Genomic DNA, 571896 nt, shown 5'->3' on the forward strand with positions numbered 1-571896 from the left:
GTTTGCAACGTTCTCCCCGTGCCTGCGTGGGTTTTCTCCGGGCACTCCAGTTTCCTCCCACATCCCCAAAACATGCTACATTAATTGGACAGTAAATTGCCCATAGGTGTGATTGTGAGTGCGGCTGTTTGTCTCGATGTGCCCTCCGATTGGTGGGCAACCAGTTCAGGGTGTACCCCGCCCCAGCCCTCCCGGACCGTCGTGAGGATAAGCAGCAAGAAACTGGATGTATGACAGTCATTACTCCTCAAACGCTCAATAAGAAATTACGACGGTAACAGTTTGACTCCGGAACGGACTAATTCAACTCCTGTTACTTCCTGTCAAAAGAACAAACTTTGTTGGACTTTACAGATTTTGTTTGCGTCGGAGTGGAAAACGCCGAACGCAGGCAGGCCCAAAAAGGCGTCGAGTGGCCTCAAAGGCTCTAACGAGTGCGTGCCGATCAACATCACGCGTACGTGTTACATTTCAACACGGTTTGATGTGAGCCGGGGTCAGGGAAATGGGTTCAGGCTTGATTTTGGGAGCTGATCCCCATCCCCCCCCCCCACACTGGGATTAAATATCAGAAAAATACACAGGATTGTGGCCAACTTCTATTTATATTTAAAAAAAAAAAACCCAAAAATGCCATGAGACTTTTATTTCCCAAAGTGTCAGGAGAGTATGAAAACCAAACCTGCATTGCAGTTCTAATATACAATCATCGCAGTCATGCTTACATTCAATGTAGTATAAAAAAAATATATAAAAATGCAAAAATTACATATTATTGCTGGAGTAAAAACTGAGGCACTTTAAAAAGGGGAGAAGAAAACGACCCCAACGTGAGTGCTGGCAATCTGTTTGGAAGGTCTGTGCAAAAAAAAAAAAAAAAAAATTCCCGAAGTGACAATGGCTTCAGTATTCCCATCATGTCCTTTAAACTTGATGCGTCCGAGTTAAAGTGAAGGCACAGGACATGTCGTAGACATGCAAAAAAAAAAAAAAAAAAAAAAAAAAGTGCATGAATAGCACAGGTAGTGTGAGTACAGAGGGGCTGAAACAGGAAGTTATTGCAAAATAATGAAAAAAAAAAAACCTATGAAATGAACCACTTGTTCGGGCAAAAACAGTCCCTGACGACTCTCCTCGGCTTGGAAATTTGCTTTCAAAGCAAACAAACAAATCCGAGCGTGTATGTGTGTCCGCCACCCCCCCAGCGTTCAGTGCGGTACGCAGCAAGCGGATTCCTCGTGCTTGTGCAGCAGCGACATCCGCGAGAAGGTCTTGGAGCAGTTCTTGCATTGGTACTTTTTCACATCCGAGTGGGTCTGCAGGTGAGCCCTGAGGTTGGAGCGGTCGGCGAACGCCCGCTTGCAGTGGGGGCACGAGAAGGGCTTCTCGCCTGTCGGGGGAAGTGACACAACAGGAGATCACGTTAGGACACGCTGTGACGCATTTCGGGGTGGGGGTTGTGTGTGGGCACTTTATGCAACTGGATAAACAAAACCAAATATATATATATATATATATTTTTTTTTTTTTAAACGCAGCTCAGCATCCGGGTTAGAATTTTGATGGCGATTTTTTTTCGTCGTAATAGTATGACGACTTTTTGAGTTTTGGACTAGCAAGTAGGCATTGAACAGGGATTCACAAAATCTGGTGCGTGCCAGCCTCATATATTAATGACATGATTATTTTTCAAAGTGATTAATGGTTAAATATAAGTCCCCTAGAAGTTTTTGTGCATGTATTCATGTACAATTAACTTTTGTTCCCCTCCATAAAATCCAGACTTTATTCTGTAATATTGTACATTTTTTCCTCAAATTATGTGACAGTTTTGGAATCAATGTCTAACTTTAACTCTGACACTCTTGACATTGGACTGGGCGAGCGCACGTGGCTTGGAGGGAGAGAATACTCATACTAATGGGAAACGTAATTTTAAAAACACATTGCTTGTAATTAGATTTTACACAGGTGCGCACCAACTCAGGAGGCTGAATTGGGCTGCGGCTCAAAACAATAGTCAAAATTGAAAAAAACTGATTTAATGTAAAATCACTTCACTGGGTGCAAACAGGTGTCTGTGCTATAGAAGTGGTGTGCACCAAGTGTGCCTGCGCTGGGGAAAAAAAAAAAAAAAAAAAAAAAAAAAAGAGGGGGGGGGGGGTTGGTGCGCCAGCCACTCAAAAATGTGGATTGTCACCTCAAACATGAGTTTATTGGCTGCATATGGTGCGGGGGGGGGGGGGTGCACCAATGAAAACAAAAGTGAAACGAGTTTAAGTCACAAGCCTTCAGAGACTACAAAATGGTTGAGGTGGGTGGAAAAGGGGGTGCACAGACTCCACGGGGATCACAGATTCGGAAAGGAAACGTGCTTGTTAGTACTGTCGTGCATTCATTGGATATAGATGAGTGAGTGGGGGAGGAGGGGGGTGCGCCGACTCAGTTGGGGTGTTCAAGGAGGGGCAGGTCCTTCATTTGTTCTTAAAAACTGTAATTTAATGCCTTTTAGGACTATAGAAGAGTATGCGGGAAAAAAAAAAAAAAAAATCACCTACAACTGGATGTCGAAAGGGGTGCGCGGGATCAAGTAAACGTCAATTTGGAAGGTTTTCTAACAACTCGGCTTGCCTATAGAACACCAGACCAGTAGAACTCTCCGAGTCTGTGGTTCGTGCTCGCGTTGCGGGAGGCGCAACTCACCGGTGTGCGTCCTGATGTGTCCCTGCAGCAGCCAGGGCCTGGAGAAGGCTTTGCCGCAGATTTTGCACACGCACGGCAACGTGTGAGTCCTGATGTGCATCTTGAGCGCGCCCAGGCTCACGTACTCCTTCTCGCAGTATTTGCACGTGAAGCACTTGCGGGCCTGCAGCGCGTCGCAGTGCAGCTGCTTGTGCTTGACGAGTCCGGAGTAGGTCGAGTAGGACTTGGCGCACTGGACGCACCGGAACTTGTCGGCGTCGTGCTGGGGCGGCGGGCCGCCGGGCTCCTCCTCGTCGCTGCGGGGGCTTTCGGATCCGCTGTGGTCCTTGGAAGAAGAAGAAGAAGAGGAGGAGGAGGACGACGACGACGAGAGCGACGAAGGGTATCCGGACAACGGGGACAGGTCCCCGGGCTGCAGCGGGGACAGCGGAAGGCTGCTGGTGGTCCACACCGTGATGGGGCTGTAGGCGGCCGGGCTCAGGAACTCCGGCTGGGGGATGACGGGCAGCGGGAGGCCCTTGTACAAGTGCGGCATGAGGAGCACTGAAACGGAAGAGGACAAGTCAGCAAAAAGTTGGGCACTTTTCCAAGACGTTCCGCGCAAACTTTCCCCCCCACCTGTTGGACTCTCCAGCTCGCTGTAGTTGGGCTTCTTGGCGGAGTTGATGTGCTTCTTGACCAGAAACGAGCGCGGCATTTTGAACGCAACTTCTGCTTCTCTTCCCCTTCTTAGACAAGTGAGAAGTGGACGATTGGAAGAAGAAAGGAAAGGGAAAAAAAAAAAAAAAAAAAAAAAAAAAGACGGAAATCCTTCTTGCTCAAGTCCAGCTGAGGAGAGTCATGTTGGAGGCCGGCGCGCGCAATGCAGACTTGCGCTAAACTGCGGTAAAATAGTCCCGAGATCAGGTGCGAGGGCGGGGCCTCGATTGCTCGTTTGCATAGCGTGCAGCCTCCCCGCCAATTAGAAGGCGAGCACGTGCGAGGGGCGTGGCACTCCTCATCAAGCTGTGGGCGGGGCCAGCCGAGTCAAAACAGGTGCAACTTTTTTGTTGTCAATAAAGTTGGCGAGTGGGGGGTGCACAAGCCAAAAACAAAAAAAAAAAAAAAAAAAAACACTTGGATACTTGACTAAAATGTATAATCAGCTGTAAAACGAAGCTAATGAATCACAGTTATTTGCGTTTTCTCATATGTACTCGAGTAAAAGTAACATTACATTTGCTTGCACTGTACACAAAAGTACAATTACTTTCTCAGTACGACTACATTGCTTTACTCAAGTCCAAGTAAAGAGTATGTGCACCAAATTCCTTCCAGTGGATTTGTGTACACTCACAGCAAAGTGAGTCTGTGTTCAAATGCCGTGTACTCAGTCCTTCATTGTACTGTTCTTGAGTAAAAGTAGGCTTACAAGTACTTGGATGACGTTTTGCAAAAATAGAAATACGTGCAAAACGCCGCTCAAGTTTTGTCACCGTTCCAATGGACTTAACTGAAATGCAAGCCCCTAGAAATGTTCTGAAGTTTTAGCTCCCCAAATGATGTCAACATGACACAAAATGTGCAGCAATCCCCCTCCCGCCCCCCGCCCCCCGTCTCCCAGCCACCAATCCCAATAAGCCGTTTGCTCCTTGAAATGCAAATGTTGGAAAAAGAAATCAAAAAATTGCACCCCGTCTTCCCCCTTCAAGGTCAGACATGATAATGATATTAGTCCCCCGCCCCCTCCCTCCACTCTGCTTGCTGGAAGTGAACATTAAAGTGGAGCAAAGTTGGCGGTCGACGCCCCCTTGTGTTCAACTTTTTTTTGGGGGGGGAGGCGTTTGAACAACATCTGAGCTGGTGAAGAGGCAGAATATCATAGGGTAAAAAAAAAAAAAAAAAAAAGAAGAAGATGAAATAATAAAAAGCTGAGCTGTGCTGATGTGGAGAAGCCAGATCGTCAGCAGATAGGCAAAGCCCCCCCCCCCGCCCCCGCCCCCACGTCCGGGCCACGTTAAGCCCATTGTGGACCTTATCTGGAATCTTTGCACCATAATTGCACATCACAAATAGTTTTGCCTAAAGCGCGGACGACTGAAGCGAAGGTGAAGGTGGTCGGTGTGCAATAACGTTGGGCCTCCGCTGAGAGGAAAGCCTCCGAATCGATACCATCCATCGTTTTGCCTCCGATTGAAAAAGCTCTCGATGCGCTTTCCGCATTCAGAGCGACGCCGGCAGTCGTTCTGAGGACGACGAGCGACGAGCCGCGGAGCGCATGTCATACTCGGAACGCTCAAAAGTGCAGCCGCTTGTTTTGACACATCACAACAGAGGAGGCCTCGTCCTTGGCGTCTAACGCTGCATTTCCAATGGAGACTGCTGGAGTGGATTTGCGCACGACTACGAGCTGTCACCTTGCACAATAGAAATCATCACTTGGACTAGAAATGATCCACAAAGTGGCAAAATATTCCACTGCGACCACACACGCACATTTATTCGTGTAGGTCAGGCCGTCGCTTCTCGTCATCATCGAAATCTTGCACAATAGAAATAAACGTAACATCTGCAAATAAGCCACAAACTCATCCACTGCACGCTCGCTCATGGTCGTGTGAATCGTGTCAGACAATCGACGCGCTTGTTCCTCAAGTAAAGTAAAGTAAAGACGACGTAAAGAAAGAAACAAAGTGAATGTCTCAAAATATTTGACAAAGTATCAAAACGACCATAGCGCACTTCAGTGTTCTTCTTTTTTTGCAACCTAAATATTATACAATTGGCGGCACGGTGGGTTCAGCTGGTAAAGCGTTGGCCTCACAGTTCTGAGGACCCGGGTCCGATCCTGACCCTGCCTGTGTTGCATGTTCTCCCCGTACCCGCGTGGGTTTTCTCCGGTTTCCTCCCACATACCAAAAACATGCAACATTAATTACACACTCTAAATTGCCCTTAGGTGTAATTGTGAGTGCGACTGTTGTTTGTCTACATGTGCCCTGCGATTGGCTGGCAACCACCTCAGGGTGTACCCCGCCGACTGCCCTTCGACAGCTGGGATAGGCTCCAGCACTCCCTGCGACCATTGTGAGGATAAGTGGCAAAGAAAATGGATGGATAGATGTTACACAGTTCATTCGATTGCTCCTCTCGGCAGTGATTGATAACAGCACCACCTTGCACAATAGAAATCGAATAATCGGCATGAAAGTCCAAAGTGCACTTGACCATGTATATGCGCATGTACGTGTCAAAATATAGTCAATTGCATTCGAGTGATAATTCAATCATTGTACTTGCTCTATCTATCTATCTATCTATCTATCTATCTATCTATCTATCTATCTATCTATCTATCTATCTATCTATCTATCTATCTATCTATCTATCTATCTATCTATCTATCTATCTATCTATCTATCTATCTATCTATCTATCTATCTGTATCCACACAGATATATGTGTGTGTGTGTGTATATATATATATATATATATATATATATATATATATATATATATATATATGCGTGTGTGTATCTTATGTAGTCAATACTTTGTTAGACAAGGGTTGAAAGCCAGTTACATTGCTAAAAACTCTAAATAAAACACTTCTGAACATAGATAGATAGATGGATAGATAGATAGAGAGATAGAGAGAGAGATAGATAGATAGATAGATAGATAGATAGATAGATAGATAGATAGATAGATAGATAGATAGATAGATAGATAGATAGATAGATAGATAGATAGATAGATAGATAGATAGATAGATAGATAGATAGATAGATAGATTTTGCATGCACGCACCCTCTTTCGCACACACCGAACCGCAGAGTGCGCACTGCCGGCGTCTGTGTGCGTGCGCCGAGATCTTTGCGCGTCTTCAGTGCGCCTGCGATGCGGGACGAGCGCCAAGCGTCCCCAAACTGCACAGGATTACAGCAAGAAGGGAGAAAGGAGGGGGGAGGGGGGGGGGTGAGGAAAAAAGTGGATCCAGGCGCGTCACGCCGTCCCGATCGAGCGTGGACCGGCGCGGGCCGAGACGAGCGCGCGAGCGGACGGAGGCTGAGTCGCCGACCCCCGGCTTGAGTCGCCTGCTGGCGGCGCGAGCGGCGCGAGGGAGGTGGCGAGGGGGAGATGTCGACGGACAGCGAGCCCTCGGAGCGCCTGTAAGCCGGCGGAGTTGCAGTGAGATCGGATCCGGCGTGCGGGTTCCCGGCCTCCTTCCTCCGCCGCTCCCATCTTCCATCTCTTCCGTTGTGTTCGGAGGCTGAGGCGAGCGGAGCGGGATGTGGGCGATGCTGCCACAAGGGATGCATTGTGGCTCGGCTGAGATGCTCCGGAACACCCGTTGCATGCGTTGATTACCAGAGAAAAAGCAGCCTCGCTGGACGTCAGCACCTGGTCTATCAGGTAAGACCGTTTTTTTGTTTTTTTTTAATTCACCATTGGGGATTATTATATCAGACCGTAATCAATCATCACACACTTGCCTTGATGATGCACTCGAGTGGGAAGCGCGCTCCCCCTGTTAGGCGGATAATGAAGCGCATCATCCGTACACCGTAGGTGTGACTTCACTTCACATTTCGTCGCTTGTGTGTTGCGCGTTATGTGGGCTGTTTGTGCTCGGAATGCCCGCAAAGCCACGTTCGGGCTCTCCCGCAGGAGCGAGTTTAGGTGTGGGGTCCAGAGCCGCTCAAATCTGCGGTGCGTCACATGATTGCTGTTGCGTCCAGCCCGGTGCGAGGGATCCGGGATCGAGGCTTGTCAGTGATCGGGCTAGGGGGGGTTTGTCTCTTAAGACGCCCTTGGGAGAGTTGCAAATCTATATTCCTTTAAAAAAAAAAAAGAAAAAAATATATATATATATATTATCAACCTGTTCCCTTGGGGAGCTGAGCTTTAGCAGTGTGTGTGTGTGTGTTGGTGGTGGTGTTTGGGGGGAGGGGGTCATAGGTCAGGAGCAATCAGGGTGATGCACTTGAGATTCCCCCAAAACGTGCTATTAACCGCCCCCACCACCCACCATTCTCCCTCTCTTCTCAATCAAAAAGCGCTTTGGACAAGTGGAAAATGAAGCCGATCCTCCCGGCGCGTCAAGCTGTGCGAATCTGAGGCTAATTGGGACGAGGAGAGTGTCACAAAGTTCCCCCCTCAGACCACCGTGATCAATGACCGACTCGACAAAAGAGCTCCACCGCACTTTATCTTTTCCCGCTCCCCTAATCGATAATCTCTCTCGTTGCCTCCGCCGCTAACCCCCCCCCACCCCCCCCGGACCCCCGCGGCTCGTTAAAATTCCCGTCTACGTTAATCGGCTTAGAGATACAAGTGGGATAGGTGGTCCGGCGGCGTCACGGGGAGCGGCAAGGGTACGCATCACTTATGGGTTGTTGCACATTCCTAGCAGTTGATTTATATCTGCCTTAAAACGCCACAGGCCGGCGGCAAAGCCTACTTTTCTATTAGACAGAGCTAAGGCCTGACTAAAGGAATCTTGTCCGTTCTCTTCGACGCAATCCCTTGGCGCCGAGGTGACACAAGATGGCGCCAAAGCAATATTTCTACATCACACTTGGCTATGCCCTGCGCTCGCATGCTAGTTTTTCAGCAAATAACAGAAGATAGAAGCCCCGCTCCCCCCAAATTTCTGCAAATAGATCGATAGATTAATTTTCATGTCACGGATGAAATGGGAAATAATGAAATGTTTCCCGTGGGGAGTAATTAAAATGGAGATATTGAGTTCCAGGGTCAAACATACCAAAAGAAACCACCATCAACGGGAGTTCTAAGGAGATTTGCTCGAGATCGTTGGTCCTTACGTTTGCTCACAATCTGGAACAATTTTTCCCATAGAAAATTATAGATAGAAATAGTTGAACAGTAGCACGGTGGGTCAACTGGTCAAGTGCTGGCCTCACAGTTCTGAGGTACTGGTTCAATCCCGGACCCGTCTGTGTGGAGTTTGCATGTTCTCAGTATTTCGACTGCCTGCGGGTGCTCTCTTTGATCAGTTGCGCAAAAAATTCAAAACAACGCCGCCGTACTTGACGGTACCGAGTGAGACGTTAGCACACGGTACGAGGTGTCACTTGATGGTAGGAAAGTATTAGGTTGACGGGTTGAACTTTTTCTTTCTTGTGGCTTTTTGGGTGTGGCCCTGATAACGAATCATTTGGATTTTCATGATTTCTTATGGGGGAAATTAAAGTTCTTGTTGCTGCTTTTTCTTTGGCTTTTTCGGGAAGTATTGGACGCTTATACAACAAGACGGACTCCCGTTATGCATAACATCGCAGTCGAAAATTGGTCTTCTTTGCAAGACCTCAGTTCAGTGAGCACCAAAGGATTAACTGCATGCTTGTTGGTGAGGCGTTTCCAGCAGTGCAACTATCCATCCATCCATTTTCTTAGCTACTTATTCTCACAAGGGTTGCAGGAGTGATGGAGCCTATCCCAGCTGTCAACGAGCAGGAGGCGGGGCACACCCTGATCTGGTTGCCAGCCAATCGCAGGGCACATGGAGACAAACAGCCGCACCTAGCGGCAATTTAGTGTCCAATTAATGTGGCATGTTTTTGTGATGTTGGAGGAAACCGCAGTGCCAGGAGAAAACCTACGCAGCCGGGGCCGGGCTCGTACCCGGTTTCTCAGAACTGTCAGGCCTATGCTTTACCAGCTGGTCCACCGGGGCTGCTCGTCACCTCAAATTCTGTTGTCGTAAACCGAGGACTCCTCTCAGGACCGGGAACAGCTTCCCGATTATGGCGCAAATGTAACCAACTGCACTTTAACGGACCTTTTTCGGGTCTTCCGGAAACTGATCTCTCGAAAGTTGGACGTTAGATCTGTTCTGAATATCCCGGTAAGGTGAATAATGAATAAACACGGTGGTGCAAATAGTACAAACAGAAACCTCCGAGCCAAGTGAAGATCCCGGGGGTCCACATTAGCTTCCATCGTAGCATGAAGGAGGGGGACAAAGCCTCCTTCGCCAAGAACCAAAACAACATGAGAGTCACCGCGGCAGAGTGAGCTCGAGAGCAGTCGGGCGGTTGCACCGCTGGACGTCTTCATCGCCATCGAACCTCAGAGCCCCCCGGCGAGAGAAAAATGTCCTGGCGGGTTTTATAACAGGTCACCGCACGTCCGAGAATCGGCGACGACACGCGCGACTGTCGGTGGTCCCGCGGCCGCAAAAGTCACGCGATCGGGAAGGCCAATTAACCCGCCTTAGAAGCGGGCGACCGCTAATGAAGCGGAAGTGCCGACCCCCCGGTCAAGACGGCGGCCTCATCTGCATGCGCCCCGGCGTGCGAGTGCGAACGCTGCTTTGGGAGTGTGCGACAGCAACGCGGGAAGCAATTAAGAGATGGATTATACATATTCATACTGAAAAACAGTTTTTTCAAAAATTTCTCAACTGATTTTTTTTTTTTTTTTAAATATCTGTGAATACACAAAATGAGGAAAAATACACACAAGGATTTGCTATTGTAAATATTGAGCGCGTTTACATTTACAATTGGATTGGTGTGTGATGTTGTTATGGTTTGGCGCAGAGGAACTACGCTTAAGTGAGTTGAGGAGCGTAATTTAAAGAAAACAATACTGTCGTTTTGGTGCTAATGAACTACAGCGATGTCTCGGTTTTCCACCACAATCCGTTCCAGAAAACCGTTCGAGAAGTGATCTGTTCGAAAACCAAATCGATGTTTCCCATTACAATGAATGGAAAAAGAAACGCAGCGTTATACGGAATAACAAAAGTGCGCTGGTTTTGCAGTGCGTGTTACGTCATTTCCGTTTTTTTTTTTTTTTCGGGGGGTGTTCGAATTGACAATAACAAAACACGTCGCGGGCGGGTCAGCTGCTTGCGCCGCGCGCGTTATGTTATTTCCGGGTTTTTTCGCCAGCGTGGGAATTCACAACAAAGCGCGTCGTGGGTCAGCTGGTCTGGCCGCGCGCAATATGTCATTTCCGTGCTTTGTCGGGGGCGTTCGAGTACCGGTTTTCGTTCGAAAACAGAAGCAAAAAAATCTTGAAATTTTCATTGGAAAACCGATTTGTTCGAAAACGGGGACGTTCGAGAACCGAGGCTTTACTGTATATTGAAGTTGAGGAGCTTTATTGAGTCAACCATCGTGTTTGCCACCATCTTGTGGCATCTTCAGGCAATTGCAACCATTTCATGAAGATCCGTCATTTACGGGCAGTTTTCTTGCTAATCGGGGTTCCCTCGGGAACGTTTTAAAATGTGAGCGACTTCCCACACGAGATTGTTTTCACAACTCTTCTCGTCTGTGTGCGTACTCAAAGTTCCTCCATCAAATCTTTGGAGTGGTATCAAGATTAATATTAACATTTCCGAATGTCATCACTGACCTTTTTTTTTTTTTTTTTTTTAAAAAGCGTCGAAATCAAGAATCACTTTCAACACAGCACAACAGCACAAGATTATTGCTTGGATGAGCTTTTAGCGACAATAAACAATTGTTGCTCATTTAGCTCAAAAGTGAGGGAAAATGCTCAAATTAGGCTTGATTAACAATATGTGTATACAATGCTTTACGTAAAATGTTATACGATATTCTGTATAGACTGTAAATATCGACTCACTATTTGCTTCCCTTTCCAAGCAGATCAGGGAGCAAAAATATCTCTTAACACACCAAAAGGATAATCCGTCCATTCATCCATTTTCTGGATTGCTGATCCTCACACGGGTCCCCGCTAGCTTCGAGTGAGCGCCAGCGCACCGCACGAAATGTTCGCCAGCCGATCGCGGCGCGCATGTAAACAAACAACCGATCACGCTCACGTTATCACCCGCCGCCAATTTGGAGTCTTTCATTAACCTACCGTGAATGTTTTTGGGATGTGGGTTTGAAACCAGGTTACCCGGAGACAACCCACGCGGGGCTGGATTTCAACCTCACTGGTCAGAACTGTGAGGTAGATGCGCTAACCAGCCGTCCATCGTGCCGCCAAGCTCAGGATAATCTTTTGGAAACGTCTAATCATCGGGCTTTTGGTGACTTTGAGTGAGGGGGGAGAAAAGACTCAAATTAGTGCACCTACGTCATAAAATCACGTGGTTTTTGTTTACGTCGCCATATTGCCGGTCAAGCTAAGCACCGCTCAATGCTAATTCGGTTGGAGACGACACGGAAATATGTCTTGTAGCACGACGCCCAGAGGAAATTAACAACTGTATGTGGAAAAATGTGATAAATTCGGCATAGAGGACCCGTATTTAATGCCAAAGTCGATGTTTTCGCAGATAAGAAATTGGACTGTTAATTCGCTTCCGCTTGTCGTGGACAATCGGAGAGACACGAGGATCTGATGAGGAAGTCGTCGAGATTTACACGGAAAAGTTTGAAAGCGTATAAAAGTCCGGACGCATACGAATACTTTGTTGCTGGCTCTGTTCTCATCAAGAATAAATCCCTCATGGCGACAGTTTTGACGGCTCGTGAACGCAGAAGCGTGTTCGGCCACACGTTAACCTTTGCCGGAATCCATCGATCTTTTCAGCTAGTATTCAATACAAAGACCAATATTTAAATAAATGACCCCTGGTTTTACACGACCTCGCATTAAGTAACTATGATTGGAAAAAAAAAAAGAGGACGGAGTCATTCCCCACGGAACGTACACGGAAGCGATTGCGGCCACACGTTAACCTCCATAAACCTCTCTGGTGCGACAGATGGTTTATTTTATTTTTTAAAAAATACGCATTGTACTCAAATGAGCCAACTTGGCATTATAAATACTTTTTGGTAATTTGAGATTGAGAAGAATAATTCCTACCTGAAGTGAAGTGATCGCTACACAGGCGTGTTTGGATTTTGGTTGGGCACCCTCATTCACATCTAATTTCCAAAATCCATCGATATTTTCTGGTCTTTTCATCTGGTGTTCCATAGAACGATCTCTTTGAATAATATTTGTCTCGTCTGTCGTGACAACCAACAGCACGACTAGGTTTTCGGGTATTGTGAATATTCTCCTCCGGTTCAATGTCTCCCACAATGTCGACGAGCTCTGTTTGACCTGCAATATGGCGCCGTGAAAACGGTGACGTCACGTGCACGAGCTCTATACATGCCGCTTTTGCCTAGCTCGACCACGCCTCTCCCCGCCCAGTAAAGATTGATTCCGCCATTTCCGCCGAGACGATCACTTGCTCTCGCGTGCGATGAAGGCCAAGAGTCGAGAGCGTTTTGGCTAAAGCAACGCCGCCCGCTAGCACCTCCGGTCCCGAAGCAAAGTGAGACTCGTGCGCTGCAAATTGTGCTAACCGCTCGCCCGCCTTGGAACTTTGTCAATTTACTCAACCTGCGAGGAGTCAAATAGCCCCGAGCAGCAATTAACCCAGATTGCACTTCTGCTTATGATGGCGGAACACGGCTTGTGTGCGGCCTGTTGAGCGAAAGCGTTGTTTGATGAAAGGCTCGTTTACGCTCCGCGTCGGATACGCATATTAGGGATGTGTGTGTGTGTGTGTGTGTGGGGGGGGGGGGGGGGAATTGTCAGATATGCTTCAATGCATCATCATAATTGTTTGCCTTGTGAAGGCCCGGTTTTGAAAAAAAAAAAAAAAGTCACAGATCTCATTTCAGATACATTTGCCGTGCGTCGTTTCAAACGGGGCGCATCACAGAAACAAAGAAAGTTTGGCTACATTTGGGATTCATTTTTCTATCAGATTGTAATTTGCAGTATTTTCAATTGGAGTAAATCTCATCGCGGCGGCACGCTGGATCAGCTGGAAAGGGTTGTCCTAGCAGTTCTGAGGTCCTAGGTTCAATTACTGGACCTGCCTGTGTGGAGTTTGCACGTTCTCCGCCGTGCCTGCGTGGCTTTTCTCCGGGCACTTCGGTTTCCTCCCACCTCCCCAAAACATGCAACATTAATTGGACAATCTAAATTGCCCCAAGGTGTGGTTGTGACTGCGGCTGCTTGTCTCGACGGGCCCTGCGATTGGCTGGCGACCAGTTCAGGGTGTACCCCGCCTCCTGCCCGTTGACAGTTGGGATAGGTCCCAGCACTCCCTGTGACCCTCGTGAGGATAAGCGGCAAAGAAAATGGATGGATAACACTGTCTTCACTCTGAAAAGCATGAAAAATGACAAATTAAACTTTAACTTTGACAGCTGTGATCGGCTCCAGCACACCCCGTGACCCTCGTGAGGATAAGCAATGAAGAAAATGGATGGACTTCTTAAGTGAAGTGAATGATGTTTTATTGTACGGGTGTCAAACCCAAGGCCCGTGGGCCAGATCTGGCCCACCACATGATTTTATGTGGCCCGCGAAGCCAAATCTAGAGTGTCAATTTCCATGATTCCGATTATTTGATCTGATTCATCTGGTCATATATCATAAATGATAAAGTTGACATTTTATAAGCATTTTTGTGTTACCAAACGTGAATAGTTGAAAAACACATTACCCTTGATTTCTGACTCCAAAACTAGTTCGTAAATTGATGATGTAAATATGATGAGATGACGAAATCTTTTTGTTTCACAGTCATAATGGCCCACTGAGGGAAACTGGAACAACGTGAGAAAAACGAGTTTGACGCCCGTTTTATTGCATTTCGAACGGAGTGACTTGTGTAACATCAGAGTTGGAGTCGCGTGGACCCCCAAACTGAATGTGGAAAAATAATTACATTTATTAATTAGGAAAAATAACAGTACGCCACAAATGCCAGACAAGAGTATGTGGCCATCCACTCTAAATATTATTCCTATGAATTATAATACAATACGATCTTAACCCATCACATCTTGGTTGGAGTGGATCGTATCGACTCCTAATCGGAGTTAATTAGAATGTTTTGCATCGTAAATACGAGCCAATTTGTATATCACATCGTCACAAGAGAATTATATCATATAGGCATAAAATTGAATTTGATCATATCTTAATTAAATCAGATCATATCTTTAGTTTGATAGAATCGTTCGGTAGCCCAATTGGAGGGAATCGTTTTCTATCTTGATTGGGCTAAATTGTATCACACTCTTCCGTAATTGGTTGAACCAAAGTTATATTTAATGGGACTATATTATGTAGTGTTCTAATTGGATTGTTACATATTTTATTTCGGAAGGACTTGTATTGTATCGTATTTGGAGGGTATAAAATCGTATCTCAAATCGTATCTCCAATTGTGTCGTATATTAATTGCCGCCAACTGTTTCGCATCACAATTGGAGTGAATCGTGTTTTGTCTTCTTCGGCAGGAAATCATATAATAATGAAGTGAATTGGAATATCACATATTCATTTTTAGGAGTAGCTTCATGTACGGTACCTATTTTGACACATGGAGCATTAGTGGGCCTCTAACGCGAGGATCTGTTCTGTTGAGCAACTTTACATCACAGAACGTTGAATATTTTTAGAACCCGTCAAGCTGCAAAAAAAAAAAAAAAAAAAGATATCATCCTTGCTGGTTATTAATCTTTTCCAGCATTGGACCGCGGCACCGGTGCTTGTTCAATGTCGCGTCTCAGGACCTTGACGCGCTGGCCCCGGCGCGCAGCAGACGGCGCCCCTCTGCCCCTCTGCCCCCGGGGGTCCGCCGGCATCGTCGTAACTGGTCAAGTGTGACGTGATCTCTGTGTGGAGGATCAGTGAATATGGCCGAAAACGGCTTGTCAGCGCTTTTATATGCCCTATAAAACTTCAAATTAATTGAATATTTAGGTACTGATTCGCCTAGATCGTAAAATACTCGTTTCTTTTCATTTTTTTTGTGTGTGTGTGGGGGGGGTGGGGGGTGGGTGCATAGTCTAATCTTAATCTAAAAGAATCCAATGCAAAATGAAAGTATAACATAGCGAGAGGCTGGCTGCTTGAAAAGTACATATCGGGGTCCAAAAAAAAAAAAAATGTCTGGGCACCCCCGGTTCTAAAGGGTTAATTGTGTGGGATTATGTCCTGAGTTGAGGCTGAGGGCTACTTTGTGAGCATCGATCGTATGAAGGGCGACGTGACCTGTTTGCGGCAAACTTCCGACTCCGTTCATTACGCGGACATAAAATAGTTTTGTTTTAATTCATTGTGGTAAATGATATTACAGGTATTTTAAAATTTTAATTCACGTAAGCAAGTCAGATTCAGAACTTAAAGCACAAATAATAATAACAATTTGTGGCCCATGTTATTTTTAGAACATACCTCGTGGCCGCCTTAAATGGTCCTCGCGGGCTACCATTTGCCCACGGGCACCATGTTGGTGACCCCTGGTCTACATCTTGTATTCTGGTTTGAGGTAGTGTTCATGTTTGGATGACGTCATGTCATGTCATTATCCGAGCCACTTATCCTCACGAAGGTTCCGGGAAAGCCAGCGAGCTTCGGGCGACAAGGCGGACTACACCATGAAGTGGTCGCCAGCCAGTCGCAAGGCAGATATCGACAGCATCACTGAGCGGGAATCGATCCCACGCTGCCCGCACCAAAAGCAGGCGTGTGTAACACTACACCATCAGTGACTCTATGTTTGGATTACTTGCTCGGGATTCGGGTTAGATCTGGGGTTAACCCTTACAAACTAGCTAATTAACCCGAACCCTAACTCTTCTTTGGGTATAAATGCTGCAAACAAAAGCCAAAGAAAAAGCCAAATATATTTGGACTGGAAGTCGAGAGCCTCATTCTTCCTTAAAAGTATGGCCAACTTCGGAATGGTACGATCTCAGGAGGTTTCGTCTTGAAAGCTCCCACCGCATCTCATCTCATTTCCAAATCAGGATTAAGTATTCATGCCGCATTTTGAAATATGGATGAATTAAAATGGTTCTGCCGGGAATGAAAAGTCAGAGCCGTTCATTGATATACATTTGAGCTCTTTAACTCTTCGTGTAAGCGGAAGAAAAAGTCCAAGTCCGCGCGTGGCGCCCGAATCCTCAACCAAACGTACATTTAGCTCCACGCGCGGCCCGAGATCAGTCGGCTAGCTCCTCGCGCCGTTTGACTTCATAAATAATTGGCGGGCCGATCGAGGGACGGTTGAAGGCTTGTGCGTTTTGCAGCCGTGTAGCGGAGCAGCTGCGTCCCGCCGCTCTTTTTTTCTGTGGCGCCTTCGGGCTTTTCAGTTCTTTTCAAGCACTCCACTCGCACGAGCGCCGCCGCTTCCTGGGCCCGTTTCCCACGTCCCGGCTGCTCGGTCTCGCCGCACGTATTTACGCTCAGGATCCGTTTGCACAGGCGCAGTTGGAGTAATTAGGAATCTATTTAGTGGCACATTACGAGGCTTTGTGCTCATTTGTGTCTGATAACGCGATTAAGACGCCCAATCCGGTTAGCGACGGACCGTCATCTGTCACAGTTATCAGACGCTTCCGAGAGTACGGCGAACATTAAGGTGTCGGACAAAAATATCAAAATGTCACGATTCGTTCACATCTTGCTATACGAAGGTAGACATGGCGACCATTAGAAAAAAAACATGGCCACTTTTGCTTGTTTTTTGATAAGATATCATTAAATATTTAAAGTACCGTAATTCCCGGCCTACGGAGTGCACCTGGTTATAAGCCTCACCCAGTACATTTGTAAAGGATCTATAAATTTCCCATTTATTTATTTATTTTTCATGTATTTATTATATTTTTTAGAATTTTTTTAAATATCATTTATTTATTTTTTTAATTTGGATTACATTTTTAAAAATGTTTTAAAAAATTTGTAAATGTATCATTAGCTACATACAATGGCGGCAGACGTGTAAAACCCGCAAGTGCCCACATTGAAATCAGCATTGAAACATGAGTTATTTACAAAGAAAGACGGTACACAGAGAGTTTAACGCTAGCGCCCCCATGCTAACGCCGCCACGCCAACGCTAAAACTACCCCCGCCGCGCTGACGCTAGCACCACGCTAACAGGGTCGGTTAAAAAAAAAAACTGGTAAAAATCACTGAGACACGGCAGTAACACGCTAGCGCAGCGCTAACAGGGCCGGACCGGTAAAAGTCACTTCCTCGGCACATATATCTGGTCTCACTCTTACATTTTCCGCTCGAGTGCCCCCTTGCGGCCGTTAGAAAAAAGAAAATGCACAAATTGGCCGCATCGCCGCATAAACCGCAGGGTTGAAAGCGTGTGAAAAAAGTCGTGGTTTATAGGTCGGAAATTACGGTACTCCGTTTAACATGATCAAACAAAAGCTGCTGTGTTCTGATTACACATTATAAGATTATGATGATTTCAGATACATAACAACTATTACGCTCTAACTAGCTGAAATTTCATGTTATGAACTGTGAAATAAAACGATGCTGCCCTTGCGAGTTAGCATCTCGGATTCCCACGACGAGTTCCGCAACGTGATTGGCGTCGCTTCCTCTCGAGGGCCGACCAATGGGGATGAAGTCAAAAGAGATGCTGCAAATAAAATGGCCACAGAAAGATGAATGAGGACATTTCGGATCATGCTAAATGGCTTCACTAGCGTCCTGGAACGAAACCAACAAAGCAAAAAAAAAAAAAAAAAAAAAAAAGACGTCGGTCCTTTGGGAAAACTGCTGACTCGGAGTGTCCTCACCTTGTGACAAGTTGATATCTCCCGGCAGAGGACGTGCATAGGCCAAGCGCTCGGCTTATAAATGAGTGCGCTAATTTACCGCTCCGCTCATCACTCAGAGGCCGACGCGGGGGCTTCGGGACGCGCCTCTTTTGAGAAATGCTCTCGAAGGTCTGAAATCGCGGCGAGAGGCTCCGTCTTCATCTCGAGCGAACGATCGAGCCGAGCGTCGGAGAAACAGTTGCGGCAGGTCGATTGTCCGACGATTGCACGAACTACGTCTAAAAAGCGAAATAATCTCAGTACAGACAAGTACTTGATCACCGACCGCATCCAAGCACTCATAGCGTTGATATTTATCAACATAATTATGCTGTGTAGTTTTTGCAGCTCTCCAAAATTGGGCGTGTGCAGTACATGATGTCGGCCTTCAACGATGACCCAGTAAACCAACGGCGTAATACCGGCATAATACCGTAAGCGCTCTCTTTGGGAGACCTCACAGATCGTTCCAGGAAGTAGAACGCACTGGAAGCGAAGCCGGCATTCCGTTTTCTTGTAAAACTTAATTTTCTGGCGCCGACGGCGAGCGGCGGCCGTTCATCATCGCGCCGCGGACGCGTCCCGCGTACCGACTCGGCGACACTCAGCCGGTCTCCTCTCGGTCGAGTCGGACGCGACGCGACTCTGGCGGAATTGCAAATACCTGATGGAGTGCTCGTGAGAAAAACAACAACAAAAACCCACACGTCTAAGATGGCTCTCAAAAGGCAACAGAAAGTTTATTCAACCTTTGCATTCTGAAACATTTTTCTGACACAATCTTTATTTTGACATCATCTTTTGCTCACAGCCATCACGCAAGCTGCTGATCGTGTATTAAAAACACTGAAACACATCAAGGTTGCTCTTCTGCTCCGTGTACATTGTCGTACTCTAGACCGGGAACTTGAACTCATTGATTTAGCTGCCAGATTCATCCACACCAAATCAATGATTAATACTTTGATCAATAAACCATTAAAAGCTTCAACGTAAGAGGATTTACGGCTGATGCTGTTGCATCGAATCCAGTTATCGAGCGACCGAATCCATCTTGCGGTACCGTAGTACGATTCCTGATCTTTTTTGCCGGACTACAACAAAGTATTTTTTTTTTTTTAATTCCGCCCATCCGTTTTCCGAGCCGCTTATCCTCATGAGGCTCGCGGGAGCGCTGGAGCCGATCCCAGCTGTCATCGGGCGGGAGGCGCAGTACACGCTGAACCGGTTTCCAGACAATTGCAGTATTTATTAACTCTTTATCCCCGGGTCGCAATCGCGTGATCATGGCCGCCATTTCGACAGACAAGACAGGCGTTGCCGACGACATCACCATGGCGACGTCCACCGACCCGTGCGTGAGCGGCGAGCGGCGGACGTTTTCTGCCTTTTGAGAAAATCAAACTCTGTGAAGATATCGATCGGTATACTCTCCACGACGACGTCCTTTCAAAGGATCTGAAAGACTTCCCCGAGAAATATGCATGATTACCGCTTACAAAATCATCAGAACAGTTTTTCAAATAATATTTGCCTTGTGTACGCGAGCTTCGTTCAGATCTGCCACTTTTGTTGCCGTTTTTTTTCCGACAACTCCATTATATCTTGTCCTTCACGCAGTCTAATCTTTGGAACACGGAAAAATCGGTTCCGCGATTTCCACATCCGCGACAAAAATCTGGCACGATGACGACGGACAAGTGACGGCTCGTCCGCAACAATGGCGGTCAACCCAGCCGTAGGAAAATGGAACATTAACCAGGCACATTAGTTTTTCGATTATAAATATTATATTTAGGGTAAAATACAAGGCTAGATTGACGAGTAAAGGGTTAGGGTTAACATTGGGGGACAAGAGTTAAGTGGTCAATCTTGGATTAGGGTTAGACCGGTTCGGGCTGGTATTGTAAGGCAAAGGGTTGTGATTTTTGACTGGGATTAGGGCCTGAATTAGGGCTAGGATTAGGTGGTCAGTACTCGTGTTACGGTCTACGGCTTGGAGTTTGGTTTGAGGTGGAGTTCATGTTTGGATGGGTTTTTAGGGATTTGAGTTGGGACGAAGTCTCTGGCGCTATGGTTATGGGCTACCTGGTTTTAATTAGGTTTCGCGGTTTATGTTTGTTTTTAGGATTACGATTACATCATGGAGGCGGCACGGTGGATCACATGGAACGCGTCGGCCTCACAGTTCTGAGATTCCAGATTCAATTCCGGGCACGCCTGTGTGGAGTTTTTGCATGTTCTCCCCGTGCCTGCGTGGGTTTTCTCCGGGCCACTCCGGTTTCCTCCCACGTACCAAAAACATGCAACATTGATTGGACACTCGAAATTGCCCATAGGTGCGATTGTGAGTGCGACTGTTTGTCTCGATGTTCCCTGCGATTGGCTGGCAACCAATTCAGGGTGGACCCATCGACAGCTGGGATAGGCTCCAGCACTTCATGCGACCCTCGTGAGGATTAGCGCCAAAGAAATGGATGGATTAGATCATGTTTCGGTTCATTTTGGGGTTCAGCAATGGGATTTGAGAGACATTCTGGTCGACAGTTTGGGTTGGCTATGTCGAGGAGCAGTGGTTTTTAAACTGGGGGGCCCGTCACCTGGGGGAGGGGGCCGGCGTTATGACAGTGGGGTGCGTGGGGCTACAAAAAAATACTTTTTGTTATTCAGATACAGGATTTGGAGCTCATTTTACGACGGACCACACAAGCTCACACCAGCCACTGAAATTCAAGATGTCAAATTTGAGCAGGAGAAAAATGTTTATGAATAATTTCCTCTCCAAAAAGGAGGGGCACAGCAAAAAAAAAGGATCGGGAGCCACTGGGGTAGGGTTAGGGTGACGGCCTTGATTCCTGAGGGTCTGCAGGCGATAAAATCGTGTTATTTTTTTTCAAGTATATTACCAAGCATGCAGGTCAGAAGAACCGCCGGAGAACCGAAACCCAGTCAAATCATCGTGCTGCAGCGTAGCCCAGTGCTAATTAAACTTTGATTAAAAAGCAAAAAATACAAGTGAGGCTCTTCCAGCAGACGAGCAGAGCTGTCACCTCCCTGTAAGAAAGCTCACGACTTGGGTTTTAACGTGATTAATATTTGAAAGCGCCCCTGGACCGCTTGGTTAAGGTCATCGCTTCAGATTTCAGCTCGTGTTCACCTCAGCTCGCTCCCGATCCAAATGGGACTCAGACATACATTTGCAAATTCTATTAAGGCTTCTCTTGCTGTATAATAATCAAGGGGAGGATGATTTATGCATGAAATGTAGTTTGGAGCCAACTACTGTATTTGTTGCAGTTGTGTGTGTGTTTTTTTTAAAATTTTATTTCACGCTGTAAAGCAGTTCTGGTGGCGGCGATGTTGGCTGGCGTCAGAAAGGTGGCCCGCAGCCAACAGTGGATCCTAACAAGCGACGCGCGTTGTTCTTACAAAACGCAATAATACGAGCTAATTACATTTTGACGGGGTTTTACGAGGCAGCCGTTCTTCTCCGGAATGGAGCTTATTGTAAAATCTCGTGTTCTTGTGTGAGGAATTGACGCAGACAATCGCATGTAGCCCGACAGCCGTTCCCCTCCCCTTCGTTCTCAAGTGTTAAATCAGCGACACTCGCTCTCGTCTCCTCTCGGGAGAATTTACTCTTCTCCTGCTTCTGCCTCTTATCGCAGGTCCTCACCTGCAAGTGGCCCGGAATGAAGCCCTGAGGTACGCCCTCCCGAACGCCGCCGCCGCCGCCATCAGGGATGCGGACAGGCCCCCACGCAGCAGCGGCGCCGCTCTGATCCGGGATCAGCTGGGTGTTCAATGGCCTGATCTCCACATCAAAACAGTTGGGGGGCCTTTCTGGTGAAGTGAGTGTCTCCCCTCCACCCCCTCCCCTCGGGGCCCGCGGGAGACGCTTTTTGTGTTCTGGTTGTTGAGTCAAGTGGCAGTCATGTCTGATTAAAAATGAGCCAGGCCGTTTGCGCAAATGAGACACAGCTCAGATGCCGCCGCGATGGAACTTTAATGGCGCCGGTACAAAAGAACAACTCTTTTATATATGGGGGGGGGTTGAAACGTTTATTGGGACACCTTATTCTCACCTTCTGCTGTCATGAATTATTCGTCGCTGCTTCGCGCTTTCTGCTTTTCTCCGGAGGTTACACGCTCCTCATTTCGGGGAGTAAAGTTTCAAAAGAAGGGGGGGGGGGGGGACCAAGACACATTAGTAGACGTGCTCGTTTTCCACTGACTATTTTCTTTTTAATCATATATACAGTATGTGATCGGCACGGTGCTGCAGCCGGTTAGAGCGTTGTCCTCGCAGTTCAGAGGACCGTGGTTCAAATCCCGGCCCCGCCTATGTCGAGTTTGCATATTCTCCGCGTGCCTGCGTGGGTTTTCTCCGGGCACTCTGGTTTGCTCCCACATCCCGAAAACATGCCACATTAATTGGACACTCTAAATTGCTCATAGGTGTGATTGGGAGTGCGGCAGTTTGTCTCTTTGTGCTCTGCGATTGGCTGGCAACCAGTTCAGGGTGTACCCCGCCTCCTGCCCGTTGACAGCTGGGATGGGCTCCAGCTCTCCCTGCGACCCTCATGAGCATAAGCGGCAAAGAAAATGGATGGCTGGATGGATGAATATGTACTGTATGTGGTCGCCACGGTGTAAGACTGGTTAGAGCGTTGGCCTCACAGTTCTGAGGACTTGGTTCAAATCCTGGCCCCACCTATGTCGAGTTTTTCATATTCTCCCAGTTCCTGCGTGGGATTTCTCCGGGCACTCCGGTTTCCTCCCACATCCCAAAAACCTGCAACATTAATTGGACACTAAATTGCCCGTAGGTGTTATTGTGCAAATCATTTTTCTTTCTATGTGCCCTGCGATTGGCTGGCAAGCAGTTCAGGGTGTGCCCCGCCTCCTGCCCGATGAAAGCTGGGATTGGCTCCAGCACTCCCGTGACCCTTGTGAGGATAGGCAGCAAAGAAAATGGATGAATGGATACTTTATGTGTGTCTGTGCGTAAATGAACGGATAGATAAACGTGCGACAAACAAGTACGTGCGTTTAATGGAAAGTTACCAGAACAGGCTGCGACATTTGATCTGAGAATAATATTTTGATCAAGCAGCATTTAGTTCGTTGGGCAATCTTGTTTTTTTCTGCCCCATCGCTAGGAACTGTAAAATGTTATGTTGAAAAGACGGCTTATGTTTGCTATCGAGAAACACCAGCCACAGTATTTGTCTGAAAACGTTTTCTGCCGTTTTCTGTGCCATTAATAGCAATAAACATAATTTGAACCTGATTTTGTGCTCCACAGTAAACGTGTGGCTTTCAAGATTTGTGTGTTTTTTTTTTGTAGTCGTATGGATACTTTATCTATCCATCCATCCATCCGTCCATTTTCTTTGCCGCTTATCCTCACGAGGGTCACGGGTAGTCCTGGAGCCTATCCCAGCTGTCAACAGGCAGGAGGCATGGTACACCCTGAACTGGTCGCCAGCCAATCGGAGGGCACATAGACACAAACAGTCACGCTCACAATCACACCTATGGGCAATTTAGAGTGTCCAACCGGAGTGCCCACCCAGAAAAACCCACGCAGCCACGCGGAGAACATGCAAACTCCACACGGGCAGGTCCGGGATTGAACCCGGGACTTTAGAACTGTGAGGCCAACGCTTTACCGTGCCTCCCCTGTGGATACTTTATACTTTCAAATATTTTAATTTAAAAATAGCTTCAGCACTTATTTACAACATTGAACTCGGCGTGCAACGTCTTATATGAAGTGCTGCTATGCTTTAAAAATACTCCATTTCTACAAATTCTTTAATCCATGCAGGTGCGGGTTAATAAATTAAAATATATTTCGCCGAAAGGTGGACTGAGTTCAACAATTCCATTCAAAAAGTGAAACTCAAGTATCATCACATATTCATCATCATTGATGCTAAAATACTTTGGAGAAAGCCAACCTCGACTAAGCGGGAGATGGATGTCCACCTAACTTCCGTGCTAAAAATCTTTCTTTTTAAATGTAATTAAAAAAAAAAAAATTGAACAGTGAATTTTTTTTTGCTGCATATTATGAAAAGCAAATCAGGTCAGTCCGTGTGTAATGAACCTCTATAATTAATTTTCCCACATTATTTTAATTCGCCGGGATGCACCTTTCTATTTATTTACAGCCCATCCGCCAAATATATACAAACGTTGGAGTGTTTTTTTTTTTGAAGAAGAAGACGTTTCAGAGTTTTTACGTAACATTTGAGGGAGCGAGCGGCAGGCCCCGCTTTGTGAGCGCCGTTGCCGGTAACAAAGGCACTTTTAAATTGGCTGTGGGCTTTTGCCGCAGCCGCTTTCTAACTCCGTTGTGTTTCTCTCCCCTGCAGAATCCCTCACTGCGCGGTAGCACATGGATTTCAAGACCTCAAATGAAGAGGTTGGTAGCATTTAATCAATCTCTGCCCCCCACCCCCCTTTTTCTTCTTTTTACAAGTGGCTAATGCAGGGAAGTGTATATATATATATATCGTATTCCCGCAAACAGTGGCCGAGGGCTTTTATTTACTCGACTGTGGCGTGGGCGTCTATTAGGTGGCAAGGCTTTATTTTTGGAATACTATTTAAAAAAAAAAAAATGTCAGCGGTGCATTGCAATTTGATGTCAAGTGAAAGTGGAGTTGAAAAACAAAATGAAAAAGGACTGCTATGGAGACGTGCAGAGAAACATGAAGAATTGAGCCGCACGAATAACACATCGCGAGGGATCATCTTTAATATTGCACAGGGACCCCTCGCCCCTCGACCATCTGCACGCCCCGACAGACAAAGTCTGTATGGGCCTCTCTTGGGGCTGCTGTTTTGGTTAGCAACAGAGTTCAAATCCGCGGTTAACTCTTTAAAAAAAAATAAAAAATTACACATTTTTTTTCCCTCATAGTTCCCAAGTGTCCTAATAACATGTTGGCGGTATGCTGTGGTCACACAACCCTAAAGATGAACACAAATTTTATTAAAACACTGCACAACCTATCCTGTGCCTTGCTGAAATCACCACTTCATACCCTACACAGCCACATTGTAGTTACGGTTTGTCTCAGCGGGCCATTATGACTGAAACCATGAAAATCTTGAATTGAGCCACCATATTTACACATTTAATTGATCACCTAGTTTCAGAATCAGAAATCAAAGGTAATGGTTGCAATATCTCAATGTCATCATTTATGATATGACAATTTGAAATGTTGGTACAGATTTGAACGGAAATCATGGAAGTTGATTCATGTGATTTGCCTTCGCGGGCCACATAAAATCATGTGCTGGGCCGCATTTGGCCCCCGAGCCTTGAGTTTGACACCTGTGACCTACATGGACAAACGATAAACGAAAGTGGGGGGGTGGGGGGGGGGTGAAGAGAGCACAATATTCGTGCGTGTCCCAAAATTCATTAGTCGCCATGGCTACTTCTCGGTTCACGGACAGTTCTGAGCAGTCGAGAGAGACGGCGAGGTGGACGTCGGAGGAGCTCAAATGGTAAAAGACGAAATAAAATACATTTTCACGCATCTGTAATTGCTTTTGCTATTCTCGCACAATCATTCTGGATCACGTTAAATCCCACTTTGTTGGTTTACGTGTCAAAATGAAAAAAATGAAAGCGAGTGGCGGACAATGGCTCTGTGTACAGCGTTTGCGGCGAGGGATCAGCCTAAACAGGGCCAGGTTTTCGTGAATAAATTGAGATGAGCTCATCATTTTTTTCAGAATACAGTCAACCCCCGCTGTACCGCAGTTCAGCATTGGTGAATATTTAAGCAATGTTTTACCTAATTCACCCAATTCTGGTTTTGAGTAACGCACATTCGGTTTAGTACCACATTGTGGTGCAACTTACAGGGAAGCGCTGAGGATTGAGTTTTATTTTTATAGCTCTTAATTATCAAAAGTCTCAAAGGGCTTCACAGCAACTAATACCAAACTCTCCATAAGAACACAACAACAAAGCAAGCAAAAAATAATCCATGTGTAACATATCAGGCCAAACAGGAAAGGAGGATGAAGACCAGGATGCCAAAACTAAGGATATGATTGATCACATGACATCTTACACCTAATGTTCAAGTTCATGTAGACACTTTAATCCACACAAGTTTTCAGATCAAGGCTTTTTGTTAATGTGACGCGACTCCGGGGAAGAGGTTTTCTTCTGGGCCTGCCCCGGTCTTTCGATGCCCACCACCGCAAACAGCGCCACCATCACTTTGTCTCATCGCCACCTCGCCCCCAAAATCGTGACGTCAGGTGGTGAATCAGGGCAAGAGATTAACTGCAGGTGCTTTGACCGAATATAATATATATTATATATTTGGTATATATAATATAGTATATAGTATATATAATATAGTATGTCGAAATCAGTCTTCAATCAGGTTATGAACATTTATATAAAGGTAGCTGCTCTATTTTCAGTAAGTCATGACTATTGAAGAATTTAAGGTGGAGGTGGGACCGCATCAAGGATCCGCCCTGAGCCCCTTCCTGTTTGAGGTAGTAATGGACAGGCTGACAGGTGAGGTTAGACTGGATTCCCCTTGGACCATGATGTTTGCAGATGATATTGTGATAGGCTTAGATGGAAAAAGATGACACGCTGTGGTGACTCCTAATCGGGACAAGCCGAAAGAAAAAGAAGAAGAAGACGATGAAGTGACTGTAGCCTGAATAGAGAATTCTCTAGAACCTGCTAAATTCTTTTCAGCTCTCTGCATCAGCGCAGGGCTCGGAACGGAACAGCAGGTACCACAAAGTAGCAAACCTTAAAATCACGTCTCAGACTGTAGCCTTAGTCAAGAGTCTTGCTGCGGCATTTTTCATTAACTGCAGGCTTTTACTACCAGGCTTGGGAAGACCTGAATGCAACGTAGTACAATAGTCAAAGGAGAGATGTAATAAATGCATGAACTCGGGTCACTGCGTCACTCACGGAAAGAATAAGATGCATCTTGGAGCAATTGTGGAGGTGAAAAAAAATACAGTTCTTGAACTGTTCGTAAAGTGAGAGAGTGGGTTACGTATAAGACCCTTTTTTAAAAATGAATTATTGCTTTTTTTTTTTTGCTGAGTCCCTTTATGTAACGACACTTTTGTCAAAGCTCACAGAGGTGTTCTTAAATAGGTGCCCGCGTTTGACAGGATTGATAACCGGCATCTCAGTTTTCTCAGAGTTAAGAAGCAAGATAATACCGGACATCCACTTTTAAATTTTGCCGAGAAACGCCTGTAGTTAACAACTTTTGTCAGGTTCAGTTATCACCAAATGTATATAAAGTTGAAACCTGATGTCCTATGATCTCCCGGAGAGCCTGCATAATAGATACTGAACAGTAAAGGGCCGAGTTCCAATCCCTGTGGGACTCTGCGGATATCATGAATATACTCAGGTCGCATGACTGAGGATTTTACGTTGTGTTCTCTCAGAGAGATAAGACTGAAACCAGGAAACTACGTTTCAAGGTGATCTATATGCACATGACAATCGACAGTATCAAAGGCGGTGCGAAGGTTAAGTGCTATTATTGATCAGGTGTCGGACTCAAAAGTTAGTAAAAAAAAAATTCACTGACGACCTTTGTGAGGGCTCGCCCTGAATCCGTACTGTCCAAATAGATTGCTAGATTTGACCATTATTGTGTTGTACTGGCAGTTTTCAAGAATTTCAGAGACATAGGGAAGATGCGACTATGGTCTGTTGTTGCAAAGAATCATAAAATCGCGGTTGGGTCTTTTTGAGTCAGACTCCTATCATGGCCTCCCTAAAAGCTGCAGGTAGTGCGCCAAAAGAAGAGTTAAGTTCATAATGTTCAGAGTGGAGGAAGCTACGATTGGGAAAAAAGCTCTTAAAGAAGCCTCCCAGGGAAAAAGTCGAGTTGTTTTGCCGGACTAACGAGTTGTGTGACTTTATCGAGGGACGCTCCCTCAATGTGTGACGGTGTAACCATACAATCTACTTTAGTGTTTCTATTAGCCTCACTAATCGAAAGGTTTCGCCGGGTTTGGGGAAAAGTGTCTTTAATCCCTTCTTTAATTACGCAGGGAAATTGGGAGCTGTTAAAAGTCGAAAAAAGGAGAAAGAAAGCTGCCGCCGGATGAGCTCGCCAGCAGGATGGAAGTCGAGTTCTCGAGCTTCCTGCAGTTTTCTTAACTGGTCGGGTCTCGTTTGCGAACCGGGGTGCCGGTTCCTTTGTACGTGTTTGTACTTTTAATGGCGCTACAGCGTCGAGGGCCGCATTAAAATCATTTGCGGGGCTGTCAACTGGACCAGCATAAAAAGGAAAGGAAGCAATAACTGTGGGTAATATTTCAGTTGGAGTAACTGTTTTACCCTGCAGTCTCTCTTGCAACTGAAATGGTAAACGGGTTCTCTGCAATGTTCCCTCTAAGCTGCGCAACTGCGCATTTGCGCACTTGTCGCACGCTCTCAGCGCAGAGGAATTTGATTTATTTTTGGGAAATTTTGCCTCTCACATAGAGCTGCTGGTCGGGCACACCGGGCCACACACTCTACTTCCTCGTTTACCTGACACCGCCACCCGCCATTTTAAAGGGGTACACTCATAATTACAAACACCGGAGAGTGTGAATAATAGAAGAAAAAGTGGTGAAACCGGGCAAGATTTTCTCTTTTTTGAGTAAAAAAAAGGTCTGGTCTGAAGCCAAAGTAGAAAGTGCAGGATGAGATGATGTATAATGTTAAAATCGCCTGATCGAGGATGAAAGCACAATGTATATAAGTATTTTAAATGTAGGAGGCAACATAACATTAACCCTACAACTGTTTGGGAGCATCATTCAGCTTTCAACATGCACTGCGAAAGATATTCTGCGAGCAATAATTCAGTTTTACACCAGGAAAAACAGACGGGGATATCATTGTGGGTTAAAAAAAAAAATGAAACGGATGACACTGCCCTGCTAAAAAAATTCTACAGAACATTTCTGAAAAAATATCTGAAAAACTATAGAACTTTAGGACCCAAGAATTTCTTTTCTATTCTATTCTATTTGTTCTTTAGAAATTTTATAGAAAAATCACAGCCAAGGTTCTATAGAACAAGTTGTTCTTTACAAATTTGATAGAATTCTCCAGATTTCTATAGAAAATTTTTAGCAGGGTGATTGACCAGAGTGCATACGTCTGATGTTGCTCACAGTGGTAAAAAGGAGCGCTCACGGCCTTAGCGTGTTTGCTCAGACACGTCAAAAATTAGAGGGAACAATGGTCCTCTGTATATATATATATATATATATATATATTTTTTTTTTTTACAAATTTTCTAATGTCATTTGTTTACCTTGGCTCGACGAAGGCTGGGCAATACTTCACCGTGCGTACGTGTTGAGCATATGTTTGCCTGATTGCAGACGACGATGCGGCTAATGATGCTACGGCGGTCCGCGCGGCGTGGGGAGAGACGCGGCCAATTAGGAGCACCGCGAGCTCCGACGCGGGTCGCCGGCGCGAGGCGTTCGCTGACCCCGCCCGTGTCGAGCGAACGCCTCGCGCCGGCGTCCTTTTGGCTACTTAATGACACAAACGCGAGCGCGCTAGCGTTAGTCCGAGTAAGGCGAGAGAACGCAGGCTCTCTCTCTCGCCTCCTCTGATTTTATCGGTCACGCCGCAGCTGCAGGCGGGAGGAGGTTGGGGGGGGGGGGCTCGTTCCTCCACGACGCTCATTACCAGCGAAAGATAACTGACCTGCAGTGGAACTAACATATTGCACGTGTGCGGGCGCGGCCTTGTTAACAGATGACTGGTGACAGGCGTGCTGACAGCCGGGCCTCCTTTTCTCTTAGCGGTCCTGTCGGGTGAAGGTGGCCTTCTTTATTTAGACCCTTTCAAGTCAAGGGCAGACAGGCATCGTAATTAAGTCGGGGAGGGGGAAGCGGGGCCTGCATGCTAATTTATGCAAATGAGCAGGTTTAAATGCGTGATTGGAAAACGCGGCCCCGCCGCTCGTGTAATGCGGGCGGGCGACAACAAGGCCCGCTCAATTTCGCCGGTTCTTAATGTGTGTTAAGGCCGTGAAAAGTGTTATTTTTTCTGTCCGCGATGGTGTTTATGTGCGTCGACAAGCAAATCCGAGGCAATAACGCACGACGGCAAAGTCGGCTAATTTCCAAGGTTCATTTCGCCACCGGCGGCCTCGCCGCCATTTCATTTCATGGCCACTTAATTTAGCCCTGATGTACGACGTTATCTCTCCCAATGTTCGCAGACAAAGACCGGGATTTATTTGATGCAAGAAGGTAATGAGGAGCCGTTTAATATCCGACTGCACTTGGCTAAAGATATTCTGACCATTCAGGAGCAAGATGTCATCTGCGTGTCGGGAGAACCTTTCTATTCGAGCGTAAGTAAGCACTGCCGTCACACACACACACACACACACACACACGCGCGCACTCAAGAACTGCAAAGAACAAACCAGAACTGACGTCTCCGAGTGTCTGTGTGGGCTCATTGTATCCTTTTAATGGTTTTCCCGGGGAGCACATCTGCCTGACAATGAAGGAATCTCAGCTGGGTTTTGTGTTCAGATCAACTTCCTGCGCTCGAAACTCTCCAAAAAACACTCAGGATGGGTCCATCGAAGACTTTTAAGTTGAAGATGAGTGCGAATACTCGTCAGTGCCCCTCGATTAAGTCGTGACCGAGCCGAGTCAGCTGGGAAAGGGTCCGGCTCGCCCGGTGACTTTGATGAGGACGCGAGCTATAGAAAATAGATGGATGGATGGTTGCCCCTGGCAACAGCAATCAAAGAGCATGATGAAAAGCCTTTTGATTATAATGCATCCACAACACGTAGCGCCGTTTCGATAAAACCGTCACAATGGCTTTTGTCACCCAGGTTTTTGTGTTGTGTACTGCGTTCTGCTATATTGAATTTCTCTTCTTTGCTCGCAAGGAGTAAAAAAAGAAAGACAATCCTTTGACGCCCGCCAAACTGAGATCTTTAGGATTTAGTTGCCAATAACGACAGCGGTTTGCATTCTCAGTCTTTCTGCCACTTAAGATATACATTTTCTGAAAATTCCAGTAAAATTGGGAGTTCTACATCCTCGGCGGAATTCCGCTTCTATCAACAGGATGCGTGGCAAGATGGGATTTGAGAGATTTCACAGGAGCTGGAGGGAGCTGGCTTGTCCATCCATCCCTTATCTACCTCTTTTCCGGGTCAGTTCGTGAGGGAAGTCGCTTCAGCAGGGATACCCAGACTTCCCCTTCCCCAGCCACTTCTTCCAGCTCTTCCAGAGGGATCCCGAGATATTCCCAAGCCAGGCGAGAGACATAGTCTCTCCGGCGTGTCCTGGGTCGTCCTCGAGGTCTCTTTCCGGTGGGACATGCCCGGAACATCTCACCAGGGAGGCGTCCGGGAGCCATTCAAATCAGTTGCCCCAGTCACCTCATATCTGGCTCCTCTCAATGCGGAGGAGTAGCGGCTCGACACTGACCCCTCCCGGATGACCGAACTTCTCACCCGTTCTCTCAGAGAGAGCCCGAACACCCAGCGGAGGAAACTCGTTTCGGCTGCTTGTATCCGGAATCTTGTTCTTTGGGTCACGACCCACAGCTCGTGCCCATGGGTGAGGGTAGGAACGTCGATCAACTGGTAAATTGAGAGCTTCGCCTTTCAACTTAGCTCCCTCTTCACCACAACGGACCGATACAAAGTCCGCATCAATGCAAACGCCGCACCGATCCGTCTGTCGATCTCCCGCTCCATTCTTCCCCTCACTCGTGAACAAGACCCGAAGATACTTGAACTCCTCCATTTGGGGAAGGATCTCATCCCCGACCCGGACAGGGCACGCCACCCTTTTCCGACTGAGGACCATAGTCTCGGATCTGGAGACGCTGATTCTCATCCCAGCCGCTTCACACTCGGCTGCGAATCTTCTCCAGTGAGAACTGAAGATCACGGCTTGATGAAGCCAACAGAACCACATCATCTGCAAGGAGCTGGCTTGTAAAAATTCAGAGTCCCTCGAGACAGCAGCTCATTGAATGCCTATAAAGTTTAAGACTGAAAAAGAGATACAGTAGCAGAATGTCATAAATATTCACTGTGTACGACCCCACGACCCATGAAAAATCACCATGGCTGCTGTTTATGATACAAAAACACCTGATGGGCTTTAGCTTTTTATTATAAGAACGTGAGGTAATTTTGACTTTTTCACGCGCTTCTGTTTGACGCACGCAGGTGTCACGGTGGGCTTTGACTAAAACTTGGCAGCCGCTGGTTTCAAACATGAGCAATTGCTGGTAAACAAAAATGAAAAGACTTACAAGACGCTCAACGAGACACAACAACTTCTTGGAGGAATGAAATCACACAGCTCCTCATTTCAAACAATGATGCTTTCATTATACCAAGTAATTTCCAGAAAACGACTGCGTGTCAAGTTAGCATGTCACCGACATTATCTCCTATCTTCGTAGATCTGTTTTAGTATCCCGTGTGTTTTATTTACCACCACATTCCATTAATCGCCTGAGTTTGAAACCGGTGGCTGCCAAGTTTTAGTCAGAACCCAGCGTGGTTTTACCGTTCTATTGTCTTTTTGTTGTTTTACCACTCCTTTTCGGCAATCTCCCGTGTCTGAAGTCTGCGGTGGTGAAATTTGCTATATCATTTTTCACATCCCATCAATGTTTTTGTTATTGGTGTCAGTGTGGGCTATGACAAAAACTTGACAGCTCTCGTTTGAAATGTAGGCGCATGCTGGAAAGCGCTGATAAATTCCAAAATCTAAAAAGCAATAGGACACCAAAAAACTTTGAAGAAACTGCCGTGGTGAAATGTGAAAATATCACGGCAGAGCGACCAAAAGAAGGTTTTTCCTGATCTCGTCATGTGATTGGCTCTTCTAGGAGAGGACTGTAACAATCCGGAGACAGACCATCGGAGGGTTTGGCCTCAGCATCAAGGTAATTTCGGTACTCACGCATTTGACATCTTCTCTCAGTGACGTCCCAACGAGTCTCAGGCTGGATTCACGCTCCATCGCTCCCAAAGTTGGGAAACGCGTCACGGCAGCCTCAATAGTAAAAAATGGATGGCATTGGATATATTTAGACGGGAATCGGGGCTCTTCTGTGTTGTCACTTTTGGAGCTGCCAGTGTACGTCTACATCCAATTCAGCCGCGTTGTCTCACGCGTTTTGTCGGCGAGAAGGCTGCCGTGGCACGCGACAATAGACAGATGACAAAAAAAAAAAAAAAAAAAATTGGATACAAGCAAGCGTGAAATCACGATTGACCGCTTGAAATTCCGTTGACGCTCGTTCTTTGTCTATCAGGGCGGTGCTGAGCATAAAATCCCTGTGGTGATATCCAAAATATCCAAAGAACAAAAAGGTAAATAGTTCTTCGGTTTCACTCATTTCATTCTGAAAGTGTTTTTTTCTTTTTTTTTTTTTTGATGGTGGCGGGTTTTTGTTTTCCTGTTTTCCAGCTGAACTCGCTGGGCTGCTTTTCATCGGCGATAGTATCCTCCAGGTACACTCGGCACTAATTAAACGCATCTCATTCGACCAATTTTATGGCACGTGGAAATGGAATTCTGTCCAACTTTCAACCTGAGTCACGAAATAGTTGGAGCAATGTTGCTGGAAAGTTGGAAAGCCTTCATTGTTGTCTTGGCCCCCAAAAAATCGGCACACCAAATGTGTTTGTAGATTAGTCGTTAACTGAGCCTGGTAATCAATAATTTCCGAAGCTTTCCCCAAACTATCGTAATTTCTGGCCTACAGAACGCACCTGAATATAAGCCTCATCCAGCACAATTACAAAGGAAATACCATTTGGTACATGCACGTGTAAAAGCCGCAAGTGCCCACATTGAAACACGTGATATTTACAAAGAAAGACGGTACACAGAAAGCGTTTTCAAAGTTTTAATACCTTAGCTTAGCGTAATACAGCAACAACACGGTAGCACGAACAGGGCTGTTAAAAACAAAAAAAAACATACGTGTAAAAAAAAAAAAAAAAAAAAACAGCCGCGGCAATTACACAGTAGCAACACGGTAGCACAGCACTAACAGGGTCGGTTAAAAAAAAAAAATCCCAAATCATTCAGACGCGGCAGTAACACAGCAGCAACACGCTAGGACAGTGCTAACGCTAGCGCAGTGCCAACAGGGCCAGTTTAAAAAAAAACATGCCGGTAAAAGTCATTTCCTTGGCACATATATTCCAACGATCTCACGCTTACCTTTTCCGCTCGAGTGCCCCCCTTGTGGCCGTTAGAAAAAATTCCCGAATTAGCCGCATCGCCGCATGAACTGCAGGGTTGAAAGCGTGTGGAAAAAAGTTGCAGTTTATAGGCCGGAAATTACGGTAGTTGAAAGAAATTAAAAGCAAACAAAATGGGATGTTTGACGCTGATAGCTTTGAAAAATCAACATCCACCATCTTTTCTCAGATAGCTTAAATCGATTATAATTACCTATATTAATAGTTTCAGCCAGAAATAATTAACATTAAAAATGATCTCAAAATCCTTTTTGGTGTATTTTTAATGCTTATAAAGGTCCTTAAATATTTCTGTAATCCTCTAAGTACAGCGATGTTAAAAAAAAAAACCAAAAAAAACATTTGACTGAAATTCTGAACTCATTTTTTGACATTTATGGCCAGATTATCACGCACATCGCTGCATTTGTGAATGCCGAAATGCAAATGAAATGCAAATATGTATTTCAAATCACAATTGATGAAATGCTAACACGCTAACAAGATGTAGAACGAGTACTAAAAGGTCGTACGCCAGTCCATGACAACAAAAATCCCAATAACAATCATCTTGGGGTAATATCTCATTACCATTCGTCAAAATAGAAAAGCTCTCCATAGCGGCGATACATCATTTAGCGTCCATAAAGACGTCTCATATTGAAAAATGTACATTCCCCGCTCGTAATTTCCAACGCTGCTATTCCCTAAGAGGCATTTCGGCGGCTTCATTAATCATTTTGCCGCGGCGCCACGCCAGCGAGCGTACGATCCCGACCGTACTGACGCTCACGCGGCGCTGTTCTCTTGCAGATAAACGGAATCAACGTGAGAAGCTATCGCCACGAGGAAGTGGTAAGCTGTCATCTCCTATCTGCATCTACCCGACGCATCACCATAACTCCGGCGCTTTGCTCGAGACTCTATCGTGACTTTAATGGGAAACAACTCAACTCTCGCAGCATCGATAAAATTATCGACTGTTCGTTGCAGGTTCAGGTGTTGAGGAATGCCGGTGAAGAAGTCACCCTCACGGTCTCTTTCCTCAAGAAGACGCCAGCCTTCCTCAAACTGCCTCTGAGCGAGGACTGCATGTGTAAGTCATCCAAATACATTTTTTAATGTCACAATTAGAGATGGGAATCGATAAGAATTTAGCTATTCCACTATTGGTACTCCTCATTCGATCTGATTCCTGATCGATTCTGATCGGGGGCAAGGGAATGAAATCAGAAAACATGACGTGGCAACATTGATTTGATTATCATTCCGCATATCACAAAATATGACAAAACGAAATCCGGGAAGTCCTCGGTTCACGACTGAGATCCGTTCGAATTTTGACTTAAGTCGGATTCCACAATGAAAATCTGAATTTACATCCAAATACTTTGTACAAAAACCAAATACATTGAAATAGACGAGATGATGTACTTAGCATGACTGCTGAGAGGTGGATGGAGAAGAAGAAGTGATGGAAGGAAGAGAAAGCTATCGGGAAGGAACCTGGTCCTCAATCCGCTCCACCTCGACAAGTATCAAAGAACCTTGTTTTGCGATCATAGCATCCGACATGGGACCGCAACCCTTCACATGCGCTAAAATATGCGTTTTGTCTTTAATAATCGTCACCACGATCGACCGACTGAAGCCTCGGTGGTGTTGGCCTCTCTCCTTTCTCCGATCTTTTTATGATCTGGAGCTTCGTTTCATTGGTTATTGATTTTCTTATGGCTGCAGAAGCGTTGCTAAAAGACACGGCTTTCTTCTTTGGGGCGTAATGTCTAAAAAGGAGTGCGAAAAATGCGAAGATACTCCAACCGCGCAAATACGGACGAGCATGAGCCAGACAAAATGGCGGACGAGGGACGGGCCTTGTAAAGTCGAAACGTCTTAGGTCGAGACTGTCTTAACTCGAGGACTGCCGTTACTCCTTAGGAAATGGTTCAAGTATTTAAAGGCATTGTGTCAGATGCTTGACTTTCACGGCTTTACATATGAAGAGTTTTAATTGCAAAATCAGACGACTCCATTTTCATGGAACTGAGTCAAATTTTAAAAAAAATGTGGTGGTCTCCTGGTCAGACCAACTTTTTCTTAACTAAGGTATTCCGAACTATACTGTATAGCTAGTAAATGACAAAATGTTATTGAAATAAAAAATGATGAAGTTTTTGATTGTGTTTTACTGCAAAACCAGATCAGCCCAATAAATAAGAATCAGAATCAGCTTTAATGGCCAAGTGTGTAAAAACACACAAGGATGATTTTTAACCAAAAAAAGACGACTCCAAACTTTTTATGTAACTTCAAAATTGCACTGATATGTTAAGTATTGGTTCCATTTTCTTTGCCGCTTATCCTCACAAGGGTTGCGGGGAGTGCTGAAGCCTATCCCAGCTGTCACCGAGCAGGAGGCGGGGTACACCCTGAACGCCAGCCAATCGCAGGCCACATGGAGACAACCAACCAATCACACCCCAGGGGCAATTTAGACTGTCCAATTAATGTTGCATGTTTTTGAGATGTGTGAGGAAACCAGAGTAACCCACGCAGGCACGGGTAGGACGTGCAAACTCCACACATGTGGGGCCGGGATCGAACCCAGGTCCTCAGAACTGTGATGCCAACGCTTTACCAGCTGCTCCACCGTGCCGCCTCTTCATATGCTATATATCATTATACCGCACAGACGTCATCACTCATTTGGGACATAAAAATAAATCACTAAATGGAATCATCAGACAAGCAATTCTTAAGAATTGACTTTGTTATGTCATTATCCAAGCCGTTTATCCTCACAAGGGTTGCGGGACAGCTGGAGCATACACGTTGAACAGGTCACCAGTCAGTCGCAGGGCAGATATCGACACCATCACTGAGCGGGAATCGACCCCACGCTCCCTGCGCCAAAGGCAGGCGTGTGTACCACTACACCATCAGTGAATCTGAATTTAATCTGTGCTAATGCAAAATTCGATTCCCATCCCTGGTAATGATTTTTTTTTTTCATTGGGGTAAATTGTTAATTTCCACACCAGTTTTTGTCTTTGCACATCTATATCGAAAAGCATAGACAGGAAGTTGCACGTAAAGCAACAAAGAAACCTATCGTGATCAAAAGTTTGGTAGCAGTACGGTAAAATGCACGTTTATGCAAATTTTGAATGCTTCTTTTTGACTAGGAGACAAGGAAAATTTGTTATTTCAACGCAAAGTTTGAACACAACACGAAAATATTTAAGAGTCGGATGCTAACCAGATCGCAACGTGAAAAAGACGCGCGGTGAGCGACTCAAACATGAAGTGAAGGACGTGACGCAGCCCATCGCGGCGAACTTGATTTGCGCTCGCGTTGGAAAGTCTCAGCCCGTCGTCAGACATGAGAGCCTCAATAAAAGCCTTTCATAAGCGTATATAGGCCAGGTTGACTGGCCGCCCGACTGCATACAAATCGGCGCTGAGCACCGGCAGCTTTCCCATTAAAATAATAATAATGAAGAAAAAGAAAAATCATTCACTGCATTGTGGATTTATTGTATTTTTCCCATCTCGCAGGCATCCCGAGTGACCAGAGCAGCGGGACCTCGTCTCCTTTGTGCGATAGCGGCCTGCACTTGAACTACCATCCAAATAACACGGTACGAATTCGTCTTTGCTCATCTGCAGGAAGCGATACAGCCAGGCAGCAGGGATGCGTGCAGGCAACCCGAGTCTGTTCTTCAAGCCTTAGTTCTTCATTTTTTTAAAAAGTGATTGTACATAAAAAATGAAAAACAAGGGGCGTACATGGGAAACCTATCAAGTGCGGAGAACAAAAGTGTGGCATGATTAAGAAATACAAAATACTTTTCACCCAGCCCTTTTGCTTTGTTACAACTTTATTCCAAAACTGATTACATTAATCCCCCCCCCCCTCAATATTTTTCACATAATAATACCAAAAGTGGAAAAAAGACAAAAATATTGGAATTTTCAAAACGGAGTGCCGCAAAATGAATGTGGTGGTCGGAAGGACCCCACGTGCTGTGTGACCCTTATTATTATGATTATTCGTCCATTATCCAAGCCGCTTATCCTCATAAGGGTCGCAGGAGAGCCTGAGCCCAACCCAGCTAGCTTGGGGCGAAAGGCAGACTACACTCTGAACTGGACGCCAGTCAGATATCGACGCCATCACTGAGCGAGAATCGACCCTACGCTTGCCCGGACCAAAGTCTGGCGTGTGTACTGCTACGGCATCAGTGACTCTTGTTATGATTATGATTATTATTCAACCCAAAAATCACATGATGTGCGCACAAAAGTGAAAGGGTCCAGTACGCATTCCCAGCATTGTTTATGTGACAAAAAGTCATTGAGAAATGATTGAGATCACCCCCCCGCAGGACACGCTGTCCTGCTCGTCGTGGCCGGTGTCCCCGGCCCTCCGCTGGGAGAAAAGATGGGTGGACCTGCGCCTTCTGCCGTTGCTGCACTCCCGCCTCTCCCAGCACGTGCCGGGCTCCGACGTGTGCAGGTAGGTGGGCGGCGGCGGCGGCGGCGCTCGCGCTCTCGTCCTTTTAATCGGCCGGCTAATGTCACATCAGCCGGGACCGTCTGCCTCGGGACGGACTCTTTGATTTATGGCGCCGTTAAGCTGTCCTTGGGTACACTTCCAGCAGTGCGGCGATGCGCGTTGACTCCGAATGGAGCCCACTTGTTTGTTTTATTTATATCAATATATATTAAGCACCACATCGGCAGGATTTCAATTAACATGCAGAGAGGAGATCGCTGAGAAAGAGAATTGAAGAAGAAGATGAGTTAAGGAGACAATAACGAGGTCTTATTTTAATGATCAAACTCTGCAGACGTTTTTTTTTTTGTTGTTGTTAACGGCAAACTAGAAAACGCTCAGCCATCTGACACCTGGAAGATTTTTTTTTCCAGTTTTTTTTAAACTAACATGGCTTATCCATCCATCCATCCATTTTCTTCGCTGCTTATCCTCATGAGAGTCACAGGGAGAAGGAGGGGTAAAGACGCCGCAAGGCTGGAGCCTATCCCAGCTGACAACAGGCAGGAGGCGGGGTACACCCTGAACTGGTTGCCAGCCAATTGCAGGGCACATTGAGACAAACAGCCGCACTCACAATCACAACCAGGGGCAATTTCTCCATCCATCCATTTCCTTTGCCGCTTATCCTCACAAGGGTCGCAGGGAGAGCTGGAGCCTATCCCAGCTGTCAAAGGGCAGGAGACGAGGTACACCTTGAACTGGTTGCTAGCCAGTCGCAGGGCACATCGAGACAAACAGCTGCACTCACAATCACACCCACGGCAATTATCTACCTGCCCATCCATCCATCCATCCATCCATCCATCCATCCATCCATCCACCATCCATCCATCCATTTTCTTTGCCGCTGATCCTCACGAGGATCGCGGGGAGTGCTGGAGCCTATCCCAGCTGTCAAAGGGCAGGAGACGAGGTACACCTTGAAGTGGTTGCTAGCCAGTCGCAGGGCACATCAAGACAAACAGCCGCGCCCACAATCACACCACGGCAATTTATCTACCTGCCCATCCATCCATCCATCCATCCATCCATCATCCATCCATCCATCCATCCATTTTCTTTGCCGCTGATCCTCACGAGGATCGCGGGGAGTGCTGGAGCCTATCCCAGCTGTCAAAGGGCAGGAGACGAGGTACACCTTGAAGTGGTTGCTAGCCAGTCGCAGGGCACATCAAGACAAACAGCCGTGCCCACAATCACACCCACGGCAATTTATCCATCCATCCATTTTCTTTGCTGCTTATCCTCACAAGGGTCATGGGGAGCGCCGGAGCCTATCCCACCTGTCAACGGGCAGGAGGCGGGGTACACCCTGAACCGGTTGCCAGCCGATCGCAGGGCACATCGAGACAGCCACACTCACAATCCCACCCGGGGGCAATTTCGAGTGTCCAATTAATGTCGATGTGGGAGGAAACCGGAGTGGCGAGAGGAAACCCACGCGGGCACGGGGAGAACATGAAAAAAACATGCTAGGTGTTGAGACGTTCCTGAGGCCAGGCAAGCATTTGCCCACCCTGAAAATAAAAGGTGAGGATTCACCTTGAAAAAGGGTTTGGGAGGGCCAGTTTGGGGCAAAATTAAGGCTTTGGCTCCCTCCAAATTTGGCACCGACCAGTGAATTTCCCCCAATCAGAAATGGGTATGCTTCACAGATTAGGTGATATTATTGCACGTCATACGTGTATGTATCTTATGTCATCCCCTTCTAATCGCTTTTTTTTCCCTCCCTTCCCAAGGAAAAATGCTTTCCAGGTCGTGGCCGTGGACGGGGTGTGCAGCGGCGTCCTCCAGTTCCCCTCGGACCAAGACCGCCTGGACTGGCTTCAGGCCGTCGGGGGCAACATCTCGTCTCTCACTAAGCACAACGTGAGCTTCCTGGCTTTTCTCCTCCCTCCCCAACGAGTCCGGCGACGGTCGGCGTGTGAAAGAGACCTTTATGTCAGCGTCGCACGATGGATTGCGAAGTTCTCCTCGCGGGGGGCGGGGGGCGGACACAAAATCCTCCACGTATCAGCCTGTCCTCCGTCCGCTTTCTACTTGAGCGAAAGGGATCTCGTTAGCGCCGGCACCAGCACGACTACAGAGAGACGTGCGATTATCGCGTGTGTTTCGTGTTTCCTGCGGGTAAATAATGGAGCCTCGCCTAATTGGAGCGGACGCGGCGCAAACGGGGGATGACTCACCGAGACATCGAGCCGTCCTCGTGGCCTTTTGCGACCGCAGAGGTGGGCAGGGACCGCGCGCTGTAATGGAGTCCATTAGAGGAGAAGGACATTTTGTACACACACAGACGCGCACGACGCGCCTAGGCCATTCGTTTAAAGGGGTAAAGACGCCGCGAGGCTGCGTTGTCATACGTTGAGCTCGTCGCCATGACGACACGAGAATTTGGCCATTTGCAGTCATTGGTTTTTATACCTGAGCCTTTTTGATTTTCAGCCGTCAGACGACTGGGCAATTTTTGTTCCGGATCAAAGGAAGGGCGCAATTGATTTTTTTTTTTTTTTGCAATATTATTAATTCAAACTGGCATCTGCCTAGCAAGTTACTTTGGCGCCAGATTCAAGGAAGGACCTTTTATGACCTCGAAAAGATATCATTTATCTTGAGCGATAGCTGACCACCAAAGTAGTTTTTATTCAGACCAAAGGGAGGGACATAATTGATTTGGAGTGATAGCATTGATTTTGACATATATGAATGGCACAGTTTCACGCCGGACTGTGGACTATGATCTTGCAGATGATATTGTGATCTGCAGTGAAAGCAGGGAGCAGGCGCAGGGACAATTAGAAAGATGGAGGCACGGACTGGAAAGGAGAGGAATGAAGATTAGCCGAAGTAAAACGGAATATATCTGCGTGAATGAGAGGGGCGGAGGGGGAAGGGTGAAGCTCCAGGGAGAAGAGATGGCGAGGGTGGAGGACTTCAAATACTTGGGGGTCAACAATCCAGAGCAACGGTGAATGTGGTAAGGAAGTGAAGAAACGGGTCCAAGCGGGGTGGAACAGCTGGCGGGAGGTGTCTGGTGTTTTATGTGACAGACGAGTATCCGCCAGGATGAAGGGCAAAGTTTATAAAACATTGGTGAGGCCGGCCGTGATGTGCGGATTAGAGACGGCGGCTCTGAAGAAACAACAGGAAGCAAAAGCTGGAGATGGCAGAAATGAAGATGTTGAGGTTCTCGAGGTTGGATAGGATTAGAAATGAGCTCATTAGAGGGACGGACAAAGTTGGGTGTTTTGGAGACGAGGCTCAAGAGGGCAGACTTTGATGGTTTGGAGGCGAGAGAGTATACTCACATTGGTAGAAGGGTGCTGAGGATGGAGCTGTAAGGCAAAAGAGCGAGAGGAAGACCAAAGAAAAGGTGGATGGATGTTGTGAGTGGGGGGACACGAGGACTGTGGGCGTTAGAGAGGAAGATGCAGGAGATCGGCTAACTTGGAAAACGATGACACACTGTGGCGACCCCTAACGGGACAAGCCGAAAGGAAAAGAAGAAGAAGAATCAGTGATTTTGACACACAGTACGTTTGTTCCATACCAAATGAAGGTCCTTTTTGATTTTTAAATGATATCCGACCACAGAGGTTTGGATTTGAAGGTATATCGTTTATTTTGACCGTTATCTGACCTCCAAACGTTTAATTTTGAAGGTAGTTTTTTTGAGGATGATCTCTATGGATTTGGAGTTATATCGGTGAGGTCCTTTTCTTCGGGATTAAAGGAGGAAACTTGTTGCTTTTGACTCAAAGGTTGCTTGTTTACCTGTCACAATGGTTGACTGATCTTCAAATAACTGTGAATTAACTTTTTTTTTTTAACTATGACCTCAGTCCATTATTTAATTCACAAAGTAAAATGATCTCAGATTACAGGGCTGCTGTGTCAAACGCATCTGGCGTGAAAATGAAAACATCGCAACAGACGAAACCTTGGCGCCGGCGCGCAAATGGCAGCACGTCGTGCGTTGAAGGCTGGCAAAAAAAGGAGGCGTGTGGGTGTTCCTGCGCCTCAATGATAGCAATTTGGAAGAGGGCGGACATTAAATAAGTGGAGGAGGAGATAATAGCGGCAAAAGAAGGCAATTGAAAGAAATACACGCGCAAATGCTGCGATGAAATAAGAGTGTCAAATGGCGTTTTAGAAATTGAAATTAAAGATTAAAAAAAATGTATCATGGTATCACTTTCCGCTTCTATGATTTACCATCACACTTATGTAGGTGACCCACGAAAAAAAGAAGCGCTCACTGAGCTGTAGTCTCGTGAGTTCCCTTTAATGACGCGCTGATGATCTCCCCCGCAGGTGAAGAAGATCAACCGAAATTTTCCCGTCAACCAGCAGGTAAAAAAAAAACAAAAAAAAAAAGCGCCATTTTCTGAATGTATTTTGTACGTTTTCAAAGCGAAAGCAGGCCATCCAGTCAGAGAAAGGACACGTTTCGTCGGGGCCAAAGCGTTGCAACGTGAGCTAAATGTTTGCATCATAATCCGGGGGGGTGGATTGAATTAAAAAAAAAAAAAAAAGAAAGAAAACAACAACTTCAATTGCCTTCAGTCACTCCGTCTGTGGTGTTGTCTGCTTTCGCTACGATGAATCTACGTGACACAAATGAAAGTGTCATCTATCAAACAGACGACAGCCGCAAACGTGTTCGCTCGACGGCCTCGCACTGCCACTTGATGTCATCCAATCATCCTTTTCTGTAACGTTTCTGCTTGTCGCTTCTGTCTATCCGACACCTCCCAGTGCCCCCGCCAACCTCCCGCTTTCATCTCTCCGTGGCTATCGCAGCTCAGATTAGCATTTCTCCACCATTAGCATTTGAACTCTGAGTCAACTCCTGAAAATCTGGTTTCAAAACACACAGTAATCCCCTGCATATTCGGGGTATTTACAAATGTACCTAGTTGCATTTATTTCTGTGTTGTTTTTGTGCTTTCTAAAATGTTGCGAGATGAAAGGATACCGCTAAGCCCTTCTCTAAATTGCAAGGTTGTGCACTACAGTAACAAGGACGTACCATCATTTCCAGCCTACAAGCCGCGACTTTTTTCCACACGGTTTCAACCCTGCGGTTTATGCGGTGGTGCGGCGCTAGCCTTAGCGCATCTGGTCATAAGCCTCGGTACACAGAAAGAGTTTAACGCTAGCGCTGCGCTAACGCTAGTGTCGTGCTAACGCTAGCGTCGCATTAACGCTAGCGCCGCTTATAACCAGGTGCGCTCTGGAGCCTGGGAATTACGATATGTCGAAGTTATACTCTTTAACAGAAAGTAAAGTTCTGGATTTCAGGGAGGAGCTAGATTTAGCCTGGGTTGTAAGTGGAAGTTACAAAGAGCCTCCAGTGCATCTGCATTTCCTGTGATTATTATTATTTATTTTTTTAAAGTTGAATAATTTGTATTTGTTTGAACGGCGCAGATCATCTACATGGGCTGGGCCGACGAGAAGGAGCAAGACTCCGTGCAGGAACGAATGTACTCGCCAAAGTTCCTCGCTTTGAGGGGTTCCTCTCTCTTCAAGTTCTCCGCTCCGCCGGTAAAATGTTTTTCAGCGTACTATTACTGCGTAATGCGAAAGCGTGAGCTCCACGTGATTTTATGCGAAGCGATAATGACGAGTGCCGTAATGGAGATGCGGGAAAGACGGACGGATGTAAATGGAATATGCTAATGTGAGTGGATGGCGTAATTTCGGAGGAGGCCTGGTGACAAGCTGCTTCGTGATTTAAGATGATGTTGCGAAATTTTCGAGGCAACCGACCTTACTAAACATTCGTTTACTTCTCTCACGAATGTTTCTTCTCTTATTTTTCAGGTGACAACATGGGACTGGACTAGAGCGGAGAAAAGCTTTACTGTCTATGAAATCATGTGCAAGATTTTAAAGGTACTGTAACAATTTTCGCACGTAGGAGGAAATTGAAATGGTGCCGCCCCCCCCAAAAAAAATAAATAAAAACACCATGTTCCATGCACGGTGGATCAGCTGGAAAAGCGCTGACCTCACAGTTCTGAGGTCCCGTGTTTGATCCCGGCCCCGCCTGTGTGGAGTTTGCATATTCTCCCCTTGCCTGTGTGGGTTTTCTCCCTTGACTCCGGTTTCCTCCCACATCCCAAAAACACGCAACATTAATTGGACACTTTAAATTGCCCCTAGGTGTGATTGTGAGTGCGACTGTTTGTCTCGATGTGCCCTGTGATTGGCTGGCAACGAGTTGAGGGTGTCCCCCGCCTCCTGCCTGTTGACAGCTGGGATACGCTCCAGCACTCCACGTGACCCTTGTGAGGATAAGTGACTAAGAAAATGGATGGATGGATGGATGGATACACATGAACTACTACTTAAACTAGTTACTAGCTACTAGTACCTAACCTGCCGCATGCTAGCTGAAATGGCAAACTACACAAAATAAATGGTGTGACCTTTCCAAATATTGAACAAAATAAGAGGAATTTAGTTTGTCACAGTAAGGGTTGCGGGGATTGTTAATAATGTCGCCGCGCTGAAGTCAAATACTGTAGCGCACTTCCAGCTTGGATGCGGTAGTTGCTACCAGGACGTATCATATTGAGGTATGGCGTGTCCTCCCTGCATGCAGCAGCCAATCGCGGGAGCTAGCCAACCAGTTCACTTGCACTAGCAAGAATGGATAGGTTTCTGATGACATCACCACAGTCCCAGGATTCCCTTGTACGCCATCTTGTGTGTCTGAACCAAGTGAAACGTTTATGTCAACAAAGCAAGTTATTTCCTTCCGATAATATGGGCCACACGTGCGTAGTTTGGTTCCCTACTCACCGCGCTAAATCTGGGCAAACAAAGAGCAAGTATTTTGATATTCCAAAGGTCATCGGCAACCAGGGAAATCAAACTAAGCGGCTGTCGACAGAAAGACGGAACCCATGGTTGTCGAGGATCAACCGAGCTGGATTTCTTCCTGATCCGACAAAGAAACACTATAAAGTTTGCTCGGATCATTTCGGAACAGGCGACGTGTTTTGAATTATGCAATTGTATTCCGTTTCCGTAGCCTCGACTGCAAAAAGAAAGGCAGCCGCATGTGAACGCGCTTCTCCAAGACCGGCCGTACGGGTTCGATGACCCGAGAGAACGCAGCCATCTTTTTTGGGATATGATCCAGGGACGTAGTAGTGGATCGGTAGACCTCTGAGAATGTCTTCCTCGACCCGCCGTTACCCACTCATTACCGATCACACGTCCCCGTACGTGGTGAACCCGCCCACTTGCAAAGTAATTGTAGGCTTGTAGAGACTTGTAAGTCTTTAGTTCATCGAGGGTATGTGCGCTCGCAGAATTCACGAGATAATTAACGATATCGGGATATGTAATGTCAGGGTAGCCTTCCGCGTCGTCACTCCAGTCGCATTTGCTTTAAACGACGTCATAACTCGGAAAAATTAGCGATCGAAAAAAACTTCACGCTTCACCTTACACCTGTGTTCTCTGAACTCTATGGCACACAATATGGCGGCCGTCGCAAGGCATGATGGGTAATCGGAAACCTATCCATTGGTCCGTCTCAGTGCTAACCCCAAAGAATGTTTTTTTTTTTTTTTTTTTGTTCAGGACAATGAGCTGGTGGACAAGAGGAGGCACTGCTTCAGCGTGCAGACGGAGAGCGGCGAGGACACGTTTTTCAGCGTGGAGCTGGAGTCCGAGCTGCTGGTCTGGGAAAAGGCCTTTCAGATGGCCACTTACCTGGAAGTGGAGCGGATCCAGGTCGGCGAGATGGACGTCGCCGCGCTGCAAAAGCGAGAGAGTCGCGGCGACGCGGGCTGCTCGGCTCTCACGGTTCCGCTTCTTCTTCTTCCCCTGCGCAGTGTAAAACGTACGCCTGCATCATGGAGAGCCACCTGATGGGACTAACCGTGGACTTTAGCGCGGGATTTGTGTGCTTCGACGCGGCGTCCAAGGTGAGTCAAGGACGGCATCGCTATCATGCCAAAGATCGAGATCTTGTCAAGACTGTCAAGTATTTCCGGCTTTCTCACAGAAATGCTGCGTCGGATGAGCGGGTATTTAGTTTTGACGTAAAATCCAGCAAAATGGAGCTAAGCCCGTACAGATGCTAGCTCTAGCATTACGCATGCATAGGCTACATGATTTTAAGCCGGGGGAAATAACATCAGATTTACATGCAAATGTCTTAGCATTCGCATCACACTTTCATAAATTAGTCTGAGTCTGTGCAATTGGCCGCATTTGCATGAAACTTACATAAATCAATTCAAGCCGGTGTAACTACGACCATTACATTCAAATGGATCGGGGCAAACGCTACCATTAGCATTACATATCCATAATTGATCCGAGCTGGTAGCATGTGCTAGCATTTGCATTCTGATTTCAGAAACAAATAGTAAGACGGTGCATGAGCTAGCATTAGCATTACACTTCCATAAATGAATCTAAAGTGCCGCCCAAATGAGAGCATTACCACTGAACTTCCATAAATTGATCTGAGTGCATACACACATCATAACCTCATCTGAGCCGGTGTGTCGCGTGTTAGTATTAATGTTATGAAACATGCGCCGGTGTATGTGTTGGACTGTTTAGTAGAACACAACTGATTTGTAATACTTGCAAGACGTCGTGACTTACCCTCATGAGCAAGGCTGGACCACGGCCAGGGCGGGCGTGGCCTGGCCACCGCTCCGAGCGGTTTAATCTCTGACACCTGTCGCCGGTCACAGCTGTGTCACACGAGGCGCTGTGATTAGACAATGTACTTAAGTTGGAGTTTTGTCACTAGCATTCACCAGTTGGTTGAGTATGCTTCACCGCATCCTGGGTTACTGCGTCGTTATAGTCCAGTCACGCTTTTGTTCTGCTCTTTAGTTGACTCATAGTTATTGGACCTCGTTTCTTGTTTTGTGGATTCTGCCTTCTTGGACTGTGTTGTCGTGCACAACTTCACTTTATAATAAAAGCCACTGAACATCATGTCCTCGTCTTGGAGTCCTGCATCTGGGTCCGCTCGCGCACAGTTGGAACGTGACACTCTTGTATAAATGGCAGCAGGTCGTTTATTTGTAGCTTCTGCACTTGTAGCTTCAGTGGATGTCACTTAGATACGGAAGCTGAACCACTATAGTGTACATTGATAGAGGGAATAATTCTGGGCCACTGCAAAAATTACTTAGAGTCGCGATGTTGCTTATAGACCGTACGTGGTCTAACTGACTGAAAGTAGACTGCCAACGGTACTTTCATTTAATGCCCTCATCCATGTTTCAGCATACTGTAGCTGTTTAATTCCCACTAGTGAGCATATGAACGAAGGACAAAACCTTTGCATCAGAGGTGATAACGTCGACTGGTGAACATACCTGAAATTTCGTGCTAGAAACACATTTTCCCCAATCGGCCCCCGCTTCTTTTTAACGGCATAAAAACAAAAAGCAGTAAAAGTGAAGCATCTCTTTCATTATAATTTATGATAAATAAAAGCAAAACACAATCCAACTTTGATCTCGCGCCCGATGCCAACATTGTACTCTTCCTAATGGACCGAGACCACTTAGTTTTGATGTGCTCAATAAATTAAGAGGTAAAAGATGTGCTTCTCCATGAATCAGCAGACGCGTGCCAAGTTAGTGCCAGGATTTTCTGTCCTTCGCGAGGCGACAAGAAGGAACACGTTCTGGACGGCTTTGGTTGATGCGTGTCCACCGAAGGTTAAAGGATGACAAAATCGAGTTTCCATTTGCAGTAAAACACGTTTGTATTATAATGAAAGTGCACGGCGCGCTGCTTGTTGCTATGAATGACAAAAACCGGATTTTGGTCCCGGGCCATTCGCTGTCGTGCTGAAATAGTCATGACCATCCATGCTACGCTTAAATATAAATTGCTTCATCTGGCAGCGCGGTGCCATAGTGGTTAGCAGCTCTGCCACTCAGTCAATATGCTCGGGGCTCAAATGTCGCCTCTTGCGTGGAGTTTGCATGTCCTCCCGTTTCTTTGGGTGCTCCAGCTTCCTTCCACATAAAAACCGCCTCTCGCCCAAAGTCACCTGGGATGGGTTCCGACTAACCCGTTACTCGAAATCGAAAATGAATAACTTGATCGTTTTTGGTCGAGGGTCGTTTGTAGTAAAAACACGGGAAAAGTCACGACAGTGTATGTCATCCTGTTGGTCCTATTATTAATAAATCTGAATAGTTTTATTGACGCAACTATTCAGCAGAACTGAAGAATTTTCACAACAGTCGATGGTATGTTGCTTATTGTTACTAACTACAAAAGTGGAAGCTGACTGGTATTCACAGTAGAACTAAAATATCCATCCATCGTTTCATCCATTTTTTTTTTAAATAACGCTTGTCCTCAAGGGGGCGGCATCGTGGATCAGCTGTTTAAGCGTTGGCCTCACAGTTCTGAGGTCCCGGACTCAATCCCGGACCCGCCTGTGTGGAGTTTGCATGTTCTCCCCATACCTGCGTGGGTTTTCTCCGGGCACTCCGGTTTCCTCCCACATCCCAAAAACATGCAACATGAATTGGACACTCTAAATTGCCCCTTAGTGTCATTGTGAGTGCGATTGGTCGTTTGTCCCAATGTGCCCTGCGATTGGCTGGCAACCAGTTCAGGGTGTACCCCTCCTCCTGCCCGTTGACAGCTGGGAAAGGCTCCAGCGCTCCCCGCGACCCTCGTGAGGATAAGCGGTGAGGAAAATGTGAAGAACTGCGCCATTGTAGTCCAGTCACGCTTTTGTTATGCTCTTTAGTTGTCTCAGAGTTATCGGACCTTGTTTCTTGTTTTTAGGATCCTGCCTTCTTGGACTGTGTTGTCGTGCACAACTTTAGTTTATGATAAAGCCCACTGAGCATCATGCCTTTGCGTGGGAGTCCTGCATTTGGGTCCGCCCCTGTTCCGCTGGCTCATGACACATACTGCGTATATATTGCAACAACTACATTGAAGAAACATGCAAAATCATGAAAAAGAAGTGTCAGATTTGCAATTGTGTTTTTGTACATTCCATTTGTGATTTCACCAGTGCTGTTGTAAACCTCAACGCCAATTGCGCGATGCTTCGCCTCCAGATGACGAACACAAACAATTAGTGTGGGCCTCAAACATACATATTCATGTTTTTTTTCCCCTCTCATGGTATTATTTGCCTAGTGGCTCCAAGAATCAAATAAATACAACACAACAAGCGGTGTCATGTGGAGTCACACATGCATTATTCATGATCCGCTAATAAGCAAGCTAATATATGTGCCTTGTGACCTTTCGCATTGCAGGCTGTCCTTTGGAGATACAAGTTTTCTCAGCTGAAAGGCTCATCAGATGACGGCAAAAGCAAGATCAAGTTTTTATTCCAAAACCAAGACTCCAAATCTATTGAAGCAAAGGCAAGTGAATCTTCCTCAGTGTCTTGATAAAGTGCTCCAAGGGTACAGTGAGCTTGTGTAATTATGTAGAGAAAAATATGGCATTCATGTGCGTTAGCTTATGTGGCAACTACGGCGCTGTTGCAAACTCTTTTCCTCGTCATTTTTTTTATTGTGGTGAATTGTGATGCTGTGGAGTTTTTGACCAACTTATTCAACAGAAAACTAGTGGGTGAGAAGATGCCTGAAGAATGGAGGAAAAGTGTGCTAGTTCCCATTTTTAAAAACAAAGGGGACTTGCAGAGCTGTGGCAACTATAGAGGAATAAAGTTGATGAGCCACACAATAAAATTATGGGTAGACTCAGGTCAAAAGTCTGCGAGCAACAGAACGGTTTCATGGCTAGAAAGGGTACCCCAGATGCATTATTTGCCTTGAGGATGCTTGTGGAATAATACAGAGAAGGTCAGAAGGAGCTTCATTATGTCTTTGTGTACCGAGAGAAAGCCTATGACAGAGTACCAAGAGAGGAACGGTGGTATTGCGTGCGGAAGTTTGGTGTGGCGGAAAAATATGTTAGAATAGTACAAGACCTGTATGAGGGCAGCAGAACAGCGGTGAGATGTGCCGTTGGTGTGTCACAAGAATTTAAGGTGGTGGTGGGACTGCATCAGGGATCTGCACTGAGCCCCTTCCTGTTAACGTTAGTAATGGATAGGCTGACAGATGAGGTTAGACTGGATTCCCAGGCCGGAGGAACAATTAGAAGGATGGAGGCACGCACTGGAAAGGAGAGGAATGAAGATTAGCCGAAGTAAAACAGAATATATGTGCGTGAATGTGAGGGGTGGAGGAGGAAGAGTGAAGATCCAGGGAGAAGAGATGGCGAGGGTGGACGAATTCAAATACTTGGAGTCAAGAATCTAGAGCAATGGTGAGTGTGGTAAGGAAGGGAAGAAACTGGTCCAAGCAGGTTGGAACAGCTGGCGGAAGGTGTCTGGTGTGTTATGTGACGGATGAGTCTTCCTCTAGGATGAAGTGCAAAGTTTATAAAAAAGTGGTGAGGCCAGCCATGATGTACGGATTAGAGACGGTGGCACTGAAGAGACAACAGGAAGCAGAAATGAAGATGTTGAGGTTCTCGCTCGGAGTGAACAGGTTGGATAGGATTAGAAATAATGAGCTCATTCGGGGGACAGCCAAAGTTGGATGTTTTGGAGACAAGGTTCGAGAGAGCAGACTTCGATGGTTTGGACATGTTCAGAGGCGAGAGAGGGAGTATGTTGGTAGAAGGGTGCTGGGGATGGAGCTGCCGGGCAAAAGAGCGAGAGAGAGGAAGACCAAAGAAAAGGTTGATGGATGTTGTGGGGGAGGAGATGAGGGCAGTTGGGGTTAGAGAGGAAGATGCACAAGATCTAACGGGACAAGCCAAAAGGAAAAGAAAAAGAATTGTGATGCGATCATGAGTAATTGAATGTTTCTGACACATACAATTGTCAGCTGTTTGGGGAGGAAAAATCACTGTCAGGTGCTCAAATCCGACCCGATTATCGGTATGTGCGTACCCACGATTTCTCTTTTGGTCTCCTTCAGGAGCTGGAGTTCTCCAACCTGTTTGCGGTACTTCATTGCATTCACGCGTTCTTCGCCGCCAAGGTGGCGTGCCTGGACCCCATGTTTGTGGAGAGCCAGGCGACGGCGGCCAACGCCGCCATCCCTTCGCTTGCGAGCATCTCGTGCAATTCGCATACTCCCAAGCTGAAATACAAGAACACTTGACGCGGCGTCTCCGCTTTAGTCTTGACCGTAGCCTTTGACGTTGGGTGGGATGAAAGAGAAAAAAAAACCAGCCGCATAACAAGTTTCAAGAAGACGCTTTAGACACAGACTTCCTCAGGAAAATGCCTGAACTCTCGTACAAAGCCTTTGTGGTCTGAACAAGAAGCTCCTCACAAAAAAAAAAAAAACAACTCCATGGACGCCAAAAGTGCGCATTTGTTTCAACCTCTTTTTCAGTGGACTCACTCTATGCTTGTTCGTGGGACATCAATATTAATATTAGGATTGACACATGATGCTACTTTGGTATGAACCCTTATTGAGGATTCAAAATTCGTCTTGGGGGGAGACATACACGACATGGGACAAAAGTCTTGGGACAAATCCTGGCGTTGATCAATTAGGAATTTCAAACCTTTTGTGAAACCCCTGAGAAAGATTTGCTATGGATCATAAAAATTCAAAAGATGAGCTTGAGTCGTGTGCAACAAAACGGTAAAACAATCCACGAGAGTGTTTGCTGCTTGTCGGTGTCTTTTGCGCAGCGACGGGATCATTTCTGGTCGCAGAACAAAATTGCCACAACTGTGCATGTTATGCTGCTGCCGGTCTCCACCTTGATCGCTTTGGGATATTTTTGTGTTGAGGGCCTTTCGGTAGCAAAACATCACAGTCCATCGTGTGCTGCTCATTATTTCAACTCTGGGATCGTTGTTTGCAGTACCGAAATTCCCGGCCTACAGGGCGCACCTGGTTAGAAGCTTCACCGAGTACATTTGTAAAGGAAATACCATTTGGTACATACAAACGCCGCAGCTGTGTAAAAGCCGCAGGTGCCCACATTGAAACACGAGACATTTACAAAGAAAGACAGTACACATAAGGAGTTTAACGGTAACGCCGTGCTAATGCTAGCACTACACTAAAGCTAGTGCTAACACTAGCACCGCGCTAACGCTAATGCTAACAGGGCCGGTTAAAATAAAACTTACCAGTAAATATCACTGATACACGCCAGTAACACAGGAGCAACACGCTAGCACAGCGCTAACGCTAGCGCAGCACTAACAAGGCTGAAAGTAAAAAAAGTCACTTCCTTGGCACATATATTCCACCGGTCTCACTCTTACCTTTTACGCTCTAGTGACAGTGCCGTTAGAAAAAAAATGCACAAATTAGCCGCATCACCGCATAAACCGCAGGGTTGAAAGCGTGTGAAAAAAGTCGCGGCTTGTAGGCCGGAAATGACGGTAAATGATGATGGGCTTCTGAAAAGAACAATCACAAGATCGGGATGTTTTCATTTACGGGCTGTTTGCGGCAAAACGCAATATTGTGTTCTGCTTATCTTTATTATTCGATTATATTATTAGTGGTTAGTTTTGAGGACAATATGCAACATGCAGCAAAACATTCAAATAGTCACGGTGGTGCGTGGTATGCTGCTTGGCATGACTGTATCATCGTAACGTGGATAACTTCTGTTCACGGAAAACACTGTCAAGCGAGTGCGTGGTAGGCAGCTAATCACCCCCACCCCCCCATATTTCTCATTTGCGGGTGTCGTTTGTCCCAATACTTTTGTCTCCATTGTGTACATCACGAGCGGCAAAAAGGTGAGCTGCTGTTGGCGTCTGGCTTCATTTCATTTTCAGGTCAGGTTTGACTTTTGCCCCCTAAAATTTGTATGATAATGTAAATAAAACATTGACCTTGAAATGACCTTAAAGAATGACGGGAAGGATTTTGGAGGGGATCCGTTTGAGAAGTACTGTACTGGTAGTTAACTCATAGTGTCCTCCATTTTTCATTCCCTCTACGGACCAATTTAGAAGAATAAAATCAGCTTTGATGATTTTGTTTGCTTTATGGGTTTGGAGTCCAGCTTGTAAATATATAAAAAAAAAAAACAATATCGATTGCAGTGAATAAAACACAATAGCGGGGCCCGAGGGAGGGGGCGGGGGCTGAATGAAGGGTCGGCAATGAAGGTCGTTGTTACGCGTCTTACGAAAAATGTTGGCGGCAGCAATACCCTTCAAACAAAATAGGACTCGTGAGAGAGTTTATTTTATTTTTTTGCAGATGTTTTATTAACAAATTACTATCATGAATTAATAAAGGAGATCTTTTATAACACTGTTCGCTGGTGATCTTTTTCCTTTTGTTGTGCTGTCATTTTACTGACGTCAAGACAGTCGTTTGCATTATTAAATAAAAGCCTCCCTCAAATTGTGAGTTGCTGATGTAGTCACGTCAAACTCAAGGCCCGGGGGTCCAGATCGGGCCCACCTCATTGTTTTATGCGGTCCCCGGAGGCAAATCAACTTCCTTAACACGGGTGTCGCCTCTTTGGCGTGTATACAGAGTCGCGTCGAAGGAGCAAGGACCTTGAGCACGACGCAAAAGCGCGCTCTCGCATCGCTTGAAAGCTCGAGTGCTCGCTCGCGTCACAATAGTTTAGCATCCTCTTCAACATCTTTTCTTTTCCGCTCGAGTCCCGATGCCAAATGCGATGGCGCAGAGACGGGAGATTGTGATTGTGACCTTTATTCTGGTGCCAAACATCCACAGAGAGAAACAACACATTTTCTTAATGGACTACACGCCGTCGGTGACGGATCGCGCTCGCCGCCCTCCGACAGATCGATGGATTTTGGCTCTGCGTCCAGCTAAAAATAAGAAATAAAAATAAGATATACTGGCCCTGTATCTACGGTTTTGTGATACAAAGGAACCTCCAAAGTCGAACAAATGGGAAAAAAATCTGCCTCTGGACTTCAAAGCTTGGCCGCACGGCAGCAACTCTTGTGAGACTTTACAGCACTGATGCCAAAAACCTGTTTTGCTTTTTTGTGTGGTACGCGTGTTCCCAAAGAGTGAACGAGACAGAAATACCACCCGTTGCTCAGTCCAATATGGGCAGATATGAATTACATGCTCATAAATTTGCCTTTTCCTAATTGCGTTTATTGCACTCTTGCTGAAATGCTCTAACACGCCACAAGATGGAGCCACAGCCCGGCTAAATAGCATAAATTGGTGTCAAAGAAGTATGCTGAGGTGACCGATCTCCAATAATCAAGGTTTGAATGTCGGGGGGGGGGGGGGAGCTAAGGTTTAGTTAGGGTTATTACAGAAAGTCTTTGCTGCGTGCATGTGAAGTCCTGCATCTGTGGTGTATTTTATTTATAAAGGTAAATGGTTTAATATTAGTTTGCGGCATATCTACAATTCAATCTATTGAAAATAAAAAGCATTTTTAGGGGTCGTGAATTGCCTTTTTAATCGCTATTCACTGCAGTGCTCGGCCCCGATTAGATTTATTAATGTGTCTTCAGAGTATTATTTTTCCCCATTTTACTTTGAATTACTTTTCAATCGCAACAATCGCTATAAAGGGCCATTGGAATTCATATACAGTGTATACTCGGTTCTCGAACATCTCCATTCTCGAACAAATCGGTTTTCAAACAAAAATTTAGAGATATTTTTGCTTGTTTTCGAACGAAAATTGGTATTCGAACGCCTGCGACAAGATTCGGAAATAACAACGCACGCGGCCTGCTAACCCACAAGGCGCTTTGTTATTGTGTACAACGCAGCCTCTGCACGCAGACGTGGGACATTATGGATTCGGTTTTTGAACAAATCGGTTCTCGAACCACCTTCTGAAACGGATTCTGTGCTGTACCAGTAACATCTCTAGGTGACCCGCGTGTACTTTATTTGGGTTTTGAGTTACGGCGGAGTCAGATGACGCCGCCAAAGCACTGCTTGTGTCTAAATGGGGCTCCTCCGCTCACTTCAACCTATTTCCTTTGCACCAACATGGGTAAGATGGCAGCCAAGCACTAATTTGATCCAAATGAAGCTCCTCAACGCATTTCAACCTAGTTTCTTAGCACTTAGATGCCACAAGATGACGGCAAAGCAATAATTTTGTTTTGGCCTGGACAAAAAACATCAAGTAGATATTCCATCAATTATGAAGGACATGAATATGTATGTGAATGTCCCACCGTAAGTATGCAAAGTTTCTCTGTTGCGTATTATTAATTGTAGCAATAAACGCCACTAGGTGAGATTATCGCACTTTCCTGTTCCCTCTTTGTTACATGTCTGTTACGCACCTTCATAGTTTTTATTTACTTTATCGTGAAGTGGTTAAGTCACCTGGAGTCAGTGTGGATTGTGTTGGACTTTGGAGGTTCAACTATGGTTTTAATATGTCCACAATGGGTCATGAATTTTCATGTCAGCAATGCAAATAAAACCTTGCGTGTTTTTCTAAATCAATGATAAATTATTGCTCGCTTTAAAAACTTTCCATGAATATTAAAAAAAAGAAACTATCTCGGTGGGGGGGAATCACCTCACCGTTACAGAAACACAGAATTTTTTTTCACCCCTCTATGAATATGTGTCATCAATGAAAATTACATATATATATTCATCTATTTAACAGACAGCAGTGGAGTTTTGGTGTACAAAGTTGCCCAGTGTCAAGTTACAGTACAGCAAGAAGGTGCTACAACAGACCCCAAAATGAAACTGTATATAGACTATATCCATAAACTTATATTTCATATATTTTTCATTTCAGCATTTTAAAAAAAAAAAAACACTAAATGACAATTTCAAAGTCCAAAAGTACACGTGACCAAAGTAAAACATGGAATGTCGTCTCCTACGTGTGATGTTGGCACTTAAAAAAAAAAAAAAAAAAAAAACACCATTGCTATTGAAGATGTGCAGAAAAATCATACTTTTTATCACAACATTTCATTTTTTTTTTTTTTTACACGTCTGCAGTAAAAATCATGCCGCTTGGCACCCCCTCCCCAAAAACCGCAATAAGGTGCTTTGTTACACACACACACACAAAAAAAAGGCTTTAAAATTTGCACGGCTTTCAATACAAAAGCTAAAATCACCTCAGATGAGTCTCAGTTGATTGGCGTGACTGAATCAATCTCAAAATGTTTGCATGCATTAAATAACTCCACCGGGGAGGGTCTTTGCCCCCCCCCCCCCAACTCCAGGAAATACCACAACCTGTTAAGTCAGCGCTCCTGTTACAAAAGGTCACGTTAAAAAGTGTCCCCGTAGTAAAAAAAAAAAGGTGATGACACCTCCTGGGTAGAAAATCCATCAAGTCTCTTCTTAACTCGTGATCATGACACGACGATTTAGTCATAATTAACAAACAGCAGAACCTCCAAAGTGGAGCATCGAGACCAGCGGGACAATTGGAACTTTTTTTTTTTTTTTTTTTTTTTCTTGCAACAAAAAAGCTTTCTTTGGCTTTTTGATCAACAGAATAGCAAATTTAGCGCCACAGGGCAATTGAATGTGAACTGCGCACGCGAGCTAATTTCACTAAGCGGATCAGACCATAGGCGGCACGGTGGATCAGCTGGCAAAGTTCACGGTTCTGAGGTCCCGGTTCATCCCGGACCCGCCTGTGTGGAGTTTGCATGTTCCTCCCACATCCCAAAAACATGCGACATTAATTAGACACTCTGAATTGCCCATAGGTGTGATTGTGTGTGCAGGTGCTTGTTTCCATGTGCCCTGCGATTGGCTGGCAACCGGTTCAGGGTGTGCCCCGCCTCCTGCCCGTTGAAAGCTGGGATGGGCTCCAGCACTCCACGTGACCCTTGTGAGGATAAGTGGCAAAGAAAATGGAGGAACGGATGGATCAGAATCCGTACTGTACGTTTTGTTATACACTAGCTTCTGAATCGGGGACACGAGTACATTAATTCTACTTTTAGGTTCATTACAGTTCACATCTCCTTAATGTGATGTAAAACTTTAATAATGGTAACGGGAATATTTCATTCATCTCTACATTTATTTCCAACTACATATTCAGAATTGTTACCATTAGATGCTAACACTAAACCTATCCAATACCAGGCCACTGGGTGACAGCACTCCTTTCCTCATTCCATCCATCCATTTTCTTAGCCGCTTATCCTCATGAGAGTTGCGGGGATTGCTGGAGCCTATCCCAGCTGTCAACGGGCAGGAGGCGCGGTTGCCAGCCAATCGGAGGACACGTCGAGACAAAGAGCCGCCCTCACAATCCCACCCAGGGGCAATTTCGAGTGTCCAATTAATGTTGCATGTTTGTGGGATGTGGGAGGAAACCGGAGTGCCCGGAGGAAACCCACGCAGGCGAGGGGGAGAACGTGCAAACTCCACACAGGCGGGTCCGGGATTGAACCCGGGACCTCACAACTGTGAGGCCGAAGCTTTCCAGCCGATCCGCCGTGCCGTCCCAAAATCAACTCGTCAATATTATGTAAAACATTGCCACTTGTAATTTTTTTTTGTTGTTGTTGTTGACGGGAACACTTTTGACTCGATCTCATTTGCAACTAAGAAAATGGTAAGATTACAAAAGCAATCGTTTCAAAACACTCAATTCCTTTTCGCTCTCTGACGCTCAAGGATGAGTAATTTTGAAGGATTTCTTTCAAAGCTCGTTTCTTTTCCATTTGTAAAGAACGTTTATGCGACTTACAACATTGCCCGTCTAGTTAGGATTGTTTACGGCAGTGCTAGTTTCACGCAAGAATGGATAACTTCACATTATACAATGCAAATCATCAATTTTCGATACCGCTTGTCCTCATTAGTGTCTCGCGTGAGCTGGAATTTCGCCAAGAGGTGGGGTACACGTTGGAAAGGTCAGCAGTCAATCGCGGGGCATTGTGCATTTGACAAGGGTACACGCGAAGGTTCAATGCCGTCCTCTTCTGCGTATCGAAGTCTCCTTGCTAAACTCAGCATTTAAAGGGCGTGGAAGAAACCGCTGCAATTGGACAGGATTGGAATGGGCTACAGCGATGCCCACACCGGCACAGCCACCCTACTTTTAAATGTGGCATACGCAGGTGGGGCGGCTCACCAAATGACCAAAATGGGGTCTCGCCCACCTCTTCGGAGTTACCCCAAGTGAGCCTTCATTGGACCCAACACATTGTACCTCATTTTTGGAATGTGTGAGGAAGCCAGGGTACCCGTGCAAACTTCACACAGGGAGGAACCTAAACCTCAAAATTGTGAGGTCGGCGGGCTGTGCTGCATTGCTAATTTTAGATTTATTATACTAACACAGGTACGTTCATTTAAATCAAGGGTGTCAAACTCATTTTTCTTGAAGGCCTCATTATGACTGTGAAACAAAAAGGTTTAGCCATCTCATCATATTTACATCATCAATTTCTGAACTCGTTTTGGAATCAGAAATCAAGGGCAATGTGTTTTTCAACTATTCACGTTTGATAACACAAAAATGCTTGTAATATCGCAACGTTATCATTTATGATGTATGACAATTTGAAATTCTGGTATAGATTTTTTCACAAGAATGATGGAAATTGACACTAGATTTGGCTTGGCGGGCCACATAAAATCGTGTGGCGGGCCAGACCTGGCCCCTGGGCCTCGCGTTTGACACCTGTGATTTAAATCAAATGCATTTAGTAATAGTTTTCAATCATGTTAATGCTACGCGGAAAGGGATTAGTTGACTTCAGCGGGAACAATTGTTTCATTGAAAAAGATTTAGAAGGAAGCCGGCTTCTCAAAAGGCGGATTGTGTTTCACTTTGGAGGTTCCAGTGTACGCTTAATTTGTCTGCTTTTCATTGCGTGTATGTTTTATGTACAAAAACCGAGTCCAAAGGAAAGCAACATATACAAACGACAATGTCGACATTATTCTCCAGTGTGATCTGTGACGTCGAGTTCTGCCATCAAGATAGCGTGGAAATAATGCTACATGTGCACCTTGGTTTTGTCACTTCTTCCTGTAGTAGACTAAATATTCCTTGAGGGACTCGGGCAGGGGCAGAGCCATGATCTGGTCTCTTAGCACGTTGGCCTGCTTGAGGATCTCGATGCTGCTGAGGTCCCGCTCCTCCTTGTCCTCGTCCTCCTCGGGGTCCTTGTGCTCCTCGTCGCCGCCGTGCTCCTCCTCGCTCTCCACCATCTGCGGGATGAGCTGGTTCCCCACGAACACATATGTGTTGATACGGCGCCGCCGGCAGTTCCGCCACTTGCGCTTCTGCGACACGCGCCGGGCCTGGCCGCCGTCGTCCTCGCCGCCGCCCGCCAGCTCGCGCAGGGTGCGGCGGATGTAGATGCGGCACAGGTCCTGGAGGGTGCGCACCGTCACTGGAGCTGACGACACACACGCATTTTGTGTTGTTGTTGTCGTGGAAATTGACCGGAGCGGGAAGCGACACGTGATCACATGATAATGTCTTTTGACGCGGTGAAGCAGCATGTTGCTCACTGATTAAAGGTCAACTGTCATGAAATGCATGATTTTTAGTATGTTATAAATGAAAAAACAACAGCCGGTATGGACCCATCCGTTTTTTTCACCACAAAACATGATTTTGACGTATATGGCTTTTTGTAACTCCCGCCATGAAAATCCTTTCGAGGGATTTGTTTTCGAGAAGAAGCAGGAAGTGACCGACAGAGAGCAGTAGCGCACTCAGACGGGCTCGTGTCTTTCTATTAGTTTTACCTGCTGGATTTGTTCCTTCGTGTTAGCCAAAATGCCGGCTCGTTGTATCGCTGGATATTGCTCGAACACTCGGGAGGATGGATTCGCCTTTCATACTTTTCCTAAAGACCCGGTTCGTCGTGAAAACTGGATTGCATAGGTGCAACGGATGAGAGCTTTGTGGGTTCCAAATGACAGATAGGTGTGTATACAGCTACTAAAAAAAAATAACAGTTGGAGAGGGACGTAGTCCGTAAGTCAGGGGTGCTAAATGTGTCAATGTGCCACCCCGGCCGAAGCCGTGATCGAGGTGGATCAGACGAGGAAGCGGTTTGGCAGCGCTGTCGTTGTAGCTCGCGGCCGCGGGTGCCGTTGTTCATCACCGCAGCGGAGGTGGATCGGGCGGGGAGGTGGTTAGGCCGCATTCGGTTTGGCCGTGATCCGTATATTATCTAAATATGGCTCGAAAAGGTTAGGGTAATATTCCGCCAGTCACTTCACTCGGTTGTGAGATGTTCTCTTCCTCGAAAAGAGCTTCTCGTGTCAGAAGGGGCCTATTCGTCTCCCATAGAGGGGCCACGGCGTGTTTTCAATGGCGAATGTCCCAGCGTGACGTCAGGGGCAGAAGATGCAGCCAATATGGCTGCCACTTGAATGTCGAATGAGACTTCCGCAACTTTGCGCATGGATGACGCACTGTCCGCTCATATTTATTTTTTCGGGTAGATATTGAAGTGTTACATGTATCTTTTATTACAGTATGTATTTTAGAATGTTTATAGGCATGACACTTGACCTTTAAGGTTAACATGTAATCAAGGTGGCTCAATGGTTAGCCCGACAGTAGCCGCTGTGTCTCAATTACGCGACAATTTAACCCCTCCATGAATTAGACACATCCCTCTAGCACAAGCGTGGCAGCGGCTGCCGTAGAAACCGTCGCGTACACCGCATCGCGCGCATCCGCTCGATGCAATTTTCAACTCAAATAACATCTTTAAAGCGGCTCGGAGGAACTCACGCAACTGGACGCTGTCCGGCTTGTCGCCGTCAGCTCTGCTCTGCTGGACCAGCGGCGCGAAGGACACGGCCAAGATGTTCTTGCTGTCCCATGTGCACTGGCCCGTCCTGGTGATCTGGGTCAGCTGCGGGGGGAAAAAACACATTTGCAATTGTTGCTTTGAATTATTTCTGACATGGTTCTCATTTGAATCGGAACATTTTAACATCACAACATACAGAGTGAAGAAAATATGTATTTGAACACCCTGCCATGTTGCAAGTTCTTCCACTTAGAAATCATCGAGGGGTCTGAGAATTTCATCGTAGGTGCATGTCCACTGTGAAAGAGATCATCTAAAAAGAAAAATCCAGAAATCACAACGTATGATTTATTTGTGTGATACAGCTGCAAATAAGTATTTGAACACCTGCCCATCAGCTACAATTCTGACTCTCAAAGTTAGTCCGCCTTCACTCCATGTATTATCCTGAATCAGATGCACCTCTGTGAGGTCGTTGGCTGCATAAAGACACCTGTCCACCCTATACAGTCCAGGACTACACGACAAGACTCTGTTAATGACCTGGAGAGTGCTGGGACCACCATTTCCAAGGTGACTGTTGGTAATACACTAAGACGTCATGGTTTGAAATCACGCATGGCACGGAAGGTTCCCCTGCTTAAACCAGCACATGTCAAGGCCCGTCTTAAGTTTGCCAATGACCATTTGGATGATACAGAGGAGTCATGGGAGAAAGTTTTGTGGTCAGATGAGACCAAAATGGAACTTTTTGGTCATAATTCCATTAACTGTGTTTGGAGGAAGACAAATGATGAGTTCCATCCCAAGAACACCACCCCTACTGTGAAGCATGGGGGTGGTAGCATTATGCTTTGCAAGTGTTTTTCTGCACGTGGGACAGGACGACTGGACTGCATTAAGGAGAGGATGACCGCGGCTATGTATTGTGAGATTTTGGGGAACAATCTTTTTTCCCTCTGCCTTGAAGATGGGTCATGGCTGAGTCTTTCAACATGACAATGACCGGAAGCACACAGTCAGGAAAACCAAGGAATGGCTCTGTAAGAAGCATATCAAGGTTCTGGTGTGGCCTCGCCAGTCTCCAGACCTAAACCCAATTGAAAATCTTTGTAGGGAGCTGAAACTCCATGTTTCTCAGCGACAGCCCAGAAACCTGTCTGATGTAGAGAAGATCTGTGTGAAGGAGTAGGCCAAAATCCCTCCTGCAGTGTGTGTAAACCTGGTGAACAACTACAAGAAACGTTTGACCTCTGTAATTGCAAACAAAGGCTACTGTACCAAATATTAACATTGGTTTTCTCAATTGTTCAAATACTTATTCGCAGCTGTATCACACAAATAAATTGTTAAAAAAAAAATCATACATTATGATTTCTGGATTTTTCTTTTTAGATGATCTCTCTCAAAGTCGACATGCACCAACCATGAAAATTTCAGACCCCTCCATCCTTTCTAAGTGGGAGAACTTGCAATACAGCAGGGTGTTGAAATACTCATTTTCTTCACAGTATTTAAAAATTTAACAAAACTTCCTCTAAAATATGACATTTTCTTTCAGCGTGCCACTCTTACTCTCCTTTTTAAACAGGTTTAGATTCATCTCATACTGCAATCGTGTTTGTTATTGCATTGTTGTTACGCGCACAAAAACTTCTTGCTAATGGTGTTGAACGTGAGAGCGATCAAGGTGCAATGAGAGCACACACTCTCGTCTTGTATGATTAGCAATGGGGAGTAATAATTTAGAGAGGTGTTCAAACTGAGGGCCATGTGTGCATGCCTGATGCGCTCTTCATCTATTGCAGTGGGTTCCGAACGGTACGAATGCAGTTGGTGCAAACTCATCGTTTGAAGAAATGAAAGGATTAGCTTGAGATAAGACGTCTTATTTCCTCAAATGGCCACCCACTCCGCGCTCCAATTGGTCGCAATTTAGACAAAAGGCCTCTGTCAAATAGCGCCCGTCCTTCAATGAATCCATGGGAGCGTTTACTCTTTCAGACAAATAAAAACCTCCCTCAGATAGACACTTGTCTGCCCTTGTCTGTCATCATTCCAAAATACGGAAGCAGCGCCTACTAATTATCTCCACAATGAGCCATGCAACATTATTTATTGCACATTTCACAAGCAGCGTCAAGAGCGTGTGAGGCTCACCTGATCCTCGATTGGCAGCACCAGGATACCCCCGACTTTGAGGAGGACTTTCATGCAATATTCATGGACTTTCTGTACCCCGGCCCCACAGTAAATGCGATCATATTGATGGCTGTCTGTGGAGATTTCCAGGCAATCTCCCACCACAAAGACTGGCTCACAAAATTCAAACCTGCAGGAGTGGGGTGAAGGGGGGGGGGGGGGGGGCGCATGACATCAGATGGATACATACAAAGAAGACAAACCCTATTGTGGCGCCACAGGTGTAGAAACCACTTTTAATATGGAAGAACAGAATCTAAAATTGAGCAAATTATTTTCCGGGAAAAGCAAACAAACCAGCAGGCATTCGATCATGTAGAATCCCCTAAAATTGCTGTTTTCATAGTCGAACGGCCAATTGTTTTGTCTTTGTTTTTCATTGCCTTGTAGATAGTTTGTGTTTCCGGTATGTTCTTTTCTCTTCCGTTGCCATAAACCGAAGCACTGGACACAACCACGTGTAAAATGGCAACTCTGTACTAGCACACTTGCTAAAGTTAGGCTGCGCTTGTCGAACTGGAGACATTCTTCTATTTTCATTTGTGGTCTGCTATCATGGATCCAGTCACTCACATTTGACGGGTGCTATCACTCGCGTAAAATTCGTTACGAGTAGAAAAAAATATATATTGAAAGACGTCGATTATTTGGTGTAATCTTGACATTAATCCTCTCTGGACCAAATAAAATTTTGCAGAGAGAAAAATTTAATACTTTCAGAACATGATACTCTGGACTTTTGATTATAATAAACCCGTTGCAAATTTACAACCCCTGCCCTGAAAGAGTTAATTTACGTGTTTATTTCATAAACGTTGGTAACAAAAGAAGCCTGATCCTAAACAATCAGGATTCACCGAGAAACAGGAAATGCAAGTACTGAGCATGTTCGGAAGTGATGCCAAACGCGCATCTTCTGAGCTGCTTCTCGTACTGCGAGCGCATTTACGTCGAAAGCCGGCCACATAATGAGCCTAGTCAAAGGAAATTCAGTTACACCAGGGGTGCTCAATGTGTCAATTGCGAGAAAGTTTTGGTTGATCGTGACGTTTGACTTATCATCCACCTCGTCGCTTGATTCAGGGGTGGCCAATACGTCGAGCGCATGCACATAAAAGCGCGTTCTAGCAAGCCGGCCTCCGATTTACGGCAGCCGCGCCGATGCGCGCGTGCTACTGCTAGCTTTCATCAATGGATTGACAATAGATAGCGCTGTAAATTACACGCGATCATCACAATACATCATGATGAAATAAATGATAATGAATATTTAGTTTGGAAATTGAATGTCTATTGACCTCTTTAAAAATGTCTCAGTCTGTGCAATGTCAATAAATTATGATTATTGTATTAGCTAACAACTACATACTCGTGTATAACAACTCAGTAAGTTATTTTAAGGTCTTGAGATTCCATCCCTAATCACACCCGCAACTTTATATCTGCGGGCATGACTGGTGGACCACACCCGTAACTTTATATCTGTCTATCTATCTGTACAGTTTTCAAATGTGAGTGACTGATGTATGGAAACTGTAACCTGAAGATGTCTCATCACCAGGATGCTAACGCTAGTGTTAGCGGCGCGTGAATCTCCGACACTCACTTATCGAAGTTGTCGCTGGTCTTGATGAAACTGTCCAATTTGTCCCTGGCGTAGTCGACCACGTCCTTGTGGAGCTCTACGCCGTGGTTCACGCCAAACGGACCTGCAGCAACGATAAAAATTAACTCGACTTATTTACTGAAAATGAAAGATCGTTTCACTGTTATTTTTGTAAATTCTCATTATTTGGGTTTTGTTATAGTAGTTTCAAAATGTTACAACCGCTCCGTCTCCAAACTGCTTCTTGTTGCTGTGCAACCACACATATCGGCAAATTTAGCAACATTTTTTTTGCTTTTATTAAATAAAGAAAACACAATTGGATTTTGTTTGTGCTTCAAATTACCCAATCACTATTTTTTTCCACCCAAGTCACATAAATTTATCTGATATCAAGTCCTGATCCGATACCTGATGTTTAAAAAAAATATGTATACAGCATATAAAAAGCCCATCCATTTTTTTTTCAACTGTCCTATATTTGCTTTGTCATTTTACATAGCAGTACCCCAACTTGATATCTTTTTATACATCTAGTGCAACGGTGGTTCAAACCAAGTAAACAAAAAGTCTTTTTATAGCATACCAGGGTTGCAGCACAAAGTAATAAATTACACGGATAAACATGAATCAGCACCTCCAAATCTGAGACTAAGTCAGAAAAAGGTGGAGTGACCTCTCCAGGTCGGGGATGAGCTCCTTCCCCAAGTGGAAGAGTTCAAGTATCTTTGGGTCTTGTTCACGAGTGAGGGAAGAACGGACTGGGAGCGGTGCAGCGTCTGCAGTGATGTGGACTTTGTATCGGTCCGTTGTGGTAAAGAGGGAGCTAAGTCGAAAGGCGAAGCTCTCAATTTACCAGTCGATCTACGTTCCTACCCTCACTTACGGGCATGAGCTGTGGGTCGTGACCGAAAGAACAAAATCTAGGATAGAAGCGGCCGAAATGAGTTTCCTCCGCAGGGTGTCCGGGCTCTCCCCGAGAGAACGGGTGAGAAGCTCGGTCATCCGGGAGGGGCTCCGTGTCCAGCCGCGACTCCTCCGCATTGAAAGGAGCCAGATGAGGTGGCTGGGGCATCTGATTCTGGTGCCTCCCGGACGCCTCCCTGGTGAGGTCTTCCAGGCACGTCCCACCGGAGAGAGACCCCGAGGACGACCCAGGACACGCTGGAAAGACGTGTCTCGGGTGGCTTGGGAACGCGTCAGGATCCCTCCGGGAGAGCTGGAAGAAGTGGCTGGGTAAAGGGAAGTCTGGGTATCTCTGCTGAAGCTATTCCCCCGTGACCCGACCCGGAAAAGCGGTCGATAATGGATGGATGGATGGATAAACACATTCCCAAAAAACGGGTTATTTTAAGATGGAATCAGATTAATGGTATTTTCCTTTATTTCATTCATTCATATTTTATTTTTATTGCGTGTGATCACAGAACAAATACTAACACTTAAGTCAAGACACGACTGCGCCCATCTTACCAATGATGAGGCCCACCATGGTGCTCAGGTAGCCAGTGCCGCTGCCCAGGTTGAGGAAGGAAAGACCCGGCTCCAGCTTGAGCGCCTCCATCACCTCGGAGTAAATGCACGGCGCCGACAGGTGGATGTTGCCGTGTTTCCACGCCAAGTCTTTGTAGGCGCTGTCCCGGTAACCGTCCAGGTAGTAGTCACCGCGGTCGATGGCTCGGAAAGCCTGCTCCACTCGCTCTGTGCGAATGTACTGCGCCTCCTTCAGGTTGTCGATCAGGTCGTCGTTGTCCTCCCCGGCGCTGACGGCTCCCCCCATGCCGGCAAAAACTGGATTTGGCCCGAAAAAAGTTCCCGCTGCTGTGACTCCTTACACAATAACCATTGCCGGATTGCGAGTGACCTGGAAATGTGAAAGGTTTGTGAGATGAGACGACTGTCAAATGTTGACACCATGTTCTGCCCACATTTGATGCCACAGGTAAAAAAAAAAAAAAATGAAATGCAAATTTACGTTATCTGTCTAGTACAAGTGATTCTCAACTCATCCGGTCATAGGTGCCAAATTAGCTAAAGCGAAACACTGCACACAATTGACGCAAAACATTTTCCCATACAAACATCACGAGGAAAAACTCTTCAAATCACTTCAACATACTTCCTTGATACCAAGACGGTGCTGAAGCCATACTATTATTCTTAAGCAATGTAATGTTCATTTGACAATTTGATCATTTTGGTACAGATTATCGAAAGTGATAATATTTTCTTTCAAGGGCCATGCAAGATGATGTGGTGGGCCAGATCTGGCCCCTTGGCCTTGAGTTTTGACACCTGTGCAGTAGGGAAATTTGAGAGTGCCAGACCGCGAATATGTGAGGGTCCATGATATTAAGTCTATCACAATGCTCGCGAAAGATGCTTTCACGTCTCCTTTCTTTACAACCATGGTTCTACTACAACGCTCGGAGGAAAGATCAGCGTGATGTTGCAGTTTTTTCGATAGTATCCCACGCTTCCCTGCAGCGAACGTGCGCCATTCGCGATGCACCCAAGGCAAGACGCCTCTGGAACTTTCCTCCCCTGCATCTCTTCGTCTGACTCAACTCATAAATTTACATTCGGGGGCGACGCGATAGCGGGAGGGGAGGCCTGCGCTGAGGTCATTTTCCATCCGCAGCGTCATCCATTTTGCTCGCCATCACCGGCGGCATGCTGTATTTCAAGCCCCCCCCCCCCCCTTCTTCCCACCGTGGTTGGTCATTTTCAGTCACTTCCAGTGCAAAGAAGCAAAAGTAGGTCAGGCACAATCTTGTACAAATAAAGCACTTTTGGTCCACTGCAGTACAGTTTTACAGCAGAAAATCCACAAGGGCTTTAATGCACCTGCTACTCTCAGGCTCCGTTTACAATGTTGGTCCAGGAGACAGATTTGTTATTTTTATATAGTGTTCTTCCACCTTGTCATGATTCTACCAATTAGCTTTTTTGAATATTAAAACAAAAAAAGGCGAGCTGCTATTTTTGGTACCAGGGAACACTATCCCTACTGTGACGCATGGCCGCCTTTAAAAGTCCACCTCCACTCCATGTATTATCCTGAATCAGATGCACCTTTGAATGATGAGTTCCATACCGAGAACACCATCCCTACTGTGAAGCATGGGGGTGGTAGCATCATGCTTTGGGGGTGTTTTCCCCACATGGGACAGGATGACCGCGGCTATATATTGTGAGATTTTGGGGAACAACCTCTTTCCGTCAGTCAGAGCATTGAAGATGGGTCGTGGCTGGGTCTTTCAACATGACAATGACCCGAAGCACACAGCCAGGAAAACCAAGGAGTGGCTCCGTAAGAAGCATACCAAGGTTCTGGCGTGGCCTAGCCAGTCTCCAGACCTAAACCCAATAGAAAATCTTTGGAGGGAGCTGAAACTCTGTGTTTCTCAACGACAGCCCAGAAACCTGTCTAATCTAGAGAAGATCTGTGTGGAGGAGTGGGCCAAAATCCCTCCTGCAGTGTGTGCAAACCTGGTGAACAACTACAGGAAACGTTTGACCTCTGTCATCGCAAACAAAGGCTACTGTACCGATCGTTAAAAAAATCATACATTGTGATTTCTGGATTTTTCTTTTTAGATTCCCTCTCACACAGTGGACATGCACCTACAATGAAAATTTCAGACCCCTCCATGATTTCCAAGTGGGAGAACTTGCAATATAGCAAGGTGTTCAAATACTCATTTTCTTCGCTGTATGTTGAAGTGAGGAGAGGCACTTCCGTTAAGACAGCCGTATCCCATACAACCGTAGTGCTTTGACAGCATCTTGTGGCATCAGCTAGCAATTACTCATCATGTTTTGTTTGTATTAGTGGCAGGGCCCGATTCCTATCCCCCACCAACAATCTCATGACATCACCAATCCGCGTAAATCATGTATGCAGATGAAATGAAATTGGTATTGTTAAGGTATATTTGGTCTGTGTTTAAACCGCAGCTGTAATTGCAGAGATCGGCGAGCCAAATATGGAAACCGTCACTTGAACAATGCAGTGTAAAAATCCAGCTCAAGATGGTGGAACCTTGACACGTCATCTGACAAAATGTTCTCACTTGGACCGTGAATGGAAACGAGAGGTCACAGGGACACCACAGGGAATCATGCCGCATCAGCGAACTGATCCTTGGGCAAAACACGAGCTCTTGGAGCAAACTTAACACGACCGCTCGGATCATCTTAAAAAAGTTTAACTCATTGACGACTGCATACTCGCGTGACTTTTGCTTTTTTATTTTTACTTCCTGTTTGTGAAGTCACAATGGATATTAGTCAGAGCAAAAAGGAAATGTGCGGTAAACTCAGAACATGAAATGGAAATCACCTGTACAGCCACGATAGGTCCCGACTGCCAAGAACATTCTAAGCAAAAGCTGATTAACTCATTATTCCATGCAGAACTTTATTTTACCAAGCAGATGCTAGACATATACCAGTCTTTACACACTACACAACACATCTTAATACCAGCAACCCCAAATGAAACACCAAAACGGTGAAACTTACAATCATTATTTTGTGTCTGTCAGTCATCTTCAATGGGTGAGTCGTTTTACTTTCAGTTTGAGAGTTATCGTAATTTCCGGCCTACAAACCGCGACTTTTTTCCACACGCTTTCAACCGTGTGGCTTATGCGGCGATGCGGCTAATTTGTGCATTTTTTCTAACGGCCGCAAAGGGCCACTCGAGCGGAAAAGGTAAGAGTGAAACCGGCGGAATATATGTGACGAGGAAGTGACTTTTACCGGTATGTTTTTTTTAACCGGCCCTGTTAGCGGTGTGCTAGCGTGTTGCTGCTGCGTAGCTGCTGTGGCAGGTTTTTTTTTTTTTTTTTTACCGGTATGTTGTTTTTGTTTTATTTTTTTTACCAGCCCTGTTCGTGCTACTGTGTTGTTGCTATGTTAAGCTAAGCTAAGCTAAGGTATTAAAACTTTGAAAACTCTTTCTGCTTACCGTCTTTCTTTATAAATATTTCGTGTTTCAATGTGGGCACTTGCGGCTTTTACACGGGTGCGGCTTATGTATGTACGCTTATAATCAGGTGCGCTCTGTCGGCCGGAAATTACGGGAAATTCTCTTTACACTTCTACAAAAGTTAGGATGTTAACATGTTTCTTAAAACGAGAGATAATCTTCTTATAATGAGCCCGTTATAATTATCCCTCTTTACAAGATTTTTAAAAGAAAAACGTGTTTTGGAATTAGGGGAAACACATACGCAACTAAAAAACATGTAGATATACTACGCTAATGCTAACGCTAAAATAAAAGTGTGTTCAGTATCTATAACAGACTTCCTCAACATAATTACTACTGTACATGCACGCAAATTTATTAAGGTTGTCAGTGCACTGCCAAATGAACCACACATTAACCACACTAAAACTCTTCGGGCATTCTTCGGTTTACATTTCTCATGATTTATAGCATCACAACTTTGGTCCACAGCTAAGAAGATGTCGAGTCACCCCCATTGTTTTGCTTCCAGCCAGGTGCAAAACTTTATATTGCAAGAAACAACGAGCCCTCAGAGAAACCACATAAGTATCAAGTTGGGACTTTATTCTTTAATCGCTACCTCCAAACAATATCCCCCAAACCTCATAAAAGGCCCCCCCCCCCCAAAAAAAAAAATATATATAGACTGGATACTCCTTCGCCTTTTGCAAAGCACAGACACAAAAAGGGCCAGACGACTCCCCTTTTATGAATTAAGTAAATCGTCCTGAATTTCGCAACAGCGCATGCAAACAAAGTGCTGTCTGTGCATTTGTTTGTTTTTTGTGCTTCTTCTCTGAACACACCTTTAGAGTTGACGTTACGTTCAACCTCAGAGCAGTACAGACCTGTTTGTTTTTTATTTCCACTCGAGCCCTTCTAACATCTATCTTAGGCATGTGTGTTTGGGATTTCAATTTCAATTCACCTTTCCATTTCAGCTGGTAATAGACACCGAAATAACTACAATGCAGTCTACATGTATACAATCCATTTTGAGAAGTATTGTTTAGGGGATTACATTTTCTTTTATTTATATTTTTAAATGTTTTCATCGAGTTTATCTTACTATCGTTAGTCGATGTTCCTGACACAAATAGTCACTTGCCGTTGCCGTAGCAACAGCCGCCTTTCAGCCAATACGTAAAAAAACATCATTTTTTTTTAACTACATGTGGTGTAAAAGCTATGCAGATATTCTAATTGTGCAGGTCAACGGTTTTCTTTTATGCCGTTAAAAGTTTTTGTGCAATAAAATTTACTTGATGTTCCGGGTGCTCGTTGAGTGACACCTTCATCAGCCTATCAGCGGGTCGGTTGGCCACGTGACGCAGTTGCCACGGAGACAACAGCCTCTCAGCCAATGGGATCGCGCCGAGGTTTGCTCACAATGGATTGACGTCGAGGCCAAAACAACAACAAGAAGCCTTCTTCATCTTCGCACCATTTCGTCCACAGGACGCTTGTTTAAATCACGGATGCGGCTTTTCTTCCGACACATGTGTGGCGAACAAACGGCGAGCCACGCGTCGCTTTCTGATAGTAACGCAACAAAAGCGGCGCGTCTCGCATTTTCCACGCGGCTTTTGTTCCCAGTTTTGGAGCACAAACGCCGCTTTGACCGCCGCTGCAATGCGATTAACCCCCCCCCCAACAAAATTTTAAACTCTAGCGATTTACGAGGTCAATCGGTTCGTAAATATCAATGTCAACCACAACGCATGTAACAATAATTATTCACAACAATAATAAACCGCGTGATGTAACTCAGCTGTGGGTTTTTTTTCCCCTTTTCTGTTTTGTTTTCGCCACGGACAAAACAAGGAAGTGGTGACATTTAAAGATGGCAAACGTGGACTTCAATGGAGATAATTACGGAGTAGCGAGCGGGCTAAAGCTAGCTCGGAAGGGCCCGAGTGCGCCATCACCCCCCCCCAAAAAACAACAACAAAAAAAAAAAAAACACAACAGACACAAAGCAGCTTTTGCGGATGCCCCCTCCCCCCATGTACACTTTTGACACTTTTGGACTTTACGGCCGCAAACGGAACATTTAAAACGCCGAGCTCGGCCCACCAAACTTTGCGCCCGAACGCCAAAGAACCTGTTAGCGTTGTCAACAAACGGAAGCGTACTCACAACAATGCCGTGTCGCATTTAGTCACTGCTCGTCTCCGGGTGCAATGCGGCGCTTGGTGGACATTTGCAGCTTGGGGGTGGTTGGGGGTGGCGGGGTGTTGAAGAAGGCTGTTGTTGTTGTTTTTGGGTTTTTTTTTTGTTGTTGTTGTTGTTCGCGGGCGTTCGAAGTCAAAGCGGGGCTCCCCGAGGGAGGGACGAAAGAATAAAGTGGAAAGGAGCGAGTGGTGGAAAGAACAGCTGAGAGGAGAGGATGTAAACACGGCAGGTCACGTGGCCACGACGCGCGTCCACACAGAGCCGCGCACTGTGAATATTTGCACGATATTTTTGCATCTATCTATCGTTTTCCTCATACATGCTCTAACTCGGTGATGATACCCAAATATATATATAAATACACACACACACCTCCATCCATTTTCTTTGCTGCTTATCCTCACGAGGGTCGCGTGGAGTCCTGGAGCTTCTCCCGGCTGTTAACGGGCAGGAGGCGGGGTACACTGGAGAGAACCCACGCAGGCACATGCAAAGTCCACACAGGCGGATCGAACCCGCGTCCTCAGGACTGTGAGCCCAATGCTTTACTTGCTGAGCTATAACTCGGTGAATCAGCTGTTAAAGCGTTGGCCTCACAGTTCTGAAGACCGGGTGTTGAGTTTGCATGTTCTCGCCGTGCCTGCGTGGGTTTCCTCCGGGCACTCCGGTTTCCTCCCACACCCCAAAAAACATGCAACATTAATTGGACACTCTAAATTGCCCCTAGGTGTGATTTGCTTTGTCTCTTGTTTGTCTCTATGTGCCCTGCGATTGGGCTGGCGACCAGTTCAGGGCGTAACCCACCTCCTGCCCAATTAACAGCTGAGCTCGGCTCCAGCACTCCCCGCGACCCTTGTGAGGATAGGTGGCTAAGAAAATGGATGGATCGGTGGCTATATATTTAGTTGAGCACTTCAAAATTAGATGAATAGTGTACATGGGTGAGATGTTTTGTGACGTTTCCATCCGTCCATCTTCCGAGCAGCTCATCCTCACGAGTCTCACGGAAGCGCAGTAGCCTATCCCAGCCAACTTCAGGCGAAAGGCCGACCACAACTGGAACTGATCTCCAGTCAACTACAGGGCATTTGTGAGTTATGACGTCTATTTTTTTTTTTTTTTCCCAGAAAGGCCTATATGGTCTCTGTATTATAGATTACCCTCCCCCGTTTTAAAATCCTCTTTCTTTCTTTCTAGGAACAGTCAATCACTGTTGTTCAACGTAAATAAGATTCAGCTCAAAGTTGATTTCCGAGCCCATTAAGGTCATCGTTACCGTTTATTGTGCGAAGACACAATGTCATCATCCGTCACCCGTAATGTGCCACGCGGACTTAATGGGCTCCTTCGACTCCTGGCTTGTCCTGTTAAGGTGAATCATTTGTTTACTTTCTTCTGTTTTGGCGGCTTAAATGCTGATGTGATGTTTCTTCTTTTTTTAAAAAACAAAACAAAACGGCAACATTGCCGCACTACGGCAAATCAAATAGGTTGTAGATTGGCGTTCTTTCAAGAACATTGTTTTAAATGAGTTTTGTGCTTTGATGAAAATGTGCAAAATATGACGTGCAATTGATTCGGGCAGTTTTTTTTTTTTTTTTTTTTAATGCTTACTGGCATGTAAATAGGTGTTCAGAACATTCAAAGTGCTTGTTCACTTTCACACGTACAGCTCAAGAATCCGTAAAAAATCAGTCTGGATGTGCAAATCGTTTAAAAACCGGAGTACTTACCCCCTTGGCAAGCGGCGCTGAGCTCGATGTAAACACGAGAGGTGAACATCAGCGAGGCCACTTGAGGCCATTGAACGTTCCTTTCTGGCCGTAAGTCAAGCCGACGCGCGGGGCCCGCACGCCTCATAGAACCGAAAGGGTGACACGGACGGGGGGGACTCTGTGACACCGCAGAAAAAGAACGCATTTGTCGTATGTGGCATCATAGAACCACACAAGGCCGACCGACTCCTTATAAGGGAAATTCAATTGATCTGTTCCAGCGTTAAAACTCTCCTCATCACAGTAAGATGAAGTAAAACTGCTCAGCTTTTACTGTTTGAGACAGGGGCGTAGCGTTTCCTCAATGGAACTAATGTTTACCACCGCTGTGTATTGAAATTTAGGGCAGCAAGGTGAAATAGTGGTTAGCGTGCCCGTCACACAGTAAAAAAGTTCTGGGTTTGAATCTAAGCTCGAGCGTTCCTGTGTGGACTTTGCATGTTATGCCCGTGCTCACGTTGGTTTTCTCCAGCTTCCTCTCTTTTTCTTAAGGTATTTTACTTTTTCCTAAAATTTGTCATCCATTCATTTTCTTTGCTGCTTATCCTCACAAGGGTCACGTGGAGTGCTGGAGCGTATCCCAGCTGTCAACAGGCAGGAGGCGGGGGACACCCTCAACTCGTTGCCAGCCAATCGCAGGGCACATCGAGACAAACAGTCGCACTCACAATCACACCTAGGGGCAATTTAGAGTGTCCAATTCCTGTTGCGTGTTTTTGGGTTGTGGGGGGGAAACCGGAGAACATGCAAACTACACACAGGCAGGTCTGGTATTGAACCCAAGACCTCAGAATTGTGAGGCCAGCGCTTTATACCAGCTGATCCACCGTGCCCTAAAATTTGTCAACTGTTTCCAAAATTTGCTTCAAAATTTACACTTCCACTGTCCTCGCTCCCACTCTCGTCATATTTATATATTTTTTTTATCATGCATTAAAACTTTTGTCAAACCCGTGATTTAAATACTCTCCCTTGTTTTCTCATGAATAAATTGTTGCTTTTTAATTTGTCATTTTTAATGCTTTTCAGAGTGAAGACAGTGTTATCCATCCATTTTCTTTGCCGCTTATCCTCACGAGGGTCGCGGGGAGTGCTGGAGCCTATCCCAGCTGTCAACGGGCAGGAGGCGGGGGACACCCTAAACTGGTCGGCAGCCAATCGCAGGGCACATGGAGGCAAACAGCCGCACTCACAATCACTCCTAGGGGCAATTTAGATTGTCCAATTAATGTTGCATGTTTTTTGGGATGTGGGAGGAAACCGAAGTGCCCGGAGAAAACCCACACAGGCACGGGGAGAACATGCGGGGGCTGGGATCAAACCCGGGTCCTCAGAACTGCTCCACCGTGCTGCCAAGACAGTGTTAACAACCATTTATTTTTTGTGCCTAAGGGCATAAATACAATAAATATTCAACGTGTTGAAGAAGTTGCAAGAAAAATAATATGGATCCTTTAAAATAACTTAAGAGTTGTGGATAAATTGGTCCTAACGATTCTTTCCATATTTTTAGCAGACACACCATGGCAACGTCACAATGGATTTTGAAAAATGGATGTGACTGCCAAGACAAATGAGTTCTCAAAAAGCTCGATCTGGTCTTGAGTCATCCTACCGAGAGTCCAATCAATGTGGGAGAGAATGCAGGTGTCGGTTAAAAATTTGAGCTTTTTCATTTTTTAGAAGCATTGCCTGATATGAACCGTGCTTTGTACGGGGGAGGAGGAGCTCTCAGAAGAGCTAAAAATGAATTATTAATTTGTATGAAGCTGGAAGGACTCACAAAAGTATCACTTACAACAAACATTGGGATCACAATCTTGCATGTGAGAAGAAAAATGCATAGCACATCACCCCCAAACCCTCAGCGCAACTAAAGTATGGTGGGCGGGCATCACGGTGTGGGGCTGCACTCTTACCTCAGGGCCTGGACGCACTACTATCATAGGCAGAAAAAAATATTTCAGTAGTTTAATAAAATCCTTTTCCAGAAGAACGTAAAACCAACTATCAGATGATGAGTGATGTAACAGAACAAGGACCAAAAGGAAAGAAGTAAATTAACCACTGAATTGCTTCAGTGGAAAAAAAAAATATACCTTGGCATTTTTTGCCTTCCTCTTTGATGTTTACATATTCTGCTCAGTAAAAGCATAGAAACTTTGATGACCAATTTACAGAGCAAGCAACCAAAGGGTTCACATACTGTAAGTACATTTCTTTGCAAAAACTAAACACTACTTAAACTTCTGTACTTACTGGAGCATTCCTATTTATATTTCATTTTTTATTATGACAAGAAACTTAAAGAGGATGAATAGTGTTAAATGTATTACATGAATATCAAAACAAGGACTTTTGAATTGTTGTCTTTGTAAATTATATTACATTTGTTTTTCTTTTATTTTTTTCGTGTTTTATTCCAGAACCTGGATTTTTACCACAATTTTTTTTTATTTTCGCTATGAAAATGAAGCATTTTTATATATTTTTACTCCAGTATTTTGCCTCCATTCAGCTTTTGTAATGTTGTCAAGACTTCCAGTTGTAATGGATGCTTTTGACCACCAGATAATGCTAACGTACAAGATAAGCCGGGGGAAAAAAAATTAAAAACTGGGGGAAACTGGACTTTTCTTGGTTGGTGAAGACGTTTCATCTTTAACCTTTTCAGGATTAATCTTTGGTGAGGAACAGTTTTCTGAAATATACGTCCCCTGAAGTACTTGCTTTGTTGTCGTTTACAGATGTGACTACATGACCGTTCTTCATCCAGGCTACAGTCAGTTAGCATTAGCATTGCTAGCATTAGTTGTGGTGTTAATCATATCGTTCAGCTAAATTGTCAATGTAGTGTTTACTTTGACATTGTATTTGTGTTTAGCAATTTCATGCAACATTGTGCGCTTATTGCCAAGTGAAATTCATTATTTTGGACTGTATGTATTAGTGATTATGTAATTGAATCTTGATGGGTAAACGGAGTTTTATAGAGTTCCCAGATTAGCTTCCGGTAAACAGCATTTACTTGATCACTCGGTAAAGTTATTGTATGGCCGGCTAAAAATGAAATATGAGCAGTGTGTGTGTGAGCAGAATCAGAAATCAAGGAAATGAAAGCAAAAACCTGTTTGAAAAGTTTATTTCTACCATACACAAACTGTACAACACAGCGCATATCTTCTTTTTGTGTGTGTGTAAATTATGAAATCGTAAAAGTAAATTTGAATGTACAAACTACTTCAGCGGAAAAAGAAAAGCATTACCTCATCATGTTCAATAAGAAAAAATGAAAAAAAAATACAATCTCATATACTAATAATAATTGATTCACAAAAAAGAAGCATTTCACATTACAAAACATCAAATACTAACAGGAAGATTGTAGGGAGATAAATAAATATTATTCACAGAAACTTCCTGAGCAAACAATGCGTGTGGTAGGAATTAAATATAAGAAAATATAAATAAAGGATTACATTTGGGGATTGAAATAAAAAAAAAAATGGAAAGATTGGAGGCGTTGCTGGAATAATTTGGCTCTTGCTGCCTCTGCCGCTCCTGTCGCTTTCTTTTCATGGCAATTCGGACGCTTGGCTACATCTTGACAGAAATTCAATGTGGGGGATCGTAATTTAAAAATAGGTACGATTTCAAGCAGGCCTGGGGAACCTTTGCAGTTTTTATAAGTACATTTATGGGAAAAAAATGATGCAAAATATATATAGATATGATATACAGTACAAATTCGTGTATTTATTATTAGAATAACATGGCCCACAACTGCTGTTTCAAAGGACATTGAATTACAAAAGTGCAAAGAATTTTTTCCCCCCCATTGTTGTAATTTGAGGCAATTCAAATGTAAATTGCTCTTCTTTTTCTTCTTCTTTTTTTTTTTTTTAAAGTAGCTACCGTTCAAATCTTCCCCCAAGCGATACAAGAGTATACAAAGTGTTTTAGCTAAAGAGCGTTAAGGCTTTTCTTAAGCACTTTATCGAGATCAACAGGAGTCCATTTGTGTGTTTTCACCTCGTGATGCATTCAAAAAGGATCAAATATGAAATAATTGCCAGTCTCCATCTTGCAATCAGCTACTGAGATATGGGAACAGTCATCAGGAACACATCTGTCCTCCTATTATGAAAATAATTTGACCGTGTGAATAAAACGAGACACCGTCCGCGTAATACTGCCCGAGCACAGACAAAATGCAGTACTTGTACTTGTTTTTTCTGAATGTCATAAATGGATCCATGTACATTTAGGCACGTACGACATGCACACTTCTTGTGTGTGTGTGTATATGTGTGCAGAAGGCAGTTTTATAATAACTATATTTGATAAAAATGAAAATTGTTGTCTCTTTGCTGTTAAAATTTTAAGTAAAGAAAAACGAAAGGTACAGTACAGTGGCAATTAAATTGTTATCACTTGTAACATCATCTAGCATACATTCACATTCCAATAAAGAAAGCAAAAGATTCATAAAAATAGGATCACTTTTGGTGTACTAGTACCTTTTTAAGGGACCGCTACTGTAACTGTCATACTCGTGAGCCACAAAGTTGGAATGTTGTTGGGTTTTTTGGAGGGGGAGAGGGAATAAATACACTTGAATTAAATAATAATAATAATAATAAATACAGCGGTGGACAAATAGAATATCAATAATTATATAATAACAATAATAAATAGTTGTCATCAAAAGAAAAACAAGTGCAAGAGGTGTGGAAATCTCAGCAGGATCAGAGAAACCAAAGTGAAAAGCAGTACTAACATGGCCGTCTTTCAACGCGGCCCCGGACGTCGACGTCTGGCACGTGCGCTCCAAAATAAAACAAAAATTAAAAAAAAAAAAAAACCCCAACTCAGACGTGGATACCTTTGATGGCCTTCTTGATGTTGTCCAGAAGTGTTTTGCACTCGGGCGAGTACTCGCGCTGCGACTTGTTGTACATGTCGGTCAGCGTGTTCACGTAGGCTTCGAAGTTGTGCTCGCTGATGGGGCCCTGCGGGTGGGGGGGAAAAGGCGGGTTTAAGGGCCGCGACGCGACGCGCGGCCGTGGCGCTAACATTTGTGCGCTTCCCACCATTTGAGGCAGTTGGATGTCGGTGAGGCTGCTGATGAGCGCCTGGCTGAGGCGAGCCAGCTCCTCCAGGAGGCCGTCGTTGTGGCGCTCCATCATCTTGTTCTCCTCCTCGATGCTCTTCAGGTTGCACTCCATCGACGAGATCTGCTTTCAGGTACGAAAACCACAGCGACAGTCAACATAAAAAAAACATTTAAAAAAGGGCGGGGGGCAAAAGCGCCAACGTCTTAAAGCTTTATTTGTGAAGGAGCTGATGCTTACCTGCGTTTGCAGCTGCTTCATGTTGGCCTCCATTTGCATGTTGGATTCGTTCAGTTCCTCGATGTCGTGCTCTAAATGTTGGCCGTCTTCGGTATTTTCAATGCCTGCAGGGCACAAGTTCTGCTTTTTATTGGGACTTTTACATTTCGGAGGGGGGAAAAAAAAAAACTAATGTAGTTTTTGTACACAGTCACATTATTTTGAAAATACAGTACAGTACTTGGTTATTTAATAGTGCTGAATAAGTACATTTTGGGCGGCACGGTGGTATGCTGGTAAAGCGTTGGCCTCACTGTTCTGAGGTACTGGGTTCAATCCCGGACCTGCCTGCGTGGAGTTTGCATGTTCTCCGGTTTTCTCCCACATCCCAAAAACATGCAACATTCATTGGACACTCTAAATTGACCATAGGTATGATTGTTAATGTGGCTGTTTGTCCTTATGTGCCCTGAGATTGGCTGGCAACCAGTTCAGGGTGTACCCTGCCTCCTGCCCGTTGACAGCTGGGATAGGGTCCAGCACCCCCCCCCCCCCCCCCCGGGACCCTCGTGATGATAAGCGGCAACGAAAATGGATGGATGGATGAAAGTCTATTTTGAAATTCAAACTGATATGACAAAAAACAATTGTATGGAAGTTAATTCTTGTAATCCCTGTCGTAACGCTTATGGAATAAAGTCATTATATACAATAAGCAAGTTGTAATCATAACAAAGTAACTTAGAGATATGATGGCAAACTTTCAATACTAAAAGGACATTTTCATTTTAAGTGAATTAGAGTCACACTAGTATGGCAGTTGTAAAATTTGAGTGTTTTTTTATGAGGGAAAAAACCCCGCACTTAATTATGTATTTAATTGGTTACATTTGATAATACATCATTATTTTGCAGTGCAAAAAAAAAAATCACATTTATGTGAAAATAAATTGATGTAAAAAGAAAAGAAAAAGGGAAAAGAAATCAGAATCATATGGGGGAGTCAAAATAGTAAAATGACAAAAAAATGATTAAGAGAATGATACAATGTTACAAGGGAAAAAAACTGCAAAAGAATAACATGGCAATAATACATAATAAGTCTTAATTTCACAGGAATAAAGATGCAATATTAGGACACTAGTCATAATTTAAGAAATGTTCATATAGATCCATCCATCCATTTTCTGAGGCGCTTATCCTCACAAGGGCCGCGGGAGAGCTGGAGCCTATCCCAGCTATCAACAGGTAGGAGGCGGGGTACACCCTGAACTGGTCGCCAGCCAATCGCAGGGCAAATGGAGACAAACTGCCACAGTCACAATCACAACAAGGGGAAATTTAGAGTGTCCCATTAATTTTACATGATTTTAGGATGTGGGAGGAAACCCACACAGGCACGGGGAGAACATGTCACCTCCACACAGGCGGGGCCGGGATTTGAACCCCGGTCCTCAGAACTGTGACCAGTCCCGCTATAAATAGCTGCGGAATGATCCAGTGTCCACTCACCACTGCTGGCCTTTAGTTTGATGGTCATCATCTCCTCGTCGGAGTGCTTCTTCTTGATACTTTGCGCGTTAAGCGGGCATCCTGACAAGCTTTTGGAGAAGAGACAAGAAGACTTTTTATCGTGGGTCCATACGAGATGGTGACGCGAAGGCACCCGGCGAGCCTGACCTCCTGTGGGTGGCGAACACGTTGTTGGCGTGGCCAAGGCCGTTGCAGCCGGGCAGAGGGCAGTGAGGCAGCTCCTGCTTGTTGCTCTTCCAGGCGAAGGGAAGCCCGTTGAGGGACGCCTCCTTTTGCCTCCTGGCGGCCAGCGGGCAACTGCTGGCGCTGCGGTGGGACGTGTACTTCCCCGAAATGTGGCCCTGCCCCTCGCAGCCGAACACCGGACACCTGACGGAGAGAAACCCGTGCGTGTTTGTCAAATGCTATTTCTTATTAATCACCGTATCCAGTCGGCTTTTTCCAGCATTCCAAAAGGTTCTGGCTCGGACACGGTGTATAGAGCTCGTGCACGTGACGTCACCATTTTCACGGCGCCATATTCCCACTCAAACAGAGCCGCTCGACTGTTTGGGTCACATTGAATCGGAGCAGAATATTCACAATCCCGAGACTTGTTTTGCTGTTGGTTGTCACAACAGACAAGAAAGATGTTCAAAGAGATTATTCTATGGAATACCAGCTGGAAAGACTAGAAAATATCGACGGATTTCGGCAATTAAACGTGATGGATGGGGCACAACCAAAATACACACACACCTGTGTAGCTGTGTGGCTCATTTGAGAACGATGTGTTTAAAAAAAAAAAAAAACCCGACAGGGAGTCGTCTCCAACGTACACGAAGCATGTTGCGGCCACACGTTAATCCTCGCTAAACCTTTCCTTTTTTGAAATATGCATTGTTCTCAAATGAGTCCAATGCGTATTTAAAAAAAGAAAATAAACCGTCGCTCACACAGAGGTTTACCGAAGTTCAATGTGTGGCCGCAACGCGCTTCCGTGTACAGAGAAGCCAACTCGCTGTCTTTTCTTTTTTTTCCCGCAATTATAGTTAATGAATGCGAGTTTGTGTAAAAAATGACCCCTGGGGTCATTTATTTAAATATTGGTATTTGTATTGAAAAAATCTGAGTGGCTCCATCGCTATGTGGGATTTATTCTTGATTAAGAACAGATCCAGCAACGACTTATTTGTACGCGTCCAGATTTTTCTACGCTTTCAAACTTTTCCGTGTAAATCTCGACGACTTACTCACCAGATCCATGCGCAAATCCAGTTGTCCAAGACAAGCGCAAGCGGGTTAACGGTCCAATTTTGACTTCGACTTGGGTCCTCTATGCCAAAGTGTCTCTCATTTTTCTATGTACCTTCGTTTATTATCACCTTCGAAATGTTTAACGGTATCCGACAAAACTCTGGCCGTCGTGCTAGAAGACGTATTTTCGCGTCGTCTCCAACCGACTTAGCATTGAAGAATGGTTTGTTTGACCGACACTTCCGGCCAGTGACCTGATTTGATGACGTAGGTGCATGAGCTCTATATACAAGCGTTAACTTGGATCGTCTTGTCAGTTGGTGACCTTAAATCTCATCACGATGACTTGAAATCTCATTGTGACGATTTTGCATCTTATTTTGATGATGTTATAGCTTATTGGTCAAGAAAAAGTCCGAGTATTTCGACTTAACTGAGAATATTTGTTTGTACTTGTTTTATGGAAATATTTTTGCACAACAAAGTTGTCATTTTATGAGGACACATTTGCAACACGATAGCAATAAAGCCTAACAGCACGAGACAAAAGGTTACTCCAAACTGAGCATGATTATCTTTGTAAACAGGATTCGCGCAGGTGTACCCAATGTTATAGCCGCCCAATGTACGAGTCCAAGAAAATAACGACGACGTTGACAAAAGTCTACAGTACAATTTATATAAATATTTGGAGCAAATTGCAGTCGGAGATCATTAAAACAATCTCTTTCAATAACTGGACCGGAAGATCTGTTGACCATTAAGTTGATTAATCCAGCCAAATGCTGATTAAAAAAAAGAAGTGGCCAAAAACTGGAAATGGACTCAAATAATCGCATTAAGTGCAAGTAACTAATCCACGCTGAACTTTAATGGCAGCGCTCCGATGGGAATTTCATCAAGAGTTGCATTTACGGCGCCTGCTGTTGTTGACGTTGTTTTTGCCGTTTTGCGTGTCACAGTGCAGGTCAGTAATGGAGTCGCATGAATTACACAAATTGGTTGCCCTCAAGATGAAGGAGGTCCCTTTTCCTCCGTTATTGATCACGGGGAGCAAAGGGCTGCGGAACAAGGTTATATAGAGATACATTTTTTTATTTGATTTCAGTTACCATTCCACCAGAATAATATATAGCCATTTTTCTTTATCATACCATGCTAATTACATCAATGTATGATTTGGGAAATTATGAAATCTTTTTGCAAAGGAGTACAAACATCTGAATTTTAGGAGTTATCATACTAATAGTTTCACAAATAAATAAATCATAACACAAAGGAAATTAAATAAAGAAATTTTGAAATATAAACACATTTTAAAGAATAAGGTGGCAGCATTCAGGGAGTAAAAAATTCTATTTAATCATAAAAATAATAATGTTTTGAAGTTTTCAATTGTAAAAAGTCAGAATTGTATGAGGAAAAAAATTGAACAATGCAATCACTTTTTTTTTTACAGTTCAGACATATTCACAAAAAAATCACAATAATGAGAGAGTAATTAAAAATCAATGTTACAAACACAAGTAGTAATTAAATATATATAATATACATGATTATGTTATATTTCTCAATATTTGTAAAACTATTTTTGCTTTATATATATATATATATATATATATATATAATATATATATATATATAAATATATATATAAATTCACACCAAAAAAATTAAATAATGAAATTCACAATAATGAGAGCATAAATAAAAATCTATGTTACAAACATAAGGAGTAATTAAATATATTATATATACATATATATATATATATATATATATATATATATATACAATATTTCTTAATATTTGTAAAACTATTTTTGTTTTATATATAAAACAAAAATTGTTTTGAATAGTAAATGCTATATATATTATGGTATTAATTAATTTGTGAATTTAGTTATTTAAACAAGTACAGTTGTGTGTAATCTTACAGGTGCCCTGACTTTGGAGTTTTTCCCAAAAAATGTGTACAAGCAAAATTTCTAGTCAAGGATGCCAGCTATGGTGGCAGCAAACTTCACAGGCAGCCATTTGGCAGACCGTGAGCAATTCTTCTTCAAAAAAGACGCTAAGTGTTTAGTACCGCTCACACTCAAAGTTAACTTTGAAACTAAATGTAAAAAAAAGACAATTATACATTCTGTATTTACCACAAGTAACTTTGTCTGACTAAACACACAAACACACACGCACACAGGTAGACAAAAAGGGACGCGCCATATGGAGGCCCACCATCCCCCCTCCCCTCCTAATGTGTACGAGATCCATACCCATTTAATGCCTATAAGCTGATGCATTAGTAATTAAAAAGACACACACACACACAAAAAAAAAATCTGTGTCCAGATGTACACGTCCACAAAGGCTCACGTGTCAATTTCGTTATTGTTTTGGATGATGAAGCCGCCACTGGCTACCTTTTCTTCACATAATTACAAAGAAAGCATTCAGAGCTAGTGACTGAGCGAGAGAGAGAGAGAGAGTCAGAGAGAGAGAGAGAGAGAGAAAGAGAGAGAGAGAGTGATAAGCCTGATATTCTTTCAAATCCCACAAAAACACATCGCAGTGCACTAATCCTCGGAAAGTCATTCACTAATGTGAGCACAAAAGCTGCTGATTTTCTTTGTGCAACTTGATGGCCTGCAGTTATCGGAACGCCGCGAGAAAACGTGACACTTTTGCGCTTTTGTGACAGCGAGCAAAATAAGAGAGAGTAAAGAGGAACGTCATACTTAAGCTCCTGCTCATCTTTTTCCTCCTTGCTGGGGGTGAGCTTCAATCCTCCTTTTCTGGCACGTGGACATCCCGACAAGCTAAAAGAAATGGCACATTATGCATTTTAGGGGACAAGCAGACAGCATTATGGAAAATTGACTTTTTAAGTACTTGTAAACACATCACTGGGTCTCTGAAGTGCCTGACCGACCTTCAAGTGTGAGATTAAACAACCAAGTAAAGCTTTTGTTATCTGCCCAATTCTGAAACGGTGGCAATGAGCAAGGTCAACATAGAGAGTTTCTCCGATCTCTGATTAGCTCGGCTGGGGGAAGATCCAGAGCCCCTTCCAAATGATAGACAGCTTACACTTGCAATGGATAAACGCTCACATTCCCCACGGGTCCAGCTCCGCTACTCACGTCAAAGCCAAATGGTAAGCAGAGCTGCATTCAGTTTTGTTGGCTGCACAAATTAGCATTAGATTAGCGTTAAATTCTAATGAGTGGCACCAAGTGCATCGTAAAAGGAACATACTTTGAAGAAAATCGTGTCCTAGTTTCACCACAACAAAGTTTATTCATTCTTTAAGAATCAGGTTGCAGTTTCACGAAGAACAAAGTCAGAATTTTAAGATTATAATCTCAAGATAATAAGCGTATAATTTTACAAGTGGTGGCTGGCCAACAGAGGGCGCTAGGGCGCCACCCCACCTCTCTCCAAGAAGCCGTGGAACAAAATGTTTTCAAATGAAAAAATAAAATCTCACTTATTAAGTGAACGGGATAAATATATACTTCATGATGCATTTTGTCTGCTTTTGCGGTGTGGTGCACAACATTTTTTAGCGATTAAATGCAACATTTGCTTCTTTTCATTACAAGTGTTAGAAGCGTTTGGATGGCCCAGGAGTTATGTTTTGCAATCATAGTTTTAGTTTAAATTCTATTTCAAGACCAGACACATAAGATTAGAACGAAATAGCCAGAAATGTAAGATAATCAACATTTCACAACAATTTCAGGACAATGTCAATATTGAAGCAAAGAAATTGCGCAAATTTAGCTTTTCATAACATTCCGACGGTGTTAATCAAAAAACACAAGGCAAGAAAGTGAAATGGAAAAAGTACAGCGTGAGACTTTGACCATCTGCCGCGACGGTCGTGGTCGCACGTGACAAAATGTGTTTAACGGCCACCCCTCCCCCACCGCCGCGGCTACCTTCTGTGCGACGCGTAGTTCCCCGTCACGTGTCCGGATCCGTCACAACCAGGGGTTGGGCACCTGCGCGGTGGAGACGCACATCATGCAAAATAGCCAAAAGTTGCAAATCCCGCAAAAGTTCCCGCCGAGTATGTGGAAAAATTGCGTCCCCGGGAGAGGCAAAAACCGGAGCGGGACCGGCCCGTTCAATGCGAGGTGCGAAATCCTCCCACCGCCATAAGAACAACGGCGGCGCTCGGAAATACGTACTTGAGTTCCTGAGAGTTGGCTGCCATCAGTGACTTGAGAGTCTTGTCAGCCAAAGGACATCCGGAAACGCTGCGGTGAGGATAAAGAGCTAACCGTCATCTCGCCGCACTTTGATCACTCCGCCGCATTAAAGCATCTTAAACATACGAGCGCGCGTGCTTTTTATTTGTTTGCAAATATTTACCAAGGCCTTTCATTATGGGCCTTTTTTTTTCCGCCTGTACGCTTTTGATTCTTTTCATTGGCCTGCAACTTGTTCTAAATATAGCAACAGCGTTGCTAATGAGTGAGTAATTTTAATTTGTAAAAATAGCGGTTGTTAGACTTTACTGAAGTCATTATATCGCAAGAATAGACATAATTTCAAGGTCATCAAAATAATGAGTTGTAATTTTACGAGAACAACGAGTCCTTTTATGGGAAGAAATGAAACATTTTAACAGGAAAAAGAAAACAAAAGGAATAAAGAGGTAATATGAGGGGGAAATAAAGGTCACAGTATTGGTACCATTACAATTAAGAAGTCATCATTTCATATTACGGGAACAAAGATACTAAATTTTCTCCCACTAAAATTCTAATTCTATGCAGCGTACGACTTTCCAGTGGCAGTTTGTTTCAAGCTGGTGGGACGCCACCTTATGTAAAAAAAATTAACCTCGTTTTTTCAATGCGTGAAAACGATTTGACTGTTTAAAAATGACGGGGTGGATTTCTCCCAACCAAAACGATGCGGCGCGACGCTCGTTCCGTTCCGGGATTCGACTCCGCTTTTGATTTGAAGACGATGACCCCGTACAGCAGTGGTGTCAAACTCATTTTTGTCGCCGGCCACATTGTACTTGCGGTTTCCCTCAAAGGGGCATTATGGCTGAAACGAGTTTTGGAATCAGAAATCAAGGGTAATGGGTTGTTCCATCTATTGTTGTTTGATAACACAAAAATGCTTGTAATAGCTCAACGTTATCATTTATGATATGACAATTTAAAATTTTGGTGGCGATTTGAACAAAAAAAAATCATGGAAGTTGATACCCATGATTTGCTTCCGCCGGCCACACAAAATCGTGCGATGGACCAGATCTGGCCCCCAGGGCCTGAGTTTGACACCTGTGCCGTACAGCAAAGAAGATGGAAAGTTAGAAAATGGTCATCCTGCAACTAATTTATGCTTGTCGTTATGATTTTTTTTCAATTTTGCTGTATCAACACTATACAATAACACTAAAGGCTTTCTATTCATGTTCAATTTTCGTGTACAGCACCTTATTACAAGTGTGCTCGTCTTACAGAGTACCCAAAAAAATCGCATTTCAAAACATAAAAGTCAAAGTATATTACAAGCATAAAAGTATTTTTTTTACAAGAAAACATGCAATTTTATGAGAATAGTTACAATCTTTTCAGAAAAATAGACAGTTGTAATTTTTATTATCTTTTTTTAGTAATTTTAAGATAATGAAAATAATTTTACATGAATTATTTCAATACTTATATGATTTTTTTAATAATGAAAAATAAATGTAAAAAATAATTCTAGTATTTTGTGGTTGGAAAGAACTCCATCCCCGGTCCAGTATCTGACGTTACTATGACGTAGAGTTATTAATCACGGTACCTCCGGTGCGATGCGTAATTTCCCGTCACGTGGCCACTGCCGTCACATCCCGGGGTCGGACAGCTGCAGGGGGGAATGGGGGGGGGGGGCACAACATTTCATACGCAGATTAGCACCAGGAGTTTCCCATGGTCATTAACAGGGAGAGGAAGAGGAGGAAGCGGGCCGATGTCGGGGCGGGGTTAGTACATTTAGTAAGAAATGCATCATGTTATTTTTAATGACGTCCGCTAGTGTCAGACAGGGTCCAAACTAGAGGTGCCTACGAAAAACGCTGGTCACGGCTGTGCCGCGCATGCACTCCAACTAGCAGAGGCCAAAAAAAAAAAAACAAAAAAAAACTCACTTTTCAAAGTGACACATTTCCTCTGAGTCCACATGAACCTGCAGACATACCAGTTACAACGTGATGCACAAACTCCGCCGCTACACTCGCCTCGCCGACGACGATGGAGGCAGAACAAAAACAATTCTGCACAAAAGCTGGGTCTTTGGCTCATTTTACCACACTAAAATCGGAATATTAAGTGCGAAACTGAGGGGATATCCAATGGGGGAGGTTGTTGGGGGGGGGGGGGGTTGCATTTTTGTGAGGTGAGGAAAAAAATAGCAAGAAAGTTGGAATGTTGGCCTTTGGTGTTGTTGTTATCACTTATGTTAGGGCAACTCCTTACCGCAATAATATTAGAAGGAAAAACCTGTCATGTTCAAAGAATTAGTGATATTATTACACAACACAATATAAAAAAAAAAATTATTTTAGAAGTAAACATTTTTTTATAAAGTACGAGAAAAGGAGTTGTTATTTTACGACAATATAAATCAATATTATGAGAAGAAAAAGTTGGAGTTTGGAAAAAAGTTATAAAGATACAATCTCATGAGGAAAACACTTGCCCGTTTATTCTATTATCCATCCATCCATCCATCCATTTTCTTATCCGCTTATCCTCACAAAGGTCGCCGGAGTGCTGGGGCCTATCCCAGCTGTCAACGGGCAGGAGGAGGCGGGTTACACCCTTAACTGGTTGCCAGCCAATCGCAGGGCACAATCACACCTAGAGGCAATTTAGAGTGTCCAATTAATCTTGCATGTTTTTGGGATGTGGGAGGAAAGCGGAGTGCCCGAAGGAAACAACTTGTCATATTTATTATATATTGAATTAGCGATATTATTACACAACACAATTTTAAATTAAGATGCAATCTTTAAAAATATGGTATTTTAAAAGTAAAAATGTTTTTTTAATAATGTTACGAGAAAAGGAGTTGGAATTTTACAGCAGTATAAGTCATTATTATGATAACAAAAAGTTGCATTTTGGAGAAAAGTTGCAAATCTCATGAGGAAAACAGTTGCCCTTTTATTCTATTATCACAACTAAAATAATAAGTTGATACAACATTACAAAAATCAGGTTGTAATATTAAATACTGATATTTGACATGAATGAATAGAATATTATCATTTTTTTTAAATGATGTCTTTTTTTAAAATAATGTATTCATTTTACAAGAAAAATATTTCATGTTTTGAGACGAATATTTCTGAGAATTTTTTGAGGAGAAAAAAAGCTAACGTTTTCCAAGGAGAAAGCATACCAGCATGACAATGAGAAAAAAAATCTAATTTTAAAAGAAAAGGGGTTGATTTTATGAGTGTCAAGTTGTAAAAAAAAAAAAAAAAAAATCATATTTGGGAGAAAATATTTTAAATGTGTAAGAATCAAGGTGGAAAAGTATTAGAAAAGAAATGGATTGGATTGGATTGATGGTTTTCTGTAAATCTCTTGAGTTATATTTGCATGTTTGCTGCTATTGGCTGCTGCCGTGTGACCCCTTTGGGACAAGGTCACGAAAACATCAAAGTTCACAGGGCGGGGCCTCAAACTTTCTTTGCATTGATGTGTCTCTTCCGCGCCTACAGAAAACGCCTCGGGACCGCAACTATTTTATCGCGAGCCGGCATCTGTGGAGTAAAGTCGGCGTACCTCAAAAGTTCTTTCTTGGACTCTCGCAGGAGCATCTTGGCCTTCATCATGGCCGCCTCGCCTTGGTAGTGCTGCTCCTCGGTGCCGAGTTGATCCAACTCCCCCTGTTTCCGCAAAACGCAACATGAGATCGCTGACCTAAAAGTCACTAATTAAATCAAAGCCCGCCTCGGCGGTATACAGTAATACTCTTAAAAGACAAACCCCGGGGTCAGAGTGCAAGGCGAAGAGGATTTCGGATACTTGTTCACTAGGAAACCATACTTCCATTTAAAGTCACACTTAATCCGCCAGATATTTACCGTGACGTATGGATTTTGATTTTTTTTTTTTTTTCCAGGAGTCGCCAGATGTTGTATGGAAAGAAAGCGGGTCAACGTGGGCTGGATATCGTCAACAAATGAGCGGAATGAAAAGAAAACAAAAGCCTCCCAAGCCAGATTAAGCAACATTCAGGCCAACCGGCGTGCGACTTCCTCAAGTAAGAACCTCTTTGTTTAACCCGCACCACTCACAATGCCAAATACACTTTACATTTTTCACGTCTAGCTTTATAAGACAAAACAATATTTAGTATTTTGTAAATAGTAAGTTTCTTTCGGCTTGTCCCTTTCGGGGTCGCCACAGCGTGTCATCTCAGATGAACGCACATATATATTTGGCACAATTTTTACGCCGGATGCCCTTCCTGACGCAACCCTTCTCAGGGAGTGGAGGCCCCAGTGGGATACGAACCCACAACCCCTGGTTTACCAAACCAGTGCTCTAACCACTGAGCTACAGGGCCTCTTATTTAGTATTTTGTAAATAAATACAAGAAAAAAATAGATGGATGTGGTATACATACAATGGTCACATCATTAGGTACACCTGAATCATTAAGTCATCATTTTAGGAGGATTAAAGCACGTTTTGCAAGAATAAAATTTTTGCGATTGTAAGAAAAAAAAGGTAATCGTACATGGTTAGGAAAAAAAATTCCAAGATTAAAGTGGTTTATTTTAATAATAAGGTCTTGATTTTTGGAGAGAAACATCATGGTTTTATGAGAAAGAATTTGGAAAATGAAAAGAGTAAAGTTGTAGTTTTGCCCAAAAAAATAGATGTTGTTGATATCTATCCATCCATTTTCTGATCCACTTATCCTCACAACGGTCATGGGGAGTGCTGGAGACAGACAACAGTCTCAAGCACTCACAATCACACCTACGGCAAATTTAGAGTTTCCAATTAATCTAATAGATATGTTAAACTTCCATTCATCCATTTTCTTTGCCGCTTATCCTCACAAGCATCACTGGAGTGCTGGAGCTTATGCGTGGCATCTTCGGGCAGGAGGCGGGGTACACCCCGAACTGGTCGCCAGCCAATCACAGGGCACATGGACAGAGACAACAGTTGCACTCAAAATCACACCTACGGGCAATTTAGTGTCTCCAATAGATGTAATAGATATGTTAAACTTCCATCCATCCATTTTCTTTGCTGCTTATCCTCACAAGCATCGCCTGAGTGCTGGAGTTTATGCGTGCCATCTTCGGGCAGGAGGCGGGGTACACCCCGAACTGGTCACCGGCCAATCGCAGAGCACATGGAGAAAGACAACAGTCGCACTAAAAATTCACACCTGGGGGCAATTTGGAGTCTCCAATTAATATAATAGATACGTTAAACTTATTTTTTAAATACATTTGGACCTCTTTGACGATGTCAAGGAGAAACCAGAACATCTCCTTAAAAATATAATTTGTGAAAATCCGACGTCTCATTTGATGATGCAGTTGCGGCGTAGAAGTGAACTTCATATATTTTTTTTTTTTTTTTTTTTTTGGGGGGGGGACTTTTGCCGATCCGAATGAATATCCGCTACCTCACTGTCGTGCAAAACGTGCGCTTGGCTGAAGTCGACGGGGACGGGGCCGTCCCAGCTGTCCCTGTCGCGCAGCGGATGGTAGAAGGCGGGGCTTATCAGCACTCCGCCGCAGCCTTTGGCCGCCGCCCCCGCGAGCGACTCCGGCTGCGCTCGCTCGTCCGAAGGCGCTTTGGCGTGGACGCTCTCCTTGCTTTTCTTCATGCTCAGGTCCAAGGTGCCGTTCTCGTCCACCTCTATGTGCATGTCCTGCGGGAAACGTGGACGACATAAACGTCAGAAAAACTTTGATGCGCAATAAGTGCGGCAAAATTAGCGGAATGACGCAAAAGCTACGTGTGCATGTACTTTTTACTGTGTCAATGCGGTTTCTGGGACGGCAGTAGAAGTCAACGTACTCGATGTATTTACCTTATACCGACGAGACAGCAAAGGAGACGCTCACACTGTTTAATTCATCGATTTTGAGCGGCGTCAAGAATCTCGACTCCTTCTCAGGCGGCGGACGCGTTACGCAAGCGCCTCACGGCTGGGAGAACGCAACTTTTTTTGGCCAACTGCGCCGCTGGATCGGATCAGTGCGCATTATTTTTACACACGGTCGTACAAAATAGGATATTATAGTGCGCTTTGTCCAAAAAGGATGAGTCGCTCTTATCTTCTTTTGATACAGAGTGACCTTATCATGATGTTGCAATTTGCGACGTTTTTCCATTAGGTTTTCACTGATAAAATTAAGTTTTGATAAATGATGAGTTTACGTACAATTCTCACTTCAAATCTATAAAATTCTGACGGAATCTGATTTTATTCTTCTTATTTTTTATTGTGATATGAAGGCTTTTTCCATGATAGGGATGTTAATTACGTGGCGATATAAATACTGTACCCTCACAATTTTCTTCATATAAAATTTGTTTTGTTTTTCCTTATACATTAAGGAATTTACTTTTTGCTCACTTTTTCCTCCCCTTAGCCTCATCTTTTAAACCTATTTTTTGTTCTTGTAAAAATCCATATATATTCCTCAAAACTTTGGGATTTGTCAAATTCGAAATATTTTTTTTTCTCATACGATTCCGTCTTCAACCTTTCCAAATTATGTTTTTCATCACTTTTTTTTACCACATTCTCATCAAATATCTCAATATCTCAAAACTTTCAAAAATTTGTCTCTGAATATAGCAAATTTAAACAAGACACCTTTTCAACAACTTTTTCTTTGACCTCATGAAAAGAGTGACCTCTCCCCTCTAAAATCATTACTTTATTTTATGAATTTTTACTTTTTTCCCCCTCATAAAATTCTGATAAAATGGCAATTTAAAATTCTCACTTTCTCAACATTTCCCTCTATAAAATTTCATCCTCTCTTTAAGTTATAATTTATTTTCTCTTAATATTGTGACTTTAATCTCAAAATAATAGTGCAGACTTTTTCCGCAATATTATGACATTTTACATTCAACATTATGACTTGAATTCCCCCCGACCCAAAAAAAAATAGAAAAATCTTGAAATATTGTACATTGAATCATATAATAGTTTAACTTTTTCCCTTGTGGAATGAAAAAATTCTCCTTTGCTATTCAAGTTTTTCTTGCGAAATTAGAGCTTCATCCGTGTGTATCCTGACTTTTTTTTTTTTTTCTCGTAACGCTCGACAGCGGGTCAGCCGCCGTCCGAATGTCTTTTGTTGCAAGGAAGGACGAGCGGCTTTTAATCTTCTTTTGATTCGGTGACACCGATTTCTCCGCGTGTACATTAAAGCTGGACTTGCAGCAAAACGCTCTTTTTTTAAATGGTGTTTGTTTATTTATTTCTTTGTGCTACCCGAGCCCTCTTTCGCTTTGCCAGCATCTCTCTTTTGATGTCTTCCCTTTTTATACACAAATCAGAGTTGCTTTCGACGGAGGACATTAAACACCTCTTTTTCCAAGTGGTCTGATTTGATTACCTTTGTAGAGGTTGCCAGGGGCCGCGCCGCCACCGCCGCCGGTGCCGTCGCCGCCGTCTCGCCGCCCTCCCGGTAGCGAGTGGAGAGGTTGAGGATGGCGGCCGCCCCCAAAGCGCCGCCTGCGCCGTCTCCGTGGTTGGGGCGGCTCGCCGGTGGGCTGCGTTGACCGGAAGCGGGCAGGCGGGCGCCGGGCGCCAGCAGCGAGCCGGGATGGTACTGCGGAGGTGCTAAGAAATATAGAAAGAAATGACAAAACAGATGCTGAATAATTCGGGCGCGGGAGGACAGCAGGTGTTCCGAGCAAATGTCGTAATGAGATGCATCAAAAAAGGCTCATGTGGCGTTATTAACGAGCGCTTTCCACCGTTGAGCGTATTATGGCGTTCGAAGGAGGGCTTGGTGTAAGAATGTCTTCGTTTTTATTGCGCTGGCATCGTGCAGCCTTGTTGCTAATATTCTGCCCGCCACGTGTAGCTAGGTGGCGCAACCAGCTGTCGACGAGCTACGATGTTTTGTTGCGCATATCTCCAAAACGGGACATTTTCCTCTCATTTATGATGATTTTGAACTTTTAACCTTTCAAAAATTATGACTTTCTCAGGACTTCAGTCTTGAATTCAGACTTTCCTTCTGTAATATTGCAATTTGTTTTCACATGAGGTTATCACTCCTAAGAATTGTGAATTTTTTTCTTGAAAGTTTACAAACGTAATCTCCTAATGTTGGAACATTGTAGTCCTAAAAGGACGTCTTTCTTTTCTCGTCTTCTCATGCAGCATTGCGACTATTTTCTTACTACATTTGAAGCAGTTTTTTGTAATAGCGCGTTTTGAGTGCTCCCAGCATTCTTTGCAGCACTACTGAGGATGTGAATAATTTTTCAAGTGCACGTATTGAATGACTGTTTTCCATAATCTGTATTTAAGATCTTAAAATTGACTAAATTCTTTGAGCAATCTTACAACGTTTGTATGGAAATAAATATGTGCCACCAGGATTTGAATTAAAAATGCCACAGAAAATTTTATGTTGTAAAATTCATGTTGTCATTTCAAAGTGATCACATTTTCAAGAGCTGTACTTCAGTTTAACTTTTCAATGTTAACAAATTCGCCATATAGAAAAAACAAAACAAAACAAAATCAACCTTTAAAATTCAAACGCAATATTTTCAGTCTCCTGCGATTCAACTGACTACAATTCGCTGTCTCAAATTCACCGTGTAAATTCAGTGTTAAGGAGGCAGCCTTACTTTAGATCAGAACCCAACAGCCAGCCAATCCAGTCACGGTTTCTTAGTCACGTGACGTCACATACTTAGAAAGCGTAAGTGGATTGGCTGGGTGTTGGGTTCTGACCTAAAGTAACGCTGCCTCCTTAACACTGAATTTAAACAGTGAATTTCAGACAGCGAATTACAGCTGAGGACAATTCCAGGACAAAATTGGACCTTTTTAATTGCAGTTTGGCAACACAGTTCTCTTAAAATTGTTTTCAAAAACATTTCTTGAAAGTGCGCCGAGCTTTTGTAGAAAACGACAGCATGACCCGACATGGCTGAAATGAATGATACCAAGAAATTAAAGAAAATGTTAAAAAGGGACCCTCACATGCGCAAAAGCGCAGGATGGGAGCGCCAGCGGACATACATTCGGGAAAGTGCGAGAGTCGGGCGTCGCGGCCGGCGCCGTTGAGCGGCTGCTTCCCGAAGACCTGCGCGTCGAAGCTGGCGTAGTCGAAACGGATCCCGCTGAACTTGTCGGCGTCCTTGGCCGGGCCGCCGTGCAAGGCGGCCGTGGGGTGGGCCAGCCGGTAGTTGAGCTGGCTCAGCTCCAACTTCTTGACCGGGCCCGCGATCCTGACGGCACGCACAAAATCGAGCACGTCTTGAGTTCACATTGGTTTTGGAAAGCAAAAAGCAAAAAAAAAAGAAAATAAACAAAACAAAACCAAACAAACAAAACGTGATTTGGTTTGCCAGGAAATTCCAGACTTCATTCTCTTTAAATCCAGATTCGTTTCTCTTAACGGAACCACTTTCGGCCCGTTTTTCTTGTGCAAATTCTGAGGCTTCAATGAAATTTGTGACTTTTCACTGTAAAATGATGACTTTATTCTTGTAATATTACAAATGCGTCCTTGTAAAACTGGTATTTTTCTTCAGAAAATTGCAACTTTATTCTTGCGCTACTCCACAGGTTTTTTTTTTCAAATTGCAACTTTTTTTCCACAATATTATCATAAAAATTTAGATTCTCTTAAAATTATGGTATTTTATTCCAAATGTGTTGTGCTTTATTCTTGTAAACTTGTAACTTTAGTTTTATGACATTAAAAACTTACAATTGTAACAACACTGCTTCGTATACTTTTAAAACTGTAAAATTATGACTTAGTAAAATCGGACTTTTATTACAACTTAATATTACAACTTTAGTCCAAGTTTTTGGGAATAAAATTTTTATTTTAATCCTCTAAAAATGTGAATTCTTCCCTGTAAAGTGAAGCATATATTATATACATATTGAATTTTTTTTGCATTGTCCTCATAAAATTACAACTTTGTCATCTTAAAGTTATGACTCAAATTCTGACTTTTTTCTCTCCTCTTATTCCAAATTTAGCCTGATAAAATTGACCTTTTTTTTTATACAGTAAATTTCTCACATTCATGTCTAAAAAAATTCTGCCTTTTCCCACATAAGACTGTGGGTTTATTCTTGCAGAAATTATGATTTTATCCTGACTAAAGTTGTGAAAAATGTTCCCTTCAAAAATTGCACATTTGCCTTGCATCATCTTCTCAAAAACAGAAACTTTTTTTCCCAGATTGTATGTGTGATATTAAATCTCTTTCCAAATTTGTTTTTATTATTGTAAACTTGCATTTTTAGCCCAAGAAAATGACAAACTTACTCCACATTTTCCTCGTTATTCTTGCGCGATTAAACGACGGTCGGTGCTCAGATAACGCAGTTGAGCATTATTTTGGAAAGGATTTTTTTTTTTTTTTTTTTTTGCACAGATAGTCTGGGATTTGATGCCGTCGATGCGGCAGCCAGGTTGCCAGACTAATTAATATAGCGGGAGTGGGCATCCTGCCCGTGATAAATCCAGCGGGAACAAAGAGTTCTGCTCTTTTATCATTTCTAATAGAGTGGCTGGAGCTCGCAACAGACTGCGCGTTCTGGAGGGATCGTTCAATAAAACACAACAAGGGCGTTTATCACTTTTTTGCAGAGCTTAACTTGCGCAAGACCCCCCCCCCCCCCCCGCACAACATCACGGGTATCCCGCTCGCTCTCGCGCGCGCTCCCGATTTCGCCGGCCACGTGACGGCTTTTGACGCCCTTGGCACTGCGCGTTACCTCGGCGAGCGATCGGGCATTTGTCTGCTTTTCAGGCTCTCGTCCTGAGGTTTGGCGATTTTCACTGCGGCGGCGATGGGGCAGCCCGACAGACTGGGAAGACAATCAAACACGCTGTAAGCCAATCGCTGACACGCTCTCATCTCTCTGCGGCCCAATCGTCTTCTTGTTATGATTTATTCTTATTGTGATTTACCTCCGGTGGGTGCTCCGGTTGCTGTTGACGTGGCCTCTTCCCGTGCAACCGGGAGTCGGACACTTGAGGACGTTCTCGTGCATGGCCAAGACTGACAGCACCAAAGGGAAAGAGAAATGTGACAATTAGCTCTTTATTGGGAAGCATATCTGCTCACTTTTTAGCGCTTTCTTAGCAACTCGCTTTGGTGACGGAAGCATTTGTCCAAAATGGACCCCCAAACACCTCACCTTGATATTTTACCATCAAAATCCTGTCGAATGGTGCAAATGAACTCACATAGTGGAAACCATCTTTGTCACGATGATGTCAGGGTGATTTTGTTGAATTACTCTGATGAGGGCGGCACGGTGGCTCAGCTGGTAAAGCGTTGGCCTCACAGTTCTGAGGTCCCGGGTTCAATCCCAGAACCGCCTTTGTGGAGTTCCCTGTGGGCACTCGGGTTTCCTCCCACATCCCAAAAACGTCCAACATTAATTGTACACTGAATTGCCCCAAGGTGTGATTGTGAATGTGGCTGTCTTGATGTGCCCTGTGATTGGCTGGCAACCAGTTCAGGGTGTACCCTGCCTCGTGCCTGTTGACAGCTGGGATGGACTCCAGCACTCCCGTGATCCTCGTGAGGATAAGGGGCTAAGAAAATGGATGGATGGATATTCTGATTAGAATTCTTTACATTTTGCTCAAACTTATCTTTACAACGGTGCAATTTAACCCTTCACGAGGTTCAGTATTTAAGCGTATTTAAGTGTACCTGAATACCTGACGTCGAGGTCAAACTTTTCGTCACTTTTTTCCCAGGATGGTGCAAATGAGCACTTCCTGGGAACCACATTTGGTCATGTGACTGGGGGCACCATGAATGCGTCACAATGAGGTGAGGGTGACTTTTTCCAGTGAATTTGAACTGATTAGAATCATCTCGATGCTGCTACACGTTACCAAGGTACTTGGTGTGAGAACCAAAGTGTATTTGCTGACTTTAGTGCACAGGTGTCAAAGACAAGGCCCGGGGGCCAGATCCGGCCCGCCGCATGATTTTATGCGGCCCGCGGAAACAAATCATTTCCGTCAACTTCTGTGATTCTTGTGAAAATCTGTACGGAAATTTCAAATTGTCACGTATCATAAATGGTAACGTTGAGATATTATAAGCATTTTTGTGTGACCAAGTATGAACAATGTCTGAAAAGACCATTACACTTGATCTCTAATTCAAAACTAGTGTGAATACGATGCGGCAATTAAGCATCATGGTTTTAGCCATAACGGGAACTGAGGGAAACCATAACTACAATGTGGCCTGCAACAAAAATGAGTTTGACACCCCTGCTTTAGTGAAAGTTTAAAATAGACGCTGGCACCTAGCAACAATTTCTCCAAGTAAATTTGAACAGATTCGAAGTCTAGATTTTGCAACCAAAACCATCGAGACTGCTGCTAATGAACTCTACATTGGGAACCATCCATCCATTTGCTCAGCCACTTATCCTCACAAGGGTCACGGGAGTACTGGAGCCTATCCCAGCCAATCGCCGGGCACATCAAGACAAACAACAGCCGTACTCACAATAGGGGCAATTTACGGTGTCCAACATGCAAACGCCACACAGGTGGGACTGGGATTTGAACACCGGTCCCCAGAACTGCGAGGCCAACGCTTTACCAGCTGGACCACCGTGCTGACCATTGGGAAACATTTTTGGTAAAAGGGGTTCGAAAGGAACCTTTAAAGTCTGAACATTTGTTTTGTTAACTTATTCCATCTTATCAGGGAAGAAACACAATGATTAGCATAATATTCTAATAATCTTTGGCCTTTTGTAAATCCGTTTTGTCCCTCCCCCCGTTTTTTTTTTTTTTTTTTTTGTCACCCAATCCACAGTGAAATAATTATATAGGCGCGCCAGATGGAAGTTGAGCAAGTCTTGCACTGTTCTCCATTCCAGGGTTGGAAATGTTGAATTTGCAAGTGTTTCAATGAGTCACGCTAAATGTTTATGAGCTGAACATAGAGAACAGCGAACATTTTAGGCATTCAGCGACGATTTATGAAAGTGCTTGGCGCGTGTGAGCGCGAGGGAGAAAGTGGCCACAATGTAAATACAGTGGCTTAGTGCAAAGAAAGACGGCTGATTATATTCTTCAAAACAAAAGCGTCGCGAAGGGGCTGCCGTGCATCCTTAGAAACTTCTTTTCTCTCCGCCACGTCCTCCAATTAGTTGGCCGCACTTGTCATATTTATTTTGTTCAATAGCATACTAGCTCGACCCTTTGATTCGCAAACACTGCCTACACTCCGCTAGAAAAGTTAATTACTTTCCGGTTGCTTTTGTAACATTTCGCTTTAATGTCCAATGTTTGTGGAGTTTTGTTGGAATGTCTTAACAATCGCCAAAATGGAGGGGGGGTTTGAAAAGTAAAAAAAATAAAATAAAAAAAAAAGACTTCAATGCACGAGGCGCACAAACGCTTTATGTTACTTGTTTAAAGTGACGCTGATGTTTGAACTGAATTCAGTGTTTAAGAAAGCCGTGCTCCCTACGAGCAGTCACTGGAATTAAACAAACATTTTATGTCTAAATAATAAACACCCTTATAGACAGTTTGCAAAATTGTGTACAGGAGCTGGAGCAAAAAATGTTGTCCATGATGGGTTTTGATTGACACCGGGAGTTATTAACGGTGGCCTCCACTAATGTAGACGCCGTGCTCCCAATAATCGGCTGGTTCAAAACAAAAAAACAACAACAAAAACCCACACAGCCCCAAAATAATGTTGCTACCAGTGGTGTGCGAAGGGATGGTTGGAAGGGGATGTGACCCCCCCACAACCCCCCACCCGCGCATCCACCTGGGTGGCAAGTATGGCATCTCGACAGGTTTAGGTGGTTACTTTTCAAGGTGGGAAATGTTGGATATACACATTACTGTGTACCGTAATTCCCGGGCTACAGAGCGTACTTGGTTATAAGCCTCACCCAGTACATTTGTAAAGGAAATACTATTTGGTACATACATGGGCCGCAACCGTGTAAAAGCCGCAGGTGCCCACATTGAAACGCGAGATATTTACAAAGAATGACGGTACACAGAGTTTAACGCTAGCACCGCCGCACTAATGCTAGCGGCATCGCGGTAACGCTACCGCCGCGCTATCAGGGCCGGTATGACGGTTTGAGTGCTCCCCCGTGCTGAAACGTCTCTTTGTGATTAATGCGCATGCATTACTAACAGGGAAACTCTGGGTACGTAACAGACGCTTGCTGGGAAATCCCCCGGTCTCATAGTTCCCCTTCTTCTCCATCGAGGGGGCTAACACACGTTGTATCCTAACCCTAACCTACCCTTAAAACAAAAGTTGATAAAAAGATATACACATATATGTACGTTCGCTGTGTTCATCTTTCTGAGACGTCCATAGCGAACATGAACACTCGGCGACAAGTTGGCGAATGGCACATGTTGAATGGAACATGGATGGGGACGTTTCAGACTGGCCGGAAGTTTACAAAATATAGGAACATGTGCATTAATATACACACATGCGCATTAATCACAAGAACACTTTTCAGCACCGGGAGCGCTCAGACCATCACACTGGTTAAAAAAAAAAAAAAAAAAAAAGCATAGCGGCAAAAATCACTGAGACGCGGCAGTAACAAGTTAGCGCAGCGCTAACAGGGCCGGACTGGTAAAAGTCACTTCCTCGGCACATATATTCCACCAGTCTCACTCTTAATTTTTCCCCTCGAGTGCCCCCTTGCGGCCGTTAGAAAAAAATGCACAAATTAGACGAACCACTGCATAAACCGCAGGGTTGAAAGCGTGTGAAAAAAGTTGCGGTTTATAGTCCGCAAATGACGGAATATATTTCGTAGTACATTTACAAATTCAATAAAAACAATGTAAACTAAAGAAAATATCGAGAAATAAATGAAAAAAGTATTGTATTGTATTTCATTGCATGGACAGACAACAAAACATGATAAACTGCATTTGAGATTTTGTCCTCATAACTGGACCAATGTAGTCCGATGAAATATGAAATAATATTTCATGAAAAAAATGGGGTGTAAATAATGAAGAGAGCAAAGATGAATATTTTTGCACACTCACTCTCTGGAGGAACTCGCACTTTATGAGGACACCCGGACAAACTCCTGTGGTGGGGGTAGAGTCCGGTCACGTGACCCGTCCCGTCGCAGCCCGGCGTGGGACACTTGATGTCCCGCTTGTCCGCCCGCGGAGAGTCTGGAGAAACAAACAACTCAAAAACTAAAAGATGTATTTTTCCGTACAAGAGGAGTTTGTAGTACGGGACTCGTTTTCTACACGGCGGGCCAAGAGATTGAAATATCACGCAAAGCCGGACACTTTTTCTTTTTTAATATCTATGTATATATATAAAGCATCTATTAATCTGCCGTTTTAGTTAAGGCTGTAGTTGAACAGACTTCTTACCGCCCGACCGCGGAAAGATTACACGGAGGATTACACATTTAGCCACAGTCATTTGAAGAATCCCGCTGTAACACGAGCGGGACTTTAGCAGGATTTAAGACTTATGGTCATGGTTAAATATCCATTTGATTGCTATCAAAATCCAATATTCGGGGTGGTCGCAATTTAGGTTTATTATTATTATTATAAGTCTGTTTATGTATTACTTGACTTGTAGCCAAAAATGTTTAAGCGCCAAAGAGGATTTCAAGCTCGGATTCCTCTCGATTTCTTTTTTGTTTTTTTTGCGATTCTCTTTTCGGGTTCATGAGGACGCCGTGGGTGGATTTGGTTTTTCTTCACAGTCTGCTTTTTCTATAGCAGGAGAAATCTTTTTATAATTGCGAGCACGGGCCGGATCTTAAACTAAATGGGCCCGGAGTATGCCCGCCAACCTAAGGTTGTCGGAAAAGGCAAGACCTTATTGTGAAGAAGAAGGTGCGGAGGGGGTTTCTTGGCAACCGGCCCGATCCGATCCACGTACCTTTGCCCGCGGGGTAGCCGAGCCTGTTGTCTAGGTCCATCATGCGCTGGTGCCTCCTCTCATTGGTCATCTGCTCCATGAGGAAGCGGTCCATCTCGCGGTAGGCGTGATGCAAGGCCTGCCTCTGCTCCGTCTGGAGCGCGATGGCCTGCTCCAGCAGGCTCAGGTTGACTCTGCCGCGGCCCGCGTCGAGGCCTCGGTAGCGGAGGTGGTCCAGCGGCCAGCCGTCCAGCGGGGGAAGCCTCTCCGCCTCCGTGTCGCTGTCCCCCACCTCCCCCACCTCCTCCTCCTCCGGCCTGTATCCCTGGAAAAGGCCCCCCCGTCTGCTCAGCTCCGATTGAGGTTCTTCCTTGACGGGCGAAGGCTCCTCGCAGGTTCCGGAGGGGCTCGAGTCGTTGACTTTTGCGGAGAAAGCCCAGCGGAGCTCCCTCGGGCTCCGCGGGGACGACGTGTAGCTGAGCCTGTCCTGACTTTGGTCTTCCTCGGCTTCTTCTTCCTCATCTTCGTACATTTCCGGCGTGCTGACCTCGCACCGCGGCGAGTCCTCGGGGGTCACCTCGGACCAACCCAGCGAATCGTTGGAGCGGCCGTTTCTGTCCGGCGTGCCATCGATCGGACTGAAGTTCCCATCTGAAACGAGACATTGATCGTTTTGTGAGCATAACTGTTGCGCGTAACTTTTCACCCTAGTTCAATATTTTATGCAAGGAATTAAAGCCATTTCATCAGTGTCTATATGTATTATTTTTACAATATGTATTCCGTCACGACGGAACAAACACGTGTTTTGGGTGCGCTCAGCGGCGGGATAAAAATTTGCTTGTAATCTTCCAAAATCCTTTTAAGGTTTTAGAACTTGTGTCACTTTTTCTGCAAATAATACAGTGAGAAAAACATGTTATTGGGAAAAATACATGTAACAGCATAAGGTGGCGGGATTTCCAAGTAATTACTCACCACTAAGTATATTTTAGATTTACATTTATGAAATGCTTTTTTCTTTTTATTCTTGTGAGCCGAACATGAAAGACGGAATTGGGGAACAAAATTGTTTTGCTTCTGTCCTCTTTTTTTTTTTTTTTTTTTCCTGAAGCAACAAAGATTGAAGATGAAGATTATGGGGGATTTACAGTATGTTTCTTTTTTAAAATAATAATTAGTAATGTGTGTTTTTAAGTTGAAGCCGAGCGGCAACATGTTGTCATCCGCTCCAGGGCTGATGTCAAAACATCAAATCTGATTTGTGGGGATGAAGAGGAGGAAAGTGAACATTCCTGAAAACAAAAATGGAATCAGATTATCCTTTAAGAAAAATGAAAATAAAATGAAAAAAAAGAGAGACTGGCATGCCGCTCAACGTTGATTTCACTGCTACGTTTTGATGTCAGACGGTTCCGTGCAATCTTAATTTGTCAAACACCAAAAGATTCAGTCGCTACAACACGTTTTAGAATACAAATTTAATACTCAATTAAAAAAGGTTTTAACTTTTGATGGCGAAGAAAATTAACTCTGTGTTTTACAAAGCGGAATTAGGACCAGCAGGGGGGCCGCAAACTGGAGAAAAGTGATGACAGGTACATGATTGACACAGAAACCAGCAAAGACAAAAAAATCATAACAATAAAAAACAGTTGATTTCTTTTGTCCTCAGGTTAACATCAAAAATGGTTTACCACTGTTTTATGATGGGGGGGGGTCCGTCTTTATTCCCGCAATAATACAACTCAGAAGATGATTGCAGCTCTGTTCTCACTAAATTAAAAAAAATCTTCTTCCCAAATTATGATTTCGTTCTCACTGGATTAAAATCTTGAAGCTTTCCGCCTGTTAAAAAAATATGACAGTTCTTGGCAGACATTTTTCAAGAAAAACCGACTCTCTTCTTATAAACTCAAACAACATTTTCATGTTTTTTCTTCTTAATTCTGCTAATCTTGCGAGCAATTTGCTACTTAACTCGCAGTATTACTTTTTGGGGTTAAAATTCAAAACTGTATCTTATGAGACAAATTCTTGGTCATATAAACGTGAGTTTTTCCCCATAAATTTCTCTTTGAGTGCAAACAGGCGACAGATTCCTCTGTACTTTTTTTTTATTTGGATTCAGCACAGATCCACACCGTTTCATGCAAATCAACGCTGGAGTGGAGTGTTATGTAATCCTGCAAACTACAGTAGTTTCTACAGTATGTGCACATTATGTATTGAAATGTACTTCACAATCTTTCTTGAACGTCGGCATGACGACGTTAGTTTATGTACAAATACACACAAGGCAAAAACTGCTTAACCTGCGTCTTTAATTTTTATATGCAATGGAAGACTACTACTATTGTCAATACATAATTTCCCTCTGTACAGTATATCTTTTTTATTTGTCAAAAGTCCACTGAGAACAATATTCCTAAATTTACAGAGCAAATGGTAGCCTTCAAGAAGTCTTTTAAACAGCCCATAAACATTACGTCCCCACACGGTCGTCATATATAAAATAAAACAAACGTATGTTTGATGGGCCTCAACGGATTCATCTTGTCGACTTATAAGAGGCGCACATTTTGTTTGACGGATTTTTTTTAAACCTGGTTTTGCCTGGTTTAAAGATTTTGACCCATTTGGCAAGTTTGCTCCGTCTCATCATCGCCACCACCCGTGCGATCTGATTCCTCCCAATCCATAGATCGAAACCTACTTTTTGCATTGATCTTAATGCTGTCTGGCCACTTAAGAGGATAGAAAGTAAAAAAAAAATAATAATAAAACGTTAAAAAACACAAAACCCAAAGAGCCTTAACAGAGAATAAGTTGGGAGCATTTGAGAGGATCAGAGGAGATTTGATGGAATCAATCCATCCGATAGCCTTCCATTGTTAATCAGCGGCCGCCACTTGAGAGACACGACGGGCGTCGATAAGTGGTTGTTTCGCATGCGTTAGAAAGGATGACTTTAACCCTCTTTAACTGACGTTAACACATATTAGGGCTTCAGCGGATGACTGTAAGACCAAGACCAGGCAATGAAACGACTGGAAGAACACAGCACGTAGGGCAAGGTTACAAACAATTGTTGTGCGCCACGCGACACGATCATTTACAACGCAAAACTGATGAAAACCTCTGATATTCCCATTTCCTATTTTTTACTCGAGCACAAACCACACACGCAGTTTTGAAGCTGTGCTGGAGTGCTTCTCCAAGTCAGAGGTGTCACTACGGCTGGTATTGGCTAGGACGACACCGGGTGGTGCTTCCTCAGCACATTTCGGTCATTTCCGGTAGATTTATTTACTTTACTTTCCTTAACAAGGAAGAAAGCAACGACAATGGCGACTGTGGAACAGTGTCTGCTTGAACAAATGGACCTAAATGACCAGATGATTCATTTAATTATGCTGCAAAATTAATCAAGGCGGCGCAGGTGGCACGTGGAGCCGGGAGGAACAATGAGTTTGTCGTCACAGCTTGTGACTAAAACGGACCACTCACAAGAGATAACTTTTCCCCACACAGCCACTTTTTTTTTTTTGACGCGGCAGGCTAAGCACAAGCTAGCAGAGGTCCTGCAGGGGGCAACGCGTAGGTCACGTGATGCGAAGCGGACATTGCCGGGAGTATAAAGTGACCGAAAAACTCACGCTAGCACAGGGCAAACTCTACACAACAAGAGTCAAACCTGAAATTTCAGAATTGAGAAAAAGACGTGCTAAGCCTTCATCTGCCATATGAAGAATGAATTCATTCCCACGATAAAATTTGGGAAAAGTACTCCGGTATTTCCGGTGTATATTACACTCTCAAGTATAATACACAACCCCAAAAGTCAGAATAACCCTTAAACCTATGTATAATATGCACTGTTTTGGGGAATAAATGCTTATAATAGTAGACAATTTACGGTGATTGAACAGAAATGAAACAGTAATAACAACAACAAAATTTGTGCATTTTTTTCCGGGCAGTGTGTTCAGGAAATATCATTTTTAGAATGTAAAAAAATCCTGGGATGCACAATGGCTCAGCTGGAAAGCATTGGCCTCACAGTTCTGAGGTCCTGGGTACTATCCCGGCGCCGCCTGTGTGGAGTTTGCATGTTCTCCTCGTCCCCGCGTGGGTTTTCTCCGGGCACTTCGGTTTCCTCCCACATCTCAAAAACATGCAACATTAATTGGACACTCTAAATTGCCCTGTCGGTGTAATTGTGAGTGCAGCTGTTTGTCTCGATGTGCCCTGTGATTGGCTGGCAACCAGTTCAGGGTGTACCCTGCATCGTGCCCGTTGACAGCTGGGATAAGCTCCAGCACTCCTGCAACCCTCGTGAGGATAAGCGGCTAAGACAATGGATGGATGGATACAAATTCTGCACCTCTTTTGTAAAGATTTCAAATCTTATTCCACCCTCGTATGGAAAAATACCAACATTGTAATCGATATTTTGTATTGAGGCATTTACTACTAAGAAATATGAAATAACACAAAATACTTACTGGTAAGCCATTTACAATTTCCTCTTGTTTTTTTTGCAATTTTTTTTCTCGAGAGACTGAGAAAATTGTATCAATGTAAACTGCATAAGTGATGATATTCTACAGTTGGCCTTATAAGATCTGAGCACAGGACTGTATGTCGTCAAGACAAATCTACTCAGTGCATCCAAAACAAAGCCAGCAAACGCATTTACATTCATGCAGCAGGCGAACGCGGTTTTGTTCCACATCCAGCTGGACACACACGCGCACACACAAAAAAAACTTGGATCCCGGCGACGGTTTGTGTGTTGGAGCAGGTGAAGAGTTGTCACTCCAGAATAGCCATTAGCAGCACTCTGCAGCAGGCCCGCCACTTGGCCGCAGCTGAACACGACGCGGCTCCACCAAAACAACAGCCTGATTTCGACGCGGCCGCCGAGCGCCTTCCCCGCGCCGCTAACGTTCTCGCTCTTATTCTCATTCATTCTTGACAGGAAAAGCAGAAATTCAAGGCAATACAAATGTTTCAAATGGCTCAATATTATACCGCGACTCTAATTTTGATTGAAGGCTTCGACAGCAGCAACAAAAACATGATTCCTTCCCCAAAATCAATTTAATTATTATAAGGTAACGTGAACCCGGGAAACAAATCAATTCCATTCCCAGTGAACTCCTCTCGCTGTCCATTTAAACGCGCATGTGTACTATAATGAGCCGTCGACATTATGCCTAATTATGTATTAGACTGTGTTGGAGGGCTTAACAAAAGCTTTTGAAAAGGGACAATTACGTTTGTTGCTTAGTTACGTCGTTAAAAATATACCAAATCAGTGCAGATTATAGTGGGCAAGAATGCACGTGTTCACCAAAATGGACAAAATTCAAGTCATTAAGGGCAAGCCTGGGGGATTGGGGGGGAATAAACCACTTTTTTTTTTTTGCCCCTGATAAAAGACAAAATGAAAACAGAAAGTATTGCGACTAATGCATGTTGGAGAAGAGTTTTTTCTGCCAATCCTGCCAAGCTGTGTTGACGGCTAATTTGTTTTCCGCCACTTGAATTGGAATTGAATTGGAAAAGGATGGGAGGGGGTCTCATTTGAATCAGAGTGAACTGGGGCGGGCGCCCATTCACATTCTCATTCTATGGATTCAATGGCCATTCAAGGACAGACGAGGGGGGTTCGGGGGAAACGAGCTGGCCCCGACCGAAGCCGGTGCCGCCAAGTCCGAACGATCGCGTCAGGATCGTGGGTCAAAAAACTTGCGTCGGTTCGGCGAGACGCAACTCGCGTGGCCAGCGTCCCGCGCGCAATGGCCGCGGTCCCCGCCGGTTGGCTGGCGCCGCCCGCGAGGGGAGGGGGGGGCAAAATATGAATGCAACAGATGGGATTTTAAAATTCAGCGTGGATTGTTCATCAAAACAGACAAAACAACGGGACATCTGTTTACCTGCTGGAGTGTCGGCGCTCCTCGCCGCGTCTTTGTCCCGCCGCGGCGCCTGGTCCCCGCTCTCATCGTCGCAGGCCTCGCTGGGGCTGTAGTGGCGCGGCTTCATCAGCAGGGACTTCCTCTTGTTGACGGGGGCGCCCGCCGCCCCTTCCTGTGCGCTCCGTTTACGAACCGACGGGCCGTACGGGCTGCGCACGACAAATCGTGAGTCTTACTTCGAAAGGCTCCTTGCGATCGGGGGTGCCAGATATCTTACCTGTTACTCTCAACAATAAAGTCTTCATTGGTCAGATCTGCATCAAATAAATTACAAAAATGAACAAAAAAACCCCATCATATAATGACATTTTTAAAGCATGAACATGAAAAAGCCCTAAAAAGTCTACCAAGTCCTACAAGAATCATTTTAAGGGACGAGAAAAGTTGCAAGCTTAACAAGAATGAAGTTGTAATTTTACAAGTGATTTCAATTTACATATAAGAATAACTTCCCAATCTGTTTTTCTTGTGTTACAAGGAAAAAGGAAGTGAGCGGCCCACTTCTCGATGCGATCTTCTTTACACCATCCGACCTTTCAATTCCATGCGCTTCGACCTCCCAGACTCAAAGCTATCAGTTTCTTTTTCCACCATGTGAAAGACTTTCAGTGCGCTAATTAAAGCACCGCATTTAAAGGGAACGTGAGAAGCCGCTGTGATTGGACAGGATTGAAGTGACTGAGATGGCACCCACAGCAGCGTAAACGTCTCTTTTAGCCGGTACACGGAATTACCACGTCGTGCCAGATAAACTGCAGTCACGAAAACAGAGCCCGTAATCTTACGAGAATTAGATTATTTCACGGGAATAAAGTCGGATATTTAGAAAAGTTAAATTGGAAATGCATGTTGTAATAAATAATAAACAATAGAATTTAAAAAGGAATACTACATAGTAGAATAATACGTAAAATGTTGTGAGACAAAAAGTTCTTGTTTTCTGAGGACTTAATCGTACTCTTATTTACATTAGAAAAGACTTGCATGAGGGGAAAAAATATTTTTATGAAAATACATTTTTAATTGTATGAGAAAAGTTGAATCTTGGTGGGGGTGGAATATTCTGCTGAAAAGTTTTACGAAAAGAATATTGTAATCACTCATTGAATTATTATTGTATGAGGAAAAAGTCAGAATCACATGGTAATAAATTATAATTTATGAGAATAAAGTTTCAATGTTTACAAGAGCAAAAATTGTGACTCCTTTGAGGAAAAACATTAATGCTCCATACAGAGAAAAATGAAAGAATATTATGAGAATTAATTTGGGGGAAAGTGAGGGTGTTACTTTCTGTGGTCAAACAAACGAACATGATTTTGAACACGGTGCAATCATGTCACGGCTTTCCCTCAAAACACGAGGAAGCATATTTGCATAACATCTGGGGCAAGCTATGACGATACATCTTGTCTTGCATTATCAACATTTTCATCGTGCTACTGCTAGTTTGCATCAAGCGTCATCCTCGTTTAACATCAGCGCCTTTCGAGACAATCAAAAACACAAACAAGCAATAAAAAAAAAGAGACATCCCAGTTTGGAACTATTGGCCTTTTTCTAAACAAAGAGCAAATATCAGATTATAGATACAAAAGCATTTTTGTCCATAACCTTAAGGGCCGATATAATTGCTTGGTAAAATATTACCGTAATTTCTGGCCTATACGCCGCGACTTTTTTCACACCCTTTCAACCCTGCGGTTTATGCGGTGATGCGGGTAATTTGTGCATATTTTGTAACGGGCGCGAGACGGCACTCGAGCGGAACAGGTAAGAGTGAGACCGATGGAATATATGTGCCGAGGAAGTGACTTTTACTGGCCGGGCCCTGTTAGTGCTACCGTGTTACTGCCGTGCCTCTGTGATTTTTACTGGTATGTTTTTTTTTTTAACCGACCCTGTTATCGTGGCGCTAGTGTTAGTGCAGCGCTAGCGTTAGCGCGGCGCTAGTGTTAGCATTAGCGTGGCACTAGCGTTAGCATTAAAATCTCTGTGTACCATCTTTCTTTGTAAATATCTCGTATTTCCATGTGGGTTTCAATATGAGTACTTGTGGCTTTTACACAGCTGCGGTGTATGTATGTACCAAATGGTATTTCCTTTACAAGCGTACTGGGTGAGGCTTATAACCAGGTGCGCTCTGTAGGTCGAGAATTACAGTACATTAGTTTTGTAGTTTTTGTATCTTAGTCGGGTTTATGATTGCTGGATTTGAATGAAATGGCGTGCTGCGGGAAATATTGTATTGTGTGTGTGTGGATGTTAAATGACATTTTTCCCATTTGAGTGAAATTTCTATGAGAATTGTACTTCTTAAAGTACCACAGGGTGTGGAGAAAAAAAAAAAAAAACAAATCGGTGCATGACTCCCTTTATGGCTCGGGGGCAATGCCGGCGCGAGAACAAAGATGCGGACACTTCACTGACATCAAAAGCTTTTCATTGAGTCACACGTGTATCCCGTCCTTTGACAGCGCTGACAACGTGATCTAAAAGGGTTAAATCAATTTTGCGTCTGAATAATAATACAAATAATTTGCTTTTCACGCGTCTCGCCGACACGCACAGGCGTCCGCGAGGCCCCCAGGAACACTTGCAATGATGACATTTTCAGTTTAGAGGCTTTCAATCACACGTCTCACGTACGCGCGCACACACGCACGCACACTACAAACACACGTATATGCGGTCTTTACATAATTTGTGCTGCAGTCCCGATTGCATGAAGTTCTTCCCGTGGAGGTAATCAAGAAAAGCAAAGATCCTGTGCACAATTCGCTGCTAGTAAAGTTAGACCGTCGTGCATCCGTTCACGTGCCGCTCACCTGTTCCACACGTATTCAGGGTCTGGTCCTCACCGTCAGAATCCATCTGGAAAAGAAACAAAACAAAACTAAAATGCATTTCAAGTCCAAGTCCCAAAAAAATCATAACCTGGGCTAAACATCATGTACAGTGGGAAAGCAAAAGTCGACACACCCCTGCTCAGATGGCAGGTTTTTGTGATATAATCCGTTTTGTTTTTCTTTTTTTTTTTTTTTTTAGGTAGTGTGGCACATCTTGTGGCGGCCATATTTGCCCACTTTTCTTTGCAAAATCACTCCACATCTTTCATATTGCGAGGGGCACCTCCTACGCTGTGCACAGCCCTCTTCACAACAGCACGTAGATGTTCCATTGGATTCAGGTCAGGACTTTAGCCGGGCTTCCAAAACCTTCTCCTCTGGGGTGTGTAGACTTTTTATATCCACTGCATCTATTGTATGATCATGTGTGGTTGCATATTAGAAGTCTAACACTACCCTCTGTAATATCTTTTAAAGTTACAGTACAGTTCCTGTCAGCTACAGTAAGCTAACCGCTTTGTGTGTGTGTGTGTGTGTGTGTGTGTGGTGTGTGTGTGTGGTGTGTGTGTGTGTGTGTGCGTGTGTGAGAGCGAGCGAGAGAACAGGAATAACTGCAATATTTCAAATTAAAAAAAATAATATATGCATTTTGAATGATACCGATAAGTTAAATAGTTTTACTTTCAGGAAGTGCAACAGTATTTTATTTTATTTTATTTTTTAAGAAATTAATGGTTGTAGCAGGAAGAGTTGAAGCAGTTTGAATTATTATACTGTAAAAAAACAGTCAAAATGGATTTTTTTTATTGCTTCGGCTCCATCTGAGTTTGCACAATGATATTCAAAAATGATTTTGACATGTTTTACCTGCCAACCACAGGCTGAGCCACACTGTGTTTGTTTGCGGCGCCTCAGAGAAGTTGCGAAATGCAAGTTTTCAGACACCTTTGCATTCATTTTTGCAAAATGAAAGCAGGAGATTACTTTTTTGTACAGCTAAAAACACAAAATGTTGTCCTCCTTCCAGCGCAGTTTGCAGCTGACACTTAAGCCCAAAGTTATTAATATCCTGACCAAATTGGGCACACAAATGAACACTCAGACTGAACATTTCTCGTCCTTGTAAAACTTGGATTGCTCACTGACATTGAAATATTCCACAGTAAAGCTCTTCATCATTTTTAGCCAAATCTTTCTCCTGAAAATAATAAAAGAGGCCAAATATGCTAAGAAGCTTCAATTTCTTTTTTTTAAACATTTTGACAGTAAGGCTCCAGCATGTCCCGTGACGCTTGTGAGGATAAGCAGCAAAGAAAATGGATGGGTGGATGGATTTTGACAGTAAAATGACTACATTTACAGCTAAGTTGAATCTTCTCTACCTCAAAAAATTGCAATTAAAATCACCTTTCAACATTAAGTAAGATATTGGTTATGATTTTTTTTCCAAATTAAAAAAATGTTTCAATGAAAGTGGAAAAAAATGGCAAGATGGTCATATAATTCCTAGATAAAAATGGAATATTAAAAATAAAAAAATAAAAACTAAAAATTTAAGTATTTTTGAGAACAAATAAAATAAAAAATAAATAAAAATCATACTTTAACAAGTTAATTTCAAAATCTATCTAAGACATCCAACTGAGCTTTCTTGACATTGAAAAAGTACAACTTTTTCCATCAAAATGTACTCCGTATACCTAAAAAATGTACCAATTACTTCCACTTCAATGCCACGGTGTAATTTTCATTTTCTCTTTTTCTCCAAAATTTTGAACAAACACCCCAGATATGGATAACTAGAGATGACCTTTGAACTCCACATTTGGAGCTGGTCTACACGATGACATGAAAATATGAAGACGCTGGCCAAATGATGTTGCTTGTTGGGCTGTAATTCTCACAAACAAACAAACAAAAAAATGTACAAGTTGGGGAAAGGTGAAGAAAAAAAAATGAAATGACACAAAATAATGACATTAAAGCGCACACAGCCGCCTCCGCTTCGGCCGTGTGCGGTCGCATGTGTGTTTATCCTAAAATAGTCGCAACAAAAAAAAAAAAAAGAAGAAAAAAATCCATCCACTTTGTCTGTGCGTTGTTGGTGGCTCCCAAATAAAAGCTATTAAACATAATTATTCCAGGCTGATGGCGGCGTATAGTGGTCACCAGCCAGCGAAATGTGTGAGTCACAGGATGCGCCGCGTTCTTTTTTCCTCCCCCCCCCACCCCCGATAATGGCAAACATGACTCCTCTCTCTCGTTTGCTGTTGTGATTGAAGGCACTGACCTGTCATACATTTATAATAGGGGAGCAGGTGTGGCAGTGATGGACCTTAATTTCCTTTAATAAACCTTTTTATGTGGCGCACTCTTAATGCCACGCCGAGCCCTCGGAGGTCCCGCTCGTAATAGCTTCATTACTTTTGATTACTGCGGCCTATTGAGACAAACAACTCCCAAATACTATACATTAGCTGGTGTAAAAAATGAATGTACCTGGTTAGTTTGGAACACTTTTTTTCCCCCCCCGCTCACATGCACACAGAAAAATGTCTTCAAAATGGCTCTAAATATCATCCATGACATGCTTGTTTTGATTTTTTTGGAAAGTTTTGTGTTAAAAAAAAACAACTTTGTTAAGCAAAAGGAATAAAAATTTTTCAATTTTAGTGATAAAATGGGAATATATATTAGAATAAAATGAATGAAAAGATGAAAATTTTATAGCTGTGAAATGGAACTGAAACTCTTACTTTTTATACATTTTTACCTAATTAAAAACAACATGTATTTAAGTTTCCTTAAATTTATGATCAACCATAAAAGTGCTGAGAAATTTTCATCAAGTGATACAATACGGTATTGTGTGTATTGTATGAAAATTAAAATAAGTTTGTCCTCTGAAATATCTTTCAACCTTCCTTAAACCATTCGTGGGCATTCATGATTTTCACGCATTATATCCTTCAGTATATCAAAATATGTAAGTGCTTTAATCTGATTCTGATTCTGGTTTATTGGGACGATCTACAAAGTAAAGCCAAGTACCCTCTCGCGGGCAGGCTCCCATTTTTGGGACGAGATTATGAAGGAGTAAAGTTATCATATAACTTAACCATGAATGAAATATCTCAATCATATATCAATTCGGCAACAAAAATTGCCACCCTGCCCGTGAATGGGTTAAAACATTTTTAGGACCATAAGCAGTATAATATATACATATATTATCATCTTGGGCATCATAAATACAAAATGATGCTCCATTTAACCTCAAGGCATTCAAAACTGTGAAGTGAAGACACCACAACAATAAAACTAAAAAAAAACGACGCATTCGTCAACAAAGCTTGAATTATTCGTGAATGCTTTTTGTATTTACTTTTGATGGGTGTTCGGAGGGCGCCGCGTTGGCAAAGGTGGCAGCTTGGCGGTGCCCGGCCTGACTGACGCTTGTCGTGTCTCTCAAGGGCCGATCATGTGCTTCATTCCCTGCGTGGAAAAAAAAAACAAGAGAACAACAAAAAAAAAAGAAATCAAATTATTAAAAAAAAAAAAAATAAACAAAAAATTTAACATTTCATACAATTTTAACTGTAGTTTTTTATTTATTTATTTATTTATTTTTGACTACAGTAACGTGTGCGAAGGTGTAACCGGAGCGCACGCGCACGGGAACACGATGCAAATTGATTGCTCGACAGGGATCAAATTGCTCGCTTCTAATTAATACAAAACATCCAAGGGGGAAAACACGCGGGAGCACAATGAGTACATTCTGCACTGCTCACTCCACAGATCTTATTATAGAATTATTTATTTATGTTAGCTTTGGGTAAGTGGGGGGTGGGGGGGCAATAACATCTTTATTATAGCTCACGGAGGGGGGGGGGGAGACGAAAAAGGGAGTGTGGGGGTGATGGAGGGAGGGGGAGTCACCGTGGATTCATTAGCATATGAAAAAAAAAGACTCATGACTATTTGAGTTGGTTCATCATCTGCTGAATCATATTTATGCGCCCTTCGCCCCCCCCCCTCCCCCTTAATATACAGACAAATGACACTCCTCCGAGGACACTTGGGCACCCCTCCCTCGACGCGAGGGTCTCGCCGGCCGATCTTCTCCACGTTAATCTGGCCGCTCGCCGTCCTTGAGGAACCCGCCCCCCCCTAACCCCATCTGCTAGCATTCCCAGCACAGAGTGGGGGGGAGGGGGGGTGCGCGCCTGGGGAGCTGGGCTTGTTGTGTGTGTGTGGGGGGGTCCGGCGGTCATGAATAACCATGACCTCGCACCATTAGCGGCACATCCGAGATGCCGCGAGAAGGAGCGGAACAGTGAAAGAGTGGTAATTGTGCTGTTTGATGCCGCGCTTTCCTATTATTATCATTATTGCCGCCATTATTATTACCAGAGTGCGCAGCTGCCGCGGTTCTCCATCGGTGACCTTGAGTTCGGCGGCCCGCTTACCCGCGCCGTCGCGGTGTAATTAACACGGGCGCCATTGTGACAGGGAGCGGCGCCCGCGACTCGGAAAAGGTTTTTTGTTTGTTTGTTGATGTTTTTTTTTTTTTTTTTTCCCCTTGTATTGCTTTCAGGCAAAGCGGCCGGCTGGAAGTGGCGTCGTTTGCGCTCAAACGCGATCAGACGAGAGTTCGATTTCCAAATGTCACCGGCGAGATTTGAACACGAAAAAGCTGCGCGGAAAGAGCGCGCCGGAGCCTCCTTCTCTTAACCTCTCTTCAGCGGTATCGTTGTGAGTTATAGGCGGCGGCTGGGCGCTCTGTGCAAGGTCACTGTCTGCTGTGCGCAACCCCCCCCCCCCCCAACCCCATCCGTTACTTGTTTTTGTCTCCCCTCCGAGAAACGCGGCGAGCGCGAGGGGTTAAAAAACAAGGGGCGGGGGGAATGGATTTAATTATGGAATGAATGGAATTAGAATGCGCCCGCAGCAAGTTTTCCTCCTTATTTATTAAAGCAGCTGATGGGCCAGGTTTGATGAGCCACTTCTGGCATAATTGAGTCATCACACAAAGAGGCTCCCTCGCATTCAGAGTGGTTTTATCAGCGGCAAACAGACCTGATTACTGGCAATTACACTCTGATCTAGGGGAGGAAGGAGCACAGGGTGGGGGGAGAAGAAGAAGAAGGGCGCAAATGTGCAGAGGGTAACTTGCGTGTGTGTTTAGAGTTTACCCCGGGAATAATTTTCACATTAATTTTACATGCTAAGTGTTTCTGTTTATGCGCAATAAAGAGCCAGAGATAGACGCTTTTACTTTCATATTTCCTTGTAATGAATGTTTGGCGACACGGGTGGCCTGATCACATTTCGCGGGAGGGCGACATTTCCGCGAAGGGCGGGTCGGCGGGGCGGTGGGGGGTAACTAATACGCCCAACGTAGCGGATCGTTCTCTCTTACGATCCGGAGTCCGATATGCGTTTCCATGCATTCATAAAAAAAAAAAAGCTATTCATCTACAGTTGTAGAAGCAAGAGTCCAACCAAAGCGAGATGCACATACACACACAGACACACACCAATAATCGGGGCAAATTTCAGCATTTTATCACCCTTTTTGATCAAAGGCAACAAAAAGACAGGGTGCATCAAAAAGGTTATCCTGCGTGATAGTCCAATCGGGGTGTGGGATGTGTTCGGGGTGATATTTTTGCTCTCTGATCTGTTCGAAAACTGTTCAGAGCGGACAAACGGCAATCTTAAAGGACGGACATACGTACTGACTACGTCAAGCACCTTTCGATCAAATTCTGCAAAAGTTGGGTGTCTTCAAGAGATTATCCTGAGCGATTAAGATGGGGTGTGAGATGGGTTCAGAAGGATTTTTCTTCTCGGATATGCTTGGAATATGGTTGGGGCTGACGATCAGGAATGCTATGAGGGTGCGCACACATCGATAATCTAGAAATATTTCCGCATTCTGACCCCGCATTCCGATCAAAGGCAACAGAAGGCCAGATTATTGAATGTCTTTACAAAATGATCAAGACCAGTTTGTAGAGTGGTGTGGGGTGCGTTAAAAAGGAATTTACCCTCCTGATCTGGGCTGACCATTGAAAATATTTATCGGGATTCTATTCAGGCCTGATTTTAGCACGAGGTCTCTTTTCTCATCAAAGTCAGCCAAGGCCCCATTGATGGATATCGTCATGAACGATTACCCTGCCGTGTGGGGTGTGTGAAGATCGATTTGTCCTGATCTCATCTGCATCTAATAGAGTTGAGGGTGACAATCGTAAATGTTAAACAAGGTCCAAACATGACGATGATCGGGCCTAATTTTTAGCGTTGTCCACAGCAGCTCTATTATTGGAACGATGATCCAAAGCTAATTGCTCGTGGTGTGGGGGGTTTTAGGAGTGTGTCCCCCCCCGACCCCCCCACTGCAGATCTGATGGGAAAACGTTAAACGTTCAATATTATCGATCCGGGACATGTAAGGACTTATTCTGTTGTGACGCACTTGAATTTTGACTTTGAATTACTGAGGAAAATTCAATTGAAAGTTTCTGCTCAAGCTGTCCTGAATGAACAGTGTTGGATCAGCTAGTAAAGCGTTGGCCTCACAGTTCTGAGGACCTGGGTTCGATCCCGGTCCCCGCCTGTGTGGAATTTGCATGTTTTCCCCGTGCCTGGTTGGGTTTTCTCCGGGCACTCTGGTTTCCTCCCACATCCCAAAAACGTGCAACATCAATTGGACGCTCTAAATTGCCCATAGGTGTGATTGTGAGTGCGATTAGTTGTTTGTGTCGATGTGCCCTGCGATTGGCTGGCAACCAGTTAAGGGTCTACACCGCCTCCTGCCCGTTGACAGCTGGGATAAGCTCCAGCATGCCCCGCGACCCTCATGAGAATAAGCGGCAAAGAAAATAGATGGATGGATTAATTTCATGATTATATGTTATTATTATTTGCTTCTGTGTTGGTTCATTAACGGGCTGTCAAAACTCTTTAATCCAAAAGATATGTCTGATCATAAAATATCGGTTTTTGGTCGCTGTGAATTTTCCGATGTACTGCTTCATGTGAAATTGTTTATGAAAAACAATTGCAACGTACATATGTTTTAAGTAATTGAATTCAGTCTGAAATCTCTCCTTCTTGTTGACAAGAACTCAGTGAAGGGGAAAGAAAGCGTCCACATTAAAGCACTTGATAATGCCGGATGCTCCGGTTCTCCTTTGGTGACAGATGGCGCTAGATATTTTTTTTTCTTAAGCACCGTGTATGATTTCAAAGGCAGATGGTCTTTGATATCATCATTTCGATGTCAAACACAGGGCCCGGGGGACAGATCTGGCCCCACCGCATGATTTTATGTGGCCCGCGGCGGCAAATCATGTGTATTAACTTCCATGATTTTTTTTTTGTTCAAATCTGAACCAAAATTTCAAATTGTCATATCATAAATGATAACACTGAGCTATTACAAGCATTTTTGTGTTACCAAACAACAATCGTGAAAAACCCATTACCCTCGATTTCTGATTCCAAAACCAGTTCATAAATTTCATGTGTAAATATGATGAGGCGGTTAAAGATTTTCATCATTTCAAAGGCATAACGGCTCTCTCTCATAAAGCGCAAGTACAACATGGCCCGTGACAAAAATGAGTTTGACACCCCTGATTTACACGTTCAAGAAAATGGTTTTCCAAATTATTATTTAAGACTTTGAAGGCAAAGAATTATGAATTTTGAATTTTTACATGTTACACCGCCATGGTCAGACATTTCCTCTTTTCTTACATTTTCTTTTCTTCTTCAGACATGTCAATAAAGGAATATCACGTCAATTCAATCCTTCACTCGTGGAAAGTTTGTGTGACGCCGGCAAAAAGGTCAGCTGGCGGCAAAGCAATCACATGCGTGTGCACCTTCTTCTTCTTTGGTTGTTTTTTGTTTTTCCCTCCAAGTGGTCAAATTGGATTGAACAAACAAGTGATTGCTTTTTGCTATTTTTCATTGACATGCAAATAATTTGGCAGCCAGCTAACGAAGCTCGGCGGCGAGATTAAAATCAATTACTGTTCACCGGGTATAAATATTTTTTTTCAACAGAGATGAAGGGGAGCTTGAGCTACCCTTGGAAAAATAAAAAGGTCCCCCTCCCCAAACGTGGGAATAATATGTCAATATACTTATGTTCTTTTCTGTAAAAGAAAATTGCTCTCGATATGATCTCAGTGACCAAACCTTGAAAAAAAAAAATTGTACTTCATGATGATCACATCCAAGGGTAATTATGTAATAACGATGACAACACGAATAAATAGACCTCTCGGGGTAAGCCCCGTAGACAAAAATGGTTTTGACCAGTTTGCCTGAAACAAATTAACTCAACAACTTTAATTTTTGATGTGTATCTGTACTTTTTTTTTTTTTTTTAACGCAGACAGTTTTTTTAGACGCTCTTTGGACCCAATTTAAGACCACGTCTTCATTTAATATCAACATGAGCATGAGCGACATGAACCCTATATTACATAATATTTTAAATTTTCCATTGTATTCATGATAAAAACCTTATTGAAGACCCTTGTTTCACGAAATGTGTTTATCTAGGAGCGAGCAACTCAATATTATAAATCACTCATATTTCTTAAAAGACTATGAAATATTTGATTTGCAGTTTTAAGAAGAAAGCAAACGTATATGTCCTTTATGAAACATGAGAATGAAGAGTATGACATCGTGATAATAATGTTTTTTTTTTAATTGTAGTATTTTGTATACAAAGGCAAAAGCAAGACTTTAAACGCCACACGGATCATATTTAAGACATTTGTGTCACTAAATATGAGCATTAGGGGTGGATGATATGGGTTAATTTTTACATCATGTTTGTAATTTTATTGTATTTTGGATGTGAGGCCATTTTCATCCCCAATTTTATCAAACGTAAAAACTTCCCTTCCTCCTGAGTTAAACAACAAAAGTGGGTGATTTTCAAGTATATCGCAATCATTTATGACACACGCACACAACCAAGTAATCTTTGAAATGTTTGAACAGCAGGTTTAAGGATTAGGTGTGATTTTTGAGGATAATTTCTCAGGCCGTACACGCTACACATCGCCCGCCCTTCACGTTAAATGGTTGAAATGGGCGGCGGCGTCCAACACGACAGCCTCTCAGCTCCCCTGCAAAGTGTTTGCGGCTTCTGCCAAAGAGGACTTTCATTATCGATTCGCTATCTTACGCCTTCTCCAAGACGGACAGGCTTCAATAAGAGGACGGCGCTCCCGGAATTCTTAGCAGACAATTAGGAGGCTGGCTCGCCTCGACGGCTTCAATGATTAGTTATGATGGCATAACTACAGGGGAAACTTGTTGTTGGAGCCAGTTAGCAAGCGTCCCAATGAAAGAGTCAGATGGTGACACCTTTGCCGCGGCGATTTGGGGGGAATCCTGTCATGGCGTTCCAAAGTCAGTCCCTCTAAATTGAGTTCATCTGGAGCCGGACCACACGAGCCACGGCGAGTCCAGAACCTTTCTTCTCACATCAGAGAGCCAATTGCTGCCTTTTTTTGACCACATTTTCGCCGCTTTGAGTTCTCCTGTCATATGAAGATCCGCTATTTTATTTGCTCATTTCAATCCAATTAATGCCGAGTCAAATAAAATTAGTATCTTCTCGGCGCATCAATGGCGGAGTGGACGGTGGACCCTTCTGCCAAGGCACTCTCGGGCTAGTTGCAATCTTTGAATGGCGTTGTGAACATGCTTTGCCTAATTTGGGGACAGGTGTTCGGGGAAAAAGAAGTTCCAGGCCCCCGGTGTAACAATGAGCGCAGAGTAATCCCGCCCAAGGAGGCTCTTTTCTTTCTCGTTTTTCTTTTTTTTTTTGTTGTTGTTGCATGAATGCCACCAGGTGGTCCCCAATTGGGAGGCGCATAGGAACCGTTCCGCTTAATCCCTCCCTCGGCACAAAAGGCAGGTCTCCCGTGCAGCACACACACACACACATAGAAAAAAAAAAGTTTACGTTGGACACGTCGCCTGCGAAAGGAGTCAGTGATTTCTAATCAGATTGCACTGAAGTGAACAGCTCGCATGGCAGCTGTAGTTTTCCCAGGGTTAATTACCTTTCACTGCGCTCTCTAAATGAGTCAGCTGTTCCTGTCATTAAACAACTCCACTCTAGCTCGCGCTCGCACACATAAACGCGAATGCGCGAGCACGGTCGCAGCACTAAAGGCGGCGTGATGTAGATGTATGTTTACGCCCCGAAGACTGACCACAACCCCGGCCGTAGAACAGCTCCAACCGATTGCAACCCCGCCTACTGACCTTATACACGACTGAGAAGGGAACCAGTGACCCACTTTCCAAACATCTTAATCCGCAAATAGAACATTTTAGGTCATTTTACACAATGTCTTCAAGAATATGTCAAAATTATGTCCCTATATTACTGAAAAACAAGAACACACACACTGTTTACTGTAAAATCTAAATTATTTTTTCATTTGCTTTTGACCTCAAATATTTACCTAGAGTTATGTGTCGCTATGTTGCAGGAAAAAGGAATGAATGGCGCTCCTTACGGTTTGACTTCAGTATACACTAGCCCTAGCATGCTAAAGCTAACAAAAATCATACCGCAGAATCATAAACTTCACATTCACAAACCAAAATGGTCAATTTTCCCTTGAAATCTACTAGTTTCGCTATTTTGCTTTTTGGTGCAAAAAGTTATGTAAAGTCATGTTTCCCCACATTATCGAGTGAAAGAAGAAAGACGTTTGTATGGTTTGAATACCAGATAACTTTATCCATAAAATGCAAAGACTAAAAAAAACCACACCACTGATCCTGAACTTTACGAACTTAAAATGTACGAATTTAGCAATTTCCAAAAAAAAAAATCACATAAACTCATGCTTCCCCCCTTTGCGGGTGAAACCAGGAATGCCGACACACACCCAAAAATGGACAACTTTGATTCTTTTGCTTTTTCTCACCAAAATATACATCAAAATTATGTCTAGATGCGTGGCAGGAAAAAAAATCTCCCCTCTATAACAGTTACTTGTTTTATCGCTGAGGCTAACAATAACAACATGAACCATCTCAAACTTCACATTTCAAACTAAACCATATAAGAACCGCCTTCACCTTAAAAATGTACAAATTTCAGGTTTCCCAAACATCACATAAAAGTGTGTTTGACCAAATTGTAGGGAAAACCACAAACACATTTGCTGTAAAATATATCAGCTTGTGTTGTTTTTGTCCCTAAAACGCTCTCAAAAATTATTCTCCCCCCCCTCCCCCCCAGTAACAACTTAGCTTATGGTTTGACTTTAACCATATCTAAAAAAGCTACTTGCTTTATGCTAAAGCTAACAATGGCAACATCAATGTGTTGAGGGCCCACTTTTGTTTTGAAAATCAATGAAATTTGACTGCTATCAGTATTTTCATTTTTGGCAGTTGTTATAGATCATATTTTTCAAACTTTTCACTGCCAAAAGGTCTCTACCGTTAGGTTGTCCAAAATGCAGCTTCATTATTTCATAATCACATAAAAATGCAGCAGGTTGGGCGTTTTACTTTTCATCCCTAAAAGGAAGAACAATAAATCATCTGTCCCAAATTGCAAAAACAAGAAACACGCGTGTACATCCGATCCGCACACATTCGTATTTGAGCCGGATCTGAGCTTAGCAGCTACTTGTGCTAGGCTAAAGCTAACACATCTGAGCTAAACTAACATTTTTGTGAACTGCTCACACACTTTATAAAAACAGACCCTCAAAAAGCGTGCTTTTTGCCTAGCTAGTTGCTACTTGCCAAAGCTAACAAGTCTGCCTGACCACAACTGCCACAACTTTCATGTACCACTGCCTCTTAAAATTGGGGCCACTCACGTTGCCTTTGATACAATCCAAAGTCCAAAGACCCTTCAGCTTAAAATGTTCCAGTGAATCTATTTTGTGCCTAAAAATCACATGAAAACTACAAGTTATGAAAAACAAGAAGATACGAAACACCTCATGGTTTAACTAGAACCCCTGACAGCACTGAACCCCACCCACAACCTTTAAACTTTGATAGTAACCAAACTACAAGATAAATAACCCTAAAATATACCAGCTGATATCTTGTTCCAAATTTTACATCCCAAACATGGGTTCTTACATTCCAGAAAAACATGATACAGGGTGCAACGCTCGATATCGCACCCAAATAATTCCACTTGCAACCTCAAACTTTGATATAACTCGAGCTATAAAGACTCTTCACTTAAAAAAAATGTACCCCAAAAGTTATTTAAAAAAAAAAAAAAACAAAACTCGACCAGTTTACGTCTTTTGCCCCCCCCCCACCCCCAAGAGTCTGGAAAAACTATGTCCCCACGTTTGAGGGAAAACATGAACACACACTCACCACAGGCTTTGACCGCAATCAAGGATACAAGATTAATCAATCCTCAACCTCAAAAATTGACAAACCACACTATGATATAAATCACTCTAGAAAGGACCAGTTTATGTCTTACGTCTCCAAAAGTTATGTTCAAGAAATGTGGGTTCCCACATTCAAGGAAGAAAAAAAAAACACGCAGCTTTGGGTTTGACGAAAGCCCGGATACAACCCTATCGTCCCTATAAAACGTACCAGTTTCAGTCACTCACATTTGACAAGCGCGACTGCGTTTGCGTGCATTCGGGCTCGCAAATCTGCACAGTCGAGCACAAAAAAAAATCACGCGTGTAAAATTTGCTACGAGTAGAAAAAATAGATAATGAAAGACGTCGCTTATTTTGTGTAGTCTTGACATTAATTTACGAGTTTATTTCATAAACGTTGTTAACTAAACAAGCCTGCTCCTAAACAATCAGTATTCACCCGGAAACAGGAAATGCAAGTTAACCGTACTGAGCATGTATGGAAGTTAGGCCGAAAGCGCGTGTTCAGAGCTGCTTCACGTACTGCGAGCGCATTTACGTCAAAAGCCGTCAACATCCTGAGCCATATCAAAAGAAATTCAGTTACACCAGGGGTGATGGCGTGACCCCCCCCCCCCCCAAAAAAAAAAGACGTTAGACTATCATCCACCTCGTCGCTCGATTCAGGTGTGGCCAATACGTCGAGCGCATGCACATAAAGGCGCGTTCTAGCAAGCCGGCCTCCGATTTACGGCAATCGCGACGATGCGTGCCCTTCCCCACCCCCATGACAATACATCACGATTGCCGGACAGGAATGTTTGTTCCAATGTATCCACGAACGCCGATTATGTCAGCATTTTCAAAAACATTGCGGGTATCGACCTTTCGTGTTTATTCCTTGACAGGCCAGTGCGTTTAACTTTTCTTCAGATAAAGTTGGTCACATCAAGAATTTTTACTGATGAAAAATTTTAAACAGCGTTTTATATCACGTTCTACTAATATTAGTTGAAATTGGAAATGATCATTTCTGAGTTTGAAATTTTAGTTTTCTATTTTAGTTATGTATTTTATTTTTGATTTCCAGTTATGTTATATTAATCCAGTAAGTCATTTAAAGGTCTTGAGATTCCATCCCTAATCACACCCGCAACTTTATATCTGCGGGCATGACTGACCACACCCCGTACATTTTTCAAATGTGAGTGACTGCAGTTTACAACTTTTTGCTTACGTTTAACCCTCTCTGGACCAAATAAAAATTTTGCAGAGAGACAAATCTGATAATTTCTGAAAATGATACTCTGGACTTAAAATTTTCGAGTATATTAAACCTGTTGCAAATTTCGCAACCCTTGCCTGGAAAGGGCTTTCACAAAAATAATAAATATTGGTCCCCACATCGGTGGCTAAACAAGACGCACGGACGCACACTATTTGATCCATTATTGTTCAGTACTTGCCCATAATCATAGATTGTCTATTAACCAGACTATAAAGCATCTAATGATAATATTTTCTATATAGCAGAGATGGAAGTTGACAGCATGTGTACAACCTTTCCAAAGACTTCAATAAACATAAGGAGCAAGTACATCAGCATCCAAGTACGATGAATGTCACACACGCCGACAAAGTTATGCGGTCATCAATCGGTTGACGATCCGTCTGCTCGCTGAGCCGAGTGGCTCAGAACGTGGACGGGTGGGGTGGGGGGCTTTGGGGCTGGGAGTGGGAGAGTTTTAAGTGATTTTTGCCACTGTACGCTAAAATCCCTTGGCCACCTGGATTACAAACTCTAGTCCTTTAACTCATGCCAGTATAAATCCGTGTTAACTCGGATTTACCTCTGGCATATGAATTCTCAATCTGCGTAAGCTTTGTTTGGAATGAGTCGAACATAAGTATTTGACGCGGCAAAGGATGCCCACTGGTGAGTTTGCTATTTCGCGTGTGGCGCGCGCACATCCGGAGAATGAGCCCGGACGTCGGAAAACAAAAGATATGACCCCAAAAAAATCAAAAATAAAAAAAAATCGCCAAGTTTGTCGACGTCACTCCCGGAGCCTTCGGGTTTTGACGTCATCGCTTCGTCGCCGTGGCGACGGCAATAAACGGATTCCTTCCGACGTCGACGGGGAGGCGATCTTGATAAGAAGATCACGATAAAATAAAATATGGCATGAGCGGCCAATATCCAAACAATCTCTCCCGCGTACACACAAATGCGCAGTTCTGGGCCCGCACGGTTAAGCCAGACTATTTTGTACTTAAAAGGTTAGCGGGGATGCTTTTTGGGCGAGTTTGATCCACGCTTGCCAAAATCAGCAGATGGTCCATGAATATGATTATGGGCATCAATAAAAAGTAGTAATCTTGAACAAAATGTAAATTTGACTTAAGTCCAGGCTTTACTATACACAATGGACTTTAACCCACTTTCCGGTGCCACAGCCGAGCACGATAAGCTAATGCACTTTAGGTTCTGTAACGCGGCCATCCTCGCCTCGCCGCCGCCACCGAAAACAAAACTCAGCGGCGAGCGCGTCCATCACAGCAAAACCGGTGTAATGAGAGGGATACTTCGCACCCGAGATTTTGTCAAACATAGGCCAGGATTTTGTGTTATGATTGTTTCGTATTCAGCCTTTCATCAGTTTTGCACGCACTGCGTCGGGCTTGTCCTCATTAGCATCGCAAGGGAACGAGATCTTAGTGTTTTGGCAGTTTTTAACGTGATCCTACTCAACTATACACTCTGGCCAAACTAGACTGAGTCTTAGCTGATGAAGAAAATGACAAAAACACTTCATGTCGTGAAAATCCAAAACAGATTTAGCAAGTTGACCTGGTATTGATACAGGCCCTGCATTCACTTGGCATTGGCCCGATACCAAATGCGATCGCGCAGCCGTAAACTCAACAAAATGTTTCGACGTTGAGACATAAGCGAAGAACCAACAAGACGAAACTTTGCCAAACGCGTACCTCGAATGCAAACGCTGGTAGCACTGGAGACTACCTGCAAATCTCTCCAAGTTCTCTAGTGAGCGTGACTGACGGTGACCCCCCCCCCCCCTCCTTCCGCCCCCCCCCACGCCCCCCCCCCAACGATCGACTTCAATCCGCCACTCAAACACCCGCGAGCGCTCAAGCGTCTGAACGGCGAGCTTAACTTACCCCTTTTTCCCGAGCCTTTTTTTGTTTTTTTGTTTTTTTTTTCGGGTTTCGCAGCTCACGGTGACACGCCGCGAGAGACGGAGCGCAAGGATAGCGACGGGGTGGACTCGTCCACCACGCAGCTGTGAGCGTGTGTGTGTGTGTGTGTGTGTGTGTGTGTGTGTGTGTGCGTGTGTGTGCGTGCGACCGCCACCCGAAACACCAACCCCCTTTATTTATTTATTTATTTATTTATTTATTTATTTTAGCCTTTGTGTCATTCACTTAACAACCAATCTCATTAGCTGCTGGGCTACAATGGGCTGAATTATGTTCTGCGTAAATACACCACACGGCGCTCCTCAAGGAAAGGTCTTTTCATCACGCATATACACACACACACACAGACAGACATTGTCACCGGAAAAAAAAAACAGATGACTACAGGGATGAGAAGAGACTGCACCTGAAAAGAACAATTACTTTGGTGTGTGTCAGTAACATCGCAGTCGCATATGAGATCGCGTGGACGGAGGGCCAGCTCACAACTTTACAGATATTATCATTTGAAACAAAACAAAAAAAACAAACAAACAGAGATAAAAGTGTTTCATTCATTCATGGTTCACTGTATCACTCAATAGTCTTAGTTTTGATTTTACAAAAATGAAGGTCCTAATTATCCTTGAGTATGGATTGTATCGATAAATGTCATTTTACAAAGTAGTGTATACTGCAATTGCAAAATATTCTTCCTCCCTCCGCTCATCATATTTAACAAATCTTAGATTTGATCAAAAAAATATTCATGAGACTTAAATGCGGTATCCTTAAATCTGCGGTAAAAAAAAAAAAAAAAAGTTCCATTCAGAGTATGAAAAAAACTTCAGAAAAATCCACATGGCCTATTTCTATTGGTCACATTTAGTAAAGTAGAGATTTTTTATTTTAATTGGCTTGCTAAAACCTGTCATTAAAAAAAAAACTAGTGTGGAAAAATATTGCACTTGAATACAAGACATCTTCAATTTGTTCCAAAATACCTCCAAAACATCATTTTACTTCCTTAATTGTTGTCAAAATGTTTCATCCGGAAATTTGCGCTCCCGCTTTTCGCGGTGACATTTTACGGATGCGAGGTCGTAAAATTTGAACCCGTCCGGCCCAATCGCTCCGACTGGTTACATTTAATGAAGCGAAGATCTTGAATTTGATCAAAAGCTTTTAGAAAAAGTTGTACATTTTCTTGCTAAAGAGACCCTGCTGTAAAAAAATGGATCATGCAATATCTGAAAAATACAGCCTAAAATATGACATAACATGCCCCGAGCACTCTTCACAGTCAAACTTAGCGAAGAACAGTTCTCAAAAGTAGTCATCTTACATTTTCTGATTCTTTTACCAAAAGTGTAGTAGCGTGCACGGATACTACACAGTGTCTGAAAAATGTTTTGCCTCGGTCACTCCTCGTGTTCATATTTAATGAAGCCCGTGCATATACCTCAATGATATGACTTTACAAGTTATTTCTGGTGGTTCTGCTGGGGGGGGGGGGGGCATACACACCCAAAATGTAACGAGCGTAAGCACTTGAAGTCATGACAGCTGTCCATAAGCAGCATCGGGGACGTGTCTATTGGCCAACTTGACCCTCGTTGGGAGAGAAAACAAATAGAAGAAGAGAGAATGGCGCAGCCTGGGATTGGCGAGCCGGGTCACTGGAGATTTTCCAGACAAACGGCGCACCGGGGAGGGGGGGGGAGGGAAATGGGGGGGCAAGGCGAGAATAAAAAAAAAAAAAAAAGGGACAGGCTCCGAATCTCATTTTAACAGACCGCACACAATCTGGGCTCCCACAGAACTATCTCTGCCTGACCGCTTTCTATTTATCCCTTATCAGTGTTTACCAACCGCTAGTTTTCTTTCATTCACACTGTGAGGCAGTTCTCTTACTATCAGTCAACAGCTGACACCGTGGAACGGCCTCAAAGGCGAGAGGAAGGGATCAAAACTAAACCAAAGCTGTTTAAACAATACAACAGAGGAAATAAATTCATAAATCCTAATTCTTCCCAGCCCACAAGGGTATAAGCAGATGCTTTATAGTTAGGCCAACGGAGCCGGAGCGCGGCCAATGAGGTACGCCGCCGTCGAGGTACATTGGGATGTATATTTAGCCCCCCCCCCCCTCCCAAATTAAAAAAAAAAAGATGTGAAGCAATGGGAAATATGGATTTCATCTTTTTTTTTTGCCATATCACTCCAATCATTCATTTTCTTGCATGTGATTATGCATAATGACGCACATAAGACTGTGGACTAAACTAATTCAAAGACCTCCAAATCCTCATAGGCTGGACCACCTTTACAAACATATACATTTTTAATACAGATATATTCTTTTAATTATCATTAAAATACTTTAAAATATTTTTTACAATATATGAGACTGTATGATATCCTGTATTATATTTTCCCATTGTACTACAGTTATACCGACTGAGTACATGCTTAATGTATATATATATATATATATATATATATATATATATATATATATATATATATATATATATATATACTCAATGACTAAAATTGTTTTTTTTGTTTGTTACAAACAAGAAAAAGTATTTCATGGCATCAAGAATTATCCCAAAGACACCTGATGTTACTTTAAATAATATATATTATATATATATATATATATAAAGATATATATCATGTTATTGTAATGCTGCTCAATGTTGTTCAAAGCAAAGTTGTGCTACTTTAATGAATATACAGTAGTACAGTACATGAGAATACCGCGTAAAACACGTCAAATCTTGTCGATATTAATTCAGCAAAGAAACACACACGATGACACTATCGCCTTGTTTCCCCCCCCCCTCCCCCGCCCCCCACCACACAAACAACTCTTTCTGCGGAATACTGATCAAAAGTTAAGTCATTAATTACATTTATCCTTCGGCCAGCTGCTCGACAGCAGATGGATCATTTCGGAGACCTCGTCGAATTAAATCCACATAATTCATTTTCCTGGATTAACCAACTAAAGTTGGAGCGCCGGCGCCGTGTCGGGACAGGTAACGCGATGTCCCTGATATTTTTTTTTTTTTATTAGGAGGGGGAGTGGGGTGGGGGTGGGGTAAGAGGAAACTCTTTAACAGTGCTATTTTTAAAAGGGGGGGGGGGTCATAAAAGTGTCTGTTTGTGGCCTTTTTTATTTCGCTGCCTGGCTGGGTACCATGGACAGTTCCTGTAGGCGAGCGCAGGTCACATGGATGCGTTGGGTAGCAACCGAGCAGCCTGCACTTTAAAGAGCTGGGGTGGGTGTGGGGGGGGGGGGGGATGGCGAGGAGGGGGGGGTCAAAGGGAAGAATAATGCCTCCAACTTATCACTTTTACAACACACACACACACACACAGCTTCTGTAACAATCGTGTAATTGAAGTAAAGAGGAGGAGTTTCCTGTTATCTGTAGGACCCGACTAAAGTTGGGGAGACTCGTTCTGTGTACTTTTGTATACTTAACACCTTTCGCTTTATATTAACTTGTAATCTCAAGCTATGAATAAACAAAATTTACAGGCAATAATTCATTCTTAAGAGACAACCACTGTTCGATTTCAAGATGAAAATATGATGTGACAGAAAAGTGACAGAACGAGTTGGGAAATGTTACTTTATTTTGTGGGCCTGAATGAATTCATTTATCGTTGGGTAAAATATCTCAGAGTACTGTTAAGGGAAAATGTACCCACTTGTATTGAGAATTTGTATTTGGAGCTCTTTTAAGAGGACACAAAGAGCGTTTTGTAACCGTTCAAGCAGACATTTGAAGTCGTCAATGCGCGGCACGTCTGTCTCCGCCTGGTCAATGATGAACTTTTCTAAAAACGGCGTCCGTCCCGCTTGAATCAACAGTCGCTGGAGAGACCGTCGAGTGCTCAGCTCTCTTCCAAAGCACGCCCACGTGTAACGGCAATGTGTTAGTTTGACAAACTTTTGCCACCAAGTCCCGACTAGAAGCATATGATCCCGATGAATCCAAGACACGAGAAAACACATTTTTAAAATTAAAAAAAAAAAAAATCTTGGACAGTGAGGATGCGATAAAAAACGCTGTGCAAATATGAACACAGAGTCAATGTTTAAGTGCAGCAGCGAGGCTCAGCGGTCTTGTATGTACAGCTGTCACTGTCAAAGCCACAGGCGAGCCGCGACAACGCTTTTGTCTGCGCGCACAATGCCGACATGTGTTCCTCTAAGACGGGCTTATACACAGAAACAAACCGGTGAATTTTTAATCTACACCATCTCATGCTATCCCAAACATCAAAAAAAAAAAAAAATGGGTCACAAAACACTTTGAGCTGTTTAATCTGCCCTCAAACTGGCTGAGACCAGCGCTTTGCTTTCCAGCAAAAAAAAAAAAAAAAAAAACTCTCAAACGCCACTTTAGTCAGCATCGCGTAAATATCATTGAGGAGCACACGCGATCCCCACAAGTTTGGACCATCCCGGCCCGTTCGCTCGGGCTACACCGCACGCCGAACGTCGGCCGGACGCGACGGCGAAAACTGCGAGAAATGAGACGTAGGAAGTTTGCAACCAACCTAGAGCCTCGATCCCAAAAGTTTGATTTTCTCCCCGTGTGCCGGTGCTGCCGGTGCTGACGGCGACGGTGCTGCTTGGCGCCGGTGCTGCGGCTTTGAAAGGTAGTCCCCGGGAATATGACATACTGTGCCTTTGACAGCCTGGAGATAAGCACCTGCGCTCGGGTCTCTTTTTACGTCACACCTCCCCATTCACAGCCCTTCAACATGATGCACATTTGCACATCAACAGCCGCCCTCCCCCCACCTCGACCCAGCCCCCCCCTTGCCTCAACTCCCCTCCATCCTCCTCCTCGCTCTACACCCACAGCCACAAAAAAAAAAAAAAAAAAACCACAAACAGGCACACAAGGAGGCAAATGCGCGAGCGCTCCTCGACTACAGCCTGCAAGCACACACCAGCGGCAGATTTGTACAGAATAAAAAAAAAAAAAAGTATCACTCGCAGGTCTCAGGCAGATATTTTCGGATTATTTGGGACTAATTCACTGTCTACCTGATATGTGACGACAAAAATAAATAAATCGGGCGCACGAGCTTGAGCATCTAAACGCGTTTGGGCTGAAGAATTGTGTGAAAATGCAACCCAGAGTCATCTTTTATTTTCTGTATTATTCCTCCAAATTCAGATGCCTTTTGTTTTTTTTTATTTTGGATTAAAAGCCTTTAAAAAAAACAACATATTCAAATACAACAGTCGCAAAATTGCACTCGAGCAGCAGTTTTGTGCAAAAGCTCATCATTGAAGACTGGATAATATTTTCGTGTTACTTTTTTACACAAATTTTCTGCTTTTTGTTATTTCTCATAATGCTTGAGGAGAGAAAAACTTTACAAAAGCATCTTTCTTCCCAATCTACCGGCACAATTCCAAAATTTGGAACGCGCTCTTGCAACAGATCTCTGTGAAAAAAGGAACACAGGCCAAATTTTACATTCATGATTACATTTTACTTTTGTCTTTTGTACCAGTAATACTGTATATAGCGTTATGATACAATACTATATGTCCGACCGACTTCCTGCACTCGAGCAGCAGATTTGTGCACAAAAAGTTATCAATAACAAGACTCGGGCTATTACTTGGGCTCAGATTCGTTCTCTAATTCCCGATTCTTGTTGACCGGAATCTTCCAAAATGTCAAAATCCAAAATAAATAAATCAATAAATAAAATGTAATTGTCTTGAAATTATCTCCTGAATTGGAAAGAAAGTACCCCCGCGCGCTTCCCACTGGGGGAATAAAACAAATGTTTTTAGTTTCAAATGGCTTACTTTAACCAGGATCCCTTGCTGTAATGTGGCCAAAGGATGGTTGATTTTACGCCCGTTGCTGCTGTAAATACTCATTGCCTCGGACCAGCTGCTTCATTTCTAGCTAGCTAGCTGGCTAGCCGCTCATCAACTTCATTGGGATTATGATGCGGAAATTTTCAATAGGCAGTTATTGTTTTCGGCTGATTCGGTTGTCAATTTGTGTCACGATGGAATTGTGGCACAAGTTTGCATTTTCCAACCATCTTTTTCAAAGTAGGAAACATAAAATAAATGCCTGAGATTGCGTGTGAGCCGCAGATTTCTGCAGATTTGTGCCACGTGGGCAAAATTGTACATATTTGTTTTAGTAACATTACTCATCCCTTGTTTCTCAGCTACAATTCAAAGGGGAGAAAACTTTTAAAACTTGACATCAGAAGCGTGAGCGTGCCCCGACATGAGCTCGGGTTCGAGAAGCAGCAAACACTTCCAACACTTAAAATATCATTTTTCTTGTTAGGGATTTCATTTTTTCACTAATTCACAATGTATTCTTATTTCCCTTGCTTTCCAAAGGGGGAAAAATACTTTTGCTCCATGTTTTTCAAGAAAAGCTTCTCTCCCAAATCAGAACATGCATGTGTTCAAACCACAAATATATTTTGAGTTATTAATAAAGAATCCCTCATGATATTTAAGTTTTAAAGCTCCCAATGACTTCGTACTGGCTTGACTTGAGTTCTCGAGCGGCGGCAGCAAAAACTCGTGTGTTCATGTATTTCGTATATTTTTCTAAAAATTGTAAGCTTATTCCCACTTTTTTTTTTTAAGAAAATGAAAACGCGTTTAGTGTCATAGTGGGAAAAAAAAACATCCCTCCCAAATGAGGATGCGTGCACGCTGGAACCGCCAATTCATGTGCGATAGGCTAACATTTCTATCTAATGTTTTACTACTTTATTTTCCTAGCCTCATTTCCCGTGATATTTAACGAGGGGCGAGAAAGACGGCAAAAAAAAGAAAAAAAAAAGAAAAACTTTCCCCGGCTTTGTCATAAGACCGCGGCATATGCCCTCCCAACCTCCTCATACATCACTCATCATGCAAATGAGCGGGAATGTCACTCCTCGGCAGCAGATGGCCAGGGATGATAACAATGGCTCAACAGACCAGTTTCAATGTCTGCGACTTTATCGCTACGGCAACAACAAAAATAGACGATATGAAATCCTTGTCCGTTAATTTGATTTCCACCCCCCCCCTCCAGATCCTCCCCCTCCCCCTGTTCTTCTTCTCCTTCTTTTTAAATGTCTCTACCTGTCAGTCTGTTTCCTTTCTCCGGCATCATTGAAATGGAAAAGCAACGAAACGAGTGAAAAGGCAACCTGGAAATTATTTTCAGTGATTAGTATTGACTGCTGCTGCCTTGCCCCCCCCAACCAAGTCACCGGGTGTAATTCCTCCCCGTAGGCCGCGCTCCCCCCCCCCCCCCTCCGATTAATAAAATGGGGGTCCTGAGACATCACAAATGCCCACCGCCCCCTGCGGCAAAAGTGATGTCACCCCCGTCGTCCCGCTGACTCCTGTTCATACAAGCCCCCGTGGCGGAGCGTAAACAGTGGCGGCGTTTAGCAAACACGGCCAGATTACAATGACAAAAGGCGACCACACTTCTGGGTGGAGCCTGAGGGCAAGGGGGGTGTGGGTGGGGGGGGGCAAAAAAAAGGGGTGGGGGGTGGCTGTGGCTTTGGAAAAAAAATGAACGGAAAAAAAAAACCACCCCCCAGCTTTCCTTTTCAGCCAGCTGATGGAAGAGGCCACCCAAATATGCTTGTCACCCCCCCCCACCCCACACCCTCACCCCCACCCTTCCTGCCTGCTCGAGTCTCGAGGGAACCGACGTGAGAACGCAATATGGAGTCATAATATATTTCCACTTGTTTTCTCCACGCACCAGTACGACTGTTACTTAAAGGGTCTGGCAGTTGATCGTCACCTTGTTTAATGGCTCATTTGAAAGTCTAATGGCCAACTGTCCTCCGGTTCCTGGTCCAGGGGAGACGCACAAAAGGAGGGGACAAAAAAAAAAAGAAGAAGGAGGCGACGAAGAAGAGGAGACAAAGCGGCGCCTATCGAAAGCATCTTATCAAACGTCCGCGTCGCCGTGGGGACGACGACAAGCCGGGATTATTTTCCCCAGCGTCGGGACGACAAATCAACTTGTGTCAACGGGACGCTGACATATTGCCTTCGACAACAAAATCTAATATTCACATTTTTTTTTTTTTTTTTGCTCCAAACATCTGTTCACATGTTTTGGGGGGGAATTACACATAAATAAAAAATCTAAAAATCTCATTGCAAAGCTGAATAAAAACATAAACTGATGTTTTGTTGCGCTTGTTTCATCCCCTTGGAGAGAGGGGGGAAAAATAATAATAAAAAAAGTGGGCTGATGGAGGAGTGGGTTGGACAAAATTACATGTCAAACAAGGGTGCGCGTTTTGAAAAGTGCTGCCTCGTGTTTGTAGAAAGTGTTTGATTGCATTTAGAAAGGTATTACAATGGGTCACATCTGTGTCTAAAAGCTTTTTTTTTTTTTTTTTTTTTTGCATTCGGCCGCAAATGATGCACGAGCGCGGTGAAGTGTCGCCGCGGCGGCCCCGTTGTTTCGGAGCGCCGTGCCTTCCCCGCGCGGACAAAACCTACACAAATACGTCGGCCTCACTTCTTCTAATGCACCGGCGGGGTCGGCGGGGTCGGCGCCGGGACTTCGCTCGCTGGCTCGCTCGGCGCGGCGCACCCTGCAATTTCCGCAAAACAATGCCGGCTAATGTCATGCGCCGGCCCTAAACAAAGAGTGCCCGCGGCCGCTGAATCACGCGGACGTGTGCTAAATATACGTTCGGCCGGGTTTCATCTCGGGACGAATGCATGCAAATATCCTGCCGGCGACAGCAGGTGGCGCCCTTTTGCCGTTGGTTGTATTTTATGTTTAATACAGAGTAGCGGAGCATTCAAAAAATGCGTTTAAACTTGTTTCAACGGTTGCGAACGCTCTTTACGCTCTTGCACTTTTAAGATTTACAGCAGTAGTAATTATTTCGAGAAATTGGCGCGCGAAAAGCTGTCGTAATAGTCCTTGGTAGACTATTTTATACTAAATACGGAGGAGAGCATTGAAAATGGAATGGGAATCCTGTTAATCTGTTCCAGAGTCTTCCAAAAAGAAAATTGTAAAGTAGTTTTTTAAGGAAATTAGCGCAATAAGTTTGCACTTTATAATACATATAGTAATGATGTAATTGAACAAATGTTGCCGCATTTTTTGCTTCAATTCAATGGATGTTGCTGCTCCTTCTGAGGTGCGCACCTCGGCCACAAAGGGGCAGTATAATGCATCCATCCATTTTCTTTTGCCGCTTATCTTCACGAATTTCACGGGGAGTGCTGGAGCTTATTCCAGCTGTCAACGGGAAGGAGGTGGGGGACACCCCGAAGTGGTTGCCAGCCAATCGCAGGGCACATGGAGACAAACAGCCGCACTCACAATCCAATTGACCAATTGATGTTGCATGTTTTTGGGATGTGGGAGGAAACCGGAGTGCCCGGAGGAAACCCACGCAGGCACGTGGAGAACATGCAAACTCCACACAGGCGGGGGCCGGGATTGAACCCGGGTCCTCAGAACTGTGAGGCCAACGCTTTACCAGCTGGACCACCGTGCCCTAAAATTTGTCAACCGTTTCAAAATTTGCTTCAAAATGTGCAGTTCCACTGTCCTCACACCCACTCTCGTCATATTTATATTTTTTTAATCATGCATTGAAACTTTGATCAAAATCGTGAGAATTACTCTCTCTTGTTTCCTCATGATTAAATTGTTGCTTTTGAAGTTTAATTTGTCATTTAAATCCTTTTCAGAGTTATCCATCCATCCATTTAGTACAGTATAATGCCGACAAACGGAAATTCTTTACATGGAGCCAGTCTCAGCTGCAGTAGCAGTCGTTCTTCTCAGAGGATAAAGAATATATGCCTGTGAGTACTGGAATGTTATCTGTCTCCATTTGGTGCTCCACCATTTGTGTTCACGTGTTGTTTAAAGTGTTTACGTGCATATTCCCCCCCCTCCCCCCCATTCTGAATTAAATCTTTCCGATATAAATTCTCAGGTCAACTGTTGACGTGATCCATTCCGGTGTTGTTTACACGTGCTACTGCATTTAACCAATACAACGCTTTTACAAACTTGTGCCTAGCGCGGGTTGATGTAATCATCAAGATGTGGCTCCGTTGTTGATTGAGCACAGCAGTTTGTTTGGAAACTTGTATCACTTTTTATCTTTAAGGAATTGCATTAAAATATCTCAAAAAAGAAATATCCGTCGCAGACCAAGTTCTGTTCGGAAGGTGCCGTATTTTCACGCGACGTCCATGCGTATCTTCGTGAAGACGGTGGTGACATCCGAGGCTACTTCAGACTGTACGATATATCAATTGCAGACTATGCAAAATATGGCTGAAATCAGATGTTTGCAAATGTCATCATTTTTTGAATTATGGTACTTGTTTCTCTTGTCTTGCGTATTACACAAGTATTACATAGTGGTCATCCATTTACAGAAAAAAAAAGTGCATTAACTTGTTAAACAGCAGATGACAAGACTGTATTATTCTTATTTTATAGTTAATACAGAGTAGTAAAACGTGCAAAAATATGTAAAAAGGTGTCTTAACAGCAGATGGTGCTGGTTGTCTGGCTTTCATATTTAGTAATAATTAATTTGTGAAATTAAGGTCCCTAAAGTTATCTCAACGGCAGATGGATCTTTCCTATTTTATAATTAAGAGTAGTAATCACTTTACAAAATTAATGTGTACAAGAGCAGATTGCAATATGTTGCTGTCTTTTTTTTATTTCATACTTAATACAAATCCTTAACTCATTTGCAATATCAACATGTACACACAACTAAACTTCTCAACAGCAGATGGCGCTGTCTCTTACTCTTCCATGTTTTACAGTTAATACAGAGTAGTCATCATTTGCGAAACCTGCCGGTCCAAAATAAATGTACATACACCAAGTGCCGCTGTTTTGCTGCCTTGTGGATTTTATATTTCATACAGAGTAGTCCTTAATTTGTAAAACAAATGTTTATAAAGTCTTAGTCGCCTTTCATATTTTATACTCATCGCAGATTATTCACCAATGTTCTAATGTGTACAAATACACTTCTGAATAGCAAACGCCGATGTTTTTCCGGTTGTTTTACATGCATATTTTTTAAATGCGCTGCTTTACGGCCTTCTGTATTTCCAAAATCGAAAACAGTCGCAATCGTCGGTTCGCAGAACGAACGTGTCGAAATAAAGTTCGACTTCGCAGCGCATGCCGCAATCGTCGGAAAAACGACGCGGCTAATGTCGCGTGGCAGCCCGCGCGCTCGAACAAAGCGCGCTTCCGCGGCCCCGTGGAATCGCCGAGATGTGTACAAAATCTATATTAAACTGGACTTAATCTTCCGCCGTCAACGCCGGCGCTAATGTGACACAAAAAGCGTCTTCTCGGTGGTCTTCGAGCCGCATTGTTGCCACACTTGATGCCGCCTGTTCACTACAGAAAGTGACATAAAAGGACGAAATTAATTCTTGGTGGGGGGTGGGGGGGGGGAGTGTATTTGCATATGCAAATAGAAAGAAGGCAACATAAGTACATGTTGGTGATATGGCTGCGGGACACACACACACGCGCGCACACAACTCTATCTTTAGGTTAATGTCAGCGGAAAAGGAGATCTTCTTCTTTTCACGGGGATCGCTATCTCCACGCCGTGTCACTTTGTCTCACTTAAAAACGACAATTAGATCCCGTCCCAGCCGTCCCCTTTGGGCCCGTTCATGTGCGACCGGCGGCAACCTCGCGATACGTCGACTCCGCCACGCTTTGAAGACACTTCGGCAACGTTTCGAGTCTTCGCTGGCCAAATGTTTGCTACCTTCGGAAAAGACACGTCGCTTCGCAGTGCGGCCCGGGTGCTCCGATTAGGACAGTTTATTTCTCGTCTCTTCATCTGGGAAGGGGAGGGGGGCACCTCAAATTGTTCCCCCCCAAACATTCAGACACATAAAGCTGACCAAAACTAATAATTAAAATCCAGCGGAGCAAAGTACAGTACGGGTAGTGCTGTGGATGTTATATTTAACCCCTAATCCAGTCATAACTCAAGATTCCCCTCTCATGCCCCATCAAGTTAAGTTTGGATGATATAAAAACAAACTTTTCAAACATCTTAAAGCATTTTAATATTCATTCTGTCTGCTTTTGGTTATTTTTAGACAACAAAAAAAGTGTCGGATTTAATGGACCACCTCTTCTCCAATGAGTGTGTTAAATTGCGGTACCACTGAATACATACTAATTTGGAAAAGTAGTACTCAAATATTAAAATACAGTAAAGCCTCGGTTCTCGAACGTCCCTGTTTTCAGACAAATCGGTTTTCGAACGAAAATTTCGAAATTTTTTTTTTTTTGCTTCTGTTTTCAGACAAAAATCGCTATTCGAACACCCCCGACCCACAAAACCCGTAAATAACATATCAGCAGACCCACGACGCGCTTTGTTGTGAATTCCCACGCCGCCGAAAAAACCCGGAAATAACTTCATGCGCGTGGCGCAAGCAGCTGACCCACCCCCACGACGCGTTTTGTTATCGTCTATTCGAACGCCCCCCGAAAAAACCCAGAAACAACATCGCGCGCGGCGGAAGTAGTTGACACACAAACGAAGCGTTTTGTTACTATCAATTCGAATGCCTCCCCCCCAAAAATAACGGAAATGACATAATGCACGAGGCGCAACCAGCCCACTTTTGTTATTCTGTATAACGCAGCTTCTGTACACAGATGCACACCCAGCCTAGCATACTCTACTAATAAAGCATACATTATAAGCAAAAAATAAGTATATTTCTTAAAATATTTTATTCTATAAAGTATTTAAATTACACATGTATTTCTACTATGCAGTTTATCGTCAGGAAAAGCTAAAAAAAAAAACTTTAAAAAGCCCAATTTTTTAAGGCTTGGAACGCATTATTTCTTTTTCCATTCACTGCAATGGGAAACATCGATTCGGTTTTAGAACAAATCACTTCTCGAACTGTTTTCTGGAACAGATTGTGGTCGAGAACACTTGCTAAATGCGTGTAAGCCTATGTACCAGTACTTAACGCCGAGTAGAAACCTTTTGCAAACTTAATGCTTCCTAATTAAAGTGGCAACTGCAGGTGCTGTTTTCCCCCATTTTGTATTTCATATTAATACAGATGGTGTATTTTTCACCTGTCCTTTGATTTTGGAAAGATTCAGATTTAATAGTCATTCATTATAAGATAAATTATATCGGAACATGGCTCATTTTTAAAAATGTATATTTTATATTTATTTAGATTTCTCTCATAGAGTGCAGGTGTCAAACTCAAGGCCCGGGGGGCAGATCCGGCCCGCCACATGATTTTATGTGGCCCGCGGAGGTAAAACGTGTGTCAACTTCCGTGATTCTTGTTCAAATCTGTACACAAATGTCAAACTGTCATATCATCAATGATAACACTTGAGATGCGACAAGCTTTTTTTTTTTTTTTTTTATCTTACCAAACATCACTAATAGTTGACTTCTGTCCACAAAACTAGTTCATGTGTAAACATGATGAGGCGGTTAAAGATTTCTATATGTTCAGTCATAACGGCCCTCTGAGGGAAACCGGAACGACAATGTGGCCCGCGATTAAAATGAGTTTGACACCCCCGTCATCGAGCTTCGGGGCAGTGATGTCATTGCATCTGTACGAATCCTGCCTAGCGACAGGTGGCACAATGATATTTTGATGATGTATACGTCCCGTGAAGTGCATTTCTGCAAAGAGCTCCCTTTCAATTAAAAAAAAAAATGGTCACAAGAGATGTTGATTAGCCGATAATTTGCCGCTGATAATAAAAATCATCATTCATCATCATTCAACTCCGCCGTTCGCTCTGTGCTGCCCTCGAACGCTCACGAGACAAACACGCCCGGCTGACGCAGTTCACAGGCCGGCGACTCGCTGCCATCGGGCGGGCGGCGGGCTGCACGTCATCAGGCGTCTCCAGGGGTCTCGGCCCGTCTTTTTCTACTCGGCCACGAGCGCAATGAAAGCAGACGCGCCTCTTAAAGGCCAGATAGCGGCTTAGATGTTGGGCCAAAAAAAAAAAAAAAAAAAAACCAGCACGGGGGGGAGACAATGGTAACAGGTGTGTATTAATGTGCACGCGGGTAATGACCTTGGTGGCCGTAATCGTGTGTCTAGACACAAAAGTGACGGGGAGGCACTGCCGGGGCGCTCTCGCGTGTCCCGCGGGGGCTCGCAAATTGATACTAATAAACACGACTGTCATCAATACGGCCCAACAAGTCCGACGTTATTCATGTACCTCGGACGGGTTTGGATGAAAGGTACACAAGATTACATACACAAGAAAGCGGAAAAAAACGAAAAGAAGTTGTGGAGCTGTACGTAGCTGGCATTTTAATGTTTTTGTTGTTGTTGCTTTAAACAAGTTTGAAAAAGCACAACGTAGATATAAATGCAATGTAGTAATTCCTCTATAAAATGTAACTTTTGCGGATAAAATCATGGTCATGCTATCACCAGAAAGGCTTTTGCAAAAACAGAGTGTGGGTGTGACATACATATTTGTTGAAATGTTCTTTGTGGGAAAAGGATGACTCCAAAGTCATTTTTGTTACGGGCTGCTTTGCAGTTGTGCGTTCCCTTCGACAAACATTTACCGTAATTTCCCGCCTACGAGCCGTGACTTTTTTCCCCACACGGTTTATGTGGCGATGCGGCTAATTTGTGCACTTTTTTCTAACGGCCGCGAGGGGGCACTCGAGCGGAAAATGTAAGAATGAGACCGGTGGAATGCATGTGTCGAGGAAGGGACTTTTACCGGCGCCGTTAGCGCTGTGCTCGTTTGTTGCTGCTGTGTTACTGGCGTGTCTCAGTGATATTTACCGGTAACTTTTATTTTAACCGGCGCTGTTAGCGTTCGAGCTAGCGTTAGTGCAGGGGACACCAATGCGGTGACCGGCAATATGGCGCCGTGAAAATGGTGATGTCACGTGCACGAGCTCTATAAAGATACAATGCATATTCTGACTTCCGCATCTGTGGTACACCTTCTTGGCACGCTTTAGCTCGTAAATACTCACTTTTGTCCAGAGTCTAACTTGGACTATTCTTTATTCTAGGGTTCGCCACAGCGCGTGTCATCTTTTTCCATCTAAGCCCATTTCGTGCATCCTCCTCTCTAACACACACTGTCCTCATGTCCTCCCTCACAACATCCATCCACCTTTTCTTTGGTCTTCCTCTCTCTCGCTCTTTTGCCCGGCAGCACCCTCCTATCGATATACTCGCTCTCTCGCCTCTGAACACGCCCAAACCACCGGTCTGTTCTCTTGAACCTTGTCCCCAAAACATCCAACTTTGGCTGTCCCTCTAATGAGCTCATTTCTAATCCTATCCAACCTGCTCACTCCGAGCGAGAACCTCAACGTCTTGATTTCCGCCACCTCCAGTTCTCTTCAGTGCCACCGTCTCTAATCCGTACATCATGGCTGGCCTCACCACTGTCTTCTAAATTTTGCCCTTCATCCGAGCGGAGACTCTTCTGTCACATAGACCACCAGAGACCTTCCGCCAAGTGTTCCACCCCGCTTGGACCCACTTCTTCACTTCCTTACCACACTCACCATTGCTCTGGATTGTACTTGAAGTCATCCACCCTCGCCATCTCTTCTCCCTGGAGCTTCACCCTTCCCCCTCCGCCCCTCTCATTCACGCAAATGTATTCTGTTTTACTTCGGCTAATCTTCATTCCTTTCCTTTCCAGTGTGTACCTCCATCTTTCTTAACTGTTCCTCCGCCTGTTCCCTGCTTGCACTGCAGATCACAATATCATCTGCGAAGATCATCTGTCCAAGGGGATTCCAGTCTCACCTCATCTGACAGCCTATCCATTAGTAAAAACAGGAAGGGGCTCAGCGCGGATCCCTGATGCAGTCCCACCACCACCTTTAATTCTTCTGACACACCAACGGCACATCTCACCGGTGTTTCGCTGCCCTCATAGATGTCCTGTACTATTCTAACATATTTCTCCGCCACACCGGACTTGCGCATGCAGTACCACAGTTCCTCTCTTGGTACTCTGTCATAGCCTTTCTCTAGATCCACAAAGACACAATGTAGCTCCTCCCGACCTTCTCTGTACTTTTCCACAAGCATCCTCAATGCAAATAATGCATCTGTGGTACTCTTTCTAGGCATGAAACCGTACTGTCGCTCGCAGATACTTACAGTACTTCTGTCCTGAGTCTAGCCTCCACTACTCTTTCCCATAACTTGTGTGGCTCGTCATCTTTATTCCTGTATAGTTTCCACAGTTCTGATCATCGCCTTGGTTCCTAAAAATGGGGACTAGCACACTTTTCCTCCACTCTTCTGGCATCTTCTCTCCCGCTCGTATTCTATTGAATAAGTTGGTCGAATACAGTTTCAGTCATAGTTTTGAAAAAGTAATGCGTTTGTTTATTTATTTGAGTTCAAACGTAATACGTGCGTGTGCGTATCAACACTTTCGCGGAATGGAATTTACGTTTGAAAAGTAAGCATTCAACAAATAATCACATTGAATAGGATATGACTAATCACGGTATTAACTGTAACATTATGACAAATGTGAAGAGTAGCTTAAGTAGCCTAAAATCACCTCGAGTACGCACTACGCGGATGATTTGCAATTTTGTGATTGCGCGCGTAAACTCCCGCCCTTTGAAGCAAACAAAGCAACTGATTATCAAGGAAGTTTCTTGGCTTTTACGGAGTGATTAACGTGGGCAGCCGACTGATTTTGCTTTTGTTTGCGCGTTGCCCAACTTTCCAGACGCACAATTGTCATTTGTTTCCAAACAATACTTGCAATCGCGCTCGCGCAAATTAAACATTCCCCTCTGTCGGCCTCCTTCGCACGCCATCTTAAATGGACTCTATTCAAAATGGCACCGCATGTAAACGTCTGCCATGTTACATTTCTGATTGGATATTGTTTTGTTATTTTTTATTTTTTTGGGGTGTGTAATACCGCTGGCTGCTGAAAGGTGACCTCTTCGTCAGATTAGAACGACAATAGAGGGTTTAATCTTTCAATCGTGTGTCAACATTACACAAAACGTATAATCTTCGCAGAGATGGGGGGGTAAAAAAAATGTCAAGTATTTACTGGAGGGGTGCGAATAAAGCGCCTTGTACTCCTGGATCTTTATCAAGTCAAATAAAAGTATTCTTTGGTTTTGCGTCCTTAAGCCCGGCAACTTTGAAAACTTGAATATCCGCAGACATTTATACTCGCCGATTTCTGGCATCATCTCTCCAAGATAGTGATAATACGATTTCTGCGTGCGCACGCGCGTGTGTGTGTGTGTGTGTGTTTGTGCGCGTGCTTTTTTTTTTTTTTTTTTCGCTGTTGAGAAACAAACTGGATTATGAGCAGATCACTACATAAACAGCTTTCTAAAAAGGAGGCAGCTATTTAAAAAAAAAAAAAAAAAAAAGGCTGAAGAAATGCAAAGAGGGATTTAAATTTTAATTTGAATTTATTCCAGCAAGTGAAAGGTTCTTTTGAGAGGGGATTTCAGCAAAGATGACGGTATTTAAAAGTGATAAACAAGCATCTAAAGCGCCAGTGGAAAACATTTTCTTTTTTGTGTGTGTGCGTTTCTTTCTCGTGCAGGGGAGGAATTGGTTTGGTAGCAGCCGCATTTAAAAAAAAAAAAAAAAAAAAAACAATGAAAAAAAACAAGTAATAGTCATAATTAAAATGTAAATAAGCGTGATCTGTGGAGATGCCTTCGCTGATTCCCCCGTCATAAATTGCGTAATTACCGTGTTTTTTGTTTTTTGTCTCGACGCACCTTTGGGAAGACGTAAGGCGAAAATGTCCGCAGGTGCAAAAAAAAAAAAAAAATTTGAAAAATGCGGAAGCCGCAACTTGGCAGCGGCCGCCTGGCGCTCTTAATGGACGCTTAAGGAAACACTTCACACTCATCACATGCAATTTCAATCTTACTGCGGGAAGAACACGAGCAAAGTTGAGAAATTTCAAACGGCTGGCGTTCCTCAAAGAATCGGGGGCAGGATCTGCACGCGGGCGATTAACGAGAGCTGTCAGCCATTGTGCCCGCGGATTATGCGTATATTGACGTGGTGACCACTGAACTTAAAGCATGAGACGGAAACCTGCATGTCACACAAGAGAGACAAAGAGTTACATCATTTCGCCGAACGGCTAATCCGATCACGGACGCCGTTTGTGCATTTGCTATCTTCGGAAAAAGCCAGCATGGAAAATAAAAAAAAAAAAAAAGGAGCTAAGTAAAGCTATTTTACAAGACTGACTCCCTCACAAGGATGCAGTGCCAGTATTGGGATACAATTTCACACGGCAGACACATAACCTTTAAGAAGGCTTAGGAAGAAGGGAAAAAAAATTAAAAAAATGGAGCACGGCAGTCTTCCACTTTCTTCCAAAAATAAAAAAAAAAAAAAAGGACTAAAAGCAGGCAGTGAACTAATGGCGCGTTTGCATGCAGACCGGAGTTGTCTCAAAAGTGCTCGCCGATGGTTAGCGTGCACCTGGCATCCCGCGCGCTAGCTTGGCAACACTCCTCCCTTATAATTACAATGAGCGCGCGGTAATGCAGGCGAGTGGGGCTGAAATCGGAACGCTGTCCTTCGAGACGTCGCGCTTCTACTTTTTTTTTTTTTTTTTTAATGGCTATGCAGGGGAGAGTTCCTCGAAATGCAGATGGCAAGCTTTTGAAGCGGGTTTCTATGAGATGGTAAAGAAAGGGCCCCCGTGGGAAGCCATATTGTCACGCGGATGTTAGAGGAAATGTTGTAACGGTGACCCAGCCAGCCACGCAATTCTTCATATTTCAGATTTCATACAGAATGCGCTGATAGATCACACCCTTGTGAGGATAGATGGAGCGATGCTTTATTCATCTACAAGGGAAATTCTCCATGTATAAACTCAACAGCAGAGGGCACTGTTTTCTTTTATCGAGTGATGCCTCGGTTCTCGACCACAATCCGTTCTGGAAAACCGTTCAAGAAGTGATCACCCATTACAATGAATGGAAAAAGAAATAATGCGTTCTAAGCCTAAACGAATTAGGCTTTTTAAAGCATTTTTTTTAGCTTTTCCTGACAATAAACTGCATAGTAGAAATACATGTGTAGTTTAAATCTTTATATAATAAACTAATTTAAGAAATATATTTATTTTTTGCTCAAAATGTATGCTCTAGTAGTAAAGTACACTAGGCTGGGAGTGCATTGCCGTATCAGTAGCGACTCGACCCCCGGCCTTGTCAAATTTTATTAACAAAAGTGCAGAATAAACAAACAACTTGCCTTCTTTGGTGCCATGATTGGGGGTTAATACGGTAGGTCGTCCTCGATAAGAAGAAAAACAACAGTCACTACCGGGACACGTTTGTGTACAGAAACTGCTTTATACAGAATAGCAAAAGTGCGCTGGTTGTGCCGCGGGCGTTATGTCACTTCTGTTTTTTTTTTTTTTTTTTTTTTCAGGGGTTGTTTGAATTGACAATAATAAAATGTACTGTGGGTGGGTCAGTTAAGTTATTTCCAGGTTTTTTCGGGGTGCGTTCGAATTGACAATAACAAAGCGCGTCGTGGGTGGGTGAACTTCTTGCGCTGTGTGCATTATGTTATGTCCGGGCATTTTCGGCGGCATGGGAATTCACAACAAAGCGCGTCGTGGGTCAGGTGGTCTGCCCGCGCGCAATATGTTACTTCCGGGTTTCGTCAGGGGCGTTCGAGTACCGATTTTCGTTTGAAAACAGAAGCAAAAAAATTTCGACATTTTCGTTCGAAAACCGATTTGTTCGAAAAAATGGCGACGTACGAGAACCGAGGCTTGATTGTGTTTTAATGTTTGAGTACTAGTTTTCCAAATTAGTATGGATTCAGTGGTACCTGAATTTAACGCAGTAACTGGGGAAGAGGTGGTCCATTAAATCCGATTGTGCCTTAAATTGAAACACTTTTTTTGTTGCCTAAAAATACCCAATAGTGGACAAACTTAATATGAAAATGTTCGTTTTCATCCAAACTTAACTCGATGGGGCATGGGAGCGGAATCTTGAGTTCCAACTCGACACGATTTCCTGTCCGTTGAATCCGATGACCGTTAAAATTGGGGTGTGTAACATCACTATAGATAATTTTCAATGCAGTTGTTGGCATTTACGTTTATTTCAGAGAAACCTGATGACAAAATTACTCGCGTATAAACTCGACAGCAGATTATGATGATGCATTCTATCATTTGTATTATATACACGTGACCGTGAAGCATCGTAGGCCAGCGAAAACCGAAGACAGCCTAGACGAGAGGATTGCTGTTTTCGGCAAATACCAGCACGTTGTTTCAAAAAAATGCAAAAATTTGGAAGTCCAAAAATAGGCCAAATCTGCCTCCGGTGACAATTCTTTACAAAACCAGAATCCAATCATTAAATCTGCATTCATAGCCATAGAAGCCAAATATATGAACCTGTGTATGTTTTTCACGACGGACGGCAGGATTTATTCATCCGTCGTCCCTTGGCACCCTCTCAAGAACTCCCTAAAAGGGGAGCGGGGGGGGGGGGGTAGGCCTTTGAATCAAACCTACCACTGTGATACGAGAGCAGCTACTGCAACGACAACAAATGTAAACTCAGAGAAAGTTTTTTTTTTTTTTTTTCTTCCCCGGGTCGCTCAGGATCGTCAATTTGCATGTGAAAAGAATAAACAGGCGCATTCTCAGTTACACACTCCACCTGGCCGCGCACCAGCGTCCTTGTCAGAAGTCCACCCACCGCACTGGCTAACACTGAAAGACCTCCCGGGGACCGCGGTGACCATTCACTCGCTTGCCTCCTTTTCCCGTGCACCTGTGACTGTTTTTGTGCTTGCTATTTTTTGCTTTGTCTTTTCCTGGCAGCGCGGTATCATCTGAGACACACTTTGCCTCCAAAAGGAATTCTCCTGCCCAACAATGTGGTCTGTTTGTTCGCCGAATGTGGCGGGCCAGAGAGTCAAAAAAACAAAAACAAAAAAAAAAAAAACAAGTCGGCGTGGTAATAATTAAAATTGCCTCAAGACAAAATAAGCTCAGGGACGCAGAGGTATGAACTGGGCGTCGAGGATATGCGCTACTTTTATCTGAAGCTTTTTCCTCGTCGACTTGAGGGTCCTCGCAGGTGCTCCTGGACCGCTTCTCGTCCTCGCTCTCCCCGGACGGCTCATCCGGCTTCTCCACGGTGCCGGACCTCAGAGAGCCGCTTTCCCCATTTTCCAAAGGACTTTGCCACAATCGCTTTGTCCGCTCCTTTCATTGTTTTCTGTAGAACACATTTACAGCATGACTTCCCAGGTTTATCCCCCTTGTGAGCCATCTGCCCCCCTTTTTTTTTTTTGGCTCCCACCAAAACCTGGCCTCATCTTTCCCCGAGCCAAAGTAAAGCCCGGGCAAGACTCAATGTGTGAATTAAGCCAGTTTCTTGTTTTCCGATGACTGGACTTTCCCAAAGATTTGATATATTTCAGAAACTCAGACGGATACGACCGCTCATTACTTTGCTTACAATGGCGGCGGAAAGACGTGCAGGGAATCCGATGTCCTCAGAGCAGAATCAGGCCTGACAAAAGACATTCATGAGTGTCGAAAGTGACTCAGCAACTACCCCACAATTATTTACCGTATAGCTGAATTCAAACCGACTCATCTAATATCACAATGTTAACGTTTACTGCACTTCTGGAATCTTCCTTTTTTCCTTTCAGGCTTGTCCCGTTCGGGGGTCGCCGCAGCGCGTGTCATCTTTTTCAATCTCAGCCCATTTCGTGCGTCCTCCTCTCTAACGCCCACTGTCCTCACGTCCTCCCTCACAACATCCATCAACCTTTTCTTTGGTCTTCCTCTCCCAGCTCCCTCGTCAGCATCCTTCCGCCACTACACTCACTCGCTCACCTCTGAACATGTCCAAACCATCGAGGTCTGCTCTCTCCAAATCATCCAACTTTGGCTGTCCCTCTGATGAACTCATTTCTAATCCTATCCAACCTGCTCACTCCGAGCGAGAACCTCAACGTCTTCGTTTCTGCCACCGCCAGTTCTCTTCGGTGCCACCGTCTCTAATCCGCACTTCATGGCCGGCCTCACCACTGTTTTATAAACTTTGCCCTTCATCCTAGCGGAGACTCTTCTGTCACATAACACAGTACTGCACTTCTGGAATGATGCTCAAAATGTATGGAAATAAACTAAAAACGCAGATGTAAACAATGATGAATAAATAACACAAATGCTAAACATTAAATACGTCTCCTTGGCCTTCACTGATTTGTGGATTAAATGAGGTTAACCTCGGACAGATGTTATCAATAATCATTTTGTTTTCATCTCGTTGACCATATTCAGATGCTAGTGCTGGCATAATTGCCAACTCCTGAACATATATATATAAACAAAAAATTCCCCCAAAAAAAAGTTCGGTTGGTTCGATTCAACAGTTGCGGATGACCATGACCTGGATGACTGAGAAACTGACAAAAAGAAAGAAATTTTAGGAGTGGCATTCGTGGGGCCGCCAAATTTGATCCACATTTTCACAATTCTATGTTGTTAGCGTTGTTAGCAGTAATTAGCATTTTGCCCAGAATGTGACTTTCTTGTATCGTTTTGATGATTGGCAATGTTTTTACTGACAACTACAAGACTTGAGAAAAAGGGCAGCGATGCTAATGTAGAGTGCCGTCAAGTCGTGAGCGCGGGTTCGAATATCGAGAGTGGCAACTATTCACTTTGACAATGACCTCGAGCGTGAGTCAGAATTTAACTTCTCACACGGTATGCCGTATGTACACTTTAAGAAACCCTATTTACAAATGTATTCCAGAAAACTTTCTGATTTCCAGGGAGCATTTCAACTATTTGTTTTTTTTAATGCAGTACTAAAACAATACACAAACGCCGGCCGGTAAACAGCGACTGGAACCGTGGAAGAAAAACAAACACTTTTTCACATTTAATCCAATGTAAAGGAAAATAAAAATAGCACATTATGCCCTAATTGAGCGCGGTAGAGTCCACAAATACTATTACAAGGCCGATCAGGATTAGCGGCGGAACATACCTAGTTATCTATTTCCGAGTGCCAAGACTGCTAGCAGTGGGCAACTACATTTCAAAAGCTGGCAAATCCAGTTGTCTCCTAAATACAGAAAGTACTTAAATCCAGAGTGAACAGAAGAAAAAGACGGATAAAGGGTGCTCTGCATATCACCGAAAAGCTTGTGCACTTTTCAGAATCACTGGCTAGGTTAAACAAATATGCTAAGTCGAGATCAAAACAATCCTTTGATCTGCAGCCTAGTTTCCAGAGGAATGGCTTGGCTCTTGTTGTAAATAACTTGTATAAATCTATATACCATTTGCCTCCAGGTAATATGAAAAGTGCCAGGGATTTGCGGGCAAAAAAAAAAAAAAAAACCTCGCGGTTAGGAAATAGATCAGATAAAAGCATATGAATATTTTAGCGACGTCGCACTCTGGCATTTTGTTTGCGCACTTTCTAACCCCGTGTGATCATTGTACTTGTTTGGAAGCAAAACAATGACAACTATCTGATTGCGAGCACACACACACAGGCAAGTCCCTTCCATACTTTGTAGCCGGTGGAAGCGCAAGCGTTCCTACCTTCAGCACGCCATCCGCCCGGAAAACAAGAGTACAACATTGTGCCACACTTGTGTGTACACACACAAAACAAAAAGAGGGCTCCAAGAATCAGAATGTGAAGCAACTTGCTGACCAACTTTGCCCTCTGTTTTGGTGGCGCACACAAAGCAAAACGCTGTCCATTCAAAACGGACAGCATAACTCTTTTCACAGAGACGAAAGGGGGGGGGGGGTGCTTGCGGCGGGGGTGGGGTGGGGTGGGGTGGGGGGGGATGGGGGTCTGCGAACAATGCGCCACGCGCCCGGCAGCAGTCGCCGAACGTTGAGGGCCACACGGGGCCGGGGCCGGGACCGGCTGACACCACGGCGGCAACTAACAGAACTACTTTTGTGCGCGTTAAAATTCCTCGGGACACTTTGTTGCTGGGTTCTGGCATCTCAACTTTAAACATTTTGGTTTTTAACATTTCAAACATGCTGAAATTCTTTCAAAAAAGAAAGTTTCACTTACCTTGATATGATTCGAACGACGGACCTTTCTTTGGATTTCCAAACTGTGGTGGGCGCCCTCCTTGGTGGTCTGGAGTCCACATTAGTTATTAGACAGCTTTTGTTGAATATTTAGGTTCATTTTTTTTAAGGTTTTGTTTATTTGGGCTCTCTTGGAATATTGGTAGGGTTGGTTTATGTTTCCAAAACATTCCAAAACTACAAGGAGGACTCCATTAAATTTTGCCATGAATTTATTTCCACATTTTACAGTGAAGAAAATAAGTATTTGAACACCCTGCTATATTGTAAGTTCTCTCACTTAGAAATCATGGAGGGGTTGTCCACTGTGAGAGAGACAATCTAAAAAGAAAAATCCAGAAATCCTTCCCAAGAACACCATCCCTACTGTGAAGCACCGGGGTGGTAGCATCGGGCTTTGGGGGTGTTTTTCTGCACATGGGACAGGAAGACTGCACTGTATTAAGGAGAGGATGACCGCAGACATGTCCTGTGAGATTTTGGGGAACAACCTCTTTCCCTCAGCCAGACCATTGAAGATGGGTCGTGGCTGGGTCTCCCAAACCATTTCAAGGTTAATGTTATGCTGCCTCCTATATTTAAAATACAGAATCAGCTTTTTGTACACTCTACTGTCTGTGCTTTCATCCCGGATCAGGCTGTGCCAAAGTGGAATTTTAAAATGACACACCATCTCATCCTGCACTTTCTACTTTGGCTTCAGACCAGACCTCTCCCACTCAGAAAAGATAAAATCTCGCCCAGTTTAACCACTTTTTCTTCGATTATTCACATACTCCGACAGACATTGCATCTGAAAACAACACCATTTCTTTTTTAACTTTCTCCATTAATAACAAAAGTAAACATAAGCAGCATGTCTAGCTCGTCTTTGCTCTACGTTGCCCAGACTGTGTTGCTAACTAAATCCGCAGTGGTGGATGCTGTCATTATAAAAAAAAACATTGATGGGCTATGTAAGTACTGTAACATTTGTAATTATGAGTGTAAGTCTTTAAGAGCTGAGGGGGGGAGGTGAAGGTAAACTAGGAAAAAGAGTGTGGCAGAGAGCGGTCGTTGTTAGAGAAAGTTCCGTGTGCTGCCCAAAAGAAACCAGTGGCTTCTTCTTTTCATTTTTTACAGTACATATTGGATGTAACAACCAGTCATCCATCACTCGTTGAATCACATTAAAAATCCCACAAAGTGAATAGCTGTATGTAATACTTTCAAATTGCATTGGATTATTGTTTTTTTGCGCGCAACGCAGAATATCTGCAAAGAGACTGCTTCAGCGGTGCACAATTGTGCACGAGCGCAGTTTAGAGGGAACATTGGCTGACGTCTTTTTTTTTTTTTTTTTTGGCACACTGTCCTGCGATCAACTAAGACTCGATCACGATCGACGCATTGAGGACCCCTGGTGTGATCCCTCAAGTGTTTTGACAAGGTACATATAGAGTATATAGTATCCTATTACTTCTTTACCATTTGTATTGTGGTTGTCCAAAAACAAAAAAGTGTGACGGGTGTAACGATTAGCTACCATCATTTATTTATATACGTACTGTACGTACTGGTATTCCGCGCAGTTTGAAAGCAAACACGTACATTTTGCACCCGACGCAATTTTTATGAAGCTAATCGATGTATGTGTAAAATTTTAAACGACCAATAACATTTTGAAAATAACCGTTTGAACATGGGAGATATTTACCTATAAAAACAAAAAACAAAAGCGGCTTAAAAAAAATTAGGGTGAGATCATCGTCGGAAACACTGTACCTAAGATGGTTCGAAAATGACAAATTCACTGTAGACAAAAACAAAACAAAGAACGTCGAGTTTCTACGGCGCAACACAGCGACAATTTCTCGACGTCGCAGAGGAGCAAAAAACGGCGCGGGGAACAGAATGTACCATATTCTTGACCCGTCTGCCTCAGATGCGCGCCGTATATGGAAAGCGAACGCTGGACGCGAATGGTGTCATCCGCCGTGTCAACGCGCTACATGGCAGTCGCCGGAGTGGAAGCGGTGCGAGCGGCACATATGCATTATGGGAGAAAATTGTGAAATGACAGATTCCGGGTGTGATACTGAGGGAATGACTAACTAAATAGGAGGGGCGCTCCAGGCTGTTAAGCTTTTGAAAAAGCAGTTTGCACATTACTTTATCTTGTCAATCAGATTCCTGGAAGGGAAGAGGTGACTGATAACTTGAATTAATTATTTTCTTTGCATGCATGTGTTAATTCATGTTAATTTATGTCCCTTACAGGCCCAAGCCAGAATATCCCGGGTAAAGCGCCACCTCTGGCACCCAGATCACCACACCACTCGCTTTTGCATATATTTATATCCAATGAAAGACTTTCTTTTTTTTTTTTTTTTTTTTTTTTAATCCTGTCGGAACAAGAACTGGCTGCCAAATTTGATTTTTAAATGTACTTTTTAAGCCCTTCCTGTTTCACCACTCAAGTGAAATGCATGCAGCGGTGTTTACGGCTATGATAGGATTTGAAAGTTACAGATTACGTACTCGTCGGTAAATTGAAAATACACCACAGTTGAACTAGTAGCGCAATGTTAATATTGATATTATTTGGAAAGGATGCCCTCGTTGCTTTAGAAGGATGTCGCAATGACTATGAAATCAACATTAGGGAATTAGTCGCTTTTTGTAACATTTATGAAGGAATAATACATGAACCAAAATGGGAGGGAGCTGATTTTTCCCCACATAGCTTTTCTGTATAAACAATACAGATATTGAATGATGGCTAAGTCATCAATTCGGGATATACATAATGCCGTTTCAGTTTCTGCTAAAACTGCCAACACCTAGCATGATAAAATAGAGAAGACTTTGCAAATACAGTCAATACTCGGTTCTCAAACGTCTCCGTTCTCGAACAAATCAGTTTTCGAATGAAAATTTCTAGATTTTTTTTTTGCTTCTGTTTTCGATCGAAAATCGGTCCTTCAACCCCTGCGACAAAACCCGGAAATAATATAAAACGCACGCGGCCTGATCAGCCGACCCACGACGCGTTTTGTTATTGTGAATTCGAACGCACCGCGAAAAAACCCGTAAATAAGAAAACCCGCGCGGCCCGATGAGCTGACCCACGACGCGCGTTAATATTGTGTATAATGCAGCCTCTGTACGCTGACCTAGGAAATGTTGATTCGGTTTTCGAACAAAATCATTCAAATTAGAGTCATTTCTAATTTACTGTCATGATATTCCCCCCACCCCAAAAAAAAAAAAAAAAAAAAATATTGACATACGTCCCGAAAACTCCTTTACTCTCTTTGTCCGTGTAGATTCTGAACCACCACCGCCATTTGTGTCGAGGGCGATTGTCATGCAGACGTTGCCGCGCATCTAATCGTGGCGGCTATTTGGAACACAACAATGTCCCACTTCGGTGGAGTTCTTTTTGAAAGGGACGGGCCAAAAAGTCCCGGTCCACCTTTGTGCGTGCGATATGTAAATTAACCAGAAGACGCCGAACGACTCGACTTGGTTCCGGTAATGTCTCCTGGAGACTAGCCGGATCGCCGGGCTATTGCGGTGAAATCAAAATTTTCGAAATTTGGATTTGGGCGGTGAGTCTATGTCACAGGTGTCAAACTCAAGTACTCAACTGTATATCCGGCCCGCTGCATGATTTTATGTGGCCCGCAAAGGTAAATGTAATATGTCAACTTCCGTGGTTCTTGTGAAAATTTCAAAATGTCCTATTCCATGAATTTTGAATTGCTAAACATGAAAAAATAGTTGAAAAACACATTACTCTTGATTTCTAATTCCAAAAATTGTTCATAAATTGATGTAAATATGATGAGGCGATTAAATATTTTTAGGGTTTCACAGTCATATTGGCCCTTGGAGAAAAAACATAACTACAATATCGCCCTCGACAAAAATTTGTTTGACACCCCTGCTCTATATGCTCATTATCAAGAAAAACCTTAACATAGCTGAATGTCACAAAACGACAATCCGAGATTTACGCCGACATCTTTAATTATTGCCACCCCAGTGTCTGAAAATATTAGAACAATCGCAGCACTATTTGTTATTTTGATGATGTTAAAGTGTTTTCCTGTGGGCTTAACACACAGAGAGAAAAAGGTTAACGGCACTTAACGTCACACAATTGCGACGAATCATAATACCACTTACTTAACCGTCACTTTTCAAGGCACTCAAAGATGCGTTACAATTGCACACATTGTTCAGTCAACTTTGGTGGTGAAAAGCTACTTGTGTAGCCACAGGTGCCCTGCAGGGGGCAGTCTGACGGAAGCGTGGCTGCCATTCTGTGCCTGGGTCCCCTCCAACCACATTCATTCATTCGTAAGGCATGTCAGTTCAGCATCTTGCCCACTCCACATAAAACGTATGCATCCATCTATCCATTCATTTTCTTTGCCGCTTATCCTCACGAGGGTCGCGGGGAGTGCTGGAGCCTATCCCAGCTGTCATCGGGCAGGAGGCGGGGTACACCCTGAACTGGTTGCCAGCCAGTCGCAAGGCACATGGAGATAGACAACAGACACACTCACAATCACACCTTGGGGCAATTTAGAGTGTCCAATTAATGTTGTGTGTTTTTTGGGATGTGGGAGGAAACCGGAGTGCCCGGAGAAAACCCACGCAGCGATGGGGAGAACATGCAAACTCCACACAGGCGGGGTCTGAGATCAAACCCGGGACGTTAGAACTGTGAGGCCAATGGTTCACCAGCTGAGCCACCGTGCTGCCTCCTAATGCGCATATGTAATATCGATATTTAAAGAAGATAATACACTGTATCTTGGCCGATATCAGCAACTCCAGGGTAAATTTCCAGCGAAATTTGAAAATACTTTGGTGAATCGGTAAATGAATTAAAATCTATTTTTGCCTTTGCTAACGAGATTAGGATTGTGTTTGCCTTCACTTATCAAAGAATAACGCAAGGTTCTAAATGACTACATTTAGGCATTAAAATGGGACGGACATCGCAATGAAGGCGCTGATCCAAATTCTGACTTGGCAGAGCTTGTTCTAGCGCTGTACGTCGTCTGTTTCATACCTTTCAGTTCCGCTGAAAGATTTTCCAATGAATTACATTTACGTATCGCCAAATCTTTAAAGTAAAAAAAAAACAACATAATTTTTCAGTTAAAATAAAATATATTTACTTTTATCCTTATGAAATCTGGGTGAGATTATTACTATATTGTATTTCATTTTACTACACACAGAGTGAAGTGTTTTATGGCTTTATTTTGAAAGGATTTGATGACTATCGCGCATTACTGATAAAAAAAAAAAAAAGACCCAAGTAAACAAGAAGAAATAATTGTATAAACTTAAAAGACAATCCAAATGATTTTATGTAGAAATGGCTTATTGAGAAGTATTTTCCGGTTAAAGGAATTTGTATGAATTACACTTTTTGAATTACACTACTACCAGGCTTTTGTTATTTATTATAATGGAGTGAAAATTATACTTCATAGAGAAACTGCAGTGAAAAATTTTTAGGCAGATCAAATCAATTGATATACAGCCACAGCATGCTCAGTCTCTCCAAATTTGTGTTTTTTTATCCGAACCACAAAGTCGTTTTTTTTTTTTTTCCCCTTTTCCTGAAAGAAAAGTTGGAAACGGACAGATGTCAATCAACGGCGATTCATCGCGTTACCCGGATCACACTTGCAAGAATTTCCGAACTGAGCAATCGGCGCTAAACACTTTGACAAATCCAACTTCCCCCGGCGACGGCGGATGAGAGGAGCGACATTTGTGTGATGAGCACAGAAACAGCAAGAAGTTCTAACAAGGAAAAGCCTGCCAGGTGGCGAACTGGCTGCACCAACAGAACGCACAATCTGTCTGCTTCTCCTTCCAAACCATTGACAGCTGCCATCACCAGCCTCGCACACTCGCACTCGGTGGCTCCTCAGCTCGCGGCCCATCCCTCTTTAGTGTTTCCTGCTAACCTCGGAGACAGGGTCACCTGGCCCCCTCAGTCGCCCGTCTGTGGGGTCCTGCTGGCCCCCTGGAGACCCGCCTGCGCGGGCAGAGCGTGCCGAACAAAGGTCTGGCCCGGCTCCTTTACTACGCCGACCGAAGGGGGGGGATCCCTCTGACCCTTTCATTCCTCCTGAGCGTCGCATCCGTCGTATTAGAGTCAGGTATCACAAATGAGCCGGGCGCTTTTTGATCCTTTTTCTGATCGCATTTTATCTTCGGGTTGTCGCCAGATGGGAGTCGCGTCCCGTTCTCTGAATCTCAGTTGAAAGCCTACGATTGTAGCTAATGGCACGTCGGGTGCCGAACGATCCGAATTCAAAACCTTCACGTGAGGTGGAGGGTGGTGGGCTTGTAATTGGTTTAAGGTGGGGGGGGGATACTTGATTTTCACACTTCAAACAAAAGGCGACGCCACGCCGTATTGCAAATAAATCGGCGAGATCGCTCCCGAGCTGACGGTGGGGAACGCAAAATAATGAGCATTTTATCCACCGGGTATTTTTAAAATTCATATTGCGTCGTTTGATGCCGTTTCAAACAAAATAATGTCTCCGACGTTGTTAAACATTTGGGACATATTAACGGTTCTTGCGTGAACATCGAGGTACAGTTGTGAGTTGAGATAACTAAAATACAACATAACGTACTGTATATACATCATAGAAGAAAACGAAATTGAAACGTTTGTGCGTCTTGATTGGTTCGTGTGACTTGGACACAAGTCCAGTAGACGCAAACAAAGCATGGTTTCAATGAAATCATATTTAAGGTCCAAAGGTTTAAATAACACCGCCACATCGATGTTATTTGTTAGCCCGTCTATGGCTATCTTTATCTTATGCTCTGTTTGACAATGAATTTTTTTCTGGGAGTGGCTTTAAACACCTTGATTTTTCTCTTTTTTAAACAATTGCGCAACTGCTGCTTCCTGTCAAGTGTGTCGCGTTCCCCGTCACCTTTCAGGGCTTGTATGTATTTGCAAAGCAAAAAAAAAGCTCTTATCCCGGAAATCTTAGGTCTGGTCACTCGTATCTCAAGGTGCCACTGAATATGCATTTTAACGCTGCATTTGAGCACATATGACGTGCTGTTCCATGCTTTTCAGAACCTTATCGTGAGTGTTCTGTGGAGAGTAATTCCCTCCATTTTGCATTTCACAAATTCACCTACGGCCTCATTTCTGTCCATATTATTTTCTTTATTAACTGAAAAAGTCTCCATGTTTTTGCTCTCTTTCTGAAACTATGCTGACACGAGTGGGAATTGGCGTCAAGAAAGTATGTTGAAGTGAACCATCTCAACTGAGAGACAGGGTTTATTTTAGCCTGGGTTGTTAGTGGTTAGTATTAAAAGTCAAAATATCTGTGATTTATTTTGAAGGGAAATGCAAGATGAGAAATGGTTTGGGGATCATAGTTTGTGGTCCATCTATGGTTTGGTTTCTAGAGGGAGGGGCATCACACTACAGAGCGCACCTGGTTATAAGCCTCACCTGGTATATTTGTAAAGGAAATACCATTTGGTACACACACAAGCCGCACTTGTGTAAAATCCCACATTGAAACATGAGATATTTACAAAGAAAGACGGTACACAAAGTGTTTAACACTGGCACCGCCGTGCTAACGCTAGTGCCACTGTGATAACGCCAGCGCCGCGCTAACAGGACCAGTTCAAAACAAAACAAAAAAAACAAAAACATACCAGTAGAAATCACTGAGACACGGCAGTAACACGCTAGCGCAGCGCTAACAGGTAAAAGCCACTTCATCGGCACATATATTCCACCGGTCTCTTAGCTTTTCCGCTCGAGTGCCCCCTTGAAAATGGACAAATTAGCTGCATCACCGCATAAACCGCAGGGTTGAAAGCGTGTGAAAAAAGTCGCGGCTTATAGGCCGGAAATTACGGTAAATAGGAGCAATAAGATATTAGCATTCAATCAGAATTGGGTGGTAAAAGTATCCTCGACTGTACCAGGCCGAGCATCTTTTTTGCTTCACTGTCGCTGACAAAGACCCATCCAGTTTTAGAGTCTTTTCAGCCACCGAGCAGAGCCAATTGCACGGAGGCTAAACGAAAAAGAGTTGCACAAATCTAGCATTGCAACTGGGCTAAAAATAAAACCTGGCAAAGTTATTCTGATCCCTTATTGGTCCCGTAGTTTGATTTCACATTTAGCATTTGCATTCCCCTCCGCGTGAACATTTCATTCTTTGCCTCGCCGCAGCACAATGAGACTTGAGTGACTTTGGCAGCAGATTTTTGGATCGCTGCTCCCGAATCCACCAGTGTATGTTATCAGCAGGTAAACAAGCTTTCCAACAAAGCCATAATGGCGCGGCAAGCGGGCATAAAGAGGCTCATCTCAAAAAGCTATACAAGCCATCAAAGCTGGTGTCATTTGCTCGACACCATGCTGTAGCTGCAAAAAAAAAAAAAAAAAAAAAAAAAAAAAAGTCAAAAATCGCCCGCCTATTTCCAGACACTTTGCAACTATTTGTATCGATTATATACTCGTCAGGCTAAGCCGGCAGATTACAATTATAAGACAAGGCCGCTTTTAATGTTTGCTTTTGTTTCGCGGCGCCGAATCACAAACTGCGTCACGCGCGACATTAACGCGATTTGCGCAACAAGCTTTTTTGAATAATTATTCCTCCACTTGTATCTATATTTGGAAGGATTACCCGTGCGATTCAAATTAATGTGCAAAAGAATTTGACGACTTGAAATAGAGGAGACTTGCGCTTACTTTGCACGAGAAATTCAAGACGAGCAAAATACAATACAATTAATATTCTTACTTTGCCCAACTTCCGCAACTACTATTGCTAAAATATAGTTTATTGACATAATTTAAATATTTTTTTTTCCAGAAACATACATTTTGGTAAAATGAAAAGTTATGTTCTATTGCACAGGTGTCAAACTCAGGGGCCGGGGACCAGATCTGGCCCGCCGCATGATTTCATCCGGCCCGCGATGCTGAATCTTGCATATTAACTGCCATGATTTTTGTTCAAATCTGCACCAAAATTTCAAATTGTCATAACACAAATGATAACACTGTAGTATTTTAAGCATTTTTGTGTTGCCAAACAACAATATTTGAAATACGCATTCCCCTTGACGTCTGATTCCAAAATTAGTTTTGAAATTCCACGTGGAAATATGATAAGGCGATCAAAGATTTTGACGGTTTCATAATGGCCCGATGAGGGAAACCGCAACTCTAATGTGGCCCGCAACAAAAAACAGTTTGACTATATAAAAGTGAAACGTCGCCCTTTTGATGGCGCCGCTGCAATGATTGACACGTGAGACGAGCCAATGAAATGCACTTCCTTACAGGAAGGCGGGACTTCAAAAAACAAAACATTTATTAGTTATCTGATACTTCATTTTCCCAAGAACTTTCATGATTTTAGGTTGAAAGTAACAAAAATGGTTTGAACTTTAAACACATGCAGAGATACACTTTTCATCACGTTAGCCACACTCGACGCTCGCCGCCAAACTTTCCTGCGAATGTGCCTTTTGGGTACGACTCAAACCTACGCACGTTTTCCCTTTGCGAGGGAGCCTCAAAAGCTCCCCTTTCACGCCGCTAATTAGCCGTAAAACGCTGCCATCAGTTGGTGACAATTTCCAATCCCAAACCGATAAATGTGTTGAAATTTCAAATGTATGAGCGCGCGTGTGTTACTAATAGCGATTATGTGGGTTGCGGAAAGAAAACTCAAAAGCAGGCTCGCAGTCATATTTCGCCGACATTTCATCACACGTTTAATCTGGCCCTGTCGAAGATTTCCTCCTCAACCTGGAGTCGCGGCACAATAGCAGATGAGCTTATGAAGCATGTCTGTTAAAGCACGTCTGTTTGATCATCATTGTGTTGAGGTGAACTTCTCCACTTGACAGCGGAAATATATAACCTAATCTCTCTCCCGGTGCAATGTGACGGCATTAAGTCGATTTCCTCCTTGCTTTGCACTTTCAGCCTTAATTCCCCTTGGCTCTTCTTCCAAACACTGGCATCCATTTAGATTTCAAAAATATAAAAATGTTACATGAAGCCTTGCCTATTCATCTTCATTGATCTGTCATTTGAAGTTCACGCATATATTCCCCCCCCCCCCCCCCCCGCCAAACAATGCTTGTTTATTTACAGCTGCTTTTTATCTCGCCGAGTGTCAGGGAATCAAATAAAACTTGTGTATTATCTGCAAACGGCGGATGACGCCCGTGACAAAAGGCTGAGATCTGACATTCTTTGCGAATTACCGCCGTTATCGTCTCGATATTTCGCGGGGTACAGTACTCATCTAAACCTTCATTTAGCGTCGGCGGCCCGTGCGACGACGCGGCGAGAAAAGGCATTGTGGCGTCTCTTTGGATCGCAGCCGAGGCCCGTTTCAAGCCGTATTAATAGACCTGCCCCGATAAAACGGCATCGAGACAGCCGATTACGTGCATTGAAAAGAAGTTGACGAGTTTAAATGCGTCACACATTCACTGCGGCTGAACTGAGTGACATCCGATACACAATGACAATTTGATATGGTAATTATCGGGGCTGTAGTTTACTTACCGATCGCAAAACTATGAGAAAGAGTTGCCAATATAATGCAGTGAGAATACACATAAAAATGAAATGGAAAGTGTACTTGAGTTGCGGGAAATGTTGTGTCCCTGTATCCTAAATTATAATTGGAATTCATTTCGATCAGCGGCATCGAACTCATTTTTGTCACGGGCCACTTCGTAGTTACGATTTCCCCAAGAGGGCCGTCACGGCTGTGAAACCATGAAAATCTTTCGCCTCATTCATATTTCCACGTGAAATTTACGAGCCAGTTTTGGAATCGGAAATCAAGGGTAATGGGCTTTTGAACTGTTGCTGCTGCTTGCAATATCTCAAGGTGATCATTTATGACGTGAAAATTTGAAATTTTGGGACAGATTTTAACACGTATCACGGGAAGTTGGAAGTCATAATTTGCCTTCGGGGGCCACACAAAATCATGCGGTGGGCCAGATCTGGCCCCCGGGCCTTGGGTTTGACACCGGTGATTTAGATGATGGTAAATTCAGTTATGTTAACAGAAGGATGGAGCGAGTGATGAAATGGGATCTCGACAAACAAAGAAAATATTTTATGAGGCAGCTAAGATACCTTCAGTTAGAGTAAAGGTTGTAAGATTTTATATAACGCTGAAATTCAGTCAGAATAAGTTAGATATAGTTTGCTATATCAAAGGAAAGGTAAAATGAGTTATGACACAGAAATACGAGGGACATTTTTTTTTGTAACTTCTGACATGCTAAAGGACATGCTGATCTAATTTTACTGGGGGGAAAATAATGAACTGATGGGGGAAAAAAAAGGCAAAATGTACCAATTTGTATTTGAAATAGACCCGAGAAGATCTGGTCGTGAGAATATAAATGAATGCAGATTAAGCATCCCCGTGTACAGGTGTGCGATAACAAAATAAAGCGATGTCAGACCAACTGTGATGCGAGCAGAGAAAGACGTTATTAAATTATTGTAAAAATGTATGTGACATTTTTATAGAGGAGCTCATTAGAATGCAGCTAAAGGGGTGATGCGACATTAGTCATTCTTGTGTAATATTTCTACAATAATCAATAAAGAATGTGTATTCATTTGAGAATCAACTCAACCATTTAAAACCTTCCTAAAGTAAATCATGTTGTTCCTTTAAGTAACATCCAATTCAATGTTTATCAAAGATATGAATACATGCCAGAATGTCTTATATTTAGTTGATTTATGTAAACGGTCCAAGACATCACTTTGATTACTACTAACTAAAGTTTATTCCTCAACTCTTCACAGCCCAATATTTTCCTCTATTGTGGCTATTTCAGATTTTTCCCCCCTATTTATCTTTTATGCAAAATCTCCATTTGATTTTCCTCTCGGGATGAGGAAAGTATTTATGGTAGATTTTTTTTTTTTTTTTTTTTTAAATAGCTTTTTCCACAGAAGCTAAAAGGTGTCCACTATGGCGTCCGGTCCTCTCTACTATCTAGCCAATTAAAAGCTGGCCCGCGCCGAGAAGGGGTCGTCAAGTGTTTGCCGAGAGAAGTTTGACAGGCATTCAAAGGTTTCAGTGGAAACGGGGCGCGCATGGCAACGTGACATCCCATTCAGTCTGACGAGAGCGACTCCCGGCAGCACCGAGCTCAGCGGGGGGTTGTAAACATTTACACTAAGAGGCCTGTCCAGTGCACATGCTCGGCGCTTGCCAGCCACCTCGATATCGAATGTTGTGTTGCATATTTTGTCATTCAGGCCTGTCCCGAAAATTGTAGGAATCACACCATCAATTTATGAAGGAGCCATCCAAAATGTGACAAGAGGCTTATGCTGAGCGGAGGAAATGGAGCTAAACATTGTTAAAACACCCCGAGACCCACATGGTAAGGGAGCGCTCGGCGGCGAGCTGCGATGCACCCCGCTGTGAACTGGGAAAGTGATGTTGGTGGGCTCGCGTCTCCATGAGGGCCGCAGTGTTCCCGGGCCCCCCTGTTTTGAAGCCTTTTTGAAGTCTGTTGCCTGCAGCCGCGTGCCAACTGCAACGCTTCCTCAAAAGGCAAATTCAATAAATGTGCGATATAGAGTGCCGATTCCCCCGACGCTTTTAAAGGTGTCATTAAAGCAATTTGTTATTGTATGTGCCCCCCAAAGTCGCTAATATTTTATTTCCTCGGCGCTTTGTGAGTGCGTTCCAAAGTCAAATTAAGATCCGTGCGGGCATTCATTCACGTGAAAGGAGTGATGGTGCAGCAGCTTGAGAAAAACGGAGGAAAAAAAAAGGGTTTAAGTTGATAAAACGGCGTGACTTATGCGAATGAAAATGCAGTAACCGGTGCGTCTCATTGTCGAATTGCTGTCAACGTGGAATTAAATCATGCCAATTATGTGAAAGTCAAAAAGGAGTGTTAGAGCTTGTGGGGGGGAGTTAACTTTACTTAAGCAGTCGTTTAAGGTTCCGCTAGTGTATCCCAAAGTCAAATCTGAATCAATTTGGAATAAGCTTATTGCAATTAAACGAAAGGGAAAACGGTGCAGCGGCTTAGCAAAAATCAAAATCAAATGAAACAGCAGTCCTGTGTGTGTACCGAAACAAGATAAAATTGCACTAAATTTTGAAGAAGCCAACTTCAGTTGCGTTCACAGCTAATGAATCTCGGTGAAGCAGATGGAGAAAAATTAAGTTTAAAAACAATTACAACTGAAAACCTAACTTCCACCGCGTAAAACGCAGCGCATTAAAACTTGCGGAAGTGTGTGCCAAAGTAAAATTGCCGTCAATCTGGAAAAAGCCAACTTCGCTTAAGTTCAAAGTAATGGAGCGAGTGATGGTGCAGTTGGAGCAGTAAAAGAGTAACAGAAAGAAAAAAAAAATCCCCTACAAGTGTAAGTTTGTGTGAGTGTATCCCAAATTTAACGTGCGATCAATTTGGAACGTACAGCGGTAACGAAAGTGGCCATTGCATATTCCGTGTCGATATGGTCAGGTTAAAATTGAGCTACGGAGCAGAAGGGTATAGATTTTTTTTTTAGTTATTTTTTTTGCTAAGCTAACATGAGTTATGTGTTTTTTGTTTTTTTTTAAACTGTGAGTGCCAAATCTCAAGCGCAATCAATTTGGATTTCACCACATACAATAAGGTAAACGCAGTGAAAATGTGTATTTGAGATCCATCCTTTATTGTTTCAAAGATTCTTTTGCAATACAGTCATTTTCTTCTTATGACACGTGAGATCCGATGGGCAATGTACAGATGTCGTCTCGTCATGAAACACGCTCACAGCGTTCCTTTCTACCGGAAAGTTTGTGCATGATTATCGACGGAATAATCATCACACAAAGCGCAGTTGTTTCCCAAAAAAAAAAAAAAAAAAAGCATCTTTTGTTTTTATTTTATCTTCCTTGGTTTTCAAAGTGCATTTTCAGGATTGCAAAGGTAACTCCTTTGTCCCCCACTCAGCCATAATAATAATTATAATAATGTACATGTCAGTATTCACAAGAGGGCCTGACTGCTTTGCTGTGAGGGACAACTACATTTTCCCATTACGACACTTATTTAGGTATGTCAAAAAAAAAAAAAATGAATCTGCATGCCATGTACATACCTCCATAAACAAACGTGTCTATATATATATATATAATTTTTTTTTTTTCTGTAGTATTTAATCGTTTTGATAATGACAACAGTATTTTCCACAAAAGGACAAATGCTGATAATGCTGAAAACTAATGCTGTTTACATTTTGTTCTGTTTTTACACACAGGTCATACGGCTTAATGCCATAGTGTATTGGGCAACGCCCTAAATAAATCATGTTAATAGCATTTGGTCCACAAAACCAAATTTAGCTTAAAAAGAAAAAAAAGGTAGCAGGTGAGTGTTTTCAACTTGAAAATTGCATGATGCAGAGTTCTTTGTTTTTCTTCTTTTTTTTAAATAAAGTTCTTTCAAGTGAAATGTTATGTCTTGGGGGGTAAGGGGGTGTAGATCATTTCTACATTTTATGACTTGGGTATTATACTCTTCTGTTCCACGGAACAGCTTTGACTCTGTAGAATTTGGTTCCTAGAGGAACCTTGAACCTGTTCTGGGCCTGGTAAGAGAACACAGGGAGAGCTTTTGTGAGCCTCAATGCGGGTAGAAAAAAAAAAAAATAAAAGGAACTAAATAATAAAAGACAACGGCTGTGTTCAGAAACATTGACATGTTCCTCCCTAATCCAAAATATTTTTTTTGTATAGCAGATTATATAGTTCTTTTCGTTTTTAACACTACTTGCGCATGCTATTATTAATTACACCATTACGTTGTACCAGATCAACTTTGAGCTGATATGCCTTCAGTAATAAATATTGAACATATTCAACAATTATAAAACCGTTATTTTATTTTAAGATGAGTTTAGCTCACAGAATTAACGCAAACAAAGCACTTAACGTCCATCAATGTTGTAGTGTCTTGCTTAATTTATTTAGACACCGTCTCGGTGCCACAACACATTAAACAATACCCTGAAACGGGAAATATATTTTTTTGTATTGGAGCAATATAGCATTGGATGTAACTGCTCATTGCTTCTCAATTTTGCGGAACTTCATCATTACACATTTGAACAACACTAAAATGGAATATATATGTGTAAATATACATCTATATACACACACCCAAACACCCAGATTTTATAGATATATGTAAAATGCATTCAAATGCACTATACTGCATAGGGAGTGATTCCGAACACAGAGCATCAAAACAGATTGATAAAATGGGTGTTTTATTAATAATTTATTATTATTTTGTATTATTTTATTACTTCATTATGAATTTATTACTTTATGTACGCCATGTAGAGCACCAAAACAGATGGATAATATTAATCCCCAAATATCCACCTTAAACACTGGGCTCGTTATATTGTTATTAAATACCTTTTTAGCCTGGCAATACTCCTTCTCCATTACTTTTCCGAGCACCCACGGCCGCCTTGACGTCCCTGAGGCTACACAACCAAAACATAGATGTTTGTTCAACACACGTATTTATGTGTAAAAAAAAAAAAAAAACATTTTTAAAAACTGTTTTAGCTGGGAAAAAAAAGAAACAAAGCTTCCTCTCTAACCCGGTTTGAGGTCCAGCGCAGTGAGCGACTCCGAGTGCAGGAAGTAGAGAGTCGGGCCAACGGTGAACAACACGTAGTTGTCGTGTCTTTCATCCAGGATGATGAGCACCAAATCGCCTACCTGAAAACTGACGCGGGCAAACACAAAAAGGCATTAAGCCAGTTATGGAATTAAGCGCATAATGGTGGGGTTACTCTCCACTTTTAGGTAAATCAAAAAGCCGTCTGCATTTGCTTGTGTGAAAACATCTGTCCACTTACTCTCTAATGGCGATTTTATCAGAATGCCGTGAGGACACTGAAGACATGCTTTGAGACATCTAAAAAAAAAAACAGCAATGTCACTTGTGTAAAACAATGTCTCGATATCTGTATTTTTGTTGAGTTTTCTTTTTTTTTTTTTTTATCCCATTCCGTTTATTGGCAACAAACTGTCTGCCGGTTGGATCAAGATAATACTCTTTGATGCTACTGCCACCTAGTGGAACAGCTCGGGAATAGCAGCAATTGTGGACTGACCAGTCTTTGACTGAGGCGCTTGTTCTCTTCCTCCTTCATGTGCAACGTCTGGGAAAAAAAAAAAAAAAAAATCATTGATGAACTTGCATAGCCCACACAAAAAAAGGCAGTTAACTATGCATCTTTGTCTTTCCACCGAGCAGCAAACTTTGGGTTCAGTGGCCTGACGAAGTTTTTTCGCATTTCCATCACCGCAAGTTGAATGGACTATCAACCTGTCACTTTTGGAAGTAGTGTCACGTGATTGTTTTTTTTAAACTGAAAAGTGTGGTCACCCAAATGGCCTGACCAAAAACCTTCAGCTTGGCTGGACAAAATACACACTTATGACATGTACAGGTTGAAATCGTCATTATGGGAATTTTCCACACCTCTGACTTGACTTTAGGGGTGAAACAAGCTCTTGAGTTTTTCAAGCAAAACAAATACAAAAAAATGATCCACAATTTCCCCAGCTTTGGGGAAGCGCTTATTCAACTGTGAAGCCCAAGGGACGCACAGGCGCAATGTGCTTACGTAACCTATGCGAGGGAAGGAAGCGACGTGAACTTATTTGATTCATGGAGCAGAATGATGATAATATCAGAGAAAACTGTAGAAAAAATAATGATGAAAGTGTAGGAGCATTTCAGATCAGCAAGGTGAACACCTTACAGATGATAGGAACTAAGCCCTGCCAAGAATATTAAAAAAAAAAAAAACACAAGTACAATCAATCCCTACCCAAAAAGCTTTGTAACTGCCAATAGATAACACAAAATGGCAGCAAAGCATTTTTTCCCCCTAATAACTCGGCCTGACAAAATTAAGCCTCTCCCCTCAGTCCAACTTAGTATGGCACCAAAGCAATACATACATTTTTTTCTTTTTAATGAACAACAGAGGATGGTTTTGAATAAGAAAAAAAATCTGACAATAGGCGAATTTCCGAATGCCGGTCTGCAAACCTGCAAGAGGCTCACTGCAGTCTGAACTTGTAAGTTCATTGATACTTAAGAACAGTGATCAATGAAAACTGTTTAAAGTCGAATGAAGGATTTTGTAAGGCGGTAGCAAAACCAGAAGGAAAATCACAAGACGGTGATTATCCTCCATTGTAGTTCATCTGTTTACTGTGTGGCCTCTTTGTTGGATTACACTCGCTCACTGCCATCACACCACAATTTTGGTGAAGGTAGCGGCTGAAAACGTAGCAACAGGAGCCAGATCAGGATTTACCGTTCCAAAGTGAACTGTGAACCATTCGGTGGAGGTTTGGCAAACGCATAGTGTGTGTAAATACCCTCTCAAGTAAGAGGATCCTCTGCTTTTCCTCTGACATCAGGATGGTATCACTACACAAAAACAAAGAGAACCATTCAGCTACACGGACAAAACTGTACGGTAATTACTAATGTTTATGTTAACAAAGCTATTTTGGTTAGTATTTAAATGGGATGCTCACTGGACTGTCACCATGCTGGCCTCCACTGCAGAGTCGACAAATTCGTCGTCCCACAAGGTGGCCAGTCTGTCGGTGTCGGCCAGGAGCTCGGATGAACACGCTCCGGCGACCTCGTGTGCCGAGGGGTGGGTGGTGAAGATGGCTGAGGAAACTAGAGTGGTGCTGCGCAGGTGGTTCAGCTCCTCTTCCAGGTGCTTCTTCTCCTGCATCACGCTGGCTCGGTCCTCAGAGAGGGTCTCTATCAGAGCTGGACGCGCAAACAATGTTGTTGTCAGCCGGTGCTTTTCATGTCAAACACAACAGAACATTAGAGGCTCTCAACCTTTGTCCTTTTCCTGCTGTTGAGTGACGTTCTGCAGCTTGTCTGTGAGCTCACTGATGATCTGCTCCTTCTTCAGCCTTTCGCGCGTCACAACAGTGTTAAAGTTTGTCTAAGGAAAGACACCAAGACTTGAGACATAAGAACTTGTTGTTTATCCGCACGGAACTACAAATACCTTGGAAGGAAGTGCCGTTCAATCATTGGGGAGGTGGCACGTGACAAAAAAATGCAATGCTCTCACATGAAGACTAAGTTACACACATATTTCCACCTTACTATGTAATAGCTTTTCCCCTTTCTTTCAAAACCAAGCAAAAAAAATAAATAGCACCTAGACATACAGGAAGGATGACAGATTTTTGCTTGCTAAAATGTGTTTGGCGATAGATCCATCTGCAACAAGCACATTTTACATTCTGAAAAAAATATACCGTAAATTCCGGACTGTAAGCTGCGACTTTTGTCACACGCTTTCAACCCTGCGGCTTATGCATTGATGCGGCAAATTTATGGATTTTTTTTTTTCTAGTGGCTGCCAGGGGCACTCGAGCAGAAAAGGTAAGAGTGAGACGGGTGGAATATATGTGTCAAGGAAGACGCAAGTTTAATGTAACTTTGCGCTTTGTGCGTGAATAAAATTAGCATGAATGGACCCTCATCATTGAAAATGCAAGAAGAAATGCATATGACGCAGCCTTGGATTTAAAAGCAATCGAGCTGGCCGATACAGAAGCAAACAGAGCAGCTGCATGTAAACTTGGCTTGAATGAACCGATGGTGAGACGCTGGAAACGGCAGCGGGAAGAACTGGAGCAATGGAAAAGACGAAAAAAATGCTTTCAGAAGTAATAAAAGTAGGCAGCCTGAACCGTGTTGCTGCCGCGTCTCAGTGACTTTTACTGGTATGTTTTTGTACCGTCTTTCTTTGTAAATATCTCATGTTTCAATGTGGGCACATGCGGCTGATAGACAGGTGCGACTTATGTATGTACAAAATGTTTTTTCCTTTAAAAATGTACTGGGTGAGGCTTATTATCAGGTGTGGCTTATAGCCCAGAAATGATGCTACATCTCCTTTGACAAGACTTCTTGTAAATCTTTGATGAATTGGGCAAATCAATGCAAACTGTAGTAGCAATACTCAGAGTAAAAAACCTGTTGTTCCGCAATCAAGGAGGTCTTGAGGTTCTGGATCTCCTCATTCTTCCTCCTCTCCAGGAGCTCCAGCTGGGTCTGCAGGGAAGTTCTCTCCTGCTGCAGGCGCTCCTGTAGAGCCGAGTCCAGAGAAAGAGGTGCATCTGTGCGGCTCTCGGTGCACATGGGTAGCCCTGTGTCACTGAAAAAGCACAGTGTCCAATTTTATTTCACAAAAAAGTGAATTGGGTCCTTAAAATGTTCAAGTAGTTAGTTTGTTAGAACATTTACCTCCACGACGGCCTTTCTCTAAGCTCGTTTTCAAGTTGTTGAATCCTGTCTGACAGTGTCTTTTCCATCTCCTCATTTTTCAGCTGCAGCTCCTTCAAAGCCTCGGCTGAGCCGTCCTCCTCTAGTCTTTGACTTAGAAGCTTGTTTTCTGCCTGCAAATTACCGCTTAGAGTCCTCAACTCTTGCTCCACTTCTTGAAAATTCCTCAACTGCCGTTCCTTTTCTTCATTTAGAGCAGACACCTGCTGGTCCAATTCTCTTTTGAGGTTCTGCAGCTCCTCGGCTTGGCTCCTGTCGGCATCCCGAGCCTGTTGCTGCAGGGAGGAAAGCTCGCTTTGCAAAAGCGCTGTCTCCTTCTCGTGTCTGTCCACCAGCTCCGATATACAGTGGTCTTTCTCATTTTTCAAGAGGCTCTTCAGCTCGGCTCGGTCCGTCTCGTGCTCCTCATTTTTCACCTGCAGCTCTTGTTTGGTCTTTGCGAGCTCTTCTTTGAGGACTCGCGTCTCCGCCGCTACCAGGGAGCTCACTGCCTCGGCCTGCTGCGTTTTTGTCTCCTCCAGGAGGGCCCTCGCTTCGTCTAATTCTGCTTCTTTGAGGGTCAGCTCCATCTCCACTTTGCAACGCAGTTCTATAAGATCGGAAACGTGAGCCTCCAGGTCTTTTATTTGAAGATTTTTTTCTTTGAGAGCAGTGTTATGTTGTTCTGTTATCGCCTTGATCTTGGCCGTGTTGTCAGCCGCAATGTCTTCCAAAGCCTCCTGATGATCCTCTTTGAGGCTACCCAGTTCTGCTGTATGTTCCACCTTCATTCTATCTTCAAGCTCCTTCAACTGAACTTGGGCCTCAGCCTCCAACTCCTGCCTGATCTTTTGCTGGCCACGTTCAATCTCAAAATGCAAATTCTCCAGCTGGCTTTTCAGAGAGTCTCTGCAAGCCAATAGCTTCTCGAGCTCGGCTGCTCGATCGCTGATCACCTGGTCCGACTTCTTGATCTTCTCTCTCAGACTCCTCTCCGTTTCCAGCCAAAGCGCCTTGTCGCCCTCCAGCTGGGTGAGTTCTTTTTCTTTGCGCTCCATCAGCCCCTCGAGGTCCAGCATGGCTCGTTGCACGTCTCGCACGATGCTCTGGTTGACTTGGTTGTCCTCTGTCAGCGAGCGAACTTGCTTTTCATATGCTTGCCGAACAGCGACCAGCTCGCTCTGGTGCTGCTCTTTAAGCTCCAGTTCATGCGCCCGGCAGATGTTGTCCAGCAAGCCACAGACCTCTGTGCTTACACTCCTCAGGGACAAGCCAAAGTCATTCTGTTCTTTCAAGACCTGACTTCGGAATCGACACAAGTCGTCCTTTACACACCTCAAGTTGGAATTGGACTCCTCTGCAGCTAATCGATAGTTGTCCATCGCTTGGCGGAGCGCGGCGATTCTGGAGTTCTCCCTCTCTAGTGTTGTGGTGTCCTGCATGCGCTTGTTGTCGATGGCATTGATGACGGATGAATACAAAGATTCCACCATCATTTCAGGGCTGGTCGGGTCACTGATAGGGTTTGGGGAGGTTAGGGTCTCCTCGATCACAAACTCGTTGACGGCGGACATGAAGTCGGACTCGGGGCTCTCCGCCAGGGAATCCAGGTCGAGGGAGCCAGGTTGCATGACGGGATCCATGTTGGGGTGGCCAATGGTTTCAAAGTCAAACGTCTGTGCGTCGATGCTGTCTGGTGAAAGGTCTTCTAAAGGGGCGGGAACGTGGAGGGGATGGGAGCTCGCTCCTTGAAGGCTGAAAGAGGCGAGCGCTTTGGAGGCTGCGGCCAGCCCAGGTGGGCTCTCTGCGGACTGAGGCGTCGACACGGTGGACTTGTGCTGGCTTTGGCTACATGATGCCTTGAAAGAAAAAAAAAAAAAAAACACGGGAAAGACAAATGTGATGGATGAAAAGAGAAACACAGAACTTAAAGCCCCATGTCTTCACTTCCTGTGCGTCCCAACACATCTGTACGTAATCCGTTTTATTTTACATCATCAGTTTGCATGGTGAATAATGAAAGTAAATTATCTTTGACAAATGTGGATTTACCCTTTGCTCGCTCAGGAGGTTCGTGATCGTTTGAGACATCTCGTCCAAACTCTGGGCAGCTTGGACCAGCTGATGGAGCTTCTCCACGTGCCGATTCAAGGGCTCAAAGTCACACATTGTCGGCACCCTACAAAGACAGAGATTATTATAGGATGGATTTGAAAAATATTGGAGCTGAATTAAAATTTCACAACTGTACTGCCACGCAAACTTACATGAGGAAAGGCTGCACCTCCGAGGGACAACACGACTTCAAGTATTGCAAGTCATCGAGGGAGATGTCTGGAAGTTCGTCGTCAAATCTTCGAGGTTTCCGCGTCTGAACAGTCAAAACAAGAGTAAATAAATTGGATGAATAAAATCGGGTCAAAATGATTTTACTTGAGAAGATCAAATTGCCTTACGCAAAATGATGTGGGAGGCCACGCATCAAGCCCTTGAAACAAGCGATTTCTGAGGAAGGACTTTCCTGAAAAAGACGTTTGAGTCATGATCTCGTGTGACATCGACAAGTAACAGTTGTCAGCAGCATTGTTTTCCCTTACTGAAGAGTTTCCCGAATGTCTCCCTTTTGAATTTCTCAGCCTCATACAGTTGTTTGCCATCTTTCACAAGTGCATAAGCCCACTTTGGAGAACAAAAACAATTGGCAGTTTGTGTAGCCAAACACAACACAAAGAAACAACGCGACAGACGAGACCACGGACCTCTCGGTAGTGCCGCACGAACATTTTCCTACGGACGACTTCCACCACCGCCAAGCAGTACATCTGGGGCACCGTACCGAGGGCTTCCACCACGCGCACCCTTTCCGCGAGCTCGGTGACGAGCCGGAGGAGAGCTTGAAGCTTCTCACCATCCTGGTCTGCATGGAGCATCACGTAGCAGCACCATCTGGTGCAAAGATTAAACCAAAGCAGAGCAAATGTATTTGTATCGCGCATTTCATACACAAGATGTGGTTTACATGATTAAAAACATTTAAATACCAAGAAATAAAAGATTTAAAAGACAAAATGAACAAGAAATGAAAAGCAGTCAACTGCCACGTAGACATTACTTGAGTCGAACTTGAAGGTTGTTTGCAAGTTCCTGTTTGGCAGTGGTGCACTTCTTTTTGATGTCAAGCAGCTTCCTGTGGTTGTTCAACATGATCATCAACTGGTTGGTGTGACTCAGACACAAGTCGGGCAGAACAGATGTGTCCTTCAGGTTTTCAGCCCGCTTCTGATTGGCTAAAAATCCCTACAAGAGACCCAAGTAAACAAGTGATACAATACACTCGATGACAACGTTTTTGGAGTGGCTTAACTACCGTAATTTCCGGCCTATAAGCTGCAACTTTTCCACACGCTTTCAACCCTGCGGTTTATGTGGTGATGCGGCTTAATTGTGGATTTTTCTCCTAACGGCCGCAAGGGGGCACTCCATCGGAAAAGTGACACCAGTGGAATATATGTGCCTAGGAAGTGACTTTTACCGCTCCAGCCCTGTTAGCGCGGCGCTAGCATTAAACTCTGTGTGTACCATCTTTCTTGGTAAACATCTCGTTTCAATATTGGTTTCAATGTGGGCACTTGCGACTTTTACACAGCTGCGGCCTATGTATGTACCAAATGGTATTTCCTTTACAAATCTACTGGGTGAGGCTTATAACCAGGTGCGCGCTGTAGGCCGGGAATTACGGTAAGTCCCCATATTATTTTTCAATATTTAGTTTTGACTTTAAAAGACAAACAGGTTGACATGTCAACGGCTGCGTTTAGAGGTTAACAGTCGTTGATTGGACGCTTTTCATACCTGAGCAAGTTCTTTTTGTTCATTGACCAGCTTCTTGCAGCTCGCAATCATCTGGTCGAGAGCATACAACCGGTCCTCCAGCCCTTTGATGGCTTTCATGTTTTGATTATCCAGCTTGGCGATAGTGTCGCGGCAGTCTGCCAGGAAGGGTTGAATGATCCGTGGGTCAAGCTGTAGAAAACAATGATGTGATTATATTTCTACAATGTGCATTTATGATTACTTCTTTTTTTAATGAACGGCTCACCCTGTTGATGGAATCAAAGCATTTCCTTACAACCGACTCTACATCGTTAGGTCGATCCTGCACATTGATCCAGTCCAAGAGCGTGACATTGAATTGGGGCCCATAGCCGAGCGTGGGGATGTCTTCGCCCAGCAGCGTGGCCCTAAGTCCTCCGCTGCCCGCCATGTCCTGTTCACCAGCACTTCCGCACCTTGACGTTTCTGTAGAACCTGGTACCTTGCGGCCCTGCTGTATATCGGGAACACATAACACCGAGTCTGTGGATTTTTCTTCTTCGGTCTTGTCAGAATTTTTCTCCTGGGTGGAGGGAGACTTCTTCATGTGCTCTCTGTGACTTTGTCTCGTCAAACACTCCAGCAGAGGGATCCTGGCCATCACAGAGACTGCTGTCCCAAGCCTGTAACAATTCCAAATCATTAAGGAAATTAAATTAAAGAAGGACAACCACAGAACCCGAAATGGTAGCGAAACAGTAAAACAGGTCCTGGATGAGTACAATAGGCCTTAAGCGATAATGCAAGCACATCTCAATAAATTAGTATATTGTAAGAAAATTCATTTCATTTTTCCAATTCATTTTCACTCATTATACAGATTAATTAAACAGAGGAAAATACTTTGAGAAATCAAATTCCGATCCAATTTCTTTATTTTAAATAAAATTTTAACAGTTTCAGATCAAATTTGGATGTTTCCTCTTTAATATTCAATTTTCTTGTGATGGTAAATTTTGAGTTAATATTACCTGTAAGCCATAGGAATAAAAATGATCAGTTTCAAACTGGGTCACTGAGTTGCGAAACTTACTTTGTGAGTTTAAACTTAATTTCGTCCAGGTCGTGCTGGTATGTCGAGTACGCAGTGTCGAATTTCAACAGTAGCTTCTGATAAGACAGCGTGCAGTCGTCCAGGTTGGCCATGATGGCGGCCCATCCTTGGTGCTGGAGGTGTTCATCATGAACCAAGCGTTCACAGAACGAACTAAGCTTATTGGCAACTTCAAACATTTCCTGGACAGCAAGCAGAACAGCACACCATGTCAGTAACTAGAACATCAACGATTCAGCTCATTTTCTATTTGAAACCTGAAAAGAATGGTTGTCAAAGGCCGCAGCGTATCCCACCTTTCCACATACTTTGTTTTAATGTTTACATACCATGAAATTGGATTACTTAACAGAGCAATCAAGTTATACGGATGATGAGTCCCACCCCAAGAACACCATCCCTACTGTGAAGCATGGGGTTGGTAACATTATGCTTTGCAAGTGTTTTTCTGCACATGGGACACGACGACTGCACTGTATTAAGGACAAGATGAGCACGGCCATGTATTGTGAGATTTTGGGGAACAACCTATTTCCCTCAGTTTGAGCATTGAAGATGGGTCGTGGCTGGGTCTTTCAACATGACAATGAACCGAAGCACACAGCCAGGAAAACCAAGAAGTGGCTCGGTGAGAACCATATCAAGGTTCTGCCGTGCACTCGCCAGTCTCCAGACCTAAACCCAATAGAAAATATTTGGAGGGAGCTGAATCTCTGTGTTTCTCAGTGACAGCCCAGAAACCTGTCTGATCTAGAGAAGATCTGTGTGGAGGACAGGGCCAAAATCCCTCCTGCAGTGTGTGCCACCTGGTGAGCAACTAAAGGTAATGTTTGACCTCTGTAACTGCAAACAAAGGCTACTGTACCAAATATAAATATTTGTTTTCTCCAGTGTTCAAAAATGTATTTGTAGCTGCATCACACAAATAAATTGTTAAAAAAAAATCATACATTGTGAATTCTGGATTTTTCTTTTTAGATTCTCTGTCTCACAGTAGACATACACCTACGATGAAAATTTCAGACCACTCCATGATTCCTAAGTGGGAGAACTTGCAATATAGCAGGGTGTTCAAATAATTATTTTCTTCACTGTACATGGTACCAAACAAGTTCACTTCACGCCTTTTTAAGTTATTCTTGTAAATTAGAATCAGGGCACAGAATTTGACAAAATAGACTTATGAATGAATTCATCATGGGTCAGGCTGAATGACGCGTCATGCTCAATTTATTCAGAATCTGTTCAAAACATTTGTTGAATTGATGAGAAATACCCATTCTGGCTCAAGTACTGTTATGAATAAACATAATGTGAACATGCCCCGTGTTAGACAACTTTGTATTAAGGTCTGACTAAAAGAAAAGAGACAATATCCAACATTGTTTAGAAAATGTTTTACAAATGGTCAATTACCAGCGCAAGTTGTGTTCTAGAGGCAACGGTGTGAAAGACGGCTGGCATCAGTAGCGACTCTTCCACCTTCACCTGAATCTCACTCTCAATGGAGAAGGTGGTTTTGGGGATGGTCGGATCCCGGTCAGACAAGATCATCTCCTTGTTGAACAGGAATATGGGGTTTGTTTCCTGGAGACAAATGAAAACAAATAATGACTCAACATAATGTGTGGATTTGTGCAAATTCTTACTCATTTTAATCTGTTTTCTTTGTTATACTCCTGGCAAGTTGTATTTTTATTTGTGTAATTCATTAAATGAGTCACGATTTTTTTTGTTTCTTGGCTCTGCCGTAATCATCAAAACAGAAAAAAATAAAGGCTTGAAATATTTCACTGTGTGTGTGGTGAACTAATTGAACAACGTTTCTTTCATTTTTTTTAAAACAAACTAGTGAACTAAATTGTCTTTGCCGTGAGATTGTAATTTTTTGGCACATAACTGTAGCTACTATGAAGTCGTTAGAATTGAATGGCAGGCCGTATCAAAGTAACCTTGTCCTAATAGTGGGTGTGAAAATAAAACAATTATACACTTACAGTGCCAGCACTGTAGCTGCAGACACGCCTCTCTGCTGCCATACATTCCCCTCCATTGACAACAAGGATTTGATGTTGAATTGCAATCTTATATTTAGCCTGGATGGCATGTTTAAGCTCCAGAACACTGAGGAAGCAAAAGGAAACATCAATATAGATGTGTCACAAGTAGTTAAGAAATCAAAAGCTAATCACGCATCAAATTAATCCACAACTATTGTGATAATCAATTAAACATTTGGAGACAATGTTTAAAATTGGCACGTTATAAGAGAACAATCACACTTTTTTCTATTGGTTTGGGGAACAGAAGACACTGCAGACCAAACCAGTAACTGAATCATTATCAATTTATGGTAAAAATAACACTCACTTGTTAATACAATTATGAGCATAATGGTTATTAGCTATCTAGTAACTCCCAATTGAAAAAAAAGTTGGTGAGTCCGACATCACTCCCTTTCCTGTAGATTGCTCGTCATCTTTTTTAATCAAACAAAAACAAATAACAAAAACCAATTCATAAACAGTAGTGAGAAGGGAAAAAAACTTTTGCAAATCAAGAGAACAATCAGTTTAAAAAAATATTTGATTGGGACAACCCTTGTTAGATCTGTATCAAAATAGCAATAAGACACAAGCACTTTAGGCTGCCGAGTGGCCATTTCTCTTACGTTTGGACAGCAAGATCGGTGTCAAATGTCAGCGTGCTGCCGTTGTTAACCTGGAACACATACAACTTCATGTTGAATTGACCACTGGTCTTGCCACTTGTTCATTTAGTCTCCCAAGGCCACCCTGCAAAAAGCAAACACACAAAATGAGAAACATTCTCCTGGCCGGCCCTTGCCAGTTTACAAATTCTTCTTTTCATGATCAAAGATGATAACTGTCATCTACAATACAGATCCCCATTAAATGCCAATAAATCAGAGCCTTCAATCTGCATAAAAAGCAGGTTTACTATTTCTCATAATATCTTATAAGATACTGGGCCTCCCAACATAACTCAATACGATTCACCAACAAATATTGGTAAAAAGAAATGTTATGGGCATTTAAAAAAAAATCAATCCATCGTTCATTAATCTTGTGACCCTCCAGTTTTAATAATCACTTTTAATGGTCTCAAAAGTGACAGCTGATTTGTTGTCGTCGTCCCCCCCCCCCCCCCAGTTATTGTTCGTCTGTGAAGGACCTGGCTTTGTCTCTATGCAAATGCTTCTCGAGATCACTCCTGTTCTTCTCTATAGCTAAAATGGACTTTAATGCCATCTGTTAGTGGTCAGTCTGCAACCATAGCCCAGCTAACGGCATTAAGTAGCCATGAGCATAACACAGCTGTCGCGCTAAGGCTTGGACAGCGGTCGTCGATGAAAATGTGAAAACATTTAACAGCGAAATAACCTGACACCACCGTCCATACGCGTGTATTAGTTAGTATATGACATTACATAGTGAAACAATACTCCATTATCAAATGTCTTACCTTACTTTATCGACATCTCTCGCACTTGAGCGTCCACCTTACCTAAGGCGAGTTGCTTGCTAACGAGCTAGCAACCGCGCTAGCCAGCTAGCTAAGTCGCGTTACTTTGGCATGCATAGAGCTAACTTAGCAACACTAGCTCGACGACGAGGCTAGTCGTGGGTTATTGACAGGCACGGTGAACGTGAAAAGCATTATTGTTTTAAAATAGGTCTAAATGTTACAATATCACACACGGGACGGTGTGACAAACAACGCCCAGGGAGCTTAGCTGTTGTTTATACCGAGGAGCTAACTAAGCTAACAGAAGTCGCTCGCTCTGTTTTGTTGTTGTCATCTCTTGTGGGCGGTTCGTAAACGATTTCTCTTTTTGACAGACAACGTTGCACGACTTTTCCATTCCTGCATTTAAAAGCTATAATTACTGAGAAGTAACTGAGATTATCCTAAAGCTTTCAGTAATTGGATATTGTCTGACTAAAATAAACCATGGTGTGATTTAGTTGATTGTGTAAATATATATTTTAATTTTGGCATTCGTATTCTTCATTTGTTTGAATATAAATAAAATCCACACGAGATATTTTTTTTAATTATACTAATCTTTGTCTGGGAAAAAAAAAGCTTGATCTTGAGAAACGTTGCCAAATCCTAAATTTGCTGAATCGCCAAGAAACCAAAGGCGACGTCAGTAGCCCGTTTCCAGGTGCGTTGTTGGAAAATGAAGGGAAGGGGCAAGTGTTTTGCTGAAACATGGGGAGGGGTGCGGTTAAAGTGCCCTGCAGTGACAAGGAATGAATGTCCTCTTGCAGGAATGCAACACTGAGTTTTGGTTTTACTTTGTGAAACAGCTACTGCAAGAGTATGAGTGTTTTTTTTTTTTTTTTTTTTTTTTTTTAAGCCAAATGTTATTTTTTTTCCTTAGAAATTGGCCTGTGATATTCTCATTTTTTCTCTCTTAGGGGATGGAATTAATTACAATTCTGGTGTTGTATGGTTAACATTTATTGCAACAATTATATATATTTATTGTCAGTAGATCAAAGATGTTGAGTGATATTGATGTCTCAAACTCAATTTACCTCGGGGGCCGCAGGAGGCAGAGTCTGGCTGAGGCTGGGCCGCAGCCTCGGCGCACACGGACGTGCTCAAAATCTAAATTAGAAATGTTTTAAAAAATCCAATCTTCTCAAATGTCTTCTTTATTTTTTATTTTTTTTTACACACAAAAAAAAGCTAATTGGAGGCAAGTTGTGTGCAAAACCACCAATACAACTCTCCATGGCAATGCCGGTATGACATCCATCCATCCATCCATCCATTTTCTTAGCTGCTTATCCTCACAGGGGTCGTGGGGAGTGCTGGAGCCTATCCCAGCTGTCAATGGGCAGGAGGCAGGGCACACCCTGAACTGGTTGCCAGCCGATCGCAGGGCACATGTAGACAAACAGTCGTACTCACAATCACACCTAGGGGCAATTTAGAGTTGCAGTTATTGAAAAATGTTTCTCTGCCTGCATGTAGCCCAGTCACTGTCATGCCCCTGAGAGCCATATGTCCCAACGTCAGATTCGTCATATCTGTACACAACACTGCAAAAGTGTCATTCATATAAAACTTGAGGGCGTTACTAAGATTAAAATTTCATATTAAAGTGGGAGCCACAAAATATCATCTTGTGCGCCACAAATGGCCCGCGGTCCGCCAGTTGGAGACCCCGTCTACTGCATTAGCAGCGTTGCTGAATTTGCTTCTTTGAATTTTGCTTCCCAGCCGTGTATATTTTTATTCCATAATTGTTGAAGTCAGCATTTCGCCATCATATCAGGTCAGCCATTTGCCCCAAATAAGGATGGCCCGCGGGCGACTTGAGCGAGTGTCGCTACGGTTGAAAAGAAAGCCTCACGATGGCCGTGCCAACATGATCATATGTCACACTTTACCCAGAGAATACTTGAGCTAATACTTGCATTATTTATTCATAGCACAGAGGAACACAAAAGCTGATTATACTGCAAGCTGCACGTGAAATTGATCCATCCTACCATCTTTCTTCTGTCGCGCTTGACCTTATTAGGATCCCTTTGGATGAGAGGTAGGGGAAAATCCAAGACCCCGTAGAGTATAGTCCAACAACCATTCACTCTCACCACTAATCTAATAAAAAAAAAAAAGACTTGATGGCTCATTGGCCACCAGAACTGAAGTCGCCATCCGCCATCTTGATACTCCCAAAACAACCATGTCGACCTGAGGAGCGCCAGTTTCGTGGCTGTGAACAAACATTCCACAGGTAAGTTAGAAAGATTTACTTTGACACTGTTAAAGTTTGTTTGTAAAAGTGTTTTTTTTTTAATTTTCTGATGATCTTAATTCAGTTGAACAAAATTTTGTTTGCAGTTGTTGTTATTCACTGTTCACTCTCTGCTTCACCTTTATAGGCCGACGGTTTTTCTCGAGAAAGCAATGTCGATATTTTTCACAAACTTCATCAGTGGATAACCAATAAAACAGATTTTCTGTGAATTTTGTTTGAAGAATTTCATAATACAGAACTCTGCAAATTGAATTTGATTTTCAAATGCGAGGAAACAAGTTTAAATTTTCTGTCTGAAGTAGAATGTCGCAGAGACAAAAAATGAACAACGAATTTAGCATGATTTTTCCCATTGCGAGTCCTTATTTCCAAAAATATATCGAACTGATTGACTTAAAATGTAATGTTTTTACTACAAAAAAATGCTAAGCTTTTTGATATGTTAAGATGATAGTGCGTCACAGCATATTTTGGGAAAAGTTAACATGTCATGGATATCTGGCCCTAGGTAATATGCAAGGTTTCTTGGTAGTCACGGTGTTCTATGTCTTTCCTTTGCACTTTTTTGGTTTTACCAAGTCGAATTAAAAATCCTTCATTTTACCAGAACTGAAAAAATGTCAAGTTCACACGACCAGTTTAAATTCTATATGCCAAGGAAAACCCCCTCCATAATCCAACCTTTAAATCACGTCTTCCACGCGTTTTGGGAGTACCAAGATGGCGGCCAACTGGCTTCAACCAATCGACACACTGCTTTATGTGTATGCACTACCCAGTCTTATTTTTTAGATCAGTGACTCTCAACGCCACTTTGTGTTCAAATTAGATACTTCCATGAACCTAGCATACATGTTTTTGGGAATGTGTGAGGAAGCAAGGGAAAACGCCACGCTCCCTAACCGAGATTTGAACCTGGAGCCTCAACGCTGCGAGCTAGCGATGCTAACTTCTGAAACTAGCGTGTTACCCACTGAATTAAGATATTTACAACATCGAACTTCAGTTTTCCGAGCTCCTCATTGAGCTGCCATTATTGTATAACTCCGTTGTTATGTATGCAATACTGTTATGAAATGACAAAACATGCAGACTCCACACGTTTTGGAATTTTACACGTTTGGCCGGCAGGTGACAGCAAAGGGCCGGAAAAAAAAATCTAAAATTTTGCCTAGCCAGTGATTTACAAGTGGCTCATTGTGTGGAAAAAGAGGCGTGCCTCAGATTCTATTAGAGCATAAGAATACTCCTTCATCAAAACAATTTCACAGTCAAAATTGCAAATTTATTTCGTGCTTATAGAAACGGTATTTTTAGACTACGCGACTGCAAAGCAAACCAATCCTGCACCCATAATACTTTTAATACCTCATCTATTTCTGTATAGCTTTGAAGTAAGTCAATTATAATGATCTCGGGCTCATATTTGGCGCACCGGAAGTCAGCTGTTGTTGTAGTATGTGTGTACACCAACAGGTGGCTCTGTTTAGAAATATGATTATGCACTTTCCACACCACACAATTGAACATTTACCAGGGCTCGTCATAGCATGTGTGTGATATAATTTTGTCAAAATACTCAAGTATTAAGAATTATTGTACAGTAGATTTAGTATTTGACACACAGATATGGTCACAATGACCTTTTCCATAAACAAAAAGCAATATGGACGCTTTGTCCATCCATCCATTTTCTTTGGCGCTTATCCTCACGAGGGTCGGGGGGAGTGCTGTCAACGGGCAGGATGCGGGGTACACCCTGGTTGGCAGCCAATCGCAGGGCACATGGAAACAGACAAACAATCGCACTCCCAATTACACTTAGGGGCAATTTAGAGTGTGCAATTAATGTTGCATGTTTTTGGGATGCGGGAGGAAACCGGAGTACCCGGAGAAAACCCACGCAGACACGGGGAGAACATGCAAACTCCACACAGGCGGCGCCGGAATCGAACCCGGGTCCTCAGAAGTGTGAGGCCAGCTGACCCACCGTGCCGCCCCCTTTGTCTTGAACTTTCATTTTTAAACACAGCATTGAATCTATTTTCCCTTACGGACGCAGCACTTCCTCGCCTCTGAATTACACTTTTAAAATAGTTCGCGGATTCATTCATGTGGCGCACACAGCGAGCACTTCGCCGAACACTTTGGCAATGCTTGAAAGTGGATCTTGAGCTTCACCCAGTGCCAAGTCACGGGCGGGGAAACGGCGGCGATTATGTACAAATTCCGAATGAAGTTGGCTGTTTGTGTCAAACGTAACGCCAATCTATATGGGAATTGAATACAGCACATAGACAAGATTAATTTTATTTTTTCTACTGAAGGCAATATTGCAGCTTGTGAATTAGCATTTTGCAGTACCGGTGGACTTCCATAACCGCCAGGGAGGTTATCACTCTGGTTGTTGCGACTTTCTCCCCTCTTCTTCCCTCCTCCTCCTCCTCCTCCTCCTCATCCCTCCTCCTCCTGCTGCTGCTGCTAACTCCCACCCACCCGAATCCAATCACACCCTCCCCCATCTCAAGTACAATTACGTGATGGCTGACGTTGGAGCACGCGGAGGAGGGGAGCGGCGCTAGTTCGGCCAGAGGGAGGACGAGCCGACGTTAGCTTCTCAATCGAAGGCGACCCATCGAAGGCAGCGGACCGGGGGCGCCGCCGTTGTCCAAAGCCGAGCCTCGTCGTATGCTGAGTCGGCCCGGTTGTAAAGCTCACCGATCGAGGTGGAGCCGTCGGTCCAAGAGTGGTAGGCGGCATTGTTGTTGGGGGGTGGGGGGTGGGGGGGGAGGCAAAACAGAACGCGGCGAGGGGCCAAAGAAGACGAAGAAGGGAATATGCAGCACGGCCAACTTTGAATATGAGCAAGAAGAGCGGCGTTTCGTTGCAATCGGCGAGCAACTATTGATGCTTGTGACGCGGCCGGTGCCCTCAACAGCAGCAGCAGCGGCAGCACAAATCGCGCGGACTTCTTTTGTTTGGTCGTCAGCAGCATAAACAAACATCCGTCAAAGTCTCAGTTCGCCCCTCACAACGCACCCGCGCGCGCTCAAAAAAAAAAAAACCCCAGATGAATTTCCAATCGAGCGTCCAAGTACCCGGTATCTCGCCGCAGCCCCAGGCGGGCATGCCCACCCCTGGCACCGTCCCGGCCCCGGTGCCCCAATCCATTCCGTCGCAGTTTGGATCCGGCTCGTCCGCGAGCTCCGGTGGCGGCGGCGGCGGCCAGTTCGGCTCCGGCACGGTGTCCGGCCAAGCCGGGCAGTCCGGGGCGGCCGGCTCGCAGTTCGTGCTGTCCAACTCGGCGGCCATCCGGGCGGAGATCCATCGCTTCGAGTCGGTCCACCCCAACATCTACGCCATCTACGACCTGATCGAGCGCATCGACGACCTGGCCCTGCAGAACCAGATCCGAGAGCACGTGATCTCCATTGAAGGTGAGTTTGCTGCTTTCACTTCTGGGCTCACTGCCTCCGTCATCCAAGTGAGGTGACAACATTTGGGTCCACCGCAACCGTTTTTCCCAACTTTTACTGAGCAAAGCCAGCGATTGCATACAAACAAAAATGTTTTGAAAAAAAGTCCACGTCACTTTTTAAAGAGTACAAGCAGTGGAAGAGTATCGCTTTGCTCTGTATGTCATTGGCATAGATATACGAGCAAAGAAATTACTTGAATTATTCATAGTAAATCAATTTGTGACCTGTGGACAATTTCCAGCAGCGCATGTGATGATCTCTCACCAGTGGTTGGGAATCACCGCACTTCAATGTCAACAATCACACTTTTGAGATTGTATTTATCATTCCTAGTGCTTCCCGTGGACCGCGCCAACCCCCGTCAAAATAAATAGATAAGTAATACAATGAAATAAAGAGATAAACTGAGATTTCTGCGTAAGCCGGTCTAAAAGACGCTCCGTTTTGTTGAAATCCGAGCGTCTTCTGCACAGTGTGACATCCATCCATCCATCCACACGTTGTTTTTTTTCTGATTTGAACGCCTGTCAGAGAAACCGGCTGGCGTGTGGAAAGTGCACGTCGGATGATGAAACTAATGGCATAATTCAGGAGAAGCAGAGAACAAACCATAATGGAGTGAATTATGATGTCATTGGGATGATTTTGATGGCTCACAACTCAAATCAAGCCTGCAGGTTCCCCCCCTCCCCCCAGTCTTTACAAATACTGAAAACGCTGAACTCAGTTTGTTTTGAGGGGGCCTGCCTCATGCAAATGAGCCACCGCTCACCTCGCCGCCTACATTATTACCATGACGACCGGGGGAAGTAGCCGGCTACGTCGCTGCTATTTACGGAAGCGGCAGCCCTGACCGTAAAGACCGTAAAAGCATCGATTGGACTTTCAGTGGAGGAGGATCCGATGTCACACGAGTGCAGCTCGCAAAAGATCGGCTCTTGGTACATTTGTGTAGCTTAGCACGCAATTAAAATGTCATACTCCCAATACAAATTGTCTCCTTTAAAAATGCCACAAAAGTCGTAGCAAACCACGTAAACAATCCAGGAAGGATGCTTATCGCCATTCTTAAGGATGCTTTTCACAGGATAAAGCGGCTCTGGTGATTGATCGTTGGCCTGACTGGAAATGAAATCCAAAAAGTATACTTGCCGTGTTTTTAATGAGCCTTTTCGATGAAAATCTTACACAGAAAGAGCATAAATGGCAACATTTTCCTTAATGGCAATATGGATTGGTCATTTGGACGTGTGTTTGATTTCATCCGTGCCAAGCCCCCACAAAGCACACCCATGCGCAGACAAAAAAACTGTAAATTTATTCATCTATCGTTGTGGTTCTTTCATTTTATTGAAAATTCTGCGTGTTATTATGTAACATAAGTTACTTGTAGGACATAGACATCAGTGTTTTCCTCCACGGATGACAACATATGCGGCACTTAATGACAAAGCCGCCTTGCGGATCCGTGGCCGTGACAACTGTTTACATATTGATACTTCCAACAGCAGTGTATGTATAACTGTACGAGCACAGTAGCACGAGAACAAGCAGGTAAAAATAACACGGTCTGAAATATTTAATATATTGCTATAATGTTGACATATAGCATTGTGCAATGTACTGTGTAGATTATGAATGTACTCCAACAAAGAAATAGTGTGCCTTGATGAGGGTCAGTAAATTAGCTCGAAGCATTTTGGGTCCCGCATGCACGGTTCTGGTGTGACCCTGTTGCGAAATCTGAAAATACGCTGACATGTGCAACGATTGACGCCGGAATTGTGAACAAAGCCGTTGAGCTTTGGTGCTTCATTTGCAATTGAAATAAAATACGACCGTGAGCGCTCGACAAGACCGCGCGCCAATGGCAGAGGCCCGCGGGAGATGCTTCATCCGTCATTAAGGAAAAAGGCCGACTTGCCGTTTACTTGATCTCGTTAGGGCAGCAAGCCCCCGTGATTGACTGACCACCATTTTGTCGTGTATCCATCCGTAAGGGATGGGTAGATAGATTCACAGTACCACTGGAGTCTCCTCAGTCGGAAAAGGGCAGCGTCTCCTCTCCAGGTCGGGGATGAGATCCTTCTCCAAGTGGAGGAGTTCAAGTATCTTGGGGCCTTGTTCACGAGTGAGGGAAGAATGGAGCGGGAGATCGACAGACGGACTTTGTATCGGTCCGTTGTGGGAGCTAAGTCGAAAGGCAAAGCTCTCGATTTACCAATCGATCAACGTTCCTACCCTCACCTCTGGGCATGAGCTCTGGGTCGTGACCGAAAGAACAAGATCCTGGATACAAGCTGCCGAAATGAGGGTGTCCGGGCTCTCCCTTAGAGAACGGGTAAGAAGCTCGGTCATCCGGGGGGGGGATCAGTGTCGAGCCGCTACTCCTCCGCATTGAGAGGAGCCAGATGAGGTGGCTGGGGCATCTGATTCGGATGCCCTCCTGGACCCCTCCCTGGTGAGGTGTTCCGGGCACGTCCCACCGGAAAGAGACCCCGAGAACGACCCAGGACACAGTTGGAGAGACTATGTCTCTCGGTTGGATTGGGAACGACTTGGGATACCTCCAGAAGAGCTGGAAGAAGTGGCTGGGGAAAGGGAAGTCTGGGTATCCCTGCTGAAGCGACTTCACCCGTGACCCAACCTGGAAAATCAGTAGATAATGGATGGATGGATAGTTACATCTTTTTGGACATCTTTAAACAATCCTTAAGCATATCACGGACCTGTGGCTTCACTGGATTCCATTTTGTCTGGACTACTGCTTTCTTTCTTTGTTGGGTTGAATTAAATGGTACTCAGGCATAAAAATGAGAATTAAAAACAGTAATCTCCCTCCTTGAAACCTTTAACGCTGTATGTTTTTTTTTTTTTTTAAATCTGCAGTCAGTAATGTCGCAAAATGACGTCACTCTCGCACGCTGGAGAGATGTGTTGAGAGTAGAAAAACGAGTGTAAGTGTTGGAGCAACAAGTAAATAGAAAATGCAAACTCTGGCGTTTAAACAGCAACATATTTGATTTCGTGCATTTCGAATGGTCAAAGGGCGGCTTCAACTACTCGCACAGTACTTGCTCACCTCGGTCGCCTCTGCGGGAAAACAGTTAATTGATATTCCTCACCATTCATGGAGGCACACACCAAAAGGATTATCGGGTAGTTTTGTGCACCCCGCATTATCTTTGCGTGATTGCTTTCTTTTCCACAGATAAATGAGATGCGGCGCTGTAACCTCGAGAGCTTTTGACAGGCGGCAAGAAACGTCTGACTTGCCTTCACCTGCACAAGAAGGACTGCGCCGACTCTCTTTTCCCCTTCAGTCTTGCATCATTTCAGAGACTGTTGCTAAGGAACCGACCGGTGGATCATGCATTTAGTTGCAAACGCAGAAGAAAGAGTGAATAGAAATTGCAGTCTTTACAAAATGAATTTTTGTCTCAGTCAGGTCTCCCTGTGGTTTTTGTTTGTCAATAAGACCTTCATTTCATTTGAAGAGTCATTTCTCAATTTTCCCCTTCATAGTCATTATTAGTATTTACCAGACTCGCTGCACTTCCAAATGGCCGTAGCAACAGTCTAATGTCCACCCTCTCGCTATTTTTTTTTTTTTATTTTTTTACTTGGATGTGACAAAGCGCTCGCAAAAGTACACAAGCTCGTGTCATTTTTCAGCATAATGTGCAAGAACGAACAGGTCGGGAAGTGGGCAAAATGGCAGTGCTAAAATATTGTGTGGGAGTACTAAGTGGTCCAAGATGATTCAGTGCTTTAGCAACTAATCAAAGTTGCATGTGCAAGTAGCCAAAAAGCCATTGGTGGTGGGGGTGGAAGAGTTCTAAAACGACATTGTTGTGATTGCATCTTGGGCAATCTGTATTACTGTTTTTATGAATAATGCAGTGCAAAAAGGTGTCTTCATTAGACCGACTTAAAGGAGATATGCATTGTTTGAATAAAATGGGTTCTTATGGTGGAGACGTAACTCGAATTCATATGCAAATCCAAACACGCCGTAGTTTACCACTACCCTGCGCTAACGCAGTTTATATTCCATCCATCCATTATTTACCGCTTTTCTGGGTCGGGTCACCGGAGAAGTAACTTCAGCAGGGATGTCCAGACTTCCTTTTCCCCAGCCACTTCTTCGAGCTCTTCCGGAGGGATCCTGAGGCGTTCCCGCGCCAGCCGAGAGACATAGTCTCTCAAGCGTGTCCTGAGTCATCCTCGGAGTCTCTTGCCAGTGGGACATGCCTGGAATACCTCACCAGGGAGGCATCAGGATCAGATGCCCCAGCCACCCCATCTGGCTCCTCTCAATGCGGAGGAGTCGCGGCTCGACACTGAGCTCCTCCCGGATGACCAAGCTTCTCACCTGTTCTCTAAGGGAGAGCCCGGAGGAAACTCATTTCGGCCGCTTGTATCCGGGATCTTGTTCTTTCGATCACAACCCACAGCTCGTGCTCACAGGTGAGGGTAGGAATGTAGATCAACTGGTAAATTGAGAGCTTCCCCTTTCGACTTAACTCTCTCTTTACCACAACGGACCGATACAAAGTCCGCATCACTCCAGGCGCCGCACCGATCCGTCTGTCGATCTCCCGCTCCATTCTTCCCTCTCTCATGAACAAGACCCCAAGATACTTGAACTCCTCCACTTGGGGAAGGATCTCATCCCCGACCTGGAGAGGGCACGCCACCGTTTTCCGACTGACCGACCTTTTCCGCAGTTGATATTTATCCTCAATATTTGTGTGAAAATCACTTCTAGACCATAAAGGATCAAATACAAAGCAAAAGTATGGAACTGTGGACCATTTTTTGCGCTCCATGGCCGTACGTAGTACCGTACGTAGTTCGCAACCCTCCAAATGTGCTGGGTCTGCCATAAACTGAAGACACGCTGTATGTGACATGAATTTTAGCACACTTTCCGATTCATCGCCTCGCCTAAATCAGCTTGATGAGGGCGAATGATGCTGCCTTATCTATGCTTGTGATTCCACGAGTGCCAGTATAGCTGACTGAGATTTGAACTTATTGTTTTTGTGGATCTAGAGAAAGCCTATGACAGAGTACCAAGAGAGGAACTGTGGTACTGCATGCGTAAGTCTGGTGTGGCAGAGAAGTATGTTAAAATAGTACAGGACATGTATGATGGCAGCAGAACAATGGTGAGGTGTGCCTTAGGTGTGACAGAGGAATTTAAGGTGGAGGTGGGACTGCATCAGGGATCAGCTCTTAGCCCCTTCCTGTTTGCAGTGGTAATGGATAGGCTGACAGATGAGGTTAGACTGGAATCCCCTTGGACCATGATGTTCGCAGATGATATTGTCATGTGCAGTGAAAGCAGGGAGCATGCAGAGGAACAATTGGAAAGATGGAGACATGCACTGGAAAGGAGAGGATTGAAGATTAGCCGAAGTAAAACAGAATATATGTGCGTGAATGAGAAAAGTGGAGGGGGAAGAGTGAGGCTACAGGGAGAAGAGATAGCGAGGGTGGACGACTTCAAATACTTGGGGTCAACAATACAGAGCAATGGTGAGCGTGGTAAAGAAGTGAAGAAACGAGTCCAAGCGGGGTGGAACAGCTGGCGGAAGGTGTCTGGTGTGTTATGTGACAGAAGAGTGTCTGCTAGGATGAAGGGCAAAGTTTACAAAACAGTGGTGAGGCCGGCCATGATGTATGGATTAGAGACAGTGGCACTGAAGAAACAACAGGAATCTGAACTGGAGGTGGCAGAAATGAAGATGTTGAGGTTCTCGCTCGGAGTGACCAGGTTGGATAGGATTAGAAATGAGCTCATTAGAGGGACAGCCAAAGCTGGATGTTTTGGAGACAAGATTCGAGAGAGCAGACTTCGATGGTTTGGACATGTTCAGAGGCGAGAGAGTGAGTATATTGGTAGAAGGATGCTGAGGATGGAGCTCCCAGGCAAAAGAGCGAGAGGAAGACCAAAGAGAAGGTTTATGGATGTGGTGAGGGAAGACATGAGGGCAGTTGGGGTTAGAGAGGAAGATGCAGGAGATAGGCTAAGATGGCAAAAGATGACACGCTGTGGCGACCCCTAACGGGACAAGCCGAAAGGAAAAGAAGAAGAAGAAGAAGAAGTTTTTGCATGCCAGGACCCCAAAAAAATCAACTTTTTCATCATTAATTTGGTTGCAGTTTTCTTCTTTCTGCTTCCTAGCGCCAACGTACACGTCTACTCCCCTGCGCCTGCTGCGTTGGAAGGAACATTAAACATTTCGCCGCTCTAAATTAAAATGTGCTGTTCCATTGGACATTGACTATTAGCCGCTGTTATTTGAAGGCGCGTCAGAGACAGAATAACTGCTGTTTATGACCAGCCCTGCTTAATTTATTCTATTAATATTCTACTAAACAGGCCAGTTGACCCGCTGATGTGCATTTTTGTGACGTTGATGACGCCGCAGAAAGGTGGCTGTTTGTTCTTGTGAGCCGGCGGCGGCGGAAGGCTCGTCTCCGGACGAGATACTTTCCTTCCTCTCTTATATGCTAACACCTTTCATCCTCCATACATTTAACTTTTTTTTTACTTTGACCTCAGCGGTCAGCTAAACGCCAATGCGGCACTTTTACTGGCAATTAATCGTTGGCGTCAGATGGTCGAAGATAATGAATGTGGTCGGATGTCACTCAGCACCGGCTGCCTAATTACTAATTGAGCTTACTTGCTTTTGGGAGTATTTCAAATCAGTCCCTCCCCAAAGCATAAACATTTTTATACTGCATTTTGAATTTTTTTCCGCATTCCAGTACCAAGCGTGAACCAGACCATAAGTGTAAAACCCGTGTACATACCAAACCCTGACTTTTGGCAAGCAGTTACAAAACTGTAATTATCTCCATTTATGACACTCACACTTGCCCATGTGAACTCTGTGTTAATAATTCAAAGCACGTCAATTATGATTTACATGGTGGAGACATACCACACGATTAGAACGAGTTCCCTAGGATATGTTATGGATGATCTTAAATTCTAACTTTGATTTGCGTTCCTGTAGAGTGACAGGTGGCCACTCCGGAATGATGTGTGCGTCCATGCTGTTATTACTTTCACCCAGTCTGCCTTTGTTTTTCTCCTTTTCGCGGCTTTTCTCCACAACACTCCCTTTTTATGTTGTTTTAATTTCCATTTTAATGTGATTTCTGGTGTGCCGTGACTCCCATAACAACTGTTTAGGGAAATTGCTGTTTGTTACGTGATCTTTGATTGTATTTTTTTTTTTTTCCTGCTTTATAGTCCGGTCAGCTCAGGTTCTGCTCGTCCATTTAATAGTTTGCATGAGTAGCACGTATAGCAGTGAGTAAGTTTTTCATTAGAATGTGAAGGGATTGTTAGCAACTTTTTGGCACTTTTCCTGCAATTTCCGCTTTGTCGAGAGGAGAATATATTTTTCGGTGGACGCGCTCCAGCCTCGAGTTCTGTTTTATCGCCGCAGAGGCTTCCTTGTCTTAAACCTTTTTTTTTGTGACACTAATTTGTAAAAAGGGGGCGGCACGGTGGATCAGCTGGTAAAGTTCAGTTCTGAGGACCCGGGTTCAATCCCGGCCGGCCCCGCCTGTGTGGAGTTTGCATGTTGTCCCCGTGCCTGCGTGGCTTTTCTCCGGGCCCTGCGGTTTCCTCCCACATCCCATAAACATGCAACATTATTTGGACACTCTAAATTGCCCCTAGGTGTGATTGTGAGTGCGGCTGTTTGTCTCGATGCGTCCTGCGATTGGCTGGCGACCAGTTCAGGGTGTACCCTGCCTCCTTCCCGTTGACAGCTGGGATAGACTCCAGCAATCCCCGTGACACTTGTGAGGATAAGCACCAAAGAAAATGGATGGATATTTTGTACAAAGGGTCTGCGGTTTGTGAAGGATTTCTGTCCTTACGGCGGCAAAATCATTCGTACATGCACTGGAATGCGAGTAGTCTTTTGCTAACCAAGGCTACCACAGCAGGAAAATCATTAAGCCATGAATATCTAACAATATATTTAAAAAAACAAAAACAAAACAAAGCTTCTTGCGCTGCATAATGATGCACGTGTATTCTTAGAGTGATGCACAAAACTAGTTAATTGCACGCAGTTCGAAATCGCAAAATGTCTTTGTGTTTTTGGAATACAGAATTTCTGTTACTTTTGTGGCAATCATCATTTTCCACAAAACACAGGGATTGTTTGACCCATAGTGTTGGTCCAAACGTGTGTACACCGGTCGGTACACTGTAAATAGATGTTTTTGTCACAAGGCCCTAATGGTGTTCGTGATGGCAGTTCCACACCACATATCCATTTTCGGTAGATTTTCAATGAAAACCGATTTTAAGGTTGGAGTAACAATAGGCAGCTGGAGGGAAACACTTGTGTGTCTGTGTGTGTTTCTTCCCGGGTTTTAAAATTTGATTTGACAAGGCGAGTTTACATTTGTCACTGCCAGCAATCTGTGCGCGGAATAAGGCATGGAAGCTCGTCACCACGGCCCTAATTAGATTTCAGAAAATGTATCTGTGAATATGGAATAAGTAACTTGTTTTAGAAAGGTCAGTCGATACCTCGGGCTGTGATGCTGAGACAGTGTGGATTCTGAAATGTGGAGAGTTAATGGAGTCGCTCCAAAGAGGACTGAAAGAGGAAAAATGTGTGGTGGTCGTCACTGACGTTCGGGAGGGGACGTTCATTCAAGGATTACTTGAGAAAACAACACTAATGATGAATAAATGTCGACAATGGCGAGCACGAGGGGGGTGAAGCACCGGTCACAATTCGCATTCCTACTGGCCGACGTCAAGGTTCCGTTGTCGGAGAGTTGTCGTTGATATGTCACATTTTGGCGTCGTAGACCCAAATCGTTGGTCATTGATAATGTCACACTACAAGAAGTTTTCTCATTTCCGACAAAATATGTCAAGGAAATTGGCTGCGGAAGGTTTTCGGGCCAAGATCGGGCCTAAAATGGTGCATTGTGATGTCGGCATTAAGTGAAATTTGGGAAAGCAAAGGCAAAGCACAAAATGAAGTTTGAAGTGGTGGAATCTGAAGTGTTTGGGGAAGATGCCAAAAATAAAAGAAATGAAAAAATAAATACAAAGAAGATCTGTGACAATTTTGAGGAAGCCAGCAACCACATAAAAGCCATGCTTTGTCTAATAATTTCATCTATCATGTTGAGAGTGTGGCTATTGAAAAAGATCTACACACCACGACCGTAACTGTCACCAAGAAGAAGAAGACTTGTCATGCTAATGGCCTTTGACGATCTCCCTGATATTTGATTAGTCCTCTGGTGATTACTGAAGTAGATTTTAACAGAATTATGTTTCCATTTGATAATATTAAATTAGAAAAGGATGCAGAGTACTTAGTTGGACTGGAGCCAGAATCGGTTGTAGGTTTGCTTTTTGCGTCCTGTGTCTTGTCTGGATTCTACTGTGTAATATTGGTTCAAATCAAAAGCAGCACTCTCTTAAAACGGGCAATCTGCTGCTCAGTATTTGACAAGACATTGATCCACCGACTAAAAGCAGAAAAAGCTTTAATGAATGCATCTCATGTGACTCGGAGGTCCGCAGCACCGCTGTCACGCTTTCATTGGATGTGAAGAAACGCGGATTAATCCGAGGACCTGACGAAGCGCCCGCGTTGGCGCGGCCAAATGGGGATTGATAAATTGGAAGCCTCGTTCTTTCATCCACCTGGAGACACTTTCAGAGGCGCGCTAACATCCGAAAAGCAACGCATGTCAAGTTTCAGGCGTATTTAATCCTGGAGAAAAAACACACCTGGCATAGCACGTTTGCGTCACACGTTTATTCTCGGGAGTCAAACAGATTTCCTCCCTCATGACAGATGCATGCCAGATAGGCGGGCTTTACATAGTTCACATTCCCAGCAAGACAAAAAAGTCTGTGGTGACGATTAGCTTGGACAGTTTCATTCATTATCTCATTGGGCTGACACTTGAGCACAGGTCAAGGGAGAAGAGCTGTAAACAGAGCCTTGGACTGAGGGCGCTGGAGGTCTCTGCGTGGCCCTGGAGTGCCTTTTCCACACACTGCAGCGTTGCCACATTCAATGTGTGACCCTCTCCTTCGCGGCAGAATGTCCGCCATTGTGTTGCAGAACAAAGACGCTCTCTCTTGCGTCGACGGGCAGCTTATTTGTTGTGTGTGTGTTTTGAATGTCGAGGTGTCAGGATGGGGCTCCTTGTCGTATTTCTTATTTAAGATGGAGAAGACACCGCTACCTGGGAGTCCGACCACAATTGGTTCTTGCTTCAACTTCTATTTGGTCTGACAACATTCCTTTCAGATCTGCTGTAATTGCAATCATTGGTTACAATCACGAAATCTTGATGAATTCTACAGACAGTGATTTTGTTATCAATTCAACATTCATACTTACAAGTTAAACATTATTTTTTAAGTAAATAAGATGTGGCAAGTGTTCCATCTTTGTCAGAATAAAGTAACTTGTATCATGTTCTAAAATTCATTCTGATCCAGGTGATTATTAATTGCTTTTCCACGCCCACTTGACACAGAGTAATTTTTAATAAGATAACAGCACTAAACAGTATTGTATGTCATAAAACATGCAGTAGCAACAGTTAGCAGAATTTAAAGAATTAAGCTCTTTGTGGATCATGCGTGAAGGCTAGTATCGTGAAAAACTCGTATGTCGGGTTACTAGTGCGTGCCAGGCTCCCTCTAGTGGTACGGGAAAGTATCACCGAATTCAATGTTCTAAGTGCGTATCTTAATGCCTTTAATTTTTGTTTTCAATCCAGTGAAGTTCAATGAATTTGCATTGAATAATGGACTTTTTTTTTTTTTTTTTTTTTTTACAAATACTAAGATACTTTTGGTATCATTGGTCATTATGGAGGTAGTTAGAGAGTCAAGTATATTTTGAGTCGGCACTTTTTCTAAAACGTATGACAACCATTCTAGATCAGGGATAGGCTCCAGCTCACCCACGACGATACAAAATATGGATGGATGGAACAATCGATAAATGTTCTTAGTTCATGGCCAGTGTTTTACTGAGTGAAACAACATGGACTGGAAAAGATGGAGGTCTGATAGCTCTTTTTTCCCCGAGCCGGCACCAATTTTTATGTTCTTCGGCTACACACGTTTAATTAACCAAGCAACCATGGCCAAGTACCAATCATCCCAAAATCGCTGTATGAATGCATCACATTTGCAGAATTATAAGTTGATATTTGTTTAGCAGTGCTCACCAACAAACCTCTCGACCGCTTTTCATCTACAGTTGTGTATTACCATGTAGTATGTTGTAATTACAGACATTGAGTAACCCCCGAGACATTCAATCAGATTTTGCCCCCGTCTTTTTTTTTTTTTTTTAATTCCCTTCAAGTGTGCATCATCATCCTATCCTATATCAGTTTGAAGTGCTCATGTTTCCTGCCAGCGGGGAAGGGCTGGAAACAGATGGCCGACGACTACCGAGGAAGGGGTTTTTGGATCGCAGTGAGTGAGCAACAGATGGAAAGTCGCATATGCCTTCAAGTCCCTTCATCCTGCCAGCAGTCCCGTGACAAGCTGTGGGAAGATTCTGCCCAGGTTGGGAAGGATCGGACAGAGGATCGTGCACAGAACCGAGTCTCCATAGAATTAGACGTGGTTATCTGAGGCCATTTTGTCTGTGGAAATCTATCGGGGGATGCGCTCGTTTGAGTTAAGCCTGTTAACACTGGTCGCACTACAAAGACGTTTCAGTGATTGTTCCATACCCTTGAAAATAATATGACTTTTATAAAATGGGTGGGAGATGGATCATGATCAGCACAGAGCAGGAAATTACTCTCACATAAAAATGTCAGCACATTAAAATATAAATGATATTACCTACAAAGTGTGAATACTGTAGTTTTACCTTATTAGTTTTATTCCGTATACACTGGAAAGGAGAGGAATGAAGATCAGCCGAAATAAGAGAGATGAGAGAGAGTAAGAGATGAGAGAGGTGGAGGGGAAAGAGTGAAGCTCCAGGGAGAAGAGATGGCGAAGGTGGATGACTTCAAATACTTGGGATCAATAATACAGAGCAATGGTGAGTGTGGTAAGGAAGTGAAGAAACGGGTCCAAGCGGGTTGGAGCAGCTGGCGGAAGGTGTCTGGTGTTCTATGTAACAGAAGAGTCTCTGCTAGGATGAAGGGCAAAGTTTATAAAACAGTGGTGAGGCCGGCCATGATGTACGGATTACAGACGGTGGTACTGAAGAAACAACAGCCAAAGTTGGATGTGTTGGAGACAAGGTTAGAGAGAACAGACTTCGATCAGTCTAACCTCATCTGTCAGCTTATCCATTACTACCGTAAACAAGAAGGGGCTCAGAGCGGATCCCTGATGCAGTCCCACCTCCACCTTAAATTCTTCTGACACACCTACGGCACACCTCACCGCTGTTCTGCTGCCCTCATACATGTCCTGTACTATTCTAACATACTGTCATGGGCTTTCTCTTGGTATACAAAGACACAAAGTGTGCTAGTTCCCATTTTTAAGAACAAAGGCGATGTTCAGAACTGTGGAAACTATAGAGGAATAAAGATGACGAGCCACACAATGAAGTTATGGGAAAGAGTAGTGATGGATGTTGTGAGGGAAGACATGAGGACAGTGAGTGTTAGAGAGGAAGATGCACGAGATAAGCTCAGATGGAAAAAGATGACACGCTGTGGCGACCCCTAACGGGACAAGCCGAAAGAAAAAGAAGAAGTTTTATTTCGTATACAAGCTCTCTTCTGGAAGAGAACCATTTTTATGCAACAGTGTTTGGAGAAGCAGTGATCTGGTTTTTGGCTGGCCTCTTTTCTTCGACAATGTGTGGACCTTTTTATCCACTGGAAAGAGGGAAAAAAAATGCCTAATAGAAAAAGTGTGACCTGTTTATGCGCACGCTGGCTATAAGTGAGAAGCCAGGAGAAGTGTGTCACTGAGAGCGCCAAGACTATTTAAAGGAAGCAGGAGCTGTGGAAATTCAATGTAATTCCTTAATAGCCCAGGGACGAGTCACGTCTTCCCCCCCCACCCCCTTCTCTGTCTCTTCAAGGGCGTTTCTGAGCTTTGGTTGCTTCTCCCAGCTTGTTGTTCTGCAGTGTTTTGCTTTTGTGTTCTTTCCTTTTGTCAGGGTTAGTGCCGAACAGGAGTCTTATCACTGAGGTCCTACATTCCTTTTGGCAGAATCACCGTTTGGACGGTGTCCTGACATGCTTTGGTGGCCTTCTGTTTACAACCTCAGACAACAAGCCAGTTTGCTTTGGTTATTTTTATTTCTTTATTTTTTTAAAAACTCCATTTTCTCCAGTCTCCATTGGCTGAACTGTCCAAACTGAGACATGTTGGTCACATGTTTTTGTTTGTTTGTTTGTTTAGCCCGAGGAGTTTTTGTTTGATTCTCTGGGAATCAGCACAGAGGAAGTGCAACGGGACCCCCGTTGCTGTTTACGTCGCGCATATCCGGCTCGTACTTAATGGAATAACCGAAAGTTGTTCCGCCGCTGAATCCCACTAGCCTTGACCCAGTCGTCGTGTCACGCGGCGGGGCTGTGTGAACTGTACGCGCCGCAGCCCCTCAAGGACGACCATCGCGCTTCCGCTGTGGTCGCAACGTTTAAAACAGAGCGAGGCCTCTGATAGTTTGGAACGTCAGCCGGGAAATTTACGTTCTCTGGCGCGCGGTGTCTAAATGTTTAGCCGTCTGTGACTTTTCCACCAATAAACCATACTACGCAGGGTGTGCAGTCCACACAGATTTTTAACATCTTCACCGATTTTTAAATGCATTACGACCCACAAACGATTGGAAAAAAAATGGGCATGGGTGTCTCTAATGCTTTTGCAGTGTGTGTGTACTCCAGATGACTAACATTGCACAACACACACAAACATATCACGCATCACAGTCCCACAGGGGAAAGTTGTAGAAGAAATACAAGTAGCTAGGCTAACTTATTTGCGATTGTAAATATTGAAATATTAAGCAGGTTTACGATTGTTTTCTCAGCAGTTCGGTGAGGAGAAATCACTCTTAAAGTGTATGAAATGTGTAATTTCTAACGCAAATGATCTTTTCTAGACAAAAATATATGTTCAACTGTTCCATAAAATGCATATCCTGTTCGATGTGTTTATGACTTAAAGTACGTGAACTTTGACCTAGTTTCTCTTGCCTCCAGAACGACTCATTTCGTGGGCGGACCTTTGACGTCACAAAATCTGGGATGGGCTGTTTTGGAACGACGATAAAATGGGGGTCTTTTGTATTCACGCCGAAGAAAAACCCATTCCTTTCGAGAATTCCTCACCGATTGTAAGCTAAACCCAATCTGTAAAAATGATGTATTATTCTTTTAATTTTAATGTATTATTATTATTCTTATTAAAACTGTGCCAAACAAATATGAGCATTCATCTGAGATGACACGCTGTGGCGACCCCTAACGGGACAAGACAAAAGAAAGGAGCATTATATTATCATATTATTACTTATTTGTGAAAATATACCAACTTAGACTAGGTTATCGGCTTCTGTGTGTTTTGGCGCGTCATCGTCAGCTACTTCGTCTGAATCCGAACGCGTGTGCCGTCTAACTGGCTCAAATTGATAACCTTTAACGCCTTCATAAAGCTCGTATTCTTCACCGTCTTTGTGGGACCCTACAGAGTAATTCATCGGTGTTGTTACAGTGTATTCCATGCTGTTGTCACAACGTCCAACGTCACGCCCATTGTGGTCTGTTTCCGCTCCGTTTCCGTCTTTTTCCGGCGAATCCAGCAATGTGCGATCATTTGTCGCAAATAATCGGAAAATAAAAATGATTCGTATTCAGCATAAGAACTGTATAATATTAGCAAAAAGGTGCATTGCGGTCCTTCCATTCCCTTTAGCACACCGCACACCACAGGATAATCACTCTAGGTAATCTTTTCGAGACATCCAACAGTCGGGCCTTTGCAGTTTGAACAGAAAGGAGTGAAATAAATACTCAAATTTGAATGGTATTCATGTCCCTTGTGTCATGAGGCTTAAAAAGAAGCCAAATATTTAGTATAACTGTACAAAAATCCTAAAAACAGGGCTTGTTGAGATCTGCCCCGTGCTGATAAACTGGAGCCCTGGCGCAAAGGCGAGCTGCGGGTTCGTTCAAAACGATAGAAGGCCACAAATGCAGCACCCTGGCGGCTGTCAGAAAGCGTGTGTGTGAAGTGTAAATAATGAACAGCTCTCCGCTTTTGTGGTCATGTTGCAAAGACTTTGGAACGGAGGAACAGGGTAACATTTGTTCGTGTTGAGACCGATCGGTCCTGTGGGTGAACAGATTTCGCCGTTCCCGTCGAGAGCGTCGCTCGGGGCTGAGTTGATGCCGTTTCTAATGGCACCGCTTTTGGATGGACTTCTTCTTACTGAGGAAAACTGCGGTGGGATAAGTACGTGGTGCGGCAGTCTGGCGCTATTCTCCAGGCGGCTGGCTTGTTGTCAGGCTTTGGTGTGCCCGATACGAGGAACTCGAGTAACTACTACGCTGGGAGAATGAGGACACCGTACGCCTCTGCGCACATTCTGCAACCTCGCATTCTGTTGCTATAAGGTCCTCATTTAGGCGGTTTCGAGGTGACAAACGACGCGCAATGTGCAAGTTTGCGCAGCGGTGTAAGAATGTGGCGACGAGGGCGCAAGAATGCGCAATGAGTACCTGCTGTATGTACATTCTTTTATATTTGTCCCCCAGATACAACTATTTCACGTAATTATGACTTTACTACTACCATAGCCGTGGTTAATTTTAAATCCTTTTTGTACAAAAAACTGTACCGAAGAGGCAATTCTGTCTCAACATAGTCATCTATGGTAAGTGGTGTAACCACCCACCCACTACTCCTGCCAACATTATTCCGTCGAGTACTCTACACCGAAAGGAGGACTTTAGACATTAGAATATTCAGATAGCCTTTGAAAGGGAATATTCATAAAATAAACATTAAAATTTCCTCCATTAATATCTGCACCTCCCCCGCCCACGATTGCGTTATTCCCCCAGCCAGCATAATTTTGCTCAGTGCATAGGAAGCAGCAAAAAAAAAAAAAAAACATTCCCGGAACTTTAAAAAGAATATCGATGAACAAAAATTCACTGAATTTCGGTCGTCCCTTTTTGGGGGGCAGTCGGAGTGGGGGAGAGGGTGCAGTTGGCTGCATCCTCCCCGAGTTGTATGTAACGTTATCAGAATCCACTTTGATGGCTACATATGAGTAATATTCAAAACTTGCTGTTTCATAGAAGAAAAAAACGATGTACAGATCCTCAATTCTGCATTCACAAGTAACTGGACAGGTGAAATAAAAAAAACAAACAAAGGGTCTCGCCTCCAGCTACATCTCACCTCAGACCGGCGAAAAGGAAGAAATGTGATGGTTACTATAGAAATGTGATAATTAATACCCTGACTTATTTATGATGGAAACTTTTCTCGATATTGTTCCGCCTTTTGGCTTTTGAGTGTATTGTGCCGTAATGAATCAATGTCACTACAAAAATGAGTTAAAAGCAAGCATTTCCTCACCTGACTAGTTTTGAACGAGAGTCTCTGTGAAGATACTCTCACTATTAAATAGTAGCTTTCACACATTTGGCATCAAGAGATGCCCCCCCCCCCCCCCCCACACACACACACACAAAGTTTTTGTTCTGTCAGGATCTGGCAAGCAGTCAGTTTTTGGCCGAATACAAATTGGCCGCTAATGTCGGCCCAAGATCATTCAAAGCCACATTCTGTCTCTTTACCTAATACAACCTCCGTCTTCCTGCGGTCTCTCCCGGTGCCAGTAAATAGGAGCCTACTTTCGAGTACTCGGGCACGACTACTTTGAAAAGAAAATCCTTTTGGCCGTCACGCTGGGCCTGAAAATCTCGCCATTATCCCCCCCCCCCCATGCCGTGAGAGAAAGAGAGAGAGAGAGAGAGAGAGAGACGCGGGGGTCATTGAGCGAAAAGCCCTTGCGTGGGACGCCCGCGGGACCTGTCCTCGTATATGAAACGAGGATTCCATGTGGAGAGGCGTGGAAGTGGATTGTTAGGGGGTTTGAAGCTCCGCTGATGCAGATTTGCCTGGTGGACGGGTAGGCAGGGTGTTATGTAACGCAAGTAGGTGGCGAGAGTAAGCTGTGTGTGCACGTGTGTGCGTGTGGACGTGTGAAATGTCCCCACTCGTCGGCCTCTGCCTTTGACCTGAATGGGTGTCTGGTGAATGTATACCCCCCCCAGGAGATTTGTTTTAGGGTGGGGGGTTAGGATGCTGCAATTGGGTTTGTGGTGAAAGACACTCAAGAGTCCGTGGGCGCGTTTCTATTTTTTATGTTTATACAGAAATCTTTCCTCAAATTGGATCTGAACTTTCTGTCTGTAGCTGAATTTGGACTCTGTTCAGATCAGATCGCATTGGTTTTAGTGCCCCCGAAGATGTTTTGGCCTGAGCTACTGTTCTGGGTTTTGGTCTCGTTCCTGGTGAAAGATCCAAAGAAGCCTTTCCGTTTACTTATCCTCAAAAAGTACGCTTTCAGCCTTCTGAGTCAGGCAGAGACGTGGAGTAGAATTAATTGTTTTTTCTTATGTTGCAGTTTATTTTCTTGAAACCTAACCGCAGGTTTGAAAGGAACTCCAGACAAAATAGACATTGACGAGTTAATAGCAGCCCTATAAATCTCACAGTGGCTAAGATCACATTTGTTTTGGTGTTCAACAACAATAGCGTCATTAAGTTTTTTGGGCTAGCTTATTTGAAATAGTGGATTCCAGGACATATTATCGAGTCAATCATCTTGTTTTCAATTCAAATCACGATTCTTATGTTAGCTGATCCCACATGTTAGGGGGGGGGAAAAAAAAATCAATGATGCCCGTTGTAGTACCAGGATTGACCTCTGAGGGCCAGCACATCCTGACTGTTGAAAAATAAAAAGAAGAAGAAGTAATAGTAGTAGTAGAAAAATAGATAGCAGCTCGTAATCAGATTGCGGTTGCAAACATCTCGTCATTTCTTTTGTGCCGAATGACTTGGGTGAGATTTGATACCAACACTCCGTTTGTGTCGGGATCAGCACCAGCTTCAGGTGGGCTCCTAATTGACTCTCGTTCTGTTCCATTTCATGTCACAAATGAGGACCGTGTGGCTCGCGCTGGGAAGGAGAGGAATGAAGATTAGCCGAAGTGAAACAGAATATATGTGCGTGACTGAGAGGGGTGGAGGAGGAAGAGTTAAGATCCAGGGAGAAGAGATAGCGAGGGTCGATGACTTCAAATACTTGGGGTCAACACTACAGAGCAATGTAACGTGTGGTAAGGAACTGAAGAAAGTAGACTCTAGAACAGTTGGCAGAAGGTGTCTGGTGTTCTATGTGACAGAAGAGTCTCCGCTAGGATGAAGGGCAAAGTCTATAAAACAGTGGAGAGGCCGGCCAGGGTGTACGGATTAGAGACTGTGGCTCTGAAGAAACTACAGGAAGCAGAACTGGAGGTGGCAGAAATGAAGACGTCGAGGTTCTCGCTCGGAGTGAGCAGGTTGGATAGGATTAGAAATGAGCTCATTCGAGGGACAGCCAAAGTTTTGGAGACAAGGTTAGAGAGAGCAGACTTCGATCAGTCTAACCTCATTTGTCAGCCTATCCATAACTACCGCAAACAGGAAGGGGCTCAGAGTGGATCCCTGATGCAGTCCCACCTCCACCTTACATTCTTCTGACACACCTACGGCACATCTCACCGCTGTTCTGCTGCCCTCATACATGTCCTGTACTATTCCAACATATTTCTCCGCAACTCTGGACTTGTGCATGCAGTACCACAGTTCCTCTCTTGGTACTCTGTCATGGGCTTTCTCTAGGTCTACAAAGACTCAAAGAGTCTAGTTCCCCTTTTAAAGAACTAAGGCGATGTTCGGAACTGTGGAAACTGTAGAGGAATCAAGATGATGAGCCGCGCAATGAAGTTACGGGAAAGAGAAGTGATGGATGTTGTGGGGGAGGACACGAGGACAGTGGGTGTTAGAGAGGAAGACGATCGAGATAGGCTTAGATGGAAAAAGATGACACGCTGTGGCGACTCCTAGCGGGACAAGCCGAAAGGAAAAGAAGAAGAAGAAGACTCAAGGCCATTTTGCGAGCACATTGGGAAGGAAAAATGACTCTTAGCACACTCCACACGGGTTACTCGGTCTTCTCCTGCGCCAAAGTGACAGGACTCAAGTAGGCGAAGGGGAAGATTAGTCATTATTTCAACATTGCTCGCAGCAGATGAAAGTGAAACTATACTATATGTGAAAAATAAAAGACGGCGGGTCTGCGAGAAATGGCGTTGGATTCTTCTATTCATCACTCGAGATTTGAAAATCTTTTTTGACACATTAGAAGAAATCCAAGCTTCTCTCCATATGGGGGTGGTCTTTTCTCCCCCGATAGCATTTTACAGATGAGCTCATGAATAATTCATTTAATATCTTATTCCGTCGCGAGTAGTCTGTCAACAAAGGAATCTATCGGAATACCAACTGGATAATTTAAACAATTAAAAGTTGATTTCAAACTTGGGAGCATAAATCCTCGTTATTAATGAAATGCTCTATTCGTGTGCGTGCTTGAACACATTTTGCGCTGTTTGGGAATAACGGGGTGCGATGACATTTGTCATTGCACGCTGGAGGTTTGTAACTACTTACGTGGATATTTATCTGAACTGTTTTATGTATCGTGACTGAGTTTTTCCCGTCTTTTTTTTTTCTCCTCGATGGCTCCTGCAATGAACTCTGCTGGCTGTGCACCATCTTGATGAATTGCCACCCTCACCTCGCCGCTGCAGGTAAGCCTGACAAACACGCGCTTTTATAAACCAGCGAGCGGCCGCCGCATTTTCCGGTGTAAACCTGTGCAGGTTTTAACATAAGGTCTCCTACATGGCTCAACCGCTGTGCCGGGGGGGGGGGGGGGGGCAGCTCCCTTCTGCTCTTCTCTGCATCCTCGAGCTGACAAGTCCCGACTTTCTGCCCTCTCGCCATCGGTGCTTCTAATAGCCAGCTGTTACGCAGTATTACTACCGTCATTGTATGCGTGCCAAGACCATCTGCAGCCTGAAGAAGCAACTTCTTACGTTCCGTGTCCGCCGGTGGTACAGTGGCAACAAAATGCGATGGGCCCCTTCCCAAATTCTTATATTTCTGCACCGTTTTCCCAATTTACCGTATTTTCCACACTATAAGGCGCACTGCATTATAAGCCGCACCTTCAATGAATGGCCTATTTAAGACTTTTTTCAAATATAAGGCGCACCACATTATAAGGCGCATAGAAAAGATGCTACAGTAGAGGCTGGGGTTACGTTATGCATCCGTTAGATGGAGCTCCACTAAAGGCTCGATATTGATCCATATATAAGGCGCACCTTCGGCTTTTGAGAAAATGAAAGGCTTTGAGGTGCGCCTTACAGTGCGGAAAATACGGCAATGTTCAAGTTCATCAACCAAATTGTGAATATCAGAGAATAATAACCCAAGTAAAGTTGAAATAGGGATTTCATTTATCAAGGAAAAACATATTCCAAGGATATTACCTGGACCTGCGTGCAAAAAGTAATGGCTCCCTTCATCGAATACAGCGGCACATTCTAGCTGAGGCTGGGCCGCAGCAATTTAAATGAGAAATTAAAAAAAAAAAGTCATTTTAACATTTTAAAATCACAAAATAAGATAAGCTGGTGTAAACAAGTTGTGTGCTAAACTACTCATGGAAACTCTTCGTGGCAACACCGCTGTAACTTTCACTCAATGAAAAATGTTTCTCTGCCTGCGTCAACCCCGGTCGCCGTCACGCCCCCCCCGATAGCCACAACCCCACCGTGATTGGCAGGCTCCTCAGCTCCGCACACAACACAGTAAAAGTGCCATTCGTATAAAACTTCAGGGCCGCGCTATTGTTTAACTTTCATAGTAAGGTGGGGGCCACAAAGTATCACCTTGGGGGCCGGAAATGGCCCGCGGGCCACAATTTCGAGACCCCTGATCTGACTCTCATCCTCAGCAGCAGGAACTGAAATCAAGTGTTTTCTACAACTGGCAATGAGTCTTTCACATCTCTGCTGAGATATTTTGGCCCGCGCTTCCTTGCATAATTGTTTGAATTGAGCAATAATTGAGGGTTTCCAAGCGTGAATGGCTTTTTCTAGGGTCTTGCCGCTGCATTTCAATAGCATTAAGTTTTGGATCTTGACCAGGCCACTCCGAAAGCATCATTTAGTTTTTTATAGGCCATTCAAAAGTTGACTGGCTGGTGTGTTTTAAATCGTTATCCTGCGCCAGAACCCAATATGCGCATCCTACTCCAAATTATGCAACTTTTGGAGTTTTCGAACGTCGAGGTACCCAACTGTATTACCGATACTCTTACACTCGTAATGAGAGAAGCAATAATGTACATTACAAAGTGCTCTGGAGCGCGGTGAGCGCACTTCATACAGCTTCTGGAGAGTACCCCCAAATTATGGATGTCGCCCTAACAGCCTACTCTTCCCCCGTCACTTGCAAGACGGAGCAATTTGCCCGATCGGGCTGCTCGCCTTCTCTGGCGAAGTCAGCCATGTAATAATGAATTTGTAATTGGACCCTGCTACATTGAGAGATTCCGACGCAAAATGTTTTCACATTTAGTTAGAAGTTCTGGCGAATCCTGGTGCCGTACAAAACTTTTTGGAGCTGAATCATGAGTAGTTAATACATTTGTCATTCCTGATGACTGTCAACTGTTGTTCACAATTGCTCCTTTCTTTCATTCTTTCTTTCTTTTCCTTTCGGCTTGTCCCGTTAGGGGTCGCCACAGCGTGTCATGTTTTTCCATCAAAGCCGATCTTGTGCATCTTTCATGTCCTCCCTCACAACATCCATCAACCTTTTCTTTGCTCATCCTCAGCACCCTTCTACCAATATACTCACTCTCTCAGTTCTGAACGTGTCCAAACCATCGACGTCTGCCCTCTCTCACCTTGTCTCCAAAACATCCAACTTTGGCTGTCCCTCTAAGGACCTCATTTCTAACCCTGTCCAACTTGTTCACTCCAAGCGAGAACCTCAACATCTTCATTTCTGCCACCTGCAGTTCTGCCTCCTGTTGTCTCTTCAGTGCCACCATCTCTCATCCGTACATGATGGCCGGCCTCACCCCTGTTTTCAAATACTTGGGGTCAACAATACAGCGCAATGGAGAGTGTGGTAAGGAAGTGAAGAAATGGGTCCAAGCGGCGGAAGGTGTCTGGTGTTTTATGTGACAGAGGAGTCTCTGCTAGGATGATGGGCAAAGTTTATAAAACAGCGGTCTGCGAACATCGTAGTCCAAGGGGATTCAAGTCTAACCTCATCTGCCAGCCTATCCATTACTACCGCAAACAGGAAGGGGCTCAGCGCGGATCCCTGATGCTGTCCCTCCTCCACCTTAAATTCTTCTGACACACCTACGGCACATCTCACCGCTGTTCTGGAGCTTCACTCTTCCTCCTCCACCCCTCACATTCACGCACATATATTCCCTTTTGCTTCGACTAATCTTCATTTCTCTCCTTTCCAGTGCCCGCCTCCATCTTTTGTAATCGTTCCTCCGCCTGCTCCCTGCTTTCACGGCGCCTCTGCCACGTCAATCCAAATTTTGGCTACAGTTGCCACTCGTCAGCTAATTTCCGCCTTTGTTTTCAGTTCTTTCAACAGTGATGTTCAGGGAGAAAATTGTCATGTTTACTTTAATACGCATCATAATACAGCACGTCCGATCAAAGCTTGTGGATCAGATGGCTTTTTAGCTGATTTCGGAATGTTTATTGTAAAATCAGGTGCTGCATGGGGTGTAATTGGTATGAGTAATGATGACACATCAGCAACATCATCTGTTGTCTCTTTTGTAATACTCAGCTTTATTCTCCCCCCCCCCCCATAATGACTGTTGAAAGCCACGAATAATAATAATTTTAAAAAAAAGACGGGATGCCGTGTTGGCTTAGATCGAAAGCTTCCCTACTTTATGCTGTAGGTAGGATCAAAATTGAATACATTTTCAGGGTTCTGGACTATTAATCCTCATCTAAAGTACAGTGAGGGAGTTGGCAGGTACGTTTCCGCTGCCCCGTCGTAAGGTGCAGGCTCGGATTATGAAGAAAAAATGCGCTACTGTCAAATATTGATTTTTATTTTCCGACCAATGAGGCGATGCTTCATCACCGAGTGCAATTCATCTTGTCAAATTGGACGTTTGGCACACAGTAAACGTCGGCAAAAACTGAATTTGACAAAGATTCCCAATGGCTTCATCACAGATACATTTTTGGAATTGGAGAGCTCACAAAACATATACTGTATTTTCTGCATTATAAGGCGCACTGCATTATAAAGCGCACCCCCAATGAATGGCATATTTCAAAACTTTTTTCATATATAAAGCGCATAGAATAGACGCTACAGTAGAGGCTGGGGTTACGTTATGCATTTATTAAATAGAGCTGCACTAAAGGCTCCATATTGATCCATATATAAGGCGCACCTAATTATAAGGCGCACTGTCAGCTTTTGAGAAAATTAAAGGCTTTTAGGTGCACCTTATAGTGCGAAAAATACGGTACTTGTTTTTTCAATTTACCTCTTGAAAGTCCCAACTATTTGTAAACAAGCAATTCAAAAGCACATTTTCCATAATGTGCCCTTTGAATCTTACAAAAACTTGTCAACTTGTCAAATCAGCTGACGAGAAAAACGGCTACTGAAGTCAATGTTTCCACTGGGCGAATTCAGTTAGCATAAAAAAAATGATTGTGTTGATTATTGTGCAGTAATGTTGACTTCATTCTTAGTTGTCACATTTAGTGAGCAAAAGACAATTAAAATGTGTGAGATTCGGCACCCTCTCACAATTAAAAACGTGACTTCGGAACCTCCAGAGAGTTTCTCCCGCCGCATTAAATTGTTCATTTACCTCAAAGTCAATCATGGCGGAGAAATAAACCACGAGCCAAAAATGATGTAAAGACTTTTTTTCTTTCTTTTTGTAAATCCCACCACTGCAGCATTGTTCCGCACAAGTTCTCCGGTTGCATTCCTCCTGTGCCACACACGGCAGAACCTTGGCTGGAGCGTCCCGCCCTTGAAAGTCTTCCAAACCCTTGAGAAAATAGTGCAATTCTTTCCATGCCACTTTATGCGGCGGGGTCATTAGCTTTGAGAGCATCGCTGTGATTTGCGTTCTCCCTGTCACTCCTCGGGCGGCTCGGACCGACGAAATGTATGATTCAGTGCAGCTTTGCCATTGCGAGTGCGGCTGTTTGTCTCCGTGTGCCCTGCGATTGGCTGGCAACCAGTTCAGGGTGTACCCCGCCTCCTGCCCGTTGAGAGCTGGGATAGGCTCCGGCACTCCCCGCGACCCTCGTGAGGATAAGCGGCAAAAAAAAAATAATGGATGGATGGACATGACTCCACAAAAGAGTTGTATGAGTACGAAGATATTACATAAATACAGTACTCTGGAAGCCACAGTATAATCCACCATAGTGTGCACTTTGCTGTAGTTGTCCATTTTTGCTCTTAGTCTCCACTGAAATTGGTTCGCTTCTTGTTTTTGCAGCTACACATTTCCTAAAAACACACCACAAATACTTTTTTTTTTTTTTTGACAAATGTAGTTGACATTAGAAAAAGTAAAGCTAACGAGCTCGAGCTCAGGACACTGCAGAAATGTAGCCCGCGGTGTCCATTTCGCCGCCCTCAGTCTGCACTTGAATTAGTTTTTGTCCTCTTTTAATCACTTTTCAATTGTGTGCGTGTACATTTTCATGTAAGAATGATATAAAGTGGGCGGCACGGTGGATCACCTGGTACAATGTTGGCCTTAGATTTCTGAGGACCCGAGTTCAAATCCCGACCTGCCAGTGTGAAGTTTGCAATGTTCTCCCAGTGCCTACTTGGTTTTCTCCGAGCACTCCAGTTTCCTCCCACATCCCAAAAACGCGCAACATTAATTGGACACTCTAAATTGTCCCTAGGTGCGACTGTGAGTGCGACTGTTTGTCTCCATGTGCCCTGCGATTGGCTGGCAACCAGTTCAGGGTGTGCCCCGCCTCCTGCCCGTTGACAGCTGGGATAAGCTCCATAACTCCCCGCGCCCCTCGTAAGGATAAGCGGCAAAGAAAATGGATGGATGATAAAAAGTCAGAAGGATTATCATGTGGAGATGAATGAGATATTCTTTGGACAGTGACAACTTGAGCCTCTTCAACTTTAATTGAGGATGACTGGACTCTTCTCCATGTGACATGCTGGACGCCATCGAGTCATGATTGCGAATACGCAGCCGAACACATTGCGGAAATGCACTGACAGGCAAGCATCCAGTCTTTGCATTGGCTGGCGTGGTACAGGGGGAGGGAGTTGGGGGGGGGGGGGGTAGATGAGTGAGCCACCGGATGTGCACTCAGGAACCAGTCATCACTCTCTTCCTAATCTCCCTGCTCATCCCGCCGTTCTCCACCATCTGGAGAGGATGCCAGGATCTGGCCTGGTGGCAGAATGAAATTCTCAGGCTTGGTGGAGCGCCAGCCTCGGGCAAAGGGCGGAAAATCCTGGAGGACGAGGGGTGGGGAAAATGGCCTTTTTGCACTTCACACTTGTCTGTCCCGCGACCCGTCCGACCCTGGCGTTGGACGCGGGCCCGCGGCCCTGACGTAGGTCGCCCCTGCCGCTCGACAAGACGACATCCAGCTCATTTGGCACCCAAAACGTGGCCGTGAGAACAAATCTCCTGAGCTTGGATTAGTCACGGGCGGCAGGGAAGCATCAGTTAAAATGCCTTGCAAACAAACAAAGTCATTTATTTTGTATTGGAAATAACATAACGCCTCTTTTCCTCGGCACGTCTCTTTTGGAGTTTTTCACATCGCCAAAACCGGCCGCTTCAAGTAGGGATGGGGGTAATAATTGATCGGTAATCACTGTGATTGTGTTTCATCGATTGTGCGTTTATTGTGTCTTGAAGCAAAATGGAGAGCACTTCTCCAGCTCTTCAACACTTTGACATCTTACATTCAAGAAGCCCTCTGCAGTGGTGCATGCTGGGAATCTGTTGTCATTGTGAGAGCTGCGCATACGCAGCTACATACGATAAATCTGTCACGATCAAATTTTTTCAGAATCGATTTTCCGATAAATATTTCATTAAGTACTTCATCCGTGTCTGAAATTCTACGTGAACCTATTATTGAAGTCGACTGAATCCAGTTTTTAAAATTATTTTACGTTTATTAATATTTTATTATAATTTTTCTCAGCTCTTGTGAGCAATGTACTCAGCAGTCTTTGCTGCGGCGGCCCGTTTTCTTGATACATGCCGCGGCCAACAGCCGAGCGTCAAAAGGTGGAGACCCTTGTCATTTCAGGATGCATGATTTGTATATTTCATCGGATAAATATGTCGGTTAAAAAGTTAGTTAAAAATATGTATAATTCATGATGGAATGTTTGAAAATATTTTCAAAGAAAAGGCATCAGAATGACGCCTCTTGACCTGTGAGGATCATTCAGTTTCTCTGCGGAGTGAGTGCTCTGAACGTTTGTAGAGGATCTTTGATGTATCTCCGCAAAAATATGAGCTTGGTGAACATTAAGTCTGAGAACAACTCATAATTACGCTGAATGAAATGTTTGAACCTTGGGAAACGTTCGTCTTTGTAAGTATTGTATGTTCACAGACATTAGGTTGAGGTCACAATTTTTTAAAAAAATATATTTCATTTGAAAGCTCGATGGAAACGAGCAATCGTTGATACAGCTATTGTTGTGTTTCGCATAAATAAGCTAGCTACCTGCACTTTGCACAATGGCACACAGTGCACAGTGTAACGCACATTTTTCTGTATCTTTCAGTTACATTTATGAATTCATTGACCAGAAGAGACCAAGAAAAGAAGGCCTTGTGTCTATGTGGCTTCACATAGTAACGTGTCGTCACGACAGCACAAGTTGATTTGGCAAAAATAAACACACAGTGACATTAGTGCACCCAATTGTAGCCCCTCAGCTGCGGACACTGCAACTCGATATGGAGCAGGTCTAATTCTGTGTTGTGTATTTTTTTGTATGATGAATGAGAAGACACACACACGTTGGCCCGTCTCAACCTGGTTTAATCCTCTCTCTGGATTATCAAGGAGACATATTCACAAATGTTCACAGAGCTCTCTTCACAAAGACCCTCAAAGCTCTGCAACCTTAAAAACATGGTCACCACACAGACCTTGACGACGTCTCCCCTTCTCCAGCTAGCGAGTTTGTGTAAAATGAATGAAACTCATTCAACACTACACCCGCTTTGCAGACATTTGAAACTCACTTATATTCGCTTTTTACAACAAAACAAACCTTGCACGTAGAAGTCAGAAACACAAGAGGAAGTGATCTCGTCTAGCCGCCCGATAAATGTGGCTTCAAAATAAAGCGCGCAGCCGACTTCCTGTGTTTCTCAGATCTTCCCACAACACGTCAACTGCATTTTTGCCCTTTACCGTGAACATTTTTCAACACCCAATTCCTGACATCAGTAATAGCATCAAAAAGAACGGAAAAAAAGAAGAAATGCCACAGCACGTGCTGCCTTTCAAAATAAGAGCGCGCTTCCACGCCTTGTCGCTGTTATAGCGCACAACATCACACCATTACACATACTCGGCAATCTCCACTTTTTGCCGCAGTTGACCTTCGACCTTTTCTGAATCAAATGTGTCTCCTCCCGGAAGAAGTAAACACGGGTGATTCTTTTTCCGAATGGTCCGTTTTTCACAGTTTTCCAGGTGTAAAATTTGACGGTGTAAACATCAGCCGAGCCGATACCTTTGTCATAGTCATAAGCCTCATCGGATCAAATTTAAAGCCGTTAGGATGTGTTTTCCGTCCGAGATTAGTGTTTTATTGTCGTCACGCTACCCTCGCGAGAGCACTAAACTCGACGTCGTCGCCCTCTTTCCTCGCGGTAAATGAGCGCGCTCGCGCTGTCTTAATACCTGGCTGTGAAAATAATGAGCCCAAAGACGTACCGCGCCGACGCGCGTGCTTGCTGTGCACTTTTGCGCAGCCGGACACCAGCACCCTCTTTATCAACAAAAGCTATTCTCGGCGCTCATAATGGCGGGTGCAAGCAGATCCTGTTTAGCCTTGACCCTCTTGTCGTTTTGATTCAATACTGTTTTTCGGTAATTGCTTCTATGAGGGGAAGGTAGAAAGCGAAACGGGCTCTCCGCGACGGCCTCGGTTTTGCGTCTGTAGAGCAGGCCGTGGCAAAAAAAAAAAAAAAAAAAGAAAAAAATTGTTCTTAGTGTGCTTTTGGTAAGCCAGATGGAATGGAGGCTGCATGGAGAAATCATTTTTGGGTCAGCACTCAGTCAGTTTCTGCTGCCAATACATCTGATTATCTTCTTGCTAGTGGCTTTGGCTTCACCTCGGACGACTGCACACGGAAGATGAGGAGCCTTTTAGAAAAAAAAAAAAGTACCGAATAGTGTCGTCCCCCCCCCATCACCTCACGATGAAAAGCTCATCCCTCCTTGGATGGATTTTCCCCCTGCAGTAATGTGGGTCACAGTCAACTCCAAGCGTGATTGGCAGCTCGTCCAGACCGCTGTGCTCAGGTCCCCTGACTTTATTTCACGCATACCGCGTTGAAAAGGCGCGCAAGCAACGTTACTCAAACAAGAAGCGGCGACAAACTGTAGCAAAAAGGCTCCTGGGGGGGAAAAATACGAAGTTAGCAAAGTCCGCGGCAGAAGATGAGCCAAGAGCTTCGGGGTAAGACGACATTTAGGGACGTCGAACAAACCGTCGTCGGCTCGAGTGTCAACGGGATTAGCGGAAAATGAGATTTTCGCGGTGCCAAGCGAGCTTCATTTTGGGACATGGTTGTGGGGGGGAGTACTCGGTGGAGACTGTGGCTCTCTGATTTCCCCCTCTCTCAGCAGGATCGCTGCGGGATGGTAAAAGTGGGCTGGGCCTTCGGCGGTTGTTTGCACACTCTGTTTGCACATGACGACCCGCATTTTTTCCACGTTTGACGCTTCTTTCGTGAGCCCGAATGCGTCGGTCAAGGCTAACGAACCTACAGTGGACCCTGCGAAGTTATGTACAGATACTGGTCCACTGCAGATATGCTATTTTTATCATCTTCCATACATTTTCTTTTGTCCTTATGTGATCTTGGATGAGTTGGAGCCCGTCACAGCTGTTTTATTATTAGGCCGCAATCTGGACAGGTTGCTCGCCAAATGCAGGACACACGTAGACAATTATTCATACGGGTATCAGAGATTTCATCCCACAATGTGGGACCAAGCCGCAATTTGAACGCCGATCCTCACGCGAGGCACAACTGTTCGCGTTGAGCACCGACCGAGCAATAATTTCCAATGTGTAACGTTATCAGTTACAAACTGTGGTGGTTTATTTAATTCATGTGTCCGTCTCTGTTTTTGACATTTGAATGGCCGAGTAAGCATAATTTGGATGTGCTTGTTTTGTCCGTTGCATCATTAAACTTCGATTTGAGTCCCGCGATTTATGCCTGGTCACTTGTGGAAAATAATCTGAGAAATTCCGTCGATCTGCGTCGCTGTTCCTGATGTTTATTTTTTTTTGGGCTTAGGCTTTTATGAAGTAAAAATGATTGTTGTTGTGTGTTGCCGCAGTTTTACAACTGTACTGCTTCTCATTGGTAGCTGTTTTGGTATTGTTTTGTGGGAGCAGAAGGTCGTAATCATAATAGTTAGTAGTTAGTTAGTTAGTTATTAGGCTAATGCACCTACCTACCTTGCAGCTTTGCGCATCTCGCTCACAGTTGAGAGTTTCTGGGTCCAAGCGGGGTGGAACAGTTAGCGGAAGGTGTCTGGTGTTATATGTGGCAGAAGAGTCTCTGCTAGGATGAAGGGCAAAGTCTATAAAACAGTGGTGAGGCCGGTCATAATGTAGGGATTAGAGACGGTGGCTCTGAAGAAACAACAGGAAGCAGAAGTTGAGGTGGCAGAAATGAAGATATTGAGTTCGGTGTGAACAGGGTGGATAGGATTAGAAATGAGCTCATTAGAGGGACAGCCAAAGTTGGATTTTTTGGAGACAAGGTGAGAAAGAGCAGATTTCGATGGTTTGGACATGTGCAGAGACGCTGAGGATGGAGCTGCCAGGCAAAAGGGGGAGAGGAAGACCAAAGAAAAGGTTGATGGACGTTGTGAGGGAGGACATGGAGACTGTGGATGTTAGAGAGGAAGATACACAAGATAGCCTTAGATGGAAAAAGATGGACAAGCCGAAAGGAAAACAAGAAGTTTCTGGGTTTGAAACGCTGATGGTGTCTTGTGCTTGCGTCCTTGCCACACTCCCTAAACATGAATTCATTCAAGACTCAAAATTAGGTGTGACCGTGAGTGTAAATTGTTGTCTATAAATACCATGGTCGACTGGTGACTGTCCAGGGGTTTCGACCATCTCTTTCCCAAAATCAGCTGTTGTAGGCTCCAGTTCACTAGAACTGCAGAAAATGGACGTATTTGAATTGATTTGTAATCTTCTTCTTTTACTTTCGGCTTGTCCCATTAGGGGTCGCCACAGCATGTCAAAGCCGATCTCGTGCATCTTCCACTGTCCTCATGTCCTCCCTCACAACATCCATCCACCTTCTCTGTGGTCTTTCTCTCGCTCTTTTGCCTGACAACTCCATCTTCAGCACCCTTCTACCAATGTACTCACTCTCTCGCCTCTGGATATGTCCAACCCGTTGAAGTCTGCTCTCTCTAACCTTGTCTCCAAAACATCCAACTTTGGCCGTCCCTCTAATGAACTCATTTCTAATCCTATCCGAGCGAGAACCTCAACATCTTCATTTCTGCCCCCTCCAGTTCGGCTTCCTGTTGTCTCTTCAGTGCCACCGTCTCTAATCCGTGGAGACTCTTCTGTCACATAGAACACCAGACACCTTGTGTTGGTTCTGTTCCACCCAACTTGGGCCCATTTCTTCATTTCCTTACCACACTCTCCATTGGTCTGATTGTTGACCCCAAGTATTTGAAGTCGTCCACCCTTGCGATCTCTTCTCCCTGGAGCCCCACCCCACCCCCCGCCCCTCTCATTCACGCACATATACTCTGTTTTACTTCTGCTATTCTTCATTCGTCTCCTTTCCATTGCGTGCCTCCATGTATAGTAGCAGTTTTAATTTTTTTAAAACAGCTTCCAGCATCGTGTGACATTGCAGTCTTTCATTGTGTTGAAAAAATGTCATCTCTAGGAGAGAAATAAAAATCAATATTGTTCTCACCAGAGGGGGAAAAAACACTGTCTGCCTGTCTCAGTGTAGTATCAGAAAGGAAACTGACATTGCAGTATGTACTTTCATTTGCAGCTTAACATTTGAGCATTAGGTATAAAGCGGCGAATAATCTTCTGCGTGGCCATTCTGCCCGTGAGTTTCCTACTGGATCCGCTTGCAGTAATGAAGGTCTGGCGAGGCCACCTGGAGTGTTGGTCCAGTATGTACACGCCATTGTTTGGTTGGTTGGTGTGGTGCATTGGAGGGGGGTGGGGGAGAAAAACAGCAATATAGTCCATCCTCCCATAATGTATCGTCAGTCTCTGGCTGTGAAAAGCGATGTTTTATCTCCTTCCGCCCTCCCACTTCCATCCCTCCCCGGCTCTCCTTTCTGTGGCGCTCGGCGAGGGTGAACGTGGGCGGCTGCAGCGAGCGTGACAGCGGCGCTCTGTTGCGTTTACAGATGGGGAAGAAAGGAACACAACGGCCCTGGAAAGCTCAATGGAGACGTCAGGTTGTTGTTTGTGAGCGCGCGTGGTGGTCGAGTTTAGTTATCAACCGGGGGTAAAAAAAAAAAGTTTTGTCGTTTGCACGCTATAAAGTCTTATTTTTTCTCCATTCTTTTTGTCTTCCATCTCCGTGCCCCCCCGCTGCGATTCGTGCGGCGAGGGCCTCGTCTGCGGTGACGCTGATGAGCGTGCCATCGGCATCCAGCCGCGCGCGCTCACGTTCGTGCGGTCTTGTGTGTGCGCCGTGCGGTCGGCGGTGCGTATCACGCCCCTTTTTCCCTTTGACAGACGGCCGGGCGTTGATGGATGCGGCGGCAGCTGCGCTCGACCAAATGCTACATTTCCTTTCTTGTCGGGCAAACAATGGCGCTCTTCTGCAGGGTCTCCCACCTTTTCTACATTTTCGTGGCATAAAAGCAGTAATTGGGTCTCATCTGCTCTGGGGCGGCATTATTCTTGCTTATTCAACGTTGGCATGGAAGCAGGAGCGCAGAACAATAATAATCTCATCCATTGTGCGGAATCGATTCAATCAGGTCTGAGATGGAAATTTTGGACATTTAGTAATATTTACAATATATTACACTATATTCACATTTTACAATAAGTGCTATTTTTAGAGGTCTGCCATATATACAGTTACTGATGTAAATTTTTTTTGGTAAAGATTTTGTCCCGGTCCGATGAAACATGAAAACATGGCGGCGGCGGCGTCAGATGAGCACAGCTTTTGAGTTGAAGATGAAGATTAGGGGGTCAAATGAAAGCACGTAGGAAGTCCGACAAGTTTACGCGTGCCAATTGCTGCCAGAAAGTATGTAGTATCTGTAGTGACAAAAAATGAATTATTTCATGGCATAATTGGCTAACGCTAACTCATGGTGCATTTCTTAGTTGAATATCCATCCATCAATCCATCCATGTTCTTTCCCGCTTGTCCTCACAAGGGTTGCCGGAAGCGCTGGGGCCTATCCCAGCTGTCAACGGGCAGGAAGCCGGGGTACACCCTGAACTGGTTGCCAGCCAATCGCAGGGCACATCGAGACAAACAGTCGCACTCCCAATCACACCTAGGGGCAATTTAGAGTGTCCAATTAATGTTGCATGTTTTTGGGACGTGGGAGGAAACCGGAGTGCCCGGAGAAAACCCACGCAGGCACGGGGGAGAAAATACAAACTCCACAAAGGTGGCGATTCTACCTGAATATCTGTAAATAAATTACTTGGCCGTCAAAATTCTTTTCTCAGTCTTGTTTTGGTTGTTTTGTAGATGGACATGTCACAAATTATAACATATTAGCGTCAAATTCCGACTCTCTTTACGATGGTGACGCCACCGTTCGGTGAAGCCAAGCCATCTTCTGCTGCTGAATGCTAAAGGATGTAAAAAAAACTACGGTCCATTTTTATTTGTGTGGTGAAAGAAGAAGGTCTACTCTCTCTTTTTGTATATTTGGTGTCATCTCAGAACAGTTTGGGTGTCTATAAAGGGTGTCAAAATGCTCTAAAATGGGACGGGCTGAGCCTTCCATTTGAGCAGGAGGGTATAGACGTTTTTATTTTATTTTTATTTTTTTAAATATTCAACAATTGCTCATCTGGTTGGCCTGGGTTCGATCCTGCCCCCCCCCCTTTTTTTTTTTGTGGAGTTTGCATGTTCTCTCCAAGCCTGCGTGGGTTTTGTTTCCCCCCACTTCCCAAAAACTCTAAATTGCCCCTAGGTGTGATTGTGAGTGCGGCTGTTTGTCTCGATGCGTCCTGCGATTGGCCGGCGACCAGTTCATGGTGTACCCTGCCTCCTTCCCGTTGACAGCTGGGATAGGCTCCAGCACTCCTCGCGACCCTCGTGAGGATAAGCGGCAAAAGAAAATGGATGGGTGGATATTCAACGTATTGATCGATCGCACTGAGGCTGATGAATGGCGTCGACGGACGCAAGCTACGGGGCCTGCCTCGCTTCGCGCGGAGTCGCAGTAAACGATTGTTTGAGTGCTCCTCTAAATTGCCGAGTGCAAAGTGACTCGTGTCGGCGTGTGCGCGACACGTTTCTTCGCAGGAAATGTGCGACTGGCAGAGCGCTCGGAAAGATCTCCGCGGGGAAAAAAAAACAAAAACTGGCTTTTGTGTCAACGTTCGTCTCCCATCTTGACGCTTCGCTGTAATTGGGATCGTCGCTACGCGCGTGTCCTACTTCTGGACTTGAATTCACCTGCCGTTCGATGCACTTGTGAGCCCCCCCAACAAATGACACACTGGAACCGTTTGTCTTGCCGCTTCAAACGGGTACGCCGGGGTTTTCGACGTAGGTTGCCCCGGCAACCGCTCTGCCCGGGGGAACCGGACGGGCGAGTAGGTGGTTTTTGCGGGCCGCCTCGCGAGCGGAGGCGGCCGATCGGCACGCGGCCGTTTGCTCCTGACCCGCCGACCTCGCTCCATCTGTTGGGAAATGAGGACTGCTCGCGACAATGCGCGACATGGGGGGCACACGGTCCCACGCTCTTTTGTCCCACAGCGGCTTGTAGAATCATCCCAGCCTGGGAGCAAAACACCTCTCGGACTCGAGCACCATTGATAGACTGAACCAATTATTCCTCTCCCACCTGAGTTTTGGGCCAATTGAAATCCCAACTATGAGTTTCTTTGCCGTATGGCATGCAGTAAATCTCTCATCTCTGCATGCATGCAACATTTGTAGCATACTCGTCACGCCTAAAATTATATAAGTGACGCACATACCTCGGGTCAAAAGCTCTTTTTGTTCTCTGACCGATTAACACTATTTCTTCTTTTCTTCAACTACCAACATACATTTTACTATCATTTATGAATGATATGGATTTAGGATTAGGGTTAGGTTTTTTTTTTTTTTGATAGCGAAGTACAGTACATCGGTTCTCGACCACAATCCGTTCCAGAATCCGGATCGAGAACTGGTTTGTTCTAAAACTGATATTTCCTACGTCTGCATACAGAGGCAGCGTTATAAACAATAACAACGCGCGTCGTGGGTCAGCTGGTCGGGCCGCGCGCGTTACGTTATTTCTGTGTTTTTTCGCGGTGCGTTCAAATTCACAGTAACAAAGCACGTCCCGGGTCAGCTGTTCGAGCCGCGCGCGTTATGTTATTTCCGGGTCTTGATGCAAATCTTCGTTCGAAAACTGATCTGTTCGAGAACGGAGACGTTCGAGAGCCGAGTATTCACTGTATTGCATTCGGAAGGTTCTGAACTCCTTTTTCCACACCCACGTCGTACCAGGAGATGTCATCGCGTGGATGTTTCTCGACTTGGTGTTACTGAAGTCATGACAGTCCATTTTTTTTTGCCTCTTTTTGCCTCGTTGACTCAGCGACAGCTTTTATCCCATTTTTCTTTCTTCATTTTTGTACGACTTGCATTTTGCCTTTCTTCAGGCATGAGCGATATCTCGTTTTTTTTTTCCGTTTTTTTTTTTTTTATGCTTCGCTTTAAACGGCAGTATACTGCCAACTCTTATTCTGCATTTTCACACAGAGATGACAATCTTTGAAAAAGATTCTGTCGCGACCTCTGTAGGACGTGCACTTTGTCCTTCTTTGGGCATCCACTGTCAGATTCCCCAACATCCAAATTTTAGACTTTTAGATAGCACACATATAGCGAGATATACAGATTGCAGTCCCCCTTACATGACTTGGATTCATTTGTCAAATTTGGACACCATGCAGCCATCATCTGGACTAACACGGACGGGTACGCTTTCTTGCTCAAGGACGCCTCGACACGGTCTCTGAATGGAGCCAGAGGTCGAAAAGATTTCGAGCCGACCGTCACTCTGCCTCCTGAGCCCCCGCAATATCCTTGCAATTTGTCATTCGGAATCCGGCAAAATAGCCCCACGGCCTCCGCCAAGTGGAAGTGGAATGTCACCTTTTTAAGCTGCCCTACGTATAGACGCGTGGCGTTCTGCGTAGAACCGGACTTGCATCCGCAAAGCGGGATTCTGTAGCTGCGCGTGTTTGGGTGTAAAGCCCACGGGGCCTGGTGTTAAAGGTCAACTACCTCGTGGTTTTTACATGACTGCACACAATTCGCCGCCATCTGTTGAAAGGCAGCCCGTGGCCAAAGACCGAAATACATCGCATTTGGATTGTATTTATTCTGCTAGGAAAAACTGCATTGTGGCCTGTGGCCATTTTACTGGATTTTTACCCCTGATGTCCCCCATTTTCTGGCGGCGTTGATTTGCATAGACGGTCCAAATGGCAAAATATCCTCCCAAATTTGCTGCTTCCCTTCTGCGGCGAGCGGCTTCAGCCGTTTTGCTCTTTACATCCGGCGAAAAAGGCGGATGAACAGAAAGAGATCCCACCGAGGATGCGGCGTGCGTGGGCCACTACCCCACTGATGAGCTTCTTATGTAATATCCGTCTTGCGGCCTCATGCCGCACATGCACGCACGCTCGTGCCAAAATGTCCACGGCGAGCGCACGCTGTGGTATTTATTTATTGCTTTGTCGCAAATAATCACATAAATGAAGCGATTAAAAAAAAAAAAAGGAACATTTTATTGGCGTCAGTTTTCCAAATAACATTTTTGCAGTGTTTATATAATTCCGTATTCCCTTATTAATCATCCATTATTTCATTTTTTTATTGATGTTACCCGGAATGTGAACAAAATAAGGCGAATAGCTGCAAACGGCCTCATAATTGCAATGAATTTCTCCCGCACCAACAGTGACCCACTGTGGTGGTATCCTGCTCCTACAGGCTTGAACTTTCAAAGAGGACATTTTTTGCAATTTTTCCCACAACTGAAAGCTTTTCCTCAAGTTGTTTTTAGTAACTTGAGTGTGAAGAGAGCAGCACTCAATGCTCCCGCACCGCACTTTGTGCATGAGCTGCACGTACGCGTCACCAAACAAATATGACACCATCACCGAGTCGATAACTGCACGGGGCAGATGAGAATTTATGCTAACGTGCTAGTTAGCGCATGTTAATCAGTGCAGCTCTGCTTACCTCGGTGGCTTTGACGTGAGTGACGTGGGTGTCACCCGGTAGTTCGATGTTCGACAGGTCGGCGAGCGTGCCGAAAGTCCAACTTTTTTTGCGTCCAAGCCATCGAAAAAGGCAATTTTCTACACGTCCGTTTTCCAAAAGTGAAACGTATCCCATAATTTCACAAGTTGCTATGAGTGGCGCGCCGTATCTGTTGTGTTGACCTTGTCTTTTTGTGGTTACACGCTCGCGGGGCTTATGTCTGGATTTGCCCAAATCCACTTTTCGTTTATCGTAGCGAGGCGGCGCTCGCCGGCGCTGGCCGCTTGGCTAAAGTCAGATTAGCGATTTGTTTACATTCTGGAGCTTTCTCCTCTGGCGCGGCCGCGCTCGCGTGTCGTCGCGCTTGCCTCGTCGTGTGTCGAGTCAATTTGCGTCCTCAGCAGCACTCCCAAGGACGTGGTACATTTATGAAACTATTTTTAGATATTAGCCAAGGATGTTTGATGTAACTTTTTCAAGACGGTTAACAGTATTAACATTTTAGTACTCACTGATCTCGTGCTTTTGATACCTAAAATTCCAATTGCACCTGATAATCCTTTACAAAGACCGTTCTGTCCTTTTGACGCGCGTAATTTGCCGGCTCGCTGTAGCACCAGCTACATCGATACCCGATGGCTTCAGAGAATAACAGTACCCGACGCTCGTAATTGAATATCCCGATTATTACCGTGTGCGTGTCAAAAGTTGCGGAAAAATTTTGAGGTTTTGTTTGTTTGTTGTTTTCTGGGTCACGTTACAGTGCTCATGCTGAGGATTTGCCAAGGTTTCATCCATCCATCCATTTTCTGAGTTGCTTATCCTCACGAAGGTCACGGGGAGTGCTGGAGCTGATCCCAGCTGCCATCGGACAGGAGGCGGAGTACACCCTCGACTGGTTGCCAGCCAATCCCAGGGCACATGTGGACAGACAACAGTTGAACTCACAATCACACCTCGGGGCGATTTAGACGCTCCAATTAATCCATCCATCTATTTTCTTGGCCACTTATCCTCACGAGGGTCACGGGGAGTGATGGAGCTTATCTCAGCTGTCATCGGGCAGGAGGCAGCGTACTCCCTGAACTGGTTGCCAGCCAATCGCAGGGCACATCGAGACAAACAGCCACACCCACAATCACACCTCGGGGCAATTTAAGAGTGTCCAATTAATCTTGTACGTTTTTGGGATGTGGGAGGAAATCGGAGTGCCCCGAGAAAACCCACGCAGGCAAGGGGAGAACATGCAAACCCCACACAGGCGGGGTCGGGATTTGAACCCCTGTCCTCAGAACTGTGAGGCCAAGGCTCTAACCAGTTGTTCCACCGTGCCATCCGGTTGGACTTTAATACGTTAAAATCTTTTATAAATACATTGTATTGTGCAGCCCATATTGGTGCAACTGAAAAACAATGCACCGAGAAAATAATTAATAAAACAAAATATGTATTCAGTATTTAAGCAAAACTGCACATAATAGGTGGTTCAGCTGGTAAAAAGCGTCGGCCTCACAGTTCTGAGGTCCCAGGTTCCATCCCGGCCCCGCCTGTGTGGAGTTTGCATGTTCTCCCCGTCCCTGCGTGCGTTTTCTCCGGGCACTCCGGTTTCCTCCCACATCCCAAAAACATGCAACATTAATTGGACATTCTAAATTGACCCTAGGTGTGATTGTGAGTGCGCCTGTTTGCCTCGATGGCTGGCAACCAGTTCAGGGTGTAGCCCGCCTCCTGCCTGTTGACAGCTGGGATAGGCTCCAGCATGCCCCGCAACCCTCGTGAGAATAAGCGGCAAAGAAAATGGATGGATGGATGGATGGATAATTAAATGGATAGATTCGCATAAAATACCTGCATGGAGAGAATTAAAGAATTTCTGCACACCTACTTACCCGGAATATGTATCTAAATTCATTTTTGTTTACTGTACGTGGCCCTGGTTATTCTATAATGTAATGAAACATCTCAATCGATCAGAAACCGACGCCAAAATTCTTGCCTTCATTAAAGCACTGACAAATATTTCTCATCTTTTCTCCCTCCGAAGTCGTTACATCAGGTCCGCGCTGCAAACTACGCCCGCAATAATAATTAAGAGACTTGACGGTGTCAATTGAAACTCAGCATTTTGAATTTTTTTTTTTTTTTGGGTGCTGGAACTTTATTAGCTTGTGAGCACTGAGAGCGAACGCTGCATAAGAATGTGCACGTGTGAAAGTTTTCAAACTTCCTTCCTCCAGGGCTCAAGATCCATGGCAGCGTGACTCATTGTTGGATTACAGAGTGCTGACCAACCATTTACATGTGAAGAGTGTAATTAACAACCCCTCTACCATGTTTTTTTTTTTTTTCCCCGAGAGTTGACTCACGGTCATCTCCCCCGCAACTCTTATCCCGGCAGCTCCTCTGCCATCTGGAATCGGCGCGTGTCAAGGAAGCGGAGAGCCGGGGACCAAAATCCCGAGAGCGGCCGCTTATCTGTCAAGTGATTTTCGAGCAAACACGTATTTATCTCTTTTACACCACGCGACACGGGAATTTAATGTGCCGTCGGAGGAGCAGGAAATTACCACCCAGATACGCGATCCCGGGCATTCCGACCGGCCTGACGTCCTGCCAGACGCCCAATTATACGAAGCCGTAACGTCGTCATGGGGGAATTGCACCTTTTCAACATTGATGTATTATTACACCCCAATATTCATGTGGTAAAGGTTTCATTTTCTGCAGCCGGGCTTGTAAAATTACACAAACATACAAATTTCTCACACACCAGATGTAATTTGAGCAGAACAAGCATCCAAAAGTGGCCTAAACAACCTGCGGCCCGTGGGCCATATTGAAAATATTTAACCCAAAAACTAGGGAAGATGTCGCTTGAAAAAAAAAAAAAATAAATAAATAAATAATATGTGTATATATATATATATATATATATATATATATATTTATATATATATATATATTATATATATATATATATATGCCTCAGTCTCACAGTGTCAAGAACCAACAGTGCGGGGGTGGACCCAAATGCGGGACTATGAGGCAGAGGCATAATGTTCAATGTGGTTTATTCCGGAAACAGGGTCATACGTGGTGTAGCAGTCCGACAAGGGAGAGGCACAGAAACGCTAGGCTAAGCTGGATCCAAAGTCCGATGACTCTGGGGTAAACTAACAAACTCAACAGGACAGGATCAAAGAAAAGAGCACAGAATCGCTGTGACTGGGGTTACTCTAACTTACGCGTAGAAGCGGAAAGTCCCACAGGCAGTGAATGCAACTCACTATTGCAAGGCAACGAACCGGCAAATGCCAGCGACAAAAACTGAGAGACAGTTGTGAGCGGTGACAGACATGGCCACGCCCCTCCCGGCAGTGGGCAAGCCTTGCTCATGACAACGGTTCTGAGGTCCCGGGTTCAATCCCGAACCCGGCTGTGTGGAGTTTGCATGTTCTCCCTGTGCCTGCGTGGGTTTTCTCCGGGCACTCCGGTTTCCTCCCACATCCCCAAAATACGCAACATTAATTGGACACTCGAAATTGCCCCAAGGTGTGATTGTGAGTGCGGCTGTTTGTCTCGATGTGCCCTGCCAGTTCAGGGTGTACCCCACCTCCTGCCTGTTGACAGCTGCGATAGGCTCCAGCACTTCCCTGTGAGGATAAGCGGCTAAAAAAATGGATCGATGTATAATACAAGTACCCACATAACAATACTTGCCAATATCGAGTACTGCTACATGATAATGCATGCTGTTATATCTCATATTTGTTACAGTGTGTTTGGTTTTATTCATCTAATGTTGAAAAACACACTTTTCTCGATTCTTGGGCTATTCTCACTTGAATAAAACACTTTGGGAAGAACAACACAATCATGCCTGAAATATTAACGTCCAACTGAAAGTTTTTCAACATCTTGCCAGACATTTTGTGTACATCCATCCTTTAACGGAAGCCATTTTCAGTGATGTGGTATCTCGAGGGTGTTATGTAACAAGACTACTGCACTTAAAAGAATGCGGAGAAACAAACCCGGCAGGGTCATCCGTTGTGCAGAACCGACTTTGACATTATCTTAGCCGCTTATCCTCACAAGGGTCGCGGGGAGTGCTAGAGCCTATCCCAGCTGTCAACGGGCAGGAGGCGGGTGAGGTACACCCTGAACTGGTCGCCAGCCAATCGCAGGGCCCGTCGAGACAAGCAGCCGCAGTCACAACCACACCTTGGGGCAATTTAGAGTGTCCAATTAATGTTGCGTGTTTTTGGGACGTGAGAGGAAACCGGAGTGCCCGGAGAAAACCCACGCAGGCACGGGGAGAACGTGCAAACTCCACACAGGCGGGTCCGGGATCGAACCCGACACCTCAGAACCGTGAGGCCAACTCTTTACCAGCTGATCCACCCTGTCGCCGAGTTAAACAGTTTATAGTTTTTCATTGTTTCACCACATTTCTTTTCTAGACTAGGAAAAAAAGAACCACGCAAAACCCGTCAAGCGTCTTGACGCTTTGCCTTGTTTGCGTGGACGAGATTGGAGGCGACGGCCCGTGTTTCATTTAAACTTCATATTTTCCGTCCGGGGCTTGAAAAGCGAACGCTTTTGCGACGGCGTTTCATCATGAGAGAGAAATCACATCAGACGAAAAGTGGCTTCGGTTTGTGCCGCAATGTTTAAGGGGTTGTTACATCTTGGAACGCAGACTTTCCTTCCCGTTGAATTCAGTTTTGAAAACGTCCCAGCCTCAAGCGAACCGCAGGTCGATCAAAAGCCGACATCGGGATCTAAAACTCCTGAAATGGCTCTCATTTGTGTACCTAATGAAATGGCCGGTGGCCCCTTTTTATGTCGGATGAACCATCAGAGATTTCTGCCCCTGCTTGACAATTCAAATGGACCTTTCCGATGGTGGTCTAAAGCTCCGCCCCCTTAGCCACGTCCCACAAGCTTCCAAAATGGCGACTGAACAGCACATGTTTGAAGCCGATTCTCTATCGCGTATCCCAGATAATATTCCGGTATGTTTTTTGTCCAAGAGAGTTCTACAGAGAGGTCTCATCTATTTCACGGATAGGATATGTACACGGAATTAAGATTTTGGACGGAGCAGGACGCAATGCCAGAGTTGCAGCGAAACATTGGAGATCGATGCAAAATTGTTTGACACCTCCCAAGCTTCATATTGAAATCCAACAGGATAAAATGGTGGAATCGTACCGCGCATGTAAAGCAGGGTGAGTACTTTTTACTTGGAAAGATCACAAGTAATGTCATTGTAGTCTTTAGAAGTGAGTTGGCTTGTAATCGAACGCAGTGCTCTGTCTTAAGAGTCTGATGTGATAGAAATAGGCAAATAGACATTTCTCTTGCATCCGTGTATCGCTAACCCGACTCTTCGGCATAAAGCACGACACACTTCATTCAGCAGGTCAGTGATACACTAAACAAAGTGAAAGTTGTATAAAGCACTGATAATAATTCAATCAAACTCAGAGAATTTACTTCTCCCTCACTTACCTTCGAACATACAGCCTTGTGTTGATTGATATTGTTGATATTTAATTGTACGTGGTTCTCTTCCGCGAGCCTTAATCCATCGTAGGCACGTCGTCAACTGTGTTTTAGGCTTGGGAAAATGAATCAAGCGGGCCCCTTGTAACCTAGCAGGATATCTTTCATCAGAATTGCACGTTCCCCAAGCGCATCTGAGGACCATATTCTTCGTAACATTTCCAAGCGCCTGCTACTGACAACCGGCATTGTCTGTGGGACAATGTGGCGAGAGGGGCGGTGTTACGAAAATGCGGCTATCTGATTGGCTATTATTGTACGAGTGATTGACAGGTCGGAAAGGGCCGTTGCGTGAGGCGTCGCCATGAGATGCGTTCAAAGATGTCGGCTTTTGAAAGTTCTTCATCCGGTGAGCCCCCGACTGCCATCTGTCTTTCTTGTCATCCGTGCAATAATCTCCATCAGTTCCTCCGAACGTAGCACAGCTTCAAAAAGGAGGCGGCCAGAAAAAAAAGCGTGCCGTCCCGCGCCCGTCACTGGGGTGTCATTGGCCAGCCGATGCAAACGTGTTCGACGTTTAGAAAAAAAAAAAAAAAAAAATTGCTCAATTGACACTTTGTACCATTTTCATCCTCAAAAGCTGACCTTGCCTAAGCGGGGGGGGGGGGACACATTGGGATTGTTTTTCCGTCGCGTCTCAGACGGACCCTCGCACCTTTCAGCGAGTTGTGCAGCGCGTTCGCACCTGCCGCGACTTCCTCGCCGACCGCCGCAAATAGCGCGTGAAGGCACATCACAGTCCGATGGCGGACGCAATCTGGTGTGTTGATATTTTGGATGTCGAGAGAACCTCCAATAAATACTGTGTAATAGTGACCGCGGGCGGTACACAAAGGCGAATAATACTCTTTTAGATGTATTTTTGGTAGGATATCAAACACTCGTTTTAAACCAGAACTGGAGAAAAGCATCGAAACGCTGAGGAAACGTTTGAATTGAGAGAAACAGATGATGCATGTCACATGTTCAGAACAAAAACATGGACACGGGCAACATTGTGGTCACACATCAGAATTTACACCAGTGCTAATTGTCAGTTCGAATTGCGTTCTTCAGTGCTGCTGTTCTGGTTAGCAACAGAGTTCATTAGTGAAGGCTTTAATGTCTGTGTTTGAACAGTTGCTCTTTTTTTTTTGGGGGGGGGGGGGAGTGGGGGTCTCATCAGTCAGGGGAAGTGTCGATTTGACAGCGGTGTTTATCTATCTTAGGCGGGTGACTCCCCCGTCTATGAATGACGATCAATATTTAACTCACATTGTTCACGGTCACACAAGTGTAAAAATAAGTTAAACATGGTTGATACTCATATGTTGAGGAGGGTTGGGTGGCGGGTTTAACCCCTCCCATGCTCACTTATGGACACTTTATCCAAAACTTGTAAAAATGTAATTGTTGTTGGGTTTAAGTTAGGGTAGACTGGAGTAAAAATATTTTGAAACCTTGTTTATTTTTTTTTAGCGGCACGGTGGAGCAGCTGGGAAAGCGTTGGCCTCACAGTTCTGACGTCCCGGGTTGGATCCGGTCCCCACCTGTGTGGAGTTTGCATGTTCTCCTTGTGCCTGCGTGGGTTTTCTCCGGGCACTTCGGTTCCCTCCCACATCCCAAAAATGTTCAACATTGATTGGACACTCTAAATTGCCCCAAGGTGTGATTGTGAGTGGGGCTGTTTGCCTCTATGTGCCCTGCGATTGCCTGGCGACCAGTTCAGGGTGTACCCCGCCTCCTGCCTGGTGACAGCTGGGATGGGCTCCAGCAGTCCCTGCAACCCTCTTGAGGATAAGAGGCAAAAGAAAATGGATGGATGTTTCTGTGAGGAGCCACCTTTGCATGCAGCAGGAAAAACTGCTGCATGCTTTGAATGGATGGAAAAATAACGCCATCTGGTGACCGCATATATTGTTTTTTTTTTTTTTTAAATGATGCCCCGTGGTCTGAAAGGAAATCTTATAATAATCCTATGAAATCTTTTGACAGTAAAGTAGATGGTTAATCATATTTTCATTAGAAATGTAGATAAAAATGTGGACGACGGTTCAACTTCCAGTTGTGTGGCTTTTCTGAGACATTTTTTCCCCTCAAATTTTTATTTTTCCAATTCCACTCCGTGGAGATGGCTCGTCAAAAATTACCAAACTCTCCTGTGGAAGTTCAGGCTGCGTGAGTTTTTGTCTTTTGGGGGGGGGGGGGGCGGGGGGGGGGTCTTTCCCTGCCCGCCATTAATCTCATTATTGTGCGTATGCGTGCACGTTATTTATCACGCATTATTGCACAACACAGGCTCACGTATTAGAATTTCCATCCCGGCCCCGAAGGTTGCGGGTGCGCATGAGAGCGGCGCATCCGAGCAGCTTCTCAAGTGGCATTTATCAATAATCGTTTTTTGTTTTCGAGGAGCGACCGGGTCTCCTCTCCCCCGGGGAAAGAGGATGTCGCGTTCTGCAAGTTGCCAGAAGTGGCGCCGAGGTTTGTCTAGGTCACCGGTGCTCAATCAAAAGTCCAAAGAGCTTCCCTTCAACCCCAAAAACATCACAAGGAAAATCGGCATTGTACAGTATGTAATTCAATAAGTTCCCTCTCTTCTTGATTGGCTGACTTGTTATGTGGGAGGAGCTACATTGCACAATAACCGTCCATTTCCTCGCCACATATATTCGACCGTATGGCCATAAAAATTGATAAACCTCTTCATTGGGTGAAATAAGATGACCGTAAAATACCCCAAAGTTGTCCCAGTATAATAAGATTTATTTTCATCCATCCATCCATTTTCTTAACTGCTTATCCTCACGAGGGTCGCAGGAGTTCTGGAGCCTATCCCAGCTGTCAACGAGCTGGAGGAGGGGTACACCCTGAACTGGTCACCAGCCAATCGCAGGGCACATGGAGACAAACGGCCGCACTCGCAATCACACCTATGGGCAATTTGGAGTGTCCAATTAATGTTGCATGTTTTTGGGATGTGGGAGGAAACCGGAGTGAGCGAAGGAAACCCACGCAGGCACGGGGGAGAACATCCAAACTCCACACAGGCAGGGCTGGGATCGAACCCGGGTCCTCAGAACTGTGAGGCCAACGCTTTCCAGCTGATCCACCGTGCTGCCAGTTCATTTTTATAGTTTATTGTAATATTTGTACTTTTTTTTTAACTACAGAAAGCTTTAAAACAAGTCAAAGTGATCATAAACGGTCCAGATTAAAACTATCCATCAATGTCGGGCAGGTTCAAATAAAACCACTATAAACCCCCCCCCCCCCCCCCCCCCCCGAAAAAAATGCCCTCTGCTAAAACGACACGGCCATAAATCCCCTGAAAGTTGTCGAGATTCCGGTACAACTATTGTAAAGTTCCCCAAAAAAATTTCTCAAAATATGAATACCGTAATTTGCACAAAAAGTTGTTGAAATGAGACGACTGGAGATCTATTTAGATGAAATTTTTTTTTTTTAAAAAACAGCATGAGTCAAAACAAGCTAATAACGGCATCGCGTTCTGTCGCTGCAAAAAATTTTTTTTATTGTTTTCCAGAAGGCCGGAGGTCCACTTTTCAGCTCATTATGCCGCCTGCGGTAAAGAGGATGCAGTGTGCGTTTGTGGTTGTGTGTGTTAGCGGTTGACAGTTTTGTGGAGCGAAGCAATGGCTGCAAACCTCGCACGCAGTACAGCCGTACGAGGTTGTGGTACTTTCAATCTCAATGAGGCGCTAATGTGGACTAGTACTCACGCACGTCGGGATTTACGGCGCGCGCCACACACTCGCCTTTAAGTGAATTCAGGTGGGCTTTGATGGATGACGGCGGCAAGCGCGCGCAGTCCATATAGATGTTTTTTTGTTTTTGCTCATTAAACGTCCATTTGTCGCGATTCGCCGATTTTATTCCTTCCGCCGGGAGAGATGCATTGTGGGAGCTGGCCGGGCGCGCTAATATGACATTACATAGCCGAAACTGGGTCGCAGCGGCTCACTCGTCTCACTTTGTGACATTATTGCTTGTCGCGCAAGTGTAAAAAGAAGTCGGCCCAGTAGTGAACCCAACACGCCGTCTTAACTTTGATGTCCTTACAAAGTTCAGACCTTCGCATTCTGTTGGAATCAGTGGAACAAAAAGCCAAAGAAAAACACAGTATAAATACAGTGATCCCTCGTTTTTCACGGTCAATGGGTACCGGACCCACCCGTGAAAGGTGAAAAACCCAGAGGTAAAGGGTAAATGGCGTTTTGTTTTTTTCTTCATTGATCCATGTAATCGCGTGTACAGTACTGTACTAATGTATGCTGGGTTCATTTTTTGTTTGTTTATTTTTGCTTCATTGTGCTGGAGATGGCGCATTAGTACGTAGCGAGGGGGGTCCGGAAATCCGCGATGCACTGAGTCCCCAATAAGTGATCCGCAAAGTAGAGAGGGATTTCTCTACTACGCTATTTCTAGGGATGCTCATCTCCAAAATTATTGGAACAATGAAGCCAATTACTTTTCTTTTTTTTTACCGTACATTTGGATTCATCCATCCATTTTCTTTGCCGCTTATCCTCACAAGGGTCGCAGGGAGTGCTAGAGCCAATCCCAGCTGTCAACGGGCAGGATGCGGGGTAGACCCTCAACTGGTCGCCAGGCAATTGCAGGGCACATCGAGACAAATTGCCGCACTCACAATCATACCGACGAGCAATTTAACGTGTCCAATTAATATTGCATGTTTTTGGGATGTGGGAGGTAACTAAAAATAAAATACAGATAGCCACAAAATATGTTCGTTTTCCAGCAAATGGCTGAAGGTCAGTTCCACAGCAAAAAAAAAAAAAAAAAAGTAAAAAAAAAATGCTTGATTGAATTTGTAAACAGCAAAATATTTTCCCAATCATCTACTGCAGACAGAAACAGAAAAAATTAGCCTGAAAAACAGGATTTTTATGTGTGTGTGTGTGTGTGTGTGTGTGTGTGTGTGACCGCAATACGCTTCCGTAGTTGTCGGAAAGGACCGCATTTGCAAACGGAGATGCGCGTTTAATTTGCCGTTTTATCGTCTGTAATGAAGCTTTACTTTCTGCTCATAATGGTCGTCGCTCTCATGTCATTTTGTTAACAGCGCTGTCATTTCCAGCATGTGCTGTACTGACGCTGATAAATGAATCTGTCACAAAGGACGGCACAGATGTTTGTTTTGTCCTCCCCGCCCGTCGCGAAAAAAGTTCGACGCCCTCCAAGCTAGCGTGCCGACCCAACACCGTGACCTTTTGTGCTGCGTACCGAGCGTGATTATAACATTTTAAGCACGTGCCGTCTGCTGCCCCTTTTTTTTTAATTTTTATTTTTTTGGTTGTTGTTCAAAATTGCTTTTGCCTAATTTAGTCGGCGCCATTTAGCGTGAAGCGAATCTAAATGTCAGTCACCTGCGGAACCGAAGCTATTTCGCAGGAGGAACTCTCGAGAGTCGCATCTGTCACAGGCGTGCCAGTAAAAACAAAAACCCAACCAACAATTGGTCCCCTATTGAATTGTGAGTGCGTCACAGTTATGCGCTGATTGCGTAACGCGACTGGCGTGCGGGGAGCGCTATTGAATGTTTTATTTTGTCAACACGAGGCGAGTATGTGGCGCGCCGGAGGTGGGGGGCGGCGTGCAGGAAAGAGTGACAGTGTTTTATGCGGACTTCTTTGCGGGGACGGGGTGAGAAAAAAAAGCCGCCATGTTGTTGTCTCAGCGTGAGCGTGCAGCACAGGGGGAACAGACAAAAGGAAATTACACGGAAGCTTGTGCCATAATGCCACGCTATTCTGGGACCCCAGAAGAAACGGGGACTGTTTATAAACGCCACTGGCTCCGCTGTGTCGGGATTTTTTTGATCATTATTATTTGAAAAAATGGACTTGTGAAAAAATATCTTCACGGTGATGTGTATTATGCATCGGTGTCACAATTTAAATCACTAATACTTTACATCTGTGACATGCTTTTGTTAAAATACTCAAAGGATCTCAAGAGAGAGAGAGCAAACTTTACACGCATAAATCAGTCAATATGTGGCGTCGACTCCCCGGTAACTTTCTAAATTATACCGTCGGAGGAAGTCCCGCGCTCACTTCCGAAGTCGCTAAAGTGCTGCGGCGTTGCCATTTGGTTACTCTTACTGTCATTGTGTAGTGCTGACGTCTTCCTGTTGTGACGTTGTTTGCAGTTGTTTTGACCTCTCCCAGCTACCATTTATTTATGAAATACATACAGCGATGCCTCGGTTCTCGACCACAATCCGTTCCGGAAAACGGTTCGAAAAGTGAATCGGTGTTTCCCGTTACAATGAATGGAAAAAGAAATAATGCGTTCCAAGCCTAAAAAATTGGGCTTTTTAAAACATTTTTTAAAAGCTTTTCCTGATAATGAACTGCATAGTGGAAATACATGTATAGTTTAAATTCTTTATATATTAAAATAATTTGAGAAATATATTTATTTTTTTGCTTAAAATGTATACTTTAGTAGTAGAGTACGCCAGGGTGTGAGTGCATTGCCGTATCTGCAGCGACTCTGCCCCCAGCCTTGTATACTTTTTTTTTTTTAATTAACAAAAGAGCAGAATAACAGATAATAACAGAATAAGGCATTTTGCTTTATTTTTACAAAAAGTAACGCACAAAAACATTAGTAACTCAAGTTAATAAACAAAACAAAATTGCAGAAATGCTTTAAAAACAGTACGTATCAAATGTTTTCGGGGGTGGTGACTTTTAACAAAAAAATGAATCTGTCATTTGTTTCTGCCGTCTCTTAAGAACATTTCTGAAGTGGCTCATCGCGACATCATTAAAATTTTCGAGTGCTCCGCTACATTCATATTTATTGGGGTGATGAAGTTTGACGAAATTATGGATTTCGTTCCACTTGGCACAGGTGGCTTTGATGTCAACACTTGAGACAAACAGCAGTCACTGTGGGACACGTCTGAGTACAGAGGCCACGTTATACGGAATAACAAAAGTGCGCTGATTGCGCCGCACCCGTCATGTCAGTTCCGGGTTTTTTCAGCGGCGTTCGAGTACCGATTTTCGTTCGAAACAGAAGCAAAAACAAAAAATCTAGAAATTTTCGTTCGGAAATGGGGGCGTTCGAAAACCGAGGCTTTGCTGTATTTTATATAGCGCAAACAGATAAAAGAATGAAATATTAATCAAAATGAAAGCAGAAAAGCAAGTTGCCAAAGGAATACCATTCAAAGTATCAGGTGGTAAGGCCACTTTTCAAGTAATGCAGTACAGTTGGAATTCAAATAAATACACACTGCGCTTCAAGTAACATGAAGTATTTTTATCATTTGTCCATTTTATTTCCAATGAAGCTGAACCGTTGTTTACTTAGCATAGGAAAAAACTAACTTTATAAACTATATATAACTATAAACTAACATTATAAAGGAGAAAATCACACTGTATTTGTGTTATCCTGTATATAGATGTATCCGACAGCGATAGTCATCATTATGTAATAGAACATGTATTATCATGCTTCAGCGATAAAAACGTGTAATTGACCATTTTTTAAGTTAGTTGTTTAGCACACGGAGAATATTGATTGCCATTCATATCCTACTGAACGCTCTGAATGTTTGCGACGTCCATATTTGCTGCACCAACCTGCAATCATGACCGAAAGTTTGATTTATTTATTTATATTTATTGTTATTGTTCCAACCCCCTAATCTGCAACCATTCATTTCTAGTTCCGCGCGTTGATCTGATTGGCTCATAAAAGAACACGATGTCAAACCAATGAATGTAGCGCCAATGTTGCCATTAGACGAAAGAATGGAGATTTGATTGGGAATGCAGGTAGCCTGATTGCTTCGTGATGACACCTGTTGGTAAGAAATATAAAGATTTTAAGTTGAGGGAAAAAATACAATTATGCAGAGTTTGTAAGCAGTGTGAACTTTCCGGTACACGAGCAGGCAGTCCAAGTGCAGATTTCTTTAGTAGCCGGTTAGCAGTTAGCCGCCTGCCTGCACGACCGTGGGAGTCATTTTCGGTTCGCCCCTGCACGCCTGCTTACAGCTGGACGGCGATGGCAAATGCCATATTTTCCAGCCATAAAATGCATTATAAAAAAAGAAGGAAAAAACATGTATGAGTCGCATTTTTGGGGGAAAATTTATTTGATGAAATCCAACACCAAGAACAGACATTTAACATTTAAATAACGAACAATTTAAAAGAAAATTGATGCTACATGCTAAACGTTATGTTATGCTTACGTTACATGACACAACTGAGAATGTGCCCGGTATGTTAACATCACATAATAGGAGGTATTTCAATAACTATAGCATAAATAAATACTAAGTAATTTTCCAAAACCATCCGTGTCACTCCAAATGCCCGGTAACTAAAATCCAATGAAATTTTCATCCTCGGTGTCCCTTGTTACGAACTCCGCTAAGGTAGAAGATGCGGCGCTTCCTCTTCTACGTCGCTTACGTTAGATTCGTCGTCAGATGGAGTCACAATTCCAGCCTTTCTGAATCCCAACACGACGGTTTTGGTTGTCACGGAAGCCCGTACTTTGTCGCGCCATCCAATGGCTTCCCGGAAAGTTGCATGGCGGAGTCACCCGGAAGCTGTGCTCTCCATCCGTCATCCACAGCTCCCAAAGGTTACGCAAGATTGCGTTAAAGCTGCGATTCGTGGCGATATCAAATGGCTGGAGTATTTCGGTTGAAGCCTCCCAGGGATGATAGGAGGTATGGAGTTGAAAACATTTAATTTATTTTTGAACTGTGGCTGATGTGCGGTCACATGCTATCGATACATTACGAGCTGAGCTTTTCGTGCGCTAGAAAATCCATCCAGATGCTTTGTGTAGCTGCATATTTGACTACTTGCAGCTTGCAATCTGCAGTATATGATTTTCTCTTCAATGCCATTTTTGTTCAGTCCTTCTCAGTTGTTTATAAGTTACAGCTAATGTTGAAATGCTGAATTTTCAGAAGTACAGAAGTAGCAGGCACAGATACACGGGCCTAGAGCGCCCTCTTGCGGTTGTCAGTGTGAAAATAACCGATAAGCGACTCCGAAAACAGATGGTTGGATGTAATAATGTGTTAATAATTTCACATGTAAATCTCGCCCCGGGCCAAACTATGAAAAAAAACTGCGACTTATAGTCTGAAAAATACGGTAATAATGCCGTGTGCATCAAGATGGTGCTCAAAATGTTGCAGACGAGTTTGCAAGTGGAAACCCGGTACTACACTTTGGGCACTGTGGGATAAAATTTCGCCCTGTGGCGGGATCGCGTTTGTTTTTAAAACATTCCTGTAAGTAGACAATACCATCTTAAAAACAATCATGTTGGTACATGATGACGATGTTGAGTAGCGTTAATAAAGTTTTGTGTTTTATGGAGAAATCATGAAACCGCACCGACGAAAACACAAAATCGTTGTAATAAAGCGTTACCCATCTGGTGAGCACATGTAGTTCAAATCTGGTTCACAATTGAGCAGTATTTTTGTACACCAGTAGTAGTATTTCTGGGATGTCACCTGAAAATGGGTGCTTCCAACTAAAACATCAGACTTCTTGTGTCTTTTGGTGGCTTCGTAAGACTTTTTGTGTGCATGTGCGAATCTATTTACTCATAATCGACATGCCGACCAAATTTAATGTTGTTAAGTGAAACCGTCTTCGGAGCTTAAAGCTTTGTCTTCATTTACTGACAGGCGCCACCCAAACGCAGTAACGGAACGTCACAAGATTCACAATTTACCGCCCTGCGTAAAAACAGATGGACTTTTTCTTTCGTTGCGGTGTGACGAATGATCAATTTGGTTATTGTTCCCCGCCCCTTTATTATCCCAACCGCTTGACAACGCCGCTATTACGGGACATTAAAGGTGCAACTGATTCGCTCGAAATCAATCGGCGCTGCGTCCTTTCTGGTTCTGTGTGAGGCGCTGCCAAAAATAACAACGCTCTTGCCGCTCAAACCGACATTATCATAACGATTACACAAAGTTACAAAATACAAAAGTACAGTAGATGGCGACTTTCACATGGTGGCAATACAGAAGCGAGTTTAAAACAAAACAGTGTAAAGTATTTTTTTTTAAAATGAGACACACCACATGATGAGACCAAAAAAAAATGTCTCCTTTTCTGCTGCGAAAGATGAACAACGAAGCACACCACATATAAACGCACAAAATGTAATCAATCAATCGCGGCTCTCGTCCCCCGAAACAGATCTCGGTTGTCGTACCGAGAGTGAGAGCCATGATGCATTCGGGGTGCAGGGAAATACACACCATTTTAATTTATGTCAGGGGTGTCAAATTAATTTTTAGCGCGGCCACATTGTAGTAATGGTTTCAGTCAGAGGGCCATTATACGGAGCCCCGAAAGGGACAGTGAAAAAAAAAAAAGGTTTCTCATTGTAATGAATAACTTTCTCATTGTAATGAGTAACTTATCGTAACTCATGAGTAAGTTACTCATTACGATGAGAGTGTCGAAAAACGGATACCTATGGGTCGTAGCTTATTTACCTGCAAACGGTAGCTTCCTGAATAAGCAATAAGGGTCTTTTATACATGCACACAAGCAATGGAATAGTTATTCATTGCAATGAGAGTTTCTCATTACAATGAGAAACTTACTCATTACAACGAGAAACCAGTTTTTTTTTTTTCAATGTTCCTTTAGGGGCTCCGTGCCCGTTATGACTGAAACCATGAAAATCTTGAATTGACCCATCATATTTACACATTAAATTTATCAACTAGTTTTGGTATCAGAAATAAACGGTAATGGGTTTTTCAACTATTGTTGATGGTTGGTAACACAAAAAGGCTTGCAATATCTCAACGTCGTCATTTATGATATGACGGTTTTGAAATTTTGGTTCAAATTTTAACAAAAATCATGGAAGTTGATACACTTTTGCGGGTCACATAATGTCATGTGGCGGGCCACTTCTGGCCACCGGGGCCCTGAGTTTGACACCTGTGTCTTATTTTTGCAAACACATCTGCGTATGATTTGTGACCATTAAGATATTCATGTCTCACTCCGTATTTTAAGCACGTTCATTCTCGGCTCTGAAATAGTTTGCCGCCTGCTACACGTTTGTTTCGTGCCACGTTCTAATTATGATGCGTAGCCGCTACACTTGTGAATTTTGCCGTTCGGCACCGTTTTTTTTTTTTTTTTTTTTGGGAGAACGTGTCGTGCACAAAATATCGAAATACTTTGCAGCCGGACGTGCACTGAAAAGTTTCGAAGAGGGCAAAATAAGTTCACCTGGAAAGGTTGCAGTCTATATTAGGACTGTCCTAAAGCTTTACTTGACTTTTTAACTTTTTGTGTGTAATGTACCGTAATTCCCGGCCCACAGAGAACCCACCTGTTTATAAGCCTCGGTACACAGAAAGAGTTTACCGCACAGGTGTCAAACTCAAGGCCTGGGGGCCAGATCCGGCCCGCCGTATGATTTTATGTGGCCCGTGGAGGCAAATCACGTGTATCAACTTCCATGATTTTTGCTAAACTCTGTCCCAAAATTTCAAATTGTCATGTCATAAATGGTAACGCTGCGCTGTTACCAAACAACAATAATTGAAAAAACCTATTACCCTTGATTTCTGATTCCAAAAACTAGTTTAAAAATTTCATGTGTAAATATGATGAGGGAGTTAAAATTTTTTATGGCTTCACTGTCATAATGGCCCTCTGAGGGAAACCCAAAGTAAAATGTGGCCCGTGACAAAAAGGAGTTTGACACCCCTGGTCTAACGCCAGCGCGGCGCAGCATTAGCGCGGCGCTAGCGTTAAACTCTTCCTGTGTACCGAGGCTTACAACCAGGTGCGCTAACGCTAGCGCCGCATCACCGCATAAACCGCAGGGTTGAAAGCGTGTGAAAAAAGTCGTGGCTTGTAGGCCCGAAATTACGGTATATACTATTTGGGATATTTCTGCTAAACAAAGTTTGGGAAAGCGTTTTGGATAATCGGGCCTTAGCTGACTTTGATGGGAAGCGGGAGAAAATGCTGGAAACGAGTCCCGATCGCCTGTACGAGGTCGACGTGAAGGCGGCCCTGGAGCCGCCGGCCCACGCTTGCGCACGAAGCTGCCGAGAGAAAGAAAGAAAGAAAGAGTGCAGCCGCCTCCTACGTCCTCTCACTCTGCGGTTTTGTCATCCGCTCCGTCGGTGACTCCCCTGCGCTTAAGCGCTCATTGAAATGCGCGCCGGCCTTCCATTCGGACGCGCGCGGGGGGGCAAAAATTGGCCTCGTCGTGCCCGGCCGGTCGCAGGTGCAAATTTGCGATCTGCTGCCGCGTTTCATCGGATTGTGCGGAAGGAGTCTCCTCCCCCTTGCGTCTGTCAGACACGCCATCGCCATCGCCGTCTCCCGCCCCCGGTCATTTTAATACATAGTCTCGCAGATATGTGCTATACAAACGGAATTCTGGATTGTAAGATTGCCCCCCCCCCTCCCCCTACAGATGTCCTGGAACCTATCATTTTCTCCGCAGTGGAGCGACGGTGACGTACGCTCGTCGCTGGTGCAGCTGAATTTTAAAAAGCTCCCCCCCCCAGCCCCCCACCCCCCCTACTGCCGCCCGCCCACGCGCCAACAGCACGAGCGCGAGCGTCATTAACATAAACTTTGGCGGCCGTCTGCGGCCTTCTTCCGTCTGCTGACTTATTCATTCGCGGACGTGAATTTGCCGTCGGTGCAGACAAAGGACGGGGTTGAAATGGGCTCGGTGAATCGGCATCCCCTGGAAACTTTAGACGGAATTTTCTGGTCTAGGGTGGAAAAGCAAATGTGATTTGTGTTTCCTATACCGCGTGTGTGGACAGATGTGCAGTTTCCATCTTTGCTAATTTCCATCATATTCTCAAAACAGAGGAGGACGAAAAAACAACTGCATCCCGTCTTTTTCTTTAATTTTATGATACAATTTTCGCCATACAATGGAAATAGTAATACTCTTTTTTTTTTGTTTGTTTGTTTGTTTTCATAGCATGACCATCATAATTTTACATTATTTTTTAAATTGGCGGCGGCACGGTGGACGAGTGGTCAGAGCGTCTGCCTTACCACGACGTGCGAATCTACACCTGGTGTTGATCTGGTGAATCTGCCACATCTCACAATGCATTGCAGAAGCTGCATTGCATTATGGGAGCCGGTGGCCATTTAGGGCCCGCAGGAACCACAGTGTCAACATTGCTGTCCTTGAAAAGACTCTAAGTCAGTGGTCTCAAACGTAGTTCACCTTGGGGGCCACCGTGTGCACATTCTATCTGATTTAAACGAAAATTTTTTGAAAAATGTCTTTAATTTTTTTTTTTAATCTCAAAATAAGATAAGCAAGGGAGCTGGTGAAACTCCGTGGCAACACCACCGTAACTTTCACGCAATGAAAAATGTTTCTCTGCTTGCGTCAAGCTTGGTCGCTGTCACGCCCCCGAGAACCACAACCCCACCGTGATTGGTGGGTTCGTCAGCTCCGCACACAACACCGTAAAAAGTGCCGTTCGTATAAAAACCTCAGGGCCGCAGTATCATTTAATTTTCATACTAAGGTCATTCTTTCTTTCGGCTTGTCCCGTCAGATCTCAGATGACACGCTCATATTTGTCTGGCACAGTTTTTACGCCGGATGCCCTTCCTGACGCGACCCCTCTTGGAGAGTGGAGGCCGCCAGTGAGAAACGAACTCCCAACCCCTGGTTTACCAAACCGATCCTCTAACCACTGAACCCACACTTTCATTCGAAGGTGGGGGGCCACAAAATATCATGTTGGGGGCCACAAATGGCCCGTGGGCCGCCACTTTGAGACCCCTGCTCTCAGTGATTTGATTGATTGATTGATTTTGCGAAGCCGCTGTTATTTCATCTTCATAAATATGTTATCACCTATTACTATTAGGGCCCGACCAATATGGATTTTTTTTTTTCAGCCAGTACGTATATTAAGCATTATTTTCTTGTTTATTAATGTCAGCTTCCTGTTGCTGGGCTTTCTTGAGCAACTCGGACAGAGACGTTTGCGCATTTTTGCAGCGGCATGGTAATTATTCCATTTCCGTAGTTATTATTGCGGGCGCTCTTTTTTTCCTGGCATAATTGGGGGGAAAATTGAAAAAAAAATGTATAGTTCTACTTTTTGGGAGTCGGAGTCGATCGTTATTTATGCCACAGAGATTTGAAGAGTAGCAAATAAAATGTGAAAAGTCCCACACGGCTGCCTACACTCCTAATCAGGCGTCATAAATTATCCCCCCCCCCGCTATAAATATTTAAAGCATATTTTGACACATTCTTCATTTACGTTTCTCCCCCGAGCGCCTCAGTTGTGTCACCATCACTCAGCAGGTATAGAAGCGACGCTGTCAACAGCAGAAAGGAAAGTAAATGAAGTGTTTTTTCTTTTTTTGGGGGGGCGGGGTGTTCAAACAAAATGTTCAATAACTGGTTCAGAAAATTGTCGGATCGCACAACAGCACTCATAATTAGTTTTTTAGAAAGACGCAATATTGATCCGGTGTAGGAGTTTGCATCTGCCAGCGCGTCACCTTGCCACGTTTTAATGAGCCGTCTCCCGAGGAATTGCACGTGCAACTCTGCGGAGTTATTATGAACTCTCCGGTCACGATATTAACGACAAAAAAACGGGAGCTCGGCTGAGATAAAAATGGTCGCTTTTTGATTTCATACTGTCAGAGATTCATTATCAGTGCGGCATAATCTAGCGTGCAATCTAATTGCCCTGAGTTGGTCCCAAGTCATTTACAGCAAATAATGACTTGTAATCTTTATAATCTTTGTTCATCAATCTTTGTATGCCGGCGGGCGGCACAGTTCTGAGGTCCCGGGTTCGATCTCCGCCCCGCCTGTGTGTAGTTTGCATGTTCTCCCTGTCCCTGTGTGGGTTTTCCCCGGGCACTCCGTTTTCCTCCCACATCCCCAAAAAATGCAACATTGATTGGACACTCTAAATTGGCCCCTTTGTCTCTATGTGCCCTGCGATTGGCTGCCGACCAGTTCAGGGTGTACCCCGCCTCCTGCCCGTTGACCGCTGGGATAGGCTCCAGCACTCCCCGCGACCCTTGTGAGGATAAGCAGCTAAGAAAATGAATGGGTGGAGGGTTTGATGGATGCCAGTGACATGCAGTACATAGCGAGAGGCGAAACAATTAATTCCTCCACCGCTAGGTGGCAGCTAAGCTATTTATCCACTTTATGCAATTTTTGGGGTTGATTTCTTGGCGAATTATGTGCCTTAATTTAATAAAAGTTGGGAAGCACAAGACTATTGCCAAGAGGAATTTGTAGGCAAAAAAAAAAATAAATCTGTAATTGACCCCAAAGGATTGTGGATTTTTTTAAACTCAAGCATTAATGATTAATGTATTAATTCATTTGCAACGGAATCATTGATCTGTATGAACTACATTTTTAGAAAGAAAAAGCAGCTCCTTAAGGACACTCCGGCTAATTAGGTGCAAGTTCTGAGTATTCTTATCTTTTATCTCTTGTAAAAAGTGAAGTCTTACTGACAAAAACATTTGGAAGTCGTTGACGTAACGACAAATCACGATCATCACATTGCTGAATGAAAGCATGAAGAACTCGATGGTTATAAATAATATTGGGAGCAACGCTCCATATGACGCAGTGCGGATGTACACCGCAGCGAATTACAACCGCGCTGAGTGTGACGTGATGTTTTTTTTTTTTTGGTTTTGTTTTAATATACTCAAGCTCTTATATTGGAAGTCATTAAATTGCCCAGAACAATCCAAGCCGGGCCTTTGGGGAGCCGTCGGCTGCGATTGGAGGCCGACGGCTGCTCGTGACGGCCGCGATGATGTCGTACGCCGGTCCTCTCGACCCCCCCCCCCGAACCGTTTTCCTCTCATTTTTGCGTCTGCGGACGCATTGATTTCCTCTCCGGTGTTCGCACGAGGATATATTTCAGGCGTGACATCAGCAGCAATGAAGTGAAGATGTATTTTGTTGTTCCAGTTTTATTCCTTGTGAGTCACATTTGTCACTCCCCACAGTGTATATTGTGGGTATCTGATTTTTTTTTAGTTTTTTTTTTTTTAATTGACGCAAACAAAAAAAAAGGTTTTTTTTTATGGTTGTTATTTCAAATCGACTACAGTAAATGCACAACAAATTAAGATTCACATACTGGTTTGGTCTGAACGTGTCAGAAAAAGGTAAAAATGTTGATTGTTGTTTTCCAAAGTAAAAGATGTTTTTAAATGCCATATTTTAAACAAAGATAATCGGTCTGCTTTGATGAAAAAAAATCATAAAATATTTACTGCTAAGAGGCTAAAATTCTAAACATTTGGGCAAAAAAAAAAACCCACTATCCAAACCTTTTCATCAAAATGTTTTTTGATGTCAATTAGTTTACTGCTATGGATGCAAAATTACAATTTTTGTTTGTTTGTTTTCTGGAAATGGATTTTAAACATGTTCAAAGCAGGTAACTGCATTTGATTTATTGAACAGATCATTTGTAGATTATATTTTATGCGCTATGTTTTTTTAAGTTTTTTTTTCACTTAATTATTTTTAGTTGTAATTATTTAATGAACCACTTCATTATTTGATAATTTCATGATGCAACAGTGATACCTTTTAGTATTTTTTTGTCATTGACAATAAGCCCTGGCCACATTTTTGTGAAAAGATTAAAAAACAAGGTAAATGTCGAAATTATTGCAACAGATATTGATAGTATAGTGTTACACACACCTCCCTTTGGTGCGGGCAGCCCGGGATTGATTCCCGCTCAGTCTTTGTGTCGATATCTGCCCTGGAAAATGGATGGATGGATGGATGGATTCCAAAACTACTGATAATGCAGTTGCAAGGCAGGATAGGATGTGATGAAATATGATGACGTGCAATCTGTACAGAACGAAATCGGGCATCCTCTGCCGAATGCGGTGGGCGTACGCCGCCACGTGTCACGGGAAGTCCGTCCGTGGTGACATATGTGCACGGCTCACATGAGTCACGTCCTCGAGCTGACGAGGGGGCTCCTAAAGCTCCCGATTACGTGGCTTGGACACATCGCAAGAACAATCCGCCAGGCAGCCGCCGGTCGTGTCTGTCTATTGGCATCCTCGGGGGGGCACGGTGCTATCTGCCATGTCTGCAATTTGGTTGGACTCCGTCGTGGATTGGATTCGATTGCCCGGACCCCACGTAATGGACCGCAGAGTACAAGTCCATCGATTTGTGGGGGAATTGATTGTTGGTTGTGAAGGAACGGAGAGAAAATGAAGCGTGCGGACGAAGACCTGTCCGTCCGTTCAGTCTCAACTAGTTTGCTGCCGAAAGAAGCCCGGCTTGACGTCAGCCGGGCCGCTGCGAATACTTTCCGAAGCACAACTTAATCTGCTCTATTTCACACGGGCCTTCTGGAAACAGGAGTTCAGACCACCCAAGTTCGCGATTGTGCTGGCCAGTTCGACAGGAATGACAATATTCATTTCACCCGTAGTCGTTTGAGAGAAATGACTCCAAAAACCGTGTATTCCTTTTAAGAAGAAAGTAAAATAACATTCAACCTAACAGTTTAAAGATAGGAGGATTGATACCAGGCCCATTCATAAAAACAATAACAATGTTAATGATAATAACTGAAATTGGGAATAGCTAGTGAATGTCAAATTCGTTTGCATCGTATCATAGATAATAGCTAACGTTTGGCGCGAGTGCGTTGTAAAGGTACTTCTGTCATGAGGGCAAAGGTCAGGGCCGTGTTGGTGAAACAAAACCAGAGAAGTGGCCGACATGCGCACGCATACACAAATGTGTATGTAGTGGTGTGGAGGGCAATTCAGGAAGTGCTATAAAAAAAAAAAAAGCAAACATGCTCATCCAGTTTTGCTGAAAACCGGCCCATCCACTATCGAGGTACTCCTGGTTACAAGAGCGAGAAATGTTTGGCCGCGGGACAGAAGAAGAAAACGACGAGAATCTCAGCTGCCTGCTCTGCTCTTTGTTTTGGAGGGCGGTTAGCTAGCTAGTGCCTAGCATCAAGCTTTTTCTTTTCTGGACAGGACCCAAACAAAGACAAGAAGAAGAGTGGATTAGCCTTAATCCGATCAGCCTTTCTCATGACGCGGGACCCTGCTGACTGCACCTGCAGCGCCAAGGACAAAAAAAGAAACTGTCCCCACTTGGAATCCAACGTGACAGACACCGGGAGCTAAAGAGTAACCTGAAGAAACCAATGAGCGACCCGTTTTTATGGCTATGTTGATTTTCAGAAGATTAGATGTAGACTATGTTGCTCTGCTTTGGGAGTCGAAGGCGAAATCGACACCAATGGAGTGAGCAGGACCCGTTGCTTGATGACCAGCCGTACAGCGTTCCCAATCCCTACTTCCTGGACACAGGTAAAGAAGAATATTTAAAAAAAAAAAAAAAAGCAACAGTTCGTATCAATTAACCGGCGTACACCCCATTTCCAACCATTCAAGATCGCTATCTGCACCGAAACCCGAGACGGCTTCCTGAACCCCCGCTTGGAATGTTTTTTAATTGTCGTCATTCAGTCTGCTGATAACGCGCTAGCGCACAAAGACGCCCACTGTAGCGCCCTCATTCCTCACAAGCTCGCCAATCCAATGATGGCATCTCCACAACAACAACAACAAAAATACATTTTGCTTGTGGAATGTCGTTTTGATGTGTAACCGGATTTGCCACTGTGACACTTAATCTTGCAGAACTGCAGAGACGGCTGCAATCCGGCGTGCCTCCCATGAATACATCATTGCTGTGTCGCCGCGTTTCTCTGATGCAATTTAGATTTAATTACGACAGGGATTCCCAAAACTTCTCCCAACGCAAAACCCAAATGATCGATGCGGGCAGTCACTGTTGACACTTTTATGCTACATATGCACTGCCATAACACAGACAAAAATACTTGATTTATGAAAGATTTCCGCTCTACGTTGGTGTTGAGGAAAAATCTGCAATTCAAGTTTTCAGACATCGGATGCATAGATGCAAGTCAATCGGAGTGAAACCGCCCCGTGTTTTCTATAAATTATTCACTCGTTCATTAGTTCTTTGTTTTGTGCTGGACTGTGTCTCAAAAGATAATTCGACAACGTCAATGCCAGTCTCTGGTGTGGCGTATAGAAAAAATATTTGTGGTCAATGCACAGGACGGGAGAAGTGAGTGACCCATCCATCCATTTTCTTTTCCGCTTATCCTCACAAGGGTCGTGGGGAGCGCTGGAGCCGATAACAAATGTCAACGGGCAGGAGGCGGCGTACACCATGAACCGGTTGCCGGCCAATCGCAGGGCACGTCGAGACAAACAGCCGCACTCACAATCGCACCTCGGGGCAATTTAGGGTGTCCAATTAATGTTGCGTGTTTTGGGGTTGTGGGAAGAAACCGGAGTGCCCGAAGGAAACCCACGCAGGCACGGGGAGAACCCTAATGAACCCGGGACCTCAGAACTCTGAGGCCAATGCTTTCCACCTGAGCCCAGCTGAGTGAATACTTATAATAATTAATTTCTGGCGCAGACATTACTTCTGAATGTAGAACATTCAATCGTGTGCTTTCACATTTTCTGTGGAAAATGTCGGCTTTCGCCAACAGAATTAGGCGGGGTTACATAATTCTCCGCATTAAAATGCATTAAAATAACAAAGCTTCTAGATGACCGTCAAATGATGATAAGATAGCCCCAATATGAATTCCGATTATTTTTCTCATTTTACTACAGCCATGGTGACGTTTTTTTCATTTATTTTTTTTTAAAGAAAGATACAACCAGTGATTCCATCACGTTTAATATTTCCGGGCACAAGGGGGCAGTGCTCCTGCTCTAACGAATGCTGTCTTGGTGGAAATGTTGACTCGCTTGTGCAAAACCCGACCTGCGCTCATAAACCAGAATAATGTACTACTTCTACCTTTGCAGAATTAATTTCTCCGGATTGTCTTTATTTTTTTCATTTATTTTTTTTTTTTTTTTGCCTGATATGGGAACAAGCAGTTCTGTGAAGCAAGCACTTGATTTGCCCACCAAAAATAGCTGCCTGGCTTCCCACGCAGTGTGTGGGTTGTGTAGCGCCACCAACTACGTGTGTGTGTTATCAATAAGTCTATGCAGTTTTAGTTTTTTTTTTTTTTTTTCTCGGACTCAAGTGCAGAAATATGAAATAATGAGAACATTCCCGTGACCATATCCCCTCATCCCTCATTAAAAATGGCAAAGTATTTCCCCTCCTATTTCGTGTTTTTTTTTTTTTTTATTTGGGCAGAACAAGGCGTCCTTTCATTACTGATGCCGATTGTAGCCTTTGTTGATTTGTGCAGTGTGTGTGTATAAAATCAGCTCTCCTAGTCCCATGTTTATCTATTTATGTCTCCAAGAGCTGCCGGAGGAGCAGCAGTCGAGCAGCTCTGAGGAAAGAGCCACTGGGGCCTGCGGGTTCCACTCCTTGTTTTCCATGCGTTCCCCGGGGTTGCATGTGCTGTGCTTGAAAGTTCACACACACACACACACTCCCTCAGCTCAGAGATTAAAGGGGCTTGTCTGCAGTGCTTGCAACAAGAGCTGCTCACAGTTCATAACTTGCCCAAGAGGAAGGATGAGTTGATGTTTTTTGTTTTTATTTTTTTTTTGACTTTGGCAAACAGTTTTTTTCCCCCCCTTGTGTTCTTACCAAGTAGAACAAAGTCTGTGTAGGACACAGTGGCCTTCCGAGCCCTTGTGGCAGCATGCAGGTGGGAGCGAAGCTTTGCTCTGACTTGTTTGAAGTTTGCTCTCATGTCAAAGGTGAAGGATTATGCCTGGAACTGGAATTTGGTCTTCAGATTGAGGAATGCTTGAAACTCCTTGGCAGCATGTGAATCCTTTTGTCCGTAGCATGTGAATACCTTTTTGGTACAGTGCCATGCTATTCCTCAGCAGCGGGACAGGGGATGCTTCGGTTGGCCATCAGCAGCAGGGGAAAACCACTTACCACATTTCCGTAACCCTCAAGGAAACGCAGGGGGATGACCCGGTGGTCGAGCTAGGGATGGGCTGGGTGGCACCCGGCGCCCTGGTAGACGTGTGCCAGCCAGGAGGGGAGACCATGGAGGACAATTCCATCCTCGACAGGTGGCCGTCCCTGCGGACTGGGAGTCTCCGCCGAGAGGTGGTGGTGGAGGAGAACGAGGAGGAGGAGAACGACGAGGTGGAGGTGGAGGGGGAAATGAGGAGTGACGGCTTTATGAGACATTCCTCCAAGAGCTCATCAGACATTGCTGATGTAGACGCCCAAGACTCGCACAAGTACCGCGTCAATGTCCACGCTAGAGGTTTGGCGTTCGGCGGCCGAGGTGCCGCCGCAGGGCACACGCTGCCTCAGGCTGCCCTGCGCAGGACCCGTCAGGATGAGGCCTCACCCAGCAGGAGGACTATGAGCATGTATGGCGAAACGGTGGAGCAGCAAAGCGAGCTTCAGCCAGAACGACTCCGGAGGCCGAGGAGTGTATGCATGCTTTCAGGCCCAGGCCCGGTCCTTGTGGAGCAGGCCAAGCAGAACTCCCTGAAAAGGACAACGGAGGTGGAGGGCAGCCAGCTGTACAGGAGCAGGAAGGCCGAGCTGAGGCTCGTGGACGGTCTCAATCCGGTTTTGGGTCAACGAGCCCCGGGTCCTGCAGAGGTGATCCCGAGAGTGCGCCACAGAAGCGTGAAGACCAGACCTCTTAGTATGACCGTGCTGGAGCTAAGGAAAAGGGCCTCTGATGACGACGTAAGCCGGCAGCAGAGCCAGACGGGCCACGACGGGGGAAACTTCTTAAAAGGAGCTTTCCGTTGGAGGTTATTTGGCAAAAGCTCCCCGGATAAGAACAAGGAGAGCGATACTGAAAAAACTGCGAAATCGTCTTCTAAGTCAATCAATTCCGATGCTCCAAAAAGTACGCTGAGCTCATTGAGGCGGAGCCTGAGTATGCGCATCCGGAGGACTCGGCCGCGGGAGAAAGTGTCGCCGGGGTGCGACGGGGCCGCGAAGGAACCGTCGCAGGCCAAAACCGCTGAGCCGATCCCTCCTCAGGCTTTCTCGTACCTCACGGGGAGAACGCTGCCATCTTCCGGCGAGCAAATGGAAGACAGGGGCATGCAGTACATCCAGTACCGCAGCAGGGGCAAGGTCAAGGTGATGGAGGTGCCCCTGTGCCCGACTAAATTGTCCAAACCGGCTCAGGAGGAGCCGAGCATTTGGCAGCTCATAGCCAACCGCTTCAGGAGGAAAGAGCAGCCGGACAAATGCGAATGGAAAGACGCGGGTCAGCGTGCGCTGACTCTGAGTAATAAGTCACTGCCTGTCACCATCGAGGCACTGGCAGACACGGAGTCTTATAAAGGTCAAGGTAAGACCTGCAAGACTTTATTTCTCTGCTCAGTGTTTCATTCCCAATCTCTACCACCTCCCCCCGGTCGCGTTTACAGAAAGTCTCAAGTGCACTTTTTTTTTTTTTTTTCTTTAGGACAGGCAAATGAAAAACACATGGGGAATTTGGGGTTTTGGGTGGCATTCAAAAACATGAGGAGTGCTTTAGGAATTTCTATTTTTGGGGCCGTTTTTTGTCCGTTCACTACAACTTTGCCTCACGGTTACTTTCTCCGGTTGGATCAGCGCGACGGGAAAATCTCACGGATTGGTTGAGGGATGGAATTGTTGTAGAAAGCTTTGTCTTGTATGACACAGACGAAGGGCAGTCTCCGTAAAGTCGTCTGTTGGCCTTTCAAGGCCAAAGCAGGCGCATTAAAAAGAGTCGGTGGCCGTCTTACAGATGCTTTTGGCAGGCTAATGCACCTACATTGAGATGGCTCGGGCAGAGGAGGAGGAGACTTAAGATGCGGTTGTGTAAAGGTTAACTCTTCAACAGCGTTCTGTTAAGCCCTTCTGCTGTGTGGCGATCTGTGTTGGGTCTGGTCACACGACAGTTTTCCAACGATCAACACGAGCATTTTGTTGAGACCGAAAATGTCAGTTTTACTGCCTTTTGGATAACATTGTACAAAAATTATCATCTCCACTTTTATTTCCCCCGCCTTGAAAATAATTGAACTCAATAGTCGTGCCAGAGTCTGGGCAAAAGTTAGCCAGCCTTGGTTACATAATCATTCATTAAAAAATGTCTTTTTCCAAGTTCTCCATTTGACATTTGTTAGATGAGGTTGAAACGAGCTGTTGTGATTCAAGCAGTTGTTCCCCTCACTGAATGTAGTCACAGACAGCCATTTTTAATTCATCGAAGAGACTGTCATCATGAATACTGTTTTGGTTAGCAACAGACTACCGACGAGCCGAGCATTTAACCCTTTAATATCGACGTGACCAATGGCATCTATGAACAAAGATGAAGAGAACACTGGCATTGAAATAGGAATTCAGAGTCCCTGAATATTTTCTAAACTTTCCTGTCAGTCGATATAATCAGATGCAGTCAGAGGTAGAGAAGGGGGAACTAAAGACTTTTTGTGCCGAGCTCAATATTAACCTTAGGCATGGCGGTTGGATGTAAAACGTTGGCAGCCGCCACAATTAAAAGTGAACATTAATCAGCATAAGTCCGTCTGGTTGAACATGTTTTAATTCACTGCCAACGCTGCGTGGGCTTTTGAACGGGCAAAGGTGATATTTTATGCCGCCGAATTGCGTCCCAAGGTCTGCCGCGTCCGTCTCCCGCCGGTTTTGTTTTGTCGCGCGGTTACCGCGGCAACGTCACAGCGAGCGCGGCCGGGTCCTGTTGTATTTGTCCGTTATAATCCCGCTCGCGAGGCAGTCAGGCGTCAGGAATGTAGGTGCGCCGAGTGAGTGCTCGCTGCCCTATGGGTGGGACTCGCTGCCTGTCGCTACCTGCCTAATTAGCTCCAGAAAGCTCAAACACCCCCCCCCCCCCACACACACACACACACACACAATCCCGTGGAAATGTTTCCCGATGACGACCCTGTACACCTCTGTAAGGATCCTAAGGGGGATTGGATAGCGCAGGATTTGAGGGGCTCAGTCCCTCACCTGAGGATGAACAAAGCTGCTCTGTTGTGGGGATGGCGGCGTGAGTGATCAGCGTGCAGGGATAGAAGCAGTGGTGGTGTTGAAATGGCGGGACAGGGCCTCCAAATTGCAAACTGTAAGACGCATCGGTCTTCTGTTGACTCGCTGTTACCGAATTAGACCGCGATCCGTCTTCAAAATTGCATCACCGCGCAGTAATGAGGAGATTGCAAGAGACTGATGACGCCTTTTCACCTCGTATATAATGTGAGGCAAATTGAATGCAGGAGTGGCCTGATTTTCAACAGAGTTCTGCTCCTACGCCAGCGTCTCAACTTTGCTGTGTGTCGTTTTTTTCCCCCTGCACTCGGTTTTCTGGAGGAAAAACGTGCATTCACACTCGGGTCTCGCGTAGACCTCGGACTTGATGCGTCAATCCCTTCTCTTCACATTGACAGTAACAAATGATTGATATTATTCTCGTACTATTCTGAGATAAAGGCATGTTAATGTACAACAAATGGAAAATCCAATTTGAAACTATAAAACCGTCATCTGACCTTTTTGGTCATATCATGTATGTCTGGGCACTGGTCACAACGGCAGCCATTGTGGATGGGTGCAGTTTATGGATTGCAACTACGAATTCGACATGACAGTGACAAATGATGTCATTACAGGAAAGTGGTATAATGATCAGTGTGGGATGATCAAAATTGATCAAAAACAAAAGAAAACAATCCACATTTTTGACAAAGCAAGAATAAACCATGCCTCATTTTCGCTGGACTTTTTGATTAAGACGTTCCAGCAACAACGACAGAACATAACTTCCATCTTTGTCGATATCAGCGACTATAAAGAAGGCACAAAATATTGACGAGTCCTCCTCACCAGTAGTTGGCACTGCACTGAGGCAGTTTGGCACATTGGCGCCTCATTTCTTCTGGAAATAGACGTTTTTGTTCACAATTACCTGCCAAGGTGTTATTTGGGATTTCATGTTTTCAAAAGTACAAGAATCGCTGTGTGCTGTATCGGTGAGTACTCCAGTGAATACTCATATTGGTCTGAAAAAAAGATGTGAATGCTAACAAATACTCTTGATGAGCTTCACATAAAGGTGGTTTGTTTTTGTCGTTTACCTAACTGAGATTCGTGATTGCTTCTAAGAAAGTATTAGGTCCAGTATTTGGTGCTCTGTCCTTTCCGTTAGAAGTGTCTTGTGGCATCTATTTGCAAGAGTTCCAGTGACAGTTCAATTTAGGGTTACGCTCTATAAGTGCTTTTCATACGAATATTTACGATCATCAATATTTACAGCGTTAGTGTAGGTTTCTGTTCATCTGTACATCTTCATTCCCTCTCTCAACAGCTTTGCATTTTCCTCCTCAAGGTCCTCCATCACGTTTTCCATCACTTCGCTCAATAGCTGATTTAGCCAGAAGGAAACGGGAGATAAATCAGAGTCTAATCCCCCCTCGCGCCCCGCAAATTGATTCAATCAACCTGGGCAGTTGTCGCGCCAGACTTTCTCCATCTGCAGATTTAAATACGGGCCCCCGCCTGAACCGGCGCGTGTCGTTTAGCCGCGCGGAAATTATCGCCGTCTGAGACGTTTGCTCGGAGAGCCCAAAGTGGGCCGCGTCGCCGAGACCGCACCGGACCAGCGGCGAGCCGCCGAGACGTTCGCGTCGGCCTCGGCTGATTGTGTTTATCGCCGAGCGCTGCGGATCACGATTTGGTGTTCGGGCACTCAGCAGAACACAGATAACGTCTCCGACTAGTCGCTCTGTAAATTGCTTCTGAGAGAAGAACAGTAAGATACACTTGAACCATTTTGACATTTTCTCATAATCCAGGGAAAATTGTAGAAAAGTTTCGGGTATAAATTGCATATTGATCTTTATCCATTTCGTACTTTGTTGAATCCAGCTATCCTTCAACTTTCTATTACTGCTTATCACGTTGCAAGGAGCTGAAGCCCGCCTCGGCTGATTTTTGGGCGAAAGCCGGACAACACCCGTAGTCACTCGCTGTACTAATAATATTAATTAATTGTTTTCACAAAAGGGTACTCAAACTTGCAACAACCTCATGAACGGAGTGGCCGGCGAAAAGCCACGCAAGTACGGGGAGAACATTCAAACCTCGGAGGGGCTGGGATTGAACCCTGAACCTCAGAACTGTGAGGCCAGCACTCTAGAGCTGCTCCACTGCGCCATCCCGTTAAAATATGTCAAAGAATTTGGAAATTTGAGCAGGTTTCACGGGCTAGTTCCATTGAGTAAATAAAAGCGTAGCTGAGTATTTTATTTTATGTAATCTTTATTGCTGGTAGATGTACCGAAGACCCTAATTCAAGTTTGAACAGAAATCGGAGACTTTTTATGTCTGTTGAGATGGTGAAATTCCAAATAATCTCACAAATCACATGCGTATCCGGCACGGGTGCAATATGGACACTAAGGATGCGGTCATTCGACTTGTACGTCATAAAAAGGTGAAAATCGTCACAATTTTTTGACAAAAAACAACAGCAGTTGATGGTTTTAGAACTGATAAATAGAAGTAAATGTTTGCTCCGGTTGCACAAAAATTCTGAAGTTATGAATTGTGCCGAGGAACGGAAGCGGCGTATCGAGCCTTGCTTCATTTGGGGGCGGGGCTTTATTCATATTTATTTATGTATTTTATATTTTGTAGACCACACGATTCGTCACATTAAACTGCTCCCTTTGTAGAATTGACATTAACACACTTGCACTTATCTGTACAGATTTTACATCTTGCACATCTTATAAGGAATCTTCTTTTTCTTTCGGTTTGTCCCATAAGGGGTCGCCACTGCGTGTCATCTCAGATGAACGCTCATATTTGTTTGGCACAATTATAAGGAATAATTCCTAGAAACAGAAATGCCTCTTCTTTGTTCTGAATGTCATACCAGGGCAGAACCGACTGCCGGAGAAAAATTCCTTGTGTGTTTTTTACACACTTGGCCATTAAGGCTGATTTTGATTCTGATTCTGATCTGAAGTTTCCCTTCCCGGCTGTACCATGCGACCGCTTCTGGACGTGGTTCAGAATTTGGTGATCGAACATGACAGCCTCAGAGATCAACCGGTAGATCGCGATGGACCCATCGGGCACCCTCGATCGTACACAAAAAAGAGCAAAAGTTGTATTTTTTGGCTGCCACACCCCCCCCCCACCCCCGTCCCCCTAAAAACGAGGGTCCTCAACTCCATCGGGTTAAGGGTACTGACGGGTTTTCTTTTTCTGATGGTTCGACAGTCAACATCATTTGATGCCCAACTGAGGGAAGCTGAAGCGCTAATTGCTAAGTTGAAGTCGCCCTCTGTAATTTGAAGTGGGAAAGCTGGCTGGAAAAATCTTTCAGAGAGGAAATATGGATTTCAAGGCCACCCCCCCCCACCAAAAAAAAAAAAAAAACCCTGTGCATCCGCTTTTTTACCCCTTTTTGCTGGCTTTGCATTTTTTTCCAGTAAATGTAATCCATCCGGAAACGGACTATACTCATTTTTAGAAGCGAGTCGTCGTGAGCCGGAACGAGAGAAAGCAGCCAAATGAGCCGAAGCTCTCTCTCTCTCGCAAAGACAAAGACGTCGGTGTCCTGTCAAGGCATCAAAAACACAGGGAGAGCAAGGGGGCCGGGTGGGGGGGGGGGGAGGGGGGGTAACGATTGCCCCCACCCCCAACTGTAGGCATTCTGGGGCACATTCATTTGGGGATCCTCATTCTTTAAGGGTGACGTAAGTGGAGCACATGGATTCAATTAGGCCGTTTTATATGCAGGGTCGCGCTGTATCCGCTGCAAGGACGGCACCCATCCCTCCCCGGTGGTAAAACGATACTACAAATTAATATTAAAAACAAACAAAAAAAAAACGCTTTAAAATGAGCCAGCAGCCTTGTTGGGGAGCTGTTGACATGCATTTGTTGGCGTTTGGTTTGAAACCCAACCAGTTGGGGCTCTTCTCCTCGTGCATGTTGCGACACGTGAAAGCCATAAAAGAGGACGTCAAAGTACTGCGTAGAACTACACCGCTAAGCGGGAAAAGTATACGCTGCGTGCACATGAAAGAGGTTGCTGGAAGACGATACGCTCGCCGCGGGAAGTTTTGCTTCGTCGACATCTCGGCCTTTTTTCCACTTTAATTGGAGGGGGGCCAAAATTTAACTGTACAAACATGAGCAGAAAATAATATACACAAGTTTATCGCTGCGGTGATGACCGTTTAGATTTACTTAAGTCTGCCAACTATTATTTTGGCCTGGCAGTTCTCTCGAGAAAAAGTATTATTATATTTTCAGACATGAAAATAAAATAATAATTAAAAAAGTTTTTCCAGGCTAAAAAAAAATCTAAGATAAGAATAAATTGTGGGTTGTCATACATTTCATGAAAACAATTTTTTTTTATTTTTCACCAAAAGTCCTTTTTGTTAAAAAAAAAAGGGTATACATATATATATATATATATATATATATATATATATTTTTTTTTTTTCCAGGAAAAGCAATAATATGAGAAAAAAACCAAATAGATGAATGAGGTTGTATATTAAGATTTAGGCAATACGAAGGAATGTTACAATTAATCATATGTGGAAATTTTCATTTACATTAACAAAATATCTTTTTTTCTTAATTTTGACTTTTTTTTAACTTGTTCATGTGGCCATAATACAATACCTTTGTCCAGGTGATTCCCAGTAATCTTTTTTTTTTTTTTTGCTTAATAATTATGGTCATAACTTTCACTTAAAAAAGTAAAAATTGTCTCGTCTAGGTGTCGACAAGCCGACACGCTCGGCCCGCCTGATTGCAAATTCCCCCCAAAACAGACGTGAATAATAAAGCCGCCTTATTTATTTATTTATTTTTTCCTCTGTGGTCTAACCTGAGAAGAAATGTCCGCCTGATGAAATAATTTGGGTAATTTTGTCACAGATTGTTTGCAAATTAATGTAGCTCAACTTGTGACGGGCCTGACGCACAGACATAAACATCAGATGATTGCACACAAACACTCTTTATCATCTAAGATTGGGAGATAAAAGTCACATTTTTTTTTAAACGCGATTTATGACTAAAATTTTCTCCTTTGTTTTACCAAGGCGGGAGTTAAGAGCACAAGTCGTAATTTTTAAGAGAGTCATCAGAATGGATGGAAAAAGCAATGAAAAAGAAATGCATTTTGGAGTGACAGGAAAATTTTAAGTTTAGTTTGTATTTTATGACATCACATTTGACTCATATGTCACTTTTATGATGATAAAGTTGTACATTTTCAATAACAAAAGTCAATTTAAAATAGTAGTAGTTTTAAGTCAATAAAGTGTGAATAAATAAATCTTATTATATACTGTATATTTTATGTGTATTATTTATTAATTAATGAATAAAATTAATTATTCAGGAAAAAAAAGAGAAAAATAGCTGCAATTTGACAAGAACAAAGTGGTAGTTTTTTTTCCAAGAGAAAAATTGGATTCTTGCTATAATGAAGATCGAATTTGTGGGGCATAACGACATAGATGGAATATTAGTTGACATATTTCCTGTTTATCTTCAGGTCTTTTTTTGGGCGCGCACGTTTAATTTTGTGAAATCAAAGGTATTAATAAAAAGTATGCGCACACAGTGAAATAAATGGCGAGCGAGTATAAGGAGGAGTGCTTGCTATTGACCCGTTGATTTTGCGTTTCTCCTTCCAGACTCTTTTGTCAATAGCCAGGAATGGACGCTGAGCCGCTCGGTGCCAGAGCTGAAAGTGGTGAGTAAAGCCGCCGCCGCCGCCGCCGTCCTCAGGACGTCCGAACTCGTTTTCAAATTCCCGCTCGACTTTGTAAGCGTCGTGCTCATTTTCTGCCGTCGCCTGCTGTCTTTGTGAATTTGTTACTGTTTGTTTCGTTATTTCTGGTTTCCAGGTGGAAGGTAACCATTTCCAGTGGCTACCGCTCTGTGTCAGTGTTGCGTTTAGCTTGAGTGGTCATTTTGACATTGCCCCCCAAAAAACTAGCGTAATTCCCGGCCTACAGAGCGCACCTGGTAAGCCTCACCTAGTACATTTGTAAAGGAAATACCATTTGGTACATACATAGGCTGCAGCCGTGTAAAAGCCGCAAGTACCCACTTTGAAACATGAGATATTTACAAAGAAAGACGGTACAAAGAGAGTTTAACGCTAACGTTAGCATTGCCGCGCTAGCGCTAACAGGGCTGGTTTAAAAAACAATGGTAAAAATCACTTCCTCGGCACATATATTCCACTCATTTTACTCTTACTCTTTTCCGCTTGAGTGCCCCCTTGCAGCCGTTAGAAAAAATGCACAAATTAGCCGCATCACCGCATAAACCGCAGGGTTGAAAGCGTGTGAAAAAAGTCGCGGCTTATAGGCCGGAAATTACGGTAAACAGTTCTGTTGCTGTGGCCCTTTCGTTCACAAGTGACATGTTCTCCTGTTTCGTTGGGAACAGTAAATTGAATTGGTTTGACATTTACTTGTGATTTTTTTGTAACGAATACGTGGCGGGTTGAGTGACAGTTTTGGTGCTGAACGCGCGCCAGGTTTTGGGTGCGATGCCGCTGTCCAGTCTGCCAAAATGCACAAAACGTAGAACGTCGACGGTTTTGACGGATTCAAATATGCGCTGCGGGGAGCCATTTCGAACTCAGAAGATGGGCAGCTCCCTTGTTCTGCCGGTGTTAATTGGCCGTGCCCGCACGGGGGTTTGTTCGCCAAATACACAATTAAACCGCTGAGAAGAATAGCAATCATTTGGTGCACGGCTTTCAACTCACATGAAGCAAAAGTTCACACCGATAAGACATCAGACAAATGGTGTCAATTTCTTTTGAAGTAAGAGATGAATTGCTCTTTTCTTTTTTTTTTTTGTTGCCCACCTTTAGCCTTTTCTCTCTTGCTTTTAACTCTCAAATGGAGAAGAATCTCTGAAGCGCAATCCCCTTAAGGAGATATCCTCTGGCCTTTTTTTCCCCCCACGTTTTCAAGCAATCCTCGGGTGTCTTAACGTGTGTGACGTGCTTTTGTACGTCCGTATATAATACACTTTGCTCACCATATTTCGTGTCTTGCTTAGATTAGTTATTAGCAAGTTTGCTTGGCACCGTGCAGCATTTCCTCCCTCAGTTTGCGGTGAGACACGAAAGCAGGTGGACAATTGACCTTTCTTACGGCTCCGCCCCCTTAGCCATGTCCCACAAGCTTTCAAAATGGCGATAGAACAGAACAGGTTTGAAGTCGATTCTCTGTCGCGTATTCCAGATAATATTGCAGTACGTTTTTCGCCAAATGCGTCAGACTTGTCCAAGAGAGGTCTCAACTATTTTACGCAAGGATATGTACACGGGAATTAAGATTTTGGACGGAGCGGGACGCAATGTCAGAGTTACAGCGAAACGTTGGCGATCGATGGAAAAAAGTTTGACGCCTCACAAACTTCATAATGAAATCCAACACGATAAAATAGTGGAATCATACTGCGCATGTAAAGCAGGGTGAGTACTTTTTACTTGGTAAGATCACGAGTAATATCATCGTAGTCTTTAGAAGCGAGTGTCTGTATTTATTTTACTTGGCTCGTAATCGAACATACAGCCTTGTCTTTGTTGATGTTGTCCACATTTAGCTGTTTCCGTCGCTCTTCTGCGAGCCTTAATCCATCGTAGACACTTCGTCAACTGTGTTTTAGGCTTTGGAAAATGAATCAAGCGGGCCCTTTGTAACCTAGCAGGATATCTTTCATTAGAATTGCACGTTCCCCATGCGCATCTGAGGACCATTTTCTTCGTAACATGAACTTTTCCAAGCGCCGGCTACTGACAACCAGCATTGCTTATGGGACAATACGGCGAGAGGGGCGTGTCAAGCCAGGGGTTAAGACAATGCGGCTATCTGATTGGCTATTATTGTACGAGTGATTGACAGATCGGAAAGGTCCATTGCTGGACACGGACGCACACTTTCAGCACTCACTTTATTTAGCAGCAAAAAAATCAAGCGTAAAGCTTTGTGTTCCAACTCTGAAGCGTCTCCAAATTTGCTGATGCAACGCGAATGCGCCGTGGCGGTCGTAGCTGTTTTGAGTTGACTCAGTGTTTTCACAGCACCCCGTCCTACACGTTTTGCTAACTCAGTCACGCGCTCGTATCGAGGACTCCGAAGTGGTGCCGCGGAAATTCAGATGCACGTCGGCCGTCATGCGCCCGTTCTAATTAGCATACCTGACTATATAGCGCCCGCTAATGATCTGAGGAGGAGGCGGAGGGCGGGGATGAGGTCTGTCGTCGCCGCGCTTTGTTCTCAGCAGACTTGCTGGCTTCCACCCTCATCCCCAAAGGCAATGTAGATCTTTTTATTTTTTTATTTTATTTTTTTAACTCAACACTGTCGGGAGGAAACACAGCAAAGCCCGTGACCAATCACATGTATGCTAAGTGACTCTCCTTTACATCCCGCTGTGAGCTGAGCTGAGCTCAACATATTATTTTGATGGTGCTCTCTTGCAGGCTGCAGCTGCTTTTAATTTTACAACAGTTTAATTAAAAAAAAAAAAAAGGTGGACTCGCATTTTATGCAGTTAATTACAGCAACAACAACAAAAAAAAAGTTGCCGCGCTCTGTCGCTGATTAACAGCTGAATGATTATGCGGAAAACATAAATGGAAAGTATAATCATGAGAGGATGCAACATGTGTGACTTTTCATTTTTTTGTGCCGAAAATAATAACGTGATATCTGGTACGCAGCTCCTGTAGTGTAACTACCGTTAATAACACACAGTCGGAGGAGTCATTTAGACCAGTTATGCAAATATAACTAGTTGGACGTGAGCTCCCCTTAGTGGTAATGAAAAGAATCTCATTTTATTTTGTGTTTGTTTTTAGTTAATGTATTTAATCATTTTCAGAGGTCGTGAAAAGCAGTATGCGCCCATTTAAACTAAATATAAAAAAACACTTTTTATGGGTGTTTTGTTGTTTGACTGTACCTAACTCAAAAGAAAACCGGAACAGTAAATTACACAGCCCAGATGTTGATGTGTGTTTACGAGGCCCTGCAGCTCAGCGGTAAGAGCACTGGTTTGGTAAACCAGGGGTTGTGGGTTCGTATCCCACTGGGGCCTCCACTCCCTGAGAAGGGTTGCGTCAGGAAGGGCATCCGGCGTAAAAATTGTGCCAAACATATATATGCGTTCATCTGAGATGACACGCTGTGGCGACCCCGAAAGGGACAAGCCGAAAGAAACTTACTTTTGGAGCCCCGTAGCTCAGTGGTTAGAGCACTGGTAGTTTTGATAAACCAGGGGTTGTGGGTTCGTATCCCACTGGGGCCTCCACTCCCCGAGAAGGGTTGCGTCAGGAAGGGCATCCGGTGTAAAAATTGTGCCAAACATATGTGCGTTCATCTGAGATGACACGCTGTGGCGACCCCGAAAGGGACAAGCCGAAAGAAACTTACTTTTGGAGGCCCCGTAGCTCAGTGGTTAGAGCACTGGTAGGTTTGATAAACCAGGGGTTTTGTGGGTTCGTTTTTACTGGGCCTCCACTCCCCGAGAAGGGTTGCGTCAAGAAGGGCATCCCATTGTAAAAAATTGTAAAAAAACATATGTGGTCATCTGAGTTGACACGCTGTACCTAACCCGAAAGGAAAGCCGAAAGAAATATTACTTACTTACTAGATGTTGATGTGGTTTTGCGCGTACGTGCCGGTAAAAACTCAAATGATTTTCTGGATCATGTCCACCTCTTGTGTTTCCCATTTGCTGAGGTATTTTATGGTTTATTGCACGTCCCAGACGTGATTGACTTGCATTGTTTTTTTTTTTTTTTTTTAAATGGAACTAAAGAGCTGCAAAGCCGGAGTGAGCCGCTCTCGCTCATTACTCTTGCCTTTCTGTTGCCTTTGCAGGGGATTGTGGGGAATCTGTCCAGCGGGAAGTCGGCCTTAGTCCACCGTTACTTGACGGGAACGTACGTGCAGGAGGAGTCCCCTGAAGGTAAGAGTACCCATCCAGCAGCTTCGTGAGCTACACCCGAACAATCTAATGAGATCTGATACAAATGCATCATAAATTACATCTACAGTACACATAACAGTGCCTCCCAAAAGATGTAGGGGCTAGAGACCAAGCAAAAATTGACCCCCCCCCCCTCCCCTCTATAAAAGGTTTATAGCTGGGTTCACCCCTGTTCCATGTTTGGAAAATGGCTCTCACAGTGGTTCATTTGATTCCCAAATCTTTGGAAATGGCTTTGTAAGCCTTTCTAGACTTATAGACGTAAAAAAAAAATCATTTATGATCGCTTCTTGAATTTCTGTGTGTTGTGGCATTTTGTTTTTCAGCTATTTAAAAGTCTTTGCCCAACTTCATTCAATATATGCGTCTCCTTAAGTGTTTATCCCTGAAAAAAAGACGCTTCCGTTACAATAGCGGTGGCGTGAAGATGACGACTGAAGCGTATCTTCAGGATCGTAATGAGAACATCCCCCCCCCCCCCAACCGCCGCCCCCTCTTTGGTATCCTTAGAGATGCAATGGTTGCCGTGTTCAATTGTATCTCAGCTATTTCTCTCATTTTGCCGTGCCAAGAGAAACGTCACGGCGTGATTATTCCCGCCGGGCACGTTCCTGATTAGCGGCCATATTGCGCACATTTTCTGTCGTCCCGAGAAAATACCTCCACGGTGGCTGTTTTTTTTTTTTCATATACAGCACGCGAAACAAGAAACAAGCGCTGGGGTGTGTTGCCACGGCAACAGTGGATCGAGCGCCATCGATGTCAAGGTCTGAGCCTCTGTGCGAGCGCCGCCTACATCGGTCGCCCTCTTTTATTTATTTTTTTTGAAAACCTGAACCGCTCACATAACTCATCATCATCATCGTCACAGAAAGACCTAGAAGACACCTTTTGGCAATTATGTAACGCAATCCATAGTCTGACAGTGTATGTGCTTCCACTGCAGACTCTCTCGCCATAAATCATTCATTCCGCGCCTCGTTCCGATCCCCGCGACGAGAGCCGACAGACACGTTCTTTCCCGACGCTTTGTCTGACTCCTCAAAAGCTCGCATTTAAAAAGAAAATAATAAAGCCGAGCGCCACTACGTGGATGGGTGGCTGCTTCACACGCGCCATTCATCCGCCAGGCGGAGAACGTCCGGTCTTTGCTCAGCGGGGTGAAGTGGACTCTGCGAGGTGGCCGGGTGACTCGACTCGAGCGGCTTTATTTGCCAGGATGAGATGAACTGAGTCGACCTTTTGGAAGAATGGACACCCGGTTATGCAATCTAATGAGACCCAGCCGACGCGGCATGACTTCAGAGGCCAAACGCTCTCTGTGGACCCTCCTCAAATCAGTTTTCCACACTGGAAGCGTTATAATAGAAATCCTGTGAAGCCCCATTTATCGTAGAGGGTACGTTACAGACAATCGGTGAAAACCTGCATCGCCTCTAAAAGGAATTTGTCGTTCGTTTCAACCCCTCCCACGTCTTTTCAATTAAATTTGCAGCATGTTTTCAAACAAAATCAAGAATGTTGGTCTTTTTTTGGTTAAATTGTAATGTTTGCTATCAGGTAACCACTATGATAGCTAGGAAGGTATTGATCAACATTTTGTGAACTAAGAATCACTGATGGTGTAGTGGTACGCACACCTGGCTTTGGCGCTTGCAGCGTGGGATCGATTCCCCCTCAATGGTGTCGATATCCGCCCTGTGACTGACTGGCGAGCAGTTCAGGGTGTAGTTCACCTTTTGCCCGATGCTAGCTGGGATAGCCCCAGGCTCTCCCGTGACCCTTATGAGGATAAGCGGCTTGAATAATGGATTTAGATGGATAATAGATGGATTTTTGTGAATTAAATCATTTCGTTCTGATCCTGTGTGACTTGACTTATAATGTGCGGTACGGAAAACGTACACGTACATCCTGTTTGACGACACGTAGCACCAAATAATCATGTCGACTGCAATGTTAGCGAGCTAGCTAGTAGTCAACTTTTTGTGAAATAAGAACTAGTAAAGGCGCTACGGTGGATGACTGGCTAGTACATCTGCCTCACAGTTCGGAGGACGTGGGTTCCAATCCGTCCTCGCCCACATGAAGTTTGCATGTTTGCATCTTCTCCCTGTCCCCGTGTGAGTTTTCCCCGGGTACTCCAGTTTCTTCCCACATCCCAAAAGCATGCACGCTAGGTTAATTAGAGACTCTGAATTGCCTGTAGGCAAAAATATTATAGGCGTGTTTACTTGTGCCCTGCATCTGGCTGGCGAACAGTTCAGGGTGTACCCCGCCTCTGGCCCAGAATCAGATGGGATTGGCACCTCACCTCCAGCCCAGGTGACGAGAAACAGGACCAGAAATAGACTGCTAGAACTAGCGTTATTAATAATTTTGTTGCTAGTGTTGTGCATTTGTTCCCATCTCTTGTTTCTCTCTTTATTTTCCCAAATAAATATGTAAAAAAAAAAAAAGACAAGCAATTATTCTCCGGTAGTTGGAGTCAATCTAGTAGGGAGGCCCCGTAGCTCAGTGGCTAGAGCACGGGTTTGGTACACCATGGGTTGTGCGTTCATATCCCACTGGGGCCTCCACTTCCGTCAGGAAGGGGACCCGGCGTATTAAAAAAAAAAAAAAAACTGTGCCAAACATATATGTGCGTTCATCTGAAATGACACGCTGTGGCGACCCGATAGGGATAAGCCGAAAGAAACCATCGAGTTGGAGTCACTCTACTGCCACAACAGATAGTCAATCAACAAAATACTTTTGAGATATAAAGACATTGCGAGAACGGTCGCTGAAGGGATAAAAGGTTGCTAGTAATCTGGCAATGATGGTATATATATATTTTTTTTTGATAATTGTGCGAAATGATGCAGAGTCCTCTCCAGTGCGGCGACCATTGCGGAAAGGGCGCGGAGACTTCAAGAAATGTTTGGAGTTTAAATTGAAGAGAAGTGCGATAATTTGTGACAATTGTTGCAGGTACTTGCAGTCCATTGTGCGAGTCTGTTGATGTTTACTCAGGCACAAGAGTGGCCAATATAGTATTGATCAACCGCTACGTTCGCTTCTCTTGCTCAGCACAGACTGGCTGGCTGCCATATATCTGTCAATTTTTTTTTTCCAAACAGCTTGCATTACATTAGCGGTTAGTTTAATTTTCTCCCGGCGTGACGGTTCATCTTGAAGACCGCGACGTGACAGAGGGACTCGTTTGCGTCGCTCAGGTGTTGCCGCAGAGCCAGACGAGCTTCCGCGTCAAGGAACTGGCGGCATTGCGGTGACTTTGTCGCCCGAGCGCCTCGCGCAGCAGCTGTGCATTAGACACACTAAATTGCGATTCCTCGCCCACGTAATTGGCTCCTGAGAGACCCCCGGACGGTTTCCTGTCAGAGCGCTGTTGTGACGCTCCCGAGGAGCTTCACTTCAACTTGTCGCCAAAACTTTTTATGAGGTCACGCCTTGTTGTTGTATGGCATTATCAGCTACACACACACACACACACACGTTCATTGAAGGAGTGAGGGTAAAACAAGCCACTTTTTCGCTACCTTGTGCCCCTCTCGCTAGAGCGGCTCAGAAGTGCGGTTTCAGGAATTTTCCATTATCAACTCCTGCAAGTGTGGCGCCGTCACCTTCATGATCTTTTCATCTCCAGGGTGTTAATTTGTTTGGTTTGTAAGCTTTTCGATTTTTGTTGGATGCCAGGCGTTCCTCTGATGGCCTTCCGTTTCGTTTTGCTGAGAATCCCGAGTGTGTGTGACATGCTCAGTTAAAAAATATCTATTTTACAGAGAGGAAGTGAAAATAAATAACAGACATTGTGGTTGCAAAAGTACGGAAGCGTATTGCTGCCACACCCCAAAAAAAAAAAAAGTCTCTATCATGTTATAACGTGATATTTTTCACGTTATAACGTGAATCATTTCATGTTATATCATGAAAAGTTTCACGTTATAACATGATATGCTCTACGTTATAACGTGATTCGTTTCATGTTATAACGTAGATGTGTTTCACGTTATAATGTAGAAAATAACAAATAAATTCATTTCATCCCCCCCCCCCAAAAGGCAATTACTACCTGTTCTTGCTCTATCCACAAGAGGCAATCTTCGGGTACACTACGACTCTGTTTAAAGCTCACCAAATCCATGTTTTGTGCAACACTCAATGAGAGTCCACTTCGAGCTGTGTCTTCCTGTATGCCACCTTGGAAGGATGTCGGTGACTACAGGATCACAACAAGTTGACGCCAACTTTTCAGGTTATAACGTATAACTTATTAGGTTTTACCGTGATATGATTCCTGTCATAATGTGATAAATTACAGGTTATAGCGTGGTTTATTTCACATTATAACATAAAACGTTTCATGTTATAATGTGAAATGAATCATGTTATAACATGAAATGATTGCGTAACTAACCACATTATAATGTGAAACATCTCACGTTATAATGTGATAGCGACCGTTTTTTTTTCTTTTGGTGGGCAGCAATACACTTCCGTACAAAAAGTGTGCACAACCTCTTGTGTTTACAATTATGCACGACGCAAATAACAGCACGTCATTTTTCTTCAGGTGGCCGCTTCAAGAAGGAAATTGTGGTGGACGGGCAGAGTTACCTCCTGCTGATCAGAGATGAAGGAGGACCTCCAGAGTTACAGGTGAATGTGTACACATGCACACGCCAAAAAAAAAGCAGCCAGCTGCAGTCATCTAGAAAGCAAGTATTAGGACACAGACCATTACCTCCTTGCTGCTCTTTTTGTTGCTCTGCTCCCTCTCCACACATTCATTTTAAAGGTCACGGGAGATCAACGAGAAACGTTTGCAGCCAAAAGTCAAGAGACGGCAGCTAATCACCGACACAAGCTCGAGGAATAGAAAGACTAACGCAGGGCGCTTGACCGAGGGCTGATAACGAGCATTGATGTGCTCATTCTTCCAATTTTTGGAAGCGCTTCTGCCATCATCCGACCTCATGTTGAGACGAAGCAGCCGGCAAACTCGTCATTTGACTATTCCTATTTCATTTTGTTTGGAGGAAAAAAAAAAAAAAAAGAAAGAAAAAGAATAGATATTGCATCTCGCTAGCATGGTGCTGTAGTGGTTAGCGCATCTGGCTCTTGGTTGTGAGGTTCTGGAGCTGAATGTTCTCCCCTGCGCTCGCGTGGGTTTGCTCCGGCCCGCTTCGGCTTCCTCCCACATTCCAAAAACACGTTAGGTTCGTTGAAGACTGTTAATTGTCCAGGTAGGAATATGAGTAGGAAGGGTTTTTGTGCCCTGCGGTAAGCTGGCGATCAGTCCAGGTTGTACACTGCCTACCCGAAGTCGGCCCGGAGAGGCTCCAACTTGACTGTGACCATGACGACCAGCGCTAGAGAAAATGGATGCATGGATACCCCCCCCCCCCATCTCTCATCTGTATTTTAGCAAGTCAAACAGACAAAAAAATGAAAAATTGCGTTTGCGTTTCAGCATCCTTTACAGCTTAAGGTGGCGCGACCTACTTTATTACACCAGTGGGTGGTAAGATGTTGTTTCATTCCATGTACGATTTTTTTTTTTTTACTTCTGGCGAGAAGATAACGAGCACAGAAAGTATGCTGCAAAAAAAAAAAAAAATGCCAATTTGGCATTACAAGATTGTGAGTCAGTTGTCCGCTGGGAATAATTAGTCAATAAGCACTTCACCCATACATGCATACATACATACATATGCTACTTTTTAAAAATCATAATAACAAAAGTTTTATTTTAAAATTGTAAGACTTAATGACTGGAATTGGCAGCCAATCCCCGCCCCCTGCCCGAAGATAGCCGGGATTGGCTCCAGCACTCCCGCCACCCCTTGTGAAGATAAGCGGCTCAGAAAATGGATGGATGGAAGGCTTAATTAAAAAAAGAAAAAAATCTCGAATATATTTGGAACTAATATGGTAACAAGGCTGTTCAGGGTGACGCAGTGCAGTTCGCCTCTGTGGCAAAAACCTCGGCCCTTAACCTGGACTCATCTGTGCGTCCGCCAAAACTCATTGCAGCTCTGCATACCTTTTGACTTTGATGTAGGGTTTCACCCCGCTGCAGCCTGACAACAAAGAATGTCATGTGTTGATGCGTCGAATGGTTCCACACAAGCTGTGCGGAACACGACACATATATGAAATATGTAATTGTAGCGCGACGGCAGTGTGGCGTAAGCACAATTTCCACCTGTTAATTATTATGCAAGTACTGGAGCGTTTAAGATGGATCATAAACGGTGCTGCACTGCCACCGTGTGGTCAAGAGTATTACCTACAGTTCTAAAAATGGATCGGGCACACTTGCACAATCATCGCAATATGAAAAATATACACCACTGCAAAAAAAAAAAAAATAATAATATTTTGAATATATTTTCCCGGACTCATTCTTATGTTAAACTAAAATCCAAGTGACCGTGTTAGCCACATTTACAAATTGAGAATCATATTTGGAATAAATGTACATATTTATTGTACATATTGTATTGTACATATGGTCTCATGACACACATATATATATATATATATATATATATATATATATATATATATATATATATATGTGTCATGATTTTTTTATTAAATTAAATTCCAAATATGACCTGGACAAATGTGGTTCTATCCATATTGTTCTGTTAAAAATTGTTCTTCAGTGCAATCCTTGATTTTAAAGACTTTACTATATATGGCCCTGTAGCTCAGTGGTTAGATCACTGGTTTGATAAACCAGGGGTTGTGGGTTCGTATCCCACTGGGGCCTCCACTCCCTGAGAAGGGTTGCGTCAGAAAGGGCATCCGGCGTAAAAATTGTGCCAAATATATATGTGCGTTCATCTGAGATGACACGCTGTGGCGACCCCGAAAGGGACAAGCCGAAAGAAACTTACTTACTTTAGTATATATTAATTCATTCATTTTTGTGGCATATATATGTCCAGTCCCAAATATTGTAATAATCGAAGTCATAGTACGTCTAATCCCTGTGTACCTTTTAGCTAAATATTTGCATGACAAAAAAAAACTGAAAAATGTGAATGTTTATTACACTTTAATATGCATCTTCCTCTTCAGTTTGCTGCCTGGGTGGACGCGGTGGTCTTCGTCTTCAGCCTGGAGGACGAGATCAGCTTCCAGACGGTCTACAACTACTTCCTGCGTCTGTCCAGCTACAGGAACGCCGCCGAGGTGCCCATGGTCCTCGTTGGGACACAAGGTGCGTTTGCGTCAGGACTTGGTCTTCGTCGCCATCCGGTCTCCCTTCACTGGATTCCTTCAGAAAGCCGTTTTTTATTTTTATTTTTTTTGTCCTAGACGCCATCAGCGCCGCAAACCCCCGAGTGATCGATGACTCGAGGGCCAGGAAGTTGTCCAATGACCTGAAGCGCTGCACCTACTACGAAACCTGCTCCACCTACGGCCTCAATGTTGAGAGAGTCTTTCAAGATGGTGAGTGGGTGTGTTCGCATAGCACCATGTAACATGCTTGCATTCTATCAATTATCATTCCAAACGTGGCCATGGCACGTTGTAAAATATTTCATGAGCTGCCTTAGTGCTTTTTGTACTCTGGGTGTCTGTTATGTGAGCGCACAAACTCAACTTCAATTCAATCATTCTCATTTCAAACGTTTCCCAATGACACTAAAAACACAAACAAATACAGATTTTGTACCATGATTTATGTTTTTAGCTGCTTGTTGTTATGGATGAGTCCTTCCATTCTCATTTGAAGTAGCAGGCCAAGAAGTAAAATCCTTTTTAATCTTCTTTGGCATCATTATTATTATGATTTTGGCATTTGCTTACTTTATTTTTTTTTTTGGTCACATTCCAAACTGTTGACCTATTAGCATTTATTCTGATTCGACACAAAACCTGGTCATCAATCTACAATCATCAAAAAAAAAAATTTTTCCCGCTTAGGTTATCTTGCTATACTTTTTTAAGCACACCAATAACATGTAGCATGTTAGCAATTCATCAATTCTAATCTGAAATTGTACTTGTACGTCAGCATACCCACTGTTAGCCTTTTGTCCATCCTTAATCGCTTTTTTTTTTTTTTTTGTGCTCTTATTATATGTTTGCACTTTTCCCATTTTCTGTGTCCTCCAGTGGCCCAGAAGGTGGTGGCCATGAGGAAAAAGCAGCAGCTCTCCATCGGCCCGTGCAAATCTCTGCCCAACTCGCCCAGCCACTCGTCCGTCCCCGCGGCTTCCATCCCCTCCGTTCACATTAACCAGGTAGGCCCAGAAGGGCGGAAAGAGTGTCATGTGATCATCTAAAACTGCAGCAAATGAAATAGGGTGAAAATTAGATTATTATTATTGGTATTTGGTAGTATTTTGACAGAAATGTGGGTACAAGTGTCACAAGTATCTCATTATTACACTTGGAATTTTTCTTTAAAAGTGAAAAAAAATGCGAATATGTGCAACGTGTATCCTTTAAAAGATTTACTCCCAAATTCACCCCAATTACCATCCATCCATCGATTTTCTCACAATCACACCTAGGGGCAATTTCGAGTGTCCAATTAATGTTGCATGTTTGTGGGATGTGGGAGGAAACCGGAGTGCCCGGAGAAAACCCACGCAGGGGAAGATGCAAACTCCACACAGGCGGGGCTGGGATCGAACCCGGGTCCTCAGAACAGTGAGGCCAACGCTTTATCAGCTGATCTAACGCGCCTCCCCAATTATCAGAAATCATTTATTTTTTTTCTTTCGTTCTGTGGCGCTTCGCCTCAACTATAGGACAATGAATCCACACCACCCTCTGCTGGTTGTAACCATGTAGTGCACCCTATATTCCCTCAGTTGCTTCACGACACCATTCCAAAGTATCTAATTAACAATCAATTCCTCATACATTCATGCCTATCATTTAGGTGATAGTCAGAGCCTTATTTTCAACGGGAATTTAAATCATCATCCCATTTTACGATCACCTTATGTAACCGTTGCTAAAATCGTGCCCAAATTGACCTGGTGCTCTCACTTCCTCTCTCCTTCTTTTCATCCGATGGTGTTCTCTTTACTTTCCTCCTCCTCCTCCACTACCTCCCCCACCGCCAGGCGGCCAATGGCGGCTGCGCGTTCAGCGACTACTCCTCCTCCGTCCCCTCCACCCCCAGCATCAGCCAGCGGGAGATGCGCATCGAGACCATCGCCGCCTCCAACACTCCCACGCCCATCCGCAAGCAGTCCAAGCGCCGCTCCAACATTTTCACAGTAAGTATGCGACAGCTGATGCAAAGTAAAACCCACCCGCACTACTAGGGAGGGGCGCGGCGCACTTTATCCGCTGGGGGGGCAGTCAATAAAAAGCAAAGAAGTGCCCGAGCCACCTTTCTTGCAGCCTCAGACAGCACAATGGAGAAGAAAGAAAATAAAATAACACAAGTTCTATTAGATCCCTTCCAAAAGCAAATAACAAAGATTAACACTGTGGAAACTTTTCTTGTCCTTTTTTTTTCCCCCCCTCCAATTGGATGCAGTGAGTGGATTAAGTTTCTCACGGAACCTGTGACGACGAAGGCCCCACTGCGCTGTCCGATCCAAATCTTTCACCCCCGCGCCCTCTCATTCCGACCGACCGGATCCTTCCCTTTTTACGTCGCATAAATAAGTCAGAGCCTCAACGGAAGCTCTGATGATAACCCCTCCCCCCCCACGCCGCCAACCCTCCACTAACCCCCCTCCCCCTGTCAAATCTGACCTGTAAATAAGAAAACCTGCCCAAGCCCGACCCCCGTCTTCTCTGAACCCCCACCCCTCCACCCCCTGTCCGTGTCCTGTTGCTTTAACCGGCAGCCTGTGGCGTGCACTAACCACTCTAAACTTTATGAGCGTGTCTTTATTTTTTTATAATTGTCTTCTCCTCCCTCTGCCTGCGCTCCTTCGTCCTCCTCCTCGTCTCACCGAGCCATAAACCTGCCACAGAGATTCTCGTCGGCCTTCATGACCGACCTTCTCGTCCAAATCTTTCATTTTTATTGTTTTGGATTTGAAGCAAATTCCGCACTCTCGGGAAAAAAAAATGCAATATTTTTCCCTTAGTGGTAGATTGACTTGTCGCTGGGGTGGTGCCCTCGAATATACTGGAACTTTAGTTCCGTTATACTCAAGAACTCAACTCCTCAACGGATTTTAAACTGAAACGTTCGCCCTACGGGCAGTATTACGTCCTTTTTAGATACTCGAGTCAAAACATTTCAAGCTCACCAAAGCCCAAATGAATTTCTTGCTCCCGCTTCAAATTTAGCGGGATGACGATTTCAAGATGGAGCTCCGTCGCTCGAAAGTCTGCAAGGGAGTGGGTTGGACCGGGTGTTTGTAATTTCGTAGATGAGTCCAGCAGCACCTCGTGGCCGTGAACGCAACTGATCTTACTAAAGTGGGTTATTCTATTCAATCCCTTTAATATCATAATAATGGATGTTGGCCCAGTCTGCGAGGGGTCGGGCTAGCCTCGTTTTTTTTTTGTTTGTTTTGTTTTGTTTATTTTCTCCACAGAATATCTCACTATAGCGCTAACTTGTATACGCCTCTTTGCCACATCTCAACTGGATATGCCGAAAGGTTGTTCCATTCAGCAATTTTTAACAGCCTATCTCACATCTGCTAAAAGAAAACAAATATATGTATATTTCGTAATTCCCGGCCTACAGAGCGCACCTGGTTACAAGCCTCACCGAGTACATTTGAAGGAAATACCATTTGGTACTTACATACCGCGCAGCTGTGTAAAAGCCGCAAGTGCCCACATCGAAAACCACATTCAAACATGAGATATTTACAAAGAAAGACAGTACACAGAAAGAAATTAATGCTAAAGCTAGTGCTAAGACTACCGCCATGCTAATGCTAACAGGACCCGTTAAAATAAAACCTACCGGTAAATATCACTGACACATGCCAGTAACACAACAGACACACGCTAGCACAGCGCTAACCCTACCGCTAACAGGGCCGGTAAAAGTCACTTCCTCGGCACATATATTCCACCGGTCTCATTCTTACCTTTTCCGCTCGAGTTCCCCCTTGCGGCCGTTAGCAAAAAAATGCACAAATTAGCCGCATCACCACATAAACTGCAGGGTTGAAAGCGTGTGGGGGAAAAAAGTCGCGGCTCGTAGGCCGAAAATTACGGTATGTAAAATTGAGCCGAATCCTTGCATTGCAATTTTTGGAGTGGCGCAAACTAGGCTTTTACGATGAGTTAAAAGTTCATCTTTAATACCTTGTTTAATTTTTTTTGAACTGGGTTATGGATAATGTTCTGTATTGAGAATGATTTTGAAGTAACTGTCGCGTGAACAAATACAAATCCACCTACAACCCATTTGTCCCCCCCGCCCCCTCCAATTTTGGGAACACCTGATTGAGGAACTTGCATGACTGATATTAAACAGGAAGCCGGGGGGGGGGGGGGGGGGGTACTGAGGCTGCAAACTCATTCTCCTGCAGAATTTTGGAATGGGCCTTTATTTAGTTCGAATGAAGATCCTCAAGTCACTTCAACATAGCTCCTCTTCACCAAAATGCCACGAGGTGCCTTTGCCTGTGCACTATCACGCAAATAAGTGAATTTTGTTTAGTTTTTAGGTCATAACAGAGGACTTTCTCCCCATGAACCACAAATATGCGAGGGGAGACTTTACCAGTTGCAATTTTGCGAGACAGACATTTTCCCCCACTTCGAGTCACGACCCCCTGACCCCACCCCCAATGCAATGCCGCGGATACACTTACAAGTGTAGCCCCTAGTCCCAAATTACAAATATTGTTCCTCCCCAAGACGAATCCTACTCCTCCTGCCGATTGGCCACCCCACGAAAAACACATTTTTGGCTTAAGACTCTTAAATTCGAGAAACTAAATCCGATGTTCCGTTGATTGTAGTCCGAAACGATGGTACCTGCTATTTCTGACAGTGCAGGCAAGGTGAGATTGCTTCTTTTCTTTCCTCTTTGCCCCCCCCCCTCAACCCCCACCCCCCACTCCTGTCTCCTTTAACCACTCTCCCCTTTGGTCCGTGCCTCCTGACGCCGACCCCCTCCCTCTGTCCTCTCCTCTTCTTCACCCTCCTCTCTTTCTTTTCACTCCGCGACCCACGGCTGCCGCGGGAGCCCCACGTGGGCGGCCCTCCGAGCAGTCCAGGCCTTGTGCTATACCTCCCTTTTTGTTGTCTCCCCTTTCCCACCCTTTCCTCTACCCCCCCACCCCCACCCCTCCCTTGCTAGGTAGTGACTAACCATGTCCACCAGAGAAACGATCCTCTCCTCCCCGTCCGCGTCATGGAGATGCCGAAGCACGCCACCTACCCGGTGTGGGTGCCCGAGTGGCAGGCCGAGAGGGAGTTTCAGCTCATGACCTTCTGAGGAGCGGCGAGGAGGAGGGTGGGAGGAGATCTGGAGGAAGACGAGGAGGAGGAGGAGGAGTGTACAGTTAATAGAGCAATGGAAGAACCTTTTCTTTTTTTTTGAGAGAGAGAGAGAGAGAGAGAGAGTGAGAGAGGATTTTCCCAAACGCCACCCCTTTGCTGACCCCCCACTTACCCCCCTCCCATTTCCCAACCCCGCCCAAAAGAGAGCTCTTTAAAAGCGTCTCGTGTAAGTAGTTCACGCCGTGTTGTTGTTTTGAAAACGATTGATTGACGGGACGGGGACTGTGTCCACACAATTCCGCACACTGGCAACGGCTCTCTTAACAGCGAAATGTAAAAAAAAAATAAAAAAAAAAATCAATAAAAATATAAAAATCCTCCCTGTTAATACTTTTGGCAAGCCCCGCCCACGCCGCCATCACGGATCACGCCATTCCTCTTCCTAGTGCTTCCATTATTGAAGAACTTTTAATGTTTGCTAAACCGTGCGTCGTCCTTCTATGCGTGTTGACAAGCACATTCCGCTCGGGAGTTGCCGACATATCCTTCCTTCTGCCGTTCATTCAGCTCCACTTTACCGGTGCCGCCCCCCGCCCACGGCCTCCCCCCCCCCCGGACGCCCACACGCCCACCACTCTCTACAGGTTTGGTCAAATAATAAAAGGGCTTTCCGACTCCTCCGATAATACAGGAGCTTTTGAATTATGAAAGGTGGAGAAATTGGCGCGAGGTAGACTGGAGGGATTGTAGTGGAAATGCCCCCCCCCCAACACTCACACACACACAAAATAACAACAAAAACAACAACACACCCAAAGGACCCTCGTCTCCAAACGTACGTCATCACACTGCCTTTTTTTTGCCAGAAAACTGGACTGAAAGACTCAAGTTGCCACGTTCTTCTTCTTTCCTTCTGGTTTGCGAGTTAGACTAGAGCAGCGTTTGGGTGTATTTTTATTGACCAATTTTTTTTTTTTTTATGAAGGCCTTCATAAAGTCAGTTAGCGTAGACAAGCTGGGGTTGCACCGACCTGTACGAATGTAGTTACACCTGTTATTGATTTTCCTCTTGATTTATTATTGTTATCATTCTGTTGTTCTTCCGTTTTTGTTTTTTTTTCTTTTTTCCTGGAGATCATGACAACCTCTCGCATAATCGCTTTTTCTATCACGAGCCGACCGACCCCCCCTCCCGACCCGATAGACTGCTGTATATCTTGTATTGTACTTTATTCTATACACAGGAAGGAAAAAAAAAAAACAAACAAAAAAAAAGAAGAACATATATAAAATACTGCCTTTTGTTGTCCATCCTATACTTTGTGGGGAACTGCAAAATGTTTGGCTCTCAATCTGTTGAATATTTTGAAGTGAACTTTGTGACTTGCTTTGTATGGTGTCTGTATAAAAGCTCAAACAAGTCATCCTTGCGGTCAAAAACAAATAAAAATGTTAGCGATATGAAAAAAAAGTGACTTGAAGTCTCCCTCTCTTCAACTGGCGACCGGGGATTTTTTTTATTTTTAATTTATTTTTTTTGTCTTCATCTTCTGAGTGAACCCTTAACACATCTGTCCGTAATCATCACTTTCTTTTTGTGTCGGGGTGGGAAGCCGCAATTTTAATGTAACCATTGAAATGTGCTTTTTTTTTTCTTTTCTCCCCGACACTTGTTTTGCAGGAAATATTTGACTTATGTGACATGCGGAAGGCGTTTAACTCCTTTTAAAAGTTTCCAGGTTGCAGGAAAGCTGCTGATACTGATGTGAACTAATCCCTTCTCTCATCTTTTTTTGAAGTTTTAATGTATTGATTGACATTGCGGCAGTTGTGCTCCCACGTCTGAGCCGGGGGTTCAAAACTCCCGGCAAACTGGACCACCGAAAAGGGTTTCAGGGCTGAGTCATGACTCGATAATAAACATAATAATAAATATGTGGTCGTCCTCAGTGTGGAGATGTGTGTCGATTGTGGTCTTGCTTTTGCACGTTGGTGTTACTGCTCTTTGTCGCGCTGCTCTGCTTCTTTGTCTTTGAGCTTTTCTTTTTTGTTTTTGTTTTGGACTTTTATGTTGCAACTCTCACACACACAAACCAACACACACACACACACAATCCTACTTAATGCACACGCAACACCACAACGTCATCATCATCCTATCATGGCGGCGTCTGATTGCATCTCTCGTTCTCCTTGCAGTCGCGGAAAGCCAGCGAGCAGTCAAAGAGCGTTGAGAATAAGACAGACAGCATAGGCAGTGGAAGGGCCATTCCGATCAAACAGGTGAGCCCGCATTACAGCCTCCGTTTCCCACAATGCACTGGGTGAGTACACAAATGCCTCTTGGCGTTTGCCCGCGCAACACTTGCCCAAATTGGGTTCACGCCCATCATTTTTTTTTTACATCTTAAACACCATATTTAAAAGCTGGAGTGACGCCACATGATGAGTTAAAAAAAAAAATAATCAGCAATTCAGTTTGTTTACTTTTACTTTTTATGAGCGTCGGCCATTTTGTGAGCACATTAGGGGGGGGGGGGAATCACTAAAGTTGCCATATCTGACAATTAGACCTTTGCTAACTTTTGAGATGGAAATTCTGCTCAAATTTGGATTTGGTCCGTCTGTAAACGAAACAAAACATTAGCGTGCTACAAGAGATCACAAGTTGTGCCGTAGGAAATTAACCGATTTTGCCTAATTGGTCCCAAAAGTATTTATCCAAAAATGTTCTGCGTTCATGACGGCCCGGTGGATCAGCTGGTAAAGCGTTGGCCTCACAGTTCTAAGACCCCGGGGTTCAATCCCGGACCCACTTGTGGGGAGTTTGCATGTTCTCCCCGTGCCTGCGTGGGTTTCCTCCGGGCACTCCGGTTTCCTCCAACATCCCCAAAACTTGGAACATTATTCCGACACTAAATTGCCCCTGGGTGTGATTGTGGGTGCGGCCGTTTGTCTCGATTTGGTCTGCGATTGGCTGGGAACCAGTTCAGAGTTAGCTGGGATAGGCTCCAGCACTCGCCGCAACCCTTGTGAGGATAAGCGGCTAAGAAAATGGATGGATGGATGTTCCTTGTTCGTCTATCAATAATAACCTGATTACAAGCACACCTATTTGATGACAGAAGGTCTTTCTGTCCCCCTATTCGGTCCCAGATATCATACTAATTTGAGAAGAGATTCTGTGATCATTATTTCAATGCATATATATATATATATATATATATATATATATTTTTTTTTTTTTTTTAATGTAAAATATGTGCAATGGCCGGATAAGTTGGGAAATAAATTGTGGTTTTCACTTGTTTCGTCAGCCATGTGTTAAAATGGCCGCTAGGTGGTAGCACTGCACAATTTTAGTGTTATTATTCCCAAATGCTGCTGTTGCTCAAAACATTTGACATTCGATCACAAATTATTATCCTGCTGTTAATCAAGTCAGCATGATTGTTACCCTGATTCTTTGCAACTACAATTCAAACTTTTGTGATAATTTAATATCCAGTTTGTTGATGATCATGTGGCGTTTTTTTTTTTTTTTTTAACTTTGACCAAATATTACACGCAAGGTTGCATTAAATCTTGGCCATTGCACTAAGTATGTTTCATTATTTTTTTGTATCATACACGACCTACTAAATAAAATGCCGCTGGTGCAAGGTTTTGAACATAAATACAAAATAAATAAATGATAGAAATGAGTCCTTAAAAATACACTGAGTCATAATATCAGTTACATATTGGGTTAAATAATTAATAAAGTTCATTTTTCTGCGTGGGTTAGGTTACTCATCACTCATAATTAGAGACAAAGCCTCTCATTAGTAATTACTTATTACTCATTCTGGATGTTCTTTTCTTATATATACACATTCAATTCAAAGGCGTTCAATCATCCATCCATTTTCTTTGCCGCTTATCCTCACAAGGGTCACGGGGTCAAAGGCGTTCAAAAGTGAGGAATTAATCCCACAAGTTTTTCCAAGCCCTTTGATGGCGTTTCAAAATAAATGAAGAGCAGCTTGTCTTGCATTTTATACAATGACGAGCGGCCATTTGCGGCACGCAACATTTGCTAAACGCGTTTTTAACTTTCTGCCCTCTGTGTTTGCATTAGCTCTCCTTTCTCACCTTTTAAAACTGGATGAATGTAATTCTTCCAGATGAGCAGAAATTCAAGCGCACGCACCTCAGCGGCATCTGGACAGTAAATCCCTCTCATTGTTGAGCAACACATCATGCGGCGCTACCTTCCTAAAGTCCAATTACCATGAAAGTATCATGGCAACTTTTGACAACCCCCCCCCCCCCCGTCTCCTTCCCCTTTTTTTCTTTATCTACAAAGGAGTTTTTTCAATGGGTGGGGGCAGCAGGGGGGGTGTCGGGAGGGGAAGTAGTGTGACTAAAACTGATCTGCAGGCCGGTCAAATGGACAATCAAGAGGGGATCAAAGTGTCAATGTGAGCTTAATTACCGCTACCCCCCCCACCCCCACCCCTTTAAGTGGGGCTAAATTACACAAGGCAGGCGCTCCCTCGCCCCCCTCCACACTGCTTCTTCCCCCCTCCCATCTATAAATATAGTGAGGAAGGATAACAATGGACTCACCGCTGAAGAAGTGTCGACAGCAAACACACACACACACACACGAACTGGTCCCATCAATGAGGATCAGTAACCATTATTAAGACGGGGACAAAATATTGATATGTTTATGTCCTGGTCTAGTCTCGGTTATGATACGGCAGGAGCTCCTAAACCGGGACCGTTTGTTGTCCTTTTTCTTGTTTTCGATGGTGTGCGTGGGGAAGACGCGGTGCGCCAACTCTGTTTCGATACTGAAGGTAAAAAGTTTGAAAAACACTGCGCTAAAAATATTAATGAAGAAGCATAAAGGAATCGTTGTGAAAACTGTTTTCGGGGGATTTTTGTGAAAAATTTCTCTCTCAACGTCTGATATAAACAGCCTTTTTGTTGTATGATTTTTTTTGTTTGTTTTTGCGGTTGTGTGTTAAGGAGAGACGGATGTGGCAACTTATTATTATTATGATTATTTGTTGTTTGTTTATTAAGCCTAATTGAAAGAAATATTGATGACTCTATTAAGATGCAGGCGTTCATAACCTGTGGTTGTGCGCATCCCTGGGAAACTCTCCGCTTCATATCAGTGGATGAAAAATGTCATAGGCTTCCTTTAAATGATGACATTAAAAAAAAGATAATAAAGGACAATAAAGGAGCGAATCTTTTTGTGCCACGCGACCACGTATTCTTACGCCGCTGCGTCAACTAGTCCGTCGTGCCCCGTTTGTAATTTCAAATTATCTCACATTTTTTACATAAATGAATCGAATACCCCAGTGTCAGACATATTCTATTTTTAGTTTAGTTTATATATATATATATATATATACATACACACAGTACCGCTTTGATATGGAGTATTACGTAATATTTTATGTGTTTCATCAAATATCTAAGTGCGAATTATACACCAGTGTTTCTGGTGCGCGACATTAATACGACACACTCACGAGCGTTCCTCCCGTTTGTCGTTTGTCGGCAACCGGATGCGACCCAAATGAAAAATTGTCCCGTGCGTTGTTAAAGATTTTCACATTATCACGGCAGCGTCTTCTATTGATCCGCTTCACTGATGAATAATACGAAGAAGCGGCGCGCTCTGATTGCACGTATAGATTAGTGCACGCCCCACTGAGATCACGAGATGAACAGCATATTTCGGTGTCGAACACGCGACGTGACGTCGCCCGGCGGCGCCGGCATTCTGTTCGCTGCGATTAGAGAGCGGCGTTCTAACTTGTTTACATTTATTTTATTGATGACGATGAGAAAGGGGGAGGGGGGGGGCGGTGATTAGCTGAAGGACATCATCAAAGTTTACCGTAAAAGCGTCCATAAAAGAAAAGTAATTGTTAAAAGCACTTTTGAAGTTGACCTGGAAAAACTTTGGCAAGGGAAAAGAGTTTGTTGAAAAAGAAAGTTAATTGTTTATTTAAAATTCAGATTGCCAGGGAGCTTCTCTTTGTGAGAGTTTTTAATTGTATTTACAAAAGTGAAATGGAGTTAGTAAATGTTACTGATTTTTTTTTTTTTTTTAAATTCAAGATAAGAAATTGGATGGAAAAATAATATATGCCAACTAAGAAATCATGGAAATATATGGGAATTACGTACAAACTAGTTTTTTCAGCATGCTGTATCTTTATCTATATTTTCATACTATTATTTGCACTAGTTCTGCACAATTTTATTTTGTAGTGTTTTTGTTGGGCCAATTTAACATTTAAAATTATTAAAAAAAAACATTCAAATGAATACCCAAAATCTAAATTGTTTCAAATAATTACAATTAAATTCACTTAAATATCTAAATCCAAGCCATTGTTATTGATAATAAATACATGCACAAAGTCACAAAATTACTGTAACTACAAAATAATAGCACAATTTGGCTGATTTTTTTAACAAAGGCAGATAAGTCACTGATTACAATGTGTGAAATAATGCAGCCAAAATATAGATATTAAAATTAAAATGACGGTTACATGAAAACTGTGGTGGGGTTTTTATTCATCCGTAAAGATAAAATAGCTACACTCGTGAATTCCGCGATGCAGCTCGAACACACGCACGCAAGCGAGGGAGGGTCGGGATTAGGATGATTGTCGGCAAACAGCCTGGTGCCCAGGTCACCGACGGTCAACTTCCTGATGTGTTAATCAGGATTAAAGACCGCAGTTTGGGCCTTGCGAGCAAATGCACCCCCCCTCCTCTCCACCACACACACACACACATGAAACTTCAGAAGGCCGGTGGCTGTAAAAGCACAAACATTGCCCGCGTTTAATCCCCTAATTAAGCACGCCCCTCCTCAGCATTTAACCCCAGAGAGGCCGCCGGCCCTCGCGCTCAGCAGCGTTTGGTCACCTCCAGCCGAGGAACTTGCTTTGTTTACCAGCGGATTCACTCGGGAGATAAGAAAAATCTTAAATGCCCCTGCGCCGCGCCCTCCGCCGCGACCTCGGATGATAAAGACCAGTCCAAAAAAAAAAAGGGGGGGGGGGTGATCACATTCCCTAATCCCCCGGATTAGAAAGGTCCTCCAGAGTTCGCCGTGTTATGTGTATGAATGCAGGGAGGAGATCTGAATGCGCCCCAAAGGAACATCGAGCCACTTGCATCACTAAAGATGGAGGCAACATTGAGGGACTTTTAATGTCATTGCTGTCTCACTTTCATTCAAATACTCATTTTGAATTGAGGTTTTAAAATTTAATTCAATGAAAATTGTTACATTTGAAATATTGTTTGGAAAAACTCATGGGGGGAAAATGACTTGTTGGAGGTATTTTTTTTAATCATTGATTTGAATGTATATCTTAAGTTTGTCATTAAGATTTACTGTGAAGTGTAGAACATTTGATATACATACATAATATTTTACCTCATTGCTCTGCAATCTTGCAGTGAAATCGTTTTTGATTGTCAGAATTATCTTGAGCGCTTCGGCCATTTTTGTGGAATGTGTTTTTGCACAAGAGCTGTTATATATTGTGGAGTTAAAAAAATAAGTGTTTGTTACGGTTGGTCAGATTTAAGTGAAGATGTTCAAATATATATGTAAAATATGTGGGGGTCAAAAAAACACATTATTTTTTATTGTTTATAATTAAGATCAAATTGATTAGCGAATTATATCTTCTAACTCAAGGCCCGGGGGCCAGATCCGGCCCGCCACATTATTTTATGTGACCAGCGAAGGCAAATCATCATCAACTTCTATGATTTAATGTAACGAAATTTCAAATTGTCATAAGTGATAAAATTTCAAGCATTTTTGTGTTACCAAACATGAATAATAGTTGAAAAAAATCGTAATTTCAATGTGGCCTGCGACAAAAATGAGTTTGACACCCCTGTTCTCCTGCTTATTCGGGTCAGGTCGCAGGGGAAGTAGCTTCAGCAGAGATACCCTGACTTCCCTTTCCCCAGCCACTTCATCCACCTCTTCTAAGGTATCTCGAGGCGCTCCCCGGCAAGTTGAGACACGTAGTCCCTCCACCGTGTTCTAGGTCATCCCCGGGGTCTCGTCCCAGTGGGACGTGCCCGGAACGCCTCATCGAGGAGGCGCCTGGGAGGCATCCGAATCAGATGCCCCAGCCACCTCATCTGGCTCCTCTCAATGCAGAGGAGCAGCGACTCGACGCTGAGCCCCTCCCGGAGGACCAAGCTTCTCATCTCTATGGAGATCTCGGACACCCTGCGGAGAGCAACTCATTTCGGCCGCTTGTATTTGGGATCTTGTTCTTACTGTCGTGACCATACCTGAGGGTAGGACCAGGACATCGACCAGTAAATACAGAACCTAGCCTTTCTGCATAGCTTCCTCTTTATCACAACGGACCGATACAAAATCCAGACGCTGCACCGATCCACCTGTCGATCTCCCGCGGCATTCTTCCACCCTAAGACCCCAAGATACTTCAACTCTGATTCTCATCTGCAAACCGCTCCACTGAGAGTTGGAGATCACGGCTCGATGAGGCCAACAGAACCACGTCATCCACAAAAAGCAGAGATGCAATACAGAGGCCGCCAAACTGGACACCCTCTACCTTGGCTGTGCCTAAAAATTCTGTCCATAAAATTAATCAACAGAATCCGTGACAAACCACAGTCTTAGCGGAGTCCAACTCTCACCAGAAATGAGTCCAACTTGCTGCCGGTGATGCGGATCAAACTCAGAGACCGAACAGCCCATATCAGGACATTCAGTACCCCTTACTCCTGAACTACCCCCCACAGGACTCCCTGAGGGACACGCTCAACCACCTTCTCGAACACAGGAAGAAGAGTTGGCCGAGCTTTGTCTGGTCCCTACCTACCAGGAACATGAAGCTCCAGACAATTTAGCTCCTAGGATCAAAACCCTCCACCACGATCAGGTGACTGCTTCCAGGAGCCGTGTAACTAATTATAGTTTTTAAGAAAAGAAGCTGTTTTTACAAGACATTGACTATCTATTATATAACAAGATAAACTGAAACTGCACGAAAGCTGGAATATTGTTGTGACTTGGCCATTTTCAGTCCAGCGTGTCGGCTATTTTTGTGGAGTATCTTTTGTAATTTCGTGACAAAACTGGTCTTGAAAGCGCCGCAATGCTCCCTCTGCTCGGAAAACATCCAGTTCAGACATAAACGAGCGCTCAACATTTCGTACAATTTCCGGGGAGCTCTCGCCGCGCCCGAGCGCCGGGCGTAATTGCGACGCTGGCTGATTTGATGGTGTTTAACGTCCGTTGACGGCTGCCGCTCACCGCGCCTGATGTCGCCTCTTCCAGGGAATCCTCCTGAAGCGGAGTGGCAAATCCCTCAACAAGGAGTGGAAGAAGAAGTACGTCACGCTGTGCGATAACGGCCTCCTCACTTATCACCCCAGTTTACACGTGAGTATCGTCGCTCTCGCAACTTGCAGCTCCTCCCCCTCCTCGCGTCCCATTTCCTTTTTCAATTGGTTCGGTCCGCTCCCTTCATCCCGACTGATGAGCTTCACTCTCTCTCTCTCTCTCTCTCTCTCCCTCTCTCTCTCCTCTCTATGCGATTACATTTACTACCGCTGCTGCATCAAAGTCGATTACAAACACGTAGCTAATGATTCGCCCGAGCTTGATTGCTGTATAATGGCTGTTTAAGCCACTCTGGTGTCTCAGGCATTAGTGTTAGGCAAGAGGGCGTCCTGGTGGTCATCTCTTCCCTCCCGCGGCGCTCATTCCCCGCCGATAGCTAATGGAGACGCCGCCGCGCTCGGGCTGCACGCTGCCTCGTACTGGTAATGGCTCCCCCCCGCGTGGCAGCTGAGCCCGACCGGCCTTCCACATCCGTCTTTGTCACAGACCCGCCGGGTCCTTCGCAGGGCTTAAACACTCGACGTGCTGTCGGTGCCACGCCGAGGAACGTCCGTCTTTATCTACGGCTCTTCCTTTGTCAGCCTGTATGTTTACGCAGACATTTTAAGGGAGTAATCATCCATAATGACGAAAAACTGCGCGGCAACTTATCTTTTCGTGTTGCGTGACCAACACACCTCGCACATACCGTAACTGTATCCCCACCAGCAATCGTTGTGTCTGCTACTCCCATAAACCAGATGTCTGTTGCAATACCAAGACTCACCTAGGAGAGGCAGCATGGTGCCGCCAGGCACCCAGACTTCTGGATAATGCAAACAATAGTAGTGGTATAAAAAGCTAGGCTAAAAAAAAGAAGCTAGTTTGGTTTGTCTGGTAACTACACTACATTGTGTTTGAAAACTGTTGTCTTTGCCATTTTTACTGTGGTGAATGTTTTTTGAGCCCTTCCTCAAACACCCAACCTAATCAATTGCTCCTCGGTTTGCAAACTTCTTAATTGGTTATTGATCCGTTTATCACGAAGTCTTTGGCTCTGTCCAACTTGCTGTTTACCACACATGATTCAGGAGGGATCCTCCAACCTTGCACACCAAGTACCACCGAAGGTAATTACTTAGCGCTCCTAGTACCACCTTCATCAGCATTTCATTTCCCAATTTTATGAATGAAAAAATCTGAATTTGTGCAATAAATATTACAGGATCAACTTTAATACTTGGTGAGACATATCAAAGGAAAAAGCTCGCCACATGGTAAAAGACATGCGCACTTGAATGTTTGCGCTTTTAGACCGCAAAAACGCTGTTGTCATGCAAACGAACTTTTTGCCATGGGAGTTCGCATTTAACCACTTTCTTAAGATCATTTTGGCACAATAAAATCTGGATCACAGTTATCAGAAGACTTGTTTCTTTTGGACTTCTTTTACCTCTACTCCTATGTAAATGTACCGACTCACTGATTCTTCAGAGCGTCCGTCCTCAACCTTTTTACCCGCCTCGGCCCAGTTTCACGCAAAGCAATACTTTGACAGATTGGCCTATCAACAAATAACACATTAATAACACCACTCACCATTGCACATACTGGCGCTGTTGTTGCCTCACCCGATTATCAAAATCAAACTTCCGACTCTAATCCAACGAATCTTCGGTTAATATTTTTTTTCAGCCCGTCTGGCGTTCCGGAAACCGGTCTATCGGGGACTGCGGCGTTCGAGCATCTGTTCAGACAAGATAAGAAATGAAAGCTATTAACGTCGCCTGTCTAACGAGATGGGTCAGCCTCGGAGCAAACGGAGTCCGTCGCGTTCGCGAGCGTCTTAATTTACAAGCTGAGCCGCGCCGTTACAGCGGTGTACGTAATTGACTGAACTCGCTATCTCGTGATCATTACAGCCACCACGGGTCAGCGGGCCGGTCTATGAACGCGCAGGCTCGCGTAGGGAACCGGGAATGAGGTTTGCCTTAGTTCCCGTAACAGCTTGTTCGGAGCCGCGGAGCGAGGAAGTGTGCGAGGCGGAGGGGGGAGCGGGATGAGAGAGGCTGGGAAAAGGAGAGAGAGACGAACGGGGGAGCGAGCGGGATCCTTTAATTTCACAGCCAGCCAAGCCATCCACACAATCACCTTCTGTTAATTCTATCTGCTACATCAATTAAATTGTTTGTAGAAACTAATTGAATGTGGCTTAATCACACATCTTAATAGCTTTGCACGCTTCGATCTGGCTGTTAATTCCCGCAATAAAACGAAATGAGAGCGCTCACTGGGTAATTAGCAAGGAGTCTCGGGAAAGAAATGAGTGCTTTATGACTTGGTAATAAAAGCGAGGAGCCGGTGGGGGGACGGAAAAGACGGCCGGCGTCGCCTCGCTCTGTTTTTCTTTCTGCTGAGCCCGATGGTTTTCACCCCGGCTTCCCACATTTGGGCTCGAAAACAAATTGAAAGCGAACGAGCGTTTGCTTTCATTGTGAGGCGGCGCGGGCGATGATGCGCCGGGTGGCCCAAAACATTTACACCATTTCACAGTCCAAACAACGCAGCCAATTCTCATTTGAATGACATCGTATTTTAATGAGATGTTTAATGTTAATTTTTTACGATACGTGACGAATGACGTTCACTGTCAATTAAGACGTTTTGTCTCATACATGAACACAGTCAACGTTTCATAAGCACAATTAACGGACCTGCTGTTGGCCACAGCTCACAGCCCGAGACTCACACATTTAAAAGGGTAGTTGATATTTTAAAAGAAATGAATGTTCCAGTTTTTAACATGAAACACTTTTAATTCAATTTGTGTAGGACACTTGGATATTCCGACGTGGCATTATGTTACATTTTCTGGGACTCGCCATATAACGGCTGTTACTAATGAGCAGCAAATGGACTTTTTTTTTTTTGTTTTCGTTCCCATCTTTCCTCCGTTTTGGTCTTGGTTGATTGCTCGCCTCCATTGTGAGGACGGCTGTCTTTGTAACCGCAGGACTACATGCAGAATGTGCACGGGAAGGAGATTGACCTGCTGCGGACGACGGTCAAAGTACCCGGGAAGCGACCCCCCAGGGCGGTGGCCCCCACTGTCGCCCCGACCGCCAGCCCCAAGACCAACGGGATGACCAAGGACCGAAGTGCCCTGCAACTGGGCATCGGGAACACAGGTGCCGTTTTGTGACCTTGTTTACATTGTCAAAGTTTCCTTTTTTATTTGTATCCAGCTTGGTCTCAATTTTATGAAGTCGGATGAACAGTAAAAGTCACATAAAAGATGATTTTATATTCTGATGGAACTTAACGTGTTTTTTATGTTTTTGCTACTCATATATTCATGTTTGGACATGGCATCGCCGCCCTACATTGTTGCCGTAGCAACTATTGTGACCGGTCAGTACCGTACAGGCCGCGATGTGAGGATGTAACAAATCCGATTTTGTCACGTCCAAACAACGGAACAAACAGTTGATCTTAAAGATAAGATTCAATAAAAACAATTCAGATTTTCAGAGTTGCATAAGAAAGTTCAAAATATTGACTGCTGCTGTACAGAAATAAAACACGGTGATCCAAAACACATAGTGTTGCAATACAACCCTTATATCTATTACATAATTATCATTTATATATAAATACAAATCACGTGTGACAGGATCCTTTGATCAAAATAAAGACTTTAATTAAGCCTTAACAAATTCTAGTTAATTTTTAAATTAAATTCTCCCAAAGTATTAAAATTATATGTAGATCTTTTAAATTATTGATCTCATTTTTAATATATCTGCAGAAATATAATGGAATAATTAAGTATGTTTTTTTTTTTTAAGCATAATTAAACCATTTATGTTGAGATGACCCACTTACACATTTGCTGCTTAAAAGCATTTAGAACTTTTTTTTCTCCAATTGTGTCCAAACACCATACAGGAAAAGTCAAAACTTTCATCAATATTTAAAATTTTAGGTAGTCTAAATGCTAAAAATGCTGTAAAATATCTATAAAAATATTTTATGCTCCGCAAGTATTCTCACCAAATCTCTTAAAATATTGGGATGTTGGATTGATCCCAAATCGGCCATCTTTGGATGACATGTTTGGTAAATGAGAGGACCCAAGTTTGATCAAATTAAAACTTAAAATCCCCCCCGACTCTGTCATTACTGTACTCCCTCTTTCTCGCATTTGTGATTCATCGTAAAATGCGCGCATCCCGGCAGGTTAATTGCGTGCTCTCCGTGGCCCGCAAATGCATATTAGTTGCCTCGTTCATGGTTAGCGTGGCACAATGAGACCTTAACGAGCGGCCGCCGCGAGCGTGCTGGTGCTCCTTCATCAGCGATGCATTTAAAGAAAATGGCAGTGCTGCAAAGAAAAGGGAACGTTGTTTTTGTTGCGATGTGGCCTCAGCCTACGTCCTAGTTATTTCTCTGCAGGGGTGAGGAGCTCAGTGTGATCAAAAGCATCATGGCAGTGGTTCAAGTTTTAAAAATAAAGCTCTCGGTGAAGCTGCGAGCTGGCAAGCTAAAACAGTGATTGGCCAAAGAGGGCCGCATTTAAAACTAATTAATAATAATTACCCCACCCCCCCCACCCCCACGCCTCCTTTGAGGGAGCCAGGTGCTGGTTCGAGCCAAGTGGCCGGGAAACTGGGTTCAGAGCCAAAAAGCCCGGGACCCCCTCAGCGCTGTCCTGGCAGGTCGCTGGCACCGCCGAACGGGTCAATTAGTCAAAATGCACAGAAGAGGGATTAGCTTGCCGTCGCGGTCGATCCCGCTTTGGAACAGGGCGAGATCTCTGTCAGGTAAAACGGCACCGACCGGTTCCGACGCGTCGCCTCGAAGGCAAATTCCGCATGTTATCGGTCGCCGTGCGCATCTGGGAACAATACGGGGGAGATTCGCCTTCATCTCCACTTAGCGAAAGAAAGGTTACAAATCACATCAGGTCTCCTCTCCGGGTGGAGGACCCTCTTCTGATTATGCGATCGGGGTTTTGATTTCATTAGACATGCAATTGATGAGGGGAACAAAGGAGTAATTTGTCATTCAGGGCAACTAAATCACAAGCCTTGTCTTTGCCTCGTGCATCCCTCGCATCTGAGGACCTTTATAATCACCGGCAGGAGAGATCGGGGCGCTGAGGCGGAGGCGGGGCGGCGTGGGGCGAGGCGAGCAAGACGGGAAGACGGAGAGCAAAGAGTGAAGAGCGGGTTGCCAGGCGGACACCTTTAATTCCTCTGCCGTCTGCTGTGCAGAAGCTTTCTCGATATGGTCTCCCCCAGTTAGGGCGTTTGAACTGACAGATGCGCGCCGTCCGAGTATTAATAGGCCCTCGTCACTTTTAGTCAAGCTTCCAAGGGGGAAGCGGTGCAAATACCTCGAGCTCGACGATCAAAAAGAAACGTGTTCCTGTTGCATGAAAAATCGTACAAAGGTCGCGCTGAAACTTGCGTATCAGCCTCGCAGTTAGCGTGAATCCACTGTCAGATATGCGCCAACTCGTGTTAGGAAACAATTCTGATTGCTTCGTGAATTCCATTTCAAAAAAACAAAACGAGTCCTCAATTAAAGTTTTCCCATTTGAGTGGAAATAAAGGAAAGCAGTTTGTTCTAACATGCAGCACAGTCATCCGGCCACTTCCTTTACTTCCTTTACTTTTGCCGCCATTTTGACTGACTGCGCGTGCACACTTGTGCAGTAGCGACTAGCTGATCAGATATGAATCGCTGAGATGAACGATGAACTCCGCGGAGCAAAGTCTTCCTTGAGAAAGACCCGCACGAATGTTCATGGCAGACTGCGACCGCGGCAGAAGAAATGGATAAAGTTAATGACACGAGTCATTCAACACATCGTGACAGACGAGCTCTGATGCTAACGTACCAGCATTTTAGCATTGGTCATTTTACAACATTTCGGCCAGCACAAAGTAGACCACAGCTACGATGTGGTGAGGGATCATGGTTAAAGTAAGGCACCTTTAACCAGAAACAATTTGGCAACAGCTTTTTCTGGATGTCTGTGGTTAAGTAAACCAAAGACTACTGTGTTACAGTACAGCCTCGGTTCTCGAACGTCCTCCTTCTAGAACAAATCGGTTTTTGAACGAAATTTTTTTAGATTTTTTTGTTTGTGTTTTTGAACGAAAATCAGTACTCAAACGCCCCCGACCATAGCCGAAAATAACAGAACGCGAGCGGCCAAACCAGCTGACCCACCCACGGCACGATTTGTTGTTGTCAATTCGGTCGAAACCCCGAAAAACCCCCGGAAATGATGATTCGGTTATTGAACAAATTGGTTTTCGAACCGCCTTCTAGAACGGATTGTGGTCGAGAACCGAGGCTCTACTGTACGAGGGCTAATCACTTTTAATCAACTCTCTTGTATTTAGTCAAACAAATTTAAAAAGTAAGAATATTTTTTCAAGTTTTTGAAAGTATTTATATGTATTAAAATGAGTTTCCGGTATAATTAACGCAATAATTGGTCATAGATCATACGTATAATTCCCACAAGACAAGTTTATGATTGCCACTCTCCCAAAATGAAATTTTGAAGATTTGTTGCTATTAGGTTAATTCATTTTCTTCTTTTAATCCAAGCAAAATGTTCATTACACATTTTTTTGCAGAGAGAAACTGAAAACTCCAAATTTGGGACGTGCTGTACTTGCTTATTACATTATTACATTATTGCTATGACTTTTATATTACAGCAACATAAATTGTTCAATCATTTTTTTTCTCCTCTTTCCACGGTAGACTTAGTGAATTCACAATAAATATTATACACACTGTAATTTGCAAATTTTAACCAATTCAATTTAGCAAAAATACACACTAAAAATGTTAATTGTGGTCTAGCATGGCTAGATGCACCCGATAGGAGACGACATTGTTGGGTATGTGGAGAGGCCGGAGTGGGAGGACGTCGCGGGACGTCAGCGCGTTGGTCGGAATGATGATGATGATGATGATGATGATAGCGGCGTATTACACGGAGGCAGATGATGTGCTGCCCGGCCCCGCATTAGCATCAAGGCGTCATTATGCCAATACTTGTACATAATGGCACGCAACAACTCCACCGAGGGGTCGGGCCTCGTCACGGCTCATCAGCTCGCTGACGGCTCTGGCCTAAAGAGAGCCGAGGCGCTCCCCTCTTAATCCATCGCTTCGACTTATCACCTCCCCCACACTGCGCTGGAGAATATCTATACTTCTATCTTTATGCGGAAACATTTTCCTGCTGGCTGCGTATTTGGTTCGGCGGTTCATTCCGCACACGTGTCGCGAAATCGTTAGTAATGGCTTTAATCAGGAGATACGATGTTTAGTGAGATTTCCTTCCTTGTTTCTGACATTTTTGGATAATTAAGCCTCCTATTATGTCGCCCGTCAGATTGACCCGTTTGAAATATGTATGTAATAAACCAAAGAAAATGACAAAAAAAGATGCCAGGACAGGTTATTGTTATATGTATGTATTTATAATGCATTAGGACTGTAAATCAATCAGATTAAGCACACTTTAGAATTTTTGAATAATTGCAATAAATCACAGGTGCACTATATGTAAAGGACATTTTTTTTTTACGTAACATCCCACTTGGGTGACGTTTTAAGAAAGTTTGGTCATCTTTGACCCGATCACTGACCTTGTAGCAACGTGTGCCTCCTTTCACGTTTTTCCTTCCGCCGTTAAAGTAAAGACTGCGTCGTGCGTTTCATTAATCTGTGTGATTAATCGCCGTTAATACGTGATTAATGCGATTTTTTTTTTTTTTTTTTTTTGCTTAATCACATGCATTTAATTTGGATTTTAATTTTGACAGCCCTAATGTATAAATTGTCTTAGTATGTCATATTTTAATTGCACAATGACTTTTAATGTGGGGGGCACGGTGGATCAGCTGGTAAAGCATTGACATCACAGTTCCGAGGCCCCGGGTTCAATCCCGGATTGTGTTGAGTTTGCACGTTCTCCCCGTACCTGCGTGGGTTTTCTCCGGGCACTCTGGTTTCCTCCCACATCCCACAAAAATGCATTATTAATTGGACACTCTAAATTGCCCCGAGGTGGGATTGTGAGTACGGATGTTTGTCTCGATGTGCCCTGTGATTGGCTGGCGACCAGTTCAGGGTGTACCCCGCTTCCTGCCCGTTGACGGCTAGGATAGGCTCCAGCACTCCCTGCGACCCTTTGTGAGGATAAGCGGCAAAGAAAATGGATGGATGGAGTTTCAGACATTCGACATGCGACATTGAAATTTACGCCCGTAATTGAATCTGTCTTGGGAGTCGTGTTTACACTTGACCCTCACGATGCCTTCGCTGACCCACCGACAGTTGGCAAAACTGTCGATGTGCTCATTAGCGTCCATATTGCCGGGCAACGCGCTAAGGCGTGCTCCTGGCTGGAGCTGTTAGCTCTTTTGAATGTCACAAGCTGATTATTATTTCTCCACTGTAATTACATTATCGTCCCCTTTATGCAGGAGTGGTCTGTGGGGACTAATGGGTACAGCCATGTATAATTCATTTATCATTAGCATCCAATTTGACAATTACATGTGATTGTTGAATTTTAAATAGCAAGCGAAGCTCTTTTGTCGCCCTGTTTTCCTTGAGCGAGTCAAACTTTCTGTAAAGCAACAATATGTAATCATTTTACCTTTATTCAAAGAGCAGCATCTCAATTAATAGCTCGTACGTGAGATTGTCGTGAGTCGTCAATGGTGTCGATATTATCTACAGTGTTGTTTCGAGAATTGTGGCGATCTCTAATAATTGGACGAATAATTGTCTTCACAACTTAAATGAATAAATTTGTTCTTTCATTTCCCAAGCGGCTTATCCTCACAAGGGTCGCTGGGTTAGGGTTATGGACAGGCGACGCTTCAGAAATGACCTCCATCCATCCATTTTCTTTGGCGCTTATCCTCACGAGGGTCGCGGGGAGTGCTGGAGCCTATCCCGGCTGTCGACGGGCAGGAGGCGGGGTACACCCTGAACTGGTTGCCAGCCAATCGCAGGGCACATGGCAACAAATGACCAATAACACTCACAATCACACCTAGGGGAAATTTAGTGTGTCCAATTAATGTTGCATGCAGGCGGGGCCAGGATTGAACCCGGTTCCTTAGAACTGTGAGGCCAACACTTTACCAGCTGACCCACCCAGAAATGACATCTTATTTTAAAGTTGTAGTTTTATGGCGCAAAAGTTCCTCTGCTCACCTTAATAAATAAACACAAATTCATAATTGTTAGTAATTAAGTGGATAACAAGACTTATTTTATCTTACTTGTTTCAAACGTACATCCTGCAACTGATTCATTCATACTGTATAAATGTTTGATTTTTCCCGTTTGGGACATATTCTGGTAATTAAAGCTATCCCACGGCAAAGTTACACAGGAACGTTATTACAGTTCCGGAAAATAAACTGCGTAATACATCTTTATTACGTATTCCCTCTTATAATCCTTAATTACATACTTATTACTATCACTTATATACAGTCGGGGTCATTTGCCGCATTCCTATTCAAAGAAAGTTTCCCTTTTTTTTTTTTTTTTTTTTTTTGCTTCTCAGTACCACTCTTCCTCCTCCTCCTCTTCCTCGGCTTCTGCTCTGATTTGCGCATGCTAATTTTCCTCTTCGCTCCTCAGCGTGATTCCCTCGCTCTCGCTCTCGCTCCCACTCGTGCTGCGATGGCGCTCCCTCCCCCTCTGGGACCCCGAGATTAATATTCTTGGGCCCAACAAGATAATTACCGATACTAATTAGACATGATTATGTGAATTTGATACACTTATTACTCGGGATAATGAGTAGGACATATTATCCTAACAAGCGCCCGTGCCGCTTAGTTTACCGAGCGGCCCGCGCACACACTGTACATGTTCTGCTGTCGTCGCCTCAATCACAAGCTAATGTTTAATTATCGAATAAAAGGTCCTCGTACGGTTACCTGGAACAAAAATATATATGTAATATTTACTGAAGGCATATTGCTGTTGTTTTTTTTTTTTAAACTGGTGCTCTGATTTAATTGCCCTCACATTTCCAGGAAAATTTGGTGCATTAATCAGGTCTTCCTCTTGGAGTTGGAGAGGGGGAAAATGAGTTTATCTATCGTTGTTCTTTTGACGTTGAATAGCCTTTTTTGGGGGCGCTTCAACAATCCTGACCATTCACAAATTTATTCACAGCCACGTTCCCCGGGGGTGACGTCGTGTATTGTTGGACTCGCCAAAAGTTACGCAGTCGCTCCCCCGGAAAGTTTGAAAAAATATCCCCCGACACCGGTTTGTAACGTATGTAGATGGAGATGTAAATCATAACGGGACACTAGAAACACATCTCAAGGACCCATGTCCGAAATAGAACAGGAGTTGGATCCCAAAATGATTTAGTTCATACAAATAATACATCTTGGTGCAAGTACTGTATCCGGCAGCATATAATAACGGGTAGAACAATAAAATGTTCTTCCTTTTTGTGTCAGTAGGTACAATAAAGCTTTGTATTCATATTTTCTGATATTTTTGTTTGCTGGTGTGCGTTGATATGTTCCTTGGCTCAATAAAGTTTAAGAAACGATGTCCTTGCTGGATTGGCGAAGCTAGTAAATTACAAAACTCAAATGTAGCCGGAGTACGGCGTCACGATTGGACCATCGTTCCATCCTCCCGTTCATCGCCGCTCGCAGCTTTAATTATTTTTATGACTATGAATAAATGGCGAAGAAGTCTGAGTTCCCGGTGATTTCTGGATGTGCCCGCGAGCGGGAGGAAGGACCCCGCATGGTGCCGCCGAGCCCATGAATTAGTAAAGAGACGCGAGGCGTCCGCGGCTTGCCTGATTGGAGGTTAGGAGGAGTGCGCCCGCTGACGCCAGCGCGGAGAGATGGATGTGGCAGAAAGAGGGATGGGGAGAGATAATTAGCCTTCCGAGTGTATCTTGTTAATTAAGGCCTAATTAGAGGAGCTTTGTGTGGGTGTGCGTGCTCCTGCAAAAAAAAAAACAAAAAAAAAACTTTTGACTGGTTTCTCTGGCTCACAAGTGCGTTTAACTCATGATAGTTTCGTCTTTTGTCTCCTCCTCCGCAGGCGCGCCGCACTCCAACAGCAGCTCGTCCCTGCAGACGGGCGCGTCCTTGTTCGGCGGCAGCAAGGACGGGATGCACCAGCGCTCCTTTTCCGTGTCCAGCGCCGACCAGTGGAACGACGCCATCAACACCAGTACGAGCGCCGCGGCCCGTAAGAAAAGTTTGACTTACGTTCCAGGGGGTCTCGGTTCAAATCTCGGGTTGTGACGTTCCTGCGTGGGCTTTGGAATTTCCCGCAGGAAACGTGCGTGTTAGTTTCACTGAAAGCTCTAAATTGCCCAAAGGTGCGAACGTGAATATGAATACTCATTATGTGACCCGGAATCGGGTGGCGCTTAGTCCAGAGTATTCTCTCACCCAAAGTCATCTGGTATTTGGCTCCGCCTCACCCACTGCCCTAATGGAGACAAGCGCCATAAAAAAAAAAAAAAATGGATGGCATCACACAAGATAAGGAAGCGTAAGATCAAATCGGGTCAGGTTCAAGTTAAGTTAAAGTTAGATTGGGTTAAGGTTAAAGTTATGCTATCTAAGGTCTTTACTAATATTATCATAAAATAATTTACAATCTTACATCTTAGTTTAGTATAAAATACAATCAGATTACATTTATTTTAAGGTATAAATGAAGTCATGTTATCTACAAGTAATAATAAGATATTGGAATCTAAAAATATAATTTTGACAAAAATGTAAGGTTATAATATATTTAAGACTAAAACTATCATGGAAATTAAGACTTTGCACATTTGAGGGAAAGGGAGGTATGCAACTTTTTCAAAATGTTAGCAGGATTTGAACCTAGACTCATTTTTGTTTCGTGTTTGCCCCAAGAAACGCCCCCACCTCACTCATTGAGGAAAAAAAAAACAGGACAGCAGGTGGCCATTACACGAAAATGTTAGTGGTCTGATGTTACATTTTTGTGATTGTGCAATCAATTAAAAATATGAGAGTTGATAAAGTTACCTGGTAAGCACGCCGACGTCACCGTTCATCCGTACGTTGGCGCCCGTGGTTTTTACAATCCCTGCAACGTGCACGCTTCTATCATCGATGTTTACCTTTTATTTGAAGTAGAGAGATGGCCATTTTTTTTTGTTACATTTTGTTGCTAACTGGAGTGAATAATGTGGTCAAGAAAGTACAGTATACTGTATTTTCCTCCCGGGGGAGGCTGCGTGCCCCCAGCGCCCTCCGAGTCTCGTAGTGCAGGACGATGCTCATGTGCGAATGCCTGGCAAACTATTTGGTCACATCTCCCCGCAAAAACACCTGTTGTAAAATAATAATGCAATTAGAGGCACGAAATGGGGCCAAACTGATTATTTTTCAAGATACCGCGATAAAAAAAAATTCTGCTCACAGGTCATGGAGACGTTTTTTTATTTATTTTTTTAATCATAAATGACAAAAGGATAAAGGATAGGATAAAATTACAATTTGAACTAAATGGTTATAATCAATTTTTGAAAAAAGTAGAAAGTCAAGGGAAATAACTCAAAAGTGACTTGATGCTATTACTGTATAACTGTTCCTTCTGTATGTTCACATGGCAACAGACAAATATGAAATAAGTGACTTCAGGAGAAAAAAAAAAATCTGTAATGTTTCTCATTTGTTCCCAGGGTGGTATGTTAATGAGAATTTGGGCCACTTAAGTCGCTCATTTAGCTGATGAGCTGATCAGGCCTGCGATCATCTGCGTGACCTTTCGAGCGCCACAGAAGGTTAACTTTTCCGCCACCTTCGCCGTCGCGTGGCTGTCGACGACTGAAGTCAAATAATATATTCAGCGTGCGCGTCTTTTTCCTTTCCATCATCGTCCCCCCCCCCCCCCTCGTTTCTTCTCTCTTCTCTTCAGAGGAGGAAAATGAATGTTTTTCGGGGGTACCATTTATCACCAGTTATTTCCCTCTCTTTGTGCTTGGCAGTAAAAAAGCACTTAAATGCACATCAACAGAATAACAGTCATTTCCATGCATGTTTGCACTCTGGTAGTTCTCATTAGCGTGGCGGCGGCGACTCCCCCCGCCCCCGTCTCCGCACTAGTCCTCCCCTCCCTTCCCGGCCTCTCCCAGGGGCCGAGGCAGTTTAAAGAGCGCACTTTACGAGCGCTGCGGGAGGCCGACCGCGAGGCCCTCGTCGGCGGCGACGCACGAACCCCATCGCTCATTTGGAGGCGCCGCGCCATCTCTTCGGCCCGGACGCCGGCAGCCGTCACCAGTCAGCCGCGCGCTCGCTTAAATTCACAGGCAAAAAAGTGACTCTTACGTGTTTATCACAACATACGGTCGCCGTCCAACGAATAGCAAGCGTTTCCAGTTTTTGAAGGGACGAATTCGGCCGTCAACGTGTCCTCCCAAAAAACTCACAAGTTTCTCAAGGGCAAAATATCCTGGTGGAAATTGAACGAAGAATTTCCACAACCTAATCCACCAAAATTCACTCAAAACGCACAGATAAAGTCTCAAACCCAAATTCAAGGGGAAGTCAAATTTCGGGCAAATTCCTGGACTCGTGCTTTAACAAACTCCTGCACTTCTTCTCAATTGTAACTAAAGACAATTGATCAAATTCTAGTATGCATTCTCAAGCTAGAACTCAGCTTTGTCCCAGAAAACCCTCCAGACAAAAACTAAAAAAAAATGTGTTTGCTGTGCAATTAAAAGCAAATATCACCTATATGTAGTTGCCAACTGCCAGTTGTACAGATTCCCGACGAGGATTTTGCCCCAAAATGTCAGATTGAAACCCAAAATTCCCAATTTACTGTTCAAATTCCGGCATTTGAGACTTTTTAGTGGGTATTTATAACAGACGTTTTTTCGGAAGGGAGGTAGGTGGGGGGTTACGTTGTTTGCAACCACTAAAATAAAGGCGTTTTCTCGGGGAGATCAATGTTTGCAAAAATCGGTGAGCTCCGAGGCATGTTGAAGCCCCGGAGAAGCCGTATTTTTGATACAGTTCTCATTAGACGGTGCTGCTTTGGCCAATCATCATAAAGGCGCTCTCTGAAAACATGATTGAAATGCGCCGCCGATCTTCCATCATCCCGCACCCTGTTCAATAATCAATGGATGGTGTTCCGCAGTCACGGGTGCTCCCGTTGTGGACCTAAATGAAGGCCCGTCACTCCATTATCCTTGGCGAAGGTTGCAGGTTAACACGGAACGGGACGACGACGACGACGGCGGGATGCAAAAAAGCATCAGATTGATGACCGAACCCAGAATGAGTGCGTTCTTAGCCCGCGTAACCATTTCCCCGTTATTTAGGGGAATGTGCTCATTTGTAAAGCCGTCGCGCCTAAGCAGACGCGCAGGTCGCAACGGCTCTTGAATATTGAGCGCCGATTTTTTGATTAAATCCCGGTCCAATTTTTTTAAACGCTGGTGCTCATAAGGGCAGCCATTCTTAATGCGCCCCCGCTGCTCGTTACACTTCAATCTTTGGCGTCGAATTAAAAGCGAGGGGCTTAAAGCTATGTTTATGGCTCTCTGGCAGTCGGAAATTCTTTAACTTTTCCGATAGCGGCACGTCAGTGCCCTCTTTGGCTAACATTTTCTAGGTTTAAGATTCATCTTAGTGTGAGAATGTCATCTCAATTTTGTTTTGAACGAAAATAAATGAAGACAGGCAGATAAATATTGTATAAGTGTGACACAAAACAGCAGTAAGTATTGAAAATTGATGTTCAACGCTAGCATGCATTAAATGTTGAAATTGGCATTAGTAGAAGCTAACTAGCAACAACCTTAACGTTAATGCTAACTTGTGTATTACTTCTAAAATAGGGGATGGCCAGTAAGAAACAACGTTATTCTCTTTACTATACGAGAGTGTGACTTCCAAAGATATTACCGTAATTCCCGGCCTACAGAGCGCAGCTGGTTACTAGCCTCACCGAGTACATTTGTAAAGGAAATACCATTTGGTACATGCGTGCGCCGCAGCTGTGTAAAAGCCGCAACTGCCCACATTGAAACACGACATATTTACAAAGGAAGACGGTATACAGAAAAAGTTTAACGCTAGCGCTAATGCTACTGCTAATGCTAGTGCTAACGGGGCCGGTTAAAATAAAGCTTAGCGGTAAATATCACTGACACATGCCAGTAACACTGCGGCAATACCCTAGCACAGCGCTAACAGAGCCGGTAAAAGTCACTTCCCCGGCACATATATTCCACCGGTCTCAATCTTACCCTTCCCGCTCGAGTGCCCCCGTGCGGCCATTAAAAAAAATGCACAAATTAGCCGCATCACTGCATAAACCGCAGGGTTGAAAGCGTGTGCAAAAAAAGTCCCGGCTTTTATGCCGGAATTTGGGGTAGTCAGTATGTCAAAAAGTATCATCAGTTTGAAATTATTTTTCACTGAAGAAAATCTAAAAAATATCAAGCGATTAGTTGATTAAAAGCAACAGAAAAAAAGTCTTTGGTATTTCAATCTTTTGAATGCTTTCTTCCAATTTGTCAAAGTAGTAGTAAATAATATTGGTTTGAAAGTCCCAAAATATTGTGTGCAGCAGAATTTCTGAATGTTTCTGAATTTTTGACTGTTCCCGCAAGACATCAGGGGGTTACGCTCGCCATGCCCGCCATATTCTACTCATCACAAGGTAGTAGACCATCCCCGTCATTTAAAGCTGCTTCTTTAAAGTCAAATTATTAAGCAACGTTGCTTTATGTATCTTGACTGTGAATCGGATGTGTAATGGCGTGTAGACATGGAATACGCCATTAGACTACATTACACCAAGGCAATTACAAAGAGTAATTGGCACACGTTTGCCTTTGCGATACAGTACTTTTTTTTTTCTTTTAAATCATAGTTGTTGTAATATAATGTGAATTTTCCCTGCTGTGTGGCTAATTAAGGGAGGATCCTCCAATCTTGTTTTAAAGATGAATAATAGACTTCAGTAGCATTATTAGCAGTTATTAGCAATAGTCCTTAAATCAGCAATATTATTAGCCGCAGCAGCCTGAGAAATATAAAGAACAATATTAGGTTTAAATCAAAATCTCATTTTTGGGGGAAATATTACATATTACAAAGAATCATTTTGAATCTATTTACCAAATCACGAGTTCCCCGTGCCCGGTCGTAGCGATGGCATTCAAAAGTATTAAGTAATAAAACGGATGCGCAGCCTTTCTTTTTTTTCCGCGGCAGCGCCGTGTTTTGTGCAAGGGGCCTCCTGATGTGAAGGTGATGGCATGTTCGGGGGGTTTGATTTCGACGGCGGGCCGTAATGAAGTTTGACATTTAGTTTGGAGAGAGCAGCGGAGCGCGATCAGGCCTTGATTAGCACACTCTAATTGAGGATAATAAGGGGGAGGCGGTGATTGTTTCTAATTTTTGCCATTAATTGCAGCCGTTTGATTGAGGACAGGCAGGGTTTGCCGTGTCAAGGGGCCCGGCGGAATCACGGCGCTCGTCGCATGCGGCCTCTTGAATAACAATGAAATTACTTCGCACTTACGTATTTACCATATGATCCTGCGGGTTGTTGAGAAGTCGAAACTGGAGACTTTTTCGAAAATATATTGCGATCTGCTGAGCCTTAAGTGGCGTCCACGCGTTCAGTCTAAAAATCGTAACAGTTCGTTTTTAGATGGAACACATCCCACACGTGATGGCGGAAAATGGACAAGTGTGTTTGGTCATTTTAAAATAATTCCACACAAACAAAAATGTTTTCATATTTTTATTGAAAATAACGGTCTAAAGCCAACCGCTATGCTACAAATACTTCAAGAGCTAATCTGAGGCAGGTGTGAGCCGATCTGTAGTTCAATCAATGAGCCAAAATTGAACGTGTGAACTTGTTTTTGTCTTCATACAATTATGAAATGTAAATGTAATGTCTTGAAGTCCCAAAGGGTGCACAATGAACGTGTTTGTGTAGCAAAGGAATGTTTGTCACGAACCTCCGGTGCGGGGCTGGACCCAAATGCAGGACTCCGAGACGAGGGCATGATGTTAGGTGTAATTTTATTCAAAGATGAGGTAATACACGGTGCAAGCAGTCCGAGAAGGCATAGGTAGGGAACCGCTAAGCTAGGCAGGATCCAAAGGACATGCAGCGAGGTCTGATGACTAGGAGGCAAACTACGAACTAGAATTCGACTAGTGAACATAAACTAAGACAGGACTAAACTGTGTTGGCATAGAAATGCTGTGACGAGGATAACACTACACTGTTCTCAGTGGTCCTACTGTCAGTGAATACAACTCACTAGCTCAGGGCAACAATGAACTGGCAAATGCCAGTGACAAAAACACCAACTTCAATCCCTGTCGAATTACAGTCCCACGTGGCCACGCCCCTCTTGGCAGTGGCCAAGTCTTGCTCATGACAATGCTCAGTTACACCCGTACTTACTGTTTTTCATTTCATAGCTTTACATGGATGGCCTATTCGTGGTTTTCCCGCTTATATTGCGTTAGCAAAGGGTTGACACTAGCGGCGCAAGCTGATTTTCATTCGACTTCAGACAACCCCTGGATAACCCGCCGCATCTTTTGAGCATAGTTATCGTCGCAAAGTGTCAGAATTCTGTGCTGTCCTGCTACTGACGGCTGACGGAAATCGCAATTGCTTGGCGGGCCGGATCAAACGGTCTCACCGGCCGTAAATGGCCCAAGGTGATAGGTTGCCCACCCTTGAGTTGGAGGCTCAATCACGGCATCTCCATCTTTAATTCAGGTAGAGGATGAGGAGATCCTGGGGTCATTTTCCACAACATTAGAGACAGAAATTGATAATTAGAGGTGCTCGTGCCTCTGTTCATGTCCAAAAGGCGTCGCCCTCCCCTTTAACCTCAAGCGACATTAAACAAATGCTGGCTGTCACGTCGGAGGAGGGTCGCAGTTCCCGTCTCGCAGCCCCGCCATACGGAGCGGAGCTGGCGGGACAGACGTTAGCATCGAGAGGGAGGAGGAAGCCGAGGGCGGGAGGCATACGGAGGACCCCCGTGCCCCCAGCTGTCTGAGCCAGCTAATGACTCGTCTCAGGGGGGCTGTTGTAGGCGAGCAGGGAAATTGAAACAGACGCCCGGACCAGGATGTGCTACACGTGTGGCTGCGTGCCGCCATTCAAGACGACACCAGCGGCGCCGCTATGTTTATTAATGTGATGCAACGTCCCCTCTTTTGAATCGCTTCTCGGCCCGAAACGTTGTGATAACCTTTACAGATTTCATTTCTAATTGTTCTGTTGAGGGGAGAAGCGTTGGAAACATCCCACGCTTTCTCGTTGAGGACACTTTACGCGGCTTTGGAGTGTTCACATACGCCGACGCCCTTTCGGCCATGAAATAAACGGGAAAGATAATCATACAGAACGAAAACGCTCACAATGAGCACGAAGCAGGACATTAATGTAACTGATCACATGTTTAAGAGCTCGTCTTTCTGCTAAACGTGGATCAGAAAATGACATTTTTGGAGGATCAGGAAGGGATTTGAATCCAATTCAGTTGGGAAAATCCATTTCATATACAAATGAATTGAGTTACAAGTCAAGGTACCACCGTACTTACTTAATGTAATGTTCTTTCGTGTGGGGAAACGTGAGCCGCAGTCGCAAATCCACTTTTCAAATGTTTATATCCCCCTCACCCCCCCCCCCATCTCCCACTCCCGTTCCTCGACGTTAGCATCTCCAATTCCCCACTGAGCCCCATCCCACTCCTCCAATGCGGCCCCCGTCTCCCTAAAGGTAATGACTGAATTAGGCCTAATGTTGTACACTGGCTAATGTGCGGCGCTCCGCACATTACGGCATGTGCGACCGGCGACGACGACAGCAATAATCCCGGAGCCTCTCCTTGTCCTCCTGCACTCCGCCCCCGGGGGCTGGGACGGCGCTCAGGGAAATGAATGGAGTTTGCCACACTACAATGAGCTTTTGATGGGAGACAATAGAAGAGGCTGCCAGCACCACACAGGGTGGTAAGAGGAGAGCAATATGGGGCCCATCTACCGACCGGCCTCTCTGCTTCCCTCAGGCCCCCCACCCCCTCACAAAGCCCCACCCCACCATCCTCCACTCCCAGATTCATAATGGCATCCGGAGGGGGAAGAAGAAGGGAAAGTGATGTCAAATGTCAGGAAATCAGACGGATGGCGAGCTGACAACAACCACCCACCCCCCCCCCCCTCCCATTGTCCCATCCCTCCTATCATTTTGCCCAACGGCAGCGCAGGTTAATATCACATTTATAAAATCACTTACAAGAAACAAAGCCGCCTCTCAACACCCCTCCCACCGTCACTCGCGGACAGTCATATAGTTTGGCCCGAGGCTGACGTAGGTGTCCATTTGTCCACTGATGGCCCCCCCGTACCTGTCTTGTCACTCTGCGGAAACCGACAACACGGTTGCCGGAGTAACCGTTTCCTGTCAGCTTTTACACGCATTCCTCGTGCATGTGAAGCTTTGTCTGGTAAACATATTCAAGTAATTGAGCAATTTAGGAAGCAAACAAATGACTCATTATGTTGTCTGAGCTTTATTGACTCTTGGAAGTCTTGAATTGTTTCCTAGGGAACAGATGATGAACCCAGGGCATGGTGTCAGGTAACATTAGTGAACCTTAGGTGGTACAATGACTTAGCACTAGGGTGAAACTTTTATATATTGCCAAAGCTCCAGAGAGTTATAATAGAGTCCAATAATAATCCCGAAAAAGCAAATTTATAGGGTACGTGATGCTGCTATGTATACGTTATTAAGAGTCTGTAGAAATGACATAGAACTTGCCGGAAAGGCAGAACAATCTCCACGGGCCGGATTGGACCCCCAGTTCTGGTCCACAGGCCATATATTTGTGACCATCTGTTTAAAACGTACAGCCATTAATGCAGTAATCACATTTGCCGTCTTTCTGCGAAATATATTTTTTTATTTATTTTGACTGTCAATTTATACTGCCATATAAACGCAAATACTTTTGTGACCAATTTTTTAAAATAAATGTTGAAATAGCCTCCTACTTTTTGCCCAATATCTATAAAGCGGCACCGCAATGTGTTCTGTGATGCTGGTTGAATTTTCATATGATTTTTCATTTAAGCAAGATTCTTTCAAGAGCATAAACTAGTGGCGTTATTAAAAAAACTTGATTTACTGTATAATTAACATTTACATTATTACATATTACAATACAGTAACATTTACAGGTACAATATCAATAATAACTGCATCATTGCATTAAAAAGAATGATAAACATCATTGCTGCACCATACATATTACATTTTGGAATTTTTTTTTTAACAAGTTGTACAAAATATCCCTAAATTGGATGCCATTCAATTTGCCGTCCAAATTGCCTTAATTTTCCCGGCACTTCTAATATCAAACTCCTGCAATTTGTTGGTAAAGCTTGATAATGATTGAATGTAATCATGTAGTTATGTATTTATGATGAAAAATGGATATTTCTAGGGTTCATTGTTACAGTATAACACGCCCTGAGGGCAATCATAGCACTGATATTTCCTGTGATGAATATAAAAAGTAAGATGTTCCTGTTTCCCCCCCCAGCCAACGGAACGAACGACCCGGCCAGTTGTAGCGCGGGCAGCGCCACGAGTCCGAAGCTCGATCCGCCCCCCTCGCCGCACGCCAACCGCAAGAAACACAGACGGAAAAAGAGCACGGGCATCACCAAGCCGGACGGCCTATCTGCTGGCAATGAAGGTAGGAAAAGTTGCAAAGACGTTGACGACTAACCGGGCGCGGGTGGGTTGGCAATTAGATGATGCATTCATCATCATCATCATCACCACCACCGAATTTAAGACAGAATTTTCATTGCAATATTCCACGCTTAGGTTTAGTCTTTCGTGTCTGATTTGAGCGCCGCCGTTTCCGTCTTTAAAGTTGGGTTGTTGCCACGGCGTGGTCTGCGGCGTCCGGAAGCCGCAACCCGTCTCAGCGGGGGATTGTCAGCCCGACTCTTCGCCCAATTAATAAAGATCCCGCCGCACAAATGATGAATGGAGCGCTCTAATTGGACGGCATTGTGGAAACACTCAGACGCTTCTCGGAGGCCATAAAAGTGGTGTCAGACCCGCGCCGTGATCAATCAACAAGATGGATACGATGGAAAAATGACAACAATGGGGTTGACGCCTCCTAAATGATGCTTAGCATTTATAATCATTAGACTTGAAGAAGAAAAAAAAATCCTGGCCTCTTGACAGCTGCTCTTTAAGGTTTGAATCGCTCTGTTGACCACGGAAGCCGGACTCATCATCATCATCATCGTCGCTGTTATATTCAATGCGCTGACTTCTGCCCATCGCTCGGTTAAATGCAACATTTCCAGTCGTACGTCATTTTTGGTGCGCCGGAAAGCAGGGGTTTGTTCGCAAGACAACCAGGGGTTGGGCTATGGCGAACGAGGGGGGTACTTAGTGTTGACTTTCCAGCAATATTTAGCAACTTTTATGACACTTTATGTCACTTTTTCTTTTTTCTCTTAAACCACTCTCCACATCCAGACGGCAAATGATTGTTGCTTGATCCATCCATCCATTATCTACCGCTTTTACGTGTCAGGTCGCGGAGGAAGTAGCTTCAGCAGGGATGCCCAGACTTCCCCTTCCTCAGCCACTTCTTCCAGCTCTTCCGGAGGGATCCCGAGGCGTTCCCAAGCCAGTCGAGCGACGTAGTCTGTCCGGCGTGTCCTGGGTCGTCCTCGGGGTCTCTTTCGGTGGGACATGCCCTTAACATCTCACCAGGAGGCATCCGAATCAGATGCCCCAGCCACCTCATCTGGCTCCTCTCAATGCGGAAGAGTAACGGCTCGACACTGAGCCCCTCCCGGATGACCGAGGTTCTCACCCGTTCTCTAAGGGAGAGCCTGGACACCATGCGGAGGAAACTCGTTTCCGCCGGTTGTATCCGGGATCTTGTTCTTTTGGTCACGACCCAGAGCTCATGCCCATAGATGATGGTAGGAACGTAGATCGACTGGTAAATGAAGATCTTCGCCTTTGGACTTAGCACCCTCTTTACCACACCGCTGCATCGATCCGTTTGTTGATCTCCCGCTCCATTCTTCCCTAACTCATGAACAAGACCCCAAGATACTTGAACTCCTCCACTTGGGGAAGGATCTCATCCCCGACCTGGAGAGGGCACGGCACCGTTTTCCGACTGATTGTTGCTTGATGATGCCTTTATTGGCGATCATCAGTTTTTGTTTTTTTTAAATAGCAGGAAATAAACACTGCAAAGTCTGAAATACATACGTGCACCTCACCTAACTGGTGTAAAGTTTCCGGAGTTCGAGAGGGATTCAACTTTCTCAAGTGTGCAAATGTCCTGCACCTCAGCCTAGCAAGGGTTAACATCCTCTGGAGTCCAGCTGAGGATTAGGAGATGGAGCTTTAACTGCCTGCGCTAATGGCGGGTGTTTATCTCAATACTTTGTTGTTTTTTTTGTCACTCCCCGACTCGCTCTCATTTCCCAAAGCTGTCCCCGGAGCCCGCGCTCTCGTAATGACTTCCTGCGCACCACGCGCCCGACGGAGGAAGGAAATAACAAGATTGTCATTTGGGGCTGCCCACAGACGCACGTTTAATTGGCCGCCGCTCTCATCGGGGTCTGCTGTTAAACGCGCTAGCTATTAGCAGTAGCGGCGCTGATTTCATGTGTTTGTTTATTGTACTATTGGCTGGTGTTTGTGTGCAGAGGTGTGTGTCAGATAGATAGCGAGTGCTCTCCAGTCTCTCTCGCTCTCTGTCTCTGAGTTGGGTCCCGGTTTTCCCCCCCGGGGGGCCCCTGTCGCAGTAATGGCTTGCTCCTGATTGCTCTGATACAGGTTAGGAATATTGGCTTTAATGATGTGTAAAATGAGCAAGCAGTGCCGCTGACATTTACAGATGGGCGCCGCCTTGGCCTGTTCTTCCCAACTGCTCATTAATTCACGGGGAATGGCGAGCACTTCTTTAAGTGACTGCCTGACGCGTGCGGCGGAATGCAACGCGAGCCGGCGCGACGGGGCAAACAATAGCTCACCTTTCGTCCCCTCCGAGCGCCGTCTCCGCCGAGTGTTCACACAAATGGATTTGGGGAGAAAAAAAAAAAAAAGAAGAAGAGGAGGTCCTCAAGGCTAAAGACTGTTGCTAAGTCCTTTTTAAGGGTTTTGTCACGCCAGTCTCCGGAGAAGCTCGCATACAATGGAGAACTCAGCTGGGCTCGCATCGGCACCCTGAGGTGCTAATCTGGTCCACAGGTGCTGTCACTTTCCTCATTTCTCTCAGTGTGACAAAGGAGCCTCCCCTGTAAATGCAGTTCTCTTATTTTTATTTCTCGGCCATCGATTACATTGCATTTACTTGGTATTTTGTGAGAAATTTGGACATTTTCCAAAATTGAAACCGTACTGTAGGGGATCCTCAGTTTACCATGTGACCCGAATTTGCAGCCAATTCAGAATGTGCTGTGGTCTATCAATATCTTATTCTAACACAGTAGATACAGTTGGTAACTCTTCATTACAATAAAAACTGTATGAAAAATACTTTTTCGCAATAAATATAACGCAATCCAAACCACTAAACGTACTAAAATGCTATGGAGTTGATTTTGCATTGAATACAAGCGAGTGAAACACCTTTCTTAAAATTAAAATTAAAATTGCTTTTGAACACACCTAACAACTACCTTGAGATCAACACAAGAAAATAGCACACGCAGTGAAAACATTCATAATTCATTATACATATTTCACACTACTGTATTGTCCCGTTTATGCAAATAGTCAAGAAATAACAAGGCATTTTACCATTATTCATTGTGTTCAATAATGTTTAACATGAAATAGATTATTGAGTACAGTTTTAAAAAATGTTTTTTTTTTTCTACTGAAAAATTAAATAAGAGATCATTTTGAGATAGAGAAAAAAAAGATCTTTTTAGCAAAAAAAAAAAATAAAAAATGTATCGCCCGGTGGCCCAAAAACCAAGCTACAATACGATGGGTTACCTGTACTGTCCCACGCCCAGTTGGCACCAATTGCTTCCCTGCCATCTTGTTACAAAATGAGCTTAAATGCCACCAATAGGTGAGTTGTCAAATGAAAGCTTACGATAAGTTCCTTAGAAAAATCGTGAAAATGCCTCGCACGTTGTAGCTTTGAAAGTGGCTTTGGATCTTCAACCTGGCAAGCTGATGAAACGCGGTGTGGGGCAGTTATTAAGTCCATTTTCCTTAATATTTAATTAGTAATTAAATAATTAAGTATCATCACATTTTCTTGACTTGTTTATCTCTTCCACCAACCATTTGAGCCATCCATCCATCCATTTTCTTAGCCGCTTATCCTCACAAGGGTCGCGGGGAGTGCCTATCCCACCTGTCAACGGGCCTGAGGCGGGGTACACCGTGAACTGGTCGCCAGCCAATCGCAGGGCACAACGAGACAACCTGCCGCACTCCCAATCACACCTAGGGGCAATTTAGAGTGTCCGATTAATGTTGCCTGTTTTGGGGATGTGGGAGGAAACCGGAGTGCCCGGAGAAAACCCACGCAGGGACGGGGAGAACATGCAAACTCTACACAGGGAAGCCTGGGATTGAACCCTGGTCCTCAGAACTGTGAGGCTAACGCTCTCCAGCTGCTCCACCGTGCCGGCCATTTGAGCCATAGATCATAAATATTCATGCAAGCGTATGCCAGCTAAGATGAACTCCCTCCTTCCATGAACAACTTGTGTAAGTGAGACGTTCCCGAGCAGATTTATGATCCACGTAAATGCAGGACGACGTTTATCTTCTTCCGCTTGCCCCTCTTTGTCGCCGCGGCGCCATCACGCCCTCAACTTCACTTTTTATTACGCTGTTGTAATTACGGAAAATCATATTAAGCGCATCCTTCACCGGCCGGCTTTCAGTCGCGCGCGCTCTCCCGCCGTTAATTTATCTGTAATCGTCAGGAACTTGTTGATGGAGAGCCGGCGGATAAACACGGTCAACAGGTTAACGCTCGGCATAATGTGACGAGGTGATTGTTCCGGAATGCCACCTGCAACCGCGCCGTAATAACAGAAGCTCTAATGGCCTCCTCATTGCAGGTTGCTTGTAAAGATTGCAGCGATACAAGCTTTGGGGGGATAAAAAACTTGCATGGGGCAGGACTGCTTTGGAGTGTAATTGCCACACAGTGAGGAAATAACGTGCAATGTGCCGATTTTTAAAGTGTAAGAGACCCTACGGATGGCAAGGGGAGAAAAATGTTTTTACTGTCTTTTTTTGTGCGGTGTAACCGAGATTCCCGACAACACACGCGTAACGATATCTCCAGGATAATCTTTGTGACAGCCTCAGATTGGGCCGTCGCTTACGCAGGCAGCGAAAATGCTCAAACTCGGCCCGATTGTCGGTGCGCGTGTACCCCGCTTTTGCCTGAGGATGAGCACGTGAGCTTCTTTAGTAGCTACCACAGTAACACGGGTGCGTTCGTCTGCGTGGCGAATTAGATTTGTTTTTCCCTTCTCTGCTCATCAGTTTAGGAAGTCAGCCATCCTTTACATTTTTAATCTCCATAATGAAAGTCTTTTAATGCCTCCAATTTATTGCCCGGGCAGCCAACGGAGTAATTAGCTTTGTGCTGGTTTTTTTTTTTTTCCTTTTAAAAGATGGAAAATATAAGTAAAACAGCTTTTGAGTCCTAAAATAGCAAATTACAGTACAACCTCTAAATTTGAACACAATTAATTCATTCCGGGGACTTTTTCCGAGCCATTTTGGACATCGGAAATAAAGGGCAGAGAAAGTATGTGTTCATAAAACCTTTATTTACCAAATGTTTTAACATTTTTAACACGTACAAGTCAACACAATAAGGGCCATCTCCGTTATGGTTCTGAAACTCACTCAGTTGAGCGGTACGCCCATTCTCTATCGGTACCATTTATACAGAACGTCACAGCATAATTAATTAAGTACAGTGAATACTCCACTCTCAAACAAATCGTTTTTTTAATGAAAATTTCAAGATTTTTTTTTTTTGCTTCCGTTTTCGAAAGAAAATCGGCACCCGAACGCCTGCGACAAGACCCGGAAATAACATAACGCGCACGGCCCAACCAGCTGACCCACGACGTGCGTTGTTATTGTGAATTCGAACACACCGCGGAAAAACCCAGAAATAACATAACGCGTGTGGCCCGACCAGCTGATCCACGACGCGCGTTGTTATTGTGTATAACGCAGCCTCTGTACGCAGGCGTGGGAAATATGGAATCGGTTTTCGAACAAATCAGTTCTCGAACCGCCTTTTGGAATGGATTGTGGTCGAGGACCGAGGTTGTACTGTACTGAAAAGATGATTCCAGAATGCAGATGGAGACCTTTTTACACTGTCTGCAGAGGGCATGAAGTTTTCTGTCTTTTTTCCATCCATCCATTTTCTTAGCCGCTTGTCCTCACGGGGGTCACGGGGAGTGCTGGACCCTATCCCGGCTGTCAACGGGCAGGAGGCAGGGTACACCCAGAACTGGTTGCCAGCCAATCGCAGGGGCACGGAGAGACAAACAGCCGCACTCACAATCACACCTAGGGGCAATTTAGAGTGTCCAATTAATGTTGCATGTTTTTGGGATGTGGGTGGAAACCGGAGTGCCTGGAGAAAAACCCACGCAGGAACGGGGAGAACATGCAAACTCCACACAGGCGCGGCCGGGATCGAACCCTCGACCTCAGAACTGTGAGGCCTTTACCAGCTGATCCACCGTGCCCCGGCTTTTTTTAATATCACTAAATGACACCCACGTGTAATGAGTAGAGAAGTGACCCAGCAATTGTTAGAGCCATAACACAGACAAAACGTCATCTGTGTAACTCAACAAAGGCCGGATATCATCTAAAAATTGCACCCAAGGATGAAACACTTCACGCAGCTATCCCGCTTTTCCAGCATCTCCTTATACACAGGTCCCGTCCTACTCGTGTTGTGGCTCCGATGCAACCTCCCTCGGTGGAACATTGCTAGCTCCTCGATCTGCGTTAGTGTCATTTATAGAGATGCAAAAAATTGCCTGCCATTACAGACAAGGGGGCTGTGAAGGGGCTGTGGACTACACTTATGGCTATATTTGTACTCTAACCTCCCACTCGTGCTGTCTAGTGTCAACCCCCCCATAAAGACCTCCTTTCTCCCAAGTCTAAATGAAGAGGCCGGGCGAGGCTCGGATCAATTCCCGCCACCTGTAGTCGACCGCGCAAGCGGAATCAGATAATTGAAGTCGGTGTCGAGCTAATTGGATTATTTCTTCTGCCGCGGCGCTACATCACGAGCATCCGTCACACGCCAGTCATTTAAGAGCCTCGTCACGGCGCCCGGGACCCGCCATTGATTGCAAACCGCGGCGATTGCTGTCAATTAGCAAGTCGCAGAGAGTTAATCTCACATGAATGGATTGCACTACGTGTCTAAATATGTTTTGATTTTAGACATCAAATATGTCATGAAGACTGCAGTGGAATTTCTGATGAATTACCAGAGAGCTGTTACGTCAAGGCTATGTGTAGTGTAAATTAAGGCCATGTGAAGTATATTCAAGCTGCACGTGTCCATGTAGTCAAAGCAATCCCTTTCTAAAATGTGTTGGCATAACAATCCGACACCTAAATATGTTCACGCGTAGGTCTCGAAGCTGGAAGATAGGACAGTTACCGTATTTTCCGCACTATAAGGCGCACCGAAAAGCCTTTCATTTTCTCAAAAACTGACAGTGCGCCTTATAATCAGGTGCAGCTCCATTTAATGGATGTATAACCTAACCCCAGCCTCTACTGTAGCGTCTTTTCTATGCGCCTGATAATGCAGTGCGGCTTATAGATGAAGAAAAAAAAAGTTTTGAAATGGGGCATTCATTGGGGGTGCGCCTTATAATGAGGTGCGTGCGTACATGTTTTCTATGGATATCAAGGATGTGTGTAGTTGTTTATATGAAAGTAGCAAGTAATTGTTATGTGAGGCGTATCAAAGCTGGTTTTGGAATTATTTTACTTCTTTAATTATTTTAATATCAGATTAATCCATGCATTATATTCTTTGACTGATCCGTGGATCGGATGAAATCTGAATCATAATCCAAACATGCACACCTTCTTTTTCTTTTTCGATGCAACCCGCGGCTCATTTTCCCAAGCGTCTACTCGCTTTACGCAAACGGGGCCGCTCTTTGCTTTGACATAATGAGGTAATTATCAATCGTTTGGCGACGAGTTGAACCCCGCACGTGCGTGTAGCCAGGGCGCAACGCAGTACAGAGTACGCTGTTAAGGAGCGCCGGCATCTGCGCAACATATGTTATGTTCCGACCTCTTGTTTAGGGGACGTGGGAGGATATATGTCTCATTTCAACTGATAGGTAGGGTATATATATATATATATATATATATATATATATGCTCCCCCTGCAGTTTTCTTTTGTTTAGATTTGTGCTTTGGGTACAAGCCGTTCATATAGCAAGGTTGAAATATGTGTTTTGTTTTGTTTTGTTTTTAAATCAGAACAAGAGGATTCCTTTGAGTTCATCATCGTGTCGCTGACGGGCCAGACGTGGAACTTTGAGGCGTCCACTTACGAGGAGCGCGAGCTGTGGGTGCAGGCCATCGAGAGTCAAATCTTCGCCAGCCTGCAGTCGTGCGAGAGCATCAAGAACAAAGTATTCTTACCCTGTCGGCCACATTGTTTCCGTCCTCCACCCCCTCCTTTCCTCTCCAAATTCCAACGCTCGCTGCCTTCGCCTTCCTCCTGCTGTCACACACGGCAGGCCGTCAGACAGGTGCACAACAGTCGTGTTGTCTTATTGCAAGCGACAGGCATCACGGGCAGAAGCCGGCTCGTGTCAGCACACCTCGTTTTCATATTTTATTTTGTCTGAGTCTCCTCGCCGCCCTCCCCTCTCTGCTTCCGGGTCCATTTATAACAGTCGTTGTCCTTCTCCCGCACTGATTAGTACGCCCCGACTCAATCTCTCGCTCTCTCTCTCTCTCTCTCTCTCTCTCTCTCCCTCCTTTCACCTCAGTCCCGATTAGGCAGCCAGAGCGACGCCATGGCCATCCAGTCCATACGTAACGTGAGGGGCAACAGTTTCTGTGTGGACTGCGATGCAGCGAGTGAGTACATTTGTCTCACATCCAAGCTCAACTCCACTTTCCGTACATTTCATTAGGTACACTTTAATGTGATCCAATATAAAGATTTTGCAATTCATGAAGGTAGTAACACTGCATCTTGATTGGCTGGAACCCAGTTCAGGGTGTACCTCGCCTACTGCCCAAAGACGGCTGACATAGTCTCCAATATTCCCATGACCATTGTGAGGATAAGTGGCTCAGATGATGGATGGATGGATGAATTTACAGTACTGGTCCAAGTACCCAATTGTGATTTAATACCTTTAAAAATCTATATTGATAGCTAAGTTACTCCACATGCTTGTCCCTGCACTACCTATCCATCCATCCATCCATCCATCCATTTTCTGGACCGCTTATCCTCACAAGGGTCACAGGAGTGCTGGAGACGATCCCAGCTGTCAACGTGCAGGAGGCGGGCTACGCCCTGAACCGGTTGGCAGCCAATTGCAGGGCACATGGAGACAGGCAACAGGCGCACTCACAATCACACCTAGGGGCAATTTAGAGTGTCCAATCAATGCATGTTTTTGGGATCTGGGAGGAAAAACTGGAGTGCCAGGAGAAAAGCCACGCAGGCACGGGGAAAACATGCAAGCTCCACGAACGCAGGGCCGGGATTTGAACCCCAGTCCTCAGTACTGTGAGGCCAACACTCTATAGCTGTGCGACCGTGCCCCCCACCACTACCTACTGTCAACAAAATACAACTATCTTAGATAAATATATGCATATACAGTGATGTTTGAAGAAGATTATTTGGGGTTAGTATTGCAAAAATCCAAAGCAAAAGCACATAATGAATACTCGGACACGATCTTCTCCCCGGTAAACCATCCAGATCCCGACTGGGCCAGCCTGAACCTGGGCGCCCTGATGTGCATCGAGTGCTCGGGCATCCACCGCAACCTGGGCACGCACCTGTCGCGCGTGCGCTCCCTGGACTTGGACGACTGGCCCGTGGAGCTAAGCATGGTGATGACGGCCATCGGCAACGCCATGGCCAACAGCATCTGGGAGGGCGCCCTGGAGGGCTACAGCAAGCCAGGCAGCGACAGCACCAGGTAAGATTGATCACGGAATGCTGGATTTAAAAAAAAAAAATGTAAATTAAAGGGTTGAAATGTTATCTGATGGGAATCTGTCCTCATTATTGTCTAGTTTTTTCTCTTTTATTGTAATGACATAATTTTAATTACACTGCTATACACGAAATAATCTCCATGATGTAACAAACTTGTTGCCACGGTCACCCCCTTATCTCCTTGTTTTTCCTTCATTTGCTTGCCGACCATAATTCACGCCGAGCACGCGGAGTGTGACATCATTTAGCAGCTCCCTGCTAAATGCCCCAAATCCATTAAGTTCCTCACTTGACATGTAAGTGTTAATCAGGGGAAAAGATCTTGTGATGTTTAAAAAAAAAAAAAAAAAGTCCGGCCCACCACAACGTAACCCCGCCGCCGCTGTGAAGCGGCGCGGGGAGGATTGTTTATCTCACGGTGACAGGTAAGGCCTGGTGTCCCGGGCTGACTAATGGCCTGCTGTGTGGCTATGCAGGTAATTAAGCACACCATTATGGTTAAAGCCTAACCCCGAGAGCCGGACCCTCAGGCCCCCGCGAGGCCCCGTCACATATCCATCACGGGGGCCGGGTCATCGCTCTGTCTGTCACGGCCGCCGCTGTCTCAACATTCTTCCCACTGGCGCTTTCAACTTACTGCGGAAAAGTGAAAGCGGCAAAACGTTGCATTGTTTTAATGACAAATTTTAATGCTGCACTTTCCAACTCGTAATGTTTTGAAAAACACATATTGAATCTTATTCTTTAAAAAAAAAAAAAGATTAAAAAAGTAATCTCGCCAGACCAGAGTTTCGCTAACTTGTATGGCGCCAAGGCACATATTTTCCTTTTTGAAAAATATCACAGAACACCACGAAACATACAAGTTGGGAGTTTATTTTTTATTTTTTACTCACAGATTCACTTGGTGCAAAATCCTGACCTGATAAACACAAAGTTTTTGTTCTTTTGTATGAATGTCAACAGGTAGCTCTACATGCTACATGCTGGTACCTTCTGCCATCTCCCATAATCGCGGAAGATTGTTTCATTGTTGTGCATATCACTATAGGTCACTGGCATAGATAGATGAACAAAAATAGGTTATTTGCAGTCAACGAATCAAGTACCATCCTGCCGAACTCCCCTCACCACCGTGCATCTCTATTCAAGTGTAAATGCAGCTCTCCTTACCTTTTTGAACTGTAGTCTTTGATGATTGTCACTTAAAAGTGGCTCTGGGTCTTCACCCAGCCTTGCTTCAAAGTCATGACTGGAAAAGCTTAATACTCCTGCAACATTCACCGACGAGATCCTGCTGATATCTTGCCGGGGGGACCCTCGTTGCAAAAAAAAAAAAAAAACGGCCCTAGTTGTCGTGGAAACTAAAGTTGGATTGACCATCGGTGCTACATAATGGGATGTTGGATGAGGACTCACATGAATGTGCCCCTAAAAACAAGCTTGAGTCAACTCAGACTAGGAAAAAAAAAATTCAGACTGGTCAAACTATTTAAAAAAAAAACAACAACAACTTTGTGGGAAGGTTGCATATGACGGTTTTGCTGTTTTGAGATGCAAAGGCGGGAGGCCGCCTCTTTCCTCTTCCCTCTTTCCTCTTGCCACTTCTCCGCTGAATGATGGCCTACAGTTATTTATCGAATGCTTTCTGCTCCAAATCGCTCGCGCCAGTCGTCCCGATGAAAGATTATTGATGTTGATTCCTCCCGCTACCGCTGTCACTCGTCGCGCGTCGCCTGGGGAGGAAGGTCCTTCATTGTCTTTAAAAAGGGAGTAAAAAAAAAAAAAAGATCTTATCCCGGAGCGGCATCTCCATTATTTTCCACTGTCAAACAGTAAATCTCATTTGCGGCATAAGTAATCTTCGGAGCGCTTGTAAAATATCACATGGTTAGCGAGAAGCTCTCGCATCTCGTATGGTGTTGCTTTATCACAAATGATGAATTATCAGTAACGTAATGGGTTTCTTTGTCTTTTTCCACGCCATAAATCCTCACCTGCCTTCTTTTTCTTTTTGCCACGCGTCTGTTTGATGATTTTTAATTGTGTCCCGCCGGTGACGTGCTGGAAGCTTTGTGGCGCGCCGCTCCCGCTAAACATTAGTGACACCTCATCTAAACGACTCAGTAACTACTCGAGTATCAAGCGGCTGCCTGATTGAATGTCTCTTGCAACACTAGTTTTACCCCCTGCTGCTTTCTTCTTCTTCTTTTTTTTTTTTTATTGTATTTTGAGGATGTAACATGAATCCATTCATCCACAAGATGGCTTCAGCGTATGGAGAGCGCCAGACAGATTGAGAGATTACCGGTGTACATCAGACCGATTGCAGGCGTCGTTATGGGATGCGTGTTTATTTTTAGGAACGCTTGCTGTTAACGGCGGCCCGTTTGCCCAAACCGGACTCGAGTACATCGTGTATTGCCTTGACAATTGCCTTCATAAATCATATTTTTTATTCAGAGACATTCGAACATTCCTAATTCTCATGAAGTTAAAAACTTAAAACGAAATTATATTACCGCAAAGTAAAATTATTGACCCTGTGAGGCAGCATAAGGTCGTTGCAGATTGATAATGATTAATAAAGTTTTGCGTGGCTCAGCAGACAAGATAAGAAAAGGCCAATAATGATATCTTGCTTTTGTGCTAAAATAATGCATGATTTATTTTGTTATGCAATATATATTTATTCAAATAAATAAGAAATAGATGATTTAATAGTTTTGACAAAATTATTTTTTGCCAATAAATAAATAATTTTAATCAACTCATGGATGTCTCAGGATGTGGAATATGAATTTTTAAATTATTATGTTGTAACTAAATGATTGAATACAGTGAAACATGAAAAAAATTATTTTGATCATATTAACCTTTTTTGTAATTCTTTGGAATCATTTAATGACAGTTTTAATAATTGTTTAATCATACCTTTAAGTAGGCCAAATAAAAATAATTTTAAAGCACGAATTACTGTTATAATTTTTAAAAAACTTTTGTAGGAATACAGTACATAAATTTGAATTGAAATATTGCCAATTTGATATTCCGTGTTCATGAAATCAATACAAGTATGATGAGTAATGTAACATTATGTATAGAGCATAGTCATAACATTATTTGTGCTAATAAATGACCAAAAAAATACATTCATTAATCATTTCGACGAAAAAGCCAATACGGTGGTTGTTCTGGGCACATATTTTATTTTACTTGAACCCAAATGTGTTTGAGGGGGTTGAGGCCGTGGCTCCAAAATTCTTCCTCACCAAACTCAGCCACACGCGTTGACTTTGGTTAGCGCGCTGGAAACAAAACGGGGCCTTTGTGAAACTGCGCAAATTTGCCCGTAAACGTCCTTGTAAGATGACAAAATAATTGTCAGGGGTGCTATTCCAAGTGATAATTGAACAATGAATTGATTCTTTTAATACATTTGTAGGCGTCTTGTGCGGTGACTGCAGCCGGCAAATATTGGAAGGGAGTTGTTCTTTTCATTAGCACCCGACGGTCTTTGTGTTTAGCACACGGCCTCTAATTGCTTGGCGAGCCTGTGATAGAAAACAGCGCAGGCACAGAAACAGAGACAGCAGTTTTCATTTGGGGTAAGATGTCCCGGAGCGCGGGCCAACACGGACGGCGATCCCTCACCGCCGCCGCGGCCCCCCCCCCCTCCCCCTCGCCGTCACCCTCTGTGGGCTGCGCGCCGCCCTCGGCCACGGGCAGGTAATAGCTCTGATGAGAGCCCTCCACTTTGTTTCAGAAATAATTTGCCGCTCCTGCCGCCTGCAGGGCCTGCGCGGTAATAAAAATGAATCACGCCGCTAACCTCTCCAAACTTGCGCGCACCCCCACCGCAGCTTCCCCCGGCTCGGCGACAACCCTTTAACCCCTTGTCCTCTGGCCCCACTTCTGCGCATTCGTCCTTTAAAAGAGCAACTGGCAGGTTAGCAGTACTAGAACTCCCAGAAGAGCTTTAGAATAGCCTCAAGCTCTCATTCAGGAAGAGTCGATTAATTAATGACAGTTCCGCCGTCTAAGTCGAAGCCACAGGTCAGTAATTAGGCCCGTGTGAGAGAACCCCACTCACGACTTACCCACGTGCCGCTGGTCAACTTTTCTTCGACCTTAAAGTGGCGAAATCCCCTCTCGCTAAGCCGCACCCCCGAAAAGGCCGACTGGCAATCGCAGCCCACCACAGACGAGAGGTCCGACGCAAACGTTTTGAATTCAGTGACGCATTTTATGCTTCTGGTATGATAATTGTGAGCTTACGGTCATGCTCCCCCGAGAACGTCTGATCTCGGAAGCTAAGCGAATTTGGCCCTGGTTAGTACTTGGATGGGAGACCGCCTGGGAATAGCAGCTGCTGTAAGATTCTCTCCCCGACTAAATGCAGAAAGTTTGTGTCGGGAAGGGCATCTGACGTAAAACTGTGCCAAACAAACGTGCGTTCATCTAAGATGACACGCTGTGGCGACCCCTAATTGGACGAGCTGAAAGGAAAAGAAGATATGATTATTGTGACACATTTTTTTTTCTTTTTTTTAACGTTTTGTGGTCAGTTTGCCAAAATGAAAACTACATTTAGATTCATTTGATGTTACAAATGGTGCTAATTGAAAGCCATTGGTTTTGATTTTTTTTTTTTTTTTTTTTTTTTTTTCAAAACTATGCCTTTGAAGTGTTTTTTTTTTCACACATATATTTCATGTTTCCCTACATAGTCATCACCATTGTCCGCTCCAAGGCACAGTACTTGCATTTTTCATTAGCTAGTTAGTTTTTCTTGTTCGCAGAGAATGTGACTCTGGCGAGCTAAAGCAGCAGGCGTCCAAAGTGAGACACCATGCAACCATCCATCCATTTTTTTTGTCGCTTATCCTCACGAGGGTCGCGAGGAGCGCTGAAGCCTATCCCAGATGTCAACGGGCAGGAGGCGGGTTACACCCTGAACTGGTTGTCAGCCAATCGCAGGCCACATCGAGACATACAGCCACAATACAATATAAAGAAATAGAAAGGTGGGAATGGTCGCAGTAGTAGAGAGGTAGCCATCTTTACGGGAATGTTTTCACTCCTTAGTATCATTGCTGTGGTTCGGCTTGTTGTGCCTTGAGCTGGAATCGTTTTTGCAGTCTTTCCTAATGGTATTTTGACACGGTGGATGTTGGCTTCAAACACGTACAGTGCACCATTTTGTCTTGTTCTGTCTGAAATGTCCTCTCACAAAAAACGCATACAAACAACTATGTTCGTTCAGAAAGCTTGACACGCTTAGCAACAGTAACTACGTGGAGTGCGGGTCTTCGCAAAACGTAGTTTGTGAACGTAGAATGTGTTGTCGTCTCCTGTCTGCTTTGAGTGCGAGTCAAGGGTTGAGGAGATTTTAACAGCGTGAGCATTTTTAAGGGTGTGGAGGTTTGCTGGAACAAAAACTCAGCCGCTCCATCATCGCGGAGCCCGACAAGCTCATTAATGTCACAGCATATTCAACTCATCCGTCGGCACCCAGACACTCGGCTGTCCGGTGCGTCTCGGAGAGACACAATAACCTTTCGAATCTCGTGCAAGCAGATACTGTACAGGAAGCAGGAAAAGTGGCGACAGCGCCACTCGTGAACAGCGTTTACAAGACAACCGTCTCGTAAAATGTCTGCCTTGTGGTTTTCAAACATTTCCTTTGAAAAAAAATGCATTTGGCTCTGGAAAAACAACTTTTAAAGCTGTAATATGCCAGGCCACTTGTTGCCAATGTCCATTTGTAACGCAAACGTACCAACTGCACCTTTTCCTCGCAATTATCCAAAAGCGTATTTTGAAAATGACACATTAGCAACGCGCCGAACGTCCACTGAGAAGCCTTAAGCGCAGCCGCAACAACGCCAGCAATTGTTGTTTTGATTGGGATTCGCCTGGAACGAACATTCAACCAACGTGTACGGCGCTCATTTTCGAGCATTTACACGGAAATGACAATGAAGGGATCATGGAAAAGCTTAAGTTTTTAATTGGTGGATACAAATAGTTTGGTCTCTGGAGTGCCTGCCCACCCACTGAGTGTGAAATTAAACAACCAAAGCAAATCTTTTGTCGTGCGCCAATTTCTGAAAATGGCAGTGGAGGTTGTTTGTGTTTGGTAATTTGTCCCCGCGCCACATACACACGGTGTAACGTGTGAACTGCTGCCCTCACAAGTACAAATGATTTGAATCTCTTTCTGGTTGTTTTGTTTTCCGTGCACACGCTCGGCTCTGCTATGAAAGTAAATATGAGACACCGGGATTTGAATTAATAATGTCACTGAAAATTTTACGTTGTAAAATTCACATTTCAAAGTGATCAGATTTTCAATAGCTGTATTTCAGTTTAACTTTTCAATGTTAACAAATTCACCATGTAAAAAAATGTCATCTTTAAAATTCAATATCAATAAAAGCAATATTTTCAGTCTCCTGAGGTACAACTGGGTACAATTCGCTGTCTGAAATTCACCGTCTAAATTCAGTGTAAAGAAGGCAGGGTTACTTCAGGTCAGAAGCCAACACCCAGCCAATCCAGTAACACTTTCTTAATATGTGACATCAGGTGTCCCTCTTATGAGCTCATTTCCAATCCTCATTTCTGCTACCTCAAATTCTGCTTCCTGTTGTTTCTTCAGTGCTACCATCTCTGATCCGTACATCATGGCCGGCCTCACCACTGTTTTATAATGTTCCAACCTGCTTGCACCCATTTCGTCACTTCCTTACCACACTCACCGTTGCTCTGGATTGTTGACCCCAAGTATTTGAAGTCGTCCACCCTCGCTACCTCCTCTTCCTGGAGTTTCACTCTTCCTCCTCCGCCCCTCTCCTTCACGCACATATATTCTGTTTTACTTTGGCTAATCTTCATTCCTTTCGTTTCCAGCGCATGCCTCCACCTTTCTAATTGTTCCTCCGCCTGCTCCCTGCTTTCACTGCAGATCAAAATATTATATGCGAACATCATAGTCTAAGGGATTCCAGTCTAACCTCATCTGACAGCCTATCCATGACTAAAAACAGGAAGGGGCTCAGCGCGGATCCCTGATGCAGTCCCACCTCCACCTTGAATTCTTCTGTCACACCTACGGCACATCTCACCACTATTCTACTGCCCTCATACATGTCCTGTAGTATTCCATTATATTTTTCCGCCACACCAAACTTCCGCACCCAATACCACAGTTCCTCTCTTGGTACTCTGTCATAGGCTTTCTCTAGATCCACAAAGACACAATGTAGCTCCTCCCGACCTTCTCTGTACTTTTCCACAAGCATCCTCAATGCAAATAATGCATCTGTGGTACTCTTTCTAGGCATGAAACCGTACTGTCGCTCGCAGATAGTGACTTCTGTACTAGGTCTACCCTCCACTACTCTTTCCCATAACTTCATGTGATGTGTGGCTCATCAACTTTATTCCTTTATAGTTGCCACAGCTCTGCAAGTCCCCTTTGTTCTTAAAAACGGGAACTAGCACACATTTCCTCCATTCTTCAGGCATCTTCTCGCCTGCTAGTATTGTGTGGAATTAGTTGGTCAAAAACAAATATTGTAATGTATGTTGTAAATGCAGGTGAGCGCATCTGATCGTCTTTTGGCCCCCGGTGACTTTATTTATCTCCACTGAACTCTACCACAGTGGTTGACAGATGTTCCAACAGAAATGATACGGTGACTTGTACACTGCAAATGGAGCAAACCGGACCGCTCGGTGGAAAAAGAGGCGGCATACAGCGGGCCTTATTTTGCACTTTTGGCTGCTGCGCTTACTGGATTGCTGGCCCTTAGCAACCTTTGATACTTTGGGGCCCAGCTTTCATTGCTTTTCTTTTCTTCCTGTCGCTTCCCTCTTGGCCCCAAACACTCTCACTCTCTTTTTCTCGTCCTTCTGCCGCTGTCTCTTCCCTCCCCTCCGTCGGGCTGCATGGGAATGGCGTCCTTACGAGCTGCACGTCTGCGAGCTCTGTTCAGCCCGGTCAGTTCTTCTCAACAGAGGACGGTTTCTCCTCTTCAGTGCGTCCATTCTCCGCGCATGCAGTCAATCTAGACGTGTAGGCTGGAGGAGGCGGAGCCAAGGGGAAACTTTTGATTGTTGTCTGCGGGACGGACATCCTCCTCTTCCGACGGCCCGATGCGGCGTCTTAGCTTCCTTTCCTATAAATCCTCGCTTGTCTTTTCAGGCTTGACTAATTGTCCTGGTTTGTCGCTCTTTATTTGAATTCAGTCATGTGTTCTCGACTCCGCGGGCCCGCGTCGAGGAGAATCATTCCGCCATTTGCCACTTAATTAAGTCAGGATCAGGCGCTGTTGCTCAACACAGAGCTCTAATAGAATTATAAAAGAGGCCGTTCTACTGTTAAGCTTTATCGCGATGCGTCAAAACGGAAGGGAACACCATCTCTTCACAGGAATCCCACCATTTCCTCTGGAGTCCCAGGAAGGTATTAGCCTTCTTGACGTTTACCTCGTGACTTTTGTGGAGTTGAACAGCGTTTACGGGGAAGGCCGGCGCAAACACAGCTAAGTTCTGACACTGGTTGCCAACAGTGGGTTTTTTATTGGGAACCCGCCGCTCCCCTTTGTCCCCAGAGCAACAGCCAAACGGGAGAACAAGCATGCGCTCAAGGCTGAAGTAACCACCAAGTCCAATTTCCTAAATCTCTCCCGCCCCCGTACTAAGAAAAATTCACTCCCTTGAAGCCCCCCACCCCTTTCTTCCACTCCCACCCGGTACCGTCCTGCCACTTTGACATGCTAAATCTGCTGATTTTATTTTTCTGCCTCCTGCGGTGAGGAAGTGTCCTTTTCAAAGCGCTCGCTTCCCCTCCTGACTGTCTAAAGCCAACCGCTGTTTGGATTGCTTCTCTAGTCCAAACAAAAGACAGAAGCGCGGATTACCATTTCACTTCCTTTCACATTCTCGCTTTCAAGTATCTTTTATTTTCTTTTTAAAAAAAAAATGACTATTTTTTTCCTCTCCCAGGCTTCACCGTTGAACTTGATTTACATTGTTAGAACTTGTAGGGAATAAGAGGGAAGTGACTCATAAGAGCAAAATAATGATGAAAACCCAGTAAGTCCACTTCATGATTTTTTTTTTAAACACAACTGAGCGTTTATCTGCACAAAAATACTCAAAGAACTTGCTCACAGCGACAAACTTTCAAAAAAATAATATTCAATGTATCCTCGCGCTCCGATGAAAAGCAAGCAAGTCCACATTGTGATGATTCTGACATTTTACCAGGTTGGAGATTGCCATCATCTCAAGTGTGTCCTGTTTAAAGCGTGGGGCTAAAAAAAAAAAATCAATAAAACATATTTTAGAATACCACGTTTTTCGGAAGTATCTCTGTTTTGCACTAGAACCGTCATACACATACTGTTCTAACTGGCAGGGCATGCTCGGGGACTCAAACATTAAAGAAAGCAACTTTAAAAAAAAGAAGTCTTCATCAAATACTCACTGAAGGCGAGTATATGGAAGTAAATTAGTGCCACCGGGATTTTAATTTGAAATGCCACAGAAAACAGGATTTGAATTTGAAATGTAAAGTGATCACATTTCAATAGTTGTATTTCAGTGTAACTTTTCAATGTTAACAATTCAACTGGCTACAATTTGCTGTCTGAAATTCAACTGGCTACAATTCGCCGTCTAAAATTCACCATCTGTTCCACCAGGCAGGGTTACTTTAGGTCAGAACCGATTACCCAGCCAATCCAGTTACGCTTTCTTAGTATGAGACGTCACGTGACTAAGAAAGCGTAACTGGATTGGCTGGCTGTTCAATTCTGACCTGAAGTAACCCTGCCTCGTGGTACAAACGGTGAATTTCAGACAGCAAATTGTTGCTGGTTGAATTTCAGACACTGAATTGTAGCAACTATTGAAAATGTGATCACTTTACATTTCTGTGCCAATTCAAATCCTGGTGGCTCTAATTTACTTCCATACAAGTACACCACCTAAACAACCAACAAACCATTAAAGCTGATTCTGATTCTGACGGACATATTTGATAATGCCATATTTTTAACAAGCATCTCCATTTTTGCAAAGAAAAAAAAACTGTCAAACACATATCTCGCCTTGTTACCATCGTTATAATAAACAGGGGACTTTTTCATAGTAATATACAAATTAATGGGGAAAAAAATCAATTACCTATGTTTATCATACGGTCACTGTCAGACGAAAACTTGGTAAGTCCTCTTCAAGACCAGTTTAACTTTTTGGAGGTAGCTTCATCGTCCGGCTTGTCCCATTAAAAAAAAAAAAAAAAAAAAAAAAAAAGACCGTAGAGAAAAAAAAAAAAGCAATGAAAACATGAACACTTCCAAAGAGCAATTGATGTCAGATTCAAAACAAATGCAGTCCACACAGTGTCTTGTTAAACGCAAAGCTAAACAACCAATAAAGACATTATATAGCGCCATTTTTTGACTGCGTGAAGACTTTATTCACGCGAAAGCTGTCCTCGAACAGACGTGTCCTCCAAATGTCATTTAAAAAAAAAAAAAAGAAAAATTTCATTTTGAGCCTCAGCGTGAGCTTGTCCTTTTCCCTGCATCTCCCTTTGGCTTGTTTTGCAACAAAAGTCTCCTCCGGGCCGCTTTCTTGTGAGATCCTGACGTCTTCTTAATGGTTCTCGCCGGCCTTTTTTGTTTCACATCTTAGTGTTAACTTTCCGCCTCATTTAACTCCTGCCAATTGACTGCGCTCGGCGCATTCAGACTCTCATTCAAATTCTGGAACCCGATGATTTACATTTTGAGCCCCGTCCCTCGGGTTGTAAATCATATCGCGTTTTTCAGCTTAATTTGTTGGCGAAAGAATGACGTTGTCTCTCGGCGGAAATAAGAGAGGAGGGCGGCACGGCCCCTTCCTGCTTTCAGGTCAATTGATTTGCTAACGGGCTTGTCCTCCTCACACAGTGACTGAGGACGGATTGATGGTCCAACACCGTAAAACTCGGCAATTGCCTGCCATTAGGCCGCTATTGTCGGACGCACAATAGGAGAAAAGAGCCCGTTTATGGTTTGCTGAGAACAGTCGCATTCTCCTGCATATTTTCCCCGCGGCCGTGACAAAATTGACCCATATGCTTATCAACGCCGTTTTAAGACAGTGGCTTAACAGGCTTGCTTTTGATTTTGTCTTTGTAGTTCATCAATCTGCGCTTCGTCTTGCAGTTCACTTCCAAGTCTTTTGGCCTCCACGCAAGGCAGAACAGCAGACGTCGGCAAATTAGTAGCAAACACCCTTTTAACTAAAGATTTACCATATCTAAAAACCCTGTACTGGCTCTCCACCACAACTTTTTAACATCATTTTGTCTTTTATGTCGTTTTGAGCGGGCAGGTGAAACAGTCATCCTCCTTCTTCTGTTGATCCGGCGTCAGGTCCTCTCCAACTACCGTAATTTCCGGCCAACAGAGCGCACCGGATTATAAACCTCACCCAGTACATTTGTAAAGGAAATACCATTTGGTACATGCATACGCCGCACCTGTGTATAAGCCGCAAGTGCCCACATTGAAACGCGAGATATTTACAAAGACAGACGGTACACAGAAAGAGTTTTCAAAGTTTTAATGCTTAGCTTAACATAGCAACAACACTGTAGCGCGAACAGGGCTGGTTTAAAAAAATAAAAACATACCAGTAAAAAAAAAAAAAAAAAAAAACAGCCGCATCAGCTACACAGAAGCAACACGGTAGCAGAGCACTAACAGGGCCTGGTTAAAAAAAGAAAAAAACCTACCAGTAAAAATCAATGAGACCCGGCAGTAAGACAGCAGCAACATGCTAGCACACCGCTAACAGGACCGATTAAAAAAAAAAACATACAGGTAAAAATCACTGAGGCACGGGCAGTAACACATCAGCAACATGCTACCACAGCACTAACGCTAGCACAGCGCTAACAGGGCCAGTTAGAAAAAAAGCATACCGGTAAAAATCCCTGAGACACGGCAGCAACACGCTAGCACGGTGCTAATGCTAGTGCAGCGCTAACAAGGCTGGTTAAAAAAAACAACATACCGGTAAAAGTCACTTCTTCTGCACATATATTCCACCGGTCTCACTCTTACCTTTTCCGCTCGAGTCCCCCCTTGCAGCCGTTAGAAAAAATTCACAGATGAACTGCATAAGCCGCAGGATTGAAAGCATGTGAAAAAAGTCGCAGTTTTTAAGCCGGATATAGTCTTGCGTGAAAGGACGGACAGACAACACTTGTGGTGTAAATGGAACAAGATCGGGAGTGGTAACCATTGTTAGACGGGCCGGTTTTAGTTTGTCATTTTGCAATTCAATGTAAGAAAATCTGCTTTTTTATGAATGAGAGCATTATTGTCTGACTCTTACAAGTGCATCTTTGTACTTACTAACAGAAAATATTTTGGTCACCTTATTTAGCAACAGAGTCCACTTTTTTTTTTTTTTTTAATTTTATTTTTTTACGCTCTTGTCCTCATTCATGTTTCAGCTGAACTGGAGTGGGCAAACTATGGCCCGGGGGCTACATCTGGCCTGCTCCATTCTTCAATGAGTACAATATATTTTTACGTCCGACAGTATTCATTTCATTGTTTGTTAATTTACTTATGGTACATCTTGGTAAAAATGACCTAGACATGAAAATATTTTTTAAATAATTGGTTAATGGATTATAATTCATGTCATTTCATGTCATGATCCAAGTTGCTTATCCTCACTAGGGTTGCGGGAAAGCTGAAGCCTATCCCAGCTCGTTTCAGGTGAAAGGCAGACGACACCCTTAACTGGTCGCCAATCAGTTGCACGGCAGATATCGACACCATCGCTGAGTGGGAATGCATGCCGACTGGTTAGAATGTCGGCCTCACAGTTCTGAGGACCGGGGTTCAAATCCCGGCCCTCTAAAATATTGCACGGACGTCACACATATCAGCTGACGCCGCAGCGCACTTTTAGACTCACTGTTCTTGAACCGTAAGCCATTTTACTCACTGTGTGACTTTGCGTCCTTTATCCTCGTAGGCGTGGACATTCCACCCCAAGCTCGCATGAACGCAGCGCTGCTAACGCTCGCCGAACAAGTCAACGAGATTGAGAAAAAACACCCAGACTCGCCCCTCATTATTCTCGTAGACTTTATCAAAGCCAAACTCAACCAAGATCTCCCTAAATCCAAGCAGCACGTAGAACATCCATCCAGCCATCGATTTTCTTTGCCGCTTATCCTCACGAGGGTCGCGGGGAGTGCTGTAGCCTATCCCAGATGTCAACGGGCAGGAGGCGGGGTACACCCTGTACTGGTTGCCAGCCTATCGCAGGGCACATCAAGACAAACATCACAATCACACCTTCCGGCAATTTAGAGTCTCCAATTATTATTGCATGTTTTTGGGGATGTGGGAGGAAACCGCAGTACCCGGAGAAAACCCGCGTGCAAACTCCACTCAGGCGGGACCAGGATCAAACACTTTACCAGCTGAGCCACCGTGCCCCCAAATGCTTATAGTGCCTGGTCTTCCCAGGCTGTCTCCCATCCAAGAACTAACCAGGTCCGACCCTGCTTAACTTCTGAGATCTGACGTTCTCAGGGTAGTCTGGCCGTAAGCAGCACATAGACCGTCCGACTGGGGAAAATAAGACTTAAGACCACTGCTATACCACTGGAACTAACGCACGCCCTCGGCTCCTCTGATCACATTTTAGGTCATCTACTTAATTCCTTCGTACGGGAAGTGCGTGAAGCCTTTGGTCAAATCAGTGAAAAAGTGGACCAGTGAGGATGAATACAATTTAAAACCCATTTTGACCGCACAGACTGGAGTGTCTTTAAAAACTCAGTTGGCAGCCCGGAGGAATATACGGATGCTGTTACATCATACGTCAGTTTCTGTGTGTGTACCAAAGAAAAAATGTTCACACGTTCAGTAACAAGCCGTAGATTACTGGCAGGCTAAATAGGCGGCATATTTTAGTGAGGATGGGCTGCGTACAACCGCACTAGAAACCAGCTGACTCAAGAAATGAACATCGTAACAAGGGATTATGCGGCAAAACTGGAAAAACCGTTCGGCACGAATGACGCCAAATCAGTCTGGGACGCTTTATAATAAACGTGAAACTGAATATTAGCAAGATTAGATCATTAGCAAGTGTAATGGTATTTTCTGTTACTATTATGACAATAAGTTAAAAATGTCTTGGGAATTATGCTACTAGGCTAACGATAGCGTTAAAAGGAGACCTCTTTGGCCGTGTCAGTCAGAATTGAGCTGGAGGACTTCTGTGACGGCAGATAGCGCCGGCCTGTCTTTCATTAGCGCCGCGGCTAAATGTCCCGAGTGCGAGAGGAAATGGAAGCCGGCGAATGTCAACTCCCCCGAGAGTCTTGTCACTCCGAAGCGTGAACTTCTGTCACTCATCCCCACATCCTAACAACGGCCTCCTCTCGGCGCTCGCCTTATCAGACGCGAGGCCCGACGGGGTCACGGGGTGAGCGGCAACGCTGGGCATGCTCACTCATTCATGTATTGATATTGATTTTTTTTTTTTTTATCTACACCGGGTTTGTATACGCGACCAGAGAATGAGCGCGATGGCGGTCAAGATGGAGAGCAATAGATGGCGATAGAGGACGGGAGCCTCTTATTCTCTCGCTTCGGGTTGGAATCGTACGAGGGCCCTCGGCCGCCCGTCGCCCGGCGACCATTCAGCGCAAATCGATCCGACTGCGGGTTGGAGTCTCCCCCGGGGTGGCGCTGAGACACGCTACTTCTTTTGTGGGGGGGCGTCCACCGATTCAGACTGGCAGTCTTGAATGTAAAAAAAAAAAAAAAATTGGTATTGTCCGCTTGCAGACATGAGCGGTGAAGACGTGTAACCTTTAGAAAGCCTAAACGTCACTCTCCAGCGGAAAGGTGTAATATTGTCCGACCCAATTGGTGCTTGGATTTCCATTTTGTGTGTTCTTCTGCTCTGGATGGATTTTACACTGCAGATGCTTCGCATGACACAATTCCATTTTTTTTTTTTTTTGGGGGGGGGGGTTTAACAGTTGGGAAATACAGTAAAGCCTCGGTTTTCGAACGTCCCTGTTTTCGAAAAAATCGGTTTTCGAATTAAAATTATTTTATGATATTAAGTATTTAAATTATATATGTATTTCTCCTATGCAGTTCATTATCAGGAAAAGATTTTTAAAAATGCTTTAAAAAGCCTAATTTTTTAAGCTTGGAACGCATTATTTCTTTTTCCATTCATTGTAATGGGAAACATCGATTTGGTTTTCGAACAATCCGCTTTTCGAACCATTTTCTGCAACGGATTGTGGTCGAGAACCGAGGCATCACTGTATTTTGTCATGGCAGCATGAGAAGGAAAAAGACGCGCAATCGGATATGTTAGACTCAGCCGTCTTGTGGATGAAAATGTATCACATAATGTCCACGTCTTCCCAAAATATATCAATCTAAAATCCAATGTGTAGACAGTTAAATATGATCTGAGCAATATGTCTACTGAAGGGGAAATTTTGCTAATTTTGCAGGTTATTATAACGGTTGATTTAAAATGAAATTGTTCATTAAGTAATTATATATTTTGGGGAGAAAATGGAATATCTTTGATTCATTGGTGAAAAGAGGTTATTAAAATATCAGTGGTGATTTTTTTTTTTTTTCAGCACAAAGAATTTTATCTGAGATGTAGAAAAATAAACGAATTGAACTGAAGTTTGGTGGGAATGTTAATAAAAAAAAAAAGCAAAATATTATAATCTTTTCTTTTTTATAATCCAAGCTAGCGCAAGGACATGCAAACTCCACAGTTTCCCCTTTGCTGCCCTGCCCGGATTTCTCATGGGCCTCAGTCTCATCTTGAGTAAAACTGGTCTCAGAAGACCCCGAATCGCCGCCATTGTTTTTGCTGACCTTATTATTGGCATCTGTTCTCTTTGCCAATTTTGATTTCATTTTTTTCAATTTTTTTGTAGTTGTTCTTATTCCTTATTGAACTGATCCTCAGTGATGTTAGATGAGTTCAGCGGAATGGCGGGACGTGTTCTATGTGTAACTCTCGCGCTAAATGTCCACCCCCGCCTGACACCGTCCGCCATCTTTTGTCTTCCCCCCCACAGGGAGGAGAAGGAGCGCTGGATCCGGGCCAAGTACGAGCAGAAGTTGTTCCTGGCGGGGCTGCCCCAGTCGGACGTGCCCCTGGGCCAGCAGCTGCTGCGGGCGGTGGTGGAGGACGACCTGAGGCTGGCGGTGGTGCTGCTGGCCCACGGCACCAAGGAGGAGGTCAACGAGACGTACGGCGACGGCGACGGCCGCACGGCGCTGCACCTCTCGTGCGCCATGGCCAACGTGGTCATCACGCAGCTGCTCATCTGGGTGAGTGAGCGCCGGGGGCGAGACGCTCGCCGACTTGACGGGTCGGGTCAGAGATGCCACGTGAAATGAAAAAAAAAAAAAAAAAAAAATCAGCCGCAGCTCACTCATCTTATTAAACGACGACGTCTCGAATAAAACACAACAGCGCGGAGAGGAAATGCTTAAATCAAGGAGAGCGCTTTTTTTTTTTTTTATGGCAGATAATAATTTTGCTTGCTTCATGGAACAAAGTCCAAGCTTTTATTATGTAAAAACATCCAACCTGAATTATATAAAAACAACATCGTTTAAACTTTTATGAAGATTGTAAACCAAAGGGCAAAAAAAGTGTTCTCTTCTTCGCTAAGCAGAAGTAATGGATGGAAACACAAAAATGATCATTTAAAATATGTGAAGAAAATAATACAAGTTGTCGGTAATCTATTTTTATTTCAGGTACTTAAAAAAAGCTGTTCCGATTAAAATGTTACTTTTTACCTGAATCTTCTTTTTTTTAACCCGTAATTTTGAAATTTATATTTAAAATCTAAATTAGTTTTGGGAATAAAAGTTGGGATTTTGTCCCTTTTCATATTTTAATCCTTACCTCCCCAAACACAATTCCAGCTCTGATATTCTGAAATACTTTATTTTGTTCAGTGAATTTTATTGTTTTTGTTATTTTTGCATTGTATCTGAATAATATTATGACTCAGATAGTAATTATGTCCGATTGAAGGGATCTGTTTTTTTTTATAGTTATCATGTAAAAGTTATGAATTTGTAGACATTTTCCTTGGTTTTAACTTAAGAGTTTAAAAATATTTTTAAAATATAGATTTGGAAATCTTTTGTGGATAAAACCTCTTTTTACCTCAACCTTTAAATGATAAATATTTTCTATCTTAATTCATTTTTACAATCGTCTCCATCATAATTGTTGCTGCAATGGCGGAAAATTACTGCGTCTCTCAAATTGCACTAAACGTTCGCCCCTTGTCATTCCCGGTACCAGTACGGCGTGGACGTGAAGAGTCGCGACGCCCGCGGCCAGACGCCGCTCTCGTACGCCCGGCGGGCCGGCAGCCAGGAATGCGCCGACATCTTGCTCCAGCACGGCTGCCCCAACGACGCCGGCGCCGTCACCTCGTCCAACGCCGGCAACCGCAACAGCAACCCCAACATCAACAACAACGCCCAGTGTGAGCTCAACCGCAGCATCAGCATCATGTAGAGCCCCACCTCCAACTACAACCCCCCCACCCGGGGTCGTGGGGGTGGGGGGTGTCACCTTGCCCAGCTAGGCGCCGCCGTGTACCACCATGGAGATGATGGATGGGTGTCAGGACCCGATGATGGACTCTTTGTAAAGTTTGTTTGGATCCTTTTTTTTTTTGTTCCTGATCAGGATCAGCTTGAAATGTTTTGTTTTGTTTTGTTTTGTTTAACTACGCTATTGACCCCCAAAAGTGAGGACTGGCAACCTTTTTCCTCTTTCAGAAAGTCCTCCCAGGACCACGCTAGATTTCGGACGAGCCAACAAATGTTCATTTTTGGATCATCGTGAAGTCTTCTGACGTTTGGTTGGTTTTCTGGTCCCGATTAAGATCACGTTCCCTAAATATCGCAGATGGAAGATTTAAATGTTAAATCTCGCATAGGTTTTCGTGCAATTTCCGACTAAATTCTCATCCCGGGACTTGACACGATAACGTTGTCCGATGAATAGCATGTCTCTGCACATTTTGTTTTCATCAGAAAAATTTGTTTGGAATTTCACTTTCCATTCTTTTCCATGTTGTTTCGTCAGACCTGAAACTGAAATTCCAATACTGTGTTATGATCGAAGTTCCTTGTTGCACAAATCAGATTATAAATTAATTTTTTTCCCCGAGTAATTCATTGGGAATCAAAATTTCAGTTCGGAATTGGATTTTTAAAAAATATATACAGCATCACGAAACAATTTCAGAATTTTCACATTTTTTTTCTTCAAAACTATCTGTCATGAACCAACGGTGCGGGGGCGGACCCAAATGCAGGACTTCGAGGCAGAGGTATAATGTTCAATATAGTTTATTCCGAAAACTGGGCCATACACGGTGTAGCAGTCCGACAAGGGAGAAGTACAGAAACACTAGGCTAGGTGGGATCTAAAAGACATACACCAAGGGTTCGATCACCCTGAAGCAAACTAACTAACTCAACAGAACAGGATCAAACAAAAGGGCACAGAATCGCTGTGACTAGGGTTACTCTAACTTACGCGTAGAAGCGGAGAGTCCCACGGGTAGTGAATGCAACTCACTAACACAAGGCAACGAACTGGCAAATGGCAGTGACAAAAACTCCAACTTAAATGCTCGTCTAATTACAGTCCGAACGTGAAGCAGTTCTGGCCACGCTCCTCTTGGCAGTCGGGAAAAAGATTTTTTAGAAAAATCTTTAACAAAAGAAAGTCTTGCCCTTTTCCTACATTTGTATTAGTTTGCAGCATGAATTTTCAAAAAATATATAAAAAAAATTGTACTTCCAGGCCATATCAATGCGAGCAAAGTGGGGGGAAAAAAAGTTTTCCGCCGAGTGTCTGCGATCTGCTATTCAGCGACGACGACGACAAAACAATTTGAGTGGAAGAACGCAAATGCCGGCGACAGTGAAGGCCTCATAAAAGACGTGATTGCAGGTGATCTTCAGTGTTGCGCGGCGGTGGAGCCTCTTCAATCACAATTCATTCACGCTGATTCAATGCGCTACAATTGCGCCATTACGCCGTCTTTGCCGGAACAACAACGAAAAAAAAAAAAAAAGAAATCGCGATTATGTCGACGACGGCCGGTCGGCGAGATTTCCATTCGTCCTTATCAAGCCGTCTTTAGTGGCTTGCTTGTGAAATACATAAATGTGTCTCGTGACAACCCACCGCACACGAGCCAAATGTAAAAAGTCGTCCTCATTGTACACATATTTAAACATCACGTGACCTCGTCTCTGGGTCCATATCGGTCTGTCCCGCGTGCGGAACACCCGTCAGTGTAAAAAGCGATGCGTTCGAGAGACCGGCGATGAGACTTGAAATTTTGTAACCCGTAAAAATGCGTTGACTGAGTTGGTTTGAAGTGTGACCGTAGTCGCTTTTTCCCGTATATTCACTTGCCTTTGTGAAGACTTTAGACCGTTTGAAGGCTTTTATCATGTCAGTATGTTTTGAACTTCAGCCTTACATGCAGTATTCACATTTTTTTTAGGGTGGGGGGCGGTGGGGCTTTTGGGAAAATATTAATTATGGATTAAAGTAGGTATTTCAGAAATTTTTTTTCTTTTTTCATCCCGGATCCAAAATCCAACATTTTCTTGGCAAAATGTAATTGTTAACGTGCATGTCCGATTTATTTCATCACATCAGTAAACATGCAAAAAAAAGTTCAATATTGTTATGTAATTTAGAATTATATGACAATATTATTTTAAAAAATTAGAATCAAGAATTAATTATATTATTATATGATTAATTTTTATGGATTTATTATATAATTTATTGCCAAATTCTTCTTCTGTCAGTAGGTCCAGGTCCAATGAAAGACTCGCATTTCCAAAAGTTTCCGCTGACATTTTTAATTATATTATATAAGTAATAATTATTAATAAATTATATTATATAATTTTATGAATTAATAACATATTTTTATATAATTTATTAGCAAATTCTTCTTCTGTCAGGATGTCCCTGTCCAATGAAAGACGCGCATCTTCAAAAGTTTTATTCTTAATACCTCGTTTTATTAATCCCAAAACCATTTCTGAACTGTAAATGACATTCTGAAATTATTTTATCAGTTTTCTCAACATCCAGACTGAACTTTTTTATATGCAAACTTTCAGAACTGAAATGACAAATTTGGAATCTTTTTTTATGCCTTAAAAACAATTTGGGGATTTAATTTTCAGTTTCAAAGAGAGTTTTTTTTTTCTTACCCAAAACAATTTCAAAAAGATATAGAAAATACAATTGAAATCCTTCAATTAATTTTTTGGGTTTATTTTTTTTTTTTAATTGAGATACATGCTTTTCATTGGACAGCAACAATGAGCATTGCTCTTTCCAAAGATAATCAATTAGCTCTTGTTGGTGTGGACTCGTGATTGAAAAAAAATGTGCAAACAAAAAAAAGTGTTTTCTCCTAAGTTAATAAGAATAAGTTGTGCGTTTTGTACATAAGATGCAGAGCAGGAGAGACTATTTACAACTGTGCCAGCCTTGTTAAAAAAAAAATCCCGCACACCACCTCGCCGTTTTTTCCCCAAACGTTGGAGTTGACCAGCCACTGATAATAATAATATTATAGATGTACTGTAACCATGTACTGTAAAACTGGCCTTACTGACTCGATGGCGCCGCCTTCACTTTTTCGAAATAGCGTAGATGCCGACGTACGTACGAGTAGAGAAGCCCTTAGCACAACATAAAGTGTTGTACATATTAGTTGAAATCATAACAGAAACGACCACTTGGACGAGAAACGCTTTTGGGTCAAAGAAAAAAAAAGCCTCTTGATTCACAAGCCATATTTTTTAAATATGTTGCTTTTTTTTGTTGGTTCTCCATTTATTTTTTTTTTTAAATGGTACTCGTATTTGGTCACAATATGACCATCTTTGGTACTTGTGTATAAATGATGTACATTTGACATATTTATAATGCAGTATGTAAATATTTTTATTTTGAGTTCATTTGTCGTGTTTGTGTTTTTTGTTTTGTTTTTTTTTTACTTTGAGACGGTGCAACGAAGAAGCTAAAGAGTAACTCGTTTGTGTGCTTGGCTGATTGTTGACCCATTAATAAACATTCAATAAAACCATGTAGCCTTCCCTTTCTGTGGGGGGAAAAAAAAAACAATGAGTGTCTCGTTTTTGTTTTAAACATTTAACAGTTCGAGGCAAGGTGGATCAGCTGGAAACAGGGATGGGAATTTTCCGAGGATTAGCGGAATTCCAAGGGTTTTTTTTTTTTCAGATGAAAATGTCATTGTTGTGAAACGTGTAGATTTGTTGAGAAATAATGTTTTGTTTTTGTTTTTTTTGCGGGGGGGGGGGGGGGGGAACCGGCGAACAGGATCGATCGGCAACACTCGTCGTGATATTAGTTACAGCCGTGAAGGCGGAAGACGCCATTGTTACCTGTTTACGGCAGTGCTATCTGTTTGCATTAAATTTGGTGTTTATAATAACGACAACATTCCGATTTCCGGCAGCATTTTGGCGGTATTTAATCGGTATTTTCACTCAGATGTTAAAATTTCTGAGAGAAGCATTCTGTTTACTACGGCATAGATAAAACTTATAGACATACACACGCATATGTTATCGAGCGGTCAGCACGTTTGCCAGAATGACGAAAGTCTTGGAGCGAAAAGATGAAGAGCGTACCAGGGAAATTGATAAAAACCACCGTGCAGGTAGGAACGAAAACGGTATCAACGTGTCCAACCGGACACATAAAAAAGGTGGACGTTCCCGGTAAAGTGCTGCATATCCAAACCAGGAAACACAAAGGTAAATTGAACGAAAATTTCTCAAATATTATATAATTGACAATTGTTAATCCGGTTAGGTCCATCTATTGCACAGGCTCTGTTATTTGCAAAACATTTTTGCCCTGTTATTAATTATATTACTTGTGTACATATTTATGAAGTATAACTTGTAAGTGCAGTAGCCTATATTTGATGTAAATTTCGCTCTCTACATTTTTACGTCTGAAGTTTGGCAAAATAATTTTGGTTGATTGGGCTCATATTTCAAGTTTTCAAAATATTATGATTGCCATGTATTCACACTGTTAGAAGTAACCAGAGGTCACCATTTAACAGTGTGTTTTAGTAAACATTTTCGTGCCCAAAGGGGAAGGGGTCGCGCCCCGCTTTCAATTGTGCAATGTGTTGCACCTTGGCGCGGTACACCAATTTATTTAGATTTATAGCACCACAATTTACTTTTTTTTTTGCGAGACTCCACACGATAATAAAAAATAGATGTGTGTATTAACTTGTGTGTCAGGTGTACCCCGCCTCCTGCCCGTTGACAGCTGGGATAGGCTCCAGCACTCCCCGCAACCCTTGTGAGGATAAGTAGCAAAGAAAATGGATGGATGAACGAACGGTTAAACCATCTCTGGTGGTTTACAAGAGGAATGACATTTCGTTCAAGTCGGGCTGTCACGATCCAATCGTCATATAATTTATTTTTTTTATTGATTGACTAATCAAATAATGACGCCATCCTCTTCTTGTAACTTTAAAAAAAATAGATTTACTAACATGCATTTTCGATACTTTTATAAGGGATAAACTTGGATGCTTAAATTGCATATGTTTGTTCTGAGTATATGTTACAAAATTGGTCCTGTAATTTCCGGGCTACAAACCGTGACTTTTTTTCCACACGCTTTCAACCCTGCGGGGCTGCGGCGCTAGCGTTAGCGCACCTGGTTATAAGCCTTGGTACATAGAATTTAAGTTAGCTAGCGCTGTGCTAAAACTAGCATGGCGCTAGTGTTAAACTCTTTCTGTGTACGGAGGCTTATAGAGCTCGTGCACCTACGTCATAAAATCACGCGACTTTTGTTTACCTCGCCATATTGCCGGTCAAACAAAGCATTGTTCAACGCTAAGTCTGTTGGAGGCGACACCAAAATATGTCTTATAGCATGACGTCCAGAGTTTTGTTCGATACCGTTAGACATTTAGAAGGTGACAATAAACAAAGGTATGTGGAAAAATTAGATAAACTCGGCAAAGAGGACCCGTGTTTAATGCCGAAGTCGATGTTTTCACATCTAAGAAATTGGACTGTTAATTTTCTTCCGCTTGTCTTGGACAACTGGATCTACACATGGATCTGGTGAGTAAGTCGTCGTGATTTACACGCAAAAGTTTGAAAGCGTATAAAAGTCTGGACACATACAAATACTTAGTTGCTGGATCTGTTCTCAATGAGAATACATCTCTAGCTCTATAACCAGGTGCACTCTCTAGGCCGGGAATTGCGCTATACAGAATTTGAGACAGCAAAACGCTAATTGCTGAACGCTTGCCATTTGCGATTAGCATTAGCATGCTAGCAATTAAGTTTTTTTTGTGCCTTACACATCTAACAGGGTCTTAAAAATTACTTACAGTCACTCCGCTGTCATTTTCAGCAAAGTTCATCACGTTCACAACAGTGTGTCCTTCTGCCATAAATGTCCGTTGGAAACGGCCTCTGGCCCGGTAAACTTTGTTCCGCATGGAATTTATTTTTCTTTGTTTGCGGGTCCCGGCAGGCATTTTGCATCAATCTACTTTTGATGTCGACATGGTCAAGTTATTCGATTTTGTGTGTGTCTGTGTGTGCCCAAGTTAGATTATAAGTGTGTATTATTTATTTTACAGTTTCTCCATCTTTGTCCTTATTATTTAGAGTTCAAGTCTTTGTGCGCGATATCGCCTTTAGAAAATCTGGCCTAAAAACGCCTTCAAGTGAGAGTCAAAAAGTAAACAACTTGATGATTCCTGAACGTATCGTTTCGACACTTGGAAGTTGAAAGTATCCACCAGTACCAGTAAATTCATACGGACCGAAATTTTGAGGAGTAGGCACGTCAAATTTGCCGCGCCGATTTGTACGGGCTCACTCGTCTTAAAATGGGAAGTGAACTAGCGCAATTGGAACATGATTGATGAGCAATTTCAGGGATCGGTTTCATTTCCTGCGACGACTCCCGTTTCCTGGCTGAGTCTCGGCTGTCGACGTTTTCAGCACAAGTCCGTCGTGAGCGTCCCGAGCCAAACGGAGCAACAAATCAACTTCCTGCTTCTTTTCGGGGGGCCTCCAGCAGTGTTTGAAAGGGGATTAAGATAAAGAAGCAGGCTTAGTGTCACCATGAGCAAAGTGAAAGGTTGCCGCGTGTCGAGCCCCCGCTAATCCGCTTCTTATTTCCCGCTAATCTCGTCTCGCCGTATCTTCATCCCCTTCCTCTCTCGTGTCGGCCGCCATTGTTCCGCGCTTCATCACCTGCTCTGCGCTTCCTCCCTCGGCGCTGTCATGACGCGGGGCCACAAAAGAGCTGAGTCATGCTCCGGGGAGCCTTGTAAGGGAATTACGGTGAGGATAATAAGTATTTGAACACCCTGCTATATTCCAAGTTCTCCTACTGAAAAATCATGGAGGGGTCTGAAATTTTCATCCTAGGTGCATGGCCCGTCTTTAAGTTTGCCAATGACCATTTGGATGATACAGAGGAGTCATGGGAGAAGGTTTTGTGGTCAGATGAGACCAAAATAGGACTTTTTGGTCATAATTCCACGAACCGTGTTTGGAGGAAGACGAATGATGAGTTCCATCCCAAGAACACCATCCCTACTGTGAAGCATAGGGGTGGTGGTATTATGCTTGGGGGGGGGGGGGTCTGCACATGTGACAGGATGACTTCACTGTATTAAGGAGAGGATCACCGCGGTCAAGTATTGTGAGATTTTGGGAAACAACCTCTTTCCGTCAGTCAGAGCATTGAAGATGGGTCGCGGCTGGGTCTTTCAACACGACAGTGACCCGAAGCACACAGCCAGGAAAACCAAGGACTGGCTCCGTAAGAAGCATACCAAGGTTCTGGCATGCCCTAGCCAGTCTCCATACCTAAACTCAATCGAAAATGTTTTGGAGGGAGCTGAACTCCGTGTTTCTCAGTGACAGCCCAGAAACCTGCCTGATCTAGAGAAGATCTGTGTAGAGGACCGGTCCAAAATCCCTCCTGCAGTGCGTGCGAACCTGGTGAACAACTACAGGAAACGTTTGATCTCTGTAATTGCAAACAAAGCCAAAAGCCATATGCCAAATATTAACATTGTTTTTCTCAGGTGTCCAAATACAAAAAAATCATACATTGTGATTTCTGGATTTTTCTTTTTAGATGAAAAGGAAAAATGTTTTATTTCAACTTTGAGGTTCCAAGTGCACGTATAGTCTGACTCGTCCGGACTTCATTGGCTGGCGACGAGGCTGTCGTGTGCCCCGCGCCATGGGAAAGCGGTTTAGAATCTGGATGGACTTTAACTTCAGGTTAGTAGCTCGAAGCAAATCGTCCTCATGGAGCGGCCAACAGAACGGAACTCTTTGAAGTACTTTTAAGACTTGTCAATCCAATTCCTGAAGCGCTCGCGCTGCGAAAGCTAAAGAGCCGAGTTCGCGTTGTTTGTTTTGCCGTCTGACGACGGACGCTAAGCGGCGAGGAGGTTCTCTCCGCCGCCCACCTCCTCTCGCACAAATTAGCTCGCCGATTTGCGCAGGTGGCGCCGAGGCTGACGGATGAACGGAATTTGCAAAACATTCCGTCCGCGTTTCTCCCTTTTTCGCCGAGGAGCCGCCGAGCTAATGAGCTGTCTTCATTTGCATATGCTACATTACATCGAGATTTGCTTCCTGTTACATCCTTTTAACCTCTTTAACTGGTAATTATGTTCTCCCGGAAAGCCCCCCCGCAACCCACCCCGATTCGTCAACTTCAGCGCCATCTTGTCTGATGACTCCGTGTCCCCGTCAGATGGGTGAACGCGGGCCCTACCTAATCCGCTCCTTCGTCCTCCTCTCCGAGCTTTGTTGTAGCTAAACGGTCGGTTCCCGTGGCCCCGCCGCCATTGCTGCCCGGCCTTCTCCCCACACCGTCCCCCACGCCTCCCCCCGTTGGCTTTTGCCGGCGTTTCTCTGTTAATTTGCCTGAGAATACATTAGCTGTAATGAAGGCTGAGGGCCGAGGGAATCCTCCAGGGTTCCATTAATCATCGCCTCCCCCCACCCGCCTCAGACAGGCAACCTTGATTACAAGTGGCAAGAAATTCATTAGAGCCGAGCCTCTGACAACTCTTATCTCCGCCGCTGGATCTGACTCATTAGGCAGCCAAATTAAAGCCGTGATGGCCCTGATGAAACTCATCGCTTGTTTATCTTGTGCGATTTGATGCATCTGCCCATACATCACCGGACGGACGCCGGGTGCCCACCGACGCGCCCGCAACAACATCCTCGGCGGCCGTCCCTCTCCAGGTGGGATGTTTTTTTTCCGCGTGTGGCGGAAAATCCAAAAGCGCCGTGGCCCGGATTGGAAAGAACATCCGTCGGAAAGTCAAACAAAAGCGATGTCGCGGCGAATCTCATCAGACTCGGAACCCAACGTGTTGTGCTCAAGGGCAGCATTTAATTTTTAATCGTGACGGCTGGGCCGTGTCACTTAAAAAAAAAAAAAAAAAGTCATAATTCAGATGTTTTTAAAATATTGTTTAAACCAGGGGTGTCAAACTCGTTTTTATTCCACGCCACGTTGTCATTACGATTTCTGTCAGAGGGCCATTATGACTGAAACCGCGAAAATCTGTAATTGACCCATCATATTTACACATTAAATTTATCAACTAATTTTGGAATCACAAATCAAGGGTATTGTTGATGTTTGGTAGCACAAAAATGCTCGCAATATCTCAACGTGATCATTTATGACATGACAGTTTGAAATTTTGGTTTTAACAAAAATCAAGTTGATACACGTGATTTGCCTTCATGGGCCACATAAAATCATGTGGCGGGCTGCATCTGGTCCCCGGGCCTTGAGTTTGACACCTGTGGTCTAAACAATACATTAAATTCCATCCATCCATTTTCTTGGCCGCTTATCCTCACGAGGGTCACGGGGAGTACTGGAGCCTATTCCAGTTGTCAATGGGCAGGAGGCGGGGTACACCCTGAACAGGTCGCCAGCCAATCGCAGGGCACATAGAGACGGACAACAGTCGCACTCACAATCATACCTAGGGGCAATTTAGAGTGTCCAATTAATGTTGCATATTTTTGGGACGTGGGAGGAAACCGGAGTGCCCGGAGAAGAGCCACAGAGAAAACATGCCAAACTCCACACAGGCTGGGCCGGGATCGAACCCGGGTCCTCAGAACTGTGAGGCCGACGCTTATGTTAGTCTTTTTTTTTTTTTTAATTTATAATGGTTGGTCAATTAGTGATTTTGTGAGACAAGTGGGGAAAAAATCTATCAAATTGAACTTATCAATTTGAGTGTGAAATTCTGAATTAATGGGAAAAAAATATTACAGGACTCTCAGTCTCAATCAATTGTTGTTAAGAGGTGAGTAGTTTTACTTTATAATAGTTTTCTTTGATAGATGTTAAACATTACCTATAAAGGTAATAAACGTTTTGAAATCAGTGAGGTCAAGGTCCTTTATGAATATATTAATTGTATTATATATTATTATTATTAAAGGAATGTATTAATGTAAAAAAAAAAAAAAAAAACGTCTGCACACCACTGCTCAAATAACAGGTAACCTGTACAATTCAAGTAAAAAAAAAAAATAAATCTCTTCGAAAGGGGAAATCAAAATATCCAACCATCCATCCATTTCACCTGCCGCTTATCCTCACAAAGGCTGCAGTAAATGATATGTTTGCAGAAGTGTGCACACCCTCTTACAATTGGGACGCGGCTATGCTCGGAAATAACGAATCGCATCCAAACTCATGTTGAACGGGAGTCACCACACACCTGCAAGCATTTTAAATGATTCTGGTGAACACCAAAGGAATTTCAGATGTTCTAGTAGGTTTTTCTTAACCTTACACCAAAGGTTTTGTACAAACAATAAGTGGAGTTCGTAACTATTCTTAATTTCTGACACCTCAGCTCCATTTTCAGTTGAATGAAAATAAATATATGTTCCTGCCACCTGCAGGCTTCATCATAACTATGACGATTTTGGGGGCGGGGGTTGTGTTCGCACCAAACTTAAAAGTGCTGGCAGGTGGAGGCTGACCTGTATTTTATGCGATTGGTTAATTTTGAATACAGCCAGATCCCACTGAGAAGAGGGTGTGCACACATGTGCAAAATGTGCATCAAACCTCCCTAAAACGCCAGCCAATGACGGTACAGTCCGACTGTACATAAAGCGCGGGGCTTAATTAGAAACCCAAGCCACAGGAAGCGGAGTAATACGTTCCGACTGAGAAATTTTATGAAATAAAGACCAATGAAGTTGCCACAGTTTTTGTTGTAACTCGGGTTATCGAAACCATTCGATGTTTCGAGTTTTTATTGGTATTGCAATATTGAACTGCAAAAAAATGTTTTTTGGGGGGGAGGGATGTTTTTTTTTTTCCATGGACCGATTTGACGACAACAACAAACACTTAAAATGGAAAACTTTACAGTCAGCATCGAAGGGTGACTAGTTTGACTCCAATTGCGTTTTATTACTGAGGGGTTATCTTCTTTTTCCACTTGTACGCACGTTTAGGAACGCTCACGACCAGAATGGAGGAGCGCTAGCTTGTCAGCGTCAAGGATTTATGATTCCTTCGCAGCAAACTCCACACCAGCGTCGCCACAACAATAATCAGGTGACGTTGGCATCGCTCCCCGCATGCCGCCCAAAATAACCTCGCCGCTCTGCCACGGTGTCGCGGAATTGACCGTCCCGATTCATCAACACCCTGGATGTCATCATCACAAATTGGCTCCCCGTCCCGGTGTTAGTTTTCAAGTGTGAGCTGGATGGAAATTAAATGGGGGGGGGGGGTGCATGTGTGTGTGTGTGTGGGCACTAACAGGGTCACACAGTTGACGTCTAAATTTCTGCACAAATATTGATGCAGTCAAAATATGCACCTCATATATGTTTGAGGATTCCTCAACAGGTGCTGCAGCATGCAGTAACATGAGCTGGGCTGGGAGGCAGAGTTAAAATAATAATGATAAAAAGAAACAAACAAATGGAGCAAATGGGGAATGATCCCAGCTTTCTCTGGAAAGTGTTCAGAGAAAGTTTGCATAAAACACCAAAGCCGCCCCCCCCCCCCCAAAAAAAAAAAAAACATCTCCCCTTCCCTTTCCTGTCACTGAATGTGCTGAGATATTATTTGGGATATGTACGCTTTTCATATTTACTTTATATTTTACTTGACCTTTTTCTGTATTTGGAGTGGAAGAACTATTTGTGTGTAGGGCGGGGGGGGTCGTGTTTAAACCCTCCTTTGGTGTTGATTTCTCAAAAATGTTCATAAATCAGTACCATCATCCAATAATATACTGTAATTCAATAACATGATTCAAATTCCATTACATGTTTAAGAAGGGGGAAATTAGGCCTAAAAAATAAATGCTATAGTTTGTGATATTTTTCCATATTTTCAAACAATTTGAGGATTCCAGGCTTCAGGCTTTTGCAACCACGTTATGACGTCATGTGACGTGTAACCAAAGCGAATATTTTGTTCATAAATCAACATGAAAACATCAATACTTTGAGCCACCCCCACCCCCCGGGGGAGTAAACCATTTTGCAGCAACCTCTCATCTTGATCTGAAAAATATCAGCAGATTTAAATCAGGGCAGTTGAACACGTAAAATTATATAATATAATAGTACAATACCCGTTTGAGCTACTACCTATTTATAAAATAAAATTAAAAAAAAATATCTGAGGAACTGTAATTGATATGTAATTAACCCCCAATATTCAATATATGTATACACACACACAAACACATGTTGAATCGATGCTGTGGATTCATTTGTTTTAGATTGTGATATTTTTTTGTGAATTTTGTAAACTTTTAGTGAACGAGGGTGAAGACGAGCCCCTGGTGCGCCATCGGTCACGTGACCACTTTCAAACAAATCACTCCATTTGCCATCCCGAATTGACAAATGAAACGGAACCACATTGATTTTTTTTCCCTCTTTGATTTTTCACGCATGCAACATGACATTAAGATTGAAGTGACTATTTTTAACATCTGAGAGCAAAATAATAATTGAAAAATAATGTTTTAATTGGGGTTTTAGTTGTTTTTTTTAACGCTGTCGTCTATCTATTGGTCCTTGCCACACACAAAATGTCACCTGTCAAACGATTGTTTTATTGAACGATTCAAAAGTGGAATCCGACTTTGCTATATAAACGAATTTATTTGCTCAATAGACTTTACACTCGTCCCTTGATTGCTCGCTTCCGTTTTTCGTCATCTGTCCAATGTGCTCCTTCCAAAAACCAAAACCGTCTTACATGCAAACAAATTTGTACAAAACACCAAACGTTAAGCAATCTTGAAAAAAAAAAAAAAAAAACCCTAAAAGTTAAACTTTCCACTAAATGAGGAAACGACATGCAACCAACAGAAAGTTTTGGCCTGACATATAAATATTAAAAAAGAAAAAAAATGTCTTGACACATTCTTGTTATAGGGCCCGTTTGTACTGTTCGTCTTTTTCTTCTTCCTTCTTTTAAATATGTACATATTCACAAATGAATAAATAAAAGTGACAGCATATTTCCAGTCGTCGCTCCAGTTTGTGCTTCATGCCGGAGTCACTCGAAGTGGGTTTTTTTTTTGGGTCTGTTTTTATGACGTCATCCGCGGCGCTCACGGCCGCGTCCCTTGTTCGATTTGCTGGTGCTGGCTCCGCACGGCGAACCTGTTGACGTGCACCGGGATGGGCACGACGATCTTGGGGTTCCTCACGGGCTCCCCCGAGCGGTTGCTGACGTTGCCGGCCTTGATACGTTTCCACTTGGCGCGGCGGTTCTGGAACCAGATCTTCACCTGGACCTCGCTCAGCTTGAGCGCGTGCGCGATCTGCGAGCGCTCGGTGAGCGACAGGTACTTCTTGCAGTGGAACTCCTTCTCCAGCTCCAGCAGCTGCTCGCTGGTGAAGGCGGTTCGTCTCCGGCGACTCTTGCCGGCCGAGGCGGCGCCCGGCGGCAGCGCGTCGTGCATGGCGGCCGCCCCGAGTTTCAGCTTGGCCTTCTGCGGGTGAGGCCCGCACGCGTTGCCGTCCGAGAAGCTCTCGTTGTCGCTGTCCCCCGAGCTGTCGTCCCGGTCGCTGCACGCGGCCTCCGCCGACTTCAGGTCTGCTTTCTCGTCGTCGGAACTGTACAGTTTGGTCTCGCCTGGAATTGGAAAACAAAACAAATCAAAAACGTATATTCACATGTATGGTAGAGAAAATTTGACTTTTTTTCCTAGTTGATCCGGAAAATACACATGCAAACGCAAAAAATAAGTCAGTAAAGTATAGAAGCCCATTTATGACGCAACAATGTAGTATACACCATTTAAAAACATCAGTCTGTATTTTCTGGTTTATTAATTTGAAATAGCAACCACCACAAATTGTCACTGTCATAAATTTCCGACTGTAACTTGAGGATTCTTTTCCTAAGCGGTAAAATGTAATTAACTCATTATGCACGTGCATCTCATAATCACGTTCAAATCATCAAGAGTTGACATGCTCTGGCAGAATTTGCACACGAGTTGAATTTGGAATGGGATTTAAAATTCCAAAATTGTTCTTTTTACGTGTGATCTATTGTGCCAGCGCGAGCGAATTAAGCGAGCGAGATCCACGTCGACCTGATATCGCCTGAAAAGTTTCGGAGAAGTTGAGCAGGTCGGAGCTCTTGTCGCGGCCGCGGAGCTCGTCCGAGTGCAGCGGGCTCTCGTGCGTCCTCGCGCCGGGCTCGGCCGCGCTCAGGCGAGGGCCCGGCAGCTCCTGCGGCGGGTAGAAGGTGTCCGGGGGGTCCGAGAAGTTGGGCACGGCGGTGGTGAGGGCCACCATGGACGGCACGCCTTGGCCCAGGCTGGCGCAGAAGGTGTTGGTCAGGCGGCCGGCGAAGGAGGCGAGCGGGGCCAGCGGGGGGATCCCGGAGGAGAGAGGGGAGTGGGACAAGGCCTGCGGGATGACCAGCGGCCTGTAGGGCATGAACATCGGGTAGCCCGTGTAGAGCAGGTGTCCCGGTCTGGGCTGGGGGCTCCCGATGAGGGAATCGATGGAAAAGGCGGTCCCTTGCCCTCCCGGTCTCTGCATATTTGCAGCGGCCCCCCAAAATCTCAAACTTTGCGCGAGTAGATCCTGTGCCGCATCCCCGGAAGTGGGACTGCCGACTACTTTTTGCGCGGTCGGCTTGTGTTCTCCCCCCTTTTTGTGCGCCTCTTATTTGTTACATAAACACGCTCACGCTGCTGCCTCGGCTCTCAACCTTTTCGGCGACTCCTCCCTCTGTGATGTGCGCGCAAGGGGGAGAGAGAGAGAGAGAGAGAGAGAGAAAGAGGGAGCGCGCATTGGTTATCATGTGAAAAGGGGGACGGGCAGGGAGGGGGGGGGTCCCCAGGGGCTCATCCATCTTCCTCAAATTACGCTTCATTTCCTTATTCAGCTTCTGACTTTTTGCCCGTCCTGAGAGGCGGTCGTTTCCCAGTAGGGAACCCCCCCTCCCCCCCTACTCCCTACACCCCTCCAGCACCCAGACCCCCCTCCCCTCAAAGAAGTCCTTCCCCTTCTATCACCGTCGACCACACCAAGCCAATCAGCTATTATTAATTTTGATTGATGATTAGCAATTACTGGGAATTCAAAACAAGCAAGCCTTTTGTGACACCCCCCCCCCCAAAAAAAAAAAAGTCTGGAAGGGAGGAGAGGCAGATGTCTCTCACCCGGCTCTCTCGGCCTATCCTGGGAGGGGGGGGGGGGGCAAACAATGTGTTTGGCCCCGGATAAAGCAGTGCTGCAACAATTGTTCCCTGGGGGGCGATACTTTGGCAAAATTAGATCCGCATAAAAGGCGCGCATGTGCGAGGTCAACCGCGGCGTGGCTTTGCAACATGGCCAAAGTCACATTTGCTTCAAAGGGGGCCTTTTAAATTGACCCAACAACAACAAAAAAATCCATAAAAATCCAATATTTTTATTTGCTCTTGTACAGCGTGAAGCAATCTAAAAAAAAAAAAAAAAAATTTTTTTTTTTTTTTTTTTTTTTGGTCTCGAGGCAATAACGGGAGATCACGTCAGCTCGTAAATGGCCGCGATGATGACGATGAAGATGATGATGATTAGCCCCATTGAGTCGCGCGGGTGGCCGAGCTCTCCAAAACGCTCGTCTGATTGCGCGCGGGACGCCGACATCATGAGCCGGGTGAGCCCACCCTGATGAGGGGGCGAGGGGGGCGACGGGGGGGGGGGGGGGTGAGACACACACACACACGTGCTCGTCATTGCGTCGCGCGTGCACGTCGCAGAAAACGTCGCTCAGCCCAATTTATTTTATTAGAATATACACGCATCTTGTCTAAAGCACATTTACATAATCTGTTTCTGCCTCACGGGTTGCTTATAATCATAAATACAGTAAATGTCTTTCAATACATTCTTCATATATTATCCGTATGTTTTAAGAGCTATCACTGTAATTGTCTCGCTATACTACAACTACAATAACAAATGCACATTCTGAAAAAGTTTCCCATTATTTCGTAATCATTTAAGGGTATCATATGCATAAAATATTCTGTATGTAAATGCAATAGTTCAAGTTATTTTATTCCCAATTAAAATGTAATTTCATTTTGGTAAGTGTCCTAGTCCATTTGTGGGAAACCATCCAAAAAAGGTATCATTTCATCTTTATCTATCTATCTATCTATCTATCTATCTATCTATCTATCTATCTATCTATCTATCTATCTATCTATCTATCTATCTATCTATCTATCTATCTTCTATCTATCTATCTATCTATCTATCATCTATCTATCTATCTCTATCTAGCTATCTATCTATCTATCTATCTATCGTTTAAAAAAATCTTTTGTTTTATTTTTCAGGTGCACCCTATCAACTTAGAATGTCACGCAAAACTTAATTTATTTTAGTAGTTTGAAACTGCTGTCATTTTATGAATTTCAGTTCGCATACACAATTTGGTGTAAATTAGCCTTCAGAATACTGCACTACTTTTTGATGTGTTAAATGAATTTTTCACTTTTTGAATGGAACTACTGAACTTAACCTTCTGTACGATCCCCATTCATTATTTAGTGTGCTTGGAAAATATTCAAATCCGGCAGAAATATGTTTTTCAGGGGAAACAAATCTAAAAGTATTTTTTTCCTCATTTTAAGTTTATTTCCAATATGAAAGCTTGGGTATTTTCAGGAAATTTGGCAATTCGAGATAGCAAAAAGTGGACATTTACATCAAAATAAGAAAAATCACAGGTTAAAAAAAATCGAAAGTCATCTTTCTATCAAGTACTTAGATAAAACATCATTATGGGAGTGAGGTTAAGATGGAAATTGGAAGTGCACTGGCAATACTGTACTTCATCACATCAAGTCTCTAGTGCCCTCTGGTGGGACAAAACATAATGTGCTAAACGCTTGAAGTCAAGGCCAATCAACGTGCAGTATTGATTTCCAGCAGCAGCAAACTCCTCACTAGGACGATCCGTGGTTCGACGTCCTTTAGTGGACATAACCTCTGTAGTCCAGGAGCAAGTAGTTCTTGATAAAGGTGGGCAGGTGTAGCCTGGGGACCACCTTACTGAGTCGACCTTCCAGGAAAACCCTCAATTTACACCGTGACAAGTGTTGTAGCGAACGGGGAGTCCGTGCCAGGGAGAAGACGGACTCGTAGAACTCCTTGTGCTCCTGATTGAAAAGACAGGCGAGAAATGAGACCAGGTTTCTCGCTTTGCTGTAAATTCATGGCATGATCCACAACTTTTTGGGAGTAGATTTTTCTTCACCTAAGCCACTACTCAAGGAGTAGTAATCAGTGCTGATTAAGTCTTTTAGGTCCTCTAACAGCTTCCTGTACAGTACAGACTCAGTCCTCGAACAAGTCTGTTTCCGAACGAAAATCGGTACCCGAACGCCCCCTACAAAGCCCAGAAATAACAGAACGCGCGCAGCGGCCAGATCAGGTGACCCACGACCCGGTTTGTCGTGAATTCCCACCCCGCCGGAAAAACCCGGAAATAACAGAACGCGTGCGGCCCGGCCAGCTGACCCACCCACGGCACGCCTTGTTCTTGTCAATTCGAACGAACCCCCGAAAAAAAAAAAAAAAAAAAAAACGGAAATAACATAACTCACTCGGCGGTTGATTCGGTTTTTCGAACAAATCGGTTTTCGAACCACCTTCTAGAACGGAATGCGGTCGAGAACCGAGGCTCTGCTGTATTTATATTTTGTGAATGCCATATTTGTTTCCTGTATTGGGCCACTTGATGAGGCACGGACATGACACGTCTTTCAAAACATATCGCAAGTTTTGTAGGATCGCATATGAGGGGCATAACGTTCATTGATGACGTAATATTTAAGCAAAGGCTCTTTTATTTTGTCGCAATGCAGAATTCCATCTTACGTAGGCGCAGAAAGTTACATGCTACAGTTTTAAATCTGTTTTATGTATGAAATGGCAGCCAGCACAATTTGTTGTTTGAACACAAAACAGAAGTTGATACATCCATCCATCCAGTTTCTTAGCCGCCTATCCTCACGAGGGTCGCGGGAGTGCTGGAGCCTATCCCAACTGTCAACGGGCAGGATGTGGGGTACACCCGACCCACAAAGTTGATACACACATCTGTTTTTTATTATCATGTGGGGTCTTGTAAATTTTAAACAACAATTACGATGCTATGAATCTAAATGAATTTGTGTACAAAGAAATGGTCCCCACCCACTGGCGAACTTGCCTGAAAGACCTCGGGGGCCACAGACTCGACCCAGGTGTCGTTGACTTTGAGGTGACTGTAGGCGTTGAGCAGGACTTCGATGGTGCGTGGCGATTGAGAGCAGTGCCTCAGAACCTGAACAGGCAAAAAACGCAACAAGATTCAAACTCAACTTATCTCAAGTTGGTGAACAGGCGCCATCGATTCAAAAAAGGAATAAAGTAATTAAACACTTGTGAAATGAACAGATTGGGTCTCCCTCGGGGGGTTTAACTGGAAATTATGCAATTAGTGCTAATTAATCTCCTATTAACACTTGCCTAATTAGGAAGCTGCCGTTTTGTCTGTTGCACGTGGGCGCACTCGTCGTGGTGGGTGCGCTTCCTGCCGCGAGCGCAACGCCGCGTGTTGTGTCACGAAAGGATCGAGAAGTTGAGAAGTCGTGGAAATGAGACGAAGTCGAGGTGCTCGAAGCGACGCGAAAATTACACACCTTGATGGTTGATTAGCAAATGGATAATCGTGAACTCTAAACCCGTTTCAAAACCACAGCGGCAATATCCTGACAAGGATCTGGATTAGTTTTAAACAAAATGAAAAATTCCTTCAGTATGAGGTGGTCCTCATCATTTAAACACCGGAGAGTGAAGACGGACGGTCATGAGATTTCCTGTCAGCTAACCAACGGAAGGAAGTCTGGGGAAACTCCTCGAGAACCCCCGGTACTGACAAGTGGGACGGTTCGCATGTTTTGGCACGGTTTAAAAATACAATTCGTGCTAAACTGAAACACAAAACATTGGGGTGGAGCTTTCCTACTTTGGGCAGTGCTCCAGGCCACACCCGGATGGAGCCGTGGTTGAGCAGGGCACGGACCACCCTCTCGGGACCGTGGTCCAGCTTGTAACACGCCGCCTTCAGGATGTTATGCATGGGGGCTTCGCCGCCGTAGTCCATGTCGTTAACGCTGGCCCCGTTGGCCAACAGAAGCTCCACCAGGTCCGCGTTGACATTCTTGCACGCCATGTGCAGGGGCGTGCGTTTGTCCTGGTCCGTGGTGCGGATGTCGGCCCCCGCCTTCGTCAGCATCCGGCACAATTCGAAGTAGCGCCGGAGGTCCCGCAGTTCTTGCGGCTGGGCGCAGGCGGCGTTCAGGGGCGTGAGGCCTTCGTCGTTCTTTTTGTCCACGGCGGCTCCGTAGCGCAGGTAGAGGTCAACGTGATCGGCGAGCCCGTTCCTGGCTGCCACGTGCAAGGGAGTGTCGTCTTCATCCACGGTGCGTCCATTGATGGCCGCCCCGTACTGAAGGAGATACTTGGCACATCTGCAGGTGGAGGTTCGGATGATCAAAAATGGATCATATTTCTGGTTTTGCTCTGCAATACTCACTCGAAGGACTCCGGATTGGAGCACAGGTGCAAAGGCATACGGCCGTCCTCCGAGACCGCATTGGCGTTGGCGCCGTGGATCAGCAGCATTTTGGTGCACTCCGGCTCGCAGCGAGCGCAGGACTCGTGCAAGGCGGTGATGCCACCTGGCGCCAGGTCGACGCTGGCTCCGCGTTGCAGCAGGTGCTTCAAACACTCGGTGAAGCCGCGTCCAGCTGTGATGTGAAGCGGCGTAGTCAGCTCCTGCTCGTACGTCAGCGACCAAAGTCCTGCCGAGACAAAGAATGAGAAATTTCGACTTCAACCACTTGGAATAAGCACACAAGCACCGTCATTATCTCCGGCGGGATTCCCTGAAACTGGTTGAAAAACCTACTCAAGCTTCTGTAGTTAAATCTGAAATTTGTCCACTCATCTATGTCGCTGGTGTCGTAAGTGGCGTCAATCAGGTCGACGTATTCGTCGTCGTCCATTATGCTGACCAGCGTCAGCTCGTCGCCCACGAGCAGAGCGTTCCAAAACTGCAATACGCAACCCGTGGCCTTGGCTGTGGCGATCACGTCGTTGCGGAACGTCTTTGGCTTGTGCCATTTCACCTTTGGCGCCGTGTATGCCATTTGCTGTGCCTAACCAGCTCGGGACTAGGACTTGCCCCGGAGGATAAACCTGGTTATATGTGTTGTTTGCGCGGACGAGGCTATTTCAGGAGGTCATGTGATATGAGCTAGTGAACCATGCCAGAGCGTATTCGAGCCAGTCTTGGGTGTAGCACTTGAGCAGTGAGCAGTCAAAGGGTAAAATCGCTCTAAAATGGCAATTCTTGACCTGACCTGGAAACTGTCATGTATGTTGGGTAGGATAAAACATTTAGGACTGCTCGCAAGAGAGTCCCTCATGCAATGTCCCCTCACGATACGCTTCTAAAAATAATGTGCCCTCCTGTTTAATCACCGCATCAATGTTGAGCTGCAGGTGGGCATGCAGCTCGTGATTTGCGTACGTTCTGAGTCTGTTGTAAAAAAAAAAAAAATGTCCAGACCATGCGCTGGATGAATGCGGGCCTCCTTGAAAACACAATTTTCACAAATTAGGCTACCGCCTATCACGTGCCGAAATTCGGAAATGAAATCCGAATGATGACAGATGTCGTCTCTTACCCTCCCCCCGGGCGACCCAGCGCATCTCCCCGCCCTGCGGCTCAATGATGAGGCTGGCGGCGGATCCTTGAGGAAAGAGGCGCCGCACGGCCTCCGGGTCGCCCGTGTACAGAGCGTTTTGGACAACCACGTCCCGGCACACGGCCGGCTCCATGGCGGCGCTGGAGCTCAGCGGCGTCCTGTCCCAGATCTCCTTCTTCAGCGCGTAGCTCAACAGATGATGCGAGGCCAAGCGCCGCTTGTGCTTGTGTCGCTCCAGCGTGTCCTCGTCCAGTTGGAGGGAGCGCAAAGCGGTGGACGTGAAGACGAAGCTGCCTCGTGACATGCTGAAACGGCGGAGGGCAGTGGCCGAATACGATGCGGAGAAGGTCGAATCAAAACAGAAAGAAATGGGACAATGTCAGTCGGCGTGGCTAGCAGCTGCTCAGTGCTGGTTGTTTTGATATTTGGTACGAAACCCTCCCTGCGGACTGACGCATGGCGCTATTTTTAACTCACGTGTAGTTACTCGGGCCTTTGGCCGCCGCAGACGCAGCTAAGAAGCTTCGTTGGCTGGCTGCCATCTTGACTGCTGAGGTGGAAAAATAGATTCAGCCAAAGGCCATATCAGAAACAAAATAATAACAGTTAGGGATTGTGATATAGTTAGTAAGTAAACATGATAATGTCAGTTGTTAAAGTAGCATTAAGGTACAATCAGCTTTCTGCTCCTGTGCCTTCGCTACTGTTGTGAAGTGAAGTCAACACACTGTAAACGAAATACTGTATCGACACCCCACTGCGTCTTTCTGACATAAAACCATAACATCACCCCAAGGTTTTGCGAAAACAACAATTTGCTTAGACTCTATACTGTATTTAGGATACCCAAATTTATGAATGCCTAGGTTTTTAATTTTCCCAAGCTAGATATCTGTCGTCGTATCAAAAAAAATTGTCCCACGAGAGTCAACAAAGATAGAAGAAACTTGGCTCGGTTATCTAATTTGGTATATAGCGGTTGGAATCGCTTTAAATCTTTTTTTGTTTTTTTTTCAATAGCGGTGAATGATTTGCGAGACATATCGCACAGACACTTCTTCCTTTTCTTTCGGCTTGTCCCGTTACGGGTCGGAACATCGCTGAAATGTGCCGTAGGTGTGTCAGAAGAATTTAAGGTGGAGGTGGGACTGCACCAGGGTTCCGCGCTGAGCCCCTTCCTGTTTGCGGTAGTAATGGATAGGCTGACAGACGAGGTTAGACTGGAATCCCCTTGGACCATGATGTTCGCAGATGATATTGTGATCTGCAGTGAAAGCAGGGAGCGGAGACTCTTCTGTCACACAGCACACCAGACACCTTCTGCCAACTGTTCCACCCCGCTTGGACCCGTTTCTTCACTTCCTTACCATACTCAACATTGCCCTGTATTGTTGACCCCAAGTATTTGAAGTCGCCCACCCTCGCCATCTCTTCTCCCTGGAGCTTCCCTCTTCCTCCTCCGCCCCTCTCATTCACACAGATATAACTGAATACGACCAATTGCTCCTCTATATTTGTTTTTCAGGAACAGCACAACTGCGAGGTTGCTTCCTTTCAGGCTAGCGCTCCGGTCGACATTATAGTCAGAGACCACCGCTTGGTCAAATTCTGTTGACCAGATAACAATTCCTCATACGAGGATCCATATCACAGGATCATCGCTCAGCATAGTCGAGACATGGCGCAAATCAGCCCTTTAATGACTTTCCTCGGTCAAATTCGGCCCGATGATCAGGATGGCTGCGCGCCGCGTTAGACGAAGACAACTGCTCCTTTACAGCATGCCCGTTTGTAAAATATTGTTAAACTATTCGGTCTTTTTGCTCGTCTTTCACGAGTCTTAATGGCTTTTATGTATCCACACGACTCCCTGCATCGGCGCATTAGGCTGAATGACGAGCCACCGCTGTGCGTCTGCCCCACGTGAAGTGTTCTGATGGAGAAGGGACGATGCATAATTAAGCCTTTAACATTCTGCTCACTAGGCACCCAGTTAATATCTCTTTTGAGTGATGGGCCAGAATTTCCTCATCACTGGTGACATCCTAGCCACTAGCGAAGTGGATCGACTTTATGAACTACAAGGTTGGGACGGACAAGATGTTATTAATTTCCCCATGATTGTTTGTAAAACAAAGAAATAAATCTTGAATTTAACATGAAACGTGAATTTTACCTCGTAACACCAAAATTGGATTTGACTTAAATTTTTCTGTAAAACTGATGAAACTGATATAAATAAGACGGACCTTTAATTATTCTTTATTGATTCCAGAGGCGGTATTCCAGTCAGAATTATTTTAATTTTTTTGTGAGTTGTCTTCAAATTGGAAATATCAAAAATAAAAAAATAAATAAGGCCACTGCTCTGGGCGGTGACACCTGTCACCGCTCACAGCTGGTTCACTTTGGGACTGTAATTAGACGGGCATTTAAGTTGGAGTTTTTGTCACTGGCATTTGCCAGTTCGTTGCCTTGCGTTAGTGAGTTGCATTCACTGCCTGTGGGTCTCTGCGCTCTACGCTTAAGTTAGAGTAACCCTAGTCACAGCGATTCTGTGCCCTTTTGTTTGATCCTGTCCTGTTGAGTTGTTAGCTTGGCCCACAGTAATCGGACCTAGCTGCATGTTTTCTGGATCTCGCCTAGCCTGGCGTTTCTGTACCTCTGCCTTGTCGGACTGCTACACCGTGTATGACCCAGTTTCCAAAATAAACTACATAGAACATTACGCCTTTGCCTTGAAGTCCTGCATTTGGGTCCGCCACCCGTACCGGAGGTTCGTGACAACCTGGTGATTCCTATAAAACTCCGTTTGGAGTGGAAAACACAGACAACAAGCTAGCTGTGTCCCATCTATGTATACGTCAACAGCACTTCCTGCTTTTGAAATTGAAGTCATTTATTTTATGTTACAGTTCGAGCGCGAGTTTCAAGTTTGAGAACACACATTACCCGAGACTAGGAATATTGTTTTCTGTGGCTGGAGTACATCCTTTTAAATGATACACATAATGAGTTTATAATATGCATCGGGGCTACCTCCTCTCTACTTTGATGTCTTCCAAATGGCCCGGGTGTCATCAGCAAAACATGTAGGCACTTTCCCGCCTCATTGGCTCCCAAATGTATTTTAAATATCATTCCTTGTAACACAATTATTTAAAACGCTGAACTAAACACTTACTAATGGGGGGGAAAAAGACGGCGATTTCAATAGATTCATTTCTCAAATGGTTGGCGTTGGTTGTTGGGGCTTTTTTTTTTTTTTGGGGGGGGGGTGTATATGTGTGCGTGAAGTCAAAGCAACTCTGGTGACAACGACAAAAACATCAATAACATACCCCCCGCCCAGATATATTTGGTTTCTTTACATTACCCCACCACGAGGAGTACAGCTTTCATCGGTTTTCTGTTTTCCGGTCAAGCGCCTTCCTCTCCCGCCAAGCGTTGAGAGCCCGAACATCAGTCCTGATGAAAGCGAGCCACTTCATTTATGCAATCATTGGCAATTAGTTCCCTTTGATTATGCGCCGCTTAATGCTGTTTGGAGTACCGTGGCACACATACAGTGGGAGATTTAACTGCAGCCCTCCTGCCACACTGCGGAGTCATTTAATATACTGCGAGCGTGATGAAATGTAATTAGAGCAATGTCAAACGGTAATGGCTTTGCAGTTTAATTTGTTGCTAATTTTAGGCAAAATTGCAGGAGAAACTTTAGGTTTTCTTTGCACGTTTTGTCAGGTTTTATTGTAGTTCAAGTTTGTTGGGAAAAACAAAACTGCTGTTTGTTGATAGCTTTAAAAATTTATTGACAAGTCACAAAATGTCAGCAAATATCTCAGACGCATGAAGGTGAAGACGCTAACAAGACAAACTGAAGATGAAGCCATTAACGGTCTAATCTGTTAGTTGTATTAACGCCACCGTAGAGCAAAGTGAACAGTTATTAATAACACATTCCTTCATGTTGTTCGCTCCCCACGCTGTTAACTCTCAAAGACACAAAATGACAGCACTAACGGCTCACGGTTTTTCAATCAACTCGTAAAGCATTTCATTGCTAGCCTCAGCAAAGTGTGCTAAGTAAAACTGTGCAAAGAAACATACAAAAAGTAGAAACCAGGCTTACATCCAAACATAAACAGTTTTATCGTAAGGAGTTAAGAATATAATAGTGCGAAACTAAGTATAAAGGACCCAAATGGAAAAGGGTACTGTTAGCTAGAGCGTGATGTTAGCCAGCTAGCTAGTTCAACTCAATGAATCACAATCTCTAATAATTATTCAATTAAGTGGAGATGCTAGCATTAGCTGATAGCATTAGCCACGATGTATTGTGTAATTCCTCTCTTTAAACACATCACATTGGACACTTTGTCGTCTTTTTAAATGTAATTTGCAAGTTGTAATTATGTTGGTTAATTTTAGTCTGCTTCTGCTGCCAGTATGACTTCGGAGTTTCAACAAAACAAAACAGAACATTTCAGAACTGTCAAAGAAGTTTAGAAAGCGTATAGTGTTTTGTTTTAATGTACGCTTGTGGTTATTTTACTTTTATACTGACATAATTAAAGAATGTTAATGAAGAAATCCCACCTCACCTTTTTGTAAGCATGCGTCACGCGCCTGCATGAAGTTTTATGATAGCGACAGTTTGATTTTGACCTGATCAATTATCCTTTGGGAAAAATAATATTACAACTTTAGCTAATTTGCGCTCACCCATCATGGTTCCACATTCCCTAAAATAAAAAGAGCCACAATTAATTTATTGTCGTTAAAGTGCTTTTCGAAATTCCACCGATAATGGTTTCTACGGACACGTAGTTCCATAAAAGCAGCCATCAAGGCCGAAAGTCAAGCTCCCCCTTGTCTCTTTAGGATGCTTGAGATGTTGCAGGAGAACCTAAATGAATTTATAGAGCATTAAATTAAACCGTGGCTCCGAACTACTCTGCGCTCGTGTGATTACATTTCTATATTGTTTGAGCGCGGGTCGACTCCCGCTCCACACGACGCGACGCAGATTTCCAATTGTCTCTCGATGCGCTGATCAACATGCAAATAGCTCTCTGCTTCGCGGTGACAATAGGGAGGGTTCATATTTCAGCGTAATAGTCTTGGATAACTTTAACCATCGATCACAACCTCATTTCACCGCGCTCGCGGTTTATACGTGCTCCCCCGCCAAGTGGAACATTTTCTGATGATGTGCTCGCGACACGAAAAAACAAGGCAAGCCGGCGCGGGCCGCGCATCAGTCACTAATGCGCCCATCCGTAGTCGATTCCGTGGCCGCGCGCTTAACGGAGACAGCCGCCGTATTGACGCGTGGGCGCGATGTCGCAAAGTGGCGCGACTGTCTTGAATGCAGAAAATTTCATTTCTCTTTTAATGATGGGTAAAAGTTTCTGGCATCAAATATTATATATGACACTCAAACATTGTTTTCAAGAATACTGAGAAACATGTTTACACGTTATATCATCGATACTGGCCATATATCTGGGTTTTAAAAAGTTTTTCAACTTCAAAAAACTAGAAGATCCTGCATGACTACAAGATTAATACACATCACACAAACTAATGGCAAGGAATGAAAATACGCCTGCTGTATTTCACTCTGGCAAGTGGCGACGCAATAGAAATGACCTTTGACCCCTTTTGTTATCACGTTAACACATCAAGTACAGTTGTCACGCACATTGCACAACTGGATAAATTGGTAACCACACCACGAGATGCAAATTGGACTCCAGAAACTCGCCAACACACAAAGCAGCGTTTAAGTGGTGCTCACACTTTTGTACATTTTTTTTTTAAATATTTGAGTGAACCCATGCACTGTGGAAAAAGAGTGTGAGGTGTGGTACAGTTATCAGTACAGTGAATACTCGGTTCTTGAACGAAAATCGGTACTCGAACGCCTGCGACAAGACCCGGAAATAACAGAACGCGCGCGGCCCGACCAGCTGATCCACGACACGCATCGTTGTGTATAACGCAGACGTGGGAAACATCGATTCGGTTTTCGAACAAATCGGTTCTCGAAACCGCCTTCTGGAACGGATTGTGGTCCAGCACCGAGGTTGTGCTGTACTTGAAAAGTACCACGATAAAAGTAACATGCCTGCCAAAATGAAACGATACATGTTTTCAAAAGTGATATTTCAGTACAGTTCAGAAGCTAGTGAACGTATAAAAAAAAAGGGGGGGCGTCCTTTTATCATTCTATTAGTAACTGTAATTTCCGGCCTATAAATCGCAACTTTTTCCCCCACACGCTTTCAACCCTGCGGTTTATGCTGTGAGATATTTGCTGACATTTTGTGATCAATTTGTGCATTTTTTCCCCAAACGGCCATAAATTACCATTCATATTTAATTACCAATCATATTTATTGGGAAGGCATAATTCAAGGCGGCACATCGGATCAGCTGGAAAGCGTTGTCTCACAGTTTTGAGGTCCTAGATTCAACCCAGGACGCGCCTTCATTTGCATGTTCTCCCTGTGGCTGCGTGGGTTTTCTCCAGGTGGGCACTCCGGTCACCCCCCCCCCACCACCCTAAAAACATGCAACATTAATCGGACACTCTAAATTGCCCCGAGTGCGGCCGGTTGTCTCGATCTGCCCTGCGATTGGCTGTTAGCTAGGATTTGCTCCTGCACTCCAGCGACCCTCGTGAGGATAAGCAGGTAAGGAAATGGATTTACTTGATGACAAGGAGAATGGTTATGACATTTGTTTTGCAAGCCTTTTACATTTACCCTTGGATTGTCTCAAACCCCCCCCCCCCACAGGCAATACAGACATTGATATCCAGTAGATTTCTGCTTTTTTTTTTTTTTAAATATATGAAATTACCGTGTGTGCGGCTATTCTGAGTCATTTGAAAAACCTTTGCAACTGTTACCGTATTGGCAAACGCAGCTGTACAACGACATCTAGTGGCAAATGCGTAGCTGTGCGAGGGAGCCAAAGATGACGTCATGAGTTCGATACAGGCCAGGTTCAAAATTTATTGGTCAGGTGACAACAAGACCCCGCAGTCACTTGCAACTGGTGTACTTGGTGACGGCTTTGGTGCCCTCGGAGACGGCGTGCTTGGCCAGCTCGCCGGGCAGCAGCAGCCTGACGGCGGTCTGCACCTCGCGGCTGGTGATGGTGGCGCGCTTGTTGTACTGCGCCAGGCGCGACGCCTCCGTGGCGATCCTCTCGAACAGGTCGTTGACGAAAGAGTTCATGATGCTCATGGCCCGGCTGGAGATGCCGGTGTCCGGGTGAACCTCAAGAAAAAAAAAAAAAAAGTCATTCCCTTTAACGCTCAGGCGCATCAGAGGAGGCGCTGCAAGAGTTTGCTTTTAAAAATATATCTATATATATATATACACATACTTTAATAATTTCAGTTGTTTGTGGCAATTTGTGACTCGCAAAGCATGATATGGTCCATGGGACCGGTCCGTTGTGGTCCATAAAAATCATAGCCTACGTACAGTTCATTTATATTTAACATTTAGTTCTATTGATAGGTTTCCAATGACGTCACTACCACCCTTAGACCAATCGGATAAATTAACAATAGAAAAAAAAAAAACTTCACGCTTCGCCTATCAATTGTGTTCTCTGATCTCGATGACACAAGATGGTGTAATTGGAAACCCATCCATACAGTTGCAACTTTAATCTTGAGGAAGTGTTTTAAAACTTATGTGAAAACTGTATTTTACTGCAATACATTTGTTTTGATGAACACATAGGCCTACTACACTGCTGTATTGTAACGTAAAAAGTGCTGTAAATTATGATAAACCGCTCCCAAAAACTTGAAATTCTCTTGTCCAAAATGTGATTTAATTTGGAGGAAAGTAGAAACTAACAGTAAATATTCCAAGTGTCGAATCATAAATGAAATTCATATGAATGAATTTGTAATTTTTCAATTTCCAGTAAATATCAAGACTCTAAATTTGTAGCTTTCAACTACTCAATGGGAGGTGAGGAACAATTTGAAACTGGAAATTACAAAAAAAAAAAAAAAAACTTTGGCAATTTTCATTATTATTGGTGGTGAAATAAAATTAAAGAATGGGGAGAGAAAAAAAAAATGTTTTGACCCACCTGTTTCAAAACTTTATAGATGTACATGGCGTACGTCTCTTTACGTCGGACTCTTTTCTTCGCCTTTTTCTCACCGGAACTCTTGCCTTTCTTCTTTGAAATGTCATTTGACATTTTGGTGGTGGTGGTTACTTTTATCGTTGAACAAATATTTAATTTGACGCTTCGGACCAACTCGCCGATCGACTTGTCGCTCACGCGTCCAATTTATAACTTTTGCGTGGAGCAATTATTTGCCAAATGAAGCTCACCTGCTTCCGCTTCCATATTTGGAGGACCTCGCTCCTAAATTGAAATTCAGTTACATTTTCTATCGGGATGAATCCTTGCACTAAATATTTTTTTCCACTAAGTGGCGAACTTGTACCGCTTCCTGGCTACATGAGCTCCAGTGCACGGTCTTTTTATTATTATTTTTTATTTTACCGTTTTCTTTTTAAATACTGTCCTCTAGAGGCAGGTGTCGGAATTGCATTTAATTTCCACGTGATCGAAACAGCTTGAGCAGTCCTCATTCACTCGAGTCTGCTGATTTTAATTTCCCGTTGGGCATCATACGGATCCTATCATTTGGATGCATTGCATGTATTTGGGTCATTCATTCGTGATCATATTCTGACATATCAGAAACATGTCATATTTAAGCATTGTTGATTTGGTTTGCTACAGAACTATAATATTGGTGTTTAATTTCGGTAATTAATAATTAATTCCACCCCGATTGTTTATGTGTATTATAAGTGTGTTTATGTACCATCTAGTTGATAGAAATTATTTTTGTGTATGGAACTGATAACTGTCTTTCTCAAATTGTACGGGTAGCCAAACCTTGTTTTTAATTTGTCATCTGTACATTTTGATCCACATTGTGCAGAAAATTTGAGGTAAGATCCAAATTGCGTCATTATATTCATATATATAATATATCCCTATATTCCAACCATCCATTATCTTTGCCGCTTATCCTCACAAGGGTTGCGGGGAGTGCTGTCAACAGGCAGGAAGGGAGGTACACCCTGAAGTGGTTGCCAGCCAATCGCAGGTCACATGGAGACAAACAGCCACACTCACAATCACACCTATGAGCAATTTAGAGTGCCCAATTAATGTGGCATGTTTTCGGGATGTGGGAGGAAACCGGAGTGCCCGGAGAAAACCCACGCAGGCACGGGGATACCGTGCAAACTCCACACAGGCGGGTCTGGGATCGAACCCCGGGACCTCAGAACTGGGCAGATATCGACACCATCACTGAGTGGGAATCGATCCCACGCTTTCCGCTCCAAAGGTAGGCACGTGTACCACTACACCATCAGTGACTTATGTTATACTGCAACCAGATGCCGATCCACGTCATCCGGCTCCTCTCGATGCAGAGGAGCAAGGACCGCTCGGAGCCCCTCCCGGATGAATTTCTGGCCCGTCTCTAAGGGAGGGACACCAGACACCCTGCTGGAGGAAACTAATTTCTGTATCATTGGAGCTGCCATCTTGCTCGTTGGGTCACGACCCACAGCTCGTAACCGCGGACGAGGTGAGGAAAGTAAATTGACCGACAAATCGAGGGCTTCACCTCTTGGCTCAGAAGAAGCAGCACGGTCCCGGAGGGCAGAAAAACAAGCTAGCGTAAATGTTAGCTTATCTGGTAGCTCCTATTATCATCATCATTATCATTATTATTATTATGCATGGTGGGCAGCTGCCTCCAAGTTCTAAGGACCGGTGTTCAAATTGCAGCCCCGCCAGTGTGGAGTTCTCATGTTCTCCCCCTGCTTTTGTGGATTTTTTCCGAGCACATCCCACATCCATAAAACATGGGGGCTCGGGTGACTGAAGATTCTAAATTGCTTGTAGGTGTAAATGTCAGTGGAAATGTTTTTTATGTTTCTATGTGGCCTGCGATTGGCTGGCAACCAGTTCAGGGTGTACACTGCGTTCTGCCCGAAGATCGCTGCGATAGGCTCCAGCACTCTTGCGACCCTTGTGAGGATGAGCGGCTCTGAAAATGGATGCATGGAAACGGTCAACGCAAAAAACTTATTTCTAACAGCATGTCCTGGCTGCTTTGCCCACTTTTCAGCCGTACACAGTGCTGTATCTGTTGAATTGTTGTTTTGTCACGCAAATGTTTTATGCCAAAGGCCTTGAACAGGTCAAGTACACGCCTTTGAGAATCTAACCAATCAGATTTTAGATTCACCTCGCTGGGCCTTGACGCAATGGTGTCACGTGGGTATTACTTCCCCATTCTCTGGCTCTGATTGGTTCAGCTAAAGTGTCATCTGATTGGTTGAGCTGAACACTTGTATGCCAATTGAATTGAACTAATGACAGGGACGATTTTGGACATGAATAAAAAAATCGTTTTCACGGCCATTTTTTACAACAAAACTCGACTTTGTTGAGTTAGGTCAAGCAACATATTACTCTATGGATTGTTTTCATCCCGGAAAAGGATTTTGGGGCACTTTCAGAGCACCATGTACGAGCGAGCTTGCAGGAGAAAGGTCTGTCCATTTCCGGTGGGTAGAGCCTACCATATACGTACTATTTTTGAAAGTTTTGACTTTTTTTTTGTCAGGTTAGCTGATAAATATTGATGGATTGTAATTTATACTTTACAATAAAAGCAGAGGTTTGGGGTTTTTTGAAAGACAAAGGTAACTTTTTTTTTTAATTTTGTTTTTCATCCTCAAATATGAAGAATACCTCTGTTTATTTTTTTAATTTCACGCATAGTTATACATGTGTGGTGGTTTTTTTTTAACATTAGTTTTTGCTAAGTAACAGTGTTTTTAAGTCACTCAAGGCCCAGTTTCCTAACTCGCCATTGCTGTTTATAGAGCTTAATGTTAAATGTGTGTGTGTGTGTGTCTGTGTGTGTGTGTGTGTGTGAGAGTTTACATTAGAACAGTGATTTCCAACCTTTATAGAGCCAAGTCACATATTTTACAATTAAAAAGTCCCACTGCACACTAACAAAAGTAAATGTCACCAAAAATTGATCGATTAATTACTATATCTACTTCCTGCCATCTGGTAAAAAATGATTGTTTTGTTCTCTCTGTCATTGTGCCTCACTGGCATAAATCGATAAATAAAAATACATTATTTCTTAGAATAAATGCTTTTTTTTAGCAATCACATAATAAATAATAATCTGCATTGGAAGATACTTGGTAAAGTATGTGTAAGTAATTACCGTATTTAATTATATTGCACTGGGCAGCAAGACTTTGCCCAATATGAGTAAGTTCCATTTCTAGTTCAATAATTGTCATCAAGTTGCACTGTGTTTAATAATTTTGAAAGCTGTTTTTTTTTTTTTTTTGTCTCACAAATATAGACCGCATGTATCGTGTTGGTTCTGGAAACACAAAGGACACTTGTATTTCCCTAAATGATTGTGTTGAAACCACGCAGTGGTGCCCTAAATGCAGGCCTGCTGCTTTGCTATTCACTGCATTAAGCGGTGGATTCCGGCACCCCCTTGAAAACCAATTATTGCTGAAAAGTTCACCGCGTTTATGCTGCAATCTGCAACGACGAACACACTCGCTCATGTAGAATTGGAATTAAAGTTTCATCATCTCTCGACAGGATGCTAAACCAAAATGGGTTAGATAGGCAATCGTACGATCTTGCATATTCCTGATGTGTGGAAATACAACCAAGATGACAAAAAAAGTGCCGTGTTTTTTAAATTCTAGTGATTGTACTTCTTAAAAACACCAGTGTAGGTCGATTTTTAAAAACCTCAGCAGTGTGTCATTCAAGGGATGACATTTTATTTTCATTTGTAGGAGCATGACATGTTTTTTTTTTTGGTTTCCTTTGAATCTTTTGTTGTTGTTTTTTTGTAGATGAAGTGCAATTGCATTGCCACATGTGCACCCTGTTGTGGCAATGGTTGCTATGTTCTCGATGCTTGGTTACCAAGGTCGAATATTGATTTAATCCCCAAGGGCTGTGGTCATATCCTTGACAGTTTCACCTATTGTTGCGTTGATTCCACATCCCTGGGTTTTTTTTTTTAAACAGAATTAAATGCTTGGCGCTGGGAGGAATGAAAACGCAGCAGCAGTTTAACGCAGCATCGTTGTGAACTTTTAACCCAAATGAAAATTGCCTGCTTGTGTTTCTGTTGGTTTGCACAACATGACGATGCATTGCCGCTGGAGAAATTACTGTCCCCAAACCGTGCGCCCTGTGCAAAGCTCCCAATTTGGTCAACCCGCAGCTGATCCTCACCAGGGTGTTTGCGTGTGTTCCTTTTTTCCAAACCCGTTGAAATTCCCACCTATTACGCTTTTTTTCCCCGATTAAAGGAGTTATTTTGTGGCGGTGCAGTGACCGAGTGGTTTACACATCTTCCTCACCAGGGATAAGGATGTTCCGACTTTTTCAGACCAAAATAACCATTCTCGAGATAAGCGCAAATCCGTTGAGAAAATTTCGGGGGCTGCAAGTTCAGCTTAGTGCTAGCACAAACACGACTAACTTGCTCGGTAGTGTAAATATTTGCATTTTGCGACATAAACATTAAAACTTGTTTGCGACACATTACTCGATTGGACAACAGAGTTATACAGTATAACGATCCAATCGTGTTAGTGGTTAATCGAGTTTCACCATTGCCATGTACATGTGTTCTCGGTTCTCAGAAATCGCAGTGTAACTTGTTAGTTAGCCAAGTAATGGCGCGTGGGACTTGGATAGCGCGAACTGAGCGACGGTGTGTTCAAAGTTTTACGATGGCGAAAGTGTTAGAAAAAAAGGATGAAGATCGAGCGAGGGCAAGAGGGACAAGGATGCTGGAATCAAAAACTGTTCCAGACGGGCATGGCTTGAAAAAACGGTATCAACATGTCTAACCGAACACATACAAAAAGAGGACATTCCTGGCAAAGTGCTGTGGAGCAAAAAATATCCAGGAGGAAAGTCAAACTCAACCCCCCCCCGGCTAAATCCGTACTGTGGTCTTCGTTTGTAGAGCCTCCATGTTCCCTCCGTGCTTATCTCCAGGAACTCTGGGTTCCTCCCACATTTCAAAGCCAAACTTCTGCGGTCAATGAAAGACTTATCAGATGTGAGTGTGAATGGTCGTTTGTCTATATGTGCTCAATGATTGGCTGGCGACCAGTCCAGGGTGAAAAGTCGCACAATCCTGGCGAGCCCACGCGGTGCATAAAATAAGTGGAGCTTCTTTGCACTTCCCACACCAAGGCGCAAGAACGTCAGAAATCTGTGAGTATATTTTAATGAACAAACCGTTTCAACAAGTGAAGCTTTTTTCAGTCACGTTGCAATCGACATGAATTGCAAATTATAAAACTGAGATATTGTATCATCGGTATTCCCACCCCTACATAGAAACAGAAATTACATAAAAAATATGCAATGCAAAGGAAAGACTGTCCTTACTGTGACACGAAGTTGTGGTCAATATATACTGCATACAAAAAAGGTTATCGTGCGGCAATATGGAAGCAACCTGTGGCATATTTGGACAAACATGTTGATGGTACACCAATCGAGAACCGTCACGCATATCCAAGGTGGTGTCCAGATTGAGCGACTTGGCTAGTGAGCACAGACACGCAAGCAAAGCAGCCATTCAGCAGTGGGATGGATCCTGACTACTAAAGAGGAGGCGGAGGGAGAGAGAGAGTGAGAAAAGGGGGGTGGGGGGGGGAGTGCGGCTGCTGGTCGAGGTGGTAGCGAGGAAGCGAATATAAATCTGTATGTTCGCAGGAGTAAAGCTGGCGGTCTCCAGAGCGGCTTAAGCGACTATGGCCAGGAGTGGTCGTAAACCATCAAGCGGTGGTCTTTCCTGTTAACTAAAGGATTTGTCCAAGTGAGGAAGTAGGTCCCGCGTGGAAGCCGCGAACACCGGTTGTCAAGCACAGTGGTTGGGCTGTTTGGAGGTGTTTGACTCCCACCCCCCCGCCCCACCACCCTTATTTTCATTTTCTGGACAAAACAAGAAGCCCGAAGACAGACCTAAGAGACGGGAGAAGGTGGTGGCGAGGGACTCGTGAGCCCTTTCTCTCCTTATTACCTCCATTCACAAAACCATTGCATTCCATCATCACAGGAATGTAGAGGCATTCCCGATTGGAGGAGGAAGGGTCCCATTGACTGCTGAGGCTTAGCACCTCTTTCCAACAGCTAGCCCTTTCCATCCCCCCCCCCACCCACCCCACCATCATATCTCTCTTTCTTTACCTTTGCAATTTCCCCTGTTCCTCTCTTTCTCGTCTCGTGTCTTCTCTTTTACCCTTTTCACAAAGGGAGCGGGGAGACGTTGCGTTTGGGTTGAAGTGGGTGTTTCTGGGGCTGTCATTGTGTTTGGTTCCCGGACAAAAGGCAGCTGGGAGCAGGGAGTGAAACACAGTTTTGCGTACAATAAAATCAGCAGCGAAAGACAAGGAACAGCTGACAATCAGCGGAAGGTGAATTGCGATGAAACGAAAGAGTTAGAGAAACTGAGAGTCATACTCATGAAGCTGTTTCCGAGACCATTAGTATTGCCACTGGGGGGTAAAAAAGCAGCAGTGTGACTGACACTGCCTCGTGGATCCCGCTGCCGCTGTTGCTAAGCAGTCTTTGAGCTGAAGTTGGTTTGTCATCACTGCACAGCAATGAAAGGAAGCTCAGAGGAAAGCATTGAAAGCGCCAGGCCGTCCAACCTGCAAGCTTTTGCTAACATATCCACGCTACATGGAATGAGTCACATATTCTCTTATGGGCACATGACATTCCGTCGGTTCCTCTGGACTCTTTCCTTCCTGGGTTCACTCTGCTTACTGCTGCTGGTGTGCATGGATCGAGTGTCCTACTACCTGGAGTACCCTCACGTTACCAAGCTGGACGAAGTTGCAGCCACAAACCTCACCTTTCCCGCCATTACCTTCTGTAACCTCAACGAGTTCCGCTTTTCCAAAATCACCCGCAATGACCTCTATCACGTGGGAGAGCTTCTGGCCCTCCTCAATAACAACTACCAAATAGCCAATCCTCACCTGGCTGAGCCGGAGGTTCTGTCTGCCCTGAAGGAGAAAGCCAACTTCCAGAACTTCAAGCCCAAACTCTTCAACATGACTGATTTCTACAACCGCACAGGTCACGACATCGGCGACATGCTACTGCAGTGCACCTTTCGTGGGGAGGATTGCTACTCGGTCAACTTCAGTACGGTGAGTGAGACTTCATTTGTGATTATTTCTCTGATGCATCATATTTTCTACGGCTTCTGGCTGCAGTTCCTTCACGAGCAAACGACAAAGTTCCTAGTCTATGACACCATCATCGGTTCTTTTAATTTAACGATAGGAAAAAATGTTTCCCTTTACTACGATCAAAGGGAGAACTTGGATCATTTCAGGTTTCTTGGTTTAGAAATGATTAATTCATTTGCATGCAATGTTAGGCTCTTCTCAAATGAACACATTTGGACACAACGATTTACGGTATGCAGGCAAATTTGACTTCTGGTGTTGTCACTTTAACTGCCAAACAAGCCTAAACTAATAAGTGCTCATCGCTGTTGTCATTGTTCATGCTCTTTGCTCATTAGAACCAGCGCTGCTCTTAAAGCGTATCTTGTTCAATAATCCATAGAAACATAATTTATTAATGGTAAAATCCATCAATTTTCTGGAGGATTTATCCTCATTAGTGTCGCAGGCGGGCTGGAGAATCCTATCCCAGCTGACTTTGGGCGGGAGGCGGCGAGAACCCTGGAAATGATTGCCAGTCAATCAAGGGTTCATGTTCACATCTTTAAACGAAATTGATTACTTGTAAGGTGTCGGTCCTGAGGTGTCAGTCAGTAGTTTTTGTAATTCTGTGTAACTATGCATAGTTGAATTTAAAGGTATACCCAAAACAATTAATTAAACTTTATGATTGTACATCTGCTTGTTGACTCAAGTATTCCACCTAAATGTTTTCACAATGATACACATAAGTGGCTTTAAGTAAGTATTTAATGTGAACCCAAAGTAAAAAACACATTCTGCATTAGTTCCTTCGGTGTCAGGCAATTTACTTCGAAGCTCTGCTAAACTGTGACCAATGTGGCCATTATCTGGTTTTGAATTTGAGCTCTGTTCGTGGGTCGTTGTGACATCTTACAATAAAATATTTCAATTCTGGAGAATTGATCACAAGTGAATACAATCTTTATGTTTCTATCGATAAATAACTGGATGGGAATTTCACCAAAGGTTGCTCATTTTCTTTGTTAACATAACAAACATGCAGTGCATGTTTTTTTATCTTTATTCAATCCAGCCATCCTTTTTCTATAGTTCTAGTCCTTACGACGAGGGTCAGGGGGAGAGCCGGAGCCTACCTCGGCTGACTGGTCGAGAGGCGTGGTATACCCTGGATGGGTCGGGCGTCAATTGCAGGGCACTCTTCCAAACACGTAATTATCATTCATGGCAGTATACCGGTACATTAGAGGTTTACTGCGGAAGAATTCCAATGATTCAAACGTCCCCCCCAGACGCATGAAGGAAAAGATTTACAATGCAAACGACTGGTGGGAGTGATGAGCTTTGACCTTGAATAAATGAAGGAAGAATTCCATTCCGTCTCGATGATGATGCTGTTTGGATGCAAAGCGTTCAGTCTGTCGAGCTTCGTCAAGGACTGAATGCTGACGCGCGCTTGTAACGCCGGGAACTATTATTGATCCCTGTAAATATATTTTTACACGGCAAAAAAAAAAAAAAAAAAAAAGCTAACGACAGTTATTTCATTTTCCTCCAAGGCGAGATTACTTTTTGAATGGACACTTTTACAACCAGTCAAAAGGGAGACAGTTAAAATCTGCTCTTGTAACCTGTCAAAAAGCTTTTTGATAATTGTAATACCCTGAATTTCTTGGATGTGCTGCCAGCATGTTTCTGGCTACTATGACAGCAAACACACTTAACTCTCTTAACCCATATCAAAGGCCACTTAGAACGAACGTGTGAGCGTTGTGTGCTGAGGTTCTGGCATTGAACATCTCTCACAACTGGAAGATTGCTGATTGGATCTCCAGCACTACCTCATTTGTCAGTCTATCCTTGAACTTTTATTGAAGCTCTCAATGCGTTATCAGTTTGTCAACGTGCTGTTTTCCTTATATAAACAGATGAATGAGGGGCCATTGTAAATATGCTTTAAGATGCTGGAAGATTGATAATCACAACCCATTTACCATACATGTAGGCCTATCATTTCAGTAGTTTATATGGGGTGCCTGTGTGGGGGATGGCTAGCCCTCTGTCAAGTCTGAGGTTGTGCAATGGCGTGTGCCGTTGCTGCGCTTGTCTGGGCTAAGGTTGCGTCTTCAATCCTTTGAGACTCCCTCACAGACAGTGAGGTGACAAAAGAGTTGGGAGTGTGGTACTTGCTACTAAAGTTGAAACTTTTGAGCTGTTCCATTACGCTACATGCAGCACCATATACAGTACTGTACTACTCTTTCACGCTCCGGCTAAGAAATTAGTCCAATCAAAGCTTTTTGTAATACTAATCCCCTGAAGCCTGCATGTGTAGCCTATGTTTAGGGACAGAAGACTGCAGTGCGAAAATATGAAGTTTTGGACTTTTACACTCTTCTCTGCTTGACCATTAAGGCCATTCGGTCGGTCGGTCACTCGCTGCCGGTCGCTTGCTGAAAGAACTGTTATTGTTTTTTTAGTAGCTGAATACACACCCACCTGTCATTTGGAATCTACAAAGCTTTTGTCCTTTGTACCTGTGGAATCCGTTTTTCATGACGAACCGGGTCTCTTGGAAACATATGAAGAGTAAATCCATCCTCCCGAGTGTTCAAACACTATCCAGCAATACAACGAGCCAGCATTTTGGATAAACAGAAGGAACAAAGAGCTACCTTCCCGCAGGTAAAACTGGTATAAACGCACGAGGCCGCCGGAGTGCGCTCCTGGTGATAACGTCACTTCCTGCTTTTTCTCCAAAACAAATCCCTTGAAAGGATTTTCATGGCGGGAGTTATAAAAAGCCATATATGTCAAAATCATGTTGTGTAGTGAAAAAAAACAAAACAAAACGCATGGGTCCATTCCAGCTTCCTTTTTTAAAATTTAAAAACAGACTAAAAATCATGCTTTTCCTGTCAATGGCACTTTAAACATCGGCAAGATCTCATTTCATTGTATGCAGCACAAATTATATACAGTATCCTGCCCTGGATGGGATTATCTCTATGTAGAATTAAGAGAACGCTAAAGTATCACTTGACTTGTCCGCGGTGCATCGATTCCTTGCAGAGTTACATCAAATTAAACAAATCTTTCATCCTGCCTCTTGCTTCCTTCACACCGGCCTTATTCACCCTGACTTTTTTTTTTCCAGTCACATCCGTACAAGACAAACGGGTTAAAACGAGGGCCCGTTCACAATTATTGACTTTGTCGTTTTGAAACGTATTCTCTTGAAAGCTACCAAAAGACATAGCGAGGTAGGATATCGTTCCCCCTCTTAAATGCTCATTGGACCAAAGTTAATTGTGTTGCTTTGTCCAGCTATGTCCGATTTCACAGCAATTAAACAGGAGACTGTATAAATCTGCTTTTTTTGTCATCAAAGTCTTCATCTTTTTCTCATTTTTCATCATCTTTTTTTCTCCATTTACCAGTACACTAAGAATTCCTTGAAAGAGTACCACAAATGCATTATTTGCCTTGAGGATGCTGGTGGAAAAGTACAGAGAAGGTCAGAAGGAGCTACGTGTTTTTGTAGACCGAGAGAAAACCTATGAAAGAGTAGCAAGAGAGGAACTGTGGTACTGCATGCGCAAGTCCGGAGAAATATGTTAGAATAGTACAGGACATGTATGAGGACAGCAGAACAGTGGTGAGATGTGCTGTAGGTGTGTCAGAAGAATTTATGTGGAGCTGGGACTGCATCAGGGATCCGCTCTGAGCCCCTTCCTGTTTGCAGTTGTAATGGATAGGCTGGCAGACGAGGTTAGACTGGAATCCCCTTGGACTCTGATGTTCGCAGATGATATTGTGATCTGCAGTGGAAGCAGGGAGCAGGCGGAGGAACAATTAGAGAGATGGAGGCATGCACTGGAAAGGAGAGGATTAGTCAAAGTAAAACGGAGTATATGTGCATGAACGAGAGGGGCGGTGGGGGAAGAGTGAAGCTCCAGGGAGAAGAGATAGCAAGGGTGGTGCCTTTGCTAGTCTTAAGGGTCTTACTTTTTCTCCCCTATGAGATGCAGCGTTCTTGTGCTGTTTCATGTACTCGTTGTGATCAGATACACTTGCTCACTCTTTTTTTTTTTTTTTTTTTTTTTTTTACTATTTGAATTATTGATTGAAGATATGTGAAATAGGGTTTTGACTCAAATTACAATCGCTGTACGCGCTGCACTCTTCCCAGACGCAACCGAGCGACATTTGCGGTGCCGCCGCGCTCTCTATGTGGTTGTCGCAGTCTTTCACTTTTGTGCGTTTGTTCTCTCAGGCGCTGGAGTGCATACAACTGCTTTAGCTCAACTTGAAAAAAAAAAAAAAAAAATCCCATTTGACTGCTGACCTCTCTATTCGTCATAATTCCAATATATTGAATTCCAGTAGACCCTTGACATGACCGCTGTGCGATATTGTGTTTGTATTCCAGGACGTGACATGCATTATTTGTTCAATGGATTCTGCCTCATCTCATTGCAGTTGACTGCCTTTTTCTTTGTAGTCCTCCACTTTCACTTGATACTGGAATACTGGTAATATTTACAAGTCTGACGAATATTTGTGAAATTCGGTTTGGTTTAATTTACAAATTTTTGTATTCATACTTTAATTTTTTTCAAAGCTTAAAATTGAGTAAATCTTTGTTCAAACGACTATATTTTAGTATGTGACAGCCGCAACACGTTTGCAGTTTATTTGGTTTTCTGTGTTTTCAAGAGAGCCTCGTTTTGACAATGCACACGTCTGGGACTTTTTGTTCTGCTACTGGAGGATATAAACTAATGACTTCATTGGGGACTCGAATCTCACCAGTGACATTTCCTAATGCGACGTCTTCATCAATCTACCTGTTTGTTGGCCTGTTGCAATGTGGGAGCAATTTTGTACTCATAGATGGTACAGTAGTGTTCAAGTACGACGATAGTCCAATATGATTTTTAGGTTTTAGTAAATGAGGATTTTTGGGGCTGATCATTTTGTTTAAAAAGAAAAGAAAATGAAAGCCGATCTCCAATCCCTTCACAAAATGGAGCGATAAAAGACTTGTTCATTTACCGTATATGCTTGTGTCTAATAGTATCTTCATATATAATAATTAGTCAGGGCTAACCAGTATTACAACATGATAAATAATGGGTCCTGACTTTCTGTGATTAAATTACTTTTTTGTAATTGAGTAACTTTACATACACGTAAGCCAATCAGCATGAAATACTTATTAATGGTCGCTACTTATCTCGGCCATCAGATGGGTGATTTTTATTAATATTATTAGTAGAAACAAAGAAGCTGCATGTGGGTTGTAATTGGAATTTCACTTTTTAGTGTTTCCTGATTTCAAATGTACATTTCTTTCCAGTATACTATATTTTGTGGATGTTTGGAACTAATCTTATTATCCACAATGAATATGATGTCACGGTGTTATTTGCAAAGAGCCAATTGAAGATTCTAAATTGTCCATAGCGTGAATGTGTGAGTTTATCTGTGAAGTTATTTAGTGCTACCAACTTTTGTCTGCTGCAAGTAATACATCGTACGGTTTTGCCGGCTTTGCGGAATTCACACAGACACGCGTGTCGTCTTGCTTCTTTAACCTTTGGATGAGACGCTTCGAAGATGAAAAATCAACCCCAGACTTGCTGTTAACCTGTTTAACAAAGAAGCAACAAGGGGGGGAAAAAGGGAGGGTAAAATGGAGGTTTTTAGGCCCATAGATGAGGGCTAAAACTTCTTACCGTTTGGCCTTGAGGGGTCAGCGGGGAGGATTTTGTCAAGCCTTCAAACCTGCAAGCGATAGTGAAACACACAATGACAGCCTTTCTTATCTGTAATTGCATTGACATTACCTGCAGAGTATTGTTTGGATACTTTCGAGGAGGAGTGGTGACTCATCTAGTTTGCATTTTTGTCCAGTTTATGCTTATCTCACCTGTGCGTCCGTGCATGTTCGTGTTCGACGGCACATTTTGAACCTTCCTGTCTCATCTATTTAGCTATTATGCTCCTTGCACTTTTTCTCCTCACAACCCACTACGTATTTTGTTTTCTATTAACTAAACAGCATGTAAAATGTCAAGGACAAACATAAAAACAAACTTTATTAGCTGGCCTTTGGTTTATGTGGAATCATTTGTTCCACAGTACAATCAGACGAGAAGCTAACGGTCCTCGGAAGAATTGGGATTGAGCCTCCATCCTTACTCACTGCTCACTCTTTTTAGAGCAAGATGGGACTCGAACGCTTAGCTCCTGTCACAGAAGATCCAAGAAGAGCGTCAGTGAAGTAGTTGTGAATATAAAACCTGGAATAGCTTTCAACGTGCCTGAACTGAAGCAACACTTCTGCACAACCGTCCACTTGGCCACCCACGGAGTATTTCTGTGGAAAAAAAAAAAAAAAAAAAAAAAACCAATTCTTCCGCTCTTCTCACGACGCTCTCAGTTGTCCTTTTTCAAGAGTAAATGTCACAAAAAGCCATAGGAAAAAGCAAACCACGCATTCGGAGTTGGATGCACACTGACATGAGGTCTTTTCAGGCGCTCGTCATCCTATTTTGAGATTGAGAACGTGGTACAATGAGGGAGACTCGGTTACCGTTGTATTTATTGTTTTCCATATGATTTTTTTTTTTTTTTACAATTCTGGCGAATAAGTGTTTTTCATGCAAATATACATCCACTGTAATTAAGACTTTACTACTGAGTTAGCACACGTTAGCGATCTACAATGGTGGGTTCCAACTAATGTCCACATTCGTGTCATGTTCTCGCATCGGGAAACAACGACTCGCTCTCCAAGTAAGCCAAAGTGTTTGTGAACTCTGGTTTCAGTGTACTCATGGGGGGGAAAAAAGGTTTTATGGAATGTGTGTTATCCACCTTCCATTCAACAAAATCAGCAGTCAACTGTTTTATGTCCCCCGCATAGCTGAGGGAATCGCTCCGTTTTCTCCACGCTTGCGTCATCGCCCCTTTGTTACTTCTCCATCTCTCAAATGTGCGACTAAAGTCTATTAGCAGAGTCTCTTTGTGAGACAGCCACAGGGGAGCTTTTCCTTTTGAAGCCACTTCAGACACAGCACTTATCATTGCACATTTTTGGTGGCTGCGGCGGTTCTCCTTTTTAGTGGCCGTATTCTTGCCCACATTTGACAGCAGGTAAACTTTTTGATGACCACGAAACGTTTTATGCCAAATCATATCACGGTATGAACATCCCTATTTCTGAGTTGCGGGAAAAACATTGTTAAAAAAAAAAAAAAAAAAGACTAAATCACGGCAGGCTTCTCCTGCCGGTAAGTCACGTCCCCTTGCTTAGTCAGGCCAGCAAAGCAATTCACTCTGTGGCCAAAGATTAGCCATGTGCATGCGTTATTATCACCCGTGCTGCTACTTCAAGGTTCCCACCAGGAGCTCGGCTGTTATTCCTCGCCGCCTAACGACAGCAGCAACATTGTGATTTGCATGCATGAAGCTGACTCATATCGACCACCCGCATGTATTTCGAGAAGTGGCTGAGAGTGACTAATAAGTGATTTATTACCCTTCACCTTTTACTTTGATATTATTCTCCTAATTATTATTCACAGCGTGTTGCATCATGTGCAACTAAAAACGTCTGTCAGTCAATGTTTTTTTTTTTTTTTTTTTTTAATAGCACTTTTCCGCAACATAATTTTGCATGTTGTTTATGGACGGGTGGCTCATAATTTACTAAGAATGTGATTAAAAAATGTTTTAAACTAATATCACAAATAACAGGTACTAAATTGCAAGTTCACCTACAATAACTGGAGGCAGTTTTGGCAACAGTTGTAAAAATGGGTACAGTACAAAACTATGCTTAGAGATAAGAAATAATAGTTTAAAAATTCCAAGCAAACTACAGCAGCACAACATTCTTATTTCTCCTTTTGTTGTGAGTTCAATTTGGGCTTCAGGCAAGCAGCGCGCGCTCCTGGCATGACCGAGTAATTTGTTATCCATAAGGAAAGGTCACTTTATTAGGGAATTGTGATCGAGAAGGATTGCAACCCAGCTTGTCTTCTCCATGGTGATAGTTTTGACACAAAGCATCATGACAGCTCATATCCCGTATTTCAAACATTTATTTATTTATGTTTGGATTTTAGGCAACACCATATTACATATGGGAGAGCACTGCAGCCACAAACTGTAGTTTTAAGTGATGGAATTGGAAGTGTTAGTGGAAGAGGCAAACAGATATTGCTGGGTTGCAGGAAACTACAGTAATGTCGGGAATGCCAAAAACCAAATAAAAGCCATTGTTTTATTTATTTTGCCCTGAATGTCTGGCAATTGAATACACAGAAATCTACTTTCGGATGGAGTTTTGTCATTGGTGATATAGAAGGGGGACTGACTGCATTACTGAACAGATGCTACACGGATAATGCTGGCCGATTTGCACCTGCTTTTAAGACATGCTATTTAAAGATGCTAAATCAGTTAGCAAAATTTACTTTCAAGTTTGATAGATTATATTTGACATTTCAGATGAATCTATCTGTCTATACAGTACTTCTCCCAAAATCCACAAAATTACATTGCACTTTTATTTTGCGGCTTTGCCAGACAGTCGGGTTAGGAGATTAACTTTCATATGAATTTTGTGCCCATTTTTGCACGCACAAACCTTCAGGCCCTCAGTGTCTGCTTTATCTCTTTAAAAAAAAACGTAACTATATTTCTCGTAATGGTGCTGGTTTTTATTGTCCATTTCTGTAGTACTGTTTGAATCTCTATACTGGTACTTATCCATTTTCTATTGTATTTTACTGCTTGTATGAATCTCCCCTTGTAGTGTTTTTTAATATATTTAATAGTTATTGTTCCTATTATTATTAAAGCCGTAGTGTTAGAACACAATAATGGATGGCACCTTCCAAATGCATAGACTCTCATTGTTTGATTCTCTTGTTCCTCATTTTCTTCTGAAAATCTTTTGTGCTGCCACATTTGTGTGCATTACTTGAGCTTGCTTATATCTAAGTAAACTCAAGGCAATCAGAGCTCCACGCCTACTGCAAGGTTTTAAGATGTACAGTGGAACATAAAATCAGCTTTGGCAGTTTTATTATTGTAATGAAGTTCTGGTATTAGTCTCCACTTGGAAGCACTTGATTATTATTATTTCTTCAATTCCACTGTATATACAATCCCCCAAAATGCAACAACACGACGTATTATGCGGCAACAGTTTTAAAACAATTGCCATTGTCGTTGCCAAGCTGTACTTTCATATCTTCATCTTCATAATTCCCTCTTGCTATTATCTGTGTGACCATTACATTTGTTCAACCAAATAAGTGGAACAGTTTTTTTTAACAGGATTGTGACGATTGATTTTAGAATCTGCTCACATGAAGTTTGAAAAGAAGAATTATGATCATGCATCAAATCGGGGATCCTGCACATATTGGGGAGGGATAAGAGAGATCGGCAGTCGTCTGGGGGTAATTCTCGTCTCCGACTTTGAAATCCAAACGCCAAACACGAATGCGGTCGTGGGATTGCAGGCCAATTGTTCCGACCACTCAAACTACCGAAAGCCGAAGACATTTTCTATGATGACCTTCATTTGGTGAAGTCGCTCTATATCAGACAGAGAGGTCCACTTTTCCGTCTAGCAAATGCAAGTAAGCTCTGACATTCAAAGCCCGATTTGTTGATTTCATTAAGTCCGCAAACATGGCGTCATTGGCAGCCAATTCCCCTGCTCTCGCTATTTTTGTCAGTCGTCATCTATTTTTCCGAGGTTGTATGAATTGTGAATATAGATGACGTGACATTTAAACGGCCGTAGCATTTGCTGAAATCAAACAAAGCGTGACACGTTCGTCTGCAGCATGTTAAAAAGCACGGGAGCATGCTGTTTATTAGCGTGTTGTAATTTGCCCTTCTGTCTGCGCTGCACACTGGCTGCATGCTTAGCGGGGGACAAGACCTCTGAAAGTGGCACCGTTGCCCTGCCAACTGTTGCTGATGATTCATAAAGCGCCCCATTCGTCTCGCTGTGCGAGTAAATACAGTCGCGGCCAAGCCACAACAAGTTATACGCAAGTGGATGTTATATTTACTTACATTTACTGACATATCATATAGCTATTAAAATGTCTGCCTTTTAGCTTATGAGAAATGTCCAATGACCAGTTTTCGCTGACTCTAATATCCCTTTTCCACAGTACTACTACCGTGAAGCCCCGCTATTTTTGAAGGATAGGAAACTGAGCCGGACCGTGAAGAGCGAAAATCCACAGATAATTCGTGGCCATTGTAATTGACTGTCATTTATTTTTTTTCAATTCTGGAATATGCAGTGGGGTTAGTTTGCGGCCTATAAGAAAAATCGAGAAAAAAAAGTGAACCACCACAAGAATGCGAAGAAGGCGTTAGTTTTTGTTTTATATGATTATTATGGTTGTATCCTTACAAGCCATTTATCCCCACAAGGGTCTCGTAAGCGCCGGTGCCAATCCCAGCTAACTTCGAGCACCCGGAACTGGTTGCCAGTCGGTCGCAAGGCACCGATACAAATACTTTATGGGCAAAATACATGGGCTAATTTTAGCCTCTTCCTGTACTCTAGCTGTAGATCTTGTAGTATTTTCTTTCACACACTGGTGATATGTAAGTAAACAGAGGCACTTATCTTTTTAGTTGTTGTTGTTCGTTTTGACTGATTTGTTCAAGGTGTCTTGGTTTTGGCACTTTCTTAGCGGGATGACATTTCATCTGGTTCTAAAATACATGCCTTTGATTTTGGAAAGCCATGACTGAATCAGTTTCACTGGTTGACAGCTAAACTGCACATCATCATGACACATTTCCTTCCTGTGAATAACTCACCATGGCATTAATGTTTTATTCAAAAAACAATCGCGTACAAAATAGCTTTCAGAACTAGCTGTCGATATTTGACATCTTTTTAAATTAAACTGATTGGAACGGCGTCTTTCAGATTATGGAGTGGCAGCTGTAGGGAGACACACGCTTACCCCTTAGTTCAGTTCTTCCCAGAGCTTCACAAGATGAAATGATGAGTCACACAGCTCAGACTATGTGCAGTGTGGATAGACAAATTCATCACCCAAGCCAAACAAACAGCTATTTTCTGATGGCCAAGGGCCACTTGGACTGGCTGACCCTGGAAGCGGCGCTCTCTGGTCGGAGAAGCCAGGACACATCTTGGTCCAGATAGTTACCGCTTCAAGGTTTTCAATTCCCTTTCTATTAAAGATGCCCGTCAAATATTAATTTCGGCACATTCCAAAGATTCCCACCAAAGTTGAGCACTTCCTACACCTTCAGTAAGTGATCTGTTAATGATGGCGCTATTTTCCTCCCAGTGTGCTTAGACTGCAAATATACAGAAATCAATCGCTTGCTTAAGCGATGGTTCACCAAGCAGTTCCCAATCAAATCTCAGTCACAAAGCACACACTCACTCCCACAAGAAGAAGGGAATCCCAGGGTAGTCATTTTGATTTTCTTGAAATTAATTTGCTCTTCACCACCCCAAAAAAAAAAAAACTCGGAAGTTACTCAATGACGAGACTGGTGCTTTGATTGGCTGGAGAGGAGTGCATCCATTTTCTTTACCAATTTTCCTCATAAGGGTTGCAGGTGAGCTGGAGCCAATTCAGAGTGAGAATCAGAATCTTCTTTACCAACTATATAAAAAAAAATCACGTTGATTTTGTATCTGGTAGTCCACCTGACTTTAGATGAAACGCAACCAATCGCAGGGCATATTCTGTAACACCCTTTTAAATCTATTTAGTCTTCAGTTTAACCGAAGGCATACTTTTGAGATGTCGAATGTTCCTAAGAGAAAACCCACACAAGCACAGGGAGCACACATAAATTCCACAGAGGTAGGCCAGAGCCCAGAATCAAACATTTTAACCTTAAACCTATGAGGAAGACGTGTTAACTGTTTACCGAGCGGAACTCTTTCCAAAATAAAGGAATTTCCAAACCACATGATGTTGTAGTAACCCTAGAACTATTGGGGCCTCGAGATCATCAATTTGTCTCCCCAAATCTTTACTGGAGCTGTACAGTATTTTCTAAATGAGATACAGTGTTAGTTTCTGCAATATTGCCTGGTCGATTGATTTTGCAATAGACACCACCCGTGCTCGACATTAGAAAGAATGACGTTTATGAGGCAGTTTCCCCCTGTCGTTACTTGTACATTCATTCCAGTTTTACAATATACGACATTCCACATATTCTTTATGAAAGTATAAGCAGGCGCGCATGCATCAATCAGACTACCGGACGTTTCTTTAGCAAAGCTCCTGCTGCTGCGGCGTACTGCTGTTGAACATTAGTAATTACCTGGGCCTCTGCTTGAGGGATTAGCAGCAGAATTAAGATAGCATGAAAGCATAAAAGGGAGCAATTTGTCATGATTACGTTGGGAGCGGGAGCTTTCGCGGCTCCTCGAAGCTCCGACATACGTAGGCTATATGTGTTGTGACAATGGCGGGTGATATTGGAATGGGTTGGTCTGTATTGCCAATCTCACCTAATCATCCAATCAAAAACAATTTCACCGGGCATTGTAGGGAGACTCGTGTTGGGATTTTCCTCCAATCCTGCAAATTATAAACTAGAATCAAAGACCCAGCTGGGCTAATGCACCGCCTCTTGAGGGGTGGGGGGGGGGGGGGTGGGACCAAAATGATAAAGTATAGCACATTATTGCTGAACCCAAATCCGCGGTGCTCGTTCTTTTATTCCAACAAATCCCTTCGTTGTGTGATGTGGCCAAAAGGTGACAGGCAGAGTGTAGCTGCTTCACTTGATAATTATTGAACAAGGGGATTGAGCGCCCTATATTAATATACTGTAGTTGGTTGTATAGTGTCTGTGGTACCGCAGTATTAGTCCCTCGAATAAATTACGTATTACATACGTGGTGAAATAGAAATGATAGCTTTATTTAAATGCATTTGAAAATGCGTTTGCAAAGTGGTCTGATGGGAGAGATTTTGGAACAACCAGTTGGCCCCCGACCCGAGGATCTGAGCCTGTGCAGTCAAATCCACAAAAGGTTGCTTCCTTGGCCAAAGCCCTCATGTATCCCGTCCCTCTTTCGTCTCTCCCAAAGATAGATTCCTTTCAAGCCAGCTGGAATGGGAACAGGAAACAAACAAAAAAAAAAAAACACACACACTTTGATTCATCACTGTTCTTTCAGAAAGACAAATGAAACAGTACAACATATTTATTTAGTCTTTTGATGTTCCTTGACATTTCTAGTGAGGTTTCCTGATGACTGACTGCACAAATTATGACATTACAATGTCTGCAATCTTTACAGAGTTTGAAGCATACTTTTCCTGAAATATTTGTTGTAAAAGATGGATTTACAAGGCAGCTTTCAAGTGATACAATTTATTTGGTTTGTCTCTTGTTGCACAATTTCCATTTGTGTTGCGTTAAGAGAGAAAAATGTACAGAATTGGACATATTCAGATCGGAATCAGAGCTAGGATGAAAATATGATTTATTTGCCCTGAAGAAACAACAGGAAGCACAACTGGAGGTGGCAGAAATGAAGATGCTGAGGTTCTTGCTTGGTGTGAACAGGTTGGATAGGATTAGAAATGAGCTCATTAGAGGGACAGCCAAAGTTGGATGTTTTGGGGACAAGGTTGGAGAGAGTGAAGACTTCGATGGTTTGGACATGTTCAGAGACGAGAGAGGGAGTATGTTGGTAGAAGGGTGCTGAGGATGGAGCTGCCGGGCAAAAGAGCGAGAGAGAGGAAGACCAAAGAAAAGGTGGATGGATGTTGTGAGGGAGGACAAAGAAAAAGAATGCAAATGCGAGTTCTGATCAGATGTGAACCATCGATCCAAGCTTGACTTAATCAAAATAAACATTCAGTAATGTCAGAGTTATCCTCAATTAAATTGGTGTGAGGTCATCGAGTGAACCCAGACCAACTAAACGGAATGCAAAGTTTTATATAATCGCAGGTCAATCGGCTGTCACGGTTGCAAGCCTCGAGCTTGTGCCAACAAAGACACAGCGGATGAAAGACGTGCTGCTGCTTTGTCACTGCAAGTGTCTTTAATATGAAAGCCCTGGCTGTCAGTGACATTTTAATGCAACCAAAATAGATGAACCATTACGCCGGATCTGAGCGAGAGCCGCGGTGGCCCACAGCAAACACGGTACGCGATATTCCCAGGCACGGCAACCAACGCAGCCAACATCAGAAGAGCACTTTCTTTTGGTTTCTCAGGTGTCCACGTGATGTTGTATCTATTACAGGCCGTTTGAAATATATCGGGATTTTTTTTGTCTCCGGTGGCAGCCAATTTTCGAGCCACTTGTACCTTCGCATTGTTTGCAGGGCCTTCCGGACAGCGTCGTCGGAGGAAACCGCTGAAAGGGCAAAGCTTTCTCGATGGGTTTTAGGGTGTGAAGGGGACTTAATCAGACGCAACAAAAGAATAGTTTGGGTTGCTGCTGAAAAAATAGGATTACTATTCATAATCTATATTAGATTTTTCATGATTTTCCTCACCCAGCTGTAGAAGATTTGTCTGTACACACTTAGCGCCTCCATGGAGGAGATTTTGATAAATTAGGGTGGGATTATTTCACCTTGCCACGACCGTGATTTGTGGGCTGAATGAAAACAGGGAAACTCGGTTGTAATTTGCTTTCCAGCTCTTGGAAGTCTGATTGCCGCCTCGTCAAAGAGTCGGCTGGAGTTTGCTTTCACTAAACAAAATGATGCACATCAATCACCTTGAAGCCTTCAGCAAGGCCAAAGAAAGACGTGCACTCTGAAATGCTGAAAGCAAATTTGCCGGCAATTTTTTGGCTGAAAGTTTCTTACTATCGAAAATCAATCCACCAGTAGCATAAGAATTAATTAGATCTGCATTTTAAAGCTTGGTTCCCATGCATAATAAATGAACTGAGTGCATTCCAGCCACAGCATGGAAGTGAAAAATGATAAATAGTCCCTTCCAGACCACCGTGAAACCTTGACGTTTTAGTTACTCGCTTTTAGTAAAGCAAAAAAGCATTGTATTTATATAAAAACATAATAGAATGTAAAATAAAAAATTGGTTTAATGAAGTGCAATGACTGTATGCGCAGTTCTTATTTGTGTCATTTGTAATTCCGTTTTCTCTTTGGTCCAGAACGATCCAAGTTGTGTACAGTTTTTGCGTTCACATGGACATTACTATCATCACACTAGAGGTTGCCCTGATTAAAAATAATAATAATAATAATAATAATACTGGTACATTATACTGCCTGGATGACAGTAACTGATTGTGTTTTGGCCACAATTAGAGGCAGTGAAGGGTTCATTTAAAATTCTAATAAAAAAAAAGTAATTCATCCATCTGAGGACCACATAATCAACATAGAATTACATTAATTTGCCATCAACCACTTCATTTTATAAACGGTCATAGAATATGCTCGTTTCCTTAAGCACAAGGAGGAAGTTAACTTGGATGGAGAGCAGCGCCATGTGCGATTTGGATCCTTGTCCAGCTTTTCAGGATATTTTTCTGTAGATTGGTTATACGGGAAGATCAAATTGTCAGGATGAAATAAAACATGTTGGTGTCAAGGTGCGTACACACACATCTCACACTGACACGCACACACAACACCTTGCCTTGCCGCATGTGCGTGTCCACCCACTCATTTGTGTACATAGACAGGCAGCCACCCACACACACACACACACATGCATATAAATTATGTAACCCACACATACACACATCATGCAGCACGTCACGTTCTGAACCTTCAAATTAAAATCCAACCTATTCTCGTGTTTCCAAAATAGCAAAGAGGAATAATTAAGCATTCAGGGGACGGCAGTCATTATCACCTTCAGTTCGTTTGTTTTCTTGAACGACAGGGAAACGTATTCTTCTTTTTGAACCCACTTACCTCACATCAACTTTGACCTCCTGAAATAGCATGTTGGTGCCATCCGTTTTTGCGAGACTGGTAAACCTTTCTTCCTCTGCAGTTGCTCATTATTTAGAGGGATTTAATTGCTCTCTACCCGCCATCTCTCTGAATGCCAATGGACCTCTGGTTCGTTAGACTTCTGGTTTAATTGTGGGAGAAAAAAAAATAATATTGCAAAGCAAAAATACTTTAATTGGTATTTTACCTATAGTATGTAGCCTGTTTTCTCTGGAATTTAGTTGAAGCAGTATACCTACAATCAGATTGAATTTGTGCAAGTTCCACTCTTTTGATCAAAGTCAGCCAAAAAAAAAAAAAAAGACATCAGATATTTTTTTTAAAAGATTATTGTGGGTGTTTTGGACTCTTGTTTCCCTGCCAGTGTCTTCTTTTCAATTGCAAATTACTTGTGACAGAATCAACAGTGTCTCTGCTGATTGCAGCCAAGTAATGCACTACACTCTGCCTCCTAATCCCCAAGCCTAGTTTTCGTGGCAAAATATCCTATCCGAGCACGCTTTGAACATCATATTTATGAAGTGTCTTGTGATTGCGACATCAGGGGTAACACATTTGCTCGGTTCCAGTGCAATACTGTATTCTGCTTTCAGATGGAGAATGCATGGTCGTCTGTTTCTGCGTTGGTTTTTACCACTTCCATTCTTGGTTTTATTGTCACTGAGTTACCCCAACGTGGCATTTTTGGCACAGTCTGGGCAAAAATCGTGATATTCTTTGTTTACTTTCACGGGATTTGTGATAACAAAGTGTCGAGTGTATCAAGTTCCTTCACAGCTCGTTCTGATAAACTAACACCATTGTATTGTTACCACGGCTTTTCTTCACACCCATTTACAGGAAAGGTGCTAGGGGATTAGACTTAAATATCTGAATTGCCCAATTTAAATTGTTTTGTTTTTTTTATGAGAAACTCTTGATTAGCCTTTAATCGATCAACAGAAATCATCAAGGGTCAATGCTTCTGCATGAGACGAGACGAGCTAGATAGGGTTGGTTCCATTCCAACATCATTAGTCACAATTACAGTAAATATTTGGATGAAAAACACCTTCTAGGCCCTAAATAATAATTTTAAAACATCAAAAGAAATGTAATAAGTATGGTTGGCGGTAAGTGAGCTTGCCTTCTTGTGCTGTATTATTTTGCTACTGCGCCGACTAATTCTTGCACGCTATTTGTAGCCTCAACTGTCGGATGTCTGAATCATCGTGAACCGAGAACCCCGTGTTATGGAATAATGCAGCAAGATGGCAGGACCTGAGATGGACTGCTTGGATGAAATACATTACACGGTTCATGGGACATAACATTGTGGTGCGACACAATGTGTCAGGACTGTCCTAAAGCTTGGACTCCCTGATAGGACTTTCTCTATTTCTTGCAGGCTGAGCTTGTTGATTAGGTGCTGAAAGTAGGCATCGCTGCCGCTATCATTAGGGAATCTTGATGTTCTTATCAGGTTCGTTTTGTTTCCTTTCATTTTTTTTTTCTTTGTCTGCATCTCCCAGCTTTTCCCTAAGAGACTACGGCTACTACTGCTGTTCTCGGTGGTGTGGTGTTTGATTGATACAGCTTCCCTCGCGTCCGTCTGATATGTTCACTGGTGCGGCGGCTATGGAGTGAAAGGCTCCTGCTAGAGCAGGTCGAGTGAGCAACTGACCCCCCTCCGTTTTTCTCGCATGCTTTTTTTTTTTTTTTTTTCACATCACATTTTTCCAACTACTATTATGCCTTCAGGGGATTGTTTTGCTTGCTTGGCTTTGGGGCAAACAACATGAGTCACTGAGTGTTTTGTTTTTTTTCACCCCAAGGTGCTTCTTTTTCCTGATGGTCTGTGTGAATTATAGCTTTAACTGTCCTTTGTTGCTGTCATCCTGAATGTGCAAGTGCAAAAATTGGATTTCTGTCATTCAAATTTTATAAAAATCACCATCCATTTTCTATAGCACTGGTCCTGACTAAGGTCACAACTGAACTGGAGCAGATTGCAGCTGACGTCAGGGTGAAAGGCAGTCTACACGCTGGACTCTTTGCCAGTCAACTTCGAGGCTCATGGAGGCAAACAACCATTCACACACACATCTTTGGACAATCTAGTTTTCAATGAACTACCGTATTTTTCCGCACTATAAGGTGCACCTAAGAGCGTTTAATTTTCTCAAAAGCCGACAGTCCGCCTTATAATCCAGTGCGCCTTATATATATATATATATATATATGAATCAATATTGAGCCACAACAGGTCTCGCAACTACGGTAAGGAGCCGCCGACTCCATTTTCGCTTGTAGAAGAAGTACCGCACGGTGCATGCTGCGATATATGACTGTGCAAAGTGCGCCGATTCATTTCCATTTGTGCGTTTGTGTAAAGACCCCCAAAATGGCTCCTATACTACTCCAACTACAATACTATGTCACTGACTTTATGTGTGTGTGTGTGTATACAGTATATATAAAACAACAGGAAGTGACAAATCACTGTTTATTGGCCCTAAGAACAAGAGTGTATAGCCTTAGTAAGTTTTTAGTTCTGTCAGGAAATAAAGCCACCTCCGCTTTCTCTTCCTGCAAAATAACAATTTTCAACATCCACACGGCACTGCTGTTAACAGCGTCCCTTTTATAATGAAACATAATGTTCGTGGTTGGCTTCATATGCATGTCAAGACCTTGCATTTGTGCATCAGCGTCATTATCCTGGAAGGTACACTGACTCATCCACCTCCTCACACTTTTTTTTTTCCCCCTCAGCATGATTTGACTCAAAGCTTTGGGGATTATTGTTTACACAAATAGTGACTCAGGACCCAGCGGTCCACATCCGATGCAGATTGTTAATGTGGACTTTTATTTTAAATGAGCCGCTCAGTCACAAGGTACTGCGAAGGCTATATTCTCAAACACCCTGTTCAAACGTGTACTTTCCCAAAAATATTTGTGGAAAACATGCCGAGTGTGTACAAAATTTGGACAATTGAACAGGAGGTGTGACACCTGACTTGACCTCATTGCAGCCAGCACGAAAGGACTGTTTTCTGGCATTGAGCAGCTTTTATTTGTGGCCTTAGATTTGGCTCTTCCCTGACATGTGCCATGCGTCTGAGTCCGCCTTCTCTTTGTCGTTCGATTTATAGAAGCGCTGTGTGTAGCTATAAACTGCTTTGTTCACATCTTGCGCTAGCCGTTATTGGGTGAGCATACATATAGTTGTCACTTGTGTAAAATGGTATACGTCCTCCGATGCTTTGGGAATTTTCAGTTCTGACGAAGATAATAGACAGTTTCAGTCCTTTATTGAATGAATAAACTTCTATCAATAGATCTCATTGACAAAATATACCCGCGGGCCATGACGTCTTGAAAAAGACGTCCCCTTTTGCCATTATTAACGTCAGTCGGGGCCAAAATCAATGTTAGCGTCAATTACCCCATACATCCCTTCACTTTTAATGCATTTAGTCTTTCAATGATATTTTCAATTTACATTGAATTTCCTGACAAAGGAAAAGCCCTTGACTCCTGTGTGCAGAGAAATTCCCTTGGAATCAACCCCAGAAGATACTCTCCGAGGGTCCGTTTGCTACGCAGCGTTAAATCAACAGCCTGCCCATTGACGTTTCTATAAATAGCCCACAGAGTTTATAACGGCCTCTTACACTGATGGCAGAATGGGGAAAACGTCTCGACATTCAATCATTTCCTCCTTTCCAATTACACCTCCGGTTAATCAGCTCACAGCTACATTGTCATGATATCGTTCAAGTCAAGGATGCGCAAATTGATTTCGGAATTTTCAGCTAATCGTAAACTAACAATGACTGAAGTGAGTTAAGACAAGAAAACGAAAAGCAAAAAATTACAAACATGCATTTTACCTTGCGGGAATAACTTGGTGTTGTTTTCATGTATCAACATAAGCGACATCGAGACTGGCGCAGAGACCCCCGGCGCGGTACTCCGTGCCCACACATATTGGAGGGCGCGTGGGAGGGAGATTTGACGGACACAATGTATGTTGCTGTACTCAATTTTTGTTGCTGTTTGTTCCAAGGTTACACATTTTGAACAGCGTGGTTTTTGCCAAGACTAAACTTGTACTCATTTTACAAAAGGGACGGCCTTGAGTTAGCCATCACCATTGCCAGTCGCTTACACAAAGTACATTTGAAGCATAATCATTCATGTAACTTTTGCTTTTCAACGTAAAATCAGTGGATATTCTCAAAGCCAGATAAGTTATTGCCGTATTTGTCACTCGTTCTGCATCTGTGGATGGTGGTTGTACGCAGTTCAGAAAGCAAGTAAACACTTCTTTCACACTAGCAGCCTTTACTCAACTTTTTTCAATCGTTTCTCCTGTAATTTTCATTTTTTTTTCGGTGAAGTGTAAAGACAGAAATCTGACTCATAAGCAGATAAAATCAGCCAGTTTGAGACCATTTAATGTCTAGGCAGTATTGCTATGATTATTAAAACTATTCGGGCTTGTTTCCGGTGAAAAAGCGATCCAACCTCAAGCCGATCCAACGGGCTGTTTTGGCCCACTTGTCCATTTTGTTCACCGCTGATCCTGTTTGGGGATGTGCAGGAAGCTGGAAACTCACATTCACACTATCACTAAGTTGAAACTGAGTCATGTCAGTCAAGTCAACCACTGCAGTGGACAGTGAGTCAAGTTTGACCATGCGCAGCATAAAGGTGTAATGTAACTATGGTTAGCGTGAAAGCAGACTTACAGGTTTTCCTCTTGTTGCAATCATCTGACACACAATCATTCACCGTTCCAAACGGTACAGAATGAACTAGTTTGCACAGTGGATGCCATCGTGTGTCACAAAAAGATACACTCAGTTAATTACATACTGTATTTGCTGTTTTCCATTTATCCACCTATCCATTATCTGAGCCGCTTATCCTCACAAGGGCTATCAAGGTGCAGGAGGCGGGGTACACCCTGAACTGGTTGGCAGCCAATCGCAGGGCACATGGAGACGGACGACGGTTGCTCTCAAAATCGCACCTTGGGGAATTTACAGTGTCCAATTAATGTTGCATGTTTTTGGGATGTGGGAGGAAACCGGAGTGCCTGGAGAAAACCCACGTAGGCATGGGGAGAACATGCAAATACCACAGAGCCAGGGCCAAACTTTGAACCCCAGTCCTCAGAACTGCCGCCCGTTTTTTTTTTTTTTTTTCATGATTTCATTTTTACGTCCAGTGTTTTAGATACAATTATTAATTGTAATTGTGGCTTAACTGCTTTGTTAGTGTAAGTAAATAAATTACAATAATAATAACTACTTTTATTGCGTTTCTTAGTGTTGTACAATCCACATTGAAAAATGATCATATTAAGAATTTAATTGATAATAATGACAACAACATGTCAAGTCCTGCTGCAGTCTGCAGACAAATGTAAAAATGGTAACTAGTTGTTGGCTAGATGCTAGTGTGCTTCCTGACTCAATGGAGGAACATTGTACAGCTGCCCACCGCTTGTTTACAGTCCTAATTGTTTTGTAGAGTAGATTCCTCTTGTGTGAGAAACTTCCCGAATGGTTTAATGAAGATAGGCTTGGTAGTCCTTCATCCAATTGCTTCCCTGCCCCTCCGTGGCGACAAGCAGGAACCTCTCCACGCTAATGTTCCCCGGCAAATTAAAAAGCTGCAGCCCCGAAGCTAAAGTCATCCCCGTCATCGATCTGAACGAGGCCATCATTGCCCCGGTTCCTATTGAAATCCTGTCTTTTCCCCCACCCAGAGGACTTATGTTTGCACAGTTGTATAATGTATGTGAATACTGAGAGATCTAAAGACCAATTGATCACTTAAGGTGAGCACTGGTTCAATATGTTCTCACTCGTTGAGCATGTGGTATGTGCGCAAAGAGTCTGCGAACTGAACTGCCCCCGTAGGTTTCAAGCGATGTGGCGTGGACGCCTCGTCAAGACACCGATCAAAGATGAGGAGTGATTGCTGCAGCAGGCAAAATTATGGTTCCGAAATCACAGACTTTATCGGAAGTACACGGGAGCCCGGGTTTGTGCCAGCCCTGAGAGCATTTATCACGGTGTGCAGACATGTTGGTGCTCTGTATGCTATCAGTCATGGAGGCTTGAGGATGGAGAGTAAGAGGTGGAAAGCCGAGTCCTCTGCAATTGCCATGTGCCACTGGCTCACGCGCTCTGCCATCTCCCAGTTGAGTGAATCTAAATTAACTTCAAATTCACGTGTCAGAAATGTTTGAGCGACCATCCGCGACGGCCGCTCCCCGGCAGCTTCCAGCCAAAGATTGGCAGAAGCGACTCAGTCTGCCAGGATTCGGCTCAAGGAAGCACAGGGGCGCAGTTTCCTGACCTGTTATGAGAAACAAAGAGAATGGAACTGCACTTCTGATGGGCCCTCTAAGCAAGGCACTAAATCACAAATCCATATTGGCCTCACTTGTGTCTTTTGTACATCATGAGTAAAACAATGATTTTGCAAGTTCACGCAAAACAATAAGGAAACTTGAAGACGATTTATATATATGTGATTGATTTGCAAATCAACAATAGTATAGTTTCCTGTTCACTTTCTGTTACGTGTCAGTCTGTCAGGGATCTTTAAAAGGGTGAGTGGGTTTCCATCCATCCATTGTCTGTGCGGTTTATCCGCAGGCGTGCTGGCGCCTGTTCCGGCTGACTCTGGTCGAGAGGCCGGGTGCAACCAGAACCGCTCGCCAGCCAATCGCAGGGTGGTTTTATTTCAGTTCATGCCTTTTGTTGTACACTCGCCATACTTGTCAAAGGCAGATTTCTGAGACCATGTGATATTCTGACTCTTGTTATTTCCATTTGACCTCGTCGTCACGTTTTGTCAATTTGACAAGCAAAAAATGATGACTGACAGCCACCATTTATTGCCGTTCTGCGGGGCAGTCGCATTCATATGAATTTTGAATTGGAGGCTGGATTCATTTTACAAAGAAAGCGGACAAATCTGACATCTGAAGCGGTGGCTCAAAACACAAAATGTCTGTGGAACACAGTGTTGACAAATCTGCGAGAACTATTCTGGTGACGCCGCTGACAGGAGCAGATCTGGACTGGGATAGATAATAAACAGCTTGTTTGTGTGCGCTCACACAATGATTTGCGGCTCAGTAGTTGCACTTCGATGGCTCGGGCCCACGCTGTTATCGGGGTTTAACAGCGGCATATTCATCATGCCATTAGTCAGAGGTACAGTTTGCGACGCGACTGCGTCGGGCCTGCGCGTGAGCAGGTAAAGTTTGGCAAAAATATATGCCGAAATAAACTTGCCACCTGCTCCCAGACGGGATCATTTTACGCAGCTATCCTAACCAAACAAAGATCTTCGCTGTCTAACACTGAGAACTGGGAGCACAAACGCCTTCAACGCCCAATTTTATAATTACATCTACTTGAGATCAGTATTAGCGTCCTCGCTCAAGCACTTTGTCATTGTTATACTCGGCCAAGCAGATCTCTTTTAGAGAATTAGGCATGGCGTGTAGGTGACTGTCGTGCCTACGGGAAAGGAGGACAATTTGGGGTTCTCAGGAGCTAGCTAGTGCAGTGGACCTGGTGCTGTGGGGCACACAGGAGAGCTTGTTAAAGAGCCAGTCGAAAAAAAAAAAAAAAAAACAATAGGAGCTTCAATGATTAAACGTCCCTCTCGCTTTCTCTTTCGCTTTCTCGCACACACATACAGGTATGTAGTATATAACCACCCATCTATTTTCCATCGCATTTTTCATCATTTGCATTACTGGTCACCTGCAGCTTATCCCAAGTGACCTGTGAGTATAGTGGAACCGCCAAAGTACCATCCAATTTCTCTATCCGTTTTTCTGTCCAAGGACTTGTTGGCAGCCGATGGCTAGGTACATCGATTAACAATCACACACACAGAGGTTGAACTAAATTAAATTCAAAGACATCCAACTCAAAATGAGTGAATATTTAACGGGTAGCACGGTGGATGACTGGTTAGGGTATCTACCTCACAGTTCTGAGGACCGTGGTTCAAGTCCTGCCTGTGTCCAATGCTGGGAGGGGCCCCAAGCACTCTCACGATCCTTGTGAAGATAAGCAGCTCAGATAATGGATGGATAGAAGTCGGTGCATGCAATTTGGTGCACGTTTCGCAGTGTATGAAAATAGAGCACGATGTGTCTATCTGCAGGTTTACAGTCCGCGTGTCAGACAGCCCTCAAGTTGTGTCATTGACAGCCCGCCAATCTTCAGAAATGAAGCCGTTATCACCAGGAAACATTACTTAGCCGTTACAAGCCGTCACTCTTCTATTTCATCCGTTAGACATGTTTCCAACAGCAATCAAAACAGGCAAGTCCATCCATATAAATGATTTGCACCCAAAATAAACTGACCATTATTCACGGCCGAGCTGAGGCCCCCCCCCACGACTAATTGCCTTCATTGTTCGCCAACGTTTGTCATTAGTTCTCAAATACACCAAAATTTCTTCAAATGATAAGTAGTGGCCAATGTATGTTCCCATAAATCACCTTCATAGTAATTTATTAGATTCCATCAAGCAGTCATATCAGGGCTCGTCCGGTTCAATCATTTATCACAGCATGGGAAAAATAATACAGCGACATCAATAAAGGCTGGTCAATGGAACATTAGTCAAAGGGCTATTGACAGTGAACATCAAGAGATGATATTTTACAGACATTGTGCCATGTTTTTTTTTTAAATATAAAATGATTTTTATAACCTTCAAAGTAGATTCAAATGCACCCCCGTCCTCATCTTTAAGCCCCTCATGGTGGTAGGATTGGACACGAAAAAAAGAAAAGAACATAATCAGCCCAAATCCATTACAGTGCATTTGGAAGCTATTTTTACTCATACTTACCGGTAGTTGATGCACCTTTCGAAGCAATTACTACTCTATTTTCTTTCAATCTAATGCCACAAGCCTGGCACACATACAGTATCTTTGGGCATTTTCACCCATTCCTGTTTGGAGCACATCTGAGGCTTCATCAGGCTGGATGGGAGCAGCGGTGCTCACCCGTTCCCAGACCTCTCCTGCGTTTTTCAATCAGATTCAAGCGCAGTATTTGCACTTCTATGTTTTAGGATGCTGTATTAGTCTTTCAGTTTTTCGTTTTTGTAAGTTTATAACATAGTTAAATGTGGAAAAAGGAAATCACAGTGAATGCGTTTAGTAATCAAACAAAGCCCCCCTCCTCCTCCCCCAAAAAAGCATCGAGGCCGTTGATAAAACTATTCCTAAATTTCTGCAAATATTTAATGGATACCAGTGCTCTTCTTTGTCGTTGACATAATAAAGTGCGCGAAGCACCGTGATTGCCGGGAAGATTTTCAGTGGACACAATTTACAAGGCAATAAGTTGGACTCTGGGCTCTGTATTCCTTACGTCAGAGCAGAGCTGGGCGGAACGAGGGTGGGGGGCACACGCTTCCTCAAATTGACTGCGACGCACAGATTACATATGCTCTGACCTTGGATCGTAACTTCGACAAGATTGCACCAGAGACAAGGTTGTCATATATTAAACTGCAAATGATCAGTTGCTGAGCACAGATCACAGGGGATGTTATCCTGCAGTGTGTCATCGGAGTATTTTCCAGGGACAGTAGCGGCACAATCTTGATTCCGGACGCTTGACGGGACTTGCAAAACGACTTTCGTCTCACCGTGTGTATTCAGCCTACAAGGAATTTTGTAAAAGTCAGATATGGGACAATTTAAGATTTCGCTCTTCAGAATCAGAATCTTTATTTGCCAAGTATGTCAAAAACACACAAGGCAATTGTGTCCGGTAGTTGGAGCCACTCTAACATGTCGAGTTCGACAACAGACGGTCAATTGAGACATTGGGGGGGGCAGTCGTGGAGCAATTTAGTGGTGCTACTCATCTGGCAATGACACCTTTTCGTGGATCTAAAGATACAAAAAACATGAAGACGGAAGGTGTCAGTCATGCAGATCAATATATTTATGTATAGTGGACATATCCTTTAAATCGGAACTTTTAAATGGCTTCCGTCCGACCATGTCGGGGTATGTCGTCTGAACGTCTACTCCATCATGACTTGGAAACACCTAGACTGAGTTCCAAAATTATTTTATCGTTTACTGAAACCTATCAACAGGAGTCCTTCGTTTAAGAAGCCGTTATTTTCCTGAATTTGCTCATAAACCAGAACGCTAATGCAGGAGTACAACCATAATTGCTGTAAATGCAATACACACAAAAATGTATTGAGAAGCTTCATATTGGGCTTTCAGGTGAAGTTTCAGAATGAATCCAAACGGGTCAACCTAATTTGACCTTCAACAAACTTTTGAACGTTCACTGTTTCAGTGCTCTCATCATTCTGTTGACGTTTTGACATCATGAGACGAAGACCGCAGCTAACTTTTATATCCGCAGTACCTTGCTATGATTGCGAGGCTCCAAAGACTCTTCTAGAGAGGGAAGTGGCCACTGAGTTTGGAGTCAAGAGTTGACGGCTGTCAACTTTTATTCTGCTTGACTGTGCAGTTAGTTTGCCCCCTTAAATGGGTAGAAATTAATTTTCAAAGTCTTCCTTTTAAACATTAAGGCCCCCCGCCCCTCTTTTATAGTCAATGAGATTACTTTGACAGCTGTACGGCAGCTGTAATTGCTCTGATAGTGCCTGATGAATAACTGTCAGCCTCGAATTAACCATTCAAATCAAACATGCGAGGGATTATTTCATAACTTGATAGTGCGCCGCGCCGAGTGCAGACAGAAACGTGCGTTTCTCCCTTGCAATCAATCTTCAGTGGTTGCGAGATTAGTTTGTTCGTGTTCCGCCTCGCTCGTTGATCTTCACAATGAAAAGATAATTAAGCCATTTTTACATGCCAGCGACAATGAACGAATATGGAAAATCTTCCTTGTTTCTGATGTTTTTATGTTCCTCCTCCTCTTTTTTTTAATGTATAAATGAGTAGAAATGGTCATTTTTATCTCGTAAGTATCCACTTGAAAAATACCTTTTGGAAATGCAAACGTACTGCGATTCAGTATTTACAAGACATTAGGACGTTCCCAAACTATAAGAGCTGTTTAAGCCATTTGTCTCTTACCGTTATTAAGAACAGAAATCTTGTGATTTTGCTGTTTGGGTTTTGTTTAATAATGACTGGGTGGCAGTTTAAATGGGATCCCCTGACACAAGAGACTCTGTTACCCTGCTTATGTTTGGACATCTTAGTCCCACCATTTTCCACCCAGAAGAGAAACAAAAGGCAGAAAATGCTCCCTCTTACGGATAGTGAAAAAGATTTTGTTGGCAGATGGAAGTTTGTTTTAGACCTTAAGCTTGCCAACTTTTTCTTCTTTGTTAGCATTTTCTATGTATAAAGAGACCACCATCGCATTGATGCTGAACACTCTCTGCTGGGTGGAACGCGGTTCCTTCAGTTTCACATTCCAGCGTTTTTCGTTTCTTCTTGTGCATTTGAATGAGTTCATTTGCATACATATTCATCATTTTCTTATTGATGCCTCCTGATATGCAATGTGTCGTTACATCATCGTGTCAGCTCAGCACTTTCAGACACGTTTAAATTTGTTTAATCTGTCTTTGAGTTTAGGGAATACATGAAAGGACCTCTCATGCACCTGTTATGTTTTGAACCGAGAACTTGTCGTGCTGCATACACAGTACAATCTGTTCCAGCTGCTTTGGCAGAAAACCAATTCGCTTCCATCTGTTTTTTCGGGGGGGGGGGGGGGGGGGGGGTTCTTGTTTTGGTATTCAAACGGAATTGATTGCATTATTTCGATGACTTCAGGCCTACGTTGAGAGCCAATGCTTTGCAATTGCTGTGGCACATGTCCGGTTCATAAGAGATTTTTATCCACATTTGAAAAGAATCCTGATTCTTCTCTTTGGATATCTGATTTTATGATTTTCTTCTTCTCTGATTCATCTCCAAATTGGGCCATATAGGATGTTAAAAAAATTGGATCCAGACACTCTGCATTGTGTTTGTCTTGTGACCATCTTATGGAGTGAGTGGATCGGTTAACGCAGGTGCGAAGCTCTTATCTCCTTTTATATAATATTGAAGAACCCTGCAACCTTGTTGCAAATCCAAACCTAGAACAGCTTTGCGCTTGTTGAGATGTACTTTAGCAGGCCGGAGATGCAGCTATTTCGAGTCTGAAGGGGAGCAACTGAAACCTTTCCACAATCACTCTTTAGATGACCTTTTGTCACTGTGAGAGTGACATTTTTGACGAGACCATTATGCGTCCTTCTTGCCATACGCCCAAGTATCGCTACACGGAATTGGCATACCAAGTGGCCAATAAGAAGGGGCACCTTTCCCAACATGTGCTCTGACCAAAATGAATATATCTTGCACTGAAAGCTGGTTCAGACGGTGCTTTCAGGAAAAACAATGCAGTGGAACATTGGAATGCCAACGACATTTATACACGGGTTGAACAATATATTTGTGTCTGGAAATGGTGCAAGATTCACAATCGTGCATCTGTCCAACTCTTTGCCGTCTCAAATATTGCAGTTTTAATATCTGCAATTGTCGGCCCCTACCTAAAAAACACTTTGAATAGATCACCAACAAACTTCTGTATTGGTAACCTGAGTCTGACAGGAAAACCTCAGTCATAACTAAAGACTTGTAAGTATCCTATGAAGATAACATGACGTTCACAGTTCACATGTGCAGAGAGCAAATTGTTTGAATGAACTCTTTTACCCTCGAACGAAGTCAACTCATCTTTGTGGACTGCCATAAAAGAAGGGCAATTTTGTAGACGTTCTTGCTTCTTTACATCTTGTTTTCCAAACTACTTCTCTGTCATCACAGTACTTTCCCTTGCCAACTTCTTGGGCAGTCCTAAACGGGAAATAAATCATTCTAACCTATCGCCCATCTTTAAAACATTCATTTATTGTAATGAGTCATTATCGTGTGTTGTTGACGTCTACGTTCCTTGGATGTGGAGGTGTGTGGACAGACAAGTCCAAATGTGATGATGATCTTACAATCAATCATAAGAGCTTCTGGAAATGATTATCCAGAAAACTACTTGATACTTGAGCTGACACTAATTGACGATTAGAGCTAAGGCAGGAAGTATTGGAGACACATTTAAGTATATATATATATATATATATATATATATCTCCAAGACAGCAGAGGATTATTATCCAAATGAACCTTAAACATTAATGACAAGCCTACTGTCAATTGTCTTATATATGTAATGCTCTGTGACTGCATTGCTACTACTTATTACTAATATATTAAATAATGCACACGATAGCAATACATACATTACAATAGCGACACTACTGGAAGATGCGAGTGGATATTATCTGCATTAAGGACAAGTTATGTATGCATTGAGTGGAAGTTGATACGCATGAGCTTTGACTGAATGAAAGGGTGGGAGTTTCGTCCCTACCAAAAGCTGCAATACATCCAATCAAAAAAGGAATTCACTGAAAAGCACCGCTTCCATTCAGATTTCCCAGAATCACATTTACGAGTCAACAATCATTTCATGTTGAATAAATGCTGTGGGGTTTTTTTGTGCAATTATCACACATTTCTGTATCCAGAGGGTAATTTGTTTTTCCTCAACCTTTTAAATTGCTTGGTGTCCTTCCATTCTCACTGAAATCTTGATGAAAACTAAATTAAAGAGTTCTTCAAATGAATATGCATCACTTTTTATCGTTACATATCCGGCACATCTCCGTCAGCCTACTGAAGATCAGCATTTGCTTCCCAAGTGAAACACTATCCACTACATCCAGTGCGCCAATCTAAGGTCTCAGTATAGATTGGCTGTTAAAATAGTCCCATGGCCATTTCCGCTCTTCAGTCCAACCCCTTCCCCTCCTTTGGGTGTGAAGGGGAAACCAGAGCTTATCTTGCCCATCCCTTCTACATTGATGTGCCGCTGCAGCATTCTGCCTGCACCAGTATTACGTGGGCCACCATTACCGAAAGACCGTACCTGGTCAACAACTTGAAAATGGGAGCACCGGAGGAAGAAGTGCCACGCCCGCCGTCGGACATCACGGTGTTCGGGGCCAACTGCACCCTCCACGGTCTGAGCCACATCTTCCTACCCGGCGGGGTCACCCTGCGACGGCTGCTTTGGGCCGCCGCCTTCAGCTCCTCCCTTTCCATCTTCCTCTTCCAGGTGGCCGACCGTGTGATCGAGTACTACCGGTATCCTCATGTCACGATCCTCGATGAGATGGACAGTCCCGTCATGTTTTTTCCCGCCATCACCATGTGCAACTATAACAGTTTCCGAAAGTCCCAAGTCCGCAGGAACGACATCTTCTGGATGGCAGGGCTCTTGGGTGTGGAGCAAGGGGATTTTGATGACTTCATGGCTGCCTTAGGGCAGCCCACGGACGACAGGTTTTTTCCCAGCAAGACCTTTAATATGCTGGAGTTTGTGCAGAGAACCAGCCATAACATTGAGGAAATGTTGCTCGACTGCAAATACAGAGGCAAAGACTGTGGGCCGGAGAACTTTACCACTGTAAGTAGGACTTGACAAAAACATCATCATCATTTTCTACACTTTTGTCATTGTCACAGGGGAGCTAGTGATTGAGTTTACTGTGTCAATCAAAGGTCAAGTGACAATCACATCTACAAACTGAGATCATCACTGCTGGGAAAATGGCGGCATCCATTTAAGAGTATTCATAATTCTGATGTGGATGACGCATCTGGTGACGACTTCTTTTTTTCCAAGGGTTAAATCTTGGCCTTGAATTTGTGGTCGGTCAACTGACCAAAGTCACTCTAAGAATTCACATTGTCCTCGTCCTGCTGTCATCTTGATATGAGAACCACTAAATTTATATTTGTGAATGTCAGCGGAATGTAGATCTAAAAGCAGTAGAGAGGTGTTCTGTCGCCATAGTCATTGTTATTGCGGATATGTTACATCATAATAGGAGACTTTCTATATATATTTCCCACATAATTTAAGAAAAACATTGCAAAACATGTTTGCATTGTGCTTTTGACTTAGATAAATAATTATAGAAAATCTTACACAGCCTCATCCAGCCTGGCAGAGCCTGAGCGTTGCGACGAGAGAGGCTTCGCGGGCTGGATCTTGTCATCTCTCTGGCAAGAGTTTGCGGAACAGCGGGCTGGCTCTCCCCAGTGAGTGGCAGCTGTGGCTGCCTCTCGCCTTTTACCGTCCAAAGCCCAGATTGTGGAAATAAAATCGAGCTCTCACACAAACAATACAAACGTTTCAACTTGGAGGCGGACGGTCGTCCGCCACACTGTGTGTGAATGTGGCACATGGACACCATCCATTTTCCTAAGCCGCTTATCCTGACAAGGGTCGCGGGAGTCCTGGAGCCTATCCCAGCTATCTTCGGGCTGGAGGCGGGGTACACCCGGAACTGGTTGCCAGGCATTCACAGGGCACGTAGAGACAAACAACCATTCGCACTCACAATCACACCTCAGAGCAATTTGGAACATAATGTGTGAGGAAACCGGGGAGCCTGAAGAAAACCCATCCAGGCAGGGGGAGAACATATAAAACCCCCACACAGCCGTGGCAGTGATTTGAACCCCTCAGAACTCAGAGCCAGATGCTCCAACTGTCGCGCCGCCGTGCTGCCTGGACACAAACACAGCTATTAAATTTAATTGGTGCGGCACTTCATAGACCCAACCACTGTGGTACCTTGACGTACAGCAATTAATTAAATTCACTGCTGCCTTAAAATACAAGGGACCTTTTTTTGGGATGCGTGCAGTCATCCAACAGATTTTTTTTTTCTTTGACTTGCAAACTTATACTTGATGTGAATGCTGTATGGTAGCAGTTAACTCATACAATGAGCAGCAGTTTGGCAAAACAGTGAAATTAATAAACAGAGAGGATTCAAGATTTTTAATTAGTTTACAGTCAAACTAAACAAAACAAAGGATTTCACCTCTTATATTTCAAGCAAACATCGCTTAACCTTTCAATCCCCTAGCTTGATGTTAATGCTAATTAGCATCTATGTTGGCAGTGATTTAACCCTTTAAGCAGGATTGAACACAAATGGTGCAGCATTTTCATGTTCTGTCAATATAATAAATTACTGACATTCTGATGAGGTAAAACCCATCTCGCTGCAATATGATTGGCTGCTCCATCCAGGTAGGACTGCGTGCTCTAGTTGATCATTTTGTCTTGTAACTAGAAAAACTCTCCACCGTTGCCATTTGGGGAATGCCCAAGTTCAGGTCTCGCTGTGTTTCCATACAAGCAATTCAAAATGTCATTTCACATAATATGTCCCCTTAAATAGTTGATGGTAGACCGATGGAAAGTAACCTTACGCAGGCAAAGTTAAGGTCTACCTCAGGGTGACGATGTATTATTCTGAGACCAAATAAAACAATATTTGTGTTCTGCTGAAACGACCGATCTGTCCCAGAGTGTCCACGGCAAGATGCAAATTTTCGGGATACCATATGGCTCAACAAATCTCAGCTGACATCCCGCGTCATGCATTATGAAGCAAACATATGCCTGTTGTCACAACCACTCCAGTTACCAATTCATGATTAGTGTTTTCATACAGAAATATCTCGAGTGATAACATCCATTGGAACGGATGTTGGAGTACTCATGGTGTGACATTCAAAGACACCCAAAGCAATTTAGCAAGGAAAGGTTATTTTTCCTCCACCAACCTCCCCTCCCCTCCAAATTCTGTGATAAAATCGCGTCAGCAGAATTTGAGCACAACTTAATCGTCCTGCTGAAGAGACAAGAGACGGGGTTGCATTTGGAGTGTCTCGATGAAAGGGTTCATTGACTTGAATGATGAAAGCCAAGCACGGAGATGAGCACAATTTCTTTCTGCGGCAGCCCACAGGAACAAAGGCGAAGGCTTTATTCTAATCAGGAGAAGTCAAGGCGTGAGAAATGACGGTTTTAGCCGGTTTCAACTTGCGCAGAAAAAACATCGCAGTTTCATCTACATTGGAGCCGGTCGGTGCCGCCAAACCAGAACTGCACACTGTAGATTTTGATCCATCAGGTGACCTTGGCTTTTCACATCCACCGGCGCAAAGGGCAAATTTCAGCTAAATGTCAGAAACTGGAGACAGCCTAAGTATAGAGGGGGACTGATTAAAGATTCATGGAGCCGCCTGAATTGCAGCTCCTCGGGCCTGCTGATCCCGCTGTGGGAAGCTTCCTCTCGCAGGGTTGGAGACACGATGGAACGACCGCATTATGAGGCGTGCACGTCAGCAGCGCGGTTGTGAGACCATCAACATCTGACAATTAGAGCTCTAGATGAAATGTGCTTGCAAGTGCTATGCTAATGCCATTGCTGGTACATTTTATTTCCATTCCGTACAGTATTTTTTTTTTTAAAAGTTCTTTTTCAACACCGCATTTTTTCTTATTTAGTCCCAAAGAGGGAAATATTCTTTGCACAGTCATATGTTGAAAAGTCCCTCAATGATATTTTATTTAGTTTTGTTGCTATTGTGAAAATTCAGGTGCATCCAGGAGTTGGATCTCTTTGAAATTCTTGCCTTTTAACAATATAATCTTTAATATTAGTTGACAAAATGGAAGATGCTTGGTGTTTTTTATGTGGTGAGGTGCTGCTGTTTAGGTTGGTACATGAGATCAGAGGGTGTAGATTTTGTTTTGCATTCATGTTGGGCTTTGGCAGAACAGAAGTCTGCGCTAAAATATTAATTTGTAGTTGATTGTCCGTGTTTGTCTGTCAGTGTTGCGCAAATGTAGTCAATGAGACATGACAACAACAGCAGAAGCAGATGTTCCAACTAATGCGTGGATGTTAACGCTCTGGAATATTTATTTGCGCCCGACCTATTCATCGTCACTCGTTTTTAGTTGGAATAGAACATTGAATTTATTTGGAACAGGGACGCCTTCTTCCAAGAGTACGCCAAAGTGAAACACGAGCTATTCTGTTGTAAAACCCTTTTGTCAACTATGAAAGTCTCAATCTGGTAACGTGGAGGGAACCTGTATTATTCTTAACTGTCATACATGCGTGAAGTTTCACCGCTGTATAAGATAACAAAACAACAACATCATGCTAATGTCAAATAAGAGTACACACACTTTGAAGATGCCTGTCAGACATGGTGGAGAGGCAACCGGACAATGTATGCAGTGATGTATCTCTGTGCTGTTTTGTTGTGTAGTGTATTTACATGAGCATATGCTTGATAAAATCTAAGTATGAAATACATAACCCTGCAGTGAAAGCAGGCAGCAGGTGGAGGAACAACTAGAAAGATGGAGGCACACACTGGAAAGGAGAGAAATGAAGAAGTGAAACAGAATATATGTGCGTGAATGAGAGGGGTGGAGGAGGAAGAGTTAAGATCCAGGGAGAAGAGATAGCGAGGGTCGATGACTTCAAATACTTGGGGTCAACACTACAGAGCAATGTAACGTGTGGTAAGGAACTGAAGAAAGTAGACTCTAGAACAGTTGGCAGAAGGTGTCTGGTGTTCTATGTGACAGAAGAGTCTCCGCTAGGATGAAGGGCAAAGTCTATAAAACAGTGGAGAGGCCGGCCATGATGTACGGATCAGAGATGGTGGCACTGAAGAGACAACAGGAAGCAGATTTTGAGGTGGCAGAAATGAAGATGTTGAGGTTCTCGCTCGGAGTGAACCGGTTGGATAGGATTAGAAATGAGCTCATCAGAGGGACAGCCAAAGTTGGATGTTTTGGAGACAAGGTTGGAGAGAGCAGACTTCGATGGTTTGGACATGTCCAGAGGTGCGAGAGTGAATATATTGGTAGAAGGGTGCTGAGGATGGAGCTGCCAGGCAAAAGAACGAGAGGAAGACCAAAGGAAAAGGTTGATGGATCTTGTGAGGGAGGACCTGAGGACTGTGGGTGTTAGAGAGGAAGATGCACGAGATAGGCTTGGATGGAAAAAGATGACACGCTGTTGCGACCACTAATCGGGACAAGCCAAAAGGAAAAGAAGAAGAAGAAGAATGAAATTATTATTCAAGCAACTGTATTGGTCATATTGTGCTAACAAGCCAAACTGCTTTTCTTCGACAGTCCTGTGGTTATAGTCGATTTTTAAATAAAATGATTTCGTTGACATTAGGCGCATTTCAGCCACTCGAGGTTCTATTAAAGAAAACAATAGAATATCTACCGCGCCCTTTGTTTTGCTTCATTATCATTGTTAATCTCCCGCCACTGGCGTCGTGTTGAAGCGGTGACGGTGAAGTGTGACGGTGATTGATTGCCTCATTAAAACTAAAACACAGAAGTGCCTCGATGCGACTCACTCCTCTGGATGAGAGCCAAGCCGGCGGCACATGAATCAAACGTTCACTCGCCAGATGCGTTCCGCTTGTCTGGTTGTCATTTCAGCAGAGCGCTGCTTTCAATGCACTTACTGTAAAGTTCGGACTATATGCCGTGACTTTTTCCCCCCCATAGCAATAGCTACTGTTACTTCAGCAAAGATGTGATTTCAAGTTAATTCCATTCATTGTGGGGAATACAAACCCACATGCTGCACATTGTGTGAAAACCTGTTACAGAGGCCGTAGAAAATACTTTGAAATCTGTTTTTTCCCCTCCCATGTTTCTAAACACATTCAAACATATTAAAATACGCTTTTTCAAGTACCGTAATTTCCGGGCTATAAGCTTCAATTTTTTTCCACACGCTTTCAACCCTGGGGTTTATGCGGTGATGCGGATAATTTGTGCATTCTTTCTAATGGCCGCAAGGGGGCACTTGAGCGGAAATGGTAAGAGTGAGACTGGTGGAATACATGTGCCGAGGAAGTGGCTTTTACCGGTCCGGCCCTGTTAGCGCTGTGCTAGCCTCTTACTGCCGTGTCTCAGTGATTTATTTATTTATTTATTTTTTACCAGTATGTTTGTTATAACCGGCCCTGTTAGCGCGGCGGCGCTAGCATTAGCGTTATCTTCTCATTTATCGCCCTGCTTTTTGGACATTATGTAGGAACAGATCTCCGTCGTAGACCGAGGACTCGCTGTATTTTGTTGTGGCGGTAGCAGTATTTCTTGGTTCTTCTTTACTTTTGGCTGTGAGTTTTTGTTTTCTATTGGTGTAGCCAAATAGCCTTTTTCTTTTTATTTAACAGATGTGGCCTGTATCCCAGTGTGCTAAATTGACTGAATTCACAATATTTGTCGAACGCAAACGACATAACTTCTTCATGAGAGATTATTTTGTCTTTACAATATGTTTAAAAGACGATACGGAAAGCAAAGATGAAGCCTCTACAGCCCAAAAAAAAAAAAAAAAAAAAGGTAACTGAATAGGTGAGCTGGGATGCAAGAAAACAAAAGGAATGAAGAAGAAGGGCCGAGATGGACACAGATTGAGCTGGGACTGGGACTGTGCCGGGGTCTGACACCATCAATGTGAGTCAGCCGGCTTTGGAGGCGAGCCAGGGGTGCGACACAAAACTGGAAGCGATGAGTGGGAGCGTGGGGTGTGCGGTCCAGAACCAGATAACGCCGTGCTGCGTGGAGCGTCAAACAGGAGGGGGGGAAAGACAAGTGGCAGGAAATACTGATCACCGCTGTGGCGCAAACGATAAATAAACTAAACGCTGTAGATGAGCTTCAGAGCTATTATGTCTTCTGTTGTTTCTGTGGGTGTACAGTAGGAGCCAGTGTTTGTGTAACGCTGATCGATCTAGCTGGGTAGGACTAGCTTTTGTGGGGGGGGGGGGGGGGGGGGGTGATGAAGAGGTGGCACTTGACCAAACCCATTATGTTAATGAACTTGATAAAAGGAGATGTGACACACAAACACGGATGTGTCCAAAACTAACAATGCGATTAGCATTCTCCTGTAGCATCATAAGCAAACTTTTTTTTTATCGAGGTATAACTCAACTTTCATATCTCATGCCTTTACAGCTCAAATTACTTACAAGAATTCAGATGCAGTCGATGTAGCTGTAGGTCATCGATACGTGTGTTTTCATGTTTAGTCGATTGACTGCAAATATGTCATGTGACTTTTCTTCCTCAGTATTCTCGTAATACAGTTTAGAGGAGCAATTGTGAATGTTAGACCTATCCATTATTTACAATAGCAAATGGTATTATATGTGCTTAAACGTAGAGTTCAACCAACGCCACAGACTCTCTGAGTGTGACATGAAACAAAATAATATCCAATTCAGGAAGTGACCTAGCGTTGCACGCGAATAGACGGGTAACAAAATTTATTGAATATTTGTGCAACACCACAATAAAAATGACAAGTTTATTACCACAGTGTTGTTAACAGATAAGCTAAACATTAGCCAAGCCTCTATTTTTCTTGTACTGCTACTCTTCTTTGTACAATATTTTCCGTCAGGATACCAACATGGTGCCTCTCACAGGTCAGTGTTGGTACTATACTACGGTGTAGTACGGTACTTAGTACTACGACGGACATCTAGTTTGTATGTGAACAGATGGGGATGATTATGGTTTGTTTGTTTGCCTGTGTTGTTGTTGTTGTTGTAGCCAAGTACGTCGGTCGTTATTCCGTAACAGGGTCCAGAAAGTGAGCCACAACGGCCGGGGCGCTCCGCAGGTGTTCCACCGTCAGCGTGGCAGGTTTTTGAGTGCAGTTGAAGAGATGATGAGTATCGTGGGGGGTGGGCATGTCACACAATGGCCATTTATCGACAACGTCGTTGTCGAGTCGATCCTGATAGTTGTTGAGCTTGTGACACCAGCCCGAACGGAGTTGCGATAGCGTTGATCTCAGGGGCCGCGGGAGTTGTCTTTCGGATTCGGGTACCAGAGGCGGGTGGCCGCCTGACACGATGATGAGCTTGTAGCCGGCGAGCACGTCGGCTACGGCGGTTCGATGGATCGCCGAGAGGCCGTGCCTATAGTTCTCTGCATCGACTGATTGCCTGTATTGTGTTGTTGCCGCAACTGTGTGTACCAGCACTTTAATATACACATTATGAAAATGCCATATGCTCTTAAAAACCGTGTTGGGTGTGGATGTCTGATTGGACCTCAAGAGGTTGGACGATTTTTGATAACCCCTAAAATCATCAGGGTATCTGCAGATCCTCAATGAGTCTTAGATTAGATTTTCCAAAATTAAGGCTTTTATTTTGCTTTAAAAGGCCACGAACACGCTAAATCCGCTGTTCAGAGGTTGTAAAAAGATGTAATTAAACAGATTTTTATGAATTGTTTGGAATTCTCTGTGAAGTCTGTGATTTATTTTGTTAACTGTAGCTTGAGGAAGATTGCGATGCCATTTTCGTGTCTCATGTTCAATGGCATGATTGAGCCCATTTTGCCCACTTGTAGAGGATGAGAGGTGTTAAATTTGATTGAAGTGCCCTGAAAAAAAGGTCTTTAACAGTCTTCTGCAGATTCCCACTTCTTGGTGTGAAGCAGATTGACTAATCACATGCACTACTGCATTTTGAATAACGACAAGAACAACAAAACTGCTGGCAAGTGCCAACTGTGCTTAGCTTCGGGACAACTGGGCACCAGGATAACCCGTTCTGAGCAAACAAGATGCAACCCTACATTGAATATGCAGCAACGTGAGAATATTCTTGTAAAAGTGCCAGAGATGACATTTTAGGGTACGGGAAGTGACTTTATCATACTGCATGCTGCAGGTTGAAAGCTTGAGTGACGGCACGTTTGACTTGCAATCCAACAAGTGAAAGTGTTGGACAAATATCGGTGAGAGCATCTGTTTCCTTATTGATACCAATTTGGGCTGTCTGGAGTAATGTGCTGTGTCGCACGCTTGCAGATGTTCTGCCTGAGTCGCTCCCATGTGCAGTGAATTTGTTTAATGTTGTGCCGCAGTTCCCTGCTACTATTTGTCGCTTTTAATCAATTAAAAGCTACAAATGCATATTGGCCGTCTTGCCGGTGATGGTGGCGCATACTAAGCGACTGTGTTGCTTCCTCGGGCCCTTTAGAGGGAGACCACAAGATGTCTCCCTTTGCTTAAGAAGGCGCCCGTCCACCAGCAGGACACAAAATGTATCCACGCTTTAAATAATTGTAAACATGATGGTTGTTATAATTCAAATAATTTTTACCATGTAAAAGAATTTACAAATATCATTAAAGTCTATCTATATATATATATATATATGTGTGTGTATGTATAAAATGACAAATTTTTAAAATATGTTTGTCTTTAAACTGGAGAGCTTGTGGCCGCAGTTCTCAAAAGTGATACGTCGAAGGTTCAGCACCTTTATTCACTGTACAGTAATAGCAGACGTGTCGCTTGGTCGCGTAGACTTTATTTAATAACAAAAGTAGAATGTAACGAGGATAAAGGGGAACTAAAAGTGCATCTTACACGCGAGCAGAAGCAGTAAAAGTACAAAGCATAAGAAATGAAACAAATACCAATATTTGTGTTCTAAATGGATCAGAACAGGTGGACAGAGCCAGAGCAGAAGGATGACCCAAAGGAAAAATAATAATCAAAAGGGATTCTAACCCGCACCAAATTAGTAGGGACTCATGTCTTAGGTCAAACGCAAAAGGTATACAGTAAAGCCTCGGTTCTCGAACGTCCCCGTTTTCGAACGAAAATTTTGAGATTTTTTTTTTTTGCTTTTGTTTTCGAACGAAAATTGGTCCTCAAACGCTTTCAGGCTTGGAACGCATTATTTATTTTTCCATTCATTGTAATGGGAAAGATCAATTCGTTTTTCGAACAAATAATTTCTCTGTGGTCGAGAACCGAGGCATCACTGTACTATGTAATATACAGTACTCGAGCCGATAATAAAGTACATGCACGACTGGAGCAATGAGTAACAATGGAAAAGAGCAATACGATCCAAACATCTGCTGCCCTCCTTCTTCTGATGAAAATCTGTCCACTCGAAGTCAGCCTGGTAACAGGAGACTGGAAAAGAAGCAAAAAAAAAAAAAAAACAGCAGAGGAAAGAGAGCAACAATAATCAAATCACAGCTTATTTTAAAAAAAAATGTCATGGCATTTTTGCTCTTTCTCGGTTTGCAAATGTTCGATTGACGTCAGCCTTTTGCAAATCCCACATCGGTTTGTTTACATTGTCTAAGTGAGTTATAACACCCTGTGTGGCAGTAAAGATCAAAAAGGTAATTCATTTTCAGCAGCATGGGGTTCGGATATAAACGGGGGCTCGAGCCTTCCATCTCGGCGCCGCTGTTTCTGATGTGCATTTAATTGCTGCCACTGTCTCATTTGGCGTCGAGCATTCTCACTGGCCCTTGAAGGACCTCGTCTAGTTATTCCTTTAAAGCCCCGCTCTTCTTTTTAATGAGACCTCGGGGGCTCAACTGGGCTTCGACAGGAAGAGAGGGAAAGGGCGCTCGACAAGATCACAGATCACTGAGCCCCGGCAAAAAAAAAAAAAAAAAAAAGTCACACGGGAATTGACTGCGTGTTGAAGTTTAAGAAGACTGAGACAAAAATAGAACAGCAGAAATGACATCAGTGGCAGAAATAAGCGCTGGCTGGAAAATATGATACTGATTGTTATTGATTTAGGTTTGGAGCGTTTACTTTGATGGCTTTAATGCGATTGGCGTTAGAGTTGTTTCAACTGCCGCAGAGCGGTCGAAATTTTATTCAGCCGCTCTCTGTAGCGCTTATCGTGTTCTGGTCGCAGTATGTGGTTGAAAATTCCAAGTGGGGATTGTGAACATACGGTTGGTGATCCCATTGTGGGGAAAAAAAAAACAAAACAAAACTCAGAGGAACTGTTATTACAAGCCTCCCAAAATGAATTTATTTTCCACACACACATAACCGTACTGTGCCAACATTGACCTGTGAGGGCTAGTTTGGTGCCACCGGGAAAATAAATTAAATACTTAGAGAAGAATAAAAGGAGAAGCTAGGCTTAATCTTATAAATCTTTACTTATCATTCCATTTATGGCATCCGTAATTCATCCAAATTCGGTGTGGACATAATAATTTACAGCTGTAATATTAAGAGATGTCAACCAGTTATTCAGAAATTCATTTATTCTCTATTCTAAATCTTGGGAACGGAGCTCCGCTTTCGGTTCGGCACGCCACGGGAGTCGGACGAGATGCCAATTGGATGTGAAGCTTGAAAGACTTAACGTGATTAGCATCTCGCCATTGCCCTGGTGACCTCTGACGCAAGCAATAACTCAAAATAATGAGTTTGGGGCCAAACTGCTGACGAGGGACGATTCCGAGAGCCTTTTTGTATCGCACAAAGCAATCGAAGGTCTCGCCGGGGGGGTGGGGGGTGTCATTTTTATGGAGCCCGCCAGCATAAAAGAAATCAATCCACAGTTAGTATTTTACTCGCATCTGTCCATTTTGTTTTGATTTCCAGCCCGAATTCCTTCTTTTATTTACAATTTGAAAGGTTTAGTGCAGACCACTGATCAGGACTGTTGGGTCACCTGATCTTTCAGTTCATGATAAATGCAGTAAAGCCTCGGTTTTAGAACGTCCCCGTTTTCAAACAAATCAGTTTTCGAATGAAAATTTCAAGATTTTTTTTCTTCTGTTTTTCAACGAAAATCGGTACTCGAACGCCCAACAACCAGCGCACTTTTGTTATTCTGTATAACGCAGCCTCTATGCACATACGTGTTGCGGGAGTGTTGTTTTTCTTCTTATCAAGGACTAGCATATTAACCCCCAATCATGGCTCCAAAGAAGGCAAGTTGTTTAAATTATTCTGCAGTTTTGTTAATAAAAAAAAGTTTACAAGGCTGGGGGGGGGGGGGGTGAGTCGCTACAGATACGGCAATGCACTCCCAGCCTAGCGTACTCTACAACTAAAGCATACATTTTAAGCAAAAAATAAATATATTTCTTAAATTATTTTATAATATAAAATATTTAAACTTTACATGTATTCCTACTATGCAGTTTATTATCAGGAAAAGCTTTTAAAAATTTCTTTTAAAAGCCCATTTTTTTAGGCTTGGAACGCATTATTTCTTTTTCCATTCATGGTAATGAGAAACATCGATTCGGTTTTTTAACAGTTCACTTTTCAAACCTTTTTCTGGAACGGATTGTGGTCGAGAACCGACTCATTTCCTCCTCAATCTAATGAGACTGTCCGTCTCTTCTTGCAATTCTTGATAAATGTGTCCAGGCAGACAATCTATGAAAAGCCATAGTTTAAAAACTCAACTTGGTGGAGTCTCCCAGTCTGTTGCCCCCAATTCGGGGAATGAACTTCCTTTTACGCTATGGTACAAAAAAAAAAAAAGTAGTTGAAAACATTTGTGAAGCAAACATTTACATTTTAGAATTTTTCGATTTGCATTTTTCTCAAATTGTTTCCAAAATCTCGTCATTCGGTATAAAAATTGCTTACTCTTTATGAAGCACATTGAGAGTCCTCTGAAAGAAGTGTTGTCAAGAAAAGGAAGAACTAAAAAAAAAAAAAAGTCTTATTTCCAACACATATTTCCTTTGACTGTCCTTTAAAGCAAAACCACTTTTGTGTATTAACTGTCACCACGGTATGTGATTCACTTTTGTTGTCTAAGACTAAGAAATACAACTTTACACCCTTTGAAAGAGGTGCCTAGAACACATTTGAAAAAAGATGCATATTTAATATCATCATGTAGTGCATGCAGTGGGATGCAGCTGCTCTGCAATTGCAAAAGGTTATTTAAAACCTGAGAATACATCGTATACCCTGACTTTACTTTCTATTTATGGCTCACTTGATCAAAGAACAATTTGCGTATGTTTTTTTTTTTTTTTGTTTTTGTTTCCAATGTCAGGGATCATAGATTTTGCAACACAGTTTAATTAGCGGGACTATTTGTCCTCTGATTGATGCCCTCCCTGCGTTGTACCATTGCAAATCTACTTCATCACCGGTTGGGGGGAAAGAAAACCTTTCATCCGCTGGCTCCACCTCGCAACAACGCGAGCGAGGGTGCGCGGGACACAACAAGCGCTTTATTCTTTCCGGCGTGCTTCAAGTCAACAGTCTTCCACATACAAAAAAAAAAAAAAAAAAAAAAGCATCTCTTCAATCTGTGGTGGAAGAAAAAGGGAGGAGCGCAAAAACAGAAAAGAAGCAAAATCTGTTCTGACACTGGCGAAAGGAGTAAAAAAATTCAAAGCTTTTCCTGGATTTTTGTGTGACGACAACTGTCATTCACACATGGACGGAATGATTTTTTTTTCATTTTTATTTCTTTTTTTTTTTAGTTTTTTGTTTTGCATCGGACGCCTTCAGCTCTTTGTTTCATTAGATCTTAATCTCCCTCAGGAGCCGCACTTGTTCTTTCTGGGAAGAGATTTGCGAGCCTGAGCAGCGCAGGTTCCCGTCACCGCCGCTGGGAATTTTCACCACAAGCCGAACCGTTGAGAAGTCACATCGGGGTAGTAGTTGTAGTACGGCGAGCAAATATGGTTCACGACGGGGAGTCAAACTCCTCGCAAAACGACGGGAAGGAGCTCCAGAAGTCGAGCGATCAATCGCCGAAAACCATCACGGCAGCCTTCGTCATGAGGACCAAAGTCCACGGTTTGAAGTTTATCTTCTCGCCCCACAAGTCCAGGCTGCAGCGGGGGACCTGGGTCGTGGCCTTCTTGGTGTGCGTCGCACTCCTCCTCACCTGGTCCAGGAACAGAATCCTCTACCTTATGTCCTACCCCGTTGTGACAAAGATCTACATGGTTTGGGCTCACAACATGTCTTTCCCGGCCGTCACCTTCTGCAACAAGAACGTGTTCCGCGTGTCCGCTCTGACCAAGGATGACCTGTATCACAGCGGCTACTGGATGGACCTCATGTACGCCAACCGCACGGTGATGGAGCGGAGTCTGGCCATCCTGAAGGAGAACCACAAGCAGGGTCTGCTGAGCCTGCTGGACTTCGACGGCTACGTCCGGCCGCCGCACTACCGCGTCAACACCACCGAGATGATGGCTCGCCTCGGGCACCAGCTGGAGGACATGCTGCTGGAGTGCCGGTTCCGCGGTGAGACCTGCACCGCCAAGAACTTCAGCACTGTATGTAGATTAAAGTCTTTGTCGGGCATGTGCGTGTGTGAGTGTTCGTTCTCAAATGGTTTGGGTCCAGGGGAGAAGTTTCCATGTGCACCCCAAAAACACACTTAAGGTGACTTTGGGGGAAAAAAAATAAAATAAAATACAATAATAAATTCAAATTTTATTTAAAAAAAATGCTCTGAGAATTGTCATATTGTTCAAAATTTAAAACAATATTAAAGTCAAAGTTGCACTTCGTGAATGTCGTATTTTACCGCTAGTGGTTGAAAATGAATGAATAACTGATGTACCCCAATCACTTACAAAGGACTGGTGAACATTTCTATGGGAAATAATGGAGGAAAAAAATCAGTCCCTTTAAGGTTAAAGTGGATTTTTTTTTTTTAAGTAACTTAAGTAAGTAATTGTAGCATTTTTATCAATCATCTGAGTGTAAGAGCAAGTTAACCAGTGCTGATATGAAAACACCCAGTACCTCTACACTTAAAGTGTATGGAATGTGTAATTTCTAACGCAAATTATCTTATCTAGACGAAAATAAATGTTCAACTGTTTCCATAAAATGCATATCCTGTTCGATGTTTTTACCCCAAAATATGTGTTTATGAATTAAAGTCAGCGAACCTTGACCTAGTTTCTCTTAGCTGCAAAATGACTCATTTAGTGGGCGGACCTCTGATGTCGCAAAATCCGGAACAACCATAAACTGGGAGTCAATTGAAGAGTTTGTTTTCAAAACGAGACATGGGCATTTTTTTTCAGATTTACGAAACTCGCGCCAAAATTATCCAGCTCCGAATGGATAATTTTGACGCGAGTTTCGTAAATCTGAAAAAAATGCCTATGTCTCGTTTTGAAAACAAACTCTTCAATTGTATTTTAACCATTTAGTGGACAGGACATACCGGCTTTCAGCATAAAGTTTTGCGGTTCTGCTCATGGCATCTTGGGAAAATTGCGGCAAATGTGGGGTTTGGACGGGTCTGGGTACTGTCTGGTTATGGCATCAGTTTACCACGTGAAATTACATTTATGGTGGAGTAAGTTATGAGCCGCTATAGCTCTCAAATAAACGTGGCAACTTTTTAAATGGATTCATTAAAATCCTTATTTGTGAAAATATACCAACTTAGACTACATTATCGGCTTCTCTGTGTTTTGGTGCAGTAATAACCATTTTACGCGCAAAGTCGTCACCGCGGTTGTCGCGTACCAATTCACTAAATACACGGTGTTTGCATAATTTCAAAACAAGACCGAAAACTTCGTATATACATTCAGGATATCGAAGCACTTTACTATTTATCAGTTTATGACTTACTAAACCAAACAAGAACTTTACAAACGCTTACCGGGTGATATTTCCAAGACGATGGGCCTGACTGCTGTGTCGGCTTCTTCACGGCCAGCTACTTCCTCTGAATTCGAACGCGTGTGCTGTCTAACGTGCTCAAATGGATAAATTTTAACGCCTTCACGGGACCCTTCAGAATAATGTTCACCGCTCGAATTATCGGAAATTTCATCGGCGTTCTTCCAGTGTATTCCTACGGGATCCATGTTGTTGTCACAACGTCATAGGTCACGCCCCTAATCGGCTTTTTCCTCAACGTTTCCGTCCTTTTCCGGCGGATATAGCAAACTGCGATCATTTGTTGCAGAAAAATAAAAATGTTTCCTTCATAACGGATTTAAGATTCGCATTCAGCATAAAAACTGTATAATATTAGCAAAAAGGTGCACTGGGATCCTGACATACACTTAAAGTGACCAGCGTGTAATTAGTGACTCCACCGCATCTCACTTTTTTGAAAACAAAACTTTTGACATTTTACTGTTGATATCTGCCCTGCAACTGACTGGCGACCAGTTCAGGGTGTAGTCCGCCTTTCGCCCGAAGGTAGCTGGGATAGGCTCCATCTTTCCTGCAACCCTTGTGAGGATAAGTGGCTTGGATGACGACATGACATGACATGATGTGGATTCACACATACTGTCCAAGTTAGTTTCGCTCCCCGTATTTGCCTGCTTAAAACGGCAGCGTCGACGACAACCCGGCGGTTTTCCGGCTTTGGAGGTAGTGTCAGATCTTGTGAAATCGCAATAGAAATGAAATTGCAGCAGGTTCGCACGGGGGTTGTGTAGTTTAACACTCGACGCTCTCCTTTCCCGCTCTGTAGTGGCGAAAGCAATTTGTCACTCGTCCCACTTGATGTGCCGAAGCGCGGCGATATCCCGCTTAGATCTTCCGTGCAAAAGGCTCAGGCTGATAAATTTGTGCTTACACCACTTTAATCTACTCATAGAGCTCTCTTATGCCGTTTTTGCGGATCAGCGGAAGACTTGTTTTGCCTTAAATATATCTGAGCCCTGTTTGTGTAACTTCTTATGCTCGCTATGTCACCAGTCTGCAGTTTGATGGAGTCAAACTCGCATTCGGCTTTGTGATTATTGCTGAGGGTAAACGTAACCTGAGCGCAAACATTGCAATGAAATTACATCAAAAAAGAGCTTCAGGGACTATATAAATGTCTTCTCCTAATTAGAGCCTCTTTCCTCACATATTAATTCCCAGGAGAATAAACCATTTGAATCCAGTTGCGATTTGGAAGACGTTGCTGTGATGTATGAAGTAAAAAGCTCTCTGTGTGCATGTATAATGCGTGTAAAGCTTCTTTTGTAGTGATGTCAGTGTTGTGATCTGAGTCCTCTATCATGTGTAAAATTGGGGAGTTGCAGTCACTGTGATGCGCCCACGTGATAAAATTTGAAAACGTTGCTTAATTTGTGTAGTCTTGACCAATGTTCCCTCTAAGCTGCGCCACTGCGCAATTGCGCACTGGTCGCACACTCTCAGCGCACATGAAAACCGATCCAGTGTAGTGAACCACAGCCTGATGTCGGAAGCGCACGGTCTCTTATGAGCTGCTGCTCGGCCGACTTCTACTTCCTATTTTACCTGACGCCGCCCTCCTCCGCTCTTAAAGGGGTACACTCATAATTACAAACAAAACACACACTTGCAACTTTTATATCCGCGGGCATGACTGGCGGACCGCACCCGTAACTTTATATCTGCGGGCATGACTGACCAAATCCGTACATTTTTTAAAATGTGAGTGACTGGAGTTGGAAAAATGGTGAGGCTAGTAGTACTAAACTCCTGTTTCCATGCAATTTTCATATTGGACAGACAAAATAAGACTTCCAGCATGGATGCACATAGTCTTCCTCTCTCATCTTCTGCAAAAAAGTGTTTTTTTTTTTCTCACCATTAATTTTTTTTCCTCTAAACATTGGCTAACGTCTTGCATGTTGGTGGTTTGAATTCCAAGGGCTTGTTCAGATTTAGACATGTTTTTTTCATCTTGGTGGTACAGTTATTATTATTTTTTTTTTTAAAGTGATGTGCTTGACAGTGCTGCCTTTGTCACTGGGGCTGACAGCATGTTATGATATGAAACAATGGTTGGAAAACGGCCCTGTTGTTCCATATATTTTCACTATTGACGGCAATCCCTTTGGTTTATGGTTTAAGCTTTTTATTCCAATCCATGATAAAACAATTTAAAAAAACAAGTTTGCTTTTCCAACAATGTTAGATGATTGAAAATGAGTGTTGATTAATCAGGCATTCTAGCTGGGTCCTAATTAATCTTTTAGCTTCTACAATTAAACATCTGGGGCATTGTGAAAGGAGGGGGGAAAAAAAACCACACAAAGGCATGACTGACAGCCGCGGGTGGCATTGGTAATGCAGATGGTAATTCATACGTCAATTAGCTCATACTGTAATGCCATCAAAATGCATGTATTCATAAGACTGAATGGCTAATGTTTATTTTCATTTATGTTGCGCCGTACTTCACATGTAAAGCCATCATTTGTACTCTCCAGTGTCCACTTGAAAACCGTGTGGCTCTTACGGTGGCTTGAAATAAGATTGCTCGTTGCCATGGAGACCATTATCCCTCACATGAGCGCTGCGCGTTTCAGTGGAGCAGCCGGGACGCGGCGTCGTGTTGTGGGGAAATCTAGCATCAGTGCCGATGATGCTTTTCTGATCAAACTGATTGTTTGCATTGAGCTCCATGTTGATACCAGAATGCTGTGGTAATACTGTACAAATATATGACTTTATGTATGTATTGGATTTAAAGGTCAAGTGTCATGCCTATAAACATTCTCCAATTTTGTCATGAAAAATACATATAACATTATTCACTTCAATGTCTACACGAAAAAAATAAATATGAGCGGAGAGCGCGTCATCCATGCGCAAAGTTGCGGAAGTCTCATTCGACATCCAGCTGGTCGCCATATTGGCTTCATCTACTGCCCGTGACATCACATGGGGACATTCGCCATTGAAAACCTACTATGGGAGACAAACACGCCCCTTCTGACACGGAAGCTCTTTTCGAAGAAGAGAATCTCACAACCAAGTGAAGTGACCAGGACAATATTACCCTATCGTTTCAAGCCATATTTAGATGATATGCGGATCACGGCCAAACCGCATGCGGCCAAACCACCTCTCTGGCCGATCCAACGGCGCCCGCGAGCGACGACGACGCCGGCGCCACGGCCAAACTGCCTCCCCGCCCGTTCCTCATCTCTGCCACGGCCTGCGATCATGGCTTCGGCCGGGGTGGCACATCGACACATTTAGCACCCCCTGACTTACGGATTACGTCCCCCGCGCCCCCGTGAGAAGCTCTCATGCTTCGCACCCGTGCAATCCATTTTTCGCAACGAACCGGGTCTTTTGGAAAAGTATGAAGAGCGAATCCATCCTCCCGAGTGTTCGAGCAATGTCCAGCAATACGACGAGCCGGCATTTTGGCTAACACGAAGGAACAACGAGCTACCTTCCAGCACGTAAAACTAGTATAAACAGACGAGACCGCTTGAGTGCGCTACTCCCCTGTTCATCACTTCCTGCTTCTTCTCGATAACAAATCCCTCGAGAGGATTTTCATGGCGGGAGTTACAAAAAGCCATATACTTCAAAATCATGATTTGTGGTGGAAAAAATGGAGGGGTCATGACAGTGGACCTTTAAGGGGCTTTATAGTTAAACCTAAGCATATTCTACTTCAGATGCTTTATAGTTTCCCCTCCAAAGTCGCTGCAGGTTTTCATCGTGCGTAAAAATGCATGAATATTGATTGAGCCGTCAGCGTTTCACTCTTGATTCCAATTGAAAGAGTTGGATTTCATCAAGCCCGCCGACCGCATCCAAAACACCAGCCTTTCTCACGCTAACAAAATCCGAACAGAGAAGTGAATTCTAAATGGCAATTCCGTTTATTAGTATGCACATTTATTTGTAAGCATTCGCTGGAGTGGCGGGAGAATACGGCGCCAGGATTGTCGAGTTATTTGTTGCAGACATTGAGGCAACGCTTTGCTGCATTCATTAAAGCAGACCTGAAATTTTTAAAAAAGCCTTCTGCGGGAATGACACCTCAATCTTTAATTAGCGTCAAAACATGTAAGTATCGTCTAACGACTTACTTGAGTTTGTTTGTGAGCTTTGGCTCGCTCGTCTCTTGTTTAATCAGAAGCAAATGGGCCCTCCCGTGGGAAATTTGGAGGGGGCAACGGATGCGAAGCGGTTCCGTCGAGTTCATTATGATTTCATTTTTGACAACTTAAAATGAGAATATATTAGCTTATTGAAATGAATGGAGTTTTTTTGTGTTTGTTTTCATATCTTTTGTACAGACCTCATGGCCTAGGTTGTCCTCCTAATTCACTGTAATTTTCTTTTTCTTTTGTTGTTTTTAAACAGATCTACACACGCTACGGGAAATGCTACACGTTCAACTCGGGGCAAGACGGCAACCCCCTGCTGACCACCTTGAAAGGAGGCACGGGGAACGGCTTGGAGATCATGCTGGACATTCAGCAGGATGAATACCTTCCAGTCTGGGGGGAAACAGGTTGGTGCGCTTGTTTTTGAACACGGTCAATCATTAGGAGCGTCTGGGGAGTAAAATGATCAATACTCACCCCGCGCTGTATCGCGCAGTTTCACACGCGGATGAAATCTTCAGCTTCCCCACACACTCTTTTGACATAATATAAATATACCGTCAGTACAGAAAAATATGCAGCAGCTGAAATAAATGAACTTCTACTGAAAACTTCTTTTTTTTTTTCGATATTATGCCCGAGAGCAGTTGCAGTATTTACTCAACTGCAGATGAGGCAGGAACCTTTGTTAGAGGATTTATCACTCGTAGATTACATTATATCGACCCGTTCATTATCCAAGTGGCTTATCCTCACAAGGGTCTCGAGAGAGTCAGACCTATCCCAGCTAGCGTTGGCCTCACAGTTCTGAGGTCCCGGGTTCAATCCCAGACCCCAGGGAGTGTAGTTTGGATGTTCTCGCCGTACCTGCGTGGGTTTTCTCCGGGCACTCCGGTTTCCTCCCACATTCCAAAAACATGCAACATTAAAACCCATTTGTGGACGGCGTCCCATTTTTGGGACATCGTGATTTTCACACATCATATCCTTCAGTGAATCAAAATATTTAAGTGTTTTAATCGGAAGCCATGATTTGGTATCAGAAAAGGATAGCGCTTCAGTCAAAGTTAGCACGGAGTTATTTCCCTTTCCTTCCTGGCCCAACATGGCTGCCTCAAGTACACATGGAGTGTTTTTCCAAGAGAAGAAAGGGAGAAAGGTCAGTATGCAACCAAGTTTGTCTTCAAAATGCTAATCTATCAGTGTTATTAATGCGTAAGTGTCGTTCCAGAATAAGAATTAATTAATAAACTCTTAATATCTCTAATATGTACCATTTCACAGAACTGATATACCAGTCCCAGTTTTGGGACATTGCCCGCGAGAGGGTACATCTTTTTTGCCCTTTGTTTTATGCGTGAAACGAAAAAGAAGTGTTATTTCCTTGATTGTGACCTGTTAGGAGACTTTTATCTCAATAAGGCAAAGAATTGCCACCCTGCCCATGAATGGTTTAATTGGACACTAAATTGTCCCGAGGTGTGATTGTGAGTGTGGCTGTTTGTCTCTGTGTGCCCTGCGATTGGCTGCCAACCAGTTCAGGGTGTACCTCGCCTCCTGCCCGTTGACAGCAGGGATAGGCTACAGCACTCTGCACAACCCTCGTCAGGATAAGCGAGCGGCTAAGAAAATGGATGGACGGATACAGCATGTCAAGCCAAAACGGCGTTTAGGGCAACATAAAGATAACTTCTGGTGAAACGTCGCCAAATGATATGAGTCACGGAACTCAGTACAACATTCGGCATGACTCGTCTCACTCTAATCAATCCGAGGGAGTGTTTGGGTTCTGCTGTTTGGTTAGCACCAGAGTTCAAAGGAGCTCCGCAGGGGACCTTTTACTGTAATATCCCTGTGTGAACAAAAGCCTCTGAAATGCGATAGAGTAATTACCGTCGCTACACAGATCATAGACCCGGCAACTAATTGAGGCAAGGTGTCTGTTCGATGGATAGCCACTATTTGAGGAAGTAATGGAAGGGGATATCGCTACAAAACAGGAGCATGACAGAGGGGCCAACGTAGTATGAATAATGCAATAGTGAGTTTGCAGCAAGTCTTATACATGTATTGAAGCCCGCGAGACTGCGCAGATTCTTGAACCGGATGGCATAAATCTAACGTGTGATCTTGGCTTCCAGCGCAGTGTCCTGCGGCATCCCAGCCAGTGAACGGAAAAGGAAAAAATAACAACGACAAAAAAAAAGAAAACAATCCCACACACACACAAAAAAATTTTTAAAATGTTTCCACAGGCAAGTCGGGCTTTATAAATGTGTGGCGTGCTGTATGTACATCCACAGATGAGACCTCCTACGAAGCGGGAATCAAGGTTCAGATCCACAGCCAGGACGAGCCGCCCTTCATTGACCAGCTGGGATTTGGCGTGGCCCCCGGTTTTCAAACTTTTGTGTCATGTCAGCAGCAACTGGTACCCCATTGTTACCGCGCCCATGACCATCAAGCGCCGCCGCGCCCCGCCACCTCCCCCCACCGCTTTGTTTACGTGTCGGTCCTGCAAAACTCTAACCCCACTTCGTGAGAGCAAAATCTGATCAAAATCCATTTCAGTGCTACCAATTTGATAAGCCTCATTATCACTGCGAAAAGCTACGTCGTACTTCAGTTGTTGTTCCTTGATTTATTATTATTCTTTTTTCCCCATCTCTATTTTTAGATAGAGTACAAGAGAATCAACAAAAGCAACAGACTGAATGCGGTCAGCAGAAAAGATCTTTTCCCGATTATAAACAAGCTTAATTGAGCGCTCACTTCAGTGCGATTGTTTAGACAACATGAACGTGCAAGTGAGAAATCATAATTTCGTCTGCTTGTTAAAACGACGGCTTTAAAAGTCGATCTCGTGACTACATGACCGTAAAGGAATTAAAAGTGACTTCATCTATTTTAGTTTCAAAGCGTCGCTGTCTTAAGAAAAAAGGTCGTACCTGGACACGTTAGCGCCGTGTGTGCCGCCACCGAGAGCCACAAGGCCGCGTTCTCAGGTGTCGGGTTGTTATGCCAACGCATCGTAGCGCCGAGTAAGTAAGTAACAAACTTCACAAAGGCTTTTTTTTTTTTTTTTTTTTTTTTTTTAGACGAGCTTTAACGAGCGTCCGCGGCAGCGTTCAAAGCTCTGCAGGCTATCTGCGTCAGACTGGCAGAATTTTTCAAACATTGCGCCTCACGTTGAATTTGAACATCAAGCCCGCTGACAGCTGCCTTCAAAAGCGCTCTTCGCGCCGGCGCCACGCTGTGACGGGAAACGCTGACATTTCAGTCTTTCCGTGGCCTCTCACCGCTTTTAGTGAAAGATGAAAAATGACTCGGCACAAATGACAAAAGCCATCAGTCAGCCGCCGCTCCGACTGTAGCAGTCATTAACTGTTTTACGTTTCACGCCGTGTTTGCGTTTTGTCTTCACAAGCCAAGTTCGAAATTTTCAATTGATTTTGCTCCTGAAGATTGGCAAAAAAAAAAAAAAAAAAAAAAAGAATACAATACATGAGCATGCAAGACAACTAACTTTGTCTGGTTAAGCAGAATAACATGGGATGACTGAGGCCGATTTTCCACGTACACCTGGACACCGCGAACATGGGAAAGCTGTCACCGCTCTCTCCCTCTTTCTCTCTCTCCTGTTCTTTTACTTTGTAACAAGGTTCTCCCAATGTGAAACCTCATTCAGTCATTTGCAAGAATGAAATAATGTGCGCTGGTAATCAATGGAAAGACCCAAAACAAGCGCACAGGGATTGTCAATTAGAATCATGACAGCAGCCCACTAATGTGAAGGCTAAAAGAGGCGTTCACTGCCTAAACCAGGGCTGCTCAATGCGTAGATCGATCGTGGGATGGCGGAAAAAAAAAAGATGTCAGCCAATGTTTTGTCTAAACTGCGCGCGTGCGCAATTGTGCACCGCTGATGCAGTCTCTTCACAGACATTCTGCATTGTGCGCAAAAATAATAATAATCCAATGCAAACTCAAAGTATAACATACAGCTATTCAGTTTGTGGCATTTTGCAATGTGATTCAACGAGTGAGGGATGACTGGTCGTTACATCCAATGGCACAATTCACATACGTACTGTAAAAAAATGAAAAGAAGATGCCACTGTTATCTTTAAGGCAGCACACGGAACTTTCTCCAACAACTCTCTTTTTCCTAGTTTACCTTACAGCCCCTCCCCCCGCCGCTCTTAAAGATGTACACTCATGATTACACATTTACAGTAGCTACGCAACCCATTGATGTGTTTTAGAACGACAGCGTCCACCACCGCCGCTTTAGTTAGCAACACAGTCTGGGCAACGTAGAGCAAAGACGAGCTAGACATGCTGCTTATGTTTACTTCCGATATTAATGGAGAAAGTTAAGGAAGAAATGCTGTTGTTTTAAAATGCAATGACTGTCGGAGTTTGTGAATAATGGAAGAAAAAGTAGACGATATTTAATCTTTTCAGAGTGGGAAAGGTCTGGTCTGAAGCCAAAGTAGAAAGTGCAAGTGCAGGATGAGATGGTATGTCATTTTCAAATTCCACCTTGGCACAGCCTGATCCAAGATGAAAGCAAAAACAATACAGTGCACAAAAAGCTAATTCTGTGTTTTAAATATAGGAGGAAACATAAGATTAACCTTAAAACGGTTTGGGCCAAAACCCCCGCCCCCGTCGTCAGTAGCTCGCAAGAGGCTGGCTGCTTGAAAAGTAGATCTTGGGGTAAAAATGTCTGGGCACCCCTGACCTAAACGATCGGTCGCATTCATCGAAGTATGGCTGAAATTTGTGTTTGCCTAACTGCGCAGGCCATTTTTTGGAGAAGCATTTTTGTGAGCTTGAAGCCGCTGAAGATTTCAGTCACGTCGAATGTTCACCCTCCAGGTCTCGATGACTTTTGATTGTACTCCCGATTGAGCCACTTTTGGGGCTGGAAAAATGGCTGAATGACATTTCAACAGCACCATTACAGCATTTCTCAGGTTTCAAGAAGCTGTTTTGTTGTCGCAGTACGATTCTACCAGGCTGGCTCGGCAGCTTTTCTTTCTTTTTTTTTTTTTTTTCCGATGTCTTGCCTGAGCTTTTAACCGTTTTACTGTTAATGACGCGGGCTGTATATCCCCTCACCCCCTCGCCCAGATGAGACGTCGTATGAGGCCGGCATAAAGGTACAGCTTCACGCTCAGTCTGAGCCTCCTTTCCTCCACCAGCTGGGCTTCGGGGTGGCCCCTGGCTTCCAAACCTTTGTTTCCACCCAAGAGCAGAGGGTAGCGTACAGTCACACTATGTTTGTCTGGGCTTGCTGCATGCCACAATGTCCGTCGGTGATCTACCCTGCGCTCCCCCCCAGTCCCTGAGAGGTGAAGTCAAACACCCCCTTCCTTCCCTGTGTGTGTGTGGCTGTGGCAACAACATGCAACATCTGGATTGCCTGCCATCTTGACTGGATGTTGGTTTAAAACATTCCAGCTTCAGGCCTTCATTTTAGCTGGCTTCGCTTTTGTTTTGCTTTTATGTGTCTTAGCTTTTGATCCATCACCTTGCCCCCGTTTTAATGTCATCTCGAGAGGACAGTGTCACGCTCTTCATTGGGTTTTTATTGCCCGTCACGGCTCTGGTATCAGTTCAAAGTCTAATTTATATTGGGTGTGGATTTTTTTCTGGTTATACTAGTGGAAAAAAAAAATCCTTCATCTTCATTCCCCACCAAGGAGCTCATGCAGCAACGGTCCACTCCGATACCAAAAGAAATGTGCCCTTTGCCACTCGTTTTTTTTTTTTTTTTTTAAAGATACAGTGAAGAAAATAAGTATATGAACACCCTGCTATCTTGCAAGTTTTCTCACTTAGAAATCATGGAGGGGTCTGAAATTCTCATCGTAGGTCCATGTCCACTGTGAGAGACAGAATCTAAAAAGAAAAATCCAGAAATCACAATGTATGATTTTTTTTTTTTACGATTTATTTGTGTGATACAGCTGCAAATAAGTATTTGAACACCTGAGAAAACCAATGTTAATATTTGGTACAGTAGCCTTTGTTTGCAATTACAGAGGTCAAACATTTCCTGTAGTTGTTCACCAGGTTTGCACACACTGCAGGAGGGATTTTGGCCCACTCCTACACACAGATCTTCTCTAGATCAGACAGGCTTCTGGGCTGTCGCTGAGAAACACGGAGTTCAGCTCCCTCCAGAAGATTTTCTATTGGGTTTAGGTCTGGAGACTGGGTAGGCCACGCCAGAACCTTGATATGCTTCTTACGGAGCCACTCCTTGGTTTTCCTGGCTCTGTCCTTCGGGTCTTTGTCGTGTTGATTAGACCCAGCCGCGACCCATCTTCAATGCTCTGCCTGACGGAAAGAGGTTGTTTCCCAAAATCTCCCAATACATGACCGCGGTCATCCTCTCCTTAATACGGTGCAGTCGTCCTGTCACATGTGCAGAACCCCCCCCAAAAGCATAATACCACCACCCCTATGCTTCACAGTGGGGATGGTGTTCTTGGGATGGAACTCATCATTTGTCTTCCTCTAAACACAGTTAGTGGAATTATGACCAAAAAGTTCCACTTTGGTCTCACCTGACCACAAAACGTTCTCCCATGACTCCTCTGTATCATCCAAATGGTCATTGGCAAACTTAAGACGGGCCTTGACATGTGCTGGTTTAAGCAGGGGAACCTTCCGTGCCATGCGTGATTTCAAACCATGACAGTCACCTTGGAAACGGTGGTCCCAACTCTTTTCAGATCCTGTCGTGTAGTCCTGGGCTGATTCCTCACCTTTCTAAGGATCACTGAGACCCTTCGAGGTGATATCTTGCATCCACGCTGATTGAGATTGACTGTCATGTTTAGCTTCTTCCATTTTCCAATGATTGCTCCAACAGTGGACCTTTTTTCACCAAGCTGCTTGGCAATTTTCCCACAGCCCTTTCCAGCCGTGTGGAGTTCTACAATTTTGTCTCTGGTCTCTTTGGACAGCTCTTTGGTCTTGGTTTGAGTTTTACTGATTCTACCGTGTGGACTGGTGTCTTTTTGCAACAAACAACCTCACCCAGGTGCATCTGATTCAGGATAATACCTGGAGTGGAGGTGGACTTTTAAAATTTCAGACCCCTCCATGATTTCTAAGTGGGGGAACTTGCAATATCGCAGGATGTTCAAATGCTCATTTTGTTCACAGTTTTTGGTAAGACTTAAGTGAACAGTTGCACGGTGTTGTTTTACAGCCCTAAATGTGTCCAATTACATTGGTGGATACCAATTTAATATTCCTTGGCATAAAAGTAATGGCTCGCACTTCAGTGTTAACGTTCCCTTTTCCCCTCCGAGACCGTTCAGCAGCTCGTTAGCGTCGGCACGTTTCACCGTTTAATGCTTTGCGCTGGGAAATCTCATCTAGCTAGTCAGCGGGATCGGCTTTAGTGGCGAAGGAGATTGAGTGGGACGTTCGCTTTTATATTAATATTGATTGCGATGAGCTTTGTGTCATGCCCGTCAAGTCAAGTTCTCGTGTACGGGTGTGACCTGTGCACTGTTCAGTCTCTCTCTCTTTCTCCATCTCTCTCTCGGACTCTCTCAGGATCGTTTTGTTGTTATCTAAATTTGTCTTCTGGTTGTGGTGTCCAGTGTGATCCAGTCTATATTCCCACGTTACTCTGCTTCCTCCTACAACGGGACTCGACCTGCATCCTTAATGTTCCGCATGACGTCTGCTTGCTGCCGATCGAAAATGTTTGTGTGACTGAGCATCGTGTTGTTGTTTTTGTTTTTCAATTTTCTTTTTGGACTGTGTGTTGGGTTTTAAAGCAGGCTTTTGTTGATTTGGACGTGAGTGGTGTCGCTCGTTCCCACTCGGTCGAGCAATCCACTTGTTTTTTTTTTTTTTTTTTTTTTTTCTCTCAGCTTCAGTACCTCCCCCCACCCTGGGGAGACTGCAAGTCGACTCCCATCGACTCCGAGTACTTCTCCACGTACAGCATCACCGCCTGCCGCATCGACTGCGAAACCCGCTACCTGCTGGAAAACTGCAACTGCAGAATGGTCCACATGCCGGGTAGGGAGTCGGGAAAACTTTTGCGTGTCGGCGTCGCCGCTCCGTGCGTAAGTGTGACGTTCTTACAACACAGGAACCTCCACAGTGTGCACACCCGAACAGTACAAGGACTGCGCTGATCCGGCTTTAGGTGAGCGCGCGCACACGCCGCACTTTCAAAGTCACGACTCCTGTAATATCAGCGTAACCTTTTGAAAGACTTTAAGCTCGTGAAATGAACGTTTATTGATGGGTTGCGTTTTCTCGAATAATGGCCTCCAAGTGCCAGATGTTTATTTGAGTGGCCTATAAATGCCGGATGGGTGCAGATTGGCAGAAAATTGCGAAGGAGGAGAACGAAAGTAATCATTTCAACACTGTGACAAATGTTCATAGTTTCCTATCTCGTCCACGTGAAAGGCAGCAACATGTGCCACTACACAACCTCAAAATGTCCTGATGACTGGACATATTTATATGAAAAACACTTGACAATCTTCTTTTCCATTCCTTTCCCTCACAACATCCATCAACCTTTTCTTTGGTCTTCCTCTCGCTCTCTCTTCCTTGGCAGCTCCATCCTTACAATCCTCCTACCAATTTACTCACTCTCTCACCTCTGGACAGGTCCAAACCATCCAAGTCTGGTCTCTCTTATCTTGTGTCCAATACATTCAACTTTGGCTGTCCCTCTAATGAGCTCATTTCTAATCCTATCCAGCCTGTTCACGCCGAGCGAGAACCTCAACATTTTCATTTCTGCTACCCCCAGTTCCACAAGTGAGGCATTTTATTTATTTTTTTTTTTTTTGGGGGGGGGTAATCAGCAACAGCTGCAATTTAAGTCACAGCTTCTGTCACGGCGGAGGCCATTATTTGAGGGAATAGGCTATTTATTGTATGCTCACTGATCTGAAGTCAAAAGCCCACAAGAGCCCCCGTTTGACCCCTCCCGGTTTAGCTTCAGTCATTATTTGCTTTCATGGAAAGTGAACGATGGCAGCGACTGCAAACTCTCCTGATGTGTGCTAAGATTATTTTTAGCGCAGAGCGCACGCGCAGCGTGCAGATTTGTTTCTCCGCAGCGATGCCGAGGTGTTTGACGGACTTTGATCATCCACAGACTTTTTGGTAGAGAAAGACAACGATTACTGTGTGTGTCAGACCCCCTGCAACATGACTCGCTATGGCAAGGAGCTGTCCATGGTTAAGATCCCCAGTAAGGCGTCCGCTAAGTATCTGGCTAAGAAATTCAACAAAACCGAGCAGTATATCGGGTGAGTATGACTTAGCACTCGTAGTCGGATACACTCGATCAGTGGTTCTCAAACCTTTTACAGTAATACTAAATACCACCACAATGAATAACTTTTAAAACACACGACCACAGAATGACGAACGAGGGACTTTTTTTTTCTTTAAAGTATATTTAAACATCACATTCATTGTTCGAACATTAGCACTGTGCTTAAAAACAGGTAAATAAACCAACTGTATGTCAATAATTATTCAATTGCACATAAAAGTTAAAGTAAAAAAATTGGACCTTGATAAAAGTTTGATTAAAGCTTATATGCCCATATATTGTACTTACAGTTCAGTAGAATTTTTTTATTCATAAAATGTACTTTGGTACTTTTAAAAAAAAAATGTCCTGTACATGAAAATTTAAAAAAAAAATGTATTCAAAAACTTTTAAGTCACTGTAACATTATGCGCAGTTTCAACATTAACACTGCAATTAAAAAAATCAAAATGAATAAAATACTAAAAAACGATTCACTTAGTGTATTGCACTTTACGCTCTGCTTGTTTGTTTAGCTTGCAAGATGGCATTCGAAATGATTTCATATCATCCACGATAAGAACTTGCCCCGTGCCATACACTAAGTGCCACTAGGGAGAGCCAGCGCACCACATCCCACACTTTGAGAATCACTGCACTAGATTATTGTATTTTTCTTTTCCCTTTTCTTTTTTTCTGATGTGTGCATGCATGACGAGTCTCCATCGTTCACCTTCAATGTAACAATAATGAAAGTGTCCAAGTAGTGTGACTCGATGGCGCGTCGGCTTTTCGGTCGCCGAGACTGGAAAAACAATGTCGGCCGTGCTCCTGTGTGACTTTCGCTCCCTCCAGAGAAAACATTTTGGTTTTGGACATCTTCTTCGAAGCCCTGAACTACGAGAAGATCGAGCAGAAGAAGGCCTACGAAATTGCCGGGCTCCTCGGTAAGACCCCCCCACCCCGCCGTCGGGCGCCCCTGGGGAAAAAAGTCGCCGGATGCTTTGACGACCGCGCTCGAATTCTTCTTGACGGATGCTGACTCGGAAGTGACGCCCGTCCGTGTCCTTTCTTCTTCTAGGTGACATCGGAGGGCAGATGGGTCTGTTCATAGGAGCCAGCGTGTTGACAATACTGGAAATATTCGACTACTTATATGAGGTAAAGCGACACCTAAATCAACCGCAGGTGTCAAACTCAAAGCCCGGGGGCCAGATCCGGCCCGCTATGTGATTTTATGCGGCCTGCAAAGAACTCAACTTCCATGATTTCTAAAATCAAAAATTTCTAATTGTCATTAAATGATAACGTTGAGATATTGCAATTATTTTTGTGTTATCAAACTTCAAAACCCTTTATCCTTGATTTCTTATTTTTAAAACTAATTCATAAATTTGAGTAAATATGATGAGGCGATCAAAAACAGTCATAACGGCCCTCAGGGGAAAACCGTAACCAAGATGTGGCCTTTGACAAAAATGAGTTTGACGCCTGAATATCACATTACATGCAGAGGATTGTCTTTTTTTTTCATTTTATTTTAATAAACCAAGTGCCAACAAACATGGAAAATGTTCCAAAAGGGGCCACATTATGGAAATGGACTTTTCAATTTTCTTGCATGCAATTAGTCGGGTCTCTGGAGTGCCTGCCTAACACATCAAGTGTGAAATTAAACAAGCGAGTAAATCTTTTATCTGCTCATATACTCGCGGTTCTATTGGCCGACGGTGGCTTTTGTGCAAGGCCGATCGTTTGCAGTCCGGACACGGAACAGTGAACCTGACGGTGTTCTGAAGGGAGTCTCGGTCTCCAGAAGTTCCTAATAATGCCCAAAAATCAGTTAGATTTGTTGCTCATCTCACGTTTTTTTTTTTTTTTTTTTTAAGTTGTTAGAGGGGTTGGTAAAGTTGCTCAGTTGGCAACAAATGAGCAGCCAATCACATCGCCGCATGCATTCAAACATTTGCATGAGACCGGATTGAATATAGATATTAACTGTACCATAGTATATATCTTTTGTATAGTTTGACACAAAAATGTCGGAAAATTTTCATTAAGATTACAACTACAATTTAAGGTCTCTTTTAACAGATGATTGGCATTAAATCTGAAGTCCAAAGAGTGTTTTTTTTTTTTTTTTTTTTTTTAATAAAACATCTTAAATGGCTTATTTACTTGGAAGATATCATATCATCCTCTGTGGACTGATCATTTTTTTGGAATCTGATTTTTCATTTCCGACCAAAGCCAGCAAAGGTCCAATTTTCCAATTATGTTTCTAACCCATTCTCCTCCAAAAATGCTCAGAAGAGACAATTCTAAACTTTAAGTTTATTATTTACGATTGCAAATCCTCATGTGTGTTTTTTTTTTTTTTTTTAGTCCAAATATTATCATGCATTATGAGCATGCGTGTGTCAAATGTTTTGGGTCATTTTCTTTTCTTTTATCATTATTTTTTGAATAACAGTTAACCAGTGTTGTGTCTCCTTCAGGTGTTCAAGGACAAAGTTTTGGGTTACTGCATGCGCAAGAAGCGACCGCAGCGCTGTCAGAGCGACAACCTGGTAATCGACTTTTCTGTGTAGTTGTTCACATTGAAAGAATGCAGGAGGGAGTTTGACGAGGCTTTTCTTCCTGATGACCGGGATGACGTTTCAGTAGTTCTACACAGGCGCGATGCTGGTTACTGTTCCTGCACAATTAAAGTAACCGCCGATCTTGAGAATACTTTCACCTTAATTACTTAAAAGCTAAATTTTTTTACTCTTCCTTCATTTTACATCTGTCAAGATAATCTCACTTTTAGAGCCTTAACAGCGCACCTCACTATTACACATTGTAGTCGGTATTTGTGACTTGTAGCCGTTCGTTAAAGATGCAGTACCGATTATTTTCCATGAGAACAAAAATTGAATTGGTTTTACAGATTTGAATCCGGAGGATCGTAAGTGAATCTCGCAAAACATTTCCACCGTGCATACTACATTGTTGTACATGTTGTATATTAGGGATGCAGCGCAGACAGCGCTCCCTGGTGTCAAGAATTGAATTTATTCGACATACTGTAATTTCCGGCCTACAGGGTGCACCTGATTATTAGCCTCACCCATTTGGAAAGGAAATACCATTTCGTACATACATAAGCCGCACCTGTGTAAAAGCCGCAAGTGCCCACATTGAAACACAAGATATTTACAAAGAAAGATGGTAGATTGGAAGAGTTTTCAAAGTTTTAATACCTTAGCTTAGCTTAACATAGCACCAACACGGTAGCACGAAAGAAAAAAAAAACATACCGGTAAAAAAAAAAAAAAACAGCCGTGGCAGCTACACAGTAGCAACATGGTAGCAGGGCCGGTTAAAAAAAAATAAACGTGCCTAAATCACCGAGACGTGGTAGTAACACAACAGCAACACGCTAGCGCAGTGCTAACAGGGCCGGTTAAAAAAAAAAACGTACCGATAAAAATCACTGAGACACGGCAGTAACACAGCAGCAAGAGGCTTGCGTAGCGCTAACAGGGCCGGTCAAAAAAAGAAAAAAAAAAACCACATACCGGTAAAAATCACTTCCTTGGCACATATATTCCACCGGTCTCACGCTTACCCCCTTGCGGCCGTTAGAAAAAAAATACACAAATTAGCCGCATCATCGCATAAGCCGCAAGGATGAAAGCGTGTGAAAAAAGTCGCGGGTTGTAGGCCGGAAATTATGGCATTTTAATGCTAATCGCTGTCCAATTCACTTTTAGTTGACTTGAACGTGTAACTGTTTTGTGGAAATTAAATCAAGACTGCTATGTGGATAGTTAGAATTATTTTCCAAAATACAACTTTATTAATCTAGATATAACCTTGTGCGCTGGTCAAAAATAATAAAGGAATTGATAACTAATTTCCCGGATGAGTTTGATTCATCGCAGCTGCCGCGAAAACAAAACCTAACAGTGAGGGGGAACGATGACTCGTTACGGACGGATAACACGCAAAACTTCGCCCATTAATTTTTCAAAGGCAACATATACGCCTCATGTACGTCCCGTCCCGCCCACCAGCCCACCCCCCCCCCCGCCCCCACTTGACTTGCAATAAGTGACGTTTGCCGTCTTGTGGACCATCCATGCCATTCGTTCACCATGTCGTCTTCCTCTTGGTGTTTCCCACCTGACGCCTCCCTCGTCAGCTGCAAATACATTTTATTCCAAAAGTCGGACTTCCATCCGCTTGTGGTCCTTCAAGTCCTCGACGCAGCACGTCCCCCCACCCTCGCCGCTTTTTCTTTTTGATAAAACACCGAATGCATTGTGCTTTACTTTCATCTCAGTCCCCCTCACCCATCTTTCTTGTCATGGTGTCTATTCCAGGAGTTTCCAGAGAACCCAAGCAGGCCTGGTGTCACGCCTAATCATGCCCCCAGGTAGCACACCCCCCTGCCCCCACGCCCCCTCGCGCGACGCTAATAGCCGCTCCCACGCTGTCGTCCAATCATCTCACACATCCTCATTCTCTCTCTCTCTCATGACATCGTCTTAGGTTATGAAGTCATCTAGTTTGTTTTTATCGGACTTTGTTTTTAAGACGGCAGTCGTAGTATTGACGTGCTAAATTGAGCAACTTCATTCCGTTCATTGTACACCGGCGAGTCCTCTCGCTGTTCACCGCACTTCAATAGTTACAACAAATCAGACAAAAATAATAGTTAGCCTCCTCTTAACAGCTGAAAAATTCAAAGAAAACTCGCTCCCCAATGCGCTGCTTACCCTTAACAGCGACTGTTAAATATTAAAGTAATATCGATTGTTACTGGTTGCTGTCAAATGGAGAAAGGATGCTAAAATGACGTAATATGGTTTTACAAAATCAATCAGATTCTGTATGAGAAATATACTTTAATATGATTTTAAAAAAAGATGCTGAGCTGATTTTCACGGCCGCCTGTTGTTAAAAACTCAAGCGTTAAGGTCCACAATGTCCGCTTGGCTGCAGCGCTGCCCTCAATCTCTTCGTGGATAAAATGAAGGTTTGCCGTCTTCCTTTGCTGTTATTCGTCCGCTCGGCTCATCGCGACGCCGCCTTTGCGCATGTTTTTTTTTTCTCAGCTCAAGTCAAACGTGGAGCCAAAAAAAAAGACATTTATTGAGCGATTGCAACAAGTGTGAACGTCTGGACAGTTTTGGGAAGCCATTGGGGTGGGAGTCCACTTTACGGTCAACTGGACTGGTTTCGATAGCCTGGCGACGAGAAGACTTTACTTCACGCCAGCGGACAGCGCGTGCAGTCTGCCTGCCCCTTGTGAAAACGCATTATATATTCATAGAAAGGCTATATTGCTTCCGCCATGTAGCACCCAGGTGCTTTTTTAAAAAAAAAAAAAAAAAAAAAAAATTATTTTTACAAGCTGGAGCACAGATAGCATCAGTGGTTGCATTACTCCGGGATGTTATCACACCATTTCTTCGTCTTGTTTACAGTCTGACTTGGGAGTCGCTCAACCGGCGCAAAAAAAAAAAAAAAAAGTTGACGCTGTCCTCGAATAACTCGCGACACATCCATTTTTTTTTTTATCTAGATCATTGATACGAAGAAGAGTTAAGCGCTGAGGTCGGCGCCAGAATGACGGCGTTCTCGAAAGTGGGGTCCGATATCTTCACGCTTGTTCTTCAACTCATGTTGTAGCCTTCGTGGCACAAGTGAGTTCTTAGGTTTGGAAAAAAAAAAATTAGCAAAAACAGTTTCAGTCACTCACATTTGAAAAATGTACGGGCGTGGTCAGTCATGCCCGCAGATATAAAGTTGCGGGTGTGATTAACTTCTGTACATGCTCAGTAAAGTTAACTTCCTTTTCCTGTTTCCGGGTGAAAACTGATTGTTTAGGCGCAGGCTTGTTTTGTTATTAACGTTTATGACATAAACGCATAAATTAATGTCAAGACTACACAAAATAAGCGACATTTTTCAATATCTATTTTTTTCTACTCGTAAAAAGTTCTACGCGCGTGATCTTTCGTGCTCAACTGTGCAAATTTGCGAGTGCGACGGCGCGTGAACTCGCAAATATGAGCGACTACAGTTTTGGAATAAGGCTGCAACATATTAAAATGTGAAAAAATGTAAAGCGCTGTGAACACTTTCCGTAAGCACTGTTTAGATTATTGTCCTGCAGCGTCCTGAAAGTCAGAATTATTATCAAGAATATTATTATCTGCAGTGGAGTCCCCCCAGGCCACTTTTTATCTTATTATTATTATTTTTTTTTTTTTGCAGAAATACGTTTGATAGACGAAAAGGAAGAACTAAGCTTGTGCTGTTTTCTGTCTTCTTTCCCTCCTTTCACCCTTTTCCCGTCACCCTCACGTTTACGTGTGCTTCACACTCATCGTCGTCATCATCATCACTCCTTGGTTCGATCCCGTTGACTCATCCCCTGCTCCCCCACCCCCCACCCCCCTTCCCCATGTTTCCGCAGAGCACCTGCGACACGCTCCGGAGTCACTCGGACAGTCTCGGATTCACGCCGAACATGTTACCTCGTCACCCGACTCTAGGCAACTTTGAGGAATTTGCTTGTTGACAACCTGATGTTTTCTTTTTTTTCCTGGGGGGGCAAGGGGGGGCGGGACTTGACAGCAAACTGTGAAACAATGGATGTATTTATTCGAGGAAAAACATACAAGGTTGAAGTGTACAGTTAGTTTATCAATGCCTCAATAGAAATAGAATACTATCATTACTACAAAAAAAAGAAAACTTCCGAAACAGAACTCAGGTTTAAATGCATCATAATTTATTCCCATTTTTTTTCTTTTTTTTTTTTTCCAAAATGTCACTTTTCAGTCGCAATGTGTCCAAAAGGGAAGCGAAGTCGCGACGTGACCTGGAAGAAAAAAAACGCGTGACCTGCTCTGTGTTGCGTCTCCTGCAGAGCGGCCACAGCAGAAGGAGTTCGCTGATCGTTGCCTTTGAGCCTTTTCAAACCATTGCATCAAAAAAAAAAAAAAAAAAATTGATCATTCACTGTGTTGTACGCTAATGTCTTAAGAGCTCATCTTACAATTTTTTTATTATTTTTTGGGGGGGAGGGAATGTAGAAAATTTTTTTTGCCTTTCTTAATATGTTAATTGTGTCTTAGCTCATCAGTACGAAGGAGTATTAGGGCCATGCTGAAACGACACTCAGCCACTTATCCTCACAAGGGTCGCGGTAATGAATGCAGGAGCCCATCCAAGTGATCTTCGTGCACAAACATCATTTTACGGGAATTAAAGTCATGATTTTAACAAATTCGCATAGAAATGTAAACCAGTGTAACTGTCAGCCTCGATAAAATTATTCCACTAATAGAATAAATTTGTTTTAAAACACATTTGCATTTAAATATCATAATGTGTATTTATTTTTGTAAAAAAATGATCAAGGGTAATTTAAATTTTCATTTTTTCCCAGCTGCATTCTCTAATTGCCGCTTTTTCTTTTCTTGTTGTTATGACATGATTTCTATAAAACTGCTTGTAAATTGTAAGCACGGTGACCAGCTATTTTCTGAGCCGCTTATCCTCACAAGTGTCACGGGAGTGTCGGAGCCAATCCCAGTTCCCATCAGGCAGGAGGCAGGGTCCGCCCTCAACTGGTTATTGTAGACCACCCAAAGAAAAGTCACCATTTCAAGCAAATTATTGCCATTTATTTTATGATAAAATTTGTTTTTGTTCAGTTCAGACATGGATCCTGTAAATTTTTTAAAAATTTAAAAAAAACTATTAGGAAATAAAATTATGACTACTGTTGGAAGACTATAACTTGTAAAAAAAGAAAAACTTTTTTGTAATATTGAGATATTTGTCATAAAATTGCGACTTTCTGGCAATATTGCAACTTTATGATCTTAAAAGTACACATTTCCGTAATTAATTTGTTTTGATAAATTTGTGACATTCTTTGTGAACGTTGTTATTTTTTGGAGGGCGGAGGGTTAACGACATTTTTTTCGTAAAGTTGTGCGGGTAGCCAACTACAAATACAATTTGCATATAATTATCTCACTATTACGAGTTTGTCATCGTGGAAAGTTTTGTAGTAATGTTTTTTTTTTTTTAAGCAAATGATGACTTTTCATTCTCAGAAATTACTTTTTGTCATAATCCAAGTGTACTGTTGGGTTAGGGCGACAATTTTTCCACATTATACAGTATACATGTATTTTATACAATATTGTATAGAACAGTTAATTCCTGCAGATTTATGAGAACAAAAAAACGTGAGATTCTGTGACTTTTTTTGCTCACAACGGTACAAATGACAAGTGGAATTCATGTGAAAATTGCAAACGCGACGTTTTCTTTCTTTAGTCGGGCGGTTATGGTCGTGATGGCGTTGGTGTTCTTCTCGGTGTGGCCCCGATACTTCTTCGCACGTCTAATCAGCACAAAGCCTCGTGATAGTAATCTATTGTCTATAGAAGCTACGGTTAAAATGGTGAACTGAAGCGTGTATATAACCGCAGTCGATTGCCATGAAGAAATTCTATACTGTACGACTCATTCATATCATGTACAAATACAGGTATTTATAGATCTAGGCAGACTGTTTCTATATGTCTTCTCACCACAGGGACGTAGACCGTAAGTGTCTTGGTGATTAGCATCAACGTGACGCACACATTCGCTTCCTCGACGACACAAACGCATTGTACAATTCCGCCGTTGTATCCTGTTGTCATTCTTAAATATTCCAAAATGTATAACGAGTCACAAATGACATTTTGTGATGTAACGATGATCAAGTATAATAAAGCCGATATTTACCCATCATCCCCGCTTTGTGGTCGCTGCGTTGGTCTCAATGTTCTTAAACGTCAAGTGTGTGGTATAAATATGTCTAAAGAATAAAATATAAATTAAAAAAAAAAAAAAAAAAAAGAGTATGCGATTGGTTCAGATCATTGTTTTCATAGGAGAAAAATGTTCCTCCAAAGTATTGTGCCCCCGCTGCATCAATTTTTTTGGATGGGGAAAAAAAAATAATCGATAAAAAGTTGACATTCCGAAAAGATTTTGACTTCTCATATCTAGACTCTCTTAAATTTCCTTGTCATAATGACTGCAGTCATGTAAAATTACGATATACCGTAATTTCCGGCCTACAAGCCGCGACATTTTTCCACTCGCTTTCAACGCTCCGGTTTATGCGGTGATGCTTTAACGCTAGTCTGGGGCTAGCATTAGTGCGGCGCTAGTGTTAGTGCACCTGGTTCTAAGCCTCGGTACAGAGTTTAACGGTAGTGCCGTGCTAACGCTAGCACTACTCTTTCTGTGTACCGAGGCTTAGAACCAGGTGCGCTCTGTAGGCCGTGAATTACGGTAATTCTTAAAACTTCTGCCGTCTTCTGATATGTTTACGGTGGAGTTTAAAGAGCAAAGGGTTACGTGCAATGTGAAGCGTTCCAGAACATTTTGAAAGTCAGGATTGGGTGGAGGTACAAAAGAATACAAAAACAAGGAAGCGTGGCAGTATTAACATCCATTTTACTGAACACTCAATCTTATTGGCTTCTACTAAGAAAAGCAAATTAGAAAAAAAAAAAAAAAAGGTGCAAAAAAAAAAATCCACTCTTCATTTTGAAATGAGAAACCAAAAAGCCTACAAGGAACTGTACATCTGAAATTTCACAGAAAACAATTGTGGACTTTTCATAATTGAATCCGCAGAGCCCGCGGCTTCACGCTACACAGCACAGTAGTATGAAATCAATCCGACGTGTAAAAGAAACCGGGCTTCACATTCCTGCGTTAATAAATACATGCAACCATATTTCTGCATCGCTAGCGAACAAAAAGAACTGATAGCTGCTCTGAATACGACTCGGCCGCGAAATCACAACAAACGATATCGGCAGAGTGGAGTCGGAAGAAGCGTGTTTGGAAAAGTAACAAAAAAATTACTCCAGCGAGGAAATCACGTGACACTTTTGTCCAAATTGTGTTGAAAGCGGATCGGATCAGGGGTGGGGTGAACTCCAGCAAGGGGGGTGAGGGTGACGGGGGGAGGGGGGGGGGCATTAGATCCAGCCCGACATGCAATTTTAAATCAAATAAAACCTCAATGGTGAAATTGCTATGTAAAAAAAAAAAAGCCCAAATAAAAATATACATTTAGCAAACAAAAGCCACGAAGAATTAGAGTTTCATTAATGACAAATGTTCAATTGTTGTCACATTTTCATCAGTTTGGTAAAGCCCCCAGAGGACTTCCCCACCCGTCATTTCCACTAAAAGATTGTGTGTGTGTGTGTATAATATAGGCGAGAGAGATACATATAAACTGTAACAATATTTATGGTCCACTGTTGGAATTGTCTTGGCCCATTTTGTTGAAAACCAGCTGCAGCGTTCAAAACTAACAAAGTGCTCATAGAGCTATAAAATGTGGGACAAATGCAAAATCATAAATTAGATGTTCGTGCTATTTGTTACATATCCTACTTGTAGTGTTTTTCGTCAAATTCTGAATGCTTTTGGTTAAGATGGGAGTGGCACGCGACTGCGGTAGCTGCCTAGAAAAAGCGACGCGAGCAGTCCTCCAGTATTTATTACTGTACTTCAAAAAGAATTTATCAGTCGTCAGCGGCCCACGTGTTGGGAACAACTTTGAATATGTATTGCATTAAATTTGCAGTGTTGGCCGGTGCTGAAAAATCTCCTTGTGATTAATGCGCACGGGCGAATAGAGCTCGTGGACGTGACGTCACCGCTTTCACGGCGCCATATTGCCGGTCAAACACAGCTGCTTGACTGTGTGGGGGACATCGAACCGGAGCAGAATATTCACAACGCCAGAGACTTGTTGAGCTGTTGGTTGTCACAAAAGATGGGACGGATAGTCAAAGAGATCATTCTATGGAATACCAGCTAAAAAGACTGAAAAGAAAATAGAGAACAATGCGTTAAAAAAAAAAAAAAAAAAGACAGGGAGTCGTCTCCAACGTACACGGAAGCGTGTTGCGCCCACACGTTAAACTTCGGTAAACTTCTTTTTTCTAAAAAAAATTGTTGTTCTCCTTCAATCATTGTTCTCAAATGAGTCCAATGCGTATTTAGAAAAAGAAAATAAGCCGTCTGTCAGTGATGTTTACGTAGGTTAACATGTGGCCGCAATCGCTTCCGTGTATGTTCCGTGGAGACGACTCCGTCCTCTTTGTTTTCCCAATCGTAGTTAATGAATGCAAGTTTGTGTAAAACCAGGGGTCATTTATTTAAATATTGGTATTTGTATTTAAGAAAATCTAAGTGGCTCCATCGCTATGTGGAATTTATCCCTGATTCAGAACAGATGCAGCAACGAAGTATTTGTATGCGTCCAGACTTTTCTACGCTTTCAAACTCTTCAGTATAAAGCCCGACGACTTACTCAGCAGATCCATATGTAGATCCGGTTGTCCAAGACAAGCGGAAGCGGGTTAACAGTCCAATTTTTTAATCGGCATTAAATATGGGTCCTCTATGCCAAGTGTCTCTGATTTTTCTATGTACCTTCGTTTATCATCACCTTCTAAAAGTTTAATGGCATCAGACAAAACTCTGGGCGTCGTGCTATAGGACATATTTTCACGATTAAGAATGGTTTTTTTGAACGACACTTCCGGCCAGTGACGTGACTTGATGACGTAGGTGCACGAGCTCGATATTTTGTAAACGTCCGGCCATTCTGAAACATCCCCATCCGTGCACCAACATGTGCCATTCGACAACTCGTCGCCGAGTGTTCGTGTTCGCTATGGACGTCACAGAAAGACCAACACAGCGAACGTACATATATGTATATATTTTTTGATCAACTTTTGTTTTCAGGTTAGCTCCCTGTATGTAGAAGAAGGGGAACTATGAGACCAGGGGATTTCCGAGTAAGCGTCTGCTACGTACCCAGAGTTCCCTCCCCTGTTAGTCACGCATGCGCATTCATCACAAGGAGACTTTTCAGCACCGGGGAGTGCTCAGACCGTCACACCGGCAATTGTCAATAATGGTGGAATGGCGCCAACATGGCTCCAGAGGGACCGCGTTACGTCCCATCAAGCGATGTTTCTTCACGCCATTTCGTCCGCACATACCAAAAGGCACAACTCCGCGTTCAAGAAACTTTTATAGACCAGGATGAAAGAATAAATGAATGAACGAGCAGCGGCGTTGTCTTGCTCCGTGTGTGTACAAGAACAAACTCAAGGTTGGTGTCCAAAATTATTATTATTTTTTTTTTTAATTGGGTTCTATGCAACATATACTTGTGGAACTGATCAAATTCTACAGTTAGTGTAAAGCTGCTTTTTTTTTTTTTTTTTTTTACACTCCAAGTTAACCCACTTGACTCACCCAACTGTTTTTTTGGACTCGGGTAGGTGACGTATTTGCATAAAATAAATAGATTTTTAAATTGGCAGTTACATAGTTGATTGAAAAAGATAAATAAATAACAATAGACAATGGCGGCGTTGACTTTGGCTGTCCTTTTGCCGCTGCTGTGGGCAGTGGATTTCTCTGCCCTAAGTTGTCATGGCAACACTATAAACACGAGTTAAAGGACCAAGTTTTCCAAAAGGTGGCGTAGCGTCGTTGCTTTTAGATGAGAAACTGAACGTAAAAAGAAAAGAAATAAAGTAGTCTACATAAGTTGTTTGCAGTGTTGTCATTTTTGAGCAGGAGAAAGAGTGAAGTCTGGTGGGTACTGCGGTTGGAAAAAAAAACCAAAAAAAAAAAAAACAGCTTTGGTCAAGTGGTTTCCGCGGGAATCGGGCCCGCACAGAGCTGCCGCTAATGACCTGCTAGCGTGACGGGAGGGCCGGATCGATTGGCGGCTGACGATGAGAAGGGGAGCCCGAGAAGGACTTAGGGCGGGCAGAAGTCGGCGAAATAAGGATGCTGCAAAGCTTCTTCGGCGGAGATCCTCTGGACCGGGTTGCACTTCAAAAGGTTCTGTGGGGGAGCACATCAAAGGCGCTCACTCCACGGTTCTTAAAATTGTGACAACTGAGTCGCACGACATAGGTGAGTCCAAACTTTTTCGACTGAGTGCCACATACAGATAAGTGGACGGAGAACGGGGGGAGGGCACTTGACTTTGTGTTTATGAAACATGCTGAAAACAAAATTCAAATATATCGTAATTTCCGGCCTATAAGCCACGACTTTTTTCCCCACACGCTTTCAACCCTGCCGTTTATGCGGTGATGCGGCCAATTTTTTGCGTTATTTCTAACGGCCGCGAGGGGGCACTCGAGGAGGAAAGGTAAGAGTGAGACGAGTGGCATATATGTGACTTTTACCAGTGCGGCCCTGTTAGCGCTGCGCTAGCGTGTCTCAGTAATTTTTAACAGTATTTTTTTTTTTTAACTGGCCCTGTTAGCGTGACGGCGCGAGCGTTAAACTCTCTGTGTACCGTCTTTCTTTGTAAATATCTCGTGTTTCAATGTGGGCCCTTTCAGCTTTGAAACGGCTGCGGCCTACGTATGTACCAAATGGTATTTCCTTTACAAACGTACTGGGTGAGGCTTAGAACTGGGTGCGCGCCGTAGACCGGGAATTACGGTACTCTATATTAAAAGAACAAATCTCATCTTTTTGTTATGAGGCAGGGGTCCGAAAGGAAGGACAGAACTGGAAGCCTACCTGGAGCAGGTCTCGACCTGTGCTACTGAGTTTGGGCACCACGTTGACCAGCGAGGTGGTGGCCGGATACAAAGGGTATGGCTGCACAGACAGGGAGGGAGCACGTCGTCAACATGCTGTTCGAGTGTACTAGGAGTGTAAGTGGACTACCTTGTAATCTGGTAACTTGGTCATCGTCTGCCACTGTTCTTCCGTCGGCGTACCCAACAACGTGTCAGGACGGTTAAAGACAAACGCTGGATTTACGTTGCAATTGAAAATATCGATGGATAGTTGGTGCCCAACCAAAACACACACACGCCTGTGTCGCGATCGCTTCATTTCAAGTAGGAATTATTCTTTTCAAACTCAAATTACCAATAAGTATTTAAAATGCCAAGTTGGCTCAATTGAGAACAATGCGTATTTAAAAAAATAAATAAATACACCGTCTGTCAAAGCAGAGAGGTTTACAGTGGTTAATGTGTGGCCGCAATCGCTTCAGTGTACGTTCCGTGGAGATGACTCTGTCCTCCCCCCCCCCCCCCAATCATAGTTAATGAATGTGAGTCTTTGCAAAACCATCTATTTAAATATTGGTATTTGTATTGAATACTAGCTGAAAAGGTCGACGGATTTCGGCAAAGGTTAACATGTGGCCGAATGCGCTTCTGCATTCATAAGCCGTCAAAACTGTCACTATGTAGGATTTATTCCTGATTGAGAAAAGATCCAGCAACTAAGTATTCGTATGCGTCCAGACTTTTCTACGCTTTCAAACTTTTCCGTGTAAATCCCGACGACTTACTCACCAGATCCATGGATAGATCCAGTTGTCCAAGACAAGTGGAAGCGAATTAACAGTCCAATTTCTTATCGGCAAAAAAAAAAAAAAAAAAAAAATCGATTTCGGCATTAAATACGGGTCCTCTATGCAAAGTCTATCTAATTTTTCCACGTACGTACCGTCGTCGTCTAATATCGGACAAGACTCTGGGCGTTGTGGTACAAGACATGATTCCGTGTCATCTCCAACCCATTTAGCATTGAGCAATGCTTAGCTTGACCGGCAATATGGCGAGGTAAACAAAAGTCACATGATTTTATGATGTAGGTGCACAAGCTCTATACAAAAGCAGCACACTGAGAAAAAAGATATCTGAAGATTCTTTTCAACTGGTCGTCCACATCGTTCCCAGGAAATAGAGGCCTTCCGGCATTTGCGAGCTCTAAAGCCAAAGAAAACAGCACACAAATTAGATGAGTTTCTATCAAATATTATGTCTTTGCAAATTATATTGCTCACTTTTGATGGACACCATCATGGAGGCATTCACTAAACAATGTCTTTATAGGCCACGAAGTAAATATGTGCCACCAGGAATTGAATTTGAAATGTAAAGTGATCACGTTTTCAATAGTTGTATTTCGGTGTAACTTTTCAATGTCAACAATTCAACCGGCTACAATTTGCTGCCTACAATTCACCATCTGTGCCACCGGGCAGGGTTAATTCAGGTCAGAACCAAACAGCCACTCAATCCAGTTACACTTTCTTACTATGTGACGTCACGTGACTAAGAAAGCGCAACTGCGATTGGCTGGGTGCTCGGTTCTGACCTGAAGTAACCCTGCCTGGTGGCGCAGACGGTGAATTGTAACCAGTTGAATTGTTAACATTGAAAAGTTACACTGAAATACAACTATTTCTGTTCTTTTTTTTTTTTTTCCATTTTAATTTTCTAAATTTCATTTGTTTTAATTTAATTAAGAATAATTTTAATTTAATTTCAATTTTAATGTGATCACTTTACATTTCAAATTCAAATCCTGCTTTCTGTGGCATTTCAAATTCAAATCCTGGTGGCACATATTTACTTCCATACTTGTTATTTTGTAATACTGCTAACCTTAGTAAGCTGCAAAGGTTTGGGAAAACCACTCAACGTGACTGTGCAGTTCTATACGACTACCATTATGATTTTAAAAGCATTTCACCATTCTTAGTAGTGTCAGTCAAAATGAGCATAATGAATTGTTGCTACTGCTAAAGAAGAGTCCAATGAGTGTGTGGGTGTGCCTGCGTTGACGACCATACCTGCAAATATGCAACCAGCGGACCACATGTCGATAGAGGTAGAGTAAAGTTTAGCACCGAACAGTACGTCTGGGGGTCGGTACCACAACGTTACTACCTGCACACACACAATGTGATCATTCCCACAAATTCAAGTGAGTTCTGAGTGCAATCTCCTCTGCTACGTCGCGTGCGCCGGTGCAACAACCCCCCCCCCCCATCATTTTTTTTCATGTCAACTGCCTGCGGTGGTGTGGAGAGCCTTTGACATTTCACTGAGCGAGTGCAGTCAAGTGCGGCTCAGAGCGCAAAGACATTCAATCACAAAAAGCTTCCATTTGCGCTGCTGGTGCTGCTGGAAGGAGCACGGGTGTTTTCAGTCAGCACAAGTGTGCAGTAAATAACAGTTTAGTTGACAATTCGTAAAATGCTTTTTTTTTTTTTTAATCTGACTCTCTTCTAGGATTCCTTTGTACCATTGAGGTTACTGTGCCTTTTACACAAATGACTTTTTAATGCATCTGATTGGCAAAAAAACACTTAATGGGAGAAAAAAATGAAAACATATTAAACCCAACATTTATTTGATTTTAAAATAGTTTTACAATCCCTTCATCATAAATTCAGATTACACTATTCTGTATATTTTTCATGATGACCCCAGAGAAGAATATTGAAAATATACTGTATGTCTGCTTATTACAAATAAAAGAAAAATGCCTTTGTAGGAAAAAAAAACAAAAAAAAAAACACTTTTTAAAAAAAAATCTGATACCTCTAATAAACACCCGGCACTCTATGCAGTTCAGTATATAAACTCCCCAGGCTATTAACTGAAGAAATATGGTATCCCGAAACATCTCTGTGTGAATGATTCATTTAAAAAAATATGTATATTTTATTGACAAAAGCTATTTTACTGCAACATAAGACATTGGACATGTGCTCATTTACATCTTTTACTGATTGCAAACGCATGTGAGCTAAAAAAAAAAAAAAAAAAAAAAGCTAGTTAACTAACGATCATAACGCTGTACATTAGCTTACCTCGGCTGAGTAACACCTCACGGGAATGCCGAACGCTCGAGCGAGGCCAAAGTCGGCCAGCTTTAACTCGCCATTCTGTGAACACAGATACGACTGAAACACGTGTACCATATTATACGTAAGAATAATCCCAGCGCCACTCACTCTGTTGATGAGGAGATTCTGTGGCTTGAGATCTCTGTGAAGAACATTGCGACTGTGACAGAAAGCAAGTCCTTTCAACAGCTGGAACATGAATGACTGCAAAGAAGAAGTCACATTACCGTACGTTTACATTCCGTGGCTCGAGTGACACAATCCGGATTTATTTTTTTAATTGTGACACAGTTGCATAAAGCAAAACAAAATACGGCTTCAGATCGTTAACAGAACTCAGCGGTGTGTCAATCATTAAATAAGCAAAATAAGTGCCAGTGGCAGCCAGCGGTGAAATGTGGAGCCCAACTATTATATGCTATGAAGGCTTTAATATTTGCATGGTTGAAGTATTAGTTTATTTCCATGTTGTCACTGCTTACTTTTGATGCTTGTGCAATTTGTGTGTAATTTGGGTATCTTGGCATATAATTTGTTTCATGTGTGCAAATCAGATAGTGCAGAATTGATATGTAGATGGAATAATATCAAAATTACGCACTTGAACATCCATGGTAAACCAATCCATAAAGCGGATTTCTCACCTTCACTGTTTCAGGGTCTAAATCTCCATTGCAGCTGTCAAAGTACTTCTTCAAATCCTGTTTGTTTAAAAAAAAGGTTATCATCTTAAGTGTTTATAAGTGGTCCGATTTGAGTTTCTCTCACCTGGTCGCAGTATTCAAAGACCAGCGTGAGCTTTTTGTCACTGTGCAACACGTCATGTAGCCTGCAAAGGGCATAATTATACATATCAACAAGAAATTGCAATTTGTGTATAAAGTCCATGTGCATGCCGAAGAGCTGACAGAGAACTGAAATGCTGTAGTAGAAATTTAAGCGCGGGAAATACAGAATATGAACCTAAAGAATCTCTAAATTTGAATTATAGCATATACTGTAAGTACACATCTGAGGGTGGGGGGTTGTTGGCTTTAAAATTGAATTTTAAACCATTTTGGTTGTTTGGTTAATGTTCTCATGGAAATGTGGAATCATGTCATTCCCCGTATACTAATAGGTAATCGAAATGCACTGACCTGACTATGTTTTTATGCTTGAGCTCCTTCAGCAGGCAGATTTCTCTCAGGGCAGAGCTTGGCACGCCCTGCAGTGGGTGGAAATAAAGTGGTTAGCATCACCGTGCTAGCTACTAGTACGCACCGATAGATACAGATGTTTTAATTCAAACACAAACCTCGTCGTCGTCGTCCAAACGGACTCGTTTCAAGGCCACTATTTCGTGGGTTTCTCTGTTTTTAGCCTTAAATACGGTCCCGTACGTGCCTGTTTGGAGTTAGGTTGGCAAAATAAATAGTCATATTTAGCTGAGATTGAATGACACGGCTATGTTATTAGGATGCTAGAAAATCTACCCCAAGATGACAAGAAACATATATACGTATAAACCATTTACAAATTATTCACAAGCAGATTATATGAACCTCCCGACTGGGCTCAAATGACTACATTTGGAATAACAGCAAGAAAAATACAAAATGAAGCTACCGCCAGCTAACCGAGAAGCGATGCTACAACAAGCAAATGAGCGTTAGCTTATCTTGACGTGGAAATACACGGAATTTAAAAAATATATATACCCTCGCCGATTTTTTCGAGTTTTTCATATTTCTGCATGGTCGCCCTGTTTTAGCCAGCTGATAAGTAGCCAGCGGAACAACCCAGCCACCAAGTCCCGAATTTAGTGGGGAGGGAGTTATGTTATGTTTGCTAGCTTTAGCTTCACGCTAGCAACACTTGCTGCACCGTACAGTCGAGCCTGACGGCCCCCTATAGGCCACACTATGTATTACATTTGTCAAACCCAGGTTTGTAGTTACATTAGTTTTAATAGATTACAAAGATAAGTAAAAAAGTATTTTAATAGATTAATCTTCCAAAAAACAGAAACATGCACTCACAACATGACGAACTTTTATTCACAACTGTAATGTACAGTATCATAGCTTAGAGAAACTATATTTAAAAATCTTAAATACATCCTCATAGTGTTTATTATTATTATTATTATTATTAAACATTGTCTGGTGGTCCACTTAATAAGAATTTGTCCTAAAACATCAACTCATCTGTCTGAGCTAATGTAAAATGAACATCTACAGTAAACAAATGTGAATCAACGTGGTTCATTTCTGCCCCTCAGCCCTTTGTCTCCGGATCAGATCAGAATAAAGTCCGCCTCGGCTCAGCAGTTCAGTGTGAGTTCCAGCCTTTAAAAAAGAAACAAAAAACCTTTTTTGAAAATAAATTGGACACTTTAAACATCATAATAATTTACTGAACAACAATTTACTTGATTCCAGACATTTCTTTTTTCACCAATCAATACAATTCCACGAACTCACTTCTACTATGCGCCCGTTGCTCATGACGCAGATGAGGTCAGCTGCTTGGATGGTGCTCAAGCGGTGGGCGATGATGAGCACCGTGCGGCCCCGAGTGGCCCGGTCCAGAGCCTCCTGCACCACGCGCTCCGACTCGGCATCCAATGCGCTGGTGGCCTCGTCCAGCACCAAAACGCTCGGGTTCTTGATGAGGGCCCGGGCGATGGCGACGCGCTGTTTCTGGCCTCCTGATAACGTCACGCCTCGTTCGCCTGCGATTTAAAGGAAACATACGGTACAGTATGATGGAAAATTACATTTTTAATGGCTTGTACACAAACAATTCAGTCTCTTGAGTGCCTCCTCACCAAATTCAACAACCAACTAAATATTTTATCTGCTTCTTTCTGCAAATGTCTCTGTAGGTCAACTGTTCTTCACATATTATCCACCTGCCTAACCAACTTTCACCCACAGCGTGACCAGTGAGGCTGTGAAGATTCAGAGCCACTTTCAAGCAACAGCTACAGTCCTGCCCCAGACCGCCCTGTCCGAAACAATATGATACAGAAGCACTATCATATGGAAATGACCATACTACTCACTGGTGAGAGTTCCTTGCTGTCGAATCAGGTAAGCAGAGCTGCATTGATTTTTGGTCGTCAACAGATTAATGATAGCGAACGGCGTGAGCTTCTAAAACCGGCACATACAGTATAAGATTTTTTTGGGGGGGGGAGGGAGGGGGTGAAGTTGTGGATGCAGTAGCTGAGGGGGATTATTTGTGTTTGGTGTGATGTGTCCATGCGTCACGTATACAGTGCGTAGTCGTGTATGAAGTTCTGCTGCACTTCCACGAGTGAAAATGCTTTTCCCGTCTTCGTACCGAGCACAGTGTTGTACCCGTCCGGGAAACTTGTAATGAAGCGGTGAGCGTTGGCTTGCTTGGCAGCCTCAAAGACTTCGGCGTCGGTGGCCTCGGGCTTCCCGAAGCGGATGTTCTCCATGATGGATGCTCCGAACAAAACGGGCTCCTGCGGAGGTGAATATGACGCAGTTGAAATGAGACTTATCATGTGAGCTCACTGTAATAATTTACTGTTTATTTTCCTTATATAGTCCCCATCTACAAAAACAAATGTTTATAAAATGCTTTTGTCCAACACACATATCGATATTCAAAACTAATTTCGACTCCAGCCTAACTTTTCCTCTCTGTCGATCAAAGTCAGCAAAGGCCCAATATTTTCTCCTGTGGAGTAATAAAAGAGTTATCTATTTAAACTGAGACATTTATTTTTTCAATAATTAATTAAGAGCAAAGGCCCCATTTGAGGAAAGATAGTATACAGGAGTTGTTCGACAAAATTTGAAGAATTTTTCTTTTACTTGATTGATAAATCCAATAACTTGTCCCCTGAGCCAGCAGAGATCAAGGGTTCGAATGTCGAGTCCGTCCAACGTGACTACGCCGCTCGTCGGGTCATAGAAGCGCTCCAATAAGGAGGCGACGGTGGACTTTCCTAAAACAAAGTCATATATTAGGCACATTATTGTACAATTTACACCCGTCATTCATCGAGAAGTTACCTCCTCCAGATTCCCCGACGATGGCGATTGTTTTGCTCGGTGGAAGCGTTAGGTTGAACCTCTCCAAAATTTGATGACCGGGTCTTGTCGGATAGCTATAAACATAAACCATGAGAAATAAATAAATATCCCCGAATAGCATATTCGCATGTTTCAGTTGCTCAAATGTCTCGACCAATGTTCCGACCTGAATGAAACGTTGAGAAAATCGATTCTTCCTGTCAGGGAATGATACGGGATGCGTTCCCCGCCGGAAAGAGGGATGGAGGGCTTCAACGACAAATATTCAAAAACACGAGCGCCGGCGCTTGTTCCTCTCACCATCTGGGGAGAAAATATGGAAGCAATGAGTGAAAGCTGAAGCCAGAAATCTACTTGCATTTTACTAGAATTCACTTACTTGTCCAAAAAGGATAGATATGCTGGCTAAGGACCTGGAAACAATAATAATAAAAAAATATTAAAATGTCTATATTTCTAAGGGCATATTTATCTGATGAGTTATGTCTTTTACCTCTGCACTGTCTGGGAAGCAACCAAGAAAGACATGAGGTCTCCGGGTGACATTTCATTGCTTGAAATTAGAGTTCCGCCTGCGAAAATGGTTCCTAGAACAATGCCTGCAAGGACGTGTTTAAAAAAAAAAAAGAGTTACAAAGGCACAAGTTATTGTTAATTTGTTAAAATGAAGAGACTTACAGTTGAGGGCAATGTTTGACAGTCCTTGGAAAACTGCTATTCCGGTCCCGAGATTTTCATTCATTTCGCAAGATTTTTCAACTTCGTACGCATATAACCTGCGAGAAACGTGGTGGGATTGGAAAGATGTTATCTTAACACGTTGAGTGAATCAAATCTAACGCCGTTAACTCACTGTAGCTCCCGTTCCTCCATGGCAAAGGCTTTCACTGTCCGTACGTTACCGAGAGCCTCATCCGCCACTCCGGTTGCTTTGGCAACCTTTAAGGAAACACGCAATACTTAAAATCAATTTCTCAATTGATTTAGATTAGGCACATAGAACTGTAGCTGGATTTATAATACAGCTCCAAATGCATGATTCTGATGTTAAACATTTAGTTGCTTCATGCCGATTTTTCTCCATTGATTTAAATGAGGCGGCACGGGGAGGATCAGCTGGTAAAGTGTTGGCTTCACAGTTCTGAGGTCCCGGGTTCAAACCCAGAGCCTGCGTGGGTGTCCTCCGGGAACTCCGCTTTCCTCCCATATCCCAAAAACATGCAACATTAATTGGACACTCTAAATTGTACCTAGGTGCGATTGTGGGTGTGGCTGTTTGTCTCCGTGTGCCCTGCGATTGGCTGGCAACCAGTTCAGGGTGTACCCGGCCTCCTGCCCATTGACAGCCGGGATAGGCTCCAGCACTCCCCGCGACAAGTCGTGAGGATAAGCAGGTAAGAAAATGGATGGATGGATTGATTTAAATGAGAGTAAGCCCACATCATTTGTTTATGCTTTCGCTGACATTTAGATTTACAGTACCTGTTTTTTATTATGTGTGTTTTTTAGGCAAATGCGGTTGTGAATGTCATCGATTGGTTATATCAAGTTGGCATTGTCAGTATTTTGTCCAATCAGAACATTTACGCTATTCTTGGCAGATATCATCAATGTACTATATCAGATTTTTATCCACAATTGAAAGACCTCTGAAAAAGATCAGACCAATTGCATGCATTTTTGTTCACGGGGCCATGACGCCTATCAGAAATGTCCCATTTGAAAGCAAATAATTGATATTGCGTCACTTGAACACACAGTGTGAATCCAACCCGCCTAAGTCACAAATACAATCTTCACCTTACCTGTTCTTGAGCTAAACGCGAAAGTCTGCGGAGGAATGTGCCGATGAGGGCCCCCGCTCCAACGAGACAGGGAAGCACCACCACGGTCAAGCCTGTGAGTTTTGGGGAGATGACGTAGAGCGACACAAAGCACCCCACTGTCTGTGTGATACTCCGCAGACCCTGCAAGCATCAGTGAAATCCGCAAAGGAGACACGTCAGCATGATTTTCACCACTTCAAATACCGCAATTCCTAAAATAACTCCAACAATCACCGTGCCCCAATTAAATGGCGATTTGCATCATCCAGTTGAACAAGTGAACCACATCCTGGCCTCACACCGGGCGTGGCATTTGTAAAGCTGATCTTAGAGTATGAAAGAAAGTTAGCAATCAGCTGGACTCGTTATGTGCCGTATGCCATATATTTGTAGATTATCGTGAACATACGTCAATAAAATATCTATCGCATTATAAAACAAAATGTGTGCAAAATAAAGCAAAACTACTCAACCATTTGCAGGCAACTGAAGGCTGCATAATGGCGAGGGAATGGTGTTCGCAGAGTGATACTGTCACCTAATGTTGTACAGGTATTATTTTTTCTTATTGGTCGTAAAATTTTGGCACCACGGTGGGTCAGCTGGTAAAGCGTTGGCCTCGCAGTTCTGAGGTCCCGGGTTTGATCCCGGACCCAGCTGTGTGGAGATTGCACGTTCTCCCCGTGCCTGCGTGGGTTTTCTCCGGGCACTTCAGCTTCCTCCCTCACCCCAAAAACGTGCAATAATTCATTGGACACTCTAAATTGCCGCTAGGTGCGATTGTGAGTGCTGCTGTGTGTCTCGATGTGGCCTGCGATTGGGCGGCGAGCTGTTCAGGGTGTACCCCGCCTCCTGCCCGTTGAGAGCTGGGATAGGCTCCGGTATTCCCCGCGAATCTTGTGAGGACAAGCGGCTAAGAAAATGCATGGATGGATGGATGGATAGTAAAATTTTGTTTCAATTGCTCCAGCTCCCTCAACACCTTAATGAGGAGAAGTGCTGCAAAAAAATGAATATACGTGTAAATAACCCCCCGCACTCATAGGCCGCTGGTACTCTCTGGAGTTGAGTAAACAGAGCCCTGACGCACGACATGAGGACAAAAGGTACGTTTATGTCATACCTGAGAGATGACCAACTTAAAGGAAGACTTGAACTCCTGAATATCAGCAGTCAAGCGATTGACCAGTTGCCCAGTTTTGTTAGCGTCAAAGAAAGCCACGTCTTGCCTGAGAGACAAAAATCACATCAATGACAGAACAGGAGGTTTAAGTAAGTAGGCAATCTGGAATAACAACCTTAGTAGGGATGCAAAAAGGGTTTTCCTCATGTCTGCCGCCACTCTTTCTCCGACCCTCGACAGCAGGATGATGTAGCCACTTGTCAGCAAGCCCTGGTGTACATTTCCAGCTGTTAACGCAATTACATCGGCGTCATCCATGGACCGTTTGTTTCGAACGTTCACGTACTTGGATGCCATACAGTCCAAGTAATTTAAAAGCAGGTCCCCTTATCTCATGAACATAATTCCCGGTGTGTTCCCTCAGGTAGCGCGCGACGACGTTCACCAGCTCCCCCAGCATGAGCGGGATTTGAATGTTTAAAATGGCTGCACCGAAAGCAAGCTGAAAAGAAAAGAAAAGAAAACAAATTTATTATAACGCCAAATATCTTCCATTATGGCGGCACGGTGGGATTGGCTGGCACCCAGTTCAGGGTGCCCTCCTGCCCAATGATAGCTGGGATAGACTCCCGTGACTTTTGTGAGGATAAGCGGCTCAGAAAATTGACGGATGAATGGATGTTTGATTATTTTTACGTGCCTTACCATGACAGCGCACGTGAGCGCGAAAAGCTGAGGCTTCACAAACTCCCACAGGATGTGCCATTTGAACTCCGGACTTTTGGTCAAAGATTCCACCGGGATGTTGTTGTTCACGTCGGCCTCGCAGTATGCCGTGTGGCAGAACAGTCGCCCAGAGACCGTAAGCGCTGCCGGCGCGAGGATGAACCTCACTGTCACGCCAGAGCGTCTGGACACTCGCGTGGCTCTCTGAGCGACGCTCCGCAAGCGACTGGCGACATTCCCATGTTGCCGCGAGGAATTTAATCCACTGGGGCCTGATGAAGAATATAATCTGTGTACAAAATGAAATGATTCAATTCCAATTAGATAGATGAATATCCATCCATTTTCTGTTTGGAGACTGTTCTCATTAGGATTACAGGTGAGAAGAAGTGTATCTTATCTGACTTTGGGTAAGAAGTGGGGTACAAGATGGAGGAGTCACTAGTCAGTCACACGGCACAATCAACCATTCACCGTCACATTCCCACTTATGGACATTTTAAGGGTATTCAACAAACCTAACATGCATGCTTTTGGAATATAAGCGAGAAAACAAATCCATGCAAGGGCAGACCATTTAAATTCCACGTAGGAGAGCCTATAATGAGAGACCTTATGACAGTCACCCAGTTGGTCTAACCAATAGGTTACCGAGCTTCCCAGAAAAATATCGTGGCTGGAATTAATTTCCAATTTTCATCCATTTTTTTCTACATTCTTACACATATTTATGGACAGTATGAGCAAGAGAGAATTTGATTCTCATTCTTCAGTAATTAGTTTATGCATAGTTAATAAACTACAATTAACGTCAGTATTTCAGATATTTTGGAGAATATTTTGTATCGTTAATATTGTCTTACCTTTACATTTCGGCCCTGATTCGGAATCATTCCACTGAAGTAATTAAAAAGTTAACTAAAATAGCTGTATTGAAAATGTCAGATTGGGTGATTATTTACCTTTTTTCTACAACTATCGGATTATAAATTTTATATTAAATTTATTAATGTAATAATTATAAAAAATAAAATGGACTTAATCTAGAGTTTTAAATGATCAATGCAAGCAAAATGCACACAAGCCTGTTGCCGATTGCGCAAAACTTGTTCAGGGGGAAACAACCACGAGCTGTCATTAGCTAAGCATGCAAGCGGGTCACATTGCCTACCGTGAATAGTTCCATAAACCAGACGTTTTTTTGCATTGTAGATGTATCGACAGCGACCGCACTGGTGCGGAGAATATTGATTTAAAGCAATACCACATTTTAACGTCCTCATTTATATGTAAAAAAAATATATATATATATATCTTAATCCTGGGACTCTACGTGCGCCGCCATATTGAATTCACCCAGAATGCATTTCTCACAGAAAGAACGATATTTTTTTTTAGATGTTTTTCTTTTTAATAATATTAAGAGGGGTAAATTATCTGTACCCACAACAAAATTACATTTGTAAATTAAATCGTGTATTTTCGGTTTGCTAAAACAACTTGATCGCATCGCATTTCCGCTCCTGAAAAACTACAACAGCGTCCCGGAAGTAGTCACAGCTATAACCTGTAGTGACGTCTGTTTGTGTAAGACAAAAACAGTGGGCCCACATTAAGGTCTGCTGTATTTTTGGAAGCGTGCAGCATTATTTCCAAGACTGGCACACTCAGGTCGATTGTGCCTCTAGGAGAACTCGAGCGTGCTGGTTGAAAGAACGCAAGTTACGGCCGTATTTTGGTGAAACGGAGAGGAAAAAAGAGCTCAACATCTACGGATGGACCGAGGGAGTCGGGAACAAAACAAACCGTGTCACCCTGCGTGACAACGCTCGACTGGCTGAATCATTCTCACTCCAGCCGACCACTTCACTTTCGCCGTGGGGCATTTAATTCTACTGGACGCCGTGGTGCATCACACTCACGCTTAATACATTTTATACACAGCTGAGTAATTTTGAGGGTTTTACGTCACAAGCTTGTCAGGCTAACTTAGCTTGTAGTTAGCCTGACTTGGGACTTCTCGAGCCTGCTAGCTTGCAGAATGTAGCCACGCTTAGGAAGGTCTTCGCCGGTATCGCGAGGTGACATTGTAGCGCCCAGCTTTGCTTCTTCACTGTGGAGAATGTAAAGCACAACCATGGCCGCCTTGGAAGCCTACCGGGAGTACCAGAGGATTGAGGATCTGGAGGACTCTCCACCAGGGGAGGAGGACTTGCTGCTCCATGTGCCCGAAGGCCTGAAAGGTAAACAAAACATTACACACGGGGGGAAAAAAAACATACAGCACTGCAGGTGTGAGAGTAATGCTATTTCTGGTATGTTATATCATGTATGTATAACACATCTAACACTAAAGCTACGTGAACTTGGGAAAAAAAAATGTTATCTTATAATTTTGCCCGATATTTGTGTTGCAGATTCATGGCACCACGTCAAGAACTTGGATAACTTCTTCACTAGAATATCCTTTTATGTTTTTTTTTTTTATTTTCTTACTGTGACGTGTTGTACTGGCCCTAATAAAACAACGGGAAAAAATCTGGAGACCAAACTGTCACATATATAGCTAAATACATATTTCATTCACATGTGCAACAAATATATTTTTTTGTAGAGTTCTAGATTTCAGTGTGGTCTGAAAGTCCAAAATAAGGTACATGGTGATCAATGTGCAAAATGTTGACTGTACACCGTTGAGAAAATATTCCATCGAGTTTCCAACCTGCTTATCCTCACAAGGGTCACAGGCATGCTGTAGCCTATCCCAGCTAACTTCAGTTAGCATGGAATTGTGAAGTCGCACAACATGGGGTAGGAAAGTTTTCGGCAGTCATATTTACATGTCATGCTGTCACACAGGTGTAATGAGAAGTTAACAACTGCAATCAACAAAATTTATAGTAAAACCAGTCATTCTGAAGGCTTGCAAAGAACATGAGCTCATGGAGATGGAACAGGAAGGTGTTAACATACTAAGATTATCATTTATTAGTACTTTGTAGAGTGTATTTACATTAACATTGGCTTAAATTGTTCTCGTACTAACTGAACAACAAAACACATTCTTGTGCCGCATGAAGTTCTACTTTCTCTTCCCAAAAAAATTATCTCGACTGTCATGACTTCATCGAAAATTAGATCCAAGTTTTTGTATACTGAGGCATAATTTTCTCTCTGAATTCTATGACTTCTGGGGCGTTCCACTCTACTATCATAGAGGATGTTTTTTTTTTTTTTTTACTTAAAGCGATATGATGAAGATGAATTCCTTCCCTTCTGCGCTGTATTGTTTTCACTTAACTTGTGTGTCCACATCTATCATTTTCATCAAAAGAATGGCTTCGCCTGTATGATGCTTTCAGAGTTCTTTGAACTTGTGTAAGTACCACACTCGGCTAAAAATTCTCCAGATTCCAACATTTGTGTATGCTGTATTAAGACGGATGCTGGTGGTTGTTTTCGTGTTCTTAGCAGATAGACGGACATCAGATTGCAATTTTATTTTTTTTTTCCAATTGTTAAAAAGGTTTCCCCTCATCTGAAGTAAAAATGTCTCCTTTTATTGACATTTCCATTCAACTTTATTGACCCAGCAGCACTTGTCCTCACCTCGCATATTGTTTATTTTCCATTCCAGCCGACTTTTTCTGTCCTCCGCCAAAGGGGGCACATCTATTTTTAGGCCTTGTTCTGCTGTTTGTGTGAATGTGGCGCACGGATCACATTAATACAGGGTCTCCATGAACTAATAACTGTGCAAAGACTTTCAAGTGACTCATCGTATATAATTTGGCACTGACATTTCATGACCAGTACCCCAAAAATAGCTGCTTAATTGAGATTCTCAAATCGATAGTGGTCATCTACTGTACACTGATGCAGTTCTCTGGCGTTTTTTTCCCCGTCTTCCTGTTCTGGTTTCAATGGCACTGACACAGAATGGGGTGCAGACAAAGTCAATCTGGAAGGGAAGGGAAGTTTAGGTTACCCACTTGTTTTTTCGCTCTTACCTGGCTTATGTGTTCATGCCACTGACACAGTTTCTGAAATTTCCCACTTTTCTGGGTTTGGAGTAAAAGAGGAGGCCCTGTAGCTCAGTGGTTAGGGCACTGGTTTGGTAAACCAGGGGTTGTGGGTTCGTATCCCACTGGGGCCTCCACTCCCCGAGAAGGGTTGCGTCAGGAAGGGCATCCGGCGTAAAAATTGTGCCATACATATGTGCGTTCATCTGAGATGACACGCTGTGGCGACCCCAAAAGGGATAAGCCGAAAGAAACTTACTGGGTTTGGAGTAAAAGGCACAGGCGGATAAATGTCGACGGGTCTTGTGTTATGGTTCTCTTGCATTAATTTTGATGCTTAGATACAGGTTGGTGGTGTTAAATCTTAAGCTTAGATGTTCTTTTTTTTTTTTCCAGTCAGTTTCTGTTCGTCGTCACATTTACGACGTTCTTGGTCAACTGCGTGGAGTACGACGTCCTGTTTGCCAACCGAGCCGTCAACCACACGGGGCCTGGCCACAACCCGTTGGACAGGAGCAAGGTCACCATCACTGACGCCCTCTTGCCCAGCCAGCAGTGCACTCAGAGGTGAGAACCCGTCCCACGAAATGCATTGTGCTCATCCACAATTGTTTCTTTCTTTTTCCTTACGTTATGTTGTAAGAAGAGTGTTCTTCTGTGGGAAGGAACACACCGCTCCCTTTTTTCTTAGTAACTTGTGATTAGTTTTCCTGTTGCAACACTTGGTGTTGACGACACCGTGAAGTTGTTTTGCCGCATGTTCAGTAATTGATCTGTGTCAGTGAGGTTAAAGTGGTGAGCAGAGACGGCAACACTTGGCCGTAGCTGACTGCCACATGACACTTCAGTGGCAGGCTCCGCCTTATGCTATCATATTTTCCCCCCGCTCAGTAATCTGGCTTGTGCTTGTTTTCCACAGCTTCACAAATATGTACATATAAAAAATAGTGACACAAAATAGCTTTGAACTATGTTGGATCGTCTCATTTCTTTTGTGATTTCCCCATGATGGCCAAAAAGCTTCCTGAGGCTGCCTAATTTTAGATTTGGGAAGGTATGAGGTTGAGACATGTAAATAGTCGTTTCGCTCATTATCTCGATGTACTATTAATTTTTCGTTTCTCAAAACAGTAGCGATAAATCAATGACGTGTCGGGGCCGATGTCAAGTATCTTTCAAGTTCATTTTAAGAATGACTTTTACAAACACCGCTAACAATATGCAGTGTAATTGCTTCTTTTGTTTGTTGATCATGAAAACGTATTTATATAAAATGATATCTGATTAATGTGCACCTGCCTGTTTACGGATTTGTTATGTGAATTTTAATATTAGCTTGTTGAAATTAAGTGCATTTTTAAAACATTGACTCGAGATTTTTTTCCTTTCTTGTAACGTTATGATGTTATGTAATGATGTTGTAAAGAAATATCAGCAGTTTAGTCTCATGAGATTACAACTTTGTTACATTATTTCGATTTAAAAAAAATAAGACTTTCTGTCCGGATATTATTCTTCAGGTAACAATACATGTTTTACACCCTTAGGTTAGGACTTTTTCACAACTTTATTCATGTAATATTGTAACTTTTACTCAGAATTTGTTTTTCTTATTATTGGTCTGAATATTATGAACATTCTTGTCACAATCCAACTTTTTACTCAAATATATTTTTCTCGTATTTACTAAAAAAATATTTTTCCCCCATTTTCATAATGTTACATCTTTATTATCATAACATTACCATTTTTACTCAAATAAATATATTTATTGGTTAAAAATTGTGATTCAACAGTTAAAAATCTCAAGTATTATTATCCTCATAGACTTCATTCTGCCTCCCTCATGCACAGTACATCTACCTAAGATTATGCATGATTTCTATTATTTATTTTTTTCTGTCATCTCTTTGCCTACCTTTATTTATTTGTTTTTACTTCAGTATCCAAGAAAACAGCTGGATCATATTCCTTCTCATCATGGCGGCCATCTTCTGGATCTATCGACTCGTCAAGGTTATTTGCAACGTTCTGAGCTACTGGGAGATCCGGCAGTTCTACATTAAGGCGCTGAAGATCAGAATGGTACACGTAAACTGTAATCTCTCTTCATCATGAGTTGAGTTTTTTACCGGGTATGCTTTCCCTTTACAATTTGAAACTGTTTCCAGGTGTTTTAATAACATGTTGATGACATGTTTTTTGTCTAAATACCCCAAGGATCTAGAGTTATAATACTTGTAACACACAGGCAACCCAGAGTCCCAACTCGATTATACTAGCAATGAAAAAGTAAGTGTTACATATGTCTCATTATAAAGGTCCCTTTAATAATGCAGTTGACAGTGGGTAGACATGATATCACTAAACTTCACATAGCTTGAGTTCTATTTAATTTTCACCTCAGTCTGTCTATTCACTAATGTGTGAATGTGACTCTCCATTTCTTTGCTCTCCCAGGATGAACTGTGCAACTTCACATGGCAGGAAGTACAGGACCGTCTCATCAGCCTGCAGCGAGAGCAGCAAATGTGCATCCACAAGAAAGAGCTGACAGAACTGGACATCTATCACCGCATCCTGCGCTTCAAGAACTACATGGTGGCCATGATCAACAAATCCCTGCTCCCCGTGCAGCTGCAGCTCCCCCTACTGGGCGATGTGGTCTTCCTCACGCAGGGCTTGAAATACAACTTTGAGCTCATCCTCTTCTGGGGCCCCGGCTCGCTGTTCCAGAACAAGTGGAACCTGCACCCCAAGTACAAGCGCAGCGGCAACCGGCTGGAGCTGGCGCAGCAGCTCAGCAGGGTCATCCTGCTTATAGGCGTGGCCAATCTGCTGCTTTGTCCCTTTATTCTGGTGTGGCAGGTGCTCTACGCGTTTTTCAGCTACACGGAAGTCATCCGCCGCGAGCCCGGGAGTCTCGGGGCGCGCCGCTGGTCCCTCTATGGCCGACTGTACCTGCGGCACTTCAACGAGCTGAACCACGAGCTGCACGGACGCTTGGGCCGAGGCTACAAACCCACGTCCAAATACATGAACTCCTTCACGTCGCCGCTGCTTACCGTGCTGGCGAAAAACGTCGCCTTTTTCTCAGGCTCGGTTTTGGCCGTACTCATCGCACTGACTGTCTACGACGAAGACGTCCTGACGGTGCAGCACATTCTGACCGTGATCACTGTGCTCGGTGTTGTTATCACCATCACCAGGTGGGTTGTTCGATCCCTGTCGACAGCGTCTCACGATCCACATCAGTAAACCCTAATGTGTGTTTTGTCCTACACAAGGTCCTTCATCCCTGACGAGCATATGGTCTGGTGCCCGGAACAGCTGCTGCAGTGCATGCTGGCCCACATCCACTACATGCCGGACCACTGGAAGGCCAACGCAAACAAGAGCGAAACCCGCGATGAGGTGGCACAGCTCTTCCAGTACAAAGCGGTGAGAAGAGGAAAAAATTTAGGATGGGTTTTCCAATAGAATTTGTAGGGAATATCTGGTCAGTATTTTGTCGACGACCATTAAACTACACTGATGGAGGAGTAAGGTCACAATTGCAGCTGAGATTTGTATAGGAAACATGAGGCTATCAATATAAATCATTCAAAAATGTTTGAGGCATGCAACCATTTCATTGCAAAATCATTGGCAAACATGCATTTCAAGTACTTTTCCTAAGCGTCTCGGTCTGAATCAGGTGTTCATCCTGGAGGAGCTGCTCAGTCCCATCATTACACCCTTCATTCTCATCTTCCTGCTGAGGAACAAGTCTCTGGAGATTATAGACTTCTTCAGGAACTTCACGGTGGAGGTGGTCGGCGTGGGAGACATCTGCTCCTTTGCACAAATGGACATCAGGCGCCACGGGAACCCAACCGTAAGCGTCGTTCGAGCTGGATACGCGTACTGAAAAGAATGGCCCGATTATTGGATGTCTCTAAAAGATTAGCCTGCGCAAGTGTCTTGTGGTGTGGGGTGATATTTTTTTTTGTAAGGGTGCAAATGATTAGCTTCACTATCGATTAATTGGTTGATTTAATTTTTCAATTTTCATACCTTCATTAAAAAGTACTATTTCAAATCAGATGTGTACGTAGGTGCACAAACAATTATAATAATGGATAAAACCATAACCTAAATGTTGACGTCAAATAGCTTCAGAATAGGCCATGGGCTTCCACAAAACCTAGCCTAAAATGTCAGCCAAATATGTTTTTATAAGTGCACAAGAATGGGTATTTTATGTTGTGTAAAACGGACCCGAGCTGTCAAAATAATAAAGGATAAATTAAAAAAAAGAAGGAAAGGAAAAATCAATAGCGAGCCTTGAAAACCTACATTAGCCCCATGCTGCCCCCCACAGGTCAGTTCTGGTACTCTGACAGAGCTTTGATTTTGGGAGGGGAGTGAAGATAGGGTGTTGTGTGTCCTGTGTCCTGTCAATGTGCTGTGCTGTGCTGTGTTGTGTTAGTCATCTCAAGTGTGCCGCACACTACATAAGAAATACGCACGTGCATAATTTCTTCCCCTATCGTGTAGGAGTGTATACAAGTAAAAAAAAAAATCAGTGAAGAAGTAAAAATGACTAATGATCTATTTTAATGTGCTTGGTGTTTTTGCAGTGGCTGTCGGAGGGTCAGACAGAGGCGTCCGTGTACCAGCAGGCCGAGAACGGAAAGACAGAATTGTCGCTCATGCACTTCACCATTAAGAACCCGCACTGGCAGCCGCCGCTCGAGAGCTCCGTATTCATCAGCCACCTGAAGGAGAAGGTGCAGCACGACGCACAAGGCGGTCCGTCCGCGCAGCTCCTGCTGTCTGAGGCTCCTCTCTGCACATCGCTGCAGTCCAACGAATCTGCTACCGGGGTAAGAAACCTGCGTACGAATCCAGCCCATCGCTGCGCAACAGTAATAAATTCATTCCCCGCGTTGCTTTTATTGTCCGCAGCCTGAAAGTCTGCTGGCCAGCGTCCTGGCGCACCCTGTTCTCACGGCATCCGGATTACAAGGCAGAGATCACCGCTTTATCCCGGCCAGCACAGCAGCGTCAGCCGCCGCCAGCATCCTGGCCTCTTTGTCCACCTCACAGTTGCCGCAGACCGGCCGGGGCCGCTCGCAGCGCCACCAAGCTTCCGCGATACATCCGGAGAGCACCGTTTATCGCAGCGATTGCACCGTCATTGACAGGAGGTACCAGACAGACCGTAAACATTTTGTAACTTTTTCACAAATGATTCACATCAGCTTTAGTTAAATAAGACAGTATGTATATATATTTTTTATATAATTTGAATGAGTTTGCGTGTGTCTCAACAAATGGTCTCTATAAAATATACAAAGGATAAAGAATTATTAATCTTCTCGCGCTGTTTCAAACCTCAGAGCAGATGATATTGAGAAGTGTGCATCCAGACTGGCTAGTGTACACATACACCATAAAATCGGGCGTCCATAAAGATTCCATCATAAGTCCACTCACTGAGGCAGCATTGAATCACCAAGCCGCCAAGTTCGACATGGCTAAACACAAATAGCTCCCACCCCCATGTTGACGACTTATCCAAACAAGCTAGTCTGACTTTTGCGTTCCCGTGGGCGGACGTGCAGAACTTTTTGCTCACACTCACATTTTCGAAACTATACAGATAACCTAAAGATGTGTTCGAGTGTTTTAATTTCACACTGGCACTCTGCATAGAACCAACTATTATACTGTCTATTATTGTCGACAAGTAATTAAAAAATAAATGCTTATAATGTGTACTTTTTAACATTTTGTATGTGCTCCGTGTTTTTGTTAGTATGTCATTCAGTGACAGCCGTTTACGAAGCAATACGCTGCACTCCGAGTTTGCCTCAGCAGAGATGAGCCTTCACGCCATCTACATGCACGAGGTGATTTTCCGTCTGGTGCCGCACATTCCAACTCACTCGCATCACGCCTCTCACTCACCTTTTATTGACACGCTTCTGTCCCTTCAGCTCCACCAACAGACGTCGCACCCGCAAAGAGGCTCGGGCCATTGGCATAGCTCAGTGCCAATGACGGAGCTACACGGCAGCGCTGGTAAGTTTTTCACCAGTCGTGTGTTCTTGTGCAAATTAGTATAATAATCAATAAACTAACTTAAGTGGGAACCTGTGATTGAAAATTTTGGCTGAACTTTGGAAATTATACCACTTCTGGATCATTTTTGGAGGATTCCACTATACTGTATTAAAACCGTGAAAAACTCTTGTCGAGCTTGTGCATGTGATGTCACCATTTTCACGGCGCCATATTGCCATATATTAATACCCGAGACCTGTGCTGTTGGTTGTCACAACAGACGAGATAGATATTCAAAGAGATCATTCTATCGAATACCAGCTGAAAAGACCAGAAAATATCGATGGATTTCGGGAATTAAACATGATGGATGGTGCCCAACCAAAATACACACACGCCCGTGTAGCGATCGCTTTATTTCAGGTAGGAATTATTCTTCTCAATCTCAAATTACCAAAAAGTATTTATAATGCCAGGTTGGCTCATTTTAGAGAAATGTGTTTAAAAAAAAAACTGTCGCAGAGGTTTACGGAGGTTAAGTGTGGCTGCAATCGCTTCCAGTACGTTCCATGGAGACGACTCCGTCCTCTTTTTTTTTTTTTTTTACCCTATCATAGTTAATGACTGAAAGTTTGTAAAAAAAAAAAAAAAAACGGGGGACATTAGATTAAATATTGGCATTTGTATTGAATACCTGCTGAAAAGATCGATGGATTCCGGCAAAGGTTAACGTGTCGCCTAACACACCTCCGCGTTCACAAGCTGTCAAAACCGTCACTATGTGGGATTTATTCCTGATATTCCCAAGAAGAGATCCAGCAACAAAGTATTTGTACGCGTCCTGACTTTTATACGGTTTCTTATCAGTGAAGGCATCGACTTCAGCATTAAATGCGGGTCCTCTGTGCCAAGTCTGACAGTATCAGACAAGACTCTGGGCGTCGCGCTACAAGACATATTTCCGTGTCGTCTCCAACCGACTTAGCATTGAGCAATGCTTAGCTTGACTGGAAATATGGCGACGTAAACAAAAGTCACGTGATTTTATGACGTAGGTGCACAAGCTCTATAGGCACGTAGCAACGCTTTTCATCACGCGGTATACATTTTTTTAAAAATACGCTTGTATTTTGCTGTGAGTCAACTCCATCTTAACATTGTCGGGTTTCCCGGCCCATATTGGTTCTACGCCGTCTTTAGTCACACCGGTGCACCTTGGTGGGTGGCAAGAAGAAGAAGAGGACGAGTACGAGGGTGAAGAGGAGATAAACAGTGGGTCTACTCTGAAACAGGACTCCAGAACTTGTTGAAGTGCCTTATGTCATAAGGTGCGTCCTCTATTTTTAACTGTGGGGATTAGCGTTGAGTACCTAATTCATTTACTTTTAATTTGTCAAAAGTTATTGCTGTAATGCTCCAATGAGAAGGACCTCAATTACAGCATTAATTACAAGAGCGATATTCGGGACCAGTGTCGTTATGAGCAGTGACATTAACACTACCTAATTAAAATTAATTAGTGTTAATGTTAGCCTCACGGCGTGTTATATTTCTTAATGTTGCACTCGAGTCTGCCAGGAATGACCTCAACGCGATTCATTTAGAAGTAAACAAAAAAAACAAGGCTGATAATACCAATAAGTAAATTAAAAAGGAAGAAAAGTAAACGTGACTGATGAAAGTAAAAACACAGCTGACTATTGAAAAAAGATAAAAAATGTTGGCTGACGATATCGAATAAAAATCATGGCTAACGATTGGAACCAGCAAGCAACAGTAAAAATGGAATGATAATTATGACAGGTGAGGGGGGGGGGAATACTACTAATAATAACATGACTGACAATTGCAAAAAAATAACAAAAAGGGTGTTTTGTGATCTTTTAGTTAATTTCTGTGGATACCTCTGTTGTGTGATGCCAAATTAGCAGTAACTTCTTTGACGGTTCTCAAAAGCAACACAAACCCCGTAACCCGCTAATCAATATTGTTTTGGGGGCTCTAGTCATGTAGCCTTATTGCGCTTTGCCACTTATTCAGCGATACAAACATTTGAAGTCTCATTTTCCCGTTTGTCATTTTTCTTCCAGTGTTTACATTTTACTTTTCTCCAATGACACCTGTGGCCTTAGAAGATCTTCAGCACGGACCTTTAAATCTATTCTTTTGTCCCGAGAGCCGTCTCATGAAGAAACCACTATCCTCTTCTTCTTTTGCACAGACATCAGGGAAGCATACACCTTTTTTAATTTTGTGCAGATGACCTGTGTGTGTGTGCTCGTTAGTTTGCGTGCGGCCGAGTAAGATCGCGTATTCAAAAGACCACTGTTGGAAAAATGCCAAAGTTTATGTATGCACAATTCAAGTGTTTTAATGCATATCGCAAGTATCTAGTGTAGACTTTGACTGCATTGTTGTTGCTCGGGAGTATCATAGCAATTAGATCCATGTAAATACTAGATGAGTACATTGTTACTATCACACCTAAGAGACATGCATATAAAGAGGATAGTACGCATACTACCACTATGTTGTAGTATGTGGATGAAGTACTTGATCAATGACGTCGCATGGAGCATTTTAGTCAATGTCTGCTTCCCATACTCACAGATTTTGTTCAGTATTATTTCTTCTTTAGCAAGACGTTTTTTTTTTTTTAAGGAATGTTAGGATGGACTAAATGGGCCCAAAAGCCATTACAGGACTTGAAGGTTTTACATCCTCTTTTGCACCTGTGTCAGATGTCCCAGAAACACTACTGTGGTCACTTCTTGGTTTTATTCCAGAAAGGTTGCCCATCAAGCAATGATATACATCCATGTTCCGTAGTCCACACGAGGGTCGCGGGTGAGTTGGTGCTTAACCCTGCTGACTTTTGGCCAGGACTGGTTGTGAGCCAACCCCGGAGCACTTATAGAGCATTCACGCTCGCACTCACAGACCTACGGACAATTGGAAGTCTTCAATAAACCTAAGATGCATGTTTTTGGAATGTGGGAGGAAGCTGTAGAATCAGAAGAAACCCACACAAGCACAGGGAGGACACGCAACCTCCACACAGGAAGGCTCGGATTAGTTACACTAAACTTCAGACCAATGAGGCAGGTGTTATCAATCTTGGCGGGCTTAACCACTAAGGTACCGTGTTGGTAATTTATCAGGAGGAAAATATTTTTCATAACACTTCTTCTTTTACATATCTTGCTTGTACTCATTTCTCTTAATATGGATGCAAACGTGGGGGAAGATTTCTGAGAATTTTCTGGTGGGATGTTTGTCTTTTTTCAATTCTTCTTGTTTTGTTTTGTTCAACTTTGATGGTGTTTTTTGTTGTTTTTTTTCTGGTGGGGGGGGGGATTTTATCCTTAGTATTTCAATTGCATTCTTTCAATGAACCACAGAAAACATGCATGTTAAATAGAATAGATATATTCCCTGTAAACATAATTCCCCACGCCCCCCCAAAAAATGTTAGTCCAACAGAAAATTCCCCTAAACTTTGTCATCCTTGGTTTTTATAACCACAGTTTTTCCCCTGGTGACTGTTTTATGAAAAGAAGGCACCCGGCCTCATTTGCTAGCTTTAGTATTTATTACCTTTTCCCCTCTGATATATAACAACAATTTTTAAATTTTCTGTCCAATCGCATAACTGTATGACGAATATCTTAACAGACCCTCAAATTACGAGTAGCTAAAAAGAAACGACTTAATGCCATTGCGTTTAGAATAGTTCATCCTTACAGATGATATAAACACACACAGGACCGGCTTTTTTAGACTACACACTATACTGCATTATGGCTTCGATTTTGTTTTTAACACCCACAAGATTAGCAACTCTCATCAATAATGCTAAACATGTAGGCCTCTTCATTTATGTCTGAAAGAACAAATACGTCATATAATATAATAATATAATCTCAGTATTTTGCACTGATTAGAGAGAGAGAGAGTTTGAGGTGTACATATGTTTATGTACAGCACATGCAACAGCTCAGAAATTGACCTGAGCCACCACCTCTAAATGTTTGTATATAGCAACTCATTTTGTACCGGCCAATGTATTTTTTTTTTTTTTTTTTTGCGCTGCGTGTGTGTTGGTCTTGCAAATTTATATTGTAAAGACACTGGAGTTCAAAGTTGCTTTTTTTTTTTTTTTTAATTATTTGCAGTCACACCTCACTGCTGGTGTTTTATTTGAAGCAGTGCCTTAGCATTAAGGACTCGTACTTTATCTCAAGTCGTACAAGTTTTACATCATCATGAACAGTACATAATTCTCCGGTAGTGTGCTCTATGTAAGTCACTGTGTGTAATATGAAGGTGAATTGCCTTATTTGCTCTTAAATAGTGGCCCCAATTAAGACTTTTGCTTCCTTCATATAAAGGGCACGCCCATCAACTTAGTTGGTCAACGCGGAGTGCACTTAAAGGGGAAATCCAGTGTTTGCATTAACAATGTATCCAATAGGTCATGTAATATGTACCCTAGCTTGACAATGTGATGTTAAATCCTCTCACATTTAATAGTGTTTTCAGAAGATTTTTATTAACAATTCCGAATTTTCAGGGGCGCTGCCATTTTCGCGAGTCAAATGACCTACGTGGACGTATGTGACGCGTTACGTATCGTTCCAAACGCTGGATTACATGGGACACCGTTTATGCCCAGAGCTGATTTCTCTTATTTATCCTCATCCGATGGAGAAATAGCATTAACGGTTCATCGGGAAGACAGAGGAATATTTCCAGACTGAGGGGCGAAGCCGTGAGCTCGATCCCCGCCGACCCAGGAGCTCGTCAGACTCCGGATCGTTTTGCCCGAAGAGCCATCCGAATATTCAACATTATTTACAGCCACAGGTTCAAATCTGTATGGAAGTATTCCACCGTCTTCCCGATCAATCGATACTGCAATTTCTTCATCAGATGAGGATAAATGCGAGAAATCAGCACTGGGCATAATGGTGTCCCATGCAATCAAGCGTTTGGAATGGAACATAACGCGTCACATAGGTCATGTGACTCGCAAAAATGGCAGCGCCCCTGAAAATTTGTAAAAATCTTCTCAAAACACTATTTAATGAGAGAGGATTTAACATCACATTGTCAAAATAGGGTACATGTTACATGACCTTTTGGATACATTGTTAAGGCAAACCACTGCATTTCCCTGTCAGAAAAATACCTGTAAATGCCTCCTTTAATTTGAAGCCATGCCCCAATTAGTCAGCCGTTGCGTCATCTGCTCAAGAAATTCCTGAAATAGAAATCATGCCCTAATTAGTTTCTCCTTGGTAGGTGCATCATTCATTTAATTCTAAAGGCTTCCCTTGTAGTGGAAAAACCGTCCTCCTTCAAATAAGTGCCATACCCCATTTTTTAGTCTGGATGTCATCCAGTTACGGGGGGGAAAAAAAACCCACCTTGAAATAATCCTGATCAATGACATCTTCGGATAAACACCAAGTCCTAATTAGTCGGCGGTGTGTTATCCACTTAAGTGGATAAACGCTTCTCTCAAATGAACTCTGCTCCTAGTGGTGGGTTTGTCATGGCCATTTTTCATGTCAATACTTTAATGTAAAATCAATGTGACTTTTAAGAATAACTGCAAAGAGTCTGACCCCATATATATGTTTTTTTTTTTTTTTTTTTTTTTTTTTCATTTTTTATGCTGTCTGAATTTGCACTGTCCTGTCATCTACTGGCATCATCATTGTTACCGTGGACAACCTCACAACAACAAGCCAGTCAAGTCACACAATGACTGGGACAAGGTGCTACATGTTTTCATGCTGAAACACGACGTGGGTTTTACTGCACATATTGGACTCTAAACACTTAGCTGACTAATGCAACGTGCCAAAAGAACTTCTTCAACACGGTGTCACAATGCACGTTGGTTTCTGTCCAGCAGATAAACCTTATTTAATTTTTTTTTCTTTTTGGTGTGTGTTATGGATTACGTGATGTCTACTTGAAATAAAGCTTATTTCCAAGTTAGTGATTGAACATTGTGATGTGATATCTTCTATTTATTATTTACTACAAAAATAAGAATATATTATTTGACATAACCATCAGCGAGGAAAATGGGGAAAAAGTGGATATGACACAAATCAATAAACTAGTTCACTCATGCTTTGACATCTTAATTCTAATAGAATAATTTCAGTCACAATACTCACCCCGTTTATTATTTATGTCCAATAGAAAACTGAATCCCTGTTTTTTGGGGGTTTTTTTTAATTGAGGAAAATGTTTTTTTTTCGTTGGACAGCAATGAATAGTTAAGTATATTTCTTGTGAATTACACTGACAGCATATAATAAAATGCATTTTTAGATGACACCCTGTGGCAACCCCTAACGGGACAAGCCGGAAGGAAAAGATTTGTTCCAGGTGCATCGTGGGTAAGCGTACGGCATCTACCGTTTATTGTGCAATGCCGTGTTACATTTGGATGTAATTGCATTGCAGAAACGTGCACTTAATTCTGAATAATGTACTTTAAATGCGGAGCATGTATGTAGTATTGTAAACATTTCCACACGTAAGAAGCAAAGAGACTCACCACAGTAGCAGGATAGGATGAAGTACTAGATATTTGATATCTGGTGAAATACTGAGTTATGGGGGGGGGGGGGGGTGACTCAAGTGACTCTTATTCATCAAACAGTAATTAACTTTTTGCAACTTTGGGATGAACACATCGGCGGCACGGTGGATCTGCTGGTAAAGCGTTGCCTTCACAGTTCTGAGGTCCCGGGTTCAATCCCGGACCCGCCTGTGTGGAGTCTGCATGTTCTCCCCGTGCCTGCGTGGGTTTTCTCCGGGCACTCTGGTTTCCTCCCACATCCCAAAAACATGCAACATTAATTGGACACTCTAAATTGTCCGTAGGTTTGATTGTGAGCATGGCTGTTTGTCTCTAGGTGCCTTGTGATTGCCTGGCAACCAGTTCAGGGTGTACCCCGCCGCCTCCTGCCCGTTGACAGCTGGGATAGGCTCCGGCACTCCCTGTGACCCTTGTGAGGATAAGCAGCTAAGAAAATGGATGGATGGATGAATTCACACTTATTTGATCTTATTCAGTGAATCGTTTTTGGTTTTTTGCAATTTTTGTGCACCAAAGCCGTGTTTAATAAAGAAGAATAAAGAAGTTTTATTTTGGAATTACCCAAAATAGTCAAGGAATTATGTTAAATTAACGTTAGGCTGTTCATTCAAAACAGCCAAAGCCCTCTAACAAAAAAAAAGTAGTGCTTTGGTGTCATTATTGTGGTATCTATAGGTCCCTTTTAAGGGGAGTGTCAATTGAGTTTGTATGAAAAACACTTCTCGGACATATATTTAAATCACTTGAACGAAACAGTGTCACTGCCATGCAGGTTTGTCCGTTGTGCACAATTCATAACGTCACGATCATAACCTAAGCTCCTCCCCCCATACACACTCCTCAGTGGTAATTAATAATGCTCACATCTATTAAAGTCCTGACATGGCTGTGTCATCCCGCTTAATATGGGCCCCACGAGGCCTAAAAATATCTGCTTGCATTTCCTTCCAGTGTAAATTTGCATCCGTTCAGCACTGTACAGTATATTAATAATCATTTTAGTCAGTGGATTGGACTTGTATTACAGATTTCACCATGGGCAATGTGTTGTTATTTGTCACCGTCACCCGACCCCGAATGAGCGGAAGATGGATGAAGGAATGGATAATTATACATTAGAAAATGGGATGTGTGAGCTATCGTTTTTCTCGGTCCGTATTTGTACCCGACGGTGTTCTAAACAAGTATTCTCCTACAGCACTATCGTGAAAATTCTGAATTCAACCAACATTTTGAAACCAGTTTATAACAGATTGCTGCTGCTAGGGCACAGGTGTCAAACTCGAGGCACGGGGGGTCAGATCCGGCCCGCCACATCATGTGATGAGGCCTGTGAAAAGCAAATCATCTGTGTTCATAATGTTTGTTCCCAATCCCTCTTTTACAAGAAATTGAATATGAGTTTTGCAATCAATTTGTTTGCCTGATTTAAAAACTACTGATCCATCCATTTGTTGTATATTTGTTACAATATGAGGTGAATTTTAGAACCGATGAAAAACCAATACAGTATTAGGAATCAGTTCCTCTCTTACTTATCGTGTCAACGCCGCTTGTCGAGACTATTCTTAACCTCCTTATGTCATATGTGGACCCCGTGTATTAATCATTGGAAATGTGCATTTTACAGGTTTTGAGTACTTGGGATTGTTTTAATGATGATGCACAATTTGCCATGCAGCAGTGAGCAACCACAGCGTGAGTAACTCTGCTATCTATTGCGCACTAAATGACAAGAGTCTATTTTGGAAAAGAGGCTGCGCCAAAATAGGCACGCCAGCTATCTGCCAGCATCATGTTGGATGTCCACGGGACAAGAAAGAAAAAAATAAGTCTAGTCAAGCTGCACCACAAGGAACCGGGGGATGCTACAGTACTCTGAATTTCCAACCATTTCAAGGATTTTTGAGCTCAGAGAAGACATTTTTGGGGGGGGCGGGGCGGGGGGGCTGGAATTGTAAAACTTTGGAGCCTTCCCTGACTGACTGAGCCAGCAAAGAAGACCCAAGGTGACTTTAAATTGACTTGAAAAGACTAAATTGTTGTGTGCTGGGAGAGAAATGATGTGATTTTGCACTATTATCACATTAGTGCCTGAAAAAATAATTTTAAGGTGATAGATAAACAATTAATTGATGCATGCTAAGCTAACTGCATAGCATCAAGTTTCAGCTGGGTTAGCTAAAATGCCTGCCATTTCACCGCCTTTTTTTTGGGGGGGGGGGGGGTCAAACGACACATTTTACAGCTCTGGCTGGCTTTTAAAGTCGCTTTCAAGAGCGCTGTATGAGGAGGAAGTGAAGTGTGTTAGTGTAAATGTCGGAGCCTTATCAAACAGCTGAGGCTCCGCCGGCTTCTACAAATGGAAATGAAGCGAGACTGCTGGGGACAGCTGAAGTTATTTTTGTACCGCCGGGGCTGAAGGTAGAGAGGCGACAAAGCCGCTAAATGTCAACCATCGAAAAGGGGGAAACGCTCTGTTTTGACCTTGTTGCCGTGGAACTTATTAGTTTGCGTGTATTAAAATGACTTATTATTAAGTACCGTGTGGCGTTAAAATAATTTTGTATCGATGACTGTGGTGACTGACGTCTGCTGTAAGTGCTCATAAATATTTCCATGGGCACTGTAGATTTATGTATCTATAACACCCATCGATGACGCAAACACCGTTTTTCACAATTTTCGGTGCACCTGAACATGGCATCCGATGTACAGAAGGTTTTACAATGAGCTCGATTCCTACATAACCCAAATGTCTGTATTAAGAATGCACCAACCTACGCAGTCCTGAAATCACGACAATAGTAAATATTTGGATGAAAAACATGGAGGCAGCACGGTGGGTCAGCTGGAAAGCGTTGGCCTCACAGTTCTGAGGCCCCGGGTTCAATTCTGGACCCGCCTGTGTGGAGTTTGCATGTTCTCCCCCTGCCTGCGTGGGTTTCCCCCCGGGCGCTCCGGTTTCCTCCCACATCTCAAAAACATCCAACATTATTTGGACACTCTAAATTGCACGTAGGTGTGATTGTGAGCGGGACTGTTTGTCTCTATGTGCCCTGCGATTGGCTGGCGACCAGTTCAGGGTGTACCCCGCCTGCTACCCGTGGACAGCTGGGATAGGCTCCAGCACTCCCCTGCTACCCTTGTGAGGATAAGCGGCTAAGAAAATGGATGGATTGATGAAAAACATGGATTCACTGCTGAAACGCTCTCCGTCAGCACCGGCAACACAAGTGAAATATTGAGTTGTTTTTCTTTGTTCTGCGTGTAATGACATGCAGATACCAAGGTAGGACAACAACTGACCGGTCGGTTGAGGTGCAACCTCCAACTGTCTTTGATTCACCGCCACCCTGTCAGCATGGCTTAGTGACGCAATTGCAGCTAAAAATAACTCCAAGTTAGTGCAACATTGGTCAGATAAGAGCCATTTTCAAAATGTTAGCACTTTAAGCGCCAAAGGTAGCCCAAGATTAGGTGGTAGTGGCCGCCTCTGAACTTTATATGCAGGGTTAAAACAAACAAACCCTTTTTTTCTGTCCTGGATTAGGTTGATTATGATTGATGTTTTCCTCAGTTGTTGGTGTTGTTTGTAAAACTGATTGTCATCCTGTACTGCAGACGCAAGCCATGGATCAAGATTTGTTCGGAGGGGCCCCCAGGTTCCTCACCCGGCCCAAGGCGTTCTCCGTGTGCGTCGGCAAGGACGCCACCCTGAGCTGTACCATCGTGGGCAGCCCCGCACCTCTCATCACCTGGGAGAAAGAGAAGCTGAAGCTGACGTCCGGGGGGCGCTTCAAGACCGTGGAGGACGGCGATGTGTACCGTCTGACCATCTATGACCTGGCGCTGGAAGACAGCGGTCAGTACCTGTGCAGGGCCAAAAACAGCGTCGGGGAGGCCTACGCCGCCGTGACCCTCAAAGTGGCCCTTCCAACAGAGATGACCCCCAGGGCTCCCGTTTTCATGCTCAAGCCCACCTCGGCACGCGTGGGCCTGGGGGGTGATGCCGTGTTCCACTGCAGAGTTGTCGCTCACCCCGATGCCAACTTTGACTGGGAGAAGGATGGCCGCTACCTGGGGGAGTCCAACCGCATCAAGATCTTTTCAGACAGCGACAGCAGCAGCTTAAAGATCCAGAGCGTACGCTACCTGGACAGCGGCACGTACACCTGCAGGGTGCAGAACACGTTGGGCCGGGCGAACGCCGCCGCAGCGCTGGTGGTGGACGCCCAGGATGCGCATTTGTTTGCCACAGACAACCACACGTCCCTCCTCTCTCACCTCCAGAAGCGCAAAGAAGAAATGAAGAAGGATATGTCTGTCTTCCACACCGAGGACAGCGCCACCTCCGGCAAAATCACGGATGGTTTGAGTTCCATGAGTCTGGAGCACGATGTGAGGTCGTCCGTCCTGGCAAAGCTGCCCAAGGGCGTGTTCACCCGCACCTGCACTGTGACGGAGGGCAAGCACGCCAAACTGAGCTGCTTTGTGACGGGTCACCCCAAGCCCCACATCATCTGGAGGAAGGACGGAGCGAATATTAGCGAGGGCCGCCGCCACGTCATATACGAAGACTACGCCGAGAACTTCATCCTCAAGATCCTGTACTGCAAGCAGAGCGACAACGGTTTCTACACCTGCAATGCCACCAATATGGCCGGTCAGACCTACAGCGCTGTGCTGGTAACAGTCAAGGGTAAGTGGAAATTAACATACCGCACAGCACACGAATACCCCTCATGCTACACATCGCGGATCAAATTGGCCCGTTTTTTACAATTTAGAAAATAGAACAAATCTAAACAATTTACATTCTTTTCCTTTTTGCTTGTCCTACCACAGCGTGTCATCTTTTTCCATCTAAGCCCATCTCGTGCATCTTCTTCTCTAAATCCAAACAATTTACATTTTATTTGAAAATTACTAAAAAATGTTACTTTAGTTCTTTCGAGCCACACAGTTTGACCTATTTTATGAATGCAAGTACGTGTGTGTATAATTATTTCATTTTAACGACTGAACATGCACCAGGATTTTTTTATGGCTCAAATTCATGCAAAGGAATCAATCGCTCTTACACTTGACGCAACACCAAAAGTGGTTTTAAACCAACACTATTTCCTTGAATTATTTACACATTAATTTATGGTGCTTTATTGTTTTCTTTTCCTTAAATCACACATAACGTGTATACTAAGTTACTAAATAAAAAAATACAGAAATCATGTTTGATGTTATGTAATGATCATTCATACCACAAAATAAGCACAGCCGAAGCCTTTACATAATTGAATAATTGTTTGGTGTGGCCGCTCTTGCTTGACACTAGTTACCATATTAGTTTCAGTTTCTAATTTCCAACCATCATTTTGTATTAGATTTTGCAGCAGTATGAAATGTTACATTAGATTTTGCAAGTGTATCAAATGTGTAGCCAGTGAGCGTGTAAGAGTAGAAGGCTAAATTAAAGTCAACTTGTTGCCAGTTTTAACAGTATTAAAGGGGCCACCCACCGTGCATACTGTCAATGCCAGTAGGCCAAACCCCCTTCCCACTCACTGTGTCAAAATGTTTTAAAATGCGTGCGGCTTGTCGCGACGTGGTTCGACCGTGGCCCGTCTTCTGATGCGAGGTGTGGGGTTGCATCTATTTTCTGCTGCCGCTGAGAAGTTCACGGTTGCTATGTGGGGTTCACTCATACTGGCGCCGGTGAGAGCTACTGTGAAATTGACCAAAGCATGAAAGTGTGCAGTGTTAAAACAGAAAGTCAGAGTTTATAATACTGTATTTAGTTGGTGTTTGGATAGAATTTTTGTGGGATGGTGGACAGTTCTGAGGGCCGGGGTTCAAATCCCAACCCTTCCTGTGTGGAGCTTGTATGTTCTCCTCGTGCCTGTGTGAGTTTTCTTCGGGCACTCCGGTTCCCTCCCACATCCCAAAAACATGCATTAATTGGAGGCTTTAAATTGCCCGTAGGTGAGATTGTGAGTGAAAATGGTTGCTTGTGTTGTTTGTGAACCTGCGATTGGCTGGCAACCAAATTAGGGTGTACCCCACTTCCTGCCCGTAAATAACTGGGATGGATAATTAATCTATGAGCGCAAGGACAACGTATGACATTTTGTTAGCACGGTGGTCCCTTTTCCAGTCTTCCTCATTGTACTTTGCAATAGTTTTCCGTGAGTACTCTGGATTCCTCGCACATTCCAAAAACATGCACGATAGAGTCCCTGAAGACTAAGTTGTCCATAAGCGTGGTGTGAAGGCTTGTTTTGCAATACAAGTACCAGCCCCAAATTTGTCGGTCCCGTATATGTGTGTCCATATGGATGCTACATGCTAACTACAGGGCTGCAATCCCGTTTTAGAAAAACGGGATCATTGTACCCGAGTGAATAGCACTCAGTCGACCACGTTTAGAACATTCTGAGGCTGATTCTTCCATCCGATAAAAATTGCTGTTTAAAAACAAACTCATAAGAACGATGCTGATTGTGTGTAACTGATTAGTGAATAATCACATTTGAAGCTGTTCTAGACAACACTGGCATGGAAGCAGGACTTCAAAACATTCAAGTGGTAATTGTTCCATACTGTTAAAATGACTGTTTCAAGAATGTACCGTATTTTCCGCACTATAAGGCGCACCTAAAAGCCTTTAATTTTCTCAAAATGCCGACGGTGCGCCTTATAATCCAGTGCGCCTTATATACGGATCAATATTGAGCCTTTAGTGCAGCTCCATCTAATGGATGCATAATGTAACCTCACCCTCTATTGTAGCATTTATTCTATGCGCCTTATAATTTGGTGCACCTTATATATGGAAAAAGTCTGAAAATATGCCATTCATTGGAGGTGCGCCTTATAGTGCGGAAAATACCGTACCATTAATCCTTAATAAACATGTTTGTCATATGGAATTAATTGATGTTCAATTGCACCTTGAAGCAATAGCTATAGGAAACATTCTGCCCAGTGTTAAAACAAGAAAATATTTATTTTTTTCCTCTTCTTTATTGCACCAGAGCCAAAGCTGCCATTCAGGAGGAAACTTCAGGACGTGGCCGTCCAAGAGAAAACGTCGGCCACGCTGATGTGCGAGGTGCCGCTGACCAGCAGCCGGGCCGACTGGTTCATGGAGGAAATGCGTCTGGAGCAAAATGCCAAGTATCGCATGGAGGAGCAAGGCACCCTGCGTCGGCTCACCATACACAACGTGACCACCAACGACGACGGCGTTTACATCTGCGAGATGAAGGAGGGCAGCCGCACGGTGGGCGAGCTCACTGTCCTGGGTAAGATTGCCCGATTATGTTCTTTTACTTTGATTAGATTCAAATAGGAGGGATGTCATAAGGTGGGAAGAACGTGATGACAATTCAATGTAAAAACTCTTCAGGATTCATATGGAGCGACCCAAACGGGCCCGTAAATCTCTGGTGTTTCCACCAGCCTAGATTTTTTTTCTGTCTGTGGTCAAGATGTTTATTAGCCAGAGGTTGAGCTACATTTTGTTCGTATACCGAGTGGATGTGTGGCTTTAGCGTATCATAGAGACACTTCCCATATACCCTATGTACAGAAAGTTCCAGACGAAAAAAATCTGAACGCATATTTCACATATTCTAATGTCCTCAGGCAACATTACAAAGAAGCTTCCTCGGCGGACGGTCGTTCCCGTCAGCGACACCGTCATCTTCTGCGTGGAGCTGGAGCAGCCCTGTCCCGACGCCTACTGGACCCGCAACGGGGACAAGCTAAGGGCAGATTCCCGCGTTACCATCGCTTGCTCGCTCCGACAGTACACGCTCACCATTCGCGAGTGTCAGACGGACGACTCGGGAGAAGTGGCCTTTGTGGCCGGAGACTGCAAGACCTCCACACGGTTCTCTGTCACCGGTGAGCAAAGCTCCATTGCGCTTTGTTGAAAAGCTACACTGGACCTCGCGCTCACAGTAATTCCGTTTCATTCTCTTGATTTCTCAACATACTCACGACCATTTAGTAACTGTGTCTTTGTTTGACAGAAATTAGAGACAAGGACTAGCGTTAATAGCTGAAAATCTGACAAAAAATGTCAAACTGTTGGGATTTCACTGTGCACCTGTTGATTTGTTTATTTTTTCATGAATCTTTGATGATTTAATTGTGCTCTTCAGCGGCAAGGAAGCATCCTCCCGATCCCCCAGTTGATGCCGTGGTGCAGAACAAGACTGACTCATCCATCACCCTTCAGTGGTCTCCTCCGGACAGTGACCGCCCAGTGCCCGTCAAGGGCTACATTGTGGAGAGGAGGAAGGTCGGCACCCAGACCTGGCAAAGGTGCAACGCCGGAGAAACGATTCTGTCAACGGAGATCACGATCTGTAACTTCACTGAGGAAGCCACTTTCCAATTCCGTATATCTGCCATCAATGACTTTGGTCAGAGCGACTACCTGGAGGTGCCCGGAAGCTTCTACCTTGGTGAGACTGACATGTTTGGCATGATGTCCCAATGATGTAATATGCCACTTTTCTAACTGTCTTCTCATGCTCTGTTTGTCTTTTTAGAACCCACTGCCGAAATCAGAAAAGGCCTTGTGGACAGCACCGCAGTGTCCGGCGAAGAGTTCTCCATCTCAGTGGAGCTTTCAGCTGTTTGCTCGGGCTTCTGGTCTCTAAATGGCCGCCTTCTGCGCAGTGGCGGCGACTATCTCATCACACGCTCCAAGAAAGTGCACACGCTGCTCCTACGAGAGGTCACCTCGGACATGAATGGAGCAGAAATCAAGTTTGTGGGCGGAGGCTCGCAGAGCCGTTGCGTCTTAGCTGTCAAGGGTATGTCAAAACATTACATGCTTTTCTTCCCTTTTTTTGAGTATGAAATCATTAACTAAGACCTTCTTTCTTCATTTGGGATGCAGCACCGCCTGTCCGGTTCACTAATAAGTCAAATCAACCAGAGGTGATCATCTGCAGCGCCCAAGCTACCGCTCAGATGACGGCTGAGGTGTCAGATTACAATGCACAGGTTTGTGACGATATACGTGTAGTCTGTTATTTTACTGACTTTGTATGCCTATTTCAGGGGTGTCAAACTCATTTTTGTCACGGGGCACATTGTTCCGGTTTCCCTCAGAGGGCCGTTACGACTGTGAAACCATAAAAATCCTTTCTCGCCTCATCATATCGAGACGTCAAATTTATGAATTACTTTTGGAATCAGAAATCAAGGGTAATGGCTTTTTCAACTATTGTTGATGTTTGGTAATGTAAAAATGCTTGCAATACTTCAAATTTTGGTACAGATTTGAACAAGAATCACGGAAGATCATGATTTTCCATCGCGGGCCACATAAAATCATGTGGCGAGCCGGATCAGGCCCCCGGGTCTTGAGTTTGACACCGGTGGCCTATATGAAGCAATTGCTATCAGTAATTAAATTTAACTGTAATGTCTGAACATTTTTTTAATTAGGTATGTTCATACAGACCTCAATCAGCAAGCAAAACTATGCATTTTTCTGTTTTTATTTCCATATTTTGGATGGGTTCACACAGGTGATGTGGATGAAAAATGGGCGAGAGGTAAAAATGGGCAAGAAGTACGAATATGTGAACATGGACCGCAGGAGGATCCTGATGGTACACAACGTTACAGAGGAAGACGTGGGCGTCTACGAGTGCGTCTGTGCTGATGACAGAATGTCCATGCAGCTCACCCTTAAAGGTATGGCACAGGCAGGAGAAAATCAAATCAAATCAAATAATGATTACAAACATTCATTGAGCTTGGTTTGCTACATAAGAGAGGTACAATATTAGAAACACCTCTCCGTATGATACGATATAAAAGCATGCAATCAATGTTCATACAAAATTGATTGTTTGTAAAGTGATTCTGACTGTGCAAAAAGTCTCCACCTAATGCAAGATAGTTACCAAATCTTATTGACACAGGCTGGATGCAGCCAGCTGTTACTTCTATTTAATCGCATACTGATATTTCCCTATTCATTTGTGCGTTATGTTTCACAAATGCTAAAGATTCGCGTGTGTACACAGGTTTGAGAGGGAAGAACAGCAAAAATAGAATAAAACATTACCTGGATGACAACTAGGATATAGTGAATTCTCGTCTGTTTTGGTTTTTTCCCAGATGAACCCGCCAAGTTCCTGAACAAGCCCAGAGGTCCCATGGGCCTGTTGTCGTCGCTCAAAGGAGATCTCGAGTTGAGCTGCGAGGTTTCTCCCGCCAGCACAGCGGTCGTGTGGAGGAAAGATCAGATGGTGATCTTCGAGGACCAAAGAACTACCATCATCTCCAAAGGAACACTCAGGAAACTCCTCATCAAGAATGCAAAAAAAAGCGACGAGGGTCAATACTCCTGCGAGACAGCCACTGACAAAGTCACATTCCAAGTCAAGATTAAAGGTAACGGGTCTAGTTTGGTTCTTTCATCTCACATAGTATTTACATATTTAATGACAGCAAAAACTCTTTTCCTGTCAGAAACTCCAGCCCAGCCTGCCTTCTCCGACAAAGAGTTGGTGCAGAGGGAGGTGAAGGTTGCTCTCTCCCAAAAAGCCGTTCTCAGTTGTATCGTGTCAGATAGCAAGACGGAGGTGAAATGGTACAAAGACGGCAAGCTGCTCATATCCAGTCGGGACACTTACGCTGAAATCAAAGGCAATAACCGTCAACTGGTGATTGAAAAAGTGGAGAAGAGTGATGCTGGAGAGTACACCTGTGAGGCTGGAGCAGAGAAGATAGTCTTTAAAATCATTTTGCTAGGTAGGGATAACATTTTGATAATCAAAGTTCTTAGAGATTGAGCTACTGCACTTTCATTTTTCTCGTTTTAACTCATTTCAGACACCGAGGCAGCATTCTCAAACAAAGAAGTGGTCCAGAGGGACGTGAAAGCCACTCTTTCTGAGAAAGCTACCTTGAGCTGTGAAGTGTTTGATCCCAACAAGACGGTGAAATGGTACAAGGACGGGAAGCTGCTTGTTTCTAGCAAGACAATACATGCTGAAACAAAGGGCAAGAGTCGTCAGCTGGTGATCGACAGCGTGGAGAAGAAGGACGCCGGGGAATACATCTGCGACGGCGGGGCAGAGAAGCTGGTCTTCCAGATCCACGTGACCGGTAAGAAAATAGTTATTTCAAGTGGGCAATTCAGTGAACAGCTTTTGATTTTCCTCATCAGAACGTCCACTAGCCTTTGTCAACAAAGAGTCTGTCCAAAAGGAGGTGAAAGCAAATCCATCCCAACAAGCCACTCTGAGCTGTGAAGTAGCTGACTCCAAGACGGAGGTGAAATGGTACAAGGATGGGAAACTCCTTGTCAGTAGTAAGACAATTCGTGCAGAGTCCAAGGGCAAGAGTCGCCAGCTGGTGATCGACTGTGTGGAGAAGAAGGATGCTGGCGAATACGTCTGTGAAGCCGGTGCTGAGAAGTTGATCTTTAAACTCCAGGTGGCAGGTATTGAACAGCGACAAACTTGATTTATCCCCTCTGCCAAGTGCAAAAATACAAAGCAGGACCTCGTGTTTTCATCTACCTAAACAATTTCCTAAAAACTTGTGGAGAGGTATGCCCATTTTAATGTCTGGTGAGGTCCTGATATTGGAGGCAGACCTACAAATTCATGAGCCATTCAGTTCGCAGCCATTCGAAAACTAGAGGGCAGATAAAACATGACTGGAAACATGATATTGGCGTCATAAAAGAGACGGAAACAGACACTTGCCAATTACACTCCTCCTCAACCCATTTATTGAGGGATTGCGGAATCTGAGCCAGGTGAGGCTGCTCAATGCCCTTCTTTGGTCTCCTGGCGAATAAAGTGCCTTTGTTCCTTTTCCACAAGAAATAAATGCTTCTTTAGACACTTGTACTTGGGTCCCCCATTTTTTTTCCACACTAGCTGCCAAACTAGTGGAGAGTAATGTACCACAGTCGCTGCTTTACTACAGTTACCTGCTTTCTTTCTGTATTTGGTGTGCTGTCTGGTAAAGTAAAATTCCTTACCTTGAACAGCACCCAGATGCTGAGAGGTAAATGCTGGAGACCATCGTTCTCCTCAAATGTGTCACTGACCATTGCGTTCAATGCAGCACGGTTGGAAAATCAGAAAACTGTAAATGCCATTAGTGTTAACCTTGTCAGAGCTCAATGCAATGAGTGTGTTTGTTATGTTTATCCTTGCCAATCTTTTGTTGACATCCAAGAATCAAGCCAAGGCAATACAACTCTCCATTATTTTCCTCTGCAGAGGTTCAAACCAAGCCGGCCTTCTCCAACACCAACGCTTTTCAGAGCGAGGTGATTGCCTCCGTGTCCCAGAAAGCTGTTCTGACCTGTGAGGTTTGTGACAGCAAAACGGAGGTAAAATGGTACAAGGACGGCAAACTGCTGGCCTCCAGTAAGACGATCCGTGCTGAGTCCAAGGGCAAGAGCCGTCTGCTGGTGTTTGATAGTGTGGAGAAGAAAGACGCTGGGGAGTATGTCTGTGAGGCGGGAAGTGAAAAGCTGAAATGCAGGATGCAGGTGGCAGGTAAGATTTGTTTCTAAAAGTTAGCTTATAATAATCGGTGCAGTCGGTATCATCAGTGAAGATGTGGGGGCAATAAGCTGATTTCCTTTCCGGTTATTGACACAGCAGTTCAACCAAAGTCAGCGTTCTCCAACAAGGAAACTGTCATGAAAGAGGTGAAAGCTTCTGTCTCTCAGAAATGCTCTCTGTGCTGCGAAGTGGCGGATTTGAAGACCGATGTAAAATGGTACAAGGATGGCAAGCTGCTGTCATCGAGCAAGACAATTCACGTGGAGTCGAAGGGAAAGAGTCGCCAGCTAGTGTTTGACACTTTGGTAAAGGAAGACGCTGGGGAGTACATCTGTGTGGTTGGAACTGAGAAGCTGACCTTCAACATACAGGTGGCCGGTAAGAAATACGCCCTTTCTTTCTGGCATATAGATGCAGTACTGATACTTTGGCATTTATTTATACACTTTTCTCAAAACTTCTTCTGCAGATGCCCCTTGTGGTTTCTCTAATAAGGACTCTGTTCAGAGGGAGGTGACAGCCATTCATACTAAGAAAGCCACATTGTGCTGTGAGGTCGCTGATCCCAAAACTGAGGTGAAATGGTACAAGGATGGCAAGGCGCTCGCTTCCAGCACGGCGGTCCACATGGAGACAAAGGGCAGGAGGCGGGAACTGGTCGTAGAAAAGATGGAGAAAAAAGATGTAGGGGAATACGCATGTGAGGCAGGATCGGAGAAACTGATATTCAAGCTGCAGATGGCAGGTAAATTCTGCTTAAAATAGAGCCGATTCAAGCTCGTGTACAATCAGTCTCATGATATTGGTCAAAGTTCAGTTTGGTTTGTTTCCCAAATTCAGTTTTCACCTATAGAAACAGCCATTCGCAATCACATTCACTTTGTCACTGGGTGGGAACTGAATCCACGCGGCTCGCACTGAAGTCAGGCGAGTGTAAGCCTCCACCATCGGTGGCCATAAACCAACCCAATCGTTTTTATGTCTGTAGATGTGCCTGCCAAGTTCCAGAAGAAGATCATCAAGGACACATGCATCGTTCAAGCCGGCGAGCACATTGTCTTGACCAGCGAGCTTACTGCGGAAAGCAGCTGCAGCGTGAGGTGGTTTAAAGACGGTGTGGAACTCAAAGAAGGCACCAAGTATCAAATGAAAAAAGACGGCCTTTCCCGCACGCTTGTTGTCACAGCCACCGAATCCAAAGACAGCGGCGTGTACGCCTGTCAGACCGCTGACGACAAACTGGAGTTCAATGTGCAGGTCAAAGGTAAGTCTGCTTTTCCTGAAAGTCGACTGACGATCCCTTATTTTTACGATGACGTGCCACATTTTGTTTGCAGACGCAGCTTTAAAGTTCGCTGTCCTGTTGTCCCGTACCGTGACAGTCGACTTGGGGGACGCTTTAAATCTGACGTGCGAGTTGAACCAAGCCTCGGGTGATGTCCTATGGCGGTGCAATGGTTCTGAGGTTAAACCCGGAGGCAGGTTCTGCGTCAAGACAGACGGGGTGAGGCGGATCCTCATCGTGACTGGCGTGACTAAGGAAGACGAAGGCGAATATAGCTGTGAATGTAAAAACGACAAGACCTCTGCCAAAGTCTCCACTAAAGGTAACGGGAAACCCCACTCCTCTTTACAGAAGCTCTCTAAATCCTTCAGGTTTCTTGAGTGCTTGTTCTCAGACGCTGCGCTCTTCCCTTTCGTACACCACAAGACAAGGTCTTGCAGCGACCTCAACTGATGGCCATTTTATGTACCTTCTTATTTGGAACAATGGACCCAGTAGTGGTCACCTTCTCACTTGAGCCTTTTGCTGATGGTTTTGTTCTATTCACTGGTCTATAATCTTGTCCCTATAATCTTTTGGTATTTTATTTAGTCCCACCCATGGTGGTATAGAAAGTAGAAGGTAAGAGATGGATTTATGTGTCGGGTTTGCTTTCGACGCTTGACAGGTCGAGAGCAGGTGTTCTTGGAATTGTTCAATTGCGCAAAGAGTAAATCAGAAATATGGAATTCTGATTGACTAGTTGGAAATGAAATTTTCATTTCATGCAATACAAAGCACAACATTTCATTTCTTACTTGACTGTTTTTATGTATTTGTCTCTGTCTTTCAGTCTTACCATAATCAATAAACAACCCTCCAAAAAATTGATTTGTTTTCTTTTTATGGGAGCAAATTGAGCAGGGAGTCAAATGATTGTTTTCCTCTCTGTCTGTCATTCAACATCTTCATTATACTAGTCTAATGCCAATCATTCCTTTCAGCTCCCAGATCCGTCAGGCTGACTTCCAAACTCAACAATGTGGCAGCAACGGAGGGCAAGGATGCCGTGTTTAAGTGCACCGTCATCCCCACCGACACGCTTGTCAAATGGTTCCACAACAATGTTCCCGTCGCTCATGGCGACAAGTATAAAATTGAGCGCGGTGGCAACAGCCACTCGGTCACCATCACGTCTGTCAGCCAGGCGGACGCCGGGGAGATCAGCGTGGACGCCGAAGGGAAAAGCTGCAAGGCGACGCTTCAAGTGCAACGTAGGGAAAGCGCGTTGACGGTGGAACTTCTAAAGTTGAATACAGTCCATTCCGTCAAATCATGTTCTCATCATTTTAAAAAAAATCTGCCCAAGTCTCTGAACAAATCCACTTCCCTCACTGACATGCACGAGATTGCACTTTAAACAAGTGGAGGTTAGCCACGGCGAGCAATGACTAAATATTAATAGTGTTAACAATAACACAAACTGTATTCTGTTTGAAGAGTTATTTTTGGTAATCCACAATAAATTCAAGTGCAGTAGGCTCATGGAACGGAAATTTGCTTTCCCTATTTTATCACTTTTTAAGTCTCTGGCTCTAGAGATCCCACTGTCCTGTAAAATGACAGATTTCAATTCCCATAGGATTCCCCCAACTTTTTTTTTTTTTTTTTAATCATTCAGGGGAGCCGGTGACATTCAAGAAGAAGCTGGAGAACCTGACGGTGGAGGAGCAGAGCGAGGCAAAGATGGAGGTCGAGCTGAGCAAGCCGTCGGACGAAGTGCACTGGCTGAAGAACAGCGTTAAGATGCAGACTTCGGCGGGCGTGGAGGTCCGAGTGGACGGAGCCAAGCAGGCTCTGGTCTTCAAGAGCGTGGCTTACGCTGACAGGGGCATCTACTCGTGTGAAACTCTCGATGACAGAACCCAGGCCAAGCTCACTGTGGAAAGTACGTATGGAAGCATATTCCTATACACTGTAGCCTTAATATATGGCAGATTATTTGTGGGATTTATGTCCTTTTCGTTGCGGACATTTTTTTGCATTTTTTGGCAGGGTTTTTCAGCCTTTTACACCCATATGAACACTTTGACTACAGCTAAAAAACTTTGTAATATGCGAGGGTTCAGTTTTGAAAATGTATACTTCCTGATTAGAAAACGGATTTTCATTTCTTGTGGGTGACTCCAGAACACACACACTGGATAAATTTGTTCACTCCACAAATTAAAATGAATATCTATCTTCCTTAGTGAAGAAAGTGGGGCTGATCAAAGGTCTCAGAGAAACACGGATACACGAGACGGAGACGGTTAGTCTCGAGGTCGAGCTCAGCCAGGCTGACGTAGAAGGATTGTGGACCCGGGATGGCGTCAAGTTCAGATCGGGGCCCAATGTCAATGTCACGGCTCTGGGAAAGAAGCACAATCTTACCTTGTCGAATCTGACCAGAGAAGACTCAGGAACCATTGGATTCCAAGCGGAAGGCGTCCGGACTTCCTGCAAACTCATTGTTACTGGTATGGACACAATTGGCGAGTCTGTTCAAAGACCCAGATCATGTTGAAATGGGAGAAAGAATGGAGCAGTAGTTGAATCTCTGGTGTGCCAATCCACTCTTTGAATTTCCAAAAATATCTTAACCGAGTTGTTTAAATTTGTGCACATCACAGACCACATTTAGACCTGTTAACCTCTAATTTACCACATGTACAGTAGACAACATTTGACCACATTTAAATGGTCCGTGCACCTTGATGTACCATATTCAAACCATATTTAAATGGACCGTGCACCCATAGTTTACATATTGAGATCATATTCAAATGGTCTCTTCCTTTTATCCATCACATTTACATTCGACAGTATTTAATGGCATGTGCCTCTCTAAGTTACCAGATTTCAATGGTCAGTGCACCTCTAATTTACCACCTTTAGACCATTTGTATGTCCAGACTAAAGGTTTATTCTCTGTATGCCATATTCTGCATAACTGTGTGGAAAAAAATTGTATATCCAGCTAATCCTTATTTGGACAAAAACTTTTATGATTCAACAGAGCCTCCCGCTAAGATTTTAAAGCCCATTGTGGACATTAGCGTTGCCGAGAAGGAGAAGGTCACTTTGGAGTGCGAAGTGTCCAGAACAAATGTAGATGTAAAATGGTTAAAGGTGAGGAGTCGCTTTTGTGATTACTGTTGATCTATTTATAGAAAAAAAAAGTGTCCAACTTCATGTAATGAAATTCTACAGGATGATGTAGAACTGAAACCAGGGAAGAATTACAGCATGCACAGTTTGGCCCGAAAACGCACCTTGATCATCAACAAATGCGGCCCCGAAGACGCAGGAACTTACATCTGTCGTACAGACGATGACAACACTTGTGCTAAGATCTCCGTTCATGGTAAGTCACACATCACCTCAACAGCACTGTTGCTCTTTGCAAGTCAGAACATTCAAAAACGCTATTCCTCCTGCAGCCAGAGACATTAAGATTGTGAAGAAGCTGGAGGATGTGGAAGTGATGGAGAAGGAGAGCGCCGCATTTGTCTGCGAGGTCTCGCACGACGAGGTCGATTGCCAGTGGTACAAGGGAAGCGCGAAGCTCCGAGTCGGTGACAATGTCAAGATGAGACAAGAAGGTAAAGCTCCAACGAGATAGCCTAAAAGCGCACAACAATAATTGGGATTAATTTTGCATTTTCCCTCTCAATGCGAGCAACGTCAGCAAAGGCTTTATTGTCGCATGTCACCGAAAGATTCTTCAGTGATTTTTATTATTATTGGTGTGGTGTTTCAAGAGGGCTTTTTTTTTTTTTTTCAATGAATTTCTTTTTGAAACTGTTTTTGCAAACCCAGGCAGGACCTACGTCTTGCTGTTTAAAAGTGTGTCCCCATCCGATAGAGGTGAGATTAAATTTACAGCCGAGAGGGCCTCGTCAACTGCACAACTGAAGGTGAAAGGTAAATATGCCTTGACAAATATATTTATACATTGCACATTTATTGCATGGTTTTGCTGATGTCACGTTGCAAGATGTACTCACTTGACCAAGTCCAGTTGCAACTTGCATGGAGGTTAAAAACAGACTCTGACACTGACTAAAACAAGCCAAAGTGAAGGTGCATCGCAATAAATGACAGCATTGTGGAAAATCGTTCATTTCACTAGTTCAATAAAAATGAAAATTAAATGAATTTCACTTTTTGAATTGAGCTACTGATTTGTCCAATAATGTCGTGCCTCATTCGCATACATCGTCAATTTCACTCCGTTTGCTGTAGAGCTGCCCGTCAAGTTTGTGAAGAAGCTCCGAGATAAGATAGCCATCTATAAGCACCGCGGCCACCTGGAGTGCCAAGTGTCACGCGCCAGCGCCCAGGTCAAATGGTTCAAAAACAAGACAGAGCTGAAACCCGGAATGAAGTACGAGATCAAAAGCGAGGATGTGTACCGGAAGCTCACCATCAACGAGGTGGATGCCGCCGACGAAGATGTGTACACGTGCGACGCCTCCGACGAAAAGACGTCCTGTAGACTGCTTGTGGAAGGTAACATGATCGAAGGGCGAAGGGCATGTACAGTACAGGAAATAAGTCTTCAGAATCCTTGCCAGTAAAAACAAATGTTCTTCATTCTTCACATCTGTTAACAACGTTTTCATGCTGTCAATTTACAAAACTGTTATCACTGGAACTCACCGTATCGATTTGTTTAGATTCTGCTCCAAAATACTAAAGTGAAAAAATCCGAAATCAAGCAAAACTAATCTGACTGCAGGACTCACGTTTATGTGCTATGCATGGACAGTAATAATGTCATATAAATTGTAAATATTCTTGAAGAATTATTTGAAGAGTTTGTTTTCAAAACGCGACAGATTTACGAAACTCGCGCCAAAATTATCCAGCTCCGAATGGTAGTTATCGGGATACTTTGATTTTTGTTCAACGTGCGACATATCGTTCTATATCAGCCCAGGAAGATCGCGTTTTATTTCAAAATGCGACATAATTTTGTTCAATCAGCGTGCGCTGCTGAAGCAAGCAGCATCCAATCAGAATTCGTCTAGAGGGAAGTTCCGGTATCTTCCACATCATCCCATCAATGAGTCAGATTTCAAACAGTGAATTTGTGAGTTTGAAACTGATTTCATTTTGGAGATGTGTGTATGAGATCGACTACCTATTTTTTTTCTGCTGGTATCCCTCGCAACCCATATTAACCTTGGTAGACTGGTTTGAAGCAGTTTACTTTCTTAATGATCTCACATCAACTTATAAACAAAATTAATTAACTGAGTGACACAATGCCTGCAGATGTCAGATTGCAGAATCGCATACAGATACACAAAATTACAATGATGTAAACTCAGCCTTTCCAAGACCTCATACTGAACAAACAAACATTTTCTAAATAACTGAAAAACACCTTTTTAAAAGAAATTCCCATTTCTTCATCTCCTTTCTCAACATCTGACATTAGTGAGCTAATTGTGAAAATTGTGACTGGTGACTGACCCTTATTTCTGATACCTAACTCTCTAAATGTGGTGGTCATGGTCTTAAATATTATTTTAAACTGCTTGAAACGTTGAAAGGCAAATAGTTTTCATGATTGCCTATCAAAAGCAACTGATTTTTTAAAAAAAATACAGCTGCTCCTGAAGGTTTAAGTCGAAATTTGGATATGTCTCACTTTGCCAAGAATAGAATGTTTGGATATCTCATTTTGGAGAAAAAATTTAATTTGTCATCAAAAAAACTCGGTGAATATTAAAGCCAATATTTTTTTGTAGTATGGTGTTTAGTTACTTTTTAGCATCTCTTTCCATCCCCCAATAGTTAGAAACATAAATTGAGTTTATTGTTTTCACTTCAATACCAAGCCCTTTTCTCAAAATGAAAAAAAAAAAAACGGATATGTCTCATTTTGAAAACAAACTCTTCATTTGTTATTGTGCGAAAATATCACTAGATCATGAGGTTGGTTTCATGGCTGTGGGAGTTACTTACAAAAGTAAAACATAAAGGTTACTCTGGAAAGTTCAATTACATTTCTGAAAACATTCTGGAATTTCTCTACGGAAACCTAAGCAGAGTAATTTTGGATGTACACAAAGCAAATATCTCATCCATCCATATTCTCTAGTGCTTGTCTTCATCACAGTCTTTGGCCAAGAGTTGGCGTACACCCTGGACCGGTAGCCAGCCCAGTCCCAGAGGCACATATAGACAATCAACCATTCACACTTGCAATAATAACTTGGGGCAGTTGAGAGTCTTAAGTTAACCTAACGTGCATAATATTAGAATCAGGGAAGATGGAAAATAATCTTCACAAGCACTATAAATAACATGCAGATTGCTAATAGGATGCCCCCTCCAATAGCCAACCGCGAGAGGACTTGTCTGCATAAAAGTCACCTCTTTGGGGGGTTACTCTTCTGATATACGTCTATATGTATATATATTTCATCAATTTTCAATCATTTATGTTTGACGCGTGCAGAGCAATCCATAAACATCGTACGGGAGATGAGTTCCGTCGAGGTGATGGAACCCTTCGCCGCAGTCTTCGAAGTTGAGATCAGCATGGAGCTGGTGAAACCACCCGTCTGGACTCTCGGAGGCGTCGCCGTCAAGGAAACGGCTGACGTCGAGATGGAGAAAGAGGGCACGATGCATCGCCTCACATTCAAAAAGACCAAAGCATCCATGACGGGCCCCGTGCAGTTCACGGCCGGCAAGAGCAAGTCCCAAGCGCAGCTCACAGTCAAAGGTAAGCGTGTGAACCCTCCGTCATGTTGCATTAATGCCGTTTCTGTGCGTGAAGCATTTTCATTTCGCCTGCTTCCCGTTCAGAGCGTCCTCTTGAGGTTGCCGAGCCCATCAAAGACGTGAAGGCCAAGGAGAAAAGCTCCGCCATGCTCACGTGTAAGTTCTCCATCCCACCAAAAGACAAGGTGCAGTGGTTCAAAGGCCGGGTACTGCTGACTGCATCGGACAAATATAACATCAAGCAAGATGCTACGAGGGCTCAACTCAACATTCATATGCTGGCCGAAGAGGACAGCGGCGAGTACTGCTGTCAGTCCGGACCTGCTACGACGAAAGGGAATCTGATGGTTGAAGGTGCCGTTTGATAACATACCGTAGAACAGGGTTTTCCAAACAGTACAATTTTCATTCGGCTATTCCATGAACTATAATCTTCACAGAAAGTATCTTCTTGCATCAAGACGCCATCTACAGTGAAGAAAATGAGTATTTGAACACCCTGTTAAATTGCAAGTTCTCCCACTTAGAAATCATGGAGGGGTCTGAAATTTTCATCGTAGGTGCATGTCCACTGTGAGAGAGATCATCTCAAAAGAAAAATACAGAAATCACAATGTATGATTTTTTTTTTAAACGATTGATTTGTGTGATACAGCTGCAAATAAGTATTTGAACACCTGAGAAAACCAATGTTAATGTTTGGTACAGTAGCCTTTGTTTGCAATGACAGAGGTCAAACGTTTCCTGTAGTTGTTCACCAGGTTTGCACACACTGCAGGAGGGATTTTGGCCCACTCCTCCATACAGATCTTCTCTAGATCAGACAGGTTTCTGGGTTGTCGCTGAGAAACACGGAGTTTCAGCTCCCTCCAAAGATTTTCAATTGGGTTTCGGTCTGGAGACTGGCTAGCCCACACCAGAATGCTTCTTACGCAGCCACTCCTTGGTTTTCCTGGCTGTGTGCTTCGGGTCATTGTCGTGTTGAAAGACCCAGGCAAGACCCATCTTCAATGCTCTGGTTGAGGGAAAGAGGCTGTTCCCCAAAATCTCACAAGACATGGCCGCAGTCATCCTCTCCTTAATACAGTGCAGTCGTCCTGTCCCATGCTTCACACTCGGGATGGTGTTCTTTGGATGGATTTCCGGATTTTTATTTTTAGATTCTCTCTCTCACAGCGGACACCTACGATGAAAATTTCAGACCCTTCCATGATTTCTATGTGGGAGAATATAGCAGGGTGTTCAAATACTTATTTCCTTCACTGCACATTTTCTATAGTGCTTTCATTCATTAGCGTCATGGGTGATTTGGACCCTATCACAACTGACATTAGATGAGAGGCGGGATACACCCCGAAATGGTTCCCAGTCAATGGCAGGGCACATGCAGTCTAGATTACCAACCTTTCATACACACATTCTCATCTGTGGATGATTTGGACTCCACAATGAACCCAACGTGTGTTATTGTTGGTGGAAGCGGAGTACCTTGAGAAAACGCACTTAAGTATGAGAAAAACATGAAAACTTTAAACAGGAGCCCATAGCTGAGATTTAAACCCTGAACCGGTAAACCACTGTTTTGACAAAAAGGTGGATCCCTGAGTTCGACTGACTAACAATTAGTTCACTATGCTGCCCGTTGCTAAACTCCTGAAAGAAAAGTAAGAAAATCGGAACCAAATTGCCAGTGGATGCTCAATTCATGTTCATTGTAATAAATGTCCTCCATACTCCTGTTATTATTTTATATGTCTTAAGCAGTAATGGTTTGGGGAACCCTCTCAAAATAATCTTTCAAATAATCTTTTCAGGTATAGGTGGCCTGATACTAAATACATTTTTTTTTTTCGTTTTCAGTGCGGGATATTAAGTTCACCAAGCATCTGGCCGACATAGAGGTGGACGAAGACAGCGACGTGGTGTTCTCGTGCGAGGTCAACTATGCCGACGAGGAGGCCCAGTGGCTCCTGAATGACAAAGTGCTCTTCACCAATGAAGTCAACACCATCACCCACGAAGGGAAAGTTCATAAGCTCATGCTCAAGAACCTGGCACCTCAGGACGGGGGGACTATCGCCGTTCATGTCCGCAAGGTGAAGGAGTCTGTCACCCTCAAGGTCAAAGGTACGAATCTGCACCAATGTATATGCTGCATTTAAAAAATAAAATCAAAATATCTGATCATTGTCATTCGCATGGTTCATTCTCCAGAAAAGCCTGCGCTGTTCCTCAAATCTCTTGACGATATCGTCGGTGAGGAGAAAGGCTCCGTCACTCTGGCTTGTGAGGCGTCCAAGCCCAGAGTCTTTCCCACGTGGAGGAAAGAAGGCAACCCGCTGACGGCTGGACCAAAATACGAGCTCCTTCACACAGGCAAGTCTTTAGGGCTGATCATCAAGGACGTGACCAAAGATGACGCCGGGGAGTACACTTGCGATCTTGGAACTGAGGTGTCCAAGGCAAAGGTCACTGTGAGAGGTTAGTTTGGGTTTCCGGACGGCCCACAGCCCACACACTAACACAATAACAATAACTTGGGCTGGATTTACATTGCCTGGTTCAACTCAGTCTGTTTTTCTGTTTTTGACAAACTGGTATCTTCAAAACTATGACTGCATGTTTTTCCCCACCCTAGAAATTGCCATCGGGATCACAAAATGGCTGAAGTCGGCCGAGGTGAACGAGGGAGAGACGTGCGGGTTCGAATGCGTGTTGTCCCGCGAGAGCGCTGATGAGTTCACCTGGACCCTCAATGGACGAAGCCTTAGCAGTGGAGGTCGCTTTAAAGTGAACAGCAAAGGACGGAAACACATGCTGACCATCAAGGACGTCACTCCCGCTGACGCCGGAGAAGTGGTCTTCAGCATTCAAGAACTGACCTCCAAAGCAACCCTGACTGTTGAAGGTTTGATTTTCTAGCTTTAGTGTGTATTCATGGATTAAAACAGGATGACACTGACAACATGTTTTGTCCCAGGAAAAGCTGCGTCGCTGTCAAGGGAGCTGGAGAATGTTAGCGTGGTTCGAGGCGAAGATGCCACTTTTACCTGCGAGGTGACGCAAGCGACCTCCTTGGTCAAATGGGCAAAAGGGTCCAAAGCCGTAAGGAAGAGCCAGAAGTATGACATCATTAGAGAAGAGAGAGTCATGAAGCTGGTCATCTACAATGTCTCCGTTCAAGACTCGGGGGAGTACAGTTGTGAGGTTGTCGGCGGGGCAACTACAAAGGCCAGGCTTGAGGTTAAAGGTGAGGATTGAATCATCTCCCAAAACATTCTTCTCGTCACATTTTCGTCCCACTGGGTTCGTAACACAACTCTATATTTGACAGAACCAATCCACAAGTTCACCAAAGAACTCAAGGACAGCAAAGCAGATGAGAAGACTTCTGTGACCCTGCGGTGCGAAACGGCCCAAAGCCCGTCGGTCGTGACGTGGCTCAAAGGGCACACGGAGCTCGAGGCCGGCGCTCGATACGAGATCAGCCACAAGGAGTGCGTCCTATCTCTCACCGTCGCACACCTCCAGGAAGACGACACCGACATCTACACTTGCGACGTTGGCACTGCCAAGAGCATGGCCAAGCTCACCGTTAAAGGTGGGATAATCTGCTTGTGTGTTTTTCCCTCCACAAAAGGGAATTATTTGATCATGGAATATAATAATATATATATATATATAATATTAAGAATATACCTGATTTGGGAAGATAGCGGCGTTATGTGTTTTTACACAACTACAGAAAGTACCAGGTGACGATGTAACGCGGGGGCTCAGCTTGTATAAATGTCTTCTGAAAAAAAATAGCTTTTAATATGAATATACAACATTGTGGATTATTTTTCAATTAATATTTATTGTGATATGCATTTAAGACAAGATTTCATAAATTTCATGAAATAGGATTTTCTCCATCTTTCCTCCTCTCATCCAGTAAAATCTAAAAACTATATATACTGTACATTAAAAATGAAATGTGATATTTATGGATTTAATTAAAATAATACACACGCAGAATATAGCATGAGAAAGTGTGTCCAGACCTTTGAGTGGGACTTTGTTACAATTTCCATCCATCCATTACCCAAGCTGCTTACCCTCACAAGGCTTGAAGCCTGTCTCAGCTAACTTCGGGCGAAAGGTGGACTACACCCTGAACTGGTCGCCAATCAGTCGCAAGGCACATACAGTAGTGACACCATCACTGAGCGGGAATTGAACCCACGCTGCACACACTAAAGTCAGGCGTGTTACTGTTTGTTTATTAAGAGACGGTGGTGTCTATTGGAGCAGAACTGACAATTTGAAGAAATGTTTACAAATATTTTGTACAGTATTTCAAATAAATAATCACTTGTTGTGTTTTAGCCCTGCCTGTCACTTTCAAAGAAAAACTCAAGAATCAAGATGAAAAGGAAGGAGAGACTGTGACGCTCCACTGTGAGCTGTCGAAGCCTGCGACCAACGTTCAGTGGACGAAGGATTCCAAAATTCTCTCCACCGGAGGGACGTATGAAATAAAGCAAATGGAGGCATTTTGTGAGCTTCGCATTAAGAACGCCAAGACAGACCATAGTGGGGAGTACTCATGTCTATGCGGGAACGAAAAGACATCGGCATCAGTAACAGTGAATGGTACTGATACATATAATATTGCAGCAAACTGCAGCGTTTAAAAAAAAAAAAAAAAACATTATACACTAAAGCCTCGGTTCACAAACGTCCCCGTTTTCAAACAAATCCGTTTTCGAATGAAAATTTTGAGATTTTTTTGCTTCTGTTTTGGAACGAAAATCGGTACTCGAACACCCCAGACAAAACCTGGAAAAAATACATTGAATGCGGCCAGACCAGCTGACCCACGACACTCTTTGTCGTGAATTTCCACGCTGCTGAAAAAACCCGAAAATAACATATTGCGCATGGCCAGACCGACTGACCCACGACGCGCTTTGTTGTGAATTCCACGCCCCCCCAAAAAAAACGAAAATAACATAAACAGCCTCTGTACTCAGACATGTCCCGGTAGTAACTGTTGTTTTTCTTCTTATGGAGGACGACCGTATGAACCCCCAATCATGGCTTCAAAGAAGGCAAATTGCTTCTTTCAAGTTATTCTGCACTTTTGTTCATAAAAAATGTTTACAAGGCTGGGGGCCAAGTCGCTACAGATACGGCAATGCACTCCCAGCCTAGCGTACTCTACTATTAAAGCATGCATTTTAAGTAAAAAATAAATGTATATCTTTATTATTATTATTATTTTATTCTCTAAACTATTTAAACTATACATGTATTTCTACTATGCAGTTTATTATCATGAAAAGCTAAAAAAAAGTGCTTAAAAAGCCCAATTTTTTAGTCTTGGAATGCATTATTTATTTTTCCATTCATTGTAATGGGAAACAGTGATTCGGTTTTCGAAAAAATCCCTTCTCGAACCGTTTTCTGGGTCAGATTGTCGTCGAGAACCGAGGCATCACCGTATTGTCATTGGGAACGTTCAGCATTGCTGGATTTACACTGCAGGTCCAAGGGCACAGTTATGATTGAATAGTTAGATTAGATTTTTTTTTTAATGACTGTATTTTTACATCTGTCCGAATTGCATATACAATAAAAAAAAACCTCCACATTCCTCAACATCAGGCAGTGATGACGCTCAAGTAAATAATACATAAATAAATCGAATATTTAATATTACGTTGTGTTTGGGGACTAGGAATATTGTGGTGGCAATCTGAAACAGGGTGAATACTAACAATGTATTTGTAGCCCCACAAGAGATAAAAAAAAAACATTAAAGATGAACACGTAGAATGAGTAAAATTGTCTTTTAACAAGTGAGTTGGTCTCACCTGGTCCTGGTCTCTCGCTTTACTGACATTTAAAAGCGATATAGCAGTGGGGATAAATGATTTTTTTCTGAAGCTATTAAGGGGTAATCTCTACCTGGTGCCAGAAGGCAAAAGCTGAAACTCCATTTAAAGGGGATCAATACTGTCAGACTCCGAAAGGACAGCTTTGGCCTTCTTTCCAACCTGTCCGCTGTACAGATTAGACAGGCCGCTCTGTTGTTTTCCAATGATTTTCACTGCACATCTTTACTTTGGCAGAAAGTGAATTTCTGGCTAAAACTGACCCAGTTTAAGACTTTGCATTTTGTCTTTTATTTAGCTGTACTTTAGATTCACAATGTTTTTTTTTTTTTTTTTTTAAATGTGTTGTTATAATCATTGCCTCTCTCATTATCTGATATGAATTGGATTGCCGTGTACGTTTGGAAGAGGCCCGACTCCACAACTGGCATGTATGCATTTTCATGCATAGCACTTGAGAGGGAAAAAAAAAAAATCTTCACTTGAACCACGCAATGTAAATCCAATCAAAGCAACCTGAACTTGAAATGTAATCTCATCTTTTTATTTTTTTGTGCAGCATTGCCGCCATCCTTCACGGTGAAGTTGCAGAGTCAGGAGGCCGACGAAGGATCCGGGGTCACGCTACGCTGTGAGACCTCTAAACCTTTAGTACCTGTGGAGTGGAAAAAAGGAGCGCGGGTGCTGTCATACGGAGAAAAGTACCAGATGAAGCAGCGGGCGTGTGTCAATGAACTCCTCATCACCCGAGCCGAGCCCGAAGACAGTGGAGAGTACAGCTGTGTATGCGGGGAACACACAACCGTGGCCTGTGTCAAGATCAAGGGTATGATAAAACTTTACTAAATCTGGAGACATGCAGACTTTAACTCGGTTGCTAATCAAAACAGGAGCAGCTACTTAAAAACCTAAAATTCTCTTGGATAAAGTGTCGAGTTGTAACTGTTGTAAATTGTGTCGATGAGCCTATGCCATTTCGCACGCACTATAAGGCGCACCGCATTATAAGGCGCACCTTCAACGAATGGCCCATTTTAAAAGCTTTTTCATGTATAAGGCGCATCGCATTAGAATAGAATAGAAGCTACAGTAGAGGCTGGGGTTACATTATGCATCCATTAGATTGAGCTTCTCTAAAGGCTAAATATTGATCCATATAAAAGGCGCACCTGATTATAAGGCGCACCGTCGGCTTTTGAGAAAATGAAAGGCTTTTAAGTGCGCCTAATAGTGCGGAAAATGTGGTAATTAACCAGCTCCGGCCACCATTTCCAGAAATAATAAATAAGAGACAATCTGAATTTGTTGGATTGTGTCATCCGTTTCCATTTGTCGTTTGAGGAACTGGTGTTCTCGATGTTCTTGCTGCTATGTCAATATTATTTTTTAGTATTACATTGTGACTAATCTGTTATTTACATTTGCAGCATTACCAGTGAGCTTCACAAAGAAGCTGCAAAGTCAGGAGGCCGAGGAGGGATCTGGAATCACACTACGGTGTGAGACATCGAAACCTGGACTCACAGTGGAGTGGACGAAAGATAGACAAGTGCTTAAATCTGGAGATAAATACCAGATGAAGCAGCGGGACTGCGTTAATGAACTCCACATCAGCCAAGTGGTGCCAGAAGACAGTGGAGAGTACAGCTGTGTGTGTGGGGAGCACGATACTGCAGCTCGTCTCACTGTTCAGGGTCGGCCAGAGATTCAGTCATATTTATCGTCCAGTGGAATCTTCAAAGTAAAATGGCCAGAGTGTTATAAGATGGCGTTCAAAGCCAAAAATATGGCTCAAAAACCAACAAAAGTTGAACTTCAAATCATTGTTATCCATCTTATCTTGCTTTCTGTATGATGGTAATATCAGTGATGGCAATCCAAGGGAAAGTGGTTTGATTTATTTATTTATTTATTTATTTATTTTTTTTTCATTTTATTGCGTGTGGAGTTTGCATGTCCTCCCCGTGCCTGCGTGGGTTTCCTCCGGGCACTCCGGTTTCCTCCCACATTCCAAAAACATGCACCATTAATTGGACAATCTCAACTGTCCCTCGGTGATATTGTGAGTGCAACTGTTTGTGTCGATGTGCCCTGCAATTGGCCGGCAACCAGTTCAGGGTTTAGCCCGCCTCCTGCCCGTTGACAGCTGGGATAGGCTTTGGCACTCCCTGTGACCCTTGTGAGGATAAGCGGTGAAGAAATTGGATGAATGGATGGATTTTAATGAGTTGTTAAAACTTTAAAGTCAACCAAAATCACGGAATGATTTTTGAGGTTTAGACACCCTTAGAGATAACTTTGGAGATTCTGCTGGACGTAATAAGTTGGCAGGGTCACCTCACTAATTTGTGTTTTTACCATTTCTATTTTGCCTTCGATTGCTGACCAATTTAAAAATGTCCAGCCCAACCGGTGACATTCACAAAGAAGCTGCAGACCCAAGAGGCCGAAGAAGGATCCAGTGTTACTCTTTGCTGCGAGGTGTCGAAACCCCTAGTCCCAGTCGAGTGGAAGAAGGGAAGACAAAAGCTCAAGTCTGGGGAAAAGTACCAGATGAAGCAGCAGGCGCGCGTCAATGAACTCCACATCATCCAAGCGTTGCCGGAGGACAGTGGAGAGTACAGCTGCGTGTGTGGGGAGCACAGCACTACAGCGAGCCTCAACATTAAAGGTAGAAGAAAGAGCTTTTTTTTGAATCACTCATACATCCTCTGAAGAGTCAAGTAACCAGTTAAAAACATGTTTAGCCCAACCAGTGACCTTCACAAAGCAGCTGCAGAGTCAGGAAGGCGAAGAGGGATCCAGCGTTACTCTTCGCTGCGAGACGTCTAAACCTTTAGCCCCAGTGGAGTGGAAGAAGTCGAGACGGGTCCTCAGGTCTGGAGAAAAGTACCAGATGAGGCAACAGGCGACTGTGAACGAACTGGTTATTTATAAAGCTGCGGAGGAAGACAGCGGCGAGTACAGATGTGTTTGTGGAGAAAACGACACCACGGCTCGCGTCACCATTAAAGGTCGGACGAAGCTTGAGTCAATATTTGTTTCTCATACCTGGTAATCTCAAAAGCCAAACGTCACAAAAGTGGTACAATTTGGAGTTCAACCATCATCACGCATGCTCAAGGTTCCACTCTAATGACACATTATTTTAGTTTTTGTGTAGTTTTATGCAGCGGTTAACAATTTGCGAGTCAATCAGCATTGGATTGAGTTGGACTTTAGAGGTGCTACTCTAGAGGTCATGTTTGCAAACTAATCTCATAAGACACTTTTTTGAATCCATCTATAATTTCATGCATGCTGACCACTTAAAAAAAATGTTCAGCCCAACCAGTGAACTTCACAAAGAAGCTGCAGAGTCAAGAGGCGGTTGAGGGATCCAGCGTCACTCTTCGCTGTGAGACGTCGAAACCTGGCGTGCCCGTGGAATGGAAGAAGGGAAGGCAGATCCTGAAATCTGGAGAAATCTACCAGTTGAAGCAGGAGGCGACAGTGAATGAGCTTTTTATCCACGAAGCAGCAGAAGAAGACAGTGGCGAGTACAGCTGTGTGTGTGGAGATGACAAAACAACAGCGAGCCTCAAGATCAAAGGTAGGAAACTGTGTTATTTTGAAAGGATTATGGTTTTTGATGTTCCCATATGTCAACTGTAATTGAAACATCTCATTTTGGCAGATCTCACCCTATTTTGCCCCTTTGTTGTCTGTTTATTGACAATATCTACATTATTTGGTGTTTGATTGTGGTTGCCTGATGGTGCATTTATGGCCTTAAATTGGATTAGGATGGAAGTGGCTCTGACCCCCTCCCCGCCATTTATTTATCATGATAAAGTAGGTGGCAAGTTATTTTCCTCTCAGCCGTGAAGCTGGCGGCTTCCCCGACAGCCGCAAAAGTAGAATCAATGAGGCTGGAAATTAAAGAAAACTGTGCGAGCTATTTTTATGGAAGGAAGGTGGCACTTTAAAATGCTAATTGTCCCGGCCTCGTCTGGATTTTTTTTATGATATCACACTTGTCTAGTAATTGTATTTCAGCCAGTTAGACTGAAGCAATGTTGGTAGTTGCTAAGGACATCCAGCAGAACCAGGCGATACATGAAAGAGTAGAAGGTCCATCTCAGTTCATATGCATTTTTGTGCATCCAAACATATATATGCGTTCATCTGAGATGATACGCTGTGGCGACCCCGAAAGGGACAAGCCGAAAGGAAAACAACAACAACAACATTGTAGTCTGTCGAATTGTCCCCGTAGGTTATATATTTATCAGTTATATATTTTTGTTTTTGGCTAATCTTCTGCATATGTGTTTTTTTTAATCACATCAATTGTCTTTGATGTACCATATGTAGAGTATTTTAAAAAGTCTGTCCATGTGCGTGAATGAAAGGGGCGGAGGAGGAATAGATGGCGAGGGTGGACGACTTCAAATCCTTGGGGGTCAACAATACAGAGCAACGGAGAGTGTGGTAAGGAAGTGAAGAAACGGGTCCAAGCGGGGTGGAACAGTTGGTGGAAGGTGTCTGGTGTTCTATGTGACAGAAGAGTATTCGCTAGGATGAAGGGCAAAGTTTATAAAAGAGTGGTGAGGCCGGCCATGATGGACGCATTAGAGATGGTGGCACTGAAGGGACAACAGGAAGCAGAACTGGAGGTAGCAGAAATGAAGATGCTGAGGTTCTCGCTCGGATTGAGCAAGTTGGATAGGATTAGAAATGAGCTCATTAGAGGGACAGCCAAAGTTGGATGTTTTGGGGACAAGGTTGGAGAGAGTGAAGACTTCGATGGTTTGGACATGTCCAGAGGCGAGAGAGCGAGTATATCGGTAGAAGGGTGCTAAGGATGGAGCTGCCAGGCAAAAGAGCGAGTGAGAGGAAGACCAAAGAAAAGGTTGCTGGATGTTGTGAGGGAGGACATGAGGACCGTGGGTGCTAGAGAGGAGGATGCACGAGATAGGCTTAGATGGAAAAAACTGACACGCTGTGGTGACCCCTAACGGGACAACCCGAAAGAAGAAAAAGTCTATGGAAGACCGTGTAGCACTCCTTTTACTTTGGTTCCTCATCCTGCTCAACAGCAGGGATGCGGAAGGCTCAGATGGGCCCCCAACCACTTTCGAAGGCTTCGCTTGCAATTTTCCCTTTCTTCCGGCCTCAGGAGGCATTCCGAGAGCTGATTTACACTTCAAAAGACCCAGAAGGCTAAGATGCATGGTATACGCGACACAAGGAGGAATGGTGTCGTCCTAGTTGTCCGACCAGTGCACCAAATCGTGTTACTCGTGAGGATCACGTTGATCCTTTCGGCTACACACTGCATGGAAGTTGAATGACTGTCACGTCCTTGTTGTCTTTTCTGCTGTCAAAAGAGGTTCCGATAAATATGCTTAATTTCATAGTTGTGACGCTGCAACAGACACGAGAAATCGCTCAAGAGCAACTTATGAAACAAGAGACCCGGGAGCTCAGAGTTGAAGGTAAATTTGAGAAATGCTTTTGCTGAAATATCGAAAAGAAATGTGTGAATACGAGTGTGAATGGCGACCAGTCCGGGGTGTACCCCGCCCGCCTCTTCCCCAAAACCGCCTGGAATCGGCTGCAGCTCAGGATAGTCGATGGAAGTACAGTAATCATTTTATTTCAGGTCAACCAGTGACCTTCACAAAGAAACTGCAGAGGACAGAGGCCGACGAGGGATCTCAGGTTACTCTTTGCTGTGAGACGTCGAAACCTTTAGTCTCGGTGGAGTGGAAGAAGGGAGCGCAGGTCCTGACATACGGAGATAAGTACCGGATGAACCAGCGGGCGTGTGCCAATGAACTCCTTATCACGCAAGTGGTGCCTGAAGACAGCGGGGACTACAGTTGTGTGTACGGGGAGCAGACAACCACGGCCTCTGTCAAAATCAAAGGTATAGGGTCCAAGAGGTCTTTGGCGTCATGCTTCAGCTTGCATGGAAGAGCTTTTGAAGTCATTTTTTATTGGGCTACAATTGTCTGCACTGTTTGGTTCAATCTCTTCTTTCATGTTATGTAGTCGCTGAATTACTTTGGAGCACTGTGGATGAGGAAGACTGACTGTGTGATTGGTCCTCGTTGTCTTAGTGTACCGCATTTTCCGCATGAAAAGGCGCATAGAAAAGACGCTACAGTAGAGGCTGGGTTTACGTTATGCATCCATTAGATGGAGTTGCACTAAAGGATCAATATCGATCCATATATAAGGCGCACCTGATAATAAGGCGCACCGTCGGCTTTTGAGAAAATTAAAGGCTTTTAGGTGCGCCTTATAGTACGGAAAATACGGTAGGTTCAAAGTACCACGAGGGGGATGAAACACGTTACAGTTTCCCTTCGAAATTGTGTCTAAATTACTGCAATGCAAAAAGCACCCCCCCCAAATTATTGTGCATTAATCAACTGATGATTAATACATGAATTTCTTGACAAAGTCACGAATGAAGTACGGCACCTGATATATTATTTCCTACCAGCCATGACGCTGCCATTTTCCCTCTCTGAAACAAAAATATTGGAAAGTAAAGAAAAAAAAGGAAGTTATTAATATTAACATGGCTGCAGTCCACGTGCATTGCTTTGAAGTATCATTTGTAGGGCTCAGATTTTGCTATTTGGTACAAAGTCTCCATGGTTTTCTACAACATGAGCTTTGGTGGATGGACTTTAGGCGTTGGGAATAATTTCCAAATGAGATTGCAACTTCGTTTAATTGCCAAAGCCAGGATGTTGAAAAATAGCAAAATACTTCTGAAGAGCAATGTGGGGGGAAAAAAGTGACTTGGGTGCTCAGAGTTGGAAGTAAAAAACAAATTACACCTGGATACTTTTATTTTTCTTTCAAGTATGTGTACGGGTGTGTTAAAAGGCAATTGGATCTTTTTTTTTTTATGCCGTTTTGTGATCGGGATTAAAGGTTTAGACTCTTATCAAGATTCTATTTTAAAATTAATCCTGTACTAACAGAAAAGTAGATGATGTATAGATGTGAAAATGGTTTCCTGTAGTTGTGAAGGTCGCTGGTGCTGAGCTGCACTCAAAGACACTGGAAACGAAAGAAACAGTGGACGCTACGAAAGGATGATGGCGCTGTGTTCAGTCATAGTCATGACTTTTGCATAACCATGTCCGCTTGCGCCTTGTTTAATTTTGGTTGTCTTGTACAGGCTACGTCAGATGCTGTTTAGAAAAGAAGAACAAAAATAGATTTCAGTCATTTTTACGTGTGCATTTTCATCATGCTTCAATTGCAGCGGTTTGTATTTAATACTTGGCATTTTGTTGCTTTGCTCAGGTGTTGGCCTTAAAATTTCCATACATGCTGCTATATTATGCTTCTATCATATTTGCATTTCAGCCAAAAGGACTGACGCAACATTGGTAGTTGATAAAGTCAAGCAGTCGAAGCAGGAGATACTTGAAACAGTAGAAGGTAATGTCAGTCCATGTGCTTTTTGTGTAAATAGAAGAAGTCAGTGTCGCGCATCGATGTGCTCTATGGAAGTCTTTGCTTCTGGCTTTGCTTTTGCTATTAAGAACAAAATATGTGTGGCTTGTTAATCACGTGAGTGCTGTTTTAGTAAAGTATTTGTTGGTCAACTTGGTTGCGAAGTGCATGGATGGCGAATGCCTAGCCAGGAGCTTGTTGTCCCCTACGTTTGCCCCAGCAGTTGTTGGCTGTCTGCCACAAAGGGCAGCACGTTTTCCAGCAAAAAGTTCACATTTTCTGTGTTAATTTCATAGTTGTGACACTGCAACAGACCAAAGAGTCCTCTAAACACCAACTTGTGAAACAAGAGACGCGGGAGCTCAGAGTTGAAGGTAAATTCATACAGCACAGCTTCCTCATTTTTTCCTCAAATAGGGACCTGCGCTATCTTTAATACGCTCTCTTTAATAAATAGCACACCTCAAGTAGAAACTTGCGATAATGGTCGCCACAATACACTCTGCCCTCAGAGTAGACACGGTCATCATTAAAGCGGAAGGTTGCCGCAGCAGTCCAAAATTAGCCTTTATTCGTCCCTGAATATGGAAATTCTGGGTGATGAAATTGGGAGCATTTGTACAAATCTCCTCAACTAATATTCACAACTCCCAGAATTCTTTGCAAGTGAATCGCTAAATGGCCGTAGCCACTAATCTGTTCTTCGTACTCAACTTGGATGTCATACTAGGGTAGCAAAATTTCCTTGTCTATTGTTACATACTTGTCCAATAAAGCTGTGTCTGATTCTCATTTTTATCTGACATTTTGGTAATAATAATGTGAGAAACAGAGTTTCCATCTAATGGCTTTTTCTTGCTGTTGTAATTTGAAGAAAACGTAATTAAGCTCACCCAGTGGTTGAATGCGGGCTCAGGCTCTCTGTACTGGAATGGTTGACATTTTGGATGGGGCGCATGTCTCGGGGTCGGATCGTGAGCTTCTAAGAGCATTCGACCAAGAGACCGAAAACCTAGTTGCTCATGATGTTGTCTTTTAAAATCAGAAGTGTATTGATGGAGGTCCATTTATTGACATGTTCTTGTTTTGACAGCGTTGGTTTGGATTCATTGTTTTAGTGTTACCAATGCTGCCCAGTTCTTTAGACGTTCTGGAATGATGATTGAGACGTTAAGGGTCTGATCTTGGGGTCTAAATTGCACATCAGCTCAAAGCTAGTACTGACCTGTTAGCCAAAGGACGGTCTGAAAGTTTGTTCTGATCTTAGATACGGTGAAGTCCCGAGTTTTTATGTGACCGTGGAAAGGCTGTTAGGAATTTGTATCTACGTGTGTGTGAGCGATCATACATTTTGTGGGGTAAAACAATGATCCACTTTGTGAGGTAAGTTCAAATATCCGTGGCAGTATTTCTTAAATGTCACAAGTCTTCATCCGGCGTCCAACCTTTAAGTCATCACTCCACACGTGACATTTTCCATTCTTTTCATGCGTTCACCTCCAGTGCTTCCGGTCACATTGCTGCGAGAAGTGGAAAGCCAAGAATCTGATGAGGGGCGACGTGTTACTCTGTTTTGTGAGCTTTCCAAGACGGGACTTCCTGTCGAATGGAAGAAGGGAACTCAACTCCTGAGTTGTGGGGAAAAGTACCAGATGACACAAAGTGGATTCCGTTATGAACTCCAGGTCTTTGATTTAAGACCTTGTGACACCGGAACGTATTCTTGCTCTTGGGAGGACCAAACAAGCGCCGCCTCCCTCATAGTTAATGGTAGGATGGACTCAAATATTGGATTCAAGCCCATTTCAGTCTTTTCATTTTCTCTCTTCAATTTCCCATCTTCTCCATCCCTGTTCCCGATTCATATTTCCCGATCATTTAAATCCACCCATCAGCTCTCCCCGTCGCTTTTACCAAAGAGCTGCAAGACCAAACGGCCGATGAGGGCCAAAGCGTGGTTCTGCAGTGCGAGCTCTCCAAACCTGGCATCCCCGTTGAGTGGAGGAAAGAGGAACTCGGTCTTTGTCCTTGTTCCAAGTATGACATTAGACTGATGGAGCACACCGCCACTCTAGTAATCCACAACGTAGACAAAGATGACACGGGCTGTTACACATGTGACACAGGTTTTCATCAGAGCTCTGCACGTGTGGCCGTTAAGGGTATGGCTGCCATAAGAGACTACTCGTTTGAGCAAAGCGGGGTACACACGTAAAATCATAACTGTCGCATTTGTGGTTATTGTTCTCATAGTGTGTTATAAATTTCACAATGAAAACTCACTACACCTGGCTTCCAACAAACAACAAGCTCGTGTCGCAGAGCAGAATTGCATTTCAATGCGGCGTAGTACACAGACAGACCTACAAGAGGCCATTTCTGCCACTTACAGATAAAGGTACCACTGTGTAATTTCTAAATTAAGAAAACAAAACAAAAGTTTTTTTTTTTTTTTTTACGCACACAAGCAACTTATGTTTCACTTCCATCCATCCATCTTCTGCCACTTATCTGGGTCGGCACCCACTTTCACAGGGACGCCCGGACTTCCTTTTCCCCAGCCACTTCAAGCGCCAGATTATCTTTATGCGCGTACCCTGTTTTTGACTTTGGCGTTTTTTATTTGCAGCAGCAGTTACCGCAAACGCTGCATATTCATTTTTTGTTGTTTCTAGCCCAGCCAGTGCTTTTCAAAAGTCAACTGCAGAACCTTGAGAGGCAGGCCGGGGCGAGTGCTGTTCTCCGCTGTGAGACCTCAAAGCCCGGAGCGAGTGTGATCTGGAGACACGGTGATAGGGTGCTTGCGTCCAGCAGCAAGTATCACTTGAGACAGGCGGGGACACTTGTGGAACTCGTCATCTATAAATTGCAGGGAGCCGACTCGGGAGAATACGTCTGTGACACGGGCACTCACAAGACCTCAGCCACCCTCGCTGTGCAGGGTAGGCGCTTTTCTGGTTTTCTTCTCGTGTGCACTTCATTTACCGCAACCTTTCCACTCACTTTGTCAACTCTTGAGCATGAATTCAACCAGTTCGTTTCCACTGATCCTATTTTGGGGCGTCTTGACTACATTTGAAATGTTCAAATGTAATTTGCCCGTCACGTACGTGTGGAATTCACTCTCCCTACCGTTGCACTTCTACCTAACGACACAAACACATTTGACTTCCTGTGTTTGCTCACTCATCGCATCACCAATATTAACACACTTTCCTCTTCATGTATTTGCCAAGCACTTGCTCACTCCAAACATCAAGTATTCATCTCTTGAAACAGAGATTGAGGTGTCCATAGTGAAATTCTTGGAGAGCTGTGTGGTACTCCAGGGCGAGGACGTCCACTTTGAGTGTCTGGTGTCACACGAGGACGCGCCGCGAGCTCAGTGGAAACTCCAGGACATTCCGCTACAGAATAATGAAATGAACGTGATTAAGGCAGAAGGTCGCGCGCACAGTCTCACACTTCGAGGGGTCACCGAGGCGGACTCGGGCACGGTCACTTTCTCAGTGGGTAACCACACATCCACCGCCTCACTGACTGTCAGAGGTAAGGAAATATTTAGCTTGTCACAGCACATGCACTAATAACTGATACTTGTCAGACGCGTCGATATCTTACCTCACCTTTCTTCTTCCTGGATGCTGGACACTCTTGGGGATGTGGTGATCCTAATCTTCTACTCAGTCTTCCTTCCTTTCAGTGTAGACGCACTTTTTCTTTTAGAAATTGTTTATGAAACCACTTCTAGGTTGTGATGATCAACGTATGGCTATATAATTGTTCAATTTTGTTTTGCCTCGTGGTACTAACATACCATGAATTTCGTTTTGTTAAAATAGATTGAGTTTTCATTCTAGCCTATTATTGCATTTTAAGTTTCTTTCGGCTTGTCCCGTTAGGGGGATGAGCGCTCATATTTGTTTGGCACTATTTTTAACGCCGGATGCCCCTCAGGACGCAACCCCACTTGGGGAGTGGAGATACGAACTCACGACCCCTGGTTTACCAAACCAATGCGCTAACCACTGAGCTATAGTTATTATTGCAATTTAACTCATTTTAAAACTCAACATGAATTATTTTCCTCCAACTTTAAAAAGGAGCACACAACAAATGCCGATCCCACCCAACCAAAATGTTGGCTAAAATAGAAACTAGTACTGCTTTAATAACTGAGCAGCGAGATTGTCCAGTCTGAATTTCCATGCAGATTGGGATGAAATCAATATAGATGCTAAATTAGGATTTCTAATCACTGTATCGAAGACAACATTATGTAAAATGGAGGCTGCATTTCCACCTGGAAAATACACAAAATGATCCATTCTAAATCAGTCACTGTGGTCTTTTCTGGCAGCTGGGCCCGTTTTATTTAAGAAGACCCTGAACAGCCAAGAGGCCAATGAGGGGGGAAAAGTGATTTTGTCCTGTGAGGCATCCAACCCCGATTGCAAGGTGTCCTGGCGGAAGGGCTCAACCCTGCTCGCCCACGGGAAGAAATACGACATCGAGCAGAACGCTGCCACGCACACTCTTGTCATTCACGAGCTGACACCAGAGGATAGCGGGGAGTACAGTTGTGACACGGGTGACAGGAAATGCACCGCTACTGTCACTGTGAAAGGTAAACAATGATGTTCCGTTACAAAGCCCAAATGTGTATGAAAAGCGGAAACTGTAGCCGACGTTAACACAGTGGTAACATCATAAGTCATTATACCGGTACTAATATAAAACAATACAATGAAAAGCACTAAATACGGTGGTAAGTGCATGAGCGTGTCTTCTCGTGTTGATTGCCGATGAATTGTTGGACTATTGAGCAAAATAGTTCATTGTGCTCCATTCAAAAAAAATTGCATAAAATTGCATTCAATAAATATTTGAAAAAGACCTCTAGGTCCTAAATATAAAATAATCAAATGGTAACTATGTCAAATACAATGAGAACTAAGGACCCCTTGTTAACCCTCAGTGTTTAACTTCCACAAACAACCCATGCTAAAGCTCCTCTCAAAGATCTCAGTTGAGCAGTATCACTTCAACGTACTTCGGTGACACCGATCACTATGTTTTGGCAAATCGAAAGGGGGGGGGGACCGGATTGTGCTCCTTAAACTGGGCCTGGATACGACAACAGGAATGAGATGTGGCAAGAGCACGATAACTACGAATAGGGGAGTTTTTCAAAAATGAGCTGATGAGAGCTTCCACAGAATAACGAATACAAATAGGTGAATTTGTGAATAATGAGCCACAAATAGGTGAGGGCTCACGGTATATTAATTTTATTTATTTGTCGTCCTTTGTCGCTAAACTCCCATTTGTCCCCAGAGCACGTACGCATTGCGCGGGAACTGCACGACATCACCGTGCAAACCGGGCAGGACGCCGTCTTCGAGGTGGAGCTGTCTCACGCTGGTGTGACCCACGGGGAGTGGTGGCTCGCGGACAACCTCCTCCAGAACAACGACCTGAACCAAATGACCAGCCACGGCAGAGTCCACCGCTTGTCTCTGAAGATGGTGACCACCGATGAATCGGGAGACGTCGCCTTCGTTGTCGGTGAAGAAAAAAGCGTCGCTTGTCTGCTGGTGGAAGAGAAACCAAAAGGTAAAGGACAGAAATGACCACACTTGACTTGGCAAACGGAAATGCCGCTGAATGATCGGTCATAACCAAAGCATATCTGCATTGTTACACTGGACATTTCCCATATTTCCAGTGCTTATTGTAGAGAAGCCGCATAACGTGACGGCGTCAGAGGGGGAAACCGTCACCCTGGCTTGCAGCATCTCTGACCCCAATGTGTCGGTGATCTGGATGAGAAAGGACGCGGTCGTCAAAGCCGGTCTCAAGTACGACCTGAAGCAAAACGGAGCATTCCAGCAGCTTCGCGTGCACAATGTTCTGCCTGAGGACGCGGGGGCGTACACCTGCAAGACGGGAGATGATCAGTGTGACGTCACCATAACTGTGAAAGGTAAACAATACTCTACTTCAAAAGAAATATGTATTTTCTGTCAGTCACTTGTGGTGGATTTACATGGTTGTCTAATTTCACACTTGTCCCACGGGCAAGGCATTTCACAGACTGAACCATTTGCAATGCAAGTCTCCTTTAAAGGAGCACAACAGCAGAGATCATTCATTTTGATATTGCCCTCCTCTCCTGTTTCATATTCCGACCAGCTGCCCCAGCGTTCTTCAAGAAGGAACTGGAGAACCTGGAAGCCATCGAGGGCGACGACGTCACCCTCCGCTGCGAGCTCTCCAAGCCGAGAGTCCGCGTGGAGTGGAGGAAGGGTGGCGTGGTTCTTGCGCCCGGTAACAAGTATGAAATCCGTGAGGAAGGGTGCATTCAAGAGCTCTGTATACGGAACCTGGCTTCGGACGACAGTGGTTACTACACTTGTGACGCCGGAGATCAGCTCACCACCGCTTCTGTCGCAGTGCAAGGTAGCGTATTGAAATAGTGTTCGCTCTGTCTTTTGTGTTATTTTACAGGAGTTCCTCGTTTTACGACTCTACCAACAAAAGAGGTTTCAAAGTTACGAATGGCCCGCAGTGAAGTAGTTTGCACTGCACTGTAAAAAAAAAAAAAAAAAAAAAGTGGTCATGTGGGACACTGTCAGTCATTGCTGGAATTGCTAATTTTCATTTTATTGTCTTATTTTAATGGCCTTAAGCTATTTGTATTTAAATATTTACTGTATTTGTAGCATTTTCTGATATCATACTGTGCAAATTTGGATAAGGTGGCTGCCATAGAAACTCTGTTGTAAACCAAGGTGTCCCTGTCTTAACTTTCATGTTTGTCCACAAGGTGGTGCTAATTTCTACCCAATTCACAGTTTCATACCTGTTTCCTGTTTCTTACAAGTGTCCCTTGCAAATGAAATGATAACTGTCACTACAGATTTGGATAATGGTGTGCACTTCTGCTGTTTGGCTAAAAATGACAACATCTAATCAAGATAATACAGTGGAACCTTGGTTTATGACCGTTTATGACTGTGCCGACGTAATCTTTCAAAGTCTCAAATTTACATCGTCACTGGGCACGAGAAGGCACATTCAGTTTCCCCTGCACTTTGTTTTTCCTTGTTTTGTTTTCTTTTTAATACCAATATTTACTATAATTCAGACTATAGCATAGCTTGGCGATCATTGACGCTATGTTGCGTCCCAACTTAAGAATTTGTGCTTTTTCGCCACTGTAGGAATGGAATTCCATCATAAACCGAGGAACCCCTGTACTCGTGTAATGAAAATGTCAGTAGCTCAAGTTTTGCCTATATCTTCATTTTCACTCAACAGTGAAAGAGGTCCGCATTGTGTGCGGCCTTAAGGCCGTCGACGTTTTTGTCGGGGAATGGGCAACTTTCTCTTGCCAGCTGTCCGGCCAGGCGCCCGGCAAGGTGCAGTGGTGGCTGGACGGCACTTTGGTGACGACTGGCCCCTTTAGCGAAATAGGCCTGAGCGAGGGCAACGTCTACACGCTCACCTTTAAGAACCTGGCCACAGATGACTCGGGCACTGTCATGTTCAAAGCTGGCAGTTTAACCTCAGCGGCCAAGCTCCTTGTCAAAGGTACCGCTGGATATGCAAAGTGGACATGAACATGAGACAAATCAGAGATTCCTTTTTATGCCCTGCTGAAATACATTTTAAATTTAATAAAATGGAAATACAATTTATTTTAATGACATTATTCTAATTAAAAAGTGTTTTTTTTTAAATTTCATTTCATTTTATTATGATTTTATTTTATTTTTTATTTATTTTTGTTTCATTTTAAAATAATGTTCAAATAAATTAAATTGTAGTGGTTAATCTACTTAAAATACATAAATTCTACTTCAAATTCTAGTTCAAATGCAGCGGAAATGCCAGTCAATTGCCCCAGAAGTCACAAAACGTAAAGCTTGTCATTTTTCAGGGTTTCACTTCAAATCTGCAAATGTCGATTATGATTTTCCGCGGGAGTTCGTACAATTCTATATTCGATCTATCGGTTGTTGTTGCATGACCTTCACTTTTATTCTTGCATCTGGGTGTGGAACAACAAAAGATGGCAGATCTCATTCTAATTCCTTCATGGCTGCATTTATGTTTGATTAACTTCCTCTGAATATTTTTGGTTCAATTCGCTCCGCTTGCCCTCTTTTGGTCATAAAGTTTAGTACACTACATACATACTGTACATGCAGACATCATTGCAAAGAGTTCATATTCATGCCATAATTGAAACTGAAATACCTTCAAAATACAAAAATAATACAGAAATAAATCATATTATACAGTGTGTGCATTTATATGTCAAGAATGTGTTTAGAGTGAGGGACTGTTTAGCTTTTAATTTCAATTCTAGAACCATCCTAGGGTGCCCGATATTTGCAGACGTTCACTCTTCAAGGAAGTTTGCAGAATCTAAAATGTGTGGGAAAACTGTATTGAGGATTTAGTCATGAAAAAAAAAAAAAAGAATTTAGAAAATGCCTCCAGCCAGTGCAGTGCTGCTCCACACATCCATTCCGGCGTGTTGCTTTCCATGACTCACTTTTACTTATGACACCATTTGACCAAATGCTCTTAACCTGAAAGCACACCTCCCTCTCTAACATTTTGTGAACCATCCTTTTGAATTTAAACTGGCCTTAAACTTGTCATTGCCAACTTTAACCATAGTCTCTGGATCATTTTTTGGCTTTTTGACTTAATTGTCAGGTCAATCCTTAACATCACTCACTTTAAAATGTTTTGGGGGTTATGAAGCCCAGTGTTGGCATGTTCTGCACAAATACGATCAGCCCTGAGGCACTGCCCTGACCCTGTAACACCTGAACTCAACCCCAGATCCCACAGTCGAAGTGGTGAACGACATGGAGGACCTTAGGGTGGTCGAGAACCAACCGGCCGAGTTCATCTGTCAGTTCTCGAGGCCGGTGAAGGCTGAGTGGAAGAAAGACGGGCAGCCATTGCAGCCTGATGGCCGCAGGGTGGTAGTGGAGCAGGACTGGACTGTGGCTCGCTTGTACATTAACCGCGTGTGTGCCGGAGACAGGGGCACATACTCCTGTGAGGCGGAGGGGACCCGTGTGGTTGCTTCGCTTCATGTGGAAGGTGAGCTCTCCTCCACATGGAATGAGCACCGGTCTTCAGGGAGTCTCCTACCTGTTAATTCTGCGGTGCTATCGACTTATCTGCTGGTCTTCGCTACAGTGTCCAAAGAACCAAAGTCAAAGTCACCCATTTTGGTCTCTTATTTGTTCTTACCCAACAGCTAAACCCATCAATATCGTCCAAGGCCTGGAGAATGCAGAAACCTTTGATGGAGGAGAAGCTTTGTTCGAATGTGCCTTGTCTCGCCCAGAGAACAAAGACTGCCAGTGGCTCATGGATGGCAAACCGGTGAAGGAATCCCCCAAAGCCGAGATTGTGTCCTTCGAGAGCGGCCGTCGTCACCTCCTCCTCCTCAAAGAGCTGTGCATTAGTGACAGTTGCGTAGTCGCCTTCAGGGCAGGGACGGCGACCTCATCTGCCCAGCTCGCCGTCAAAGGGTGGCAGCTGGGCGTGAAGAGGCATCTGGAGGACATGGTGGCTACGGTCGGAGAGAGGGTGGAGTTTTGTGTGGAGCTGACCGAGCCCGTACCCACGGCAGAAGTTGTCTGGTACGCCAACGGAGTGGAGCTCAAATCCGGCGACCTGTGGACGGCGAGGAACGACGGATGTCGCTATCGCCTCATCCTTAGGCAGGCACCGCTTATGCCCCAGCAGGAAATCACGTTCGCGGCCCGGGATGCTCTTTCAATGGCCAAGCTCTCCATTATTAGTGAGTATTTTAATTGCTTACTTCATCTTGTTTTTGTCACCACGTTGGAATTACAACAGCAATAGTATTTTTTTTTTTTTTCCACTAGAGAATAAAGTAATCTAGCAATTTCAATTTCTGTACAAATGAGAAATGAATTGAAATCCTGTATGGATACAATATGGATTATATCATACGTAGAATATGAGACATTGAAAATTCAAAAAGCAAAATTCAAGGATGGATTTTAATTTATTGATTTTCTCCATCAATTTGGATTGTTTTGTGTCTTGTGGAAAAAGTGGGAATTCGTGAAATGTAAAAAAAATAAGTTCCTAGGATGTCCAGAAGAAGTTGAATATTTCGATGGTTTGAATTGTTTGAAAATGTGGCGGCAGAAATGTATTTAATTTGCTGAAGAAAATTCACACAACCAGTGTTAGTCCTTGTCTCTGTGTGGTGAGAATCTACTTCTAATTACCGCTCCTTTCTACTCCACTCTCATCACAGCTGTACCTGACCCCCCGGAAGACCCTGAGGTCCTCAGCAAGACCACGCAGACGGTCACTCTTTCCTGGTTCACTCCCCTACATGACGGAGGCAGTACCATTCTGGGCTACAAAGTGGAGTCGAGGCAGGCAGACAGTGGTCTCTGGCTACCGTGTCACTCCACTCCTGTGTGCAACACCGAGTTTCTGGTAGAAAATCTAATCCAGGGCACCGGCTACAGGTTTAGAGTGGCGGCCATCAACAGAGCCGGCGTAGGAGAGCCCGTTGAGCTTCCTCAGACTGTGCGTCTGGGTGAGTGGATATCAGTTTTAGCACTAAAATTTCTAGAGTGGATTTTGCTTAAATCTATGACTTAAATCTGACTTTGTTAATGTAATAAACAAAGGAGATGGACATAATTCATCACAATCTTTGAACATTAAAGCCAACTGCATAGCAAGCAATCCACCTGAACTACAAAGAGCTGGAGCATTGTACACAAATTACAGTGACTGACGTTCCCACTCATAAACATGTATTGCCATGACCGCTGTAGCCACGTATATCTCACTGTTGGTGGAGAATACATCGAGAAGAGAAAGAGTGAAAAGAAAGGGGACGACAAGGATTCCCTGAAGCAGCTAGCCAGGCAGCGGCTAGGACAAGTTATGGATGGAACTACTTGGTGGCCGGTAACCACCCCGGGGCCAGTGTCAACCCGTTTGGGATTACACTATAGTGCTTTTCAAGACAAAAAAAGTTCATTTAATGTCATAGTTTTCGCTTTTGGTTTTGGTTAGGTCAAAATTGTGTGCCCCCCACCAACCCCACCCCCCAAGAAAGCCTAGGTACCAAATGCATGGTCCACTATTGTTTAAAACTGCATTGTTTGTATGAATGCTGCGAAGGTTTTATTGAAAAAAAATGTTTGTCCATAGAATCAGACGAAAAAGAAGTTGAGTCGGAGCAACTAGTACAGCCCTGTCTTCCCCCAGAGGCTGCTGAAGAAGGAGATCTACATGAACTTTGGGAGGCCTCTGCCAAGAAAAGGCGCATGAGTCGCGAACCCACTCTAGACTCCATCACTGAATACTCAGAGGATGATAAAGGTGGCCAAAAGAAAACAGAGCAGAAGGAGAGCAGCGCTTCTGAGAATCTAGAGATGAAGCCAGCACAGAAGGAGCAGACTAAGAAACAGACTGAGTCTAAGTTGTACACCAGCTCTGAGGAGTCCACTTCTGCCAGTTCTTCACTTGTGTCTTACCTTAAGAAAAGCAGCCAGCTTCAGTCTTCAGCCACGGTTGTGAGCTCTGACAACCAGACACTAGCCACAGAACGTTTCTTTAAACACTTCCAGATGTCTGACCAGGGAACGACTACAGTTCAGGGGACTGAAACAAAACAGGTGTCAACACAGGAGACTGACACGCTGGAGATCAGCAAAGAAGATGAGCCAGAGCTCAGAGAAGCTGCCATCAAGATCCAAGCTGCCTTCAAGGGCTACAAGGCACGCAAGGATATGCGACCTGTCTTCAAGGAGGTCTTCAAAGACCAGACGAAAGAGCCAAATGGCACCATACGTCTGGAATGTGTGGCAGATGTTAAACCCGATAAGGTGCGTTGGCTGAAGGATGGAGAACAGCTGTCTGACGGCAAGCATCACCACATCGACATCTACAATGATGGCACGTGCTCCCTGGTCATCACTGCCATCGCCACAAAGGACACGGGTGTGTACACGTGTGAGGTCACCAATAAGTTTGGAGTCATCTCTCACAGCGGTAAGGTAACCGTAGGAACGGTGAGAGAATCGTCCGGGCGGCGTCCACTGACAGTTGGCTACAGCGCAGACAGCGAGCCTGACAGCTCGTCAGGCAGCGAGATGGACGAGTCGCTGAGACAGGCGAGCAGACGTCTCCGCCGGCTGCTGCGTACGCATCTCCCACCAGACGTGGAGGAAGAGCCTTTCGTCAGCGCGGATGAAGGAGACCTCTGCCCTCCGGATCCCCACTCTTACCGCGAGGACGACACTTACATTTACATCCGCTTTAACGCACGCTCGGAGGCAGAGGTGGCGTCAAAGAGGTTCCAGGAGATGTTCACGATCCACGGAGTCCCCGTGGAGACCACCATCCTGGAGGCCGGACATCTCAAAGTAGAGCTGCGGATTAGGAAGTTGGGATACACTCAAGATGGTACGCAAACGCCCACTCAAGAAAAACAACCACCCGCGTTCCTGTCTAGAGCTCCTGGTGGGTTTTAAGGATATTATCTATTTTTCCTTATCATTATTTCATGTTGTGGGCCTACAAAAATAATGTTAATCATAAAGACGGTAGCATTCGGTCAAACGAAATTTTGGGTTTTTTCCCTCCTCCAGCCGCTCCCGTCTTCTTGACTGAGTTACAAAATCAGGACGTGCCAGAAAGCTACCCAGTCAGTTTCGACTGCGTGGTGATCGGCAAGCCTTCGCCCACTGTCCGCTGGTACAAAGACGGCAAAGTGCTGGAGGAGAATGACCACTACATGATCAACGAGGACCAGGAGGGCTGCCATCAGCTTATAATCACCGCCGTCTTGCCCACTGACATGGGCGTTTACCGCTGCACGGCGGAAAACAGCAGCGGTATTGCGGCCACCAGGGCGGAACTCAGGGTTGACAGTGAGTTTGACAACAAACAAATGATAACTTCACAACATAATTAGTGTAGGTTTTTGATGAGTATTTCACATTCCGACAAGCTTGGGTTATTTCAGTACCATGAGGACTTAAGAGTGGCACACTTTCAGGAATACAGCCGCATTTCTCCCCCAATCACATGGATAACTTAACCGAGCAATTAAGTGTGTAACGTTTATCAGGAGCTAATGCTAATCTGTGTATCAGACAAATCTGTTTACACTGCCTTTGCCTCAACCGTTTTCAGGACTTTGAGCTAACAAGTTGCCAATGATACCAACAATCTGTACACTCATACACAGTTTTAACTCATCTACCTTCTCGATCAGTGTCTTGCAGTTCCGATTATGACACTGCGGCAGATGCCACTGAAACTTCGTCTTACATCAGTGCCAAGGGCTACTTGTCCAGGTGATGATGTGTCGTTAGCATTAAACAATCAGACACCGTGCATCCGATTCATTGATTAGCAACTGATGTTGTCATTTTCCGAGCAGGGAGACTGAGACCTTTGAGTCTGTGACGGAAGATGATCAGATGCCTCAAGTCGTAGAGGAACTTCACGATGTTCACGCCAGTCCAGGTTCACCGATGGCTAAAATGCAACTCAGGGTAAAAGGTATACGGTCCACGCTGAAAAGTGTAAAGAAATTGTCGGTTTATGTAACCGTCATCTAGTCTTTTGTTTCTAGGTTTCCCTAAACCAAGAGTGTACTGGTTCAAAGATGGCCACCCGCTGCGTGCCTCCGAAAGGATTTCACTTTTAGCGCAGCAAGACGTTCACAGTCTGGAGATCCTGGAGGTGAAGAAAGAGGACATGGCGGAATACTCGGCCTACATTAGTAACGCGGCAGGTTCCGCTTACTCCTCCGCCCGACTCATTGTCCTAAGTGCGTATGACTGGATATGAATACAAAATGAGATGCTTATGCTGAATAGTTGTAAATATTGAGAACAACTGTGTTTCATTTCAGACCCAGGGGAGATCCTACCACAAGATGTGAAAGGTAATTTCATATTTATTTGTTTGTGCTTACAGTGATGGAGAAAACAAATCTGTGTATCCAGCCATTTATTGTAAACACAGATTGTCCTTTCTCAGCTGATTTTTGGGGTACACCGAAGGGCATATAACCAATTTTTCACACCAAGATGTTTTCAGTACCTTTAGTTGGAGTGACATAAATCCATTCTGATTATTTTGAGGAAAAATCATGTATTTATACAGTAATTACTACTAGAATCTTTGCCCACATCCACCAATGTTGCTCACAATTTTTGGATTCTGGGTTGGAATCTCGATTCACCGTTGATGTGTGCGTGTGTGAATGTACGTTTCCACGTTGTCAACTATACATGCATGAGAGACTAAATATGAGAAATATCATAAATGAATATGAATGCTTCTATACACAGCACGTGCGCTGTAATTGGCTGGAGATAAATCCAGGTGTAATATGAAGGCTGCTGTTGAAAATGGTTGGGTGGAAAATGATATTCAACAAAAATTAATATTTTGCGCACGACAGATGGCATAGCAAAATCAAGTCGTTTCAAATTTGGCTTTCATCTCATTTTTTTCCAAATAATTCTCGTCAATACAAAGTATGATTGAATAATTTATGGCGAACTGTACCGCCGCAGACTCCCGTGAGCCGTTGGTGCCGCCACGTTTCTTGGAAAGGTTCAGCAACAGAAAAGTGAAACAAGGAGCCAGCATCACGTTTTCTGTCAAAGTTGAAGGTTTGGACGCCACGTTTAAACGTTTATTATTTGGACACACTTTTTGTACTCTTCTATCTTGCAAATTTGAATCTCTTCTCAATTGCGTGGATTACGTGAATATATACAATTAAAATACATGCACGTATCGTTTAGGTTCTCCCACTCCAATGGTCTCCTGGCTGAAGGAGGAATCGATGGAGGAGGTGCTGTGGATCAAGCCGGATACCAAAGGTTACAAAGTAGCAAGCTCAGGCCGCCAGCACAGCCTCATCTTGATGGATGTCGGAATGGAGTACACCGGTGCCTACACCTGCATTGCCACTAATAAAGCGGGGCAGTCCATCTGTACCGCCCACCTCGAGGTGGATGACGGTAAGGGAAAAACATTAAAAATCACCAACCAAAAGTGGTCCCTCAATTGACTGTAAAGTTCAGCCAATGTTTTTTCCAGAGAAATGTCTAAACCCGGGGTGCTCAATGCGTCGATCGCGAGGCAGTTTTGGTCGATCGTGACGGCGTGCAAAAAAAAAAAAGACATCAGTCGTATTTTTTTTTTTTAACTTTAGCTCACCGTGCATGGGCAAACAATGGCAGTACAGGAAAACGCGCTGTCAGTGAGTTCCCCCCCCCCCCTATTTTAAGGTCTCGCTTAAGAAGTCTTAACAAACGTGAATATGGATGGCGCAGTAAAGAAGACAAAAACGTCTCACTTTCATACGGAATGTGAGGCGGACTTTTTTTTCATGATGTCATTTTTTGATGTGCGTTTGCGTCATCTGCCAGTGTAGTGAAATGTGGAACGGCATCTTCGAACTTCAAACATTTACACATAAAGTATCCTCAATATACTTTAAAATAAATATGTTTTGCATTTTTGGAGTGGGCAGATCTTTGTGACTTGGTCATTCTAGTTCATCATTGGTCATTCTAAAAAACAACCAAAAAAAAAACGCCCCCCCCCCCCTTCCTGTCAATTGTGAGAGGCTGGATGCTTTAGAAATAGATCTTAGGGTAAAAAAGTCTGGGCACCCCTGGTCTAAACCATCAAACAAAAGTGGTAACGACGTCTCATTATTCTCACGTGTACTGGTTCCTGTTTTCCCTCAGCCCCGCCACAAAAGAAAGAGACCAAAGCTTCAGAGTACGTTTTATTTTTCAGTTTCGTTTCTAAAAAAAAATGGCAAATATAAATGGAGGCAACTAAAAAATGGTTTTAATTTCATCAGAGTCCTCGGGATTACTGTCAGTCCACCAGAGGAAGATGCAAAAAGGGGAAAGGGTAAGCACGACTTCTGTACGCCGTACATTTGATCATCTTACCTGGTTTATTCATATCACTCTAAATAACAGTTCTCTATGTCTTGTGCTAGATTTACACTGCAAGTCCAAGCGACCATTTATTATTTAATACCTGGATCCATTTTTGTAGGGGGATTGTCTATTTTTATGTCCATTTGAAGTGACAGATGTTCAATATTACAATATGTACAATACTGTTTACACTGACAGCAAGAACAGCCAGTGGCAATGTAGAATTAAACAAAATACATAAATCATCCAAATACTGTTTAAGTGGCATTGGCTGACTCCCCCTCCCATGGTTTTAACTGAGGGGAAAGCTTCTCATTCTTCCATTTTCCAACTTATTTCATGATTCACACTCAACTGCATGTAACATATTTACAGTACTCTATAATTTTTTTGTCAGTGCGTTCACTTTTGTTTAGATGTATAGTATTTTTTTTTATGTTTTCTTTGTGTTGTTTGGATGTGTATACTGTACATCGCCAGTGGGTGGATTTCAAGGACGTCAAGCTGACGTGGGCAAGGCACATCTTTGTGTATAATAATGCTGCACTCCCGTTGGCAGAGCTTCAAAATATACTGTATTTGGGAAAGTCCCAGTCTTGCGATATCCAAAACAATGTCACGTTTTTTTTTCTTCTCCATACGACGCCATGACACATATGCCAAATGTGACACTTGAGAGCATTAATAAATAAATCTCAGTTGCGTGACTCGAACCCCATGCGGTGCCAATTCAAACTTACAGTGTTTTGCGCTTTGTTTTGAAGAGACTAAAATGTCATATCTCGGAGAAGTCGGCTCCGAGGAATTCCTCATGAAACTCACCTCCCAGATCACTGAAATGGTATCGGCCAAGATTACGCAAGGTGCGTTTCTACTGTACGTCATGGACTGTTTTGTTTACGCAGTCATAAGATGTGGTATTGGGTATATTTGAGAAATGTGAGCATTATAATATCACATTTCTTAGACATGACTATTGTTGTAATTATACGGTACGTGCTACAAGTATTTTTCACTTTTTGTCTCTTCTGAAGCTTGGTTTTTGCTTTAATTCCGGAAAATGTGTATGCATGTAACAGCAGTAAACGAGTGCGGTGTTGTGTCTCTGCATGTTTGACGTGTTGACTACTTTCGAGCCAATCTTGCTTTGTTGAAGCACCACTTCTTCACCACTTAAAATGCGTTCACTTTATTAATAGCATCCGTCAAATACTCATCCAATCATGAATTTGTTATTCAGACAGCACACAGAATCACGAAGTGCTCCAGTGGATGAAATCTTGGCCCAAAACTACCAGTATGTATTAAAATGCATCCAATATTATGCAGTATATCCAGACATTTGTTCATGATGATGATGATGATGTTGTCAATGAAGCAAAGAGGAATTATTATTCAATTCATGTTGTAGTCCAAGATGTAAATGGCTTGTCATTTCAGATGTCTTTGTAATGAAATTTAGGTTGAAAAGATACTCACCGTAGGGCCTTTGTTGATGTCGAGCTTAGTTTTGACTTGCATGCTGTGACTAACGCAAGAACGTAGACGCTGCAAAATCATTTTTGTGAGGGACTCACTGGAAGATCGAACTTGAAAAGGTGCATTATTAACCTCAGACCGTAATTGTGGTGTGCTATCTTCTTAATAAATAAAAACATTTACGTTTGCATATACTGGATGTAATGAGGATGTATCATTATGAAATATATTGATTTTATTTTATTGGGAATTTTGATTATCATTCCCTTCTTTACTGACTGATTATTATATGTAATAATAAAGTGGATTTTTGAATCATCTTTATAATGCTATGTAATATACTTGATAATTTTAATTATCATTAATATATAGTTACCATGTTACTATATTATATCGTTTTACTGTTTATTATTTACATTGTATACATGGTTTATTTTTCTAGGCTTTTTAATTTTTTTAATTTCCTGATTGACTGGTTTAAGTAACGTGATTCTACTGCCTTGAAGTCATGCGTTTGCTCCCCCCCCCCCCATGCTTGTTTAAATAGCCAAATCCGGTTCCATTCGCGATGAAGGCATTTGTTTTTTTTTGTTATTTCCATCTGCGTTCATAAATCTATACAGTGATTATTTACCTGTAGGCGGCACAGTGGTGCAGCTGTAGAGACTTGGCCTCACAGTTCTGAGGACCAGGGTTCAAATCCCGGCCCCGCCTGTGTGGAGTTTGGATGTTCTCCCCGTGCCTGCGTGGGTTTTCTCCGGGCACTCCGATTCCCTCCCACAAACCAAAAATATGCATTCATTGGAGACTCTAAATTGCCCCTAGGTGTGATTGTGAGTGTGGCTGTTTGTCTCGATGTGCCCTGCGATTGGCTGGCAACCAGTTTAGGGTGTACCCCGCCCCCTGCCCGACGACAGCTGGAATTGGCTCCAGCACTCCCGCGACCCTCACGAGGATAAGCGGCTCAGAAATGGGAATCAATGGATGGATTCACCTGATTAGCATGCGAAAATGGCAGTAGAGTCATTTGGTGCTTAACAGCTCATCTTCAACTCTGCTGCTACCACCTGCACTAATCCTCAACATCACAAGTGACTCCTCCTTCATGCCCTCCCTGCTGTGCCAGCATCGCTGCGCGTACCAGGCGCCGACAGCGACGACGAGACCAAGACGCCTTCGGCTTCCCCGCATCACGGTCGCTCTCGTCCCCCCTCCCTCGTGGCCGACTCCTCGTCTGAGTCCGATGAGGGGGACGCCAGGGGAGAGGTGAAATGCTGCTGCATGACGAACGCCTAAAATGTAATAAGTGAAAAATGACGGGGACTGTGTGCGCACAGATGTTCGACATCTACGTGGCGACGGCCAATTATGATCCTATTGCGGCGGGAAAAGAATCCATCTCCTTGAAAGAGGGGCAGTACGTGGAGGTGCTGGACTCGGCCCACCCACTCAAATGGCTCGTCCGGACCAAACCCACCAAGATGACCCCATCCCGCCAAGGATGGGTGTCACCTGCCTACCTGGACAAAAAGATGAAAGTACGCCTGTGTACCAAAGTGCACGTCTCAGCAAAGAGGAGTCACATCAATATGTCTGATAATTACGATGAATATGTATTTCCACCAGCTTTCTCCCGATACGGTCGACCTGCCTGAAATGAGCGCAGAGGAGGTGTCTGAGGGAGAATACAAGAAGAAGTTATTGTAAGAAAAAAAAAAAAAAATCTAATCATCAGTACACCTCCGGTCTGCCTCTTAAGCACCATTTCTCTTCTTCTGTAGCCAGTTGATCCAGGACATAATCGGTGGCGAATCCGAGTTCGTCAAAGAGATGGACTTCTTCACGTGTCATCACCTGAGGCACGCCGACAGTCCTGATGCGCCGACTGACGTCAGCAGTCAGAGGGAGGCCATCTTTAGGAACATCCACGACTTAAAGGACTTCCACGGCAGGTACGCTGGCCGCCTCTTAGCGACCAGTTGGCCTTTTTCGTGGCAATGACTTTCCCGTATGTACATCGCAGGGCGTTCCTCCCGAAGTTAAATGACTGTGAGACAGATGACGACGTGGCCATGTGCTTCCTGAAGAATAAGGACGGCTTTGAGAAGTATCTCCAGTACCTTGTCGGTCAGAGCCAGGCTGAAAGTGCCGTCAGTGAAAAAACGGTGCACCGCTTCTTCAAGGTATCGCTGCTTACTTCACATTGTTATTGAACATTCCTGTTATGCTGCGGGTTAGAATGAGCAATATTACATTTATTTTTCACGTTAACTTTGTCAACATCACTTTATAAAAATAAAAAAAAAACGTAAAAAAAAAGTTTTGATATCAATGACGTGTAAAAGCAGCAGCAGTTTACATCTTCACCCTGTGCTTCCTTTTTCCTCCCACATTCTAAATGTTGTATGCATGTTAAGTGTCCATAGTTATGAATGTTAATGTGCTATTTTATATACATATATGTGCCCTGAGATTGACTGTTGCCCAAACCAGGGTGTACCCCACCTAATGTCAGTTAGTAACAGCTCACGCTCATTCACAACCCTAATGAAGAAAATTCCAATCGAAAATGGAAAACTGGATGCTGTGTAAAAAGATATTTTACAGTAATCCTCTCCATATTCAATTCACTGTTCACAAATTGATATACTTTTTTTTTCCTTCATGTAACCAGTCTCCTAATATTTGTCCAAAAAAAAAAAACCCCAAAACTTTTGTGCTTGTTCTGACACGCTTCAGAGATTTGTGAGGGCAATGCTCTAATTTAAAATTTACATTAAACTGTTAGATTGACCCAGGGGACATTATTGCAGGTACAAAGAAACAAATGTAAATGCGCCATGTTTAAAAAAATGTTTTTAACATACATTACAACACAGAAGACCAATGAAATATCCTCACCGCAGCCACGATTCTCGAGTTGTCATGCACTAAATACGCACTGCAGTAGTTATATGTAGATTAAAATCAATGTTTACTGGACTTTTCTTTTGTTTCTGACACTTCGTAATATTGAAACACAATATTGTTGTTATAAATCGTTGCGAGATTTGTAAAAAACGTGCCCCTCTTGTCAAAGGAGTACACAGCGAAGGAGCAGGCCGAAGCAGACCCGGCTAGCCCGCCTATACGCAGTATCAACGCCTACCTGCTGCAACCTCTGGACAGGATTCAGAAGTACAAGGCTTTCCTCAAGGTGACGTCCAGTAGTGATAGTGGTCCTGCAGCGTCTCCGTTTTAACGAAAAACCCTCAAACGTCGCCAGGAGCTCATTCGGAACAAGGCGCGGAATGGCCAGAACTGCTGCCTGCTGGAAGAAGCGTACGCCATGGTGTCCGCGCTGCCACAACGCTCTGAAAATACCCACCACGTCTCCATGATCGAGAACTACCCTGCCACTCTTGAAGCATTAGGAGAGCCTCTCAGACAGGTAAACAGATGAGTGACCACTGTTATTTTTGACTTCAGCCTTTAAAGATCTTCCCAGGTATTCACTGGAAAAACACAGTTTTATGCTTTTCCTTTTATTACGTTTGATTCGTTATCGTCACTTTTTTTTTTTAATTATTTTTAGTCAGGGAAAATAAGTTTGTTGGTTAAAAACAATGAAAAATGATTAGCCCACAAAACCAACATTTTGACTAATTGATGTAGATAACATTAGTCTCTCCTTAATGTGTTCCTGGTTGCAGGGACCTTTCCAAGTTTGGGAGGGAGCCCCTGGAATAAGGACGTCCTCTCGAGGTCACCACCGCCACGTCTTCCTCTTTAAGAACTACTGCATCATCTGCAAATCAAAGAGAGACAGCAACATCGATACGCAGGCATACGTCTTTAAGAACATGATGAAGGTAACGATGTATGGTTGCGATCTCTCCTGGTCCGCACGCTGACTGCCGTGGACTTTTTTCTGCACTCTCCTGCAGCTGAACAACATCGACGTGAATGACACGGTGGAGGGCGACGACCGCGCCTTTGAGATCTGGCACGAACGTGAGGATTCCGTGAGGAAGTACACTTTGCAGGCCCGGACGGTGACCATCAAGAACTCGTGGCTGAGAGACCTCCGAGAACTTCAGCAGAGATACAGCATGCCTGCCTGGAGTGAGTCGAACGTAACCGTATTTTCCATTTCATCGGTAAATGGGGGGGCGTGAAAAAAACCTGCGATGCACTGAAGCCGCAATAGGTGAAGCGTGAAGTAGAGGGTGGTTACTGTACAGTTAATTAATATCTTTAATTTTATTGTATGTGGTTTTATCATTTACACCGATGAGGCTGAAGTAGAACATTCTCTCTCCACCTCACAAAGTATTTTTTTTACAATTTCTAACAGTTTCCAGGTGGGTTAATAACACATCTATGACATTTTCATGAACTCTTTGGTTTTTTTTTTTTTTTTTTTTTTTACTGCTATTTGTTTTTGTAGGTCCTCCAGACTTTGTAGAAATTCTGGCAAACTGCACAGCTGAGCTCGGGCAGACGGTTAAACTGGCGTGCAAAGCCACAGGAGTCCCTAAACCTGCCATCACCTGGTACAAGGGTAAGACATTTCCTCCTCGTCCACAACATCTACTTAACTTGTTTCACCAACGCTTTTGATCACTTCGTCGGTCGTAGACGGACGTATCGTGGAGGCAGACCCTCATCACATCATCATTGAGGACCCCGATGGCTCCTGCACGCTCATCCTGGATAACATGACTGCAGAGGATTCGGGGCAGTACATGTGCTTTGCTACAAGCTCTGCCGGCAACGCCAGCACGCTGGGCAAGATCACTGTACAAGGTGAGCACCTCACACACACACACACACACACACTTAAAAGACCCACGCTGCCTTTTTGTTCTTATTAACGAGTAATTAATTTTTCTCTGCAGTGCCTCCAAGGTTTGTGAACAAAATGAAGAATGCTGTGTGCGTCACCGGTGAAGATGCTCAGTTCACCTGCGTTATCCAGAGCGCCCCGAGTCCTAAAATCAGGTACCGGTGCTCAGAGGTGGCAGAAGTATTCCTACTCCGTACTTAAGCAGAAGTACAGAAATGTGTGTAAAAAAAGAAATACAGTACTCTGATAAAGGTATGTACTGGGTTTAACTAAAAATAAAACTACTGTGGGGTAAAAGTTAAAAAATATGTATTACTGTCTATTATATAAAATAGCAGATTGTATATCTCGGCACAACGGGGGGAAAAAATTGCACACACATATTTTCCATTTTTTATTTACATGTACCAACATCTTTTTCTTTCGGCTTGCTAATGTTGCAAATTGAGTAAAATAAATGTCAGTTACCTAATCATAATAATGATGATACTTGTATCTTTTTTTAAGATTAGAGAATTTTAATCACCAGAAACTGTTGATTTTTTTAATTATTATTTTAGAGTTGGATATGATACAAGTAATCGGCCACGAATCGTTCTTGTAACCAACAACATCAAATAATTCTCATAAATAAGCCTTGGGTAGAAAATCATTTGCTTTTCTGAATCTGTTGCTCTAGTGAAGTTAATGCTTCCAGTTTTTTCTTCCATTTCACTGTTGCGCCTGTCTTTTTTCCACCTCATAAGATACTAAGATCTCAATGAATCGAAATCTCAACCATGGTTTACTTTAATTCTCAGCATTGACATGTTTTTTTTTTTTCATGGTCACCTTGAAAAGGCTCAACAAGCCTATTTTACCAAAGAAAGGAGTGGAAAGTATAAATGTCGGTTTACAAATGTACGCAGTTACAAGTTATAAAGAACAGATATCTGAAAAACCGACTTAAGTACAGTAACAAAGATTTTATTTCTTTCATACCTCCCAGCACTGTCAATTTTGATAGCAAACTTGAATTTTTGCAAGTTAATAATATTAATAACTATTGTCTCCGTGTGTGTGTGTGTGTGTGTGTGTGTGTGTGTGTATATGCACGGTCAAGATGGTTCAAGGACGGACGGCTTCTGAGCGACCAGGAAAAGTATCAGACCTACAGTGAGCTCCGCAGTGGAGTTTTGGTCTTGGTGATCAAGAACGTGACAGATCGCGACCTGGGACACTACGAGTGTGAGGTTGGCCCATCTGAATGCAACCGTTGCAAAGCTCTTGATGTCTTTATTTGCGGCGACATTTCGGTTAGTCGTCTCTAAATGCGAGTTTCTCTTTGTTGCCAGCTGTCCAACCGTCTTGGCAGCGCCAGGTGTGCTGCCGACTTGGTTCCTCCGTCCACTGTTGCCGCTGATGAGCAGGCCGTAGTTATTGAAGGTGAGAAGAGGCTCAGTACTTACCGATGTCTTACATTTTTGCTTGATTACACCTCTGCAATATATTCCCTCTGCTTACTGTCCAGTTACCGAGCAGGAGACAAAAATACCAAAGAAAACCATCATCATGTAAGTGCTACCCCTGCATGACGTACGTTCTATTTTTGCCTTGTCAACATCTAAATATTTACTCATGCACGTGGATACGGTGCAACCTCCGAGGTCAAAACTGTTTTTCCAATAGGATAATTTAAAATAGAAAATTTTGTTTGAGGGTCAAGATTTTGTCATTCTAAAATTTTTTCCATTCTTGTCTATCGTAAAAAAGCTACAAAAAAAAACTAAGCTAAAAAAAAATCATTATACTGTATAATAATGCATAAAATACATAAAAGTTCTGAGGATCTAGGTTCACATCCGGCCTCCCCAGTGTGAAGTTTGTAGGTTCTTCCCATGCCCGCGTGTTTTTTCTCCGGAACGTATTGAAGATTCTGAAAGTGTGAATGTCTATACGTGCCTTGCAAATGGGTGGTGACCAGTTCAGGGTCCACCCACCTTCTCGCCAGCGTGACGGCAACCACAGTGAGGACAAGTGCTGTCATTTTTGTGTAAAAAGAAATCAACACGTAGCTTGATGAAGGTTTTGGAACACTCCCGCAGTATTTAGTCAGTACCAGACATTACAACAATTGGGTCAGATTTTTTTCTCCCCCTTGTCCTATGTGGGGATGTTCACTTTTTAAAAACTGGTTTGTCCATTTCCCACCAGATAGAAAATTCCGCTTTTTTCCCCCCTTAATTCTTCCCTTATCAGCCCTTATTGAGGCTCCTTCTTTTTGGAAGAAGTTGCCAAAAAAAATCCACAAAAAGCTAAAAGATTCATTCTGCTACCTTGAGATGTTTCACTGTCTTTGTCCTAAACTTGCAGTGTTGAGTTCATTTTGACTGTGACTCACATTTGTGGTATGTAAAGTATGAGCGAGCGCTAACAACTCATCTGCGAGAGTGACGAAAGGGTGGGCTGTGCTCGCCCGGGTGCTTTCAAATCTAACCACCATCTTAAATGTTTGACAATCCTGACACGGCGTGCTTGCTTCTTCGTGACATCATTCGCATTTTGGAGAACCGCCAGTCACATTCAACCACATGCTTGCTTGAAGGCCGACACCATCCCTCCCATGCTTGAGCCTGCTGTGTAAAAACTGCACGTAACCAAGGGCAGAGTCCTCTTGGATGGCTTCAATAATGTAAATGGCGGTGGTTTATTTAACAGTGAGGAGACCATCACCACAGTGGTGAAGAACCCGCGAATGAGGAGGCACAAGTCGCCCGGCGTAACCGTCACTGGAGCCCACCGCTCGGAGATGACCTCCTCGGAGACCTCCACCACCAAGACCAGGAGGATGGCCGCTCCCAGAAAAAGCGCCGTGCCATCCTTCTATGTCACGGAGGCTGAGGGTGCAGAGGGCGCCAGTGTCGCAGAAAGCAAGCCCCGTTGGGTGGAAGTGGAGGAAGTGATCGAGTACAAGGTCAATAAGTCTCCCAGGCTGTCCAGGAGGAGGGGTGTGTCGCCCGCCATCTCGGACCGCTCGACCACTCCTACGAGGCCCAAAAGATCCCCTCCAGATAACCCCAATGCAAACAATTCCAACAACAACCTGGTGGAGCTGGGTGGCAGCACCAGCGGCCAGACGCTCTCCTGGGAGGAAGAGGAGGCGCCCTCTGCTTCAAGAGATCCACTGGAGCTCTCCTCTGTTCTTACCGAAGACCTGGAGGATCACCAAATTGCCATCTTTGAACCCAGTGATGATGACGAAGACTTTTGCGGAAAGCAGGACGCAAAGATGCCAACCCGCGGAGGTCGTGTTCTTGCACTGGAAGACTTGGAGGACTACGTCCCGGAGGAAGGAGAATCTTACAGATCCAGCAGCTACAGTCTTGACGAGAAGCCCTGTGAGATCTCTGTGCTCCAGAGGGAGGTCGGCGGCTCCACCGTGGGACAGCCAGTGCTCCTCAACGTGGGACGCCCCGTCGTGGTCCCGAGGCAGAGGGGCGGATTCTTCGGTCGCCTCCGAGAGCATCTCCCCGGCACTCTATTCTCACCGAATGTGCCGCAAACGGGCGGTAGCCCGTCCGAAAGGCGTGTCCCCATTCAAGTGAGCCAAGCGAACCTAGAGGTGAAGCCTTCTTACTGCTCTGAAGTGCAAAGGGTGGAAGGCGGGCAGCGGAGCTTTAAAACCAAAATATCAACTCAGACGTACGGCTATACATCCGTGGGAAACCCGGTCACCCTCCAAATCAGTGACGATCAGAACCAGAACCAGTAGCATTGAATTCTGCGCACCGCAATCCTCCTTGGTCTTAAACAGCATCGGTTCACGTCCTCTCCTAACTTTCAGTATCTATACGAACCATTCCAAATGACAAAATATTTGTTCCAGTCACATGGTATCGCGTCATCTTCGATTTAGTCAAACCGAACCGTGGACCAGAAACCTTTTTGTTTCTGTAACTGACGAAAAAAAAAAACCCAGATCTAGTCTCAAGTGGAATGATAATTAACATCACAAATTCATCAACTTTCTAATCTGGTGTGTCTTGAAGCTCCTACGACATTAAAGCGCGCACCACATCCAAGTCATGTTAACAATATTCTGATTAATGCAACACGGGCACTGCAGGAATTCAGAACGTTCAGAAAGACCCCATCCCATAAAATCAAACACCTTTTTGTAAACAAAAAAAAAAATTACAATCCATGTATCTGTCGTATTAACCGCTTGTCCTGTTTTGGGCAAGCAAGTGAGACACCAAACAATCACAGGCAAAACCTTTATGCGGAAACTAAATTTGAGTTGACGCATTATGCATTAACACATAAATTTATAGGTAGCATTGTGGTATGAATTAGGTATTTATTGCTTGTTGATTTGAACAGGATATACTCCCACCCAAGCGTTGCGCCCGTTAATAGTGCAATGATCATCTGAGTCTGTTCATGCATTGCAATGACGCAAACTCACAGGGTTGTGTTCAGTCCATTTAGATGATTGACTGCATGGTTTGACTTTTCCAAAGCACTGGTGAGTATTTCAATTTCAAGGGATTGAAGCCCTTCTTCATTAAAAAATGAGGGCTTTTGTGTAGTTTGGTGTCCTAACACTCAAAAGATTGTAGTTGCTTGTACTATAAATTTGTTTTTGAAGGAAAAACATGTTTGTGTTTCAAATGTGTTTGAATCTGAATATTAAAAAAAAATGTTTCCATGTTTGTAAAAGATTACAAATTGTTCGTGTTGTTATTTCACTTGGATGCGCACAAACAATAATTAGTTACAATGCTTAAGCATAACTCTGTTGATAACAGAAACAGCAGCACCGACTACAGCAAGTAGATTGATTTAAGTGTGGAACTTTACATGTCCACCAAAATTTGTCTCAATTTTTGAAAATGGTGTTGATGTCAAATGGGCCTTTCCGACCCGTCAATCACTCGTACAATAATAGCCAATCAGATAGCCGCAATGTCTGAACCCCTGGCTGGACACGCCCCACCCGCCGTGTTGTCCCAGAAGCAATGCTGGTTGGCAGTAGCGTGCGCTTGGAAAAGTTAAATGTTACAAAGAAAATGGTCCTCAGACGCGCTTGGGGAACGTGCAATTCTGATGAAAGATATCCTGCTAGGTTACAAGGCGCCCGCTTGATTCATTTTCCAAAGCCTAAAACACAATTGACGACGTGCCTACGATGGATTAAGGCTCGCGGAAGAGCGCACGTACAACTAAATGTGGACATCATCAACAAACGCAAGGCTGTATGTTCGAAGGTAAGTGAGGGAGAAGTATCTACTCTGAGTTTGATTGAATTATTATCAATGCAAGAGAACAACTTTCACTTCATTAGTGTATCACTGACCTGCTGAGCGAAGTGTGTCATGTTTCATGCCTAAGAGTCGGGTTAGCGATACGTAAATGCAAGAGAAATGTCTATTTGCATCACATCGGACTTTTAAGCACTGGGTTCCATTACGAGCCAAGTCAAATGAATACACCCACTCACTTTTAAAGAATACAATGATATTACTTGTGATCTTTCCAAGTAAAAAGTACTCACCCTGCTTTACTTGTCCAGTACGATTCCACTATTTGATCCTGTTGGATTTCAGTATGACGTTTTTGAGGCGTCAAACTTTTTCGTATCAATCGTCAACGTTTCGCTGTAACTCTGACATTGCGTCCTGCTCCCTCCAAAATCTTAATTCCGTATACATATCCTTGCATGAAATAGTTAAAGACCTCTCTGTTGAATTCTCGTAGACAAGTCTGAAGTATTTGGCACAAAACATACCCCAATATTATCTGGAATATGCGATGGAGAATCTACTTCAAACATGTTCTGTTCAATCGCCATATTCGAAGGAGCTTAAGGTCACCATCGGAAAGGTCGATTGTTTCTCAAATTCCAGGAGGAGTGACTGAGACTGACACTAAGTCTAGTGGGGATCAGGTTCCGCGTACCTAAAATATGTATATTTTCAGCAGGATACATGCACGTGCAAAAAGTGTTGAGTTTTCAGGCATCGTGAGGTACCCAAGAATGATTCCAAGAGACTTACAATAATGAGGAAGTGTGACATTTAATCGTCTTTTCTTTACTTAGAATTCTCCACGGTCCACTTCAAAAATGAATTCAAATGTCAGTTAAATTGTAGTTCTGTTGAAGACAACCATGGCCCCCACCTCCAGCCAAAAAAAAAAAAACACCACCCAACATGATTACTCAGTTGTTCGTTATACATAAAACATTGGCAAAAAGCAGGACCTCATCCTCTTTTTTTTTTTTTTTTTTTTTTAAGCAAAGCAGTTAGCACAAAGTAAAAAAAGAAGAAAAATGAAGATGAATACATATATGCTGTCAGTTGACTCGCACACACTACATACAACATAATGGATGTGTTTTGGTTTTTTTTTTTTTTTTCTTCCGTCAGTATCGCCGTAATCTCGACATTTCACACGGAGTAAATCGTACAAAGCGAAATGACAGGACGACAAACTGTCAAATAACTGAGCTTGACAGAGCAGTCGGTCAAGGTTAACGGAATGAGTTGAGAAAGCTGCATGTGGTACCAGTCGCCTAGCAAGTTGACAACTTATAAAAAATGCCGTTTCTTCAATACAAATGTAAATAACAAACATAATTAAAAAAGGAAAGCGCTCATTGGCCTCAAATAAAATGTTGCACTTTTAGTAATAATAACTAGTGTACCTCTAAACACCACATGTAAACCGATATACTGTATTTGGACAAATATGCTGCGGCAAGACTGAGCTTTTCTAATCCATTTTTTTTTTTTTGAGGGGGGGGGGGTGGAATGTTCACAATGAGGTCTACGGTTTAGTGAGGAGTGAATGCTGTGATGTCGATGTTACGCCCCATCTTCTATGAAGACATGTTGATTTTCTTGACCATGTTGATTTCCTAAAGGAAGAAAGAAAACCAAAACATATTTATACAATAATCAAGTCACTTAAATCGAGTTCAGTACACTCCTTGATTGCACCTGTCGAACTTGTGCGCCATGAGATTTATGCTGTAAAGTTTGTAGATGCACTTTTTGATCCTTCATAGTGTGCAACATTCCTTTTGGCATTTTATGACATGATAAGGCTATCTTAATCAACACTTAATTCAAACTATGAACTCTCATTAACTGATAAACTACGAACGGTCAGTACGTAGTCGCGAACCTGAACCAGTAGCATAATGTAGTTTGCAAGAGATGAGAACCGTACAAAAAGGTATTTTTACACTTTCGGGACAACAGCAGATGTTCAGGGATTAGCTTGTGTGCTAATAATGTTCAGTATAGCGACAAACGTTGCGTGAGCGCCATGACTGTCAACGCAAATCTGATTTCAGCTCACCTCAAGAAGAGCGTCTCTTAGGTGCCCGTAAGCGTCTTCCAAGTTGTCGTTGACGATGACGACGTCAAACATGTTGGGTTCTTTACCTGCATGGGAGCACAAAGACGCTTAAGTCGTGTTTGGGTTTTGGTGGATATGATCTGCAGCGGGGTGCACACATACAGTCAAAACAAACTCGATTATTTTTTTTAATCCACTTCCAACATCGTAAAATTCTGATTTGTCAGATGTGTGTAAAAACGTTATCCCGACTGATTATCGCTTGGAGTCACTGATGGTGTCATTCTACACACACCTGACTTTGGTGCGGGAAGGGTGGGATCGATTCCTACTCAGTGATGGTGTCGATATCTGCCCTGTGACTGACTGGCGACCAGTTCAGGGTGTCAGACGTGATTTTTCCGTTCATAGGCGGAATTCCACCTTTTTAAATCCCATTGATGAAAAAAAAAATTATATATATATATATATATATATATATATATATATATTATCCATTTTTCTGCAATATTCCGACCGTAACCAGTGCCAGAATCCACACTCGTCCACATTCCGGTCCGAATTTTGCAAGCGAGGTGGACGATTAGATGCACGTCTGTTGATTGGCTGAATGTGTTCCTCCTGACCAATGAAAACGCTCATTGTATACGAGGGAGATCGTGGGGCCATTTTCAAGTGAACGCAATGGCGGTGCTCAAGAGGAAAGACGCCTCTCGAGTGAAAAAAATTGATAAATATGTCAAAAATAAGTTCTGATGGGATTGGATGGAACAAGAAACCGTCAATACAGTTGGAAAGAAGGAAGTTTGCCACTCTGTTAAGCGACTTCATTCGCAAAATGGATCGACCACCACAATAACGAGTGAGAGTTCAGAAGCAATTACTTGTAAAAATGTCTATTATTTACTGATAACGACACATGACGATAATAATTATCAAATTCATGCGTTTCAATTGTTTACTAAATCAAGAAATTAAAAGGTTTTCGAATGGATACGATATACACGCTATGAAAGCACGCTTGCATGCCATGATGCAAATTTGAATTCAATTTAGTTAGTTGTATCTGTAATTAATTGGACACTCTAAATTGCCCCAAGGTGTTATTGTAAGTGCGACTGTTGTCTGTCTCCATGTGCCCTGCAACTGGCTGGCGACCAGTTCAGGGTGTACCCCGCCTCCTGCCCGTTGACAGCTGGGATAGGCTCCAACACTCCCCGCGACCCTCGTGAGGATAAGCGGCAAAGGAAATGGATGTGTTTGTATTTGAATTTGTAATTTTTGGGGGTAAAGGTATGCACCTAAATAATGAATATTGTGTACATTTTGAAAACAGAATCGCATTTATTGATAGATGTACTAGATATATTTCATTCGTAATACAATTTATGAAACTTGCACGTTAAAATTGGTGATCAAGCTTTGATCATGCTTGCAGCCCCCAGACCCCCGGCTATTTTTCCGTCTTTTGTCATTCAGTCAAATCACACGTCTGGGGTGTAGTCCGCCTTCCTTTCGCCCGAAACTAACTGGGATGGGCTCCGGCTCTCACGTGACCCTTGTGAGGATAAGCGACTTGGATAATGGATGGATGGATGGATTAGTCTTAATGTGTCAACGCGGCGCCAAGGTGATCGTGGCGTGAAATGGAATGACAGCCGATTAGGAAGCGGCCTGCATCTTGTGCTGTTGCCGGGTAAAAATAGACGAGCAACTCGACGTGGGCGCTGTTTGTCTAACGTAGTGCTGCTCAAATGTAGGATGGATTCCCTCCACGTATCCCAGAATGCATCTTGAAAAGGAATAACAGCAGCTAATCACAGAACACGAGTCATTAAGCATTGCGGCGATACTGAAAAACCAACAGATGACAACAAAGTGCTTTCTTTCTGTTCATTTTGTACTTTTAGGGGTTTTTTTTTTTCTTGTTCCATCGCCATACAAAACCATATTTAACCGTGAACTCCTGAACGAACATCAGTCACATGGTTTTGTCAACACGACTTATCTTAAAACAATGTTCTTACAATATAACTGGTTGTTCAATATTTATTGCAGGAGCAGCAAAACATAATCGTGTTGTGGGGGGAAAATACAACCAGTGAAGATGTTAAAAATCAGTATGTATGCAGCCCGCTCAAGCGAATCAACAAACAAAAAGGACTTACTTAACTCAATGTCCACTTTAGCGGCGTGCAAGCGCCTCTGCAAACTCTCTTCTGATTCAGTTTTTCTGTCTCTTAGACGTGTTTCCTTAAAGCATACAAAAAATAAGATGACGTTTGTTGTTGTAGGTTGAGTCTGTTTTTTTTTTTTCTTCCATTTCCTTTGTGGTTTTGTTTTCGAATGGCATTGTGGACCAGATAAAATGCTCTTGCGGTCTGTGTATGGCCCACATTCTATCATGTTTGGCAAGACGTGTTTTTCATTCAAATATTTACTTTATTCTGACTTTTACTACTATATTATCATGGGATAGTGATGGAAGACGGCACGATCCGATGTACAGTGATGCCTCGGTTCTCGACCACAATCTGTTCCAGAAAACAGTTCGAGAAGTGATTTGTTTGAAAACCAAAACGATGTTTCCCATTACAATGAATGGAAAAATAAATAATGCGTTCAAAGCCTAAAGAAATGTGGCTTTTTAAAGCATATTTTTAGCTTTTCCTGATGATAAACCCCATAGTAGAAATACATGTATAGTTTATATACTTTACATAATAAAATAATTTAAGAAATATATTTAATTTTTTATTAAAATGTATGCATTGCTGTCGTAGGACCAGAACTCAAGCTTTTCCTCACCAGGACTTCCAAAGATGGAGGCTGGATGGAGATGTAAATGGGATTGAGGTCCGTCTTCTTGATATTCTTAACCCCTTGCATGTCGATGTCCAGTATGCAAATGAGGTTGCGGGCCTTGACTGCCTGCACGGCAGCTCTGCTCGTCCCGTACATGTTCCCGGAAAACTCTGCGCTCTCGATGAATTCGCCGTTGTCGATGGCGGCCTGCATGGCTTCCCGTGTGACATAATGGTAATCTGAAATATCGGATAGGGACGTCGCATGAAGATGAGGATGTCACGCGCACCAAAGAGGAGGAAACGGGCGCTACCTTTGCCGTTCTCTTCTCCAGGTCTCGGGTTTCTTGTTGTATCTGAAGGAGGAATCATAATTTGGTTGTGATTATGGATCGACACCCCCTTTTTATATAATATATATATATATATATATATATATATATATATATATATATATATATATATATATATATATATATATATATACACACACACATCTAGAAGATGAACACACAGATGAAAGGAGTATTTATCCATCAAATTTTACATCTTTATCGCGAAAAAGTAAATACTAAATATATTTTAAACACAATTAAACTTGTATTCATAACAGAACTTATTATAGATGTGAAAAAAATTTACCCATGAGTAGTCTGCGGACCTGTTCTAAAAGTAGCTCACTAGGGATGGGAAAATGTTATTTTTCTCGGAATGTTGTACAAGTGATCGTTCGAAAATGTAAACACTGGCAGAGATTTATAGAAATGTTGCTTGTTGATTTTGTTTCTCTCTTCTAATTATTGGGAGAAATCATCATGATCACTGTCTTCACATAAACATTATTAATTAATGAAAACATAATAATAACATTATTAAAGGTTTTTTGCATCCAACTGCTAGCCCGTCGCATGAAGTAGCTCTCGGTTTCAAATAGGTTGGTGACCCCTCCATCTGACCTTGGTGAAAATAATGCAAGCACAGCAAGATATGTGAGGCAGATGTGCTAACCACTTGTTTACCGTGTCAAAAAAAAAAAAAAAAAGTAGTAAAAATAGATTTTAAAAAAGAAAACTCACGAGAGACGCTGAAGCCAAAGACGCCACTGTATTCCTTCATGAGCTTCTTGAGAAGAGTGCTTTTGCCCGCCCCGGATGGGCCGCTCAGTACCACAGGCCTGGGTCCGGCCATAGCTAAAAAATAATAATAATGATAGATTTAAACAAAAACAGAGGAGCGAGACAGACAGCTGACTCACTGGAACTTCCGGCCTGAATCTTAATCTTGTCTGAAAACACCACGCAAGCTTTCCAGGATGACCTGATGACACTTAAGAGAAGAGAGGCAATCAACATGGCGCCCTGAAGGACCAATTACTAAACCTTAATCACGGAGGCTTTTTTCCCCACTTGTGCAAGCAGTAAAAGGTCGCACCTGCCCATATGCAATATCCCAGCAACCATAATGTGCCAGTTATGACACCGGAGCGATAAGGAAGTGAGCTTTGAGTTATCTCCGAGGTTACAAGCCACCACCACGCATGCCATAAAATGGATCCGGGGATGCCACATCAAATGTCAAATGGGGCTGCGATTAGTGGCAAAGAGAGGGTCATCCACATGACAGTTGACGTGCTGAAAAAATTGGGACAGGCACGGCACTTAAACCCAAAAAAAAAAAGAAAAAACATCCTGCCGTATTTACAAGGCTTCTTGTTTCTAGGCAATCCTGACCCAGGTGCAAATGACAAGAGTCCTTCCCCATTGTCTTTTCCCTTCAAGATGCAGCCCCCCCCCCCCCCCACCAATTTCCACCGTGAAGATCCTTGTATATATTTAGTCACAACTTCATACACCCGAAGAGGCTTTTAAATACTCCCAAAGCCACACACAAATCAACCTTTGTGTGTGTGAGAGAGAACTCAATTATTCATATTAGATACTACAGAGCCCTGGGCTTCATGCCACAGCTTCTGACTGACACACAATCCAAAATACTTTGTGCAGCGTGACAAGAAAATTCGATATTTGACCTGATCAAGCCTGGCTGACACTCATTAGCAAACCATGTGAACTTTATTAGCAGTGGTTGGGCAAGGAACAGTCATTTCTTCTCCATAACGTAAACATTGTCTCATTGTACACATTAAGTAGTCTTTTTTTTTTTATTGTTTGTCAACGCAAACATAGTGTGGAAAGCCTTTTGTTAGGACTATGTTTTATGGAGCTCAATAACAGCAGACGTAAAAGTGACAACCTCATCTAGTTTCTGTTCTTCCTCAGTTGTTATGACTAATACACTTTTATGACCAATAACACGTTGAAATCTATCAATTGATAACTAAATTGCACTCAAAGAAGCAAGAAACCAATACATATAATCCGACAAGTGAAAAAACGTGAAATGTCTAAGAAAAAAGCCAGCCAGAGCGGTCTGCAAATGATGATAGGAAGTCGCTTTCCGGGCACAACAAACACATTTTGATCCGCAGCATCTCGACGGCAGCCGTTGGTAACCGCACAGACATGGTGACAAATTAACGTCTCGTTTCTCCCTACCTGAGTAAAGCCTGGCGAAAAATCTCATATACATCGGCGGCTACTTGGACGTCACCTTCCGAGGACGTCCCCGAGGGATTGTGCTCAGGCTCAGGCTGAGGCTGAGGATTGAGCTCTCCTTCGCTCAGAGAGACATTTGGTGTTGGGCCCCTACGTCATCACCACGCGACCAAGCGAGTAAACAAGCTCGATGCATGTGCGACACGATGCGCGTTTACAGGCCACTTAAATAATAAAGCACTGATCACATTTTAATCTCAAAATTGGAATGTGTTTAAACCTATTCAAATTTAGTCTAATTTAAATCCATGCTACATATTGAGAAAATTGGACATCGGGGGGTGACGTCAGACCTTTCCCTACATGTAACATTGCCATTCCTGGTTAATTTAGATTAATATTGACATATTATCAAGTACTAACAGTCTGTTGAAGTCAAATTTTTGGAGAAGATCGCGCAGTAAAGACGGGAAGTAGTCAAGCAAGTCCCGGATGTGAGAACGACGGGGGCCGCTAGCGTGTGGCTAAAGCTAACTAGCTACATTTAACACACAGCGCAAAGCAACTCGTTTGCCACAAACCCCGACAATGTTCGGTTCTTCGAGGGCTGGAGGATCTCGAGGAGGTCAGGACCAGTTCAACTGGGATGACGTCAAGGTGGACAAACACCGAGAGAATTATTTGGGTCAGTGCGCAAAGCAATGCTAACTACAAAGGTGTCCTTCGAGACCTTAGCGAATACGTTTGTTAACGTGCTAACTTGACGTCTTCACACGTCTCGCTGCACTTCCCTACCTTCCACTGCTGTGTCCTTCATCATTCGGATTGTCGACGTGACGGTTTAGCTTTTCATTTTGGATATTTCGTCTGGTGTCCCGCTTAAGTCCAAATCATCGCCCACGCCGACTAGAGCCACGTAGCCGCCCCGCTATTTGAGCCCCCCTTTAACTATGTCAACATGCGTGGAAGGCCACCTGATTTGCGAAATACCATATTAAAAATCAATAGAATGCGTTTGCCTTTTAGTTGAATGACTTACTACTATTTCAGGGTATTCGGAAATGCATTAAATATGCACAGGTGGCATAAAGTTAAATGGCTTGGAGCGGTCAACATTTTAATCAGCTTTTCAAAAGCATGACCAAATTGAATCACACCATGCTTTCAGAAATATATCATGTAAAATACATATTGAAAGAGGATTTACCTATGTCAGGGTGCCTTACCTTGTAAGTGAAGGCACCCATTTTACTAAAAAAAAAAAAAAAAAAAAAATCTCACAGCACACTACGGACCCAAAAGGTACAAATATCGAAATATTGATGACCTTTTCTCAATTGATTCACAAAATAACTTGTAGCTGTCGTGTTTTATTCAACACAAAGCTAATATTGGTGCTGGAAGCCATGCAATATACTTTAAAGGACATTGGGCTATTTTACCTTCCCCCATCCATTCATTTACCGTACCTGCTTGCCCTATTATTACATAGTACTTAATTGTTCTGGCTACCACTACAGATTTCTGATGGTTATAGATGATCAAAGATATATTTGTGGTAACTGATAAATCATGATTTTCAGACAACTGAATTACCGTTATCTAACTTCCCATGTACGCCTGTGGATCCCTCACTTGGGTAAATCACTGTTCTACATATTAGATGTTATTGTAAGGATTACTTAAATAAATGTTCTGTTAGCATAGTCGAGTCTTGAACTACGACCGCCTTCCAATTTATGGATAAATTTGAGTTTCGTTCCTGCTGTCAGAAGGGAACACCCTGTAGTTCTGATGGGACAAAAAGTAGTTTTCCACTGTCTTGTGTTTGTGTATTTTCTTGCAGGAAATTCTCTCATGGCGCCAGTGGGTCGATGGCAAAAAGGCAAAGACCTGACATGGTACGCTAAAGACAAAAGTGGCCGCACCCGCACCAAAGAGGAGGAGCTCGCCGCTGTCAAGGCTGCCGAACACGATGCATTGATGGCTGCCTTGTAAGTATGCAACCAGTCTAATTACAAAAGAAAATGTCTGAAAGTTTAACATGTACCTATTGTCAATGTAGAGGGCACAAAGTTATAAAGAGACAACCCACTGGACTGACCAAAGAGGTACTCAACTGTGTTTCGCCCCAAAGCCATTAAGGCACGCCAATTTGTAGAAATCCAATAAACCAAAATGGCTGACATTCCCACAGGACTTGGCAGATATTTGTAGAAGAGAAGAAGACGACGGTGAAGAAAGGAATGTGGATCGGCTCTCGGGATTGGGAAGCTCCAGGTGATTTTTTTTTTCCACTTTTTTTTGTCATCTTAACATGAAAACATATTCTGTTATGTAAATGGAGTGTAGTATTTTCCAAAATGCTAATCAAACCACTGCTCACTGAACACGTCGTTCTCGTTTGCTCATGGTTGAGTACACTGAAAAATGGCAACTCGTCCTTAGCCAATTTCCAGTTCTATTTGCGTCCCATGATCACTGTTCCTCTCGATATTCAACCTCAACAAGCAGCTTATCGCAGACGAGCACTGTCGTTGTTCCTCTCTCAGTTCTGATTGCTCACAAGTGTGTTTCTGTTTCTTTTTGCAGCGCCGGCTCACGAAAAGCAGTTCTCTCCCAGAAGGAGAAGGAGGCTGTGAAAATGGGCCTGCCAGTTTTTACTGTAAATCAGCACACAAACATTGACAATTTTTTTTATATATACAGTGAAACCTCCAAAATTGAACCCATCTGTTCCCTCAAATGGGTCAACTTCTACATTGTTCCCATTTGTTTCTGTTGGAATTAATTTAAAATAACTCATTTTAAAGCCTCTATAACGGTAAAAATGACTTTTTAATCATACCTGCATGAAGGGAAGTTAACCACTGTAATAAAATAGAGTAAAACGAACAAATGACCCTGACAGACAAATAATAGAGAGGGTTTTGGACTTGAAATCAAGTGTTGTGCATTTTATGAGTTTTCAAGTGTATTAACGTTATCGTCTGCTTGGTAAAAAATAATTGGTGTATGTAACTACTACTTCATGAATTGTATTGAGTAGTCCGTCCTCTTCAGTTCTGTGGTCACAATCTCGTTTTTCCTTTTTGCCATCACTGGCACCGTTCAGTGGCGACTTGGAACAAAAAAATGTCCCCAAAAAGTTTAACACTTGTTGAATCAATCTGCTCACTGAGCTCAAGTCTCACAAAATGGACAGACTTCTCACGTCAGATCACACATGATGATTTTGTAGGCGCTTTAAGGTTACGTTTAACTTTTGGAAGGTGCCACTTCATACTTTTCCGTTTAATGGTTGAATGTTTGTAATATAAATAATAATAAAAACATAACATTTACTTTGATGGTAATTTCAGCACCATAAGACTGCGAATCGTCCGGAAACCTCGACAGCAAAGTCAACAGAGATTCCAGAAAAAGAGGAGCTAAAGCAACGGTAAGAAAGCATTCTCACTAATTGACGTTAGATGCATCTGCATAATCAAGAAACTCTGCTTGTTATAAATACAGTTTTAACTTATTTGCAGTATTACTGTCATCGTTTTTTTTTTTTTTTTGGCAGGGGTTGTGGAACTGCCCAACACTGCAAACTGCCAAAATAAACATTTGTATCCAATGTCGAGCGTTTTCTTTCTCTCCTAATTTTGTCCAAGTGTGTGTTTGGCTGCAAACAAGTGGCTTTTGTAGTCCCTGTCAGGGTCTTCACCGCTTTTGTTTTTCCTTTGAACCGTTTTAGTGAGGAGAGCAAAAAGAAAAAGAAAGAAAAGAAGAGCAAGAAGGAGAAAAAGAAGAAGAAGAAAAAGAAGAGGCAGCGAAGCGAATCATCCTCTTCAGATTCGGAAGACGATAGAAAGAGGTTGGGCACATTTTATGACAGATTATCCTTTTTGGAAGACGGTTGATCAAATCATGCTCACGGGGTGATCTATGATTGTGTGTCACCCCAATCCATTGGATTCATATGGAATGAAAGAGGAAAAGATACACTAGATGGCGCCAAGTCGTCACTCAAGTCAACTCAAACCACTCAGTGAAAGCATAAACTGGTGTGACGGTTTGATGCGCTCCCCTTGCTGAAAAGTCTCCTTGTGATTAATGCGCATGCGTGTATATTTTGTAAACTTTTGGCCAGTCTGAAGCTTCCCCATCAATGCCATTCGACAACTTGTCGCCGAGTGTTCATGTTCGCTATGGACGTCTCAGAAAGACAAACGCAGCGAACGTACATATGTATATGTATAGCTTTTTATCAACTTTTGATTGAGGTTAGGTTAGGGTTAGGATATAATGTTTGTTAGCTAACTCTATGTCGAAGAAGTGGAAATATGAGACCGGGGCATTTCCCAGTAAGCGTCTGCTACCTACTCAGAGTTTCCCTGTTAGTAACGCATGCGTATTAATCACAAGGAGACTTTTCAGCACGGGGGAGCGCTCAGACCGTCACACCGGCGGCACGGTGGAGCAGCTGTAGAGCGTTGGCCTCACTGTTTTGAGGACCGGGGTTGAAATCCTGGCTCCGCCTGTGTGGAGTTTGCATGTTCTCCCCGTGCCTGCGTGGGTTTTCTCCAGGAACTCCGGTTCCCCCCCCACATTCAAAAAATATGCAATATTAACTGGACACTCGAAATTGCCCCGAGGTGTGATTGTGAGTGCAAATGGTTGTTTGTTTCTATGTGCCCCGCGATCGGCTGGCGACCAGTTCAAGGTGTACCCCGCCTCCTGCTAAATGACAGCTGGGACAGGCTCCAGCACTCCCTTGTGAGAATAAGCGGCTACAAAAATGGATGGATGGATTTAAACAAAAATAAAATAATGAAAGCTACGTAATGAATTCCTCTTTTTGGTTTGAATTCATGAAAAAATTAACTTCTACAAATTCTTATATTCATTTATTTTTGCTAATTCTTTGAGATGCATCTGTCTGTACAGTCTAAGTTTAGAAAGAGCTGGAAAAAAGCGCTATTATTATTATTATTGTACACATGATGCAATGATCCAAGAATTAATGGGATGCACACAACACTGGAGCAAGCGCAGAAGTGACAGAGGTGTCTCCAAAAAATGTCCTCCTCGCATTAAGAGAAGCCGCAGTGCGATTATTTGCTGTCCGTTGCTCTTCAGGCCCCGAAAGGACCACCACCATCCTAATCCATCATCCCACAGTCAGAGCGGAGCCAGACCCCATGACAGCCATTCAAGCGGGGGACCAAAGGCACAGCGGCAGCCCCCCCGCCCCCACCACGGACAGCAGCGCCACGACACGGACTCCTCCGACGGGGGGTCCTCTGTCCCCCGTAACCCTTCGGGCCACAAGACGGCCTCTGGCGTTGCCGCACAAAGCCGCAGGCGACGCCACGACACCGACTCGGACAGCTAATGTCCCCCCCGCCCCCGCCCTGCCCCACCCACTCGCTCACTCATAAAGACCTCATTTACTTCATGGAGGCTTTGAGGGGGAATTTTGTCTTGCTAGTCTTTTATTTTTTTTTTTGAAATCCACAAACCCAATGAATAAACCTCCTAAATAACGTAACATATTGGCTTTTATTTTTAAATTTGCACAACTCCAAGTTAAATCTCACTTGTTGATACCTCAAAGGCTACAGTAGGAAAAGTAATAACTATATCACGGGAAACGTAACTTGCTGCGTCAGTTTAATTCCACACACCCAAAGTACTTTCACCAAGCAGGCGCTAACCTAAGTGGATAAATGGCGAATGAGTGGGATGATAAACACCAGCGTAGCTTGCTAACAAGCTCCTTCAATGGGTGAGTGAGTAGTTTCATTTAATTTTACTTTTTTTTTGTATTGTGATCAAAGTTTCATTGCACTAATTTTACTAAGTAGATGTTAACCCAAACAGTGTGTCGCTAAAGATGAAAAAGACCAGAAAAGCTTGCCAAGCATTTGCACTGTCCAAAGAGTGAGTACTTTTACTTAATTGTACTTTTGTCATACAGTGGTTAAGGTATGCTTGTAAATATTACCAACCATAACTTAACCTAGATACTGTCATATGTATCTCAACAAGGATAGAGTGTCTGTGTGGGAAAAAAAAAATCTGTGCAGTATGATCAGTCCAATGAATTTTATAATAACATGACGTACCATGCAGGTGCTAACTAGCAAAGAAACTCCGTTATGACAGGTGTCGAGAAATGGTCACAATTCTAAAAGTTCTCCATGTCAACATTAATATTTGAGTTCAACAGCCATCAGTGGCAGTGAATGAGTTTAGTATTCTTAATTTAGTGATTTAAGTATCCTTATGTTCATGTCACCAGTACTGGTAATCATTTTTGTGGGATAACAGTTTTACATGTAGGTATTCACTTCATCACATGATTTTCATACGGCAAAATCTGTTTTGAAACAATGACTTGAAACTTTTACTTGTTTTTAAATTATTTTTTTTAGACCAGTATAATAATCCCTTCAAGGTTCACACCTCCGACTGGTGCGCCGGCATTAAAATAGCGGCTCCCAATACAGCGTTGTGTTTGCATGTGCCCTGAATGAGGGGGGTGCCCCTGTGTGTGTGTGGGGGGGCGGGGGGTGCACTTTAAAAAAAAGAGCAAGGCATTCATGGGGGTGGGGGGTAGCCAGATAGGCCCTCTTTTTTTTTTTTTTTTTTTCAACACAGCTGAGTAGCGTTAGCGTGCCACACACAAGCAAAGCTGATCGAGCAGCAGGAGAGAGCGGGCCGCACAAAGCCTCCCTATGAGCAGCCCCGGACTTGTCCTCCCCACCCCTTTTGCCACCACCTCCATTTTCTAGGCTTGGCTGCATGAACCATAGCAGCCTAATCAATCTGCAAGAATGCCCTCCGAGATTACCTCCCCGTGCACAGTGTCACTTGCCGCTTCGGGCCAAACAGTAAAGTGCTCTCCTACACCCACTGGCGTCGCATTGCTCTCTCGCAAAATCAGAGGCTGTGACATGCCCTTGTTTTCTTTAGCTGTTAGTCAATCCAAACAAGACAAATAACAGTTCATCCACAAACTATACACGGTGCCTCATTTTGTTACGTTGCCACGAGGGTGTTGAACTTACTGTAGAAAACACACAGCAGCCCACAATGTGAATGTGTCAATGACGGGGGGCATTTCGGGTGAAAACCTACTCCAGACCGCTCTTGACCTCCGACTTGGGTGGCTGTTCATCTTTTCACAAGACGACGACTCTTCAGAACACGGCCAAGAGATCAAAGGCGTCACGCTCAGGCATGAATGTGATTGAATGAGCCGGGACCGATCTGAAATTGGCTCTGCGTCATCTTTTTTTTCATCCGACCTAGTGGACTTCAGAGAGGATCTGCAACCGGTCAAAAGAGCCCAAGCATTGAATAGACAGTTTTCGACCACGTGACTACATCCGGGGCACCCGGCCATGTTGGATGGGTTCACCCTACTGACGCGCCGTTCACACTACGGCTTTTGCATACAGAGCCGAGTTACACAAATATTCGTACGACTGTTAAAAGCGACGCAAAAAAAAAAAAAAAAGACTGTGGAAAGTAATCGGGGCTCATTAGATGTTGTTTCAAGAAACCGTTGCGACAAGAAGTGAGCTTTGATCTACAATATCGACCCATATGCCTTGAAGAAACACAGATGTGGTAACCTATCCACAGACAACGTCAACTATCTCCTCTTCTCGACGAGCGCTTCTACCATGGACCACAACTAAAGAATTACAAGGGCCTGGAGGCCTACAACCAATTCATCATCGCTGGGTTTGTGATGCAGTGGTATCCATTGTAAGCAACCTGTCCTCGCACTACTAAGGTTAGTGTGTGTGTTTCCTTCAGCTTGTCCCTTTCGGGGTTGCCACAGCGTGTCAACTCAGATGAACGCATATGTATGTCTGGCACAATTTTTACTCTGGATGCCCTTCCTGACGCAACCCTTCTCGGGGAGTGGAGGCCCCAGTGGGATACGAACCCACAACCCCTGGTTTACCAAACCAGTGCTCTAACCACTGAGCTACGGGGCCTCCACTACTAAGGTTAGTGTACCGCGTGATTACAGTCAGCGTTGTTAAATTATGTTTATCATACCACCAAAAGCGGTGTAGATTATTATTTTCGTTTTTGTTACCGAGAGGGAGAGAGATTCGACCAGGATGAGTCCCAAGTGTAGCTCGCACCTTTTTCTCCACTTCCACGGCTACATTTTTAACTCTATTCACAAACCAGCTAGCGGTATGGTAACTCGTTTTTGCAAACTTATAATAAAACAGAAAATACAGATTTTGGAGACATGCATTGCATCCACACACGAATATTATGTAGGACCTTGGCCCTGAAATATCGTTCCCCTTCACAGAAGGTAGTTATTGCTACGTAGGTGTGAAATTCTAAAAAGGTATCCAATACTTACCAAGAACAAAATGCCCCGAGCAAACTCGCACGGAAGGGAATGACTCGGCTGCTGGATCGGCCCTACTAATACGAGACAGCCACAGTTGTCGCCGTTTTCTCGCACTGGTTCTTGATCACAGCTGGCGGTCGAAAGAAAGACACTTTACCAGGAAGGGGTGTGACGTCAGTTTAAAACAGTCTATCGGGGAGCTTGTGGCATCACATCCAAAAACTCGAGGCTGTAACAAAGTTTTGCCTAAAAGGTAACTCGGGGATGAATTGCATTCATGGTTAACTTTTTTTTTTTTAACATGGAAACACTTTTATTGCATAGACAAGTACAGTATAAAGAAAAAAAATCAATTTGATATACTTGAATCTATTTACTTTAATTACAGTGCTCATTTGCTCATAATACCCATAGATTAATTTAAACATTTCTTCTATAGCTACAAATCACAAAAACACCCCCCACCGCCAGATGTACTCAGAGCAGTGCAGCAACACTAAGGGGAAAAAAAATGGCGACACGACTTTGTATATGAAAGCATACGATTAACATCCTCTTTCCACTAAACCTGACAATGTGCAAAGCAGGAAATGTAGAAGACTTTATTGCAATGAGGATTTTAATCCTTGCTTCACTTTGCAAAAGGCATCCTGGACTGCCACGACATGTAACCTCACACAATGTATACAAGGTATGTGTGCATTTTTTTTTTTTTTAATTAGTGTACGCACTTTAAGGCAAATGTGGCCCTGAGACTGACTGAATAGAAAAAGAAAATGCTTTTTCAACAAACAAAGCAGGTAGATCTTAGGGGATATGCTGCGTTAAAACATATTCCAGTGTTCACCAAACGAGAAGCGGCTTTGGAGCTTTGAGAATCTGGCAAAAACTGAAACTCCCGCGAGTGCATCTTTTTTTTTTTTTTTTTGCCAATTGATCCTACATTTGCTGGGAAAAAGTCATTCCCGCGCTTCCCTCATATCACCCAACCAGTGACACAAAAACAATCACGCTAGAAAAAATAAGTCAAGTTAAAGCTGCCCCGTTACCACAATCTATTACACTTACATAAAATACAAACGTGTCAGCTTTAGCCGAACGGACCAATCGTCCGGTACGTCTGTGGTAACAACAGCTCAGTAAAGGCAGAATGTAAAAAAAAAAACAAAAAAAAAAAAGATGTCAGGTGCCCTTTAGAGGTTCTTCAGCCTGTTGGACAGCCACTCCAGTCCCTCGTAGAGGCCTTCCCCGTGGGTGGCGCACGTGGCCTGGATGTACCATTGTCTGTCGCGTAGGGAGTGAAGACCCAGCTTGTCTGTGATCTCAGCTGCCGTCATGGCGTTAGGAAGGTCCTGGCAACAAAACCGTGCATTTGGGTTAAAAAGACGCTCGGGAAAGTGGTTGCCATGAATTTGGGGGGCGTGGGGGTGGGCAACATTGACATTTTGTGTAACAGATTTTAGGGGCTGGTCTAGTTGGGTTCAGAAATATCTGGACAATTTATTTCCTTTCATTTAGACTTCCTGGTCAATTTAAGAACTTTCAAAATAAATCGCATTCACCATGTGGTAATTACTTTCACTGCAGTTGTTGACATCTACAGATTCATATCAGGAACTCTGAATTATGAAAAACCAATTTCAGTAGCTCCACTTAAAAAGGAAAAAAAAAAAAAAGTGACTCAGATTTATGAGATTACGAGATGATTTATGCCCTGCGATTGGCTGGAAACCAGTTCAGGGTGTACCCTGCCTCTTGCCCGGTGACAGCTTGGATAGGTTCCACCACTCCCCACTACCCTCGTGAGGATAAGCGACAATGAAACTGGATAAAATGATTTAGTAATAATGTGAAATGAATGTAAGTGACTTTATTGACGTGACCAACTGAAACGTACTTGTGTACAACATTCTAAAACTGACACCATAGAATGGAGGCTAATTTAGAGCATTTGCATGCATAAATCTAATAACTAATAAGTCTGTCATGATTTTATTGCGTGAATGAGGTGGAAATTCAACAGCGCCATCAAAACTATGCACGCGAACGGCTCACCTGCTTATTAGCCAAGACTAACAACAGAGCGCCACGCAGTTCGTCCTCCGCCAACATCCTCATGAGCTCCTCGCGGGCCTCGGTGCATCGCTCTCGGTCGTTGCTGTCCACCACGAAGATGAGACCTGCGCCACGGACACAAAACACACGTCAAGCTGGGTGCACACCAACGGTCACACCACAGCATCATCGCTTCGGATAAGCTCATGTGAAGAAAGATTTCAATGTAGCTGGCTTTAACTTCGATATATTTACAATATTTTAAGATTTAGGTATCACTTTAACTTGTGTGGAATCTTTTTTTTTTTTTTTAACTGAACCAAAGAAGCACATTGCAGCACATTTTTCCCACAGTGTTAAACAATACAAGAATAGTATACTTGCTTGCTTGCTGCAGTAGTTTAAAACAAATACAGCTTGCAGGAATACAACAATTTTTAATGTGCACTTATATACACTTCTGTATTTAATTGATCATAGTGGCGGTACCCAGGATACATTTTTAAGTTAAAATGTCTAAGAATCCGTTACACCGGCATGGATCCAACTTATTTGGACCAAATATATTTATACACAAAATTGGATGTGAGGCGGCACGGTGGTACAGCTGGTTCAATCCCGGACCCGCCTGCGTGGAGTTTGCATGTTCTCCCCATGTCGCGTGAGTTTCCTCCGGGCATTCCGGTTTCCTCCCACATTCCAAACACATGCAACATTAATTTGGAACTCTAAATTGACCGGAGGTGTGATAGTTTGAGTGCCGCTGTTTGTCTCCATGTGCCCTGCGATTGGCTGGCAACCAGTTCAGAGTGTAGTTGAGGTTGTTCGAAAACATAAGTTTGCAAAACGACGATGAGGGTTACCGAAATTGCAAGAGAGTCACCGGACTTATTTACGTAACACTCATAACTGCGGAGAGATTTCAGGGTGACCCGTCACTCGCAGTTGGTCGCCACCGTGGATCTGGCCTTGATACATACTTAAATCTCGAACCTGCTCTTCCGTTATTTATCAAATTGTTCTGATTGGCTCTCTCGTCAACTTCTTGGTTTAAATCAAGAAAATTAACAGTAGTGTGTACAACATCCATGCCACGTCAATGTGATTATGCGTGACAACCGAACATGCCTTGTGTATTCTGGAAGTAATGACGCCACAGCGGTCGAATCTTGTCCTGACCGCCGACGTCCCACACCGTGAAGCTGATGTTCTTGTACTCCACCGTCTCCACATTAAAACCTGCCGGGCAGAGAGCGCAAGTCAGTTAAATGTTTTTTCACGCCAAGCACTCACAAACACGTCAATAGCGCTTTTACCTATTGTTGGAATGGTGGTGACAACCTCCCCGAGTTTGAGCTTGTACAAGATGGTGGTTTTACCAGCGGCGTCAAGGCCCACCATCAGGATCCTCATTTCCTTCTTGCCGAAGAATTTGAACAGGCCCCCAAATATGTTCCCCATGGCTGCTACTGCTGACGGGATTGCACGTTAAACAGCTATAAGAGAGACAAAACACCCCCATTGTCAACAGCTTGGATGACGCTCCTAGCCAATAACATGCACAGGCTGGGGCACGTGGTACAATGATGTCACAAAACAGGAAGCGCTATGAAAAAAATAAAAGTTACACCAACTACTTAAAATACTTTCGAATGCACTGATTAAAATAAGAAAAAAACAATTCGGTGTAAAAATTAATTAACCACTGGCTTGTGTTGTAATGTCAATGAGTTTAATGTCAAATTACACAAACAATTGGAATGCATGGTGATAAAGTTGTCACATAAGATAAATTAATGTAATAAATGAACGTATTTAGGCGGCCCACGTAATGGGGTTGTTTAAACGACTGCCCGAAAACGAGACGATGTTCCGTGTAAGTTACTCAACCGGTTGGGTTAGCGATCGTGTGCAGCTTGCTTTGATTAGTCTTTAGCTCCTCGGCGCTCGGCCCCTTCCGCTTGACATCAAAACTGCTCCCCTTTACTGATAACAAAACAAGGCTCTTGAAACCACGAAACAGAAGAAGTGCGATGCTTGAATTCGTTTCTTGACTTGACTTCACACAGAACTTACCTTGCAGCGTCTTCAAGGCGTTTCCTTCCTCCGGGAAATGGCGACCATTTGACACGTCACAACTTCCGCCGCGCCTCCCCTTCCGCGTTCCTTCATTTCCGCGGGAGATCGCCTCCTGTGGCCAAAAAGGAGATTTGCACGCACTGTCGAGTCGTCTTTGGGAATGACCTCGCGGGACACTTCATCCATCCATCCATCCATCCATTTTCTTTTGCCGCTTATCCTCACGAGGGTCGCGGGGAGTGCTATCTCAGCTGTCAAGGAGGCGGATACCTGAACTGGTCGCCAGCCAATCGCAGGGCACATGGAGACAAACAGTCACACTCACAATCCCACCTAGGGGCAATTTAGAGTGTTCAATTCATGTCGCATGTTTTTGGGATGTGGGAAGAAACCGGAGCGCCCGGAGAAATACCACGCAGGCACGGGGAGAACATGCAAACCCCACACAGGCGGGTCCGGAATTGAACCCGGGACCTCAGAACTGTAAAGGCCAACACTTTACCAGCTGATCCACCGTGCCGCCAGGATGTAGACATTTGAAATTTTTTTTTAGAAACTAAATATGTATTTTTTAGACTAAATTCATACGTTTTAACTCCATCCATCGATTTTCTGAGCCACTCATCCTCACAGGAGTCACGGGGAGTGTTGGAGCCTATCCCAGCTGTCATCGGGCAGGAGGCGGGGTACACCCTAAACTGGTTGCCAGCCAATTGCAGGGCACAGCGAGACAAGCAACCACATTCACAATCACACCTACGGGCAATTTAGAGTGTCCAATTAATGTTGCACGTTTTTGGGATGTGGGAGGAAACCGGAGTGCCCGCCCGGAGAAAAGCCACGCAGGCACGAGGAGAACATTCAAATTCCACACAGGCGGGTCCGGGATTGAACCCGGGACCTCAGAACTGCGAGGCCAACGCTCTAACCAATGCCGCCACATTTTAACGTAAAAGTTACAATTTTTCAGATGGAAAAACATCAACATACACAAAAGTGTCTATTTGTTAAATTGATTTTTTTTTATTTTTTTTATTTTTTGCTAACAAAAGTCTAAAGTATGCAATATAATATAAGTACAACAAAAACAAATGCATAAACAATGTCTTACTCCTCAAAGTAAAACCGATCACTTATATTACATTTAAATTGACAAAAGTATTAGTAGCTGTGGTTCGAAACCGCAATAAAACCACTTCCCTTTCCTTTTTAAACCTAGAAGGTCATTAAAAAAAAAAAAAAATCATTGTGAAGCCAGTTGAATTTTAACTCGGGTCAACTATGCCGGCTACCCCCAGCAGGGGGGGTCAGCGGGAGGCCAGTGGCGTTTATAGCCGCTTGCTGATGGACCACACAGACAAGGGTCATAACACTGCCTCACTTCCCCGCTAAAAACCATAATTTGCGTTTTGTGCCGCCAAGAGAGCTCTCTCAGCATATTTGCACGCATTGTTGTCATTCATATGGGTGTTGTTTACCCAGAGATAAAAAAAAAAAAAAAAAAAGATTTATAGTGGAGAATCCTCGAGAAGAGTTACTATTCAATTAGGCAAAGTTTGGACTAAATGTAGCTTATTTTCATTCCTCTCATTTATTACATAAAAAAGTGGACACGAACTTACAAAAGTGGTGAAGTCGCATGACGATTTTGTCATCTTAACTGGGACCTTCGCAACGTGACAAGGAGAAACACGAGCTAACGTTAACGTTAAGCAACCACAGCGGATCTAATTTGGTCTTTCTGAGATGAATATTCAAGAAAATGAGCTTTTAATACCATCTTCCACCCGAATTCAAAGGAAGACCGAACGGCGCACGTTCTCTGAAAATTAAACTCGCTCATATTGCCCACGAACACCTTAAACGCTGGACTGTATTTGACAAGCAGGCGAAGAATGAAAATCTTAATTGGTCATTTCCAAAATACATTTTTTGCCGACACTAATGTACAGTATTAGATTATCAATTGTTTCTAACGCAATTATGCCTCATTTTCGGAACAGACTAATAAATGGTTAACTGATTAAATGAAGTAGTAGTTGTAGTTTTACAAACTACAACAAAAGCAAGTATTACTGTCAATCAAACATATGATCTTTCTACACACAGGTGTAGCTAATAATTCTGGTCGTGTGGGCTTGAAAATTATTTGATCCAAAGAAGACTTTTTGAGCTAATGAAAAGCAACAGGCGGCATGGTGGATCAGCTGGAAAGCATTGGCTTCACAGTTCAGAGGTTCCGGGTTCGATCCAGGCCCCGTCTGTGCCTGTGTGGCTTTTCTCCCACATCCCAAAAACATGCAACATTTAATTGGAAACTAAATTGCCCCGAGGTGTGATTGTGAGTGCGGCTGTTTGTCTCGATGTGCCCTGCGATTGGCTTGGCGACCGGTTCAGGGTGTACCCCGCTTCCTGCCTGTTGACAGCTGGGATTGGCTCCAGTGATCCATGACCCTTGTGAGGATAAGCGACTAAGTAAATGGATGGATGAAAAGGAATAAACTTGCCATCCCCTCAAAGTCATGACTGCAATACTTCACCGGAGCAAAATTCATATGCCACCTCATTTTTTGCAATGATTCATCATGCTCAGCGATATTCAAAATCCAAAGTGAACTCGATTGGCCACATCATCCAAGTGGTGATCTGCTCGAGTAGGTTAGTTTAGTCAGTGTCGTTCATCTTTTGTGGAAATGACGTCCAAGGTCTCCTCTGTCATGTGACTGACTCGTACGGAATGGTCGCTTCACTTTCAAGTCGCAATTGGAGCGTCTGTGGCTCGGCGCGACCCGTTGTTGACCACAAACAAAAGGGATTTGCATGTATCACAAATATTTAAAATGTTTAACAAATCCAAATTGGGGAGGCAAAAAAGAAAAGAAAAAATTCTAAATATAGCCCTCGTAACGGGATAATCACTCGAGGTAATCATTTCAAGACATCTGACAATCAGGCCTTTGCTTACTTTGATTGAAAATGCTTAAACTTATCCCGCTTATTAGCATGATTTGTGTACCAATTTACATTTGAATTTAGCAAGTACCAATTAGTTTTTAAGATTACACTAGAAACAATTGCTCGAGCGCTCGAGTGGTCACGGCTCGCATAGGAGCCCGTGATGCTAATGACCTTTTGCTAATTGCCGTCAACGAAAACTGAAAAGAAGCTAGCGAGCGATCCTCGCGGTGACGTTAGCTGCGCCGTTGCTCTTTTGTAAACAGTCATCCCGCTGACCTCGCTGGAAAACAACTTCAAATTGGCTTCGGTAAAACACGCGCGCACACGCGGTGGTTTCCAAAACCACTCTTGACTTTTTAATGGTCTTGGCCTCATCCTTTAATTTCATACTCAAGAGACCCAGCGAAAGAGTTTTCCACCCAAAAAAAAAAAAAAAAAAGAAAAAAAACAAGTCAAGTAACGCTTCCTTTTGGTTCAGGTGGTGGCGAGCCAATAAGAGCTATCAAGTCAAATCTATTCTTGTAAATGACCAATGACCAAAAAAGAAATCTAATAAAACTTTTTTTTTTCAAAAATATTTTGCCTTTTTTATGTCAAAACAACCGCAGCATCCTGAGGGGTGTGCTTGTTGTTGTCTTTTAAAAGAAAGAGGAGGCGTTGAATTGGAAGCTTTCCCCTAACTTTGTGCTCTTTTGACCAGTTTAGAAAGTTTGCTTGCACTACTGACTTAAAACACACACACACACACATGTACCGGTGGCATGGTGGATCACCTGGTAAAGCGTTGGCCTCACAGTTCTGAGGTCCCAGGTTCAATCCCAGACCCGTTTGCACGTTTTCTCCCTGCCTGCGTGGGTTTCCTCCCACATCCCAAAAACATGCAACATTAATTCAATCGCAAGTCTTTGTCTCCATCTACCCTGCGATTGGCTGGCACCCAGTTCAGGGTGTACCCCGCCTCCTTGACAGCTGGGATAGGGTCCAGCACTCCTCGTGACCCTAGTGAGGATAAGCGGCTAAGAACACGGATGGATGGATGGATGGGTGGGTGGATGGACACGCACATATCGGGACACACACTCACATGTTTCTGTGCTGTGCTCAATTTTACAATGCGTTGGCAGAGATGGCATATCAGAAATAAACCGTTGAGGTGCAGAGACCATTAAAAATGGGGTCAATATGATACATTATAGGTGCATAATTTTATTAAATCAGAGTTACTGTAAATTTTGTACATTATATGTACACAGAGCATTAAATGTGGGGTAAATATGGATATCATTAAAGGTGCGCAGACCATCGCATATGGGGTAGATAGCGTGTACAATACATGATAAACTATGGCATTGACCATTATATTAATAGCATGCGTTATATGCTGTACTAAAAATATGATCAAACTATGCCAGATTAGAGTTGCACAGATGAAAAAATATGGAGTAGCTGCGTATGAGAAAATATAAACGTTGGGATGAAACAATTGACCAACAAAATGTTCAAGGTGATTAGTGCTCCCATCCATCCATCCATTCATTTTTTTTGCCGCTTATTCTCACGAGTGTTGCGGGAAGGGCTGGAGGCTATCCCAGCTGTCAACGGGCAGGAGGCGAGGTACACCCTAAACTGGTTGCCAGCCAATCGCAGGGCACATCGAGACAAACAGCTGCACTCACAATCACACCTAGGGGCAATTTAGAGTGTCCGATTGATTTTGCATGCTTTCGGGATGTGGGAGGAAACCGGAGTGCCCGCAGAAAACCCACGCAGGCACGGGGAGGACATGCAAACTCAACACAGGCGGGTCCGGGATCAAACCCTGCACCTCAGAACTGTGAGTCCAATGCTTTACGAGCTGCTCCACCGTGCCGCCGATTAGTGCTACCGTTTCTATTTCAGAGAAAAAGTCACACAAGTTACAATATCAATATATCATAAGTATATATTTTCTTCTAAAAAGTTGCAATGCTATTAAAATAAAAGCTGTATTTTTGAAGAAATGAAAACTCGTGATGATTACAAGAACAAAGATGTATTTTGCCACGATATTCTTACAAGAATACTTCAATGGAATTTTTCTCCCCCGAGATAATGTTATAAATTGTGATGTCAAATTTATGCTTTCATACGTCAACATACTGCCAAAAAGTGAAAGAAGGGAGGAGCAAATTGTTTATTATCTTTAGCACACCACGGGTACCCTTTTTTCTAAATGGTACAGTACTATAATGTCGTGAAAATTATGTTGTGGACCCCCCGCCCTTAAGCTGAAGTCCGGGAACCATAGTTTGACAACCTTTGCCGGAGAATAGATCCGTTATGAAAATAAAAGTTTCATTTTGCATTTGGAGCGGTACGATCTTAACATGCAAAGTTTTCCACTCCTGAAGACAAAAGTTCTTAAAATCCCTCGGTGGACTACAGGGGTGAGCAAAGTATGGCCCACGGGCCACGTGGGGTTCTTTAATGTAGCGCCGCAAGCATTCACCATTTCAACCGTCCTGTAATATGTGCTTTATTCATTTTGCTCGTTTCCCTAAAATGGCTCTACTAGAATATATTTATTATTAAATCTTTGGTTAATTGATTTATTAAAAATATTAGACTAACATTTTAGTTTATTCTGTGTAAATACAGTTTTTTAAAATTAGAATTTATCGTTTTTTTTAATTATTGCCAAAAGTGCTCTTTTAGTTGCAATTTTTTTTAATCCCTTCAATAAATGACTTGGGCAAAATGTCACTTTAAAAAATCCAAATGTGGCCCCACTGTTGAAATAAAAAAAAAAAAAAAAGAAGAGACGTGTATGATGCACCTTCACCCTGGCGACAGATTGACGTGTTTGTTGGAAGTGAAGATATGTGGAAAAATATGACAGCAACTTACCTCACTTTGGTGGAAAAAATGGGATTTTGCGTCGCTCCGCCATCCTTGGTAGCGAAGCCGCCTGGGGTCCAGTTAAATCCACGTTTTCCAAGCTCCGCGTTGGATCTTTTTTCGTTCCTTTTCGCTGTCATATCGCAGCGCCTACTGACAGTTGTGACGTGCAGACACGGGACTATAAATAGGACAGTAGGGGGTGAACATACGCCCCCCACCCACTCTCAATCCAGTCTAAAAAAAGCAAATTCTGATGGCTTGACAAACCTCCTGCACACACACACACACACACACACACACACACACGGACAATGTCATGGTCTCTTTAAATCCCCTCAAATGTTTTTCCGCCGAGAGCACCTTGCCCCGGCCGGGTGCCGCACCCCCGGTAGACTCCTGCACGCTGAGTAATCCCCCACTTATTGCTGTACATCATATCAGATCGATTGCAACGTTTGGCTAATTAAATGGAGGATAGGTCGGTCGAAACTGGTGAGGGAGCTCAGTAGGGGCCTCGCTCCCCCGCTAAGTCGGGATAAAAACACTCAGCGAGGGGCGTGAGAATGCAGTGTCTCATGTTCCTATATCAAAAGTGTTCAAGAGTTTATGTTATTCAGGACGTGGACACATCACGTTGCACGTCAGTAGTTGTCATTTTCTAATAAAAGTTGTGTTTAGGTGCAGTGGCGGTAGGGAAGCGGTCGGATTCGGTCCGAGACGTAACGCAACTCGGAGGGACAAGCACGGGATGCCTCCCTCCGGGTCTCATGTTCAGGATGACGGCTGGAGCCAAAGGCTCCAAAAGGGGGCAAGAAACAAACCGTACATTATTGCGGCCGCCATGAGAGCATCCGCGCTGGCCCCCGGCCGTCGGCAGCCCGAGCCAGCGGGCACCGTACCCCACGCCTCTCACAGTAGGGGGCGCCACAGAGGGAGACAGGCCGGGGCAAAAGGATCAATGCGCGGCGGTGTCGTCTGCCAATCACCTTTGTGTGCTGATTTAAAAGGTTGCTAAGGGGATTTACATACGATTTTATACCCCGCCCTGGCTACACGCGGACAAGTTTGATTCCCTGCGCGTCATTGCGTCCGGACAATGCTTTTCGTACACAAACAATATGAAAGAAGGCTCAACCCCAAAACCAAATATAAATAAAGTTTCTGGGAGAAAGAAAGTCCATTCAACAGATGAAACAAAAGTGGAACTTTCTACCGCATCTGTGTTTGCAGACAAAGAAAAGAACACTGTCCCAACTGTGAAACATCGAGGAGGCCTGGCTATGTTCCGGAGCTGCTTTGCCGCATCTGGCAAAGGGCGTCTTCAATCTGTACAGGGTAAAACGAAATCTCAAGAATAGCAAAGATTATCCAAGCATTCGGGAGAGAAGTATTCTGCTTGACGTCTGAAACCTCGGTCTAGGTTCTATTCTAGAAACGTAGGTCTAGGGCTGCTTTGTTATTTCTGGGTCAAGGTGTCTTGAATTTCTGCAGCGTAAGATAAAATATCAAGAATACGGAGGCATTCCGGAGAGGAATGTATTGGCTGCTGTCAGAAACGTTTGATCTCGGTTGTGTTCTTTGGCTGCTTTGCTACATCTGTCACAGGGTTTCCCGATTCCATAAATGTGAACAATGAAATCCAAAGACCATCAAGACCTTCTGGAGTGAAATGTGTTGCATGGTGTCAGAAAGGACGATGCTCCATAATGACGGGAGGCTCCGTAACCGCATCCGGCAGTGGGGTCTTGACTTTGTGCAGCGTACGATGAAACCTCAAAACTAAAAGCGTCATATCCTGGGTGGGTCCTGACCACAAGACCATTGATCATTCATCCTTGAGGCAAGAAAAGAACTCTTCCCTCCAGGTCATGACTCTATCTACTGTGTATTCTATTTGGAGCGCTCTCACATCTGTCACCCTTCAATCATCCGAGCAGAACTGGCTGAAGAACACGAGAACCATTGGAGTCAATGAGCGACATCTTAGGACATCCGTGACAGATGGTTGAGACAAGAATCCTAGAAGGATGCGCCACTTCCCAAAAGACACGGGGGCCTCCGGTGTCAAGAAGGTCCGATTGTTGATTCGCGGGATGTGGGCCGTTCTGGCAAGGCGTTAAGGGTAAACACGAGCGCCGTGCCAAGGAAGTGGATTTAGCGTTGGACGGTGACTCGGTTGGATGTGAGCTGCGTGGTCCGTTTCTTTAAAGCGGGGATTCACAAACTGCCCGGGGGGTGTGAGACTCCTTCTGGAAAGTTGCTTCAAAGACCAAAGAGTCTTTGGGAGATGAAACAAAATGGAGACCGAAGGGATTTCTTTCAATGACGTCTGTTAGTTTGAACTTGATTCGCAGGACCCGTGTATACAGATTTGACTTCCAAGCAGGAGCCATTCCTCAGCGCTCCAAAAATTTGAGCATTTTTCCTCATTTATAATCAAAGTCAGCAAAGGGCAGAGAGCTGACAGGCGAACCGATTAATCGATAAATCTACGTTTAAAGCTTGAATTCGACAAATTGTTAATTAAGTTTTGGCACATCGCCTCCCAATCGGCCATCGCGAGAGAGACGATTTTGCCGTTAGCCGCAACTTGGAAGGTGATTTTCACATTTTGAACGTGCGTGTTGACGTTGACATGCCGTGTTGCGGTTGTACAATTTTGCTGAGTCATTGTTTTGACGTAGACCGAGGGCCCTTTTTGGGGCGTGCGCGGTCCGACGGCGCACCTGTCTGCCTCCGGGCTGCGCAGTCGACCGCAGCCTCTCATTTCTGGCTGCCGTCGGTGCGCTAACGCATTAGCGGGCTTGTCGCGGCGCCTTATTGAAGGCCTCTCTGACCGGCTGGCTGACGGGCTTGACGAGGTCATAGGTGTCACGCTGCTCACGCTGACATCACCACAGACACGTATTAGCGCGCCAGCGTCTTCAAGAGAAGCTCGTAGTGCCCCGGGCCTCGGCGCCATGTGTTCAAATGTGCACGTAGTGCACTTACATTATGTGCTAGTCCTCTTCATTACGTACTCACCGCACACACCTTTCCAAGGCACTTGTAGGTATTTTTCAGCCTTATAAAGTTAACGAGACCCACTTTTGATTGACAGTGTGACATGATGTAATAAAAGAAACACGTGCATTGCAAAGAAATAAAACAAATGCAAAAATAAAAATCATGTACAGAACGTGCATTCCTTTTTTGATACCAATTTAAATTTGTGATTTTTTTTTATTTTTTATTATTACAGTCCAAATTAATATGCTTATAATTTTTGAAAAATATTTTGATATTTAGAATTTTTAATTAAAAAAATACAGAATAGAGATTTTTGATTATGTTCTTTAATTGGTTAATTTAACTTGATTTAATTCATTTTTATTTTTTTTATAGTTCTTTGGTTTTTTTTAAACAGTTATATTAAATTTTATGACATGACAGTGTTTTAGTTGCATTTATATATGTTTTTACTTATTATCCCTACATTACTCATTTTTCAAATGTAATTATAATGAGTCTTTTATCGGAACAATGTTTTATGAGGGACATTTTTATATTTATTATGTTGACTTGATGACTGGATCAAGCGCCTGCCTCACAGTTCTGAGGACCAGGGTTTAATTCCTGGCCCTGCCTGTGTGGAGTTTGCATGTTCTCCCCGTGTCTGCGTGGCTTTTCTCCGGGCACTCCGGTTTCCTCCCACATCCCAAAAACATGCAACATTAATTGGACACTCTAAATCGCCCTTAGGTGTGATTGTCTCGATGTGGCCTGCGATTGGCTGGCGACCAGTTCAGGGTGTACCCCGCCTCCTGCCCGTTGACAGCTGGGATAGGCTCCAGCACCCCTTGAGACTCCCGTGAGGATAAGCGGCTTAGAAAATGGATAGATGGATGAATTTACAACCTAGTAATTAGTGTCAACTCCTCTGTGGATATACAGTATGTATCCACAACTGTTTTTTTTTTTTAAATATATATTTCTATATATCCTTGAATCTCAGGTCTCTGGAGATGTCAAGAGTTTGGAACGTTTGTCCCCGGCCAGCGAAAAGACACGGCGTGTCATACGGAGGAAAACAGCTCGACGCCAGCCAAGAATGTTGGGTGTCGTTATAACGCGCCATAATGAGACGTTTTCTCTGCTCCGGCGGGTTGGTATTGTGACAGCGATGATGTCGCGCAAAGAATAGACGCGAGCGTGAGTGACACCCGGCACATGATCAAATTTATCTGATTTGGAAATGATATTTAAACTCGTAGCAGAAGATCACGAAAATCGTCCCCAAAACTGCCGAGCAACTGACCAAAACCTTCCAATTAGGGGCTAATGTTATCTATATTAACCCTTCACCCCCCCCCCCCCCGAACCCATTTCGCACCCTCCCCCAGTTTTGACTTTATTGAGGCAGCGGAGAGGGTGGTGGGTAGGGGGCGGGGGTATGCGCCGGCCTCAATAAAAACAACACTAAAAAGCAATTACAGTGCTGTGAAGAATGGGACTTGTCAGTAATTTGCCGTCTAAAAAGCGAGGAGATTGCAGGTCTGGGGCCGATTGGAATTCTGAGCCTGCAGTGTAGTGTGGGAAAAGCAGTGGGAAGGCAAGCGCCGCCCTTTGTGAGCTAATTACTGGAACTAGCAGAGGCCAGCGCCAGGCCCCGCTAATGATAACCCCGCTCCTGCGCAACCCCCCCCCCCCGCCCCGCGCCGACACGCACCCTCTGGCCCCCCCTCCTCGTCACCTTGTCACTGATACGGCCCATCTCACTTCGTCGGGTCACGGAGGTGCCTGGCGGGGTCTGAAATTGTACTCGTGGAAGCGTACTGTTCCTTTAAAAGGAAGATGTGGTCCTCCTAATAAGTGAAGAAGACGACGTGTTCACTGAAACTACTCAAGTCACATCAACGAGAAGAATAGTAGCAGAAATAACACAAATTAACGAAAATTCAGCCACAAGAAATGGTCTTAATTGCTCTGTTTGTTTGTTTACACTCATGAAGCAGGACGCCAGCTCACCAGGTGGAGAATGCAACTAAAAAAAAATCCATCCATCCATTTTCTTAGCCGCTTATCCTCACAAGGGTCGCGAGGAGTGCTGGAGCCTATCTCAGCTGTCAACGGGCAGGGAGGCGGGGTACACCCTGAACTGGTTTACCAGCCAATCGCAGGGCACATAGAGACAGACGACAGTCGCACTCACAATCACACCTAGGGGCAATTTAGAGTGTCCAATTAACGTCACATGTTTTTGGGATGTGGGAGGAAACCCACGCAGGCACGGGGGAGAACATGCAAATTCCACACACGTGGGACCGGGATTGAACCCGGGACCTCAGAACTGTGAGGCCAATGCTTTACCAGCTGATTCACCGTATCGTCCACTTCAAACTTGAAAAACAAAATCATTTTTGGAGTTGCACGGTCGCCCTGCAATTGGCTGGCAACACGTTCAGGGTGTACCCTGCCTCTTGCTCGTTGACAGCTGGCATAGTTACCCTTGTGAGGTTAAGGGGCTAAGAAAATGGATGGATGGAAGTTTGAAATGACCTTCTTGTAGGCTGAAATGCGTCCCTTTTTCGGGCAAAGTCACCCGGAGCTGTGATCCGTAAGGTAAAGGTGTCAAATGTCGCGGCTGGCGTTTCTCCCGCTTTCTCACGCCGTTGTTTCTTCTTCACGTCAATTTGTCACTTTGAAACTTGGGTCACGTGACAGCCTGGCTAAGTTTGATTGGTGAAATGAAGTCACACGCCGCTAGTGGTTAACGCTGCATCGGCGAAACAGAGTTAAGTGACACAAATCACTCTGAGAGATCAAAATCAATAGATTTTGAGGACCAGAGTTTAATTCCTGGCCCCTTCTCGACCTAGAAACTTAGGTCTAGGGCTGCTTTGCTACTTCTGGGTCAGGGTGTCTTGAATTTCTGCAGCGCAAGATAAAATATCTTTATATTATAATAGCCCAAAATAAATGTGGTGAGCCGAATGTCCTGCATCGCAACGTAACATGTTAAAAATCACCTTCTTTACAAAAATACTCGAGTAAAAGTAAAAAGTATGTCGCACTGAAACTTATCCAACAAGTGCAATTCATCCAAAAGCTGACGGAAGTGGATGGAACGCAGTAAATAATAATTTAATGCAGGCACAGACAAACAAAAAGAGGATCGGACGCTCGCTACACCTGCCCAAGCAAACGACTTCTGTACATTAAGGAGGAAATTTAACCCGCAAAAAATTGAAAGTCAAAATGTTAGAAATTCAAGTTTATATTTTTCAAGAAAACTTCAAGTGAAAGTAATTTTCTTCAAACTGTGCGCTTTGTCATATATTAAAAAGAATTTTTTAGAAGAAAATGTTCGAAAATCATTAGAATAAATCCATATTTTTCAAAAGTGTAAGATTTTAATCTTTCTGGTCGTTTTTTTTTTTTTTATTTAGAAAATAAATTATAACATTGTGAAGAAAAAAAAGTCGTGTTATTTAAATACTATTCTTGCTATATGTTTGGGGGGAAACGCTCAGAAGAAATAAAAACAAATAAGTATTATATGTCAGAACCTGTCAGAAAAAGGTGTGATTTTAAATTCTTATTTAAATAAAATCACTATTAAAAAGTTGTAATTTTACTGCATAACACATGAACTTGTGCTCTGTATTATACAGAACACAAAAGTACAGATGACGGGGAAACGGGGAGATTGGACGCTTCCTGCCTTTGACCCGAATGGAAAGAAAAAAAAAAGACGAGTGAAACTGCTGCTGGCGATGCAGGTGAGCTCATCCTACCTGTTCAACTGCTCTGGAATACACACACACACACAGAGGTGAAAAGGTGACTAATGAGTGATCATGTCTGCCCCCCTTTGCACCTGTGATCCAGCGATGACCTCTCGTCTGGGCCGGACCACCGCATCGTTCGGCGACATCCACAATGATGACGACGTTCTCGGGCGGGGGGAGCCGCCGAAAGGTCTCGTTCCGGCCGCCGTCGCCTCTCTTCACCAAATCCATCTCGTTGGTCCTGAAAAGCCAAAATACGCCTCGATTTTTAAAGGGGAAGTCCAGTGCTTGCATCAACAGTGTATCCAATAGGTCATGTAATATGTGATGTTAAATCCTCTCTCATTCAATAGTCTTTTGAGAAGACAATTGCGAATTTTCAGGGGCGCTGCCACTTTTGCGAGTCACATGACCTCCGTGCGCGGACGTGACGTTTTACGTGCCGTTCCCAACGCTCGACTACATGGGACACCATTTATGCCCGGCGCTGATTTCTCGGATTTATCCTCACCTGATGAAGAAATACGGAGGAATGCTTTCAGACAGATTTGAACCTGAATATTCAGATGGTTCTTCGGGGGGAATGACGCAGAGTCTGAGTCTTGGAGGCCTACGCGCGACATAAGTGCGTAAACAAAGCACCCCCAGGAGCTCCGGGCCGGCAGCCGCGGATGGTTCTTCGGACGGGAATGACGCGGACGTCTGACAAGCGTCTGGGGCTAATGGCCTCCGCCTCCTGGAACCTCGACTCACGGGCGCCGCCGCCGCCAAAGCTCGGCTCGCGGCCCACCGCCGCCAAAGCTCGGCTCGCGGCCCACCGCCGGAGCTCGCTCGTCCGGCTCCGCGTCATTCCCATCCGAAGAACCAATCCGAATATTCAACGTTAATTACAGCCACAGGTTCAAATCTGTATGAAAGTATTCCTCCGTCTTCCCGATCAACCGATACTGCTATTTCTTCATCAGATGAGGATAAATCCGAGAAATCAGCGATGGGCATAATGGTGTCCCATGTAGTCGAGCGTTTGGAACATGTACAGTATGTTACAACAGTACCAGTTCCGGGTGTAGTCCGCATTTGGCCCGAAGGTAGTTGGGATCGGCTCCAGGACACCCCCGCGACCTTTGGCTTGGAGAATGGATGACTGAAATGAGTTCCATAAACTTGTTTTTCTTGAAACATTATTTTTGAAGAATATATATATATATATATATACATATATATATATATATATTTTTTTTTTTCATTTTTAATAAAAAAAAAGTCATACCTTTAAAAGAAAAAAACTTGGGAGGATTAAAAATGTTAACCTTTTTTTCTATTTTGGAAGGGAGCAGTTGTTCATGAAAAATATGTCTTGACTCTTTTTTTTTTATATGATCAAAACTTTTGCATGCTGTCCAATCATTTGTACAGTGTAAAAATATACAGTCCTTTTTTTTTGGGGGGGGGGTCTGTAACGCTTCAAACCCTTTTCAACGTAAAAGTCTTCTGTGGAGTTTTGGCACGTGAGTGAGGTGGGCCTCACCTCGATACATATTCGCTCGCCGGCGTCCGAGCGCAACAAAACGCCCCCCCCCCAAGCAAAAAGGACATCAAAAAAAAAAAAAAAAAGCCTCAGTGATTGCAATGAGCTCCATTGTGTGGCTTTTATATGGTTATTGGCCGCCGGCGCTCTCACTTTGGCCGTGTCAAAGTTCTCACAGTCGGGAAGGACACGATTCCTCCCTTGGCAACTATCTGCTAACAATGTCCGTCTCACGTGGGTGACAAAAGCGCGGCCGGCGAGGCGGAGGGAGGCTCTCTGGAGGTCGCGGGCTTTCTGTTCTGCCCGTCCTGAGACCTGTTTCATCTTTTTGTTTATGTTTTTTTTTTTTTTTTCCTTTCGCTTTTGGACCTGTTAGCGTCCTCGTTCACTTGGCGCGAAGGTCCACGCAATGAGCTGCTCCGTACTTCGAGGTTCCTCACAGACTCGGACTGGGGACACTTGCATGCTTTTCACCCCAAAATCAAAAAGGTTCTTGTTTTTTTCATCAACATTTTCGAGGGAGGGAGGAAGGAAGGGTCTGTTTGTTTCTGTTGGTTGCCTCAAAAATGAGTACACTGCAGCCAAAACAGATGCAATTATGACGCGTTTCGTCAAAGATTTTGGATTCTTGGGTGTTTGGGCTCTCCCTTAAAAATAGGGTGACAAGTTCGGTCATCCGGGAGGGGGCTCAGTGTCGAGCTGCTGCTCCTCCGCATTGAGAGGACCCAGATGAAGTGGCTGGGGCATCTGAGCTAGATGCCTCCCAAGCGCCTCCCCGGTGAGGTGTTCCGGGCGAGTCCCGCCGGAAAAAGACCCCGGGGACTATCCCGAACACGCCGGAGGGACTTTGGTCTCTAAGCTAGCCTGGGAACGCCTCGGGATTCCTCCGGAAGAGCTGGATGAAGTGGCTGGGGAAAGGGAAGTCTGAGGGTCCCTGCTAAAGCTGCTGTCCCTGTGACCGTAAGCGGTCGAAGATGGATGGAATAAAAAAATGTCAGCAAACATCTTTGGAATATTGATCAGTTTTGATTTGTCAAATGTTTTTTTTTTTTCATTTGAGATAGAAATGTAGGGATGGAGATTTTTTTGGGGGGGAACAAGTTTAAATAATAATTCAAAAATTCATGTCTTACAAAATAACAAGGCCTATTTTTCAACAAAAAAAAAAATTTTTGGGGTTCCTCAAAGTTAAAAAAATATACAGTAAAACCTTGGTTCTCGGATGTCCCTGTTTTCGAACAAATTGGTTTTTTTTAACTGGTGTTTTCGAACGAAAAATGCTAGCCAATTGCCCCCAACAAAACCCGGAAATAGACCAGCTGCCAGACGATGCGCTTTGTTGTGAATTCCCACGCTGCCGAATAAAACCCGGAAATAACATAACGCGCATATTCTGTATAACGCAGCCTCTGTACACAGACGGGTCCCGGTAGTGACTGTTTTTTTTCTTCTTATCGAGGACTAACTACCGTATTAACCCCCAATCATGGCTCCAAAGAAAGCAAGTTGCTCGTTTAAACTTATTCTGCACTTTAGTTAATAAAAAAAGTTTACAAGGCCGGGGGCCGAGTCGCTACAGATACGGCAATGCACTCCCAGCCTAGCGTACTCTACTAATAAAGCATACGTTTTAGGCAAAAAAATAAATGCATTTCTGAAATTATTTTATCATATAAACTATTTAAACTATAGATGTATTTCTACTTTGCAGTTTATTATCAGGAAAAGTAAAAAAATAATCCTTTAAAATGCCACATTTTTTAGGCTTGGAACGCATGATTTCTTTTCCCATTCAATACAATGGGAAACATCGATTCGGTTTTCAAACAAATCACTTCCCGAACCGTTTTCTGGAACAGATTGTGGTCGAGAACCGAGGCACCTCAGGATTTTGAAATTGTCATCTTTTTCCATCCGTTTGTTTGTTTTAACTTGTAACCTCACGACAACATATCCAGTCTGAGTTTCCCCACGGCAGATGATGGTAACCGTTATGACCGTTATGATAACCATGGAAGCAGGAATTGGAACTCAGGAAGGAACAAAATATGCTTTTGGCTGCTCAGTCCAGCATTTTGATTTTTTTTTTCAACGACTTTTTCACCTGCTTGATTAAAAGCAGTCTTGAATATATTTATAGCCGGACATCAATGAGATGGACTATACCACTTTGTGAATGGAGCGCAGCGTCCGTGTGTGTGTGTGTGTGTGTGTGCGCGAGACAATGGGTTTGGATATTATTAGGGCCTCCAAAACCACTACGAAGGGTCGGCAGGCTGAGCCGGACCACTGGTGGGCTCTATTCACCGCTCTGGACCTCTAATCTTTCTTTTTCTTCTTCTTCTTCTTTTTTGTCTTCCACTAATCCAAATTTCTAAACTCTCATTTCTCTCTCTCTCTTTTTTTTTTAATCTGTCTCAAAGGACTCAAAAGGTGAGTCGAGCAACTTTCCTCGATAAACCGGCTGCATATTGGAGGTGAAGTCTTAGGTTTAAAGCTCTAAAAAGTCATGCCATGAACTACAACGGTTGGGTTGCACTCCCAATGACAAATGCAATAATATAAGACACAAAATATGGATGATTTCACCTGCCGGCCTCACGAGACCAAGAAAAAAATGGACGCTTGAATGGACAGATATTACACAGATGACACATTATGTACAAACCATAATACAGTATGTACAGTATGCCTACTGGCCTATAGCTAATATAATCACCACACCCCCAAAAAAAAAAAATCCATAATTTTTTTATTGATGTAAGTGTTTCAATCAGTTCTTTTAAGAAAAACATGGTTTAATCTTATCATGATTCAATTTTATTTTTATTTATTTGAAATTATAATTTTAGAAAACAATGTTCAATTTTTTCCACCATAAGAACCTTATTTATTTTAATAAAATTTGCATTTTTTTAAAGAAAAAAAATTGTGATTCCCCCCCCCCAATTTATTTATTTATTTTTAGAAGGCCATCCTTGTCATACGAATGTCATATCATTTTAACAAAAGAATATTGCTTTGGGTTTTTATTTGTAGTGGAAAAGGTTTTTCCACGAAAAATGTTATCTTAAGGATAACGTTGTATTTTCGAGAAAAAAAAGTCAGCTAATAAAGTCATGAGAAAGAAGTCATATTTTTCAAGTTAAAAAAAAAAAAAAACATTCCGTTTTTGCACTTGTCCAGAAAATGTGGTGTTCAGTATCTTGGTTCTTGCACAGGCACAAGGTTTGCAGGCGTTTGCCAATGAACCTTTCCGATGGCGACCTTAAGCTCCGCCCCCTTAGCCATGTTCCACAAGCTTCGAAAATAGCGACTGAACAGAACGTTTGAAGTCGATTCTCTATCGCGTATTCCAGATAATATTGCGGTATGTTTTTTGCCAAATGCGTCAGAGATGTCCAAGAGGTTTTCTTCAGAGAGGTCTCAACTATTTCACGCAGGGATATGTAAAGGGAATTAAGATTTTGGACAGACCAGGACACAATGTCAGAGTTGAAGCGAAACGTTGGCGATCGATGCAAAAAAAGTTTGACGCCTCACAAACTTCATTTTGAAATCCAACAGGATAAAAGAGTGGAATCGTACTGCAGGGTGAGTACTTTTTACTTGGAAAGATCACGAGTAATGTCATTGTAGTCTTTAGAGGTGAGTGGGTGTAGTCATCGTAATCGAACTCAGTGCTCTGTCTTAAAACTCCGATGTGATACAAATAGGCAAATAGACATTTCTCTTGCATTCGCGTATCGCTAACCCGACTCTTCGGCATAAAACACGACACACTTCATTCAGCAGGTCAGTGATACACTAAACAAAGTGAAAGTTGTAGAAAGCACTGATAATAATTCAATCCAACTCCGAGAAGATACTTCTCCCTCACTTACCTTCGAACATACAGCCTTGCGTTTGTTGATATTGTCCACATTTAGTTGTACGTGCGCTCTTCCGCGAGCCTTAATCCATCGTAGACACTTCGTCAACTGTGTTTTAGGCTTTGGAAAATGATTCAAGCGGACCCCTTATAACCTAGCAGGATATCTTTCATCAGAATTGCACGTTCCCCAAGCGCATCTGAGGACCATTTTCTTCGTAACATTAACTTTTCCAAGCGCACGCTACTGACAACCGGCATTGCTTCTGGGACAACATGGCGGCAGGGGCGTGTCAAGCCGGGGGTTAAGACAATGCGGCTATCTGATTGGCTATTATTGTACGAGTGATTGACGGGTGGGAAAGGTCCATTTGGCAGAACGCTGTGTGGCAAGATGGCCGCCAGTGCGTGCACTTTGACCTCCGGCGTGTGTGACGGTTTGCTGAATGAAAATCAGTCCAAAGAGTTTCCAAAGAAAGTCTTCATCCGACCGACAAAGATCACGGATGTTGTTTTGATTTGTTTTGTTCATTTTTGTGATCGTGTCGTTATTTGAAAAAGACGCTTGTCCACACTTTTTGCCTCTTTAAGTTGTTTTATTTTGTCGTTACGGAGTTAAAAAATGGACGATGCCTGCGCGCAGTCAGTGTGAGACCGGAAATGGGAGATGGACCAAAGCGAGCCCCCCCTCGCCCAAAAAAAAGAAATAAGAACACTGCTGGAAATATATACTTTCACTTACTGATATATACATAGTAGACAATAAATAATTGTAAAAAAAACAAAACAAAACACACAAACACTAGTATGTACAAAACTTTGGATTTAAACAAAAAAAAAAAAAATTAGAGCACAAATATTAAACTCACAATGGACACAAGCACATCAGGTTTCAGAAATACAGAGGACACGAATAGCACAATGAAATTATCTATACTGCATCTAGAATTCATCTCAAAATACCTTTTGTACTACATTACATTTTTAGTAGGTACACCTGCACAATCTAATTGTGTACACACTATTAATCGAAATCTTTGCTGAAACAAAGACAATGTTGCTAATTTTTTTTCGTATTTGTTTGGGTCCATTTAAATTTTTTTCCAAGACTTATTTTTCCAGTAAGTGTTGTAGTTTTTCAAGAAAATACAGTTTTTTTTCTTTTGAAGCAAAATTGAGGGCAGGCGAACAATGGATTTTGGGGGGAAATTCTTTTTTTTTTATTAATTAATTAGTAATTATTTTTCTGGATTTTTGGGGAACATTTCTTAAAACAAATGTACATTTTTAAAGTCTGATTCCTAAATTGGTTGTTTTGGTATGAGGGAAAAAAAATCAAGAAAAATGTGATGAGAATTCCTTTCATTTTTCTCAGAAAAGGGGATTTTTTTTCATTATTCACAAGTCACAACCTTAAGAGGATGAAGTCATATTATTAAAAAATTCATATTTTTCAAGAACACATTTTTATTTGAGATTTTTATTTATTTGGCAGGGGGATTAAAATAGAACGAATTAATTAGACCGTTCAAGTGTACCTAATAAAGTGGCAACATGACCTCTCAATTCAGGTTTAAAAAAAAAAAAAAATCAGAGCGGCCATGAGTCATCTTAAATTAAAAAAAAAAAAAAGAAGCAACAAGTCAAATCACGTTTGCTCTAATCACACCGCCGAGCAACAAGCAACTAAAACAAGAGCAACTATTTTACTCAAACTGGAGAAGATGACTTGGATACAACAATTAGTCCAAACTTCACATTTTCCAAACTCGAAAGGAAAAACACCTCTTTCACAGAAAGAATTGGGAAAAAAATAATACAAATAATAGATACAAAGACATACTCGATGGAAGAGCCGAAAACCAGCCAATAACAAACAACGCGGAACAAATATTGTTATCTTAGCAGCATTCAAAGACAGGAACGTTTGACAGCCCCAATTCTGATGATGATGATGCTTTTTTTTGTTTTTTAAATTTAATTTAGGGATTAATAAGAGATTGCAGAATGCTCATCACGCATTTTGGTGATCTTTTCGGCACGAGCTCACATTCTCAATCCACATTGTTTCGTGTTGCTTGTGTGGAGTCTTTACCCAAATACGGGAAGAGGGGGGGGGGGGGGAACTACATCGACAACTGTTAGGGGTCACATTGAAAAGAAAAAAAATTTACGCAAAATGGCAGCATTAAATATTGGAAAAATTATTGCAACCTGATGACAATGGATCTAAATCACAATGACGATGTTGCAAGATTTAAACAACTATAAGACCGGGAAGATTATAAAGCAATTGTAAAATAGAGTAAAATAGGGAAATATTGTGAAGGTTAGAGATATCAATCAATTAATTAATAATCAAGTCATTTTCAAGAGACGTAATATCGCAAGAATCAAGTATAAACGTAAAGTGAATAAAGTTGGAATGTGGCGCAAACTAACGTCGGCCTGTTTTTGCCAAAATACCGTAATTTCCGGACTATAAACCGCGACTTTTGTCACACGCTTTCAACCCTCCGGCTTATACAATGATGCGGCTAATTTATGCATTTTTTCAAACGGCCGCCAGGGGCGCTTGAGCAGAAAAGGTGAGAGTGAGAAAGGTGGAATATATGTGCTGAGGAAGACGCAAGTTTAATGTAAATTCGCGCTTTGTGCGTGAATAAAATGAGCATGAACGGACCCTCATCATGGAAAATGCAAGAAGAAATTCATATGACGCAACTTTGACATTAAAAGCAATCGAGCTGGCCATTAAAGGAGTAAACAAAGCTGCTGGATGTAAACTTGGGATAAATGAATCGATGGTGAGACGCTGGAAACGGCAGCGGGACGAACTGGAGCAAAGGAAAAAGATGAAAAAAGCTTTCAGAGGTAATAAAAACAAGGTAGCCTGAAGCGTTTTGCTGCTGTGTTACTGCCGCGTCACAGGCGCTGTTTGGAAAGAAAAGCTAAGGTGCTGTACTGTACATCAAACTTTGAAAACTCTTTCTGTGTATCGTCTTTCTTTGTAAATATCTCATGTTTCAATGTGGGCACATGCGGCTTATACACAGGTGCGGCTTATGTAAGTACAAAATAGTTTTTCCTTTAAAAATGTACTGGGTGAGGCTTATAATCAGGTGCGGCTTTTAGTCCAGAAATTATGGTAAGTTGGAAATCTATTGAGCAGAGATCAATACATATAGTTCAAGTTGAAATTTTCTTTTTCTTTTTATACGACTTTACTTTTTACTTCATTCTCATAACCTCATGACTTTTTCAGTGGATTTTTTTGCTGTTTTCTTTTCATTGTCACCCCCGTATTGCCTGAGCATAATTGAAACTGGAATGGTGGAAGTACTTTTATTTTTTTAAAATAAATAAACGTCTCCTCGTATAAAACATCTCACCGTCATATGAGATATTACTAATACTGATAAAAGAGAGGTGAACACAAGCCTCATATGACTTTCTGGACACAAGTGCTGGACTTTGAGCATTTGTTTGGTTTGGTTTCCTGTTTTTTTTTATTTATTTTTTTGGGGAGGGGGCTAAAATAGTACCTAGTGACTTACTTTCGAGTTTGGAATGAGTTTCCCCTCGCTCACTCTGTAAGAGCGTTTTCACAGTAGCGGTTATATTACGCAGTTAGCTAGCTAGCCACATCCCAAGCAAAGTATCTTCCCTTTGGGTAGTCCATTGGTGTGGTCCCTTTGGAGTGCCTCGTTGTCAGCAATGAGTGGATGTACGAAAAAAAAGCAAAAGTCTAAATTGACGGTCAGATGGCGGATTGAGATTTCAGATTGGCTTGGCTGCTTTAGAGCGCCTCGTTGTCACACTGCGGAAAAGCCCTGCCATAACCCAGTGGGATACATTCCAGCCACGGGAAGATTTTAGATGATTTATTGATTTTTGGAGGCTCAAATACGAACAGTGGTTATCTGGGTTTTGATCTATTTCAGAAAATGTTTTGTGACGGTGTAGTGGTACACATGCCTGGCTTTGGCGCTGGCAGCGTGGCATCGATTCCAGCTCAGTGATGGTGTCGATATCTGCCCTGTGACTGACTGGCGACCAGTTCGGGGTGTAGTCCGCCTTTCACCCGAAGCTAGCTGGGAGAGGCTCCAGCTTTCCAGCAACCATTGTCAGGATAAGCGGCTTGGATAATGACGCTTTTGTGT

The 571896-nt window shown here is 43.7% G+C and overlaps 17 protein-coding genes and 5 long non-coding RNA genes across 54 annotated transcripts; 9 read left to right on the plus strand and 13 right to left on the minus strand.

Moving 5' to 3' along the window:
- Nucleotides 1-613: 613 nt before the first annotated feature.
- On the minus strand, nt 614-4272 carry snai2 (snail family zinc finger 2). The gene is made up of 3 exons (XM_061840374.1): nt 3322-4272; nt 2704-3246; nt 614-1390 (listed from the first exon to the last, which is right to left on the minus strand). Exons 1-3 carry the CDS (start codon nt 3398-3400, stop codon nt 1209-1211), a joined length of 804 nt encoding a protein of 267 aa, XP_061696358.1. The 5' UTR covers nt 3401-4272; the 3' UTR covers nt 614-1208.
- A 2207-nt stretch (nt 4273-6479) lies between these two features.
- Nucleotides 6480-57343, plus strand: sntg1 (syntrophin, gamma 1). Of its 2 annotated transcripts, XM_061839123.1 has the most exons (20): nt 6480-6854; nt 6955-7098; nt 21959-22141; nt 24674-24723; nt 30563-30697; nt 33223-33279; nt 33652-33709; nt 33807-33850; nt 35402-35443; nt 35582-35684; nt 38147-38229; nt 38977-39107; nt 40889-41018; nt 43461-43499; nt 44580-44696; nt 44976-45047; nt 46749-46901; nt 47003-47095; nt 50438-50548; nt 52121-57343. In XM_061839123.1, exons 4-20 carry the CDS (start codon nt 24697-24699, stop codon nt 52304-52306), a joined length of 1581 nt encoding a protein of 526 aa, XP_061695107.1. In that variant the 5' UTR covers nt 6480-6854; nt 6955-7098; nt 21959-22141; nt 24674-24696; the 3' UTR covers nt 52307-57343. The 2 variants fall into 2 exon arrangements, with proteins under 2 accessions (XP_061695107.1, XP_061695108.1); XM_061839124.1 differs by having other exon boundaries at nt 6480-7098; nt 30653-30697.
- LOC133510785 (uncharacterized) lies at nt 39123-47860 on the minus strand. Its single transcript, XR_009797715.1, has 3 exons — nt 47787-47860; nt 46881-46994; nt 39123-39364 (listed from the first exon to the last, which is right to left on the minus strand). It is a non-coding gene; the product is annotated as an uncharacterized LOC133510785 (long non-coding RNA).
- Nucleotides 57264-74705, minus strand: pcmtd1 (protein-L-isoaspartate (D-aspartate) O-methyltransferase domain containing 1). Of its 3 annotated transcripts, none has more exons than XM_061839128.1 (6): nt 74618-74705; nt 67163-67553; nt 65690-65792; nt 64042-64213; nt 61860-61983; nt 57264-60504 (listed from the first exon to the last, which is right to left on the minus strand). In XM_061839128.1, the coding sequence occupies exons 2-6, from the start codon at nt 67467-67469 to the stop codon at nt 60122-60124; spliced, it is 1089 nt and encodes a 362-aa protein (XP_061695112.1). In that variant the 5' UTR covers nt 67470-67553; nt 74618-74705; the 3' UTR covers nt 57264-60121. The 3 variants fall into 3 exon arrangements, with proteins under 3 accessions (XP_061695112.1, XP_061695110.1, XP_061695111.1); XM_061839126.1 differs by lacking the exon at nt 74618-74705 and adding an exon at nt 72849-73394; XM_061839127.1 differs by lacking the exon at nt 74618-74705 and adding an exon at nt 71972-72643.
- A 4825-nt stretch (nt 74706-79530) lies between these two features.
- Nucleotides 79531-132195, minus strand: st18 (ST18 C2H2C-type zinc finger transcription factor). The gene is given in 22 exon segments (XM_061840140.1): nt 79531-79671; nt 79753-79899; nt 80014-80117; nt 81505-81593; nt 81673-81894; nt 85500-85580; nt 86706-86768; nt 86958-87026; nt 88576-88638; nt 90567-90670; nt 92434-92721; nt 94364-94620; nt 96043-96251; nt 97762-97854; nt 97958-98048; nt 102077-102211; nt 102945-103574; nt 108869-109056; nt 109125-109161; nt 111736-111781; nt 115142-115251; nt 131961-132195. Coding segments are annotated over 22 exon segments (3291 nt in total). The 5' UTR covers nt 132085-132195.
- LOC133511332 (uncharacterized) lies at nt 79771-135403 on the plus strand. Of its 3 annotated transcripts, none has more exons than XR_009797875.1 (3): nt 79771-79906; nt 90907-91047; nt 135274-135403. It is a non-coding gene; the product is annotated as an uncharacterized LOC133511332 (long non-coding RNA). The 3 variants fall into 3 exon arrangements; XR_009797876.1 differs by lacking the exon at nt 135274-135403 and adding an exon at nt 119549-119752; XR_009797874.1 differs by lacking the exon at nt 135274-135403 and adding an exon at nt 109386-110084.
- A 29950-nt stretch (nt 135404-165353) lies between these two features.
- Nucleotides 165354-181649, minus strand: rb1cc1 (RB1-inducible coiled-coil 1). 2 transcript variants are annotated; one of them, XM_061840400.1, is made up of 23 exons: nt 181505-181649; nt 178645-178768; nt 177971-178097; nt 177390-177560; nt 175953-176155; nt 175146-175542; nt 174899-175069; nt 174159-174343; nt 173806-173992; nt 173644-173725; nt 173503-173567; nt 173314-173417; nt 173099-173225; nt 171029-172905; nt 170759-170939; nt 169604-169712; nt 169282-169528; nt 169120-169171; nt 167838-167885; nt 167580-167638; nt 167319-167446; nt 167128-167198; nt 165354-166292 (listed from the first exon to the last, which is right to left on the minus strand). In XM_061840400.1, the coding sequence occupies exons 2-23, from the start codon at nt 178713-178715 to the stop codon at nt 166215-166217; spliced, it is 4740 nt and encodes a 1579-aa protein (XP_061696384.1). In that variant the 5' UTR covers nt 178716-178768; nt 181505-181649; the 3' UTR covers nt 165354-166214. The 2 variants fall into 2 exon arrangements, with proteins under 2 accessions (XP_061696384.1, XP_061696383.1); XM_061840399.1 differs by lacking the exon at nt 181505-181649 and adding an exon at nt 179460-180156.
- A 2654-nt stretch (nt 181650-184303) lies between these two features.
- On the plus strand, nt 184304-335599 carry agap3 (ArfGAP with GTPase domain, ankyrin repeat and PH domain 3). Of its 5 annotated transcripts, none has more exons than XM_061840403.1 (18): nt 184304-185213; nt 257566-257624; nt 261784-261871; nt 266469-266554; nt 268988-269129; nt 269228-269362; nt 270032-270159; nt 270994-271149; nt 276506-276589; nt 283677-283781; nt 286735-286909; nt 294864-295013; nt 304423-304578; nt 312412-312566; nt 312930-313020; nt 313883-314105; nt 330294-330549; nt 331544-335589. In XM_061840403.1, the coding sequence occupies exons 1-18, from the start codon at nt 184847-184849 to the stop codon at nt 331760-331762; spliced, it is 2775 nt and encodes a 924-aa protein (XP_061696387.1). In that variant the 5' UTR covers nt 184304-184846; the 3' UTR covers nt 331763-335589. The 5 variants fall into 5 exon arrangements, with proteins under 5 accessions (XP_061696387.1, XP_061696389.1, XP_061696390.1 ...); XM_061840405.1 differs by lacking the exon at nt 184304-185213 and adding an exon at nt 203312-203416 and having other exon boundaries at nt 331544-335590; XM_061840406.1 differs by lacking the exon at nt 184304-185213 and adding an exon at nt 216592-217172.
- A 24-nt stretch (nt 335600-335623) lies between these two features.
- Nucleotides 335624-343424, plus strand: LOC133511467 (uncharacterized). Its single transcript, XR_009797912.1, has 2 exons — nt 335624-336081; nt 342865-343424. It is a non-coding gene; the product is annotated as an uncharacterized LOC133511467 (long non-coding RNA).
- Nucleotides 343425-343551: 127 nt separating this feature from the next.
- gbx1 (gastrulation brain homeobox 1) lies at nt 343552-346579 on the minus strand. Its single transcript, XM_061840407.1, has 2 exons — nt 345987-346579; nt 343552-345520 (listed from the first exon to the last, which is right to left on the minus strand). The coding sequence occupies exons 1-2, from the start codon at nt 346438-346440 to the stop codon at nt 344994-344996; spliced, it is 981 nt and encodes a 326-aa protein (XP_061696391.1). The 5' UTR covers nt 346441-346579; the 3' UTR covers nt 343552-344993.
- Nucleotides 346580-348563: 1984 nt separating this feature from the next.
- asb10 (ankyrin repeat and SOCS box containing 10) lies at nt 348564-366370 on the minus strand. Of its 3 annotated transcripts, none has more exons than XM_061838672.1 (7): nt 366210-366370; nt 353136-353208; nt 352638-352963; nt 351482-351749; nt 350912-351416; nt 350114-350227; nt 348564-349058 (listed from the first exon to the last, which is right to left on the minus strand). In XM_061838672.1, the coding sequence occupies exons 1-7, from the start codon at nt 366334-366336 to the stop codon at nt 348873-348875; spliced, it is 1599 nt and encodes a 532-aa protein (XP_061694656.1). In that variant the 5' UTR covers nt 366337-366370; the 3' UTR covers nt 348564-348872. The 3 variants fall into 3 exon arrangements, with proteins under 3 accessions (XP_061694656.1, XP_061694658.1, XP_061694657.1); XM_061838674.1 differs by lacking the exon at nt 366210-366370 and adding an exon at nt 356035-356108; XM_061838673.1 differs by lacking the exon at nt 366210-366370 and adding an exon at nt 355843-356098.
- On the minus strand, nt 359659-361032 carry zgc:92591 (uncharacterized protein LOC436997 homolog). Its single transcript, XM_061838679.1, has 2 exons — nt 360786-361032; nt 359659-359950 (listed from the first exon to the last, which is right to left on the minus strand). Exons 1-2 carry the CDS (start codon nt 360897-360899, stop codon nt 359714-359716), a joined length of 351 nt encoding a protein of 116 aa, XP_061694663.1. The 5' UTR covers nt 360900-361032; the 3' UTR covers nt 359659-359713.
- Nucleotides 366371-366424: 54 nt separating the features above from the next.
- On the plus strand, nt 366425-435823 carry asic1c (acid-sensing (proton-gated) ion channel 1c). Of its 4 annotated transcripts, none has more exons than XM_061838675.1 (11): nt 366426-367984; nt 417924-418074; nt 419971-420098; nt 425575-425725; nt 425799-425855; nt 426828-426981; nt 427845-427936; nt 428071-428150; nt 429488-429559; nt 431360-431412; nt 433462-435823. In XM_061838675.1, the coding sequence occupies exons 1-11, from the start codon at nt 367430-367432 to the stop codon at nt 433538-433540; spliced, it is 1572 nt and encodes a 523-aa protein (XP_061694659.1). In that variant the 5' UTR covers nt 366426-367429; the 3' UTR covers nt 433541-435823. The 4 variants fall into 4 exon arrangements, with proteins under 4 accessions (XP_061694660.1, XP_061694661.1, XP_061694659.1 ...); XM_061838678.1 differs by lacking the exon at nt 366426-367984 and adding an exon at nt 411247-412126; XM_061838676.1 differs by lacking the exon at nt 431360-431412 and having other exon boundaries at nt 366425-367984.
- On the minus strand, nt 371441-387967 carry LOC133511476 (uncharacterized). Its single transcript, XR_009797916.1, has 4 exons — nt 387903-387967; nt 373750-373798; nt 373523-373661; nt 371441-371829 (listed from the first exon to the last, which is right to left on the minus strand). It is a non-coding gene; the product is annotated as an uncharacterized LOC133511476 (long non-coding RNA).
- Nucleotides 435824-436567: 744 nt separating the features above from the next.
- Nucleotides 436568-445673, minus strand: cdk5 (cyclin dependent kinase 5). 2 transcript variants are annotated; one of them, XR_009797615.1, is made up of 13 exons: nt 445491-445673; nt 445088-445176; nt 444930-444997; nt 444559-444619; nt 444435-444491; nt 443899-443994; nt 443755-443829; nt 442729-442825; nt 441790-441859; nt 440802-440862; nt 440652-440732; nt 439805-439958; nt 436568-439710 (listed from the first exon to the last, which is right to left on the minus strand). XR_009797615.1 is itself a non-coding variant. In XM_061838370.1 (12 exons), exons 1-12 carry the CDS (start codon nt 445525-445527, stop codon nt 439872-439874), a joined length of 879 nt encoding a protein of 292 aa, XP_061694354.1. In that variant the 5' UTR covers nt 445528-445673; the 3' UTR covers nt 436568-439871. The 2 variants fall into 2 exon arrangements, 1 of the variants encoding a protein (XP_061694354.1); XM_061838370.1 differs by having other exon boundaries at nt 436568-439958.
- A 140-nt stretch (nt 445674-445813) lies between these two features.
- abcb8 (ATP-binding cassette, sub-family B (MDR/TAP), member 8) lies at nt 445814-452875 on the minus strand. 2 transcript variants are annotated; one of them, XM_061838369.1, is made up of 16 exons: nt 452692-452875; nt 451500-451792; nt 451141-451296; nt 450970-451064; nt 450795-450900; nt 449651-449812; nt 448699-448784; nt 448524-448621; nt 448339-448444; nt 448225-448258; nt 448012-448148; nt 447825-447919; nt 447624-447757; nt 447121-447268; nt 446256-446506; nt 445814-446120 (listed from the first exon to the last, which is right to left on the minus strand). In XM_061838369.1, exons 1-16 carry the CDS (start codon nt 452801-452803, stop codon nt 446037-446039), a joined length of 2097 nt encoding a protein of 698 aa, XP_061694353.1. In that variant the 5' UTR covers nt 452804-452875; the 3' UTR covers nt 445814-446036. The 2 variants fall into 2 exon arrangements, with proteins under 2 accessions (XP_061694353.1, XP_061694352.1); XM_061838368.1 differs by having other exon boundaries at nt 445816-446120; nt 451500-451809.
- LOC133510464 (uncharacterized) lies at nt 446054-447113 on the plus strand. Its single transcript, XR_009797616.1, has 3 exons — nt 446054-446108; nt 446287-446529; nt 446712-447113. It is a non-coding gene; the product is annotated as an uncharacterized LOC133510464 (long non-coding RNA).
- Nucleotides 452876-453021: 146 nt separating the features above from the next.
- Nucleotides 453022-466853, plus strand: atg9b (autophagy related 9B). 2 transcript variants are annotated; one of them, XM_061838367.1, is made up of 14 exons: nt 453022-453763; nt 453938-453981; nt 454834-454898; nt 455939-456109; nt 457486-457627; nt 458003-458751; nt 458830-458983; nt 459240-459419; nt 460165-460410; nt 460493-460734; nt 461346-461439; nt 461527-461611; nt 462794-462921; nt 463684-466853. In XM_061838367.1, exons 1-13 carry the CDS (start codon nt 453658-453660, stop codon nt 462901-462903), a joined length of 2388 nt encoding a protein of 795 aa, XP_061694351.1. In that variant the 5' UTR covers nt 453022-453657; the 3' UTR covers nt 462904-462921; nt 463684-466853. The 2 variants fall into 2 exon arrangements, with proteins under 2 accessions (XP_061694351.1, XP_061694350.1); XM_061838366.1 differs by having other exon boundaries at nt 461527-461609; nt 462774-462921.
- Nucleotides 466854-470494: 3641 nt separating this feature from the next.
- Nucleotides 470495-529128, plus strand: obscnb (obscurin, cytoskeletal calmodulin and titin-interacting RhoGEF b). 11 transcript variants are annotated; one of them, XM_061839261.1, is made up of 80 exons: nt 470495-470642; nt 471843-472920; nt 475253-475522; nt 475866-476126; nt 476387-476692; nt 476780-477046; nt 477133-477239; nt 477770-477938; nt 478368-478643; nt 478722-479003; nt 479085-479360; nt 479422-479697; nt 480491-480772; nt 480878-481159; nt 481251-481526; nt 481770-482045; nt 482119-482388; nt 483050-483319; nt 483727-483993; nt 484298-484564; nt 485104-485216; nt 485298-485451; nt 485528-485689; nt 485907-486011; nt 486333-486599; nt 488560-488829; nt 488913-489182; nt 490689-490955; nt 491043-491309; nt 491467-491736; nt 491809-492078; nt 492163-492429; nt 493200-493466; nt 495270-495536; nt 496138-496404; nt 497115-497381; nt 497458-497724; nt 498036-498302; nt 502088-502162; nt 502474-502551; nt 503681-503947; nt 504073-504339; nt 504853-505119; nt 505457-505726; nt 506538-506804; nt 507515-507793; nt 507906-508163; nt 508373-508639; nt 509501-509773; nt 511040-511306; nt 511467-512015; nt 512505-512795; nt 513422-514735; nt 514864-515145; nt 515493-515574; nt 515661-515782; nt 515856-516053; nt 516138-516170; nt 516808-516906; nt 517042-517260; nt 517996-518029; nt 518115-518167; nt 518964-519062; nt 519440-519496; nt 520805-520944; nt 521016-521216; nt 521305-521381; nt 521460-521630; nt 521702-521861; nt 522758-522874; nt 522944-523108; nt 523371-523529; nt 523605-523782; nt 524108-524221; nt 524299-524466; nt 524559-524661; nt 525609-525738; nt 525841-525931; nt 526017-526059; nt 527204-529128. In XM_061839261.1, the coding sequence occupies exons 1-80, from the start codon at nt 470535-470537 to the stop codon at nt 528255-528257; spliced, it is 19488 nt and encodes a 6495-aa protein (XP_061695245.1). In that variant the 5' UTR covers nt 470495-470534; the 3' UTR covers nt 528258-529128. The 11 variants fall into 11 exon arrangements, with proteins under 11 accessions (XP_061695245.1, XP_061695246.1, XP_061695247.1 ...); XM_061839262.1 differs by having other exon boundaries at nt 480881-481159; XM_061839263.1 differs by lacking the exon at nt 519440-519496.
- Nucleotides 529129-530546: 1418 nt separating this feature from the next.
- On the minus strand, nt 530547-537354 carry guk1a (guanylate kinase 1a). Its single transcript, XM_061839284.1, has 7 exons — nt 537213-537354; nt 535734-535847; nt 534972-535013; nt 534662-534897; nt 534022-534106; nt 531854-531939; nt 530547-531407 (listed from the first exon to the last, which is right to left on the minus strand). Exons 1-7 carry the CDS (start codon nt 537244-537246, stop codon nt 531369-531371), a joined length of 636 nt encoding a protein of 211 aa, XP_061695268.1. The 5' UTR covers nt 537247-537354; the 3' UTR covers nt 530547-531368.
- Nucleotides 537355-537763: 409 nt separating this feature from the next.
- On the plus strand, nt 537764-542751 carry c13h1orf35 (chromosome 13 C1orf35 homolog). 2 transcript variants are annotated; one of them, XM_061839282.1, is made up of 8 exons: nt 537764-537897; nt 539059-539206; nt 539278-539323; nt 539410-539492; nt 539805-539877; nt 540575-540654; nt 540955-541074; nt 542340-542751. In XM_061839282.1, exons 1-8 carry the CDS (start codon nt 537801-537803, stop codon nt 542593-542595), a joined length of 903 nt encoding a protein of 300 aa, XP_061695266.1. In that variant the 5' UTR covers nt 537764-537800; the 3' UTR covers nt 542596-542751. The 2 variants fall into 2 exon arrangements, with proteins under 2 accessions (XP_061695266.1, XP_061695267.1); XM_061839283.1 differs by lacking the exon at nt 537764-537897 and adding an exon at nt 538044-538851.
- A 3345-nt stretch (nt 542752-546096) lies between these two features.
- LOC133510853 (ADP-ribosylation factor 1-like 2) lies at nt 546097-549845 on the minus strand. 4 transcript variants are annotated; one of them, XM_061839287.1, is made up of 6 exons: nt 549724-549769; nt 549538-549633; nt 548964-549143; nt 548776-548886; nt 547648-547772; nt 546097-546944 (listed from the first exon to the last, which is right to left on the minus strand). In XM_061839287.1, the coding sequence occupies exons 3-6, from the start codon at nt 549106-549108 to the stop codon at nt 546786-546788; spliced, it is 540 nt and encodes a 179-aa protein (XP_061695271.1). In that variant the 5' UTR covers nt 549109-549143; nt 549538-549633; nt 549724-549769; the 3' UTR covers nt 546097-546785. The 4 variants fall into 4 exon arrangements, with proteins under 4 accessions (XP_061695271.1, XP_061695270.1, XP_061695272.1 ...); XM_061839286.1 differs by lacking the exon at nt 549538-549633 and having other exon boundaries at nt 549724-549845; XM_061839288.1 differs by lacking the exon at nt 549724-549769 and having other exon boundaries at nt 549568-549717.
- Between the last annotated feature and the right edge of the window lie 22051 nt (nt 549846-571896).

The sequence above is a fragment of the Syngnathoides biaculeatus genome, chromosome 13 (assembly GCF_019802595.1).
Source record: "Syngnathoides biaculeatus isolate LvHL_M chromosome 13, ASM1980259v1, whole genome shotgun sequence".
Classification (NCBI taxonomy): Eukaryota; Metazoa; Chordata; class Actinopteri; order Syngnathiformes; family Syngnathidae; genus Syngnathoides; species Syngnathoides biaculeatus.

Coding starts and splice junctions, on each gene's coding strand:
- LOC133510853 (XM_061839286.1), bottom strand. CDS start 549,108: ATGGGGAACATATTTGGGGGCCTGTTCAAATTCTTCGGCAAGAAGGAA. Junction 548,887..548,963: donor CACCACCATTCCAACAATAG/GTAAAAGCGCTA, acceptor TCTGCCCGGCAG/GTTTTAATGTGGAGACGGTG. Junction 546,945..547,647: donor TAGTCTTGGCTAATAAGCAG/GTGAGCCGTTCG, acceptor TTTTGTTGCCAG/GACCTTCCTAACGCCATGAC.
- obscnb (XM_061839261.1), top strand. CDS start 470,535: ATGTCGGAGCCTTATCAAACAGCTGAGGCTCCGCCGGCTTCTACAAAT. Junction 479,361..479,421: donor CTTCCAGATCCACGTGACCG/GTAAGAAAATAG, acceptor TTTCCTCATCAG/AACGTCCACTAGCCTTTGTC. Junction 489,183..490,688: donor AGGGAATCTGATGGTTGAAG/GTGCCGTTTGAT, acceptor TTTCGTTTTCAG/TGCGGGATATTAAGTTCACC.
- pcmtd1 (XM_061839128.1), bottom strand. CDS start 67,469: ATGGGGGGAGCCGTCAGCGCCGGGGAGGACAACGACGACCTGATCGAC. Junction 64,214..65,689: donor ACCAGCGACAACTTCGATAA/GTGAGTGTCGGA, acceptor CCACTCCTGCAG/GTTTGAATTTTGTGAGCCAG. Junction 60,505..61,859: donor GCCGGACAGCGTCCAGTTGC/GTGAGTTCCTCC, acceptor GTGTGTCGTCAG/CTCCAGTGACGGTGCGCACC.
- abcb8 (XM_061838368.1), bottom strand. CDS start 452,789: ATGTGGTATTGCTTTAAATCAATATTCTCCGCACCAGTGCGGTCGCTG. Junction 450,901..450,969: donor CTTTTTGCATCCCTACTAAG/GTTGTTATTCCA, acceptor TTTGTCTCTCAG/GCAAGACGTGGCTTTCTTTG. Junction 447,269..447,623: donor TTATTGGATTTATCAATCAA/GTAAAAGAAAAA, acceptor TCACCTCCGCAG/GAGCCCGTTTTGTTCGGAGC.
- gbx1 (XM_061840407.1), bottom strand. CDS start 346,440: ATGCAGAGACCGGGAGGGCAAGGGACCGCCTTTTCCATCGATTCCCTC. Junction 345,521..345,986: donor AACTTTTCAGGCGATATCAG/GTCGACGTGGAT, acceptor TTCCAATTCCAG/GCGAGACCAAACTGTACAGT.
- sntg1 (XM_061839123.1), top strand. CDS start 24,697: ATGGATTTCAAGACCTCAAATGAAGAG. Junction 33,851..35,401: donor TCGGCGATAGTATCCTCCAG/GTACACTCGGCA, acceptor GTTCTCTTGCAG/ATAAACGGAATCAACGTGAG. Junction 45,048..46,748: donor TCATGTGCAAGATTTTAAAG/GTACTGTAACAA, acceptor TTTTTTGTTCAG/GACAATGAGCTGGTGGACAA.
- agap3 (XM_061840402.1), top strand. CDS start 248,723: ATGCTATTCCTCAGCAGCGGGACAGGGGATGCTTCGGTTGGCCATCAG. Junction 266,555..268,987: donor GAGGACCTCCAGAGTTACAG/GTGAATGTGTAC, acceptor CTTCCTCTTCAG/TTTGCTGCCTGGGTGGACGC. Junction 314,106..330,293: donor CCAGGCAGCGACAGCACCAG/GTAAGATTGATC, acceptor TCCCCCCCACAG/GGAGGAGAAGGAGCGCTGGA.
- c13h1orf35 (XM_061839282.1), top strand. CDS start 537,801: ATGTTCGGTTCTTCGAGGGCTGGAGGATCTCGAGGAGGTCAGGACCAG. Junction 539,878..540,574: donor TGGGCCTGCCAGTTTTTACT/GTAAATCAGCAC, acceptor TGGTAATTTCAG/CACCATAAGACTGCGAATCG. Junction 541,075..542,339: donor TCGGAAGACGATAGAAAGAG/GTTGGGCACATT, acceptor GTTGCTCTTCAG/GCCCCGAAAGGACCACCACC.
- guk1a (XM_061839284.1), bottom strand. CDS start 537,246: ATGTATATGAGATTTTTCGCCAGGCTTTACTCAG. Junction 534,107..534,661: donor CTCCATCTTTGGAAGTCCTG/GTGAGGAAAAGC, acceptor GTATGCTTTAAG/GAAACACGTCTAAGAGACAG. Junction 531,408..531,853: donor TAAGAGACGCTCTTCTTGAG/GTGAGCTGAAAT, acceptor TTCTTCCTTTAG/GAAATCAACATGGTCAAGAA.
- atg9b (XM_061838366.1), top strand. CDS start 453,658: ATGGCCGCCTTGGAAGCCTACCGGGAGTACCAGAGGATTGAGGATCTG. Junction 458,752..458,829: donor GTTGTTATCACCATCACCAG/GTGGGTTGTTCG, acceptor GTCCTACACAAG/GTCCTTCATCCCTGACGAGC. Junction 461,610..462,773: donor ACGGAGCTACACGGCAGCGC/TGGTAAGTTTTT, acceptor CCCGGCCCATAT/TGGTTCTACGCCGTCTTTAG.
- snai2 (XM_061840374.1), bottom strand. CDS start 3,400: ATGCCGCGCTCGTTTCTGGTCAAGAAGCACATCAACTCCGCCAAGAAG. Junction 3,247..3,321: donor CGAGCTGGAGAGTCCAACAG/GTGGGGGGGAAA, acceptor CTTCCGTTTCAG/TGCTCCTCATGCCGCACTTG. Junction 1,391..2,703: donor ACACATCAGGACGCACACCG/GTGAGTTGCGCC, acceptor TTCCCCCGACAG/GCGAGAAGCCCTTCTCGTGC.
- cdk5 (XM_061838370.1), bottom strand. CDS start 445,527: ATGCAGAAATATGAAAAACTCGAAAAAATCGGCGAGG. Junction 445,177..445,490: donor ACTCGAAAAAATCGGCGAGG/GTATATATATTT, acceptor AACTCCAAACAG/GCACGTACGGGACCGTATTT. Junction 444,998..445,087: donor GTTTGGACGACGACGACGAG/GTTTGTGTTTGA, acceptor CACCCACTGCAG/GGCGTGCCAAGCTCTGCCCT.
- rb1cc1 (XM_061840400.1), bottom strand. CDS start 178,715: ATGAAGTTGTATGTGTTCCAGGTTAACAACGGCAGCACGCTGACATTT. Junction 173,418..173,502: donor GGCCTCCCACATCATTTTGC/GTAAGGCAATTT, acceptor TTGACTGTTCAG/ACGCGGAAACCTCGAAGATT. Junction 167,447..167,579: donor GATAAAATCGCCATTAGAGA/GTAAGTGGACAG, acceptor TGCCCGCGTCAG/TTTTCAGGTAGGCGATTTGG.
- zgc:92591 (XM_061838679.1), bottom strand. CDS start 360,899: ATGTCAAATGACATTTCAAAGAAGAAAGGCAAGAGTTCCGGTGAGAAA. Junction 359,951..360,785: donor TCTATAAAGTTTTGAAACAG/GTGGGTCAAAAC, acceptor TTTTTTCTTGAG/GTTCACCCGGACACCGGCAT.
- asic1c (XM_061838678.1), top strand. CDS start 411,521: ATGGTTCACGACGGGGAGTCAAACTCCTCGCAAAACGACGGGAAGGAG. Junction 418,075..419,970: donor TCCAGTCTGGGGGGAAACAG/GTTGGTGCGCTT, acceptor GTACATCCACAG/ATGAGACCTCCTACGAAGCG. Junction 429,560..431,359: donor GCTGTCAGAGCGACAACCTG/GTAATCGACTTT, acceptor TGTCTATTCCAG/GAGTTTCCAGAGAACCCAAG.
- asb10 (XM_061838672.1), bottom strand. CDS start 366,336: ATGCGTGACGGTTCTCGATTGGTGTACCATCAACATGTTTGTCCAAAT. Junction 352,964..353,135: donor AAAGGCCCGAGTAACTACAC/GTGAGTTAAAAA, acceptor CCGCCGTTTCAG/CATGTCACGAGGCAGCTTCG. Junction 349,059..350,113: donor TGGCCCCCGAGGTCTTTCAG/GCAAGTTCGCCA, acceptor CTTTTCAATCAG/GAGCACAAGGAGTTCTACGA.